The sequence below is a fragment of the Vipera ursinii genome (genome assembly GCF_947247035.1).
Source record: "Vipera ursinii genome assembly, chromosome: 3".
Classification (NCBI taxonomy): domain Eukaryota; kingdom Metazoa; phylum Chordata; class Lepidosauria; order Squamata; family Viperidae; genus Vipera; species Vipera ursinii.
The window spans coordinates 55434702-56011417 of record NC_139516.1 but is presented as its reverse complement, the minus strand read 5'-3'; the positions used below and the strand labels follow the sequence as shown (position 1 = coordinate 56011417).

Here is a 576716-nt window from a genome sequence, read left to right as displayed (position 1 = left end):
TTGATGAGCACTATGTTACATTTACGTCAATTACAAAGAATTTGAGTATTTTTCGTGCAATATTTCAGGGATCATAATAAATTAAAAAAGAGTAAATATTTTTCTGGTGTCCTTTATAGCATTTCTTTCTTTTCTTGGTTCTTTAATTAACCATTTCCTAATATAAGGCTTGAGGGAACTAATTCTGAAATGGAAAGTTAAATAAAGGATCAGTAACTAACTAAACAGCTTTGAACATTAAAGGAGGACCTTTACTGACTAAAAGTTTCAATCAGGAAATGACTAATTAAGGGCCAGTAAATATTTTGCTGATCAAAGCCTGTAAACCTAAAAAAAAATTCTAGACGAATAGTTCCATCAAACTAATGGAACTATTATTCCTGAGTAAGCCCCTATGAACTATAGGATTATTTGAGGGAACATAACAATGATGTTACACAGTACAGTAAATGTAATTCAGTTTAAACTAATTGAGAAACAGCTTGGTAAGAACTTCAAAGCCAACTCACTATACCAGGGCTTTTCAACCAGTGGTACAGGTACCACCTGTGGTACATTGGCACCTGGCAGGTGGTACGCAACCATCCTAGAAAATTGGTAGTGGGGGAGGGGAATGAGCTGAACCAGTGGCAGCACCGCACAAGCCTGAGCGAGAGACAGCTGGAGCTGCAGGGCTGTCAGGGCTCAGCGGAAGTGCCAGGATCAGCACCAAGCTCCAGATGGAGCTCGGCGCTGATCCTGGCACTTCTGCTGAGCCCAAAAGAAGCGCCGATCAGCTGGAATTTTGCAGCATCCCAGGGTCTTGTGATTTACATTCAGATGCTTGGCAACTGATTCATATTTATGACAGTCACAGTGTCCCAGGGTCATGTAAAGTGACTAAAACCTGCAGCCACCCAGCAGAGGGGGGGGGAAATAAAAACCAAACACTCCCCCCACCTCACCCCCACTGCCAATCCTCAACAGAAATGCTCACAATAATGAAAACCTCGGGCAGGAGGAAGAGCGCCGCCGGGCGGACAGGCAGGTGTCTTGCTCAGCTGTGGCTTGGGGGGCACTTTTTCAGTGCCATTGTAACTTCAAACAATCACCAAGCGAACTGTTGTAAGTCGAGGACTACCTGTACTTCATCACTTTTTTCCTTTTTTTTTTTTTTTGGTCATGAAGTTTTTGACACCTTGCTAGGTGACTGGTAGTACTTGGATGTTGCCATATCCTAAAAATGGTACAATGGGTGAAAAGGTTGAAAAGCCCTGCACTATATCATACCGGGGGGGGGGGAGGTTGTGTGTGCTTCAACTTGAATTTTAGCACATTGAATTGGTAGTGGTTGGACAGTTTTAGACAGTGGTCCTAAATCCTCTTTTTCAAATGCTTCATCTATTTTTTTTCCTCCCCCATTAGGATAAGGTGGAAAATCCATCCCAGAGGAATTGGAAACCCTTGACAAGGTAGACAATATTGATAAAGGAATATAAACATTTATATTATGACAGCAGCAACAGCTTCACAGGTCCTAAACCTGAATAGCCCAGAGAGATTGTTGGGTTCGATCTATCATGCTCAGAATACTGGTAAGTTGAAGCAGCTTCATAGACTGTATTTTACAGGCGCTCTCCGCAAACCTTCATAAAAATGTATTAGATTAGTAATTTGAGTCCCAAATGACCAATTTGAAACAATTGCTTTCTTATCATTTTTCTGAAAGTGCTTGTTTCATGAGAAATTGCCGAGAGAAAAAAAAAAGCTTTCTTTTTTCTAAGAAAGAATTGTAGTCAGTTATTAAGGGCAGGTGAGACTAGGGAGTACCCATACTTTAAATAGATTCATGCTTTGACTTCCTGTTCACAGGAACACCACAGTACAACATAGGAATTATTTTATATATGAACAATCCAGAAGAATTATATACTTGGAGCACAAGGCTACAACTTATTGTCTGTGGGCTTTATTGCTCCCCAGAAGATACACATGGGCCCATTATAGGTATCTTGCTCCTCTTCCTACAGTTTACCAACTAGCAGACCAGGAGGCTACAAGGCATCGTCTTTACTAGAGGAATGGGACAAATCATCATCTTCTTGTGCAATGGGCTCAAAATTGTTTTATTCTCATTACTCATTAGGAACATGGTAATACTGTATTGCAGTGGGGAGATGTTAGTACAGTTGCCGTCAGCAAAAGAGAAATTTTTTTAACAGCATAAAAGGCTTAACATTGGTACAGGAAACCATAATACCCCTATTATTAAAAGCAGATTTATAAAGCATTAAATTGAGGGATGTTGACTTGTTTCAGAATATTAAAATAGTAAAAAAAATAAAAAAGGCAGACACCCAGCCTCTAATATTTACTCTTAGTTTTCAGAAATTTCAACAATAATAATTGATGAGGACGGGTCTCAGTTACCCGCAAATTTATTTTAAATACTATAAGAGCAGTTGAATAGCAGGGCAAATCTGTTAATTTTACATTAATGAAAATAGTGGTACTTGAACTACAGTAGTAAAAATAATACTGAAAATCTTAATACAAACATGTTTTAAAATAAATTATTTGGGGAAAGGGGAATTGGCACCCTGGCTGTTTAGAAAATAGCCACTTCTCAAAATGAAAGAGATAATATTCTTAATATGAATCCTGAGAAGAATTAATGCTTTGTTTCTTTAATAAGCAGTTCTCTGCAAGACACAGAATCTACTACACAAAGGGACAGGTTCTTTTCAGTTTCCATAAAGTGCAGTTAGATTTGTATGTAAATAAATTAATAGTACTATTAATAATTTAACAGGGACAGGGCATGCTGTGTTTACATAATAAATATGATTAAGAGTTTTCATCACAAGAAGGTAGTGAACGGTCATGCTACCTCAGGTTTATTATCAATATGGCTTTAAATGTTAATCAGACAATCAAACAATTGTTTCTAGAGCCTAACTATATGCAATACAAATTTCCTTTGTAGGTACCACACTGTCTGAAGCAATCTCCTGCTAGCAAGCTGACATTACTACCTAGGGCAAGATTAGGTCACTAGATGTCCTTCACTGGTATTAGATCACTATGATCATAAGTCTGAGTCAATCCAGCTAATGATCAGAAATCAAAGGAGGTAAAGTCTGAAACAAATGAAAGGTGCCCTGTTACTTACTCCCCAAAGTATGGAATCATGCACACAATGCAGAAAAATGTGCAACTGCTCACAACACCTGCACCAAGAATTACAAGGTCATCGTGAGGTAGCACATGGGTTATAGGGCAAGGACAATACATTTTACTATTACTGAAGAGATTAAAATTAATTTCATACAAGGATTAAAATGCAAGTTTTACAGAGTGGGACATAGGAACCAGACTTCAGTGCAACTAAGTGTTGATGCAATTTGGAAACTCTCAGAAATCTTTCCTGCTCTAAAGCATGGGCATCTACATAGGCAAGATTGTATTTTATTTTAGAGATTAAAATGCCACGATTAGGTTTTTTAAGAGGCAGAAATCTCTTTAGATAGACATATAAATTATATTTTTAAACATGAGTGGGGCCTTATAGGCCATATTAAATTACTAGGTCAGAGGCTAGAGAGATAGACAGACATTCATTGACCTGGCTTCACGTCTTCCCTCCTAGGAGTCTTGGACCAGAACAGTGTTTCCCTGACTAGGGAATTCTGGAAGATGAAATCCACATATTTTAAAGTTGTCATAATTGAGAGACACTGAACTAGAGCCTCAGAAGACTTACCCAGGAGCCTACTTACAGGCTACTTATTTTTTTACAAGGAATTTTATGCAGGGTGGCTTGAAGGAGGATAAGGCCTACTTCATTCCTCCTCAACCCTTGGATTCACCTCAGTGCCACTGGTCTCCAACTTCTAATGGCAATGAGAGACAGGAAATCTTGGCCAGGGATGAAACAGAGTTAGTTATATTTCTTCTACCAATGACCCACAATTCACAATAATGATCAGCAAACAGTATAGCAAGTTAAACAAATGGCTACTGGAGAAACTGGGTAAGACTTCTCACAGTACCATGGCCATTTTTAAGACTAAAAGCACTACAGGTAATCCCCAAGTTGCGAGCATTCCCTTAGTGAATGTTCGAAGTTACGCGATAAGTACCCCCTAGTACTTATGAGCAAATCCTGAAATTACAAATGTTGCTGCACCATGGCAGTTTTTCACCCTTATGAGCGACTGCAGCGGCACTGCAACATTCGCCCTGGTCATTCCCTCCCTCCCCATCGCCGCCCCGGGTCTCCCTAGGCAACAGGCCTTCAATACTCACCCTGCGAAGATCGAGATCCTTCGCTTTCTTGGCTGCTCCAGGCCTTCGGTGCGTTCACAGGGAATGGAGGCTTAAAGTAACGCAAAATCATGCAAGATCTCATGCTACTGATCTCGCGTTATCTCATGCTAATTTAGGACTCTGTTCTCTGCAATACAGAATGGAACTGAAGCTGAGAGACACTCCTGCATGCCTCCGGGCACCGGAGGCCTTTTCCAGGCCACTGCCGCCCAGATCTGAGGCTGGGGGATGCTTCCGCGTGCCTCTGGAAGCCCGATCTGGGCACTGGAGAGCTTTTCTAGGCTGCCACCGCCCAGAAACAGGCCTCCGGAGGGCCGCGGAAGCGTCCCCTGGCTTCAGAAGCGTTCCCCAGCCTCAGATCCAGGTGGCAGCAGGAACCGCGGCAGAGAGGAGACGGTTCTTTTCAAGGTCAGTTCGGCGCAGCATGAAGGGAGGGGGAAGCATGAAGTATCTTAACAGGTCGGGGAGGCCTTGGGGGCCTGTTCCATCACTAAGCCCTCCATGGCCTTCTCCACCCTGAGATACCTCATGTTCACTTAATGAGCCACATGCATCTTAACGAGCAGGGAGTGGTTTTGTTTGAGGTATGAGATTTGCTTCCACGAATTTTCAAGTTATGAATGGAATGGGCAGGCTCCATTCCCTTCGTAACTCGAGGACTACCTGTATGTACCTGGTAACCATTAGCTACACAAGCCTGCATTAAGTAGGGAGGGGAATGAAATGACTAGTTTGAATGGGTTATAGGGTTTGTGGCTGCTTGGGAAGAATGAGATAGTTGTTTCTGTGCATAGCAGTCTTGCAATCAATCTATTCATAGCCCTCCGGGGAGGTTCTGAATCTCTCCTCTGGCAGAAATCAGGTTTTATTCTAGCCCAGAAGTTGGGGCGTTAATTTGAACTGGAGTCAGGGCCACTGGCACCAAATTGTCAAACTATAATTTTATATTAGCCACCATAATACTTACTAGAATTTTATTGCAATATCTACATGTCCAAGCAGAGTTTAATGAGAAAATCTATAGTTTTGCTAGGGTATTTTCTCTTAGTTTGCATAATTCCTTGACTACAACTCAGTAAAGCCTTTGACCCAAGATAATAAAAAGGTGATAAAAACAAGCTATAAAAATCAGTTTGCATGTATATTTGAAACAGCCACCACAAAATTATGGATCGTTTCCACAAAAATAAAAGAAAACAAAATGCTCCCAGGTGGGGATTACTCTAAGGAAAAAAAGGAGAGAGGAATAAATGAAACAACTGCAAAAACAATTTCTAAGACAAATGCAGGAATATAATAGAAAATGTGGCAGTGATGGTGAAATGGAGGAATATTGGCCCAGCAATATAGATATTTAATTCTTGAATATGATTTGCAATATTCATTTGCAAGAACACATAACTAGGCCTTTTTATGTTTAAGAAGGAATACCAGTTAACATGTGGAATCTGTGCCATGCTAGGTTAGCTGTACCTTCATTGAACGCCAACATCCTTCACAGAGGGAAATCTTGTTTCAACAATTTTTAAAATATTTTTAAAACTGCGTGTAAAAGAAGGAGACGGTGAGAGGTTCTGGCAGACTACTAAGAAAAGTTAGAAGATGAAAAGGCTAATCAGCAGAAGAATTATAACTTAGTAGCATATCACTTTTTTGTATCTTAGAGATTCAAATTTAATCCTCCCTTATTTTCCAGGGATAAAAGGTAAAATTTAAGCTCACTTTTCCTCAGATAAAGCTGAGGGGAAATTCTGTATAAAATCCTACCAAACAGATGATATTGAACTAAACGTATCAATGCTCTGACACTATAATGACAATTTCTTATGCTTATAATAAATTAAAATTCAATTCAACCTCACCCCAGCTCAGTGTTGATACATGAAAAGGGCAACTATCTATCTATCTATCTATCTATCTATCTATCTATCTATCTATCTATCTATCTATCTATCTAGGGGGGATGTGGTGACTCAATGGTTAAAACTGCTGACCTTGTCAGCTTGAAAGCTGATAGCCCGGGTTCAAGAACCGAGCCCGCATGACAGGATTACTGTTACTTGCCCCTGCCCCTGCCCACCTAGCAGATCAAAAAATATGCAAATGAGAGTAGATAAATAGGTACCACTTCAATAGGAAGGTAACAGCATTCCATGAGCCTCGACACATAGTCACACCAGCCACATGAGTGCCTTTTCAAAGCAGTATATTCTTTGGCCAGGGAGAAATTGATATCTGATTCATTACATTCAGAGTTATTCTATCCTCACAGAGAAGCTCAGTCTGTATCCATCAATTATTCCAGCTCTGGATGGTGCTAATTTCCTCTTCCTATTTACTGTCAATGCAAAGAGGTTTGGGGGGTGGGTTGTTTTTTTTTGGTAAATATTACAGGTCTGTCAGGCTAGTGATACAATATCCTTTCTCTTCCTCTTCTGTCTAATCCAAATTGGGGATGGGCTGGGAATGAGCCTGCAGACTGGTCTCATCATTGTTAGCAATCCAACTCAGAATTGTTTTTCCTATACTGTAATTTGTCACTTTATATCAGTCATCCTCCAAGAATTCAGATGCCATGTATGCACAGATAAGAATGGATGACTGACACAAGGTTTGCTATGAATTTCATGCCTGAGCAAGGAGCAGAACCTAAACCTAACTGGTCAAAACACAAATTCTCTCAATTACATCATATTTGTTCTCCAAATTAATGAAAGGATACATCAATGTATTTAAAAAGCTGATTAAAAAAAATAAATGAAGCATTAATTGAGTATTCTACATGTCTACAGGAAAGACCTTGAATCCTACTTACTACAAAAGCGTGCTATTAGAATAGTTCTTTCCTTTCATGAAATGTTTCAGGATGAGGCCGTAAAGTATCTATCCAGGTGGGTTGGGCAATATAGTGAGTGTATTATTCTTTAGATTCAAAATAGTGAGATGGGAGAGAGCCGGACATTTTGTTACTAAGACCATGTTAGCAGACATTCCCTTTCATATTTGTCTTTGGAATAGGCTTAATATCTGGTAATACTGTCAGGTTTTTTTTTTCTATAGACAGTCTTTCTTAACTAGATATACTGGATATTAAACTCATTCCAGTGCTCCCATTCTATTAAAGCTATATCTAAACCATAGGGCCCCCAATAGAGGATGTCACCATGTATGATGTGACAAAAAAAGGTGAATATGGAAATGATGCACATTAATGAACTGAAATTTCTAGAGTGCAATTATTTGCAATTAAGAATTTATCTCTATTTGATTTTTCAGCAGGCTTGCTTCTATTACCTTCTCGCACTCAGCTACATAGATTGTTCCCACCCACCCGCACCTCCTCCAACAAAATATTCATTGGTCGTTTTTCTTAGATCCACGTTTTACACCTGGCAAAAGGGAAAATCACTCCAGAAAATGTTAGGTCTGAACAGGATCCCAGAACTCCACAGAAGACACTGGTTCTACTATGTAAGAGGTATATCCCTTCCAGAGACTAAAGAGAAGGTGATATATACGTTTTGTACCAGATGCCATATTTACTATCATTATGTGCCATTTAAGCTAGACTCAGCTACCGTATAAAGATCGAAAAGCATTAACCGAGACATTGCCTTTGTACAAAAAAGTTCAAGATCAACAGATTCACAGACTTTACTTTACATGGACAGTGGCCTTTGCCAAGATGATCCTCAAAGTGGCATCCTCTTGTTTGTCGCTATTGCCAGCATTAGATTCTCCTTATCCCAGCACCCCCATCAATCAGCAGCCACAGGGATGATCTGTTAATGTTTTTCCTATAGACAGACACATTATGTTTCTACGCTGCCTCTGCACACGCCATGTTTACACCCCTTCTCTCTCCAGGGAGTAAATCAACCAAATTGATACCAGCCGTGATTAATTGTGTATCTCGGACCAATCTTTCCTTGAGTCCCTCATGCGGGTGGCTTCCTCCTCCTTCTGCAACAATCCAGGGAAGAAAGGAGGCTCTGCATGGTTTGACGGATAGAGCCTGCCCAGGACGCAGCGAGATAAATTTGAGAGGCCTATGCTGGGCTGTCAGTGTTAAAGATGATGGATGGAGGAGGTGAGGCGGGAGGGACCCGTTGAGCTTGGTGTAATGGAGAAGGTTCCTGGGGGATGGATGTTTGCCTGGTGATTCTGCGTTAATCTCTGGGCCCTGCTGAGGTGCTGACGACTGATAACAAGGAAATAGGAATGACAACAATTTTTAGCCAAGAGATTCTTCACAAAAATGCCAAGCTGCCGGAGGTCTGACAGGCTCTGATTGAATGGGCATAGGGAGGGGGCAGCCACTTTGGTGAACATGCAAAAGATGGATCATTTTATTCCCCCGCCTGACCATCTACATTTATTATCATTCCTCCTAATTCCACCTCGCTTAGCAGCTTGTCACCACTGTTTCACTTCTGTCTGGTAGCTGATGGAATCAGACCTTTTGCGCAGGTGAGTCTGCAAGTTAATGTAACCAATGGCCAGCTTCTCTGGTAAAAAGCAGGCTGCTTAAAACAATGAGCCAGAAATGCTATACAAAAAAAGGAGGCATTTGAGGAGAGGTGATAGAGAGAATTGTTGAGAGGTTTGACCAAAGGGAATACAAAGAATGCTGCCAGCCAACCATCCTTCTTGTCAACTAGCTTTCTATTCTCATAATGAAAATGAAGCAGAACTTGTGGCCACCGTGCAAATAATTTATAGCCACATGTCTACTACTTTCCTAGTTGGCTGTGCTCAGAGAATCAGTAGCCACTTATAACTCACTTTTCCCTTCCAAAAAATTAACATGGAGATGCACCTTATCCTATTCATCTCTAGATTCATGCCAAGAATAACCCCCTTTTCTCCCTATCAAAGTAGGAGTTGGGCCAAGTTTGATGTTTCTTCCAATGGACTCTAAGACCAGATAAAATAATGAAATGGTGTAAAGTTCCAAGAGTCAGGACTCAGTACAAAAGAAATCTAGGACTCAGTACAAAAGAAACAATCTAGCAATGAATTCATTTAATTGCTGAGAAAGGGTTGATTCAACCTGTGGTTGTATCTACAAAGTCTGGAAATTCCTAAATCAAACACATTTTGCATATAATTTTCACAGAGAAATTAAAAAGAAAAAATCTGGACAGAAGATATCCAAAATGGATAGACTTACTAATCTACTGCTTTATATGTGAGTCACTTAATGATTTGTATTAGGATTCAACCTCTGCTGCAGAAATGAATCCTGGAATATAATATTAAAAAAAGTTCCTCTGAGCCTATACATAATATTTTTTTTATCACTGAGCAAACACAAAAGAGTTAAGCTTCAGCATTTCTTGTTTTAGAAATCAAGTCTTTGGTAAGGTATATGTCATCTAGATAAAAACCTACATTAAAAATTGTAGTTCTAACTAATGTGATGTTTTCACTTACTGTATATCCATTTTGAAAAATTGATGCCTAGCATTCACTTCTCTCACAACAGCATTGTCCCAAATAAGTTTCTATTTTTAAATAGAATCCATATCTTAAGATTCTGAAGTTCCATTCTGTCTGCCAAATCCTTTTATATGTATTTATACACTTTCATAATACCTACTCTAAAATCAGCTTCCAAGGCATTCAACTACGTAGTAAAAATTCATTTGAAGAGGAAAAAATTAAGGACTGATTCACTGATTCATTGTGGAGAAAAAGGTGCCACTCTAGAAATATTTACCTGAAACACATACAGGCACAAAAATGTAGCAAGAATTTTGATCTTAGTAACCTAGATATGTATTAACAAAACTAAGTTAAGCAATATAACAGTTTTATGGAGGATATAAATTGGGTTGTACTGCTATGTTATAGAAAGTTTGCACGATACCTCATGAAAATAGATTGTATTGTGGTCTGAAACGTTAATTAGGGAGACTGTAATAACCTTAGTAGCAATAAGCTTTCAGCAGATGCAAGAAATATGGATTGCAAAACAACACAAGCTGTTTCCACAGATTAAACAAAGTAATTGAAGGATAAAATTAAGGCATTTTGAAACCACATCTTAATAATCTACATGACATGTAACTGATTTTAAGGTTATGTGTATTGAAGAAAGTGTCATCATTGATCTGGCTTTTCTATTTGTAAGAAATACATATCAAAAATTGTTATATTTTTTCATTTTCTGGAATACTGAAACGCTGTTAATATATCAGGTGTGAGCAAGCCATAGCCCACAGCACCTGACATAGGCAGATGGATTTTATGATGAAACTTGTTTCCTTTACCCATTCAATGGTGTGAAATGGAGCATCTCCCATCTTTAACTTCTCCATCCCAAAACCACTCAAGAATTGCTGTTTTTCAAACCAATTTGGGCAAGGGTTCATTTTTTATTTTTATTTTTTTAATTCAGGACTTTAAACAGAGGAATAAGGGTTGAAGGGCTCTCTGTCAGGCAAACTGTTTTCAATCTTGTTCTTAGGTCTCCCTAAACAATTATATAGCAAAGGTGGCTTTTCTACTAGAAAATTCTCACTCCATCCCTCTCTTATCCTCCAAAGGTGTCATAAATTTTCAGCCTCTCTCAGTGACTTCATCACACCAGAAAACCTTCTATAGCTCCTTTGAAGGTCAACAAAGTTGTTGCTTTTCATATATTGCCCAACTTTTACAGATTGTACATAGATTCAGTCCTAGTTGGTTATGAACTGAGTGGCTTTCCAAATTACTACTGTACTTGTAAGCAAAGATGTGGCTCAGGATGGCTCTCAGACTATGTCCAACATGGAAAGTATGTTGGATGTCAAAGTATAGAAGGCATCAGCATACTGTATTTGAGTCAAAAGAGAAGTCTGAAAGCTATAGAGGTCAAGCCTCAAAATGCCTCACAATTCTCTTCTTGGGGCTAGGTTCTGCTAAATGTGACTAGACCAGTGTTTTTCAACCACTGTTCCGCGGCACACTAGTGTGCCGCGAGATGTTGCCTGGTGTGCCGTGGAAAAAATTGAAAAGTAATTATAAAATACTTTCTTTGTGTTTATTTGATTCCTATTCAAGAGAATTACTTTATATATAGTCAATATAGGCACAGAGTTAAATTTTTTAACATTTTCTAATGGTGGAGTGCCTCGTGATTTTTTTCATGAAACAAGTGTGCCTTTGCCCAAAAAAGGTTGAAAAACACTGGACTAGACTACGTATTGCAGGGGTGTCAAACTCAATTTCATTGAGGGCTGCATCAGCATTGCATTGCCCTCGGGGGGGAGGGGGTGCGGGGTGTGTGTGGCCAGGGTGTGCGTGGCTGGAGTGGGTGTGCGTGGCTGGAGTGGGTGTGGCCTAGTGGGTGGGCATGGCCAGCTCTACATTGTTCGCGTCAAGGGTGCCTGTGGGGGCCTGGGCAGGAGTGGGACAGATCTGAGGGACTCTGGCAGAAGGGGGTGGGACTGGGGCAAGTGCCAAGGCATGGTCCACTGGAGGAGCCTCACTGTTCCTCTTCTTCTCAGGCCATGCAAGGGGGGGCTGGATGGTGCCGTGGGCTGCCCGGAACCCCAGGCAGCAGAGGTCAAACACCCATGGCACCAAGTCCAGCCCCACTTCCCCAAGGGGGCGCCCAGCTGCACTTACCTCCTCCTCAAGGCTGCTGCTGCTGTGCTTGCTCTCCTTAGCCAGGTTGTCATGATGAGTATGAGGGAAAAGTCAGAGGGAGGCCCACTCCCTCTCCATGGGAGGAGACCCGGCTTTGTATCCAATGCTTCCTTAGCAATAGGATGGGAGACCCCTAGGATAGGCCAGGAGGAGGGGGCAAGGCGATGGTGAAAGGGCAGCAGGGCAGGACTAAGGCAGGACTTCCCTCAGACCTTCCCTCTCCTTCCTTCCTTCCTTCCTTTCTTCCTTCCTTCCTTCCTTCCTTCCTTCCTTCCTTCCTTCCTTCCTTCCTTAGAACAGAGTGATGGGAAAATATTTGAAATGAGGGAGGGAGAAAAACAGGCAAGAAACGCAGCTGGGAAGGTGTCACCCTTCGTGAGGAACGAAGAAATGCACCATTGCCTGGAAGTGGCCAGCATATGGCCCTCGCCTACTTCACATATCTGGCTTGGTGAGCTCTGGGGGAGGGGACACCATGAGCAGCATGAGAGTTGACGTTACCTGCGCAGTGCCGCCCTGCCCCCAGCCTGCCCGGTTTGGGCAGGCAGCAAGGCACTCTCCTCACAGTGCTGAGAGGCTAAGCCAGGCAGAGCGAATCTGAAAAGAAGCGCGACGCCCCCCAGCCTGTCCAGTTTCAGCAGGCAGCGTGGTGCTTTCCTCACAGCGCCGAGAGGCTGAGCCAGGCGGTGCAAATCTGAATAGAATTGCGACGCCGCCCAACCCCCAGCCTGTCTGGTTTTGGCAGACAATGAGGCACTCAGCCGAGAGGCTGAGCCAGGCAGTGCGAAGCTCGCCAGCTTTGCACTTTGCTGCCTGCTGAAACCGGGCAGGCTGGGGGCTAGGCAGCATTGCACTTCTCATCAGATTCACGCCACCCGGCTCAGCTCTTGGCACTGTGAGGAGAGCGCCCCACTGCCTGCTGAAACCAGGCAGGCTATGACTGGGCTGCATCGTGCTTCTTTTTGGATTCGTGCTGCCCGGCTCAGCCTCTTGGCGCTGTGAGGAGAGCGCCCCACTGCCTGCCAAATCCCTCCCCTGGAGCCCATCAAGCCGGATATGTGAAGTAGGCGAGGGCCATTTGCTGGGCACTTCCAGGTGATGGGTGGGGCCAATGCAGCAGGGGCCGGTCCCTCACTGTTTCAGCATAGATGGCCACCACAAAATTGTACATTGGCTCCTGGCTAGCCTGGGTCAGGGCCTAGGCAGCGAGGGCTGTTCCCTCAATGTTTTCAGGATGGCTTCGCGGGCCACATGAAACCACTTTGTGGGCTGCATCCGGCCCGCGGGCCTATTGGAACTGCAACATGAAGAAAGTGTAACAAAACTGAGTAAAGTGGAAAACAGTTATGTTAAGAAAAAAACAGAAGCACTAAATGGGATTTCAGATCTACTAAAAAAGCTGGAGCAATAAACCACTGTTTACTGAAAAAAAGTAAATTCACATAGCCATTTGGCGCATGGCCAGAAGCAATGTGCTCCTGTGTAATGGGATATCTGAGTAATTAATGCTGAGTACAGCCTATGATTTTGTAGTGTGTTGCTATGTTTCTTAGAGTAGAATGAGTGTAGCATAAAAACCATTTGTTCTTATACTACACACTATTTATAAAAGCCATATGCCAGAAGCATGATGCAATTTAGTTAGAAAAAACAAAAAGGGAGATTGGAGCACCTCTTTTGGTGAATTGAGTGCAAACAAACTAGTATATTGGGAATATGGACTGATGGTGATGTGCAATTGTTTTGCCATGTACAGTCTTATAATTTATTAATGTGTTAGTATCACAACTCAACCCACTTTGGATAGAACTCTGCTGCTATAATAAGCAAATAATCAACTTCTAGTGGAGCATGTGTTGAAACAAACACAGAACGATATGACAATTTACCATCTTCAATATAACAGGAAATAAGCCTTAACAGAAATGTAGAAATGGGAGAAATTACATGTACTTAAGCATATTTAATTTCACAACACAACCTGCTGTGCTTAACCAACATGGAAATAAATAGGTACCGGTATATAGATAGCACAAACTCTTTGGATTGGAGAAACAAATTGGATTGTTCACTTTTTGAGCTAGTCTAGACCATTTAACAAGTAATATTTAGAAGGCAGGGAAATTTAGGGGCTACCCATCTGTCCTTGATATGGACCTGCAAATAAGTGTTTATAATTGGGCATAAAGAAATTACAGAGCTGAAATGGAGAAACTGTAGTCTTCTCAATGTTGTTGAACGACAATTCCCAGCAAATATGCAGTGGTGGGGAACACTGGGAGCACCGACACAGTAATATCACAAAGGCTATCGGTTGTACATCCTGGAATACAACATTTGTTGTGCTTTCTGTCTCATATTGGAGTTCGTTTTCTCCTGCCAAAAAAGCGACACATAATTACTGCAATACTTTCAGCAGCGTTTGCTTTGCTCTGAACAGCAACTAAAATTAGAAGTGAATTAAATTTTGCTTTCAGTTTAAAGGATATCTTTATCTACAGGAGATGAGGGAGATTCTGTTATTTGAATAGGAATCCTGCAATATTTGCATGGGGGATTGGGGGAGGGAAGATTTGGCAGTGGCAAAATATGGTCTAAAACTTCCTAATTTTGATACACTTCCTATTGGAGCGCAAAGTAATACAGACGCGGAATAAGTGAACTTTATTCCAGGATTCCCCAGCCTTATAAGAAGCATCATGGTGTAAAATATTAAATCAGTGACCATCCTAGAATACATCGGCACTGAAAACAGCTATAGTGACACAGCTGTGCAGGGGTAAGGTGGTAGATGGCTTATCCATACTATGGTATTTCTAAGCTGTAGATTAATGCTTTTTTCCACCATTCATCTTCCTGCTATGGTATTAAAAAACAACCCACTGCTGGGAACACATTAGTGACTTGCAGCAGATTTTTCTTTGTGATGATAATTACAAAAAATAGGGAGACAATAACTATTAATATTTTATTGCAGTCTTTAATGAGCTAAAGCAGATCATATCGCAGTCCACTGGAACTTGGTTATTCTTCTATTCTTACCACCCTTCTCCCAAAGGGAAGGGGGATTTCCTTCCTGACAAGCCTTAACTGCATTATATATTCATACTGTCTAGCATGTTTTTAGAATGCAAACAATCCTCTTTATCCTTATTCTTAGGGTTTATGCATGTTACCTGATTCCACAAAAGATCCAAACATCTTTAAGCCTACAGTCAAGAGGAGAATCTGTTTTGCAACAAGAGGCTCAAAGGTGGGCTAGTTAAGAATGTGTCCCAGAGGGACTTGGGGAATGAGCTGTAGGATAGGGAAGTATAATCTTTTTGTTGGCTGGGGGCTACAATGTGCTTCTCTGTCTAGTTGAAGGCCACAAGATGACCCTCCAATGATATTACCAGAAGGTATAAGGGCAATGAGGTTAAAGATGGGGATATCAGAGGTTCTGGGATGCAAACCTGTACCATTCCCGGGTTTGAAACTGCCAAAATTGGTCTGAAATTATTCCACTGAAATGTGATTGCAAAAGAACAGAAATTAGTAATCCAATTTGGGGCACTCAGCAGGGGGTTAAGGATGGAAAATGGCAACAGCTTGCTACTACTGTACCATTTCCATTTCTGAAAAAGAAATCACAGTGCCCCAAATTGGCATTTTGCCACTGAATTTTGTTGGCACTGTATTGGGATGTTGAGGGATCTTTGTGCTGTAAGCTGTAACATTCATTACATAACAACTGACTTGCATTTAAGCCCACTTTTAAGCATTACTCATTTATATTTAAGTCCACTTTTCTCAAGATTAAATTTATACTTAAAACTACTTTTTGTTTCTCTTTTGTATGGAGAAGGTGGAAGATAAATGTATTTAAATAGCAGAGCATAAGAATTCTCAATATAGGGTTAGACAAAAAAATAGCTTGGGAAAACTAAAAAAGCAGGCAAACAAAATTCATGACTAATATAAAATCAAAGGCAGTATAGCTATATTTTAAAAGATTACTTAAGATTTTAAAAAATAGTAAATGTCAGGTCTTCTTGTTTGAATTGTGAGATTTTAATTTCATGTTTTTCAATGTCAATTATTACTGAAACATTTTCCAATCAAATACTAAGTATATTAATCATAATCATAATAGTAAAGTTGGAAGGGACCTTGGAGATCATCTAGTCCAACCCCCTGCTCAGGTAGGAAACCCTATACCATTTCAGACAAATAGCTGTCCAGTCTCTTCTTAAAAACTTCCAGTGTTGGAGCATTCACAGCTTCTGGAGGCAGGTTGTTCCACTGATTAATTGTTCTAACTGTCAGGAAGTTTCTCCTTAGTTCTAGGTTGCTTCTCTCCTTGATTAGTTTCCATCCGTTGCTTCTTGTTCTGCCTTCGGGCGCTTTGGAGAATATTAAGGTTATGTGGTTCTGAGTATATTATAAGATGCTGCAGCAGCAAGGTTATTTATTCATGCCTGAGTAACTAGCTGAGTAATAAACCAGCACTAATTTATTAGTGACTAGGTTCATAGTGCATGACGAAACAGTGAATTTTGTTCAATTTTGACTCTGCAGGTTGCACAAACCCAAATACTGGTAGCTTGGAGGATATGGCTAAAAGTATTTTACTTGTGAATCCACTCCACATGGTTAATACAACAAACCATGGTTAAAATAACATACTGTGCTGTGAACCCAACCATATTTGAAAACTGCAGAAGCAGCTTCATAAAGTTGTATGGTAAAGATGGAATAATGGTTCAAGACATCTTTCTATGAAATGACAACTGGCAAAATAGCCTTCTACAATCAAATACTCTGCAAATATGATAACTATCTGAGTCAACGTAGGAGCACCTACAACAGGTGCAAATAATATGGAAGGAACCAAAGGTACGGGGCTGGGGAAGAGTTTGGAAATGTAACTACCATCTTGACAGGTTTTCCACCATATCAGTGGATATACATAGTAGGAAAGACTCCTGATGAGTCTAGTTGCCATTATGCTTCATGCAGGTTTTTTAAAGCAAGGGATCAACAACTAATCAGTATCCTGCACAGCTGGATGGGGAGATAGGATGGAAATAGCTCTTATGATAATCAATACCTTATATAGCCACTTTTTCTTCAAAACAGGAAGACTCAGCACTCCTATATTTGGTTCATTTTAAAACTTCCTATGTCTGTTCCACAAAACCAGTTTGGTGTAGTGGTTAAGGCATAAGCCTAGAAATTGGGAGGTTTGCAGCCTTAGTCATAAGGACATTTGACTGACCTACGGGGAGTCACTTTCTCTCTGCCCTGGGAAGGAGGCAATGGCAAACCACATTTGAAAAAGTTCTGCTTCCTGAACTCTTTCTTTTGTAACCATCATCCAAAACTGCAAAAAAATCTGCAGTGCCCAAAAAACTGCAGACTTGTCCAGGGTCTTCTCCAAGAATTGAACATCTTTGAATGAAAGAAAAAAAACCCCCAGTCTGTTCTAAAAGAGAAGACTACAACAGACACTTCCCCAAAACTGTAAATCTGTCACATGTCTGATGGAGCAGAAAGCAAACAAGTACTGTTATAAGAAACAGATCAGACCTACAATGTTTTGTTTCCACAAGCTGCCATGCTTTTTACTTGGCAAAGAAAATCTTGGAGTTTATCCTCAGTGGGAGGTAAGAAACAAGGTCTAGGTTTCCCTGCACCTGTAGCCAGGGAGCCTGGCCAAAAGGAAGTAAGACAGGGCTAGCATATGGCTGGTGTTCAGAAATACACAATTACTTCAACAGCCTCCATGAGCAGCAGGGAGACTTAATGTGCTGACAGCACTGCATTTTTTACCTTTAGTCAATACGAGAAAGGCCCCAGACTATGATTCTAAACATCTGGATTCCATCAATCTGTGATCCATCATCGCCTATTGGCATTCGACCATTGCCTAGCCAGAGCAATGCTGCTTGTTTTTATTAATATGTCAAATACATTATCCATGTAATACACTTGTCTTCCTTTTCCCCTAAACTCCCCCCCCCCGAACTTCTCCACTGCTTCTGTGGAACATATTTGAATTTATAATAGATCAGTTTGCATTACATGTCTGTACATCATAATTTGTCAAGTTTAATAGAACTTAGTAAGAAGAGAAGGGGGGAAATGCATTCACGTCATGTATGTTTACTGTTGAAATGTCCGCATAACTTTATTTCTCTTCTTATTCCTATAAATTGGAGGAAACGCCTTGTTTGGGAATCACCAACTTTATTCTCAAATCATTGCTTATCATTTTCCCTATTTCTCACACCTCTCTTCTAAATACTGTATTGTATACCATACCACAAAACAGTTTGCACTGAGCGGTAAGTAAAATTCCCTCTCTCTGTGTGGCCTAGATTTCTAGTGCTGAGAATTAGTGCTGACTACATTTCTTACAGAACCCTCACTTGGAGTTTTAACACAACCGTGACAAGGAAGACATGTTCAATCTAAAGATTAGATTCTATTAGAGAAAAATAATGCATTTCTTTTTGGCTGTAAATTAAAACTAACATTTGTGAAAGAAAGATGGTTTCTCAGTTTGCAATAAAAAAGTCTTGTATCATCTGATTAGGAATTGTGGCATTATTCACTTGATACAACAGAATACGTTCAGTTTCCCCAGATTGGCAATAGTCTGGCAATGTGTTCGAACTCAGAATTCATGACTGAAAACTGTGTGAGTTTCAAGAAGCAGTTATAACAGAAAATGGATTAAAAAGGCACTACCTCTTGAAGATTTCCACATATTGCTTTTAATGTCTTCACAAGGAGGCATTACGAAGTATGGTAGAGTGAGAGAAGTGGCCCAGTTTACCATAAAATCCTTAGATTTTTTGCTCTTCCTTATAACCAGAAAGCCATGGATTCCCAAATCACAATTACAGAGGCAGAAGCAATGAAATACTCACTTAGATTTTGTGGTATGTTTATTTGCAATGGAACAGATGATTCACAAACTGTACCAGCAAGCTCTAATTCCAGTTGAAATCCATGCAATGATATAAACATTTCTTGTCAAACTTTAAACATGGCTTTTCCCATCTGAATTATCACAGGTGTCCAAAATAGTTAGCAAACATTTCCAAGGAAGCACAACATCCCTCTCACTGATTCAGATGCTTTGCATCCCACCAGGCTCGCCTCCCACCAGGCTCAAGGTTGACTCAGCCTTCCATCCTTCCGAGGTAGGTAAAATGAGGACCCAGATTGTTGGGGGCAATAAGCTGACTTTGTAATAATGCCGCTTGGGGGGTGTATGAAAGCCCTAATAAGCAGGCATATACATAGAATGAAGGCTACTGCTAAGCTTGTAAGCCGCCCTGAGTCTTCGGAGAAGGGCGGGATATAAATGGAATTTTTTAAAAAAAAATGCAATAGATTTGCATTTCCTTATGCAATAAGTAATAACAAAATAGTAAATTGTAAACTGTTCTCCAGGTCAAGCCTGACTCGTTTCACGGACACATCCAATCTTGCTTTCTTGGCAATACAACAGTACAAACCTGCCTTGTTCTAAGGTTTTTAATGGGGCTCCCACTCTAGTCCGCAACTTGAAATTTTCTCTGAGCTTTCTTGTTCAAATTTCAACCTAATACTGCTATATTTATTTCTTTGTGCAAGTTATATGGCCACCCATCTTATCATTACAACTCCAGGCAGCTAACATATAAAAACAATGAAAATACATATCAAAACAAATTAGAATATTGCTTAATATTTTGAAGATCCATCATGGTCAGTCAGGGCTAACACTACTGTAACTATTAACCGTAGCATCCAAAAATCCTAACAAGCATTGTCTGTGCACACCTATTTAGCTTGATGTCCTTGAAAAGAATAAATTGTTATTTCATTCACTGCACTATAGTTAAGGTAGTTTGAGAGGTATTGACATTTCTGAATCCAAATATGCTTTCTTTTTGGGACAACTGGTTTTTCGATATTGACTTTTGACAGCCTCCATTTTTCTAGTCAGGATTATTTCCTGAGGAAATGATGTCAGATTTCCTTAAACAGGCAACACTCAATGACTCTTCAGTAAGAATTGCACATTACTATCAAGCTCACAAAACCAAATTTCCCCTTACAAGATTTAATTTGATTTTTGATATAATGGGTTAAGATTAAAGAGATCTCATTAAAATGAAATACAAATACAAATTCACCTCAAGACATACACACTGCAGCTGTCCTCATGTTTTACTAAAAAGTGCTTGATCTCCATTTTTTTTTCAGGAGAGAAAATCTAAGAGGTGTTTACCCCCCCTGCTGACACTGTTGCTTTACTTATTAAATGCAAACTTATTCAGCTGTGGGATATAAATATTTTGTCTCTAATGCCACCAAGCCAGCATCTTACCTGCTTGGAGGAAAAAAAATGCACTCAGAGAATGTTAAGATCTCTGTCCAGGAAACACATCTACCTTTCCTGAGTGAGGATGCTCCTGTGTGAAATGGCTAGGAATCCATACTGATGGAATCTCAACAAATAGCACGTATGCAGAAAGGAGTAAATTGAGAAAAGGGAACAGCAGTAAGAGATCTCCCAGTTGAATTGTGCATTCCTGACTTTATTTAATTGCCATAAAAGACGAATACATAATTTTTATGTAGAATTAAGGGAATAATCTTTTCCTTGCCAGCAATCTGCATTTCTTAGCTATGCTTATCTTTGACTAGAAGACCTGTGGGGAAAGGCACAACTCTGGAATAGCTGGCTGGGTCAATTTGGGTCGATCATTCTCTCTCAGCCCAACTCACCTTCACAGGGTTGTTGTTATTCTTGTTGTGGGTAAAATGGGAGGAAGAAGGAGTATTAGGTATGTTTACCACCTTGAGTTATTTATAAAAATAATAAAGGCAACAAAATAAATAAACACAAAATAAATAAATACACAAACAAATATCAGGAAAGAAAGCTTCTAAGTAAATTTCAGAATTGGAGATTCTATTAGTGGTTTACCTTGCATTTTTCAGCAGGGGGCACTGTAAAGTGGCCATGAAAACCAAGTCTGGAGCACATTATGTGCTATTTCAGCATAAACCTCTCCTGAAAGAGGGCACTGGAGAATTGGCAGAAGAGAAGGCATCAATGTAGTGGCTATGCTGTTTTGTCTGTGCTTTGCATTTATTTTATTTTCTCAACTCAGGATCATTCATATTTTACAGATGGAAGAAAATAAAGGTGATAAACATAAAGTAAGATTTACGACTAGGTCTCCCAGATCCAAGTCCACTTTTCTCTATTTTGGAGACAAGTGGTACTTGTGAAGGGAGTTCAATTTATGCAAAAGACATGCTATCTTTACTGTATATAATGCTCTTTCCATACAGTGCACAGATACATTTGTCACCCTAATAATTAAAACTATGAAAATCAACATCTCCCCAAATCCTATGAAATGCAGCAGCTGAAACAAGATTTGACTGGGCATAAGACAAAGACTGAAAAGCAGCCACCTTGGGGCTAATCTGAAAGCCTTGTTCAATGTATAGCCAGGGCTTTATCCCTGAACTTATTTTCTTTTCATCTTTTTATCCCCAGCGTCCTACCTCACTTCTCAGGACAGAAATTAGTTTTACAGTCATGAAGTGTTTACATTTTTTCCCCCCAGCAAACAGGCAATAGTAAACAATAAATGCTCGGCAGCAAAATTGAATTTATAACTGCATTATGGTGCCAGATAACGCCCTAAAATAACAGCCCCGATAAGGAAATTCGATTTGATTGTCTCTGCACATCAGCTCGGGCTCATCTGTAGCCAGGGCCTCCCCATAATAATTTTCAATTGGGTTTGTAAACCTTATTTGTCCTTAAATATTTCTGTCATTTTTCATGGCTGGAGACAAATCTTTCCCAATACAGCAGTAGATGTATGGGCTCTTTAGTGAAGAATTGTATGGGTGAGGGTGGTATCATCTCTGTGCTTTGCCAGAGGCATGGGGAAAACATCTTCATATTTTCAGGCAGGAGCAGTGTGAGGTAAAGGTGGGGGTTGGGACTGGGAGCAGGCGCTGACAGCCGTAAGTCCAATCCATCACACTGCTGACAAGGAAAAATCACAGACCAGAAATTGAGTTTGATTCACATGGGACAACTGAACAAATTAATAGACCATTAGCCAAGCGGTGACCTGAGAAATAATGGGCGGATGCTGCTCCATAAGGCTAGAGTTAAGAGTTATTTTAAATATGCACATTCACTCAAACCCAGCTAAATTCTAATCCAGCATGGTTTGGGGAATCTGAAATCTGGTTTTAATGCCAGTTTTAGAACAAGTCTTGTAAAGATGGTAACTAATTCAAAGCCTCAAAGCTGACACATTTAGGGTACTGTGGGCATACACATCCCTTCCTATATCCCTTCAAAGAGCACACAAAGATAAAACAAGCTTATTGGATAAAAGTAACAACAGGAACAAGACAAGTTTTCTATATATTGGAAGCTGTCACTTATTTTCAAACTAATATTTAAAGATACCATTGATGAATATTTACACATTGTGAGTATTTTAGCTATTTTAGAAAGCAATTTTCTTATTTGTATCATTCTTATTTAAATCCAATTATTCTGCTGGCCTTGTGTCACAACATGGGGCAATGAGTTCCAAAGTTAAATTATGAGAAGGCATTTTCTATTTAAACTCCCTCTTCGTTCAACTGATTTATACTTAAAGATAGCAATTTCAAAATCCTACAACTACAATAAGATGTAGGTAAGGCTGTCTTTACATTTTTCTCTCTCTCTATGATTTACTCTTTGCAAGAAATGAATTTCATTTGTCTTTCTACTGCTATCCCCCTCCCCACATGATATATCTATTCCTAGCTAACACCTTATATCCTGGCTGAAAATTGACTGTCATAAATTTCTTAACTGGTTTCTACGCACTAAAGATTTTTTGCGAAGCAGGATTTCTCATACTGTATCATAGCTGGGGGAAACACAGGGATTTGTCCTTAACAATTACAGACACTTTCTATACACCTATTTAGGAAAAACAGAAAACTTGACACTTATTGGGAAATACCAACGTATCCAAATATCTGAGGGAGGGAGGGAGGGAGGGAAGGAGGGAGGGAGGGAGGGAGGGAGGGAGGGAAGGAAGGAAGGAAGGAAGGAAGGAAGGAAGGAAGGAAGGAAGGAAGGAAGGAAGGAAGGAAGGAAGATAAAATGGTAGAATATTTATCTTGCCCAGTAGTCAACCTCAGCCTTGCAAGAAATGTAGGCAGCTCTCATTTAGTGACTGACTCATTTAGCAACCATTCAAACTCTGATGAAAAAGTAACTGCAACCAGTCTTTGCATTTACAACTTTCACAGGTCTGTAAAGCAAAGGAAAACTGAAGTAAAATCATAAGCATGGTTATGATGGTTGTATTTAGCAACCACTTCACTTAAGAACTGAGTTGCTGGTAACAATTGTGGTCATTAAAGGAGGTTTAGTTACATAGCTACATAGAACTGTACTGGCAATGTGATACCTACAGTAATCAGTGGGTCCAAAAGAACTGCCGGTGTCTCCAAAAGAGGCTTGTGATTCCAATTTCTCCTTTCTAATGACACTATAGAGCGAGAGAGGTTAGAAAGATCAATGCTGTGCAGATCATGGGATTTCATTCTATGACCAACTGAAGAATGAGTCAGGTCAGCAACACTGCATTCTCCAGCTCTGAAGAATGCAATGGCACTGCTTCACCTTTTTCTTCTTGGGAGCCGGCTCCATGAGTTGCAGGCAGAGTGGAAGCTTTCTTCAACGACAATTCAGGGACTAAAGCAGCAGTTTGGACTCTTGGGGTAGACCAAAGTGGAAAGCTTTGCTTACCAGAAGCTCAGAAGCAAGCCCACTACTCCCAATATCGTAAACAGGACAAATGAGTGGTAGCAGCCTTCAGACATGCTCTTACCAAAATGTTATCAAACATTTAGATCCATGCCCCATAGGCACTAGTTTCTTACATAACATTCCTTTGCTCACTGTGGCTTCCATTGGAAGAACAAGAACACAGAACATCACTACCAAACATAGGCCGACTATTCAGTGATTTAAACCTCTATAAGGGGAAACACTATCTTAGCCAGGCAGAATAGATATTTAATCATGCAATCAACACATCACTGAAAAGACCACACAAACAAACATATAGTATTACTAGAAGGCCAAACTGCTGTTAGTATATTACACTTTTGTTTCCCTGAATGCAGCCAGCATTCTGTTTCACCTTTGTATGTAGAAATGAGAAGAACAAACAGTTGGTCTAGTGCACAGGTCGGTAACCCGCGGCTCTGGAGCTGCATGTGGCTCTTTCAGCCTTCTCCTGTAGCTCCCAGTCATCCTCTGCCATTTGCAGAGAGAGAGAGACACAGAGAGAGGCACTTGCGCTCCCCCGCCTCTCTCTCTGTATGTATAAAAAAGAGAGTGGACTCACGCTGTTCTCTGACAAGCTGACAAGCTTATTGGGTGGGGTTCCTGCCTTTGCTGCGTCTCCACAGGAAGCAGCAGAAGGCAGAAAGCAGCATCTCTCTCTCTCTCTCTCTCTCTCTCTCTCACACACACACACACACATACACACAGGGGGGGGGGAAAGAGGCCTGGCAGATCAAGGGCAGGAGAGCCAGCCCAATAAGAATGTGTGTCAGCTTGTCGGAGAACAGTGTGAAACCAGCTTGCCAGGTGAGCAGAAGATCGGAGAGAGGGAGAGAGAGGGGGGAGAGAGAGAGAGGGAGGGAGAGGGAGAGGGAGAGAGAGAGGGAGAGGGAGAGAGAGATAGAACTCATGCACAGCAGCCTCTATTTCTTTTTAATTAAACTCTTCAATAAAGCTCCCCCCGCGCATGTGCGCACGTGCAAGTTTTGCGGCTCCCAGTGTTTTCTTTTCTCTGGAAAACGGGTCCAAGTGGCTCTTTTGAGTGTTTAAGGTTGCCAACCCCTGGTCTAGTGGCTAAGGCACTAGGCTAGAAACCTGGAAATGGTGAATTCTAGTCCCGCCTTAGTCATGAAAGCCAACTGAGTGATTTTGGGCCAGTCACTCTCTCTCAGCCCAATTCACTTTAAAGGGTTGTTGTGGTGGGAAAAATGGGAGGAGGGAGGAGTATTAGATCTGTTCACTACCTTATTTATAAAAATACTAAATGTGGGATAAAAATCTAATAAATAAATCTAGATTGTAACTACACAGAAATGCAGATGTGGATTGGGCTTACAAAGACTGACTGGCCTAATGTCACCCAGTCTGCTTTTATGACTAAGGCAAGATTGGAATTCATGGTCTCCTGGTATAATAATAATAATAATAATAATAATAATAATAATAATAATAATAATAATAATAATAATAATAATAATAAGAAGAAGAAGAAGAAGAAGAAGAAGAAGAAGAAGAAGAAGAAGAAGAAGAAATAAGTTGGAAAGGACCTTGGAGGTCATCTAGTCCAACCCCCTGCTCAGGCAGGAAACCCTATACCATTTCAGACAAATGGCTGTCCAGTCTCCTCTTAAAAACTTCCAGTGTTGGAGCATTCACCACTTCTGGAGGCAGGTTCCACTAGTTAATTGTTCTAACTGTCAGGAAGTTTCTCCTTAGTTCTAGGTTGCTTCTCTCCTTGACTAGTTTCCATCCATTGCTTCTTGCCCTGCTTTCAGTTGCTTTGGAGAATAGCTTGTCTCCCTCTTCTTTGTGGCAGCCCCTGAGATATTGGAACGCTGCTATCATGTCACCCCTCACCCTTCTCTTCGTTAAACTACATATACCCAATTCCAGCAACTGTTCCCTATATGTTTTAGCCTCCAGTCCCCCAATCATCTTTGTTGTCCTTCTCTGTCAACATCTTTTTTACATCGTGGTGACCAAAACTGGATGCAATATTCCAGGTGTGGCCTTACCAAGGCATTGTAAAGTGGTATTAGTACTTCACGTGATCTTGATTCTATTCCTCTGCTAATGCAGCCTAGCACTGTGTTGGCTTTTTTGGCAGCTGCAGCACACTGCTGTTCATATTGAAGTGATTGTCTACTAGGACTCCGAGATACCTCTCACAGTTACTACTATTGAGCAAGGTACCACGCCCTATAATATACCTGTGCATTTGCTTCCTACATACCTTAGTTAGCTGACTAGCAAAAAGTTCACCTATTTCAGGGGTGTCAAACTCAATTTCATTGAGGGCCGCATCAGCATTGCGGTTGCCCTCAGGGGGCCAGGTGTGTATGGCCAGGATGGGCGTGGCCTACTGGGTGGGCATGGCTAGAGTGCGTATGGCCTACTGGGTGGGCGTGGCCAGCTCTACATCGTTCGCATCAAGGGTGCCTATGGGGGCCTGGGCAGGAGTGGGACAGATCTGAGGGTCTCTGGCGGAAGGAGGGTCTCTGGGCCAGGGCCAAGGCAGTGGGGGCCGTTTCCTCACTGTTTCCAGGATGGCTTCGCGGGCCACATGAAACCACTTCGCGGGCCAGATCCAGCCCCCGGGCCTTGTGTTTGACATGTCTGACCTATTTCCTCTGCTTGGTTGCGTGGCCTATAGTATACACCTATGGCAATGTCATTTTTTTCACCTTTTATATTGACCCAAATGCATTCAAGTTTACAGTTTTCATCACTGTTGTGCTCTATTTCTGTAAAGATAAAGTTATTTCTTACATAAAGAGCAACTCCACCTCCTCTTTTGTTTAGTCTGTTTCTTTTAAATAATTTAAATCCCTCTAGCTGTGTGTTCCATTTGTGGGTTTCGTTCCACCATGTTTCCGTAATGGCAGCAATATCATATCCGCCCTCATTTACTTGATGCCTTAACCACTAGACCAAACTAGCTCATCTAAATCTCTTCCTAACAAAATTCAGTGGTAGGTTCAACCTCATTCCCCCGTGCCACGTCAGAAGAGCTGACAGAAACATGATGTTCCAAAGCAGAACCACATATCAGGGTGGAGAAACAAAAACCTGCCCACCCAACCCCCCTCTATTCTTGTCAGCAATTATGTTAGGTGCAAGCACCCAGAATCATTCTGTGACTAGGTCCAAAGAAACATTATATCTACAGACTGTCTGCCTTCCCTTGAGAAACGGCAGATTTAGACCTAAGGGTTTGACCTCAGACATTACCTTCCCTGAACCAACTCCAAGCGGGAATGTCTTTTATTCCCCATAGAGAGGCCCCCTCACCTTCCCCTAGTGATTCCACCACATATAATCGATAATTATGATACAGGCATTCAATTCTATAAGAGGAGTTAAAGGTGGTCATAGCCAATTTTTATCATCCAGATGGTATTATTATTATTAAGGTTCGTCACCCGGTTCAGACTGGATTTGGCATTCTGTCTACCTATTGACTCCTTTCCAATGGCCTGGGATAGGCATTATTATTTGTTAAATTTATTTGCCACTCATCTCACTATGGAGCTACTCTGAGCTGCTTAAAACAATAAAACGGGGGGAAATGATAAATTTAATGTATTTGCAACTTCCTGGCAATGTTATATTCTGCATTACCTGTATAATTTTAGCAATTATCTATCAATATATGTCTTAGAAATTATATTTTATATACTCAATAAGATAATAAAATATTAATATAAAATATAACATTTCAGTCTTTAACAACAGCCTCCATATATGATATTACAGTACAAGCCTGGATGCTGAGTATCAGTTCTCCAAGCAGAGTTAGTAAAAAAAATATTTGTTAGATAACTCAGCTGTGACAGTTACTGAAACTCCAGATATAAGGATCCTTCCATCCCAGAAAATAGACACTGAAGTCTTTGGAATATAGTGCAAAGTGGAATAATTGCACTGTAACATGCAAAATAAGTAATAGAACTGCATTTATGTATTTGCTAAATGAAACTGTTATCCCAGAACTGTTATATACAGAATTCATTTATTCAGTTGCACGCATTATTTTTGAAGTGTGAAATACTGTGCATTAATTTGAAAGTCTTTCTTTCCTTTGTCTCCTTGGGAGATAATCAGGTAAACTATAATAAAAACACACATATCCCATTTACCTTTTCAGCCCTATGAGCTTGGAGGGTTTCAATTACCAGATTCTGGGATTTAGTGCTTACAGCTTTTTGGTGTGTGTAAGATTTATTAGAAGGTTTAGTATCAGTGAAGAATTCACGCATTTACTCCCTTGAGCTGGGCTTCCACCTAGAGCCTCTAAATCATGATCCTAAAGATGGGTCACTGTCACATAGGGAATTAGCACCATTAGTGTGTTCTGCTGATGATTAATGATCATGTATGTGTAGTCCTTTTGGTCTTGCTCTTCTGATATGAGCATGCTCCATTCTCCAAGTCTCAAACCCCAACCACTAGAGTTAGTTATGATACGTTCATTGCTACAGTAGAGATGTATTACTTTTCTTCTAAATAAAATTAAAAAAACACCATTACCTACATGCACAAAAAAGTGTATCAAGAAATGGAGAACACTGCTTTTGCTATAAGTATTTCATACCCCCAACCTCCATATTTTAGTGGAAACTACAGCTTTGCAATACTTGGTATGATTCTTTTCAAGATGATCTCCAGGTTTAATTCAATGATTTCTGAAATCCTTTATATGAAGCAGTGTGTCAGCCCAAGCAGTAAATCAACATGTGAAGAGTTCAAGTTGACTACTTTATTGTAATTCTACTTATATTATAGGAAATGTCGCAGATTGCTTGCCTACACCTGGGAATAGATAAGGTTCCATGGAGCTGGGGTGGGAGAGGTTTCAGTCCTGGATCTCTTGCAGCTATGTAATGATTCAAGGCTAATTCCTTGTTTGAGTCCTCCTCCCTGCCTAGCTGGGCCTTTCCCAACACAGGGGGAAGAAAAGCTATTGATAAAGAATTTTCTAGGAATGGCAGAGAATGTTGTAGTAAGTGGGGGGGGGGAAATCTTCATTTTTCTTGGAGTCTTGCCTTCTTAGCAATTATTTTCATATGCCCATTCTGTATACCACAAAGAGACATAATCTCATACCTTGTATATAATTTATGGTTATCAGATAGTTATTCTCTCTAATGTTCTCACCTCCTGTATTCCCTACAATAATTACCTGTAAGGGCGATTGGGATTGGGATTGATCTTCTTGTAAATTGACTGATGAAGGGCAGGGATTTCTATCGAGTTCACAGCTGCAACATAGCAAAATTTACAGAATTAGAAGAAGCTTTCTTCATTTCTAAATCACTTTTTGGATTTATTCCCCTCTGTAACTAAAGAGAGACTCACTTTGGAATAGATAAGAATTTCTCTATGAAGACTTTTATTTCTGGAGCTCATTCAAATTGAAACATTGAGAATTTTGGGGAATATTTATCTGACTCACAAAAAATTGGAAACAAAGGAGATTAAAAGCATTTAAACAGAAAGCTAATTTTAACTTTTGAGAATTTTTAAGTGAAAGTTTTGATTTTTTAATGAATCTGTGCTTGAAATTTCAAACTGGCTTTGCTCATTTTTTAAAATTTAGCCTTCTACCAATTGGCTGGATTTACAAAGGACTTTCTTATTTTAATTATGGGCTATTATTATATCTTTTACCAGTGATGTGTGATAAAACCTAAAGACAAGGGCCCGGAGATGACAAATTCCACTGTCCTTAATGAAAGCAATGTTTGATGACATGGGTAAAGTACTTACACAATTTTTAGAAGCTAAGTTTGAGACTTTGGAAAAAAGTTTGGATAAAACACTGAACAAGATTTCAGAGGAAATTAAACAAACTAATGACAGGATAGAATTTTTAGAGAAATGATCAAAAATTAGGACTTAGAGAGAGGGCTGGATAATTTGGCTAAGATGGAACTGAAAAAATTTTGTTTGAGGTTTAGAACTATTCCAGAGGACCTCCTGAAAATAAATGGAAAAAAGCTTGTTCAGGCATTAGTAGATTTATTGAACAGGAAAAAGGAAGGATGAAGAGCTGCACAAAGTGTAATGTATAGATTCATATTTTGCTGCAATGAGACAGACATAAAGAGATGTTTCAGTATATTTTCTGAGGAAAAGAACAAGAGATCAAGTTCTGCAGTATCATTTTTGAGGCAAAATTGAAGATTGATTATATTGATATATTTGTTTTAAAGGAGATTCCTATTAGGATCTTACAGAAGAAGAAAGTTTATTTCTTCCTAACAGATATTTTGAAGCAGAAAAAAATCCCATTTTGATATAATATATAAGGGATAAGAAAGTGGGATCAATTTTTACCTTTCAACAACATAAACTGAATACTGTCCAAAAAGCTAAGGATTTTGTGGAAAAATATAAGGAAGAGCTGTCTCAACTTTTATGGAGATTGCTGACAGATTTATATGGACTGCAATTGAATAAAGATACTAAGAAAGGGAACTTTACTTTGGAAGCTACTTTACTACAGGAACTACAGAAAAAAGAAAATGCTATTGAAAATTGAAGGAGCTAAGACATTAGTGGATAATGTGAATATACAGAAAACTTTATTTTTTATTACTCTAACTTGAATAAAACACGAAACATGTCCTCAGAAAAAAATGAGAAACGCCTTAAAAATAAAATTTAACAAAACTTTCACAATCACAGAGACAAATTATAAATAGTACTGTATCTATTATGAAGATACCAGAAGCTATAAAAACATTAAAATAGGGAAGGTACCAGGACCAAATAGACTACCTGGTGCCTATAAATGTTTTGAAGATCAACTTTTACAACTACTTCAAAAAATTCTGTTGTAATGGACATGGCTGAAATGGCAAAAGTTTCAGCATACTTGAAAGAACAATCGCAAGAAAAATATATTTTGGAATGGAGAAGATGGATTGATTATATTCAAAATACGTAAATATGGAACTAAAAAGTTTCAAATAGCTTATGAATAATCTCTAGCAATTAAAAAGATGTGTTATTATAGTTATTATAGTTTTGTTATAAGGGACTTAAAGAGTGGAAGGTTTGTTAATGTTTTAACAGATATTTAGCATATGTTTGTATAAGATTGTTATACATAATACCCTGTATTCTGCTTTGGGAAGTCTGGGGGGGGAGGGAAGGGGGGAGGGGTGATGGGGAGGGGGGTTCAATTTATATGTTTCTTAAACTTTATAAAACTTTTCAATAAAAAAAATCTGTTGTAAGGAGATCCAATGCTACAATCTTTGAAAGAGGCTAATATTGTGTTGCTACAAAAGGAAGAACAAGGTTTAATTTCTACTAAAAATTATAGACCAATTTCTTTATTGAACAATGATTATAAAGTGTTCTCAGCAATTTTGGCAGACAAGATAAAAAAAATTTCTACAAGGGTTTCTTCATGAAGATCAACATGGATTTTTGCCTAAAAGATAATGTTGTGTAGCCGGTTGTGCAGCTACTTATATGGTTGGCCACTAGGCGGCGGTCAATAGGTTTAAAGGAACCCATTCCCGCCCCAAATCTACCAATGATCTTCTTGGGAGACAAGAAGTCTGGCTTAGTCAGTAACCGATACAGACACACCAAACAGACACGTGAATCAGTACAAGTAAAAACCACAATACATTACAGAAAATGTAAGGACTGTATTGATTGTAATAGAATATTTACAATCACTTAAGGAAAAACAAGGTGTTGTACGTTAATTTTTTTGGATGCCATGAAAGCTTTTGAAAATTTGACCTGGTCCATCTTGTTCAAAATCCTGGAAGCTGTAGAGTTTGGCAAGAATGTTCTTTATGAAATCAAGTCAATATGTACATCCCAAAAGGTTTAAATTACAGTTGATGGTGATTTGACAAAACCATGTGATATTCAGAAGGGGAAAAATAAATAAATATGGTATGTTCACCTCTATCTCCTTTGTTATTTATTTTGGTTCTTGAAGTTTGAATTGAAACATTAGGCAAGATGAAGAAGGTAATGGCCTAAAAATAAAAAAAGACTTTTAAACTGAAACCTTTTGCTGATTTGTGTTTGATATTACATGACCCCCTGCATGTGATTGAATTTTTGATGAGAAATGGAAAGATTTTAGCACATTTTAAGATTAATAAACAGAAAACAAAAATATTGGTTAAAATGTGACTGCAAAGTTTAAATATTCAGGGGTTACTTTGACTATTATGAACTGTATGTTGTTTTGAAAGAACTACATTCAGTTATGGAACAAAGTTATAAAACGATATTGAGATGGGGAAAATTACAATTGTCATTGTTGGGAAGAATTTCAGTGATTAAAATGTTTAATCACCCTGCAGCAGACAGACAGAAACCTGTCCTGCTAATGATTGCAGGCAGCCCCAATGCTTTTGTCCTTTTTTCCCAATACAATGCTATTTGCATTTGTTCTTTTTTAATTAAAACATCCCCAACTGATTTTCCAAGCTACTGTTTCTCCTCCAGTCTCTCTCATATGCTTGAGTGCTAGTATTAATTATTAGAGCCAATTTACTGTTTATACTTGATGTTTTAACTAATTACCTCTAATGGCAGACACCAGTGGGCAATCAACTTCATTTAGTTCCTATTGCAAGCCACTCATTATCAGCAGTGAGGGGAGGAAAGGGAGAGAGAGAAAATGAACAAGCAAGGGAGCAGGCAGCTACTCACTCATACACACACCAAAGCAGTGAACAGATGTTGCTATACTCATGGATGAGTTAAGGATAAGGGAGGAGTAAAACTTCTTCAAAGCAGTATATTTAATGTAAACAAGTTGTATCAGGTTGATCATTAAAGCCTCTAAACTGAATGGCTGGCTTCTGGTGATATATATATATTTATATTTATTAATTTTTATACTGCCCTTCTCCCGAAGGACTCAGGGTGGTGTACAGGGCAATAAATATTAAAAACGAAGTACAAAAGTTAAAAAAACAAATATTATGCCCAATATAAACAGTAATTAAAACCATGTTAAAAACCCAACCCTTAACCCATCAAACCAGGCCGGATTGCTCAAATAAATAAGTTTTTAGATCCCGCCGGAAGGAGCGAAGGTCGGGGGCCATCCGGATATGGTAAAACCATAGCAGCATTTCACTGTTTCCAGCTTTTACATGTCACACACAATATTAAGTGTAGTTTGCTTAACCAAGATTATTGAATAAGGTACCATGGATTGGATTCACATAACCCACTTAGTTAAAAACTATAAAAAATAATCCCAATGGTTGTTTTTACAAAACAGGCTTAGCCAGAAAAAAAGCATGGTCACAAGCACACAGAAGAAAACCTGCTTCTGAGTTTAAAGGAACTGATATCTTATATGACACACCTGCCCATGGTTAACTGAACTGAGTTTACTTGAACTACTTTCTAAATTTGCACAACACATTGAATCCAAAGTAATTGTGGACTAGGGTTGTACAAACTACAAAAGTTAATTTCATTGTCTAAGGTATGGTTTAATACACTGTCAAAACATAGCTATAACAAGGTAATAATAAGGGATCTTATATCAGGAATTCCAAGAAGGAGACTCCAATTCTTTATTTCATGTGCCCAATAGAGGATGCTGGGCAGTAAACAATCAAAATCAAAATCAATAAGATAATTTAGTTCCTTTTATTTGATTTTATCCCCTGGAATCAAGGATGACTCATTATCACTACTGAATTTGCAGGCAATGGCTGTTTAAAGGTTTCCCCGTCAGTTGTGTCTGACTCTAGGGCACAGTGCCCTAGAAGACAATTTCCATAGGTAGCACTGAAGTGGTACCTATTAATCTACTTGCATTTGGATGCTTTTGAACTGCTAGGTGAAATATGCCTGCAATTACAGTTACCTGAAGACTTATGGTATGTGTATGTTCCAAATCTCCTAGCCCAGGGGTGTCAAACTGTTGCATCATGTGGAGGCCGTGCCCACCCCAGCTCTGGCAATGCGTGATATGTTGTGACATGTCATGTGATGTGGAGAGTTTGGCACCTGTGTCCTAGCCAATATATTTCTGTTTTCTACACTTTACTACCATACAATTTTATTACTCCATCTTTTCTGAAGGGAAGCATTTAGAATAAGCTTCACCTGCCCTACCATAAGTAGACTTTAGTTATCAGGTGTGATACAGGAGTATGGCTTTGTTCACACAATAAGATAAATCTGGGTTTGCTTAAGCATGATTTACTGAATATTTTAGATGGATTCACTCAGCTTATTAAATCCTAAGCCACAGGCAACAATTGGCTTTGCATGTTGAGTGAATCATGTCTATGTAAATATGTTACACTTGATCAAAGTGTTTTAAAATTTAACACGCATCCTTGCAAAAATCTAAAAAAAAACCTATAAGGCTATATATGAATGGTTGGATGAATAACAAGCTTTGGGGAATTGACTGAGGAGCAAAAAAACCCCTCTGAGGAGTTAACTGCATCATGGCAAGAACACATTACAACTGCTCACATACCTGCACACTAATTGATGTAAGCTCTTGGGAGTGCAAAATCTTAATTTGTCCCCCCAGACTCAACAACCCTGATGTTGCAAATCCAGCACAGCTGGCTTTATGGAATATCACCCTATGACCTTTACAAATTCCATCATTCCAATCAATATGTCTCAATAGCATTAGGTAAATGTACGTGGTAAGTTGGGAGGATAACTTCTAGGCAATGGTGTTCTGACTATGCTGTTGTTTGGTTGTATTGAATTATTTTTTGCTTTTGATATAGGATGCTTATTAAACCCAAACAGAAACTGAATTCCTTGCCATATCAGCAAAGCTGAGCTGTTAACATACCAAAATGCCATTTCTCTTTCTTCCTGAGAAAGATTTATTCGATTAACAGTTTTCCATTTCACCAGATTAACTGATTCCCTATCAAATTCCACCTAGAATTGAGAATAGAAGGCTAAGCATATTGTAGACCTCAGGATCATTATTAAAATACCAAGAGATTGCTTTACCAATACCTACCTGACCTAAGCAGGATTAGTGCAATAGGAATAAAAATAATGTGGTTAAATATTAAATAAACTAACCATTTATAATTATTAGGCAACAGTTCAATTAGGATATTTTTTTCAATTGATAGAGATCCAACTCATAGACTAAAAGCGCAAGGGCTATGTCCAATAATTGCTGAGACACTGAATATTGATTCTGGTAGTCTAAATATTCAATATGGGTGCAAACTGTTTAATTTGGCATGTTGTGTGATCCAATCACTATAGTTAAAAACCATACTGAATTTATGATTCAATAAGAGAAGTGAACTCAAGTCATATATGATTCATTTAATAAACCAGTTTTTATAAAAATTTCAAACAAGGTCACTGTCTTAAGATGTTTGCCAATATCACTCAGTTTATTTATATCCAGTTTGCTGGATATAAATGCATGTTTAGACATTTTTGTCCCAGATTCTCACACATAATACTACAGGAATGTCTTCATGTTGAAAATTAACACTTCAATACTGTAACAATTCTTAGATAATTGCTACAACTAGTCTGCATACTCCTTAAGAGTTATATTATGCTAAATATTACTATTATAAATGTTAATAATATATAAGGTCTTCCACATATGGCTTTGTGTTTAGGAGTTTAAGTATTATAGATGCATTAGATGAGATCATGTTTTAGAAATCAAAAACCAGAGAACTAGAGGGTTGTTGTTAGCTTTTGGAAGTCTTATGATCTCCCTATTAATATCAGGCAGTAGCAGCTGGCTAATAAACCTTTATCAATAGCAATAGCACTTATATGCTGCTCCATAATGATTTACAGCACTCTCTGAGCAGTTTATAAAGTCAGCATATTGCCTCCAACAATCCGGATCCTCATTTTACTGTCATCAGAAGGATGGAAGTCTGAGTCAATCAAGATCAAATTCCAGACCGTGGGCAGAGTTAGCCTGCAACACTGAATTCTAACCACTATGCCACAAGGGCTTTTTAAAAGCATTTGTTGCATAGAAAGAGAAATGCAAATGTTGTACTTAATTCTTTAGCACAAATTTTTAAAAGATACAGTATGCTTTTGTGGAAAGCTACTAAATCTAGAGCAGGGAAGAAAAAGCCAGGGGTTTGCTTTCCAGCTGGGAGGCTATACCCTTAAGAGAAAAAAAAATGAAGCGGTGCCATTTGAAATAGGCAAGATGAAGCTGGCTGGTCCGGCTGCTCCAGTGGAGATGTTTATTGGCAGAAGTGAAGTGCCGTTTGAGCAGTTTGGTTCTGGATCAGCTGAACAACAAAACAGGAGAGTGGAAGGATTATTGTAGATTTTGTGATTTTGAAGTTCTGGGATTTGTGCAATGTGAGCTTTGTGTTCTTAAGGAGTCCTTGGCAATTTCTATTGTGGCTTGATGGCTCGTGTTGGATTTTGGGGTGAGGGGTTACTGGTTCTAATTCTATTGCTCTGCTATTGTTAGCTGTAAGTTTTGCTGCAACGGCTTTTGAAGTATTTTTGTCCTGAATGGATTTGGCCTGTAGCTTTCGTTTACTTATGAATGGAGCCATTTGGGGAGGCTGCCTTAGCTGGCAGCCAATACGTGCTACATTTGTTTTTGGTTTTTTTCTTATGTGCAGGCTGCCAGCTCTTTAACTTTCCTTTCTAGCCAGTAGCTAATTCTTAAAGGGGAATGTGCCTTTTTAAGCTAGTTCCCTCAGCGGCTTGTCTTTTCTGTCTCTGGAGGCTTTTCCTTGTTTGATAAATATATGGAAGAGGGAAAATATGGGGTGTTTTTTTCCCCAAATTCTTCCTTCAGAAGGAAGGAGATGGGAATGAGAAAGAGGGAGGCACGGAAGGTGGGAGGGAGGGAAACAGGAAGGAAGAGAGGAGGGAGAGAGATTGGAATGAAAGGGAGGGAGGGTCTGAAGGAAGTCCCGCCTTAGCACTTGGTCTTGCCATTGACTTTGCTTGTCAAAAGGTTGCAAAAGGGGATCACATGACCCTGGGACACTGTGACTATCATAAATATGAACCAGTTGCCAAGCATCCAAATATAAATCACATGACCTTGGGAATGCTGCAACGGTCATAAGTGTGAAAAATGGTCATTTCAGTGCAATTGTAACTTTGAACAATCACTAAGCAAATTGTTGCAAGCCGAGGACTACCTGTGCTTTATCACTTTTTTCCTCTTTTTTTTTTTTGGTCAAGTTTTTGACATCTTGCTAGGTGGTACTCAAATATTGCCATATCCTAAAAGTGGTACCATCGGTGAAAAGGTTGAAAAGCCCTGATCTAGAGGATCACTGTTTTAAAACCAGCGTCCATCTCATGAAAGATTTCTAGGCTTCAGAGATAAATCAGATAAGCTCCATTTCAAATAAAAAGCAAAAGCCAAGTAGTTTATTCTCATTCCCATAATGGATATATTGTATATACCATTTAGCTCAACTATCGGTGGTGCCTGCTTTCTGCCATCTTCCTGTATGGACCCTTCTCCAGGGCTCTCAAGCATGGATCACTGTAGTGGCAGCAAAACCATTTAAAGAGCTAAGCTGCCTTGAGCTTTAGCGGGATCGCTGTATAGCAAAAGCTCTTAGCGGCACACCATCCATGAGGCAGAGAAAAGGAGAAATGAATAAATCCAGTAGCCAGCCAATTTTACTCAGGCTGACATGCTTCTTCTCCTGGAATTAGATGAAAAGCTCCCTAGGCACCTTGTCCCACAAGATCACTAGCCACGCTACATCCTGCAGCCATACAGACTTAGCTAGCTAGACACAGACACAACCATCACAATTGGGATTTGTGCTTCCTAGAAGCAAGGTGAAACCAAAATTAGAAAGAAATGTTTGATCCAGAAGGGAGGGAAAAAAATGGAAATTTGTAGCTGAGAGCTAAATCTAAATCTAAATGCATTCCAGCCCAGAGGAAGATAATTAGTTTATCCTGGATCTGTGTTTTTCAATTTTTTTTGTTAATGGCTTGATTTTTTTTAAAAAAAGCACAACCCACTTATCAAACTTGCAGATGACACAAAGTTGGAAGGAATCCTGAATACTTTGGGGAAAATATTAAAATTCAACATTTCCTTGATAAATTGGAAGACTGGACATGTAAAATTAAATTCTATAAAAACATGCACATTCATCCTTCTCTGTATTGCTATAATTCACCTATTTATTCTCCATTTATAGCAATACAGAGAAGGTCCAATGTGCATGATAAAACAAACATGAATGATGTTGACAAAGAAAAAAGGTGGCGAGTGAGATAAGAGAAACAGTTTTGTGTTTAGTTATCTAAAGGATTTATACCTCCCATATGCTCCTTCCTGTGCTTTAATATCCCTTTTTAAAAGACCCTGCTATATAAGATTAGAGCAAGGATTGCAAATCTTTTTAGACCCTTAAGCAATAACACACACACACAATGCTCAAACAGCCTCTCATCCTATAAGATTGCTAACCATCATGAGTTTTCTCTGATCTTATTGCAGAATTTTATGATTTTACGTAAGAGCACAAAAATCTCTTTAAATTTCTGAATAATTTCAATAGAATGCCGAACAGTTGCATTCACATATGTTCTGCTGATGGTTGATGTGGTCTCCTCTGGAAAAACAAAAAAAATATGAACATTTAAGTGAGCCAAGGAATATTAAGAGCAAGAGGAAGGCTTCTGCAATCAACAGGTCTCATCCACCCATTGTTAATTCTTTTAATTGTGGTGGCCACGTTATTAGAATATGGCTGGAGAAGTCCACTCTTGACCATGGAGGATGAGTGTATACACACACACACACAAACAGGGATAACTCTGAGTTCATCAGATTCTCTTAGCATAAGTTTAATTTGGTTTTTAACTTTGTTTTTAACTAGTGTCATGGTTTTATATCATTTTACTGTTTTATCTGTAAACCACCCAGAGACACACAAGTGTGATGGGAGATACCGAAATTTAATAGATAGGTAGAAGACAGATAGACAAACAGACAGTCAGATTTTCTCATAAGGTTTAGGTAAAGCGGATAACATAAAGTGATCTCCACATCAAAGCTGCCAGAGTTTTTGATAAATTGGTGTTATATAAAGCCAATGAACAAACAAATACATAAATGTGTGTTATCTCCTCAAGTAAATCCCCACTGTTTCAGAAAGATTTAGTCCCTAGCAAAGAAGCTTAATATTGTACCCTAAAAAGGGAAAACTCTTTCTACAATTTTGCCTGCAGTGGTCTCTTACTGACATTAATTTGGTTCATTGCCCCACTATTTTCTTGAACATTACTCTTTAAAAAAAAGACAATGCTCAATTGCACTATTATACATACAAGTAGTGAATCTAAGAACACTGAATTTGGCAAAACAGACAGGTGCCAACATGTTCGACATTCTGACACAAATACATAATCAAGGTATTTCCATGATTAGGTCATTGCATGTGTGTTGCCACTTCAGCAAACAGTGTTATAGAGAAGCGTATGAGATTCATTCTTGCAGCTAAAGATATATGTCAACTGCTTCTATCATGGTGGAGAAAGCATGCAAAGCATTGCTTTTTCAATTCCTTCCAGCCATTTTACCAGCAGCAACTACAGGAGGCACCTCTATGATCTTCTTGTGTAATGAAATGACAAATGGTATCTGGATATAAGCATGTGTGCATCTGTACCTCTATTAACGATAGAAATATCAGACAATAACACATTTTCATAACATTTCTTATACTGAAAAAGATGTGAGATCAATGATGAAAGAGTGTTGGAGAATATAGTCTTCTAATCCTGAGGGTTTATTCTATTCAAGGCAAACTGTTTCTCCATTCCAAGTTCACAATATATATCATGCTAAATAATAAAAGTTAAATCTATACACCACTAAGCATATGTGATATATAAAAAGCTAGATGATCTTAGTTTACTGAGAAATCAGATTTATGCCACAAAGAGCTACATTTTGACTCAGTATGCTGTGTGTAAGCACAGTAATTGTTAACTATGGCTTATGATTTAGTGTTATGGGACAAACACAATCAATGTTTTCACTGCTCTGGGAACTGAAATTACACCCCTTCTCTCTTACGTACACTGAGGAAATTATCTTTCTGTTCAAGCTTGCCCTGTTCTGAAAGAATTATAGTGAGATAAAAATCTGTTTTAAGAAGTTTTAATCTATCTCCCCTATAGATCAGCAGCAAACAGTAGCCAGAACAGTTCAAGTGCTTGAATAGACCAGATCCTTGATAGGTTTAAGGAGCTTAAGACTCTTTTCCAGCAATTACAATGCTGGAAACAATGCTTCACAACAACTTAGCTCAATGAAAATGATATGGTTACAAGATTTCTTTTATTGCTTTCATTAACAGCAAAGTCATTTTCTTTCAGTTTGGCTTTTTTATATTATGCTAAAAAACATTTGTTGAACAAGCTATCATGATCTGATACACACATGCTTAATCATATGGTGTAGTTTATAAATCACAATGGCTGGATTGATACATTGCCCTAATCCAAAAACAATTAAACCCCTGAATGGTTTAGTAGCATGTGAGAATTTAGCCAATAAGGGCCTTTCTTGGAATTCTGCAAGAATTTCTTGGTATTTCTCTTCTAATTCTTATATAATAGCTTGATTTTGCAGAACTGTGTACACTGGACATGCTATGTAAATTCCTTAATCCCTACTCGCTTTCTATGGAAGGAATGGTGTCCCACTGCAACAGAAATGCACACTCTTAGGTTTTAGCCTCTGTTTTATGAACCCTTCTCTTCTCAAGTTAAGTATTCACAAGCCCTTGTGCAAGCCCATTATGAAAGATTATGCATTAACATTAACATCACTAGAACTAAGCTAACTGCTTAATATATTGGCACATTACACTAATCCATAATTGACTGAAGCATGGTTATTTAATTAATTATCTTACAGTATTCTTACAACATCCTGAACTATCAACAGACCATAGTTGCTAGTTCTCACAACATGCAGAGCCCCAGACAAACATTTTAGCCTAACCTTGTACAAACCCAGGCATCAAGTTAACCACAAACCTAAAAATTCAGTTAGTGGATAAGGCTGCTTCTCTCTGCTGCTATTACTCACCAGGCAGTTATATTCTCTTTCCCAAGCATGGATGGACAACACCCGGGTTTTTGAAGTGGATGCATGTAGTTTTTGCTGAGATTCTTCAAAAAAATTAATATCTGTGATCCCTCGATATGGCCATATCGAGTACTCTTTCCATCTCTCTGTCTCTCCACTTCACAATCACCTTCAAAAATGCAGTTTGCATTTGCCTCAGACACATCACAGGAGATGTGGTGACTTTACAAAGAAATTCACAAGATTTTGTGGGACCTCTGCCCTTTTGCAGGTTTCCCAATTTTGCCTTGCAGTTCCATTTCACCACCACCACCACCGAAAGAGACAGATAAGTATCTTGCAAGACATGGAGAAAGAATTGATCAAACCGTATACCTATTTCTGTTATGACTTACATAGCTATATGTTCCTGATTGTTGTAATAATGCCCTTATTTCACTGTTTTTGGTATATACTTTGCTCTTACACCCAAAACCTGAAAAAGAATGCCACTTGCTTTTTTTTGCTAGGGGAGGAAAACTAGGCAAAGAGGGAATACTGTTAAAAGAATTTAAGAAATCATAATTCAATGGCAATAGCTTTAAAAAAAAGATGTGAGCAAACATGCCAAAATTTTATTGACATATCAACAGGCTGATGCCAAGAACGTTTTCTTCCTCTTTAACATGATGACCTTAGTACAAGGAACACAAATCATCCAACAATCAAGAGCTATGTATGGTTAGACAAAGGGAGTTGTGTACTATCTAGGCAATGTGGGGTAAATCCAGAGATAGTACAATGGTGTCAGCTGCTGATGAGGTGACAGAAGCTTCTTGATGCAGGGCTAACGTCCCTGCCTTAGCCCTAGCACAGCATGTCACTGTTTTTATTTATTAAAGTCAATACAACCTTTTTTGTGTGTGTGTTTGCTAGTTTCAGCTCTGTTGACAGACATGCAATCCTGTCCATCAGCACCAGCTATCCAATCAATCCAGGACTCTGAGGCTTTGCTCCCAACAGTAGAAGACATAAAATGCAGTGTCCTACCAATGTCTTATTTTTAAAATCCAGTCTAGCACATCTCTAGTAGAATTACCGGTAATAGGAAAATCATTCTAAATATCGTAGGGTTTCCCCCCCCCCGGAAATAACCTCTAAGCCACTGGGGGCTCTTCTCTCTTTTATTTGATCATTTCCTAGAGCGCATTTCTTCCCCTCCTCACCTAAAGTCATTCTCCCACACTATTACATTTCTTTATATATTTATTTCCTTTTTCTTTATTACATTGTTATCTCTTTCCTTCCTTTTATATTTTTAAAATTTTGGTGATTTTCTTCTTCTTTTTTATCTTTTATTTGTAATTTTTAATAAAATCACTATTAAAATACAAACGTGTGTACACTGTAAGAACCCATATCTATGTATTTTATTTCATGCATTTAAATATATTTTCCTGAGAGGGGGTATGGACTATCCAAAGATATCCATGGCATAAAACAATTATGAACCCCTATTCTTTAGAAAGAATTTGAACATGACAGATATATACAGTTGACATATGTGTGAATGCTGTCCTGCAATTAAAAAAATGTGTTGCATTGAAACATACCAGTAATCCAGAATTATGTAAGCTGTAGCGCAAAAAACATTCCAGAGAGCATCATGTTCCCCTAGCTTGTTAATTTTATGATTAACTGGACTGATTAAACAAACTCTGCTGAGAGACAGGAGGGAGAAGGCTTTATATGATTGTTGATCTAAATTATGGCAACTGGAAGCTGGCTGAAAAGATTTTCTTCACCATTAAAGCTAATATCTCTTCTGGGAATACAGACAGACTAGGAGTAGTCTCAGAGAATCCTGTTCACAGCTTGGAATCATTAAGCAGAATACTGAGATCAGGAGAAAACCAGCTAAATTATTCATACTGGATTTAAGGAAAAGTGGAAACAGTAATCTATACTGGGGATAATAATATGCAATGCAATCATAGAACAGTATGTATTTTTTTAAAAGTAATTAAAATAACATGGATTCTTGTATGTCTTTCTGGTTTTGAAGTTTTGTTTCATTCATATTTTCAGAAGTTATCACATCAAAGACCATAGGTAGTCCTCGGCTTACAACAATTTATTTAGTAACTGTTCAGAGTTAACAATGGCACTGAAAAAAGTTGACTTATTATTATTAATTTATTATTAATTTAATTTGTATACCGCCCTTCTCCCGAAGGACTCAGGGCTGTGAACAGGGCAATACATAATAAAAAACAAGATACAAAAATTAAAAAGTAATTAAACAGCAATGCCCGTAAATAAATTAGTACACATTAAAAAGTTAAAACCGATTTATAAAACCCAGCCCCATCCCATCAGGCCAGGCTGACTGTTTTTCACACTTATGACTGTTGCAGCATCCCTGTGGTCATGTGATAAAAATTTGGACACTTGGCAACTGACTCTAATTTGACAGTTGCAGTGTCCTGGGGTCATGTGATCACCTTTTGCAACCTTTTTAACTAACAATTACAATGATTCATTTAACAACTGTGGCAAGAAAGGTCGTAAGATGGGGCAAAATTCACTTAACAAATGTTTCACTTAGCAACAGAAATGTTGGGCTCAATTAAGTATTTTAAAGGACAAGAAAATCAACAATCCTATGTTCTCAATTGATAGATGAACAAGATCTTGGGTGGATCATCCAGAAGTTTACATGCAGGCTGTGAAATCAGTATAGTTCTACTTACATCTGGCTTCCACACAAAGTGAATAATTTAATTTTTGCCTGTTTATTGTGCAATATTTAATAATTTGCTATTAATACATGAACTGCATCCTGAAAACCACTGTATTGTCAGTAAGATACAAGTCTTACATTGGAGCTTTATTTGTGACCATTTATCTATAAGTCATTACAGATAGCGCTCAACTTAAGACCAGTTATTTAATAATTGTTTGGCGTTTCATAGCCTCATAACTTTGTAGTTATGCCCCCTAAAATTGTAGCCATTGTTAAATGCTGTGCTAACCTCTGCTGCAGTGACATGACTGCATTTTGGATGCTAGGCAATTGCTTCACATTTACAATTGGTTGCAGCGTCCCATTGTTACATTATGAATTGCAATGTTTTTTTGCCAAAAAATTCATATTTGGGAAAACGGATATAAACTTATGACTGCAGTTTAACAACCACCATAAAAATGATCATAAAATTGGGTCCGGTCACATAAGTGTCTTGACTTATGACTGAAATTCCAGTCCAAATTATGGTCATAAGTCGAGGACTACTTATATTTGGTTTGGTAACCAAATATAAAACATGCATGCACGTATGAACTCATTCTGAGTTGGGAAGAAAGGGGAATGAATGCTTTCTTCTCTGCTATGGTGGTATGCTTGCTTGTTTATTTACTTATTCATTCATTCACTTTGCTTGTGCATTGCTTTCCCGAAGGCTAAGCAAAGCATCTCAACAAAACACTATTTTTGTCCTTTATTTCCATCTTCTTCCTAGAATATTATTCTCTAGAAAGAATAGAAATGTCACTAGATTAGTTTCTTGGCTCCCCTCCTGCCTCTGACGTCCTGATCCAATAACTGAAACATCTGTTTCACCTCTTCAATCAATACTTACTTCTTAATAGTCTTAACTATCCAGAAAAAAGCCAGTGACATTAAATGTTAATTATATCTATTTGGATTCGAAAAAATTTTATGGCTTGAGTTAATTATACCCAGAGTCATAAAAAGGTATGAGAGGAAAAAGACTGCTGCCTTTCTAGGCCAAAAGACAAGCAATACAAAAAAATAATAATCTTTTTCTTGGCAATAACTTACAGTAATGCTAGGGGATTTAAGACATACCCTTCTGTAGCACAATCTGATACATCAGACAATAATATCAGGAGATCTGCAAAAGACCTTCAAATATTCTAACCCACAAAATAATGCCTAAGAGATGTCATCAGAGATATTGATAAGAAGCTGCTTTGTCTTTCTTCTCTCTTTCTGATAAAGTCAAAAACAGGCTTCCTTAATCTTGACCCTCCAGCTAATGTTGAGATCATAATTTCTAGAATTCCTGAATACAGGATTTTTAAGAACAGATATCAAAATTGTTGTATATCAATTACTAAATAAGAAAATAAATAAATTGTAGTCAAACACATCTGGAGAGTATCCAACTGGGAAGTACCTGTCTAGTATAAAATATTGTATGTCATGTAATCAGTGCTTTTTTTGTAAAAGAAAAAGGTGCCGGAACTCACACATGTCATACAGCCCACCTTGCCTACCCTACAAGGTTCCATCCAAAAAAGGTGCTGGAACTCCGTTCTGAGCGTTCTGTGACAAAAAAAGCCCTGCATGTAATCATAGTGCACATATGATTGCTGCATTAAATATTAGGAACAGGAACTGAGAAAATGTGTCATGCTGTCTTTTTATCCCCAGTGTTTAGTAATATCTAATGTAGTATCACAACAGGGATAAAAAGATAGCAAATGACAAGAGCTTCTTTAACATTGGTTTCAACCTTGGTAATATAGTGGTTTTTTTAATGCTGTTTGGACTCAAAGAATTGTATGGATACACAGAGATTGCCTTGTGCTGGCTCTACCAATGGCAGAAGTTGTGATATCATAGAACAGTGACTGTTCTGATGTATTTCCTATTGCACTGGCTAATAGGAATTAACTATTAATAATATTTCACAGAATCACAAAATTCAAGAATCGTTGAATGATAAAAAGGCTTTATTTATATTTTGATCTGGGAAACAATTTTAAATAAAGTCTATTTTAAATAACATCTAAAATGCAATACACTCTAATGACACTTATTCATGAGTAATCTTTAGATTTTACATTTTAGATTGTTACTTCTTATTCTACAATGTCTCAGTCCTATATAGTGAACTATTTTTGTGATAAATTAATTCTGTTGTTCTATAATACAAACTCCACCCCCAATAGGCCATTTTTATCACAAGGCCATCAATCCTTCAAATCTTCATAGAACATAGATCATCATCTACAGCAGGGGTGTCAAACTCAATTTCATTGAGGGCCGCATCAGCATTGCGGTCACCCTCAGGGGGCCGGGTGGGTATGGCCAGGGTGGGCGTGACCTACTGGGTGGGCGTGGCTAGAGTGCGTATGGCCTACTGGGTGGGCGTGGCCAGCTCTACATCGTTTGCATCAAGGGTGCCTATGGGGGCCTGGGCAGGAGTGGGACAGATCTGAGGGTCTCTGGCAGGAGGAGGGTCTCTGGGCCAGGGCCAAGGCAGTGGGGGCCGTTCCCTCACTGTTTCCAGGATGGCTTTGCGGGCCACATGAAACCCCTTCGCGGGCCGGATCCGGCCCCCGGGCCTTGTGTTTGACATGTCTGATCTACAGTAATTTGTCAAGTGGGAATCAGCTTTAAAGGCTGGTCTCATTTAATAACGAAAGCAGATTGCAAATGGTAGAAATCCTCATTGTAAGTGAGATGAACTACTTTTCTAGTGAATTGTGTCCAGAATTCTTGACTCTTCAAACTTTTTCTATTTTCCATTATAACATCCCTATCAACACGGCCCATGTCTATACTATAATTTACAATAATTTGCCCTTTGTATATGGTGATATGATAGAACATTGTGGACAATTACTGAAATTTATATCATCTCTGAATTTATGTCAGTGAATTCCTGGTATTTTTTTCAGCATGGGCAAACTATGTAGGCTGTGTGAGTAGTTCCAATTTATCCCTTATGTTCAATTAATGTATAAATGGGACAACCTTCAAATTATATTTTTTTTTCTGCTAGAGAATAACCAAAATAGCACTATGTACTGACAAAACATATATATGAGGGGTAAATTTGTGTATTAAAAATACTAACTTAAAAAAAGCATTTGTCTTTTATTAGGAATAGATGGACACTGAATTGGTTGCCGAACATTTTTTATTTGTGCCCTTCTTGTCAAGTTTCCATTTCAAATTGTACAGTGAGCAGAAATGGACACATCATCATGTTACTGATAATTTGAAATTTGGAACAAGTTGTACAAAGACAACTTTTATTTGTATCTAGGGTGAACCAATTCTATTTTTTCCTTTGCAAAATTTTATAACATAGAAAGAAAAGAAAAAGACAGAACAGATGATTATATCTAGGGCTGATGGGGTAATTAGACAGGGAAGCTGCATTGCAGGAGAGGCAAAAAAAGTCTAGATGGCAGCCACAACCATGTAATCAAAGCTCCAGCTCTTTTAAATGTGTGTTATGAAAAAAAGAATGGGACTTAAGAGCATATAATTGTGGGCACACCATCCATATATCTTGAAAACATATGAAGGAGGATATAAATCTAACAAATACATAGAGGTAGTCCTCCATTTATGACCACAATTGAGCTCAAAATTTGTGTTGCTAAGTGAGACATTTGTTAAGTGAATTTTTCCTCATTTTATGACCTTTCTTGCCAAAGTTTTCAAGTGAATTACAGCAGTTGAAGTTAGTTACATGGTTGTTAAGTGAACCTGGCTTCCCTGTTGATTTTGCTTGTCAGAAGGTCGCAAAAGGTGATCAGATGACCCTAAATACGAGTCAGATGCCAAGCATCTGAATTTTGATCGTGTGATCATGGAGATGCTGTAATGGTCGTAAATGTGAAAAATGGTCATAAATCACTTTTTTTCAGTGCCGTTGTAACTTCAAATAGCCTGTATACATACACATGTACACCTGGATACCCCAGAGAGGGAACTGATTTTGTAAAAAATCACCTTTGTTCATGCTATCAAAGATTTTTTTCCATAATTGTATATGTTTAACATATCTATAAATTAGTACATTTTGTTTTGCATCTGAATTACATTAATGCATGTCTGAAGGTTGCAGGAGTCATGAAGAAGGAACAAAATGTTAACATTGTTGGAAACCAGGAGAGATATTTGTGAAGTTTGTCTCGTGTACCCAAATAACTTTAGGGTACTACATCTTAGGTTGGAGGAAGGGGGCAACATGTATGTTCGCCTCAGGAAATAAAATGTACTGGGCTGGCCCTGTAACGTTTCCTATAATGGGAAATTAATGGACAACATAAGTTGTCCTGAAAAAATAGTCCTTACCATTTAGTTCTAGGATACGGCAGGATGCAGAATTGTACCCAACTCTGCAGGCAAAATCTCTGCATGTACCAAAACATATTCAAGAAAAGTTGCTATAGATCATCACACTTGTATTGCTGATTTCCTGGCTTAGGCAACTAGAAGGCTTTCTATCCTGATGTACAGTGCTTTTTTTGTAAAAGAAAAAGGTGCCGGAACTCACACATGTCATACAACCCGCCTTGCCTATCCTATAAGGTTCCATCCAAAAAAGGTGCCGGAACTCCGTTCTGAGTATTCTATGACAAAAAAAGCCCTGCTGATGTAGAACTACACTAGAACTTACTAGCTATCAGAGCAACAGCAGGTAGTTATGTCAGGGCAAAGCCTGCCCTAAAGTCTCAGGGTCTCTAATTTACTGCTTTCCTCTTACCATAAAACCGAAAGGGGAAGGTGCTGCCTTTAATCGCTGTCTCGGGCAGCCCCTCCTGGAACCACATAGCAGCTGAGCAAAGGCTACGAGTTAATGCGCCTTCCGACACCTCTGCCTGATTCATGAGCCTGGCCTTGAGCAATAAACCGCTGAACCTCCTCAGCTGGGCAGGAGGATTTACAGCCTGCAGGGCTGGCACTCACATACAAAGACTAGAACACCAACTGACAAGCCCATTACAGCCACTTTATCAGAATAGGTGATGGTTCATGTGCCCATTGCACGTGCATAAGCATGAGTGGAAGTTAAGAACATTAAGACACAGATACAGAAGTATAATTCAGATACAAATTACAGGCACATAATATAGAAGTCTTACAACCTTATGTACTAGCAAACATACATGTACAAATATTAATGTCAAACTTTTTAAATAAAAAATTCCTAGCTAGACAATTACAAAGATATATGCAATATATATATATATATATATATACATATATATACATACATACATATATATATATATATATATATATATATATATATATATATATATATATATATATATGTAATTGGTTGTCCTGAATCTACACACAGGCCACTTAAATGTACACTGTAAAAAAAGTTATGACAGAACAATCAATGCATAAGAATTATGTGATACCAAATCTATAAATACTGTGTGGTCCATTTGGTTATCATTTTCTGAGTTAGATAAGGTCAAGGACCTTAATTCGGGTACAATTCATGATGCACCAGATTAATTCTCCATCCATTAGTACCTTCAGGATTACTTGCACAGAAAATGTACTGGTTCTTCTGTCTTCTTCATTATGAATGGAGCTGATACATATGCATGCATTTGTTATTCTAGAATTCTAGGAAACAGAAGGTAAATTCCTGAAGAACATAATTAACACTCATGCTTTATTTCTTAGAAGTTACAAGCAGTCCTTGCTTACCCAGCCTCATTTAGTGCCTGTATGAATTTATAATGGTGTAAAAAATCTAGTTTTGCAACCAGTCCTGGCATCTACAAGCATTATAGCGTCCTGTGGTCATGCTGTTGCTATTTTGCATGCTTCTCAACCAGCTTGCAAAAAAGCAGAATTAATGGAGAATGCAGAAGCAAAATCACAAGTCACAATCATATGAAGTTTCATTTAGCAACCATGGTGAACTGCTCAATGACCAAATGGCCAGTGACATTGTAATGCCAATGCAGTTGTGTTGTTTTCCGCTTTGTGACTGTAGCACTTAGCAATGGAGTGGCTGGTCAAAATTGTGGTCGCTAAGCAAGGATTACACACACTCCTCATTTAGCGATCTATCGATCTATCTGTCTGTCTATCTATCTATCTGCAAGCTGGATGACACAAATTCTGCTTTTCAAAGATGTACCATATCTAAATTTCATTTTAAACTGGTATTCAGCATGCCAGTATTCTGTCTTACATTTTGATAGCCGGGGATCATGCATACATGTCTCTCCAACAGTCTTTCATGATTTGCCTAATTAAGTCAGTATGTGTTTAGGCAATATATCTCTGACATGGGTTTTCCTCCCTTTATACCTGCACATAAGCATTCCATATAAGGCTATCTATTTATAAATTCTGTAAGAGACACGGTGATACATGGTGAGACTAGACAAAGTGAACATGCATATTTATTTGGGGCAACACTTCAATATGTCCATCTTTCAACTCACTGATGCATTTGCTACACTTGGAGAGAATTTCTGATCGTTGCCCAGAAATTATTGAACCAAGCAGTGTCACTTAATGACACAAGTAAAAGTATCTGGCTTCTTTTAAACAAAAATGATCTAAACATTGACTTAAAAGCTTTTCCAGTGTCAAAATATACTACCTAGCCCACTACAAATGTGTCAGTCATAGCTCTTGCTTATATTGAATCTTAGCAACAAGATAGATTTGAAATGCATCGTTAAACACATATTCTTTCAACTTATTTTAGTACTGTGATGTTTTCAAAGAGCACATGAGGACATGGGAATTTCAGTATGAAACTGATAAAAAGCTTTTCTGACAAGAGATTTATTTCTGAGTTATCCCAGTGTGCTATTTTATTATTTATTTATATACCACTTTCCTATTAGTGCTTCCAGAAAGAGAATTCCTAGCATTATCAACTAAACCTTTTTAGGCAATTCCCTCTTCTTTCCCTTCTTAAGAGAATTCTGTAGAAAGAGGGGGGAAAAGAAGGAAGACATTCTATAAAAATAGCACACTGCCTGGTAGAAATGCATGTGTTTGGAAAAACAGCTTTATTCAATCTGCATTTTCTTTGGCCAAATGTTTTTTTTTTTTTACAAAGAATGTTACCTATAACAGGGGCTCCAACCTTTTAAGCACCAGGGACCGGATCGGTGGAGAGAGGTTTTTCTGCGGTTCATGTACTCCCTGCATCCCACGGATGGTGCTTTGCTTGTTTGTGCAGCCCGGTTTCTGGCATGCCGGTGGCCTGGTGCCAGTCCACAGACCAGGGGTTGGGGACCCCTGACCTATACTACCAATAATCATGATACTCAAACACTGTAAAAGACCTAAGCATTTTCCTTTCTTTCTTATATCTTGCTTTGGTTCAAGACTTGTACAGTCTTGCTTATCTCCCACTCCTGAACAAACTTACAAGACAGAATTGTGAATCCCACTACTAACCCCTTTCTCCAAATAATTAACTTGATATATGCCTTTAATTTCTATTGATTTTTTTAAAATATCTCCCTAAATCTACCATACATTTTGTTCCTACCAAACAAAGCAGGGAAAAAAACAGCCTTATCTCAGAAGTAGTGTTCAGGAAAAAGCTACTGGTCTTTTGGACTGTGCAAGTCCCACTCAGTAGCCTTGCTTGTCATCTAGAATTTATCAGCCCAACACAGATCTGCCATAATGTGTTGTATAACCAGTGCATAAACAAACTTCAGCATGATAAATGCTTTGCTTTGAAAGCCATAAAGTTATTAGCTGGTGGCTGTTAGCTACCGCTGAGCACAAGGCACATTTCCTCCATTAACCCTTGACGGCCCACCCCTCTGCCTGTACATTCATCATACATGGGGACAGATTTTGGTGGCAAAAAACAAGAGAACCCAAAGCACTGAGATTTGAGACCCTGGGATCTCTGATTATTTAGCAGTGACACTAAATAATCAGAGATCACATGCTCTCTCTGGGCTTGAGGAAATTTTACAGATTCAAGATATATTGAAGTGGAATATAGTAGTACTTATCATTCTAATATCAGTAATATAGTAATATTTATTCTAAACGTAGTCAACACATATACATTTAATTAATTTTTTCTCTTTCGTCTCCTGAAAAAAAGCAATAGTAAGGGGCACGAAAGGGCCTGAGGCTGCAAGAGAGGATCATTGCTTAAATCCATCAGTCAGTTAACAGTAAAAATCAGATGCCTGAACAGACATTCATAATTCAGTCCTTTATTCACTATGTTACATCTGATTGTACTTACAACTAGATCCTGCCCACCTATGACTTAAATGAAAAGGCCATCTGATTTCACTGACAGTTCCAACATCTTGCCAGACAAATAAAAATACCTCTTTGTTTTAGTTGTAATGCTATACATGCTCTAATCTCTAATTAATGTTAGTAATATGATATCTCATAAACAGGTCAATAGAACATAATGGGGAAGGATAGCATATCAGGTGTGTAAGGAGTAGTCACTGTTTTTTCAAAAAAATGACAGAATTTAGTAAAAAGAAAAAAGATTTTTATTTCTTATAAGGGGAAAAATGTTTTGCCACTGTTTTCCAGTTTAGGAGTGTAACAACCTAAATAAATACTTCTATACTAAAGTGCTACATCAGAAGAATAAAAATAATGGTAAACATGTGCTAATTACAGTACAAGAAAAAGTCAAAGAAGGCCAGGAATTTTCACGTTCTCAAGATTGCATGATAAGCAGTAGTCTGGGGCTAGTAGAGCAGACTTGAGCCAGAGAATCATAGCCAAGGAACGCCAAGAAAAAGCCCATCAAAGCCAGGAAAAATTAGTTCTTCAAACAGGCTCTCAACCCAAACAGGAAACTTCCTATCCAGGAGGTCCAAATAGTCAATACTGATTGTCAGGGGCAAATATTTAATCACCATAACAATGTTCCAAACTAGTACTTTGAGGCATTTATGTTGAGCTTTTTCCCCCAAAGTCTTCTATAGTGTGGCAAGCTGACTAGATAAGCATATGGTATTTGCAATGTATCAGTTAAAACTTGATGCAATTTCAATTCCATAATTTGCTGATTCTGAGACAAATCAAACAGAGCAAGATAGACATTTTGAAAGATGACAATGGAGCTGCTTCAAGGTGGAATCAGTACTGAATTCTATACACCACAATGGTATATAAAGCAACTTACTGTATTTCCCAATGACTTAACTAGTGGGTCTTTGATTTGTGCTTGCCAGTAGTCATTAACATAGACTCCCAAGTTGGACAGTAAACTATAATTAACTACAGTTTCCTTGGATGTTTTGCCACTCATATGAATATGAAAGAAAGTGAAAAGTTGATAGCATAGATGCCCCAAACCTCAGATCCTGACTATTGATCACATTCAGTGTCCTGTCTCTACATACAGCTCATTCAAAAAGAAACTGTTCCATAGTTTTGGAAGGATACAATGTTTTTCCAGCATTGTCTTAATATGAGATTGATATTATAATGTCTGTAGTGATGGAGAAGATACAAAAGAAAGTATTTATTGTTTTGTGCTGGACCCATTTTTTTACAACCCCCCCAAAACTGGAAAACACTTCAGTGCCGAAAAACTTGGAAATATTTTTTTCCAACAATACTTTTTTTCCCCCTATGGGGAGACCAATACAATATGGTACAGAAACCATCAGCAATTCAGTTTGTATCATTTGTACAGTTAAAAGCATGCAGTAAGAAAATAATTTTATATATTGCAAGCCATAATAATAAAAGGCAGTAGCAACTAAATAGTAACCACCAACAACTTTTCAGACCTATCAAGAACTCTCAAGTCTACTTTTTCTCCTTTTTTGCTGCTGAAGCAATAAAAAGGGGAAAACCAACATCCAAATGATCTTGTTTATGGTGGTTAAATAAGCTGCATGTGCTTAATCCGTTAGAGTTTAATGAATTTATGACTTGCTTTGGAATTTGACAAGGGCCATAAAAGAGTAATTAACATTTATCAGCGTGTTTGCTCCACCTGCACACACCCTCCTCCTCTTGGCCCCTCTCATGGCAGTGTCGGGCACCATAGAGAGATATAAAAGCAATCAATTAATTTTTAATAATCTCAGGGAAAGATTGTAGAATTGCAGTATGAACTCTGGGAGTGTCAATAAACATGCCGAAGGTCATCTACTTTCTTCCTCTATATGCTCGTCAGTAAAGTGGAAGAATGGGACACACATATCAAAAGCTGCTATGGTAACAGGTGATGGCGCAATCCAAAAAGCTACTCATCCAACCACTTCACCTGATTGGCTGGTATGTAGCCCATTATTCCAAACTGAAGAGAAAGCCTACCCAATCTCTACTGTATTTGTATATTACTAGATTTCAATGTTGTAGTGTGACCACAATTGGCACTGCCACTGGTGACAGACTCATGGGTTTAACGACCCTGAATTCTTTCTGCCCTTTTCCCATCATTTCTGTATGATATGAGGGTGGCGAAAACTGAGACAGAGGTGGGAGTTCCTGGAGAGATCCCCTTTTCACAGGAAGAAGAATCAACTGACTGCCAAGGCGCTAGGCTCGTAACATAGGGGAATTAATTGACTAAATTAACAGGTGAGGCAAGCCCCAAATACAGCTTGTCTAGTTGAGGAAAAATCTAGCAGTCTTTCAGTTATTTAAGTAAGTTGTCGACATGTTAGATAGCTTGGATGAACGCCCCCCCCCCAGGGATGCTACATACATACCCAATTTTAATGTTAATGTTAATTTTTAATTACACTACTTAACAATATTATTATAGTGTACGGCTCCCTTTTGAGGAAGAAGGGTGGTTTAGAAACATGAAATATAAGTAAATACATTCATGATATAATTAATTATTATCATATGAACAGGACCAATATATAATCTGAACTGACTGTAGTCCACAAGGCATTTAGAATATCTGAACAATGGAAAGACAACAGTAACAACAAAGGTTAATTTGCAGTAGAAACAAGGAAATATGGAACAGGAAAAAAGAGAAGAGGCTTTTCTATGCCATGCCAGTAATCCCTATGGAAAGTATCCCCCCCACCCCTGAAGATTATAAATAGTTTTTAACAAGCCAGGTATTACAGTAAAATTCTAATTCTATACTGCACAATGCTCACAGAGGGATTCATAATGTAGAGATATGAGCTAAAAACCTTTGCAGAGCAGGTACATATTCTTACTGGCATTCACTAATGATTACTGTAAAATCCAGAATGAAACGTTTGCCTGACCCAACCCGAAAGTGACTGTTTCATTTTCATTTCTCATCTAGTATTCTAAGGACAATTTTTAAGTGATTTTTCACTCATAACTACCCACTTCTGCTTATAATGAATCTTTTTCCTAAAACAGAGCAGATACAATATTAAACGCCCTTGATAAAACAGTGACAGATTTGTTCCCAGCAATTTTCAATCGAATGCTATAGTACAGTTCAGTAGTGATACTTTTAATATATTTAGTATCCTTTTATCCTTTAACTATATTTTTATTATTGTCCTAATATCATCTACACAAATTGATGATGCTTCTACTGCTTTTCCAAAATATTCCACAACAGTAATAAAAAAAAATAAACACTTACAGAGGGGAAAAGTTAACGCCATGCGCTGGCTGGCCCCCGCAGACACTGGTGGCCCTCCTTGGCTGTCGCTTCTATCTGGCAATCAATTGACAAGAAATTGAGATTATGAGATATGACAATCACCATCAGAAGGAAGACCATTAATCAACTGACTCCTATAGCTGAGCAAGTGATATTTAACAGTAGAGATTTTCCAAATATAGTTACTACAGTACCATGGGATTAGATATCCAAAGCTGCAGCTTTAATCTTATAATGAACACACAAAAAAGAACTGCTCTAAACAGATTGTTTTTATAGATCCTGATACCTAATATTTTTTCACAAGGAACCACATAAGTATAATGAGATTAAGAAAGAGAAATGTAGAAATAACGTACAAGTCTTATATAAATTGAACTGTAGAATAATGCTGCACAGTATTTCAGAAACATGCAGAAGCATAAACACAGCACCTGTATACAACTACTGGCCCCACAATCCCACAGAAGACCTAATTATTTTAAGGAACTGTGGACAGATTTTACTTTCACACCTTTGCACACATCAATGTAACTTTTCTATGTTATTCCCAAAGCACTGTAATATTTTACTGTAGAATCTATTTAAAGAAAGATAAATGCTGTTAAACCATCTCGCTAAATGGGCATCACATATTCATATGTAGGCAGCTTGAGACTATATTTATTGATTTGCTTTATATACTTTCTTCTGCGAAAATTATCCACATCCGCCTCCCATTTTCTTCCTCAAGATAGGACAGGTCGATCTGCAAATGACTGGCTCAAAAGCATTCAGTGAACTTCCGTGGCTGAAAGTGGATCTGAACTTGTGTCTCCAAGTGTAAGTCCAGTAGTCCAGTAGTAAGTCCAGTAGTTCTCAACCTGTGCTGTACAGACCCTGGAGGTGTGTGTGCAATGTCACCACAGGGGAAATGTTATGATTTAAATCTTGTGTTCATGTCTCGGTGGTCCATGGCCACAGAAGGTATTTAAAGGGGGTATGTGTTTAAGAAAAGGTTTAGAACTACTGCTTTAACCGCTATATCAGCATGTCTCTATTCCTTTCCAGAGCAACAGCTATTAATCAGCTAGTCACCCTCTTAGAAGAGCAGACATGTTTAATGTCATACAAATCAATTTGAATCCAGTTCATATTTTGTTTCTCAGAGATTTTTAACTACTGAATCATCTCTTGCAAAGTGCCTTAGTGAATGTTGTTTGTTCACACACAACTCATGCTGGCAATTTGGTATAAAAATTGAACTAGAGAGAATCCTAGCTTGATCACTACAAAGAAACAGTCTACAAAATCAAATAGAACTTTGGGAAGACAGACAGAGACAAATAGTCTTTTTTGCCTATTTCTGTGCTTTTACCATCCCCTCTTTAATCTTCCTCACATGTCATTCAACAGAATTCTCCTGATCAATCAAATTAATACATTGTTTTAACTGAAATCTTCACATCCTTCAATATTACGTTAAATATCTATATTTTGTATGATTATTACTAGCATTCCCCATTGTTTCTTCAGTTGCAAAATGGTGCTGTTTCCTTAAACAATATAAGGGAGGAAAGAGACAATAATTTGGCATGTGTGATATACCAGCTATATGTCCTTAACTTTAAAAAGTAATCTAAATCTGAGTATTCTATTTAAACCACTTCATCCTATCCTAAATAAATAAAAACAAAAAGTACTGATTAATTTACAGCTAACCTCTTAAAATGTTTATCCAGTGTAGTAACTGGGACCTGGAAGTAAAATCTTTATTTGACTTGCAAAAATTACATTAATTGTCAATAACCTTAGTTAGAAATAAACGAGAATGGAATATTTTAAATATTCTCTTCTCTATAATTGTAAAAATAAATGTCAATACATTTGCAGCAATCTTCAAAGTAAATTATTCCAGCATTGAACTTCTATATGACTGTTAAGGCTGTTTTGTTTAAACATGAATATGAGTGTCATGATTTTTTAACATTGTTTTATGAGATTTTGGTGGGGGTTGATTCTGGGCTGCCATTTTAATGTGAATTTTGTTGTTGTTTTGGCTTTAGAAGAATTTGTTTTCTTAACCAATTGGTTTCTTTGTTTTTATAAATATAATAAATAAAAATTGTGGTTAATTTATCTTTTTGGCATTTATTACTATAAACTGCCTAGAGTCTTCAGAGGTGGGCAGTATATAAATATCCATAATTCATTAATTCATTAGTTAACATACAAAAAATCTGAGCTGGCCTAATTTACCAGCCTTGCCTTCAGAAATAATGCATTTAGTTGTAAGTGCTATTAGGATACTAATTGAGGAAATGAATGGTTTATAGTAGTTCAGACTAAACCAAGCAAAACAAAATCAAACCTGAAAGAGATCTGATTCAGGTGCTGAGCAGTGGCCAAAACCTGCCTATAGAAGATATAGTTTGCTAAGTTTATACAACTGAAAGAGAGAAAGTCTAGGTTAATGAGGTTATTATGTTCTCCTTCTATGGGTCTAGTACAATACAGACAAACATACAGATGAAGCTAACATGCCAACATTCCATGATGCTCCCATCAATGGCTGATATTCTTGTTGGGTCACATAACTGCTATCCATACAGGCCCACTGCTGTTAAGAGCAACTTAGGAATCATTTCCAGACACTATACTGTACATGTGCACAGCCTGTTGCATAACAAACCAAGGTCCCATTTCCTGTTCCCCCAGAACCGTTAAAACCTCACAAACCACTAGGAAGAACTGTTTCCTGCAGGTGTCTCAGGAACATGAATCACACCTTGTCAAAATGCTGGGTATGAACCAATGGAACAAAATCCTTCAAAAAGCAAATGCATCTTGCAGTCTTGTCCATGCATAACTTTCTAACTTGCTGATCTACATCCTGATCGGGAAGGGGTTAAATGAGTATTAATCAGACACTTTCAAGAAGCTTTGAAAACTCATCCAAATATTATAAAAAATGCCTTTAATCATCTAATAGCCCAAACGGGGAAGTGATGGATGGGCTGATCTTTGCCTGAACAGATGAGCCTGGGGATGTGGGCTTACAGGAGATGGGGAAAAAGACGATGACACTTTTCCTTCCTCCCTCCCTCCCTCCCTGCTTGGAGCAGTTAGAAATATGAGGTCACCCAGCAAGAGATGATAACACATTAAGGGCTCTTGAGAGATTGGCCTGTCAGCCTTGTTAGGAAGAGGCAATTGGGGCTGACTGTATAATTAAAGGCTGGAGAAAACCATAACTCACAGCAGTTTAGACAGCAATGAAGGAACTCTATCCGCCACGGTCTTTTCTGGTTGGAAAAACCACCTCAGTAGAAGTGAGCTTAGCTCAGTGTAGTTTGGGCTTCAGTGAGGTGCTCTCAATGAATTGCAAATTTGCAATTTCAATTGCAGTCCTTCTGCATCAAGCTTTGCAAATATGAATTTGTCACACTAAGCTACTACATTACTGTGTAAAGGAAAACAAGCCAAAGACAGGATTGAAGATTATTCAAATAGCATGACTTATAATAGGAAACTGTCTCCAGTCTCAAGACTAGAAGTAATCTAAAATCACCAATTATTTTGCGATATGCCTAAACCTTGTCCTAACATAATCCAACTGGTATATCTGAATTACTTCCAAAGGCAGTTGTTTCATTCAGACCACCTAGCCCTGAAAAAGATGTTTATAAGTCCCTTCTGCTTAATTCTGAATTAAAAGCATCCAACAGATTAATGCTGTTGGCAATCATATTGTAGACTTCCTGTTCCTCAGCATAGAGAATTCACTGTATAGGCATAAGTTACAATGTCATTAGTTTGGTACACTATTGCTATATTACTATAAATTAATATATGAATAGTTTTCTTAATGGAAGGAAAGAGAAGAAGAGGACAACCAGCAGGGAAGTGGATAGACTTAGTTACAGTGGCAATTAATGCACCATTGGAAGACTTGAAGGATCAAATTAGGAACAGATCATGATGGAGAAAATCTATGTGGTCACTAACAGTCAACAATGATGTAATAGAACATAATCAATCAATTAGTTCACTTAAAAGAACACCAAACTTCCTTGGGATATTAAGGATTTATTAAACTAAATCTCTCAATATAATAATTTGAACAGTAAACAGTCTACTTATCTCACTTGATTTTTATTGATGACATTCCAATGATGGCAGTATTTCATCTATGTTAATTTCTGGATTGCAGTTGGAGACGAAATATTATACACTACTTCATACCCCCACTCCCAGTTCTTTTGCAGTGAAATCAACATTTCAGTGAATTTGATTAGGAAATTCCCTTTGGCTCTCTATTATTTCATAAGCCATCATGATGATGATGATGATGATGATGATGATGATGATGATGATGATGAATCATTAAATTAGTGTTGACTCTTAGTGATCACGCAGATAGACTTGGTTGAGGATGCTCTATCCTCAACTTGGTCCTTCAGATTTTTCAGTAGTGTATCTATTGCCTTTGCTGCTCGTCATCTTCTTTTTTCCTTTCTTTCCCCTTTTTTCAGCATTCGAGACTTCTCAGGAGAGTTGGGTCTTTGCCTAATGTAGATAAATATGGTACTTTAAACCTGGTCATTTGTGCTTTAAGCGAGAACTCTGCATTGGTTTATTTTGTGATCAGTTAGTTTTCCAGGCTAACCATAATATTTTCAGAAGTTGTCTCCAACACTAAAGTTCAAAAACAGTAATATTCTTGCTTCTCCAAAGTCCAATTTTTCCTTCCATAAAGAATCACACCATTGTCTGCATGATTCTGACACATATTTTTTCCCAAGACCTTCACCGCTAGTTTACCAGGTGTTAATATAGTTTACCAAGTGTTAATATATACTAAGTACTTCTTGACAGCTGTTTTCTTTATTGTTGATAGTTGATTCTAAAAGGCAGAGGCTATACACAATTTCAGTGTCTTCACTGCCAATTCTAAGTATGGTTGCTATACTTGTGGTTGTGAGTTTGGTCTTCTTTATATTTAATTTTATTCCTTTTTTCACTGTGCTTTTTAATTTCCATTACTAGAGCTTGTAATCATTTGCATTTTCAGCTATCAGAATAGAGTCACTTGCATAGTACAGGCTACTAATGTTTCTTTCACTAATTTAAACCATGCCTCCAATCTAGCTTTTCTTGATACATATTCAACATATAAACTGAATAAATAACTGGAGCGTATGCAACTTGTGTCACTCCTTACCTACCTGGAACCAGTCTGTTTCACAACATCCTATCTGGACTATGGCTTCCTGACCTTTCTATAGATTTTGTAGGAGGACAGTAAGATATTCTGGGATTCTAATTTTTCTAACGACATTTCAAAGCTTGACATAGTTGACATTAACTGAAGGCCTTTCTATAATCAATGAAACACATATTGATTTATTTTTGGCAATTCTTTGGCTTTCTCAATTACCTAGCATGCATCAGCAATAAGAAATCTTATTGAAATTGCTAGTATGCTTAGATACTGAATTTTGCAATAGAATTTTCAAAACCTTGCCAGCATATTCTATTTCTTTTTTTTGTCTCATTCATTAAATGGCTGTATCTGGTCTGTACAGATTTGACTTGTTTTCAGCTACTTACTTCCTCTTATGTAGCCACTGCACTTGCTATCGTGTTAATGATAAACTCTCCTAAAAATGAGAAATTACCCCATAACCTCTTTCTTAAATCTTGTATCTTACGTGTAATCCCTATTCTGCTTTTCATACCTTTAGGATGGATCAATATCTTTATTGAAAAGACAATGACCTTGAAGATTATTTGGCTGGGGCACAGTTATAAATTCTTGGGGAAGAAATGACCTTTATCAAATGTCACATGTCATTGGATTTTATATCAAACATGTGTCACATGCTCTGGTTATGCAAATCTCTCTGCCAATATGTGAGTATATGTATACATGGCTTGAAAAGGTGAATGTGAACATCACTGTGATTATGAGGGATGAAGATCAGATGACCTTCCAGGACAAGCCAGTTTTGTCCTGCTAAAATTAATTGATATAACTGATTGGAAAGCATATTTCTTTTAAAGTTTCCTTTTACAATGGTTGCAAGTGATCCAGAGAATCAGAAATTAAGAATTCAAAAATGCTGTGTCATGAAGATTATGATTCAAAGTATCATTCCTACAAAGCAAGAATGTTACTTGAAGTAACTATTTGAAAAAACATTAATAATTACTTATTAGTTATGAGTTATCATTTCTAGATAATAATAGGAAAATAATGGTTGATATTTAAGATAATATCCCTATAAAGTGTAACCAAATGGTGCAGACACAGTTATCTCTCTCTTCTTCAAAGCTTCTGTGCATGAATATGAACGTTGGATTAAGTACTTGCATGGAAAGCACAGTTTTGGAACCCTATGCAAACAATATATAATGAGCCTTGGTGGAGCAGTGGGCTAATGCCTCCTTAAGTAACACCAGCTGCCTGCAATTAGTGCAGGTTCGCATCCCACCAGGCTCAAGGTTGACTCAGCCTTCCATCCTTCTGAGGTAGGTAAAATGAGGACCCAGATTGTTGGGGGCAATTAAGCTGACTTTGTAATAATGCCGCTTGGGGTGTGTGTGAAAGCCCTAATAAGCAGGCATATACATAGAATGAAGGCTACTGCTAAGCTTGTAAGCCGCCCTGAGTCTTCGGAGAAGGGCGGGATATAAATGGAATAAAAATAAAAATAAAATAAAATAAATACAAATATGGTATGCAGACTATTAATTCCTGAACATTCAAATTTTTCCTTCAATTGGATATTCGCTAAAGGACATGGAAAGTAACTGTAATTTAGAGATGACATAGATTCATGGCAAATCATCATTTCAAAAAGTATTGTAAAGGCGAAGAGCAAAATTACATTAAATTTATACTTGATCTCTAATGTGAGGAACAATTGTTTGGGTTACAATACAAATGTTGGGTTACAATCAAGAGAACAAGTGAAGGAACAAGCTTTGTTTGTTTATCCAGTTTCCTCTCCTTGCAAGAATGTCCTGACACGGTGTCCTGTAGTGCTGAGTCTGCAGCCCCAACTAGCTAAATTTATCCCAGCTGCAGTTGTGTTTACAAAGCCGTTCCTGTTTATACTCCTGTTCTATCCTGATCAAATTTCAACCAATGACATTTTACAAACTAAGTGCTTTATTCAGTTGCTTTGTCTTTCTTGCTTCTGATTGGCAAGAATAAAAGTGGTTACATGCAAACTTAATTGGTGCTGTATCTCCAAGGTCCCTTCCAATTCTGTTGTTCAGTATTCTGTAAGTGCTTGTATATAAGAATGGAAGAAGCAGAATGGCACTGGCTTGTCTATTTATATATTTTTGTAAGAATTCTATATCCACCACTTCTGTTGATGGACTAGGAATCTCCTATGATTACTACCTAACTGGTCATCATCTTGGTTAAGCTAATTAATTTCTAATGTCCATTTCAACACATTTAAATTCCAAATTCACTAAGTCATTACTTACTCTTGAGTAGAAAATATATATTGACAAGAAGTTTAAATGTGACATTTGAAAAAGTCTTATTTTGTCTCAAGAGCATCATGAATTGATAATAGGAGGCTGGTTAGATAAACCACTGGAGAATGGCTGAAACAGAGAAGGTAATGAGTATAGCTTTAGTTTGAGAAGAATAGGATCCCAGAGTTAGACAGAAACAAAGAAAATTAAATCATTTCATGCAACTCCAACAAAATTCTTCTTATTTTGGATTACTTTCAGGCAGCATAAAAGAAATAGAAAATACTGAAGAAAAAGTATTTGAATTGCTACTAGACAGAGTAATAAAAATGATGTCTTGTGCTCAGAGTTGTAATTGCAAAGACTCTTTTCCAGACATTACTCAACTTCAGTTTTCATAAACCCTTACCAGCCTGGCCAATGGTGAATGACAGAAGAGACGCATTTCAAAAGTCTCTGCAAAATCAATATGTTTGCATCCTTGCCCACAGAAGCGAATGATGCACACCCTAATTCTGAACTCATCTGGCAGTTCTAGATATTTATATTATCTCCAACATGTCAACTATTTTTATAGCTTCAGTTTTAGCTACAAATATATCAGCGTTCCATTTTCTGCTGTTACTACTACAGATCTAGAGCTTCATATATATTGAACTTAAATGATAAACTCATCTGAACAAGGGTTAAACCCAGACTAATATCTGGACAGAGCAGTACATGAACTAACTATATAAAGTATCAAGAGAAACAGAAGGCATATGTATATCTGATTCATGCAAGCAACTTCTCATCTCCGGAAGAGAATTCTTTAGTCAGGAAGTCATGGCCTTGATTACTTTGTCTTCCCCATTTAAGTACATTCCTAACTGCTCCTTGGATGGCTCAATTAGCAAAGTGAATATATTATATAAAGTCTAAAAGATTAAACTATCATAGGCAGCCCATAATTTCATGAAGAAGTCAGGGGAGCATATCCCTCTTATTAACTCTATAACAAATGTGATGAAAATGTTCAAATAGAATGTTAATGCAATGTTACGTGTAATTTTCCCAGGCGATCTCCTGCTGAAATATTTCTTTATTAATAGTAATTGAGGGTATAAATTATGAATGAGGCAACTTTCTCCTTTCACCAAGAAAGACGTCCTAATAGCAATAATTCTTTCTAATCATTTTTGGATAGCGAAGAGAGATGGAGCAAGAGGTTCTTTTTAAAAAAATAAAAAAGCTGATCAAGACAACACAAAATGCAGAAAAAAGAATACGTATCTATAATAGTATTAATGCATAGGAGGAATAGTCTATATACACATTACGTGTTGTAGATATAAGATAAATATCCTATAATTTGGAGTTTAGTTTGTTCAAGGAGACCCAGAATGAAGTTAAATGCATTTTAATAGTAATAATATTAAAGTTGGAAGGGCCCATAGAGGTCATCTAGTCCAACTCCCTGCTCAGGCAGGAAACCCTATACCATTTCAGAAAAATGGCTGTCCAGTCTCTTTTTAAAAACTTCCAGTGTTGGAGCATTCACCATTTCTAGAGGCAGGTTGATCCACTGGTTAATTGCTCTGTCAGAAAGTTTCTCTTTAGTTCTAGGTTGCTTCTCTCCTTGATTAGTTTCCATCCATTGCTTCTTGTCCTGCCTTCGGGTGCTTTTGAAACTTGATGGCCACATTTTGTATTTAACTGCCTCTCTAATATACTATGAAAGTATCAAAATCTGAACTTTTAAAGTACTCAATATTTGGGATGTGGAAAAGCAAATGCCTGGGCCACGTGTTACCACAAAACATATTACAATAAGTTCAAACAACCAGTTACTATTGTTCAATTCTTCTTAAACCCTACAGAATTGTGACAAAATCTAATCTGAGCAGCAAGTCTGTGATAGGTGACTATTGTCTTTTTTAACCTTACTTTTATCTTGTCACCATTATTCCACTTAGCTTTGACACATAAGCATGCAACTGAAATTGTCTATATCAGGGGCGAGTAACTCACATCCATTGCTGCATGTAGCTTCAAAGCCCTTTTAATATAGCCCTCCAAAGCACCTAGTTCAGCAGCAAACCTAGAACAGCCTTAATTATTTTAATTTCTTTAAAATATATAAAAACATCTGAGAACAACTATTATCACTTCCTGGAGACAGAAACGACTAAACAAAAATTAACATTTTTAAAGTATAATTCTCAAAAAGGTTGTCTGCTTCTTCTCTACATAAAGAAAAGCAATGCATTATCAATAATTGGAATCTTGTAGCCAAGGAAAGCTGTTTTATTTTCCTAGCCAATATTCCTGACTACAACCCTTCTTGCCAGTCAACACAATTTCAACCCAAGCCCTTAGGAAGGATTCCCCCAAACTTACCCTTTATTTCTTCTTTTCTTCTTTCCATCTCAACCCTCAAACACCTGCATCTACTTGTTGCTTCAGATTATTTGGATCACAGCTTGCAGCAGTCTAAGCATCCATTGAGCTGCTACAAATGTTCAAAATATTTCAACTGCAAATAAGAAAGACTAAGTCCTTCCATAAGAGCTGCTGTAGAACCAGAACAGAATGTGGTTTTTACTGACTAGTTGTGCATCCAATCTGTGCTTTAACTTAGCCTTGGAACATATCTTATCTGTATTTTTTAAAAAATATATTTGAGATTTACAGAATACAGTATATGCATCGGTTGAACTTGAGTTAGTGGGCAAACAGTATTTTTGTTTTGCAAAATAATAATTAGATTGTTCCTTTTTGAAGCTGAAGTTTCAAAGTTCCCATCCATCACTTCTTGTTCAATTTATTTCACTCATGGAATGCATTTGTGGCTAATATTTCTTTCCTACAATCAAGGTGTCACTTACCATTTTTCTTGAACAACTTAAGGCCCTACAGCATGTTATGTTATGTTATGTTATGTTATGTTATGTTATGTTATGTTATGTTATGTTATGTTATGTTATGTTATGTTATGTTATGTTATGTTAGTTTGCCCTTGAGTGCTTATTTCCCTTTATAAAAATCTTTTAAGGTGATCAGTATAGGTATCATGGCCTAGGAAGGATGAATGCAACTTTTGTTATTTTCATTGGATTCATTGCACTAAAGAAATAGACACGTTTTCTTTCTATCACCCATTTTTTAAAATCTTTTTGCTGTTTACCTTTTTCTTTCCCATTTCTTCCCTACCCCTAAGATTGCTGGAGAAGGGAAAATCATTCATGTCTTAAGACTAAACTGATTACGTGCTAAATGTGTTTAAAAATGACCCAAGAGCTTCACATGGCCCAATTGAAAGGTTATCCATCCCAGCGCTAAGTATAGATATGAAAGAAGCATGTGTATGCTTTTCGTACACAGCTTAAACACTGTTTTTATATAATACATATATAGTAATGTGTTAAAACCATCAATTGGTCACGTGACTTTTCAGTAAGGTGGCACATTCTACTGTATTTAAAATTCCTGATGCTATAATTTTGTACCTGCAAACTATAATAAGTAAATTGCTACTTGTAACTCCTTCACTGTATTGCCTTACAAATGAAATGCCAAATTATATTGTTTATGAAATAACTTTTTAAGAATTTTGGGTAAGCCTGTTGAAATACTAAAAAGAAATACACAAAAACTGCTGAAAATGGGGCAAAAACAGACATAAGTTGGTCTTTCTCATAGGATCAAATAAACTTCCTTTTTGCTTTTGTTTGAAAACTCCTGAACTTTTGCCCAGTTGGAAAGCAATGAAAAGATGTATGGAGAACTTCCACAGGTTTACTGTTCATCTACCTGTTATGTTCCCCTCTATTAAATCAAACCTGATAGCAACAGATTCATTTTAGATCTTTGCTTGAAGCCTGCAAGCAACATGGAGGTACTAATTATAACTAGTAGCCAGGTTACTCACTTTTTCATACCGTACTGGATTTAAATCAGAATGGTTTAGATTTTCTTTCCTGATAATCAGGATGAAATATTTATACTTGAGCCAAATCACCATTTTGGAAATAAAATAAACAAGGATTTCCTAATTAATTAGAGAAATAGAAAGTGAAGACCTTATGAATTTGGGGGGACATGAAGTTGTTGTCTTCTTCTTGAAATAGGAAATGGGATGTGTCTTTGCTATTGCAACCTACTAGACTCAAATGAAGTCTACTAGGTTGGGGAAGGGAGTTGGATTGAAGTCAGGGAAACACCTGCGTCCTTCCTCCTATTCACCTGATTGAATTTGCAGTCCACTGCTCATTCCTTTTGCAGCTGCAAGGCATGAATGCCCAGCTGCCAATCCCATACTTTTCCTTTCAAAAGAGGGGCTAATTCAATTATCCGAGTGGCATTAGCTTCTATGAAGGATAGCTCACCAGCATAGGCTATATGCCTGACATAATATTAAAGGCCCTACTACCTTGCTCAGGGCAGATTAAATTCTATTCATTGCCTTAATGCTGGGCTCCCCACAAGATTCTGTACCTTAACTCTATTACCCCCTGCTTGGAAGTGCCTGACCCACTGTTACCACTCCCTCTGATAATTCACCTCTCTAGAAACTTTGCCTTCTTGACCTCCTCATACAGCAGCAAAATGAGGCTTGAACCACATGTTCTATGGCACAAGCAGAGCCATACCTCCCTCTGTCTACTTTCTTGATAGCTGCCCCACATCTCAGTTAAGGTCCACTGTAAGTGATGAGTTTTCTCCTTTGTCTCAAGGGCTCTAAGGGATAAACTCCTGCCTAGAATGGAACATGTTAATATGCAGCCATACTAAAATGAAAAGAGGGTGCAATGAGTTTTGTGTCAAAGTGAAAGGAGATAAGACTAGTACAAATCTAGCAGGGCTGCCCTCAGAGCATATTTCCTGCCATTCATCAACAATTATTGCTCTTAATATTTTTAACCTACGGGGTTCCAACAAAACATGCCCTTTAAATTCCGATCAACTTTAGTTGAGGAATAGAACTGAGGCTAACATTAAGTTTCAGCTTTTCTCAGAGGTATATCTGTGAGATTTTATGAGCTGTCCTAGGTACTGCAGGTTTGCTGATGAAATAACTGTTCTAAACTGTGAGCTGTTTAATCAAGTTTTATTAAATATATTATAAACATTCACAAATATATTAAACTACACTAAGCAAGCTCCTCTGTGGCTTACAGCTACGCATGAAGCCCAAGTAATCTTATGTAATGGTCTCTTTGCTCCCACTGAATTCTTATACTTCATATGGCTTCTATTCAGACATCTAGCGGTCTGCCAAGCATCAGCTACTGCACATACAGCTTATCTCCCTGACAAGAAATGGGTTTCTTGGCATACAATCCCACTAACCTTAAGTAAAACAAGATCATGAACAATATGGATCAATTTCAAAAAAGAAAAAAAAGGATTCCCAACATCAAAATAAGCTGTGGACTTTCTCAGTGGTGCTTATCAAGCAATCTATAGAAAGACCCTTGAATGCTCCAATATTAGATTCTTTTTTTTACTAGAGTTATTGCTCATATATAAAAATTATGGATATACAGCATGTAAGATGTTTGTTCTTCTCCCAAGTTATATTCCGGTTTCTGTAACAATGTATTGTCATCTCTCTTTAGCCATTTACTTCTAGTTCAGCTGCATTGTAAAAGGAAGTCAGTTTTCATCTAGAAAATCCTGAGTTTTGTGGCACTTGGAAGAAAGCCACTTCCTCATTAGGGGAGTCTTACCTCACTCCTTCTCCTTTTTCCTGAATTTCAGTTGTACAATTGTTCTTCAACCTGTAAGAAGATGGCAGCCTGATACCTCTGCATTTCCTTCTTAACAAACTGAGATTGACAAGAATGCTAGATTCTCTCTTGTACGATATACCTAATGTGCAAAGCACCAGGTTACTGGAGTTTAGGTATCCTTCCCCTGTCCCCCAGCTGCCCAACTTTCTCTTAAAATTTTCTGGAGCCAGGGCGAAAAGACCTTAAGGTAGTGTAGTGATTTTTGCTCTGTATTCTCAATGCTGTAAGTTTGGTAGCAGAAAATAAGATTGTGGATTATTTTCAAGCAGTTTTTAATGAACTGGAGAGTTGAAATGGTGATAGGGTGGAAATGCTCTGAATAATTAAACATTGTTAACATGAAGAAGAACCACAAGGCATATTGAATACTAGGTAGGTGGCAGTTATGTCTCTTCACAGCCCATCCACTCTTCAATCAATAGAAACAAAGGCTGAATGAGAAGTAGCTAAAGTAACAGGAAATAAAGCCTTGCACAGTGGAGAACAGAAAGTGACTAGAAGTTAACACAAAGAGAAATTGCAGTAATAAGTCTAAGGGTGTAAATTAGACTCTTGGGCACATGAACCTCCTTTGCTTTTCACTGCAATGTAGCATTTATAGAAGGTTTACCATATGCCACTTCTATGCTTTGGAATCTCCAGCGAAGAGGAATTTGAAGGTACATCTCTACGCCCATAAATGATTTCATAAAAATAACAGAAAGACACTCATAAGATCCTTGTTAAAATTTTATTACTAATCGCATCCAAAGTGAACAGCTATATTTTAACTGGAGCAGAGAAGCAAACAGGTAACAGGGAAGCAGCAGGGAATTAACTATGAGAAGAATGAAAGTAGTCAGTTACTGTATCCTGAGAACACAAATACCTGTATCTTTTCCTGAAGCAATCAGCAATCACATGTTTATGAGAACCACTTCAATCAAGTCAATCTTAAGGATACTAGCTTTTCTGTTATCAGTATCAACTACCTATTACATATAATCATTTTGAAGATATAGAACTCTAAAACCATAACTTTTCTATAAGGTTGCAAGCTCCACCTCAAACTCTTCCTTCTCTCTCTCTCTCTCTCTCCCCCCCTCTCTCTCTCTCCCTCCCTCCCTCCCTCCCTCTCTCTCTCCCTCCCTCCCTCCCTCTCTCTCTCTCTCTCTCTCTCTCTCTCTCTCTCCCCTGCCCCTCAAGTATCTGGATACTAATTTTCCATTCATCCATCTTAAAAGCATTATGCCTGCGCACACACACACATCTCTGAAAAGCTTCCTAACTTGTCATATATCTGTCTAATTAATATTATTTCTAGCCCAGCACGGTCTTTTCCCCTTAATAAGCAAAGTGCTGACTTTATTATACGTTTCTTCCTCACGTATTACTTTAAATCATATTCAGAAAATAGCTTAGAGAGACAAATGCTATCTCCTATCCCAAATGCCATTCCAGTCAGCACCTTCATCCAAAAACTTATCTAGGCTCACTACGTTTGAAGGAGAGGGGAAAAAAAGTCTAGCAGGATGCATTCCAAGAGTTCCCAGCTGCGAGGGGCTTCTCAACTGAACAGAAAGGTCAATAGGTTACTGATGTGTTGTCTGGTCCAAGCAAAACAAGATGTTAAATGTACACTAATTAGATGGGATTCAATATGGCTGCCTCAGCAAAACTGGTTTAGGTCACAAAATGTGAGGAGGAAATTTGTAGCAAATGTACACAGGAATAGTATTATTACATTATTGAGATATGGAAGAGGAATCATTAATCTGTCAAATTTAACCTATACCTTACTTTCCAATAATGCCCATAAATACAGACCTTGGTAAGCATGGGAATAAAGGCATATAATTCATGTGACCTCCTTAAACCACATCCATTTTTCCATAGGCACTTGGTATTGTTACTAAGTATTTTGATATTATAGTCTGCTACTTATAAAGCAGCATGACAAATAGTGTAAGCAATCAGTCCTCATACTACCAGAAATCAATACTTTCTTAGTTTGAATGATGTATCTTGAGGGCACTACCATTCTAACCGTGGCACTACCCTTTCACAAGATAGATAGATAGCCCCACTTCATTTCCAATTTTTTTTAATTTTATTTATTAAATTTATTTGCCGCCTATCTCGCCACAAGGCAACCTTTTAAAATTTTGTTTAGATTTTAAAAATATTATTATTTAGTTGCTGTATTTGCTGACAAAAATCTTTATTCATATTTTGTCCTAGCACATCCAGGCCATATATTTAGTCCATTTTTAGTCCAAAAAAATGGTTTAACTGAGTAAACCATGGGTGCATTAATGATGATGTCCAAAAAGGGGCAAAACATTGAACTGACCTTGTTGTTTTCAGTTACCAGTGTATCTTTAGGCCCCACTAGGCCAGGAATACTGTTTAAGAAAGAGCAAAAGTCACCTGCCAAAAATTCATTAAAGTAGTGAAGGGACCCTATTACTTGATAAGATTGGAGACACCACACTACAGTCTCAAAGAAAGACAACTGATACTGTGGTGAAATTTCAGACAGAAAGTCTGCAACTGGGCTCAATAACCATTTGGTTACAATGTGGTGGCTAATGTGATTACTTGTGGTTTAATGCTGTGTAAACCCAGGTACCTGGACTTAATTTAGTAACAAGATGCTAGACAGATAATCCAGGATGGATTTGAGGAAAATGATTTAGCAACAGAAAGAAATAACTGTGTGGAGAAAAAGAATGATGAATTCAGAGGAGTGGGGTTGTTTGGGAGACCAAACACTATGTCTATGATCTATTCTAATGTTTGAGTAAGTTGCTTTTCTTTTAAAAATTACCTTTATATCTTTCTGCTATTTTATGACTAGCTATTGTTACCACACAATCACATGCAGAACACTCCACTTGACCTCTAGCCATGTTGTGATGAGCTGCCTATGTTACGGTATCTTCCCAAAATTCCAAATAGGTTTTGAAACCTTTCATCTAGACCCAATTTTTGCATAACAAAGTATAGTCACAGAAGGCATAATTAGAAATGATTAACGTCATAACATCTACCTTTAAATCTTGTACTGACCAAATAGGACAGAACACTTTTTAATCTTTGGTTTCTTCAGTAAGTAGCATGTCCCTGCTCCTGAATGACTTAAGGTTCCCAGTCTGGGTGTTAAGGTGAAAGGTTATATGTGTTGGGCTTGGATCTTCTGATTGTAATGCAATTTCTCAGCTCTCACATCTATATTTATTCAGTTTTGTAACACCACTCCACACCACCACCATCACACTTGGGCAGCAGTTATTGATCAGTCTAATGGAAGAGATCCAATTGCACACACTCTGGCGTGTCTCTGCATAGCCTCTCCCACTCCAGGCCAGCCAATCAATGTTGTGATGCTTCTGAAAATTTGAGATAATCCAATTTGAAGATGTGCTCTAGCTTAATAAATCTGTACTTTTTCCTTCCTCTTTAAAGCACATGCTTGGATCTTTCCAAGTCAGCTGCAAATCCTATCAGTGCTACTAGTGCAGTGTCTCAGAAACATGAACCAAACAGGCCCAAGAGAAAAGCGCCTAGACATAATGAGTGCAGTGGACATGGGTCTTGGTGAATGGAAAGCTATTCAGTCCCCCCGTCATATATAAAAGAACGTCCAAGTGTTTACTCTGGCTAAAATTCCACATCCAGATGGGTAAAATGAAACCTCAATAGAGAATCTCAGTGTATCAATTACAGACATCTCTCAATAGTTTCAACACTTCCTTTAGTAATGTGTTGTATGCCCAGACCAGGCCATCTTTGTTAGGATTTACTGATATCTCATTTTTGTTAATTTATAGTCAGTTATCTTTTTTTGGTCCTTATCAGATGACAGCAGAAAATTCTGAAGCTGTGTAAGGAGAATTTGTGGCTTTCTTTATATTGGTTGTAAATGCAACATAGCATAACATATACTATCCAAAAGCTGTATATATTTCCACAGTAATTCCTATATGATTGTTTAATAAAATGGGGCAATATTGCTATTGCAAAGGGAAAGCTGAGTCTAAGAGATATCTTCCCTCTGAACCTCATAAACTAATGACAGAGCACCAGGGATTTGTTGGCACACAGCTTATACTTAACCACTATTTTATAGTCAGTCAATTTTAATTGGGGAGGAAATTGCCATCACATGGTAACTACGTAATGAAAAATATATTTCTTCAAGGTAGTTATTTCTTGAAATACCTCATTTCATCTTACTTCAGACATCTACTAATTGTTAATCATCTGATTACTATAATTGCCTTCTCTTTCAAATATTAAGAAGAGTGAAACATTCCTAAGAAAAGTAAATGTACAAGCTCTAAAAAGACCTCTTATGACAAAACCATTTACCAATGCTGTAAATGGGAGTTAACACCCCACACCAAAAGATTGGGTGCTTCTGTAATTACACTTTGCCTAATTTTTTTTTTTTTTGCATTACTTGTTTAGATAATGATAAAGATAACCGAGTCCATGCAGATTGTGGAAATGTATATGGAATTTTCTGGGATAGATTCTGAATAGGATAGAATAATTTATCTTATTTTTGTATTAATTTTTTCTTAGAAAAACAAGTGTCAGAAACATATTGCTACAACAAGAAGAAAAAAATAAATTACCTGATTAGAAAGTGTGTTTTACATTAATTTTAAATATCTGACTAAATGATTAATAATCCTATAAAAAAGAGCAAAACAATTTAAAAATTCTGAAGAACCAAACTATACATTACAAAGCTACAAGAATGTGTAGCTACAAGTACTAACTGGACCGTGGCTTGCAATGTGTTCCCAGAAGAAAATGAATCATAGCAGGGCAACTATTGGAGGGGAAATGTTTACAGGTAGTCCTAACTTATAACCACAATTGGGAACAGAATTTCCACTGCTAAGCAAGGTGGTTGTTAAATGAATCCCGCCTGATTTTATGATCTTTTTCGCCCTAGGTAAGTGAATAACTGCAGTTGTTAAGTGAATCATGCAGTCATTAAGCAAATCTGACCTTCCCCATTGACTTCGTTGTTGGAAGGCAGGTAGGAAAGGTCACAAATGGTGTTCACGTGACCCTGGGACACTGCAACTGTCGTAAATGCATGCTGGTTGACAAATGCCTGAAATTTACCATATGACCATGAGGAGACTGTGATGGTCAGAAGTATAAGTACTGGCTGTAATTCACTTTTTTCTGTACTATTGTAACATCAAACGGTCACTAAACAAATGATTGTAAATTGAGGACTACCTTTAATATTCAGAAGTGACTGTATTGTACCATGGATGTAGAATGAGTCAGAAATGCAAATTTTTTGCAGGCGTTCCTTTGCGCCAGTGATGGATGGAAGAAAAGTACTACTAATAAAGGAAGTATAGTTTATCCAAGACGCTAATCCAGCCTCCTGCTCCAATTGTAATGGTGCAGAATACTCAGTCCAGATAGTTCCTATATACAGTATGGAGACATGACACAGCCAGGAAAATGTATTGGATCTAAACTAAGTTACGTCTGCATCTCCCTGTATAACATACCAACACACACTAACAGCAGGAGATACAGTTTCTTCCCAGAAAAAAACTGGATCCGAATATTGCTTGTTCTACTTGAATTCCAGATAGGAATGCTGTAACACCTGTCTCTCTATCCCTGATGCAATTAACAGTCCACAGTGATGCACGTATTCCCTTGAAACAACCAGAGCTCATGCCTGTTCCTCTGTACAATGAAGGAAAAACTACTGTAAGCTGAGACAGAAACAACTCACTCAGGAATAGGGTCACACAGGCTGCCAGTTGAACTTGAGCCCCCTGGATCAATGGTGTGCCCCATTCATGTCCGCCAGGGCTGAAACTCAATACCAATGCTCAATACTTTCAGGGGGAAGAGCAGGAGTGAGGCTACTGATGACTTCTCAGCTCTTCAAAGATAATAGCAAATTGAAAGGCTTGTCAGGAGTCAAAACAAAGCAGGGCAGGGATGTGCTGAATGTCAGAAAGGTTACAACCAGATGTAGAAAAGAGAGGCAGGGCAGATGGACCAAAGGATGTAACTATCGCCACCAATCTATTTCATCAGCAATTTTTATGTGCAACAATTGTAGCATTAAGCAAGAATTGTCAATATTCAATGACTCTGCACTATGCAATTTTTAGAAAAATGTCTATGATTTTTTTTCATTCTTTCCTATTTTACTACCTTGTGTTTGATTCGATTAATTTTTATTAAGAAACACTATTGTTTTTAAAAATGTATAACCACATATTATATTACCGTAATTAGAAAAATTAGTCATTTTTTCCCTAAATTATGATAGGTTGAAATATAAGCTTATTTTTCCTAGGAATCCCATTAGCCAGACTGGCATATGCATGCAAATAATATCCTAAATACAAGTAACATCCTACTGCAAAGCATGACCTGTGAAAACTCAGTCTTTTCATTACTTTCTATTGCAAAGTACACAAAGGACCCAGATTGTTGGGGGCAATAAGCTGACTTTGTAATAATGCTGCTTGGGGGGGGCGAAAGCCCTAATAAGCAGGCATATACATAGAATGAAGGCTACTGCTAAGCACATTGATTTGTGCTTTAGATTGTAAGCTGCCTTGAGTCTTCGGAGAAGGGCGGGATATAAATGGGATTTAAAAAAAAATTACATCCCTTGCCCTCTCGTGTACACTACTTCCTTCTATTATAGAAGTACCACAATAAATAATAGAAATATTTCAAAAGATGCAGGTATGATAATGAAGAGTTATCCTTTTTCCACAAAGCTCAATTGTGGAATTAAATATTTATAAATGATGTTTAGTACACCTTTTGTTCTGTAGATAATATATGTTGACACTGGAGAACCAACCCAATTCAGTGTGATTAAATAGAGAGATAAATGACATGATTCACAGTTCTTTCTTACAGAACTTGTAAGGCTTTCAGTATATTCTTGAAAATTGTAACTAAAAATTGTAACTTTCTATATACAGTAGATACAGGATATGGAAAGTAAACAAATCAGATTTTGGATGAACCAATACGTCAGGTGAGATCCACATGTGAAGATGCAATTAAACTGATTTATTGCTAAAAGGCCTATGCCCAGGAATCTTCTCAACTAATGGTTAGCACCTGCTTGGTCAACAGAATAGATAAGGGAGGGTCAACAGAATTGAAGGAGGGGAGGGGTAGGACTTAGTCCAACATAGGAAATCTAGGCTGATCCCTCTTTGAACTCTGCCCCCAGGTTCTGCCACCCCTTTTCCTACAATACACCCTCCATCGAACAGGTTTTTGAAGAGGGAATCTATTATTAAATCTTCACCCAGGGAACAAATTGCAGCTGCTCTAAATCTGATGAAATTTAGTTTACTTTCTGGATGGAAAATTTGCTGGGAATACTATATTTATTGTTTTGAGATTCATAAATGAAAGAGGGAATATAAAAATGTGAAACAATTATCACAGACACTAAAAAAATTAAACTGATGGCGTTTAAAAAAATATCAGTAGGTAAGATCTTCAACAAATATTGTTTCAGTTTTCCTATGGACTGAGAAGTATGCTTACATCTGTAAGTTAATGGAAATCTAGTTTCATAATTGATGTAACAAAGGAAACAGACACACCAGATCTCTGATTTCTAAAAGGTTATTTTACACAAAGTTTATTGACAATGTTCATGGGTTGAACATCATTGAAATCAAATGTTGAAGAAGCTTTTACTATGTATCATCTAGAACTGGTGCACAATTGTTTTAATATTTTTATGAATGTAATGTAAATTTGCTTCTTTTGAAAAGATCACAGTCAAATGGCTAATTGTGGCTCACGTTAGGGTCATCTAAACAGTTAATAAAGAGTGTTGGTTGGACAAGAAAACATCTTTTCTTCACACTAAACATTTTAATTTGCTGAACAGAGAAATGAGGAACTGGAGCAAAGGCATAAGATCAGTAGAACCTTCATATAACAGAATGAAACAAGAAAGTTTCAGTTTAGGACGGTGTAATTAGTGAGGCACTCATAGATTTACCAAACATGCCCATCACTACCCCCTATCAAAAGTGATGCCTTTCCAGGTATCTTGGGCTGATTTTGCTGGTGTAATCAAAGTTGAAAAGGCAGAAAAAGACTAAGCTCACAAAGAGAAACATAATGGTTCAAGACAATATGCAAAGTTTTATCTGCCATAATAGGCATCATTAATGAACTCACATGATGTGACCGGTATAAAATTTTACCATTTCTTTCCAAATGATTCTTTTGGAGAAAAGGACTAGGTAGTATTTTGCAGCTGTCTCCACCTTCTTTCCCACCTCCATTCTGGCACAAATGCATATCCAAGAGCAAAAGCACTGAATGACAGCATACGCCTTATAAAACTGCCTGGCTGAGCAGATCGGGCATCTTGTTGAAAAGAATCTTAGTGCTCTGATCTCCGTGTGTAGATAACAAGGATAAAGTGGCTGTGCAAATTAAAGGTTCAAAACTGATGATACAGTAGCGTTCAAGAGGGCTGAATTTGAGGGTCTGATGTTTTGCAGCAGCAAAGAAGTTGGTGCTAAGATTATTTAGAAATTGTCATTTGCAGCTGCCAGAAGGGCAAGGCAGGCCCTTAAAACAATGGATCAGATTTAAAAGGAATTACTTGGAAGTGGCGGGATTGGAAATCTAGCATCAGCTCAGGGTTGAACATTTTCTGGAACCTTTCCTTCTATTGTAGTCAGCCTCCTCTAGTTCCTGGGAACAATACTAATTTTCTTCTCCATCTGTTCCTAATCGCAGAAGGCACATGGCCTTGACAGTCCTGAATTACGTGAAGAAAACAATGCTTAGCAGAGCCTTGGGGAATTAGTTTTTCCACACACCTGAACTGTAGAACTCACAGACCTAAAGAGGAGAAGATAACAGAATAACAGAGCTGGAAGGGACCTTGGAGGTCTTCTAGTCCAACCCCCTGCTGTGTTGGACCATCCACACCTTTTGGAAGCAAGTCATTCCACTGATTAATTGTTCTAACTGTCAGGAAGTTTCTCCTTAGTTCTAGATTGGTTCTCTCCTTGATTAGTTTCCATCCGTTGCTTCTTGTCCTGCCTTCAGGTGCTAGGCTTTCTTTCCAGTTACCTTGAAAAGATGTACGTATCATCTTTCATATAGGAGTTTAATGATTGGTATATGGTCCTTCCTCCTCTTATTTTTTCCACATAACGTATACATGGAAGTTGGGGGAGGGGGGAAATGTGTCAATGCATAACATTTTACACACCTTTCCAATGAACTCCATTTGTGTGCTAGAGGTTCCAGCCCGCTTCAAAAGTACTATTTGGAGTTCTCCATAGTTACTTTCTACGTTTATTTACCTGAACAATTTGGTATCATCAGCAAATCAGGCCATTTCACTAATCAGCCATAAGTCCAGATCTTTTATAAATGAATTAAAAACTACTATGCACAGAGAATATACTCATTCTGCATATTGAAATGAACCTTTATTGTCAAAGTACAACTATGTGTACATTGACATTAGCTGAGCCTCCCTTTGTGCTCCCACCCCCCAACACACAATGACAACAAACCCTCCACTCTACTATACCATGTGAACCAACTACACCACACACCGGCCTCTCAAGTCAATTCTGCATAAAATTCACAAAAGTTCATAAAATGTATTTCTCATTCAAAAGCCTAACAGCCCATGGATAGAAGCTGTTTTTCAGCCTGTTGGTGCGGCTGGCTATACTCTTATATCTCCTACCCGATGGTAGGAGAGTAAAGAGATACCATGCTCACCACCCTCTATAATACTTTCCTATCCACGGCTGTCAGACCAGCATACCAAACCACAATACCATACGAGAGGACGCTCTCTATAGTAGACGGGTAAAAGAGGGTCATTAGCCATTGTTCTACCCTGTTCTTCCGCAAGACCCTGAGAAAGTGAAGTCTCTGTTGGGCCTTTCTAGCCACCTGGGTTGTACTAACTTTCCAGGTCAGATCTTCACAGAGGTAGACTCCCAGAAATTTAAAGGAGGAAACACTCTCCACACGGTCCTCCCCGATGTAAAGTGGGGCAGGTTCCTCCTTTTTTCTCCGGAAATCTAGCACCATCTCTTTCGTCTTGCCAATGTTCAGGTGCAAGTTGTTGTTACTACACCATATGGATAGTTTTTGTACCTCCGCCCGGTATGCTGTCTCATCCCCACCTGTAATGAGACCCACAACAGTTGTATTATCTGCAAACTTAATTATCGCAGTGGATGGGTCAGATGATACACAGTCATATGTGTATAAAGAGTACAGGTAGGGGCTAAGCACACAGCCCTGTGGCGAGCTGGTACAAAGCTTCAGGGGGGTGGACAAAGCAGACCCGACCCTCATTGTTTGTAACCGGTCCTCTTCTGATTCTTTTCCTTAACCAGTTATCAAGCGATGAGCCACCTCTGATCCCCTGGAGATTGTATTTGATTATTTTCTCTTTTATAACATTTTCTATCATTTTATTCTGAACGGATATTAAGCTAAGTGGCCTATAATTTCCCAAGTCCCTACTTGATCCCTTTTTAAAATTGCAGTCATATTGGTTATTTTCCAAACCTCAGACATAAAAGAGATACTACATATTTCTATAAGTCCTTGCACATTTTTAGTTCTCTTAAGAACTCTCAGATGGGTCCTGTCTGGACCAAGTGATTTATTTATTTTTAATCTATCAAGTGAGAAAATGTATACCCTTCACATTTTGTTGTTTCTGTTTGCCACAGTGATGAGTCCACTCCAGAAAAAAGCCAGCTCAAGCATAGGCATCTGTCAGCGATTAAAAAGACAAGCAAAATGTTCATTCAAATTCTTTGTCATTTCCCTATCTTCTTTCAGCATATTGTATGACCCTCCTTGCCCAATCGTCATATAGCCTCCCTACTCTTTTTCCTGTTTCAGATCTATTTTGAATATATTTCTCATCGTCTTTTTTATATCTTTTTGTACTATTCTCTTTGTGTATTTCTTTTACCAAACTTTACCTTCTTCTTTATTCTTCACATTTGGCCACAAATTATCTTTTTTTTAAAAAAAAAAAGATATCTTCTTGCTTCTCGTAGATTCCTTGTCCCTGCTGTGATTATCCAGTCAACCCTGAATTGCTGCCTGAACTGGTACTAGTAGAAGACCTAGTCAACAATTCAAAGATATATATCAGTTTGGAGGAGATGGATAGATTATATTTAGAACAAATATGGGACTAAAAAGTTCCATTTAGCTGATGAGTAGATTTTAGTGGGATATTCTTATTGGTGCTTTGTATGTAGTTATGTTAAAGGGGAGTTAAAGCACATTATGAATTTGGTTAATTGTATATTATGCATAATTTTTATTTAGAATATGATTATTATGCCGGCATCAACTTCCCTCCGCCCTGTGAGCTCCCACAGAGAGGGCCTCCTCAGGGTGCCACCAATCAGAGAATGTCGATTGGTGGCCCCCAGGGGGAGGGCCTTCTCTGTGGGCGCCCCGGAGCTATGGAATCAGTTGCCGGTTGAGCTCCGGATGGCGCCCGACCTTCGCTCCTTCCGTCGCAATCTGAAGACACTCTTATTTGAACAAGCCGGCCTGGCCTGATGGGGGATGGGTTGGGTTTTTATTGTCATTTTTAATATATGTATTTACTGTTTTTAGTTGGGCATATGTTTAATTCTCTTTTAACTTTTGTATTTTTGTATTTTTTATATATCTGCCCTGTTCACCGCCCTGAGTCTTTCGGGAGAAGGGCGGTATATAAATAAAATTATTATTATTATTATTATTATTATTATTATTATTATTATTATTATTATTATTATTATTATTATCCTGTATTTAGCTCTGGGAAGTGGGGGGGGGAAGTGGGCGGGTTTGGGGTGGGGGGATTTGGGGATATATTGTAAAATTTTGTTTTTGTAAAACTCTTTAATAAAAAAAAAACAATTCAAATGTTCTGTCATTGGTGAGTGGCTGGAAGAAGGGTAAGTGTAAAACAGATTTACTCAGCTGCTTTAAGCAGTGACCCAAAGAACAGGAACTGAGCATTTCCTCCTTCCAGCTGCTGTTTTTTCTCATGGTCTCCTGCTTACCTCCTGCCCTTTCACCCTGGATTCCACCTATCAGGACCTGGGCTTTGAATGAAGAAGGAAGAGAGAGAAAAAAGAGGAAGGTAATCTCCAGCTGCTGCTTCTCTACAGCATATGGTCAACTGCTTGTTCATTCAAGTGATCTATCACAATTAAGCTGCCAGCTTCTGCCTTCTCATTCTAAAGTATTGCCAGCAGATTTGATGCATGCTCTGATGGCCTACGCCATGGTAGTTTTGACTATACAAACTTATTATGGATTGGCAAAGGGGGCAAAAAACCAACAACTCCATCCTGGTTTATAAAAGATAACTGAGTTTTGTCTTTTGAAAGTGCACCTTTTTTAAAAAATTAAGTTCTTTCAGCAATGATCCACAGGGCCTAAAGATTTGGTTGCATTTCTAGTTAGAGATGTAAAATAGGACCGACAAGAATCACACACGATCTAACGGAGGTAAAACATTTCTTTCATTATTATTTTTTTTGAAAAAAAAGAGGGAAAAATGACTACTAAAATCTTAACTCATAAAGATTAGCAGATTTTGGTAATGAAAAAGCAAATGTATTAAATAATACTGGTAAAACACTTTTGGGATGTCACTTAATAATTATAGCAACAGTGTAAATTCCAGTATGAGGCAGTGATTAAAAGCGGGACTGAGTCTGGGGAAGCTAAAGCAGGCAATGTTTGTTCCTAGAGAAAAGGTGGGATATAACTGTAACTTAATACATGTGATGCACAAATCCCTAATCTTAACATAGTCTGGAAGTTGTCACCCTCAGCACATCTGTACAGCACCAACTGACAACATTACTTTTAAACCATCAAATCTAAGGAATGCTTCTTTAAATCTTTAAAATGCTTCTTTAAACCTCAGGTGAAATTGCTGCCTGCAGTGTCTGAAGCTGGAGGTAATTGAAAAGAGCTCCTTGAACTTGATATGGCTTCATTGGGAATAATAATAATAATAATAATAATAATAATAATAATAATAATAATAATAATAATAATAATAATAATAATTTAATTTGTATACCGCCCTTCTCCCGAAGGACTCAGGGCGGTGAACAGGGCAATACATAATAAAAACCAGGATACAAAAATTAAAAAGTAATTAAACTACAATGCCCGTAATAAATTAATACATATTAAAAGTTAAAACCGATTATAAAACCCAGCCCCAACCCATCAGACCAGGCCAGCTTGTTCAAAAAGAAAGGTTTTGAGATCACGCCGAAAGGAGCGAAGGTCGGGGGCCGTTCGGAGCTCAACCGGCAAGCGGTTCCAAAGGTCTGGCGCGCCCACAGAGAACGGTCTCCCCCTGGGGGCCACCAATCGACATTCCTTGATCGGAGGCACCCTGAGGAGGCCCTCTCTGTGGGAGCGCACTGGACGGAGGGAAGTTGACGCCGGCCGCAGGTGTTGCCATAGGTAATCCGGACCCATGCCATGTAGGGCTTTGTAAGTCATCACTAACACCTTGAACCTCACCCGGAGAGCAACCGGCAGCCAATGCAGTTGTTTTGGAACTGGAAAAAACTAGGCATATCATTGTCTTCAGCTAGCCTTTTGTCTACAGCTCTATCCCCAAAGCACTTAATGATTTCCTTGGAAATTAGCTTTCCCAGAACTGACAGTTATCAAGCAATTACATTGTTTCAAAAGATGAAACATTTAGCACCTCCCAAACACTGAGTTGAGTGGAGATCTACTTTTCAAAATTCTTCTGTGTCCAAGCACAAATGAGGATGTGAAGAATATCACGTCAAGCGCATGCATTTTGCCCGCCTTAAGAAAGCAGGAACATTAAAAACCCTGCTATGACCTGCTGTACATAGCTAGTCGTGGGAGTTCAACCATGCGGCTTCTCCTTCATACACAGCCACTTTTATTTCAAGGAATACTTCTATGCTTTTCCCAACTGCATGTTTGCAGGCTCTCTCCTGGTGGCTTTGCCGCAGCTCCCGTTTGATGTTGGACCAGATGGGAGCCTGGCCCAAAGATAAATAAACCTATCAAGTCTGAGAAAACAATCCCACAATTCTTTTGACCTCCTGCTCACATCAATGCCGGGGGAAGGCCCATTGAAATACTACGATATAGGAATCATCGCCCTCTCTCTATCCTTAAAAGCTCCTCCTCTGTTTGCCTTGGTATGCTCTATTTGTTCAGGATTTGTTTTTATAACATGGCGAACACATGGACTCTCCAAACTCCATTTATTTTACCTTAGGACTCCTGCCGCTTTCAGCCCAAAGTCTTGCAAGATACTTTTTGCACATATATTTTATCTTCCCAAGAAAGAGGAGAAATCCATGCAACGGTAACTATAACAAAGAACATCTTGGACTTGCCTTATTTTGGCCATAACATAACCTACTCACATTTGCTTCACTGCTAAAGAGGACCAAAAGTCGAAAGACGTAATTCCATTTTCTACAGGCTTTATGGTACTAACAGGAAGGAAGGAATATCTTGTTCGGTTTGCGTTTTGAAAAGAACTTACAAGTTTGCATTTCCCAAATTAATCAGTGAAGTGAAACAGAATTATCCCCCATCCTTACGTTTCTCAGAATTTTTGCAGTTTATTTATTAATCAATATGTATCTCACCAGAAGGAACTCTGAAGAATTTATCCTTCTTTTAAAACACCCACAATTTGTTTGTTGGTTTATCATAATTTCTATAATACCTCCACTGTAAGACTCTGGTTATTTATATCATCTACTTACTAAAGGGCCTCTTTCCCTTTTTTTCAAAGAGTATTTCTACTTGTCTGGCAGCTGGAAGCACTGCAAAAATGCAGACCAGGTCTTTCTGGTTTGAGTTGCCTTATTATCTCACATTTTCCCATATTACTTTTGGAGCTATGTGAAGTTTCATAAAAGTACAGGTAGTCCTCAACTTACCACAGTTCATTTAGTGACCGCTTGAAATTACAACAGCAGTGGGGAAAAATGACTGTTTTTCACAGTACGGTTGCAGCATCTGTTCAACTAGTTCATATTTACGGTATGACGGTTGCAGTGTCCTGGGATCATGTGATCACCTTTTGCAACCTTTTGAAAAGCAAAGTCAGTGGGAGAGCCAGATTCACTTAAGAACCACGTTACTAACTTAACAACTGCACTGGTTCACTCAACAACCATGGCAAGAAAGATTAATTCACTCAACAAATGCTTTGCTTAACAACAGAAATTTTGGGCTTAATTGTGGTTGCAAGTTCGAGGATTACCTGTATGTAGGTATTCTGAGAAATCAAAAAGAAACAAACACACAAAATCAAAGTAGTTGTTTGCAGTGACCCCAACTCTTCCAGAAGAAAGGTGGCTGAGCGGGGGAAAATAGATTTCACCCCTTACCAATAGCTGATAAGCCACTAGCACTTAGAGTGGAGAAGGAGCAATGGGTGGACGGGAAAGTTTCAGAGTATCTGAGGACAGGGACTACGAAGAGGAGAGCAGTGTGTGATAATGAAATGAAGCTGGAAACACCCAGTACTGTATGCGTAGAACAATCGTATCACTTGGAGAAAAGCTGAGAGCTGCAAGCGGGGAAGCTAGGAAAGTGGAAATGAGAAAGTGTAGGTAATCTTTGATTGACAACTCGACTTTGTTTAATGACTGTTCAAAAGTTATGACAACTTCAGAAAAAGTGACTTCCAACCCGTCCTTGAATATATGACCATTACACCCACTCCCATGTTCATTTGATCATAATTCGGGCATTTGACAACCGACTTCCATTTATGATAGTTGATAAGCATCTTGTACTTACGCAATTCCAATTTGTGACCTTCCCAGCCAGCTTCCAGCAAACTCAATTGGGGAAGCCAAGTTCACTGAACAACTATGTGATTCACTTAACAACCAGAGCAAAAATGGTTATAAAATCAGGTTTGGTCAAGTGATGATTCAAGATTCTTAGCAACTGAAATTCCAGTTCCAATTGTGATTGTAAGTGCAGAGAGAAATTAGGCATATTATCTACTATCATATGTGTGCATATATTTCACTAATGTAATAGAGACACATTTAAGAAAAAGAAGGAAATAGACCACGGTCTATAATTGTGAATAGCTGACAATTCATATATAAGAAAGTATACATATGGGTCAGTGATGACGAGAAAGAGAGGGGGAAAAATGAGGCGGCTGAACTGGATGACAAAAGATTATCTGTATGGATTTTATATATAAAATATATAAAAGGTTATATATGGATTTTTGGAAAAGAAAGCTTGGGACCGTATAGGTTGGAAACATGCAGAAGAGGCCTTCATCCTGCAGTGGATAGACAATGGCTAAAATGATGATGATGATGATATAGATTTACATATTACAATACTTAATTTATGGGCAAGGAACAATTTCTTACTGCAATAGCATCTCTTCATCTAACCCAACAATATATGTGCACTTACACTTATTTGAGCAAGAAGACACAGTTGAGACAGGAATGCAATACATCTTAGGGTAACCTGATCTCTTAACACAAGCTCCCTGTTGATGTGGACAGCCTGCTCTTTACAGCATTAAGGGAGCAACATTTCATGGAAAATTCAATAAATAGCCTCTTGTCCAGCCAGATGTCTGTAAACAAAGGCTTCCAAATTCAATCAGGCTGTGGCCTCACCATCATGTTCATGAGTAAAGAGTAGAGATATGAAAAACAAAATGGGTCCTGTACTTTACGGTAAGTGTAGTTACCCTAGTGAAAGTATAAGAGAAAAGAATAGCAAATTCCAGATCTTTTATGTATGCAGAGAATGGTCTGAATTCCTTTTTGGAAGATGGAACCAATTCTGGACCCAACATCAGGAGTGGTTCCATGGTACAAGTGGGAAAAGAGAATCCACTTAATCCTTCCAAGTGGATTTAGCATAGAAACTAAAACCTCTGGTATAATAAGTAATCATCAACACCAGAGAGCTACCAGCAAAACAAATTTCTATAAAATCTTATTCAGTTCATTCAGTAAGAAGAGACTTTGTTATGGACACTGAGAATCAGGAATTTGCAAATAGGATCTGTGTAAAGTATTTCTCTTCAGGATTATAATCAGGGCTTTTTTTGTCCTAGAACGCTCAGAACGGAGTTCCGGCACCTTTTTTGGATGGAACCTTGTAGGGTAGGCAAGGCGGGTTGTATGACATGTGTGAGTTCCGGCACCTTTTTCTTTTACAATAAAAGCACTGATTATAATCATCCATCATGTCCACTCTCATGACTGCCTTTTCCACTGACTGTCACACTTGGTTTTCCATCCTCTTCCTCCCACAAACGTCAATCAGCCACAGTTCCAAGACCACTAAGCTTTTTCACTCTTCCGAGCAGTTTCTTCCTTTTCCTTAAGAACACGTGTGACAGTCCTCTACTGCACAGTGTTTTCCAGCTTCAAAAATTCTTGGCCACTTTGCTCCAAAGTGGCTATGTTCCTTTACACTGGTTTGATTAAGAAGAAACAAAAGTCTTCCTGACTAGGAATTTAATAAATTAAATCTAGCACATCCATTTGTAGAAGGCTGATCTACAGTAATGGTTAGGTGGCAGCCTTACAACACCTTTTTATATGCTGCACTAATATGTTCTCAGCATATGAAATGCGTTTTTAGAATTATGCCCAACACAATGGAATGTTGAAGAGAAATTATTTAAAAGTGTGTGTGTCTGTCTGTCTCTTGATCAGCAGCAAGATAACTCTCTTTTTATTTCCACTCCAGATCAACTCAGTGATGCCCTCTCCGTGATGTCCTGTTGCCTGGAGGCGGTGAGGGTCTGGATGGGGAGGAACAGGCTTCGTCTAAATCCCGACAAGACCGAGTGGCTGTGCGTACCGGCATCTCGGGTTGTCCATTCTATTCCAGCTTTATCTATAGGAGGTGAGGTGTTACCCCCCGTAGATAGGGCTCGCAACTTGGGTGTCCTCCTTGATTCACAGCTCAATTTTGAAGATCATATAGGAGCTGTGACTAGGGGGGCTTTTGCCCAGGTTCACCTGGTGCGCCAGTTGCGGCCCTATTTGGACCGGGATGCCCTACGCACAGTCACTCGTGACCTCGTGACCTCTCGGATAGACTACTGCAACGCTCTGTTCATGGGGCTGCCCTTGAATACCACTCGGAGGCTCCAGCTGGTGCAGAATGCGGCTGCGCGAGTTGTGATGGGGGTCTCCCGATACTCCCATGTAACACCTCTGCTCCGCGAGCTGCATTGGCTTCCAGTTGTCTTCTGAGTGAGATTCAAGGTGCTGGTGATGACCTATAAAGCCCTAAATGGCATGGGTCCGGGTTAGTTACGGGAGCACCTCTTGCCGGCGTTAACTTCCCATCGCCCTGTGTGCTCCCACAGAGAGGGCCTCCTCAGGGTGCCGTCAGTCAGGGAATGTCGACTGGTGGCTCCCAGGGGGAGAGCATTCTCTGTGGGCGCGCCTGCCCTCTGGAATCAGCTTCCGGTTGAGCTCCGGATGGCTCCCGACCTTCGCTCGTTTCGCCGCGACCTGAAGACTTGGCTATTTGAACTTGCCGGCCTGGACTGAGGGATTGGGATTTTAGATCTTAAATTTTAAAAATTTAAAATTTTAGAATGTGTTTATTGTTTAGGGCTATTTGATTTAATCTCATTTTAATTTTTATACGTTGTGTGTTGTTTATAGCATTTTAATTGCCGTGTACACCGCCCCAAGTCCCTTTGGAGAGGGGCGGTATATAAATCCAAATAAATAAATAAATAAAATAAACTCTCACTGCCAAACAGAATAGGACCAAATTTGTTGTATGGGAACAAGCTGGCAAAATAGTGACTTTGAAAATGCAGGGGATCTGGTCAGAGGATATAGAGAATAACCACCACACACAAAAAAAACCAGTCTCCCTCCAGGTCATTTAACCTAAATGGGCACAGCTGCTTCTCTATTAAGGGACTGGAAAGAATTCCAGAAGCCAAGCTCTGCCTGATTTTCCTAGTTTGTCATTCTTTCCAACTCGTTATTGAGATGTTAGAAATAGATTATGATTCTGTCAGTTTGTCCTTCAGTAGGATTAATGTTCCAAAAATGGATCAAATTTGATGTGGCCAGAAAAAGCAAATTTAAAAAATGGATTGGATTAGGGGCTACAGATAAAAAAAGTTTTCCCTCAATGCATCGGTATGAGTAAGACAGTTTAGTCAATGTTCTGGAATACTGCTGTCTGCTCCATTCTAAGACCTCCTTTTTCCTGGTCACAGAGTAAAGCACACGCAGCACACATAACCATTCTGCCCAAGAAACACAGAGATTCAACATATACATACTCACCTTTATTAGACACACACACACACACACACACACACACACACACACACACACACAGATGGATCTGCTCTAACCGAGCCACTAATGTACATACAAAAACAGAGCCAACTTATTTAATTCTAATATTTGTATGGCCATCCATCTTAGAGCACAATAAAACCACAAAAACATAAAAACTATAAAAACAAAATATAAAGTCTGACGCCTGAATCATCCTCTTGGATATCCCTGCAACCATTCATAGGTTCCCATCATTCTGTCTGAGAACCTGGAGGCACAACTAGGTCTTTATGGCCTTCTAGAGGGCTTAGAAGGTGGAGGCTAGCCCACTCGCCACAGGATAAGGGCCACCACATAAAAGGGCACGTTTACTAAATCCATTATTAGATGGAAATATTTTAGAGACGAGACCTCGAGCCCAGGGCGGGCTAAGCTTGTAAGCTGCCCTGAGTCTTCGGAGAAGGGCGGGATATAAATGGAATTAAAATAAAAAAAAATAAATAAAATAAAATAAACAAATATCATCAGGGAGAAGCAGTCCCAGAAATAAACTGGCCCCATGTCACATAGAGCTTTAAAGATAATAATCAGCACTTTGAATTGTACCCTGAAGAAAACTGGGAGCCAATGCAGCTCAGGCAACAGTGATGGGACATGTGCAAACTGAAAGGCACCCAACACTGTGGGTGCTGCCTTTTTCTTCATCAGTTGTAATTTCTGGACGATCTCAATGGCAGCACCACATAGAGCCTTTTACACTAGCCCAACCTCTCCTGATTAGAAACCACCACCCCCTTCCACACACCAGTGAAGGGATTGGAAAAAAATTCTAGAAGCCATGCTGTGAACACTTCCTTAACACTTCATTCAAAGAATTATGACTCAAAGTTCCTTGTACTTCATGACAATTCTGTTTCATTTAATATGAGAATTTCTTTTCTGCTTGAGGGTGGGATGCTATTGGGGAAGATCTTACAAAAACTAATGCATGGATTTTAAAATAATGTATAGCCAGGCCCTCCTGAAGATTAATTACAGTACAACAAGGCAAAGGGCAGCACTAATTCTCAAGTTCAGAATGTTAGGATGCATCATCCCATGAAGCATATAGAGAGTGACAACTAGCTAGACAACTTCTAGCTCTGAAACCATTCTTCTGTAATCAAGAACCAAACCATTTCTGACCAAAATTATCAAAAACTAATGATCTGGTTTCTTGCCATTCTGAGGTAGAAAGCATACCCTAAGCTATAAAAGAGGTGTAAATGTAATTTATGTAACTAAAACCTCACTCAAACATCTATAATTGTCCCCTCCAAAAAAAATCACTCCACTCATTTTGTATCCTCTCCCTACCATCTGTAGCCTCTGAATATCATCGAACAGTGCAGTCTGGGATATCAAAAGATTGCCTTAGGCTTGGTGATCACAGGTTAAAAAAAATGAAAATGAGTGGAAGGAGTCAGAATAAAGGCGATCCTCGACTTGCAACCACAATTAGCCCAACATTTCTCTTGCTAAGTGAAACAGTTGTTAAGTGAGCTTTGCCCCATTTTACAACCACTCTTGCCACACTTGCTAAGTGAATCGCTGCAGTCGTTAAGTTAGCAACACAATTATAAAGTGAATCCGGTTTCCACGTTGACTTTACTGGCCAGAAGATGGCAAAAAGTGATCACATGACCCCGGGACACTGCAAACATCATAAATATGAACCAAGCATCCAAATTTTAATCATGTGACCATGGCAGAGTGGATTTGATTTAAGTCAAGTCAAATCAGTAGTAAAAAGGCTTTATTTAAATCAACTCGATTTAAATCATAATTTTTAAAGAGCCACTGTCATCTCTGTCCCACAGCAGCTCTTCCTCTGACCTGCTGTTGACTCACCGACAGTCCCACTCACTTTAATGGGATGGCTGGTGATGCGGCAGTGACACAACAAGGTGAGGGACGTGGCGGGCAACTGATGAGTGGATGCCCGCTAACAGGCGCTGCCATGATGGATCTGAAATGACAGGTGCTCTTTAAATATAAGGATTCATTCTTGCTGGTAGATAGAATCTTTAATATTATTATTTGCAAACAAAATGAAGGTTTCCTATTTAGAATAATAAGCTGTCAGGTTAGTAAAAAAGCAATATCAGAACCGATTTTAGGTTAATAGGTTAATCACACATAGTTGGAGAACTACTCAAATTCTTTTATTTAATTACTTAGAGCCTGGTACAGATGCATTTCTCTTCAAACAATCATACAGTTTGTAGTGTACATAGATTTGCAAAACAATGGGATGAAGGAATATTCCTCAACTTTGTTTTATGATTTAATCTCACGATCACTGTGAAATTGTGTGAATGCATCAATGCAGTATATGTTATCTCAGCTTGCAGAGATTCATTGAATGAGTTTACCAAAAATGTAAATATTGCAGAATGCTACATAACTAAGCTCCATTTCATGCTGAATAAACTAAATCATTAATGTATCTTAAAAAGAAAACTGTATTTAGATAAGATTTTTACTCCAAAAGCATTTTATTAAAATAAATTTGATTTAATTTTTTAAAAAATCCAATTTTTATTTATTTTTAAAAACCATCAATTATTATCCACCCTAGACCCTGGGGATACTGCAATGTTCATAAATGTGAAAAACAGTCATAAGTCACGTTTTCAGTGCCTCTGTAATTTTGAGCAGTCACTAAATTAATGGTTGTAAGTTGAGGACCAGTTGCAATATCTAGGTTAGGGCTAGGGTTAGGGTTAGATGCACACTCTTAACTAATTCCATCTTTCAAAACAGATATGCTTCAGAACATCCATTTGCTTTTCAGTTTGCAACACCTACTTAAAGCTAGTTAGATTATAAGCCTGAAGCTAGAATACAGTAAATAAAGCTGCCCTTACATTCAGATATGTATAAACACATATCTAGGGAAGGAGTCATTAAGCATCACACCTGGTCAAAAAGAGTGATCTTGTTTTGTACCTGTATCTCTTATCTCTTTCTGAGGATGTAATCGCCCTAAAGCTTTTCATTTGCTTTCAGCAACATACTTAGAGAAGAGGAAATGCTTGAAGCTTTGTAAAATTCATGCTTGTCCTCAGAATCAGTGCTAAAAGCCTTCTAATCCATGGTAACCTTAGCTCTCTTCCCCTGATCTGGCACTCAGCAATCTGCCATCCCTTTTCGCCTCTACTGTCCTTTTCTGGGAATTCAGGCCAAGCTTCCCAGACTTTAGGGTGATTAGATAGAAAAAAACAAAACAAAACAAGATTACAATCACTACTGAGGGAAAATGAGCGTGGAACAGAAGAACGATTTATTTTCTTTTATTTACACAATTCAGTATTTTGCCTTTTAGATCGATTACAACACTCTGGACCGCATTATATTACCAGATTAAAAAGAGGAACAGAATACAATTAAGGAATCGGGAGCAAACACCAGTGAACATAGACAAAAAAAGTTAACAGATAGATAAGTTAAAAAGATTTTAGTTTCGGGTCAGACAAGGATAGTGACATGATGCCAGTCATTCTCTTACTGAAAATGACTGAAAAGCGATACACCATCACGGTGTGGTTATTTTTCTACTCTAAGCTCACTTTCAAAGCATGCAGAGAAGGGTCTCTGAATATGACTTCAATAATTCTGAAATACTCTGAAAGGATCAAACTGAAGTACTGTAGTAGACGTTTAATATACTGAGGTTAACAACCAGACTTTAAATTGTTTGGAAAGGACCATCTCCTGCCATAACGTTTACACCATGGAAGTGGTGTAATATGTTTTGCATGAACATTCATTAATCAGCAATATTACAGATCAAAGTTTCCTACAAATCTTCAAAGTTTTAATCTGCCATTAGAGCACTCAACTTTTTCCTTCCAAACAGCAGTGCAATGCTAGCCTCACCTTCTACCCAAGGCTTCCTCCCATGTTGGAAATGACCACTTCACACATAAGGTCTCTAGTTTGGATCCTAGCTCCTTCATTCCCTCGAAAACAGGCAGGTCACAAGAAACCCACCATAATAATTTATAGTGCTTCTTGCTTACAGGGATCTACCTTTTCATTCCCAAAAGGGTCTGCGTAGTCCAGACTGATATTAGAAAAGCAACTTTAGGAGGTAAACTTTATAACAGAAGAATTATCCCAGGCTTTGCAATGAGAAAGGAAAATCCCTTTCAAAGTTAAACAAGCACTTAGTGAAGCCCCTTCTTCCTTATCCTTTACCGCTTGGAGCCGATAGGATCCATCTCTACCGAAAAGTGTTCAATTTGTCATGTCATGCCCAGCTGTTAACCTCCTGCAGTGGAACCACAGGGAAGACTTGCTTTCTCCTATTTATTTATTTGCTACTTAGACAATGGGAGTTCAGGGCCTGCTGAGTTCTTTATAATAAAGCCACCAACAACTCTTCCCTCCCTCCACCACTCTCCTCCCAGAAACACCCCCCCTCCTTGTCATGTCAACAGTACCCTCCAAACTGCAGGTGTCACTCGGCATTAACCCTTCCTTTACTGGAAGCTCCACTGAAAGACAATTGCACATCATGGGAGGGAAACAGAAAAGCCAAGAAAGGGTATAGAACAAGAGAGCACTTGGTTTTGGTACAAAGAGTAAAAGGCAACGGATAACCATTGCTCCGGAAAGCTTACTGCATCAATGCAGGGGTGCCTAGCAAAGGAAGAGCCAGGCCAAAACAAGAAGGAGAGGGGGGACAGCCTAGCCACCCAAAGAGATGGGGGGAAGGTTGGCATGTCACTACAGCTCTAGGAACCCTTAGCAACAGAGTCCTGGAACCTGGCATAAATAAATGATAGTGGAGCAAGACTGAGAGTACTGCTTATTCTAATCAACTACAGCTCAAGATTTATTATAAATTAAACTATGATTATTGATGTTATTTCACGGCTGCTATTGCCACTATGCAATGCACAGGGGAAAAACAATCTAAGAAGAATAAATGAACCCACAGCGAATGCGTGCACACACACACACACACACACACACACACACACATAAAGAGGTTACACATACCCATGAATAAGCACCAAGGGCAAGAGTAAGCTTTGTCTTAAAAACAAAGCCCAAGAAAATGATAATTAAAAAAACGATAAAATGCTTTTCCGCTACTCTATTTTGACAATGAACATTGTAACGGAAAACTCAGGGCATGAGAAATGCAACAGAATTCTCTTTTTCATCATCCGGGTTCAGAGCCTTTTAACAGGAAGATGCAAATTTCTAAATATAGCCACCTCTTTACAACTTTCACCACTCACTTTTGAAATTGTCCAAACTTTTTCAAAAGTTTAAAGTAGAAAATCAGTGTGAGCAGATAATTATATTTTTGGTTTGAATTTTGACAAAAATTGCTATTTCAGGTTTTGGAGTGTGCAAAAGAAAAAAAGCATAATCTTAAATTGCAGTACAAAATTTGCGGAGGAGAGGGAATCTATCAATTCTGCATGAAATGGTGAAAGGGGTAGATATGTTCTTGTCATGCACTACAAAAGAATCTGACTATAAAATATTTATAGAGATTTTCTTTGTTTAGCTTCTAAAAATGCAAGGTGGCAATCTGATAAAGTTTGAAGACCGTCAAATGGAAAAGTACATACTGTAGCCCTCAAACAACTATATTTATTGTTGTTATCAAGGCTTTTTTTCTCATAGAAGGCTCAGAACGGAGTTCCGGCACCTTTTTTGGATGGAACCTTGTAGGGTAGGAAAGGTGGGTTATATGATGTGTGTGAGTTCTGGCACCTTTTTCTTTTACAAAAAAAGCACTGGTTGTTATTATTGTTGTTGTTGTTGTTATTTTTAAACTGATGCCTACATTAGCCTCTGGACAAGAAAATTTCCTTCTAAATGCATCTTTTCATTCAAAAGACCCTGCTCCTGAAAAAAGCAAGCTAATGAGCTGTTAATTATTGTCATAAATATAGGAGATTGCTTGATAAATAGAGACAAAACTGAAGTGTCTTCGTAAATTATTCCAACCTTAAAATATGGGAGCAATCCACTGCACTTCTCACAACCACTATTTCTACACACACACTTACATGCACATATATACCTCAGATTAAAGCTACCTGACTTAGCTTTTATTTCTGTATGGGTCATAGCATTGTCTGCTAACTCCACAGTGGTTAGATAATTGTGAAATCCTGAGAGATTTGTTTGACTGCAATAATAATAATAATAATAATAATAATAATAATAATAATAATAAGAAGAAGAAGAAGAAGAAGAAGAAGAAGAAGAAGAAGAAGAAGAAGTTGGAAGGGACCTTGGAGGTCATCTAGTCCAACCCCCTGCTCAGGCAGGAAACCCTATACCATTTCAGACAAATGGCTGGCCAGCATTCTTCCCTATATTTTGCTATTACAGTTTAAATTTTTTAACTGTTTTAAAATAAACACTGCAAACTACACACAAAAAAAGTAATAAATTATAGAAGCAGCCAAGATCCAGCAGAGCAATGGAATAGTAAATTTCTTCAGGCTCCCATTCTTTTTACTTTATGTAAGGCAGGAACCCTCAACAGGATAAGTAGAAAAGTCTGCACAAAGGGTCCAGGTATGAGAGAACGTATTAGAGAAAAGAATGTGAAGAGTCCTTGGTGCTCTCTGAATTTGGTTGTTTTCTTGCAGACCTTTCATTACCCAAACTAGGTAACATCATCAGACTTCTTCAGACTAAACAGAAGAAACTTTTTGGATGAGAAGCAAATCATTTTCAAAGAAAAACTATGGAAGGCGCGGTGGTGCAGCATTTAAGGACGCTGGACCTGCTAACCAGAAATGGTTGACACTCTGATGGTTCGAGTCCTATGCTAGTAGCACCACGGGATGGGTCATTGGCCTCTAGCTCCTGCTGTGCCCACCCAGCAGTTCAAAAGTATTGATGCAAGTAAATAAATGGATATCACTGTGGTTGGAGTCTAGCTGCATGAGGTGAATGGAAGCCAGTGTTGGACCTGCCTGGACATGAGGCGAGATCAGTGGAAAAGGCCCCAGAAGATGTCATCAACCCAAATTCCACTAGCCAGATAGTGTAAGCTAGGTCAGTGAATAAGTGCGCTGTTGCAAAACCGAACAAACTAGCAATCAGGCTGTCAAGAGGACTACTCTGTAAAGCAGGGGTCTTCAAACTTGGCCCTTTTATGACTTGTGGACTTCAACTCCCAGAATTCCTCAGCTAGCGGGAGTTGAAGTCCACAAGTCATAAAAGGGCTGTATGCCAAGAGAGAGAGAGAGAGAGAGAGAGAGAGAGAGAGAGAGAGAGAGAGAGAGAGAGAGAGGGAGGGAGGGAGGGAGGGAGGGAGGGAAGGAAGGAAGGAAGGAAGGAAGGAAGGAAGGAAGGAAGGAAAGAAAGAAAGAAAGAAAGAAAGAAAGAAAGAAAGAAAGAAAGAAAGAAAGAAAGAAAGAAAGAAAGAAGGAAAGAAGGAAAGAAAGAAAGTCCCATGATCCAGTCTGAGTCGGTCATTGGGACCAGAGATTTAGTCTTTCAAGCTTTTGGACTCGTGCAGGAGTCCATCCTCAGGCAACTTCTCTCTCTATGTCACTGACTCAGATTGGATCCTGAAACATTATCCTGAGACACGTACTGTATATTTCCCTTCATTTGTCAAGAAAGTCTGATTGCCTTTTGGAAAAAGCACCGTTTGTACTGTCATGGAGGAAAAAACTTTCTGACTCTAGAATAGTTTAAACTAATCAGCCAAGCATTATAAATGCAATGCTTCTTAGGCGTTACAATTTAATTAATTAATAGACTGCAATTTATCTATGAGAGTGCTTCAGGATAAAAAATATATTGCGTTTCACTCTAAGATTTGGATTGACCAATTCAAATAAATCTTTGGATGAAAATATGACATAACTCAATAGTTTGGAAGCCACCTGCATATATCTAGTTCCGGATATCACATTTAAGAATGATACAGAGAAACTGAAACAGGGTCAGAGAAAGGCAATGAAGATGATTAGAATCTAAAAGCTATAAGAGTGATTGAAGGAACTAAGAAACTTAAGACTATTTCCTTAAGACTGAGGGGGATACAATACCATTCTTCAAAATGCTGAAAGAATATCACATAGAAGATTAAAATCTGTTATCTCTTGTTCCAGAGTACAAGCCACAAAACAATGAATATAAATTACAAAATGGAATATTCTAATTAAATGAGTTTTTTTAAAAAGTTCCTAGAAGTAATAGAAATTCAGTAGTGGAACCAGTCATCCAAAGAAGAGGTGACTTCCCCCTTCATTGGACATGTCCAAATAAAGGCCAGGCAGTGATCTGTCTAGGAGGCTGTGATTTGGATTTCTGTATTGAACATGGAGTTACACTTAATGGCTTAAATATCCCTCCCAATTCTAATATGCTATGGTTAGTGACCATTTATTCTAGAGCTATCAATCTCAGGCAGAATTCAGAAAAATAAAGGCAATTTTTTTTATAAAAATCTACTAAATGCCTCCATAACAGAAAGGTAGTTTTACCATTACTACTGACCGACTAAAGCCGACCGACTTAAAATTAATAAGTAGAAAAAAAAGATTACATGGATAATTTCCTGGCCCCTTGTTTGCCCCTGCCCATGCTTGCTCAAAACCTATTTGAGAAGACATAGAATATTTCATACACAATGCAGGATTGAGCATCTGAAACATCTGGAGGAGGGAGAATCACCTTAAAGCAGGCAGAGATCCTGTCCACAACTTCAGCCCAGTATCACATCTTATAGTCTTGAGCAATAGCTGCAACTCATATGTCCCAGACTGTATTTTTCAAGAAAAGTCACTCACCTTCTAGACAGGCTTCATGGAAGATGCAGACAACCCCAATAAACTTTATTCCTGTGAATCTGCTTCTATTAATTTATCACAGATTCAAGCCTATTGGCTTCAATCATAAAGATAAAGGTAAAGGTTCCCCACACATGCGTTTCCAACTCTAGGGGTCGGTGCTCATCTCCGTTTCAAAGCCGAAGAGCCAGCGCTTGTCTGAGGATGTCTCTGGGGTCATGTGGCCGGCATGACTAGACGCCAAAGGTGCACGAAATGCTGTTACCTTCCCACCGTAGTGGTCCCTATTTTTCTACTTGCATTTTTACATGCTTTCGAACTGCTAGGTTGGCAGAAGCTGCGACAAATAACAGGCGCTCACTCGGGATTCGACCCGCCAAACTGCCGACCTTCTGATCGACAAGCTCAGCTTCAATCATACAGAAAGCAAATACTCAATTTGATATAAAAAAGAGGCATGTAAGAAAACAGAAAAGTTTTCATATTCTTAGCGTTTAAAGGTAAAGGTAAAGGTAAAGGTTCCCCCGCACATGCGTGCTAGTCGTTTCCGACTCTAGGGGCCGGTGCTCATCTCCGTTTCAAAGCCGAAGAGCCAGTGCTTGTCCGAGGACGTCTCCGTGGTCATGTGGCCAGCATGACTAGACGCCAGAGGCGCACAGAACGCTGTTACCTTCCCACCGCAGTGGTCCCTATTTTTCTACTTGCATTTTTACGTGCTTTCAAACTGCTAGGTTGGCAGAAGCTGGGACGAGTAACAGGCGCTCACTCTGTTACGCGGCACTCGGGATTCGACCCGCCAAACTGCCGATCTTCTGATCGACAAGCTCGGCATCCTAGCCCACTGAGCCACCGCGTTTACCTCTGCTCAAATGTGCCTACAGAGTGTAAGCCACAAGCAGATAACTTAAATGTTCAATAAGCATCCTAATTCTGCTGAATGATTATAGTAAATATGATAGACATAATAAAAAGATTTTCATCATCAAGCATCGGGCCTATTTTTAGGATAAGAAATATGCCTAAAATGATTTGAGGACTACAGAGTAATTTTATGTTGTTCTATCAGTAGGGATCATTAATGTTACTATAGATCAAATCATACTGGCATTTTGAGATACTGAGCATAAAATTCCCATAAGTATTTTAAAAACCAGAAGGAAGTAATGATCATATATATCTGAAAGGATTTAAAATCACAGCTTCAGTTACAGGCTAATTTTTAGAAAGAATATAGAAATTAAGCTGCAGCAATGATCTTTTAAGGGAAGCACAGCTTGTCTAAGAAGTTATTTCAAGTGTTTGATACATCCCATCAGTTTTTAGGACTTGTAAAAAAGGTCTTACGGTATGTTTAATGGAAACTGGGAAAACAATAACAAGGGCAAGGGGTTGGGAACTGAACGTATTTTATTAAAGCCAGGCAGTTTGTGGTAGCAACAGCTTCCCTATTTCTCACTAAAGGCCTGGTGCCATAATAAATAATTTCCCTGCATGAAGACAGAGGAAAGTGAGGATGCAACAACATGAAATTTTTCATTTTTCCCCATAAATCACTGCAGTGTGTAATAATATTTGTTTTTTCTAATGAGTCTCCTGTGATCCATTCTGGGAGCTAACATCAGGGCCTGTCAGAGGGTGATGTGTGGTGTACTTCAGTGCTTTGCAAAAACTGCCGGCTATACAGATTCTTTCCCTTCCCTGCATGTATTTTATGCTGAATATTAATGCAGGCAGGATTTCTGAGGACTTGTGGCTCTCTAGCTTGCTCTTCAGTGGGTTTCTAAGACTTTCAAAACCCATTTATAGGAATGTAACAAAGCTATTCATTCTTTAGAAGGACAATCTGTCCTACAGCATGTTGTCTTGTTGGATAACACGTGGACGTGGAAACTCTAACAACAATAAGGGAAATCACAGTCCCCACACACAGAAAGGCCTGTTTAGGAGGTAAAAGGAACTATTTTGGGTGGTATAATATGCCAAAGCACTACAGTGAAATGCTGGTAAACCTCTAAAAATGATAGTGTAGAGCAGGGGTGTCAAACTGCCGGCCCATGGGCCGGATGCGTCATGGCAAAACTACGCTCACCCCATTGCCGGCAATAGAAAAAAACTCGCAATACATCGCAACACGTCATGTGATGTTGCAAGTTTGACACCCTTGGTATAGAGCATTAAAATACAGCTGACAAAAAGTTTGCATATCTCAAAAACAGTTCCATATAAGAATATTATTCAGTACGTCTGTGACAGAATGGTTTCTCTACATAAGGCAAAATCTTTACTAACAGCTCTTGGGATCTTGGATTTCACAATAAAAAAATGGTCATATCTTTCTAAAACATAAAATGAAGTGTTTTAATACTTTCAAGAACCTTTCAGTGTACTAATGGGAAACTATCAATTTTATTGATTTTGCCAACAACACTGCTACTTCTAAGATTTCCTCTTATTTCATCATCCTTTAGCCAACAGGTTTTTCCCTTTCACTTGTCTTTGTTCAGCGCCGGAGTTGCATACCATCTGAAATCAGAAGTCTTCAGAAACCTTCCTAAGATTGGCAAGATGGCTTCATCAATGACACAAACCAGATAGCTCTTCTGGCATACATGGCAAGTAAAAGTTTTTGAAATGCTTTTTTGTATAGCCAGCTGCTACAACAAACAGTTGTACAAAAAAAGGACGATGCTAACTGTGTGGATGTAGAATTTCTATGATCTTGGCATCCTTGATGCCATAAAATATACAAGAGAGTAGATTCCCAATGTACAATCACAACAAATTTGACCCACCAGAACTTGCAACCAGCAGTTTAACGTTTTCCCAAATTCATGTTGGGAAAAGCTAGTTTAAAGTAGAATCCCGTTTTAACAAGTGAGACTGGGAATAAATATTGTTCGTATCAGAAGATCTGTGTCTCAATTTTCCTAATAGTAATACTCTGAAGACATGAGCAAGGCAGCTCACATAACAACATTCACTACCTTGACACCATCATCATCTGAGCTACCACTGTCAACACTATCACCATTATCATCATTGATATGGCAGAGGATCCCACTACTGAGGCAAAGCCAAGCTGGTAAGATCTTCAGGGAGCCACAACGTGATGGGGACTGAACAATCTGTGTTTATTCTTGGCTATTGCATGTAAGAGAGAGAGAGGGAGAGAGAGAGGAGAGAGAGAGAGAGAGAGAGAGAGAGAGAGAGAGAGAGAGAGAGAGAGAGAGAGAGAGAGAGGGGTAGTGAGATAAACACTGCCATGGGCCATTTCCATCATCCACTCACAAGAGTATAATAAAGCCCTTGTAATATACTAGAACTTGTGTGGTCCTGGGCTGTAATTTGCATACTAATTACTCAGTGCAAATGGGAATGCAAGCAGGGGTGGAGGGAAGAGCATGCAGGCAGACGAGAGGCCCAGACTATTTGCTCTGCCATTTCATATCATGCTAACAAGCTAATCCGGCATGCAGTTAGCTCCTGATATATAACTGCTCATTAGTATTATAATAAAGTACATGAAACAACCATAAAACGTTATATACTGCACAAGTGTTGTTTTCTTGCCAATTATCTGCGGGCGGATTTATCACCACAGTTGTTGCAAATTCCCTTCGGTGAGGTTTGGGTCGAATAAAGAAAGGTGTTGGTGGGGGGGGAGCTGCTTTCAAGGGGGAGAACATGTGTTTTCTTAAGTAGCACTTACCAACGCGCCATTTCATAAGGGAGAGAGTGCGTGAGGGGAAAATATTGCATCCTGAGCAGCTGCTGGGAGAAGAGAGGAGCACAACCACTCCAGCCCAAACAAAACAAAAAATGAAGCAAAACTTCAGCTTGTACAGAGCAACAAAGTTTGAAGCCCTTCCTAGTATGGGTCATATTTCACTGCCTAACAGTCTGGAGCAAAAGTGTTTTCTTCTGTTTCAAACTGTTTCTTGTTTGAAAACTGTGCAGTAGTTTTAATGCTGAATCAAGAGGCTACAAAACAGCAGCACTCCAAAACATAATCATCGCCATAGCACTTAACAAGCTTTTTATAGACACGAATTAATTAATCCACTTGGATTCAATGCTGGTGGATGCTATATAAAACCCTTACATGGAAAGAATTCCCTTGTGGAGAATATGTGAATGGGGTGGGGAAATGGGGTTCATTATAAATAAGAAATAGAGGCACTGAATAAAAAGATACTTTAAGACAAAAAAGGAATGGAACTAGGAAAGATCAGATCTCAGCCCTATTGTCTGCTACACTTGTTTCACAAAATGGTTTTTACCCGACACTCTTATTTCAAATGGACTCCAGATGTCAAAGAAATAAGGGTCCTGTAGACCAGGGGTCTCCCATCCCCGAGTCACGGATGGTACCAGTCCGTGGCCTGTTAGGAACTCAGCTGTACAACTGGAGATGAGCAGTGAGTGAGCGAACCTTCGACTGTGTTTGCAACCACTCCCCAGTGCCAGCATCACCCCCTCAGCTTCACCTCAGATCCTCAGATATTAGACTTTCATATCTTCTATGTATGTGAGGGATCTAGGTTAAGGGCTCCTTCGCCCTCCCCCCTCGGTCCATGGAAAAACTGTCTTCCACGAAACCAGTCCCTGGTGCCAAAAAGGTTGGGGACCACTGCTGTAGACAATTCCTACCTTAATTCTCGTTTAGTGACAGCTGAGACCAACAGCTTTAAAGGCAATAAGATGACTCAATGGATCCTAAGTCTGTACAATTCTAACATCTACATTTTAGTAAAAGATAAAGGCTTCAAACAGAAATGGGTATTATGTGTTTTTCCAGATGTTCCTGGACTGCCACACCCCCATCTCTCCTCCTTGGTCATAAAAAGATTGATACAAACTGGATTGCAATATCTGCAGAACCACAGTTGTAACCTCTATGAGTAAGAAGTTTCCTTCTGAAACCCAGAGGGAGCAGCAAATTTATAGAGTATAATTGTTTCTTTTTAATATACATATATTTTGAAAGTGCTTCATGAGTTTAAGAATGCTAATAATAACACTGAGGTCAGGAAGTGCCATAAAAATCTAAGGGATATGCTTCTCTTGGTGTCAAAATTAAAGAAGTCACTGCATGCTTTTCAAGAGCATAGCAGCATTTCTTAACTGCAGTCCTCCAGATGTTAGTTATCTAGATGTAGATTTGTGCACAATTAGTTATCCCGCAAATTTTATTTCATTCATATTCTCTCTCGAACAGCACAGATCTAATGCAAACTAAAAAACAAAACTCTTTTACATGAAGTGTGAAATACAACTAGTATTCCCACTAACCTTGATTTATAGACAACTAAATCCTTGGATCATAAGTTCCCTTGATCACTTTCTTCCTTCTAACATGACTCAAATGAAACTTCCACAAATTGATGAAAGTCCACTAGTTTCATTAACAGTTTCATTAATAGCAATTTTGCACTGTTCTATTAGACTTGGGCTGCCAAGATCCAGACAACCGTTAGATGTCAACAAAAAAACCTAGCAATTTCTGTGCCTTTTTGCTGTCATCTACAGTAGCAATGTTCTGAATTTCTGCAACACAGATAGGACAGTATGTCAAAAATTCAATTCATAACTTGAAATGTTTTCCTTTTCCTGCAACCATCAAGAATATTGTGGAGCACAACAGCCAATACTGCCAATAATGTGAAATTTCTATCTCTATCAATCAAACCCTGCTCAACTTTGTTCTTTACAGTGGGCTGATCAACTAATTTCTGTTTAGATCACACTGAAATAAGAAGTTTTGACTGTAAAGATTCAAGAACCGCTTTGATTTATTTTGAGATAATAAATAAAGTTTTTTGCAATAAGGTTCCTTTCCAATATTTTCAAAGCATGGACTGTATGTTATAACAGGTACTTTGGAGAGAAGATAAGAAAATAGAAGCCTACCAATGAGTAGCAAAGTGATTATTTTAAGTCCAAATATCCAAATGGTTTCTAGTAACTTGTTTTGCCACTGCTTGTATCTACCTAGGCAATGGTATTATTTTATCTTCTTTCAAAGAATGGTATGTATCAGCTGACATATAACAACTATGAATAACATGTGAACAGTGCAAATCAGAACAGGGACTAACTCTTTGAAGGAAGGTTTTATTCTTAGCTGTATCATTGGAGGAAATTTCTGTGCCCTCAACTTATAAAAGTTGACCTGTAAGATTCCAATGGTTAACCCACCCAGCTCCCACTATTTTAATATTTGTCAGATGGCAAACCTCTGCAAACTTCTACAGTTGCTGCTAAATAGTATTTACTATATACAGGTAGTCTTCACTTAGCTGGAACTGGCAACTCTGTCCCCACAGAGTTAGCACCACAGGTGATAAGCAGAAAGTCACATGACCATGACAGACTTATGAGGTTGCTTTCCATTCAGTCATTAAACCATGTTCATTAAACGAAACATCATGTAAATGCAGGTTGCAATTTTACTTAACTCTACTTGTTGCAAGCTGGTTAGGAAGCCCACAAACAGTGCCAATTGCAAAGTGCTTTAATGTCAATCAAGTGACTGTGGGGATGCTGCTCTTGGTTATGAATGCAAAGATTGGTCACAAAGCTGCATTTTTACCCCACTGCAACCTCAAATGATTACTGAACAACGCAGTTAGTAAGCAAGGTTACCTGTAGTCTCTATTGTGCATATGTGGATATACTATAGCTGCACACAAGCAAATAAAGTTACATATATTTCTATTATAGTACCTCACACATACACATCTGATACATAAAATATTTATAAAAATATAGATTTCTTTCAATAGCATATTTACAGCTTTCCAACATCTTAGTACACGTTTAGTGGCACTAAACTGATTTGCACTGAAAGCAAAAATGTATAGTCAAACCTCCTCAAATATTCCAACGTGTATATAATTCTCAGAATTACAGAAACATTTCAAGTGGATACAATTGTGGAGTGTACTAAGATGTTGGACTTGTACAGGAGAGATGCAGGTTCAGGTCCCCACTACAGCTCAGATAACCTTGTGAGGTAGATCAGGTTGAGAGAGAGTGACTAACAATATAAATTTCCCCAAGATCTCAAAGGAAAGATAGGATATATTTAGGTGACATAGCATCAGGTTGACCTCAGCTCCTGGTGACTGCATAAGCAAATAATAAATGAACAAACACAACTATTTTCATGTTATATACACATAGATTCTTAGAAGAAAAAATATTATCAAACAAATAGATCCCAACTCCTTCTTCTCCCCCTACATGCACACATCCCCACCCCTTCCCTTCCTGTGAAGCATTTGCTTATTTATGGCTTGTTTTTGTCACTAAGAAGTGGGACTGACAGCTCTCTGCGGTTGGGCTCTGCCTGTCTAACTCCATAATAAGGGCCATGATATCCATTCTACTGCCAGCAGGGAGTGAATTGCCCCCTCCTCAGTAAAGCTACAAAGAGAGGGGGGAAATGTTTACGAACTCTACAGCTTGTTAGCATCACAATGGTGAGTGCAAAGGGTGATCCTGGCTCATCTACCTCATTCTCTACTCTTGAGTTAAATGGAGCAAGTGAAATACGTATGAAGGAGAGAATGTCCCAATCTTTAACATTCAAGTATTTCTAGAAACTATTTTCCTAAACTGTTGAAGGATACAATTTACATAGAAGTTGCTTCTTTTAGTTAAAAAAAAAAGAGTATCCATCACTTAGCAATGTCGGTTCTCCATACTTTGAAACCTTTACCCTATGGACTGGCCAGTAGCCAAGTTAGCTCTGTTCAATCCGGCTTCAAATCAAAGCTGTTTTATTCCTAGGGGCCCACTGGCAAGTTAAAGCCACAGCACCTTAGTAAATAGACATTATCATGTTAAAGCCACAGCATCTTAGTAAGCAGACCTTATCACATAAATTCATTAAATCAAGAAAGGGATCTTTCTAAAACAGATGCTTTAAACCAACAAAGATTATTCAGCCTCACATTCTATGTGTATCAGAATGCTTTCAACTACATGTCCCCAGGGTATCATGAAAAAGAAACGAAATTCACCCTCAAACAAGATTCTAGTTCGAGTTTTCTCAAACCATAGCAGAGGAGACCCAACTAAACTAATCTCATTCCTTCATAACTAAAAACACAATACAGGATGATGGCTACCTAGTTTCCCCACCCCCTGACAGGACAATAATAAATTGATTGTTATAGCCTTCAGTACAGATGTTGTTCCTTGTTCCTAGACAAGACATTTTTAAAGCTTCTTGTGTTTCCAGCAAAATCCACAGAAAATAATTTTCCTTATTATCAACCCTGTAAAACCCTGATAGATGGATGACATTTTCTTCCTTGTTTTCTTTCTTTCATGCTAAAGCTTTTTTATATGCTAAAAAGAGAAAGAATCACCCAGTGTGTTTTATAAGGGTCTCTGCATTTCAAAAGCTCAACAAGCACACTCTGCTTACCCTGATAAGCCTTGGGCTCTTAGTGTCTTAAATACCTTTGACAAGCTATACATTACAGGACTAATAATTTGCCAAATTTGGGCCCATAATATGATATCTGTAAAACGTCAAGGGCAGTAATGCGATTAGCAAGCCTCAAATGAAATATCGAACATTCAGCGTTTAGGCGCTGAATAGAGAAAAGAAAGGAAAGGAAATCAATTTCAAAAGCGGGAGGGAAAGAGGCGATAAGCATGCAATAAAATGGGCAAACGGCAGGGACAGTTCAAGCAAAACTACAACTCACTTTACGCTCACACCTTTAGAAACTTTCTCAACTCGATCAAATTGCATACTGTTCAAATAGCATTCAGTTGTCATAGTAATGCTGATTGAGGGGCATCTCTGCATTTTACTCCCTCAGCACAGCCTCCCCTAACATAACGCCATGCCCGCAACAATTTGGGTCCATAAAATTCAGGATGTGAAAATCAGTAGTATATGAGGGTGGGCTGTCCCCTCCACCATACTCAGGGTAAGAGAGTCATAATGGATTAATTACTGTAGCCCACTTTTCAAAACTAAAAGAAGTCATCACATTCCGTGGTGGCAGACTAAATAACAACATCCCCACACCTGCAGCTTTATGAGCCCCTCGCGAGGGGAACTTCCCTGTTTCCCACTGATGTGTTGGTCAACCTCCTACAGCGAAAGGGCAAAAAGTTCCACTTCCAAATTTTCCTTCCATCTGGATGCTTAACTCCCAGATCTTATTAAGACTGAACAAAATCTTTTCAGGCAATGATACAAGGGATACCTTTTATCTAAAGCTCACAAAGAAACAATAAGCAGTGAGTATAACAGTGAGTGTAAAATGGAAACAAGAAGCTAAACTCAAGGGACTCTGTGCTTGAAAGACACATTTACATACAGTATAGCTACACAGAGCGCTCCAAAAAGCAAGCTTATGATTAACTTGGTTACATGACTGAAGTCTCAATGGCAAAATAATAAAAATAATCCTGACTTGATTCAAGTGGTTGGTGCCATCTCCTGACCTTCTAGGTCAGCGTTTTCCAACCTTAGGAACTTGAAGATGCGTGGACTTCAACTCCCAGAATTCCCCAGCCAGCATAGCTGGCTGGGGAATTCTGGGAGTTGAAGTCCACGCATCTTCAAGTTCCTAAGGTTGGGAAACGCTGTTCTAGGTTATATTTACTAGATTTTGCCATGGCATTCTCTAGGAAACTGAGTAGCCTTTCCCCTCCAACTAGAATCTCATCAGCTTTGTCTTGACATATCTCCGATGGTGTTCCTTCCTCGTGGACTCTTCTATTACTTCTTTTCCTTTGTCTTTATCCACTGCCTTCCCAGTTTTCCTGAATCCAACCCTATGAGCGTAGTGTTTACCTTTACATTGGTTTTCCTATGCTAGATCTACATGAGGGCTCTCCTATTTGCTTTAAAAGTTCTGCTTCAGTCCCATCCTATCTGAGACCCGTTTTAGAGAAGACTTCTGAATTGAAAATTCAAAGAGCTATTTGATTCACAAAACTATACATGGCTTGGCACCAAGGTATCTCCAAGACAGTCTCCCTCAGATAGAACCCAACCATATAGTCCATACATCTTGAACAGGGTTGGCAAGAATCCTCCAGATGAGCTGGCGGGAGGAGGTGCACAGTTTTTCAGTTATGGTTCTGTCCTTTTCACTATGTCCCCAAAACATAGTGTCTTTCCTTATGATGTTCAGAAGAGAATCAATATTGAGCTGTTAGAGCTTTCAACTTCTATGGATGTTGCCAAAGGAGGAACAGCAGAAAGCTTGTGGCTTTATTACTATATTATCATTTGCTTGTTGATATTTCAATTATATTTATTTAATGCTTTTGGTTTGTAGCGTACCTAAGTGTTGTAGTCTGCCAGAAGGATAGTGATATGTAAGTAAGATGGGTGGTTAAGATCTTTTTTAGACCTTAAGTCCTTTTGTCAGAGATTTGGGTATCTCTTCTGTTCATCATCCACAGGGGGCAATTGTAATTGTTCCATTAGGAAAGATTGATCAAAGAGAACTACTTGGCTCCAAAAAATATCCTTTAATACAATGGCCAAGCTGATTTTCAGTTACTTGACACCAGTAATGTTACTTCGTATGACACAAGCAAATTAAGACTGTATCACTTGTGCAAATACCACTCAAAGTTCAGAAGAACTCTATTATTTATTTGGCTGTAATCTTTAATCTTCAGTATCTCATATGCTTCTGAATATTTAGGAATCAACTGCTGAATCCTCCATCTTTGTACAGAAAAGAATCTGATGCAGTAAGGTTTAGCTGGCACACGATGCCTATGGAAAGGAAATAAGTCCATTTCCTTGCCACAGTATGCATTTTCTATATACAGAGAAATACCCAGATGCTGCATGCATAGAACTTGAAACTTAGGAAGCACCATAAAAAATGAAGACAGATACTTCTTATTCATGTATTTTTCTGAATGCACAAAGACAAAAATTGGGCATCTATGCCCTTTTCAACCCCATGAACACTGCTTCCATTTCCTAATTTTGTGCAGCTGTAAGATCCTTTTTAAAGGTGGCCTTTTTAAAGGTGGTAACTTCAACGCGAGGGTCTCTCAGAAGTGGCTAGTGTCTTGATACCAGAAAGTTTATTTGATCACATTAATTAATCCTGCCTTTTTGTGGGTTCGGCTAGTTGATTTTTATATATAATTCATGACCAGGTTTTGCTGCTGATTTATATGATTGTTCATGTATTCATTCTGTCAAAAAGCCCATTTTTAGAAATTTCCGTTGTAGTTTTTCAAATGCAAAGATGAGAAATAGATGTTTTAATATGTATAAAATGAATTTGTTGATTGTGCCAAAGCCTATAATAGGAGGAAAAGCACTTTGTACCAAAAGGAATAAGTAGGCCTACTGAAAAGAGGTAATATAAATCAGTATTTACCAAATGAAGATAGGTGTAACTTCACTAGAAACAAAATAGGCATTGCTAAAAGAGAGTTCAACCATGGGTATATAGTAAACCATTTAGTAGAGGTATCTAATCATTACCATTCAACCTCATTAAATCAAGATAGCATTCAAACATTCAAGTAAGAAAAAGTTTAATAAACCTGTCTGATATGGTTTTCCTCAACCACTTTGGGACTTTGATTTTCAAAATTCTTCTTGGCGAGTGATTTATTTTAATGTTTGCTTTCCATGACATAAGTTCAGCTGAATTTAAATACCCTTTCTAGAAATTCAGAGTTATCTATTCCATGAAGCTTAGATACTTAAAATCTGTACTTGAAAGAACACTCCACTGAGATCTGAATTGCAGATTATCCTATCTCTTCCTGGGCTCTAATGTATATACACCATGAGCAAAACTGTTACATTTATACAAGTAATCCTCAGCTTATGATCAATCGCTTAGTGACTGTTGAAAAAAAAGTAATATGTTTCTGTTCAAAGACAGACTCCCACAAAGCTATTTATGAACCAGTTTTGAAGTTATGGTGCACCCTTATGACCAATTGCAGGGATGCTGCAGTGATCACTAACCCACTCCACCCCTTGGGTACCGGCAGCCACATCCACACAAGGGAGAGTAGGCCACCTGTAGTGGAACTTGCAAACTCCAACTAGCCTGATCATCCCTTGTTTGCTGATTGGGAAGGAAGCTGGAGGTTTGCAAACTCCAGCTGGCTTAATCACCCTTGCTTGCTGGTGGGAAGGAAGGTGAAGGACTGCGGGGATCCTGAAGGATAAGAAATAGAGTATGAGTGCCTAATTGGGGTAACCTTAGGAGACCCAGGGCAGGTAACCTTCAAGCCTGCCCCACCTGGAGCATCCTGTGCTCCATTTAACCACCTTCACGTTTGTTTAAGGGGTGTATCAAGGACAGCAGGGGGTGGGGTCGTTAAGTGAGGACATTTTGCTTAATAGCCATCCTGGTATGCAACCATAATAGACAGGTTCCATTATAGTCATATCTCAAGGATTACCTGTAGTTAAGGCAGATGAGCTAAGAACCCATTATATCAAACAGATTGGGGTAAACTGTAATGGTGACATGTTTATCTGAATGTTGATCCTTTGTATGTGCCACATATCTATTTTATTATTGTATTTTCTTTTATCTACTTTTCTTTGGAATTAGATCCTTTATTTGATTTTTATTTTATTTTGTTGATATGGTCATAAGACTAAGCAATTCATAAACTATCTATTCCATCAATTTTCAATCAGTAGTTCTGAGCTATGGACAAATCCAAAATGTATTACAACTACATATGAGTAAGGTTATAAAGAAAAATGTAATGGATCACCAAATCCACGCTTAGATAAAAATGGGGACATCAGTCTGAAAAAAATCTTTAATGCCACGATTGCAAAAATAGAAATGTTGTTGCAGTGAAACTATAGCTAATAAGCTCCGATGCTGCCAGAAGGCATTTTAACAGCCCCTAAAGCGATGCCCTATTGAAATGGCAGTGGAATATACTCAGGATGATACTTCATCATTCACCTGATGAAGACATCAGATAAATATGAACCATAATAATAACAGTAACAGACATCACATTCCTTATGCACAATACTTGACAAGATACAATGCAAAACAAAAAACAAAAAAAACCACCTGAAATGTAGCACTGATGCAAGCTATGGCTTTGGATCTCATACATTACACTATAAACATGTTTTTAATGAATTACAGTCTTCATATCTCTTTTAGAGGTAAGCTTATTCCAGATCCAAAGCTGAAGGCAATACGATCACTGAAGTGCCAGTTCCCCCAATGGGAGTAAGCCAATCTAAGCAATCCTGCCTTCACTTCCTTTCTTTTGCCACGCATGGAATGGCCATTATATCGCCACTTCTTGCGGCATCACGAGTCATTAAAGCCAAGCGAGCTGAGGGAACAATCAACTTAGACCAAACGACTTCCCCAGATGTGACCACTCTCAGGATATGGGGGAGACCCTTACCATGGGCATGCCTCCCCCATCCAGTTCCTCCAGACAAAACATTCTCGACACTGGTTCACTTTCCCACCTCGGACCCCACTAGGAAGAGCGTTCTAGGCCATTTAGCAGAAGACTGTGTTTGGTTTTGAACAGATGTTTCTTTTTGCTCAGTATCTCTTACTGTCTTGCAAACCTTTGAACTAGGATAGCAAAGTAGTTCCACACACTCGCATATATGATTATTCAGCACCTCTTGTGAGTGGAGATCCAAAGTGAACTATGCTTGAGCTGGCTCTAGAATGGAACTCTGAATATAAAGCAGAGTACCTGCCTTTCCCATTTCTGTTCTGTAAATGGGCTTTTGAACTCTGATCAAGCCCAGGTATGTCTTACTAGTACAGAAAACTCTATATAGCTTAGATAACATCTTATGAGATTTTTGATTCCTAAGTAAACTGTGAAGGCTCCCCACGCCTTCATCTACTAAGGATCTAAATTCTAACCCTTTCTGCCAGCCTATTTTATTTTACTTTATTCATTCATTTATTTATTAGATTTATTTGCCAACCATCTCGTTCCAAAGCAATTCATGGTGGCTTACCGCAGCTTAGATTAACTGGGGTTACTGCGATATATTATACTGATTTTAACACAAACACGCAAACATAATTTTACAATTACAAAAGAAAAGGATTTATACAGTATGTGTGTTCACAGTGAGCAAGAAAGGTCTTCTCGGGTATTGCAATCAAATGCAGAACATCTAAAACCTGCATGCACTACAATCCTCCTTTGCAAGAGTAAATAGGACTGAATGTTTGCCAAAACTAAATTCAAAAATCAAAAAGGGTTTTCTTTACAGAATCAATAGTACGACCAGCATGTAATTGGCCCGAGTCCACGGTGTTATAAATCTATTTGGAATACATACCAACATGCTTACTCGGGAAGACCCTGAAATGAATCTTTAAGAGGACACTTACCCTTTTCACCAGCAGAACTACTCAAAAGCTCCTCAAGTTAGTATTTCTCTATTTCAAAACTCTACTTCTGCTCTCTAGATTAGGCTCAGAAAAATCAGTTTGTGCCCCATGTAGCACCCTCTAAAGAAAGACTCCACAGGTGCTGCCTTTTCAGATCCATGAAGTGCCAGCAGCAACAATTCATGCAATTCAGAGGAGAATCAATAGCTGGTGTAGATTAAGTGATAGGTAGAAAACGGGGACAACAAATATGGTCCCAGAAAATATCCCCACAGAAAAAGAGAGGGTAAAAGAAATTTTCCCAACACATAGTGGTAAAAACAGCCATTTTCACCCCCCAAACCATGTAATTTTGTGTAAATTTTTACTTTAAACATCTCTTTTTGCCTTGAGCTGTGATATAGGTCCTGTCAAAACCAGGGGCAATTACTGCCATTAGGTTGCCATTATGTCACTGCCGCTCCCCCCATTATGAAGGTCTCCAGCACACAAAGCTATAATCTTTGTTCACTTTCGCTCCATCACTCCCAGAAGAAACAAAATTGTTTTTTTTAAGTGCCTTTATTTTGCCCCTGTCAACTCTGAAACGCAGGGGGAGAGTGAAGAGGGAGAAAGAGGGGAAAGCAATGTATAATTTTTTTAACTATGAAATTGCCAGATATACTAAACTTGCTTTACTTATAATCTTAAGACTAGAAATTTTGCTAATCTCTATTAAGCTAGACTTCAAATTTGTATCTTCATCCAGTCCTAGTAGAAAGCAGGAGAATCTGTATTTAGTAAACACTGTGCCACCTTTTTCTGCAGATCATGAAATGGAATTAAGATACGTCTATGGAACCTGCTTACTGTGACAATGTCATCTGACAGATCTGCCACTGTGTTAAGTAACTTGGCTTGCTTGTTAGAGCCATTGGTATAAACAAGCAAACAAACAAACAGTGCAAGTTCTTCTATCATAAATAATTTTGTTTTGGCCTGGTCTCCTCTTAAAGAATAGTACCCTATAGATCAGACATGTCAAACACAAGGCCCGGGGGCCGGATCCGGCCCGCGAAGTAGTTTCATGCGGCCCGTGAAGCCATCCTGGAAACAGTGAGGGAACGGCCCCCACTGCCTTGGCCCTGGCCCAGAGACCCTCCTTCTGCCAGAGACCCTCAGTTCTGTCCCACTCCTGCCCAGGCCCCCATAGGCACCCTTGATGCGAATGATGTAGAGCTGGCCATGCCCACCCAGTAGGCCATATGCCCTCTAGCCACGCCCACCCAGTAGGCCACGCCCACCCTGGCCATACCCACCCGGCCCCCTGAGGGCAACCGCAATCCTGATGCGGCCCTCAATGAAATTGAGTTTGACACCCCTGCTATAGAATATAATCTCCCAGTTTATCATTTATTTAGAACTAATCTCTTCACTTTCCAAGCTAAGGTATTTCTACCATAAACCCAACAACCAGATATAAAAGAACAGGGCAATATATTTTATACTGCTGTACTCCATTCCTACTATTGGGTGGGTACAAATCTTTACCTTCTTTTCTAGGTGCTCTTGAAAGCACAATGTAATATATTACAATAAAAGAATGGACATTTTTTATTATGATACCTCACCTATAAAAATCCATTTCCAACAAGGCTTGCTATAACTTCTTAACTGCCAGATTAAAGTTTGGTTTATTTATCCCTGCTTTTTGGAAACACTGGTTGATATGGAGGGAGGGGTACGCTATACTTTGCTACATTATTGTAGCTTGCTGTGAACTCCATGTAGGCATCAGGAAGGGCATCTGTCCATTCAGCTCAGCTCCATTCAGTCATGCCCGACTCTACCCCAAATTAAGGGACTACAGGGTCATTAAAAGGGAGGTATTGTAGCTTTAGCTAATATATTTCTGCTTTTATGAAATTATAAACAATATTTCTATTAAATAAGACACTATAAAATGCCTCAAAAACTAAAAGTTACTTACTATATACTAATACAAGGTATAGTATAATACTAAGCAATTTTCAATTCATAGTATACTCTAGACTCCTGGCTAATATTAAATTACTCAATATGACATCAAAGCACTGGGAGTACTGTAATATCTATCAAACAAGGAGACAAAGGATTTTCCATGGATTTCCATGGAATTACCAAAGTAATCCTGCTTGCTTTATTCCCATCTTTCACTGGTCTGTTACAAAAACACCTATGCTATGCCACTTTTCCAGTATGTCCCAGTTTGGACTCTGGACAAGATTAAGTTTATCCAAAAGACCGGTTGGCAAGATAACTAATAAGATTAAGAAGGCATTTTGTAATCTTTTCTGCCATAAAGCTGCCAACTTAGATTGTACTGGAAAAGCTTGTTACATAGCTTTGAGAAGTCAGAAACAACAATTATGTCTTTATTTATATTTTTGGCAAACAAAGCTTGACATGGACAGGACAGTGATTTAATGATACAAGTGAGCGAGCTGGATTTGGGGTCAGAGTTAGGTTAAGAGTCAGAATAGCTTTTGTTTTTAAAAGAACTTTAAGGCCCTCATATGATACTTGTTTTGTTTACCAATAAAAATCATGATAAAGTAATATTCATGTACTGTTGGTATGCCATCATATTTCAGTGACATATTTTAGTAGGTTCTGCACAAAAAGGATTGTTATATGAAAGATACTTGCATTCCCACTACCAAAAATCGGTTTCATGAAATGTGTGCACTGGTCACATTGGTGCTGACTGTTTATCAATGCAACAGAAATAGTCGACAATAAGATTTCCTGTTATGAAAGATTTATTTCTTGCTTAAAAACTGACTTGTATTACTTTCTATACCTGTTCACTTGTTGCTGTATCTTATTTCTTACCTTCTCTTTTTTGCTATACATATCATCTCTCAGCTTTATGTTGTAATTAAAACAATAAAAATATTAGCAATACATACATAAGTTGCTGTGAGGGATGATAAGAAGGTTTTGGGATTGCATGCAACTTTCAGGCTGTTCACTGTGCCCGAAGAAACAGTTCAGAGTACAATAAAACCAGATATGCCCTGTTACTTAACAGAGAGCCAATTCCAATCCCAGCATTCAGATGCACACTTCCTAAAAATGTGCTACATACACCTAAAATGAAGAAAGTATTCCCCTTAACAGTACATTGAATTGTAATCTTCTCACAAGAGAGGAAGAGGATTTTTGTGGTTGATAAAAGTTCACATAAAAATACTTGAGAATGTTGCTATAGAACTGAACTGACAGGAGGAAAATGAGTGTCAGAAACACAGGAGAACCCGTCAGGGACAAGGACCCAAAATGGATTCTTCTTCTGAAGCTATCTTTAATTCGATGCCTGAGGCAGTATGGAGGTAACAATCATTAAGTGTGGGGGATGGAGAATAATGTACTTCATGGCTGTGTTGGAAAAGCCAGTAGCTGATCTCTCACTGAAGAGAACCAGCTCCATCTCTGTGCATCAGTGCCACTGTTGTTTGTCTCTTCAGCCCGCCCCAACACCCAGAGAGGAATGGGACCTCCCAGAACCACCACTGCTTTGAATGGAAAAGTCTCGCCCACCCTTTCAGGGAGAGAAAAGAAGCCAGGGTCTGATGGACACGTTGGCTCCTGCTGACGAAGGGCTGACCCAGCAGAATGAAAGCTCCCCACCCGGGTGCAAGGGAGGGGGAAGGGAGGGGAGGTCCCTTCCCGCCAGCCACCCACCCTGCCAGCATTTTGTTTTTGTTTAAATCAAATCAAGAATGTCTTTAAGCAATTCAGGAAAGACTTTCCTTCCCCACATCCCTTCAACTCCCTGTCTTTGCTGTGCCAGTTCCATAGGAACTGTAGCCTGACCTATTGTGAGGTTGTGATTCAACCGGGCATTCTGGCCAAGGGTTAGCGCACCAACCTAGCTTCTCTGCAGTCTCCTACTTTGTTCTCCCTCTTGACACTTCCCTTTTCAAACCAATCTCTCTCCTCTGCCTTTCAGTTTGTAACTGAAGATCTACTAAAGGGTCCCAGATGCCAATAGCCTTCTGCTTTTCTTTGGAAAAAAAACTGAAAATGAACAGCAAACAACACCTTCCCCAATTTAGGGAACTCAGATGCTCAACATACAGGTTCACTAATGGAGAAGCATGGGACATTCTTCTGAGTTAAACAGGAGCCAATTCTATCATGAGGCAGATAAGACAAGATGTTATGTATTCCTGGAGAACATTGCAGGCTGAACATTACAGGCAGAAGAATGAAGAGTTCTAGGGACAAAGTCCCTTCTGAACTATCAGTTTAATCCAAGCCCCTCATCTATGTCAGGTCAAAGCTTCTGACTTGAGCTGGAGTAAGAATATCGTTTCCCTTACCTTAACCCAAAGGAGGTGACTTTAAAAAAAACAAAAAAACTTCCAACAGAAAACAAGGGAGGGACAGCACACTGGGTATGGCTTCTGGAATTGTTTCCAGCCTTTTTACTAGCAGGAGCCACATCTGGAGTTCCTTCTGTGTTATGAGATAACATGTTATGGTTATGTGAGTGTACTTCTGCTCTCTTCTCATGCTGCACCTTATTGCAGGTTGTGTGTACTGGGAGCAGAGGCTGCCTTTACACCAGTGCATATTTTCATTCAGAAAGGAGGATGGCTTTTGATGTAGGAGTCAGTAGCATTCTGTGCTACTGCCCATCTGCCTCTTCCATAAGGATGCACTGGAAATATTTTCATCTCTCATCCCTCAGCCAGATCCAGCTCATTTTTGAACAACTGTTTTCAATAAGTTATATTGCTCACCATAGGCATAGAACCTAAGTTCCTTTGTTTCCAACATTTCACTAACTTGGAACAAATAAAACGAAGGGGGAAAAAAGTGTATCTTCTGCCCTAGCTAATGAGATTAGAAATTCTGTAGCTTAGAAAATAGTTCTGTTTTGCTGCTTCTCATTTCCTGGAACATTTTGGGATTAATCTGGGGCTGCTTTATGTAGAGCTGAGTTCTGTCATTATTACAATAATGAGTTCTTTTTTAAAAAAAAACTTGACTCAGTGTGTATCACATGACCATTGCTATACAGTATAGTAGGACTTTCTAAATATAAATCACTTCATGGCATTTACTGTAAAAACTGGTAATACTGAAAGTATTTCAATCAGAATCAGGTTTGCTTTTTCTTACGTTTGGATGATGTTTTTAAAAACCAAGGTTTTATCACTGAAACTACAAGAGGGAGGTTGTAGGGGAAACAAAAGAATATGCCGAAGATCCTGTTGCTTAGGCTAGTAAGTAATTCTTGTATTAAACTTCTGGCCTCCCTGCCAGCATGGCCAATGAGAATGTACCTCAAAGGCATCAGGTTGGGGTGGCATGTCATATTATGTACTATAAGCAATAACAAAATTATCCAATGCAATACTAAGCATGTTTATTTCTGAATTAAATCACAGCAAGTTTTTGTCACACAGAAGAGACTATATAAAGAATATAGGTGAGATAATAATATAGATGCAATAATGTATATTATTGTTATTACTGATACAGCACCAGTGATTTCCACTGCAGTTTTGTGAAAGGTCTTAGCAACTTCATTGCAAATGATTTTCAATTAATATAGAGCCTCAGTTAAAAAGAATTACTCTTGTAAAGGTTAGAAACCTTGATCAACCAACATACATTACATGCTATTCCTTAAAATCTACTGTAAACCCCAAAATATGCAATTTTGAATTTATATTTGGAACTGCTGCACTTTTTTGAGAGGCAGATAACCTGGAGGAAAGAATTAAAGAACTGTAAATCCTAATGACAATCCCAATTAGGATATTAACAAAACCAGCACAACATCTGCAAAAGACAATCAGCTCAGTCTTTGTCTTGTGTCATTCTACTAGTCTGTCAGCCAAGCAGCAGATACAGGACCACTAACCACTAACATAATTTATATGGAGTTTTCAAAAGCCTTTGAGGAGAAGGCTACTAAGGAAACGAAGCTAATGTGGTGTGGGAGGCAAAGTATTGTCACGGGTCAAGAAGTGTCTAAGAAAAGGAGAATCTGGTAGTGGGAATGAACGGCCACTCCGGGGCCTGGCAGAAGATTAACTGTGGTGAATCCCTGAACGCCATACTCCTTAATACACTTATTAATGACCTGGGAAAGGGGGCAAGTGCTGAGAGGACAGACTTTCAGCTGACAAGGGTTCTAACAAAGCCCAGGAAATGAGAACCACAATGAGATGAAATGATGTGCTAAACTTAGATAGCTGTGCTTGCAAGGATGAAGGATCCATTTGCTATTCTCCAGCATAATGGATGAATTTGAAACTTACCGCAGCCACTCTGGAATCTTCTAAGAATTAACACAACTGTTTTGATAAAATACATGTTACACAATATCAGGAAATTCAAAAAGAATAACCCGGATACAGTGTGTGAAACTGTTTACATGAAGAGATTCTGATCCTGGTATTACCATTCTTATGGCTGTTACTGTGTTTTAGCAAGAAGGAGATGTTTGTTAATTTGCTATTTATTTTCCACACTTCTAAGGTTATCCAATTTGTTGACAACTCTGTGTGGCACATAGAATAAAACCCAGTATAAAATCATGAATACAAACACAAAAGGTGAACATCCAGGCTGAAACAACATCCACCACAACCTATAAAATCACTCACGCAAAGGCCACATTCCATCCTAATTCATATCCTGGGGAAAGGCATAATAACTTCCAATATATTGTATAAATGTGGAGTTAACCAGAACTGTACTGATTTTCTGCCATTGGAAATCTCCTTGAATCCATTAATACAAAGAAATCCTAAACTACTTTGTGCCCATACAAGCTTCTCTGGAGCACAGTAAAAGCCCTGAAATATGGCCTTCACCACACTAATGAGAAGCATGTAAACCTTTTGAATAGGACGTTATACTTCCTCTTCTGGAACAGGAGGAGGGAGACGAATCTAATAGTACCAATAGCTGTTATAGATTCAAATTAAGTAGTTAACAGTCCCAGAACTAGGTTCAAGACAATTAGCTGTGCCCTTATGCTGGCACTGCAACCTATCACTTCTTCATGTGAGATGGGCTGCACAGCAGCTCATTAGGTGAAGTGTGAACACAGCCACTCAGGGGCAATTGATACTTAATCCTTAGCTATTCACACCCCAATAATAGGAAGCAAATTAACCCTCACCATCCATCTCACCTAATTCTAATGGACTTCTCATTTGTGCTATATCACCGAGAAGGAACTAGCAGGGGTCATTTGGGCTGCCTTGAAGTATGTATGTTCACTTCCTAATACAATGTCCATAAATGGGAGACAAATATATGTGTTTACATCCACATGCAGGCTAGTGAGAGAATCGTATTAATTGCTCACAGTTACAGCAAATGCAGTGGGAACTTAGTAAAAATACTATTTCCAAGCAATGTCACCTTATAATTTGAACTAGAAATTTATACATAAGTGTAAGCATAAACCTAATGGATACCCATTACAACTTTCTAGAGAGTGAACAATACTTCAGTACAAAAGGACAGGTTAGAATTCAAAGATTAGAATCACCTGATGCAACCTAGCTATTCATGGATTGTCCTTGGTGGATCTATCTTAAAAAATAAACATCTTTTCATTCAATCAACGGCTTTCACAGGGTTAAAATTAAATATTCCAAACAAAACAGGAAAGAGGGGGGCTGTGAAGAGAAAAGGCACTAGAGAAAGCGGGACAGAAAGTTAATTGAAAATGCTGTTTAATTTTTCAGCTCCACTGGACTACACCCCAGCACAGATGGTTCATCAAGACAGCCTCTGTCTGTATCACTGTCCATCCCAGCCATTCTCCCCCCACTTTTTCTGCCTAGTCTCCTTTTTCAGGGGGGGAAGCACAGCAGGCAGTAGCTCAGAAAAGGGGGGGGGAAGGCAACTTAACACAAAAGCACATTCTGTGGCGCTCTTTTCAAGGCGCTGGGACAATGCTCCTAACTTGATCCTTTCATAAAGAGAATGTTTCAGGGTCAGAAAACAGGACACATTAAGCTGAAGAGGCTGCAGCGCTAGCCATTTTGTTGCTGACTTTGGTGGCCGTTTACAGGCCCATAATGGAGTTGGGAAGCTTCTTTCCTTTATTTATTTATTTTAAAGCCAGTGTTTTTTCAGGCCATCACAACCTTTGTGCTATGTGGAGTATAGACTCTCCCCTTTGCTTTCCAATCTCCTACTTCTTTCCCTTTCTCAGTACCCATATTTTCTAGCCAAGGGGAACATCATTCTATTAAGTCACCTATTGGGGGAAAAATTAAAGCCATTCTATATCCAACTGTACATCTTTCCTGGAAAATCTCATTTGAAACTTCCACTCCTGCCCTTTTATTTATAATTAGCAGATCCATGTTGTGGACGAAAACAGTTTATTTGGGGATCTGGTTTCAAATTCTTTTATGCATTTTGCCAAGATTACAACCTACAAACGTAGCAGTTAAGATGGGTAATATTATCTCACTAAAGTGGTTATGATTTTTAGAGACAAGTCTTCTTCCTTCTGCTTTGCTAACTGCTTTCATCAATGTTTTTGGAAATGTTGTACCCCAGTAAGGTGAACAATTGAATTTTCCACAAACCATAGCTTATTAAGTTTATGCCATAGTCATAACACAATACACTGTACATTAATTATTTGTTCATTTACTCAGCTTTCCGCTGCATCCTCTTCTAGCCAACCTAGAAGGCCCCCAACCATTGGAAGCAGTTTGGAGGACTGCATGGGGAATGTGGTGCAAGAGACAATCCAATCTACCAATTTTTGCCATTTGTGTATCATTAAAGATAGACAGTATTGGATGCGCTTCTTAGTCTACTTGTTCTTAAGTATCATTACAAATGTAGGACTAGCAAAAGCCCTATATGATCTCAGCCTCAAACATTTGTTTTGTTCCTCATACTCTGTTTAGTTTTTTAAAGAGGGCAAATGTATCAGATGCATAATTCTGGACCTGGTACTGAATTTGGAGCTTTGGAGGTCTTGTTAAGTTGCTAAACGTATATATGTTGCAAAAATAAACATTAATGTTTTCTCAAGTTTCCCATTTCTACAATAGAAGTTTCCACGGTGTTTCAGAAAAACAGTATACAGGTAATTTGGAAAATCAAAGCCAGAAGCGACCGAATGAATTTAGATGATTAAAAACTATTGGCCATTTCTATAGAGGTTATCAAAATTTAACAAGCGATGCAGGTTAGTGTTTACAGTACTCTTAACAGTTATTTTTTTAAAAAAATGAAGTATGTAATAAAGCAATAGCCTTAGGTCAGCAAAACTGCTCCTTGAGCCCATAACCAAGCTATATAAACTTCACTCTTTGACTAAACTGACATTTTAAGGATGCTTCCTTTCTTGTAATACTACTTTTCATACATGAAATAAATCCAAGACATGCAGAGCTTTCAGTTCAAACAGAAAAGAAACAAGATGGTTTACATGTTTGTAAATCCATAATTAAGTTTAAGAAAATGGGAAATCTCCATGGCATTATGCTTCCAAACAAATATATGGAACCTACATTCAGAGCCTTATTAGGTTCTAGTACAGAAGAATGGACAATTTGCAGCTCCATCCTACATGGGACACCCAGCCCCTTTTTGTACCCCTCAGAGTTCTTTCTAATGGTGGCTGGTAAAAATTGATGGAACAAATTCCTGCCATTCTGAAGTGAGAAACACATAAAAACCTGTAGCGTTAGCCTTAAAACAGGCACATAACAGCAGCAAAGAAAACCTCTCAACTCACTTGAGTTCAAGACAGGTATGACGAAGCCCTGCTCACTGGTCAGCATTTAACTATTCTAAAAATGTTAAATATGGTCACTAGGTCACTTGCCCCATTCTAAAGAAAATTAATAACTGATAACTTTGGGCCAACACTGGGAGCTGCAATTCAGCAGTATTTAAAAAGTCACATGTTCCCTGGAGCAAATATTTTTTATTAATTTGATTTCTTTTGAAACAAGCACTATCATTTAGCTTCATTATTTACATTTCTCATCTAGGGCATGGCTATATATCATTCCAACGGACCATCTAATTTTTTTTAAAGCACATAACCATGGATTCAGTAAAACAATATTGCAAAACATGTAGGTTTGCATTATACATACTGAATTTCTTTATTTTTCTGGTTGGGTATTATACCTGGGTTTTTCTTCATTTAAAAAAGCTGGTAAGCCTATTCTAGGGTTTATACTAGCCTCTCCTAACTTGATGTGGCCATGCTGTCTCAGGAATTTTAAGAGCTGAAATACTAACATCTGGATTATCGAGATTAGAGAAAGCTAGTTACACAATATTTTTATTGTATTTTCTATCCCAAACTGTGGGGACTCTGGCATGCTGTAGGCCCCCCCAAAAAAGCAGTTCAAAATGTTGCATGTGGTCCCACAGCTGCAAGTTGCGCAACTTGATCCAGAGCATATCTTCTCTTCTCTTCGCATTGAAAACAAGGCATCTACAGCCACGTGTCTATGTGGATGGAATGGGCTTCCAACAACTAGCTCTTAAGTTTACATAGCTACAAAGTTTAGACTAAATTACACTAGATGGATTATTTAACAACATTTTTTGGATGCACTTCAGGCATCCAGTATTGACTATCACTCCTGAGGATTGAACACTGGGCTGGATGAGACACCAGTAGCTCTTAAGTTCAGACAATATGGAAAGGTTGGGGAGGTGTGATAATTGCAAAGGAGCTGAAAGCTGAAAGGGGAGGGGGGACTCGGGTGGTCCAGGGGGAGGAATGAAGAAAGAGAAAAGAAAAACCCAGCAGTGTACCATGTTGCATTGTTCACGCTCAGACCTTCAATTTGCTCTCGGCATTCTCCTGCAGTGGGGAGAACGTTACGCTGGCTTAAGAGACAAATCGGACACAAAATAAAGACCAAGCACTCAGCAGTAAAGCAATTATCGCAACATTTTATGCCGGGGCTGTTCCTTTTGAAGGCTGCCTGGTGCTGCCTGCATGTACCTTAACCCGTTCCTAATAACCATAAAGTCACCATTATTTACGGTACAAGACATTAAATAAATAATGAAAAAAGCTGCCAGCAACAGAGCAAGGCGTGCAGGGTGTGCAAGAGAATCCCTTAGCATTGGATTAACCTGTGTTTCAGGAGGAAAGTTAACGGAGACTTTAGTAGAGGAGCAGTAATGTAACATGCAAGAATCATGTTAGATTGGAAGCACAGATAATTAAACTGGGCATCAATGGGGGGGGGGGAAACCCAAAGTAGAATACAGCTCTAATTTAACCCAACAACTCAGAAGTTTTATACTACTGAAAGAAATAAACTTAAGCCTGTTCTGATCTCTGCCAGGCATAGGAGACATACAGCACGCCCAAAAGCCTATGAATTACAAATTAAGCAAGTCTCCTAAGATTGGCAAGAAGGGCCCTTCTTTTCATTTTGCTCAAGTTGAAACTGTACTGTAGTTTCAAGATTTAAAAAAAAGCCTAGCATTAACAAAACCTAACCTTCATTCAGTTCTAATGAATCCATCTATGTGCTGACCCTGCTTTAATACAAGCCTTGACCAAAAAGGAAATATATCCATCAACTTTATTTAAAATCAAAAAGACATTGTGGAAAGAAAAAGGAAGCAGTCACTTAAATAGGAAAAAAAGGTTCCACTTTTAAAAACGGTATTAGTTATCCCACCATTCTAATGCTTGGAGATGAGTCAAAGAAAATATAATTGCATTGTTAGACCATCCTGTTATTCTGGGACCTTATACATTACTTTTATTGATATTACAGTGCTCCTAAAATCAACAAAAAATGATGCTTGAAATTCCCAGACTTCTTTTGAGCAGTTGAAGACTTACTGAAAGTTGACCCTTGGGCAGTAGTAATGGTTGCACTAATCATAAGGTGAGGTCCAACCTCTTTTCCACTATCTGTTGACCATGATTAGTTAACTCCAAAGCTGTTCCTTTACTTTGCTTCTTATCTATCTTCACTGTGGCAAAGTCACAGTGACAAAGAACTCCATTGCTATATATTTTCTGTTAGAATATTTTCATTGTCCTCAAATTTGTGAAGATAACTTCCCTGCTTTTTTAAAAAGGCCTTTCGATTGTTCTGAAGGATCTTTGTATTAAAATTACTTAAATGCTTTGTAACAGCATTTGAGTGCAAATCTGAATAGCGTTTTAAAAATGCCTCCGTACTGTGTATTTTTAGCATTATACTAAAAGTACAACATAGACAGCAGTTATAGTCACGAATAATGTACTTGGTTTGGTTTTGGTTTCACATATTGCAAGAATTTGTCCTTGGTGGCTTGTAAACTATAGTTGTTGGGTTTTTATGATTTCTGAATTCATGTCAACTGTCACTTATTCATTAAATTAACTATGGCTTAGACCAGGAATGTCAAACTGCTGGCTCGCAGGCTGGATGCGTCATGGCGAAACCACGCCCACCCGATTGCCGGCAATGGAAAAAAAGCTGCGATACGTCATAACACATCACGTGACGTTGCGAGTTTGACACCCCTGGCTTAGTCTGATGTGTGAATGATAGACACATGTAGACTTATTACACTGATTTAGACTAAACCTAGTCAGCAGTTCATTCCTCCAAATGGGAAGTGCTCCCTGGGGGCATGTGATGAAGACTATATTCATACAATACCAGAAACCTTGCTTATTTAATCAGGATTTAGTGAAATAATACAATTGCCTAGGATTTAAACAATACACTGAGCCAAATATCCACTAATCACATTTTAGCCTAGCATGTTGTGCAAACTCAGATAAATTATAGCCCCAAAGCAGGAACTATGTGAAAGGTCTTGTACAATATACAGATTTCCCTTAGTTTATGCAAATTATGTGAATGTTCTTTTTCCTCCAAAATTTGTTTTATACAAAGTATATCTATTATTATGCATTTTTTGCAAGTATAATCAATTTGTGCTGAAGGACTGGAAATATGCCAAAACTACTCACCAAGACCAATTTCTGCTCATACAATTTATCATTGCATTACAAAGTGGTTCCTTTTATGCCAACTGTCTCGCACTTACTGTATTTCCATACTTAAAAGTGGCTACTACTATTGTTATGGGCTCAAAATAGCCATTCACATCTTGTCCTGTTCCCTGACTGAAAAGGACCTTTCTAACACTAGAAACGGGGACATACTACAGATAGTCTTCAACCTACGACCACAATTGAGCTCAAAATTTCTGCTGCTAAGTGAGAAAGTTGTTAAGTGAATTTGGCCTCATTTTATGATCTTTCTTGCCACAGTTTTTCAGTGCACTGAGGCTGATGAAGAATCATCATCTCAGGAACAAGCTTTTAACCTGGGCAATACATACAATACTTAAAAGTATTGTATGCAATATAACAAAGTATGCTAATGAAATTCATAGGTGTGATGCATTCCATCTCCTTGCTTGCCATGATAACCATGCATATTAGAAATCCATCTGTAGCACACACAAAAAATGGAAAAAATGCTTTCACTGTGTATTAAAAATGAGACAAGGAAGAAAACGTGTAAGAATAAGGCTCTAAACATATATATGCACATTTTTCAATGCACTGAGGTTAAAAAGTTTGACACCATGCCCCACAATCCCTTTTTTCCATTGATTTAGTATTCACTCTATATGAGGCTTTGGGAGAAGATAACCCTAGCACAACTGAGGGGAGTCCGTGTACTCAAAGCAGGTACACTGGATACTTTAAACTCAAACAGGTTCACGCTTTGTGCTAATTCTTAAGCCTGTTTAGCTTTTGTTTACTGAACAAAACACAATGAAGTTTCTACCATATGCTAAGCTACATCCAAACAATTCAGATTAAGGCTAAATTTCTACAATGAGAATGACTAGTTTGTACTCAATGTATTATATGAACTCAGACCATGTGGTTAGGTTATTTATCCTAGTGATTTATTTGGCCACCCAGTTCACCAAATGGAACTTGGTTCAATGTTTCATGGGAATGCAGTCAACTGAGTTAATTTGGTCAACCATGGATTAACATGTGGTGTGAACACTTCCATTACCTCAGTATCTTTGCACCAAACCTTAAGAATCTTGATGCAGTCTCAGTCCCATATGGCAGTTGAGTATCCGAGTGCAAAAAAGGAGTTGAACTAAAGCAGAAATAGCACTAGTTTGAGCAGGAATTGAGTGTTCAAGGAACAAAGCTGATCCTATTGAAAGTGCAAACAATTGCAAGGAGGTACAGCAAAAGAATCTCTTGGAAACTCTTTCCACTTTAAATAACTGTATGCAAAACAAAGGAAACTAACTTCTCAGGCAGCTGAATAGTAAAAGTCAAGCATACACACAATGAAAGACCAGGCCATCTGCACAGAGCCTCTGAGATGAGACTAAGAAAAGTAGCATGGGCTTTGTATACCAAAGGGAGAAGCCCAGCCCTGCGCTGTGCAGCAATGCTGCGTGGCTGCAGCTGCTTAAAGGGCTCTGAAGCCAAGTGGACGAAACATAAATTTGAAAAATTAATATAAAATAATGTTCTGAAGGGCCCATTTAAAACACACACACACACATCCACAAAATGGTCAATATGAAAATGACTTAGGAAAGCCATATATGTAAGATGAGCAGATTGCAGATGGAAAAGGGAACAGATGAATCTATTATGCGGTGCAAGCTCAGAGATTTGTCACACAGCCACGGATTGCACCATTGAGAAATGAGGACAATCTGTATGTGCTGGTTCTAGAAGAACTGGATTGTGGCCCTGAAGACAAAAAAAACTTCGGAAAAGTCACATGGGAACAGACCAGTAGCAGGAAAAAGAACTTATACCGCTGGCAGCCCTCTTATCAGAATGCACTCAGGAATGCTATGTACATGCCTTATAATAATATTTTTTTTTCTTAGAAGGAAATAATCAGAGGTTTGAGAAACAATAAGGTTGATAGTATTTCTTAAACATTATAGTTTGACAGTCAAGAGAAATAAGCTTTGGTAGTTGCAATAGTCCTCCTATCTGAATTCTGCTTTTAGATGTTAAACACGTTTATTTATTTATCAAATTTATTAACTGCTCATCTCCCTCACAGAGGGGCCCTGAGCAGTTTACAATTTAATCCATACAATAAAACATTAAAACCGAATAATTTAAGATTAAAAATTTAAAGATGTAAAACAACATTATAAAATTGCAAGAGCTGGAGAAATCAAAGACAGGTAAACTAAGAGTCGTTAATACAGGTAGAGAGGGTTCTCACAGGGGCAACCAGTCTCGTGGTTGTGTGGGCCCTTAGGTCCCCCACGAAAGGCTACGCTGCCAGGTTTTGACTCTTTTGCAGAAGGCCAGAATATCGGGGAATTTCCTCATCTCTGGGGCAAGATGTTCTACAAAGCAGGAGCAGCGGAAGAAAAAGCCCTTTTCCTTGACCCCGCAGGCTTGCTTTCAGAAGTTGTGGGTGTTCCAAAACTGGAGGCTTTTAAGAAGAGATTGGATAACCCTTATCTGAAATGGTATACGGTTTCCTGCTGGAGCAGGGGATTGGACTAGAAGACCTCCAAGGTTGCTTTCCAACTCTGTTATTCTGAAACCTCTGACTGACAAAGTCTGTAGGATGCCTTTCCTGCCTGGGACGGGCAAAAGTGATGGAGCAAAACTGGTTCCTGTAAAGCAGACATGTCAAACACAAGGCCCGGGGGCCAGATCCGGCCCGCGAAGTGGTTTCATGTGGCCCGCGAAGCCATCCTGGAAACAGTGAGGGAATGGCCCCCACTGCCTTGGCCCTGGCCCAGAGACCCTCCTTCTACCAGAGACCCCCACATCTGTCCCACTCCTGCCCAGGCCCCCACAGGCCCCCTTGATGCAAATGATATAGAGCTGGCCACGCCCACCCAGTAGGCCATATGCACTCTAGCCACGCCCACCCAGTAGGCCACGCCCACCCTGGCAATACCCACCCGGCCCCTTGAGGGCAACCGCAATGCTGATGCGGCCCTCAATGAAATTGAGTTTGACACCCCTGCTGTAAAGTAACCTAGCCCATGTCATGTTGGGCTTTATAGGTAATGACCAACACCTTGAATTGGATATGGAAGCAAACCAGGACCCAGTGCAGTTTGTGGAGCAGAGGTATTACATTTGCCCTTCTTTGGGCACCCAGTATAGCTTGCATGGCTGCATTCTGTACCAGCTGAAGCTTCAGGATACTTTTCAAGGGTAGCCCCAGGTATTTGGTTTTGTATTCTATGTTAAACATAATTTTAACTATGAATACCAACATTGCAACGTATTCAGACCATAGCAAAGGATTTACACCTCTCTTTCAAGCTCAGTCCTCTATGCCTACCCAATCCCTTTATTTCTCCATTATTATTGCTTCATATAAGATGCTATTTGGCATGTGAGTAGACCAACAGGAAGCTCTCTTTTCTGACGAAAGAAGCTTATGAGGGCAGAATTTTAAGGCTAGATCATACTATCTCCTAACCTTGAATGGTTTGCTTCAGTTTAGCCAAATCATCATGGTTTATAGCTTGTTGTATTGTATTAAATAACCACGATTTAGTGCAATGAATAAATCAGGTCACTGTCACACCAAATGACTCAAATTCAACAAGTGCAAACAAAACATTATTTGGTATGTCTATTTGCATTGAAAGTGCTCTTTTGCATAAAAAAGTAAGAATGTACTTGATCATGCTTACATACACACCTAAATACACAATAGTAGAGCCAAGCACATTCATAATTAACACCAAGATGTCAACTGCAAGAAATAATAGGAAACTTGCTGTCATACCATAACACATCCTGAACTATGGTCTATGATTTCGTCTGTTTGAATTCTATGCAAAGGAAAGCAAGTAGGTTTTGGTGATTTTATTAATTTCACTAGTCAAATTTGTCATCAGTAAGAGAGGATGGTGAAGTACTCATTTTGAATGAGAAGGATATTCTGTTATTTGGGATAGAATAGTTTCATGTGATCATAAACGCCTATTAAAAATGACAATTAACTACAACTGCTCACTTCCATTCATAATTTTTCCCCAAGCCTTGGGAAAACAATATTTGCTCTGAACCTGACATTTCAATGGTCAAATATTGCTAAACAGCTACAAATGTTCATCAAAAATAACACTGGCTTTTAAGTTAACCTTTTCCCCTCTTCATAACTTCCTAAATTGTTAAAAATCTCAACCTGATCAACATTCAGAAGCTCCACAACAACCCCCTTCTGACTTCAAAACTAAAGTGCATAAAACCAGCCAAACAAAGCCTCCTTGACTTGCATAGCCCACCCCTTAGGACAGCAACTGCACTAATAGGAAAATCCATCCCTAGCAAGCCCTATTGTTCCCAGGGCCCTCCCTGTTTCCAATAGTGTTTGGGATCCAAGAGCTACAAAAGTCGGAGAACACACACACCATGCCAAAAACAAAAGAGTGGAAAGACTTTTGTATGCAATACAAAGAAGCTCTGCAGTAACAAAGCCAGCCACAAGATTTACTCACCTGCTTCTTGAGGCATTCAAAGCAAACACCATTTGGTGACTATGGCAGTTGACCTCCATCCCTTATTCTGAAGTCAGCCATTAGGGAGATTGTGTTCTCTCCCTTGCATGCACACATATACAAGACAATTACATTAGTGGCTAGTTAATATAGCTTGTCTCCCTAACTCTTATCAATTCAATAAGTTACATAAATTTCAGGATCAATAAAAATAATTTAACATTTAGCAGTCTATTTTGAGTTGCTATGATTATTTGGTTGTATGACTCACTGTGTTCACATACTTTGCTAGGCCCCAAATGAAGAAATCAAATTACAACTAGTGTGACTATATAAGTTCAACAGGATTTACAGACCGGGTATACATGCAAAGCAACTATGTGAGTTAATATATTGTTTGTTATTTGGTACATACTTAAAGCAATTGTGGGAGTTCAACCGAATTTATAGAGTGGTTCATTACCCTAACATATTTTGCGTTTTATTTTTGGTTTGATATTAACAAATCATGGCTAAAAATCCTAACTTAGAATTATTTATGAATTTAGACATTTGCAGGTAAGTATATATAGAATAGCCGTCATTGTATGACCTTCAGTTATAAAAGTGTATAAGCCATTTTTAATTTTGTGCATGCTACATTTTACCCATGCTTTCAGATACGTTCCCTATTAACATACTAATTTTGTGCATGCCAATTGTATAAAATTAAGCAAATGACATTTTTTTAATTAAACCAGATATTTTTTCAAACCAGTCCAATCTTATTTGGAGTTACACTATCTTCCCTTTAAGTCATTCAAATTATTCATTAGACATTTAATGGTTGAGTTTGGATTGGCTGGGTAATTTTTATTATTCAAATACATTGACCTTGTATCTTACATTTGCTATGTGCTGTTTGTTAAAAGGATCCAAGTTCCTTAATACCGTATTTCCCTAAAAATAAGACCCAAATGGAAAATAAGCCCTAGCATGATTTTTCAGGATGCTCATAATATAAGCCCCACCCAAAAATAAGCCCCACTTAAGATGGTCAGCCAGACATATGCATTTACTACCGTATTTCCTTGAAAATAAGACCTAACTGTAAAATAAGCCTTAATGTGTCTTTTGGAGCAAAAAATAATATAAAACCTGGTCTTATTTTCAGGGAAACACAGTATGGAAAAGTAAAACTTCGGGTAAATAAGGGTGTCCAGAAGAGTTGCAAATAGTGCCACACAATCTTCACCTAAGGTTTGTTTTCAATATATTGTATAAAGTCGATTAAAATCATTAGTGCATAATCACATGGAGCCTGCTATTTACAATTGTAAGTCACAAGTGGGTCATCATGTGACGAATCTAATTTTACATCTTTTTTGAGGTGTAAAGCAAACACTGCAGTCATTAACCCATTGTTTGTTATGGGGACTTTTTGCTGAAAACCAGAAGTAAATGCTAGTTTTCACCAAAAATGCTGTAAATCTCAACAAAAATGCTGTAAATCGCTGCAAACATAAGCCAGTTGCAAAGTGTCTGAAATGCAGTTGCATTGATTGTGGGGGACATCAGATGGGTTCTATGTACCTTTTGGGAAGGGTCCATTTTAACTTTGAACAATCACTAAGAGACTGGTTATAAGTGTACTTTCTTTTTGTTCAGTATCTAAGAAGCCTTTCCATTGGCTAGAACTGCCTAATTAAACCCTAAACATACAACCCCCCCCCCAAAAAAAAATCAAGGAAAATGCCACTTTGGCTCAATTTAGGTTAGAACCAGTGCATTCAACATTGGATAAATCTAATCCTCCAGCCCTTTTGTTTTCAAAATAATGTCCATGTATATTCTTGGTAAGAACCAAAGCAGGAGGAGCAGAAACACTTCCATAGTAGAATTTTCATTTTGCTCATGCTCTTATTCCGCATATTTTACCAGAACACTACTGGCTATTTAGTAAATTAAAATGTTAATCCAGATGAATATATGATGATAATCTGAGTCACAGTCCTGATTTGAATGATACATGTACAGTAATAATAGATTCATTACATATGAAGTAATTGGCTTCACACTCAGACTAGTTGCTGAGAATAATGTCCAGTTTAAAGAGACAGGTTGAGATTGATGATTATGGGTAACAAGATGCTGGATTACAAAACCATCCTCAGCTGCTCAGTTCTTACGTATGCTTTACTTTTGTACTGTTTTTAAATGTTCTAATCTGTCCAGAGTTGCTATTGTGAGATGGAGGCCTATATAAATTGACTTAATCAATCAATGCCTTTGGTAGGATCCAGTAGGGTTTTTCCTTTTAAACCATTCCACAAATAATGAAGTATCTACCTTAAGAGTTATTATTCAAGGGAAAGAACTTCATGTAACTGTGTTTCATACCCCACTTTTTTCAATCTCACAATGTGCTGGTCAATTAGGGATAAGCAAGGAGACAGAAGCAGAGAAAGTCTTTACTGAACATTATCAAGGAATGTCTGGGTTCATACATCGGTTAATCTGTTTAATAAATGGATTTAGCAAACTCAACCACTGTGATTAATTTATATTTCAGTATATTATGGGGACGCGGTGGCTCAGTGGGTTAGGACGCTGAGCTTGTCGATCAGAAGGTTGGCAGTTTGGCGGCTCGAATCCCGAGTACCGCGTAGCAGAGTGAGCGCCTGTTACTCATCCCAGCTTCTGCCAACCTAGCAGTTCGAAAGCATGTAAAAATGCAAGTAGAAAAATAGGGACCACTATGGTGGGAAGGTAACAGTGTTCCATGCGCCTCTGGTGTCTAGTCATGCCAGCCACATGACCACGGAGACGTCCTCGGACAAGCGCTGGCTTTTCAGCTTTGAAACGGAGATGAGCACCAGCCCCTAGAGTTGGAAACGACTAGCACGCATGTGCGGGGAACCTTTACCTTTTACCTATTATGTTATCTCAAAAACTTCCATTCATTTATCTAACTCCAATCATGTAAATATGTCATGCAAATCCAGCCATTTGGGTATTTTCCAGAAGATTTGCATAAACTTATCAGTTACAATGAACTATATTCCAAATATTCTGGCTAATTAAAACACTAACCACAGGCCTCAACTTCAGTTAACATACCTTGTATTCCTATGATATCCAAGTTTAAATACTCAAAAGCCTAGTCTGTGCAGACTTCAAATGGCAGCCATTTTGGGTTCAGGCAACAGAAGCCTCAAATCTTCATTAAAATGGAGTGTGCCAACTGGAGTGCAAAAAAAAATCCAGTGCATTATGCAAGCTCTCATTAAGCTTTTTTTTTTTTTAAGAATGATCTGTGAACTTAGCTGGAGAATATGAATTCCACCCCCATTTTTGTTGGAGATTTTTGAAGGATGTTAAAAAAGGAGGAGGAAGAAGATTTCCATCCCTGCCTATTCAATTTCACCCTCTGGCCAGAAAACTGACAAAGAAATTAATAATTAATTCAAAACCCTAGCAGAGCACAATACTTTAAAGTGAGCATTTGAAGAAAATGAATCACATACACGCCAAGGTTCTCCTTTGAAAACCAGCATCCAGACTCTCCTACAGATGCAGGATTTCTGCAGCTGTGCCAGCAAACCTGTTCAGAAAGACCTTTCTCCCAACTCACTTTTTTCACACTGCCTTTTTTAGTTTCAATTGTTTTGTTTTCTTTCAGAAGAAAGAACAAAAAAGAAAACCCATAACACTTTAAACTTAAGGCTATTAAAAATAAAATAAAGAAGCTGGAAAGGATGCTGGATAGGGCGAGACTTGACAGCATATTTTCTCTTGGCTGAAAGTGTCTTTTTTTCTCTTTAAACCTGCTTTTGAAAGATTTAGACCTCATAATGATCTTCACTTTCCTAGTTGCTTCTTGTTCTTGATAAATGTGAACAGTAGCAACTTGTATTCCATTGAAAAGAACAAATCTTTTATTTTGTTCTTGCCCAAAGTCTTCGCTAATTGCTTCTAGGTACTGTTTGTGTTATCCATTAACATAGGAAAAAGGCACAAGGTAGAACTTAGTGAAGATGTAAAATCAATCTACTGAGGGGCAAAAGATAACATTTATTTTCAGTTAGTTTAGATAGTAGAGATACAATGCAGAAGTTCTGAAGGAGAGGGAAAGTAAAAGAAGCCTCAGAAATAAATAAATGACCAATACTTCTTGGGTGAGCCCCATCTTTCCTATCAGTTTTTACAGGGGGCAATACATTTAATTCCTCGCCAGCCTTGACTTATCGCAGTCTTGTTTTTAATGAGGTATAATAAGGAGAACATTTTGTAACAACACGACTCCTCTATTTTATCCGACAAACAGCTGTGTCATGGCTGTCTCGATGAGAATGAATCATATCTCTCTGCCTGTATATGCGAACTCCCATGTAATTACCCTTGCATCTTAAATAAAGCAGGCCCTAAACCTGTCGCTCAGATTACAAGCAAGCGGAGCAAATCTCATAACTGAGGCCTCTATCATTACATTAATTTATCACAGAACCACAAAGATTAGAGATTGGAATTAAAATACAATAAGGAAGGTGCTGCTATGACAGCTACAAACAACATGGAGAGAGAGGGAGAAATTTATTGCAGAGGTTGAGCAGCCTAATTCCTTAACCAGTTCAATTTGGAGGAAGCTAGAGGAATATTGTACAGGCTACCCTTCCCATTAGAAAACAGAAATGATGGTGAGTTTGACTAAAGACCATTTCAACACAGACTATGCCCATTTGTTAGATACATTAAACCACAATTTAAATATGTACATTAAAAAGCAGAAACAAAACCTTGCCAACAAAGGTCTGTATAGTCAAAAGCTATGGGTTTTCCAGTAGTACATGTAGTCCTCAACTTACAAGAGTCCATTTAGTGACCGTTCAAAGTTTCAATGGCACTGAAAAAGTGATTTTTAGCACTTACAACCACTGCAGCATCCCCATGATCATATGATCAAAATTCAGTTGCTTGATAGCCAATTCATTTTTATGACAGTTGCAGTTCCTCCTAGAATCAAAGTAATACAATGTAACAATTCCCACCCCTCTACTAATGCTATCTAATACAACAATTTGGCAGGCTTTCAGACTAAACGATTCTCCCTTTCCACTCTGGTGTGGGAATGACCTTGGTTCCCACAAGATTTCCTCATGTTTAGACTACCAGAAATACCTTTTCCCCCTTCCTTTCTTGTGGCAACATAGAATGACAAAAATGGCTGCAGCCAGGTTCGTTGTAGAGTTGACAATTGGACCCCCCTAAGGAGAAAGCAATTCATGTGAAAGAAACAGAAGTAAAGATTAAGAACCCTCCTTGGGCTTCTGGGGATGTTTCTCATAAAATCTCTGTGTTAATCTTTTAGCCTTTACATCCCCACTTTTCACCCACATTGCTTCTGATAAGGGATACCACTTCCACTGCCCCAAGTATTGCAACTTCCCCTTTTATAATCTAGAATCAAGAATGCATTTTATTTCATAGTGAGGCTCTACCATAATGGGACCCAGTGCTTTTTTTTGGAATTGGCCTCAATGTTGACTCTGTGACTGGCTTCAATAAACTGCAATGGAAGATGGGGTGAACTTTTCATAACAATCGTGGGAGTTTTAACTCAACTCTGCCAGGATTGATAATTTTTACTCTAGGGAAAGGACTGAGGAATTTAGGTCCTAATTTTTTAATGGGTAACTTCAATTTCAGATACTTAGTAGATAGATGAACTTTCTACCCCACATAAGACAGTCTCTGAGGAGACCGCCACTTATCGGCTTGTTTTTTGTATACCTTTGCAGCTTAAGGCCCGATTAACGTTTACCCAAGCACTCTGCAGGGATGTCACCCATTAATTTAAAGCTCGTGAGGTGGGGGTTTTCTGAGGGTACTCGGGCATAGGAACAAATTTCCTGCCGGTTGCTACTTTAAATGGGGTGAGTCCAGTGCTACTATGAACGGTATTATTATATGCTACTTCAGCAAAAGGCAGGAGATCTGCTCAGTTAGTCTGCTGATAATTGACATAACATCTAAAGGTACTGCTTCACCATTGTGTTTGTACGTTCAGCTGATCCATTTGTGCTTGGATGAAAAGCAGAGGAGAGCCCCTGGGTTGACCCAATCAGTTTCACAAACTCTCTTCAGAACTTTGTGGTGAATTGAACTCCTCTATCCGATATAATCCTCTTTGGGGATCAAATATGTTTCAAAAATAGCTTGGCTAGTTTCTGGGTAGAAGGGAGTCCCGAACAAGCGATGAAGTGAGGCTGCTTTGAAAAGAGGTCAATGACAGTCCAAATTAAAGTACTCCTATTGCTTTTGGGCAGTTCCACAATAAAATCCATTGCTATTTCTTCCCATGGTTGGGAAGGGTCTACCACTTGTTGTAACAGTCCAAATGGCTTTCCAGGTTACTTTTTCATGGCAGCACAAATCGCACAGCTCTTCACATAACTCTCAGTATCATTTTTCATTCTGGGCCACCAGAATTGCCGTCTCACTAGATGTAGAGTTTTCAGAAACCTAAAGTGGCCAGTTTGCTTAGCATCAAACTGAATTCTTACAGTACTGGAAAGGTATAATTTAGAAAGTGCTGCCAAGTGAGTAATGCCCATCTTACCACAAAAGCTTCCTTCTCCCACACAGCCCATCACGTTTCTGTGTCTGTAAGTTTCTTTGTGGTGAAAGTGCATGGTTGTAAGCCCCCTTTGTCATTTCTCTGCAGAAATATGGCACCTACAGCACCATCAATAGCATCAGCCTGGATGATGAATTGCTTCTTCGGGTCAGGGTGTTTGAGGATTGGATCTTCCACAAATAAGTCTTTTTAATTGTTTGAATGCTACTTGGCATTTTATGGTCCATTTCAAAGGCTGACCTGGACACGGTCTTCCCACCCCCCTTTACCTGATTTTAATAACTCCACAATTGGTAAAGCTATTGCGGCAAAGGAAGGAATGAACTGCCGGTAAAAGTTTGCGAACCCCCCCCAAAACTCTGCAGCTCTTTGTGACTCCTCGGAGGCTGCCATTTCAATACAACCCTAACTGTAGCAGGGTCCATCTCCAACCTTTTGTTGGAAATTCGATACCCTAAATAGTCAAGGCAGGATTGGTGAAATTCACCAATTAGACAACTTAGTGTACAGGTTTGCCTTTAAAAGTATCTTGAGTACTTCACAGACCAACTTTACATGCCCCTCCACGATTTCTGTGTAAATGAGAGGTCACCAAGGTAGACTAACATCCCCTTGTAGAGGTGATCATGTAGCACCTAATTGATCAGCTGGAAAAATACGACAGGGGGCCCCCTGAAGGCCAAAAGGCATCACCTTGAATTGGAAACTTCACAGGGAGCAATTGAAAGCTGTTTTCCACTCATCCCCTTCCCTGCTTCTTACTTGATAATAAGCTTCCCTTAGGTCCAGCTTAGTAAAGATCTTCCCTCTAGCTAGGTGGGCTAACATGTCCTTCATTGGGGGAAGAGGATACATATTTTCCATGCTAACAGTGTTTAATCCTTTAAAATCCATGCACAATCTCAAAGACCCATCTTTCTTCTCCTTGAGTAGCACTGGGGCAGCTACTGGTGATTTGGCTGGCTTGATAAAACCATTGGTTAGGTTCTTATCTATGTACTCCCTTAACTTGCTCATCTCTCTGGGGTTCATGGAGTGCATCTTGGGCTTTGGGAGTTTAGCCCCTAGCAGTATTTCAATCGCACAGTCAGTGGCTTGGTGTGGGGGAAGTATGTCACAGTCCTCCTCGTTGAAAGCTCCCACTAGGTCTCAGTATTCCATGGGAATGAGCGGGACCCCACTCCTTGGTGGCTTTCAGTGGCTCAGTTTCCCCTCTCCCTTGGCTTCAGCTATACTCTTTATTTAACTGGTCTCTGAAGGCAGGAGGAGCTCCATCACTAGCCTCAATGTTCTCTCCCTGTTCTCCCACACAAATAGTGGGATGTCATTTGTCAAGCCATGCTAATTCTAGAATTACTACAAAGCAGATGTTCTCCCAATGCTGAACCCATCTCCAGAGAGGCTCAGTTAAATGAGTCACTGGGGAACCCCCTATCAAAGACCCATCTGCCTGCTCGAATTTCATGGCTATGGATAACAGCTTGGCACGGATTCCCATTTTTAGTACAGTTGGGAGGCACCTTGTGCACCTGATCAGGCACCTTGTGCAGCCCGAATCTATTAGGATGTCTAAGTCCACCTGTGCCTCAGTCTTTGGCACTACAGGTTTGGTGGCAATGGCAAAAAGTGGGATTGGCTGACTTACCATTGGGTCATCCTCACCGTGGTTGCTGTCATAAGAAGCTGGGAGTTGTAGGCACTCAGCCAGAGCTATCTTTCCTCCCTGGGTGGGAGGTGAGAGATTGGTGGCTTGATCTTGGCGTGCCCAGTTCGACCTCTCCCATCCTCTCAGCAGTGCTTTTTTTGGCTTGGCGATAGTGGTAGATACACTACCCTCAGGGGCTGGAGCCAGGCAATCAGCAGCCCGGTGACCCTGCTGGCTACATCTGTAGCGCTTGATGGGACTCCAGCGGGTGCCTGGAGAGCACTGGTTGCAGGAGCAGCCAACGGTTGTCGCCCAAACAGGCGTTTTTCCTGGCTTCGTCTTGGCTTCGGTTCGGTGGTGCTAGGTTTCTTGCAGCAGGTCAACTCGTTATCCAGGGTCATGGCCATGTGATGCCATTCACAGAGTTGATCTGGAATTCCCCGGTAGGTTCACATTTGGAATAAATCCCGGTGCAGTCCCTCTTTGAAATAGTGAATCAGCAATTGTTCTGGCCGTTGTCTGATTCTACCTGCAATTTTATGGAACTCCTGTATTCTTTAGCTGGGCGACCTCTCTGTCTCAGGCTGTGAATTTCTATCTCAGCTTGGAGGGCCTGGGATTCATCTTCAAATCTGGCTCTCAGCTGGCCCACAAACAGGTTTATGTCCCACAGTTCCAGCGCTTGCTCATCATGTAGGCTGGTCACCCACTCAGCCACTTCCCCATCTAAGTTCGCTGCTACTGCATTCACTCCCTCAATCTTTCAACAAAGTGGTTATGAATTGCCATCATGAATTGCCGTCACTTCCATTCTCCAGACTCATCCATCCTGCCAGCCTCTTCGCCTTCCTCAATGCAGGTGACAGAAGGCTGTGGGACGAAATCAGTGGGAATTCAGCTTCAGCGGTTTTAGGAGTACTCCTGTGCTGGGGGGCTGCCTCTGCCCGACCGAGATCCCCAAGGGTCAGAATCCCCTCTTTCTGCCCCAATTTCTCAGGCTGGGTTACATGGGTCTTCGGCCAAGCCCCAGCCACTGGTGCTCCACTCTCCACCTGGGCAGTAGCCTGCGCTCCGGCAATTACTGCAGTTAGCGGTCAGCTTACCTTTCTTCTTCATCCCAGATTCTTCCCTGAGTCTTTGCCATCCTCCCAAAGGCAATGGGCAGGTGACTGGGGCTCAGGACCCCAAAGTAAAAAGGGGTTTTAGGAGATTTGGTTTAATGTCATGGTTCTGACGAATGAGACCAAATAAATCAGAACTCTGAGGCAGGAAAATTCCTCAAAGAACATGTTTATTGGATACATAGCATCAGCACCGTCAAAAGTGAAACCAAATCTAAACTTTTCCTCCTAGAATTAAACTAATACAATGTAACAATTCCCATCCCTCTACTAATGCTATCCAATAGAATGACTTGGTGGGCTTTCTGACTAAACGATCCTCCCCTTCCATTCTGATATGGGAATGACCTTGGTTCTCATAGGATCTGCTCGTGTTTAGACTACCAGAAATACCTTTTCCCCCTCTCTTTCTTGTGGCAACCTAGAATGACAAAAATGGCTGCAGCCAGGTTCATTGTAGAGTTGACACTGGGTTTCTAATTGTGAAGTTTATTGCTGATGTAACCTCCTTTTCATTTTATTTTTGTGTCCCTGTGAAGAAAATGAAAACTTCATAAAATAAAGATAAATGAACAGCTCTATTCAAATAATTGGTTCATATATGTATTGTATGAAGTCACAAAACTGTTCCTAGATGAGATTGTTTTATACTGAATGCTGCATCATTTTTGAAAAATAAAATAGCCACACAGAATCATCCCAAATTTTTTAATTGAACCTGCTTTATAAACTGGTAATCTGTCAAAGATAAAGAGAGTTTCATTCCTGTTAAAGTACATTGATTAAATGTGGCAGATAGGGTCTTTTTTGGCAATGTATGAACCATGCAGGACTATAAGAATATTACTCAAGAATATAACTCAAACAAAACTGAATTTAAATATTCAAGCATAAGTTTACCACGTCATGGAACAAGGGAGATCTGCAATGTACTTCCTAGCTTCCATCTGTGCCACCTCCCATGTTTTATTCCAGCATAGTCTTATCATCTTGTCACATTTTAATTTTCCAACTGAAAATAACTCTTGAGTACTGGCTTCTGCACATTACGACTGTGTATACTTCAAAATATCTAGGTAATAGGGCTTCAGATTTCACACTAACACAGTACATCTCTGCTATTCATTAAAATAGTCCAACTTTTGTCAGCTTTTTGAAAAAAGCCCAGCTGCTTTAAGAGATGCATTAACTTTAACAAATTAACACATTTGAACAGCTTTTTTCCCCAGGGTACTGAAAAAGTCAGGCTTCTTTAATGAGTATCAGGGAGGTACTCTGGCACCTCATAGCAGGATTGTATTATTGAAATAAAATATAACCTTACAGAGAATAGTAGAAAAATATACCCAGTTGGGAATTCTAGGAGTTACAGTATATTCCAACCCATTTGGAGGAAATGAAACTGCAGAAGGCTGGCTCTAGCAAATCAGTACTGGAATTGGATAACCTTACTATACCTTTAATGGAACTTGGTGAATAGAAAGAGAAACAAAAACCTGACATCTCCCAATGCACCATCCAATGAACTCACTAAACAGTGCTGAAACCAAAAATGCACTCTCATATGTCATAAGAATTAAAGGCACATTTCCCACTTTGTAATGATGCTTTATAGAAACCATTCCAGTGTAAAACTTTATGATTTGAATTTTTATAGCTGCTAGCAGAGTCCAAGCTGATACATGTAAATCATAACTGGCAAAGTATGGTCCTTTCCAACCCCTTCCTTAGACAATATTCTTGCACTAGCAGTTTCTCCTGGTCTTTGCCTGCAGAGTGCACAACTATTTTAGCATCATTCTACCACATGATATCATCTAAAGATACTTTCCTTTATGAGAATTTGATTAACAGCTAAATGTAAATGGCAGCTATGCCCAGAGGGCACTGTTATTAATCTGTTTATCACCAGAACTATAAAAACTCTAAAATGCTAATAGAACTATGAATACATCAATAAACCTAGTTAAGACTGCAACATACCTGGTAGAATCAACTCCTATCAGCCCTTAGAAGTTCCTTTTAGATAGAAAAGGAATGTGTTTGCACTCCAAAATCAGGAAATAGTAAGGAATAATTCATTAAAAGGCCATATGTTCAAAACTATCAGATCAAGCCATTAAATAAAGGAAACAGCATCATCTGACATATACAATTAGCACAGAATAGCTTCTAGAAAGGCAAGTCCTAAAGTTCTTACAATACAAGTCTTAAAGGGCTGAAGGCTGTGAGCTCAGATACCTTGGTTTTAGATCCATGTCCTTCCAAGCTAACAAGGATTCCCAGGAGATGACATGCTATAGGGACTGTGGTACATGCCTTTATGCATGTGTGTGCGTGTATCTCAGTATGCCCATGTTTCACCTCTCCTCCACAACCTACAATGGCTTCCAATATTTCAGCTGCAATTCAACTTGTAATTTACCTTTAAAGTCCTCATGGTATAAGCCTGGGTTATATAAGGGACTACTTCTGCCCAATGGTCTCTATCTTTCACATCAGGTTCAAAAGAAGAAGCATACTCTGATTTCCATTGATTAGAGAATGTCATCTTGCGTTTATGAGATTTCTGTGACAATCCTGCCCTATGGAATACATTACCACCTGAGCGTGGATAAATTTATTTATTTATTTATTTATTTGTTTTTATAAACCGCCCTTCTCCCGAGGGACTCAGGGCGGTGTACAGAATAAGATAGGCATACAGAATGAACCGTAATGAAAACAAACACTAGTAAAATACAAACTGGGACCCCAATAAGAGCTATCAGGCCAGGCCGGCCTAATTCTGCTGGCATTTTGGGATGTGCTTAAGACTTAGGAGTTTTCCTGAGTATGGGAGAAGTGTGGTGAATGCATTATGTGTTGACTGATTTATTTCCATTGTTGTATTTTCCGTATGTTTGTTTTGATTTTCACTGTATTATCTATAACTATTTTACATTGATATTTTAAATTTTATTAGCCTTATAGAATCATACTTCAGTTTAAATATTTTTAATAAATATTAAGGGTCCAAAAATGAAAGATCAAATGTGTCCCACATTTGCAATTTACCCAAATATTTTGACATACAAGGTACATCCTATATTAGATATTTGTCCTAGTTTGGAATTAGTTCTTAACCTAATCGCATGATGATCTGATAGTTTTGAAAGTCAAGTTCATTTTCTTTCTGACTCTGGGGCAGTTTATTTGAAATTGGAACGAAACTGGTCTTTTCTTTGTAACACAGTGGTTCTGCAGAACTTACGGACTGCCAATGATGGGACTTCTTCATTCTACCTACACTTCTGGATTCTTCTTCCCTCCCTTATATTTCACCTTTCTAGGCTTTTGAATGCAGTTGCCTTAACAACTTAGATGTTTACAAATGATCTTTCTTAAAAACAACTTCTAATCAAGCAACAAGGATTGGGATGGGAGTCCATTATTTTGCCATTGAATGGTATGAGGAGATTTTTATTATACCATCTATATAAACTGTGAGGTAGGGCCTGAAACAGCTTCCCTTCCATTCTCCCACTGGTTAGATGAAGGAAGAAGGTTGGTTTATTATGTTTTCTGAATATCATTAGCATTACAAGGCTGTCAGAGGTGAAGGTAATTGGTAGTTGTCTTTGATCTGCTTTGGAGGGTTTGGGGAATACAAACATTGGTGACAGAGAAGTGCTCTTAAGCTTTCCATAATACTGCCTTAGAACTACTACCCAAACTGATCTTCTGAAGTATGCCTCTTCATTTTCTGCATAGTACTAAAGGAGCCTAGATTGTCAGTAAAGATTTTATTTGGTTTCTATTCCAACAGTTAGCTGGGGAATAAGACAATGTGAACATGGGACCATATATTTGCACTGGCAAGCAACTGGAAAAGGCTATGACAGTCTCCTCTTGAGGTGTTCTAGAGTTACTAAACATCCAAAGAAATTCATTCTGTTTTGAACAAGAAAGAAGTTGTTACTTCTTTGCCTTTATTAAAAAGCTGCCAACTACCTTAAGAACCCTGAAACATAGAATTGAGAGCCAGATGGATCTCCCATGCAAAACAATAACACAGCAACCAAGAATTTTTAATATTTTCATTTGAAACTAAGGTCAATTGATTATGTCTCTTAATCCCCTGATCAAGCTTTAAAAATGAGAAATTGATGCTGATTTATTTTTATAAGCACAATTAAGATGTCAAAGGAAGCAATCTAATTTAATACTGTGCTCCAAGAGAAGTTATTTTGAAATCTTGAACAAAAGGAAAATCCTAGCTTATGATGGTGCTGTGTGAAAAGAGATAATCAGAAAGACTTTTGTTTAAATTTTATTGCGGAATCCAAGAATGGTTCATATTTGGCAATGTGGTCAAAAATCAATTTTGGGGATCAATAGTGTGAAATATCCACCTGTCCAACCTAGACGAGTTCAAATCACCAGGACCAGATGGATAACACCCCAAGGTTCTGAAGGATCTGGCAGATGTGATCTCAGAACCACTGAACTATATCTTTCAAAGATCCTGGAGCACTGGGGAACTACCAAGAGACTGGAAAAGAGTTGATGTAGTTCCCATCTTCAAAAAAGGGGAAAAATGGATCCAGAAAACTATAGACCTATAAGCCTGATCTCAATACCTGGGAAGATTCAATAATAATAATAATAATAATAATAATAATAATAATAATAATAATAATAATAATAATAATAATAATAGATATTGCAATGGAGTTTGGCTTGGACAAATGTGCCACACTTACTCTCAAACAAGGAAAAATAGTGAAAACTGAAGGAATCAAGATGCCCCACAAAAATAACATTAAAAGTCTGGATAAGGAAGATTACTACAAATACTTGGGTATCCTTCAAGCTGACAACATCAAGCACACTGAAGTCAAGAAAAAGATTAGAGGTGAATACATCAAGAGACTGAAGGTCTTAAAGTCCAAACTCAATGGAGGAAATACCGTGAAGGCAATCAATACCTGGGCAATTCCAGTCATTAGATACACAGCTGGAATAGCGGACTGGACTCAAGCAGAACTAAAAGCAATGGATAGGAAGACCAGAAAAATAATGACCACGAATCATGCCCTTCATCCACGCAGTGGCATTAACAGACTCTTATCTACCAAGGCAAATAGGTGGACGTGGAATGCTGCAAGTACATCAGATGGTTGAAGAAGAAAAAATGGCTTTGCAAGAGTATCTGATGGACAATGATGAAGATGCACTGAAATTAGTATATCAGGAAGGCTTACTGACTACTGGAGAGACCAAACTGGCCTACAAGAAAGACCAAATGAAGAACAGAATAGAGGCATGGGAAGACAAAACACTACATGGCCAGTACATTATAAAAATAGCTGGGAAAGCAGGTAATAACAAGACCTGGCAATGGCTAAGAGCAGGAAAGTTGAAGAAAGAGACCAAGGGACTAATTCTGGCTGCACAAGACCAAACCTTAAGGACAAATGCATACAAAGTCAAAATTGAGAAGACAGCAACAGACAGTAAGTGCCGCCTATGCAAAGAAGCTGAAGAAACAGTGGACTGTAAGCTACTGCAAGAAGAACGCACAGACTGACTACAAGCAGCGGCATGACAAAGTAGCAACAATGTTGCATTGGAAGATGTGCAAGAAATATCATTTGCCTGTAAGCAAGAACTGCTGGGATCATAAAATACAGAAAGTCATAGAAAACGATAAAGTTATACTGTTCTGGGACTTCAGAATTCAAACAGACAAGCACCTGCAACATAACACCCTGGACTTAACAACTGTCGATAAGAAAGACAAAAAAGTCTGGATAGTGGACGTGGCAGGACCTGGAGACAGCAGAATAGACGAGAAAGAACTGGAAAAGATAACAAAATACAAAGACCTACAAATAGAAATAGAAAGACTGTGGCAAAGGCAAGCAAGGGTAGTACCAATAGTAATAGACACCTTGGGTGCAATCCCAAAATAACTGGAGCACCACTTGAACACCATTGGCATTGACAAATTCGCCATTAGTCAATTGCAAAAGGCGGCCTTACTAGGAACTGCTTCCATCCTGCGACGATATCTGTAATACCATCAAACATCCACATCTGCCTATCCCAGGTCTTTAGTAAGGACTCGCTAGGTAGACAAAAATGCCAAATCCAGTCTGAACATCTGGCTGACTGTGCGATGATTAATAATAATAAGAATAGTAGTAGTAGTAGTAGTAGTAGTAGTAGTAGTAGTAGTTGGAAGGGACCTTGGAGTTGCTCAGGCAGAAAACCCTATACCATTTCAGACAAATGGCTGCTCAGTCTCTTCTTAAAAACTTCCAGTGTTGGAGCATTCACCACTTCCGGAGGCAGGTTGTTCCACTGGTTAGTTGTTCTAACTGTCAGGAAGTTTCTCCTAGGTTGCTTCTCTCCTTGATTAGTTTCCATCCACTGCTTCTTGTCCTGCCTTCCGACACTTTGGAGAATAGCTTGACTCCCTCTTCTTTGTGGAAGCCACTGCTATCATGTCACCCCTTGCCCTTCTCTTCATTAAACTACAGAATCCCAATTCCTTATATGTTTTAGCCTCCAGTCCCCTAATCATCTTTGTTGCTCTTCTCTGTACTCTTTCTAGAGTAATCATCATCATCATCATCAAGCAATGAATCAGCAAACACCTATAGACAAACAAAGTCATAACCAAAAGCCAACATGGGTTTGTCAAAAACAGATCATGCCAAACAACTCTTATTGCATTCTTTGACCAGGTGACAAAATTAGTGGACCAGGGGAATGCTGTGGATATAATTTACTTGGACTTCAGTAAGGCATTTGATAAAGTAGACCACAACCTATTACTTGATAAGATAGAAAAATGTGGGCTAGACAGCATCACTACCAGATGAATTTGTAGCTGGCTGACCAGCCGTACTCAACATGTCGTCCTCAATGGAACTGCAACTACATGGAGGAAGTACATAGTGGGGTGCCCCAGGGCTCAGTTCTGGACCCAGTGCTCTTCAACATCTTCATCAATGATTTGGATAAGGGGATAGATGGGGAACTCATCAAATTTGCAGATGACACCAAGCTGGCAGAAATAGCCAACACTCCAGAAGATAGGCTTAAGATACAGAAGGATCTTGACAGACCTAAACACTGGGTGCTATCTAACAAAATGAAATTCGATGGTGAAAAAAGTAAGATTCTACATTTAGGCAAGAAAAACCAAATGCACAGGTATAGTATAGGGGGTACCTTGCTCAATAGTAGTAACTGTAAGAGGAATCTCGGAGTCCTAGTGGGCAATCACGTAAATATGAGCCAGCAGTGTGCTGCAGCTGCCAAAACAGCCAACACAGTTCTAGGCTGCATTAACAGAGGGATAGAATCAAGATCACGTGAAGTGTTAATACCACAATGATTTGGTAAGGCCACACTTGGAATACTGCATCCAGTTTTGGTCACCACGATATAAAAGAGATGTTGAGTCTCTAGAAAGAGCACAGAGAAGAGCAACAAAAATGATTAGGGGACTGGAGGCTAAAACATATACATAAGGAATGGTTGCTGGAATTGGGTACATCTAGTTTAATGAAGAGAAGGATGGGGGATGACATGATAGCAGTGTTCCAATATCTAAGGGGTTGCCACAAAGAAAAAGGAGTCAAGCTATTCTCCAAATCAACTGAAGGCAGGACAAGAAGCAACTGATGGAAACTAACCAAAGAGAGAAGCAACCTAGAACTAAGGAGAAATTTCCTGACAGTTAGAATAATTAATCAGTGGAACAACTTGACTCCAGAAGCTGTGAATGCTCCATACTGGAAGTTTTTAAGAACAGACTGGACAGCCATTTGTCTGAAATGGTATAGGGTTTCCTGCCTGAGCAGGATTATATGACCTCCAAGGTCCCTTCCAACATTATTATTGTTGCTGTTGTTACTACTAAATCAACAAAAAATCCTTCCAGCTGACCAACAGGGGAGCACGAAAATTGTCATCCAGCCATGTCATGTTTTCATATTAATTTTGCCAGCCATTTCAGCAAAATCTGGCTTTGAATGCTATTTCTTTTCTTGCTTTAGAGAAATGATGATGTGGCATTAAGGGGCCTGAACATCAGCTGGGAGTGAGTAGAACAAAAAACCAGGAAAAGGCAAGAGTTTCCACCAGCAAAGAATCATTCACCAGCAATCTTAGGCAAGACAACTGCTAAACTATTTCTACAAAATTCCTTTTATGTTACTGTGAAGGTGTTAATTCATTGCAAGGATGAGAGCTAACCTAAGACCAGAATGAATGCTACATGAAACAGGGCTTTCAGTTCCATAAATCCTATGACTATCCCAGGAAGGGACTTTCCTTCCAAATGGAGTCCTCTGAAAAGCCTTTTTTAAAGCAGGTAGTCAGACCTAAAAGGTACGGGTTAAAGTACAGAAGGTTGTGGTTGTAAAAGGAAATAATACAGATATGAGAAAAAACATATTTTGAGAACTCAGTGCAAATGCACTCACAACTAAAGTAGACAAGCTGTTGGCACAACAAGGTTACTTCAGAAGAGCTTCTGTCATCTGGGGAAATGCAACAATCTTGGCCGCTGGAAATGCTCTTTCTTTTTTAACCCTTTGAGACTTCCTGAGACAATTTGTCACCAAGGTTATTAGCATTTCTTCTGAGATATTGACAGCTTGTCGTTCTTCCTTTCCAATCCATGAGTGATTTCTTCACAGTCGCCAAATACTGCCAAATCACCATGGTAAATGTATCGACAGAATCATATTAACAGCTGCTGTGCATTTACAGCATCGTAAGTTATATAGAGAGGCCAAAACACAGAGAGAAATAAAGCAGCTCTTGTCAGCAGCAATGACAAGCGTTTATTTAGCAGTTGTTGCCTGGAACTATTTTTTATGTTTTAATTGCTAATTGTAACACCTCATAAAGGAGCTGCCTTGCACCAAATTGTCTGTCACTCCTCAGACCTGAGTTCCCATATGTTAGTTACCTAGCTCAATGAATAAAGAGAACTATTTTTTGACATCACACATACAGGGAACCCATAAAAGAAAATCTGACAAAGATATCTTGGATAAGAATATCATCCATTTTTTATTTTCTTTCTTTCTCTTTGTTTCTCTCCCCCCCCTCTCTTTCTTTCTCCATCCATCTCAACTCAGAAAGTCTGGGTGGCAAAAAAAAAGTCTAAAACAATGAAAGCACTTTAAAAACAATACAAAAATATATACAGAAGTCAAGAAAAGTATCATAATAATTGGCACTACAACCAAGAAACAAGGCTCTTAAAGTATATGGAAGCCTAGGTCTAGGTCAGGGGTAGGCAACCTTGGCTCTTTTATGACTCGTGGACTTCAACTCCCAGAATTCCTGAGCCAGCTGGCTCAGGAATTCTGGGAGTTGAAGTCCACGAGTCATAAAAGAGCCAAGGTTGCCTACCCCTGGTCTAGGTCATAGGAATATGTTTTTAAGGATTTACAATAGGACAACAGGGTTGAGGCCTTCCTAATCTCTGAAGGAAAGATATTCCAAAGGATAGGAATGACAGACATGTAGAGAAGACATGTCTCCTGATCCCTGCCAGTTGACATTCCTTGGCTGACAGGACCCGCAACATACCCAACCAGCTACAACAAATTGGATGGGTAAAAACTATTGGGATAAAACAATCTCTTAGTTAACTCAGTCTCAAAGCCAGGTAGGACTTTGAAGGTGGCAACCAGAATCTTGAATTGCATCTGGAAACACACTGGTAACCAATGCAGCTCACACAGTACCAATATTACATATGCTGCATATCTGATACCATTTGCTATGTATCAGATGAAATTCCAAATGGTCTTCAAAGGCAGGCCCATATACAGTGCATTGCAGTAGTCCAATTGAGAGGTTATGAGGGCACAGGTGACTGTGAGCAGAGCCTCCCAGGCCAGGAATGCTACAACTGGTATACTATCCAAAGCTCCACGTCCCCCCCCACACAACCCATCTGACCGACCCACACACTTTGTTTCCAGCAGTCCTCCATCTCTTCTTCTGCTGCCGCCACGTGCAGTCTGAAGAAGAAAAGATGTTTGTGGGCAGTCCCACAAACCAAAGAAGTTCAACCAATCAATTCGCGAGATATTTTTTTTTCGTGAGAAGTTTGAATTTATTGGTTGAATGTTTTTTGGGGGGAGATTGCACATGGCAGAGGACTGGGAGCTGCAGGAGATGGCTGAAAGAGCCGCATGCAGCTCCGGAGCCGCGGGTTGCCGACCCGTGCACTAGAGTCTTTTACAACCTGTAAAAACCTGTCTTTGAGTACAACTCTATCATCATTCCCCAACTTGCAGATTTCCAGATATCAGCAGGCTCATCTATATTTTTTTCAGAAATTCACTCAAAAGGCATTATTTTATATTGATTTGATCTTAATTCTCCTTCATTCAGTGTAATACTGGGTGAGTAGGGTGATCAACCTACATGCCTGCCTACCAACTACCTATCTGTTTATCTTTGGGATATTTTTAAAAAATATATATAGACATATATGTGGACAGGAGGTTAAATTTTCTGGACTTCTGAAGGGAGTTAAACAAACAACAGCAAAGCCTACAGAAATGGTAAAAACTCCCAAGGATGTTTTGAAGAAAACTGCACAATACCGTACATAGCTTTAACTTTCCAAAATGCAGGGAAAATACTGAGTATTAAAGCCTCTTTAGTACTTCATTTGATAGTCTTGCCAATAGGATTAAAAAACAAAATTCTTAAAATCAAGACTAAACAAGAGAAAGAAGCCCCCTCTGCCTTGCTTCCAAAATTTCCTTAGTTATACAGAGTCTTAGGAGTTTGAATGTTATTAAGGAGAGAGTCCCTGCCAAAAAGCTTAGGAAACACCTTAGTGCTGAGTGAGGGCAACAGGTTGGAAGAAAAATATCAAGAGAAAGAGGGCAATAAGTGCAAGAGAATACCATTTTGGTTTGATCAGAGGACGACCAAATTTTTTTTAAAAGCTGGGTTTTTTACTCTTTTCCTCTCAGTAAACAATTCTGGATTTAACTTAAATCAAATCAAATCTAGTTTTGAAAAACCAACCACACTGAACCTAATCAAACTGTGCTGGAAGGAAAATATATTACATCTTCAACTGTACAACAGATTTCAAAAAAGTATCTTCCTCAAGAGACTCCAGTAATCAGGAGTGTACCAAATTAAGTTGATAACTAATATATACATTCCCAAAGTTATTAATTTTATGTTATACATAATATTTTCCAAGTTTTTATCTGATCGGTTGACAGACGGAAATTCTTTAGTGACAACTGGCCTAGTGTGCACAAAAGGAAGTAAACCGTAAATAAAGGAAAACAGTGAAAAGTTAAAGTACAAATGATATGCTTATAATCCTATGTCGGGTCTTCAACCTTGGCCCTTTTATGACTTGTAGACTTCAACTCCCAGAATTCCTCAGCCAGCATGCTTTTAGGGACCTTGGAGGTCTTCTAGTCCAGCCCCCTACTCAAGCAGGAGAACCTATACCACCTCAGACAAGTGACTGTCTAGCCTCTTCTTAAAAATCTCCAGTGATGGAGCGCCCAGAATTTCTGGGGGTAAGCTAGTCCACTGGTTAATTGTCCTCACTGCCAGGAAGTTTCTCCTTAATTCCAGGTTGCTTCTCTCTTTGATCAGTTTCCAACCATTCTTTCTTGTCCTGCCCTCTGGTGCTTTGATGAATAACATGACCCCCTCTTCTTTGTGGCAGCCCCTCAAATACTGGAATACTGCTATCATGTCTCCCCTATTTCTCCTTTTCTTTAGACTAGCCAAACCCAAGTCCTGCAGCCGTTCTTGGTATCTTTTAGTCTCCTGGTTGATCATCTTAGTTGCTCTTCTCTGAATTTTTTTTCAAAACTCTCAACATCTTTTTTGTGATATGGTGACCAAAATTGGCTGCAGGATTCCAGGTGTGGTCTTACTAGGGTTTTATAAAGCGGTACTAATACCTCGTGTGATCTTGTTTCTATGCCTCTGTTTATACAACCCAGGATTGTGTTGTTTTTTTGGCGGCTGCTGCACATTGCTGGCTTATGGTTAAGTGATTGTCCACTAGGACTCCAAGGTCCCTCTCACAGTTACTGTTTTTAAGCCAGGTCTCACCCAATCTGTACTTGTACCTTTGATTTTTCCTGCCTAAATGTAAAACTTTGCTTTTCTCCACAATGAAACTCATTTTGTTGGATAGGGCCCATTGTTCAAGTTTGTCAAGATCTTTTTGGATCCTGAGCTTGTCTTCTGGGGTGTTGGCTACTCCTGCCAGTTTGGTGTCATCTACAAATTTGATGAGTTCCCCTTCAATTCCCTCATCTAAGTCATTGATGAAGATATTGATGAGTACTGGGCCTAAGATGAAACTTTGTGGTACCCCACTGCTTACTTCTCTCCATGTGGATGTAGTGCCATTGAGGACTAGTCGTTGAGTACAGTTTGCCAGCCAGCTACAGATCCATCTGGTGGTGATGCTGTCTTTTCCAGCTTTTTACTTTATCAAATGCCTTCCTGAAGTCTAAGTATACTACATCCACAGTATTTCACTGGTCTATTAGTTTATTCACTTTGTTGAAGAATGAAATAAGATTGGTTTGGCATGATCTGTTTTTAACAAACCCATGCTAGTTATAACTTTGTTTGCTTCTAGATGTTTTTTGATTATCTTTTCTAGGATCATCCCAGGTATTGATATTAAAGTGATTGGTCTGTGATTTTCTAGATCCGTTTTTTTCCTTTCTTGAAGATGGGGACCACATCAGCCCTTTTCCAATCCTCAGGTATTTCCCTGGTGCTCCAGGATTTTTGAAAGATGTTGCCTGTTATTTTCTTGCCATCTTTTCTCTTTCATGGTCCTACAGTTTCCTTGACTTTTTCTTGTTGTTAATATATTGGAAGAAACTTTTTTTTATTATCCATGATTTCTGTTGCAAGTCTTTGTTCATTCTGAGCCTTTGCTTTCCTGACTTCATCTTTGCATATTCTAACTGGCTGCTGATAATGGCCTTAGTTATGTGCTCCTCTTTCCATTTTTTGTATTTGTCCTTTTTGTCTTTCAGTTTGTCAGAGAGATCTTTGTGCAGCCATGCTGGTTTCTTCTTGAATTTGTTTTCATTTTTCACTGGTATTTTGCTGGTCTGGGCTTTTATGATCACATTTTTCAGAGTTTCTGACTTCTTGGGTCGTTTTCCCCTTTAGGATTTTCATCCATGGGATCTTTCCTAGGTTCTCTCTGAGTTTGTTAAAGTCAGCTCTTCTGAAGTTCAAGACACTGGTTGGATTGTTTTCTGTTGCTAGTGTTTGCATTATATTAAATTCCAGTATGATGTGGTCACTTTTACCCAAGGTTCCGGCAACTTCAACTCCCTCTATCACTTCTCTATTAGTTAGAAGTCCAGTATGGCTTTATATCTAGTTCCCTCCTCCACCTTTTGGATGACAAAGTTGTTGGCTAGGTTGGATAGGAATCTGTTTTATCTCCCGCTTGTTGCAGTTTGTCTCCCAGTTGATATCTGGATAGTTGAAGTCTCCTATTAGTACTGTGGTATACTTCCTACATACATTTGTTAACTGGTTGGCAAAGAGTTAGATCACCGATATTTAGGACCGTTCCCAGTCGAGGCTGTCATCAATCCGGTGGCCTATCGCTTAACTCTGCCACGTTCCCTGCGCGTGCACCCAGTCTTTCATCGGTCTCTGTTGGTCCCCGAGCAACCGGCCTGTCCACTCTGCCGAGCAGAACCTCCCCCATCAGGACCTCGTGATGGAGGCAGCACCCCCGAGTACGAGGTTGCCAGCATCAGGGACTCCCGTTGGCTGAAAGGTCGTTTCCAGTACCTGATTGAATGGAAAGGTTACGGACCAGAGGACTTCACCTGGGAAGACGCGACCGCCGTTCATGCCCCTGCGTTGGTGACCGCTTTTCATGAACAATTTCCATCCCGACCGCATCCGGATCGGCAGACCCGGGGGAAGGGCCCTGTGGTGCGGGATAGTGTTGTGATTCAGGGTCAGCCTGTGGGTTCGGCAGTTGGGTCGGACGACTCAGAGGAGGAGGAGGGGGGTGTTGAAGAGCTTGCTGATGATGGCCTTGAAGATCCGCAGAGCCCTCAGCCGGGCCCCTCCCACCTGGTCACGACAGAGACCCAGCTGTGTGAGCCTGACAGCGTGGATGAAGATGACCCACAGCTGGCCCTGTTCAAGGACGCCCGACGCAGGAGGCAGTCAATCAGGAGTAAACAGAGGAAGGCAATGGGGCACCTCCAAAGGAGGCAGAGAGAGGCCACGCCCTGAACTGTATTTAAGGGGAATGTGTGGGAGGGCTGGTTTGCTGAAGGCAACCGCTTGGATAGTTCCTGTTTCATAGCTCCTGTTTCATGGTTGGTGTCTTGTCTTGCTCTGTTTTATGTTAATAAATTTGGCAGGCTTTATTCCAGCCTCTTGCCGTTTGTAAAGGGGTTGTCCCTGCTTTTGCTGCAGGGCCGGTAGCAGGCTGGTACAGAACACAGTCACCTGTTCCTTGAGTTTGTTGTTTGAAAATCCCTCTTTTTAGTTGGTGGATGAGCTTTGCTGCTAGCCTTATTTCTAGCTTCTCTGTTCTAGGTAATTATGTCTACTTTTTCTATCCTTTTTCTGCCTATTTGTGCTTGTTTTTTGCCTTAGTTAGGTATAGATAAAAGTATGTGGCAGTATGCCTTTTGGTTTTAATGGAAAAAAAATTGCAGTTTATATTGAAGTTAAAGGCTAATGTTAGGATAGGGCTATTTAATGAAGAGAAGGGCTGCTTTCTCCTTAATAAGGGATTTGCTTTCTGCTCTCTGCCTAAAAATTCATCCCTAGCCTTCCATTTTCTTAATTTGCTCATTTATTGCTTTCCTCTCTGCCTTGCTTTTTTGACTGCCTTTCTGTGCTCAGCCGGTATTTCTAATTGTCCCCAGTTGCCTCCAGCCATTGCTCTTCTGAGGTCTCTTCTATATTCAGCTAGTTTTTCTGTGATGAGCTGGTCTAATAGCCAGTCTTTCTGAGTTGGATAGGTTTGCTAGTTGGTTTTTTTTCTGCTGAGCAGGTTTAATAGCTAGATTTTCTCTGCTGGGCCTTCCTACCAACTGCCTCCATCCGCCATTCTGTCTCTGGCCGTTGCTCCATCTCCAACGTTCATCCAGGTTCTCAAGCTGCTGGTCGGGTCCTCTGCTGCTCCGCCGCTTCTGTCATGCTGCCTCGTTGCCGCTTGCAGGCCTCCTGGTCAAGTCCCGGTAGCACCTGGTCTGGTGCCATCTTTAGGCCCTGGTCTACCAGCATCCATAGCACCTGGTCTGCTGCCGTCTGCAGGCCCTGGTCTACCGGCGTCCATCACACCGGGTCTATGACCAGCTGTACGCCCTGGTTTACTGGCGCCTATAGCAGCTGCTCTGCTGCCGGCTGTAGGCCCTGGTCTACCAGCATCTATAGCACCTGGTCTGCTGCTGGTGGTATGCCCTGGTTTACTGACGTCCATAGCACCTGGTCCGCTGCTGGCTGTAGGCCCTGGTCTACCGGTGTCCGTAATGGTACCAATTGTTTTTCAAATCCTTCTTAAAAGTCGTATTTTGTCCACTCCCAATAAATCATATCCAGCTGAAAGTAATATCCTTCCCCCCCACCCCGCAATTTTATTAAGAATTTTAATTACACTAATAAAATCCAATACACACTAAACAAAAGGGGGAAAAAGAAAGAAAAAATGAAAGGGCAGAGAGAGACTGACTGGCCCAAGGTCATCCAGCTGGCTTTTGTGCACAGAGACAAAACTCATGGCTCTCCTGGTTTCTAGCCTGGTGCCTTAACTACTACATCAATCTGGTCCTCTTTAATATAGGCTACATTGTCTTGACAATGATATCAATGTGTTCTTTGGAGGAAACACTTGTGAGAATTTTAACATACATTCAATAATACTGTCTATCAGAAATCAAAAGCTGGAGATTTCGAATAATTATAATGTATGAATTTCTATCTCATACTTATTCTAGAACATATGAAAGCCTTAATTTGGCATCTTGTTCTAATATATACTTAAAATTGCATGAGAGAATAGATGAAGGGAAAAGTAAGTATCAACAGAAAGAGTGCTGCAGGATCCAATCTGGGTCGGTCACCGGTAACCAATCCAGATTGGACCCTATAACAGTATTCTATATTAGCCTTCATTCATGAGAAAAGTGTGTGTTTTATTCAAATAGGACATGATGCAATTCAGATCTGGAGGGTTCATAGGAAGCCTCTACAAATAGAGCAAATTACTCCTCTACAAATTCACTCTCCAATGTGTAGGATGTTTCCACACAGCTAATCCTTCAAAAACAGAGTGAAATACTTATACCATACACATATGCAAAACCCAAGCAACCTTCCATAATAACATACACACAATCTCAGCAAAAAGCTCCTTAACAAAACAAGTACATTCATTTTGTTGTTTAAACAAAAACATTTCTCGAAAGGCAAAATATTACATACCACTTTCCTTCATTACCTCTATTATTCTTTCTAGTTCTGCAGCAGTACTTTTTCTCTTTTTTCCAAACTTCCTTCAAAACAAGAGGAACAGGAAGCCTCACAAGCCCTAAAAGAAATGCACACAAACATACACACACAGACACACACACACACACACATTAGGGGTCTCAGCTCTAATGTAAATCTTGGCTGAACTGGGAAAAAGAATATTGGAAGGAATGATTATTTATTTAAAATATTTTCATACTGATTTTTTACATTAAAAAATATTTATGTTGGCAAGCCATTTTTCTCTCTTATACACCTCTGTATTCTTTATTCTAACAAAAATTCAGAACTAGGACATAGGGCATTTGCTAGCTTGGTTGTCAGAGGATCTCCTTAGATTTTATGGAACATAAATGGCCTGAGGTCAACTTCAAGGGAAGAAATGGCAGAGTGAAGAAGGATCTGCGAAAAGCAGAGACAATGACTGTGGTAGAATGAAGAACTGGCAAACAGACCAGTTCTTGAGTAATTCCCCTGCTAACAAGGCGAGGACTTGAGGTCATCCACAAGTGCTCCAGATAACTGCTCCTTGTGAGGAGGCTGAAAGAGAGAGGTTTCTGATGGGTTTAGAGCAGGGGTATCAACTGCCGGCCTGCGGGCCAGATGCATCATAGTGAAACCGCGCCCACCCCATTGCTGGCAATGGCAAAAAAGTCACGATACGTCGCAACATATCATGTGACGTTGTGAGTTGGGCACCCCTGGTTTAGATCTTTGGGAGACAAGGGAATAACCATCTTGCTCAAATCACAGTCTGCACCTGTAAAAAAATTGGAGTTCCATGCCTTCTTTTCTAATCATTTTCTGAAATTGCTTGTTAAATGTTTTTCAACTATTAGGTATCTTTGGATTTCAAGTTTTACAGCATCAGGAAAGTTTCTTTCCATCCTTAGTAAAAATAAGTTTTAAATACAAGTTTAAGAACTTTTTTAAAAATGAAATGAGGGAATAAATAGAAAAAGAGTGATTAAAACTTTGTTTTCTGAAAGTTACAAAGAGACTAAGGGTTCAGATAAATCTGGAATAAGATTTTAGAATTAATAAGAATTCTTCCCATGGGAAAATGCTGTTTTAATTAATTAAAAAACATAATATGACAAGACTCTAAATACTGGGCACTAGAGGGAACTAAAGATTATACTGTAATTAAAGGAGAAGGGCACTCATTCAACTCACAATTACAAAATCAAGCAAAATATTTTAGCAACAGACATGGAAATTTTTTTAACAAATGGCATGGAAAAAACTGTTACACTGGACATACAAATGAAAGCAAGAGAGTGACTTGGTTATACAAATAAGAAACCAAGCGAGAAACTTGAATAACTTTCCAATACTTCATTTATAAAAGAGGCCTTTTAAAGTTTTGAAGAATTCTGTGGGAATGATAAAGAAAAATGAAAAGAAACCAAGATGTATGACATTATTTCAAGGGACTAAAGATCAAAATTGTTAGAAGGAAAAGGGAGGAATTTAAAGTTGACTTATCAGATCAAGATTAAAATGGATGTTGTTTATTTCTGGTAATCCTTAATAAATTTTTGCTGACATCAGCATTGAAATGATGAGATAAATGATGAAATAAAAAAATGACTTTCACTAGGACATCATTAAACAAAAACCTCTTCATATTCCAAGTTCTATGCATTGTAGCATGTAAATGATAAATTGGATTTAATTGCCAAACCAACTGTGTTAATGATGAAATGCCTTTTTTTACTCTAGTGTTCATAAATGGCTATCATTATTTATTCTTACAAGGAAGTGAAAAATGCTATACTTAGGGATGCCTTGTGTTTAGTACACCTGACAGTAGATCCATATAATTGACCAACAAGGAATAATCTTTCTGCCCTACCTGGAAGTATGTGATATGCAAGAGAAGCATGTTCACACATGCAAAAAACAAAACAGAATAACTGCCTTAACACTGTGGATTATGAGTTGGCATTTGAAAAGTAGCAAAACACTACAAATAATTTTAAAAATATTAAGATTGTGGAAAAATACAAAGAAAACGGAAGAGGAAACCCTCCCCCCCCCGTAAATGCAAAATACAGAATGTGGAAGAGTTGTCCAAAAAGCAGCATAAAAATTAAATATAACAAAATTGTACTGTAATCAGTTCCTTTATTGGTAGGAAAATCTGAGAAATTCCTTATGTAACACAGCTCCCTCTAGGTCAAAGATTCAGCTATTTCAGAAACCATCAGATTCAATTCCTACCTCCTATAAGAGCAGTAATAGCTTTCAAACTTATGATTTGCAGAAGTTCCCAGCAAAACAAGTGTTTCTATTTTCACGTGAATGTGTGTTTCCAACCAACACACAACTTAGTCCACTCTATCAGTAAATACATGTGGGGCTCCAAGGAACCATTTTAATTCTGATGCAATGTGGTATTTTTCTCCATATCCTATCTACATTCTTACAAGAGTCCTTTCAGACACAAATAATGAAATCTCAGCATTTAGCCCTACTGTATAATTCATAAGGTAGCTATTTGAATTCAAACTATCCACAGGCTCTATGGAATTGGAAGAAATTCATTATATATTGTCATTCTTAAACTATCCTAGTATGGGCATACAAAGAGTAATTATATGTTTCTGTTAACAACTTCTGAGCCAACATCCTAATATTTTTGGCTGTTTGGGGACAAATAATGCTTAGATATTTGGGCATATTTACAGAATCTGTGCCAAAATTAGTTTCTCATTGTTAGAAGAAAAGGTATAAAAACTGAGGTTGCAATTTACCACTGCATCTTGACAGAACCTCTTTGGGTAAATTTGTATGCATACACACTCGATTCCCAAACAAATATAGAATTCCCCTCTTCTTGTACAACTAGTCCTTTCCCGTGGTCAGTTCATATTGTCACGGAGATAGCTGTCTCTGTTTGCCAAAACAACATTCAAGTTCTAAACAATAACTGCTCTGTAATAAGGATCTCATATAAACAAGCCACATCATGATAATTACATTGACTAGATGTCATCATTCTAACTATGAACATTATCCTAAAAAGACAATACTCTTAATGAACCTCAGCCAAACCTGGCAGATAAATACTCCATTCATAACATACTTACATACATCTACATTTCTGTTGGAGGTTATTTGCCACTAAGACATATGTCCTAAACTAGTTTAATCACAAAGGCCCTGCCCTGCCCCTTTTGCAGGTTTCAAAAGGATGTTTAGCATAAAAACCCAGAAGTAGATAGTGAAGAAACAGGCTTGGCAGGCCCCACAGAGCAGCCTTAACATTAGTGACAAGGCAGCTGGCAGAAGCCCCTATGAGCAAGTCAGGACCAAGGGACCAGCCTTTTCACATCTGGTTAAGTACCATAAACTCTCCAACAAGCTGCCTAATTATGACAACACTTCTGCTAGAAAATTAGCATGCTTCACTGATCATGTTCAGAAGCACGAGGGAAGATAATAGGCAAAAATGGGAAATGCTCCAGAGAAATGCTCTAGTAGTAGATCCTGTGATATAATTGGAAGGTAGGCTGCACGCTGAATCATGATCCAATGTCCAGCTGTCTCAATACTCTCAGAGCATCTCGAGGACTTTCTCAGAAATATTAAACCCACACCTCTTATTATCATATTTTATCAGCCAAAGCAGAAATGAGATATAATATGCTTGGAGTAGACCAAATGAAACCAAACCAAAACAAGGAATTAAATCTGTATGAAAGCTGTATATATGATAATGTTCATCTTGAAGACTGTAAAATGACTATATGCCCAAAATTAAGGCACTTGCTTGAGGATCCATTACAAGTACCAAGCTCTCTTTGGCCAATTTCAAAACAAGGTAAGCAGGATCAGAGTTGATTTGTACTGGAGCGGGAGACAACCTGGAAATGTCATGTCTATAAAAGTACCTTAAGAAAGTGAAAAGCCATCCCTGAAGGTGGCATAAAAAGCACTCCCATTTTGTTATCAACTGCCAGTCTTCAGTCTCCTTTTTTTATGAAACAATGCTGCAAAGATAGTAGGGTGCCACCTACAAAGGATTCGGAAGAAGATGAATTACTGTAATGGCATCCTTTTCCATTTTGGTTCAGGCCTGGGCAGTGGAAAGAAATCACACTGTTCCCGCTCATGAATGTCCCAGGACAGGACACGGAGGGGAGACGCATGACTGTCTCTGTCCTGCTGGAACCACCAGAATTCCGGACCCAATTGTGGTTCTAGAATACCTATATTTTGTTTAACATCTACACAAAATCACCAGGTACAGAAACACCAAGAAGCATATCATACTCAGTTGGATATCTTCAACATGGGCCAGTTGGGAGACACAGAATAAATCTTGCCTGGAAGTCTACAAAATCTGGGATGGAGGAAACAGGTTAATGTCTAACTCAAGCAAAATGGGAGCAGCAGCGCACTGATTCCAGCTTTGACTATGATTGGAACTGTGCTCTAACTTGGGGCATACCTGAAATCTGTGGTTCCTACTAAGAAAGCTGACAGAACCTGGGGTCAGGAAGATCTTTGCCCTTCATCTGGTGTTCCACTTGCGGCCTTTCAGCTTGTAGGCACTAACTGTGATAATTTCTCAAGCAAAATATGGAAAAATTCATATTAAAATGGCTAACCATTTTTTATCAGATCAAATCTGCTACAGCCATATTACTTTTATTACAAGAGATTCACTGGTCATCATTCTAAGTACAGTTGAAGGTGCTGCTGATTACCCACATTACCCTGTATGCCTGGAACTTGATTATTGCCAAGGCTACTTGGAATCTGCCCGCCCAATATAAGCGCATAGAGAAATCATGTTGAGAGCTCCTATCTAACAGAAAATCTAGAGGGCAGGGCTCAGAACTGACCATCTTCTGTTTGGATCCCTCCCCTTCCTTTATGACTGTTTTTCTTAAGAAGCTAATTTGGCCCCAATCTTCATGGTATTTAAGAGGACATTCGTGTTCTTATTCCCACTTTTTCTGGGTGCAATTCAAGGTATTTTAAAGCCCTATCTGGGACTGGGCCAAGTTATCTGCAGGACCCTTTCCCTGAATACATCTACCTGTCCCACTAGGTTGGTCTATTGTTATCTGATGATTCCACGAAGCACGCCCCTTCCAAAACTCGGCTTACCCTGTGGAACAGCCTCCTCCAGGAGGCACAAAGGATTCTTACTTCTTGCCTTCCAGATGTCCCTTAAGGCCTGGTTCTTCTCTCAAGTATTGGGTCAGGAGGGGGAAGTGAGCCCAGCATTTGTGGATTTGCAATGGGATTGTTATAGCACTTGGTGTTATAACAGGATTTTAATGTTTTACACTTTGTTATCTGGCTACAGTATTTGCCGTTAGCCACTCAGTTATTTTATGTGACATGGGCATCTATATAAATCTTTCAAATACATAAAAATGTTCTAGAAATAAATTACATCTTTCAAACAGTTTCGTCAGAGCTCCACAGAAACAAAACACATAGATCTCATACGGAACAGAAAGTAAATCATGCTTTTATTAAATGTTAGGTTGTAAGCATGATAGGTTGCAATAGCCCAATCTCATCTGTAACCTCCTTTGAGCACACCATGAATCGCTTTGGTGAGAAGTCTAATAAATAATTATAAATAAATGACTGCTACTTGAAAATTGAACATTTTTAGATGATTTTTGTCATGGAAGTTTTAAATTTTGATTTGTTCTAACTGGAAACAGCAGTTGTTTCCAATTCTTATAATACAATTCTTATAATATAATACACCAACTGTGGTTAAGGATTTACATGACATATAGGTAATATGACATAGGCATGCTCCTGTAAGTCACTATAAATGGCCTAGTTGTGGAATAATTTCTCTGTGTTAATTAAGTTAGAATCTCTGCTTTTTCAGAGATGTTTTTAATAATTATGGACTTTATAAATAAATCTTTTAAAAATCACATACTATTTCCTCTTAGTTACTTACAACTTACCATATAAGCCATCACTACCGTAAAGTTAATTAGCCAAAGAAAAGTCAAAGATGTATTTAGGCACCTGCTGAGAATTCAGAATTGGGCTTTAGACACACTTCAAGTAAACTAAACTTCAAATGATTTTTAGCAGAAATATTCCCACTCACTTCTATTATGTGCCATGAAGCAAGACTTCTGCCTGAGAAAGCAAAAGAATTGCTGCCCCGATTGAAATATTTATTCTGAGCAACAAAAGTCAGTAACCTCTGACTAGAATGTTCCTGGCTTCTTCAATCTTGTATATTAAATTTATTAGATTTTTATCCCATGTTTATTACTTTATAAGTAACTCAAGATAGTGAATATACGTAATACACAACACTCCTCCCCCTTCCCATTTCCCCCACAACCACCATCTTATGAAGTGGGTTGGGCTGAGTGTGACTGACCCAAAGTCAGCCAGCTGGCTTGTGTGCCTAAAATGGGACCTAGGACTCAGTCTCCTAACAAGGCCAGCACCTTGACCACTACACCAACTGACGCAAATTGTTCTTTTGACTCTTATAATAGGGCAGAGAAGGGTGATATAATATTGCACATGCCGCAAATAATTTTTGATATTTCTATTGAAGTGGTTTATAGGTTAACTTTCAAATAATCACTACTGTGCAATTTGTATTTTGGCCAGAAACTCTATCCTTTGCTGTTTTTGTTCAGGCTCAAGGAAGGCAGAATGAAATGTTTTCTACATTTGTCTCCACTGTAGCCAAGAGTGATAAATCACCTGATTCAGAGTCAGCCCCTCCCACTTACCTAGGAATCCCAATATCACCTTACAGCCCATCCTTGCCTTACTGGCTTCTTTCCTTCTCCCCCTCCCCTCTCCACTGTTGATTCCAAACTGATTAGAATAACAGAGTTGGAAGGGACCTTGGAGGTCTTCTAGTCCAGAGGTCACCAACCTTTTGGGCACCAGGAACCGGTGCCATGGAGAAAGGTTTTTCTGCGGACCAGAGGGTGTGTGGTTTTGAATACTGCCTGCATCCCGAGGATGGAGCTTTGCTTGTTTGTGTGATCCACTTGCTGGCATGCTGCGGACAATGCCAGTCCTCAGACTGGGGTAGGGGATCCCTGTTCCTCAGGCAGGACATCATTTCAGACAAATGGCTGTCCAGTCTCTTCTTAAAAACTTCCAGTGTTGGAGCATTCACCACTTTTGGAGGCAAGTTGTTCCACTGATTGTTCTAACTCTCAGAAAATTTCTTAGTTCTAGGTTGCTTCTCTCCTTGATTAGTTTCCATCCTTTGCTTTTTGTCCTACCTTCAAGTACTTTGGAGAATAGCTTGACTCCCTCCTCTGTACCAACCTCTGAGATATTGGAACACTGCTATCATGTCACCCCTAGTCCTTCTTTTCATTAAACTAGACATACCCAATTCTAGCAACCATCCATGTTTTAGCCTCCAGTCCCCTGATCATCTTTGTTGCTCTTCTCTGTACTCTTTCTAGAGCCTCAGCATCTTTCTTACATCGTGGTGACCAAAACTGGATGCAGTATTCCAAGTGTGGTCTTACCAAGGCATTATAAAATGATATTAACACTTCACGTGATCCTGAGCCAATCCTTGTTAATGCAGCCTAGAGCCGTGTTGGCTTTTTCTGGCAGCTGCAGCACACTGCTGGCTCATATTTAAGTGATTGTCTAGTAGGACTCCATGCTCCCTCTCAGTCACTACTCTTGAGCCAGGGCTCCTACAGTATATGCTACCTATGCTTTTGATTTTTCTTGCCTAAATGTAGAACCTTACTTTTTTTCACCACTGAATTTCATTTTGTTAGATAGCACCCAATGTTCACGTCTGTCAAGATCCTGCTGTATCTTACGTCTATCTTCTGGATTACTTGACTTTTTTTTTTAATTCCATTTATATCCCGCCCTTCTCCGAAGACTCAGGGCGGCTTACAAGCTTAGCAGTAGCCTTCATTCTATGTATATGCCTGCTTATTAGGGCTTTCACACACCCCCAAGCGGCATTATTACAAAGTCAGCTTAATTGCCCCCAACAATCTGGGTCCTCATTTTACCTACCTCGGAAGGATGGAAGGCTGAGTCAACCTTATTCATCCTCTATCCCTATTTTTTCCTTACTTTGCATTTCCTGCTGCATCAATTATATTGCTTCTGCTGGTGGTCACTGAATAATGCTGATAAGCATGTAACAACTGACAGTAGTCACCCTTTGTAGAATACTTACTGCAATTTTCATTGTCACATTCCATAAATTAAGCTTCTGCCAGCTAGTTGTTTTCAATCCAGAAGAACTTGTTGTGTCCTCAGAAGTACAATGTTGACAAGAGGAGCCAAAGCCTCCAAAAGCTAGGCAGCTAGGAAGCATGCAAAGCCACAAAGGAAAATTGAGAAAATTAATGGCAAAGCACTGCATATAAAGGTGTTTGTTTACAATGGCTACCCTTTATTTGGAATGTAAGATAACCTACTATAATGCAGGGGAAAAAATGGTTCTGCTGATGTGGATCCTTGAGGAAGTGGGAGGAGGATATGGAAAACCGGAAAAGGACTGTGTAAAACCTCAGGAACAATTACAAAGACTGCAGAGCAATTCAGTAAGGGAGAAAGGAACATAAAAAGATATAAATACAGTGTGAATGTATATGTTTTGGGAAGTGAGAGGGAGAGAACTTGAGTTGGAAGCCAGACATAAGAAAAATATGTGCTGAGAATAAGAGCTAAGCCAAAATATGAAAGGCATTAATTAGAAGTAATTAAAATGGTACCCTTAAAGCCATTCTGTCACAGCGCCTATTATACTTCATGAAAATTCCATCCCATCAACCAAACAAGTTTACATCTTATGATGTAACATGTAAACATTTTAATATTAATATTCTATTAGATGCAGGAAAAATGTGATTCTTAATAATGTAGAGAAAATGGAAAGTAATCTCTCTATTTCTCACACATACCACACAGACGCCCATATATCTCTACCTGTAGGGGAGTGGGCAGTATTACAAAGCTGATATATCAAAACAAAAAACTGAATCCAAAGAACAAACTCCACCAAAATCTACAGAAGTCACTTGTAATCAGGAGATGAGTGTCATATCAGAAGCAAAAACAGACATTTCTACTGACTGAAGGCCAAGGCTGTGCTGTATGTTGAAACAGATGTGTAAAGGCAAATGAAAAAGAAACGACTCCACATCTAAGACAGATTCCTAGCAAAGGGCTAATTGCCCATGCCGCCTTCCATCAGGTTCAGTTTGGCCTACTAATCAGTCAGCAATGATTCCCAGCAAGAATCCGACCAGCCAACTGATATTTCAGTGTGTCAGAAGGAAATTAATGCAGCCCATTACAAGGACTGGTAGGAGAGAGGGATAGATATTTTTATGCTAGGGAGAAGAAATCCAATACTTCTGTTTCCAAAGTGCAGCAGATTCCTCATAATTCCAGCTTTACTGTATTCCGCACATGCTCCTTGTAGTTCAATTTTGCTAATGTTACCTCAGCTAATACTCCCTGTAGTAAATCATTTAATTTGCAAAACCACAACTAATCTCAATTCCAAATTTTGTAAAAACTATCCTACAGTTAAACTGATTTACTCTTTCAAAACTGAAAGCAAAACCATAAGTCTCTCAAAAATGTCAGTAAACTTCGAAGTTTAACAAACTATGGAATTTTAATTAGGTTGGCTTGTCTTCTATGATACAAATGGGGTTGAATCCATGGTTCACATAGTAGAGTGTTACGGTCAAAGATATCAAAGATGTCATGAATTTATCTTATCCTGTTCTTGTACAGGTATTCCTCAACTTACAACCATTCATTTAGTGACCATCTGAAGTTACAGCACTGAAAAAAAGTGATTTATGACGGTTTTTCACACTTACCACCATTGCAGGATCCCGATAGTCATGTGATCAAAATTCAGATGCTTGGCAACTGGTTCATGATAGTTGCAGTGTCCTGGGGTCATGTGATAACCTTGTGACATTCTGACAAGCAAAGTCAATGGGAAAGCCAGATTCACTTAACAAGTGTGTTAGTAACTTAATGGCAGTGATTCACTTAATAACTGTGGTAAAATGGGGCAAAACTCACTTTCCAACTATTTTACTTAGCAACAGAAATGTTGGACTCAATTGTGGACGTACGTGGAGGACCACCTGTATATTATACCAATGTAACAGTGCAAACTACAAAAAAAATAAAGTCTATTTATAATCATATCTTAAAGTTTTTAAAGTTTATTTATTCCATTTGTATTGCTGTTGTAAGTGGATTTGGAAAAATTTCTAGAATCTGTTTTCTGAGTGTTTAATTTTTTAATTCTACAGCCTAGATTCTGCAAAGTAAAAGAAAAAGAAAATTAGTTTTGTGTATGATGATCAACTTAAAAATTGATGCTGGCTTCTACTGTGTAAAATATTCTCTCAGTCCTGTTATAATAAATGCAAGTAAACATAATTATGACTCTGTCAGCATCTGCCTTGTAATGTATGTAGTAAACAAAAAAAGTGTCTCAATTTTTTCTCCTTTGTTTTGAATTTCAAAACAGAAGCTCGAAAGATAGTTTGCAGTAAAAGCTTGAACAAAAGTAAACAAAGCATAAGTAGATAAAATATATTAGATTTGGTTCTTTTTACAAAGCAAAAATGAACATTAGTAAGCAACCAGTCCACAAAATTTCAAGGACAACCATATGAAGAAAGACAAAACTGCTTTTTACCATATAACATTCTGTAAAGGGAAGGTATTTAAATGAGAGTATGCACAAGCACAGACTTACATTTATTGTTCAGAAATGTTTTTCCTGTCTAAAATGCCCTATTTTTTAATGAAATCAATGTATTTTTTAGCAATCATTACTTCTGATATTCCCCATGGATGAATTTTTATTCTATTTGGGGCCCCAGAGTTTCTGCCAGGTCATATTTATATGTCATAATAAGGTAGTCTAATGCCTATATACTGTACTGTACCCAGCTTCAAAGTATAAAATGGAAGAAAATACATTTATTTTCCAGGGACATTCAAACATATTTTACCTCTCCATTTGAACATATACTCAGTTATAATATAATTACTTGCTGAAAAATTCTATTACAACCCAATGTCTAGGTAACCCTCCTACTTTTTTTTGCCAAGTTCATTCCACAACCAGACTCTGTGAGAAAAGGATTCCATTTAAGCATATTACTATAAAAGAACAACTTTTACAGATGAACAAAAAAAATAGGTCATGGATGCAAATAACTGAAATGAACATGTCCTTTCTCAGTAACAAACCACAGGACACTTTATAACACAAAGAATAATAAGCCTTATATTTTTGACCAGTATGAAAGGGACTATATTTCAAAAACTGGGACAAAAATATTTTAAATTTACATACGAGTTAATATGATTATTCCCACATAAAGGTAGTCCTCAATGTATGACCACAAATGGACCAGAATTTCCATTGCTAAGCAAGGAGTTGTTGAGTTGCACCCAATTTTTCAACCTTTTTGCCATGGTTATTAAGTGAATCTTTGCAGTTGTTGTGAATCATGCAGTTGCTAAGCGACTCCAGCTTCCCCTGTTGACTTTGCTTGTCAGAAGCCAGGCCGGGAAGGTTGCAAATGGAGATCACATAATCCTGGGATGCTGCAACTATGTAAACATATGCTGGTTGCCAAGGACCCCAATTTTTATCCAGTGACTGTGGGGATTCTGTAATGGTTGCATGTGTGAGGACAGATTGTAAATCCTTTTTTTTAAAGTGCTGTTGTAACTTTGAAGTTATTAAATATGTCAAAGATTATCTGTATTAAATATTATTCTGACCCTTGACTTCTTACAATACAGTAAGTCAAAATAAACTACATTCTTAGTGTTTAGTTACAGGGGTGTCAAACTCAATTTCACTGAGGGCCGCATCAGCATTGCGGTTGCCCTCAAGGGGCCAGGTGGGTATGGCCAGGGTGGGTGTGGCCTACTGGGTGGGTGTGGCTAGAGTGCATATGGCCTACTGGGTGGGCACGGCCAGCTCTACATTGTTTGCATCAAGGGTGCCTATGGGGGCCTGGGCAGGAGTGGGACAGATCTGAGGGTCCCTGGTCCCTGCCTTGGTCTCTGGGCCAGGGCCAAGGCAGTGGGGGCCGTTCCCTCACTGTTTCCAGGATGGCTTCGCAGGCCACATGAAACCACTTCATGGGCTGGATCTGGCCCCCGGGCCTTGTGTTTGACATGTCTGGTTTAGTATGAACCAGTTGAGGGGCCTTTCTTAAATTTTAATTTATTTGATGCAATGACAAAAATCTCTCTTATTCCCAATGTGTCAATCGTTAGGGACACTGCCTCTGACCAACTTGAGGAACCAAACTCAGGTGAGGCCATATGAACTGTTCTAGCTGTTCTAGATTCAAAGTAGGCCATTAAAAAACCAGAAGAAGCTGCTAACGCACTGGTCAGTAAGAAACGGCAAACTACAAAGACATCCCATGTTCTTATAATATAAACCTCTGAATGGAAAGTTTTTGGCAACCTGCTAGGACTACTTAATGCGATAAGTCATACTATATGACTCACTGAGCATTCAACTCTTTGATTCTATTATCTGTAATTCAAAATCTGGTTGCTAGAAATACAACATTTCAATGAAAACTCTTTAAAAGAATGTACAATATGTATTTCAGATTATAAGAAAGTATAACATTGTCCTGTTGTCAAAAATAGTACAAAATGTACAGTATTTATAAAAGCTTTGATATTTTAATATGCTGTGTCAATGCTTTTAGTTTTTAACATGCATGAAAAAGTCAAAACAATCTGAAGTTGCACAAGTAGCCTAATTCCTTATTCTATCCTCTCTCAATACACTGTGACTCCCATAATCCTTCAGGTATAGCACAATATTCTAGAATAAATTCTAAAGAATCAATTATTATTCTATATTGCTTGTTATCTTTCATATAATTAAAGCAGGGCCAAATCTTGCTACAAAATCATTTAAGTAATTATACAGATGGAGGATCACAGTGTACAGTGTCCAATTTAATACATCTTGATGAATATGACAAATTAACAATCTTACAGTGCTATAAATTAAGATATTCCTATCCTAAGCAATAAACAATTTGCGACAGTAAATACTATGATACATATTTGATTATTGAAAAGGGAAGCAATATGAAGTAGCAATAAGAACAAGTCACAATTCTTACTGAATTTCTATTGCTCATAGATTGCAATCTCTGCAAGTTATATATATATTACCATGATTAGCAGACACCCCTGAAGCAGCATTTTCTTTCATAGAAAATATCCAGTTGTAATGATGTAACTTTAACAGAGAAGGAATAATGCAGGAATTCAACAGTGGTTTTAACATAATACGGGTATGAAAAATTTACATGACTATTCTCCTTTCTAAATAAGAGAGAAGGAAATTCATTAACTAGGATATGAACAAACATACAGGAGGACAGTAAAGAGTAGAAACATAGAATAAAAAATGTAATAACTTGCTACGTTCATTGGGAATGACGATAATTGGAAAATTATTTTCATTTTTTAAACCTCAAAAGCATTTATGATATGATTCTATGACATGTATAACACATTTTCAATGTAGCTTACTTCCCAAAGTAAACAACATTAGCACTGTACCCTAATATTACAATGTCATATCATCTCTCTAATGACTTACGCTTCATTACCCTGAATTCATTAAGCAGGTTTAGTCAAACCAACAACAGCCAATTGTTGAGATTATTCAAATCCTCCACATACATGTATTATGTATTAATTTCTAACGTTTATAATAAATCATACTTTCCAAAAAAGTATGGAAAAAAGCCATACAATTTTAATGACGGTTTTAACAGAAAAATGGTATAAAACATTCATATGTGTAAATATAAAAAAATGTCGTATCATTTGTTAAACATTGTGAGGGGAAAATGAATACTTTTTATGTTAGAATTTGTTTCAAGATAAACTGTTCATCCCATGAAACTTATCCTCCATTTCACTAAAGGTAGGCAGGACTATGGAGGGAAAGGCCTGATTACTAGAAATAATTTCACTAGTGGTACTAAAAATAGCTTTCTGTTTCAGCTCTGAACCTTAAGAGAGGGTCAGAGTCTCAAAAGGTATGATGAGAGAAACTTAAATCAAAGAAAGAAGATTGGAATAGAAAAAATTCATTAGTAAATCTTTGGAAAGGCTGCCATCATTTTTTAATGGAAAGGAGTAGTTTAGGGAAAGAAATGGGAAGAAGTAGCTGACGTCTAACGTTTATTATTTTTTCCTCTGTAAATTTCAGATACTTGTTTAGCTCCTGACAAACACAGGGAGGTCAAAGATCAAAACCATAATACTTGAGTCATCCAATCTTTTAGGTATTTGTTATGGCCACCATTTTGAGGTTCCTTAAAATTATAAATGGTTATGGTCATATCCAAGGCAGCCACTTTTTCCATACCTTTAGATATTTGGGGTAATGCACAAAACTATCCAATCAGCAAACGTACAAACAGCTTTATTATATAGAATATGATATATTTTATTATATAATAATATATATCACTGTGTGGCAATAAATCAACCCTCAAATATTAACACAGCAGGATTCTCAGGGCTGCTACATCATCAACTTCAGATCTACTAAAAAGAACACAGCATTAAGCCATCTTGTAGTAGATGGATGGAAAACAGAATGCAACTGTGAGGCAATCTGGATATTTTCAAATGGTATTGGAAATGATTAGTTGTCACTAGGAATGCAAATTGCATTGTCATGCAAACACTTTCTATAGAATTCAACATGGTAACTGATGCTCTATATTTCTGGCAAACCTGAGAAAATGTGATATCCTCACAACAGAAATCCTACCTCGAGGAAAATGATCTGGATTCCCTGAAATAGTAATAATTAGGGTAAAATTACTTGTTTACTGCTAGGTCAGCTATTTCTCAACAGCACTGTTTCATTTTATTCACCAGTTATTTTATTTTACAAAGATTTTCTAGTTTAGTACTTTAAATGGTGTTTAATAGTACTAGAATTTGAAGATAAACAAATATGAAAACCCCATGATTTCTATGAATTGTTGTTAGAGATTATTACATTATATTATGTAAAAATACTACAGAGTTCTAAATTGAGGCCTTGTATATCAACTTATTTGCTTATTATAAATTTGTAGCAGCCCATAACATTTTTCTAATATTAAGCCAACAGCAGGCAACATATCATTACACAGAATACCAAAGATATATCAATGCCCCAAAGGAAAAAAAATTAAAACAATGATTTCATCAAAATGAAATAGCTTACTTTTTTATTTTAAACATACTTTTAAAAGATATATTACCTGAGGCAGATCTCCTCACTCTTAATTGTAGGACTGGTCCTGCTAGCCAATATCAGGGCCCAGTATTCCTACTTTTAAATAAAAAGAAACTGAGACAAAAATACACAAAACAGCATAAACCACAAAAGCAATATAATATAATGCTCCGTAAGCATTAAATTTCTTTTACACAATACAAAAAAATTAGGTCTTCTAATAGGTGATGCCAGTCAAGCCAAGTTTGAACTTTCTGTGACAAACAAGTTTCTCTCCCTGGGTTTTAAGATACGATCTTAGGATTGAGGAAAGCGGCTGGAGTAAGAGTTCACCTTGCCCAAAGATAATAAATCCATAATTGTTCATGCAAATACAAACACGAACACACAGTGGAAGGCAGGACAATAAATATTTAGTGTCCGTATGTGCCCGCTTCCCAGTTGTGAGAAGATAAACACAATGTTTATATCTTCCTCAGTGCTCCTCAGAGTCACCGTAACAAGCCCTCAGAGTTCCCAATAAAACAGCAATAAGCGGAGCCTAAAAGGAAATCGGGAAGGCGGGGGGGGGGGGGGAGTAAAAGCTAAACCACCAGCGTTTCCCAAACAAATGAGAAATCTGGCCGTGCAGCAGAGACTGTGTTGGGAAACATTGAGAGGCTGAAACCACCCCTGCCCTCCCCCACAAATGATCAATTAAAAGCCGTCCTTATGCCAAGGGCCAGGCATGGCCAGGCAAGCAGGCTGCTGCAAAGACAACGGTCCTCTGGATCAGTTCTGCATGACAATTGATGGGAAGGGGCAGGAGGCAAGGCCCATCCTCTCACCATGGTGATTAGGCATTCCAAGTGTGCAAGGCAGCCTCGGCACACATAAAGAGAAAGGGAAGCTGGAGACCTGAGGAGGCAAGCCAGGCCAGATGGTCCTGCAGCCGGCAGCACTGGAGCAGCTCACACCCAGCTCTCCGCCACGTTAACGGCCCAAGCCTTTCTTTATGCCAACATCACAATTAAACAGAGCAAAATGGCAAGGAGGTTCAGCAACAGTTTGCTGAGGGGACGGGTGACCATAAGGCAGGAGGAAAGGGCTCCGACAACCTGAAAAAAATGTAATTTCCATTTGCTTACTAAAATATGGCCCATCAGAAAGGCTCTTTTCTTGAGACGCAGAACTAGCTTTCTACATCTAAAACTCACCACAGAAATGCATTTACCCATTCCATTAGAGATGCAGCCATTTCCATAGGATGCCTTTGTACTATGTTTTAAAAACAGACCTGATGTTAGATCATGTCTAATACCTTTTCACAAGATGGCTTTACTTTTCTTCTTTTAAGAACCCTAAAGTACCGCATCAATTATTTTAAAAGAGATCCAGCACATAACTGTAAAACAAGCAAACAATGTATATATTTTGAATGTTGGATAATTGGAATACACCCCCACCTTACTTTAGACCCTAGTGTGTAAACACCTGGTCAGCCTCTGCTCTACTGAGATAGCCAGAGCTAAGATGAAGCTTGAGTCAGTTGTCTAATATGCTAAGAGAAAAGAAAAACCAGGAATTAATACATGATTAATCATTGCTACTTGGAACTTAAACTCAACCACATTTTGACTTTTCTTAAATATTTCCATAGGTTAGTTTCAAAGTTCTTGAAGTGATTTCCAAAACCAGTCCAAATACTGAGGCCCAACAAAAAAGTTCACTCTCTTCTGTGATATAAAACTGTAAGAAAAACTGAAGTAAGAGTAAGAAAATAGACTCTCTCCACCACACATAGCTGTCTTAAACTGACCACGTTTAAAAACATTTCATTATGGTATGGGACATTAAAAAACAAAGTGCTGCTGCTAAATTGTAAGAAGCAAAATTGCAAAAATATCTAACGTTAGAATCTGTTTCATCAACAATAAACCAAGCTTGAATACGTGCAATAAAGGGAAGGAACCAGTTCAAATAAGCACAACATACAAACTCAAAATAAAGGCCAAGGCCTTATAGTGCCAGTGCATTGGGGAGGGGGAGCAAGAGTTTGGGGAAGATTCATGTGTAAGGTAACAAATTTTGAAGTTCCCACGAATAGAAATAACTGCAGTGCTTTTGCCAGTGGAACATTTTGGTGTACAAGACCCAGCTGCTGGTAAGGACTCTCCGTTTTTCTTTCCTGAAAGGACATATTCTGATTATTTAGTCTATGAGACCATAAGTAGGAATTATAGGATAAAAACACTATTTTTAAAAGTTACAGAGATCTGTTACACAGGGACACTCTGTTTAAATCTATTGTAGCTGGATGTTAAGGTCAAATCATTATTTGAAGAATCCAATAGAATATATCTGCAGATGCCTCTGCATTACACATGGAGTGTAAACCATCTTCCCCCATGTGATTAATGCTCTCAGTGAACATATAAACATAGATACCTGGATAAAATATTTATCTTCATAAATAAATTATTTATTCTTCAGGGCTTTTGTGCACAACTCCTGTGGGTTCTTTTCTGGACCACAGGGTTTCAAAGGATAGAACATTTACCATGAACTGATGCACTGAAATATTCCAAGAAGCAGACTGTAAAATTAAGCTTTACATATATTCACATTGCACTTCCAATTTTGTCACTAATTTTGGGTAAACTTTTGTATATATAAAATGTAAAATCTGTAAATATAAAATATACAACAGCTGTGGTTCAATTCAATATATTACGTCATTTTTTAAAGATCAAAACATACTCAGAAGGCAGGACTTAAGGCAATGTTGACCAATGTAAATCTTAAATAACTTCTCACATGGGTAGGGAATCAATCTAGATTTACACGACTAATTAACAGAGATAAGACTCTTGTCTCCAGAGAATGTAGACATACAGTATTGTTCTTAGTATCTTACTAATAAAATGAGATGCTTGCACCTATACTTGTACAGTGATACACTTTGCCCTTCATTAGATTCCATTAGCATTGCACTTTAGATGGCATTCCTTTTTCAAAAAAAAACAAACAAAAAAAAACAAACCTCCCACAGTTTCCACAAGCTAAGCTTGCTGTTTTGTATTATTTTTCATTAAAAATAAATGAAGCAGCAAGTGAAAATCCCAAGTCTGAAATTATAAGAAACAAACAAAGAAAGAAAGAATAGACTCTGCTGGTGCCAGACAAGGAATGTTATACTGTATGTTGTGACTGAAGTTATTTGCACATCGTGCAGTCTGATCCCATTTCAGTATATGGAAGACTGCAAATGAAGAGAGCCAAAATATTTTGTAGAGTGCCTCTTGGAGACATAAAGGTTTGCTAATGCAATGGTTTTACTAGGTCCATCAATACAATTTTGCAGATCAGTTTGTCTATATAATCATTTCTCTAAAATGCATTGTAGAATGTTGGTAAAAAGAAACCTTATTTCATAGAGAGATTTATATATGTATAAAAAAATTGAAACACATTTGAAAGGGCTAGGAATTTATAAAAGCCGATATACCACATTTTCATACATGTGAATATGTGTGCATTCCTCTGGTTCCATTCAGAACAGTGGAATCATCAGAAAACTATCTCCATCTTCAGCCTCATTCTAGAAACTACTAACAAATAAACTTTCATACATGAGGTATGTACAGTTTTCTTGTTCCAGATTCTGAAATACCCAAGAATATATGTTCTATGAAAAAAGACCTAAACATGCCAAGGATATTTGAAGGTCATAATTACATATAACCAGGTTTGTTTGCTCCTCAGATAGAGATACTTACATATTTATACAGATAAATAATAAAATGCTTTTAAAACTCATGACTGTTAAAATAAAATTTTAACTAGATAAAGTCAATATTCACCCTCTAAATTTAACCTAGTCAGTACTAAGTGTAAAACCTATTTTATATTTTACCTGGGCATGTTGGTATGAAGCCACTTTTGGTCTGCTTTCAATGAAATTGAAACCAATTTTGATTTACTTTTCAAAGCAAAGAAAGAAAATGTCAAGAATGAATAGACTGGAGGCTGTTAAGATACAAAAACCTATCTGTTTTTTTTCCGTTTGTAAAAGTCTCTATATCTCCTTCATCCTTTAAATATGTTTTATTTGGTTCCCCCAAACATTATCTGAGAATTCATGAAAATATTTGTATAGAAAAACTTATTTCTTCTGAACTGTGTCCACATTTAAACACATGTTTACTTCTGAGTCAATCGCTTTCTAAACACTGTTCTGTGAGTTCATAAAATATTTGTTCATTTATACCACTATCTAACAGGAGCAAGTTAGCAAGATGAAGCAATTAATGCACTCTAAATATATATAATTGAGCCAGCATTTTGAACATGCATTCCAATATGCATAATCTGCATTAATTTCATATTTGTAAATTGTTATATTTACATTAGTAATATATACTGTTTTAAATTATAAAACATCTTTACTCAGGGCAATTCTATCTTTTCTTACCTTTTCAAACTTTATTATTTTCCCCACCTTTTCGTACACACACACACACACACACACACACACACACACACACAGACACAAAATTGTTGCACTCAACCATCAAAGACCAGGATATTTAGGTGGTTCTCACTCAGCTAAGCCACACTATGAAAAAAGCACACAAGCCTTTAGGGCAACATGTAGTTTCATCTTTGAGGAAGCATTCCACACAAACACTGACATAAAAGACAAACTCATAGCATATTTCAGAACCAACGAGCGATGGATTTATAAGGCAGGTTGATTTTATGGTGACTTTTATTGACAAGGTGCGGCGGCTTTTGGCAGATGCCTCGTAGCACTGGGAAGTTAACACAGTGCCTAATTCAAGGAGACAGCCTGAGGAAGCAGTACCGACAGGGAGAGAGTGGAACTATGTCTCTATTACTCTCCTTGGTGTCATAAAGAAAAAGAAGAAAAATGGTAACCAACAGGGAATCAGGGAGTGCTCCAATTTTTTTTCAAAATAAAAAAATCCTGATTTTTCTCTCCATCTACCACCTCTTAAAAAATGGAAGAAGGGACAAAGCAGTATGAGAAACTACAAAAGGATCTAATGGGAAGCAAGGTAGGGCAAACTAGTTTAATATCTAAACTACAGAATTGGTAAGAAACCAGACTGACTTGAATGCTGCCTTATCATCAATATATTAGATAAATACTTCTTGATCTACTTTCCTCTAATGAGGTAACTCACGGCATTCAATAAGGAAGAGATTACTTGGAGAGAGGAACGCTCCAGTAGATTTTAGGTGGATTGGGTTCAGCTTAGCTCAGTCTGTGAAATATTTTCACTTCTGGGATTCTACTTTTGCACTTATAGAGGGTGTTACAGAAAATTCTTGTACATTAGTGCAAGATGTACAGCTTGAGTAACACATTACGAGATGTCTTCCTTTCTCTGTTTTAATGCCAGAAGTTAGGTTACCTTACTAGGAGTCAGGTCTAATTGAAAGAAACATGTTTTACATTGATATCAGGTAAAAGAACTGGATTTTGTTACAACTGGCATCAAATACATAAAGACAGAGGTGGAAGACAAGTTTACAAAGACACTATCCTCAAAAACTGAATCTCCTGAAATAAATATAGAGTCAGACGCTTTCAACAGAGACTTTCCTCTTTCTGGAAGGTTGGCAGTTTTTCTGCTAGATGGAACCCCAATCTAGCAGAAAAGAAAAAAAATATTTTTTCTAGATATTCTGCAATCTGTCTTCTTCTGCAATCCACCAATATTTAAAGAAAAATAGGGCCATATATAGTTTGGCCTCTTTAGAACCCTCAAGCATTCAGAAGTGTTACCTGTTGAGCATTTAACAGCCCAATTAAAAAAAGCTAAGGTACTTACATCTATCGTTTCGGTCCTCAGGACTGGATGAAGTCTCACGGTCTGAAATGAGGCCAGAGACAGCAAAAATCTTTTTTCCAGTGTCATCAATTTTGAGGGAACCAGGGGAGCCAGATGGGAGCTGGGCTCCAAATTCATACTCCTTGCCATCAGCATCTGAGAAGCGAAGGTGGGGAGAGTCGGTATCATGACAGTTCTTCAGGCGCTTAGCAGGTGTAAAAGCTGACTGATAACTTTCCCGGTCCTCAGTGGAGGCAAAGGGACGGAAGGCCCCAACACCACTGTGGTTGAGCATGCTGATTGGGGTACAGTCCAGATTAGGGGGTGCAAACTGAGGATGGAGATGCAGCAACGAAGGTGGAAAATCACGGTTGGTGAATGCTCCAGGCACCCCACCTTGTCGGTGATACATAGAGGCAAAAGTATAGGAGCCATTGGTGAACGGGATGTGCACATCCTTGTCCACTGACACAGGGACCCCAAAGGGCCTTGGCTGTTGGCAGGGGATGGAAGCATCACGGCTGGCTTCAGCAGTGGAAGCCAGGACCATCAGGGCTGGAGATGCCAAAGGATTGGGAAGGTAGGAGGAGTTTTCCATCTTGAAAGCTGCTCGGTGTAAGTCCATTGGAGTCTCTTTTCTTGACAGGGCCACGAGGGAAATGGTGTTCCCTGGATGGAAAACAAAGCAATGTCTGGATGTAGAGCTGAGAGATCTCACCAAATCCTTATCACCATCCCAAAACTGCAAAGACAAAGAAGGGGAAAAGAGGAAAAACACAGAAAGTTGAATAAACAGCTGGCTGTTCTTAATATAGCAAGAAAATTGTAAAAGCCTAAGCCAACTTTCCACGTATTGTTCTTTTAGAAAGCCAACAAGTAAGTTCACATGTTACTGGAAGAGTCTCTGACTCCCTCTAAGGGTCTGTACAAGTCTTCCTCCTGCTCTCTTTTACAGCTTTAGCATTAAACTTAAGATTCAAGAGTTGGTCCACCCTAGGTAGATAAAATGTGGCACAAGAGACCTGAAAGCCAAGAGAATCTGTGCCTTATGCAGAGAATGCCACCTGCTCTGCCCTACAGAAGGATAAGGAACCAGTGCAGATTCAGATCAAGCCACATGTTTTAAGTGCACATAGGTTGATGATTTGAACAAGTGTGCAGTAACTAACTCGTGAAAATTAAACTTATATTATTTCATGCCTGCCAAACAAAAATATTGGAACAGAAAAAATTTCTTGAAGTATGTAAGCCTATGACTACATCATCTTAAAATTAGTATGAATAAAATAAATGAATACATTATTCAAAAAATTATAAATGAAAATGTATTTACTTCATGAAAATACAAAAATTTGAAATAGATGTAGTAGAGGAATATATTCCAATTGTACAGATATATATCATGTTTTGGATTTTCCATTATCCTTAGTGATGAAGGGGGAATAAATAATATGTATGAATCATACATTTAAGCTATTCTTCCATTTTTTAAAAAAGAAAACAATAATGACATCAATAAGTCCTTGGCGTCCCTGATAATATTTGAAATTGTAATTAGTGGCTGTGCCATCTGATCTCTTCCAAGCATCTGCCTTTTAGTTTGCGGACAGTACAAAATGGATCAGTAGTTATACTTCCTAATGTGCTCATGTTTAACTAGATTTGTAAACTGTCCTCAATATTCCATTAAGATTTTGAGTATGTGTGTGTGTGTGTGTGTATATATACATACATACGCATACACACACAGACACACACACAGACACACACTTCCTCTATGTGCATATGTATTAACAAACTTTGCTTCTAATCCTATCTAGGCTTGAAAACACTATTATAATAACATTAGCATTCCTTTTGTTTCTTTTTAAATTTCTGCCCCAGCCATTAAGTATGCTAGAATTCACTTCACTTTAATATACAAAGACTTACTTTAAAACAATATACTAGCCTTACAGCACTCAAAAAACAACAAAAAAAATCATATAATAAAAAAGCAGTACAAAATGTGTCTGTTTGTTCCAGAAGGTCAGGCCTAGCAAATAAAACTTACTAAAAGGATCCCGTTTCTAATGGAGTGGCTTTTGTATTATCTGAATGGCAAGCCTAGGTTAACAAACTCTATGGAATGCTTGCTACATCCTTCATGCAGTTCAGAAATAACATTTCCTTTCCTTCTATCCTGTACCCAGAAGTTTGACAGTGTAGCAGTGGGAAGATGAACTGACATCCTCCTATCTCTACTGCATTGGCTTCCTTTCCTGTACAAATCAGTGCTAAAAGATTAGAAGTATCTAATTAACAATTTTTGATCCACTTTCACATCTTTAATAACTTTCATCTGAGTTTTAGCTGTGGATGTAGACATGACAAGGGTAATCTAATCATAACTATTTTGGGTGATCTTCTTTGCAAACAATGAAATGATTCAAGATAACAAATAATCAAATGTAAAATCAATCAGGTTATAGGAAATCTGGATATTTATTTGATTAATTTTAAAGCAAAAAATTATATATAATTTACCTAGGGAAAGAAACATTTAGACTGGCATCTGGAAACCACAATCTGCTAGAGAATGAAAGAGGGAGAAGAATATATCAGTAATGACACTATCCCTGTTTATATTAAATGTATTTAATGGAAGCCATGCTTAACACTCCTAACAGAATAGTATGACTCGTTACAGCTATCTTCTTCATTTGACAATAAATTAACATATTTTAATAATGGTTCAGACTGAATTTTAGTTTTAAAAACTCCTGCATACTTTTCATTTCCGTTTTCCCCTGGTCTATTACTTACCTTCTGTCATCACTTCATTCCATGCTATTATTCCCAATCACCGCCATCATCAGAAGCATGTATGGATGAAGCTGCGGCATTATGAAAATCATCTATAGTTAATGCTCTCCCAATGTCAAAATGTCATTGGTTTTTAAATATGGAATTCAAAATAAGAAAACTAACTGGCCTGCTTAATTAAAAAAATAGATTGCAGGATAATCAGCCTGAAAAAATATTTTGGTGACCAGAAGTGAGTGGGTACAGCCAAAGTAAGTAACTGTTACTTTTTGCCTCTATGCTGATTTTTTTTAATTTAGCACCCTGTGCAAATCCAGATTAAAATAACTCCAGCTATTGATCCGAGCAGTGGAATTGACATTAATTTTAGTTCACTTCTCACTTTGCAAAGGGATCAATAGGAAGTAATAACAGCTGACATCCTCGCTGAAAGGAAGAGAAAAGACAGTCTAGCGACAGAAATCGAAAAGCAACCAAATAAATCAGCAGATACTTTTCCATGGCATCAGACAAACTCCAAACAGATTGCAAAAAGTCTTTGTTAAATTAACTAAACAAGGAGTGGAGGTGGCCAAGGGGGTGGAGATAAATCTATGAAGCTACATATAACTGTCCATGGGTTATCTGCTTTAGACCAACTCTCCAAAGTCTATATTCTGATTTCCTACCTTTACAAGATTTCCATCTTAGTTTATGGATAAAAATATTTCAACATAAGGGCACTCACCATCTGCATCTTTTCAAAGTACAAACTGAATCAATGTGAAAACAGAAACACTATCATAAACATCTAAACCTAGAATGAAATCTAGTATGTCAGGTGCAACTTTCAATTTTTTAAAATTTACTAATCATTTAATTAGCTAAGAAATTTTAAAAAGGAAGCAAAACTATTCATAACGCATCCTTCTAATCACACTGTATCAGTTTACTGTATATTAATGGGTAAAAAGAAAGGTAGTTTTAAACTACAGGTGGTAGCCTAAAATATATTTAGAGAAGAGAAACAATCAGAGTTTTATGTATCAAATTGTTTTTAAAATTCTCAATTAAAAGAGATATTCTATGTTGATGATATTGGTTAGATTTTTATAATTTTCATCTATTTTTAAATGTTCAGAATTAAAATGACACAATACAGATCTATGATTTTTTTTCCTGATTAGTACCAACAGAAAAAAAAATGTAAAACTATCTTTATTTTTCATAAAAAGCACAAGCCTCAAAAAGATATTGGAGGGGACCTTTAAATACTACAAGTATCTAAGTGCTTCTTAATCAACTAATTTTAGAAACAGGAATTTGAACATGCATTTCTGCTTAAAAAATCCTAATCTTTACAAACCAACCATTCCAGCTGCTGGGGGAATTAAACAGCTCATCATATGTGTTATGCACTGAACTAAACTTGATTTCCTCCTAATAAATTCCCAACAAATACAGGATCTGACAGTACAAAGGGGAAAAAAATCCAGTCTTAAATTAAGGAATTCTACAGGTTGGCATATCTTGCAATTAAATATTTCGGAGACAAGAGTTCTAAAGGTATAAAAAGAATGTAAACAAATAGTTTTTAAAAAAGGCTGGAGAAGACAGGGTAGAGTAAGAATAATAATCTCTGTGGTTTGAAACTCAGGCCACCATTTTCAAAGTATGAATAACTATTTTAAAAAATGAAATAGAAAATCGGGTCCCCAGATGTAACAGAAAAGCAGCTGCTTTGATTCTCTCCAATTTTGCAGGGGGGGGGGCTCTTTTCCTGCAGAAAACTTGTTATTTCAGGAAAAAGAAAAAAGAAAACCTCGAGAGAACATTAAGGTACCAGGCTTTGCAGAGGAAAAAGCAATGTAAATATACATAGATTTTTAATCCCAAGGCTGTATAATACATCCATTGTTTGCTAACTTTACAAAAAAAACCCTTTCCAAAAAATCAAAGCTCACAAAAAAGATATGAATGAAAAAAGTAACGATTCGCTGCTCTGACCTGTCAACAATTGGGATCTTTCTCCAGCCCCGCTCCAGAGTAGATACAGAAAATTCTTAAGTTTTCTCAGAACTTAATTTGGGGGGAGGGGGGAAAACTACTCAAAACTGCTTTCCTGATCGAGGAAAAAAAACACCATAACCGATTTGGCTTTTACCTAACTATCTTCCCAAATCCCTAATTATCAACAGAAACAAACAAACGGAAAAAACCAATCCGTGATTCAAATTTCAGCAAGGAAAAAGATCCCCACTTTTATCTTACTTTTTCCAGTACAAATGAAAACAGGTGTCTTTTCCGGGTTCTTAGCCCGAGTACAAAAGAATGCATGCAACTGGTTTATATACTTTTAAACAAGAGAATTTAAAAAGGAAGCTCCCGATCTTCCCATTTCACTCACTACATACAACGAAAAAGGAAAAAAGAGAAGCGTCCCAGAAGTCTATCTATCTGGGAGATAGGGGAAATCAAAAGAAATTCCTCTCAATAAATTCACGCCGCCGTGCCCGGCCGTGGACTTTTGGTTTTTCTTTTTAACAACCACAAATCTCAACTGCTTTTGCGCCTGTAAACTTCAGCGCAAAACCAATCCAGCGCATTGCAAAAGAAAACGAAATTTCCGTCCCTTCCAGGAAACAAAGTGCGGGGGAGGCTGTCTCCCTCTGTCCCGATTTTTTCTATTCGGTTCAAGGTTTTATTTTCTTTTTTTTAAAAAAAAATACCCAGCTCATCAAACGTGCGGATGACTCGAGTTGTTTGAATTTATTGCAACAATCCCTTCTCTGCACATTTCCTGTCTGGAAGGCGAAAAGCATTCAACGCAACTCCTGGAATTGGTCCCTGCCTAATGATTTCATTGTGCTCAAGCAGATGGTTTTTATGCATCTCGATCTACAAGGTGAGGAATTATTTCCCCTTCCTTGCAACCTCTGTGCTGACTTTCCTGCCTCTTTTCTTGCGACGGCGGCTGCCTTACGCTAAAAAACCTCGAGGTTTTTTTTAAGCCTCCGAGGTTAAAAGGCGCGTAAAGTTTTTACTGCAGGAATCTAAAATGTTCCTTTTCCATTTTCCCCATTTCCTGCTTGCCAAGGTTTCCAAACAGGTTTGCCATTTGCTCGCTGTAGCCACCGTTCTCCTCCTACCCCACAACACCGCCTTTTTGCTGCTTCTTGCAAGGAAAACTGCAAAACAAGGCAAGCGACCAAGACTTTTTTTTGTCTCTTCAAGAAATACGGGCGTGTGAAAAAATTCTTTGAAAGAAAGGGAAGTTGTTTTCGAAACTTCAACCTTTCATCCAAATTCTAAGTATTTGACGCGCGCCACCGTTATCGCCACGAAAAAGAACTTGGACCAAAATAGGGACAAGTCCTTCATTGCTATGGGTTAATTGCCAATAATCAAAGTTCAAATGCGCGCCCGTCTTATTACGGTAAAAGTGAAAGCGTTTGGGGAGACGGGGCCGACGGTAACGCCAGGAGTTAACTAAACGCAGAAACCCCCCAAACGGCAAGGGTTTAAAAACATGACATTTTATTCGACACGATTTAGAATTGTTTTTAATTAATTCGTTCTTCCCCTAAGGTTGCCCCCTCTCCCCGCTTGGTTTTTGGTTTGGGGAAACTGCTTTGTGACATCAGGAGACCTTGAGATCTGCGAAAGTCGGGGAAATACCTCCATGTGGTGTGCACAAGGATTGCCGCGCCCCCCCCCCCCTTGGAAAAAAATAAATCTAAATGTTGATGGCGCTAATTGGGAACGCGCTGTTTTCTGTGGCATTTTGCAAGAATTCAACTCCGGCACCTGACCCCACCCCCTCCTGTACCCACCTCCTCCCCAGGAAAATAAAGAGCAGGACTTGGAAGGAGGAGAGTTGTGGGATCAGGGCTAGCCTTCCGAGGGGAGAGAACACCCCACTGAATTGATTTTTTAAATGCCTACTCATTAAGATTCCACTCCCTACATACATTCACATACACAAACAAACAAACACACACCCACACACACACCCCTTCCAACATTTCCCCCCACCCCCCACCCCAAGATCCGATAAGCAACGGCTTTGCCTTTTAAACTTTGTTCTGGAGAATGGGGTGCGGAGCGAAATCAAGAGACAAACTTGACTCGCAAAGTTTGACTCTGGGAAAACACGACTGCCTTTGAATGGGCAGGATTCTCTTCCGAGCATCAGGGTAGAGAGAAGGGAATCGAAACTCCGGCCATCGACCATTGAAAAGTTACAAGATACACGTATCTATTAGGGAAACCCACCCACCCCATCCCGACGAATGCACCACTCCGGGACTTTCTATCAGAACCCCCAAACCCAGCTCTCCCCCACCCCCACCCCCCGGGCCCGCAATTTCAAGAGACTTACCGTGCAAATTTCTCAGAAGGCGGCGTCCCCCCTTTTGATTTCGGGCCGGGGAAGGCGAGATTCTGAGAGGTTGCGTGGGGAGGAAAGCTTGGGCGGACTAAGCCCGACGCGCGTGTGTGTAAGCGCTTTCTGCCAGCATGGGAGTGAGCGAGAGAGCCTGACACGGCTGCTGAGAGCCAGGGAAGGCGCAGCGCTACCGCTCGAAGCAGCCTCTAATCAGTGAATGAGCCACCACTCTCTCAGGGATTCCTAGCTGCTCACACACACACACACACACACACACACGCGCGCGCGCGCGCGCTCGCTCGCTCGCAAACACGCACTCACACACACACACACATGCACGCACGCACACAAATACAGAGCCGGCCTGAGAACGGAATACATTAGGGCAGGGAGGAAGCTTGGGTAATGGAGTCCACAGCTGGAAAGCACAGCTGCTCAGGGGTGAGTCGCCCTCCCCGATACGGGCCCGATGGATAAAAGTTTGGCTAAACGCGGGGTGAAGGGGACGCGGGGGGGGGGGTCCTCTGCTTTAGGGTCCCCCACCTGTTTCCTACACTTTTTGAAGTTCCGTGTAATTTGTATTCTAGCTAGAACTCGGGCTCTTTTCGCAGGAAATAGCTTAAGTGGGTGCTGTCCTTCAAGTTAAAATTGATTCTCATCTGCTTGCCCCCTCTATTAACAGCTTTGGTAATAAGGAGATTTTCCCATGTGATGCTTAAATTGACCTGTAAGGATAAAGGATTGTTAATGTAGGCAAAATCTGCACAGTTGAAAGTTATCTGCTGAGCCCATCCCCTGTTAACAATACTCATAAGTAACAATGCTTTTGGGTATCTTTCGTAGAAGGATGTTTTTCCATTCAGAATTTAAATTGTTTAAATTTAAATTGTTGCTTAAATCTCCTGAAGTTCAAATACCTCAACGTTGGCTCTAACATGTGTGTTGTTTCTTAACTGTTTCTATTAACACAATACCCAAATATTCCAGTAAGTGTAATGTACTGCGTAATGTGGCCCAACGTTTAAGCTATAAAAAGAGATCATCACGTTGACATGTTAAGCACAAGGGCTTTGAAATAAGATCCACTGACTACAATTACATTTATTCCCTGGCAAATACACAACTGCAATTTAATTTGGGAAAACACTGATAATGTTAACAGAATTGTTTGTGCACTGATCTTATAGAATTAGCAACAATTTATATTTACTACATAATACTAAACCAGGTCATTTTTCATGTATTCCAAATGGCATTTCCAAACCAAAAGGGCTAAGTAGCTTTCTCCAACCTGATGCCTTCCAGATAAATAGGACTTTAACTGCTAGTATCTCCAATCGCTGTGGAAAATGAAGTTCATCCTATATAGAAAAATTGAACTAAATGACCTTTAGATTCCTTCCAACCCAACAATCAGGAATTTAAGAAGAACAGAGATATATGAATGATGATGTAGGAGAGAGACTGGCTGAGGTGGAAAGGAGTCAAGTGGGTGATTAGTCTAGAATCCCTATGTGGGCACAAGTGGCAAAGTCTGACACCCCACCCTTTCAATGCCATTGAACCTTATCTAGTCTTACCTAGGTGTAAGATGAGAACATACGTACATAGGCTTGAGCAATAAAACAGGTAATTGCACTCTTCATGTGTGGATCTGGTTGTTTGCGCCCAACAGATACTGATTTAAATGGAATCTATTTATGAATGTTCAAAGTTTCTTTCTTATAAAAAAATCAACATTATTTGCATAAGCACTCCAGTTTGAGATCAGACTGATGCTGACATTTAATTATACACACACACACACACATACACATGCATCTCTCCCCAGCACACACATGCACACAGAAACTATATACAGATATCAGAATAATATTCTCAAACTCTGAAAAGATGGTGTTCAAAAAGTAATTTAGGATCATAGACTAATTTTCGAGAGGCATTTGAATTCAAATATTTTCTAGAAATTACTTGTGGCACTGGTAGAAAGCAAGACATGTCTGTAGTCATAAGTTTGTTTTAACTTCACAGGGTTGCTTAATTGTAAAACAATTAATTAAATACTGAATTACAAACTAGCCCACCACAACGTAGATTACCATGACATGCAATGGTCTATGAGCAGGTATTCTGAGTGAACAGAAAATATTTGATTAATTAAGAAAATCATAAATATAGGTAAACCTGATGTTGAAACATAACCAACAACTTTTCAGTTTGAGAGAATAAATATATTAGGGCTGTGCAAATTACTATAAAGTTGCAAACTGCTGCAATTACTCAAACACCAAGGTCCAAGCGTACACATGGTGAATAGCTATCCTGGTAGAAATATCTTCTGAGCATGTAGATCAAATATTCATGAGTACACATGTCCAGAAGTTCCCAGGACCTTGAAATGAAGAGACTTCAAGTGACCTGCTTTGCACCTTTGTAGGACAAATCCAGAAGAGCACTTAAAGTGTCTCATTGGATGATCTGAGAGAAGGAGAGAGAAAATGAGGAAGAGAGATTAAACAAAGCATAGTAAAACCCTTACCAAAAGCAAGAATTAAAACATGCAAATAAATCCCATGTTTACTTTTTTCAGTGGGCCTCATTTTCAAAATATACTGAGACCTGCAGCCACATAAAGCTAAGTTTAAACTATCAGTTTTGAAGCAAAGCTTTAATAGAAAATTCTGTAAATATAATGTGAAGCAATTACTGCATGATTGTGTCACTTAAGTAATAAAGAGAAAGATTAAGAAGACCCAGTTACCTATTGTTGGGTAACCTAAAAAAACCCAGCACTTATCATTTAAAAATTATGAAGAACTCAATATATAGCAACCCTTCCATAAAATCTTGCCATCTGGAGATATTGTATCAGAACTTCAACTATTGCCAGAGAACATGGTTTTATTAGGGAATTCCACTTGTGGGAGCAGATCAACAACAACAAAAAGGCAGGTGTGACCAGATGATCAAAGCTCTGCTCCTTTTTACATGCATAGAAAGATGTGTAAAAAGCGTCCTGGGGATCTACCATTTCAATGTGACAATGGCCTGATGTAAGTGTTGTTTCTGAATTATGTACCCAATTCATATTCAAATCAGCCAATGGTTTTTAGCACATCTGTCAGTATCTGGATAACACATATTTTTAGCCAAATCTTTCTTAGTCTACAATTTCTGGAATGAGTGGATTCTTACATTTATGAAACTAGTTATATATTGATAAATATATGCATCTTTTTTATTTAATATTTGCACAATTTTATTATTTATGACGAGGGCTACTTTTTAATAGAACACACAGTTTTTCTAAATACAATTTTTATTACACATTCCTCTTTTCTAAAATTCATGTTTTTATAGACAAGCAAAATGGCTTAGAATTGTATATTGAATCAGCCACTGATGGAATTGAAAAAGAGACTTTTGTAACAAAAGATCTTTTTCTTTTTAGGCTACTCTTTCTTCCTGTTTCATCCCAAGATTTCTGTTAAGTATATACAGTGTTGAGCTTTGAGAGGTTTTACTTTCTCAATAATGTTAAATTTCTACTTTTTAAAAGAAAGATAGAAATATAGATTAAAGATGTCAACCCTTGTGGCAATTATGCTATTCTTTATTTTTTTCCATTAAAAGTTAGACATTCTGTTGTCTGGGCATGGCCATAGGCCTTTGATCAACAGAATAGAGTCCCACCTTACCTCTGCATTAGCAATAACTTTGGTTTTTATCCCCTCAGTCCAGTCAATATTTTTTATTTACTTTTTATTTTAATTCCATTTATATCCCGCCCTTCTCCGATGACTCAGGGCAGCTTACAAGCTTAGCAGTAGCCTTCATTCTATGTATATGCCTGCTTATTAGGGCTTTCACACATACCCCAAGCGGCATTATTACAAAGTCAGCTTATTGCCCCCAACAATCTGGGTCCTCATTTTACCTACCTTGGAAGGATGGAAGGCTGAGTCAACCTTGAGCCTGGTGGGACTCGAACCTGCACTAATTGCAGGCAGCTGGTGTTACTTAAGGAGGCATTAGCCCACTGCTCCACCAAGGCTCTTTTGCCACTTGGCCCGTGGAGTCCATGGAAGCATGGAGCCCATTAAATGGCTGATAAACCTTTGACTCCATTCTTCCCTGCCTGGTGTTACTTAAGGAGGCATTAGCCCACTGCTCCACCAAGGTTCCACCAAGATGTAGTTTCCATTACAAATAATAAAAAACCACAGAAGGCAAAGTGCAGAGAAATATATTATATGTATCTGAGTCAATATAGCCACTGGCAATGGTATAAACTTGCTTCAGCTCCACTATGTTCTATTTCAGCCTTACTCTTGATTTGTAAAGAGTCCAATATGACCCAGTGTTAAATAAAAGCTAACTGAAGTGTTTGCCACATTGACCTGACATTCCCAAGCTACTGTATTTTGATGCTACCTACCAAAACCTTCCTTACTTCCTGACTTAGTGCTACCAAGGCAACATAGGTTAAATTGGGATCTACCATCCTGGCTGATTTCCCAGGCACCTTTGCAGTTGTCACTATCCCTTTTCTTTTCCTCTAGGTCCTAGTTGTAGTGTCAACTTGACACTTTGGGGTATATCGACATAGTCACGCAAGCACCCTAACCCATTTGGCAATAGACATAGTTGACCCCTCAGTGTGTGAGAAAAAAAAGCAGTTACCAAAGTTGTTGATTTGGCTGATAGTTGTAATGTAAAAATGTCTACATTTTAAAATATTTTAGTTTAGAATGTCCTGATGGTAATGTGACTTGTAGAATCTTTTCCATCTAGCAAATATCTTAACACCCTCCCCTCAAGTTAACATTTTTGGAAAAATTCTATCCCTATGTATTTCTTGGTTTATTTTACCGGCAAACATATGAATATATCTATGTAAGAGTGGGGGATATAAAATGACTGGAAGTCCACTTTCCATAAGTTCATTTTTCCATTTTCCTTTGCTAGGACAATGTATTATTTCCAGTCACGATGTGATGCTGAGGTTTGAGCCTGTTTTGTAGCCTGCCATCTGATTTAGGAACTCTCTTAGAATACATCAACAACCCTGAATTTAAAAATTTATTCCAAGTTCTAGGACTCCATTCTAATTCTAGAAGTGAGTTCTGTGGCTGTCCCAAAAAGAGCTCTGTTGGTCCTGGGAATTTAACTTCAGCATCTGCACAATTTGCACAATTGATATCAATCTTTGAGATAGCCAGGTCAATAAACAAACATTGCAGGGGCTCCAGAAATGCTATTTTATTGTTGTAAGGCGGTGGTGTCAAACTGGCAGCCTGTGGGCCAGGTGCATCATGCGTAGGCCACACCCAACCCGGCTCTGCAAAGGCAAAAAACGTCATGATATGTCACAATATGTCACGTGATGCGATCGAGTTTGACACCCGTGTTATAGGGTATAGTAACAGAATCTTGCTGTTAATATTTGAATTGTTTTACTCTCTGGATTGTATAATCTTTTTTGCAAGTCACTCCTTAATGGTTCTTAATAGTTCAGTGAAGATCTAGTAAAGACCAACTCCTTTTCTTAACTAGGCTCCCATCTACCAAGTGATGACAGCATCAAAGATGAAGTGTGCGCGAGAGTGAACAAAGGATGATTATGGTGGAAGGAGGTCACTGGTGTGCTCTGTGATTGACACATGCCAATCCATCTAAAATCGAAGGTGTATAAATGGTGTGCCCAGCAGCATTTTATGGTGCTGAGTGTTGGCCAGTCACCACATGCATTGAATGCACTTTACACATCCTAGAGATGCGCATGATTCATTAGTCATTAGGCATTTCTCTCCTTGACCATGTCAGCAATGACAGAGTTTAGAAGCAAATAGCCATTGTACCAATAGCAGAGAAAATGTGGGAGAAACACCAACAGTAGTATGGCCATATTCTACGAACAACACGATGACAATGATGATAACGCCAACTCCTTCATATTTTTTCATACATTTATTTAGACTTGGGAACTTTTCAAGGGATCTGGTGAGCAGGTTAGTCGATATCCTGGTTGCCCAGTGGAATAAGGGAGCCACTTTGGTACTTGAATGGATTTAATTTAATTTATTGAATTTAATTTATTGAATTTATATACCGCCCTTTCCCGAAGGACTCAGGGCGGTTTACAGGGTATAATTTTAAAACATTAATACAAAAATTAAGACCAATTTAAAAAAGATTAAACTACGTCCCTGCAACATGTAAAACCCCAGTTAAAATCCAATTAAAACTCAGCCTGAGCCGGAAAGCTCGAAGAGCCAGGTCTTCAGGTCTCGGCGGAATGATCGAAGGTCGGGGGCAGTCCTAAGCTCCACAGGCAGCTGGTTCCAGAGGGCAGGCGCCCCGATTTCACTAGGAAAGTCTACTATTTTGCACCAATTGCAATTCCTTGGCTTACTGCAGGGGTCAGGAAGGCAAAGCAGCAAAGGAAACACTTAGAGCATCTTTGGAGAAAGATTTATTTTAAGGCAGAGAGAGGCTGTGAATTCTGAAGAAGGTAGGATTATCTGTTAGCTCCACGATCTCTGAGTTGGATCCATTGTTCTCATTAGGTCAAATAAGGTGAGCTCCCTTCAGTTCCTCTGTAGACAAATGCTATCTGATGGGATCACTTAAATGGACATTTTCAATCTTAAATTTCTTTTCCATGGGGATCCAGTTTGCTCCTTCTCTTCTGTGTTTCAGGAGAATCATCAAAACTCAGGAGGGCACACTACGATAAAAATTTTGAATTTCATCAATTTAGGTTTTTGAAATGTTTGAATAATTTTTATATTTTATTTGATTTAATATATGGGAGAGTTTATTTATTAGGGGAGATTGTTCTATGATATTTCTGATTGTTAAGGACCCAGAATTGGCAATATATAAACAAAACAAAAAAGAAGCCAGACCACTGGTGAAGTACGTACTGTATGACAGACCTCTTTGTATTCACTAATGTTGAAAAGGCTAATTAGGGTTGGACTTGGTTAATACTTGCATGGGAAATGGGCGTGAAATTACAGGGCTGTTGCTGAAAAGTAAAAACAAACTTCCCAGAAGAAGGGAGTGGCAAACATCTTCTATATTCTTGCCAAGGAAACAGTGTGTACATGTGTGTATGTAGTAAAAACAGAGAATCTCGAATTCTTCATATGGATAGGGTTACCAGATATGGATAGGGTTACCAGACAAAAGTCTGGACAACTGGTCAAGCACGAGGGGCGTGTGTGCGCATCCCCACCTACATGAGCAGCGGCCATGCGTAGGCATGCATTCTCCATTTGCATGAATGGTGGGTGCACAACCCCACTGTTTGTGTAAATGGGGCTGTGTGCGCACGTACTCTTGCCCACCACTTGCACAGAACCATCCCCTCTCCCCTCCCACTGGTCCACAAACTCTGCCTTAACATACCACAGTATTGCCATATTGACACATGCTAAAGCAGTCACAAGACTTCTCATGAGAGTACTTGTATGGTAAATTAAAATAACCTTCTTGCTAGGTCAAAACAGATATCTGGTATTATAGGTTTGGCAAAGATTTAAAAATACAGGCAAAAGCAGGCTGATCTAACACATACTATGAGTCATTCTAGGCTCTAGAATCCAGCTCTTAACAATAAGTTAGGTTTAATTTTTATATTGAAATTGTTTATTGTCTAGCCGCAAACAAAAGACCATACATAGATATCTATGTGATAGCTTATATCAAATATAGAAAAAAATAAGTTCTAAAAATTAAATCCTTTAGAACTATAAAGCATATCTACTTGGAAGTAAAATCTATATACATCAGTGAAACCTGAATATGGTAGTGTGGGAAATTATTTTTTTTTAAAAAGTCTATTAATAAAAGCAACAAGTTGTTGCTTCTATTTAGAAGAATGCAAATGTAACAGATAAATAAATAAATGCAATGATGACTACACTAGATATGTCCTCAGACTGAACTTCAGTAAGAAGAAGAAAAAACAGTTTTTAGAGCCAATCAGTTTTGGTCAGGTTTAACTCATTGGAAACTGAATTTTAAAGAAACTGGACAGTCTTTCAAAGATCAGTAGACATTAAAACAGTGTGTCTACTCCATGCCCTCTGCTGGAAGAAATCAGAATTTTGTAATGAGGATGGCCTGAAAAATTTGTGTTCCAACCACTCTCCCCCAAAAACAGCTAAGGTAGAGAGACTGTATGTAGTCTCCAAGGTAGAGACTGAATGTAGTTCTGTATTGGGCCATTAGTGCTCTTTGAGCTTGGTTGCTTTCTTGGAAATGTTTCAGTAACCAAATTACCAAATTATCAGTGCTAACCATAATTTCTGTACGAATGGACAAGAATCCCAGAAGTTCAGTTTTCATCTTTCAAATCAAGGTGAAGCCAAGTGGACTATTTTCTCCTTTATATTTGTTTCCCTCCCTGCTAGAACTGCTAACATAGGACAGAGTAGTAGAGTGAAGGAAGGACCATCAAAACAGAAATAAGAGGGGATTTATTGAGACTAAAAAACTTTTCATTATTTCTTTCTTGTTCAAGTAAAAAGCAAAGATAGTTTCCTGGATTTTTTGCAGCACAGATCTGGTAGCACTAATAAATGTGTTCTCATAAAACAAATTATTGGAAAATATCTTTAATTTATCCATTAGATACAATGACATACAGGAAATTATTTTATAATCAGGTCTGATTAACTGCTTAGTTCAATATTGTTTATCTGCTGGGAGCAATTCTCTAGATTTTTCTAATGAACTGCTATCTTATCCGTCTACTTATATGTGATAGGAGTGCTAGGGATTACATCTGCAGTGTACCCTGGGTGTGAACTTTGGACTCTTCATGTGATTGCTTTTATGTAGTTCATAATAATTATAGCAATAATTTTAATACTACTTAATATTGTTTGCCCAAATGCTTTTGTTTAAGAGATACCAAAGGTATATATGGTATGTTTTTAATTCCACTTACTTATTAATAAGGTTTTTTTTCCCTGTCAGGTGCTTTACAGGTTTTTTTTTGACTGTTAACTCCCAGAATTCTCACCTTTAGACATGTTAACTTGTACTTCTGAAAGCTGCAATCTCAATGTGCAGTTTTATAGTTATTCATGAGGTATAATATCATGCCGTCTGAAATATAAGTGATTATGACTTTTCTTGACTTCTGCTATAGAGTATGTCTGTCTGAGCAAAACATCGAGTGGGAAATTATCAAATTATCTTAGCTTAATTTGATACATGTGAGTTTTATCAATCTCTGCATTATTTATTTATTTATTTATTTATTTATAAATAAATCACCTATTAAACAAAGACATCAGAATAAGTTTAGAAGGACAAATCCAGAAGGTCTGAGATAAACTGTTTATTAGGAGCAAGACCTGGTTTACCCTCAGAGTAGTCATCACATTGTATGAAATTTAATTAATGTTTTTTTTAATCCCATTTATATCCCGCCTTTCTCCGAAGACTCAGGGCGGCTTACAATCTAAGCACAAATCAATGTGCTTAGCAATAGCCTTCATTCTATGTATATGCCTGCTTATTAGGGCTTTCGTCCCCCCCCCCCAGCGGCATTATTACAAAGTCAGCTTATTGCCCCCAACAATCTGGGTCCTCATTTTACCTACCTCGGAAGGATGGAAGGCTGAGTCAACCTTGAGCCTGGTGGGATGCGAACCTGCACTAATTGCAGGCAGCTGGTGTTACTTAAGGAGGCATTAGCCCACTGCTCCACCAAGGCTCTGTAATAATTAAATGTAATAAAGCAGAATTATTTGGGGAAATGGGGTATATAAATTTAATAAATAAATAAAAATACAATAAGTTTAGTAAGTATGAATAAGCATAAAGGAAATAAAACTTATTACTCAGATAAAACATATCCGTTAACCTCCAGCCACTGACCTTGGAAAAATTGCACAGCAAAAGTTAACACTTATCTCTTGTGACTAAAATCCAGTTTTTATCTATCTATTTCCACATCATGGAAATATTTGTAGATTGACAAAGCCATGTTTCAATAAATGAATTTTTAGTTTTTGATTTGCAGAGTGGATATGATTTTTTTTTATTTTTGAATTTTAGGAAAAAGTATTTCCGAAGTTTGCTTATCTATTTTAGATTCTGCAAAGAATCTGCAAAATATTAATGAGCTTATGCAACTCTCCCAAATACTGGTTCTCAGAATACTTGATGGTGTTTGGGATTTCATTACACAACACAAGGGGTTGGTCTTTACAGGATCTTCACTGAACCATTAAGAACCATTAAGTCAAGGCAGCAAACAAATAATAATAATAATAATAATAATAATAATAATAATAATAATAATAATAATAATAAGAAGAAGAAGAAGAAGAAGAAGAAGAAGAAGAAGAAGAGGAAGTTGGAAGGGACCTTTGAGGTCATCTAGTCCAACCCCCTGCTAAGGCAGGAAACCCTATACCATTTCAGAAAAATGGCTGTCCAGTCTCTTCTTAAAAACTTCGTGTTGGAGCATTCACCACTTCTGGAGGCAGGTTGTTCCACTGGTTAATTGTTCTAACTGTCAGGAAGTTTCTCCTTAGTTCTAGGTTGCTTCTCTCCTTGACTAGTTTCCATCCATTGCTTCTTGTCCTGCTTTCAGGTGCTTTGGAGAAGTATCTAATACTCCGTCTTCTTATTTTCCCCAGAATAACAACTCTGTGAGTGAGTTGGGCTGAGCGAGAGAATGACTGGCCCAAAGTCATCGAACTGGATTTCATGCTTAAGGCAGGACTAGAACTCACCAGTTCCTGGTTTCTAACCTGGTGACTTAACCAGTATGCAAAACTGGCTCTTTTTGGTAATTTAGTAATATATGGCTCTCCAATAGCTCTTAGATTATAGCCAGCATAGTCAACAATGAAAGATAATAAGAACTGTAGCTAAACAACATAAGAAATAATTTGATTGGTTTGGGATTAGATGAGTTGTCATGAAATGACGGGGTCATCAGAACTATACCTTACTCATCTCAGTCTAATTAGATGTGGAAGTGAAGTTCTGACGAGATGTTCGCTAAAAGTAGAAGACTGTGTGACAGTCAGGTATCTATATTTCAGATAAGACAGATTACACCAGATCAGCACTGTAGTTGAAGGTTCACAGGATTTCTTGGGCTCTAAGTGCCATTAAATAATTTAGTCTACTATGCAAGATACAAACTCTCATAGAGACAATGTAGTCACAAATAGCCATGTTCTGGTAGCTTTCAGATTAGACTGCTTCAATATTCTGTATTAGAAGTCTTGAAGAGTTTCCAAAGAGTTTCTTTCAGATTTAGCATAGTTAAATCAGCTAGATCTAGAAGTTAGCATTCCTTTTTCACAGTTGTTGGCTTCTGGCTTAATTTTCAATACAAGTGTGAAAATATAAATATAGTCAGTGTATTTGCTTCTAAAATATGTGAAGTCCCACTTGTCTGTCTCTAAATCATGATTGTTTTGCTGACTAGAAGTAGATCTCCAATAAAGTTTATCATCCTTTATTGAAGATCTTAAGGATTAAACCTGGGAACTTCTGAATGCCCATCAGCAAATGCACTGCACTGCATTAATTATAGATTCCATCTGTTCGGTATTAAGTGGATACAAGTGTGAAAATATAAATATAGTCAGTGTGTTTGCTTCTAAAATATGTGAAGTCCCACTTGTCTGTCTCTAAATCATGATTGTTTTGCTGACTAGAAGTAGATCTCCAATAAAGTTTATCATCCTTTATTGAAGATCTTAAGGATTAAACCTGGGAACTTCTGAATGCCCATCAGCAAATGCACTGCACTGCATTAATTATAGATTCCATCTGTTCGGTATTAAGTGGATACAAGTTCAACCAGACCAAGAGCACCAGGTTTTCCACTTCCATTATATTCTGCCATTTTTTTCTGTACAGGAAAAAAATAATTACTACAACTTTTCTAGTACATTCTACATTCTCTGATCCTTTTCCAATCTCATGTAGACATCTAACTTAGATACCTGAAAGAGTAGTGCATATGCAGAGGTTTATCAAGAAACACAGTGACATGATTTAGATAAGGTATGTCTGGATTCACAAATGACAATAGCCACAGAGTGAATTTTATTTGAAATCATCTACTGTGATTCATAAAGTAAAAGTTATGAACTAGTACAGTTATGAGGTCCAGATTTGGCTTATTAAAAAAGCCAGGCTTAACATAATGTGTAGTTTATATTAGGAATGACACAAATACAGTTAGTCCTCAAGCTACGACCATTTGTTCAGTAATAGTTCAAAGTTATGGAGATGCTGAATGAGGAGTCTTACTGTAAGACAGTCACAGGACTGGCTTGCAATTATATCACACATGATCATGATTTCTGTTGTTCCATCCAGCTTCCCATAAAATCACAGGGAAAGCCAACAGGAAACCAGAAATGGCAATCATGTGAAGTTCTTGCTTAATGACCTGCATTACCAATGGCAACAGGAATGGCTGGGATTGCTGTAGGTAAGTGACTTGGTCAGGTGATTTCATGTTTTATGACTGTGTTGCTTACCAACCATCCTGCTTCTGGTTTCAATACAATCACACATAGAATTGCTATGGAAATTAGCTGTTTATTCAAGGTTGAAGAGATACCAGCAGACAAGGAATGCAAACAAAAACTTATTCTTAACAGAAGCTTGCCCAAGTAGTTTTGCTTTTAACAGGAGCATGCAGAACAATAGTCAAAATCCAATCCAGAGTTCCAAGAGCCAGGTCAGGGTTGTCAGTCAGTCTAAAGGCCAGTATTTCATAAAAATCATACGTGAGCTGGAGATTAGACAATTGATTCCAGCAAAAAATCATGGATCAAGGGAGGTACTCCCTTGCATGGTAAGGAGCCTCATAGGATCCCTTTGCTTTGCTTTCTCATTTACTCTCCAGGTACAGGTACTGGGAGGCCTTACAACACCATCATCTGACTGCTTCTGCTCTTTAGGTGATGCCTGTGTTTGATCAGGCTCATGTGATTCTTGGCTTTGTGTCTCCTGAAGCTGACACTCCACAGATTCTGCTGCAGCATTTTTTTCATATTCAGCTTCTGAATACTGGGCCATGACAGTGATTAAATTTCTGATCCCAATTGCTGTCATAATGCAAGGACTACCTGTATCTGCAGGGAATCAGATAAGCAGATATCATGACACAAGAACATAATTGTGTAACTGGTGAGATGATGTGATGATGGATGTGTTGTTTTAATATTACTGTAACTTGTTATGGGTGGGTTAACTTGTATTCTACTCTTAACATTCAGAATAACAATAATGTAAGATCCCAAATTAAGTTAAATCTTAAACTAGTGAGAGCTCTGCTCTAGATTAAAAAGTCTGGTTGTATTTGCACAACATGCTAATCTTCAGTGGTGTATAACTGGGCTGTGAATGCCACCATCTTAACTCCTACATTTGCCATTGCCCTTTTAACCTACAACAAAGGCTTAGCATGTCATGCAAATACACACTATCTGGATTTTACTTTAGCCAAACAAATCAATAACATCTATACAAAAGGAAAATCAGGATATAGCAAACCATTAGACAATCCCATTGTCAAATGCAAGTAGCTTAAATGGAGATAAAGTAAACAGCATTAAATAAAAGTATACGAGAGTGGATGAAATATAATTTATTGTAGACTTTAATATGTCTGGTGCTCTAATGAGAAAATGTCTTTACCAAGAGCTGTTTTAAAAAGTTATGTGTGGAGACAAATCATCTGGCTTCTTGAAAACAGTATACTTCTCTAAACAAAGCATGGCTTATTAAAATGTGTGAATCCAACCACAGGATAATTTAATAAATTTCAGTGAAGTAAAATACATTGAAACTTTCATGATGCATCTTTACCAAATAACAGCGTCCAAGACGCAGTTTACAAGTTGACCTAGTCATCTACTTCCCTAGCACCGTCAACTACATAATCGGGGAGCTTCATTGTAAAACAACATCCTTTTAAAACTTTCTAGCTTCATCTATTTCCAAAAAGTGACAAAAGTCCCTTCCTTTCTATTGTAACTCAGGGGTTTTCAACCAGTTTAGGATGGTGGATCCTAACATTTTGTAAATTTGCCTCCTCCATGTGAAGCTGGTAGATTAGGAGTGACAGTTCATCCTTTTTTGGACGAGTCTACAAAAATAATGTGATGCTAATTGTAATCTACTTTCAGTATAATTCATTGCGGAAAAATGTATATATTAAAGCTATTGCTCTTAAATATAATAGTTAATTGTACATTGTTTATGAATAAAAGGAAATAAAATTTGATCAAAAAAGTTTCCTTTTCCCAATATTCAAACTCTTTCTCTTCCTCATTAAATATGTTGAATTAATACTTTGTTACCCATGGCCACACCACCAGCCATGGAATGCACTCTGTCCCCATCATTTTCAGATCAAAAACATATTCAGTATGCTGTGCCCATAACCATGCATCTCATTAAGGGCATCTTGAATCTTTCATTACTCAACCTGAATTGGCCAATGGCTAATTTCAGACAATTTCACCCAGTTAGTGCCTAATGTCTCTGCTTCAAACTTCTCAAGTTTAATACAGTATCAACCTCCTCCTGGAGAGTTTTCAACTGTCCATGCCTTAACAGCATTTCCTCCTTCCTTTTTAGAAGAAAAACATACAAAATCATGCATTTGTCCACATTTGTATAATGACTTGCAATACATTCCTCCCAATGTGCTGGCTTGGATTGGTTACAAAAATAGATCCATTTTTTTTGAAAATCTTAGTGAATGTGAACGCATTGAGGTGTGAAAAGTTGTCTTCTTTCTGTGGCACCATATTAGGATTCCAAGTGGGTTATTATCTATAGCAGTAACTCCAGTGAAAGGTTTTCCCTAAGCTGTGCTGATTGAAATGGAAGGGAAGGAAATCTCTGCTTAAACAAAATAAATGCCTACAAAGATAATGTGAAAAATTCCACTGAAATTTGGAATTTTGGTGGCCAATAATGTGTATGAGAGAGAAAAAAAGCCAGAGTGTGGAAAAGAACGTAAGTTTTTAGATGTTTGAAAAAGATCAGTGTTGGTTTGCTATTGATGCCATGCAATATTTGGGGAGATAGAATAATAGAAACACAGTAAAGCCTGGGACTCCCTCTCCGAATAGATCCTCCTCATGGACTATTATCTATGGACTGCCTGCGATCCGGACTGCTATTTATGCCTTCCTTTAAATATTCTTCCACGGACTTGTGCGCCCTCAGGGGTGCTCCCCCCTCCTGGGTGCGACCCGCCTTGCCAGCCGATTATAACTTCGAGGAAGGGCCCATTTATTGGGACCCTGAGAGTTGGCTGGGCACGGGTAGGGGCCTTCGACGTAGACCTAATAAGAGGCCCCTGATTATTTTTCTTTCAAAATTTTTTAGGGGGTTAGGGAGGCGGGAGGGTTCTTTTGGTTGTTTGGATAAGGGGGGCTATCCAACTACCGCTGTTCTGGCTAGGGCCGATGGAGATCGCAGGGGGGAGGAGCGGGGGTCGGTCACCTCCGGGGCTCCAGGGCTGGTCGTGGGGCTACCTATTCCCACGACATCAGGGAATGGCAGCAGATGTAGGAGCAGAGGGCCGTATCGATCTCAGGGAAGGCCTCTCCGCTGCTTACAAGCGGTGGGGCACTCCGACCCTCTGGCTCTACCCCAAGGGCCCGGGAGTGAGGGTGTGCAGCCCCCTGAGCTCCGGCTGGTGTATTTGAACGCCAGGTCCGTCTCTAATAAGGCTCCTCTCGTTCGTGATCTGGTCGAGGGTGAGCAGGAGGACCTGGCTTGCATCACGGAGACTTGGTTGGGCCCAGAGGGCGGGATTCCTCTGGTTGACCTTTGCCCACCAGGTTTCCGGGTGCTGCACCGGCCTCGGGCTCAGGGTAGGGGTGGGGGTGTGGCTGTTGTTATGAGGGAGACCTTGTGTCCGCGGGAGGCCACTGTTCCTCAGATAGTCGGGTGTGAGTCTCTCTTTCTGAGATGCGGCCCTGGTGCGCAGTTGGGCTTGCTGCTGGTGTACCTTTCGCCTAGTCACGCAGCAGCAGCCCTGCCTGAGCTGCTCGATGTCCTCTCTGGGCTGGTGGTTGAGTTCCCGAAACTTATAGTTTTGGGGGACTTCAATCTACCATCGCTGGGAGGTTCATCTGAGTTGGCTCGGGAGTTCATGGCTTCCATGACGGCCATGGACCTGACGCAAGTAATTTCGGGACCGACTCATGAGGGAGGCCACACCCTTGACCTAGTTTTCTTATCTGGACGGTGGTTAGATGATCTTGGTGGGGGCTCTCCAATTATTATGCCCCTGTCATGGACCGATCATCATCTCCTGCGGCTGGTCTTCCGTTTTGCCACCCCCCGCCGTGGGTGTTTGGAACCAATTAAATGGTACCGCCCCAGACGCTTAATGGATCCCCAGAGGTTCCAGGCAGCGCTGGGGTCCCCACCTGCCTCCCTTGCTCACAGCCCGGCAGATGCCTTAGTGGAAGCCTGGGAAAGGACGGCCACTGAGGCTCTTGACCGAGTTGTACCCCTGCGGCCCCTGACCCGGTGCAGATCCCGTCGAGCTCCATGGTTCTCTGCGGAGCTTCGGGAGATGAAGCGTCGGAGACGGGGCCTAGAGAGCGGTTGGAGGTCCAGCCGATCCGAATCCGACCGATTGCGACTAAGAGCCTACATTAGGTCTTATCTCGCTGCGATAAGGGAGGCGAGGTCTAACCACTTCGCCACCCTTATCGCGTCCGCAGATAATCGCCCAGCCGCCCTGTTTAGGGTGACTCGCTCCCTCCTAAATCAGGAGGTGAGAGAGGATCCCTTGCAGGGTCGTGCCGAGGAGTTTAACCAACATCTGTCGGACAAAATCGCTCGGATTCGGACCGGTCTGGACTCTGACTGGGCAGAGTCTGACGATCAGGACACTGGCGGTCTTGTCGATGTCACCTGGGAGGAGTTTGATTCTGTGACTCCGGAGGAAGTGGACAGGATCATGGGGAGGCTGAGCACCACCACGTGTTTATTGGACCCGTGCCCTTCCTGGCTGGTTTATGCAGCCCGGGAGAGGACACGCAGCTGGTTCCAGGCAGTTATATCGGCTTCTCTGAGTGAGGGTAGCTTCCCCGCCGTCTTGAAAGAGGCGGTGGTGAGGCCTCTCCTCAAGAAGCCTGCCTTGGACCCAGCTGTATTAAACAACTTTCGTCCTGTCTCCAACCTTCGCTTTCTTGCGAAGGTTGTTGAGAGTGTGGTGGCGCATCAGCTCCCTCTGGTCCTGGATGAAGCGGATTATCTAGACCCGTACCAATCGGGTTTCAGGCCCGGGCACAGCACGGAGACGGCATTGGTCGCGCTGGTGAATGATCTCTGGAGGGCTCGGGACAGGGGATATTCCTCTGTTCTAGTCCTATTAGACCTCTCGGCGGCTTTCGATACCATCGACCATGGTATCTTGCTGCGGCGTCTCAGGGGATTGGGAGTGGGAGGCACAGTTTTACAGTGGTTCTCCTCCTATCTCCGGGGACGTTCGCAGTCGGTGTTGGCAGGAGGACAGAGGTCGACCGCGAGGTCTCTCATTTGTGGAGTTCCTCAGGGGTCGGTCCTCTCGCCTCTCCTGTTCAACATCTACATGAAACCGCTGGGTGAGATCATTCGTGGCTTTGGAGTTGGGTATCATCAGTACGCTGATGATACCCAACTTTTCCTTTCGACCCCAAACCACCCCAGTGATGCCCTCAACGTGATGTCCCGGTGCCTGGAGGCGGTTCGGGTCTGGATGGGGAGGAACAGACTCCAACTCAACCCCGACAAGACTGAGTGGCTTTGCATACCTTCATCCCGGGTTTATTCGGATGTTCCACCTCTGGCTATGGGGGGTGAACTATTACCCCCCGTAGATAGGGCTCGCAACTTGGGAGTCCTCCTAGATTCATGGCTCACCTTGGAAGACCATATAGGAGCTGTGACTAGGGGGGCCTTCGCCCAGGTTCGCCTGGTGCGCCAGTTGCGGCCCTATCTTAGCCGGGATGATTTGTGCACGGTCACTCATGCGCTCGTGTCCTCTCGTCTGGACTACTGCAATGCTCTCTACATGGGGCTGCCCTTGAGGACCACCCGGAAGCTCCAGCTGGTACAGAATGCAGCCGCGAGAGTTGTGTTGGGAGTCTCCCGATACTCCCACGTTACACCGCTGCTCCGTGAGCTGCATTGGTTGCCAGTTGTCTTCCGGGTGAGATTCAAGGTACTGGTAACAGTGTTCAAAGCCCTTCATGGCATGGGGCCGGAGTACCTTAGGGAACATCTGCTGCCGGCATCAAGCTCCCTGCGCCCTGTGCGTTCCCACAGAGAGGGCCTCCTCAGGGTGCCACCGATCAGAGAATGTCGATTGGTGGCCCCCAGGGGGAGATCCTTCTCTGTGGGCGCTCCGGAGCTGTGGAACCAGCTACCGGTAGAGCTCCGGATGGCGCCCGATCTTCGCTCCTTTCGCCGCGACCTCAAGACGTTTCTGTTTGTACAAGCCGGCCTAGCCTGATGGGGATTGGTGGGGTTTTTTAATTTTGTGCTTTAATTTTAACTTGGTGTTTTAGAATTTTATTCCAACTGTTTTAATATGGGCAATTATTTAATCTTGTTTTAACGTTTGTATGTAGTATTTTATTCTGCCCTGTGAACCGCCCTGAGTCCTCAGGGAGAAGGGCGGTATACAAATATTATTAAATTAAATTAAATTAAAAATTAAAATAGTCATGGAGTTCACCAAGAAAGACTTTTGATCACCAAGTAATATATCTGTGGGCCTTTAAAACCCCCGAATGTTGTATAGTGGGTTCTGGAGAGCAGGGAGGACGCGGAGACGAGTACAGCATGGCCATGGCAGATCTTTATTCGGTGTAAGTGACTGTACTGGGGAATAGGGGTTACCTGCCCTCCTTTTATACCTGGCCAGGTGAGCAGCCGGCCAATCGGTTTGAACCTCTGTTTCCCGCCGAAACTGGGTTCCCGCCAAAACAGTTACAGTTCAACGCCCCCTGGTGGTGACTGCTATGTAAGTGTGTATGTGTTCTCTTCACCTGGATACATAACACCGAATATAATTGCTTCCATTTCTATGCATAAGATGAGAATGTGATTCCATCCATACTCTAGAGAAAAGTACTGTATCAGCAAACTTGGGAACTTTGGGATTTGCAACAGTACAGACATATTTTAAAAAATATTTATCTGAAGAGGAGAAATACTCCCAAAGTGAATTTTAAACCTAGCAAAACAATTACAGCAGAGATAACAGTAAGTTCTCAAGAAAATTTGCAAGAGTAGCTGCTATTATCAATGAAAACATTTCACATTACAGTATTTTGTTGCAACCCCAATTTGTTCATTATTAATCCTCTTAGGTCCTTCCCAGAGGATCTCAGAGATGTTAGAAGGCAGCAGAAAGTTTTTTTCTAATTTTGAGACCCTAATATAAGGGAGGGGGGAAGTTAATAATAAGAGATCATGAATGTGTCTGTTTCTGAGGTGGAAATTGGAAGGGAGTTGGTTTTTTTAAAAGCTGTTGCCTAGAACCAAGCAACAGATACATATAGGACAATCCTTCTGGGGATTTGTGGCTATGCATCATTCACCAGTTTATCTCAGATGACTTTCTGCCTATTGGGGTGGACAGCAGTATGTTACTTTGAATATAAAAAGAAAGACATAAATAGCAATGAAGAAAGAGGGTAATAAGAAAAATATTAAACTGCACAGTGGAAACCCCAGGAGAATGACTATTGCAATAACTGACCTCCAATATAGTGCCATTTATTTCATCCCATGGCAGGTTTATAGGTACTTGTAGGGCTGCAGAGGAACACCAATTTGCCATTGCAGTTTGTTTTGATAACTGAAACTTTCAATAAATCTATATTAAAATCAAAGAGAAAATTAAATAGGCTCAAGCTACTGGCATGAGGGATAAGGTAGCACATTACTACACTGGCTTAGTCAGGGTCTCGTAGTTCAGTTGCAGGTCACAATACAGTAATAACAATCCTTTGAACTCCAAAAGACAAACCTGAGCAGCAGGCACCAGAACCAACTACAAAATATATAGGAGCAAGGGACCAATCTGTTTGGTCTCTTGTGCTTCATCAGCAAATAATGCTACTTTTTACTTTCTGAGCCATCAGGAGATATGATAAATCCTTCTGAATGAATTCATTCTCAAAGCTCATGGCTTTCCTCTTGTGAAAGCCTGAAACAATATTCTCTTAAGTATTTTCTAATGGACCCTTTTATAAACCCAGCTGGCCTTGGAGTTCAATAAAAATCCTAGAATATTAAACACTTCCCTGCTTTTTGATAAGAGAAAGCTAGTTAGAATCTTAGGAATGTGAATATACCACTTCACAGTGCTTTATAGCCTTCTGTAGGCGATTTAGAGTCAGCATATCGCCCCCAACAATCTGGGTCCTCATTTTACCAACCTTGGAAAGATGGAATGCTCAGTCAACCTTGAGCAGCTCAGGATTGAACTGATGGCAGTCGGTAGTATTGACCCGCAATACTGCATTCTAACTGCTGCACCACCATGGCTTTTGCTCTCATCCTCTACAGCAGAGGTTCCCAACCTTCTGGGCTCCCAGGACTGGTTATGTGGAGAGAGGTTTTTCCACAGACCAGAGGGGGCGTGGTTTTGTGTGCTGCCTGCATCCTGTGGATGGGGATTTCCTTGTTTGTGCGGATCGGTTGCTGGAATGCCGCAGCCTGGTACTGGTCCACGGACCGGGGTTTGGGGACTCCTGCTCTACAGCGAAGGCCATCCTAACATTGGGAGGGAAGAGTCAGTTTTCCAGTTAGTACTTTAGAGATTGGATCTGTAAAGTCGCAGTCCCTTACTTAAACTTGAGATACCATATCAATCTAATCAGATAACCCAAGCGGAGACTTCTTGAGCAAGCAGCATTTTATTTGATCAAATTAAGCAGCTGAGTGGCCAACAATCTGGAACGCTGGCAGAGTTACGTCCAGAAGTGCCACACCTTAGAAAGTTGGTAGTATTGCTTTATAAACTTTGTTAGCCAATGAAAATCAGACAACAGCCATTATATCATAAAGAAGACATCCTCCTTTAAATTTCTGGGAATCTACCTCTGTGAAGATCTTACCTGGAAAGTTAATACAACCCAGGTAGCCAGAGAGGCCCAACAGAGAATTCACTTTCTCAGGGTCTTGCGGAAGAACAGGGTAGGACAACAGCTAATGACCCTCTTTTACCGGTCTACTATAGAGAGCGTCCTCTCGTACTGCATTGTGGTTTGGTATGCTGGTCTGACACCGCAGATATGAAAGCATTACAGAGGGTGGTGAGAATAGCACAAGACATTGTGGGCTGTCCCCTGACACCACTGGATGACATTGCCAGGGCTCGCTGCCTTGGAAGAGTGAGGAAAATTCTCAGGGATGACTCACACCCTGGACGGTATCTCTTTACTCTCCTACCATCGGGTAGGAGATATAGGAGTATAGCCAGCCTACCAACAGGCTGAAGAACAGCTTTTATCCATGGGCTGTTAGGCTTTTGAACGGGAAATAATTTTATAAACTTTATGCATGATTGACTTGCGAGGCCGGTGTGTTGTGCAATTAGCTCACATGGTGTAATAAGATGGACGGTTTGTTGTCACTGTGAGTTGGGGGTGGGGGCACGAAGGGAGGCTCAGCCAATCTCAATGTATACATGGTTGTACTTTGACAATAAAGGTTCATTCATAATTCATAATCAATCATTCCTGTACACTCCCTTATTCCCTCCTTCAGTATATGTACATGTTTCCCATGTTTGCATGAAATTTCTCTGGTGCAAAAGCCGATTACAAAAAGCAAGAAAGCAACAGTTAAACTAAACAATTTCCCTTTGTTCCAGAACCCTTCAGATCTTTATTTTGATATGCAACCTGATTTTTCTGTAGCATGATACAGCTCTGCTTTAAAATTAGCAGTGTGATCAAGACTTTATAGTTAGGGAATATGTAGTATAAAGAAATTCTCCAGAAGGTGTTATCACATAAAAATTGGGTTGGTCCATTTTCAATTGAACAACTGACCAAAGAAAAAAACTAAAAATACAAAGAAAATAAGACTTTCCTATTCCTAGTTTGACTATTTTAAGAAAAGAAAGAAGGGGATGGTGGGAATTGAAGGGGACAAAAACCTCTTTGCTCTTCATACTTATGTGAAAATCTTGCATTGCATAATCTGAGTTCACTGGAAAAAAAATCTTGAAGCTTTAATTACTTCTAGAAGTTAAAAAAGCATCATGCTAAAAATTCAGTAACTTTCCTAACCACATATCTCCCAAATGTTGTTTGTCTGTAACTTCCTGAACTTTTAATAACCATCCATGCCTTAATCACTATGCCAAACTGGCTGTCTTTTACTTTTGTGTTATTAAGGGGCTACAAATTTTTCCTGCTGAAAATAATATTATTCCCAATATCATTTGACAGAATAAATTGGGAAGTAATTAGTATACAATAACAGGAAAAGTGAGCTGTGAAACATAGTCAAAAATGTCTGTAATGTTTAAACCAAACATAACAGAGCCATAGTTATAAGAGGCAACATGAATATAAAATGTTCACTGTGAATATTAGTATTTTCCTAAATATACTGTATATCCAGGTTGGTTAATTAGTCCCTCTGGCAATGTTAGGAACTGAAGGATTTGGGCTGGCACTTTATTAACTTGTTAAATAAAACATAGTATAATACAAGATTATTCCTTATGGGTATTAAGAGACATTGTCACAATATTTGTACTTAGCAGTAATTACTATGCTGGCATCCAGTCTGTTTTCAAGATGGTTATATAACACGTCTGCCTAATGCTGTTTTACAGCTCTCTGTCTAACTGTACGTGGGATAGCTTTTCATTTGGATGGGAGACATATGAAAGAACACAATGAGCCAATGATTTTTTTTTCTGTTGTAGTCCTTTCCCAGGTTCTTAAGCTGAAACATGTCAGTTGGGAAATTCTGGGAGCTGAATTCCATGCATTTTAAAGTGCTGAAGTTGAGAAAACCTGGTATAGAGGTAAAGTTGCTAAGAGTTTAGTAAATACTTGTGCAACCTAAAATATAAATTACAGTAAGCTATTTAACGAGTCTCTTTAGTTCTTTAAGATAGTGTACAATGAGGTTCATAATTTAAGATTTAAGGATAGTTCAGAGGCTACTTGTGGTGCCTATGTATAACCTCGTGATACTGAATGTCCTGAATTCAGGGGTTCATTAACATCAGCCAAATTATTTTTTTCTATCCTAAACCAAAAAACAGCTCAGGTTTTAAATCAGAATCTGCTTGGTAAAGCTAACTCAAACCTTAATCTGTACGAGGCAGAAGTGCTTCTGTTCAATCAAACAGTAAATCAGGAAATGGGATATAAACTCTGTTCAGTAAAGTTACCCTATTTACCATTTGAGTGCATTTCTGGATTTAGTTTAAGCTTAGGAATACTGTATGTTTGCATAGTTATCATGTCAAATAGAATTGTGAAGCTGTCAGATCTGATTATGAGTATCTTCAAACAGATAAATGTCACAAAGTTATAATTGATGCAAATTATATCATTTTTGTGAAGATGATGCCATACAGTTCCTTAGTTATTTCCCGTCTAGTCTACCATAACATATCTTATATAGAATGGTTTTTAAAAATGTTTGGAAACAACTCGTGCAGACTGTTTTAGATTGAACTGTTCAGTGGGACTCAACCCTGACAAGACTGAATGGCTGTACGTACCGGCATCTCGAGATATTCAGAACATTCCATCTCTTTCTATAGGGGGTAAGTTATTACCCCCCGTAGATACAGCCCGTAACTTGGGAGTCCTCCTAGACCAGGGGTCGGCAACCTAAAAAAGAAAAAGAGCCACTGGGAACCGGTTCCATCACAAATTAAAAAAAGAGGGAGCCGTGTGCGTGTGTCCATGCACGCGCATGCGCAAAAAGTTTTTTTGCGCATGCGCAGACGCACGCAGCTGCCATTTTTTAAAAAATGAGATGGAACCGGTTCCCGGTTGCCCGACGGCGACGGCCCGTCTGCAAAGCTGCCGCTTTCAGCAGCTTTGCAGACGGGCCGTGGCAGCTTCCTCAAAGAGCGGCGCCCCTGCCCATTCCGAGAGGTGCGTGCGCACCTCTCCGAACGACCGGAGGTGCGCGCGTACGCTGCCGCTTTCGGCAGCTTCGCAGACGGGCCGTGGCAGCTTCCTCAAAAAGAGAGGCGCCCCTGCCCATTCCGAGAGGTGCACGCGCACCTCTCCGAACGACCGGAGTTGTGCGCGCACCTCCCCAAACCTTTGGGGAGGTGCGCGCGTACCTCCGTGCGAAGGGGCAGCGGCGCCGCTCTTTGAGGAAGCTGCCGAAAGCGGCAGTTTCCTCAAAGAGCGGCACCGCTGCCCGTTCGCGCGGAGGTACGCGCGCACATCCCCAAAGGTTTGGGGAGGTGCGCGCGCAACTCCGGTCGTTCGGAGAGGTGCGCGCGCACCTCTCGGAATGGGCAGGGGCGCCGCTCTTTGAGGAAGCTGCCGCGGCCCGTCTGCTAAGCTGCCGCTTTCGGCAGCTTCACAGACGGGCCGCGGCAGCTTCCTGAAAGAGCGGCACCGCTGCCCATTCGCGCGGAGGTACGCGCGCACCTCCGGTCGTTCGGAGAGGTGCGCGCGCACCTCTCGGAATGGGCAGGGGCGCCGCTCTTTGAGGAAGCTGCCACGGCCCGTCTGCGAAGCTGCCAAAAGCGGCAGCTTCGCAGATGGGCCGCAGCAGCTTCCTCAAAGAGCGGCACCGCTGCCCATTCGCGCGGAGGTACGCGCGCACCTCTCCAAAGGTTTGGGGAGGTGCGCGCGCACCTCCGCCCATTCGGGGAGGTGCGCGTGCACCTCTCCAAATGGGCGGTGCCACTCTCCATTTGGAGAGGTGCGCGCGCACCACTGCCCGTTGGAAGAGGTGCGCGCGCACCGGGCGGCTGGGAGCCGCAAGAGACAGCTCAAAGAGCCGCATGCGGCTCCGGAGCCGCAGGTTGCCGACCTGTGTCCTAGACTCACAGCTTTCTTTGGAAGACCACATAATAGCTGTGACTAGGGGAGCCTTTGCCCAGGTTCGCCTGGTGCGCCAATTACGGCCCTATCTGGACCGGGATGCCTTGCGTACAGTCACTCATGCGCTCGTGACCTCTCGTTTAGATTACTGCAATGCTCTATACATGGGCTGCCCTTGAGGACCACTCGGAGGCTCCAACTGGTACAGAATGCAGCTGCGAGAGTTTTATTGGGAGCCTCCCGATACTCCCATGTTACACCTCTACTCTGTGAGCTGCATTGGCTCCCAGTTATCCTCCGGGTGAGATTCAAGGTGCTTGTAATGGTTTTCAAAGCCCTACATGGCATGGGTCCGGAGTACCTTGGGAATCACCTGCTGCCGGCATCAACTTCCCTCCGCCCGGTACGCTCCCACAGAGAGGGCCTCCTAAGGGTACCACCGTTCGGAGAATGTCGCTTGGTGGCTCCCAGGGGGAGAGCGTTCTCTGTGGGCGCGCCTGACCTATGGAACCATTTACCGGTTGAGCTCCGGATGGCTCCCGACCTTCGCTCCTTCCGACGCGATCTAAAAACACATCTATTTAAGCAATCCGGTCTGGTCTGACGGGTTTAATTTTAATTGTGGTTTTAATTTATCTTCGACATTTGGGCAGTAGGGCTTAATTTATTTTCAATTTTCTGTATTTCTGCATTTTGACATTTAAGTCACTGTTCACCGCCCTGAGTCCTTAGGGAGAAGGGCGGTATAGAAATCAATTCAGTTTTCCCTCCTTACCAGACTTTCTGTGGAAAGATGGAAGAAAGAAGTAAGGGAAATTATGGAAAGTATGTTTGTGCATGACAAATTGTAAGTAATATCTGAACTCCTGATAAGATTTTATGAATGAGACTGAGTTATTGCATATTAAACCTTTGCCAGGAAATTCCCCTAGTCTGCTCTCATACATTGAAATCTGTAACTCCTTTTTAATTCCGCCTTAAATTCTGATCACACATGCTTTATAGATTCAATATAACAGCTTTTTCCCCTTCCTCCTATTCTTTCCTGCTTGATGTATCATTTTGTTTGATAAAAAGACCAGAAGATCACCAAAACGTGGTCACAGTTTTATATATATTAAAATGATGTCAGTAATACAATTGCCTAACAGAAGATTTCAAAATCTGTGGCATTATATATAGTCTAAACATTAAAAAACAGAAAAATGAAGTAGCTATGAAATAAATTTCACAGGGAGCATAATGTTAACTTAAAGCTTGCTGCACTGCCAAGAAAGGGAATTGAAAGAATCTCATAGAAATTCCATACTTTGTGTGCTACCATAAAGATATTAATTCCATTAGCTACAGTAAGCACATATAGATTAAAGCCATTGTTTCACCTCTTACCTGATTTGTCTAGCTAGCAAAAAAGAATGGGGACAGTGACAGCAATTCTACCGTCTGCATCTCATCATTTTTTCTTATTTTTCCTCATATAGTCCCAATAATTTATGAACAGACTCTTATATATGCAACAAGAGTAAGTCAACATTTTCCACCTATAATTTCAATATGTTGCTTGTGCACTTCCAGCATGAAGATGGGATACATTCGGAGCACATGATTGAGGAACAGGGACATTGTCAAGTTTGAGATGATTCTAGATAACGTGTCCTAGAATCAGCATAGTTCATTTTGACAAACAGGCAAGCCCAAATAAATGTCATGGGGTTAGCTTCTGCTATAGGCGTAATCTCAGATTCTTGGGCCTTAGTATTAATGTACAAGAGAGCTGCTATATCATAGATTTTTAGAACCAGTTTAGGATAGTAGCTAAGATGCTGGGCTAAAAACTAGGCAAGTATAAATTCTGATCTATCTATGCCAGCTGAGTGATTTTGGGTTAGTCACACTTTCTTAGACAAACATACCTTACAGGGCTCTTGTGAGAAAAATACTCAGGAGCATTAGGTACGTATGCTGCCTTAAACTGTTATCAGAACAAAGGTGGAGTGAAAATTTAATAAACGAAACAGACTTTACAATCCATGGCATCTTCACTATTCCTATGAGTTTATGTCGCTATATAAAGAAGGGAAGGAAGTTGAATTCCTATCCTGCTAAAAATACATTAGAATAACATTGTTATTACCAAATGTTGCTTTCTGTTTTGGGGAGCAAACAAAAGGGGAAAAAGACTGAACCTTAACAGGTATCACTCATATACAATAATATAGCCAAAGATAGCAGGTACCTGACTTCATTTCAAAGTAAATAAACTATCCATTATGATATAAACAAAAGGTCCTTTGTAATGTTGTAAGTGAAGTAATTATTACCATATAATGAAGGCCTCTATTTAAAGAAGATCACTATTATTTGTCAAAACAAATGCTATAATAAAAAATTTCAGAACCTAAGATCTTTTCAAAGGTTGTATTGTGCTGCATTTCCTCTAGTGATACTCTGTACAGCAGTATCTTCCATACTAAAGAAACAAGGGATTGTTCCCTGCTTTTGTTCTTTTTCCATACCTGTACTTCTACCTGATAAAGCAATACTGCACTTTATTTCTTTGAACTGATGTCTTCTTCCACAATTATGTATATCGCTTGGTTTCAAAATGCCTGTTTGTGAGCCATTCAGTTATGTATTGAATCAGTTACCAATAAAACACATTGAGTTGCCTAAAGATGGACTTCACAGGGAACATCTGTAATACATAGAACAAGAATATTAATCTTTGAGAGCAAATAGCACTAGCAAATAGACTAGATTTAACCTTAGGTTAGACATCATGCAGCTGAAGTAAGACTGGAAAATAGATTTGGCTGCAGTTTAAATCTAGTACTTTATCTCTCCTCTACCTCATCTTTGCCTAATGCTTATTATAAAGGTTAAATTACAAATATTTTACATTAAAATAATGACATGTAAATATTATATGCTACATTCACTGATATGTGACAGCCAGTTTGGTGCAGTGGTTAAAGATCTGGCCTAGAAACTAAGAGACGGTGAATTCTTGAACTGTATTAGGCTTGAAAGCTGGCTGAGGGACTCTGGATCAGTCATTCTCTCTCAGTGCAACTCACCTTACAGGGCTGTTAAGGGAAAACAGGGCACAGCAGTATTAGATATGTTCACTGTCTTGAAATATATATATATATATGAAAAAGGATAAATATAGAATAACAATATGTCACATCCAGTATTCAGTGCATGAACAGAGGGTTGTTTTTTTTTTGTCTCCTGCTCCTTCCTTCCTGTGTGCTCCAAATATAATTGTGAAGGTCTTCCGAACTTTTAAAGCAGGTTGGAAGGCGCACAGGAACAGGATAAGAGAAAGAGAAAGATGGAGTGAAAACACACCTTCTGCATAATCTGACATCTTCAAATGAATGAGGCATTGTACTACGAAACAGGTCATTTCTGAACACGTCTGTACGTGTGTGCACGTGTGTGTGTGTGTGTGTGTGTATTTCACACGTCCAGCAACTTTATTAATTAAACTACTCAAGAGTTAATAGCAAAATATTGTCAAGATTAAATTTGACAATGAATGACAATATTTGTGAAGTCCACGCAGTTTTTGTGCGATAACGCTTAAGCTTCCTTCCTGAACCAACTCGTCAGAGAGACGGAGAAGCCCGAGCAGTTACCTGCGGGGCCTCTCTCCCCCGCCTTCCTCCGACAGGATTCAAAAACTACGTCTCCCACAATGCCAAAGGAGTCAGAGGCGCGCGGCAATAGATATATATATATATTTTTTGCGTGCGCATGTTCCGCCGCTCAGAAGTCCGCCCCGTAAGGCGGGAACCTCAGTTGGGGTTGGTTGAGATTGCTGTCGTTTATATTGAGTTCGAGGGTCAGAGGGCGCGGAGGTGAGCGGCTGCTGTTGGGGACTCGTGGTGCTGAGGGATGGGGGGGGGTTGACCGGGGCTGTCCTGGGGGCGGGGGGCGCGGGGTCTTATTGACCGGGGAATGTCTGAGGGGCAAGGATGGGAAGGGCCTGCCGGTTGGGACTCGGACGGCCTAAGTGGGCCCTGAGGCCAAGATTGGGGGGCGCGGTGTAGGATGCGTTGGGGTGGGGGGATGGAGCTCGGCCCGCCGGGACGGATTTTACGCATCCCCGCCGATTCCTGGGCTGTGGAATTGCCAGCTTCCCTGCTGGTGCCGGTTGGGTCGGACGGTGGGAGGTTTCAGAAGCTCAGTTAACAGAACGAGGGAAGCGATGATTTGGGAGGTGGAGGTAGAAGGGAAGCCTCGATAAGGCCTGGCTGGCAAGTTGCGCTGGGGATGGAGGTGCTGGATTAGTAGTCGGTGTGATTTACGGCAGCGTTTCCCAACCTTAGGAACTTGAAGATGCGTGGACTTCAACTCCCAGAATTCCCCAGCCAGCTATGCTGGCTGGGGAATTCTGGGAGTTGAAGTCCACGCATCTTCAAGTTCCTAAGGTTGGGAAACACTGATTTACGGAGCAAAAAGGGAACCTAACTAACTAACTCACAGGATGTACTCTTTAAAGACCTGGAAACAGAAATCTGGTCAAAATAGATCTGTTGCTATGCTGATTGACAAATGTGAGCTTGCATTGTGTTAAATATGCCAAACTAAACAGCTAATAATCTAATACAAGATTTTTTAGATTATAAGGAATGTGCTTGTTCCGAGATATATGTTAATGCCACAGAAGTCTTTATGTGAATTTATCAGTTTTAGGGGCAAGACTGTTCTTCCACCCCTTGTGCTTTGCTCCTGAAGCTAGCAGAGTTCTCTAAAAATTCAGACGGGGAGGATAAAAAGGACAAATAATGGAAAGGCAGTTGCTCAGGTGGATTGGTAAGAGCTGAGTTAAGACTTCAACCAAGAAGTGATACAGATGGTTGTTGTTGTTTTTTTGTTATTGCTGGGGTAAACACATTAAAAATCAAAAGTCTGTCAGAGTGAAGTCTAGAACTCAAAAATGATAGGCACAGTAGAGATTGGTAGTTGGTTAGACTGGTTTGTCTGCCAGTTGGTGGAGAAATACCATGCTAATGGTTTTTCTTTTAAATAGTAGCTTATTTTCTGCTGCAATAAACTGAGTATTTGGGGCTGTACATTGGAAAATAACAAGGATAAATAGGTGGATAGATGTAGATACACGCTCTCTGAAAGAAAGTATGTTTCTGGACAAATGCATTGAAGGAGGTACTGTCACTGAGTAGGCTGCAGTCCTAAAGTCTTTATTAGGCAGTACATCTCATTACCAGTAGGATCTCCCTGACAATATTGTATTCACAGGATGTACTCTTTAAAGACCTGGAAACAGAAATCTGGTTAAAATATATCTGTTACTGTACTGATTGACAAATGTGAGCTTGCATTGTGTTAAATATGCCAAACTAAACATCTAATAATCTAATACAAGATTTTTAGATTATAAACCGATTCCTCTGCCTGTCCACCACTTAAAAGAAGAGTTAAGGGAAAAAAATGTCCATTTGGTAACTCTCTAGGCCAGGGGTAGGAAACCTCGGCTCTTTTATGACTCATGGACTTCAACTCCCAGAATCCTGAGCCAGCATGGCTGGCTCAGGAATTCTGGGAGTTGAAGTCCATGAGTCATAAAAGAGCCGAAGTTGCCTACCCCTGCTCTAGGCCTTCCAAAATTATCCCTTGAATATGGTATAAGTGCTCCTAGAATAGATGTTATGTTATTAGAAATCCATGTGGAGAAGGATAAGCTTTTACTTGTGACCAAATAATTATTTTGTGATTTAAGGACAAAGTATGTGTATCTTGTGGTTTACATAAGTCATCTGATTAGCCATCGTGCATTTTTCTTGTATCATGTCATGATCATTGCTTCCCACTGATAAGTTCTTGCTACACAAGTATATTCTTACGTCAAATCTTCCTTTTCTGATGAACATTGAATTTAGGTTATATATTAAATTTACGTAAGGGTTTATCTCATGATAAGCCATGTGTGCACTGGGTTATGTTAGTTGACAGCCATTGCACTAAGATATATTGTGGCTTGCTGTTTTTCCAATCACATATTTTGAGGATCCATTCATTGTAGCTTATTTATGAATAAGTCATTATGGCTTGTTCAAATGAAGTTAAAATCTTGACCAGTATAATTTGTAATCATTACCATTTTAAATGATTGTAGATATAGTATATTCTAGAGAAAATTGACTATTTCTTTCTACCAAAACCTGTTAAAAATACCTTAGGGGTCTTTTAGCTAATATATTTATATACCATTATCATTATAGTATGTGCTGTACTTGATGAAGAATCTAACTATAGCACCTGATCATTCAGGGCTTCAATATTTTACTCTTCTGTCATTTAAATCCAAACAGAAGAAAAGATATAACAGTTGATACTCTTTTGCTTGGACTATATACAATTCTCCCCTAAACAGTCAGTCATCATTCATGTATTTTTCAGTTTCTTCATCCATTATGATTGTTTGATTAGGATTATTCTTGAAACATTTTGCAGCTACTTTACAAACTTCAATATCTAATCAAGAAGCATGTCTTTGTATCTAGCAGGATGTGAGTTTTATATCATTGCAAGCCTTTTTTTCACTTAAAATATCAGCTATAACCTTCAACCATGTTTCTTGAGATTTAAGGATCAGTCTGAAATTTGCTTCCTCGTTTGCCAAGAAGAACTTCTTTACAGCACCTTCTATTAGCATTTGGTTAGACTTAGATGAGGTAATCGCATACTGTATTCACATACTGTATTCAACATTTGGCAGTTGCTTTGCCTGGAATTTTGCCTGGAAGCTTAACATTGCTTTGCCTGGAATTTGTCCTGGTCTGAAGTGGCTTCTTAATGACAACTGATAAATCTTCTGTATTTTAGTGAGATGTGTCATACAAAGTAGCTGTCATTTCTGGTTAATATTAACAGGAATTTCAAACTGTATTGTAATTGTATTTCTCTTCCAATGTTGTATAACTTAAAAAAAATGCTATCTACATTTGCGCATCAAGAAGAGCCATGTTTTAGGGAGCTACTTTATACGGATTACAATGTAGCTAGTCTGTCACTCCTAAAAAGGAATTGGAATAGTTTACAATTATACAAATGTGTCTTTAGTATTATTTAAAAATAAAAAATGGCATACACTATTCACTTTACATGCTATACAAAAAGCAGTTGAACAGAAATATGTAACAGCTAATTACTGAATATAAAATATTGCCATGAATGTTTGATATGAATATTAATGACAACTTGGGGAATAAAATCTTAGATATATTAGGAAACAATATTTTTAAAATCGTATTTGTGTAACTACTCATCTCAAATGAAAGTGACTCTGAGCAGCATACAAATATGCAGAGTTGTTTTCACCCCATATTTTGTAATGTACCTTCCTTTGGATTGTAGTGGTTGATATTCGTCATTGGATGAAAGTTGTCAATATTTGGGTGTTGCTATTGTAGGAGTCTAGTAACTATAAGCACAGAACTTTAATAATAATGACATTAATTTATTAAACTTGCATGCTGTCTGATTCACAGTGATTTGGGATGGCTCAAAACACATAAAGGAATTATAGTAATTAAGATAGATAAGATAACCTTTATTGTCATTTTTTTTACTGTGGGCACAATGGCACACATCAAAAATGAAATTTAGTTATAATGTAGAAAATGGGAAAAAACTTGGTGTGGATGCATATATTTTTTAACAAAGTACTATAATAGTCTTTCAAATCTATAATAATTTTTTTTAATTTAGTTATAGTAGTTAAATTAATAAGACCAACTTTCCAATTATCATGACTCTGGCTAGCTAACAATAGTTAAAAACCTAGAAACATAATAAATAGATAATCAGTAGCCAAGATAAACCATGAACAAAAATCTATGCAATATCTTCTAACATCTGTACCATATGTAATGGTTCTGTAGCCAGATGAGTAGGCCGGGCAATGCTGACTGTCCGGCTGAGGAGGGGGGAATCATGACTGGGGGGCCTCTGACAAGCCTCATGGCAGCGGCATTGGCAGCCCCCTCACCAGGCCCATTTTCCTGTCTGTTGCTTGGCAAAAATCCTGCACCCCCGCGCCCTCGATTGGACTCACGTGGCACCTTCTTTCCAGCTCCACCGTGGTCCTCCGTCACTTCCTCTGCCGCCGCGTGCAGTCCCACAAACAAAAGAAGTTTGTGGGCAGTCCCACAAACAAAAGAAGTCGTACTAAAAAAGTTCAATCAATTCCAACTTTGTAAGATTTTTCCCCCCCGCGAGAAGTTGGAATTGATTGTTGAACTTTTTTGGTCCCACTTTTGTTTGTTAGACTGCACACGGCGGCAGAGGACTGGGTGCCACAGTAGAGAGATGAAAGAGCCACATGCAGTTCCGGAGCCGCAGGTTGCCGGCCCCTGGTCTAGGCTGTACTGAAGTGTGCTTTTAAATTTAGCTGAACATGTGTAAATCCAGGGTTATATCCAAACCAGAATTAATTTTGTTCAATATACAGTAATACAGAACTTTGTATCATATGTGAATGATTTTTTTTATTCCTAAAATTAATCTGATTTTGAGAGGGTAGGAGAAAGGAATAAGGTTCTTGTACTACTTCAAAACAAGTGTACTTCCACACATTTTAAATAAAAGGCTACAATTTCAAATACACTTGTCCATATTGCTTCATTCTCAGGGCCAAGGGTTGAGTGGAAAATCTATTGTTACTTTTCAGGGCTGTATCAGTTTGATGAAATGCGTATACAAAGTGGGAGATGGTGTGATGGCCTACAGTGAAGTGGCCGTGTCCCAGGAAGGAGGAAGCACATTCCAAGGTGGGGGCAAAACAAGAGACAACAGAGCCTGGAGCTGGATTGGAGATAGAAGAAGAGATTTAGGATAGCCATTTCCTAAAATCTCTCAGTATATCCATTAGGGTGAGAGTGGTACAACTTTAGTCTAGCAAGATTCTATCTATGCCGTGTGAATAAATAACTGAATTTTGGCTAGATTGTTCTGTGTCATTCTTGAGCTGGGCTTGACAAGAACAAATTCAGATATGACCCACATGAGAGATCACAATCAAATATAAATTTTATTTCTCTTATCATTTTCTAAGCTATTAAAATAAATACAGTGCAGGGACATACAGCTGACTACTTCACTTTTTTTGTAGAAAATGCTTGGAGAGAGAGAGAGAGAGGAACTCTGTCTTTTGGCCCAAGCTCTGTATAATAGGAGAAAAGTTTGTGAACTTTTTAGAACTATCTATAGTCACGCAGTATTGTGACCTGCAGTAAGTTTCAGATTTTTCAAAATAATATGAATAGGTGAAGAGATTCTGGTTAAATGAATAATATCCAATATACAGTCAGACCTGAAGAAGCTTCTTGGGTAAGGTGAAACATTTTCAAGGGGAAAAACCAAGAAAATCCAGTTGCCTTTTGAAAAGCACCTTTGGTACAGACGTGACCTGAATGTTTGAGAATCATATAGACAGTCCCTTCTTAGAAAAAGTAATAATGGTGCAGTATTTTCACCATCTGTACCCTATCTGTCTATGGTTTGACTAGACTTCCAAAGTCTTGGAAGTTATTTTGTAGCCCTTTTTAGTCTTAGGAATATCAAGAATGATGGTGGATTGGATGCCACAAGTTCTCTATTAAATGGGGGAACACTTGGGTGTAAATACATCTTAATATCACTTAAATCTAAATTTATAATTTAACAATACAATGAAGTAAAAGGTTGCAAACTTTTATTCTAATTTGATAGCATAGATGGCTTGCTAATAGTATTTTCTACCTAAGGTGGCTGAAGAAAAGATAGATGCAATTTTGGATTGCATCAACTGAACTACATTTTCAAATAATTTGAGGTAATAGTTTCAAGAGACCTGGTGGAGCAGTGGTTAGAATGCAGTACTGCAGGCTACTTCTGACTCCCGACTGCCAGCAGTTTGGCAGTTTGAGTCTCACTGGCTCAAAGTTGGCTCAGACTTCCATCCTTTCAAGGTCGGTAAAATGAGGATCCAGATTGTTGGGGACAATATGCTGACTCTGTAAACTGCTTAGAGAGGGCTGTAAAGCACTGTGAAGTGGTATATAAGTTTAAGTGCTATTTCTACTTTGTTCTGCAATGATCAGACCCTAATCTTGAATACAGCATCCAGTTTTGCACTCCACAGTTGAAGATGACTCAGACAAACTAGAACAGCTTCAGAGAAAAGCAACAAGGATGATCAGGGGAATAGAAACTAAATTCCATGAAAGAATTGGATATATTTAGCCTTGAGAGAGGAAAATTGAGAACGTTTACAATAAGCACTCCTCAAATACCTTAAAGCAGGGGTCTTCAAACTTGGCCCTTTTATGACTTGTGGACTTCAACTCCCAGAATTCCTCAGCCAGCAAAGCTGGCTGAGGAATTCTGGGAGTTGAAGTCCACAAGTCATAAAAGGGCCAAGTTTGAAGACCCCTGCCTTAAAGGGTATCACAAAGAAGGAAGTCAGGCCTTGTTCTCTATAACCTCAGAATACAGGACATGATGTAATGGATTTAAATTATAGAAAGGCTGTATCAAGTTGAATGCTGGTAATAATTTCAATAAGAGCAATTTTACAGTAGAACCAATCCTTCACTGGATGTATTCAAGCAGAAGATGGACATCATCTGTCATAGAACCTTTAATTTGGTTTCTGGCACAGAATGGGGTTGGACTTGATGGTCTGAAAGATTTGAACTTAATGACTCTCTGTGAATGTTGTTATATGCAGAGCATGTACATAACATGATTCAAGCATGTCTTTTACAATTATTACTAGTTCAGTCATATAGTCATTAATGCAACTTTTTCAAACCCTGATTCGAGTGTTGTTGTATTATAATCTAGCCATCTGAAAAGGATGTGATTTGTCCTAAAAATTGTGGGTAGGGGTCCAATAATATCTAAAACTGAAAAATCATTGTCTTAAGCTTGCTCGTGCAATTTGTGTTGGATGGCTTGAGCAGTGCCAGGCACATAATGCCATAAGGTAAATGTTCTGGTCCTGAGTTCCTATTTTATAAATCATTGCTGTGGAGGCAGTACATGTGTGCTATTATTAACTAGACTGATTTGTATGATTTAAGGATTATATTAATCACATTTCTATTGGAACTACTATTTTGAAATGTGGTTCAAATTGACAGCAATGATCAGGGTGTCTTTTTATTTTCAATCCCACTGTCTCCCTAAAGAGTTCAGTGTAGCATTCTTGATCCATTCTATGTTGTATCCTTCTGGGAGGTTTAGACTGGAGTTCATAACTGAATGGAGTTTTAAACCTGCATTTCCCTGGTTTATGTACAATGCTCCTCCCATTATAACACATTGGTTGGTCCTAATAATTAATTCTGAACTTTACCAACCATTGTATTACCGTAGTATTTAGTAGTCTGGTTTACTGATGGTTACCAATCTCAGTGGATGTCCTCCTGATACCCAGTATATTCTGGTTGGGGTGGAGATTACCACTGTCCTTACATGCATTTGGGAGGGACATGTATAACATACAATCTGCCATCATTTTGTTTCCATTTTCTTTTTCTCTTTGTCTTCTTCTTTCTCCCCCCCTCCCCCTCCCCTCCCCTCCCCCTTCTTCCTCTCCTCCTCCCCCTCCTCCCCTCCTTGGGAGTGCCCTTTAGTTAGTGTTGATTCCTGGCAACAGGCCTGGAGTAGTTCTGCAGTTTTCTTGGCAACATTTTGGAACTGGTTCACCATTGTCTCCTTCCTAGGTTGAGGGAGCGGAGTGGTACAAGGTTACCCAGCTGGCCTCATGCCTAAAGAAGTACTAGAACCTTTCCAGCTTTTAGCCTGGCACTTTAACCACTACACTAAACTGGCTCTCATGTCTCTTTTAGTAATTTGATTATTACACAGATAGTGCTCAACGTATAGCTGTATTGGAGCCTCCCCATTATGCTTACAAATGGTGATGGCCATTAAGCTATATGGCCTTGCTTATTGACTCCTATCCCCTGATTTCCCTGATGCAGTCGTTAAACAACTTTGCAGGTTGTTAAGCAGAGCATGTGTGCTTTAGGTTGGGGGTGGGGTCCTGGGAGGCTTAGTGCAGACTCACTCCTATCAGACCCGTATTTCTCAAGGTCTCCCCATCCCCTGAGACACCCCATGCTTTGCTTGCCAACTGTCCCCATAGCTCTTGAGTCTGCTTCCCCTCCCCAGGTCCCTACAGGCCTCCCCCCCGGGTCATTGTCCCTGCAAGGCTTAGGCCTCCTCCCCACCAATCACGTAACACTTGTTTACCTTTTGAAGATCTCTGTAGCTCTAGACTAGGGGTGTCAAACTGCTGGGCCGCAGGCCGGTTTCATCATACTGAAGCCGCCCCACCCACCCATTGCTGGCAATGCAAAAAGAGTTGTGATACGTCGTGTCACGTGACGAGGTGAGTTCGACACCCGTGCTCTAGACTGCTGAACTGAGTACGTTAATTAAGTAGAATGGATTGCTTTGTCACACGGTTGTGTGGTGCAATTCTGGAAATGGCTGCCGTTTTTTAAGGGATCACAATTCAAGGTAGCTGCTTGGAAAATGGTGGTCACCTCCAGAATCATGGCACACAGCCACATGATGAAATGATCCATTCTGTTTCCTTAATCCAAACTCTGGAGATTTTCAAAAGATAAGTGAGGAGGAGGAAGTTATGGAGTCTGGTGGGCTGGGAAGCAGGCTCTAGGTCCGCAGGGATCTGGTGGGGAAGGATGGTGGGGGAGATATGCAGTGGGTGGGTTGGCACAGTGTCCCTGTGATTGGTTGTAAGTATGAAAAACTGCGGGGCCGTTACAGCAGCTATAACTTTGGGACCAGGTCCAAAGTTGGTTTTAGGAAATCTGCTTTAACTTTGAAGAGTTGCTAAGTGACTAATTAAGAGGACTACATGTAGCTGTATTTTTGTTACTTTGTTAGCTGTCTTGGATCCTATTGATGCAGAAATGGTAGAAGTGCTTTAAATAAGCGATGTGATTAATAGAAGCTAATTTCCAACTTTTGTTCAAATAAATGGAAGTAGTATTTCCTAAATAACATTAAAATGAAGAAGTCTGTATTTGTAGAGTGATTCCAGTTTTTTTTTTCTTTTGAAGTTCCAGATGCTACTAGGTGTTCAATGATCGTACTTCTCGGTTCAACAGCAGCAAGGCTTCACCTCAGATTGTTCCCAAGATTGAGGACTCCTCTGCTCTCCTTTCTGTTATTTAGTATTTTCCAGAGGTACAGCTCCACTAAAACCGGGAAACTGGCTTCTCACGGCTTTGCTTCCATGGCAGCAATGTCATCCTTTCCCCCACAGAGGTATCATTACTTCCTAGTGTTGGATTTTGAGGCCACGTGTGACAAGCCCCAGATCCACCCTCAGGTAATTATTTGGCTTCAACTAGCTTCTCCTTTCATAAAGGGAAGTGGTGGGATAGAAAGACTTTTGCATTCTGTTCTGTATTACCTCACATATCTTCTGAAGGATGGGGATCATTCTCACTGTATAAAATGGATACGGTATTTGAGAGACCAACATGATTCCAGAGAAAGTGATGTTGCCTTTTGTTTCTTACAGCTCCTCCTTATGTTTTCCCTTGCAAATTGATAATCCACTTTATAATTTCAAGTTGTATGAGGATTTCTGCTTTTGTGCCTTCCATGCTGTGATTTTCTGAAAAGGAATTTGGTGTTCTTTCCATTTTCTATCTAATTTTCCCTGGTAATAAACTTTGCAAATGACATAATATGTGGTGTGACCATGCATCCTTATTTACTGGATTCTGCAGAACAGCTAGAATAACGACATTCCCTTCTTTTCATTAGTTGCACTTAGATGCTAAATTACAAGCCTAAAGGTTTTTGTATTGCTTTAAAATTAAGTTCCGGATGTTTCCACTTGCAGGATAAACTAAGATTGTACTACTGTTTCTACCAAACCTCAAACGGGCAGTGCATGTCTTTTTGAAAATCTGTTAGAAACTACATAATTTGATCTATTTTTCTCTACTGCAAGGTTCCAATTTTCTACTACTAAAAATAATGATTCTTCATATACAAAGTAACATTGTTTAGGTTTAGCTGATTTCCCTAATCTGTTCTCATTAAACATGTTTTATTTACCAAGCTTGAGGTAAGAATTTTGGCAAGGATGTTGGGAGGTGGAATGGGAAGGAATATTTACTACTATATTTGGAGGCAATATAGGGCCTAAAAAAATATGATAACACTTTTCCTATTGATTACTATACATAAAAGTGAGAGACAAAAATCCACCCCGTACTATCATGCTCTTGTTTTTAACCTTTAATTGTTGTTAATCTTAATTTTAATACTTTTAATGTTTTTTATATGTACTGTATGCTTTTATACCATTGTAGGCCATCCAGAATCACTTGTAACGGTGACATGGGCAGCATATAAATTTAATATATAAAATAACTAGAAATAATAGTGAATAATGCATATGCATCTTCCAGTTTTTCTACAGCAAAGCAAATCAGTATTTTAAAAAATCGAAGAGAACGTTTTTTGGTATCTTGCATTAGACTTGCTTAATTTTACTATTATTTTGAATTGCTGCGAGGACTTCTAGTTTCACCTTTTAAGATTTTGAATTGGAAAACATTGTTAAATAAAATTAGACTTTCAGGTATTGTGGTGATGACTACTTGCAGTTCTGGGTTTAAGTGGAGCTGTGATTCGTGCACTGATTTTACCTTGCAATTTTACCACCTTGTGCTAATATTCTTAGTCAGTGTGTCACTTTTGACTGAAAAAATTCTTCTTTTAGTGTGCATAAAAAATTGAAGTATTTTTGAAGTATTTTTAAACTTCACGAAAGCCTTTACCTGAAACATTGCTATGTTCTAATGGGACAATAGTGTCTGCATTGCGAAGGAAAGAGCTCAGATGTCTTTCCATTTTGTGACAGTTTCATCCAGTTTTAGAAATCAGTCATGGGCCATAACCTTGTTACAATTGGAGGGAACAAGAGATAGGAGGCCTGTGGTTTTCATTAACTTATTTCCAATAACTGCAGAAAAACTGAAAGATATTTCTTATTATTTTTGCTGCCAATTTCAGCTCCTTTTTCCAGCTCCTCTTTCTAGTTTAGTTTGAAGAGTATCAATAATCTTGTGCTCTCCATTATTACGTTTGGATCAAAAACTAGATAACCTTCTGAATGCGTGGCTGTCTCTGTAGTAGGTTATTCTATTGAAAGCAGCTTACCTGAAAGAAAATGAAATTTTACTTTTGTTTTTCAAATTTTTCTGTAATCCTGAGGATTTTGAGGGAAGTGCTGTTGATTGTTTAAAACTAATTTTACAGAAATATTTTAATTTTCCTCGCAAAAACCTGTCAAAAGTTACGCATTGATATTACTACAGTGTTGTGGGATATGGGCTTGGTCTGCATCATTTTGATGCAAACCCTGAAACATGTAGAACTAGGTTTACAGCTGGTAGTAAAATGGAGCATGAGTAGAATATAATTACTGTAGTTTTAAGAGCTATATCCCCCAAGTCCTTCCTGTAGTATGTAACAAGATGTACTATATATTTTGAAGGTAAGATTGCTCATTAAAGCTGGAAATTGTTTGTTTAGATATCTTCAGGAACTGTCTCTATGTCATTGCCTGATCATGTAACTGTATCCAGGACAATCAGCTTATATTTGTATAAAAACATGTAGAAGCACTAAAAATAACTTTATTCACAATATATTGCTAAAAATGCGAACTTGTTAAATATTTTTTTCTTTACTGCTGTCTTCTTTAGTGTGAACCTTGAGAGCACATTTAGAGAAAGCAGCTGATAGGTGAATGACTCAGGGCTTAACTAGCTTGTGATTTAAATGAAATAAGAAATAGAGGGCAGGGTTTTAGAGCACTGCATCAAACTCAGTTCGAAGAGCAAACACCTGAACTAGCTAGGTTCTGATCTGTAAATGTCGAAAGGGGTTCAGAAGCACTTGTCTGTGGGAAAATCAGAATCCGAAATTGTCCTGATGTCTTTAAGAATGAAAACCAGGAGTTCTACTTAAGAATGGTGTATGAGATCAGGGCCAGAGTTTGAATATAAAAATGAAGATCGAACACAGTATTTATGGAATCTGAAACATTTATTTTAGCATCATGCAGACCAGCAATAGCTATGCTGGTGGGGAATTCTGGGAACTATCTAGAGGTTTATCTATGTTAGAGAAGGTTTAAGTAGATGGAGGTTGAATGTAAATACAATACAATGTCCTGCTGGACTATTTAACTGAAAAATAAAGTCACTAGCACCAACTCTTAAAATTTTACTGTAAAAATAAAGTATTTTATGAGGATTTCAAATAAATTTATTCCAAACAATCCCCCCTGCCAAATTAAATCTATTCCTTAACAGAGATGGTGTGATTAAACTTGCAATGGAGATAAGAGTACTGTCCATCCAATTTGCTCTGAGCGAACTTGTAAAATGTATTTACTGATTACAGGTAATCCTCAACTTACAATAGTTTAGTGACAACCGCATCAAACTTCAAAGTGACAATGACACCAAAAAAAGTGACACTTATGACCATTGCAGCATCCCCATGGGCACGTAATCCAAATTCAGAAGCTTGGCAACTGACTCATATTTATTATGGTTGCAGTGTCCCAGGGTCATTTGATCACCTTTTGCGACCTTTTGACAAGCAGAGTCAAGGGGGAAACTAAATTCAGTTAATGACCTTGTCATTAACTTAACAACTCCAGTTATTCACTTAACAACTGTGGCAGGAAAGATAGTAAAATGGGGCAAAACTCGCTTAATAAATGTCTCAATTAGCAACAGAAATGTTGAGCTCAATTGTGGTCAAAAGTCGAGGACTACCTGTACATTAAATCAATGATGAGACCGGCCAACGGGCTGGCAGTTTGACACCCCTGATCTAGCTTGTTCCAAAAATCAAATTTTCCTTTTCTCTCTCATGAAGAATGGTATATTTATATTTTATTTTTCTCTCTTCTTTTTGTCAGGCTTTTTTGGTTTGGTAAATTATTGTTGAAGTTTGCCCTTGCAAAAATTCTTACTGATGTATGTCTGAGAATGGTGCAGAATTAACTTACAGTGTTTTTGGGGAATGAAGGTAAAATATTTTCTGTGGCATTTGATGTACTCCATAATGTTTGTGTATTGCTGACATTCTCTGTTTTCCTTTGAGGCTGAAGATTGCATTGCACATTCCTTCCTTCCTTCCTTCCTTCCTTCCTTCCTTCCTTCCTTCCTTCCTTCCTTCCTTCCTTCCTTCCTTTCTTCCTGTGCTTGATTGTTTGCTTATTTGTATGTATAGCAGGTAGTCAGATTATTCCTGGCTGCCATATTAGTGCATATGCTAATACATAAGTTTCTAAACTTGTATTAATTTTTAGATTCTCACATAATATATTTAACGTGAGCTCAAAAATCATACATTCTTTGCTTCTTTCTCTTAGTTAATTGCTTCAGTGCTGGGGCAGTTTTGATTCTTTTATTTTTTTTATTGAAAAGTTTTACAATACAGTTTTCCTTTAAAAAACCCCCCCTTCCCCCACCCTCCTCCCCCCCCTACCTCCCCCCTACCTCCCCCCCTCCCCCCCTCCCTCCTGGCCCCCCTACCTCCCCCCCTCAGTTTTGATTCTTATATTATGGTAACTGTCTTTCAGAACATGATCTATTCTTGATAGATACATCAACAGCTGTACATCTACACCTTATGTTGCTGCATTTGATCCTTTTTTTTCTCCAGCATGATAGATGGAGAATCCACGAATGGGTCTTCCTGCCCAATTAGACTAAGTCAGTCAAACTAGCCATGCCTCTCCTGGGCCAGGACACCTCCCAGTCATGACTTAGTCTGTGCCCAGAATAGACATGGTAATTTTGGCTCCCAGAATCTTGCTGAGTCATCACTTCTGAGTAATTAAGCAGGTCGTATATATTTTTCCCCCCTTCATGGATTCTTCAATTAGCATTTGCTGTAGTGCTGTTCTTTCGTGGCAGGCTAGTTGCGGCCGCCATTTTGAATTCCAGCTTACCAGCAGCTGGCCAAGAGGAGGCTCTTCGTCAGAAAGCCTTTTTTAAGCTGCCTTTTTAAGCTTGCTGATAGCATCAGAGGCACGCGAAGACTCTCAGAACTGTCTGCCTTCTCTCCTGAATTAAGGGGGAAGGACAGGTTGCTTCTCTTTTTTCACTATCAGCAGTAGTGGCTGCCATTTTGGGTGCCACTATTGCATTGCTTTTCCTCTGCAAAGGCTTGTGCAGCCTTCTTTGCTAGCTTCTGAGAAGGGGGGGAGATTCCAGGCGCCCCCCCCAAAAAAAAAACAAAAAGCAAAAACAGACTTCAAAGGTGCTTACCTTGCCTTCCAGCTCAGGGAAGTTGGTCCCCGAGCCTCTGGTCAGTTCGCAGGGGTCCTTTTTCAGGCTTCTCCTCTCACAATCATTGCAGAGGGTTCTGAGTTCAGATCCCTCCTGACTGTAGCACAATCATTGTTTGCCTTGCCCCAAACCTTTCAAAGTGGATGGTCAAGTACAGGAGGCTTCAACTGTAGCTGTAGGTCTCATTGTCCATTCCAACAGAAGATGTGTGCTGGCTGTGCCATTCTTGGCCTCGCCGCCTCCAACTAGGACTAGTGAGCTGGCTGTTATCACCGAGGTGATCCGTCGCCACAGTAGACTTGGCCTGTGCTCCAAAGGTGCTTCAACTGGTCTTAAGTCCATCAGGAGCTTTGCAGGTGTGCCGGTTGTCCATTAAGTTGGTTCTGCAGCCACCATTGCCATAGAGTACTTATTGATCCCTGGGAGTGGCACACAGCCTCAGATCAGTACTCTGCTCCTCTGTGTGAGATCCCTTTCAGCATTCCACTGAGATATCTCCCAATTATGATGGCAGACAACACCGCACCTCAGGCTTCACATGGTGCCTCCAACACTCCTGCGTAATCAAAACATAAGTCCTTCAAACCGGAGGCTGCTGGAAAGCTCAAGGCCAATGCTAAGGCCATCTCTGGCAAAAGGTCCTCCAAGGTGGCAGAGAAAGAGGCCAGCAGGAGGCAACAGGCCTTAGAAAGGCAGTTTGCCAAGGCCCAGAAACAGGGCATGATGGGCGCTGAACAGGTCTCTTCTCTGGCAAAGGAATCTGTATTTGGGCCACAGCTTGCTCCTCCTCCCTCGTCTGCCCAGAGGGTCTGGTCTCTGGAGGGGGATGATGATGACCAACCTTATCTTCCCAGGGCTGAGCAGGAGCAGATGGTTTCCTTTACCCAGGGACCAGGTATCCGACTGACGCCTCCAGTCCCAAGAGCAACGCAGTCCAGGCCCGAGGCCATCTTTACGCCCACAGCAGCCGGGCTTCGGCCCTCAGAGACGCAGGGAGTATGGTCGCTGGAGCAGTTTCAGGCTCTGACCTCCCAGGCAGTCGCCCAGGGATTGACCTTACAACGTCAACAAAGGTATGCACCCGAATCGGTGGCCTCAATGACATCGCCTTATCTCCTCCAGTTGGGAGCACCAGAATATTCTGACCCTATTTCTCCTGCCCGGTCTCCTTGCAGCGGAGTACCTTTTTCTGAGGAGTACGACCCGATGGAAATGCCGCTCTCAGAGGATGAGGATCTTACTCCGGACTCTCTTCCCTTTGTTGGTCTATTCAATCCGGCACTCTTTAAATCTCTGCTTCATAAGGCCAGCGCTACTGCTAAGATTGGTCCTGACCAGGTTCCCCATCCTGGTCCATCCACCAGACAAGACGCAAAGCCAGTATTTTCAGAGCATGTAGTCACTGAGCGTCACAACCTCTGTCCCCCTCTCTTCCTCAGCAATGGGGAACACCTGGCACTTTTTCCTCTCCAAGGGGGACAGACAAGAAGCTCTTTAATGTTGATCCGGCCTTGTCGGAAGTGCTAGAGGTTCCTTCTGTGGATGAACCTATGACTCCACTCTTCTCCTCCACGGTGTCCGGTGATATGGCTGAGACCTTGAAGGCAGAGGACAGGAAAACTGAACTTTCCTTCCGCAGGACCCACCAGGCATCAGCATGGGCGGTGAGGGCAGCCACATCCACCTCTTTCTTTGCCAGAACCTCCCTTCTCTGGCTCTGCCAACTTCAGGCCAGAGTACCCCCGGAGGAAGTCCAAATGCACCAGGACTTAGCCAAGTTAGTGGCTGTTTCGGAGTACATGGCAGACACATCTCTACATGCCGCCAGGTTCTTTTCTAGAGCCATAGCCTCCAGTGTTACCGCTCGTAGACTCCTGTGGCTCAAACACTGGTGAGCTGATGTTAAATCCAAGTTGCGCTTGGCGGCTGCCCCTTACCGTGGTGGTCAGCTTTTTGGGGAGGCCTTGACACCTTATTTGGTGGAAAACAAGGACAAGCGTAAGGTGATGTCTCATTTTCTTAGACAGGCAGATAGACGGCCTACCCCATACACCCACAGACAATTTTTCCAGTCAGAGTCAGGATCGGAGTTTGCTCAGCCTCCCCGTTCCTTCCCTCCCAGGTCTGACCGTCAATTTGACCGACTGGGAACCAGAGACAGACCCAGGTTGCAATTCCAAGCAAAGCGGCCCTTTCGAGGCACGGGGGGGCATCCCTTCAGTAAGTCTAAATGACTTCAGGATGGTCTCCCCAATTGGTGGCAGAGTGACGTTGTTTGTTCAAAAATGGGAGACCACCATCACAGATGCTTGGGTCCTCAACACCATCAGGAGCGGTCTGTACCTAGAATTCATGTCCATCCCCCCAGAGCACTTCATGCCTTGTCCGCTGTCAAAAAATGCGGTCAGGAAGGCTCTCATGTCAGAGGCTATTCAGCACCTCTTAGAAATAAGGGCCATGGAACCAGTTCCGGATGGGCAGCTAGAAAGGGGGTTCTATTCCATCCTCTTCGTCGTTCCGAAGATGTATGGAGGATGGAGGATGGAGGGCAATACTTGATCTAAAGGGGCTGAACACTCACCTCGCATACAAGAAGTTCAAGATGCAAACACAGTCCATCTTGGCCAGCATCAGGATGGGAGACTTCCTGATGTCCATCGACCTCACAGAAGCATACCTTCATATTCCCATCCTTCCCGCCCACCGGATGTTCCTCAGGTTTTGCTACAAGACTCGCCATTACCAGTAAAGAGCTTTACCGTTCGGCCTTTAGTAGGCCCCAAGAGTGTTTACCAAGATCTTGGTGGTGCTGACCGCGCATTTGAGGTCTGTCCCCGTACGCATCCAGTGGTATCTGGACGACATTCTCATCCAGTTCCTATCGGTCCAGGCGGCTCAATCGGACCTGGCTTTGTCTATCAAGACACTCCAGGACCACGGGTTCTTGGTGAACTTTCAAAAGAGCCAGACAGTTCCCTCAACCCGCCTTCTTCGTTTTGGCGCGGTCATAGACACCAAACTGTGCAGGGTCTGTTTATCTCAGGACCATCAGGACAGCATCAGAGCCCTGGTCCTTCAGGTCCAGAGGGAGCGTGCAGTCACCCTGGCCGTTCTTTCCCAACTGTTAGGGAAGTTGGTTTCCTGCATGGGAATAGTCCCATGGACCAGACTACATTCCAGGAACCTGCAATGGTTTTTGCTCCCATTTCAGAGACTGGACACCAGCTCTGAACCAAAGGGTAAGGGTTCCTTCTTGGACCCTAAACTCCCTCCAGTGGTGGACCTTGCCAGCGGTAGCCAGGGGCTCTTTGTTCCAGGAACCCGTTCAGATCGTCCTGACTACGGACGCCAGCCTGTTTGGCTGGTGGGCGCATCTAGGGTCTCAGTTGGCTCAGGGCCGGTGGTCCCAGTCCAACCTGAAGCACAACATAAATTGGTTGGAGCTCAGAGCCATACATCTGGCCCTATGCCACTTCCGCAACAGGGTGGTGAGACAACATGTCCTGGTCCTCACAGACAACATAACAGCAAAAGCCCATGTGAACCGGCAAAGGGATACCCGTTCCAGGTCCCTTACGGCCGAGGCCCAACTGTTGGGCTCTTGGGCAGAGACCAACCTCTCATTACTCAGGGCTGAGCACATCTCGGAGGAGGTAAATTAGCAGGTGGACTTTCTCAGCAGGTCGACAGTGGCTCACTCTGGCGCCTGCATCCTGGTCTCTTCGAGAAGATATTGGAGAGGTTAGGTTGGCCAGTACTGGATCTGTTCGTTTCTCCGGCGAATTCCCAGCTCCCGATGTTTTCCTCCCGGTTCCCCTCTCTGGAGGCAGAGAGGACGAATGCCCTCCACAGCCCTTGGCCCAGGGGCTTTCTGTATGCCTTTCCGCCTCTCCCTCTGATCCCGGCAGTCATCTAAAAGTTACTGCAAGAGCGGGCAGAGGTGATATTTGTTGTACCACACTGGCCAAGACGGCCGTGGTTTGCCGACCTTGTGAGTCTGTCAATCTCTCCCCTGTGGAGGATTCCTCCAGATCGTGTTCCACTCAGCCAGGGAGCTCTGCATCATCCAGAATCCCAGTGGCTCCAGTTGACTGGCACTTGAATGTTGGCTCCTGACACATGAGTCTTATTCATTGGAGGTAATTACGATGATTCAGGCCTCCAGATGGCCTACAACAAACAGGATCTATGACTCCACTTGGAAGAGTTTCTGTAGTTGGTGTGATAAGAACCAGTTAGATCTTTCGGCTATTACTATCCCAAGGATCTTGGACTATTTATTGGAGGGGCTTAACAAGGGCTTTGCGCCCAATACCATCCGCCAACAAGTAGCAGCTCTCTCCACCGTATTTACCTGGGGCAATTCAGAGCCATTGGCTCAACATCCTATAGTACTCTCATTTCTCAAAGGAGTACACCACACCTCCAGTGGTTCACTGGTATCCCTCTTGGGTTTTGTCACGGGTCTTGCAGGCCCTTACCTCTCCTCCATTTGAACCCATCAGGACCTGTAGTCTGCGGTTCTTGACAATTAAGGTGGCCTTCTTGATAGCCGTCACGTCGGCTAGACGCATTTCTGAATTGGCAGCTCTCTCTGTCAGACAGGACTTATGCGTTTTTCATGCTGACAGAGTGGCCCTTCAATTGGATCCCTCCTTTATTCCTAAGGTCAATACCTTGTTTCATACAGCGCAGGAAGTCATTTTGCCAGATTTTTGTCCTCATCCATCTCTTGCCTTGGAACGGCAATGGCACAATCTGGGCGTCCACAGGGCTTTGCGCCACTATATTAAGCAGACAGCGTCTTTTCACAAGTCGGAAGCCCTCTTTGTTTCCTTTTAACCCTCTACTATGGGGTGGAAGGTTTCTGCCTCCACTATAGGCAGGTGGATCAGGGCTTGTATTGCAGGGGCGTGCCAATCTCATTCCCTGTCAGTTCCCAGGCGTATCACTGCTCACTCCACTCTTAGTGCTGCAACCTCTGCGGCTTGGGCGACACAGGCGTCGATTGAGGACATTTGTAGGGTGGCGACATGGTCCTCGCCTTCCCCTTTCGTGAGGCATTATAAACTGGATAGGTTTGCCTCTGCAGACACCTCATTTGGCCGGAGAGTGCTGCAACAGGTAGTGCCACAGGCCCAGACTGATTCCTTCCCATAGGGACAGGGCAGCTTTGGTATGTCCCATTCGTGGTTTCTCCATCTATCATGCTGGAGAAGGGCCGTTGTTTTACCTGAACACCTTTTCTCAGCATGATGATGGAGAATCCACACCCACCCCTTAGTGTCCGTCAGGTCCTGTGTCAGGGGTATGGGAGCCAACATGTTGGACTGTTGTCGTTTGCTTTGCCTTCGTCTTGACTGGTAGGTGTCCTGGCCCCGGTCAGGCGTGGCAAGTTTGACTGACTTAGTCTAATTGGGCAGGAAGACGGAGTTAACCCATTCGTGGATTCTCCATCATCATGCTGAGAAAAGGCATTCAGGTAAGACAACGCCCCTTCTGGAAAACTAGACTCCCCCTTTCCCTCGCAATATTAAGGTGTTCAAAAGTGCAGATGGAAATTATCTAGTTACAGTTTAATTTATTTTAAAAAATCTGCTTTATCAAAAGTGCTATGAGTTTGTAAAAAAAGCCTTTCACACCATGACTGATTTTCCTTACAGATTCACTTAATAGCTTGAAATCTGAAATAATAGAAAATGTTAAGTGCAACAGCACAAAAAATGCATTTTTCCATAGAGGGTTTTTTTCTTATGGCAGTGCTAGTTGAATCAATATTCAGTAGTATTAAGACTAATAGTTACATAAAGCAAGTTTGGAGCAATTTAATAATAAGAGACTAAAAAGAAAAAAGTCCTAGCTGATACCTAAGTGCTTCAAGAATTTTAGAGCCTTATGCTCAGAAGGTATCCAATTACCCTGACTCTACTCCAAATTAAGTGATTACAGGGTCATAAACAGAGAGGGTTCTTTCATATTCAGAAGGTACATAGATTTATCTATGTATTATTACTTGTAGCAGTTGTCTTGATTGAAAAGCACTTCTTTTCTGTTGGTAGCTTTGTGTAGTTTGCCTGGTCTTAACCTTTCATTTAGACATTGGAATTATTTTTATTATTATGGTTCATCGCATAGTCAGCCTGATGTGTAGACCGGATTTGGCATTTTTATCCACCTATTGAGTCCTTCCCAAGGATCTGGGATAGGCAGAAATTGATGTTTCATGATGTTAAAGGTATCATCTCAGGATGTAAGCTATTCCAGGTAAAGTTGCCTTTTGCAGTTGAGTGATGGTGTTTTTGTCATTAGCAGTGGTGTTCAAGTGGTGCTCCAGTTGTTTTGGCATTGTACCCAAGGCACTTATTACTATTGGTACTTCCTTTGTTTTCTTTTGTCACAATCATTGTATTTCTATTTGCAGATCTGTAGTTTGTTATCTTCTCCAGTTCTTTCTCTTCTCTTCTCCTGTCTTCAGGTATTGCCACTTCCTCTGTCCAGTCTTGTTTTGACTTTCTTACCTATAGTTGTTAGGTCTGGGGTGATATGTGGCAGGTGCCTTTCTGCTTGAATTCTAAAATTCCAAAGCACTTTAGCTTCTTCATTTTCTATTACTTTTTCTATTTTGGGCTCCCACCAGTTTTTGCTCGCAGGCAAATAGTATTTTCTTGCAGAACTTCCAATTACAAAGGCCATTTTGAAAGCACCATAAAATTATGTCTCAGCCCTCCTGGATAAACCAGATAAGAAACACAACATGATGTGCTAATTCTACTTTATTGTAAGGCTACATTAACAGAATCTTGCAAGTCTGAAGGTGCAGACTTGCCACCACCTTCTTTAACTGCCTGAACAATTGACAGGGTCCTTCCTAATTTTTTTCCTGTTATTCCCATTGGGTGCTCCTGACCTCTTGTCTGAATATTTCCTAGGCAATATCTTGTTTCCCAAGGTCATCTACACATTCCATTCCTTTGTAATTGTTCATATATATATCTTGAAATTCTTGTTGGCAGGCCTCTTGCCCGTGGCTACAGAATTACTTCCAGAAACTTCATTATGCCCTGCACATGCACACATGTAAGTTTGTTTGCATTTTAGTCTAATGCAAATTATCCATATAATGGCATTTCAGCCAGCCAATATACTGCCACCCTTTATATAATTTTGGACACGGTGGCTCAGTGGGTTAGGACACTGAGCTTGTCGATCAGAAGGTCGGCTGTTTGGCGGGTTGAATCCCGAGTGCCGCGTAACACAGTGAGCGCCTGTTACTCGTCCCAGCTTCTGCCAACCTAGCAGTTCGAAAGCACGTAAAAATACGAGTAGAAAAATAGGGACCACTACGGTGGGAAGGTAACAGCGTTCCGTGTGCCTTTGGTGCCTAGTCATGCCGGCCACATGACCACGGAGACGTCCTCGGACAAGCGCTGGCTCTTCAGCTTTGAAACGGAGATGAGCACCGGCCCCTGGAGTTGGAAACGACTAGCACACATGTGCGGGGTAACCTTTACCTTATATTACATGCTTATATACATACCTAACCATAAAGTTATTTCTTTTTGACATAAAAGAAAAAAAAAGAATGAGAAATAGTATGCCATGCAAACTAAAGACATGAGAAGAAAAAGTAACATAGCTAGAATAGTTTCTATTTTTTGTGTGTTTTTCCATACAGTATTATTTATCCTTGCAAACTTTGTTTGCTTTAATGATATCCAGACACAGTTTCATATATTGCCATTTTTCCTTTAAACATTTTTTTCAGGATCACTAACTGCAACCATGAACTTTCTTGGTCTTGGTCTTCTTGATGCATTTATTCTTCCTTCATGTAATTGTTTTGTGATTCAATTCTCATACATTTTCTCCTTCAGTGTAATATATTTCATACTTGTCACTCACTTAAATTCAGTCCACATTAGTTCAAGCTGCCACATTAAGTGGTAGCTTCTCTTTCATTAGGTGTCTTGAAGCAGAGGCTGGTTGATTATCTGTCAGCGATGGTCTAATGATTCTTGTACTAAGAGAGGGTTGGATTAGATGGTTTCTAAAGTCCCTGTGATTCTTTTCTGGTTTTATATCACATATACTTCTTAAGTATCCTATCCCCACCACATTCACATTGTTTTGATGATTCCCAGGACGTATTCAGTGCCATAGATATTTTGACTTCTGCTATTTATCCTGGCTTTAATTAATTGAGTTCTTCCTGAATTAAAATGGATGTATGTACTTTTTTTTTCTTTAGATGATTAGGACAAATATATGTTTGTACTGCAATAGTATTCTGAATATTTTTTCAGTTCACCCGAATAATGTGCTGGTTTGAGTATTTCAAGCGAGATATGTGATGGTATAATAACACATAGTTTGTTAGTATAGTTGACCATATTTCACCATGCTAATGCAGCAGTGCTTTTTTTTTCTTTTTTCTACAACCAGTCTGTATGGTCAATTTTGCAGAATGTTTGAAGTTGGATTTGAGAGTAGGTGGATGGCCGCTAAAGCATATTGTCCATTACCGATGGAGGCCAGTGAAGGACCACTGAATTCAGCCAATTCTCATTAAAATAATAATTAAAACTCACTATGCCAGTACTGTTTACAAGCTGTCCCTTCTTTTAATTGCCTTAGAAATAAGATTTGGTGGTGGCGGTGGGTGGGGGAAGTAGAACTGAAGCATTCCACAATTTCTGATTCTTCTATTTCCTCCTCCCAACCAACTTGGAGGCATCAACTCTCATCTGTCAAAGTGTAAATCAGCAATTAAAACACAAACAGCGAAATGCCAAAGATGACCTGGAGCACAAAGCGACTGACAAACAAGTCCGGACAAATCGGAGGATAATTTATAAGCATTGCCCTAAAATCTAATTATTTGGCAATTCGAATTTGCAGCCAGCCAGGGCTGTGCAATAAATTTAACTCGCCATAAATTATTTAGGAGCAGCCTGTGGTGTAAATCAAAAACACAAGTGTTTGTTTAAGAAACAAGGTCCTTGTGCATAAAATGACTCTTTTTTGTGTTTCACAAAGAAGAGACAAAAACTGTTAGATGTGATACCTTAAATTCTTGTTTTGAAGGTGTAAAAAGTTGTTTTTAAAGCAGATAACATTGTCCTTTTTCTTATTGTGAACATACTGGTACTATCAATAGAATTCTGCTTTATAGTGCATTGGGAACATTTCTCTTAAATTTTCTGATATTTTTTATTCTATAGCTATCTTTGTCTAGGTGTTTGTGGGTGTGGAAGGTGGATACACATGCACATACATACCTTTATTTTGCTGTGAAGGGGATGAATAAATATTCTCAGTCCCTCCTTTTTTTCCTTACTCAAGTCGGGTATTGCTATCCATCGCCCCTTATTTAAATAGATATTTGAAATTTTGAATTTTTTATTTTCTGTAATCTAATATTATAGACAATGCTGTAAACAAAGTGTTCCTCTGTGAATATCGGTATAGTTTTTTTTTCTGTTTCCAATTCAAGAGATTTCTCTCAAAGTGGCTCATATATTGAAGGTTGTAGTTTTTCCTTTCAGTAAGGAACTCAGACTTAATTTTGTTCCCTTCATTCATGTTTCCATTTTTCCTCATTACTGTGAAATCACTTCAGGAACTCTCCCTCCCTCCCTCAATGGACTGAAGTAAAATAGGTGGAGTTTTAAATGCTAATATATCGGGGGGGGGGCATGAATGTTCCCATTCCGTTGTAAAGCAAGGTGAATATATATGGGTTTCCCTCATAAAGTGGGAATGCAATACATAAATGCAAAAATCTATGAAAAATCTGTAGCATTTCAGGACCAATTGGTTTGTACAAATTTAACAATATAAATGGGAGGAAATACACGTTGCCAGCACAATCTACCCATTCACTTGTTAATTCGTTCCTTTATTCAGTTTCTGTAGCTACCCCTCTCAACCAAGTGACTCTGGGTGACTTACAGTTCTAAAACAATTAAAAATAATAAAACAAGAGAAACAAGAAATAAATTCATAGAACAACCAAAATAGTTAAATCCAAGAAATGCAAGCCTTAAACAAAGGCAACTGGACTTTCTTTTTTTCCCCTTGAAGATATTTCGCTTCTCACCCAAGAAGCATCCTCAGTTCTGACTGAATGCTGGGAAATGGAAGGATTTATATTCTTCCATTAACTATTACCTGGATGATTGAGAATCTCCATAGATTCTCCATTCTCCATCCCATGGCTTGGGTCCGGGATATCTGAGGGAACACCTGCTGCCGGCATCAAGTTCCCTTCATCCAGTGCGCTCCCACAGGGAGGGTCTTCTCAGGGTGCCACCGGTAAGAGATTGCCGGCGGGTAACACCCAGGGATAGGGCCTTCTCAGTGGGGGCGCCTGCCCTTTGGAACCAGCTGCCAGTGGAGCTGAGGACTGCCCCCAACCTCCGTTCATTCCGCCGGGGCCTGAAGACCTGGCTCTTCAAGCTCTCTGGCCCAGGCTGAGGATTAATTTATTTTAATTGGGGTTTTATTTATACAGGGATAAATTTAATCTTTTTTAAACTTGGTTTTTAACTTTTGTATTTTTGGTTTTTAATTACCCTGTAAACCGCCCTGAGTCCTCCGGGAAAGGGCGGTATATAAATGTAATAAAATAAATAAATAAATAAATAAATTTTTAAAGCCTTACAAAAAGACGACAGAATGGGGCCATGTTAATCTCTGAGGGGAGAATATTTCACAAAGCAGGGGCTACAGCAGAAATGGCCCATTGTCTAGTTTCTGCCAATTGATACTCTTTGACTGATGGGATCTGTAACATGCCCAATCTGTTGAATCAAATTGGACGGGGTAGAGACAGTCCTCAGATAATAGGGTCTCCAGCTAGCTATGAAGGGCTTTAAAGGTGACAACCAGCACCTTGAATTTTCCCTCAGAAAAACACTGATGTAGCTCATGTAGAAGCTCATGTAGTAATGGTGTTACAAATGCCATATTCAATACCATTTATTAACTGCAATCTGCACCAGTTCGTTTCCAAATGCTCTTCAAGGCCAGCAGAGATAATTTTAATTGTTTTCTTTTTTAAGTTAGGTATATACCACTAAATCTATTCCTTTATTTTCTATCAATTTTTTCTGTTAGTTTTGTAGTGAACTTACTTTATTATGTCTGAAGGAAACAAAAAGTACCCTAGCAATGTAACAGCACACTAGTTAGTATATAGGGTAATTCTGTGCAAAGTAAAATGTGCTGAATTTATTTTTTAGGATGTATATTTGAAGACTACATGGGGTTCCTTAAGTCAAGGATTGCAGAAGGGTGACTTGCTGAATTAATCCAAGAAAATATATTATTCACACTTGATAGTATGGGCAGAAAACATATAAATGTTTTTCTGATGGATTATCTGACAAAAACATGAAATGAACTGAAGGGCAAATTTTTAAAAAATTGTTAAAAAACAAATTGGAAAAAGGTATTTTGGATTGTAGGGAAGAAAATCTAATGGGCCCTTTTCACCTTTTCATGTCTAAAATTTTAATGCTTAAATTATCTCAAATTCTTTTTTGCTATATTGCTGTATTTGCATCAAATGTTTTTAACTAGAATTTTCACAACACCCTCCTCTTGCATATTTCCCCCTCATTAGAATGTCTGTATGTGGACATTCAAGCTGTCTCCCTTATTAGAAAGTCCTCTCTTTCATCTATTTCTTCAATTTGATTGACAGTATAAATCCATTGTAGTATTTTAAAATGGGTAGATTGTCAGTTTGCATCTATGTGCTCCAAAATTCAACTTGTTTGGCTGTGTATGTAAGTGCTTAGCATTTTATAATAGCTTCTAATGAAATTGTAGGTCTGTAATAACATTTGGAATATCTAAAACAAACCATATGCTTGTAAAAAAGTGGGAACGCATTGGCTTTAAGCCATAAATTCTGGGTAATGGAATGCTTTTTTCCTCTTTATGTTTGATAGATATTTTTGTTTCTGCAGGAATGTCAGCTCCTAATTTCATGATGTATCATGGGTTTTAGAAAATTGAATTTAATAAAGGCATAAGATGAATGGCAGCTTTAAAGGTCCCAACACTTGTCTTTATTAGCTGGATGGACGGCGGGCTGCCCAAATGCTCCTGTTCTCCAAATGGAAGCTTAAATGGAAAATACCACAGAGTGTTGTAGGTTACATTTCATTGCAAGGCTAGTTAACATTGTTAGTGAGCAACAATTCTGATTTCATAGGGCTTACATTTGTTGCAAACATGGCTGGAGATGGAAGAAAAAAGTTGTTGTCTTCCAGTCCGTCCCCCTGGGAGTCCTGAGACTTCAACCTTTTGGGAAGGCCTTTTCTTCTTGTTTTGAAAAACTGAACAAGAAAGCCAAGAAATAATGGAGGTGATAGAAAATAAAGCAGTTGATTTTCCCACCCAAGATATTGGATTTCTTAGAACAGAGGACGTTTTTAATCCTGTAGCTTTCATAATTTGAGCAGTCATAAAATGCTCAGAATTTCTCATTTCACTATAATTTGTTTTTATCTACTACAGGGGTGTCAAACTGCCGGCCCATGGGCCGGACGCATCATCCGGAAGCCGCGCCCACCCCATTGCTGGCATTGGCGAAACAGTCCCGATACGTTTTGCGATGTCACGTGACATTGCGAGTTTGACATATCTGATCTACTAGTTTACTCTAGCCCCCTTGAGGCTGTTTTGTATGCTTCATTCTTTGTTTTCTTATATGGATTCAATTGTTTTCCTAATGCAAAGCTGCTTGGCAACTAGGACACAGAGTTGATGTGGTAAGGAGGAGAAAGATTGGAAAGTATGCTGGTAATAGTTTAAAGAGAAACTTCAAAACTGGTAAATCTTTTGCATAATCTGATGTATATTATATGAGAATGATTGCAAACAATAGGTGTATAGCAAGATTGTTGAAGACTATGTCATACAGAATCCCCCCCCCCTTGTTCCTTGAGCTATATCACATGTCCCATTCAGATGTTACAATTACTACTAAATGTCATCATATGAGGGACAAAATATTTTTGATGTTAATATCATGAATAATATTTTGTAGCAAAGCTGTCAATAAAAAGAGACATTCAGTAGAATCCTAAATGAGGACTAAGCAATAAATCTCTGTTCCCTGATTTTCACAGTTTTACTAACCTGCTAGGCTCAACTAGCCTGGATTCTCTTTTATGCCTAACGTAATACAGCTAGATAAGAATAAGAATATATTTTTGTCAAATAGAATGAAGCCATATTCAACAGGTTTTTTTTGCCTTACCTCATTGGAGAATGCAGTTCTCTCTTATTAATTAATTAATTAATGGGACTTATATGCTGCCCTATCTCCCGAAGGACTTAAACCTCCCTATAGCAGTTTAAATATATTGCTTTGTATGGTTCAGTGGATTTCTCTGATCTATGCTTTGTGACCTTCAAGGTTAGCAGTTATTGCCTATTGACATAACTGATATCTTGGCCTTGAGAAATTTGGGTGTTGCCTTCTCATTCATATAATAAATGCTAAATGCTTGAATGGATACTTTTTCTGTAAATTAGTGGTAATGTTGATAATTATATGATGTGTTCAACTTAATGGCTACATTTTTAATTTTGATAAGAAATGTGTTAATTGTGTGTACTGAATTAAAAGTATTCAGAAGTGAACAATTCAAAAACTGCAGCTGATTTTTTAAAAGATAGTAAAATTTATCTGCTCTTTAGAAGACCAGATCCTGAAGTTGAAACTCATATACTCTGGCCACCTTATGTGAAAGAAGGACTCACTGGAGAAGAGCCTAATGCTGGGAAAGGTTGAGGGCAAGAGAAGAATGGGACGACAGAGAATGAGGTGGCTGGATGGAGTCACTGAAGCAGTAGGCGTGAGCCTAAATTGACTCCAGAAGATGGTAGAGGACAGGAAGGCCTGGAAGAACATTGTCTGTTGGGTTGCGATGGGTCGGACATGACTTTGCAACTAACAACAACAACAACAAAAATTTATAGGGACTACTTGATATGATCATATTCTGTCAGTGTCTTGTGATCTGGATCAGTTTGCTTTTGAATTCAGTTGGTCCGTCCGTCCGTCCATCCATCCATCCATCCATCCATCCATTTCTCCCCATTGTATTACAGGTAATCCTTGAGGTACAAATGTAATGGAGCCTGCCAATTATATTCGTAACCCTAGGATTTGTAGGAATGAATCACGTAACTTGAAAGTGATCACTCCCTGCTTTTGCTCATGCATTCACTAACCACATGTGCAGGTCGTTAAATGCACAAGGTATCTCAGGGTGGGGAAGGCCGTGGGGGGGCATAGTGCTTCCAACCACCCAAGACCTCCCCCGACCCACTGAGCTATCTCATGCTTCCCCCTGCCCCCCATCCTGCCCAACCGGATCAAGCTGTGTCTCCTTGCCAGCCTCAGCCATGTTTTCTCCTTGAGCAAAGGCTTGCTGTGGTCTCCAGGGACAAGAGATTGCGTCCCTATAGGCTCTAGTTGTTTTTGCAAAAAGTCTCTGCTGCTGAGAATGGACGCACGCGCCCCTCCTGTCCTCTGTTCTTGGCAGCAAAGGCTTTTTGCAAAGATGGCAAAAGGCTTTGCAAACAGACGGAAGCCTTCAGTGCTTCAAGGATTCACTCCATTTGCAAAATCATCTGCCGCAGATGTCGTCCAGGCCTCCATTTGCAGAGAACAGAAGCCTAAAGTACCATGAGATAACGCTAGATCAGTGGCACGAGATGTCACGCTACTGATCTTGTGTGATCTTGCAGTACTTTAGGCCTCCATTCTCAGCAAGCGCACCAAAGGCCTGAAGCACTGAAACAGGCCAATACATCTTTGCAAGGTGAATATCCACAGGCCCAGTGCCTGTGGAGACCTGGTGGGGAGGGGGATAGGCAGAGCAAATATTGCAGTGCCTCTGCGGTCGTTCGTAAGGGTGAATGACTGCAATGGTGCTGCAATATTGGTAACTTCAGGACTGTGTCGTAAGTACTTGGGGAGGGGTTATGTTTAACTTTGAATGGTTGCTAAGTGAACTGTCATAACTTGAGGATTACCTATATAGCCTTATAGGATACACAGTCATTAATTTATATTTTGTTCTTAAAACTTCTCAGTATTCCTGTTTGAGTATTTTATCATCTCTATTCATCCTTTTATCATCTCTATTCTGCCTTTTCCTTTCTCTTGATCAGTTCACTCTTCTTTATACAGGAAGTCCTTGACTTACAATAGTTTATTTAACGATCATTCAAAGTTACACAGCACTGATAAAAGTGCTTTACAGCCCTCTCTAAGAAGTTTATAGAGTCAGCGTATTGCTCCCCAAAATCTGGGTCCTGATTTGCTTTACAGCTTTGTTACTAACTTAACAGCTGCAGTGATTCACTTAACAATTGTGGCGAGAAATTGTGGGGAAAAACTCACTTAACAACTCTCTTGCTTAGCAACAGAATTTTTGGGCTCAACTGTAGTCATAAGTTGAGGACAACCTGTATATTTGTTATGTGATTCAGTCCTCATTCATTATATCAGGTGTGGGGAACAATGACCCATTTACGACCTGTGGACTTTGACTCCCAGAATTCCTGAGCCAGCAGGTTGTAAAGGGGTCGTTGTTCCCCACCCCTATCTATATGATAGCACAGAGTATAATCATTGAACAATAAAATCTTGATTTGTGGGGGAAGGGGATATTTGTTACCCTTGAATGTCTCAAACCTGAATTTATGTCATTTGTTTCAATTTAGATAATTTTATATTAAACTGATGCAGTTGATATACATTTATTCACTTATTTATCTCCTGCCTTATGCTATGGAAGCCACACTAGCATATATAGCACTTCATTCTCCCATGAAATAGATAGGATATATAAAGTGTGAGTGGTCCGCATAACTCAGTGAATATCTGTGGCGAAGAGTGAACTAGAACCTGAGCTTCCATAATGCCATCCCGCATCTTAGCTACTGTACATTTGAATGGTATGTAAAGACATACATTGATGGAATTTTTAAATGAATCATCTAGACCAGGGGTCTTCAAACTCGGCCCTTTTATGACTTGTGGACTTCAACTTCCAGAATTCCTCAGCCAGGCATGCTGGCTGAGGAATTCTGGGAGTTGAAGTCCATGAGTCATAAAAGGGCCGAGTTTGAAGACCTCTGATCTAGACTATTACAGAGGAGAAGCATATCTGAATGGAATTTTGCCCATTACAGTTGAGGATTGGTAAATGGAAATTCTTAAATCAAGGTAGTCTTCCCACGACCTGCATAATATTTAATATGTGACCTTCACTTTCATATTCCTACAATTTGTATCTCTTGAGTTTATTATACATTTGCTCTAATTGAAGCAGTATACAGTAAATTTTCTTTATTGTAATCGTACATTTCTAATGTTGTTCTGAAAAACAAAAATTTGGCCCAAACTGCACCTGCCTGGCATAAAGCAACTCTGCAGTTCCAAAGTTTTATTCATTGTCAGTTCTTGTACTCTTTCTGTTAGAATTCCACCAAATACCTCCCCAGGCAGATTTAATACATTTTGTAGTTTTAAAAGTTTCCCCACATATAATGAAATAATAGCATTTTTAAACATAATTAGTGCATTTATACCTTTCCTTTTGTCAGTGGTTTTCCTATTTACTGTTCAATGTTTATTTCAATTTCACTCTGACATATCACTAGTAAAGGTAAAGGTAAAGGTTCTCCCGCACATGCGTGCTAGTCGATTCCGACTCTAGGGGCCAGTGCTCATCTCCGTTTCAAAGCCGCTTGTACTTACTGATGAGCCAGGAAATGACTGCCTTGGACTTGTCCACCTATTTTTTTTTCTCCCTGAGTGCTGAACCCTATATTTCTCATCTTTTATTGGAGAAGACATAATGTTCAAGTGTATCAATATCCTTTTGGACTTTGAGCCAGTTTTCTGCTTTGTGTTGTCTGCAAATTTGCTGACCATCTCTTTATCCCCTTGTCTGAGTCATTTATAAAAGTGTTAAAGAGCTCCGGGTTCAGGACAAAACTCTGATGTATCCCACTTCATGCCTTACTGTATATAGACATAGATATTTTAAGCTTCATGAATTAGGTATGGTTGTTCAACCTACTGTGAATCTATCTGATAGTGAGACCATCCATCCCATAGAGTTCCAGTGGTCAACATATAGCTAAAGAACATAACACAATAAGTTGCGTGTGGTTTGTTTATAATTTAGTCCATCGTGTGAATTCAGCCATTATAGTTTAGTTTTATGTGAACCTGGCTGTAGACAACAAACTAAAAAAGGGTGGTGTCTGAACCTATTTGTTGTATAGTAGTGGTCTATATTGTAGACCAGTCTATGGTCAGAACCCAAAAAGGTGAATCCATTCCTTTCTTCTGTAGGATTTGGATTCTTAAGATGCAAATGTTGCTTGGCAGACTTTCTTTTTTAAAGCTTATTTTTTTCTCCTCTTCCAGATGTTTTCAGGCAGTTTTGTTGTTGTTTTTAAACTAATTCTATTCATGTTTAAAAATTTATGAAAGCACTAATAAAAATGTCAAAGTGGTAAAAATGTTAGCTTTTGCTCTGCTTTGATTAAATTTTGCAAACTGTTTTTGAATATTAAAAAGCAATTTTTTTTATTCTCTCTTCCCTCCACAAGTGATTTGAGAGGCCGGATGCTTGGCTATCACTCAGTAAGCTCATTTGCACTCTAGAGCCCCAGCATCATGTTTCTCTATTAAATAACACAGACAAATTATCCTTTAAAGACACCAAACAAATTGTCACTCCTCTTACATTAAACTCGGGAGGAGGTGGAGTGGGGAGAAAGAGACAAAGGATTTTGTTTTTATTCCCTGGTTGTTTTTTTCCACTCTAATTTCATGTGAATATTTTAATAGTAGCCAGACCCATCATAACTAGATTTGTTTAAACTTCTTCTAACAAGCCCGTATAATTTTTAAAAATATTTTTGATGATTCAACTACCGGTACTTCAATTTTTGATATTTCTTTTTTCTTGTATCAAGGTAAATTTGTCCCCAAAAAAGAATGTTAGGAAGAACATTACACTCAAATTTATTCTGAGTTTCTTTTCAAGAGTTGCAGAGTGAACATGATATTAGCATGTTTTAAATTTTAAATATGTGCATATGTTTCTCCTCTTCGTGTTTCTTAGTTTAGTGTTTCTTAAAGTGTGATCAGAGGACACCTGGGGTCCCCAAGACCCTTTCAGAAATCCACAAAATCACAAGTATTTTTCATCCTATGTTGAAAAATAAGAGCATTAAAATCCTATGGAAGAATTCTGAGAAACAAAGTGGCAGTGAATGTGTCAATTTTAGTTTTTAATAAGGTAATTGTTGCTTATCAATTGCCTCATTTAGTGATCTTTTGAAGTTTTGATGGTGTAAAAAAAGTCACCATTATTCTTGCTTTTGCGGTGGTTGCAGTGTCCTGTGGTGACATAATTGCAATTTGCATGTTTCATAATTATCTTGCAGCAAGAGAGTAATAGAGAAGTAAAATCATAAGTTGCAGTCACAAGATGTTTCACTTAGCGACCATGGCCTTTACTTAATGATCGAAGGAGAAGTAAGGTTGTAATCTCTTGTGATAGTGTAATTTTTCCGCTTAACAACCAAGTTATGGTGGTTTTTAAGTAAGGACTACTTGTATGGTACATATTGATAAATATTATCTATGCAAGCAAAAGTTATATTGAGATCTTTCATAATTTTTAAATGTGGGAAGGGTCCTAAGAGAGAAAAGTTTAAGAAATGGTGCATTAGATTGTAAGAGGTCGGGCCTCTCAAATGTCTACAGTTTTATATAATGGATGATGCTAGATAAATTAATAATTACAGTACGTTTATTTGCTACAATGAATACAACTTTCATTTACATGCTTATTTTTTTATATATCTGCATATACCGCAGCAATATTTTGGTACCTTTGCAAACCAGAGAACAGAGACTTAATAAGAAAAAGGCCCAGAGCTCTAATGAATGTTATGATAGAAATATATACTTTCGACTGGTGGATGATTTTGATACCTTCTTAAATTTGTTCATCTTAGAATTGACACTTGTCCATCTTAGTAGGATGAATATTGAGTGAGGTTGTATAAGAGTTTTATTTTTTTCCTCTCTAGGTCTCTCCAGTATCTTCTCTTTTACCTCATGTCTCTTCTGCTGGTCAATTAACATAGTTGAATACAGTATGAGATTCTTAAAATTACATATTAGGGCTCAGAATCGTTCAGTGAATCACTATAGAAAGGCAATTTAATTTATATGTGGTATTACTGTTGCTGTATGTCTTTCCAATTGTAGTCTTTAACTCCACTGAATGTATCAATATGAGGGTTTTTTTAAAGGAAGTACTAAAATGTCTCATGGCATAAAGAAGGGAAAACATTCTGTTTATTGAGTGAATTTTGAGAATCCAAGCTATTATTCTTATCTTCGATGGCATCACATATTATATAGGGTTTCATGAATTGTGGTTTAAGTTGTTAATGTTTTGCCTAGCTGTTTATTTAAATTAGGCTAATATGTTGTAATTTTTTTTGTAGGAGATAATTGAATTCCCCATCCTGAAGCTGAATGGCAGGACAATGGAAATTGAATCCACTTTCCACATGTATGTGCAGCCAGTGGTCCATCCTCAGCTCACACCTTTCTGCACTGAGGTAAAGCTGTTTCTCCTTCTGAGAATTTAATGTTTGTTGCCTTGCAATTTCTTTAGGAGGATCTGAAATGCAGGCAGTTCTTTTATCCGCTCATAAAAAAATGATTACGTCTCTAAACGTCTTCATTGTTTTGCTTATAGTAAAAATATGTAACTGGGTATCTAGACTCCAGGATATTTTCAGTGGTTTAAACAACAATGATTTTAACGAAGTTTAAACTAAGAAATTACAAGACTGAACTTGCAATCTCTGCAAGACTGAAATTATATGTTACACAGTCAAATTCAAGTTACCATGCCCCAATATCTGCATTCAACATATTATTCCCACTTTTTCAGTTACTTTCCTGATGCTACTTACTTCCTGTGAACAAGGCAATATTGAAGCAATAGATGTGTCTGTTTTTTACGATCATCTATGAATAATTTGAGAAGGGGGAACATATATATCTCATACGCCAAAATCATATTGTAAAGGAGGGACGGAAAAAATAGAAATTGAGACAACCTGCATTTGTTATGGAAGCTGTATATGTGAAAGATGAAACCATCAAATCTGGCTTCCCAATTGACTTTGTCCCGAGATCAAAAAAGGGGATCACATAACTTTAGGACAGTACAACCATCATAAATATGAACCATTTGCCAAGGATCTGTGACCGTGGGAATGCTGCAACGGTTGAAAGTGTGAAAAATGGTCATAAGTCAGTTTTTTTAGTGCCATTGTAACTTTGGGTGGTCACTAAACAAATGGTTGAAAGTCGAGGACTACCTGTATAATACATTTAGTTTAGTTCCAAAGCAAAAACACAATATTTTGCTTTCCTCCTTTTTGTACATATTTTCTTTCTGTTCTTGTAAGATTTTGGTTTCCTGGGTAAATAGCTGTTTACAGTAACCTCCCTTTCTCTCCTTGCTCTGCATATGTTTCTTCAGGATTGGTATCACTTTTGTCTCTGCACTTCTAGTTATAGGACTTAGCTTTATAGATCTCTTTGTTCGCACAAAAAGACCAGGTCTGATTATCTGATGGCATGCCAGAGACAAGCGCTTATTGTAATCAGGAAACTGTCTTGGATTAGAAATACGAGGGTATATTAGATAAACACCATAGGAAAATCCATTTTGTTGGCATTGTCTTGGAGATTGCTTGGTTCTCTGCTCTTCCCTGTTTTTTCTTTTTCCATTAGTATAACTGCTATGGCAAATTTAGCAATTGTACTCTATTGTCTAACTGTCTTCAGTTATTTGAAAAAAAATATAGCTTCATCCCTTGCAGGAGTAAGCAATGTATTTTGCTGGAGTGTACTTGAACTATAAGATTTTGTAGGGATGCTTCTAGAAAGAGTACAGAGAAGAGCAACAAAGATGATTGGGGGACTGGAGGCTAAAACATATAGGGAACGGTTGCTGGAATTGGGTATATGTAGTTTAATGAAGAGAAGGACGAGGGGGGACATGATAGCAGTGTTCCAATATCTCAGGGGCTGCCACAAAGAAGAGGGAGCCAAGCTATTTTCCAAAGCGCCCGAAAGCAGGACAAGAAGCGACGGATGGAAACTAGTCAAGGAGAGAAGCAACCTAGAACTAAGGAGAAACTTCCTGACAGTTAGAACAACTAACTTTAAGAAGAGATCGGCCAGCCATTTGTCTGAAATGGCATAGGGTTTCCTGCCTGAGCAGGGGGTTGGACTAGATGGCCTCCAAGGTCCCTTCCAACTACTACTACTACTACTACTACTACTACTACTACTACTACTACTACTTATTCTTATTCTTATTCTTATTCTTATTCTTATTCTTATTCTTATTCTTATTCTTATTCTTATTCTTATTCTTATTCTTATTCTTATTATTCTATCACTCATGAGGCTAGAAATACAGTGCCAACAGAGGGACCGGGAAGGCATAGTATCTTTTCCCCGTAGTATTTCCAAGTCTGGAAGAAAGTCAAACTTGCTTTCTTAACTGCTCTCAAAGCCAAGTGAGAAGAACTTCTGCCTTTGCATGGAACCAGAGAAACATAAATGTGAACATATGCTATTAATCTTCCATATTTTCAATGTAGCACAGGCTGAAAAGAATGAAATAATTATTGAAAAAAATACTGTTTATTTATTTCAGAACCATGTTACACTATTCATGTTACAGTGGATAAAATATAAAAATTGTGGGAATCACTTATCGAAATTTAAACACATACCAATGATCGATTTCTTAATTTTCCAATCTGGAAATATGGATGGGAAATCATTAAAAATTATCAGGGATGTTGCTAAAGTAGAAAGTTGAAAAAAATATTCTGGAAGGTAGCAAATCCTTCCATACTATTTCCAGGAATATAATATAGATAATATAAACATGTCCATTAGTGCTTCCACATTTGGACTGCAAAAGATGGCAGGAAAGATTAATTTTGTGTTTGCTACTGTTATTTAGCCATTGTTTGATTGATTGCAGACCAGATATGGCAGCTTTGTCTATAATGACACAAAGACAATTTGAAACCACTAAAAACAAGAAAAATACCAAAGTTTTTGAAAAATTGGAATGAAACACAATGAAATGGATGTCTGATATAGGAAAAGAAGCAAAAGTTAAACAAATGGAAAATATTGTAATAATAGCAATTGCAAAAGAACAAGCTTAAAGAATGAGTAATCAGGAACAGAAGGTTCATGGATCTTGGCTCAAACATCTATCCATTCTACATTTTCATCTTGCAAAGCATTTTAGTCAAACATTACAGCAAGGATCAATACACTCACTATATCTGAATATTTCTAATCAGAAAAGACAAAAATAAAATCAATCACTCAATAAAAGGAACAATACTACAAAAATTTTTCGTCAATTTATCTATTGCACTCAAGTTATTATCAGAAATCATTGCAAGTAACACAGATACCCGATTTCAAATTCATTGTACCCTTTTAGAGCAAAAAGAGAATTAAAAAAATTCTAAAGGTCCACAAAATAAATATTGGCTGATAAAACAATTATTTAAATACTCAAAATTGTATAAAGCCAAACTTTGTATGTTTGACTTATTTTCAGGAAGAATAATATGGCTCACTACCCCTTTGTTGTATGGACAACAAAGTACGGACAATTTTGTAATTAATAAGAACATTTTTTTACATAATGTAAGTAAAAATATGGAAAACAAAAATGATAATAAAGAAGAATTTGAAGAAAAAACTTAATATTTACATGGAATTGAAATAAGGAATCAAAACATCTGTATGTTTTTTTAAAATACATTTTATAGTCCCGTAGTACAACCATTCATTTAGTGACTGTTCACAGCTACAGTGGCACTGAAAATTATGACCCATTTTCACACTTACGACTGTTACAGCATCTCCGTGCCATTTAATCAGAGTTCCGGTTCTTGGCAGCTAGCATGTATTTATGACAGTTGCACTGTCCCGGGGTCATGTGATTACCATTTGTAACCATCCCAGCCAACTTCCGACAAGCAAAGTCAGTTGGGGAAAGCCAGATTTGCTTAATAACTGCATGATTCACTTAATAACTGCAATAATTTGCATAACAACCGGCAAAACTCATAAAATGGAGCAAAACTCCCTTAACAGCTGTCTCTCTTAGCAATAGAAATTTTGGGCTCAATTGTGACCATAAGTTGAGGACTATCTGTAGTGACAGAAAAAACAGAAAGCAAAAGGAAGAAAAAATAAAAATACATACATTATAAAAAAGTAGCAAGTGCTTCAAATAGGTGAAAAAAATACAACAAAAATAAGATACAAAGTAGAACACACCTGAGCATTTTACAGCCCTGGGCCCACATCTGCCTCTTTGGCTGTCTCTGTCTGGCTCATGTGAGGCTTATTGGAAATTAGAAATCAAATGTAAATAAGATGTAACATGTATTCTTACCAATAGCAGCTAATCAAAACTATATATTTTAATGCTTTTTATAATGCGATGAAATTAATATTGAGCAGTTCAGCCTATTGGTTCGGCCCTCTATAACGGTCAGCTTCTTACATGACCCTTGGGAAAATTAATTGCTCACCCCTATGTTAGAACAATAAACAGTTACAATTCTATATATAATTATCTATTACAAACATTATTCAAGTGCTTGTGTCTATATGTTTCTAATGCATATATGATTGAAAGAGAATATTTGCGGCTCAGGGCTGATCTGCGGGTTCCTTGTTACTCTCCGAGTTTAGTTGTTTTCTTGCAGATGTTTCATTACCAAACTAGGTAACATCATCAGTACTAGTAGGGAATGGGGTGTAGGAGAAGACCAGGTCAAGCCCAAAGGAGGGGGTCAAACACATCATCAGTCTCGAGTTCCTTTGTGGCCAGAAAAAAGTTCAGCCCACCTTGAATTCCTTTCACCCTTATCTACTGCCAATTTGCTTTGACTTTTAGTAGTTCATATTCTTGTAGAGAGCGTTAACACACAGTAAATCTATATTCATTTGAACTGTCTGGACTCCTGATTTCCTGCGCTTAACGTTAGGTTTGCTTTCATTTTAAATATACCAGTGGCTTGCCCTGTCAGTGTTGTTGGGCATGGTCTTGGTGCTTCCTTGACTTGGTTGTTATTTACTCTGAGCTTATTTGCCTGAGTTGATAGTTCCTTGATTGGGATATTGTTTGCTCTTTGATTATTGGTCTGATGTTAATCTTGGTGTTAATCTGTGCTTATCTGGGTGTTGATTGCTTGTGAGCAAGTGTTTTGGTCTTTTTGTTTTCTTTTCGCCTTTTTGATTGTCCCATTTGAATGGTATCAGATGTTACTTATCTCTACGAACCTGTTGATGGCTGACTTGTCTGAGTGCCAAAATCACGTACATATATGACCATCATGCTTTTTTTAATCTAGTGTACTTTGTATAAATCAGTCCCATACTTCCATATAAAGTCTACGTCTATAGGCAGTCTGTTCGTAGGTAGTAAGTGTAATATGATCCTCAATCCATAGAGTAAATGGGGCCATACATTTATCTTTCCAAGGCTGCAATATCAGTCTCTTAACTATAATAAGGGCATGGATAATCCATTTATGTTGTCCAATTGTCAATTTCCATATACTAGATATGTAATTCAGGAGAATATTATCCTCTGAAAATTTTAGCTTTTGTAACATAGTCACCTTTATATAGTCCACTATTTTCTCACAAAACTCAGTAAGTATAGGTTAGGACATTGTAAAAACACATATTTTAAAGGAGCATTATGTTCATATTACATCTTCACAAAATGCTGTCTCAGACAATCCTTTTTTATACAAATGTAATGGAATCCAATACATTTTAAATATTTTTTGGTTTATGTTATCGGTTAAGGTCCATTGACACTCCAAGTTTAGAAGTTAAGATACTCTCCCATTGTCTAGGCAATAAAGGCACCTCTAATTCTTTATTACAGTTATCTTTTACCATCTGCATATCAAATCGATTTATTGATATAGAAACTAATAGTTTGTTTAGTTTTAAAAGATTTAACCAGTTGTAGTATCTTGGATGTCTCAGAAGCTGAAAGTGCTGTTTCTCCAAACAATGTTGTTAACAGTTACTGTAACTGTAAATATTGCCACTGAGTTACATCTGATAGATGATAATTCATCTCTCAGCATAGCATATGTTAAAAATTCATCTTCATCCTCTGTCAATATTCCCACTTTCATTCAATTTTTCATATCAAACAAATATCAAAAATATCAAACAAATATCAAACAAATATCAAAAAGAAAAACTGAAAGAAAAAAAACCTTGTCTGGTTCCTCTAAATCAGACATGTCAAACACAAGGCCCGGGGGCCAGATCCGGCCCGCAAAGTGGTTTCATGTGGCCCATGAAACCATCCTGGAAACAGTGAGGGAATGGCCCCCGCTGCCTTGGCTCCGGCCCAGGCCAGCCAGGAGCCAATGTACAATTTTGTGGTGGCCATCTATGCTGAAATACATTCAGTCTTAGCTCCACAAGGCCATCTGGAAACAGTGAGGGACCGTCCCCTGCCGCATCGGCCCCGCCCCCTGGGTGCACGCTAGGGAGATATCACCCTTTGTGAGGAATGAAGAAATGAACCATCGCCTGGAAGTGGCCAGCACATGGCCCTGGCTACTTCAGGCAGGCTAGGGGCTGGGCAGGCTAGGGGTTGTGCTTCTCTTCAGATTTGTGCCACCCGGCTCAGCCTCTCAGCGCTGTGAGGAGAGGGCCATGTGCTGGCCACTTCCAGATGATGGTGCATTTCTTCATTCCTCATGAAGGATGACACTTCTCCAGCTGCATTTCTTGCCTGTTTTTCTCCCTCCCTCATCTCAAATATTTTCCCATCACTCTGTTCTTAGGAAGGAAGGAAGGAAGGAAGGAAGGAAGGAAGGAAGGAAGGAAGGAAGGAAGGAGAGAGGGAGGGTCTGAGGGAAGTCCTGCCTTAGTTCTTCCCTGCTTGCCACCGCCTTCTGGCCTAACCTGGGGGGTCTCCCATCCTATTGCTAAGGAAGTTTTGGATACAAAGCCAGGTCTCCTCACATGGAGAGGAAGTGGGCCTCCCTCTTGACGTTGCCCTCATACCCATCATGAGCAACCTGGCTAAGGAGAGCAAGCACAGCAGCAGGGCGCCCCCTTGGGGGGGGGCTGGGCTTAGTGCTGTGGGTACTTGAGGGCTGGGCTGGGCATTTGACCTCCGCACCACCGTCCAGCCTCCCCCCCCCGCATGGCCTGAGAGGAACAGTGAAGCTCTTCCAGTGGACCATGCCTTGGCACTTGCCCCAGTCCCATCTCCTTCTGCCAGAGACCCTCAGATTTGTCCCACTCCTGCCCAGGCCCCCATAGGCATCATTGACGCAAACAATGTAGAGCTGGCCATGCCCACCCAGTAGGTCACACACACTCCAGCCATGCCCACCCAGTAGGCCACGCCCACCCTGGCCACGCCCACCCGCCCCCTCAAGGGTAACTGCAATGCTGATGCGGCCCTCAATGTAATTGAGCTTGACACCCCTGCTCTAAATAATAGGAAAATAGCATAAAATTTATCCTTGACCTAGCTTTAGATGGAGGAAACTCGAATATTATCTTGATCCATTTTATGAATTTCATATGAAATCTGAACCTATTTAATAAGCAAACATATACTGACTATATATTTTGTTGAAAGCTTTTTCAGCATCTAACACTAAGTTTATAAATTGGTCTTCATTTTTATTCAAATCTATTAAGGCTATAACTAACCTAATATTGTTTGCTGCTTGATCATTTTTAATAATAACCAGTAACATTTGCTGTAATCTGTTTGCTAGCATTGCTGTTAATAACTATCAACATTAATAGGTGAGATTGGATGATAATTAGCACATTGGTATGATCTTTACCTGATTTTGATATAATTGTAATAAAGTCTAATTAAATATCTCTATTTCATGCCTAATATTCCCTTATCAGGTATCCCATCATACACTTTTGGCACCAAAAGATCTATAAATGTTTTATTCTATAGGCAATCCAATTGCTATTTTTACAATTATTTGTTTAACTTTTACCCAGATAGTGGGGCAAATAAAATGTCTTTGTGAATAGCTTAGTGTTTTAGGAACAAACACTATTTTGCAGGCTCAAGTGAAAAATAAAACTTGGAATATCTGATAAAATATTGAAGCTGAATTGGTGTAATTATCAAATCTATTAATACTTAGACTGTCCTCTCTAATATACTACACAAAAACTGTTGTTGACTGGACAAAAACTGAACTAGATACTTTAGATCACAAGACTAACTTCTGACAATGCATCCCTTCACCCAATAAGCAAACATAGATTGTGTTTACCAAGGAAAATTGGTAGTCTTTAATTGTATGTGAGCCAGATAGTGGAAGATGAAATCAGAGGTCTAAATAATTATATAAAAGCGGGCAAATATTAAGGTCTGCAAGCCAGGCAAACTCTTGAATCTGATGGAATCAGAGGGAACCTACACAACTGATTATTTATAACAGTGAATGAAAAATAGGAAAGATAAACCTGCATGGTCAATACCGAAAATAATGTAGTAATAAACTTGGTAATGACTTCAGATTAGATCCATCAAGAAGGAAGCATAAGAACGAACATTTATAGCATACAAACAAGCACTAGCAAGTGCCATAAAACAACATTTAAAAAAACCAGGAAACAGCAAATACAGATTACACAAGGAGAAAGACAAGTCTCTTGACTAACTTAAAAGTGGTTGCAGCAGTATTGTCCAGACATGGTTGTATGGCAAAATGATATGTTGGAATTGATGCCCAGAATATTAGTATGACCATAATTTTGAAAGAGTGCCCCAAAATTAGTATGTAAAAATTTTATGGATCTTCCAAATTCAGGCTGATATATAGAATGCAATATGTTTGACATGACAATAGTTGAAGAAAACTAGGCTTTACCTAAGGATGTAGGAATGCCAAATGATGGCAAAGTGGCTCAAAAGAAACTGGAAAATATAGTGAATTATTTAAACTTACCAAGTAAAATACATATACAGGTAGTCCTTGACTTACAACAATTTATTTAATGACCATTTAAAGTTACAACTTCATTGAAAAAAGTGATTTATGATCAATTCAGACACTTGGCAACTGAATCATATTTACTATAGTTGCAGTGTCCCAGGGTTACAATATCACCTTTTGTGATATTGTGACAAGCAAAGTCAGTGAGGAAGCCAGAGTCACTTAATACTAACAACTACTAACTTAACAATTTGGCATTACTACAATTATGGCAAGAAAGATTGTAAAATGGGGCAAAACTCACTTAACAAATCTCACTTTGCAACAGAAATTTTGAGCTCAGCTGTGGTCATAAGTCAAGGACTACCTGTGTTATGAAATAAGGCAAACTTGCAACGTCATGTGACATGTTGCGACGTATCACGACTTTTTTGCCATTGCCGGCAATGGGGTGGCGCAGTTTTGCTATGATGCATCTGTCCCGCGGGCCGGCAGTTTGACACCCCTGAAATAAGGCATCAGAAGTTTTCCTATAGCAACAAAATTGTCAAAATAGTTAAAAAAAATAGAATGATTTGGCCTCACAATATTTAGTTTACAAAAAAAAGCTTTTGTTTGAACCACATAGATATGATATTTTTAAAATTCTTAGGCTTTGGAATACAGCTTGAATTGTCTTTAAATTATCAGCAATTAGAAAACCTCAGTTCTATGACAAAAAAATACTGGGAGAGGACCTCAACATATATTATCACCAGATAATCTCTCTAGCTCTGGAAAGGAGCATAGAAGAAATTTAGCCTAACTCCCAGTTCAGCACTGCGAACAATTGGTTTTAAGATTTTTGTGTACAACAAGATAAAAAGAGATAACTTAGTGACAAAGAATAAAGTAATTAATAGAAATACAATAGTTCCAGCCAATAAGCTAAATGTAAGCTTTAAGTGAAAGACATTTGCTCATCCATCTGACTTGGAGAGAAGTTCTATTGCCATCAGCCGCAATGATCAATTATATTCTGTTTGTGTTTAAGAAGTCCAGTAAACAAAATAAAAGATGGCATTTAGTTTTTTTGTATTCTTCCTTGTCTTTGTTATTTGTCCTTTGATGTTTTGTGTATTGTGTTTTAGCATTAGTATTTAGTATTTTTTTAAAAAAAAATCAATGAAAGCAGCAACAGTAACAAAAAAGGGGGTGGGTGGGATGGAGGTGAGCTATTATTTTTCTATGGCTGTTTAGTTTTTCACTAATATGTGTTTTCTGCCTTTCTTTTGTTTTAGCTGACTGGAATTATTCAGGCTATGGTGGATGGACAACCCAGTCTCCAGCAAGTGCTTGAGGTAAGCAGAATAACCTTTCGTTCCTGACCCTTGATCTTATTTCTCCCTTCCCCCCTTCTTCTTCTTGTGTATTGAACCACATAATTTGACTATGATTACAGCTTCATTAGAATAACATTTGCTGTCACATCAGTGACATGCTGTAGTGAATATTGAACCATTGATCTGTCATTTCCAGCTGTTCATGTCAAAGGTGTTTGACTCTTGCCCAAAGCCTTGAGGAGGTATATGTAGAGGAAATTCTTTTATTGGAGGCGGTTTTCAGTGTTACATTAAGAATACTGTATGGAAGATAATTAGATAATATACATATCAATTTAAATATTTAGTAATAAACCATTTTGTATAGGGTATCTAAACATGGGACGTAATCTTAATAATGCCATTTGGTTTAAGTGGCATTCTTATAGCATTTAAAGCTTAACTAGCAGAAAGTATTTTCACAATCAATAGCTTTTGGTGTTTGGTCTCTGTGAATGGAATTCTTCAAGAGGTGTGAATACTTCCCCATTATGGTGTGATGTTTTGCTCCCTCCAGGATTGGGGCCTAATAGTTCTTGATCAAAATAATTGCAAACCCAGCTGCATGAGGAAATCTGATTAAAGGGTGAAGTTGCATTCCCTTGCTTCAGTAATAATATGGAATTGCTTGGTGAAAGGAAAAGAGACAGCTGGGTATCCTGAATGACATTCAGTAGCGAGCCTTCCATACACTCCATTGAGATCTGCTTCAACTAATCCTGGGAGAAGGCCTATCTTTTATCTTCTCATTAATAACCTTAATAGTTTATTCACCACCCACAGGATCTCATTCCTTTACCAGAGCCATGAAAACAGCCCGAGAAGACCCTGCCTCCTGTTAATTTAGTTAGTACTAATGCTGTAATTTGAAGGGACGCGGTGGCTCAGTGGGTTAGGACGCTGAGCTTGTCGATCAGAAGGTCGGCAGTTTGGCGGGTCGAATCCCAAGTGCCGCGTAACAGAGTGAGCGCCTGTTACTCATCCCAGCTTCTGCCAACCTAGCAGTTCGAAAGCACGTAAAAATGCAAGTAGAAAAATAGGGACCACTGCGGTGGGAAGGTAACAGCGTTCCGTACACCTTTGGCATCTAGTCATGCCGGCCACATAACCACGGAGACGTCCTCGGACAAGCGCTGGCTCTTCGGCTTTGAAACGGAGATGAGCACCGGCCCCCAGAGTCAGAAACGACTAGCACGCATGTGCGGGGGAACCTTTACTTTTACCTTTTAATGCTGTAATACAGTTCAGTGCAGCACAGAGACAGGACTTATGGAATGAATATATTTTTTATTGTTATACGGTGGGCCAAAACACCACTTTATTATGGTGGCAATTGAAAATTTAAAACTGAAGTGAAAGGTTGATGACTCCTCCAGAATACAGAATAAAAAAATTGTACAAGTAGTCCTTGACTTATGACCACAATTGAGACCAAAATTTCTGTTGCTAAGCGAGACATTTGTTAAGTGAGGTTTGCCCCATTTTACAACTTTTTAGCCAAGGCTTCAAAAGGTGATCACATGATCCCAGAACACTGTGACTATCAAAAATAACATGCAGGGATCCATAATGAATAGAAAATATAAGCTGGTATATTTATCAACCATTTGAAGTAGGTTAAGTCAGGAAATAGGCAAAACAAGAATTCTGTTTCACTGATACAGAGTATATTAGCAGTATCTTTGAAGACTGATAGTCCTCTCCTTACATAAAGAAATCAAGGGGAAGCAATCTAGAATTTCTTCCTTGCACTTTCTTGTTTTCCCAGGCTAGCCTCATATTTTACTAATGGTTGCTTTATATTCTTCAATGCCATCTCTATATTTCTCTAGAGTTTGTTTCCTACTAGAAAACAATGTGTGTAACAAAAATAGATTCTTGGTGCTTGAGAAAGCAGTAAAAAGACTGGGACAGTAAGTGGCCAGCTCATTAAAATTTCATGGAGAAAAATTAGGAAGAGCTAAAATATGGAAACTACTCACCACAAGAAATACAAAAGAAATGCAAGAACTTTAGACCAGAAATGGGCAACTGGTTTTGGTTTGGAACTCAGATTTTGCTTTTGGGTATCTTGCTAATGATATCATAGTGGGAAAGACTTAAATGTAAATCTCTGTGTGTATTTGTTAGGGTGGGGATGGGAGGGTTAAGGGACATACTAAATGTCAGAGGCTTAAGACATCTATTTTTCTTCTTAATCTCTTCCTTCAAAAAACTTGGTCTGACTTTTATTTTAATGGAAGTTGATGGAAATAAAACTTCCCCAAAAGAAAAAACCATTCTAAGTCTTCCTTTGTTACTTCTACTCACTTCTTGAGGCTGCTGACCCTACATTTCTGGAGTTTTGAAACAGGATTCAAGCTTTTATACAGGAAACAAGTCAACACTTCTTATAAGGATTTGTGTACTGTGGAAGGAAGGAAGAGAGTAATTGTAGTGGGACCTTTTAAACTACTCAGTGAAAAATCTGGAAGAACAACTAACTTGTAAAGAACTTTTCTTTCATACTGAGAGTACACGACAAGCAAGATGAATTTGAACTTTTAATAGATAGGTATAATTAAGTCCTAGTAGGATAATCCTCATGATTAAAATACATAATTCAAGCATACAACTTGTTCACAAGCAATACAAAGTGATAAATTGCACAATATATCCTAAAATATCCACACCTACGCAGAAATCCAAGTGCATGAACTTCCTGGAAATTGTTTTTATCAACAGAGAATGAAGTTATGCTATTGGAATTATAGCATATACTACTGATGCTTTTGAAAGTATCTGTTTTATAATAAGCAGAAACAGGAACATCCCCTCCCCCAATAAATCTTCCTATGAAAAGTGGAAGCTGATGAGAATAAAAGGTTGGATGACAAAAGTCCTGATAGAATTGCCTTCTATTCCAGTGATTGTGCAACACTGGACATGACTTAGAAGCATGGATATAGGCCCCAAACCTATGAGAGCACAACTTTCAAAGCTGAACACCACAGTAGAAAGGGAGAAGGATTGGATTGCTAAAAAGAAGGTTGTTTGAAGAAGTTGTTGTTCCTTAATAGGCCATCAACCTCAATCTAAATAGCACCAGTTCAGCTTTGCTTGCATGTAAGTAAGAGTTTCGTAGATAAAAATATTTCTTTGGGCTCAATCAGACACTGGAACTATGCCTATGACAATCTGGTCTGAATTCCAACAGTTCTGTGATAGCAGGTAAGCTGTCCTTTGCCAAAACTTTGATAGTATTTGCTGTTTAAAACAAACCTTGCTGTAAATACTAATTCCATTTACCTTGAATCTTGGATGGGATCTTAATCAAAACCATTCTCTAAATCCTTAAGTATTTTTTGGTTCATGATTTTCCGACTGCGCCTCTTACATTGTTGAAAGACTTAAGGCAAGGAGAAGTTTGGATGTATTTCCAAACGCAAATTTCAGATAGTTCAAAAAGGCATCAGATGCTAATGACTGGGGATTTGAATTACCTCAAAATCTGATGGGAAATTCTCCACCAAGCCTAGTCTCTAAGAAATTTCTGGTTTGTCTTAACAGTTATTTTTTTCAAAGAAGATAGATGGAGAAAGTGCTAAGGTAAATTAGCTACCCTAGACTTGATCCTAACCAATAGGGAAGATTTGATACATAAAGTGAGAATAGCAGGAACTTTGGAGGAAATGGCTATACAATTCTGAAGTTATTAACTGAAGAAAAAAACAAAGCTGAGAATAATCAATATAATTTGGACTACAGGAAAGCAGATTTTAATATACTCAGAGTATATAGAGTAGGATTCCATGGCAGCAGAAGCTGATGGGAAAAGGTTGTGCAAGGTAAAAGGGAGACACTAAAAGTGACTCTTAAAATACAACCACAAATATTTTCAAAGAGGAAAAAAATACAGGACACCACAAGATAACCACAATAGAACACTTAATGAAGATCTGAAAATATAAATGGATGTATATAAGAGGTGGAAAGATGCACAGGTCATGCGTAAAAAGGAAATACAGACAGCCCTGATAGATAGTGAGTAGAGGTTAGCAAAAGGATACTCTTACATTGTGTTTAAAATAAAAGGAACTGGAGAGGAACAGCATGCCGATTGCTTAATGGAGATGGAGAAAAGGTTAGCAGATAATTAAGCTAGAATACTTAACTCTTGTTTTTTCTTAGTCTTCTCTAAGATAAAAAGATTGTATTGTACTAGGTAATTCTGAAGAACTTGTTGAAAGAGCAGGATTGCAGCTTTGGCTTGATAGATACATAATGTACATGCTGTAGGGTACCAAAAGGAGAAACAGGATTCAGAGAGTTACAGACAGTCCAGTATTCATACATGAACAAAATTATTTATTTATTTATTTATTAATTTAATTTGTATACCGCCCTTCTCCCGAAGGACTCAGGGCGGTGAACAGGGCAATACATATTAAAAAACAAGATACAAAAATTAAAAGCAATTAAACAACAATGCCCATGAATAAATTAGTACACATTAAAATTATAGTATTTATAATAAAGTAAGTAATCTGTACCTCGACAAAATGTAGATTACTAAAAATCTGTATGGAATGTCAAGTACACATCTTTTCAAACTAACCTTACTTTATTAAAAATAATTTCTTTAGTTGTGAGAATGCTGTGAACACAATATATATCTTGATCAAAATACTCCATTGCACTGTGATTAGTGAACAAATACCACTGGATGGCAGTGGTTAGATGAGCTCAAATTGTCTTGAAAGCAATGGTCAAAGAAAGCTCATCAACAGTTAAGATTGGAGCCAAGCATCCAACTCTTTTTCCAAAGACCTCAGTTCCCATAGCAAACAAATTGGTAAAATGGCATATTAACAAAATAAGAGTTGGGAGGGACTTTGGAGGTCTTCTAGTCCAAACCCCTGCTCAAGCAGGAGACCCTATACCATTTCAGACAATAGCTGTCCAGTCTCTTCTTAAAAGCCTCCAGTGATGGAGCACCCACAACTTCTGAAGGCAAGCCATGCCATTGGTTAATTGTTCTCACTGTTAGGAAATTTCTCCTTAGTTCTAGGTTGCTTCCTTCTTTGATTAGTTTCTATCCATTGTTTCTTATCTTGCCTTCTGGTGTTTGGAAAATAGGTTGACCCCCTCTTCTTTGTGGCAGCCCCTCAGTTATTGGAACACTATTATCATGTCACCCTAACTCCTTCTTTTCACTAGACTAGACATACCCAATTCCTGTAACCATTCTTCATGTTTTAACCTCCAGCCCCTAATCATCTTTCTTGCTCTGTTCTGCATTCTTTCCAGAATCTCAACATATTTGGTGACCAAAACTGGATACAGTATTCTAAGTGTGGTTTTATTTGCCTTGAAATTGAACCAAGTGTGCTCAAAATGTTTTTTATTTTATTGCATTTTCTTGATTTTACTTTATTTCTTCTTCATCATCATTGCTCGATACTCAAGCTGAAGCAAGAATCCATTTCTTTTTCAGAAGTCCTTAATTCCTACAGTGAATGAATTGATAGGATGGAACAGGTCTCGAGGTTTAATAAGCCTGTCAAATTTATACTTGATATACCAGTTATTTCAAGATGCTACCCCTTCACCAGTCCTAAAAACAAAACTTCCAGTCTTGCTAAAGAAATAGGATACTTCTGGGGGACGCTAACTTATATCAATTAATTACTTGTGAATCAATAAGAATCTTTATAATGTAAAATAAAAGAGATACTTTTATCTTCTTTATAGTAGAGATATCATAGACTTCTACTATCAACAACATTTTACATCCTTGGACAAAGAAGGCAAGAAAATTGGATAGTCATAGATGCAAGTTATACTTTTCAGAAATTCTCTCCATATACAGTATTGTATTACTAACTCTCAGGCAAAATATTTTCTTTTAAGAGAGAAGATATTTCCATTCCTTCTAATCTGTCAGAGAACAAAAGACAAACAGTCCAGGTTTTTCAAATAGAAGCAGTAGATTTTGCCAAGTAGGAATTAAATATGGTTCATCATGCAACGGACTTGGCAGCCAAAGTTACAACATGTTCTGTTGCCTTACATTACCTTGCCTAGCTCTGCTGCGCTGGAATGACATTAGAGGCCAAATCCAGAATTGAAAATCTTCCATTTGATGGGAATGGATTATTCTGCAATAAAAACCATTGAAAACTAGGACATGGTTAAGAAGCTTAGTAAAACCATTTGCAAATGGGGACTACAGTAAAACTGCTTTGTCCCATCCAGCTATTGTCCGCAGTTCTGCTCATGTATTAACCAAAATCTACTCAATCTTTCAAATAGAGCAGACATGTCAAACACAAGGCCCGGGGGCCGGAAACAGTGAGGGAGCGGCCCCCACTGCCTTGGCCCTGGCCCAGAGACCCTCCTCTTGCCAGAGACCCTCAGATTTGTCCCACTCCTGCCGAGGCCCCCATAGGCACCCTTGATGCGAACGATGTAGAGCTGGCCACGCCCACCCAGTAGGCCACACGCACTCTAGCCACGCCCACCCAGTAGGCCACGCCCACCCTGGCCATACCCACCCGGCCCCCTGAGGGCAACCGCAATGCTGATGCGGCCCTCAATGAAATTGAGTTTGACACCCCTGAAATAGAGTATACCATTTCATGCTCAGGGATTCCTGCTGATTGTTGGGACTGCCTAAAACATAGCACAGTTTCTGACCTGGCGGAAATGGCAAAGATTTCGGCTTACCTGAAAGATCATTCGCAAGAACGTTATATTATGGAGTGGAAAAAGTGGATTGATTATATTCAGAACAAATATGGGACTAAGAAATTTCATTTAGCATTTGAGTAAGTTTCCTTTTCTGTTTTTTCCCCTTTTTATATGTAATTATTTTATATGAGCTAGAGGGGGATAGAATTAATAGTTTATTGTTGTTAGCATATGGATGCTTATGATTGTCCTTTGTTTTTATACCCTGTATTTAGCTCTGGGAAGTCGGGGGTGGAGGGGGGAATGGGTGGGAGCAGTGGCGTAGCGTGGGGGGTGCAGGGGGGGCGGGCGCACCGGGCGCAACATCTGGGGGGGGCGCACTCGCAGCTCTGTGCCCCTGCCTGGCTCGCTCACTCTCTCTCACTGCAGTGCTGGCTGTGCGAATCCGATCCGAGCCGCCAGGTCGCCGCCCACTGTGGAGGGGGGGTGCCAGGCGTGCGGTGCGGTTAGGGGGCACAAATTACTTGCCTTGCCCCGGGTGCTGACAACCCACGCTACGCCACTGGGTGGGAGGGATAGGGAGGGTTAGGTAGGGGTGGGGGGAGGGGGGATTGTTAAAGTTAAAATCTACTGTAAAACTTTTCAATAAAAAAACATAGCACAGTGCATACATATATGCCTAGAAACTCCAAATAATATCGATGATCTTGATTATTCTGTCTAATGAGGTTTGGGGGTTTTCCTTGTTTGCTTTTAAGATGTGTGGACTTCTGCTACAACTTTTGTGTTCCATTAATCATTTTTCAGTATTTTCATACGGAATTCATAGTAAATCAGCCCATTGTTTCTATGGCAGAGGTATGTCTAGAGCTGCACCATATTTTGCTAGCTGTCTGCATACTTTCTTCAAGTTTATTCCTGTATTTCTCTGTAGCAGGATGCATGTTTTCACTTCCCTCACTTACAGTCTTTTACTTATTGGCATCTCCATAAACAAAAGAGTTTTTAAAAAATATATAGCACCTATAGATTTCTCAATCTCCATAGTTATTCCCTTATTTAGACAGTTGTGTATTCCCATACTGAGCTATTATGCTTTGTAGCAAAAGACTTTCTGTTCTTATTGCATTTAGCTCTCTGGATCAGTTATGAGAAGTCTTTGCTTTTACCCCTGCAGGTTTTGCAATTCATAGGGCCAATGGTAGATACTGCCAGAGGAGTTGCTTCCTACTATTGCTGCAATTCCATGCACTTCTATACAAGATCTCCTCTGTAATATGAATTAGAACCTGGGTTGTTCTCTAGTTAGCAGATCATATGATGGCTGAAACTTTCTTTTGCTTCATTCATATTTGGATGCATTCCCTTCATACTGTTAACTTTATTCCCCTTCTGTATTCATGGTCATAAGATTACTTCTGCTGATTCTGCCCTGCATTATGAAATCTTTCATCTAGTGACTGTTTCCTGACAATATCATGTTCTTTTTGTGTCTCTCTCCTCAGTAGATACTTTCTAACCATTACCTCCAATATAGGTTTTGACTTTCTATTTAAATAAAAAAATCTTTCTCCCCCAGACTATCAGTGCTTCATTCAGTGTCCACTGTGCTATCACTTTTTACCTGGATTACATTACATAGTTTCATCGGGACCAATGTTTTAATGAATCTTTCAAGGTTCATCAAAGGGCATGGTAATTCCCTTCAAAAGTTCTCCAAATTGATGATAGCAGTGATTAATCTGTGCTACAATTTAAACAAACTGCCATGACCACTTCCAATCTATATGCTTAATGCCTTGATAGCATTAGCAGCTTTCCTCTGGCATGTTTTGGTTCAAATTATACTAGGTAGCTACATTGGTCCTCGTTCATCCAGTTTTCTAGATAGGATCTCTGTGCCGGTATTGGAATGTGGGGATGACCTTGGGAAATGGGAGGGGAGCAAAAAGAGATACTGCCTAGGGAACAATCAGATAAGAGATGGCATAGTCCACAGCTGCATAATGGACAGAGAAAGAAACTCAGAAAGTAATCTTAAATTCTCGGGCTGTAAAAAAAGATGGCAGGAGTTTTGTAATATCTGCCTTGCAAGATTTTGTTATTGTGGCCTTACAGTAAAGTAGAATTAGCGTATCTGGTTGTGTTTCCTGTCTGGTGTAGTTAGGAAAGGGCCATAAACCTTTCAGTCACACTGTGACCAGACCTGCTACCATCTAAGAAATTTGCTACTCATCCACTTATGTGATCGCAGAGACCATGATGGGAGTCCAGTTATATAATTGTGATTACAGTTCTTCAAGTGATTTTCTGTGAATTCATACATCCTTTCAGCCTACCCACTTGGGTCAGGTGATTTTGTTCATCCTTTGGCACAGGAATTGAAAACATTTATCAGGAACTGTGTCTAGACTAGACAGATGTTATCCATTCTCGAGAAGGCTCCAGAACATGCCAAACACATCCACGTACCTGACTTCAGAGATAACCCTGCATAGAATTGCAGTTTCAGATAAACTATTACATTCTTCTGCATTGGTGTTTCTTCATATTGTATCAGTTGTTAGGCACTACACCAAGAATGATTTTGATGAACTGGAACAGAGTTAGATAAGGTCAGAATAATAAAAAATATCCATGAAACTAAGTCCTGAATTGAGAGATATGAAATAGCAGTACATTAAGAAGAAAGACAACTTAGAGTAGGGACAGATTATGATTGGATTCATCATGTACATTCAGGAGAAAACTATAATGTAGCATTCCTGAATCTACAGCATAAGAACAGTGATAATATCAGAGGAAAATAGTTTCAGACTAAATGCTAGAGAAAAAGTTTCAATATCTCCTAAGGCCTCATACTAGCTGTAACCATTAGATAATCTTTCATTTGCTAGGTATCGTAGCAAAATCTAGATAAATAGTTGTAGGGGCTGCTTTCATTTCTATTTCTGCCCTGAGCAGAGGGTTGAACTTCATGATCTAAATAGTATCATCAACTCAGTGCAATTTTAAGAAGTTTAGCTTGTAAAACTGTAGTTATTGCTTGTATCTTATCATATTTTAGGATGTAAGGATGGAGCTATGCTTCTCCTGAACATATAGAATTAAAGTTTGCATTATTTCTGGATTTGATCTTGAGTATATCTATGTTTCATGATGCTATTCATTTTCACAGTTAAGGCTAGTAATAATTCCATTGTTTCTGGAGGTATTAAGCAAGGCGTAGGAGTGTGCTTGGAATTCTGAGAAAATATGAGTGTTATAACTAAATGATTGGTAGGGAAAAATTGACTATTTAGTTGCCATGATGGCTACACAACATAGATATTTGGCATAAAATAAACTGGTAAAATTCCTCCCTGTGTCTCTAGTACCTCAGGATGCTGCCACCAGCTTCCCTAGATTATATAAATAAATATAGTGGTAGAGATTGGAACATTTCTTTTCAGCATGCAGCTTCCTATTTTATTATTATTTTTTCAAATTGAGAACTCCAGAAAACTATTATAGTAATGAGGGGCAAAGGATCTGGTGAGTAATGAGGGATAGAGAATGAAGGGTGTGTCCATCGTTAGGTTGTTGGCCATAAATATAATTTTGCCTAACTCTGGACTATTAGGTTTTCTTCAATTTTATACCTTAGGTTGCCTTTCAAAATTCCGCCCCGAGGTCCCGGGAGTGAGGATGTGCAGCCTCCTGAGCTCCGGCTGGTGTATTTGAATGCCAGGTCGGTCGTTAATAAGGCTCCTCTCGTTCGAGACTTGGTCGAGGGTGAGCAGGCTGACCTGGCTTGCATCTCGGAGACCTGGTTGGGCCCAGAGGGCGGTGTTCCTCTGGTTGATCTTTGCCCACCAGGTTTCCGAGTGCTGCACCGGCCTCGGGCTCAGGGTAGGGGTGGGGGAGTGGCTGTTGTTGTGAGGGAGACCTTGTGTCCGCGGGAGGCCACCGTTCCCCAGACAGTCGGGTGTGAGTCTCTCTTTTTGAGATGCGGCCCTGGTGCGCAGTTGGGCTTGCTGCTGGTGTACCTTTCGCCTAGTCACGCAGCAGCAGCCCTGCCTGAGCTGCTTGATGTCCTCTCGGGGCTGGTGGTTGAGTTCCCGAAACTTATAGTTTTGGGGGACTTCAACCTACCATCGCTGGGAGGATCATCTGAGTTAGCTCGGGAGTTCATGGCCTCCATGACGGCCATGGACCTGACGCAAGTAATTACGGGACCGACTCATGAAGGAGGCCACACCCTTGACCTTGTTTTCTTGTCTGGACGGTGGTTAGATGATCTTGGTGGGCGCTCTCCAATTATTATGCCCCTGTCATGGACCGATCATCATCTCCTGCGGCTGGTCTTCCGTTTTGCCACCCCCCGCCGTGGGTGTTTGGAACCACTCAAATGGTACCGCCCCAGACGCTTAATGGATCCCCAAAGGTTCCAGGCGGCGCTGGGGTCCCCACCTGCCTCCCTCACTCACAGCTCGGCCGAGGCCCTAGTGGAGGCCTGGGAAAGGACGGCCACTGAGGCCCTTGACCGAGTTGTACCCTTGCGGCCCCTGACCCGGTGCAGATCCCGTCGGGCTCCATGGTTTTCTGCGGAGCTCCGGGAGATGAAGCGTCGGAGACGGGGCCTAGAGAGCGGTTGGAGGTCCAGCCGATCCGAACCCGACCGATTGCAACTAAGAGCCTATATTAGGTCTTATCTCGCTGCAATTAGGGAGGCGAGGTCTAACCACTTCGCCACCCTTATCGCGTCCGCAGATAATCGCCCGGCCGCCCTGTTTAGGGTGACTCGCTCCCTCCTAAATCAGGAGGTGAGGGAGGATCCCTTGCAGGGACGTGCCGAGGAGTTTAACCAACATCTGTCGGACAAAATCGCTCGGATTCGGACCGGTTTGGACTCTGACTGGGCAGAGTCTGACGATCAGGACGCGGGTGGTCTTGTCGATACCATCTGGGAGGAGTTTGATTCTGTAACTCCGGAGGAAGTGGACAGGATCATGGGGAGGCTGAGCACCACCACATGTTTACTGGACCCGTGCCCTTCCTGGCTGGTTTATGCAGCCCGGGAGAGGACACGCAGCTGGTTCCAGGCAGTTATATCGGCCTCTTTGAGTGAGGGTATCTTCCCCGCCGTCTTGAAGGAGGCGGTGGTGAGGCCTCTCCTCAAGAAGCCTGTCCTGGACCCGGCTGTATTGAACAACTTTCGTCCTGTCTCCAACCTTCGCTTTCTTGCGAAGGTTGTTGAGAGTGTGGTGGCGCATCAGCTCCCTTTGGTCCTGGATGAAGCGGATTATCTAGACCCGTACCAATCGGGTTTCAGGCCCGGGTACAGCACGGAGACGGCATTGGTCGCGCTGGTGAATGATCTCTGGAGGGCTCGGGACAGGGGGCATTCCTCTGTCCTAGTCCTATTAGACCTCTCGGCGGCTTTCGATACCATCGACCATGGTATCTTGCTGCGGCGTCTCAGGGGATTGGGAGTGGGAGGCACAGTTTTACAGTGGTTCTCCTCCTATCTCTTGGGACGTTCGCAGTCGGTGTTGGCAGGGGGGCAGAGGTCGACCGCGAGGTCTCTCATTTGTGGAGTTCCTCAGGGGTCGGTCCTCTCGCCTCTCCTGTTCAACATCTACATGAAGCCGCTGGGTGAGATCATTCGTGGCTTTGGAGTTGGGTATCATCAGTACGCTGATGATACCCAACTTTTCTTTTCGACCCCAAACCACCCCAGTGATGCCCTCAACGTGATGTCCCGTTGCCTGGAGGCGGTTCGGGTCTGGATGGGGAGGAACAGACTCCAGCTCAACCCCGACAAGACTGAGTGGCTTTGCATACCTTCGTCCCGGGTTTATTCGGACATTCCACCTCTAGTTATGGGGGGTGAACTATTACCCCCCGTAGATAGGGCTCGCAACTTGGGGGTCCTCCTAGATTCACGGCTCACTTTGGAAGACCATATAGGAGCCGTGACTAGGGGGGCCTTCGCACAGGTTCGCCTGGTGCGTCAGTTGCGGCCCTATCTTAGCCGGGACGATTTATGCACGGTCACTCATGCGCTCGTGTCCTCTCGTCTGGACTACTGCAACGCTCTCTACATGGGGCTGCCCTTGAGGACTACTCGGAAGCTCCAACTGGTACAGAATGCAGCCGCGAGAGTGGTGTTGGGAGTCTCCCGATACTCCCACGTTACGCCTCTGCTCCGTGAGCTGCATTGGTTGCCAGTTGTCTTCCGGGTGAGATTCAAGGTACTGGTAACGGTATTTAAAGCACTCCATGGCATGGGGCCGGAGTACCTCAGGGAACATCTGCTGCCGGCATCAAGCTCCCTGCGCCCTGTGCGTTCCCACAGAGAGGGCCTCCTCAGGGTGCCACCGATCAGAGAATGTCGATTGGTGGCCCCCAGGGGGAGATCCTTCTCTGTGGGCGCTCCGGAGCTGTGGAATCAGCTACCGGTTGAGCTCCGGATGGCGCCCGATCTTCGCTCCTTTCGTCGCGATCTTAAGACATTTCTGTTTGTACAAGCCGGCCTAGCCTGAGGGGGAGTGTTGGGGTTATTTTATTTTTTGTTTTTTAACTTTTCTGGGGGTTTTTAGTGTTGTATTTATATTGTTTTTAACTAGGGCAATTTGTTTAATCTTTTTTAATGTTTGTATTCACTATTTTATTCTGCCCTGTGAACCGCCCTGAGTCCTCAGGGAGAAGGGCGGTATATAAATGTTATTAAATTAAAATTAAAATTAAAAATGTTTAGAAATATAAATATATTGCATATATATGAATCTAACATGTTTGCAAATCAGGCTGTTGACTGAGCCTATGAAGCACATGACCATATTATTAATATAGACGCCTTGGTTACTGGTCTGTCTACAGACGAAGTTCAAAGTCCTGTGCATCTTTGGACTTGGCCATACAGGAAACCTTACTGTTCTTCCCAAACTTCAAGAAATCTACTTGGATTCTAAACTCATTGGAGGAACATTTTCTGAAAATGTGAGAATAAACCTTCCTGGGCTGCACTAATCTCAACCCACTGCAGGACTTGGGTTTGGCTAATCTAAAGAAAAGAAGAAATAGGGGAGACATGATAGCAGTATTCCAGTATTTGAGGGGCTGCCACAAAGAAGAGGGGTCACATTATTCACCAAAGCACCAGAGGGCAAGACAAGAAACATTGGTTGGAAACTGATCAAAGAGAGAAGCAACCTGGAACTAAGGAGAAACTTCCTGACAGTGAGGACAATTAACCAGTGGAACAGCTTGCCTTCAGAAATCGTGGGCGCTCCATCACTGGAGATTTCTAAGAAGAGGCTAGACCAGGGGTCGGCAACCTTGGCTCTTTTATGACTCGTGGACTTCAACTCCCAGAATTCCTGAGCCAGCAGAGCTCAGGAATTCAGCTGGCTCAGGAATTCTGGGAGTTGAAGTCCACGAGTCATAAAAGAGCCGAGGTTGCCGACCCCTGGGCTAGACAGTCACTTGTCTGATATGATATAGGTTCTCCTGCTTGAGCGGGGAGCTGGACTAGAAGACCTCCAGGGTCCCTTCCGGCTCTATTCTATTCCCATTACCCTTTTGTTATCAGTCAATCATGTTTTCAATTAGGTAGAGGTATGAAAAGGATGCTGTCTTCTTTTTTAGTATTTGATTAGTAACTTCCAACCCTATTGGTTGGAGAAATGGGGAAGAGACCTTCATCCTGCAGTGGATAGATAATGGCTAAAATGATGTGATAAGTAACCTACTTTTACTTATTGTTAGTCACTATGACCATAGTTCATTAGTGATAGAAAGACTTGAGTACAAAATGAATAATAAAGGAAGAATTGTTGTTAGGAAGTATTTATTTGGATTGCTTTGTTGTTGCTGCTTCGTGGCTGATTAAGCCAGCTGATTTAGAATCTGAGCATGATTTTATAAATAATTACTCATTAAGATGTTGAAATAGGGTCAGGACATTCAGGAAATGGCCAAGCAATATTAATTTTCAGAAGTTGTTCTGTACGCAGAAATGTGATGCCTGATAAAATCGCCACTTCACTGGTTGCTTGATGTGTCTCCTATTGGAAATCTTCAAAGATCCAAACTTTCCTTTATAGAAATGAAAACGGAAACAGGGTGAGATGGAAGTAAGGAGGCAGCTGTCCTGGATAAGATCACAATTTTCTTCTCTTGTGATTGTGAGGCTTATCAGTATTTAACTGATGCATCTCTTTTCCATGACTCTGAAAGTTCATCTCCTTTCTGTCTGTTTCTTTCAGAGAGTTGATGAGTGGATGGCAAAGGAAGGCCTTTTGGATCCCACGGTCAAGTCTATTTTTGTTACCTGTGGAGATTGGGACTTGAAAGTAATGTAAGTATGGGACAGAGGATTACGTATTCATATTCTGATTATTCTTCCCCCCTGCCAGCTTTTCTTCCGCACTGGAACATCTGTGCATCTCTTAATTTGGGGCTGTGTCTGATGCATGCAGCCTGTTGAATTGTCAGTTCTGACTTTGCTGCATTACTCCTCTGTGTACCAGCATGTAAATACGTTAGAAGCACAATAATGAAGGACCTTGGCACTTACTTTTTACTTATATGAATATATAAATGACATAAAAGTCCAGTTTCTTCCCCATCCTTCCGTTTGATACATTTCTACTGCAGGCTTTTTATACTTTTGAAAATATTCTCTCTTAACTATTCAGGCTGTGTGATATGAGCACATTTCATATTACGAGGATCTGATCTTTAATATCAATAAAAATTTTGTTTCACAATTTAAACCAAACATGTAGTTGTCCCCATGGTCAGGTTTTGGGGTTAGAGGACTAGAAAACAACTAACATTACCTTGTCTTAAAAAGGGTATTAAGTTCTGGGAAATTATAGGCTGGTTTGCTTAGTTTATTTTTTCTCAGTAATATGATGAAATTGACATGGAAAAAGAAAAAAACAGAAAACAAGAGAAGCTTATGTCTTGAAGCAGGATAAATAGCTTTATGGCCCATAAGAGATGGAATAGAGCAGTTTGGGGAATGTTAATCTCCATCTTTGTTTTCTACATGCATTTTCATTTAAATGGCACAAAAGTCTTGATTCCAGATTCAGAAAATGCTACAAAAATGGCTCATTTACTCCTTCCCATTTATCTTTTTTATACAACAGCTTCAGAGGCTGATGATTAGGCTGATTCCTGAGCATTGCTGGTGCCAAGTAGAAAATTCATGATCTTGTGATTCCAGCTTCTCAGAAGTAAGAAATTCAGCTACCTGTTAGTGATCAGCTTGTCACTTTATTTCAGATTGGCTGTAGCAGCCTTAGTGGTATCACATCCGATTAGCTATATGTCAGAGACTATGCCTTGGCTTGAATTAGAGAGAGTTTGTTGCCAATCTTGACTTGTCTCATTTCCTCATTTACTTTTATCCATCACTACAATGCTGAGGTTCCCCCTTAACTAATTAAGTTTGCATGTGTTTAGACACATTGCCAAATAAGATTTAGCAAAGCAGAACTGAGCTACATCTCTTTGCAAATGGGATTGATGGAGAGCTCGTAGGCTGCCTCTGAGATCAAAGAAACAGAGAGGGTTGGATCTACAAGATATATCGCTTACACTTCTCAGTGAACTTTAATTGTGTCTAAAGGTAACCCGCAGAGGAAGTAGCCACTGCGTATTTACTGCACAAATTATTAAATCCTGTTTAATTTATGATAGAGAACTAGTGAGTTAAAATCCACTTTTGAGAGTGGGATAGCATAGGGTGCTGTGGTAAAAAAAAAGACAAAGGCCAGGTATTAAATAAATTGCAAGAATACTGTTGTGTATATAACACTTATTAAACACATTTTTCAAATAATTGTAGAGGAATAAAATTGTGTGCTTTTGAAAATACATGTTTTATAGTATTTTGCTTACTTATCATTAGCATTTGAAACAAATCACAATATATACAAGAAGGGAGGAAAATGGTTGTCTGTATTTTCAGTTGTTGTTGTTAGCTGCGAAGTTGTGTCCAACCCATCGCGACCCTATGGACAACGTTCCTCCAGGCCTTCCTGTCCTCTACCATCTTCTGGAGTCCATTTAGGCTCATGCCTACTGCTTCAGTGACTCCATCCAGCCACCTCATTCTCTGTCGTCCCCTTCTTCTCTTGCCCTCAGTCTTTCCCAGCATTAGGCTCTTCTCCAGTGAGTCCTTCCTTCTCATTAGGTGGCCAAAGTATTTGAGTTTTAGCTTCAGGATCTGGCCTTCTAAAGAGCAGTCAGGGTTGATCTCCTCTAGGACTGACCGGTTTGATTGCCTTGCAGTCCAAGGGACTCACAGGAGTCTTCTCTAGCACCAGAGTTCAAAGGCCTCAATTCTTTGGCACTCAGCCTTTCTTATGGTCCAACTTTCACTGCCTTACATTGCAACTGGGAAGACCATAGCCTTGGCTATATGCACTTTTGTTGGCTATACACATTATTTTCAGTAATGCCTGTTAAGTCAGGAGTGTAGACAACCTGTGGCCATAGTTTCTCTGTAGCCACTAATGTATTTTTTTTCAGGTAGTCACTAGAGCCACCAAAAATTATACAGCTCTTTTTCAAAAGGAAAATAATTTATATACACCTTTAAGCTTAACAAACACATACAAATAAAACACATAGCCTCCTGCTATCATTAGTGGTAATACTGGTGGAAGGATTGTCTTGATGGAACAGCTAACAGTTGAACTCTGCTGTGATATATTATTATTTATTTATTGGAATTTTTTAGCCTCTCTTTATTTTTTGGTAAACTCAAGGCAGAGTACATACTTAAAGTTCCTGCCTCCTCTTTTCCCCCTTAATAACTCTATGAGTCGGGTTAGGGAGAGAGAGAGTGGCTGGTCCAAAGACACCCATCTGTTTCTCATGCTCAAGGAAAGATAGAACTCACAATCTCCTGGTTTCCAGCCCAGCACCTTATCCTCTACACTAAATTACCCAGGGAATAAAATAATTATTTCAAAGCAAAAGATGTGAAAGATTTTGGGCAATGTTGATATATCCTATACTAGACATGTCAAACTCGCGACATCACGTGACGTCGCGCAACGTATCGGAGACTTTTCACCATTGCCGGCAATGGGGTTGGTGCAGCTTCTGGATGACGCATCCAGCCTGCAGACCGGCAGTTTGACACCCCTGTCCTATACAGAAATAACAGGACGGGCAAAATGAATCTCACTGTACCCAATGAAGAGGAAATATATTCTTGTTCTGGTGAGGGAAGAATCTGGAAGAGCAAAATCAGGATTTTGTGCCGGTCTCCAAAACATATCAAGAAGTAGTGGTTCAGTAAAATCATATCACCAAGCCAGTTGTCCTGCAGACATATTGTGAACTAACAGAAGCTTGGAAACAGTTTTGAAGGCAGGCCTCGATACAGTGCAAGTCTGCGATCCCCATGGGTAGCTGATGGAAAGCATGTAACTAAACCATGGGTAACTGATGGAAAACAATTCTGTCCAGGAATAATATAGTTTGCTTACTGTTACATTATTTTGAAACGCTTTAGAGACATCACTCTTTGTTAGGGGTTGATGGCTGTTATAAGTATTGAGGCGTTAAAAAAAACGCAGGCTTTGCTTTTCCAGGTGGTGTCATGAGCTTATCTGAAATTGGCAGTGCATTGCTGGGTGTACAATTATGCCTCCCTTCTCACCGTGACTATAAAACTAGAATCAATAATGAGGTGGTGATTTTGTATTCATTCTTTTCATTGGTGGATCAACTATTTTGGCTTCCCCTGATCAACATCGATTGGACTGGCAAAAGGGAGACAGCTCTTCCTTTCCTATTCACTACCCTTCTTTCCTTATTGAGATGCCGTGTCTTTTAACGAGGAAAAAAGTTCCTGAGTGGAACATCACCTTTCTGAAGGCTTGTCCTGATAAAGGCATTTCACGTCAATATTTCTCATGTCAAATTTGGCAAATATGAGTCACTCATTCTAAAACCTTTCTCTACTAAAGAAAGAAAAGTCCTTGAACAGAAAAGAGAATGAACCATATCTCACAGCTTGAATACTTCATGACAGCAGTGGATCTAATGAGAGAGGTCCATTCATTCTGGATATAAAATGTCCTCCATTTCCATTGGCAAAGAAATACTCTTAATTAAAGAAAAACTACCTGAAGCTACAGATAAGAGACACTATAGCTGCCAGATTGAAATATATGATTTGGGATTCAGTCTTGTTAAGCTTATGGAACCTTAAGGCTAAGAACAAATGGAAAGGGACTTGTTTTGGTGGGAACTATTTGAGAATGGAAAGCTGGTAGGCCAAGCTTTAGAGTTTGTCTAAGAAGCACATCTGGGAAGTCAATTTAGTGAGGGATTTACAGCAAAGTTGGAAGTATACTCATTGCTATAAGCAATCAGTTATATATCCCTTGTAACAGCATTGAATCATGCTTCCTTGTAGGGCGAGATGAAAGAATTGCAGCACAAAAGCTCGGCTCAATGTTACCCCCCTATATTTTGTGGCAAATTCTGGCTTTTTCAAACAGTGTGATTGGGAAGAGATATATAGTATTGTGTTTTGAAAGACAGGCATCCTCTGAGAAAAGGATTTTGAGTTTTCTTTTCTAATTGTCGCATTTGTTGCATTGTGTTACTTCCCAGAGTTGTCCTAACAGAAGGCCGAGCTGTAGTCCAGAAGAATCAGACCTAAAGCGTAGCTTTCAGATTGAATTTTATGGAAACATACAGATAGCATTCCAATTATCATATCTTGTCTTAAATCAAAGTATGGTTTAATCTTTTGCTTGAGGCATTTTATTTGAATCAGCAGAGAAGCCAGCAGTCAACTATTTTGAGTAGGCTGAGGAAGCTGTGATTTTAGAAGTTCCAACAGCTTATTCTCCAGCTTGTTTGAACTTTATTATATGTCAATTTATTGAGGTGTGATGTTATAGTTTAGACTCTCCCACTGAAATTTAAATTTCACCTACTTAAATCATTGATTCATTCCATATTTTGTTCATTCTTCCTATGAGAACAACACACATTTTCATAAAAGGGTATGCATAACAAGAAGTTGGTTGTGATTCTGCAACTTGCGTATACCACATGGTATCATGTTTATGTGTCAGTTCAGAATAAGAACCCAAGATAATTCAATAGGACATTTATAAAGATCAACAAGACCACCAACTTTATATTTTATATATATCTAATGGCCAGAAGCATGCTGTTGGTGTGTTTTCAAGCAGAGTATGACGGCAGTGTTTTTTCTTTGTCTCCAGCATCTTGTTTCTGAAAATAATTATACCTGTATATCATATCAAAAAGATCTGTTACTATCTTATGTATATTTTTTTAAAAAACGAGTTATAGTTGTTATTTATTTATACAAGTATTTGTATTCTGCCTTTATTATTTTTTACAAATATCTCAAGGCAGCAAACATATCTAGCACACCTTCCTCCTTCTCTTTTCCCCACAACAACCCTGTGGAGTTGGTTGGGCTGAGAGAAAGTGACTGGGCTAAAGTCACCCAGCTGGCTTTCAAACTGGTTGTTGAAATCATGCAGTGTATTGAACTTCTTTTTTTAATTCTTATACAGTCTGTCAAACTAAGCACTTCTTTCTGAACCAGGTTCATTCCGTAGTTTCCTTTGTATATAATTGTTTAGTAAGGATTTTGATTACAGTAGTAAAAACTAATACAAATTAAACTTTAAGAGTAGTAATAAAGAACAAGAAAAAAAGAATATGATGAAGAAAAAGAAAAGAAATATATAAAGAAGAGAGTTCCAAATTTCATTAAAAGTATACACATATTTAGTAACTCTTCTCCTATAAGATTGCAAACAGATTTCTTTTCATCTTATATCCCATCCCTTATCTATAAGCAAAACATGAACTTTTTAATCCTGTCAGAAAAAAGTTTCTAAAGAATTGCTAGAACTTTGTAAATGAATGTCTTAACTTTAATTAAATAAACCAACCTTTTAAAATAAATTTTTATTGATTCTCTAATATTACGTCTACAGGGAGTGCAGAATTATTAGGCAAGTTGTATTTTTGAGGATTAATTTTATTATTGAACAACAACCATGTTCTCAATGAACCCAAAAAACTCATTAATATCAAAGCTGAATATTTTTGGAAGTAGTTTTTAGTTTGTTTTTAGTTATAGCTATTTTAGGGGGATATCTGTGTGTGCAGGTGACTATTACTGTGCATAATTATTAGGCAACTTAACAAAAAACAAATATATACCCATTTCAATTATTTATTTTTACCAGTGAAACCAATATAACATCTCAACATTCACAAATATACATTTCTGACATTCAAAAACATAACAAAAACAAATCAGTGACCAATATAGCCACCTTTCTTTGCAAGGACACTCAAAAGCCTGCCATCCATGGATTCTGTCAGTGTTTTGATCTGTTCACCATCAACAATGCGTGCAGCAGCAACCACAGCCTCCCAGACACTGTTCAGAGAGGTGTACTGTTTTCCCTCCTTGTAAATCTCACATTTGATGATGGACCACAGGTTCTCAATGGGGTTCAGATCAGGTGAACAAGGAGGCCATGTCATTAGATTTCCTTCTTTTATACCCTTTCTTGCCAGCCACGCTGTGGAGTACTTGGACGCGTGTGATGGAGCATTGTCCTGCATGAAAATCATGTTTTTCTTGAAGGATGCAGACTTCTTCCTGTACCACTGCTTGAAGAAGGTGTCTTCCAGAAACTGGCAGTAGGACTGGGAGTTGAGCTTGACTCCATCCTCAACCCGAAAAGGCCCCACAAGCTCATCTTTGATGATACCAGCCCAAACCAGTACTCCACCTCCACCTTGCTGGCGTCTGAGTCGGACTGGAGCTCTCTGCCCTTTACCAATCCAGCCACGGGCCCATCCATCTGGCCCATCAAGACTCACTCTCATTTCATCAGTCCATAAAACCTTAGAAAAATCAGTCTTGAGATATTTCTTGGCCCAGTCTTGACGTTTCAGCTTGTGTGTCTTGTTCAGTGGTGGTCGTCTTTCAGCCTTTCTTACCTTGGCCATGTCTCTGAGTATTGCACACCTTGTGCTTTTGGGCACTCCAGTGATGTTGCAGCTCTGAAATATGGCCAAACTGGTGGCAAGTGGCATCTTGGCAGCTGCACGCTTGACTTTTCTCAGTTCATGGGCAGTTATTTTGCGCCTTGGTTTCTCCACACGCTTCTTGCGACCCTGTTGACTATTTTGAATGAAACGCTTGATTGTTCAATGATCACGCTTCAGAAGCTTTGCAATTTTAAGAGTGCTGCATCCCTCTGCAAGATATCTCACTATTTTTGACTTTTCTGAGCCTGTCAAGTCCTTCTTTTGACCCATTTTGCCAAAGGAAAGGAAGTTGCCTAATAATTATGCACACCTGATACAGGGTGTTGATGTCATTAGACCACACCCCTTCTCATTACAGAGATGCACATCACCTAATATGCTTAATTGGTAGTAGGCTTTCGAGCCTATACAGCTTGGAGTAAGACAACATGCATAAAGAGGATGATGTGGTCAAAATACTCATTTGCCTAATAATTCTGCACTCCCTGTACATATTTGAAAAGCAACGTGGCGGGTGAGTTACAATAATTCAATTATGTACCAATATCATTAGTACAAATCTCTAACTATTACAGTAAGTATTGCCTCTCTTTCCCCCTTAATATATACTGTCTTGTATTTAGATTAATACAATTCTTATTCTATCAATCAAATAAAAAATAACTTTCTGACATTTATCAATAGTTTTTATTTTATATATATCTTAATTGTTTTAACATTCAATCTTTTAGACAATCAGTGACCTAATAAATTTTCCCAATTTTAATTTCTCATTAATATTTAAATTTAACATTTAATATTTACCATTTCCAAATTTTGCATGACCCCAATTCCTTTATCACAATTCCTCACAAGGTCTCATGTTCAGGATGCACATCTTATCTATATAAGTTCTCACCATCTATATCAACAAATTAATAATACAATACAATATTCTTATTTTATAATAATTTTTAAATATCTTAAATTTAAAAACAAAAATTTATTTTAACGTTTAATACTTCCTCTCTCTTCCTCTTTATATCTACTATCTGATATTTAAACTTTTTTTCTTTTTCTTACCGCTACAAGGAGACCTATTTATTACATTCATCAATAGGATTTTAGCTTTTATATATCTTAAATCATCTTTATGTGACCTTCACACACAAATCAATATTCAAATTTAACTGTTAGTAATTATACTTCTAAATTTTACATGACCAAAATTTTCTTTATCTCAATTCATAATAACTTATATTCAAAATACACATCTTATCTATTTAAGTATATTCTATTTTAATTCTTATAAGTAGATCAAAACCCCATTCTTCTTCAGTCTTATTCTAGCTTGCTTTCTTTGCCAAATCATCTTCCATGTCTGTGCTTTTGGGTCATCAAGCAAATCTCCTTGTATTGTTATGTCTATTATTTGACATTGCAAAAACCATCCAGTTGCCATTTTTTGAGAGGACTAGCAGGTCCAGCAAGTCTTCTCTTTATTTTTCCATCTCGACGTAATTGTCCTGAACTGTTTGTCTTCTCTTCCATCAGTTTTCCTTTTTGATCCTCAGGTTCCTTCTGATTTGTATAGGAAATCTTTCTCTTTTCCCATATTGTCAGTTTCTTTTCTGGATTTTCCATTATCTGTATTTGTTGAATAGTTAAATCTTCTGTCATAGTATTTAATTGTTCCACTTTTTCTGTATAGATGATTCTTTAGTTATAGTCATAGTTTGAGATTGCATATCTGGGCTACCTTCTTGTTTTTTTCTGTCGCTTCTTATTTCTTCACCAGTTGTAAGGAGATTTTGAAGAATTGCTTTCAACATAACAAAAATTTGTTCCTGATCTTCTTCCATAGGAAAAATCTGTTCCTGGTTTTCTTCCATAGATGGGGAAGAAATTGAGGTAGTGGTAGATTTTATTTTCCTGGGCTCCAAGATCACCACAGATGGGGACTGCAGCCAAGAAATTAAAAGATGCTTGCTCCTAGGCAGAAAAGCCGTGGCAAATCTAAACAGCACACTAAAAAGCAGAGATATCACCCTACCAACAAAAGTGCTTATAGTCAAGGCTATGGTCTTCCCAGTTGCAATGTATGGCTGTGAAAGTTGGACCATAAGAAAGGCTGAGTGCCAAAGAATTGAGGCCTTTGAACTATGGTGCTGAAGAAGACTCCTGTGAGTCCCTTGGATTGCAAGGTGATCAAATCAGTCAGTCCTAGAGGAGATCACCCCTGACTGCTATTTAGAAGGCCAGATCCTGAAGTTGAAACTCAAATACTTTGGCCACTTAATGAGAAGGAAGGACTCACTGGAGAAGAGTCTAATGCTGGGAAAGATTGAGGGCAAGAGAAGGGGATGACAGAGAATGAGATGGCTGGATGGAGTCACTGAAGCAGTAGGTGTGAGCTCCAGAAGATGGTAGAGGACAGGAAGGCCTGGAGGAATGTTGTCCATGGGGTCGCGATGGGTTGGACATGACTTTGCAGGTAACAACAAAAGTATATTATACTAGAAGCTTTACAGTCAGGAAATCCACTGGATAAAAAGCACAGCAGAGCTTTTCACAGCTGAAGTTTCAAGGTTGCATGTATCTTATTTATTTTCTGGGCTGTCAGCCAAGTCTCTTTTAGACAATAGCAGGTTGAAGTATCAAGTTTCACCACAAGATGTTGCCCCAAAGTTATTTTGATCTTTTCAGTTTTACTTCTATTTTAAAAGGGAGAAACCAGATCTTCAGTAAAAATAAAAGGTAAAAAATAAAGAATAGAGAGTTTTTTAGTCCCCCAATTATAGGACATAGAATTCCAATTACGATCCAGTTATTTTTTCAACGTTTTAAACTCCCCTGGGTAGTCAGTTGCCGCTGTTTCTAGAGAGAGAGAGAGGGCTAAGATCTCCCTTCCCTCTCCACAGGGGGAAAAATACTTTAGCAGCTTATGCAGGTATAGAAAGTAGTTAGGATTTAAGATCTCACCCAGTCTCTTCCACGCTGGTTTCAAGTTGCCTGTTGGTAGGTGTGACTTCGGCTGTCTGCAGCCTAGTGATGAGCCATATTTCTATGGCCGGTATTTCGTCTGCCAGTTTGGAGGATTTTGCCGGCAAGGGCCCCTCCTTGCTGGTCGCCTCTACAGGGAGACTTTCAACTCTTTTCAGGGTCCCCCAGCGGTCCGAAACTAGATGGGGAAGACAGAGCTCATCTTCCAGGCGTCCATGGCAGCTGCACGGCAAACCGGAAGTCATAAACCAACTTTATATTCCTTCATTTTATTTCTAACAGTCTTAAACTTTAGTTCATCCAAAAATTATCATAGGATTTGATTTCTCTTCAGTTCTTCTTTATCCAATCACATAGACTTCTTCAGGAGATTAACAAATGTCTTTTGTAAATCCAATAAAAAACATTTTCCAGATCATTCTCTTGGTTTATCCTTTGTATTTCTCTTTAATTTTTAAAACTTCAGTCGTTCTTTCGGCTTGTCGTGTAGTTCCAGTTTCAGTACCTTTTCTGTCTTGTCAGACAAAATTTGCTTCAGATCTGTCATTCCTTCACTGACATCTTTTGGACATAATTTGTCCATAGAATCAAAGTTCATTACTGACACTGCTAATATTGTACCTACTCACTTCTAGCTCCAGTCTTCAAAGATTTATTTTATTTTATTATTTTATTTTATTTTATTTTATTTTATTATTTTATTTATTTTATTTTATTTTATTTTATTTTATTTTATTATTTTATTTTATTTTATTATTTTATTTTATTTTATTATTTTATTTTATTATTTTATTTTATTTTATTTTATTTTATTTATTTTATTTTATTATTATTTTATTTTATTTTATTATTTTATTATTTTATTTTATTATTTTATTTTATTTATTTTATTATTTTATTTATTTTATTTTATTTTATTTTATTTTATTATTTTATTTATTATTTTATTTTTTATGTGGCTGCCCATCTCACAAATACTCTGGGCAGCATGCAACAATGATGTTTTGTGTCACTTTGTAGGTCCCAGTTAACAAACAACAAGCAGACTTGTATTTTTCTTCCTTTTACTTGGTATTCTCTAGTCCTCTTTAGTATCCAATTTCTAATATTATATAGTCTCTTATCATTCTTATGAGCCAAGATAACCAAAATGGCTTTGGTTCTTAGATAGCCAAAACAATTCTGGTTCTCACAAGAAGTTATTTGTTTTTTTATAGTTAATTTCAAAATCTTACAGTAAAAATTAGTATTCAAAATTTAACTGGACATTTTATCCACTTGTAACTTTATTAGACCACAATATTATTTAGCCTTTTGCTATCTATTTCAGTTTATTTAAGTTCTTAAGCTTGTAATTAATTTTTCACTTGCTCAGCGTTGAAAATAAAATTACTGGCAATTTTTCAAACTTGTTATTCTGAAGGTCTCTAGTAGGTTTAAGATGGTTAATAGGTAATTTTAAAAACTATTTAGAAAATGATGCTTGTGAATGTAGTGTACTTTAAAAGACTGCACCACAATTGCAAGCAAGAAGGTTAATCCCTTTGTCTCCCAGTACTCATACCTATGGAAGATGACTGTCCTGTGGTGTCTTTGTGAGGAGCAGCTGTCCAGAGCGTATATGGGCAATCTCCCATCCTCTCTTTATTTAGAGGGGTTCCAAAGAACCTGTCTATTTACTGGTTCATTGGTCTTTGCCATGGTCATCAGCTTGGTGTTTTCAGTTTATCATCCCTTCCCCAGCCATCCAGTTCATTCTATAGTTTCTGTGCTTGACTGAGGTAAGTTAATCTTGCATTTTTTAGAGAGTACTTGGAGGTAAAGCAGAGTCTACTTGCAGTTTAGCCTATCCCCATTGATTAAACATTATCCCTGAAGTATGGTGTCCAATAAAACTGTGCAATGAAGCAGACCTGAAAGGGAAAACATTCTGAGCATTTGTGGGCACATATGGTATATCCATTGTCATTCTCTTAAATCAAATGTATTTTTTCTAGTCTGTAGAAAAAAGCTCATCAGTGTGCATGCCCATGCAGTCTAAGTAACCTCCTCATTGAATCTAGGTCATTATACAATCGCTATGCAATTTTTATTGATGTGGTAACTTTTTTAAAAATATTTTAGGTGAATTTTTATTTTTTAAAAATGTATTTTATCAAAAAAAGATTGGCATTGGCTTAGGTGAAACTAATAAAAAGATAGAATTATGAGAGCTGGGGTTGTTAGCCCATGAGAAATAAATATAATCTACTCTGGGGACAATATATTTATGAATATATATTTGGGGTAATAATTGCAGTGAGCTATTTTCATTCACTCCTTGTTTCTTTTCCAAAACATCTAGCTTTCCACTAGCAATGTAAGATGCTGGCTTAGATGACATGATAAAAAACCCTCTTGTGTATAGTCTAAAACAGACATGTCAAACACAAGGCCCGGGGGCCGGATCCGGCCCACAAAGTGGTTTCATGTGGCCCGCAAAGCCATCCTGGAAACAGTGAGGGAACGGCCCCCACTGCCTTGGCCCTGGCTCAGAGACCCTCCTTCTGCCAGAGACCCTCAGATCTGTCCCACTCCTGCCCAGGCCCCCATAGGCACCCTTGATGCGAACGATGTAGAGCTGGCCATGCCCACCCAGTAGGCCATATGCACTCTAGCCACGCCCACCCAGGTCATACCCACCCGGCCCCCTGAGGGCAACTGCAATGCTGATGCGGCCCTCAATGAAATTGAGTTTGACACCCCTGGTCTAAAAAGAACATAGACAAGTGGATTGACTATCTGCAGGAAAAACAAACTGTTTACTTGATATTTTTCATGCAGACATGATCTAACCCATTTCTTTTTTAAAAAAACTAATTGTTCCAATGCTTTATTTTGATAAGTTCTAAAAAAGCAAGTCTAATACAGTGATAAAACATACTGCAATGGCGTGAATTGTTTATCGCTCTTATTGCTTGGGATTCACATTAGTGAATCTTTAGTAATAAATTATTCTGTTGCTTAATTTGATTTTACTGTTCTTAATGTTTCCTTACTCAAGTTTTATAAGAAGAGTTGATTGTGCCCTAATAAGAATAGCTCCAGAATAACTAGACAATCAAAAGCTATTGTTTATGGCCTAAAAGTAAAATCCACTCCAAGCCATATTTATGTTTCAACTCATCAACATCTAGCAGTAATCCATTCACAACATTAGTCTGGGTATGAATTTGTAACAATAATGTAATAATATTGGGTATGGTTTCCCACTGTGGTAATGGAGCCAAATTTTACTAAAAACAGACTTGCGGACTCATTATTTCATATAATGAAATTGATGGACTTTATTCATGAACAAGAATGATGTCCTGCACAACATAAAATTAGTTGCTGTTTTGTGTTCTTCAGTTACAGAATGGTTTGCCAGGATTATTTGTCAGTAACTGTAATCTTGACTTCTTACAAGCTCATGTTCATGATATCAGTGGCAGTACCTAGCTATCTTTTTTCCTGGCAGCCTCTTTTCTTTTGCCTTTTATTCTTCCCAGCATCAGGATCTTCTAGGAAAAAAAATGCTTCTATATCATAAATGGGACATATTAAGTTTTAGTTTAATGATTAGTCTAGATTTTTTTTAAGCTGCATTATTATTCTTTCTGTATGTATACAGTTTTTGCATCATTATAGTTGAGAGAAAGTTCAGCTTTCAAAGCCATATACTGTACTATGACTGGAAAGACCACAGCCCTTATATATGTACCATTGTTGTGGTGTACTGTTTCTGTATTTTAATATTTTTGTCTAGATTTTTTTGTAATCTGTCTCCCAGCAAGCACATATCGCTTTGTTTCGTGTCTGTCTGTCTGAATTTTTGACTCTAGGACAGAAGTCAAAATCTGTTATTATGTTCATTCTTCTTCACTCTTATTGCAATACAGAATATTAGTGATTGACATAATTCTAGCGTATCTAATATTGAATATCATATTATTTTTTGTCCTCTCACTTTTCGGCTTCAAGAAGAGATTTCTTAAATCTTCCACACTTTCAGCTATCAGAATAATATCACTATATATGAAGTTGTTAATATTTCTTCCAGCAATTGTAATTCTAACTTCTGTTTTCCCTAGTCCAGTATTTCTTATACCTTCTTATAAGTTACAAAGATATGATGGCAGTGTAAAACCTTGGTGCATTCCTGTCCCAATTAATTAATTGCTTCATATTTCATTCTAACTCGTTTCCTGGCCACAATAATAATTCTTCAGTACACTGATGAGATGGTCCAGGACACCCATATTTTCCAAAGGGCTGGCCAGTTCATTGTAGTCTACATGGTTAAAAGCCTTAGTATAATCTGTAAACTGGAAATTCATAGCTATTGGGTTGTCCTAGGTTGAGCTGAAGCCTGTTACTCTTCATCCAAATCCCCACAATCTCCAGTCACTGAAACAGGACATTACTAGGTTGGCTCAGGGCAGTTGAGTGTCATCTGCATTGTAGATGTTAAAGAGGATTGGGGAGAGTGTTGAGTTCTATGGTACCCCGTAAAAGCAGGATCTGCAAGATAGATCTTTAATCATAATAGTAAAGTTGGAAGGGACCTTGGAGGTCATCTAGTCCAACCCCCTATACCATTTCAGACAAATAGCTGTCCAGTCTGTTCTTAAAAACTTCCAGTGTTGGAGCATTCACAGCTTCTGGAGTCAGGTTGTTCCACTGGTTAATTGTTCTAACTGTCCGGAACTTTCTCCTTAATTCTAGGTTGCTTCTCTCCTTGATTAGTTTCCATCCGTTGCTTCTTCTCCTGCCTTCTCTCCTCACCATCAACATAAACCTGTAAAAAGGAAGAGAATCAAGTGCAAAACTGTGCTTCCCATATTTATCTCCCCAAAGCTGCCCCAGGAGGATATCTTTATCAGTGATATCAAAAACTTCTGAGAAATTAAGAAGCACAAAGATGGATTCATTATTCTTATCCTACTCCATCTTGGAGTCACCCACAAGTGCAGTCAATCCCATTTTGGTTCCATGCCTACACTTACACTTGAAATCTGACTAAAAGAGATCCAGAAAATCAGTTCCATCCATGATTCTCTGCAGCAGCAGTGTATCTATTATCTTAATAATTTTCCTAAGAAGGAAATGTTGAAGACAGGTTGAGATTGTCTAGACCAGTAGAATCTAGCAGTGCGTTCTTGAAGAAAAAAACTACTATCTCAAAGATGGATTAATCAGTTTCAAAACCTACCTATGTATCACATCCTGGGAAGCCTTAGCCAACCAGGAGGGACATAGATCATATACATAAGGGCTGAGCTTAAAGTTCTGAGAACCCTGTTAATTTTTTTCAAGAATTACAATATCAAACTCAGATCAGATAATAGTGTAAGACCAAATTTCATTTAAGGCCATAGGACACATTATCAATGCTAGAGTACAACTTGGAGTAAATCCAACCTGACAAATACCTAGCATATTCATCACATCAGCATTGCAAATGTTTCAGCCTATGTCTTGGGCTGCTTCCTCTCCAAAATGGACCCAAAACAGAACTGCTGATTACAGTTGCAGAAAGGGAAGACAAATACCCTTTGCGCCCCTCCTCCCCTTTACTACAACAATGGCAAGTCTTAATGATGCCTCTTATTCATGGTAAGTTGTGTTTACTCCTTGTGGTCCTCCAGCAATACTCTAGGCCAGGGGTCCCCAACCCCCGGTCTGTGGACCAGTACCGGTCCATGGCATGCCAGCAACCAGTCTCTGCACAAACAAAGAAAGCCCCATCTGCAAGATGCAGGCAGCACACAAAACCACATCTCCTCCGGTCCACAGAGGAACCTCTCTCCAGGTAACTGGTCCATGGTGGCCAAAAGGTTGGGGACTTCTGCTCTAGGCATCCCTTCTCCTGTTTCATCTTCCTTAGCTCTGTGTAAATCAAGGAAAGCCCTAAATCCCTGGAGGCACAGAGGCTGCCATAGGAGTGATCTGATCTAACTCCTTCTGATACCAAGCAGCAATTAAAGTTTCGTCCGGTCCATGTATTGTGCCATCAGGGATCATGCATCAGGAATTTGGCTGGGCCTGTGGTGGTAGACAATACCAGGGCACTCCAAAACAATCTTAACAATGGTTTGACCATGACTGAGAAGTGATAATATTTTTTTCCAGCCCCAACTTATACAGCCATTGCGGCAGTAGGGAAAATCAGGTCTGAAGTGTGACCAAATTTATGTGTCAGGTCCTCACCTCCCATTGTGGTCATCAACTCTTGAGCTACCTCTGATTATGCCCCAGAAAGATGGATTAAGGTCCCCCAAGCTCCAGCCATTGAATCGATGAGCTTGACTAAGGAGGTTGCTCGGAGCAGGGATTCTGGCATATCAGTAATAGTTCTATTCAATCCCTAAATCCAACTTAACAAATGCTGTAGATTCTCACGCTGGCCCGGGGGGGGGGGGGTTCAGGGAAAAGGGGGTTATCCAACATAACTATAGTATATATCTTGTCCCCCTGAAAATTTGGTGAAATTGTACATAGTGAATTTCCTGGCAGAGTTAACGATCTACTTCCTGCTTTATCTTGTATACCAAGGGCAGATTCTCCCATTATTCCAGAATTTCTCTTCCAGTGTTATCATTTCATGAACTATAATATTAATATCTATTTGGTATTACAAATAATTATTCAATATATTCTTCCTCTGTACCTGTAGTTGAAGCATAGACTTGGATCACTGTACTATTAAAAAACTTGCCTTGGAGTGAAATTGAGATCAACTTGTCATTTGGGGGGTTGTGCCAGAGCCCTGGGTTTAACACTTTCTTGTTAATAATGATGGCTTCCTTGATTTCTTCTATGGTTTTTCTATCCCCAGTACAGAATGGTGCTCCTTTGATGTGAAGTGACCCATTCCAGTCCATTACAGTTCACTGATTCCAGGAATGTCAGTATTCAGTCTTGACATTTCTTCTCTGAAAACATCAAATCTGCCTTGGTTCATGGTTCTGACATTCCATATACGAGTAGTAAATCTTTCTTTGAAGCATCATTTTTTCTCTTTTGCATCAGGGCATATTAACAGCTAGACATTCTTCAGCTTTAATCTAGCCATATCCTAAGTATTAGTGTTACTCATATTCACCTTCTGCCATTCCCTTGGTACCCTCTGTCTTGCAGGATAATCTCCTAGTATATTACTCACATTGGGCTGAATGTGAATATCCATGGAAGGGTTTTGGCAGAATGGTGTAGATTACATTTCTTTCTCCAATGTCTAATCACTTGTCTTTAATATCCTTATCATGGTGATCCTTTGGAGAGCATGGTCCCTGAACAATGTATCTCATGGTACCCCTTCACTGGAATATGTCATATGTTCATAAAGGCTACACAGCGGACTTGAATGCATTGATATTCCTTTGGTCCCCAAGCTGCTCAACTCATTATTGACCACAAGAAACACAATTCCTGTGAGGAGCAGCTATTTGGAATACAAGTGAGCAATACCTCAATGTCTCCTTTTCTAAAGCCCCACTTTGGGCACTTGGCAAATGGCATTTTATAATGTGCAGTGTCCCACAACCCTGGAATTGTCATTTGCAACCTTCCTAGGAAGATTCTGACAAGCAGAGTCAATGGGGGAAGCCAGATTTCTTAATGACTGCATGATTTACTGCAGTGATTTGCTAAACAACTATGACAAAAAGGTCTTAAAATGGAGCATGACTCACTTAACACTGCCTTGTTTAGCAATGAAAATTTATGTTCACTATAATTATTACATACATTAAATTATTAAATTGTACATTATTTAATTTCTGCTGATCTTAACTATAGATTTTGCATTTCTAAAACCTTGACTCTGTTAATTTACGTCACATTTTACATCCTAAATGTCACAAAAAAAATAAGCTTATTCATTTATAAACTAAACACTTCCCTTTTCAGGTCCTGCATTTTTCGGGGCGAATATTAAATTTCACGATTTTGCATTCCTCTGCTTTCTCTGTATTTGTGATCAGAGATTTATATATGCAATTTAGTAAGTGTCTTCCTCAGTGCCGCCCTCCCCATGTGGTTTCCTGGAATTGGTTTTGGGTGAGATGCTTGTAACTAAGCCATTCACGTAGGGATTACCTTGCTATGGACGGCAAACCTCAGCTTGTCTAATCTTTCACACACAAAAGGTAAGAGCTTCATGTCTATATTTGAAGGGGTTGGTGGTGAGTTAGCTGAAAACATAATGAGTTTTGACACAGTCTGAGTCACAAGAACGAAGTGGTATCTGCTGTTTGGAAATTCCAAACATGGGAATGGAGCCAGACAGGGGTATTACAAGTGTTACGAAGGCTCTTGTGTGGAAATAAGCAAGTCAGAGAAATAATACCTAGACTTGACTATGTGGGATAGCTTTCCAAAGTGATTGGTAGAGGGCATTTATCTCTCTTTTTTTTTTAATAACTGAATCTGAGAAGTCATGTGTAGAAAGTTGTGGTAGATTACACCATGAGTTTAACATAGCTTTACAAATAAGCCTATGATCCTATCAGTTTCTTTTAACAAATTACTTTCTTGCAATATATCTGTGTTCTTAAGACACGTGATTGCCAAAGTACTGATGCCCGTATTTTCAGTGCTACGTTTTTGCCACTGTAACATATTGCTGTGAAAGTGGGATTATTGGGAATGATATCTTTGAGTTGAGGTGCTGGAAAACATAAACACACTGGTCTGCAAGAACAACAAACGTATGTAATAAAACCAGATTTCTTATTAAAACACCAATAATTAAAGTAGAATTTTAAATGTTGAGGAGGCATAATGCAAAAGCAAGAGTCACTGGAGATTCATTGATGCTTGGATAAAAAAATCACAGGCTTGGAAAAGATAAGGTAGATACTATCACTGATGAGAAAGAAGCAATTGCTGACAGACAGTCCTTGTAAACAGATGTCCATTGGGTCAGGAAGAGCTGGAAGTGGTTGAATGACTGAACAGAATAAAAATTGATGTTTGAGGTGTGGATTTAGAGCCACACAGAAGTATGCAACCTGGGATCCAACGTCTTATCTTTCACCTATTTTGTGAATGGGATTGAGATTAAGGCATCCATTTAAACTATAGCTTCATGTCGCAGTTCCAACAGTGAATAAATAGTACTAGCCATGATTACTTCAAATAACTAATTATGTAAAGTCTGTTTTGTTATCATTGGGCTTAATGTTTTCCAAATTATTGGGTAAAATTATTGCAGTAGTTCTTCTATGGTGCAATATGGTTTTGAGCAAGCTCAGAGAGGCTTCTTTAATACTGTTCCATAGTCAGATGAAGACATCCTGATCAGGCAAATCGAATATGGCTGTTATATGTACTTTGTGACATAAAATCATAGAATCTTAGAGTTGGAAGGGACCTTGGAGGTCTTCTATTACAAACCCTGCCCAAGGCAGGTATTCTTATTGCATCCTGGACAAATGGAGGTCTGATCTTTTCTTAAGAATTTCCTTTCAGCATAAAGGAGAATTGCTATATTAGTCTGGGGGACAAGTTAAACAGATAAGGAGAGATCAGTGCTTTAATTAATAAATCTGAAGTATCTCAAGTCATATCTGGAAGATAGATGGATAGTGCCAGTTTATAGAACATTTCTGAGAGACTGGTAGCATAAGAGCATGATAACTGGCCCGTTAGGCATCGCTCTTGAAATGCATGTGTTTGTGTTGGGTTGCTGTTGTCCCTAGTCACCGGGAAATGCTAATTCAAAAAGACATTTGGGATGGTATAATTACAGGTAATGAGGCTGGAATGAGGCAATAAGAATGTTGTCAGTATGTATAGATAGTATATTTGCAGGCATTGAGATATGATAAATTTCACAGTTTTGCTGTGTTCCCATTTAGTAACAAATATAATAATTACATTAGAATTATAGCCTGAAAGTTATTGAATGTTTGTGTGGGTGTAAGTTTTACTTAATCATTTGTCGTATTAAAAATATCAAATCTTATTTGCAGCCTACAAGATTTATGGGTTTTGGTACAGATAGGAACTTGGAAGAAAATCAGCATTTCAGTCATAGTGGTCAAACTGCAAAGCGATACATATTTCCTGCTTCCTGCCCATTGATTTAGAGTAGTGTAAGGGCTCTGGTTGGAGATCTTTGTTTAGCAAAGAATCTTTGGATGCTTGGCAATCATTTTTTACTTCCTTGAGTGTCGTTTGCAAGTGGCCTCCAGCTGCCTGTCTCTTTGTTAATAGTGTGACAGCAATGTGACACTGTGAAAATAATTACTGTGGTGGTTACTCAGATTGCTCATTGTCTTGAGAGGAATGTCAGGAAGCATTAAAGCATGACCATAGGAAGGGCACAGAAACCAATGTTCTCTCTTTCTCACTTGTAGGATATTAGACCTCACCTTCTTGCCTTTTTGGTCTGCCCAATATGGGAAATATATTGTCCAAGAAGTTTGATATCAAGCTTGCAGACATGTAAGATATGTAGCAAATATGTTGATGGTCATGTTGTCATGTGGAAGCAAGATGGGTTGCTCAACTGAGATTATGTTTCCTCAGTTACTATTAATTTTATTTTAAGAAAGGTAATGGAGAAAAAAATCACGTACATTCATCAAAGAGTCATGAAATTGGGTGAAAACTACAGAGAAAGGTTCAGAGGACTGGATTAGCAGTCAACTATATAAAAAGTACTGTGAAGGAGGAAAACAAAATAAATTTCCAATACGACTGAAGAAAATTAATAAACCTGGGCTCAAAAGCTCTTTTGGGAAGGTGGTTGAGAAGGTGGTTGTGTGGCAGCTTCAGAGGACCTTGCATGAAGTGGATCATCTGGATCCATTTCAGATAGGATTCAGACCAGAATAAATGGGAATAAAATGGCATTAGTCATGATTTTGGATGATCTCTGGCAAGGCTTGGATGGGGTTTATGCATTTATCCTTGCCCTAATTGATCTCTTGGCAGCTTTCAATACCATTGATCATGCTATCATTCTGGACTGACTCAGAGGATTGGGGTGGATGACACAATGTTGTGCTGGTTCACCTTATTTCTCCAGGGTTGGTTCTCCTGCATTGGTTCTCCAGGGTCAGTTCCAAATGGTGATGATTGGGGAGGAAAATTCCCTCCCTTGGCCCTTACATTGTATGGTTCCATAAGGTTTGTTGCTGTCTCTACTCTTATTTAACATCTATAGGAGGCCACTGGGTGAGCTCATCTGTCACCATGGGGTGATGTCATACATATTTTCCCCAATGCTGTGAATGTCTTATCCCAGTGTCTGGAGGCTATGAAAGTCTGGATGGGGAATAGGACGCTTCATCTGAACCATGGCAAGGTGTGAGTGGCTTTGGGTTTTTAGGACTATTTATTTATTTATTTATTTATTTATTTATTTATTTATTTATTTATTTATTATTTTTATTACATTTATATCCCGCCCTTCTCCGAAGACTCAGGGCGGCTTACAAGCTTAGCAGTAGCCTTCATTCTATGTATATGCCTGCTTATTAGGGCTTTCGCCCCCCCCCCCCCAAGCGGCATTATTACAAAGTCAGCTTATTGCCCCCAACAATCTGGGTCCTCATTTTACCTACCTCAGAAGGATGGAAGGCTGAGTCAACCTTGAGCCTGGTGGGATGCGAACCTGCACTAATTGCAGGCAGCTGGTGTTACTTAAGGAGGCATTAGCCCACTGCTCCACCAAGACTATGCCATATTTGGTGCTGGATTAGATGGCACTGCCCCAAACAGACCTCATGAATAATCTGGAGATCCTCCTAGACCTAGATTAATGATTCCTGCTCAAAGTGCACTAGTGGCAGTGGTGGCTAGGAAGATCTTTGCATAGGTTCATATTATCTGCCAGTTGTGCCCAATGCTGGATTTGAGGAGCTTTAGTCACAGATACTCGTGCCCTGGTTACCTCCCAGTTGGACTTCTGTACTGTGTTCTACATAAGACTGCCCTTCAACAGTATTCAGGATTTTCAGCTGGTGCAAAATGTTTCTAGGAGAACACACAATACGCCTCTGCTCCACAAGCTGCATTGGTTGTCAGTTTGCTTCTGGGTCCAATTCAAGGTGCTGGCTTTAACCTTTAAAGCCCTACCTGGCATGGGACCAGGTTATTTAACAGACCAACTCTCCCTGATGACCTTTATCTGTCCCACCAGATCCAGCAGAGAGGCATACTATGGGTCATATCAGCTAGGGAGCTACATTTGGTACGTATTAGACAGTGGGTCTTTTTTGATACGATACCTGGTTTTTGGAAAATTCTTCCCCACAAGGTAAGGCTGGCTTCATCACATTTGATCTTCCGAAAGTCTCTCAATATCTGGTTGTGCCGTCCGACCTGGGGACCACAGGAGACAAGTGAATTATTGAGGTGGCTCCCTTATTATTAACATCTTTTTGCCTATATTTTTTCTTTTTAGTTTTGTTTTTATAGCTTTTTAATATTTTATTATGTTATTGTTCACTATTTATTAATTTAACTACTATTTTAGCCTTGTTGTATGTCACCCAAAGTCACTTGGTGACATAGGCGGCTATAGAAATTAAACAAATAAGTGTTTTCCAACTGTAAGAATGGTTCTGAAATGGAACAAGATGCAAGTTCAGACTAAACAGTTTTGGGAGATTTAAAGAAGGAACAGGAGGCTGTGGAATCTAGATAGGAATGGAGAATATTAATTTATACAGTAGGAAGTAGCCACTTGTGACCATTGGGTTCATGGTAATCAAATGTAATAATTATAGACATATTACTGATGGCTTTTTGTGTGTTTGTTCTGCTGAAAACATTGTATTCTCTTTTATTGTTATTGATTGATACCTTCTGCTTCGTGAAATAGTTGTTTGACAAGTGATAAACGTCATAACACACAACTGAGATTCAAGGTGCTGGTGATGACCTATAAAGCCCTAAATGGCGAGGGTCCGGGATATTTGAGGGAACACCTGCTGCCAGCATCAAGCTCCCTTCGTCCAGTGCGCTCCCACAGGGAGGGTCTCCTCAGGGTGCCGCCGGTTAAAGATTGCCGGCGGGTAACACCCAAGGGTAGGGCCTTCTCAGTGGGTGCGCCTGCCCTGTGGAACCAGCTGCCTGCGGAGCTTAGGACTGCCCCCAACCTCCGTTCATTCCGCCGGGACCTGAAGACCTGGCTCTTCGAGCTCTCTGGCCCAGGCTGAGAATTTTTTAATTTTAATTTTAACTGGGTTTTTAATTTTCTCAAGGTTTTATTTAATCTTTTTTTAATTTGTTTTAACGTTTGTATTGACTTTCTTTTTAATGCCCTGTAAACCGCCCTGAGTCCTTCGGGAAAGGGCGGTATATAAATCTAAAAATAAATAAATAAATAAATAAATAAATAAATAGATAGATAGATAGATAGATAGATAGATAGATAGATAGATAGATAGATAGGTAAATAAATAAATAAATAAATAAATAAACAAACAAACTATGCATCAAGATGACTGTTATTTTTGGGAGATCAGGTCCAATCTTACAGGCAGGATTCCCCCGCCCAATTTCCCTTTCACCTTTCACCAATTAAGCAAATAAATAAATAACTGCGCTTGCATGTGTAAATAAATAACTGCGCTTGCATGTTGAACCCAGCGCAGGCAAGTTCAGTAGAAGAAAAACATTCAGGGTAGTTTAAAGTACTTAATTTAATTTAATTTTAATTTTAATTCCATTTATATCCCGCCCTTCTCCGAAGACTCAGGGCGGCTTACAAGCTTAGCAGTAGCCTTCATTCAATGTATATGCCTGCTTATTAGGGCTTTCACACACACCCCAAGCGGCATTATTACAAAGTCAGCTTAATTGCCCCCAACAATCTGGGTCCTCATTTTACCTACCTCGGAAGGATGGAAGGCTGAGTCAACCTTGAGCCTGGTGGGATGCGAACCTGCACTAATTGCAGGCAGCTGGTGTTACTTAAGGAGGCATTAGCCCACTGCTCCACCAAGGCTCTTTCCCTTCTGCCCAACTCATGCAATATTTATCAAGGGGCCAGGAGTCAGATGCACTGACCTCTGTGGTTGCTGCAGTTAAACAGCTCCTGCAAGTGTCCCCCCCTCACCCCACTTGCATTCTAATTGCTGTACTTGTCCTTTGGCTCTGGAGGTTTCTTACTGGCAACATTCATGCTAATGGAAGATTATGCTAGGCGGGATGCTCTTTTCTTTTGCCACATCAATAGCAAAGCTGTCTCTGGTGGTATGGATCCAAGTGCCAAAAAAAATGTCTGCTGAGATTTCTAATGCCCGGGAGAGAATTTCAGCTTTGCTGACAGCAGCTGGTTGTGTGCTGTGTGAGAACATGGGACAAAAGGGTCAGCTGCTGTGTTACTGATATTGTGGAGGTTTCTTCCTTAGCTCTATTGCACTGTGTTACCAAGTTGTCTTTAAAGAACTGCTTGACCCTTCACTGGACGGATATTTGTTCCACTTGACTTTCTGTTTTCTCCTATCTTCTTTTGGAGATTGAAATCAATATTCGCTTTTGGGAGTCAGGCTGATCTTTTGTAGAAGTCTTGACTCCCTACATAGTTGTGTTAGCTGGAAAGGGAATTGATAGATTTGGACAGGTAATAGTGAAAGATACGTTAGGTCTTCAGCTTAGTTTCCCAGAAATGAGCACAGGAAAGATGAAGATTGCTTTTTAAATATCAATGATACTAAAGAAGTATAGTTGGCTGGTATATATAGAAGTTCCTGGTTCATTCTTTGTCATTTCCACTGAAATGCTCTACAGATAGGTGAGACATTAGCCTGTAATCTTGACAGTTTGCTATTACTTAGAATATATGGACACGTGGCTTATTTGTTATGGACCATATCTGCTTTATATGGATGGCACTGTTGCATTGTTGAAAATCTGGTATCCTTAAAATTTTGTGTTTCATTTGCTTAAAAAAGTAAATCTAGATTTACTGTTATGAAGGTAAGTAAACCATAAGTACCATCTCAAAGCTCTACATTTTGATAAATTGGAATTACTAATTGCTAGTGTAAGATACGAATATAGCGTTTCCCTACAGAGTTCTTGTCCGTTCTTCATGATTAGCAAAATAAGAATAAACATTTTAAAATATATAAGGCAGGGTTTGCTGTTTGGAAAAACATCACAGAATTCACTTTTTCATGGCATAGACTACGTGTTCCCAAAGCACAGAATGATTGATCATTTTAAGGAGAAATTATAGAAATAATTGATGTATTCTAAGAATTGGGGCGTGGTGGCTCAGTGGGTTAGGATGCTGAGCTTGTCGATCAGAAGGTCGGCAGTTTGGCAGGTCGAATCCGGAGTGCCGCATAACAGAGTGAGCGCCTGTTACTCGTCCCAGCTTCTGCCAACCTAGCAGTTCGAAAGCACGTAAAAATGCAAGTAGAAAAATAGGGACCACTACAGTGGGAAGGTAACAGCGTTCCGTGCGCCTTTGGCGTCTAGTCGTGCCAGCCACATGACCACGGAGATGTCCTCGGACAAGCGCTGGCTCTTCGGCTTTGAAACGGAGATGAGCACCGGCCCCTAGAGTCGGAAACGACTAGCACGCATGTGCGGGGGAACCTTTACCTTTTAAGAATTGGGAAATATTTTCATTTGATCTTGTTTCACGTCAGTTATATTGTGTTTTTCTATTTAAAATAAATTCAAGTATTATTAAATGAAATAACCTCCCCTGAGATAATGAGCTCCACCCCCCCAACCCCCCAGACCTTTCAGAAGGTCATTAAGATTTCATTTTTCACTCAGGTATTGGGGCAGGATGGAGGTTGGGCCCAGTGCATATATATTTGGAATATGAATAGTAACAGTGTTTTGTTTGTGTGAAATAGTTTTATTTTTCTGTGTTTAGTTGTAGTGAGCCATCCAGAGTTACATAAGATGGGCAGGCAAATACATCTTTTTAAAAGAATAAATACAGGTAGTCCTCAGCTTATAACCACAGTTGGGACACAGAATTTCCATTGCTAAGCAAGGTGGCTATTAAATGAGTCCTGCCCTATTTAAGACCTTTTTTTTTGCTATGGTTGTTTAGGGAATCACCACAGTTTTTATTGATTGATTGATTGATTGATTGGACTTATATTGATTGATTGATTGGACTCAGGGCGGCTTACAACAATAAAACAGCTATAAAAAACAGTAATACAAATATTAAAAAAGAATTAAATTACAAAGCCCCATAATTAATTACTAAAACCAATAAAATTAAAACAATATTAAAAAACCCCATCCTCAGACCAGGTCGGCCAGTTAAATGAATCATATGATTGTTAAGCAAATCCAGCTTCCCCATTGACTTTGATTTTCTGGGAAGGTCGCACTTGGTGATCATATGACCCCAGACATGCAACCATTGTAAATATATAAGAGTTGCCAAGTGCCCGAATTTTAATCACATGACCATGGGGATGCTGTGATGGTTTTAATGTTGGTTTATATATTTAAAATATTGACAATAGTGCAAATTAATTAATTTTGATGACTGCTCATTTCAAATAAGTGACACTGGGCAGCACACAATCATAAAATCAATTAAAAGCAATAACAATATGGTACAAAATAATTATATATGGCAATTGAGAAAAGTTGTCATCATAGTTGCTAATGCAGTGGTTGAGCTACTGTAGCAGCTGCAAAAGCCCCATCCACTTCCCCAGATTCAGTGGGATTGAACTCCCCCCAGATGACCCTGGAAGATTTAGCCCCCATAACCTCTATTGATTCTGCCCTAAGGGCAGAGCCCAACAAAGAATGAATATGAGTGACTTTATCAGCCAGATGCACAGTATATACCTCACAACAATCTGTAGGTGAATCTCAGTATTACTCTCTCCAAGGAGGGGCCAGCTCACTCAGTATAGGGCTGCTGAGCGACTGTCTGTGAATGCAGTAGGTCAGGAGCTGAGAAATAAGAGTAGGCTCTAATAACAGCTGTAGCTTGTGTTTGATTGCTCGTGTGCTCTCTTTAGGTTTACCAATTCTTCTACATACCATATAGGGAATTACAAGGAACTGTGGGCATGGAGATGCTACTGAGGTGTGATTTGGTCCAAAGCCATGGTTACTCTCCCATTCCAAGAAGCCACCAAGGTTTTGGCTAGACCTTGTAGCAGACCTTTCAGAATAATTCCCAGTTCCCTCTGGAACCCAATCGGGTCCATCTGTCACCTGGTGATCGTAATTTCTTAGCAAATGTGATGCTATATAAATATAAATATTTATAACATAAAAAAGCAAAATTTACCTTTATCCATCTTTGAAACGTTACCTCACAGAAGCAGCTGTGCACTGAAATTTAATCACTGCTTACTTTATTGTGATGCCTCCCTTCTCCCTTTTCTCTTCCTTATGTTATATATGCCACCCAACCAAATTGCTTTCTGTCCTATTTGCTAGTGGAGCATGAGTCTCTTTTTACATAATCTTCTGTCTAGAGCAGGGGTGTCAAACTCAGCACGTCACGTGATGTGTCGCAACATATCTCGACTTTTTTCCCCCTTGCTGGAGCTGGGGTAGGCACGACTTCCATATGACGCATCCGGCTCATAGCCTGACAGGTTTTTTTTAAAAAAATTTAATCCCATTTATATCCTGCCCTTTTCCGAAGACTCAGGGCGGCTTACAGTTTAAGCACAAACCAATGTGCTTAGCAAAAAGTTTTGACACACCTGGTCTAGAGACATCAGGGTAACATTTGTAGGGGAAATTGTGCAATAATCTTCATTTTGTCATTATTGGCCTGATGGTGCCAACTACTGAATTTGTGCCTCAGAAATACCTATAGGATGAAGAAAGTGGCTTGTCCTTTGCCTTTGTTACCATTGGAAAGGATTGGGAGAAGAATATGGGAGGAAAAAATTATATTCAGCTTCTCAGTAGTAAAACGTAGAACAGCAATGAAGGAGTAGGAGTGTGAAATAGAATGGCTTTCAGTGGCAGCTATTATTTGGGGGGGAATGTATATTGAGGTGCCCCCTGTGATTTGGCATTCTGCTTACGTAGGAAAAAAGTTTGTGTAGAAGATTTTCTGAAGTTGAGGCAAATGTACAGTATGTGTGCCACAATAATGTTGCAGTATACAATCTGGATCAGCAACCAGAGATTTAGTCTTTCGAACTTTTGGATTTGTGCTGGTCCTCTGGATGGGCTCCAGCATGAGTCCGAAAGCTCGGAAGACTAAACTTCTGGTCCCAGTGGCTGACTCAGGTTGGATATTGAGCTTAATTCCTGGTGAATTCATAGATATATTCCTGAATTTTATTTATTAATCAAATTTATATAGCTGCCCATCTCACTGAAGGAGACTTTGGTGGGCAAACAAGAATCGGATAAAAATATAAAAGAGAACACTTCTTTTTAATTTTTTTAACTTAATTTTTTCAATCTACATTACAGCTTTCCTGATGAATTTCCATCCAAATACTAATCAAGCCTAAACTTGCTTAACTATTTTTTTTGGATCGGTCAAGGTCACTTAGGGGCTCATCCACAGGAAGATTGGTAATTAGTTGTGAGAAGAGGATTCATTTGTGGGTCCTGCAGAGCAAATACTGCTCTTGCTTAATTTAGGGAATTCTGACTGTCGTTGGAAATTATGGACGACAATATTCCTGGATTACTTGTTGGGTATGTTTGCTTGAGACTAAATTGCAAAATCTACAAATGTTTGTGAGAAAGGTTTAGCTTCTAACACCCTTTCAGAAGCAGTACTTCATTAGCATCTCTTATCAATCAATAGAGTCCTTTGTGTCTGACACCAAAAAATGACATATATTTGCGTCATTGGGAAGCAGTTTGAGTCCTTATATCATTGAGATATTGCTAGTTTGCAGCAGACAAACAGAAATGGAATATTTATGTTTTGTGTCACATCCTTTTGTGCATGATGCTGACATATAACTTAGATCATGGCTAAACTGTAACATGTTGAGGGTAGAGATTTGGGAGATCTCTTCATGTTAGTGGGAAAGCTGACTACTCTGCTAATTTAAAAACTTCTCAGTAAGTATGTTGTTTTCTGTGGCAACCACTTGTAGATGGATACCAAAGCTTTCTATCTGATTGATTGGACGCTACTAAGATGATTTCTCAAAGTGATTAAGTCTGCTGTGGAGATATGGAAACTAGCTGCAAGTAGTCTTGACAGAGGGACTTTTGATGACCCAGCAGAGCTGAGAAACTCATTTATCTATTTCACACAGTCACAAAGATATCATACTATCAGTACATTATTAAAACTTGCGGTAAAATTTGTAAGCATTGCAGGTCTTTTACCTTATATCATGTAGGAAGAGAGATGTGTGGGACTTGTGAAAATTCTGGATTCTATATAGGAAACAGGCCAAACAGCACAAAATAATTAATGGATCCAAGTTTGACATCAGGGCTCAAAACAAAGAGAAAGCCGTATCAGATACACTCCAGCACAGATCTCAAAGTAGCCTTGATAAAAAGAAATTTAACCAGCACATTTAAGTGAGAGATTTCTAAACTCACATACATCAAAAGTTTTCAGGGTATTTCTGGAGGTCCCAACAAACACAATGAATATTTAACATATTACAATTGTTAATTGATAAGATACACTTTATCTTATCATAATTGATAAGCTAATTTATCTCATATGTAACCTATATCTGCATAAACCCCATCTTCTGTTTCCTCTGCTCCCACAGTTCAATTTTGACATCTGTTGCATTTGATGAAGAGCTGTAACTCACATAAACCTAATTTGTGTTAGTCTGAAAAGGTGCTACCAGACTCCTCCTTATTTTTATCTTATATCTATACATCTTAGGTTTTTGAGTGTTATGTAATGTAAATGTTTGCTTTTTAAGTACACCTTTAGGACCAAAATAAAAAGTAATGTGCTTACAAAAATTTATAATATACTTTGCAGTTTTAATTAAATTCAAGTTATCAAGATCCATAATTTAGCATTTAATTCATAAACTGATGGTTGTTAAATGCACCTAGCATTGAATATTAAGCCTGTATCTTTCCAAGTAAATAATTATCCTTTTCTATAGTAATTGTCGTTGTTGTTGTTGTTGTTATCTTGTATCTCCTTAATCAAAGCAACGCATAGCTTTCTCATTGGCTGTTTTCCACTTTGCACCAAAGATTCATTCTAGATTAGCAGCAATGCTATGTGTATCTTGAGATGGTAAATTACATTTGAGGAACAGTAGTGTTTTATAGATACAACATGTATTTGACATAGTCATGTCTTTTAAATTTTCCAGACAGATGAGTGCTATGTGGTAGCCTTGAAGGCATGCATGGCCACAATTTTGCTACCTTGTTTATAAAATGCAACATAAATGTTGTATGATGTTGAGATGCAGGAAGAGATTGTGTCATTTCACTTCCTCATTTTTCTGTAACATTATCTTCAGGTCGTTTGTATGCAATTTAGAAGCTTTTCTGCAAGGCTTCCTTAGCTATTAGATGATTGCAGGATGGTATATTAATATTTTAAACATAAAAATATTAAAACAGGATGTAATCTTTTAAAGAACATATCTTGAATCTGGAGGCAGGCAACTTTCTTCCTCCTACTATCTGTGTAGAAGGATCTTTGCGAAGGCAAATATAACAGTAATTTAAATATTTTTAGAACATGACCACACTGAGTTCTATTAAAGCTGAGACCTGATCTGTAAGATTGAATATTTTCTCCCAGTTTTAGAAAGGGGAAATTCTCTAAAGATACCAGCTTGGTACTAACTCTATTTAATTTTAGGTTTATGACATTCCAAACGTAACAGATGGACAATAACCATCTATGATTAGCTGGGAGACCTGCACATTAATTTTTCATACAGTAGGAGCACCTGAGTGACTGAATTCAATTACAAGCTGCCTCCCTTTCTTGTTGGGCCCCCCTTTCCCTCCCCCTGTTATTAATGTGGCACCTCCATAAAAGAAATGGAGGGACCTGTTGAAATGTGAAACTCTTATTTCTTAGCATGACCCCCTAGATAATTAGGGTTAAATTGATATGCTATCACACTGGTGACACATTTTATCTGCCTCTGTTTGTACAAGAGGATACAATGGTGGAGGAAGGACCAATTTGTGTCCTCCTTTAACTAACCAGACTGAGATAAAAGGTGTCACTAGGATGATAACGTCCTCGCCTTGCACTCTTTTATTGTTGCTCCATTTGCTCCCACCCCCCAAATCCTGCTCTTTCATTCTTTCAATACTCTCGGCCATATTTTAGCTCCATGCCATTGCATAATGATGCTCTGCTAAATGTGCGTGTGCTATCTGAAACTCTGGCTGACAGCCTTGCCCGATAACCAAATTCCTGGCCATCTATCACTTGCTTGCCTCTTCTCAACTTAAGGAAAGTGATAACCAAAGCATGGCTGTTTATCACTGCAAGCTGGGCTCTTCTTTTCCAAATGGAAGACAAGAGAGATAGAAAGCCTTACCTCCAATTATCATAACCATTCCTTCTCGTTTCAGAATGGCAAAACTGCCATGTACTGCCAAGAAGAAGACCTCCTTGACATGATTCTGGCTTGTAATTTTGGTGCAAAAATATTTTTTTTTAATTTAATAACACCAGAAAAATAATATTGTATTGTATTGTATTTATATCTAGATGTTTAGCTATCTAATTTATCCTCTTCAAAAACAGCTTAATGCCTTTGTAAGTTAGAGATGGAGTTTTATTAAATGGCTCCTCAGTTGTTATCAGAGAATGGTATGTATGCATGCGCACATGCATACTCACATTGCGGCTGGGGAGTGGTGAGGGGAATTGGGTTATGTAAGCGATGAGCTGGCGTGCATGCACACACGCACACATCTCAACTTGCGTGAGTTGGGCTGCACACACATGTGGACGTGCACCAGCCCGCTACTCATGCAAGTCAAGCTGTGTGCACACTCATATCCCAGCTCACTAGTCACACGATCCAGTTCCGAATAGGCCACGGCCCAGTAGGGGGCTGTGGCCTGGGGGTTGGGGACTGCTGGTATAGAACATAATTGGAAATTGCAAAATGTAAATAAGTGCAAATATATTCTGTTCTCTGAAAAATACAGACTTGATGTCATGCCTTGTATAGTAGGAGCCATGAAAAACCAGCCTATCTTTGTATTGAGTAAGACTATATAATTTTTATATAATGAATATATGCCAGTGATGGACATGATAATAATGCCTGATATCTTGTCTCCATGGTGAGATGCTAATGGGAATGTCCAACAGTATAATGTGGGCCTAATGTCACTATTAGTGTTTTCTGGTGAGACTGGTCTATCAGGGTAACCTGGTCTACTCCAAATGTGGGACGGAGCATACTTCTTCTGCTTTCCCCTTTCAGCCTCAGTCTAGGAGCCTTCACAGGCAGTCAGTCGCTTCTGTGACAGACTATTTGTGTGTTAAATTTGAATTTTACTGACAATTTCCCTTTAATTCCCTTTAATTTTTTGTTGGTAAAATTCAAATTTAATGTCACTATACTGTACAATACAGGAACTAGTACTATAATTCACTGATTATATAAGTAGTATCTAATAGCTTTCAATAGTACTATTCTCCATAGAGTTGCTCAACTGTCTTTTAAAATAATCTATGTTGATGGCCATATACACATTTTGTCTTAGGAAACAAGAAGCTTGACTCTGTGTGGAAAACAGTGTTTCCTTTTCTCTCCTGAAATTCTCAACCTTCAGCTTTATTCAGTAGCTGATTTCTATGATAAGACGAGGGAAAAAGAACTCTATCCACTTTCTCCACATTTGTAAAACTCTGTTCCTTTTTAATTAGTATTTTTAATTTAAAATATTTGTAGACTTTCTTTGTAGAGATATTGTTCCACCCCCACCCCCCCAAAGGGTTCATTTGTCTTTTCTATAAAGTACTTTTTAAAATTTCCTATATGGATTCTGAAATACATAGTGATTGCAGTTTGGTCTAGTGGTAAGGGCACCCGGCTAGAAAACTGGAGACTCAGTTCTAATCCTACTTTATTTATTTATTTATTTATTTATTTATTTATTTGATTTGATTTGATTTGATTTGATTTGATTTGATTTGATTTGATTTGATTTGATTTGATTTGATTTGATTTGTATACCGCCCTTCTCCCTAAGGACTCAGGGCGGTGAACAGTGACATAAATGTCAAAATGCACAAATACAGAAAATTGAGAATAAATTAAGTCCTACTGCCCAAATGTAGAAGATAAGTTAAAACCACAATTAAAATTAAACCCGTCAGACCAGACCGGATTGCTTAAATAGATATGTTTTTAGATCGCGTCGGAAGGAGCGAAGGTCGGGAGCCATCCGGAGCTCAACCGGTAAATGGTTCCATAGGTCAGGCGCGCCCACAGAGAACGCTCTCCCCCTGGGAGCCACCAAGCGGCATTCTCCAAATGGTGGCACCCTTAGGAGGCCCTCTCTGTGGGAGCGTACCGGGCGGAGGGAAGTTGATGCCGGCAGCAGGTGATTCCCAAGGTACTCCGGACCCATGCCATGTAGGGCTTTGAAAACCATTACAAGCACCTTGAATCTCACCCGGAGGATAACTGGGAGCCAATGCAGCTCACGGAGTAGAGGTGTAAGATGGGAGTATCGGGAGGCTCCCAATACAACTCTCGCAGCTGCATTCTGTACCAGTTGGAGCCTCTGAGTGGTCTTCAAGGGCAGCCCCATGTATAGAGCATTGCAGTAATCTAAACAAGAGGTCACGAGCGCATGAGTGACTGTACGCAGGGCATGAAAGCCAGCTGGGTGACCTTTGGCCAGTCACTCTCTCTCAGCCCAACCCACTTCAAAGGGTTGTTGTGGGGAAAATAGGAGGAGGAAGAAAATGTTTTGGATATATTCGCTGCCTTGAGTTATGTGTAAAAATAATAAAGATGGGATACATATAAATAAAAAAAATATTGCCTTTGAATCACTGTTTTGACGCCTGGTTACTCTCTGACAAGTTCATGCCGTTTTCTTGGCAAGATTTTTGAAAGTGGTTTGGATTGCCATAGATGTCTTCAAGTCAGGGATCCCCAACCTGTGGGCCATATGGCCCACTCACTACCAGGCCGTGGCCTATTCACAACTGGTTTGTGTGGGTGGTAGGCTGACATGCACACGAGCGGCGAGCACTAGCACTTGCAGCCCCACTTGCGTGAGCGGCTGTCACATGGGCCTGCCCCTCGCACAAAACCATGCCCTCTTTCCCCCCTCTCCCCACACCGGGCCGCCAACCTGGAAAGGTTGGGGAACCCTGCTTTAGGTAATCATATGTTGCTAAGCCTTTCTGATAGTTTGATCTGAAGATTACTGTGATAATAAAGAGTAAAAGGGTCCTCCAAGATAAGGACAAACTTGGATCCAGTTTATGCCAGAACTTTATTAATGTAAAAAGGATGCATAGAAGATAATGTATTCTAATCCATTGACTTGGAACGGGAGAATAGAGTGCCTGTTAGAGATACCCAGGACTGGATATTTTGTAAATGCAGAACATTTAAGGCAGGGTTGGGCTGCTTTGTATTGGCTAAGATCACATTTAACATTTGGGAGAAGCTTGAGGACTCCAGTAGGTGAGATGGTGATATAAATTGGCAGGGCCAGTTATTTTATTTTTATTTTTATTTTTTATTTTAATTCCATTTATATCCCGCCCTTCTCCGAAGACTCAGGGCGGCTTACAAGCTTAGCAGTAGCCTTCATTCTATGTATATGCCTGCTTATTAGGGCTTTCACACACACCCCAAGCGGCATTATTACAAAGTCAGCTTAATTGCCCCCAACAATCTGGGTCCTCATTTTACCTACCTCGGAAGGATGGAAGGCTGAGTCAACCTTGAGCCTGGTGGGACTCGAACCTGCACTAATTGCAGGCAGCTGGTGTTACTTAAGGAGGCATTAGCCCACTGCTCCACCAAGGCTCATGCTCATTTTGCTTTTGTTGTTCTGGGTGGAGGTTTTAGTTCTGTTAAGGTTGTACGTGGGCTTGTACCTAGAGATTTTAAGTGTTTCCTGCTTCAAATGACAGAAAGGTATTATCATTACCTTTTGACAGTTTTGATTAAGAAAAGCCTAAGGACTTTATAAAGAGACCTATGGTGTGCATGTTCCTCATCTCTGTATTAAGGGGAGAAATGTATCCAACTATATCAATCAACCTTGTTTTTGAAGAGAAGCACATAATTCTAAATTCAGTGAAACCAACTGTTAGTGCTTGCTTAGCTGTAGAGCTGAGGTAGCAGAAATTTCAACAGGAAAGTTACCTTCCAGTTATACTGAACAACGCTGCCTCATTGCAGCCATTTTGGAATGTTGTCTGTGGATGATTGGAATTCTACATCAACACAGTTTAAGGCTAAAAGATAGGGGATGTCACCAACTCCTCACCATCTCTGCCTTGCTCAATCTCTTCTCCCTCCTTTTTTCTGGAAAAAAATCAGTTTAAGGAGCACAGTTTACATCAAAGTGCTGGGTGCAAAGAGCATACTTGATTTGCATATCCAATTGCTTGGATTGAAGTAATTACCATGTGTAAATGGATCTATTAATCACTTATTTAATTAATTTTTGGTCTTTCCTATGGCCACCTAATTCATACCCAATCCAGCATTCAAAGCATATCTAAAAATCTTTAGCAAAGCATTAATAAGCAATACGACCTGTTAACTACCCCATATCAATCAAGTTGATTGAGTATAAATGAATTTACATTCTAAACTAATGGCTGCAATGTCCATTCTTTTCTCCACCAGCAGCAGAAAGCTGTATATGTGAATTGTGTGTTATGGGTTATGTAGCAGGTGTATTGACCTGAATTACAAAGTTCGGCACTTGTCCCCTTTTGTTTGCTTCTGAAGACAGAAATAGGAGAACTGTATTTCATATTGCAGGATGTTAAATGTTTGTGCCTTGCTTACATATGCTTGTTCTGGCAAACTCTTGTTCTGATGATTTTAAATCTATGAGGTATTTAAACTTTTATCGAAACAAGGGACAATTCAAGATGAATCTTTTCCTCAGCCCCCAGCATTGCTGTGTTGAATGGCTTTTCCTTCTCCCTCAAAAACGTGCTACTTAGCATCGTGGCTTTGTGTATTTACCTCCATTAACTTTAAATACCCTGTTCAGACTGATGCAAAATGTTTTGAGTGATAGCTCTGGGAAATGACATAGCCAAGTCATTTTACAACTCATTTCATTGAGTACATCTATTAGTCAATAAAGGGATTGTATGACAAAAGAAAATACCTATTGCAAGCCATAAAACAAATATAGAGAGTTGTCATAATATCTGTGGGATTGTGTATCATTGTAAATGATGAATCTGGCACATGAAATGAGAGGATATTTAAAGTATATTACTCTTTAAAAACAAACAACCAAATAAATATATGTTGTAAGCACTCCCGAAGTACTTGTAATAGTTTTCAATTTGTTTGTCTCTTACTTCCTAAAAATTCAGAGAAGTGTGAGGATTTGTCTTTCATTTGGAGTTGGCACTGATGGTAAATGATCCACTATTTTACAACATTGTTGTTAATATAACGGGCTAGCACAAAAAAGATTTTTGGGGGGAGGGGAAATGTATGATCTGTTGGTTCCATCTGATTTAACACATTTTTCCTTTCATGGTTTTTGTAAAATATAATTTAGATTTCTGTAATTTGTATTATAACTAAATTTTAATTATTTTGTATTTTCAAACTGCAGCTGTATTTGTTTTCCAATGAAGGAATGGAGGTGAGGGAGAAATAGTGCCAGTAAAGAAGATTGATCATCACAGAAATATTTCTGTGCACCTACGTTCTGTGCAACTCCTTACGAAATATTTTTCTTTTTTCTTTTTCACTGTCCCATTCTACCTTTTATAGGACAATTAATATTTAATTTTAAATACAATAGTAAGTTAATAATGAATATCTGAAAGACTAGAGAGACTGTCTACCCATAATGGTAGCCAATTTGTGAATAGGTAAAGAGCTTGAGGCAACCATTTTCTTTGTTTAATAATTTGCTTTCAAAATGTCAGATGTGCCTACCTTCCCAAAATGGTTGGGAATCTCTCAACTAGAGAGTCACGTACTCCTAAGAAGACTGGGGTTTGGGCTGAATTACAGATGGTGTATTCCATTATTTGTCCTTTCTTGGGCACTTAAGACTGTTCTACTTGAACCAACCTGCTCTTTTTCTTACAGGTTACCTGGACAATGCCAGTACTTAGGGCTTCCAGTTGCTGATTACTTCAAACAGTGGATTAATCTCAAAAAGGTACTTTCATTGCTGATATGTCTCTCTTGCCCTCCCCATCTCAGGCTTTGTTGTCTCTTCATTTCCATCATTTCCCCTTCCTTCTATAGTACTCTCCTTCTCTTCTTCCTTCAGGGTGGTATTTAATAAGCGCTGCTGTTTTGCATTGAAATGAGGAGTTATTTTCTCCGAACCTGGGTGAAGCAAAGTTCCTATTGTATTTCTCCTAATAGAGTCTTACTGTACTTGATGGAATATGGTCTGCAGCTGGAAAATCTCATTGTGGCCATCCTGATATAGCCCCTCTATGCATAATAACTTAGCATTTGCTAGGATAGGCTGGGTCAATTGGAGCATATCTAAATCTTCCTTCCCTAGAATTTCTAACTTTCCACTCCCTCCTCCCTGCCCCAAATATTAGCTAGCTATTTTTAGCCTTTAAAATACTGAAAGACTTTTTTGTTTTATTCAATTTAACAAAACTACCACTGAATTTCTTTTCTTTTGTAATTAAGTGACTATAGTTACAGCTGCTGAGGCTATGGATGCCTCCTTCATTTTTTGGTTCACACTTTATTGTTGGATTACTCAGATATCTTACCTTTTTCTAAAAAAAATTTTTTATGAGCCCATATAGATTAATTTGTGACTCCATCCCACTGAACTCAGCTCCTTCTATTATGCACTTAGGAAGTGGAAATTGGCAGAAGAATGAAGAAACTGTGCAGCATGTAGACGTGCGGCAAAATTATTTTGTTTGAATCATGGTATAAACAAATAGGATAGTTTTGCATTTTAAATTCTATTTTCATGTTGAAATTGCTGATAGTACTGTTTCTCATTTTATTTGTTACATAAAAAAAATCTAAGCAGTTATAGAAGGAAAATTAGCATAATCTGTTTTGTCAATTCGGAGTAGGGCACAAGTGTAATGAGGGAGAAGCTGGCAGCCTGTGCCTTCTTAGTTTGACAAGGATTTTCTTCATTCCCTGCTGTCAGAGTAAACTCCTAGTTTATCATGAAAGTATGCTGGGGATTTTGTGCCACTCAGTAACCATTAAGAATTGTCACTTGAGGTTCACTAAACTTCTGGTGAATGTATATAAATGAGATAACTAATCAATATTGATGGATGTATCAAGAAGAAAAATGAAATATCCCTGTATGATAACATTTGATATGAGCTACCTAAAACTCTTTGCTGTATTGTACTTCTTGCAATGTTTTGCTTTCATTTGGGCTATTGACTTTTTGTTTTAAAAGTCTGACTTTCATATAATCTATTCTTACATTCCAATGGAAGAAAATATTTTTTCCAAGAAAAATAGCTTCATGTATAAGAGCTTAGGTTATAATTCACATGGGTGGGGTGGTTGTATCTTAGAATGGGGACAGCACAAAATCTCAGGATAGAGAGGTAGTAGAGATCAGAGTAGAGATCACAGGAGAAATAACAGTTGGGGTTAACATCGGTTGTAAATCACTTGCTTTCTTATCAGATAAGATGACTCATGCTGACTTGGTTAGAGGGATGTGAAGCATATTTGCTGTGCTTAGTATAGGAAGAGTAGAATTTGACTTTGTGCCAAGTCCTCACATTTTCTAGTCTCTGAAGTGACTTCATTGACTCTTCAATTTGAAAAATCTCCTTCTCGTGGAAAAGTTCTCACTTTTCTTCTAGCTTCTTGTGCACCAGGCTTTCCCTTTGCTGATTAACTATGGTCCAAAGACAGCCACAAATAAAAACTTTAGTTGCTAATTAGAGTAAGTAGACTAGAGCCAAAATTCCAATGAAGAATGTGTTCAGATGGCTAAGTTTGAGAAGGACATCACATAGTCTTTTCGTCAAATTTCAGTGTGATTGTGTTATATTAAATCTTGTCTATTCTGTGAGATGAATATTGTTTTAAATCGAGTGGGTTGATTTATCACTTCTATATTATTGGGTATTCTTCAGGTCATTTTTTTAAAACAAATTTCCAAGAAGGGTGTGTAAGATATCTCTATATTGTTTTCACTTTCCCAAAGATATAGCGATTTTGAAAAATAATGGAGAATAGGGAGAGACTGGAGGGAAGAAAACCATGAGCATGGTGTGTGGGGAGAAAGAATGGAACACGCATGGTAGGTAGTGAATGGTAGTAAGGGAGAAGCCAAGAGAGTGTAATGGCTAGCAAAGGTTAGCATATCTTTCTGCTGCTGATGTGGTCATCTTTCAGAATTACTAATCATAACATCATAAGGGAGATTGGAAGAAAATATTTAAGAAATAACAGCAGCAACTCACCGTGGAATATGTCTAGGAGTGGAGAAAGAAGCTTTGCTACTGTGTCTTGAAAACAGTTCTTTTGGAGACCTTTAATCATTCATAGATTTTATGCCCTGGTTCTGTATCTAGTCATTGGTAAAATAACTGGTGACTCAGAAAGGCTTGCTATTTGATTGGGAAGTACTATTCTTAGAAAAGGTCAAGGCACCTGTATTTTCATTGTTTCCTATTCTTTACACTAGAACTTAGAGGAAACTGATTCATTCCTTGGGACCTTGCATGACTTGATATGCTATGGTTGCATGAGAAGCTGTCCATTTCCTCACACCTAGCTGTCAGATCCAATCGTCCATCTTGACTATGCAAGAAAGGAAAGAAATGCCAGCATGCAGAGGTTAATAGTAGGGCTGTGCAAAGTACTCAGAGCAACACCGTGTGAAGCACTTTGGTGAAAGTGAAACACTCCTCTTTGTAATAAGGAGACAGCTGCATCCATTGGTAAGCTGGGAATAGCTGCTCTGAAAGCTGTCCCAGTCATCTCCATATGTATGCACATGTACACCTACTTTGCTTTGCTAGCAGTTTCAACAGAATTTGGGCATATCCACCTGCAAACACTTTGGAAGAGCCTTGAGCCACACCAAGCCTTTCAGGAATTGCTGCTGGCTTAGTACTTTGAGTTTGCACTTGCATCAGTGCACTTCACAAAGCAACCTCTTGAATGCTCTGCCCAGTCGTATTAATGGCAACTTGATACTTAGTGCAGTGAATAAATAAAACCCAAGATTTTAGGATAAATACAATCCTTGTTCATGGCTGCACATGTTGTCAGAACTTTTATTTTTCTTTGTCCTCAAATGCTTCTTCTTGTCAAATCATATTGCAATCTTGCATTTTTAATGTCACTGAACTAACATGTATCTTTTGTAAGTCATCAGCTTAGTGAGGACTTGGACAGAGAGTTTATCAGATTTTATGCCTTGTTTAGCTCAAGCTTTAGCAATGCTGACCAAAATATGGATGTTTTAAGAATGTTTGTGTGTATCCGATTTTCCCTTAAACTCTGCCTACTGCCAGTGTTGAGTTATTTGCTGAAACCTTTTTACTGTGTCTTTACTTCTGCTATAGTCAAAGGCAGTGTTTGCCATTGCAATTAATAGTACTTTTATCATCAAAATACGCAGTACAGATTCCTCAGACAAGAGAAACTCTTTTTGTCTGCAAATACTATGAGCATCGATGATGTTGCATAAAAGATTGGTAGTAGCAGTTGCCATATAATAAAATGCAGTTCCTCAGGCTGTGTAATAAACAGCTTTGATTACAGGGAGCAAAAGGGATGTTGTCATACAAACAAAACAGCCTTATTCATCACCAGTACTATCTCCATCCATTCACTTAATATATTACTATATTATTCCTGTGTGTTCCCACCTCAAAGTGGTATATAAATAAAAAAAATAAAAAAAACAAATACAAGAATAAAGTATGTTAAATTAAAACAATATAAAAATATTTTCATTAAACGGAGAGGTAGAAAGTAAAAAAAAATTACACAGGCAAGACCTATGTATGTGAAGACAGAGATTTGTAAAAACATAATGATAGGTACCTCTTGGATTTGGGTAGGAGTTTAGTCCAAAGAGGAAGGGCTACCACTGAGAAGACTCCTCTGCAAATCTCTGCAGCTGTGGAACAAGCAGCAAGATCTCCATATGGCCAGATCTGTAATGGAGAGTGATAATTCTGTTTTTAACAAGCAAAATGGTTATTTCCACAGTTTTAACATCCCCATGGTCAGGTGCTTCACTCAACAAACTGGTCTCTGCATTTTCCACCAATTGCACCTTTGGATCAAGGATATTCTCACATATGTGCATTAAACTAATGTAAGCAACAGTAATTAGACTGTCCTTGAACTAAAAAGGATGGAAACTTTCTAAACAAAGCTCATATATTAACTGAATATATAGACAGGCCTGCTCATTTGGGCCTTCAGTAATAGTGAGCTTTCCTAATTTTGGAAAGTATAACTGTATTTTAGAACAGGCAGTTGTCACTTGCCATATCAAGAAACATACAACCTATAGTCTATATTGTCAGGATTTAGTTTCAGTTCTTGGGTTTATCATTATTTCTTTGCTTCAGAATATGTATAATCTCCCCTGATTCAGATATTAAACAGAAGGAGAGCTGAATGTCATCAGCACATTCATAACATCTTACCTATTTTTTTTTAATGACGGGTCCTAGTGACTTCATACAGAGCCTTCGAGATATCTTGGGCTCAGTATTATAGGAAAGAGAAGTGGATGGGGACAGTCTTTACTGAGAAAATCATGATACACAACTACAAAAACCCAGGCTGTTACAAAAACAGTTCTATTGTGCAGAGCAAATGGTTTCTTGATTTTTACCTAGCACTACTAGTGTAGTGCATGTTACAATTGAACAGTAATGCCAAATACAACAGTAATGCCAAATATACAATAGTATATTTTTTAGCACAGGTAGACATTTCTAAGGTTTGGGACACTTTTGTCATAATATGCCTCCTTGAATTGCATGCATGTGCTCTGCATAATTGTGTTCACTGGAATATCAGAATTCAAGCTATATATCAAATGACAGCATGGAGTTGACTGGAAAGATTAGTTATGCACTGGCACACACTTTATGCAAAAATTTTCCAGAAGATTGGTGCTTGCCTGGACCTCTTCATGTCTTTTTGCTGGTTCTGTTGGAATTCTTGCTTTAGGATATGAAATTGTGGCTTTGTTTGAGAACTTAAGAGTTTAAACCTGTTATGACTCCACTGAATATGTTAGCACTTTTTGAAATTAAATTTCAGAACATAAAAGAGATAGTAAAATTAGAAAATAAACAAAGAACCACAAGGAAAAGATATAGGAAGAAAGGCTAAAGATTAGGACTTTCTTGTAAAATTCTGTCTTATCTGTTAATATTCCAAACAGAAGTATATAAAATCATGGATAAATAAAACAAAAAGATCCAAGAATCAGATCTTGAGCTGACCAGTGAATTTCCAATGCAATTAAAAAGCAGCAGGTTTAACCAAAGCATATAAACTATTTTCACAAGGCTCATGCTTTATGTGGAGGAGTCTGTTCTCAGTTCTTGGCAACAACAACAATAAAACCCTCTGGACAAATGAACAGAAGATAACAGTATCAATTGGCCTTTTATTAGGATGTGATGGGCATCTATCCTAATGCTTAGGACATCTCTAAACTTGAAAATTAGTGAATAGAATGGGATGACTAAGAGTATGCTGTTATATTTAGTGGAGCATCTTTATCAGACTGGATACAATATAAGTTGGTTGAATTGCTGGTTTGATCAAAGCATTAAGTTTATATATTTTAAGGTAAAGGTTCCCCCGCACATGCGTGCTAGTCGTTTCTGACTCTAGGGGCCGGTGCTCATCTCTGTTTCAAAGCCAAAGAGCCAGCGCTTGTCCGAGGACGTCTCCGTGGTCATGTGGCCGGCATGACTATAAATAATAAACCTTTATTGTCAAAGTACAACATGTGTACATTGAGATTAGCTGAGCCTCCCCCCGTGCTCTCTCCCCCCAACACACAGTGACAACAAACCCTCCATCCCACCACACTATGTGAACCAACTACACCACACACCGGCCTCCCAAGTCAATTCTGCATAAGATTATGTCCCATTTAAAAGCCTAACAGCCCACGGGTAAAAGCTATTTTTCAGCCTGTTGGTACGGCTGGCTATATTCCTATATCTCCTACCGGATGGTAGGAGAGTAAAGAGATACCGTCCAGGGTGTGAGTCATCCCTGAGAATCTTCCTCACTCTTCCAAGGCAATGAGCCCTGGCGATGTCATCCAGTGGTGTCAGGGAACAGCCCACAATGTCTTGTGCTGTGCTCACTACCCTCTGTAATACTTTCCTATCCGCGGCTGTCAGACCAGCATACCAAACCACAATACCATATGAGAGGACGCTCTCTATAGTAGTTTAGTTTAGTTTAGTTTATTAATATTTCTATACCGCCCTTCTCCCAAAGGACTCAGGGCGGTGTACAGGGCAAGAATAAAACATAAAGTTACAAAAATTAAAAAGTTATTAAATACATGCCCATAAAAAACAATAAATACATTAATAAAACCCCCAATAAAATGATAATAAAAACCCCAGCAATCCCACCCTCAGGCCAGGCCGGCTTGTTCGAACAGGTATGTTTTCAGATCGCGGCGAAAGGAGCGAAGATCCGGCGCCGTCCGGAGCTCAACCGGTAACTGGTTCCATAGCTCCGGAGCGCCCACAGAGAAAGATCTCCCCCTGGGGGCCACCAGTCTACATTCTCTGACCGGTGGCACCCTGAGGAGTCCCTCTCTGTGGGAACGCACAGGGCGAAGGGAAGTTGACGCCGGCAGCAGGTGTTCCCTAAGGTACTCCGGCCCCCTGCCATTTAGGGCTTTAAATACCATAACTAGTACCTTGAATCTCACCCGGAAGACAACTGGCAGCCAATGCAGCTCACGGAGCAGAGGTGTGACATGGGAGTATCGGGAAACTCCCAACACAACTCTCGCGGCTGCATTCTGTGCCAGTTGGAGCTTCCGGGTGGTCCTCAAGGGCAGCCCCATGTAGAGAGCGTTGCAGTAGTCTAGTCGTGAGGTCACGAGCGCGTGAGTGACCGTGCATAGATCATCCCGGCTTAGATAGGGCCGCAACTGGCGCACCAGGCGAACCTGGGCGAAAGCCCCCCTAGTCACAGCTCCTATATGGTCTTCCAGGGTGAGCCGTGAATCAAGTTGCGAGCCCTATCTACGGGGGGTAATAATTCGTCCCCCATAACGAGAGGTGGAATGTCCGAATAAACCCGGGATGAAGGTATGCAAAGCCACTCGGTCTTGTCGGGGTTGAGTTGAAGTCTGTTCCTCCCCATCCAGACCCGAACCGCCTCCAGGCAACGGGACATCATGGTGAGGGCATCACTGGGGTGGTTTGGGGTCGAAAAGAAAAGCTGGGTATCATCAGCATACTGATGATACCCAACTCCAAAACCACGAATGATCTCACCCAGCGGTTTCATATAGATGTTGAACAGGAGAGGCGAGAGGACCGACCCCTGAGGAACTCCACAAATGAGAGACCTCGCGGTCGACCACTGTCCTCCTGCCAACACCGACTGCGAGCGTCCCCGGAGATAGGAGAAGAACCACTGCAAAACCGTGCCTCCCACTCCCAACCCCCGGAGACGCCGCAGCAAGATACCATGGTCGATGGTATCGAAAGCCGCTGAGAGATCTAATAGGACCAGAACAGAGGAATGCCCCCTGTCCCGAGCCCTCCAGAGATCATTCACCAGCGCGACCAATGCCGTCTCCGTGCTGTACCCGGGCCTGAAACCCGATTGGCACGGGTCTAGATAATCCGCTTCATCCAGGACCAGAGGGAGCTGATGTGCCACCACACTCTCAACAACCTGCGCAAGAAAGCGAAGGTTGGAGACAGGTCGAAAGTTGTTCAATATAGCTGGGTCCAAGGCAGGCTTCTTGAGGAGAGGCCTCACCACCGCCTCTTTCAAGACGGCGGGGAAGCTACCCTCACTCAAAGAGGCCGATATAACTGCCTGGAACCAGCTACGTGTCCTCTCCCGGGCTGCATAAACCAGCCAGGAAGGGCACGGGTCCAATAAACATGTGGTGGTGCTCAGCCTCCCCATGATCCTGTCCACTTCCTCCGGAGTCACAGAATCAAACTCCTCCCAGGTGATATCGACAAGACCACCCGTGTCCTGCTCGACAGACTCTGCCCAGTCAGAGTCCAGACCGGTCCGAATCCGAGCGATTTTGTCCGACAGATGCTGGTTAAACTCCTCGGCACGACCCTGCAAGGGATCCTCCCTCACCTCCTGATTCAGGAGGGAGTGAGTCACCCTAAACAGGGCGGCCGGGCGATTATCTGCGGACGCGATAAGGGCGGCGAAGTGGTTAGACCTCGCCTCCCTTATCGCAGCGAGATAAGACCTAGTATAGGTTCTTAGTCGCAATCGATCGGATTTGGATCGGCTGGATCTCCAACCGCTCTCTAGGCCCCGTCTCCGACGCTTCATCTCCCGGAGCTCCACGGAAAACCATGGGGCTCGACGGGATCTGCACCGGGTCAGGGGCCGCAGGGGTACAACTCGGTCAAGAGCCTCAGTGGCTGCCCTTTCCCAGGCTTCCACTAAGGTATCTGCCGAGCTGTGAGCAAGGGAGGCAGGTGGGGACCCCAGCGCCGCCTGGAACCTCTGGGGATCCATTAAGCATCTGGGGCGGTACCATTTGATAGGTTCCACACACCCACGGCGGGGGGTGGCAAAACGGAAGACCAGCCGCAGGAGATGATGATCGGTCCATGACAGGGGCATAACAATTGGGGAGCCCCCACCAAGATCATCTAACCACCGTCCAGATAAAAAAACTAAGTCAAGGGTGCGGCCTCCCTCATGAGTCGGTCCCAAAATTACTTGCGTCAGGTCCATGGCCGTCATGGAAGCCATGAACTCCCGAGCCAACTCGGATGATCCTCCCAGAGATGGTAGATTGAAGTCCCCCAAAACTATAAGTTTCGGGAACTCAATCACCAACCCAGAGAGGACATCGAGAAGCTCAGGCAGGGCTGCTGCTGCGTGACTAGGCGAAAGGTACACCAGCAGCAAGCCCAACTGCGCACCAGGGCCGCATCTCAAAAAGAGAGACTCACACCCGACTATCTGGGGAACGGTGGCCTCCCGTGGACACAAGGTCTCCCTCATAACAACAGCCACTCCCCCACCCCTACCCTGAGCGGTAAAAGAGGGTCATTAGCTGTTGTTCTACCCTGTTCTTCAGCAAGACCCTAAGAAAGTGAAGCCTCTGTTGGGCCTTTCTAGCCACCTGAGTTGTGTTAACTTTCCAGGTCAGATCTTCACAGAGGTAGACTCCCAGAAATTTAAAGGAGGAAACTCTCTCTACACACGCCAAAGGCGCACGGAATGCTGTTACCTTCTCACCGTAGTGGTCCCTATTTTTCTACCTGCATTTTTACGTGCTTTCGAACTGCTAGGTTGGCAGAAGCTGGGATGAGTAACAGGCGCTATATTTTACTACTAGGCAAAAATAGCTTAGCTGATGCAAAATAACCTGCTTAATTAGCATTCCTGCTGTCAAACATCTGCTCAACTTTCTAGGCTGGAGATGTTCTGATAGAAATGTGATAGAGATGCTGTTTGTCTGAAATTAAAATTTGCTACAAGTTGTTCTTCTTTTCTTCCTTGCTAGGATTAGCATATTGTAGAGTTTGCTTTTTTTAAAAAAATATTTCTGTACATCTTGTTGCCAAGTGCAGAAGGCCCTTTTTTATTTGCCTAGGCTTTTAAATTGTATTTTAATTCAGATTGTTTTAGTTTTTGGTGATTAGCTTGCTGCTGTGTAATTTGCATTGTATCTTTATTTTGATTTTACTGCATATGTTTTAATTTAGACTGTATTTTTGACCTGTTTTACTGTAAACCACTGTGATAACTTTGACTGCTACTCAGTTTAATTTTTTTTAATAAATAAGTAAAGAACTTTATTCTTTCATCTTGTTGCATGAGATCAACTTGTTGGTCATACGGTAACTGAAATGACACTGGTAACTGTCCAATTACGGATATGTATAGACAGATGCATTGATCTGATCCAGGAAGGAAGCTGTGTCTCTCTTGTCTCTCCCTCCTGGAAGGCTGAATGTGGCCAGCGTGCTACCCCTTTGCCTTTAAATCTGTCACACAGCTGTCTTGAACTCTGGAAATCCTTTCACTCTCTCCCTCATCTTGTTAACATGTGTTGCCTTTGGGGTAATCAGGGAAAAAATATTATGTCCTTTTACAATTACCGGGTTTTGGAATATTAAAATGTCTCGCTGCATCGGCAGTGTTATTTTGATTGGTATTCTAACCTTTGACTAGCCCATAAAGCGAGCCGCTCTTCGAGCCAATATTGCAGGACTGAAATTTAATTCCGAAATGATTCCAGATAATAGGGAGACAGATAATATATGCATGAAGGATATTATGTTTGGACTAAATGCAGCAGGGCCAGGGCTTGGGAGTTGAATAATAGCCCAGAGTGAGTTATAATCTGGGGGACAGAAATACCTTACTGTCAGGGCCAGGAGAGGAACTCTTAAATCAAAGAGAAAGAGCGAGCGGGTAGTCACTGGAGACAAAACGGGCGTCCAGAGAGGGCTTAAAGAAACTGAAGGATACTCACTGAAGTGTACACTGCAAACAGTTCTCCAACCTGGATGCATAAATGTCATTTACAAATAAAAAGTCAAATTTGTGGCAATAGAATGTGAGTTTTGAAATCAAATGTCAGTGTTTTTAAATTCACTTTTTTGCTTTTTCATACTTGTGTCCAGGATATATAGCAAAGGCATAGTACAACTACCGAAATTGGGGGAGGGGGGGGGGAAGGAAGAGCTATTTAGTACCTATTTCAAATATCACTAGAATGTAGTTCAGTGAGTCAGCAATCCTTGTATGTTTGTTGTTTAAAGAAAGAAATAGCAGCTGCTTCTTCTCAATAGGGCCCTTCTTATCATTTTCAAGGAGTCAGCGTGGTTGACATTATTCTCTCAGTGTAAAGCCATCTGTAGTGATTCATTTTACCTGCCCTGGATAATTTAAATATATTGAAACATTTAAATATGTTGTAAAGGATTTGTCTGAGGACCCATCTTTTTCCTGCGAAACTTGAATATTAGAATATGTTACTTAATAGTTCTGTTTGCCAAGTAGATTTAGTATGTTCTTAGAATTGGCTTGATGGCCACTGAACTATTTTTTAATATTCTGAACGGGGTTTTGGGTTAATTTTATTTTCAACCTTTGTCTTACTATTATTTTTAAATACTATCTGATATTAATTTTCTTGTTAGAATTTACCGGTATTGGGTATATTAAGAAAATAGGCTTGGAATTATCATGAGATAATTCAATAATATTTGTTTATTGAAGGCGAAAGCTAAGGCTGTACTGAGTAGCATTTAATCTAATTTCAGTTGACAAAATAAAACACAGTTGACGAAAGCTGTAGCTCTGGCTCACTCAGCATTGAATTGTATTTATCTGAAAGCCTATCTTTAATTTATAGTCATAAAAGTGTTTTAACTTTGGATATTGAAAACAAAAGGGGTTTTCTCAAATAATGCTTGCATGTCTTTTTATACATTTCTAACTAGCATTCATCATATGGATATAACGCAATGCAATGCAGCAAATGGTAGACTTCATCTACAGCTGGTCCAGACCAATCCAGCTTGTTATAGTTGTACATCACTGTCCTGGGGTGACCCATCCTGAAATGTTAGGCTATGATGCTTAAGCATTTGTGCTCGTTGTTTATAATCCTTCTAGTTGCCATCTGGTCTTGTCTGTGATGGTTGATGTGTGGCTGCATAGGCTAATTGCTAACATAGACCTCTGCCTGCTATTTTTGCCTGAATGCTGTTGCTGCACAGTGCCACAATTAAGGGGTTTATAATATTAGATGACATTTTTGACAGTTTCTTTTAAAAAGTTTTATTTAAGACAAAGATGTATATTCTGTTATATTACAGCTATATCATAAGAATGGCTGGACTGAAAGAGATGACAGCTGGAATCAAATTTGGAGATTTATTTATTGATTGGCCAAAGGCTGTAATAAAAATTCATTCATTCAACTTGGAGGTTAAAATTCTAAGAATGTGAGATATGTAGATGATGCCATTTTGTTAGCTCAAAATAAGACTTCAAAGAGCTCGTCATGAATGCAAAAATGGAAACTGAAAATCTGGGTTAATATTAAATACTAAGAAAACAAAGAAACTGTCAGTCAACATAATTAGGAAAGTTACAATTGATAGCGAAGGGTAAATGTGGTAGATATCTTTGTCTTCCTGAGATCAAAACCAGATTAAGATGGATAGTGTGGTGGAGAACTAAAGAAATTAATCCTAAGAAAAAGGGCAATGACAAGATCAGAAAGGTAAGGAATTTCTATGACAACAAAGATCAGAGTAGAACTTCATAGAATGTATAGAATCATAGGACTAGAAGATAATTAAGCAAGGTATTTCTTGTTCTAATGAATGAAAGAGAAGGAAGATGGGGACCTTTGAATTATGGATTTGGAGACTGTTACTAGGAGCATCATGTATTACAAGAACCAATTGGCTCTAAATGAAATAAAGGCTGACTTCCACTGAGACAATGATGAGCATTCACTTTGGGCATGTGATGTGATTGGTTGATGAATCTGGAAAAAGCACTCCATGTGGCATTGTTGAGGGATGTAGAAAGGAAAGTTACAGATACAGACGTGTGCGTGAATATAATTAAAATATAATTAAAATCATTGGAGTATCCTTGGAGGAAATATATATTATTGCTTGGAATCGGTTGAAGTGGTAGGCATTTGTCTACTAACTTTATGGTAGCAACTATTGCTTTAGAGTTAGACAGATTGGCTAAAATATTTTCAAAATGTTAACTTTTAAAAATGTATGTGATGTCTTGATATGCGTATGTATGTGTGTATGTGTGTTTGTACAGACACACACACACACACACACACACATCAAGACATGTATATTTTAAAAAGTTAACATTTTGAAATTTTAGCCAATTCTGTCTAAAGCAATAGTTGCTACTATAAAGTTAGAAATATAGGAAAAAATGTGACTCTTCTTTTTTTTAATTAGCAGAAATTATAGAAATGCTGGGATTAAAGTTTGTAATCTGAGACAAATAAATTTTGAAAATGTGTTCCGCTCCATATGCATCAAGAAGTGATTTTAATATCACAAGCTTTTTCTTTCTTTCCTTTTGTGTGTGTGTACATGTATCAGTTTGTGTAATCTCTAAATAAAGTAGTAGGTAGAGCAAGTTGGGTACCTAGTGGTAGAGAAAGGGATGCAGTTTCTAAAATGTGTACCTATATCAGTGTATCCTGAAGGTGTGGCAAAAATAAAACAAAAACCTCACCATCCTATATGATCAACTATATTAATTATGTTCCACTTTTGCAAGCCATATTAAATTATTAAATTCTGATGCTGCCAATTAGAAAAAAAGGCTATGGGCTTCTGAAAAGTAAAGCTTTGTTATGAAGCTGTTGGTTTGCAAAATGCGTAACCATTGTCTGACTATTGCAAGAATGGCTGTTTATTAAATAAATGTGCATATCTTGGCTGGTGTGCTACTTGCAGCCTGATTTGGAATGAGAAGCCCTTGTGACAAGGATTGATGCATTTATCACTTCAATCTTAAACTACTGCAATGTATCATTCTTGCTGTTGTTTTTGAGGACTACATGGAAATTACAGTTGGTTGGGAGTGCAGCTGCCTATTCTAATGTACTGCGGTATACTGGCTGTCAATGGGTTTTCAAATCCAGTTCAAATAACTGGTGTTAACACATAAAGTCTTACATAATTTGGCTCAGGGATAACATATAGACCTTCAAATATGGGTCCATATAATCTTCTCACAAAGAAGAGCTTTAGACTCCTGTCCTGTGTGAGTTCAGAAGCAATGTACAGCCTTAAAGAACTTTGTAAATTGCTGTTAGATAGCAGACTGTGGATGGTCCTTGGTTAACAACTACTTGTTCAGCAGCCGTTTGAACTTACAACTTACAACTGAATGAGTGATATTTATGAGTTCCGGCTGTTGCAATGCCCCTGTGGTGATGGGGTTGTAATAATCAATCAGTGCTGATAAGCTGAGAGTATAACCCAAAATACATATAAGACATAGAAATAGATTTTTTGCATGGATGCACTGTGGTGATGAGGTGATGAAATGTATTTTAGTATAGAGTTCTAAAACGACTTCCAGTATTGGCTTAAATCTAGAAGAATATCAGAATAGAGGATCATGGCATCTTTTAATTAAAAGTTTTGAACAGCAACATTTGAGGATATAATAATACAGGTAGGGTTTATTTATCAACCATAATTGGGACCTACAACTCCATTGCTAAGTAACATGGTTGTTAAGTGAAAAGATTGTGTGACTGCATTGGACTTATGACCTTACTTCTGCTTCTGTTAAGCAAATCACTGTGATCTTTAAGCGAGACATCATATGACTGTGATTTGCAATTTCATTTATACATTGTCCATTAACTCTGCTTGTTGGAAGCCAGCAGTAAGTTGGAAGTTGCTCCTGCTCTCATTTCAATGATCTGGGCGACAGTCATAAAGCTGTTTTTCTTCTAATTTCAAGAGGGTTGCTAAACAAGGCAGTTGGTAAGTGAGTACCAACTTTGTGTTTAAGAACAGTTACGAATCTGAAAGTTCAAACTGAATGTAAGGACTAGAATTAACTAATGGAACCAATATTGTTCTGGACTGTCACCTCCTGTGAAGGAATTTCCTTGTCTCGGAAATGGGGGGCGGGGGAAAGGAATGAGCAGATATTACGAGGGAATTTCAGAAAAGATTGCTCAGTCCTGAGAAAAAGGAAACCATAAGAAAGAATATATATATATATATATATATATATGTTTGTGTGTGTGTGTGTGTGTGTGTGTGTGTGTGTATGTATATGTATATAAATGTATGTATGTATGTGTGTGTTTGTGTGTGTGTATATATATATCAGTCAGCCATACCCTTCTGAGATTCGAACCTGGGCCGACTGCATCTTAAGCAGTTGTTTTAACCTCTAGGCCACAGGCTCTCTCTCTCTCTCTTTGTTAGCTAAGAAGCAAGGGAGATATGTGTTAAATGTTTGTTAAGCATTCAGAATACACTTGCTTAGTCCCAGACACGGGACAAATCTTATTTCCTGTTTCGGCCTAGCCCAAGGCCATCTTACAGGCAGTAACCACAGCAGTGGCAGCTCATATTTGTGTAATTTTTTTTTGGCTTGCTAATATATCTTGCCTGTCTCTTAAGAGTTAAGAATATCATTAATTTGATATTCAATCATTGCCTACTTACGACTTCTGTAACCAGGGTATACTTCAGATGCATAGACTTCCCTTCCCAGAATTTCCAGAAATGCCACATTGTTGGGAAATTCTGTGAGTTGAAAGCCATGCCTCTGGAGCGCCTCCAGCTAGGGAGCTGCTTTAGTAGATGCTGACAATCTTGACTTCTCCCTGGCACCATATTCACTGGAAGGATAACTTTTCCTTTCTGATACTTTTCTGGACTTCATAAATACCTGAAATCAGCTGAGAAGCTGGAATGCTTGCAACAGTAGTGTGAAAGAGACAAACCTGACCTTACAGTTGACCCATCCTGTCCCCCAGTCAATACTAGAGCAAGAGTGAAGAAGGGATTAAAAGCAGGGCATGTCTTACAATAATCATGCAACGTGGACTGCATTCCAGGACTGGTGAGAGCGGAGAGAAAATTATCGTATACATGGAAAAGGCTGGTTGAATGGACCCAGCAAGCTGAAGAAAAAAGAGGGATGTTTCTGGAATGAATATCTGTCTCCTCGTTCTAATCGCAATCTTTTAGGAGGACCTAACATTGAAGAGTTTGCAATCACTGAAGAGTAGCCAAGCCTTATAGGAGCTTGTTGGCAAAGATGGTATGCTGTAGAGTTAGTTATTCCTGTGCTATGAAGTGGAGAAAATCGTTTGGTAAGATATGAGAAGATAAATCTTGCACAAGCCTCTCTTTTGTTCTCTTTACCCACTCTGTATAGCGAACATGAAGAATTCTCACTATGCAAAATCCCTTCACATCCCTGATTCCTTTAAGGAGAGGGAAGAGGGATGAAGGTTAAATGCAGCTCATTGAGATTAAAGTATTAGCTGCCTCTTATGGCAGCACAGAGGTAAGCAGTGCATTCTTCCCCCTGCCTATCTAAGCAAACAGATGTATTTTTTATCATTGGAGTTGCAAGTTGAGAGGTCAATGTTTTGTTTAGTTTGCCTCTGACAGATAACCTCAGTTCAGCACGTATGGCAGAAAAAGCAGCTTTTTAAACTTAGAGACCACTCTGATGTCTACCCTGTTAGGAGTTGGCCTGCATCCTTCCAGTTTCCTTGATACTGTCGGAGAAAAATAACCACCAGAGCTCTGTTGAATTCACTTTTATCTTCCACTGTTTTGGACTTTTAATATTGACATAAACCTTAAGCTCTCCATCACCCTCTTCAAACTAAAGTTCCTGATTATGTTTGTATGAGGTAAATATCCAGTGTATCCATTGTAAGTCTTCTGACCCACTTCTTCTGCTGGTGCCCATGTTATTGGGTTACTATAATTAGAAAATTGTATCTAAGTACAGTGTAACGTGTGTGTATAATTTCCCCATCATTATTTATTTAACTTGGCTTTATAGTTCTCTTGTATCTAGTTTATAGACGCAAGCCATCATCAGAGAAATTCTGAACCAGCTAGCAGTGGGTTTTAAATGTTAGTTAAATAAATGAAAGAGTTGGATGCTTAGGTAAGCCTTGTATGTAGAATGCAATTTATAGTCTCAGGAAAATTAAAAATAAAACAATTTAAATACAAAATATGTAATGCATTCAAACCACCAGAATTCATAAAACCGCAATGAAATTGTTAGCCACTTAAAATTACACCTGGAATGATGGAAATATAAAGTACAATAAGGCAGCAGGAATATTTTTTCTGGAAATTGTGTTCTATTACTATGGCAACCACCACCAATAAGGCCTCCCCCCCTTTGTATCTGCTAGCTTCATGGGAAAAAGAGTTTCTATTGGAGGACTGCATTGAAAATTCTAATGTAGGAATTGGTTACCTGCATCTGCCTTTCTTGTAATTTCCTGTAGTTTCTGGGGTAGAAGGAATTAAAAGGAGAGAGGGGAGGGAATGGAAATGTATTTTAAAGATGTTTCTGACGTTTTATAAACCTTGGGGTTTAACAAACCCTGTTGCTAACTTTTTTATACAGGGATGGCATTATTTAATTATACATGGATCTTCTCAAAGGCAGAGAAATTATGTCCTGCCACGTTTTGGTTCTTAACCTACCTATTCCATATACTCTTTCACTGCCACTACCATCATATGGCCCCAACAAATTATCCCAGGAAAATATGGTCCTCTATGGAAGACTTGTCCTAATGTTATTAGGGTAGTACATTCGAGGTGAGCATTCGTACAAACGTAGTCTTAAATTATAAAATATTGAAAAATTGAAAACAGTACTTGAATCAGAAAATAGATTGGGAGCTCATGAAGGGAGTGGCCCATGGGTACATTCCTATGTAAGAATATGCACATTTTTTAAATTAGAAAAGCATTGTGCCTATGAATATTTTGTATGGATCCATGTACAATCAAATAATGCCATCCCAGTATAAAAAAATTATCAACAGATTTGCTAAACCCCAAGGTTTACAAAACTGCAGAAACATCTTTAAAATGCATTTCCTTTACGATATAGATATCATTTAGTACAAAAAATACTTCTTGGATTACTGCTTCACAAGCTGCACTTATTGCCAGTTGGCTTCCAGGTGCGCTGGTGGATGATCTCTGGTGGGCCCGGGACAGGGGTTATTCCTCTGTCCTGGTCCTATTAGATGTATCAGCGGCTTTTGATACCATCGACCATGGTATCTTGCTGTGACGTCTTGGGGGGTTGGGAGTGGGAGGCACCGTTTTACAGTGGTTCTCCTACCTCTCGGGCCGTTCGCAGACGGTGTTGGCAGGAGGGCAGAGGTCAACCCCGAGGCCCCTTAGTTGTGGGGTGCCCCAGGGGTTGGTCCTCTCTCCCCTCCTGTTCAACATCTATATGAAGCCACTGGGTGAGATCATCCATGGTTTCGGGGTGAGGTATCATCAATATGCTGATGATACCCAGCTTTTCATCTCCACCCTGAACCGACCCAGTGATGCCCTCGACGTGATGTCCTGCTGCCTGGAAGTGGTACGAATCTGGATGGGGAAGAACAGGCTCCAGCTCAACCCGGCCAAGACTGAGTGGCTCTATATACCGGCATCTCGTTTAGTCCAAGAGGTTCCGTCTTTGGTTATGGGAGGTGAGGTGTTACCTCTCGTTGATAGGGCCCGCAACTTAGGCGTCCTCCTGGATACACGACTCAGTTTTGAAGATCATATAGGAGTTGTGGCCAGCGGGGCATTTTCCCAGGTTCACCTGATGCGCCAGTTGCGCCCCTATCTGGACCGAGATGCTCTATGTACGGTCACTCATGCACTCGTTACCTCCCGTATAGATTACTGCAATGCTTTCTACATGGGGCTGCCCTTGAAGACCACCTGGAGGCTCCAGCTGGTGCAGAATGCGGCCGCACGGGTTGTGATGGAGCATCCCGATACTCCCATATTACACCCCTCCTGCGTGAGCTACATTGGTTACCGGTTGTCCTCTGGGTGAGGTTTAAGGTGGTGGTTCTTACCTATAAAGCCCTACATGGCTTAGGCCTGGGATATTTGCAGGACCGTCTGCTACCAGGAACGACCTCCCATCATCCGGTGCGCTCACACAGGGAGGGCCTCCTCAGGGTGCCGTCAGCTAGACAATGTCGGCTGGCGACCCCCAGGGGGAGGGCCTTCTCTGTGGGAGCGCCGGCCCTGTGGAATCAACTTCCCCTTGAGCTCTGGATGGCCCCGGATCTCCGGTCATTTCGTTGCGGCCTTAAAACATTTCTCTTCCATCAGGCTGACCTGGACTGACAATAGGGATTTTTAAATAGAATATTTTTAATATTTTATCATTTTATCATTGGGGCTTGTTAGTTTAATCTTTTTTAACATTTGTATTATTGTGTTTTATTGTTGTTAGCCGCCCTGAGTCCTTTGGGAGATAGGGCGGCATATAAGTCCCAAAAATAAATAAATGAATGAATGAATGAATGAATGAATGATGCTGTTTAGCAACTGTAAATCCCTTCTTGGCATAGGATCTGGTTATTTGAGGGATAAGAGGAGAGTGGGATTGCTCCAGGTCCCTTCAACTAAATAATATAATCTATTGGGACCAGAAAAGATGCCTTGTCTGTCTCAGTGATTTTTCTCTGGAAGAGATCCATATGGTTCCCATCCTATATCAGCTGTTCTGCAAGTTTTTGAAAACCTATGTTTGCTCCTAGGGCTGAGGTAGGGTGGCTGACAAGCCTCTGTTGATTTTCTTTTGATATGTTAGGTTTATCTATTCCAAACATACTTCTTTTTGTTATTTTAATCTTTCCTATTTTTGAGTTGTAAACTGCCCAGAATAATTAGAAGTTGGGTAATAATCTAATCTAATCTAATCTAATCTAATCTAATCTAATCTAATCTAATTTAATCTAATCCTTATTAGTGACTGAGGTTTTCAAAAATAGATGTACATAGAATTATGAACAGTAGTCTGACATGCAAATTGCAACAACCTGAATAACTGAGGCTAGACTATTTCTGTAAGGTTATAATTGGCATGTGCGCCTGCAAACATGTTATTTCAGAGGAAGTGCAACTCCTTATAGCATGAAGACCCTATTCTTTTGTTTAAATAAACGTTCACAATTCTTTAAACTCCTTTTTGTTAAGGTTCTGTTTTGTCTTTCACCCTCTTCATTACTCCAGTATTTCCACAATTCATTTATTTAGATACATTTATACATATATCCATCTCTTTATTTGTTTCATTGCAATAGTTTAATATTGAGGAGTTCAAATCAAGACAAGTTAGTAAAAGAAATTTAGCACTCTGTCTATAAAATTAAAAAATCATTAGAACATTGAAAAATAATAGTAAATCACATAACAAATACAATTTAAAATCGGCACAGCCAATAGCACATGTACTTCAAAAGCCTGATGGGACAAGATTGTTCTGTTTGCCTTCCAGTATGGGGGCCTCTTGAACCCCATGGGGGGAAGGTTTTCCCATGGGATTGAGAGGTGCTGCCAAGAAGTTTGTCTCTGGGGTCCCACCTTTCTTACCTGCCAGAGGAGAGAAATCTAAAGCATAGCAGGGCTAGCAGATTTAGTTAGATGGAGATGAACCTTGATCTTACTAGAACTGAGCAATTTCTGTCTGTTCACTTTTTCCCTGATTTCATATGAATATAGGATCTTATACTATAATTTTAAAAAAGCAACCTACAAAACTTTTCTGGGAGTATTTTCTGGAATTGGCTGTCCTGTTCTTGAATTCCTATACTATACAGCAATTTACCTTGTCAACTTTAAAATGTATGGGCTTCGACTCCCAGAATCCCCTTTGGTTTTATACCATGTTTGTTGAAAGAAATGGAAGTATGAAAAGTATTTTTAATATAAAAACATAAGTGCTTATAAAAATCTTGCACTTTAGAAATAGTTTTCAGTGTAAAATGATTTTAAAACACACATTACAAAGGCCAGCTTTTAAACTAATATTCCCAATGCAGAAGACAAAGTGAATATCATATAGTATAACCTTTTTTCATATGAAATATAGTTTTATAATGTGCTCATCGCTGAGAAATGTCCCAAGGCCAGTACTGGAGCTAACATCTCTCTGAAGTGGTAGAAATGTGTTAATGTAAGTAACTAAAAAACCGCACATCTTTACTCCGAAGAGGGATAATAAACGATGGTGTTAAGGTTTGTTATGTTTCTGCTCTGTAAGGAATTTTACAGTTTTAAGTACAACTCAAAACAATTAGAATCCATTTATGAATGTTCTTGCTAAAAAGGTATGTTTAGAAAACTGTTGCAATTATTTGTCAAATGCTGTCCAAGTGAGTGGTCTCTCAATTTGAGATCTGGATATAACCTCTGAAAACTTATTGTGATTTTCTTTATTAACATTTTAAGAATTCTTTTAAGGGCACTAGTTTGATTTTGTTTCCCACTTAGCTTTCAGTTCTCTTGTGCAAATGTTTGAGACGGTAAATCTTTCAGACAACGAGTATGCCAGTTCTTGACTTCAAGGTTTTGTTATAAGATTCTGACAGGTGAGGGATTGTTCCTTTGTAAGGTAATGGGTATTGGGACTTCTAGGCTATGGAGTCTCTTGGTGTTTTTCTTTGCTTCCGTTTTTTTGTTTCACTACTGATATTTGGTCCCAGATATCTCCAGGCCTTTGGGACCTGCCAAAGTTTTGAAAGCAAAAAGCTTTCAAAGGTCGTGTATTATTCTCATTGATCCATATATTCTGTTTATAAGTAGCAGGACTGTGGCTGACAGCATTGGGCTTGTTTTTTTGCTTTTATTATTCAGACTTAGACATTTGTAAGAGGCCTTACAAATATTATATGGCAGAGCTTCTCTCCTGCAAGGAAGAGTATTATTGCCTGTTTGGACAATTGAGTTAGCTTTTGATCTGTTGTGGTTATCCAATCAGGGAATGACTAATGCATTAGTGAACAAGAGTGAGGTTGGCCAGATGAATTTGTGCAAAATTACCTGCCACTGGTGCCATTGAGTAGAAGCTGCAAGGCCAGGAGGAGCCCCAAATTGCAGACCAACTCTATTTGGGAGAGATCTATCCTGTTAAAAATTAAGGATAACAATTCTCTGGGTCCCAGGGTCCAAAATCTGAAAGCCACTCCATCTTCGTAGGGTTTCATTGTAGCCAGGTCCTTCCCATCCAGTTCCTTACAGTCTCCAGGCAGCACCTGAACAGCATCATCTGCCTGGCCCGGGATAGAGATGTATAACTTAGTATCACCTGCATAGCAGTGATCCTCTGTCCCTTACCATCAAATGACCTCACCCAACAGATTCATATAGAGTGGGGCGACAGGAGATCTGAGCCCTAAATGTCCCCCTCACAATACCAATTAAAACTGTCAACGGAGGAAGGAGTACTATTGCAGAATCCTGATTTCTAATCCCCAAAGGCAGCTTAGTATGATACCATGCTTGTGATATTGATACCTTGCTTGATGGCATTGAAAACCATTAAGAAATCCAGAAAGGCCAGGATAGACCAAGATTAGATTATTTACTTCATCTAGTGACTTCCAAAGCTAAGCTCAGTGACGTTTCCTAAAAAAGGAGTTGGGAGAATAGATAAAAATTGTTCCTTGCTATTAGCACAAGGATGTCCTCTTGAGGAGGACTCTCATCATTGCCACCTTCAAGGTAAGAGGCATTATCAACCCATAGATTCATCCATAGGTGGCTCCCTGTGGGGCTTTAATCAGCCAGGAGGAGCAAGAGTCCAGGACCCATGTGGCAGAACTCACAGCAGCAAGGATCCTCTCTATTTCCTCAACTGGCTCAGGTTTTTCCCTAGGGCAGGGGTAGGCAACCTCGGCTCTTTTATGACTCATGGACTTCAACTCCCAGAATTCCTGAGTCAGCTGACTCAGGAATTCTGGGAGTTGAAGTCCATGAGTCATAAAAGAGCCGAGGTTGCCTACCCCTGCCCTAGGACATGCCTAAGTCGTTTCAGAGCTCAGACAAACAAGTTTATTTGACAGTTGCCTAGAATAACCCTAACTCTAAACTCCCTCTGAAACTCTACTGGATTCATCAGTTTCTTCAGCCTTGTGGAGGAGAAGGCTATAAAGAACTCTAGAGCCAAGAGGGAGTGATCTGTTATTGATAAGGTACTAATATTAACTTCTCCAACCCCAGTTCCCATTGTCACTGTTCTAAGGCCAAAATAATAAAATAAAATAAAATCTTGCTTGTGTCCCATTCTCCCCCCCCCCCCCAAAAAAAAAGAGAAAAAAAGAGGCCATTGGTAATCTGGATTAGGGCTATGGTGGCTATGAACTACTAACAGCTAATCACTCCGGCTAAGAAAATTTATGTCCCACACACTATCTTGAATGTCCTAAAACTGGCCAGAATCACCGAACCTAGCCACTGCACTCCCACCTTGATAGTACATGAAAAACAAACAAATATTTTTATCCACGTTGAATCTGCCTGTCTTGGAAGAACTGGGAGAGGGGGCTTGATATGGGAATAATAAAATAATAATAAAAAACCTTTATTGTCAAAGTACAACATGTGTACATTGAGATTAGCTGAGCCTCCCCCTGTGCTCTCTCCCCCCAACACACAGTGACAACAAACCCTCCATCCCAGTTTATTGCCAGATAATCAGACCATCCCTTCTGTACTACAGCCAAAAATATGGCCCTTCAAAAAGTCATTTTTGAAGAGTGAGATCATGCTATTTTGAAAGGGCACATTGTGACAGAGTCACCTTGTAGGGGAGATGGGTAACATAAAAAATAAATAAATAGTAATTTGAAACCTAGGTGGCATTGGTGACCTGTACTATAGCTGTGCCTGGTTCAACAGGTGCAGCTCTTCACCTAGTAATACATCCACTGTTTGGATTACTGCAACCACATTTTATAGGGGCTGAAGATGGCCCAGAAATTTAAGATTGTTAGGAATTGTTGTGCAGAGGTCTCCTTGTGCTACCAAGGAGTTGCACAGACGAGGAGTACTGAAAGCAGTAAGAGTCACACAGTAACCACAAGAGTACACTGAGTTGTGAAAACAAAGTATTTTACTTTTGAGGTGGTGTAAAAACAAAAATGCACGGTCAAAATAAACAGTCCAGGTCATACACAATAGTAACAGTCCAAGGAGTATTCCAAATACAAAAAAGTCTTCTTACCGGTCCAGAGGTCAAAAACACAGTTGTTCAGGTTTATCACAGTAGTAAACCAACAGTACAGCAAAAACAGTAATAGTAGAGAGAGCAGTGAATTCAGAGAGAAAGAAGCTACGTTCCTAGCTCCCTCTTATGGCCATGAGAACACTTACACACCCAATGTTAATTGGCCAATTAACATCTTAAAGTCACAACATCATAGTTCATATATTTTCAACCCAACATTGTAGGCTATCACCATATGCCTAACAAAGATAATTTAGAATGTGTCAGTGGTGTTTTTATGTAGACCAGAGGTCCCCAACCCCCAGTTCCATGGACTGATACCGGGCCACAGCATGCCAGCTCTGGTCCGTGGAAAAACCTTTCTCCATGGAACCGGTCCCTGGTGCCCAAAAGGTTGGAGACCTCTGATCTAGACCACATAACATTAGTCATAAAGTGACAGTCATAAAGGAATCGCACTGCTTGTCTATAAGTTGTTAGTTCAGCTCCATGGAATTTTTTATTGTAGTGCATTTGGTGTTCTTTTTGATGAGGGGTGGCCAAAAAATACTGGCAGGGGCAGTGCTACTCAGCATCCAATGATACACGGGACAGAAGAGGGCGTTCTGCTGTAGCTTTCTGGCTTTGGAATGCCTTTCTTAGAGATGCCAACATGATCTGTCTTTGAAGCCAGCTGTATATCTGTGTTTTGTCATTTAAAGACCTTTTAACATTTACATTTATTATTGTATGTTCTAAATTGTGTGTTTTAAACTTATTTTACGATATTTTAATAGATTATAATTCACCATGAGTTCTCTTGAATAGAGAGCAAGCTATAAATACTTAAATACATAAAAAGAGTCTAGACTAATAAACCAAGATACGTTATTGATAGATACGAGTGTAGTTGCCACTGATGTCTTGTAATTCAGTGTATTTGTAATAGTTACATTTTGATAAAACCTCTCATTTACTCTTTTGGGAGACCTGTTTCTTAGTTTGGAGATGCAAAAATGAAGAAAAATTGAGATATGTTTGTACCCAAGAAAAAGCTAAATTAGATATGATGTCAAAAGGGACAGGCTTAGCCTGTTTCGGGAATTGCGGCTCAGAAAGATCCAGGAGACTAAGTAAAACCCTGTGATTGAATCCCAGACTGTTTGCTCTGCCTAATTATCAGAAGCCTAACATTTGTTCTGCTAGGTGCACATTATTCCTTTATTGTAGTGTAATTATGCTAGCTGCCTATGTTTAGCGCCATAAAAAGGAATAAAGTGCCCATTGTCTGCCTAAGGAATTCTTCCTCTGGGTTTTTTAATGTTTATTGCACCATAGTACACGGTGGGAATAGCTTTGATTGGCCATGGTCCATGTGAAATTTCTAGTGAAGCGCATGGCCATCCATCAGGCTCTTTGCCAGTGTAAGTCTTACCAGGTAGACCAGACAAGAATACGGCCAGGTAAGATTGCTACATTAACAGAATTTTGCAAGTTTGAAAGTAAAATTCTTCTGCCAACACCTTTACAGTCCCTTCTGACCTTCTTGCTTCACTCATTATGCAGTTGTAGGTTGCGCTGTCTCTTATCTGATTATTCCATAGAGCAGGGGTGTCAAACTCAATTTCATTGAGGGCCACATCAGCATTGCGGTTGCCCTCAGGGGGCCGGGTGGGTATGGCCAGGGTGGGCGTGGCCTACTGGGTGGGCGTGGCTAGAGTGCGTATGGCCTACTGGGTGGGCGTGGCCAGCTCTACATCGTTCTCATCAAGGGTGCCTATGGGGGCCTGGGCAGGAGTGGGACAGATCTGAGGGTCTCTGGGCAGAAGGAGGGTCTCTGGGCCAGGGCCAAGGCAGTGGGGGCCGTTCCCTCACTGTTTCCAGGATGGCTTCGCGGGCCACATGAAACCACTTTGCGGGCCGGATCCGGCCCCCGGGCCTTGTGTTTGACATGTCTGCCATAGAGAGTATTTCTTTGCCCTGTTTCCCGAGGTCCTTTCCACATCACAAGTCTCAATTTACAACCACATTTGGGATTGAAACTTCCATTGCTAAGCAAGGCAGTTGTTAATGGAGTCGTGCTCGATTTTGTGACCTTTTTGCTGCAGTCACTAAGCAAATCATCACAGTTATTAAGTGACTCACATTATTGTTAAACAGATCGGGCTCCCCCCCACTGACTTTCTGATTGGACTGTTCTTCCGCTTGTTATTTTTGCCACATGAATACATTTTTCCCTACTCCCCTGTTGTGTCCTTGGATCAAATGTGTATTATGATGCAATCCGCACAGTTTTAATAGCAATAGTTTATTGTTGTTTGTGAGTGGTAGTTTTCTCACCTGAAATTCAAGTCCTCCCAGAATCAATGTTTCCTCTGCTTGGCATGCACAACACTGTGATCACTCCATGCACTTCATTTTTGTTTCTTTCCTGTTATACCGTTGACTGATTTTTTTTTAAAAAAAATTCCTTATTGTGATGGGCCAACTATTCACAAGGTGGCAGCGTTGAATCAACATTTTAAGTAACTCTTTATTGTCATGTAATGGTTGCCCTAATTTGTACAGCTGAGAAGCAGTCACTAAAGTAAGTGGCTACTGAAGAGTTGGGGTTTGAGAAAGAGGTTTTGCTGTAAGACCCTCTAAACTACCCTAAGAATATTATGCAAGGAAAGAGCCAAAGCTTTTGTCAGACCCAGCTCAAGAATGGTGAAGTCCAGCCAGTTTTATTCTTTATTTTCTTATATCCAAAAGGTAGAATCTTGCCAGGCTAAACGTTTACTACTCTCCTCTCAATGGATATACTCTGGGAGATTCTAGGGAGTGGCTATCCCAACTTTCTTCATCTGTCTCCTATTCAGTTCCCAGCTATTGTATGTTGCCTCTTGTGTTGTTTTCTCCCCACCCACCCCCACCCCGGGAATGTGCTTCCTCTTTCCTGAGAAACTGTTGCTTCACTGTAGTCCATCACCCCACCTTCCTCTTTGTAGATACCATCACTCATAACTTCCTTGAGACTGGTGCTGCTAGATAGGGAATTCTCCAGGCAGGTTACAGAGCCCCATCCTTTCAGTTATACTTTCAGTTACCCCTGCTAAGCCAGGAGTAGGCTAGTCAATTTTAAATGCAGTAGCTGCATCAAGCCCAGAGACTGGATGGAAGGGGGAACTCCACAGCAGACCTGACAGGCTAATTTAGGGCTGAGCAAATCGGCCTCCCCCAAAATAGAGAGAAAACTCTACCTCCAGAATAGACACCAAAATTCATCCTACTTACTCGAGTAGTTAGTTCTACCTGCGGATTCACAAAAATACAGGCACCAATATTATGCCAGTATCTGTATCTGCCACTCTGGGGGTGTCCTCTGGAAATGATTAGTAGAGAATTGGGGAAACAAGGATATTTTACCAGTGGCATTTTTTGTGCACGGCAAATCTGCTTCTGGACCAAGAATGAAGTAATTTTCATTATGATAAAATTAGCTAACAATACACATACCAGTATTGCAAACAGCGTATGTTATAATGCGGTTGTGCGTGCAGTAAGATGCGCTAACATGTTTCCCAGCATACAAAATAGGAAAGCCCAGTTTAGTAAGTGAAAAGTAGGTGTTTGTAGAACAAATGAATGAGAGGGTCCAGGCTTTGAAGATATCCGGATTCAATATAATTTGTTAGAACTATTAATTTAATTTAATTTATTGAGATTTTTATACCGCCCTTCTCCCAAAGGGACTCAGGGCGGTTCACAGGGCATAAATATAAATAACAATACAAACATTAAAATACAATTAAATCAATGCCCAAGTTAAAACAAGAATAATAAAACAAGCGTATAAAAAACCCATGTACCCCCATCAGGCCAGACCCGCTAGTTCAAATAAATGGGTCTTCAACCCGCGACGGAAGGATCGGAGGTCTGATGCCATCCGGAGCTCAACCGGCAGTTGGTTCCATAACGCCGGAGCACCCACAGAGAAGGCCCTCCCCCTGGGGGCCACCAGTCGACATTCCTTGACACAGTATTTTAATGATGCACAGTATTTTAATGATACTGGTATTAGATCAGTTTTTGGATTGTAATAGCAGCTGAAGTTAATGTTCCAAGAATTCACTTGCTCCTTTAGACTCTACAAAACAGAAGAGTCCTCTAGTCCTCCTGGGAACAGGAATGTATTCAGAAAAATCCTGCTTCTTTAAATTGAAAAGAGAAGTGCGAAAAACTACATTTCAAGAGGAACCTGTATTTGAAGGACTCCACTATATGCATTTGTGAGAAAAAGAAGTATTCTAAAAAAAATACAAATAGCTACCTATAAACCAGAAGTTTGGATTCGATAAATTCTATACTTGATTTTTTGCGAAACCGGAACGTGGTGGCTACTCATTTAATAAATAAGATATATCATGCGGTATTTTATCACGTAGACTGTATGGTGTGCAGTCAATCTAACAACATAACTTAATTTGTTCTCCAGCAAATGATTGTCTACCCTAGGGCCTTCGCTATATTGTGCATCCATTTCTTTCTTTAAATCCCCTTTCCCTATGCTGGCTTGGTTCGTTTTGTCAAGTGCTCCTTGAAGTGTCCTTCACGTGTTTCTACGCTGATCTAGGTAGGTATGTCCACACAAAATGAATAGGCTTGATCTGGTGATGCCCCTTAGCTTCTCTGTTGTGCCTCAGTGAGAAAGAATCTAAGCGGGCTGCTGATAGCAATAATTGATTAAGAGGGTAATTGCCTTGAAAATTCTGATTGATACCAGGGGAAAAATGTGTTGCTGTTTAAAGCAATATGCTATACAGAAATGAGGATAAGACAGGTCATACGGAGAATTGAGAGAAAATAATGTATGTAAAGTTTGGGAGATGAGGAACCATGCTTCTTGAGAGGTTATCATAGAACATTCTTTGCTATTAATTCTTGGCTGCCAAAGTATTCAATTTTATCTTCCTCTCCAAATGCCTCTATATATTATTAGAAAATTACAGGCTCTGTTCATATAATATTTATAAACGCTGATGAGAAATAACTCAAAAAAGTAAACAGTGAATGGTTTCATCAGATTTGGGTGTGGGTGTGAGAGTGAGACAGTATAATTTTGAATGGCCTTTTCCATAGGTGAGCCTTATGGAATACATATGGGCACTGAGATTTATTTTGGGCTTTTGCTCTTAAATGCTCAGAATAACCAGTAGTCCTCCCTTACCAACCAGAACTGGAACTGGCAACTTCATCGTTGAGCACTGCAGTTGCTAAGTGAACACCATGTAACCATGCCAGATTTATAAACTCATTTGCTCTTTGGTTGTTAAGCAAATCACCATGGTCATTAAGTGAGGCATCATGTAACCACTACTTGTGGTTAAACTACTGTGTTCTCCATTAATTCTGTGTGTTGGAAGCCAGTTGTGAAGCATGCAAATGGTGACCATGTGCTTGCGGGATGCTGCAGTGGTCACGAACGTGAGGATTAGTTGCAAAGTTGAGAGGTTTTCTCCCCCCCCCAATAGATTTCAAGCCCCTGATGTCTGTTCCTAGCTTAATAAACAATGTATTTCTCTTGAAACTTTGTAGAGAATAAATCCTGGTATCATTTCTTGGTATTGTCTTAGGTGTATATGGAAAAGGACAGACAAGTTTAACAACCTTGCATTCAAAATGTTGCCTGAGCAGGGGGGTTGGACTAGATGACCTCCAAGGTCCCTTCCAACTTTATATTATTATTATTATTATTATTATTATTATTATTATTATTATTATTATTATTATTATAAAATCTTGTTTTCCTTCTGCTGCTCAAGTTTTCAGTCCTTAATCACTGTATTTCTCTCTGACTGGATGTGGGATAGGGGTAACTCTTAAATGATGCTTTGATGTGGTAATTATTTGTGTATGTTTAGAATATGTGACTAACATAAAAAGGTATACATACTAAAGATATTCCTGATTCGAAAGAATCTCTTCAAACTGGGGAAGAAGGCATTAAATTGGTATATGTGTGTATACTGTATATAATAGGTGTAATATCTTCAATCTCTGAAAGTGTCCATATTTTTCTTCCCTTGGGTTGCCTTGTTAATTGTACTGACCCCAAACAGTATGATGGACAAAGGGATATGATACAGCGATTGTGACATTTTAAAACCAACATTTAACGGTCATCTTGTTCTGCAATTTTTTTTCTGCTTTTTACATTGCAGAACTGGCTGATAGCCCCTGCTTCTCATTGGACTACCTATCTATATGCCAGATATGTAAACCCAGATGTGTTCTAGCTTAAATAGCTATGTTTAGCTATGTTCTTATGTGACATTGAGAAGCATTTCTCTTTTTCTCGCAACTTCTCACAAAACAAAAAGTGGACTTCTTTCTTCCCCTTGTGCTTTGTATTAGTCTGTAATGGGAGTGCCGGGGATAACAACAGTTCCTAGTAATTCTGAGGGTGTCCCAACTTGATGAAAAGTAAGTGAAAGGCCAATCACATTTTCCCCACAAGATGTGACCGGGGACTCAGACAAATAATGGTGAAAGTGATAATAGGGTCAGCTAAAACTTGTAATTTATTATTTTGAAGTAAATATTATAACCTTGTATGTATTTTTCCGCGTACAATATTCCTTTGCGGAACATCTATCTGTAAAATAAGAAAGAACGTGAATGTGGTGGTTACCAAGTATTCACATCACAAAGATTGTAGGTATCAGTAACTAGCACAGTAACATTTCTTGACTCTAGTCTGAAAGAAATGTGGGTTTTCATCCAGGGCAAAGTAAAATGGTCTCCGTGGTATTTTGGATTTTATTCCAGCTTTTACCTGGACTTTTCTTGAGCTTATGCTGAACCACTTTGCTTTCCATTTGAGCTCTGTGGTTCTGCTATACTATACATGAGAGAGCAGCAGGGCTGGCAACTGGAAACATATTCCAGGAATCATGTCAGCTGTCATTACTTACATTACCTTGATTGGGAACAGGCAGTTATGTCACCGTCTATCATCACACCTCTCATGGGAGGCATTGGTAGAGGAAGAGAGGAAAAAGGAGTTATAAAACATTTGTCTGGGTGCTCAGCCAATCCTGATATGCTGGCAGTGGAACATCAGTCATCAAGTAGATTGAAGTGAGGATACCTTGTGTGACAGATAGCCCATGTGACTGTGTGTGAGTAAAAAACAGGTTTCTGACACAATGGCCTGGAGGTGCTTCTAAGGAAGGCAGTAGGATTTGTTCTTATATATTGTACACTAATCTAAATTAGTGTAATCCAGCATACCGTTGTATTTCATTAATGTGGGGGAAAAACAGACACTGATGATCTGATTTTCTTCAGTAGGGAAAAAGAATAGTGGCAATAGAAAAAACATACTTGTGCAAAATGGTCAAATGCAGAGTGTAAAAACTACCCTATTTATTTAAATCAGTATCATATAGAACCTCTACCCCGTAAGTGTCTAAAGTAGAACTGCAAACCTATGTTGTTGATTCCAAAATATTCAGTCCAAGATTATTTTCCGTGAATATAAAAGGTGTCTGTAAATATATAATAAGAGAAACCAGGAAAATAATACGTCTAAAAGTAGGACACTGGAAAGCGCCCATAACTGATTCATAGATGCTAGATGTGGGAAGATGGCTTTGAAAATCTGTCCTTACAGCTGCTACTCTTACATGGTAAGATATCATTTTAGAGATCTGAGGGGGGGAAAAGAAGCATTTCTGTTTTCAGCCGTGTTTCTAGTGAGTAAATGTCATCTATAAAATGTTATGAATGCTCTTCTCTGTGAAGTGAGGGAAGATGGTAAGGATATGTGGATTTAGCATGGCCTTTGTAGTAAACGGGAGGTTTGGGGAATGTGTCTCTGTTCTTTTCTTCTCTTCTCTTGGTCAACTGTGGCTGGAGATAAGAGTGTCCTATTTGAAGTTCAGAAGGAAAAAGAAATCCATTGTTAGAAGATACTTTTTTGACTTGATTACCTATCTCCACTGATATAGAGGAAGAAAAAATTATTCCAATAAAGACAGCATTAAAAACTCTAACCTGTACCTGTGTGCTACTGTCCTTTGTATTTTAGAGTTTGAAGTAATATAGGGGGTTTTTTAAAAAAAAGAAGCCACCCCCACCTTTCCTAGACCTTGGAAGGTTTTTGGAAGCAGCAGTATCAGAAAGGGGCAGCAATTTCTTTCAATCTTTAATATGACATTGAAATGACTTTGTTCATGATGTATCCTATAACATAAGGATGGAGTAATGTAAATCTCATCATGTCTTTGCTTACTAAGGGAAGCTAGGCATTGGATTGACGCATAGCTTTCTGAGGGATTTAAGGTAAGGCAGGATAGTTAATGGGATAAAATATGAAATACTATTAAAACATCTGGAACATTACATGATAGGGTTAATATTTTTAGCAATTTCCAGGTGCTTATTCTTTGGGTTAAATGTTAAAAATAAGTAAACTCCATGAGAAATACCATGTTTCTCCAAAAATAACACTTGCCCTGAAAATAAGCCCTAGCCTGATTTTTTTGGGGGTGGACCTAATATAAACCCTACCCCCAAAATAAGCCTAAGGGGGTGGGGGTGGCCAGCACAAGTGGCAGTGAGCACATGGGGGCCAATGGTGTCCGGCAGCAGCTGCAGCCCGTTGGCCCCTTGGCACAGTGCAGACAAGTCCAAGCGTAGAGGCAGGGGGTGGGGGGAAGGCAAGTGATCCAAACATGCTGCACACTTTTTGCCTTGAGCAAGGGTGTCAAACTCAATTTCATTGAGGGCCTCATCAGCATTACGGTTGCCCTCAAGGGGCTGGGTGGGTATGACCAGGGTGGGCGTGGCCTACTGGGTGGGCGTGGCTAGAGTGCATATGGCCTACTGGGTGGGCGTGGCCAGCTCTACATCGTTCGCATCAAGGGTGCCTATGGGGGCCTGGGCAGGAGTGGGACAGATCTGAGGGTCTCTGGCAGAAGGAGGGTCTCTGGGCCAGGGCCAAGGCAGTGGGGGCCGTTCCCTCACTGTTTCCAGGATGCTTCGCGGGCCACATGAAACCACTTTGCGGGCCGGATCTGGCCCCCGGGCCTTGTGTTTGACATGTCTGGCCTAGAGGGAGACTGAAAGTTTCATCTCCTTGTGAATGGGTTGCTTAGAAACCGAGCGATTTGCTCCATCTCCAGGCACCCCATTTGCAAGCAGACAAAGCTTCCAGTCTCCGTCATTTCTCTGTCTAGGCAAAAAGTGTTTGGGAGCCTCTAGGGTGCTTGGAAACAGAGCGCTCCATTTCCCAAGGTCCCATAGGTGCTCAAACATTTTTCTTCCAGAGGAACACTGGAAGTTTCATCTGCTTGCAAATGGGGCGTTTGGAAACGGGACTGATTGCTCCATTCCCAAGCACCCCATTTTCAAGCAGACGAAGCTTCCAGTCTCCCTATGGGTAAAAAGCGTTTGGGCACCTATGGGGTGCTTGGGACCGTTGCACCCATCCCTACCTGGCTCACCTCGTGGCGGCATGGTGCAGTAGGCCATGCGGCCTCCCCCGAGCGGCTGCAAAAGTGGGCCAGGTGCCACACGGGCTCCTGCTGGATGGGTTTGTTGGTGCCACTGCCGTAAGGCAAGGCAGGTGTCGGGGGAAAAACAAGATATCCGCCGAAAATAAGACCTACTGTCTCTTTTGGAGGAAAAAAATAAGACTGGGTCTTATTTTCGGGGAAACACGGTAGATGCTTGCTTACTGGTGCAATGTTTTTTTGATTTTTTTGGTTGAGTTATATGGACCTCAGAGCTATCAGTGGTAAATCTAAAAGTGTTTGATCAGATAATTTGCTTATGCATTCTTCTGTCCTAATTGAAGCTACTTGGACAAATAGCAAATACTTTTATTTGATAATGAAGTATATGGCATGGAGTCATAGAATATATAGGATGTACTTTTAGATGTCTTCAAATATGTTCAAATCGGTTACAATATCTAGTTATGAGGCACAATGGCTGGTTTGTGAACAAAACTAGTCTGACTATATATAGCTTAATAATAACTCGATCATTGGGATGATATCCTAGCTACATTTCTGTTACTTTTCCTACTACTACTTCAATTTGTATCCCAGCTTTCTACTCTGAGGGTACTAAACTTCACAAAAGTTGGTCTTCTTTCGGCATTTGTTTGATGCTCTCTTCCTTTATGATAGAATTTAGGGCAAGACTGATGAGAGCTATTTTTTATGAAGCTTTGCTGGGATTTTTCAATATGCCATCAGTTTTGGAGTATTCCCTTCTGATAGAAAAAGAGAGAGTGAAGTAACAACCTGTGCCTGTAAATTAGAGGAACGTTCTGCCTAGAACTGGTTGGGTATTCTTTCTTCTCTCGTTGCCCTTTTATTAGGATCCTAAGAATCGTAATCATAATCTGGTCCTTTGCTACCCAAGAGAGCAGTACAAACAAACCAGGCTTGAATTTTTGGCTCATCTGAATTCTGATTAGTAGCTTTTCATGTTAGGCTTCTGGATGGTCAGTTTTGCAAAAGGAAAAAAAAGTGAACATGTCCTGAGAATTTTGCATTAAAGGAAGCTGGTTGGAAGCTGCACAAGAAACCAATAAACTTGTTATGACTGATGACCTGAACTAATGCTGGGAGTGAAAAGTATTCCAAGCAAACAGCTGGCTGGCAGGAGCTACTAACAAGGCCTCTCTTTTGAGCAATGCTTTGCATCCTTTAAAGCTCTACTGAGCTGCTGGCTCTCTTCAAGCTTCTGTTAAGGTAAATAGCAGAGTCAGGTCAGCTCTCTTTCCTTTCCTTATCTTCCCTCTTTTTCCCCCCCTCCTTTCCCCTTTCTTGGTTCTCTTTATTATCTAAAGTTGCTCGGGCTCTCTCCCTCACTTCTGTTTCTCCTTTTGTTCTCTCTTTGTCTATTTATCACACTGTGAAGGTTGAAAGAGATGTTATTAATCTGGGGGAATGAAGGCAGGATTAGTGGTATGAATCGGATTTTGAGAGGTATAATGATAGAAAGACTCGCTCTGCTGGCGGGCTGCATGAGTTTGATAAATGGGGAGCACTCCAAACTGACTCTCGCATTCCTCCGCACTGCGCGCTTTGCCCGCTGGGGCGTGCCATGCTCTCAGATCTGCCAGCCATCCCGTGCAGCTCCTACCTGAACCAGAGCAAAAAGCCAAGGGTAAATCAGAGACAAATATCTCCCCATTGCACTTAAAGAGATCATTTCTTTCAATAGCTTTTTCTAACTGAGTCCTGTCAAGTTCTTGGACAGTTTTATGTATAGGTAGGATCCTTTCTAGGACTGTGGCTATGGCTATTTTTGCCCCAATCTGCCAGCATTTAGGATTGCTAGAACTTGCTGGATATATTAGTGACCATTGTGATGTAGTATTTAGGCTTTCAAACCAAAATATATCTGGAAAAGTTTGGATGTCCTTGAGCTAGTTGCAGATTTCAAGGAAGAGGGACACTAGCTTAAATCATGCAAATACTGGTTATACTAATAACATAGGTCAGGGGTAGGCAACCTCGGCTCTTTTATGACTCATGGACTTCAACTCCCAGAATTCCTCAATCAGCATGCTGATTGAGGAATTCTGGGAGTTGAAGTCCATGAGTCATAAAAGAGCCGAGGTTGCCTATCCCTGACATAGGTACATAAGTGTAACTTCTCCAGACACATGGGAACTAAAATGCTGAGGAGTGCAGCATTAATGGTATATAAACCATTACAGTACAGTATTAATGGTATATAAAATCTCCCATTTCAGCTATTGCTGTATTTCTCTGCTTGTCTTTTATGGAAATATTTTTCATTATTGCATTGCTTGCATTGTTTCTGAGAAACAGAATTAGAATGAGCAAGGGTGAGCAAAAAAAGCAGTGGGAACAGGAGTGATTTGCAACTTCCTGTTGGCTTTCCCCATTGAGTTTCCTTGTGAGAATCTGGCAGGAAGGATCAGAAATCTCCCTCCCTTCCCAGCAGGCAAGGGATTGCAAAACTGGCTGAGAAATTGTCACAGGACGTTGAAATAAAATAAAATCACGTCACAGCAGCCCAGCAACAGCCAGTAGCACTGAAACAGCCACAACTTTCAAAAATTACATTCCCTCAGGAGTTATCGATCCCAGATTTGCTAATTGGCTCCATTTACTTTATTAAAATAAGTCAGAACAGTGAGTCTTGTTAGCTCTTGTAGAGGTTAGAGTTAGACATGGACACTTATAACTGCCATGTTGGGGAGCCCAGTTTTATCCTTCCTCCAACTTTTATTGCTATCATAACTGCCCCCTCCCTTTTCATTACAGTAGTATAAACTGCTGCTTATGCATCTGTGAAGAAGACCTGGCTCTTCGAGCTCTCTGGCCCAGGCTGAGAATTTTTAATTTTAATTTTAACTGGGTTTTTTATTTTCTCTCAGGGTTTCATTTAATCTTTTTTAATTTGGTTTTAACTTTTGTGTTGATTTTCTTTTAAATATCCTGTACACTGCCCTGAGTCCTTCGGGAAAGGGTGGTATATAAATCTAAATAAATAAATAAATAGTGATGTTGTTTCTTTTTTAGTTAGCTAAATATCAGACTCCATCGGTGATAGAGAACGGAATCCCAGGCAAATACTTTTTATTCTGAAAGATGTGTTCTCTACTGCTCTTCAGAGTAGCATTATTTTGTACATGTTTGGATTTATTCCATCATATACTCATAGTACCTACAATGTAATGCAAAATCCAGTGTTCTAAATCTCTCCCATGTTTTCTTTCTTCTTCTCAACTTGCTGGTTCTTATAGTTGAGGAAATAAGCTTGAAATATGTGAATGATAGCTGCAGATGAAAGTAGAAACTGAACAGGATCTCCATGAATCTGGAACACTCCCACTTCTATCTGCACTAATAACCTGATAGCAATATATTTTTAAAATTTATTACAGACATTTCATCCTGAAAATAATAGAACACTCTACTTTCTTCCTTCTTTCTAATACTTCTGATGCTGAGCATAGCAGAGAGAAAAGAACATATAAAAATATTTATACCAGCTATTTTGAGATGAAGGATAAGCTTCACTGGATAGAATTTATTCTTTAATAGGATTCCCATTCCTGACCAATGTCATCATTATTTGCACACATGTGTTGTTGGGTTGTTGGGTTGATGTAAGTAATATATATAATTACAAGCTTGAGGAAAAGAATAGTCTATTTGGTGAGTATTGCTTTAATTGCAGTAGTATGTTCCTCCTTCCTGGTTACAATGCACCATCCTATATGGATTGTCAAGGCAGGGCTAATGAAACATGCATGTTATTAAAATAATCTGCCTCAATTAGAAAAAGATTTTCTGAAATAAATCAAACTTTCAGTAGCTTGACAAATACCACATCAAGTCATCACCGCAGATATGACTTCATCAAATTGTTGCAACCCTTTTCGTTTTAGAGGTATGTTGTTAAAGATTGTATAGGCCAAAGGAACTTCAGCTTTTGCCTGCCTGAACTGAAGATAAAAAGTAATTGAGCATTTACAGTCTTGAGTTTTTTCTATTTATAAATAGTTTCAGCATGTTCTTGATTGCACAGAAAAATGCAAATATGAATTGGTCTGTAGTTTAATATGAGAGAGAACAGAGTTTTGCAAAGCGTTACTGCTAAGGTTGATCAGTAGATAATATGGGTGCAAGCTGTTTTTGTAGAGAAGTTGGTTCCTAAGAACAGCCATATCTCTCTAGATACAGGAACAACACATCTGTGAACCAGCCCTCATTATGTCTTTTTACTGTGACCTCTTTTCAGAAAATGTCATGGCAACAACTTTGAAAACTTGTAGTTTAGAAATGCTTTCTGAAAATGGTGGATAAAGTTTATCCTTCACCATAGGACATTCACTGGGATATTTTGTGCTTGTTGACTTATTGTGAAAATTCATAATTAAACCTATCAGGGGTATAGGAACAAAAATTATTTATTCACAGCTTATTTTTTTTTAAAAAAATTACTACCAGATATTGCTGGTGCATTTATATGTTCTATTTTTGGCATGAGATTGTCACTTGCTTGTACCACTCAGTTAATTGCTTGTTTGAGAGAATCTCTCTCATATGGAAACCCTACTTATGTAAAATATTTTCCTGAGACATAGTTGTACCAGATAAGTGTTTCAAGGTACAGAGATGGTGTGTTCTTTTATAGTGGTGTATCCTATATGTGTGTGTGCCACCACACAAATGCTTCTGTACAACACATTTCTTATGTCAAAACTGAGGTGGTTTGGAACTGCAAGAAAGTGATAGCACCTGGATAGATAAATAGTTCTTTTCGATGTAATGGCAGAGATTAATTTGTGGCATCAGAATTATAAGTATCATACTATTGCTTAAAGACATAAATAATAAAATGTTCATATGCATATACAGTGGCGCTTAAAAGTTTGTAATCCATTTGAATTTTCCTCAGTAAATCAGTGAACAAACAATATTTTTGATTGATTTCTTTAATTGGGTTCTCTTTAACTAGTTTTAGAAAAATAGGTCACATTTTAGATGATACTTATGCAGAACATTTGACAACTCAAAAGGTTTCAGAAATTTTTAAGCTTCACTGAATCATTGTTTATAAGCCCAGGCTTATCCAGATATTATTGTGCTGATTTCATCAGGTTTTACCTTTTTATGTACTCTCTTAGTGTTGCACCTTCAGGGTAATTCCTGTCGTTTACCTTGCTTTTATGGCCTCTCTATGTCACAAAATTCCAAATCTGAGAGGGAGGATTTTTCAATTTGTCAGTTAATTTCAGATATTTCAGGTAGCCAGCACTCAATTTGCAGATTTATCAGCAAAAAAGAATGCACATTAGTCCATATTGATAAAGGTAAGAATCAGTTACAAAATATTTGGAATAGAGAGAGGATGGGAGGTTATTTTTTATTTTTATTTTTGTAGCTCAATGGATAGTTTCACTGATTTCTAAAACTCCTTGGAATTTTAAGTAGCTTCCTAATTTCCAGTGTTTTGTTGTGTAAAGTTCAAAAATGCAGCAGCATGCTCTTAAACATTTTTGGTGAATGAGAATTAGATGAATTGAAGGCTAGTTATTTTTGGACTACGTAGGTAGAAGAGGCTTACAAAGAACATCCTGAATTTCTCGATACTATTAGGACAATGGCTCCTCCAGGTTTGATTTGAAATGGAATGCAAGAAATCAAGAGCACAATGTGGCACATGCTCTGCAAATATGTTCCAACTTATTATCCTGCTCTTAACTTTATAAATTGGTTTAGGGCAGCTGAAATAAATGAGGAGGGAAATGGATCAGTCAGATATTCCTGAAATCCCATTTTTAAGAGCTAAGTGCATGGCTGAAACTTTAAGGCAGGTAATGAGGCTGTCTCAGATTAGCTCATGAGTGGAAACTGGTAGATTGATCAGGCCATGAATACAATAAGTTGATGCTCTGTTACAGCTAGAAGATATTCTTCACTCTTTCGGATATCATGAGTAATAAAATCTGGGCATCATCTCCTTCAGTGAATGCTGCATTTAGCTTTCCCAAACAATATAATTCATCCCATCTTTTCCCATGGATGAGAACCCAGGTTTGGATGTTGGAATCCTTCTTTCTTATCCTCTACGTTCAACCAAGTCAATGAAAACTTTGAAGCAGGGGCATCAAGCTTGGTCTCCAAGATTCTGCTTCCTGTTTGCAGAAAACAAAAAGATTGGTCAGTATTTCTGGTGCTTCCAATGTGAATAGAGTTCTAAGCAAGGAATCAAAGGCAAATCCCTGCTGTGCGTTGGTGAAAGAAAACTGTAGGTTGTCTTCTTTCTGCCATGAAACACAGTTACTTGAATTGAGTGCAGTACATTTGATTCCCTCTTTTTCTGAGGCAATCGAGAAAACAAGTCATGACTGAAAGAGTGAAGTAGGAAATGAGGTGTGGGCCCATGTATTATTCTCTTATTAAGGGATAATGTGTAAGCTACTCCTAATGCAACTTTGAAAATTTGATACAGCTGTGTTCATATGAAATTCATATTCAGTTTTAAAAAAACAAAACACACTTTTGACCTTTACCATTTCAGGGCACATCTGAAGAACAAAATTAGGCACAATGTACTGGTATCTAGAAAATTGCTCCTAATTCCAGTGCCGTTACTTTAGTAATTTAGAACATTGACTCTGCTTCTATCTCTCTCTCTTCTCTATCCAGAACAACTGTAACAAGAGAGTGGTTTATATGCCTGGCATTTTCTACAATTTGTGGCAATTCAGGGCAAATTTAGGTATGGCTTCTTGAGAACTGAAATTGGCATTCTTTTGGTCAAAGACATCCCTGGATCATCCCATTATAAAGTAGGAGAATTTTGTAATGGCAGACTACAAAAATGCAAACTCTTTCTTTTTATTCAGGCAGTAGTGGAACAGAAGAGCATTCTTTATTTTTGTTTTTGTTTCTTTGTGTTTTTTCCCCCTCTTAAGCTTCCCAGTTCAGCCTAGAGCCCTGGTGGTCACCCACCTAAATACTAACCATTGCTAACTTTGCTTAGCTTTCTTGTGTTTGTCCAAGGTTGGCTGGATGTTGCCTCTTGCTATAGATATTTTATTATCGAAGGTGATTGCCTTTAATGGAGAAGAATGTGGTTGCCAAGCAGGGCCAAACTGAATCAGTCCACTGAGTGGATCTCTATTTCCAGCTCTGTTTCTTTTACCAACAACAGTTAACAGTAGTAAAACGATTATCTATTACTTTTCTTCCTTTATTTCACAGTGGACTAGTCTGTCTTCATTCTAATGAATGAAAAATGACAAAAGCAATCACCATTTTCTTATCTCCCTGTGTTTCTTTTCTCTTGGCCACTCAGTGGCTGGTGGTTACCAGATGTAAATTGTCTAGTCCTGGCCTTCCTGATAAAAGACTACAGGCTTTTCATAGACACTGGAAGGCAATGAACTCACTATCTTCTGTTGTTAATTACTGAGGTGTAATAACGTGATTAGCACCCTATAAAAACCACCCATATGATTACTATGGATTTAATATCACATGATATATCATTACTTTGTTATCTGGTGACAGATGTAATTGAAATATTCTTATTTTAACTGAGGTTGTATTTCATTCAGTCACCGTCGGCCCCTTTGGGGGTGAAACATAAAATGGCTAAAAATGAGCAAGAGTACGATAGAAAAAATATTAACGACAACAAAGACGTTGCAGTCTTCTCCGTATCTTAAGCAGTTAGTTTTCTGTCTCTTCATTTTTTGATATAATTTGATTCTGTGAAGAAATTCTGAGCAGAAAAGGGATGGACTTGGTTCAAATGCTGGTAACTTATCGCTACATGGAAATGTGAAACAATAAACGTTCCTTCCACTGCAGAAAGTTAGTGCAATGTTGTGATAAATTACATCCTCTCCCCCCCCCCCAAATAATTTAGGAAATCTGTAAAATGTATCTTGTGGGCACTTATTATTTTTATTTTATTGCTAATTTTAATCTGTATTTTAAAACATTTATATTCTATTTTCTTTTAAAATTTGCTAGTTGCCATGGGTGTTTGCCAGAACAGAAATGCAGGGTGACCATTCAAAGAACAATAGGAATAACAACAATGCTGGTGGGGAATCCCTCTGGCTATCCCTTCAAGAGTTCAGGGTGTTTTATCTAACATTCTTAAAGTGCTTAGACTTTACTATGAAGAGAAGTTTTATACAAGAAAATGAAGAAGATTCTTATCAAATCATGTGCTTTTATCATAGATGTGCTATTTTTATTGTGAGAAACAACTATTGACACATGGTTTAAGATAATCTATCTGAGGAATATTAGGAAAGGAACTGTTCTGAGATTACATAGCGGGTTGTATTAAGAATGCCAAACCTGAACTGACTTTGCACTAATTGTACATGTGAACAGTGTTGTTTCACTGAGTACATTACTAAATGGTGCGACTCTTAGGCTTCAATTGTGGACTCAATTTCGATTTCAGAATTTCTTAATCATTAGCTTCATATTAAAATGTATTAATTTTGTTTTTACTTTCGTCATATGAGGGGATAAAATATTTTTTATGATTTGGAAGGATTTAAGGTATTTTCCATGCAGCGCAATTTACAACAGTCTGTCCTGGAACAAGGTCCTGTTCTTTGGATTTCTGTTCAACCTGAAAACAGTTCAAGACTGAGTCAAAATATAAAAGCTAAGAAGACATTTGGAGTACAGAAAAAAGAAGAATAATACAAAAGCACATTTCAACATTGAACTTCTACAAAGCGCACAAAAAATGTTTCAAATAAACTAACTTTCACATATCCATTCCTTCTGAAATTAGTATGCAAACTGCCTCTTTAATTACTTCTTCAAGTACAAGTAGTTTGGAGATGTTAGTCTTGATTTGTATATAAAATTCAGTAAGGGTACAAAAAGTGCAATCCAGGGCCATATGAGGCCTATCATATGGTCCTCCAGAGTCCTTACAATAGACGGGTCCAAAAGTTTGGATTACATAATTATTTTGTCTATGGGAAATTAGTAAAATAGATTTCTGAAATTTTAAAAATGTTTACGGCACATACTTCACTTCTTAAATTTTCTAAAGCTCCTTTCTAAAACAGGTCATGGTCCTACTGACTTTTGATGTGCTACACAAAGCATCCTGTGGCTTTTCAGCTGAAAGAACTTGCATACGTCTGAGCTACAAATCCAAACAAAGCAGCATGTGATTTGTTATGAAAATTCAGCAGGACCCTGTATTAACTAGAAGGCAAACCTTTTTCCAAATTAAGATTGGACTGGATAAATGAAAACAAATTAAATATAATTTGCCAGTCATTTTGTAGATACCCTGTTTATTACACCAGGAGCCTTACTAGGTGAGACATTGTGATTAAGTTGCAAAATATGGGATCGTGCAGGGAGGGATAAGACTGTCCCCTCCAGATGTTTTTGATATTAACTCAACAACCTCCAAGAAGTGGTCAGGGATAGAAGAAGTTCTTGACCAAAATAGATGGCTCCATACTTCTGCTATATTGAATAAAGGAAATGATTGCAAACTAGAATTTTGTTGGAAATAGAAAGTTACTGAAATATTAAAATTATGATTGTTGGGAAATATTTGAGAGCACTGAAAAAACTATTTTACCTTAATCTCCCTTCTTCTCAGAGATAAGAATTTTTAGAACAACATCTCATTCTTTTAATCCACTTTTATAACAGGCTTTTATTAAGGATCATTCCACTTTGGGTTCCATCTGGCTCATAACTGAACTTTTGTCTTAAATAAAGAGTGTGGCCCAATTCCCTGGAAAGCAAAATCAGGTGTGACAATTACTTTTGACCTTATCCATCCTGAGCAGGATAGGGTGGCTCAGTGCTTGGGATACTGAGCCTTAGGCTTGGCAGTTTGAGACCTGAATGCCAGTGAGCTCCCATCACTTGGCCCAGCTCCTGCCCACTTATAGCAGTTTGACGGCTTGCAAATGCAAGTAGATGAATATTATTATTATTATTATTTATTAAATTTTTATACCGCCCTTCTCCCGAAGGACTCAGGGCGGTGAACAGGGCATATCTTAAAACTACAAAAATACAAAAATTAAAAAAAGAATTAAATTATTGCCCACAATAAAAACAATAAATATATAAATATTAAAACCCTAAGTCATTCCCCATCAGGCCAGGCCAGCTTGTTCAAATAAATGGGTCTTTAACCCGCGAATAGGTACCACATTTAAGTATGTGGGAAGATAACAGTGTTCTATGTTTCACCGTATGCTTTGTGCTGCAGCGTGATGTCATGCTGACCACATGATCACAGAAATGTATCCAGACAATGCTGGCTCTTTAACTTAAGAAATGTAGTTGAGCGCTGCCCCCTAAAGTTGATCACAACTAGTGGGGTAAAACCCACAGGGACCCCTTTACCTTATATCTTTACTGATCCTGAGCTGAGGAATAGAAGTTTGGCTTTGTTCTTTTTTACATGTATTAATGCAGGCATTCCTCAGGAATAGTAACTGTTCTAGAACTAAGAATCATGTTTTCCCATAATGTTTTTCATCTTCATCTGAGATAGACTTGTGTAGTGCATGCCAGATTATGTGGTTTATTCTATTTCTGAAATAAACTTTTTCATTTCTTATTCATTTTGCACTGTTATTCAAGACCTCTTGTCTGCAAGTGAGATTTATTTCTGACTACAGTATAGATGATTGCAAATTGCCTTTTTGCATATTTGGTTTGCTCACAGTGGCTTCCTTTAATGTAAATACTAGATTATTCTCCATAAGAGAATTTCTAACCATATAATTGCATATTACACATTTCCACAAATTAATATCCTTTAAATATGTTATTAAAATTACAGCTTCCAGAATGCTCAATCAGCATTTAAAAATGCTGTTTGGTAATGGTTATACTGCCAGTTCCTTGTATGCTTATTAGAAACCTTTAAAACAATAGGAAACTCACCAGCTGATGATAATGGAACTGGTGGAGTGTTGGGAAAAAGGTTTAAACTGCAAATTCTTTTGATCAAGCCTTTGTTGCTTTTTTTCCCCGATCCTGATTTTGTTTTGCATAACTTTAAAAAAAATAGCTCAATTTTCTCTCACTCTCTCCCTGAAGCTGGAGAATGTGTCTGCTCCTCATCTAAGGATTGTTGTATTTTATTAATGCAGTTATTATTCCATTACTGTCATTGTGTTCTTTTATAGTAAATAGCTTAATTTAGTTGAAATGTGTAGATGTTGAGAGTTTAAGTGAAATCTTCATCATCCTGCATGGAGAGCATACAAAGCAATTGCTCTATAAACACTATTGGTGTTTGATATGAATCAGTGCTGTAGGCAGAACTATATGGTAACACAAGGTGGGGCAATTGAGATTAAAAAATGGCAGGTTTGTTAGTTTGAATACTGCTTATGTATTTTTCGTGCAATAAATATATTATTATTTGTTTGTTTCACAAGTTACCCAACCCTCAGACGAGAAAGAGAGGTAGAAATAAATGTTTATATATGAAAAAGAAGAGCTATTATTAAAATAAAGCAAATATCGCAGTTGCCATATGAAATCTTACTCTTGCTGGCTGTCTGATAGGATAGAGTGGATGCAGGAATTTTCTTGAGGTCCATTTCATCACTTATGAGCAGTGAGTTAACCTCTCTTTGATCTCAGTTCACAACAACCTTTAACAAAGTTCTGCATGTGTGAGGAAATCAATATTCAAGGCATTGAATTTAACACCAGACTTCAGCTCAAGCGGAACATGAACACACACACACACACACACACACACACACACACACAGACAATATCTTATTCTGGTTACAGGGACAGATTGGTTTCAGGCTCATTTGCTCACTTGCAGGGGCTGCAGGGAAGGCAGCCATGATTTGTGCTTGTAGTGCTACATTTCTCTTGGGAACATGGCCATACCAGGGTGTCCTCCGTCTCTCAGTTCCCTCCAACTCTTTTCATAGGTTCTTTGCCTTCCTACATTCCCTTTGAAAGCTCTCGGGAGCTCTGCATCTCTGCATATTGTTGCATCTCTAAACTAGTTATTCCCATTTACTTTCATGCCACATTATCGTTGCAAGCGTATAATGAGCATCTGCTTAACACTTCTTGTCACTGACTGTCAGTGCTGCTTGCTCATTATTTCTCTTCAAGTGGTTATTTTTGGGCCAAATACCTTTTCTCTGACTTTACTATTTTATATACTTGTGTGCCATTTGTTTGACAGTGGCTTCCCGTCTTAACAGTTTATTCTCTTTATACAAGTACCGACATCCAGAGTTGGGAAGAATGAAGGGTTTCATTCATTTCTTTCTTAATTGACTAGCTTTGGAATGCATCTGCTTTCTTTTGTTAAAAGATACAAGCTGCTGGTGAGCTGGTCAGCAGTTTCATCCAGAATTCCTTGGCTATTGTGGATCCTTTCGCTAGGTCAGGGTTGTTTTTTTTTGCATTCTCCTGCTCAGTTTCTGCATGGTAGATCTACTGGCTTTCCTTTATATAACAGTACCACCTAAATCCTGGCTTTTTCCTGACAAAAGCAGCTATGCTTCACATCAGTTCGATGAGAGGGTGCTTATTTAAAAGTGCTGCGTTTCTCAGCATAATACACAAAAACAGCAACTGGTCTTTTTTCTGCTTTGTGAGAAAGTTAGTGATACCAAATTGTCACTAATACAGGGAAACTGCCATTTGGACAAAGATTTAAAAAAAAGAAAAAGGTGTTCAATTTCATATCCAACATGCTTAATAATCCATAAATAATCCATTTATGTTATCTTCTCTACATTATAGAATCTTGTTTCTTATTTATCTATTTCTATGCTCATGATGTTATCATGCTTTAGACTTTTATCTATTTTCAATTGTGAAGATAGAACAGACTGGAAGAAATGAAATGATCCAAAGTTAAGTCACTTCCTTATTTTGTGTAACCTTCAGGTTATTAAATTTCCTTGATTTTTACATGTTGTCTCACACAGGGGATCTTGAAAACTGGATGGGAACTGATTTGTGATATTACTCAGTTAATTCATATTGATCTTCATGTGTACTACATCTCTCTCTCTCTCTCTCTCTCTCTCTCTCTCTCTCTCTCTCTCTCTCTCTCTCTCTCTCTCTCTCTCTCTCTTCCCCCCCCCACCCCCCTCACCTTCCCATGAATTTGATTTTCCCTACCACACAAGAGGATTTATAGAATTGGAAGTGGCCATTTAGTCCCACCCCCTTTTAGGGCATTCATGATCGTTGGCTGGCTAATTCTGCCTGAACACATCCAGTAAAGGGAATGTATATGGTAGAGAACAGTTCTTCACCATCTTCGATATGCCACCACTTCAAGTATTTGAAAAGTATTATTATATTTCCTGCTTCCTGTCATCTTTTTTCAAGGCTAAACACATCCAGTTTCCTCAATTCCTCTGGTAAAACGTGGTTTTATTCCTCTGATTATTCTTGTGGACTTTCTCTGGACCTCTTTTAGCTTTGCTGAAGCTTTCTTAAAATGCTGTGCCCAGAACTGGACATAATTTTCAAAGTGGCATATGGCTAAGATAAATAAAGGAACACAGAGAAACAATACTTCTGTTATTACAGTTTAAAACATTTTAGTAATTGCATCACTCAGGGCTTTTTTTTGTCATAGAACGCTCAGAACGGAGTTCCGGCACCTTTTTTGGGTGGAACTTTGTAGGGTAAGCAAGGCGGGTTGTGTGATGTGTGAGTTCCAGCACCTTTTTCTTTTACAAAAAAAGCACTGGCATCACTCATACTCAACTTTTGATCAAGTATAGTTCCAAGATATCTTTCACCTAGGTATCCTTCATTTGCTTTTGTTTTCCTGCATGGAGATCTTAACAACAACAACAACAACTTTATTGTCACTTTGAATGTACACCAATCGGCATACATCAAAATGAAATTTCATTGCATACAGCTCTCAGAGGGTCACCACCTCCGATATACACTCCTTGTTCATGGCCAGCCGTCCATTTTAGTCTCTAGGGAGCAAACTGTGGCAAACAGGACAGATGGAAATGGAGCTCCATGTGGATTAGCCCTCAAATTAGCTTGTATTCCTGCACTATGAGTTAGATTTAGATTTTATTAGATTTATATACCGCCCTTTCCCGAAGGACTCAGGGCGGTTTACAGGGCATTTTAAAATCACATCAATATAAAATACAAAGTTAAAAGAGAATTAAAAGATTAAATTATCCCTGAAAATAAAACCCCAGTTAAAATTCTCAGCCTGGGTCAGAGAGCTCAAAGAGCCAAGTCTTCAGGTCCCGGCGGAATGAGCGTAGGTCAGGGGCAGTCCTGAGCTCCACGGGCAGCTGGTTCCAGAGGGCAGGCGCACCCACAGAAAAGGCCCTCTCCCTGGGTGTTATCCGCCGGCAATCTTTTACCGGCGGCACCCTGAGAAGACCCTCCTTCTGCGAGCGCACTGGACGAAGGGAACTTGATGCCGGCAGCAAGTTTTCCCTCAAATATCCCGGACCCAAGCCATTTAGGGCTTTATAGGTCATCACCAGCACTTTGAATCTCACCCGGAGAGCAACCGGAAGCCAATGCAGCTCACGGAGTAGAGGTGTTACATGGGAGTATTGGGAGACCCCCATCACAACTCGCGTGGCCGCATTCTGCACCAGTTGCCTCCTTTCCTTTTTCTGATCCTGTCTCTTCCACTTTTTCCTTAAAGGGGCCTTGCTCATTTTTGCCCCTGCAGCACGCTGCCGCTACCTCCAACTCCTCCAAAAGCCTGCCTCCCTTCCTCTTGGCCATTTTAGTTTCAAGGGCCAGTCAAACTTCTCATATTCTGAGAAGAAAACAAAATCTTCTTTAGTATCTGTGCCGTCTCTAGGCTAAAGAGTCTCAATTGTTACGGTCTTTCCTCTGAGAACTGTTGGAGCGCCATAGTTTTGGCACTCTTTCCAGCTCTGTAGTATTTTTTTAATTCTACACAATATATGTAGTTACACCATGAATTTATACCGTGACACTATTATCTGTTAAATATGTTTTGCTTTTTGAACTTGCTCTCTAAACAGGAAGTTATTCTCCATCTTTGTCCTTTACTTATCATTTCTACAATTTGATAATTCCTAAGCTGTTGACTGCCTGCCTTAGAACTTCTTTCTAAAAAGTTTTCTATGGATTCCCAGAGTGTTCATTTGGTAAACTTACCTGTGCCCTGTACATCTGCACAAGTACAGAAAAGACATTAACAGGCATCAGCCAGTAGTACTTATGAATCAGGTTTTTCTTTTTAACCAAAACCAAAAAACAACAACAACCAAGTAGCAGCATTTTGTGGGTTAACATCTGAATAAGACACTTGTAAGATCACCATTCATACCTACCTTTTTGGAGTAATTAGTCTGGTTTTCACTTAGTTATTAGTTCCTGGCAGCACATATCTCTCTAACTGGTTGTTTAACTACCTTTATCTTTTTCTCTTCCACTGTGTATCTAATGTAATGATGGATAAACAGATAGCTGCAGAGAAAACAGTTTTTAAAGAGATCAGTAGAAATGATAATACACTAGTGCAGCTTTTGATTTGTCTTTCTTTTGTGTGTGTGTGTGTGTGCGCGCCCGCACTTGTGTTTGTACATGTACACAAAGAGAGATATTTGTGAGCCTTTTTTCCTTCTTAAGGAAATGCTTTTAAATAAGGGATACTTCATCTACTAAAAAATACACTTGTAGCAGCTACTAAGCCCATCCATAAGCCTGCTTTGCGTTGTATTTGTGATGGGACTGACAGCGCATGGAGCAGCCTGATTATACCCAATTCCATTTTAGCAAGCCTGGCAATGTAATTTCACAGGGCGATCTGTGTTTGAATGTAATAGCAGCCTGTGCTAAGGTGTCAGAATATTAAAGGCGCTAATGGAAAAGCTCCCTGATACACAGGGGGGAGAGCATTACAGGAGACGTCGCAGATGGCTGGGCACTAAGCTAATGGGGCAGGATCCAAGGAGGGTGGTGGAGGCAGGGGAGAAAATGAGAGATGGGAGCACTGTGGGAACATGGGCACCTGGTTCCTTTTTTGCATGGAAATTAAAATGTGTGCGTGCGTGTGCCCGTGCGTACTCATATGTGTTAGCCTCCACGAGTATGTTGCAAAGCATAGTTGGCTAGAGAGTCTCACACTGTAACAGTGATACTTGATAGGGCGAGGGGATAATATGCATATAGGCTGATGGAGAGGGGGAGGTATTTGACTAAAAAAAATGTGGAGTAGAAACAATTTCCTCAGCTGACACTTGGTCGGGAAGTGTTTTGGGCAGGCAATTGTAATTTGTTCGGCATCATTTTCAGGCTGCCTTAGTCTTTTCTTCAAAAGGGGGCTGTTCTGCTAGGCTAGAGCAGCGTTTCCCAACCTTAGGAACTTGAAGATGCGTGGACTTCCAACTCCCAGAATTCCCCAGCCAGCATAGCTGGCTGGGGAATTCTGGGAGTTGAAGTCCACGCATCTTCAAGTTCCTAAGGTTGGGAAACACTGGGCTAGAGAATGACTTTCTTGTTGACAGTGGATTGGGTTTAAATGTGCACTCAACTAAAGTTTTTGCAGTAAGGGGTTGAAAATTGAGGAGAGTCTTCTGGGGAGTGAGAGAACATCTGTAATAGTGTGGCAGGATGAAGCTTTGAGGGCAGAGGAGACCAGTCATTGCGGCCTGAACCCCTCCCTCCAGCACAAAGGTTCTGCTGAATCCCAGCTTTCTTTGTGAATGGATAAAGTACGGTACCTCTTTTTGCCAGCTTTGGATCACATTCACCAAGTGCAGTAGGAGCAACCCTAACATCCAAATCTGCATGCATATTTTTTGAATTGGAGTCTGTTGCCACTCAAGGCAGGAAGGCATTACACATACCGGTAGAAGCGTAGAGGCATGTAGACACGTAATACACGTCTGTTTCCTAAGCAATAATGGGAATATTTTTCCAGGTTTCTTTTTTTTTTAAATTATGCAGCTAAAGGTCACCAATCCAAATCGGATGAATTACCATAAATGTATTTGATAAGATTTGTAAAATTCCAGGATTTTTTTTTTCCTACCTACCCTTTTTCATAATTTGAAAATCTGTGAGGGTAGGAGATATGCGGTAAGGAATGGAATTGTGAAAAAAGAATTTGGACAAAGAAAACAGAATAATAAGGAATCAGGAGCTGGGGTTATAATTGGACTAACAAGTATCCAAATTTCTTTGAAATCGAATATAACAACATTAGTGATTTTTCTATCCCCTTATTTTAAAGGTTTGGGGTAGAAATCTTGGTCCTACAAAAAAAATTTTTTTTTTAGATAGCCAGTGTTGTAAATTGAAAATCCAAGCTACATATTTTATAATATGAAACAGTTCCCAGGCTCAGTGCATTAATACAGATTATTAGTAAATTCTTGTACTAAAGAATTATTTAAATCCAAAGAACTACAGAGAACCATAGAGCTACACAGAAAGCTCCATGGTATATATTTTAATATGTGTATGGTCTCATGGCTGTGTCTAAATTAAGCAGTATCTCTTTTGATAGTGCTTTTAACTATCCTTGCCTACATCAGGCTGGCTGCACTTTTAGAACGTTTTATAGAATCTGTTCATAGCTTTAGGCCAATAAGGTCCTTAATATTTTAATACAGAAATTTAATTGTAGGCTGTTAAAAATATATGCTCTTCTAAGGTTTTGTAATTATTTATTTTAATGGCACACATGCTAATTAATTCAGTGTCATATATATTAATGCTGGGTTTCTCGGGGAAGACAGTTAAAAGAAAAATGAAAGGCAGTGATTAGCTTTATTGTGGTTTAGTCTGAAATTCGATTTTTTTGTGTTTTATTTACTTAGCCCAAATGGATCTTCTCCCTGATAGTATGTGCACACTTGAGGAACTCTGCATTTGTTGTGGAAGAGAAATCTTAAGTCCGATAGTCAGTGTATTGTCTCTTTGCAGTAGTCTTTTTAAAGATTCTTTAATCAGTATATGGTTTTATTTCTGCCCGTTATCAAAGTCTTCTATTTTGGTTGTTTTTTTTATTATTAGGATTACAATCTAAATCTGGCAAATCTAATTCTTCTCCATTGCTGTTGCCTATTTAACATCTATCTACAACACAGGTATCACATGGAAGTGAACAAGTGTTCCCAGTCTGTTGCAGGAACACCTCATGCCTGCTTAAGCGTGGTGTGCATATGCGGAGGGAAATTAAATTACAATTGGAAGTGTTTCAATAGTATCTTGCTAAGGAGCCGCTTATGTGTCTAGGAGTTCAGGGGTGTTTCTAGAGACTTTCTCTCTGTGCATTTTATGAGTGTAAAGTGCCCCTTATTAGCAACGGAGCAGAGGGATGTGACACATGCTCATGCGCTCCGGACAGAAAGGGATGGATGGAGCTGGTGTCAGGGCAGCAATTGCTTATCATGCCTTATCTTGGAATATGAAACTGTATTGCATGACATCCACAGGCAGGCTGAATAGATATGCCAATTCATCTCCAGCCTGGGCTTTGACAAGCTAGACTGCCCTTGTTGAAAGGCATCCGTCAAATGAGAACTGCTGGCTGCTTTTTCCTTTTCTTAGACTTTCTCTCGCTCTCTCGCTCCGGCTCCCCGCCTCCCTTTCCCCTCCTTTCCTCGCTTCCCCCTAAGCTTTTTCCACACAAAAATTGAAAAGCTTTTGGAAATCAGAATAATACAGCCCCCCCACACACACACACCTAATACCGTTTTAAGTACCCCTCCCTTCCCCAAATAGAATTGATAAGAAGCCTACTATATGAAGGCATGTTTAGATAACATTGAGAATATTATAGTGAGTGAAGGAAAGGGTTGTTTTTTTCTTTTTCCCTCCCCTCTTTTCCCCTCCCCCTCCTGTGCCGTGTCTCTAAGCCGAGAAAGGCGACAGCACCCTGGCTAATACGAGTGTTTAATATTTGATGTGTTGGGATAAAGCAGGATCACCTTCGAATTGAATTGAGTGTCAGGATGAGAATCTATTACTGAAATTTTTGTGTGATTTGACAGCAAAGCAGACGATGTTATTCTTCACTAGTTACTGCAATCTTCTTCCCTACATCACTTAAATATTTTTTTTCTTTGCTTGAGTAAACACACATTATCCTTTTTTTATCCCTCTCTTCCTCTCCCCCCCCCTTTTTTTTTTAAATCAAGCCTGCCTACTTGGCTCTGATAGAGTATATTGTTATTTCTTTATTTGTCCTATTAAATGGAATTTCTGATAGTTTAATCCTGCTTTTGTAAGTGATTTAAAAATACTTGAAAAGCCATGAATGTAGCAGCCCCTCTATCTAAATTGCTTAAAAAGGGTACACACTATGGTTATCTGTGGGCATAGATAGCTATATCTGCTTTTGGACTGTACACCGAGATGGGTAGACTGTGTGAGAAATATTGTTTAATGTTCAAAGCTTGCTGGGCATCTATAAAGTGAAGTTGCCACAGAACTGTATGTTTAATATTGTTACTCTAATTGCTTTTGTTGCTACACAGTCTAAGAATACCTTGGGCATGGAATTGTACATTTATTGGAATTTTTTTCGGCCTGTATATTCCTCATTATCAATTTTGAATTTGCTTTGATCGTTTGAAAAATATTGTTATATTAGCAGAACCACCCCCAGGGAGCCCAGTTTGGGCTCAACCCTCTGTGTGGAAGAAGCAGGAAAAGAAAATCTGGATTAACAGGTGGTGTCCCTTGCTGATAATCACTTGTTTTATGTTCTAAATACTTAATTCTTCTTGTAAGAAATGGAAGACATTGACTGTTATGTTGGTGATGCAAATTGAATGGTTGTTACTTTTGTCTTGGGCACTGTGGCTGAGTTGTATAGGTTAGTCTCCGCAATCTGCTGCACTCTAGAAATGCTAGACAAAACTGCTGAAGTCATTAGGTAGCATGGACCTAGTTAGTTAGGGTGATAGAAGATGTGGTTCAGTATAGCGCAGGGGTGTCAAACTCAATTTCATTGAGGGCCACATCAGCATTGTGGTTGCCCTCGCGGGGCTGGGTGGGTGTGGCTAGGATGGGCGTGGCCTACTGGGTGGGCGTGGCCAGCTCGACATCACTTGCTTCAGGGGTTCCTGGGTAGGACTGGGGCAGATCTGAGGGTCTCCGGCAGAGGAGGATGGGACCGGGGCGAGTGCCGGGACATGGTCCCTCCCACCCTCCCTCCCTTCCATCCTCTGTTCTTTCCTCCCTCTGTTCCTTCCTTCTTCCCTCCCACTTTCCATTCCTTCCTCCCTGTCCCTTCCTTCCTCTCCCTTTTTCCCTCCCTCCCTCCCTCCCATCCACCCTCCCTCCCTCCCTTCCTTTCTTTGCCTTCTCAGCTCTTTCCTTCCCCCGCACGCAAGAAGGGGTGATGGGAGCGGAAGAGATTGCCAGCACTAATATGCTGCTGCTGGCCATTCCTATACTATGTGGGTGGGTGGGGGTGGTCCCGTTGAAAGGGATGCCTCGTGGCTGCAAGGCTGGAGGTGCTGGTGGGGGGTTGGGGTGCTGATCTACAACCTGGTTGCGTCCATCAAAGCCAGAGCACACTCAGCCTAAGATCCACTGGAACCAGCAAGGAGCTGCCCCGCCACCTCTGTCCTGGCCGCCGGGTGTGCACACAGGAGACAGCCAGTGCCAGCATCCTGGTTGAAGTCAGCCTGCAGGGCAAGACAGCCAGCAGGGATGCTGGACTCTACTTGTGTGCATACCCAGGGGGCGGGGTGGGGCTGCCCCAATGATTTAACGCTGAGCGCATTCTGGCATTGATGGATGCAGTCAGGTTGTAGATCAGCGCCTGGTCGGCCTGGGCCGAGCCGGGCTGGGCCGAGATGCAGCGGGCCAGTCCTTCACTCTTTTCAGAGCAGGTCCCCAGGCCGGATGGAACCACATGTTGGGCCGCATCCGGCCCGCGGGCCTTGTGTTTGACATGTCTGGTATAGCGGGAACCTGCACTAGATGTGAGAAAACTGTAAAAGATTAAAGCCTTTTCCATTCACTTATCTCCATAACCTAAATGCTTTTCAGATTAGTAATCATCAGATATGTTAAGGCATCAGGCTAGAAACCAAGAGACAGTGGGTTCTAGTCACACCATAGTTATGAAAGCAGCTGGGTCACTCTTTCTCAGCTGTAGGAAGGAGGCAATGGCAAGCCACTTCCAAAAAAAACCTTGCCAAGAAAATAGCATGGACTAATCCAGACAAAAGCCAAGAGGTAAAAAGCTGATTCCAAAGTATGTGTGGAAAAAACAAAATAAAGCATGAAAAAAAAGTTCTGATCCTCCCTGTATTGGTGAATTACAAGTTCTTGCAGGATTGCTGGAAATTGTAATTCAGCAGCATCGGAAGGACCAAAATTTGCCTGCCTTTTTTTTAAGCTGCCTCTTGTGATAATTGTAGTAATCATCCTTATAATAGAGTTTCTATTTTCTTGAACCCACAGCACTCCATCTTGTTATAGTTAAGTCTGGAAACAGATCTTCTAGTGCACACTGTTACAGTCCTTCAGATACTGGAAAAGATTTCTGGGTGGTCTGATAGAGATGTTCAGCCAGGTATCATCCATATGCTGATGATATCATATTCCAGAACATTGGATGCTTTCATATTTCAGCTTCCTGTACAAGTTAAATAATATAGGAAAGAGAATTTCGCTCTGGCACTCCATAGAGAAATATCTGAAGTCTTAACTTCTTCGTTCCACACACAATGATTCAATCATTCGACTCTCCCAATTCCCAAACCTTGCAGATAAGCCGCCCTGAGTCTTCGGAGAAGGGCGGGATATAAATGGAATTAAAATAAATAAATAAATAATCCAGGAGGTTGCATGCCATTTAGAGGTCTATACCATCAGTGTATACCATTAGTATTTTGTATACCATTAGGATTTTGGGGCTTGAGTAAATTAAATAAGATACTGGAAAAGAGTGAGAGAGAAAGATTGGATATCTTTTGCAAATGGTCTTATTAGAGCAAAAGACTATTAGGAAAATATATACCAGTGCTCTATTTTATTATTGTTTTCAAACACTTTCTGTTGATAAGTTAGATGCTTATTGCTAAGATAGCTAAAATGACTCCCTGATGTAAAAATAATTTTGTCTGTGGAATTCTGAGAGTTAAACCCAGACCCTCATTTTGTAACATTGCATCCTTCTGAAGTGCTTGTCTCTTCTTGTACCTGCCTCTCTGGTTGGGTTTTTCTCTAACAGAAAGCTTGGTTTGTATTTGGTGGGCTTATGCTGCCTCCCAGAGCTGCTAAGAAAATATTGGGCAGTGCTTAAAATTTCTGCAGAAGAACTTTCTTGACATCATGTAATGAGTGAATACTATAGTTAACTTTCTTATCTTTGTAGAGAAAGCATAATCTGAACTTTTGAAGTTACTGATGGAGAAAATGCAGCATGTGGCTGTGAAATAATAGTAAATTTGGCTATGCCCTCTATTCTGGCTTTTGACATTAATGGTATTTGGAAAGAAAGTTTTAACCAACAAAATATTCCCATCGGCTACACATCTGCTCAACACCCAGACTTCGTTGCATTGCGTGGTTATTACCAGATACATTGAGTTCATAAAATAAAAGTGCCCGGCTAAAGACTTTACAGCTTTAAATCTAATACTGACAGAAAGGTTTTTGTTATAAAACTAGAACTCTGAAAGACCTCTCTCTGAGACACAGATTCACACAGACCTGTTTTCCTTTCTCTGGTATTGGCAGTGGTATTAAATTAGTGCACTTTCCTTGTACATTTTTCCACCTGTTCTTTACACTAGTAATATCTAGATTGCAAGGAATAATAATTTCACAAAAGTTCAGGAATAAGCAGATAAATTGAATATGTCTTGAACGTTCACAATTAAATTGGGCGATCTTTTGCAATGAAATACAGGTAGTCCTCGACGTGCATATATGTTCATTTAGGGATGGTTCAAAGTTACAACAGCACTGAAAAAAAGTGACACATGATTGTTTTTCACCTTAGGACCATTGCAGGATCCCGATGGTCATATGATCAAAATTCAGATGCTTGGCAATTGATTCATATTTATGACAGTTGCAGTGTTCCTCCTTAAGTAACACCAGCTGCCTGCAATTAGTGCAGGTTCGCATCCCACCAGGCTCAAGGTTGACTCAGCCTTTCATCCTTCCGAGGTAGGTAAAATGAGGACCCAGATTGTTGGGGGCAATTAAGCTGACTTTGTAATAATGCCGCTTGGGGTGTGTGTGTGAAAGCCCTAATAAGCAGGCATATACATAGAATGAAGGCTACTGCTAAGCTTGTAAGCCGCCCTGAGTCTTCGGAGAAGGGCGGGATATAAATGGAATTAAAATAAAAAATAAATAAAAATTTGATCACCTTTTCTGACCTTCTGACCAACAAAGTCAATGGGGAAAGCCAGATTCACTTAACCAACTGGGTTACTAATTTAACAACTGCAGTGATTCACTTAACAGCTGTGGCAAGGAAAGTTGTAAAATGGGGCAAAAACTCACTTAACATCAATCTTGCTTAGCAACAAAAATTTTAGGCATAAGTTGAGGACTACCTGTAGGTCTGTACATCTGTTATTAGTAGCAGTAGATGAAATTATGTAAGGTAAGATACTAAGACTTCCGCTTAAATGTGTCCTGTTTTGATTCCAGAGTACAGATTCTTCCCCCCCTCCCCCCCTTTACTCACGTTATCTGAAATTTCGTTTTAGGGAATGTATAAACAACATTCTGTCTTTCATCTGTCTTACTCTTTGGATGGTCTGGGAAACCCCAGTGGCAACTACTGCGAAGCCATTTCTCTCCTGCTTTAATAGAGGCTTTAACAGTCAGAAGAAGAACTTTCCTCTTTAAAGATTAAACGTTGTGTTTAAATATTAAACAGCCATGCTCCTATCTCCTGATTGCTTGGCCACTGCCAGCAGGCGGCTCAGAATTGCCCATTTTAATTAAAAACTTTATTTTCAAATACAATTCACCGGTCACACATCTCCGAGCGCAACTCCTGCTTTCTCTCCCTGCTTTTCTTACCGGAGTCTGGGACGGCCTCCCCATTTCGAGTGGCATGTTTTACTTTCCCTCTCTCATTTTTTAGCTCCTTGATTTCTGTCTGCCTACACCAAAGTGACAGCCTGTGCAAGGCCCTGAGTGCAAGTGGCTTCGTCAAGGGCTGATCAATGCCCCTGGCACTTCCTCCCAAAACCCTAGGAAAAACAATTAAAACCCAATCGATCTTTGCAGGCAGCTGTGAATATGCATAAGGGTACACTTGACCTTCAGTGCTCAGGCCACCTTCCATGCTGCTTCTTTAACAAGTTTGGTCAGGTATGCCTGTCATTTACAATGACCTTGATAAGCATAAAAGAGGGGAAGGGAAGGGAAAGCCCGTTTCTGGGTTTCTGGTGCTGTGCTGGTTCTGATTTAAGGACCCATCTGTGCACTTTGGAAACCGGTCCCATAACTCTTTTAAATACGTGATGGTGATTTTAAGGAATGTGATTTTAAGGAACGGCATTCCCTCCCCAACTGTTTTTCCCCCTTTCTTTTCTTTCTTTTCTTTTTGTATCTCATTGTTCGTTCTTTTGCATTTCATGTGCTAGAGATATATGAGAGCCAATCCCGATCCCCAGCCTTTCCATTGAAGAGGCTGTAGGAAACAGGACTTAATCTACAGTATATGATGCTGATAATCTCTAAAATCATGCTGGGTCTTGTCTAATTTTGTTTATTAAAATTTCAGCAGCATTTAATGAGCTTGTTTGTCAGATCTAATAGGTAAGTGGGGATGCGCACACAGGCAAGGCCTCTGTCCACTCTGCTTCCTTAGGGTATGGTTCTGCACAGGCAGACTAGATTTCGGTTTCATGGGAACACCGTGTCATCAGATGAATAAATAGTTGCACACCACAAGAGGGCAGAATTTGAGGAAATGATACGATTTAGTCCTTGTCAGGCACTTTTGTCTAGCAAAGTATAGATGTATAGACTTGAGATCTGAGTGGAATGAAGCTCTTGTGGCACAACTTGTTCAGGGATATTGTTTCCGTTTAGGGAAGAATAATATAGCATAGCAACATGATGTGTGGGATGAACACAAATGAACATATACAACAACAACAATTTAGTGCTCTTTACACATTATAACTTATAGGTGATATATCTGTCAGTTGAATTTATTAAGACAAAACATAATGCCTGAAATAATACTGCATCTTTAATATGTCAGGGTTCACTCCTTACATAATGATCAGCTACTGCGATACCATCACCATCACCATCAAATGTACCTTATTTCTTATAAAACTCTGGGAACTAACTATGTTTTGACATGATATTCTTTCCTTCGTGCAAATGCGGCTTCTCTATTTTTAGCTACGGTAAGCTAATTTGCATATAGTTCTCTTCTTGGCATCTTGGAAATACAAGCTGAAGCGTTGGAGGGGACAACACTGTGTGTTGTGTATGAGTGTTTCAAAAAAAGTAGTGTGGGTTTTCCATGATGATGATGTGCCAGAATTGTCCCCCCCCCCCCACCAGCAGGTTTCTTTCTTGGCAGGAGGTGGCAAAATCAGGGCAGCTCAACACAAGAGGAAGAAAACCAGAAGTTCTGCCTCCCTTGTGAGCGATAGACCAGATTCTAGCCTACAGTGATTTAAATGAGTAATAAAGATATCAGTGTGTATTTGTCAAAGGCAGAGGAAACCTCTCTATTGTGTACACAAGGATGTAATTTCAGTGAATTATGCATAGACTTAATTAGGAGTTTTAATTGCTAATCATCTCCCAATAGGATTAGCAATGTTGTCTATTAATTACCTGTGGAGCCCCTGTGTTTTGCTAAGGCGGGAGTAACAAAGCGGCATAAATGGCTACATATGTGGCAATAAATTAACTATCCCAAATCCTAGATGGAACTCTGGGGACATCTCAACAGTGTGCTGATAGGTGGGGAGGGGCCTTAAGTACACTGGCTTTGCATGAGGCAAGGTTCCAAATCAGTAGAACTGCAGTTGATATTTGTCCAAGTCTCTTAGCTGTGTCACCATGCAGCAATTGGATTGTAAATTCTATTTCTTTGGTATATCCCAGGGGTAGGCAGCCTTGGCTCTTTTATGACTCGTGGACTTCAACTCCCAGAATTCCTGAGCCAGCATGGCTCAGCCTGGAAACCTCTCCATTTCTCCTCAACATGGCTGGCTCAGGAATTCTGGGAGTTGAAGTCCACGAGTCATAAAAGAGCCAAGGTTGCCTACCCCCTGGTATATCCCCTCCTTGTTTTCCCTGGTAAAGGGTGCTTTATTATTATTATTATTATTATTATTATTATTATTATTATTATTATTATTATTATTATTCCCATGAACTGTTTTGTGTTGTGTGTGTTCAGAATGGAAATTGGTGTCGTTCTTCCCACATATGCTACTGTTGTGGCAACACGAAGTGCTGGAGAAAAAGGGAGTTTCTTTTGTATACTCCAATATCTCAGAGCTGATGGCCCTCAAGTTGTGTTCTTTAAAATGGATCAAGCCACTCTGAATTTATTCTTGTTTTAAGTAGTGGTTCCTATTTTTCTACTTGCATTTTTTACGTGCTTTTGAACTGCTAGGTTGGCAGAAGCTGGGACGAGTAACAGGTGCTCACTCTGTTACGCGGCACTCGGGATTCGACCCGCCAAACTGCCGACCTTCTGATCGACAAGCTCAGCGTCCTAACCCACTGAGCCACCGCGTCCCTTTATTATTTTTATTGTAGATCAATTTAATAGGGGAGACCCTAATTTCTAATGTTAGGAAAACAAACATCTCCATCTTTTCCCCCATACTATTAGCATTCTGAGAAGTTGTTACTAACATCTTTTTTCTAAACTAAAACCCCAGATATTTTGTGCATGTTGAGATATTTTGAATTAATTGTGCTATATGTTATTATGGTTAGTTGTACAGTCGGCTAGATGTTTAAATCAGACTTGGCATTTTTATCCATCTATAGAGTCCTTTCCAAGGACCTGGGTTAGGCAGGTATCGTTTGATGATGTTAAAGATATCATAGGTTATACGCTGTTTCAAGTAAATCTGCCTTTTGCAATTGACCAATGGTGATTTTGTCAACGGTGTTCAAGTGGTGCTCCAGATTTTTTGGGATTGCACCCAAGGTGCCTATCACTACGGATACTATCTTGGCTTTCTTTTGACACAGTCGTTCTACGTCTTTTTGCAGGTCTTTGTATTTTGTGATTTTCTCTAGTTCTTTGTCTTCTACTCTGCTCTCTCCAAGTATTGCAACATCCACTATCCAGATTTTTTTGTATTTCTTATAGAGAGTTGTTAAGTCTGGGGTGTTATGTGGCAAGTGCTTGTCCCTTTCAATTCTAAAGTCCCAGAGCAATCTTCATTTTCTATTACTTTGTCTATTTTGGGACCCACCAGTTCTTGCTTGCAGGCAAATAGGTTTTCTTGCAGATATTGCAATACACACTTGTTAGTTTGAGGTACCGGTAAATTGTTGAGGTAAAATACTGTTAGCCTTTAAAGTACCAGAACACTGTCTCTATATTATTTGCCATTTTGTTTGCTGCCTAACCCATAGAAAATCATCTTGGTAGAAGTATTTGCAGTCATATTTAGATTTTGCCATCTAAATAATGCAGTTATTTGCACATTTGACTAATTTAACTGCTCAGTACATCCTTTCTGCTTTCAGTTTCCAATGACTGCTAGATGACATGTCCAATCCCTATATTTCTTAATATAGTGAAAGAATTCTGAAAAATTAGTGAGGCACAAAATTTGCTGATGTCTTCACCAAGGTTTTCTCTCCTGCTTGTTTAAAAACAATGTTATCCACCTGATGTCTTCCACAGGTGTTGCATTGCACTATCCATAAACCCTAGCCAGCATGACAGTTGGCTATGATAACTAGGTATAATGGAAACTCTATTTCAACAAAATTGCAAGGGAGTACTGATGGGGGAAATTTGAAATAGGATAATTCTATATGTTTCAGAAGCATAACTGCAGTTTTCACAGATTCACTGGACATGATGCTTATAGCAAATTCTTGCTTGGTACTCTTTCACCGATCAACTTCCACACAGAATTGTAGTTATTAACTTAACCAAGTTGTGGTTAAGTAGATATGGAAAGTGGGCGGAGCTGATAGTTTATTGCCACTTCTGTATTTACATGATTTAAAATAATACAATGGTGTGCGGCTTAGTTTTTAAGTACCATAAAAACTTATATCTTTAGTATCACACAGTGGCACATCTTCTGTCATACTTTATGACGGAGAAGAAATAATGCTGTCAAATGACAATTATTGCAGTGTTTGTGTCCCAAATGATTTCATCCCTCAAGAGCAATGTTAGATCTAGAAGCAGATGGCTTACCACCTGAGAATGGAGGACATTGCCGTCAGTTGTTTACTGTCATTGAATCGCTTTTGTTCATTCTGCGAATAGTTGGAAACTTGGACTCTACAAGAACAAACATTGGCCATGATGGATCAGAAGGTTTTCTGAGGGGTCTTTTAGACAGCCCCATATTATGTCTCATTTCTGGAATAGAAAGCTTACTTGGTGCTGGCCTCTCCTAGTTGCTGATCCCTATTGAAAAGTATTTCTTACGGAAGAACTGAAATAAAACAACTGAAAAGATGTTTGAAGCAACAGTAAGAACTATTCTCCAAATAGTTTCTGTCCATCTTTTGAAATCATTGAGGGAGGTCCATGCTTAGAATCTATGCATCATTAAAGGTGGGGTGGATATAAACTAAAGGAAAGTTCCTAATACATGGAACGCCCCATCCCTAGAAGTCTATCTGACCTCGTAAATTTTGGTCATCTTTAAAGCTATTAAAATTATTTTTTCAGACAACTTTCTGAATTTTAGTAGTGATGTTAATCTTCTGTTTTTGGTTGAGATTTTTTTGGGTGGCCTAAGTTTGGTAGTGTGTTTCTGTGTTTTATGTTTTGTGTCTTTTGTTATATTTTATATTTGCATATTATCTGGAAACTTAATTGATGAACAACATAATAAGTGCTCTGTGAATGTTAAAAATGGTAAATCACAGGTACAGACGATGTAAGTAAAGCAATGTCAAATATAGATATGGTTTCCTTATGGATTAACTGTGCAAAAAAGGAAAGATAGCAAGAATGAATGCAAGAACTACAATCGGATTTGTTTGTCAGATGGGTCTGGAAAAACGTGTAGGAGAACTGTGAGTGAAAGGATATAAAATATGGCAGTGAGCAAAATTTGGGAAAGGCAGTGCAAGTTTATGCAGAGCATATGTAGATCAGATTTTCAGATTCTTCATCAGGACATTAAGAAGTCAATGAATGTAATTTATTGATTTTGAAAACAGCACATGATAAACAGTAAGATTGAATTATTGTTTTGCATGAATCTGGAGTTGAAGGTTGTTTGCTGAATGGAGTATCAATGATTTAAGGTAGTAAAACATATGAGGGAACAAGTTTGGTCTCGTGATTAAGACACCATGCTAGAAACTGGGAGTCTGTGAGTTCTAGTCCTGCCTTTGGCATGAAAACTGGCTGTGACACTGTTGGCCATTCATTCTGTCTCAGCCCAATTCACCTCACAGGACTGTTGTTGTGGGGGAATAGGAGGAAGAGTTATTAGGTATGTTCACCGCTTCGATAAACAAACACTCATAAAAAGAGAGGAGGAGGAGGAAGAAGTATTAGGAATGTTCACAGCCTTGGTGGAGCAGTGGGCTAATGCCTCCTTAAGTAACACCAGCTGCCTGCAATTAGTGCAGGTTCGAGTCCCACCAGACTCAAGGTTGACTCAGCCTTCCATCCTTCCGAGGTATGTAAAATGAGGACCCAGATTGTTGGGGGCAATAAGCTGACTTTGTAATAATGCCGCTGGGGGGGGGAAAGCCCTAATAAGCAGGCATATACATAGAATGAAGGCTATTGCTAAGCACATTGGTTTGTGCTTCTTAGATTGTAAGCCGCCCTGAGTCTTCGGAGAAGGGCAGGATATAAATGGGATTTTTTAAAAAAAATAAAAATAAAATAAATAAACAGACAGGAAAAGTATAAATGTATGGCTGGTGGTCAAAACAAAAAAATGAATTGGGAGAAGTATAAATGATGTCTTCTTAATGGTCTCTTCTTGTGTGTGTTTGTATGTATGTGTGGCAGGAAGTCCTTTTGGCAAGATCAGGTATAGTGTAGTGTTGTTTTGTCCCTCCTAGACCCCCAACTGGCCATTCAAGTGATTGTTCTTATTAGTGGTAGCAGCAGCACAGCACTAGTGCCCATTTATTTAGAGAGGTTTCTGACCTTATTTTATGAATTACACACTCAGTGTGGAAGCTGAGAGCAGCTTTTTGGGATAGGTAATGAGGTAGGGCCCTGGCACAGACTACTCCCCCTTGTAGTTTTATGGCAATCAACTCACAGAGCTAACTACAAATATTTTTAAATTAAACTACAGGTATTTTTAAATTGATGAAATAAATCTAGAGCCTTAGCAAAAATGTTGTTATATAGTTGTCCTCTTATTTTAAATGAACAGTGTCAGCAGATACGGAGAGTGAACTTCCTTCCCAGGAGGTACTTTTTAAATTAAATAATTTTCTAAGAAAGAAATATCAGACTGGAGAAAGAGAGAGAGAAATGAATTTTATATGTGTGTATGTGTAAATGTATTTCTCTACAAATTCATTTTTCCTGAATTTGCATTTGGATCCATATGAATAGATGCTGCCATGTATACTCTTTCCCATTTATATTCAGGATCTTGAAATTGTTTGCCTTAGTTTACTGTTTGTACAATGGAGCTTGTGTTTCTAAATTGCTGAATTAGAAAAATATGAGTCTGAAAGATTAATTTTTAATGGATCACTCCTCCATGCATTCATGATCTTAAAGCTGATTACCTTGGTTCTGAGTACATAAACACTGAGGTGGAATTTGCAAGCAATCTGTGCTTACTTCTGAATAAAAAGGCATAATTTGAAGTTTGTGGGGGGAAAAAATCTCTGAGTAAGAGGGATGCAGAGGGATGAAATTTGGATATGATCCCTTTGCTTTTCTCTGAGTTTAAATATGTTCTGTTCCATTTTCTTTCCCATTACGTTTTTCAAATATTCTAAATAAGATATTGTAAAGTCTGAGATTAATCACAAGTAGTATGCTGAGAAGTACACATCTCTACTCCTTTTCTTAAATTACTAGGTGTTTTTTTTTTACTATGACTTGCTTTTCAAGCTGAGAAATTTGGATTCAATACTGCTTTATGTGCATACTTATCCTTAGAATTTTTGGGGGAAAAAAGAGAAGAATGGGTAGAAAATAGTTTTTGCTTTATTCCATCAGGCCTGGTAGTGTAGTAGATAATTTGTTTCTTCTCTTGTTTTTGCTATGTGAGAAAGAGAGGAAGCTTGGGAGAATCAGGAGGCAAGCTTCAACTTTATTCATTGGAATCCAAAGGATTATCTGGAAAATGTGGGGAAGTAGAGGGAAGAAAGGAAGAATGATCTTCACCTAAAACAGGGGTAGGCAACCTCGGCTCTTTTATGACTCATGGACTTCAACTCCCAGAATTCCTGAGTCAGCTGACTCAGGAATTCTGGGAGTTGAAGTCCATGAGTCATAAAAGACCCGAGGTTTCCTACCCCCCTGACCTAGAAGAACTAATTGTACAAACTAAATTGTGACCTACTATTTTAGTCTACAGACCCGCTGTAAACTAAGCCTATGTGCAACTGAAATATTGACAAACAGGAACAGTAGATGAGTTTGCTTAAAACCTGGTTGCCTTAATATACGGTACTTGTCTCAAGGCACAGTGAGTTTTTCTATATAATTGTTTAGATTTATATTATAATACTGTAGCTCAGATATATTTCCAAATTTTGGATTTTAGGCACAAATGAACTTAAAAAAGCACAGTCAGGCAAAATGATAAAAGCAGCAAAATGCTAACTGCATTTGAGAAAGTCAAGCAAATAGAAAAGGAAAAAAAATATGACTTGGTTAATGGATTCATGGCTTCTTAGACTTTATTGTTTTCAGCATGTTTTAGGGTTTTTTCCAATAATTCACAGAGCACACTGTAAGGGTCCTTAGTGGAACAGAGCCAATGTAACTAATGGAGCAGAATGTTAAAGCATTGGATTAGGTTTGACTTCTAGTTCTGTCTAGAACAGGGGTAGGAAACTCGGCTCTTTTATGACTCGTCTGGGAGTTGAAGTCCACGAGTCATAGTTGCCTACTCCTGGTCTAGAAAGCAATGGCGAACCACCTCCAAAAATATTGCTAGAAAACTACATGAACGTCTTCGTGTACTTGCCAGAAGACATTCATCAAGATTATCTCAAAGGGGAGATGGAGAGAGAGAGAGAAAGAAGGGTGGGGGGGGAGATCCTTTCACTTTCTACTCTGCTCTTGTTGTCTTCTAGTAATTTGGAAGGCTCTGTGGCCAGAGATTAAATAGAACTCCATATATTTACATAATGAGAAGCGGGGGATGAAAATTACGGTAACCAAAGCCCCAGTACACTTCAAGGCTCTTGACAATTTCCTATGTATTAGAAGCGTAACAATCAGATTGTTTGGTATGTGGGTTTGCCTTTGGGAGCTAGGATCAGACCTTAGTCTTAACATAATGGCTACAGGAGCCAAAAAGTAATCGCTACTTATAGAAAACAGCAAAAATGTTATTTTCTCCTGGCTAGGTGATGGCTGCTAAAAGTTACTTCACTTTTAAATTTTAAGATAGGGAGACGCTGTATGTAGGAAACACTATTTTAAAAGGGACAACATTGATGGTGGCGAACAACACATATAATGTGTTTTTACTTAATGGGGTTTTACTTATGCAGGGACGAATATAATTTTTTAATCTGTTTTTAACTTTTGTATCTTTGTTTTAACCGCCCTGAGTCCTTCGGGAAAGGGCGGTATATAAATGTAATAAAATAAATAATGTCAATTTTTACCGGTTAGTGCAAATAATAAATGTTTATGATTTTGTTGTAGCGGAGAGCAAAACCTGCCATTTTTCATGATGAAATCTAGAAAAAATAACTTAGCAACGCTATCCACCACAATTTTAAAGCCTTTGTACCAAGTCAGGTTTTGTCACTCAAAAGAATATTGAGAATGTGAATTTGTATTTAATAGAAGTATGATATCAGGATGAGAATTCCTAAAATAAAATACTGAAAAGAGAGGTGTAGACTTAAAAAAAAATGATTCAAATATTTGGACTTCCTAATGCTGAAGAATGGCTAAATCAAGTATTTTGAAGGATATTGAGTCAACGTCTTGCTATACTGACATGTTAAAGGATTTTCTTTCTTTTCCAGGCATATAGCTTTGCCATGGGGAGCTGGCCAAAGAATGGGCTGTTAGATATGAACAAAGGACTGAATCTACAGCACATAGGAAGGCCTCACAGTGGGATAGGTAAGAAACAAGTCCTATTTTCCCCCATCTATATTCCCGCTCTTTGTGTATTATAATTGGAAGATTGCTGTTTGTTTGCTCTGATGCAATTCGCGAGATAAGAGGCTCTCAGCCAGTGAAATTCAGTTTCCTGTGTGGTTCTACTATTTTGGATCCCATCGTTGATGTGGATAATCAAAAAGGAGGGAAGAAGCTAAATCCGGAGGGATAAAGTTGTTTTATGAATGGAAAGGAGTTTTTTTAGAATAGTAATTTTAAGCAGAGTTGGCAATCACACACATGGCCTACTTAGTGTCCTCCTTCTTTTGTACCAACCGTCACCTCTTCATAAGTCTTTAAAATATTTGAATCTGTTTGCATTTGAGATTTTAATAACATCTCAGGAGAGTATTTTGTTTCTTTTTCTCCCCTGTTAAGATATGGAGATCCTGATGTCATATCAGGTTACCCCTTATTTCAGACATGTTAAACACAAGGCCCGGGGGCCGGATCCGGCCCACAAAGTGGTTTCATGTGGCCCGCGAAGCCATCCTGGAAACAGTGAGGGAACGGCCCCCACTGCCTTGGCCCTGGCCCAGAGACTCTCCTCCTGCCAGAGACCCTCAGATCTGTCCCACTCCTGCCCAGGCCCCCATAGGCACCCTTGATGCGAACGATGTAGAGCTGGCTACGCCCATCCAGTAGGCCATATGCACTCTAGCCACGCCCACCCAGTAGGCCACGCCCACCCTGGCCATACCCACCCGGCCCCCTGAGGGCAACCGCAATGCTGATGCGGCCCTCAATGAAATTGAGTTTGACACCCCTGCCTTATATGGTCCTTATTTTCTAATCTATATTTCTGTTCAAGGGATAGGTTTAAGCACATACATGCTTGCTTTTGAACTCATTAGCATGCTCTTTATTCTTCTGCTGATGTTTCTGAGAGATGTTATTGACTTACGGGGATTTTAAGATACATGGGAAAAATTATAAAATGACTTCTGTAGCAGATGCAGCTCGGAATACGATGTGTTTCACCTACCTGCAGTATAGGAAATAGTGTTGTGGTATGTATTTAGCAGTAGATGCATACTATATCTCCTAGTGCTGTTTGGGAAATTTGAGATATGTTAATTGATAGTTTTTCCTCATTTGTGCCTGTCGACGTATGTTCTCTCTGTTGTGTTTCTTTCTCTTTTATCAGCTGCTTTCAGCTGTAAATTTATACATGGGCAACAGGAAAAAAAAAGTCATCTACCACCCAGGCCTGGAGGAAACAGTTTAATATTGTTTCAAGATCCTTACCACTAAACTATCAAATCAATATGAGTTAAGGAGATGAATTATTTAAAGCTCACCAGCTTTTAATTAGCAATCTCCTTCTAAACTATGGATCTAGTTGTATGCTGATAGAATATACCACTGGCTGCTTCTTTGCTTGGGTATAGGTTCATTTCAGCCATTCATGTACGCTGGGGTTGTATAGAGGTTTTTTTACATTATTATCCAGATCTCCTTCAAACCATTTATCTCCTCTCAGGTGTTTTATAGAAGTGTTTGTAATGGCTTTTCTTACCAAACTAAAGCCACAAACATTTCTACAATACAACCTGTCACTGTCTTTAATTACTTGTACATCTAGTGGACTGACATTAGCTTGTTTTCCCTGCTGGAAAGTTGAATACAATGATGGTTATTTTCTCCAATTTTCTTGACTGTCTTTTATTTGTAAAGGATTTTGTTTCTTTATTTTACTTAGCCTGAAGGTGCTGTTTGTGGTGTGACAACACCAGCATATTATCTGTGAGTGCAACACACTGAGGTTAAATGTTTCCCTTGTGTCTGATGAGAGCTAAGCAATTAGTCTTAAACCTGTAAACCAGATTTTCTTCTTTAAACACGGATTTTCTCTTTTAATACTGTATCGTTGTAAAAGATGTGCATGCCCTTGCAAATGCAACCCAATGTGCAAAAGCATTAAACAGGTTGGGATAGGTCCCAACAAAATCAGCATAGATTTAAAATGAGCAAATCTTCTCTGGAACTAGGAGATTCTTATCATTTTTTCCCTGTTTTCCTCTCTTGTAAACAACCCTATTTGATCACCATTGCATTCTTTGTACATAAAAAAATACTCCTCTTCAGCCTTCCAAAATTTTAAATGTTCCTTCAATGTTATTTGCTATTAATAGAGTTATGTAATTTTGGATTAGGGCAGGGCTCCTCAACCTCTGGGCCGTGGCCCATTACTGGACTATGGCCTCTTGGTCACCGGGCTGCGTGAAAGAATGGCCAGTGTGTGTGTGTGTGTGCACTCACCCCTCACACTCGCACCAATGTCACCCCAAGCATCTTGCTGGCACTAGCACCACTCTGCCCCGAGCACCCCACCAGACTAGCGCTGCCCCGACCATCCCGCCAGTGCTAGCACCACCCCGCCCCGAGCATCTCACCAGCACTAGCACTGCTCCGAGCAGCCCGCTGGCACTAGCACCACCTCCCGACCATCCCACCAGACTAGCACCACCCCGAGCATCCCACCAGCACTAGCGCTGCCCCGTCCCGAGCATCCTACTGGCACCAGCACTGCCCCGAACATCTCGCCGGCACTAGCGCTGCCCTGCCCAAGCGTCCCACCAGCGCTAGCACTGCTCCAAGCGTCCCACTGGCGCCAGTACCACCCAGTGCTAGTGCTGCCCTGCCCCAAGCGTCCCACCAGCATCCTAGTGGCGCTAGGCCTGCTCCATTTGCAGCCCTGTTATCCTGAAACATTATTTGATGAGAGAAGAACTTCAATAATCTTTGCTATAATTTGAGTTTGCAAGAGGATATCTGTATACTACTGGCTGCCTACGGACAATCACTCATTCCCCTTTGTGTTTTTACAGTGTTTATATGTGTTTATTGATACGTACCATTACCATTACCCACTATGATTAGTCAGCAGTTAAACCTAAAGCACTATGCACAGTGAAACTAATAGTGTACATTTGTGTGTGCGGGTGCGTGCGCGCATGCGCACCCTCACACACACGGAATATTTGAAGGAGGGATATCAAGACTGATCAAGCAATGAATCTGAATGCTTAACTGTTCTTTTCCATAGTGCTGGTTAAGATGAGAAATAAAACTGATCAGTTTTACTAAGACTGAAGAATGGAGAAATGAGAAACTGTTCTGAATACTTCCGTATATAGAAGCTTAGTTCGTGGGGAAATATCTAATCTCTACCCCCACTTGATTTTCATATTTTGATATAAGTCATTTTCAGGTATAGTTTTTGTCTAGAAAATTGTGGTGGGATGAACTTTCCAATTTTGAAGTTGTGTGGGTCTGTCTCTGTCTCTCTCTCCCTGCCCATATATAATTACATATGTAACCATGAAACTCCCCCAACAAAGCTAATTTGAATATGTTGTGTTGTAACATAAGGAAAGGAGAAGAAGCCCATTAAAAAGGCCAATAATTCCTATATTGATCACATGAAAAATACTGGACATCAGTGAAACATTCTAACAATCCATTTGTTTCATAGATCTTTTGCTAAGTATGAGAAAAGGGGACTCACTAGTGATTTATGGAACATCTTCCCAGTTTTGCTTAACTCTCATTCCAAAATGTACTCACATCTTGTTTTTTGCAGCATCTCTACACATCAGTCTGTAAGGCACTACTAAACAGTTTGTTTCCCAAATATTACTGGAGATCTGTGTGCTTCTGGTTTTTGATGAAATTCTTATTGCTGGCTTTCCTTAATTTTTCTTCAGCAATATTTTATGAGATATAAAATATTATGGCTGAATGTCTGATACTATACTGGCATATTTTGGATGCAGTTTCTTTATATCACTTGTGTGACTGAAGAATGGGCACAGATTACCCCCCCCCCCCGCCGGCTTGTCTGCTAATTAGCAGAGTAAATTGTCCCTTGGGTTTTGTTCATTCTCCTTGCACAGTGGTTCAAAGATGACATTTTTGACAAATTTCAGCAGCACCTTTTCTCTTGGAAATCATCTTAAATTTTCCAGGCTTTTGGCTTTATGTGATTCCCTGGAAAGGACTTGAAATGACACTGAGTTGTTCTCCTAGCTTTTCCAAAAAATAGTAAAATTTGTAAAATAGTACTGTGGTCATAGTTGCCAGTGGTGACAGCCAAGCCAATGCATTCCTGAATACCTCAACTATGTTCAAGTCAGAATGGTAGCAGATGTTCTTTTGACTATATACCTCTCTATAGAATGGGCAGTGTCTGAAGCAGCTTCCAGATATCAATGCTCAATGATGTGAATTCTGGTTATTCAGCCATGCTGAAATGTGGGTGGTGGAGTCAGTGTGCCTATTTTTTGCATTTTTCCTCTGTAAATCTTTCAAAAACCTTTCCTCCCTAGCCGTCTGTAAATTAGTACTCATAAGCTAGGCTAAGTTGCTTAAACTTTCAAGAAGGAAGCCATCACTGATTACAGAACTATTTATAGGTGGAGGAAAAAGAGTATCACGCAGGATGTTTTTTTTAAGCTTGCCAGGATAATACAGGTAATCCTTGACTTACAACAGTTCATTTGATGACCGTTCAAAGTTACAACGGTGATGAAAAAAGTGACCTATGACCATTTTTCACACTTACAACCATTGGAGCACCCCCATCCCCCGGTCACATGATCAAAATTTGAATGCTTGGCCAGTGGTCCGTATTTATGACAGTTGCAGTGTCCCGGGGGGGGGGGGGTCATGTGATCAGCTTTTGCAACCTTCTGACAAGCAAAGTCAATGGGAAAGCCAGATTCAATTAACAACCATGTTACTAACTTAAGAATGTTTGTTATTCTTATTGCATAGTTGTTAAGTGCAATGATTCACTTAACAACTGTGGCAAGAAAGGTTGTAAAATGGGGCAAAACTCACTTAACAATTGTCTCACTTAGCAACATAAATTTTGGGTTCAATTGTGATCGTAAGTCGAGGACTACCTGTACATACCCTAGCAATCATATCCAGTTTGGAGAGAAAAATTAGAATATACAAGAATATCAAATCAACCCATGGAAATATGTAGCCAAATGACAGTCTAATTACATTGCTGATTAAGCCCCGGCAATCTCCCTTAACTCACTGTATAAGTCTCATAAGACAGCCTACCTATTTGATAGGGTCAACCACCAATATGGTGTGAGATGTAGGTGATACATCTGTATCCTTCTGGCTCCCCCCCCCTTTCTTTTTTTCATTTACTTATTGGAAATCTAGGAAGGTTAGGGTGTTACATTGTTCCAGATCCTGGGCATTAATTAGGCCTGCAAGAAAAGAAGAGGGATTGTATGTTTTTAACAGGGAGGTTAATGGGATGCTCACAGAGTAGACAGTTTTAATGAGCTTCAACTTGCTGTGCAGTGAGTTTACTCTTGGTGTTAAAAGGGTCATCCTGTAGTAGCTTGATGTGGATTGTCTCCTGGCCCCCAGTGTCAGAGTAGAGCATTTGTCAGAGTCCAGGCAGGGTGCATTTACTTAGTGACAAGATTCTAATTAACTCCTACCAAGCTGTCCACTCACCAACCCCATAGGGAGCTGCCAAGGTGCAGCCTGTTATCCTTACAAACGCTGCATTGTTTTGGAGAAGCATTGCTGCACATTCTTGACTGATAATTGGTGGATGTATAATTGATGGTTTTAATATGTTATCAGTTTAAAAAATAAATAATCTTAAACTGTCCAGTTAATTTTATGAGGTGTGTAAATAAATACCTTAATAGTTTTTTAAGAGCCAAAAATGTTTGAACGGAAATGTTTGATTGAGGGAATAAAGTTTCAAAGTACATTAGGTGTTCTTATTCTCTGTCTGTCTGTCTGTCTCTGTCTCTCCCTCCCTCCCTCCCTCCCTCCCTCCCTCCCTCCCTCCCTCCCTCCCTCCCTCTCCCTCACCCTCTCCCTCTATCTTTCCCTGTGTGTGTGTGTGTGTGTGCACGCATACACACATACTGAGAAAGAGAGGGGAAAAGAATACATTTCTACTATGGTTGTTAAGTTAACTCATGGTTATTAAATGTGATATCACATGACTTCAATTTACAATTTTATTGTTAGTTTCTCCATTATCTTTGCTTGATGGAAGCCAGCCGAAAAGCATCACTCCATAACTCTGCCTCCTACCTTTGCATATGGCTTGATAGTTCATTTTCTAGGACAGGGGTCGGCAACCTCGGCTCTTTTATGACTCGTGGACTTCAACTCCCAGAATTCAGCCATCTGTCATTGAATATGAGATATATGGTTACCTGCCTATTCACTACACCATGATTATTTCTACGTATAATATAACCCAGCTTTCTTATTAGAATATGGAAAATAATCCCACTTCCTTTCAAATTTCTTACTATTTAAATAGAAAGCTCTGACTCTAGAGCTATTCACTCACTATTGCAGATGGCATTCTGGTGCTTTAGTGGCATGATTTCTCTTGAAAGTGGCAATGGTTTTGGTGCTGACATATATATGGCCTTCAGTATATGGGCCAATTTCTAATTCTGAGGCTTTTATATATGATCATTGCTGAGAAGCACAAAATCGATCCGTTCATGTAAGATCTTGCCAGTTATTTCTTATCATTCACCAAGAGGCATGAAATACACGCGTGACAAGTGCTTGTATTGAAGGAATTGTTGCGTGCTTTAGCCAAATAGCTAAAATGCCCGATTGCTTCACTCATCTGTTGTTTTCCATTGCCATATCATTATTACAGGATTATTAAAAATAGAAAACCTCGTTTCTCTTTACCTTCCGCTATCAAAACGTTTCCAAATTTCCAACCCAAGTTTATTAAACAAGATAAACTAAAAACTTTTGCAAATTACAAATGTTTATAATTGTTCTTCTTAGAGAATTGAATGCCCTCCTTATTGGGGAAAACAAACTAGTATAAAAATAGTATATTTTAAAGATCTATTTCTGTTGCTCAAGTTTTCTTAGAAGGGACTATTTAAAAATAGAGCTAATGCTCAGGGTCTAAGAGCTGGTATTCAGGTCATGAGCCTTTGCTTAGATCAGTGGTCCTTAAACTGTTTCACTCAATAACTCTTCTTCCCAGTCTCAGATAATGTCATTACCTCCACAAAAACCCCAGACTCTGTTGTTTTACACAAGAATCTCAGTAGCAGCAATCCCAAACTGGATCCTCAACTCTCAAATGCGCAATTATAAATTGTCCTATTACCCCCAGGATACTCACAAATTATCCCCTTGGAGGTAATTACCTCCACTTTAAGAATCACTGATAAGATCATGGCAACTAGTCTTCAGCTCCCTTCATGGCCCAAGTCACTGTGTCCTTGACAGCTCTTAAGTGTAAAGGAATTTGGGAGGCTAAGTCAAAATATTACTTGCCCAAACATTTCTCCGAGAGAGTGTCTCACAGAAACATCAAGATGTTGTTTATATAACAGTGGTCAGTTTAGGATAATCTGTTTAGGAAAGGATTCAATCTAAGCTCTACATTTTAGGTTGAAAAGTCCCACTGGTTTGGGCGGACTTCAAGCATTAACAAATGTACAGCAATTAAAGTTGTTGAGCTTCTTCCCGTTATCCTTGCTCTGCATCTTTGACAGGAACTCTCACAGCTGAATTACATTTAGTGGTTATAGGATTGCAGGCTGAATAGGGGGTGTTCTCTCATGTCTCTGGGCATTCATGTAATTTTTCCCAATATTTTTTTCTTCTTCCTGCGTTATATGGTTCCAGAAGGGTGGCCTTGGTTAACCATGGGATCTGCAGTGGTATGAAAATCCTATGTGAAGAATGGGATTATTCTACTCTCTAAGAATAGACCCCTTCAGAATTCTCCATAACCTAAAATATCATGGCCAAATTCATGTCTCCAGTTTCAAGGGGAAAAAATATGGTAAACTGCTTGTCAGGGAGCTGTAAAATAATGAAGAGCCGCAGTATGTGGCCAAAAGGCGTCTTGCTTGTGTGTAATGCTGGATTACAGAAGAAAGGAAGTTGCGATATCAAGACAGCTCCTTCCAAATCACTGCCACAGATGTCTGTAACTACCTTGCAATTTCTTTATTTGATCTTTTGAATATTAAGGAACATCTCTGATTAATGTCCTGTCTTCTTTTTTGAGTTGCTGTGAATGCCCTTTGTGCTCATGTGATACTGACAAGAATGGACAGAGCTGAGGTGCTGTCCTAAAACCAGCTTTGCGAAAAGGGGACAAAAATAATAATAATCTCTTACAGTTGAAAGAAAAAGGGCCAAAGGCTCCAGAGTTAAATAATTAAAAGAGACTAAAACAAAAATCAAGAGAAATGTCATTAAATGAGCAGTGTCATTTTGAATTAGTGCTGCTAAAGGTCAGGCAGCTCAAAACAGGTGGAGCGGATGTTCTGTGAGGGAGGCAATATGGCCTACATTTCTGGCAAGGAGGAGTTTCTGTCCAGGACACTATAAAAAGCTTTTGGAAGTAGAGAGGTATTTACAGAAGTAGTGTTAGCCTGGGAGGGGGAATGGGCTCTGGCAAGATACAGGCCGAATGTCTGTCAAGGTCCAATCAGTGACATGATTCTAATTAACTACCATGAGAAGTGTCACAGTGGGAAAGCTGGTAAGCACCGCCACGCTTTTAGAAAGAGAGAAAAGCAGTGTGACAGTCCTTTTCCTGTATGTGCTCTCTTCCCTCTGAGTGGGAGTGTGTGTAAAGCTAATTAGGATGTCTGGGCTGGCTGGCAACCTTGAGCTGGTGCTCTTGTGCTTTCAATCATTTAAGTTTTCAAAATCCCTCTGATGGGACTCAGTGGCACAGTGGATTACTGTGCGCAAAAGTGACAGAACACTCTTGCCAATGTTCAGCCCTTTTTAGCAGGGATGCAGTGCTTCCTTTCTCCTGGTAGCAGTGGGGGGGGGAGGTTGGTGGTATGTTCTTTTCTTATCACTGCTGTTCTGTTCCTGTGGATGTTACAATGCAGACGGTCCTTCAACTCTTTTCCTATAGTTAGCAAACAAATGGGGGGATGAAGAGGAAGGCAGTTTGTTTGTTTGTCTGGGTATTTGTGTTATCTGTTTGCCTTTGTGGTAGTTTGCCACCTACCCAGCAAGATCAATAGGCCCAGGGCTTTTTTTGTCATAGAACGCCCAGAACGGAGTTCCGGCACCTTTTTTGGATGGAACCTTGTAGGGTAGGCAAGGCGGGTTGTATGACATGTGTGAGTTCCGGCACCTTTTTCTTTTACAAAAAAAGCACTGAATAGGCCCAATAATATTTTGGCTGAGGTAGATCAGATGGAACCAAAAAAGTTGCGTTTAGGCACTGCATATTATTCCCTACTGTGGGGAGACTTTGCAAAATACTGGGAGTATCAGTACTGCCTTCGTGCTATCTTCGGTGTAGCTCATTTCTTTAATCCTGCAGGGATGGGATGGGATGAACACTTCAGGGGAGCCATCATTAGGTACAGGGTTTGAGATGCATCATATGATTTTCAAGTTCAAAGACATATGTATGGTAAATATACAGAGTCATAGTGGAATGATATTTTCACAGTGGTTGAAATTTTCCTCTTAAATTTCAGATGTTTTAATTAGGATGGTATTTGAGTAAGTCTTGGTGCTCTCTTCCTTGGCATTCTGTGTTTTATATTATATTTCTGTCTATTCTAAAATATTTATTTTGAGGAAAACTCTGATTTCATCTGCAGCCTTTCCCTGGGAAACGCAGTCAGTTAATCTGTTAGGCTAATTTTTTAAAAAGGCTAAAACTGATAAATGGTTTTGATGTGAATATGGAGCAGCCTCAGCGAAACATACGCAGATTGCTGTAGATCACAGCTTCTGACTGATATTAGGAGAATGGTACCCCTGGACTAATAATAGTTTTTTTTTTAAATTGAATCTGCACATGCCCAAACACATACTGCTGTACTTACCAAAGGTGAGAACTACAGCAGTACCAATGTATTCTAAAAGGACAGAGCCATAGAGGATTGTTCTTGGGAAATAGTATCACCACATTCAGAGAAACACACAAAGAAATAAAGTTTTGACAAGTATTTTCCTACAAGAAGTTGGCTATGCAAACTTTGTCTACTGAGACTCTTCAGTCATCTGAAGAAGAACTGAAGAGGCTTCCTGGATGAGAAGAGACACGTCTTCAAGGAAAAACAAGAAAATCAAGTTGCCTTTTGAAAAAGCACCTTTGGGATAGGCAAACTTTGTAATTCATGTTGCTCCTAAACAGACTTTGGGCACTTATGTTATGGAATGGCCTTGTTTTTGTCTCTGGAGAGAACAAGGGCAAAGATGGGCTTATAGAGAATACTAACCCTCTAGCAACCTTCAGTGAGAAACTATTGGGGGGGAAAAAGGGGGGGGGGAGGGAGGGAGGGAGATGGCAGCCAACAGAAAGCACACAATTTCAATTTAATAACTTTCCCTTTCTATGAGTTCCATGACAGGACCCCCCTCCAAGTCTGTACAAGAATCTCTAAGAACAAGGTAATTAGGATGCCTCTGAGCTATGACCCTCAGCAGAGTCCTTGGCTTAATCTTTTTTTTCCTCCCTTAAAGACATCTGTAACTACAATCTTTGTTTCTTTCCCTGCCTCCCCCGACCCCCCCCCCTTTCCAACCTTGTCTGTCTCCATATCTCCTGTCAAACCTCTGCAGAGGTAAATGACAAAGAAATCAGAAAGAGAGATCAATGCAGTCCAAATTAGCACTCGGAGATAGACTGTGCTGGAGATGTCAGAGCCTGACCCCTGTTGATCCCGCAGCCTCCGCTGGTGATATTATGCAAATTGCATCCATCTGGCAAAGCTGGTTCAGAGAAGTTAAGGGTGCTGGGTGAGCAGAGAGGGAACCAAACAGGAGGTGCTTTGAAGGTCTGACTATTGTTGCAGTGGGATAGTGTTGGGAGAGCTGGGGTGACAGAAAATGAGAATGCATGAGATTAATTTGTCTCCAGGGTGCCTAAGAACCAAAGTCTAAGATGGGACTTACATAAACTTCATTTTTTTATTTGGCTTTTATTTTATTCTTCATTACCTGCTTTTAGTAAGAACAAAAACAATCACCGTTCCACCGTCATCACTGTAGTCTTGTGTAATCAATATTTACAAGTCATCATTACTACTGGCAGCGGTTTTGAGTAGAGAACAAAAAAATAGAAGTGACTTCCCCCCCCCGCCAATCAGCCCCCAAAAACATTTTGCTTCCCGATGCCAACTGAAATAAGAAAGGAGATAATAAAAACCTCAAATTATGGTGGTTGCCTTATTAAGAAGTCTGAAAATACAGTCAGATTGTCTTTTAATGAGAAAAATATGGCTGTTAGTTAGTGAAGGAGGAGGGACTAGACCTTGTTTCAAGATCTGCAGTTTCTGCATCAAAAAGGAACTGGCTGCTTTATTTCAAAATCCTGCTCCTCAACCTATTAAAAATAGTTGTTAAAGGCTTTGAGTAGCCAGACAATTCTCTTTAACTTCATACTTTCTCGCTCCTTTTTTTCTCCAGAAAAAAGGGGCTGGGCTGGAGAAAAATGACTTTCCTGCCTTTGGGGCTAATAGTGGTGATGGTAGTAGTAAAATGTTTCTTGCTATCCGGAGTGTGCACGTGTAAAGTGTGATCTTTCCAGCCCTTTTCTCATGAATTGCCTAATGAGCACTATTGTCAAAATGGGCTGTTAAATAGTTCGCTGTGCTAAATGGGTGTAGGTTCTGTTCTGTTTGAAGTAGTATTAGAAATTACCAAACGATGGTCATCAAAGTATCCTCGATTTTAATGTAAAATGTAACCTGTTGAAAATGAATTACATTATCCTGTTTCTGTATTTTTAGGTATTTAGCAGTGTTCATGTCAATATGTATACTGTGAGATTTCTGTTATGTATCCAGGTGCAGGCGTCTGCATAGCCGCAGCCACTAGGGGGCGTTGGCCTGGACGGTTTTGGCGGGAAACCTAGTTTCGGCGGGAAACCTAGGGCCAACCCCATTGGCTGGCTGCCTACCTGGCCAGGTATATAAGGAGGCCAGGTAGCCCTTGTTCTCCAGTACGCACCCCCCACAATAAAGAGCTGAACACGTACTCCGGCTGGCGTCTCTTCCTTGCGTCGGACCCACTACATTACAATTTCCATCCAATTTTGTTCAAGGATTTGAGGCCCAGAGAAGCATTGGTTATTCCTATTTCCCTTTATTCTCCCTGCTGTGGAACGAATAAAGGAAAAGTTGAAAACCCAGGCTCTGAGACATAGCCTTCTTTCTTCAGGATTACACATACTTTCCAAATCCATCTTTGGAATTGTAATGTATCCTAAATGATGTACATTTGTTATGCTTTCCTTTGCCTTTCAGTTCCAGTTCTTATGAGAGGCAGTGTAGTACTGAGAATCAGAAAAAAATGTCATTAAACTGGAACATGCTTAGATGAATTAGCTTGATAACCTTGGGACAACCTACGGATGCTACCGCAGTTCCCCATTGACTGTATGGGAAGTTACAAGGCTTTTACAGGATTATGAAAAGATAATAAGAAAATGTGCTTATCGCTTGATGGTACTGCAATTTAGTTAAGAAAAATGGGAGAAGTTACTATAATATCCAAGAAGTTGCAAGTTATTATTTATACTTAATAATTCCTATAACTGTATTTTTATAGATTAAAAATCACATTTCTAAAGGTCATGTGTATGGAAAGTCATATGTCAAACATAAACAAGAATTAAGTTAGCAAAAATCTATTGAGCAACACCCCATTATTACTTATTATTTAAAAAAGAGTGTTCTGTTAGGCTCATGAACAAAATTACCAATTACAGATTGAGGGATTGAAATGTTGGAACAACATGCATAGTTTTTTTAAAAAATGGCTATTTATGAATTATTGAAATATGTGTAGCCTAGGTGAAATGGTAATGCTTGTGTGTATGTGTGTATACACACACAAACAGTAACTATATATATCATTTGTGAAATTTGTAAAAATAAAGTATTTGTAAATTCTTAAAAAAGCTTTTTATTGTTTTAACACTTGCTTTTAAGGGAAACCCTCTGATATTGAGCACTGTCTGTTTATGCTCAGAACAAAGTTATTATGCTAGATTAAAAACATGTTGTATACACACGTGGTCAAACTGAGCTTTTCTTTTAATCTTTTAAACTCACTTATGCTCTCTTCATCTGTTTGTTTGCTTCTGTTTTCTGCAAATGACCTTTGCTACCATAATCTCTGGGTGAAATTCCTCGTGTGTGCTGCCCATATACGTATTCAAGGAGTACAAGAACCTTATGTGACAGGAGCTGCTTCATCCTCTCGGACCTCTCTGTGGAATTCTTGTTTTCCTGGAGAATCAGAATAGTTCTGCCTTGTTTGTGAAGCTTTCAATCATTGGTAACATTCCGGCAACAGACCCCAAACTGAGCAACGAGAGTATTTGACCTGAGTCAATCAGTTTTTCCCAGTTATCATTAAGATCTAACAGAATCTCTGTTCAGGGTTGTGCTGACCGATATATTCCTTCCTGACTTCTCTCTCTTGAAGCCTCAACTCAGTTCCTTCTTGCTTAAAACCAAAGCGTTGTGCTAATTGGCTTTAAGACTCACTGCCCTGTGTCCTAGGTAGTCTGTGTAAAATAATGAACTTGGAGTGTTTTTAGTAGCTGATCACAACAGTATTAGTTCCCAAATGCTAACAAAAGACTGACAAGGTGGGTCAGGTAGAGTTTCTTATTGGAATAGCTTTTGTTGAAAGGTGACACACGCTTTAAAATACCACAGAACTCTTTTGCTGGTCTGAGAAAGTTTCCCAACTTTCCAACTTACAAACATGAAAGCAGGTAAATTTCAGTGACCTGAATAAATTCATGTAATCTGATAGCCTGAGCATAGTCATTGTGCATCTCGCTTTTCTTACTAAATCTAGATACAAGCATTAAGGCAAGCTATTATTTAAAACGACAGATTTTAAGCTCAGTTGTGTTATTTGTTTATCACAAGGAGCTAATTTTGTGGAGCAAAGGAGTGAAAAATGTATGTGATAGCCTTTGCACATAGTTACTGTTGATTCCTGAACAAAAGCAGGAGATAGGTAGAAAAACATTCCCAACCTCTAGTTATTCATGGTCATTTTAAAATATGGCAGCAGACTTTTATCTAGAAGCACATGACATCTTTCTTACTTTTTATCTTACTGTGTAGTTGAAAAGCAAGAGTAAATCCATTTAACTAACCTACTTTAGTTATCTGATGGAGAGCCTGGGCACATGGAGAAGCCAGATTTTATGCTACATATAATGTCTGTCTATATCTTGCTTTGGAAAATTGTTTGGGCTGACTTTCATGATTCTCTTAAATTATCCTGCTAGTATTAAAGATATTTAATGAAGTCAGGTTACTATTAGGAAAGAGGAAAAAGTGTTTGTTACTTGAGGCACGCCATAGGTAACTGGATCCTTTAAACCCTTGGCATTTGACTCTTATTGTTAAATGCTAGGTCTGCTGGTAATAATTGTTACCTTTTCCAGTTTGCAATACTGGATAGTTTCCCCACTCTACATGAAGCCACTCCTACAAGATCATCCTCCAATACTGGGTCAGATATTACCATCATGCTATTCCAATTTCCATCATGATAACATGGTTATAATTGCACTGAAGGAACAGGTTACAAGGAGTATCATTTCTGTGTCCTTCTTGCTCTAATGGTCATTACAATCACAACCAGTCAATTAAACAGTGAATAATGTTCAAGTTGAATAAATAGCAGTAAGTAACTTGGAAAATATATGATTTCATATATAGCTTGTTGTCATCTGGGCTGTCTACAGTTAACCAGGGAAACGGGTTATATTGGATAGCTAAATAAAGATGTTGGCCCTGTGTCTGGCAGCGGTGAAAAGGATGAATTCCATGTTAGAAATCAATTGGAAATAAAACTTCCAGTATTCTAGGCCCTTATGTAAAACTGTGGAATATCTGGGTGCCATGTTTGAAAAAAGATAAAATATAATAGAGCTAGAAAAAGTACAGAAAGTGGCAACCAATTGATGGGGGAGGGGGGCAGATACCTAGAAGAAAATATTGGAAAATTCATACTTTTCAGTTCAGAAAAAAAAGGTGACTAAGGGAGATATGATCTGGGTCTATAACATCATGCGTGACATGTAGAAATTGGGCAGAGAAAAATGTACCCCGTCTCTCAGAGCACGAAGGCCAAGAAGCATCCAATAAAGCTGAATGGGAGGAGATATAGAAGAGACAAAAAAGGGACATCTTTGCATAGCCCTTAATTAACATAGTAATGGCATTACCTTGGATGGCTTTAAAAGAGAATTTGATAAACTTATGGAAAATAAAAGTGTCAAGGTTTATTACACTTGAACATGCACACACACATGGGTATGTACAAACATTTGGAATTGGTTTATCTAGACCCGTACCAATCGGGTTTCAGGCCGGGCTACAGCACGGAGACGGCATTGGTCGCTCTGATGAATGATCTCTGGAGAGCCCGGGACAGGGGCCATTCCTCTGTCCTAGTCTTATTAGACCTCTCGGCGGCTTTCGATACCATCGACCATGGTATCTTGCTGCGACGCCTCAGGGGACTGGGAGTGGGAGGCACGGTTCTGCGTTGGTTCTCCTCCTTTCTCCAGGGTCGCTCGCAGTCGGTGCTGGCAGGGGGACAGAGGTCGACCCCGAGGCCTGTCGCTTGCGGAGTTCCTCAGGGGTCGGTCCTCTCGCCTCTCCTGTTCAACATCTACATGAAACCGCTGGGTGAGATCATTCGCAGCTTTGGAGTAGGGTACCATCAGTATGCTGATGACACTCAGCTTTTCATCTCAACTCCAAACAATATCAGTGATGCCCTCGACGTGATGTCCCGCTGCCTGAAAGCGGTCCGGGAATGGATGGGGAGGAACAGGCTTCAACTGAACCCGGACAAGACTGAATGGCTGTACGTACCGGCAAGCCAGGATATTCAGAACGTCCCATCCCTTAACATCGGGGACAAGTTACTACCCCCTGTTGACAGGGCCCGCAACCTGGGTGTCCTCCTAGACTCGCAGCTCTCCCTGGAAGATCACATAGGAGCTGTGACCAAGGGGGCCTTCTCCCGGGTTCGACTAGTTCGCCAACTACGGCCTTATCTGGATCTGGATGCCTTACGTACAGTCACCCATGCCCTTGTGACCTCTCGCCTAGACTACTGTAACGCTCTCTACATGGGGCTGCCCTTGAGATCCACTCGGAAGCTTCAACTGGTGCAAAGTGCAGCGGCACGGACACTCTTGGGAGCCTCCCGATACTCCCATATCACACCTCTCCTCCGTGCGCTGCACTGGCTTCCGGTTGCCTTCCGTGTGAAGTTCAAGGTGCTAACAATGACATACAAAGCCCTACATGGCATGGGTCCGGACTACCTACGGGAGCACCTTCTGCCAATGTCAGCACCCCACCGTCCTGTGCGCTCCCACAGAGAGGGCCTCCTCAGGGTGCCACCGCTCAAGGAATGTCGGCTGGTGGCCCCCAGGGGGAGGGCATTCTCAGTGAGTGCGCCAGCCCTCTGGAACAGCTTACCAACCAAAATCCGGATGGCCCCCGACCTCCGCACCTTCCGGCGCGACTTAAAAACCCTCCTGTTCCAGCAGTCCGGCCTGGCGTGATAGCTTTAATTGGGGTCCCAGTTTGTTTTTTACTATTGTTTTTTATTGTTCAATCTGTATACCAACCTTACTCTGTACACCGCCCCGAGTCCCTCGGGAGAAGGGCGGTTTATAAAAACAAACAAACAAACAAACAAACAAACAAACAAATAAACAAATTAAATAAATAAATAAATAAATAAATAACACAAAAACATATTGAGGGGGAAATGTCCGAGTTCAGTTTGCATTGCATTGATTTTTGTGTGTTTGTAATTATTTTTCTCTCTAACGTTCCTAGTTTGGGAAAGCTGACTTAAATCCAGAGTTGTTTTCCTTTTGAGAAAACAAAGTCATTTTGTGAGACTAGATTTAGTGAGATGGGGTCCTAGGCAACTTGTAGAGAAAATTATTATTTATTTATCTACTGAACACATTTTTGCATGCATATTTATTACTTGGTGTATGCAATATATGATTATTTTTTGCAGTGCAAAAGTATAATGGAAGAACAAATGTAAAATATATTTACTTCCATAACACTTAAAATATAGGAGATTATGGAGAAATTCTCACCTCAAGATTTATATTATTGAATAGTGAGCAATTTAATGCTCTTCATTGCTTGATGCTGCTTATATGCATAAAACAGTCTTCAGTAGTGTAACTGTTCCAAGAACTGATTTTCTGGCATACTGCATGCTTCATAAGACAGGCACTTGATTAAAATTTGCTTTTGGAGAGTTGCTTTTCTTAAGAATAGACAACACAGGATTCTCTTTTTTTATGTATCACCAATTACTGACTAAATCGGCTTTACTTTATTGTCTAGGATCTTCATTTCTATACACTACAATATGTACCAGTGCAGAACTTTATTTTTGAGCGGTATGGGGTTTTATTTTATTTTATTTTGGGAGGGGAGGAGAGATTGCTATTTGTTGTTCTTCAATTTTAAGACAAAGTGAGAACCATTACATGTAATGGGATAAAAGCACCCTGCTAGCATTTTTCTAGTTAAAGCAAGCAGTTTGCATATGGTGTGCTTTTAATACAGATGGGCAAAGTATTCTTGCTGTACTGTCTAACTAGCCTCCTTAATGCATTTCTGGCACATTTGAATGCCTACTCCTGCATTACAACCTGCTTTTGAAAGTTATGATAAAGCAGAATTGGAGACACATAGCATAAACACAATACCCATGTTTTATCAACAAAATTGACTGTGGATAGAGAATAGTACACTAATCATCTAGTACTAGATGAGATTCTGGCTTCAAACTGAGCCATAAGACGTTAAAGGATTATAAGTGATTAATTAGCTGCTTTAATGCACTTACTTTTTTCTCCCTACTTTTTCTAGAATTACAAGCTGGCACAGTTTGTTCATATGAAAAGGAGGAATTTGTCTTAGTAGAAATGTACTCATAAATAAATGTTGCCCAATATTTTGCTAGAAAGTTTAACTCACCTTTGGAAAAGATGTCCTAAATAAGAGCATTTATTTTGGTTATGTGTATATTGTTATATGAGGGACGCGGTGGCTCAGTGGGTTAGGACGCTGAGCTTGTCGATCAGAAGGTCGGCAGTTTGGCAGGTTGAATCCCGAGTGCCGCGTAACAGAGTGAGCGCCTGTTACTCGTCCCAGCTTCTGCCAACCTAGCAGTTCGAAAGCACGTAAAAATGCAAGTAGAAAAATAGGGACCACTACGGTGGGAAGGTAACAGCGTTCCGTGCGCCTTTGGCGTCTAGTCATGCCGGCCACATGACCACGGAGACATCTTCGGACAAGCGCAGGCTCTTCGGCTTTGAAATGGATATGAGCACCGGCCCCTAGAGTTGGAAACGACTAGCATGCATGTGCGGGGGAACCTTTACCTTTACCTTTATATTGTTATATGCCTACTTTTATGGGAACAAAGTAAATACACATAAGGTCATGCTGTAAGCACCAGGGACAAGTAACTGGGGGTATTTTTTGAAGGAGTACATGATTGCCCATTTCACCCCCATCCCAACACCTGTCAAACCCTTTCTATATATACCTGCACTGATAGAGATTTTAGGTTTGTAAATTTTAAGGGAGAAATGGCAAACTGAAGATGGCAGAATGAAAAGCCGGTCAGTAGAATGGCTCTTTGTAATTCCTCTCTGGACAAGGAGAGAACTTGACACTGCTCACACATGCTCCTCATGAGGAGACTGCAAGAAGCTGTCTCGGGCAGGTTTGTTGATCTGGGACATGAGGGAATAAGATTCTTGCTGAAACCACAGTTGGCACTTTCAGAAGTACACTCAGTTCCCATTCTTCCTTTTCTAATCTCTTGGAAATGGCTTGACTTAATAGCTTAATTTCTGCTATTAAGAACCTTTGGATCAATATGTTTTGCAGTTCCAGGTGAGTTTCCTTCAGTCTATAGTGGAAGAGATTTTAAAGAAAGATTTAAATTTTTCACCCCGCAAAATGGTGATTAGAAGTTTAATTCTGGAAAGTTGAATAGGTCCACATGGATTTGAAATAAAGTTTTGGAATTAATTATAAGAATCATCCTTATGGGGAAATGCTTTATTTTGATTTCTGTTTTGTTTTTTGTTTTTAAAAAATGATAGGATGAGACCTTGAAGGTTGGACATTAGAGGAAACCAGAAGGAACTAGAAGAGAAGAATGCTTAAATTTTACTTATTAATACAGAACGAATTAAACTATTATAACATTGGACATGTTGAGGGAAATTTTTGAATAATATACCCGGAAGTTAATTTTAAGAGATAGATAAGTTTCTCCTGACAAGTTTGAGACCGGGTTTAAAAATGACAGGCTACAAGAATACTATGGGAAAAGATGCTACACTGGACATAGAAAATAAACCAGGTGATGTTTTAATAATTAAAAGGGATATACAAATTACACTAAGAGAGTGATCTAGGTAATTTTCCTACATTGGATGTACAAAAGAAACTTTTGTAAAACGTTTGTTGAAGCTCTGAAGAATTTTTGAGAAGGGACAAAATAAAAATGAAAAAAGATCAAATTCTAGGGCATTATTTAAAGCAGGGGTCCCCAACCCCTTGTCTGTAGACCTGTACCGGTCCATGGCATGCCAGCAACCCATCCGCACAAACAAGCAAAGCCCCATCTGTGGGATGCAGGCAGCACACAAAAACCCGTATCCTTTGGTCTGCAGAAAAACCTCTCTCCATGTAACCGGTCCCTGGTGCCCAAACGGTTGGGGGACCTCAGATTTAAAGGGACTAAAATTATTAAAAATAAAAGTAAGGAATTTAAAATTGATTTATCTGATCAAGGTTAAAAAAGATATGTTGTTAGTCTGTTAATCCTGTAGTGATTAACACTACAGTGTCAATCACTACAATGTAGTGATTGACTTTTCCTGATCAGGATTGAATGACAAGGCTTCAAGGTTTTGTTGATAGATAGGACGGGGATATGGGAAGAGAAGATCATTTGTTATATTTTAAGAGATGATGATAAATTACTAAAATTGTTTATACTGGTTGTGGTAAAGGGGGAAGTCATTTCTTTACATATATATTCTCTTTACTATATCTTTTTTTCCCTATTGTCTTCTTTTCTACCTTTTCTATTTTTTTATTCTATTTTTTTAGTTTGTATTAGTTTTTATCTTTTATAATTCAATTTTTAATAAAATTACTATAAAAAGTGCGAGAGAGAAATTTTAGATTTGTCTCTACTTGTCTGTAAAGCAAGAACAGCCTGGTCCTAATGAGAAGAATATGGCTGCTAGTTAGCAGAGGGGTGGGTCCCGTACGCTAAACGAGATAGTTAAACGGCACTGATTGAAGGTGGGGGTGAAAGGGCAGCACAATTATATGCTGGAGAATCAAGGGCCCTTTTTGATTTGGAAGTTCTAAGCTCCCAGCCAATGTCAGTAGTTTTGTGGGGGCGGGGGGAGGCCAAAGACAGGAAGAATAAAAACTATGAGAATAAGGAGTTACTATTATTAAAACCTGGCGATCCCCATCCCTGTTCATGCTTTAACTGTTTCCAGGCCCATATATTTTAAACATTTTTTGCAGAACTCTAATGCAGATCAAATCTCTACTCTAGCCCAGTAATGTAGCTGTGGAGTCTTAAGCCTTAAAGAACAATCGGGGATCTTAATGATGCTCAGGCAGACTGAACAAAGTTGAATTCAGCGATACAACTCTTCTCTATAACTGGATGGAATTTATCTGGGGCAAGCTTTTTGATGAAACTGTTTCAGGTTTTTTTTTTGTCTTAACATGAATATATCTTGTTTTGGCATGGTTCTGATAGTTTAGTGAGAATTGCTCTAAATAGCTAGCAGGCTATTTCAGATTTTTTGACTTGCGCATATGAATTTTCCTCCAGATGTGCTGCTGTTTAAAAATATGGATCAATTATTTTTTTGGGGGGGGAAATAGGTTAAAAGTTGAAATTTATAACACTGCCCTCTCTAAATATATATTTAGGACAAGCTCTCTGTTGTTCCATCATTTTAGAATATATTTAGGTTTCCAGAGCTATGGAGAAACATGGGGAATGGTTACTTTCCTCTAAGAGATTAAACTCAATAATAACACATAGGAGTTTCCTTTCCTGATTTCCTTTTTGTTTTGCCATTTGATCTGTTGGGGCTTCTAGCTTTCTTTCTTGACAGCATTCCAAAATGAGAAACAGGTTCTATTAAATCCAATAATAGATTTTTAAAAAAAAACAACGATGTTAATATATGTGTAAAATGTATTGGCATCAGCTTTTGTCAGCTCATTTACTGACTTCATGCCTGATTATTTTGACATAATTCTCATAGACTTGCTTGGTCTATTCTAAATCAGCCTTGTTGAAGCTGTCTTCAACCGTTTGGCAGCTTTGTCTAGGCCAAATACACAATGCCTCTGTATCCAAGCCAAGAAAGAAAGTGCATGTACACACAAAAGTGCCAAAGGCTATCCCCCTCTCCAAAAAGCACATCTCCTTAATCAGATTTGTATCTCAGTCTGGGGTCTCCATTGCCTCCTGAGCCATTTAACAATCGCCTTTATTAATCTAATAGGTCTCATTTGTAAATGTTAATTTCCCCCTGAAGAAAATGTCTCTTCAAGATGAGTTGACCATCACTACATTGAGCATTTCAGAGTGTGCACAAGGTCCTTCATCAACCCTGTAGCTGAGAATCTAGACAGATGTTATTCCCGCTATGTCAGTCAGTTGCATTTCATTTTTTCCCCTAAATGAATCAACTATTGGTCTTTTAGCATCACATTGCTCTGCACACCTATTTGACTATATTCTTGAAAGGTATTATTAGCAGAGTCATAATCTATATGGCATATATCCGTATAGGGGTCCCCAACCCCCAGTCCATTGACCGGTACCGGGCCGTGGCATGCCAGCAATCGGGCCGCACAAACAAGCAAAGCCCTATCTGTGGGATGCAGGCAGCACACAAAACCACGCACTCTCCAGTCCACAGAAAATCCTTTCTCCACGGAACCAGTCCCTGGTGCCGAAACAGTTGGGGACCTCTGACCTAGAGAGATTTCTTGATGGGATGCAGTCTGCTTTGACTACTGATTTTATCCACAGCAGTTTTTTTATTATTACTTCTCTTGTTCATGTATGGGTAGTCCTTGACCTCTGACCATAATGGAGCCTGCCCATTAACTTTTAAATGAGACAACCTTAACAATCCCCACTTCATATTTTCCTTAATGCAGTCATTAAACAATCATGCAGTTTGTTAAGTGGAGCAAGGGAGTGTAAGTCCAGGTCCACTTGTCCTGGATCTCTCAAGGTGTCTCACACCCCTGAGACATACTCTTCTTCCCTCCTCTTGGGGTCCCCAAGTCCTTGGGCCTGCTTCTCTCCCACCAGGTCCCCAAAGGCCTTTCTCCCCACATTGGGTTTGGGCTTCCCCACACCCATCACCCATCATGCACTTACCTTTTGAAGAACTCTGGAACTTTCTGCAATGCTGCACAGACCATGTTAGGGAAGCAGAATGGAGTAGTCCATCTTTGGGAGTGTATGGTGGCTTCTTGGAAGTGGCTGCCATTTCAGCATAACCACAAGGAATTGTAGGTACACTGAAAATTGTTAAATTTATTTATTTATTTATTTAATTAATTTATATACCGCCCTTCTCTCAAGAGACTCAGGGCGGTTAACAGGGCAATACGTAAAAGACAGATACAAAAGTTAAAATTATTAAAACATGATTAAACAATGCCCATAGTACAAATTTAAAATTAAAGTCATAATAACAAACCCACCCCATCCCATCAGGCCAGGCCCGCTTCCTTAAAGAGATGGGTTTTAAGGTCGCGCCGGAAGGAGCGGAGGTCGGGCGCCATCCGGAGCTCTACCGGAAGATGGTTCCATAAGTCCGGTGCACCCACAGAGAACGCTCTCCCCCTGGGGGCTACCAGTCGGCATTCTTTGCACATGGCCAAGGGATAAATCGCCTGCCTTCCTTCCTCAGCATAAAGTCCAGAGATCTTCAAAAAGTAAGTGTGCAATGGGTAACAGGAGAGTGGGGAGCAGGCCCAAGGCCTGTGGGGATCCGGTGGGATGAGATGAGGGGGCTGTTACTACATGCCTATGATTGGGCGTAAGGGCAAATGACCGTGGGGGAGCTGCAGTGGCCTTAACTTTGTAACAAGATCATAAATAGCTTTTGGGAGGTCTATTATATTTTTGAACAGTCATTAAACAAGAACTATCTATATTTTATTGTATTATTAAATGTATATTCTGCTTTTGAGTGTGGCTTTTTTTCTTCTGTTCAGTCAGATTCATGGCATAAGAGGCAATTCTCTGATAACCAAGTCCTAAGCTGTTTGAGGCTTTAAAAATCAATAACAGCACCTTTAAATTGACCAGTGGGCAGTAGAGCAGCCAGGACAGATACAGTATATATTTTTATTCAAACATGTGGTTACTGTCCCTTGTAACAGTTACTTGTGTAACTGCTGCATTTTCCCTTCTTGTAATTTCTAGACATTTGTTCATTCATTTGTTCCTACATCAGTCAAATTCTCAGCAGTTCCCAACATATACAATAATAATATAATAATCCATAATAAAAATGTGTAAAATAAAGTCACAATATCAAAACCAAAAACGATAAGACTTTCATCAACATCAGTTTACTCACCGTAGGCCTGCTAGTAGCTTTCAGGATGCCGGCAATGTGGGAACAAATCTGAGGTCTGCTGGGAGGCAGTTCCATAGCATATCTGCCAGCCCTCAGCTCCTCTCTCTTCATGATAATGAAACCAACAGCAAAGTCTAGAAGGATGCTATAAATGTGTGGATCACCAGCTGGAGAACTCAGCCATGTAACTACTTTGGAGTCATATAAAGTTTTATAGGTGAAAACCAGCCCTTTGTATTACATCCAGGACCAAGTGGAAGCCAATGCGGGGCCCAAGCCCTCACTATAATGTGCTTGTGGGCACCACACAACCAAAAACTGGGCTGATAGAGTTTCTAAGTCCAACAATAGTTTACCTGTGTAGTGATGAAGGCACGAGTCACTGTTGCAATGTCCTCCTCCTTCTCCAGATAGGGCCATGACTGCTCAATGGAGGTGGAACAATAGGTATAAATCCAAGGGGATCTTTAAAGACCTGCTCTTTCAGGAATATAGAAAAACTAATGAAATCAGATGCTTCCTAACCAGATTCAAGTTACAGTCAATCCAGTACCACTTCCAAAATCTTCCAATACCAAAGGCATTACAGATTCAATGGAGGTCTTCATCTGAGGCTAAACACCCTCTTACTGAGCCCTCTTACTGTCCTTTTTGCTTCTCAGCTGGCTACCTTGGTGGTAGCAGGGGCAGCTGCCAAGCTTCCTAGAAGTCTGCTGCTGCTGTGATTCAGCTGGCCTGAAAAGATGATCTGTGATCTGCTTACACTGCCATTGTGTTGCAAGAAAGAGAGCAATGTGCTGAGCAAGGAATTCCAGGTTGCTCTGGTAGGCCTTATTCCTGTAAGACAACAAAACAAAGGAAAACCTAGTTTCTCCTGTGTTGTCCATAGTCTAACATAATCTGAGCTGGTTCCAATCTACACTCAGTTCCAGGAAATCAGCCTTAAATCTATTGTAACCATTATTATTTCTTCATCTTCTTGTCCTGACTTTTCCACTCATATTCTAAGTGTTATTTGAATCAAGCTCAACTTGATGACTTCAAGAACTTATCCATGTTTTGTCTTTCAGCAATAGAAAAATTGCTTTCTTCTGGGACTTTAAAAAAACGATATAATTTAACCTACAATCCTCGGATTTCTTTGTGGTTATCCGTCAAGGGCTAACCAAGTATGATTCTGTTCAGTTTTTAGTTTTCTTTTAATTAAGAATAATGGGTAGACTTAATGCATACGTCTCCAGCATCAGCTTTAGGAACTTCAGATGTGTTCTTAGAAAATAAAATGGTGAATAACAGCAGCCTGATGCTTTTTGACATGTGCTCAGTTTCTCAGAAAAAGTAAATTAGGTAGTAAGAAAGCTAGAGGTTGTGGTAAGAGCTCTCTTAAGAGAGATATATTTAATGTAAACTGGTTAGTTTATTTTGGTATCTTTACGGATTTCATTTTACAAAGAACTTTGTTGTATTTTGTGAGTAATGGAGTGTATTTCTGTGTTAAATTTCCTGACTTTGTTACATATCATTGAGCCTGACATGAGTGCTAGAACAAAAATTAAATTTATACCCCACCTTTATTTACATAATGCGCCCTTCTCCTCTTTGCCCTACAATGACAACAGCTCTGTGAGGTGGCTTGAGAGACTGTGAGAGACTGAGGCCCACAGCCACCTAACCAGCTTCCATGCAGAAGAAAGAACTGAGGTTCTTATCCAGAACCTTAAGCTCTAGATCAGGGGTAGGCAACCTCGGCTCTTTTATGACTCATGGACTTCAACTCCCAGAATTCCTGAGCCAGCCAAGCTGGCTTAGGAATTCTGGGAGTTGAAGTCCATGAGTCATAAAAGAGCCGAGGTTGCCTACCCCTGATCTAGATGAAACTGGCTATCAGTTGTGATTGTATGCTATTTAGAATTCAATTTATAGTTGTGTGGTACCCTTTTTAGGAGTTGGGTCTGCCCCATCATAACATCTATGAAATGTTCTTGAAATTCCATATACTATATGTCCCTTGGCGCCAAAAAAGAATCACACTTTTGTGGCTTTCTTGAAAATTGATATGGACAATGCACTTTCAACACAACATATAAACGTGCATCTGATGTGTAAATCTTTAAGATATGTATCAAGTTGTAACCTACTGTATTTATTCTTCAAGTTGTAACCTACTGTATTTATCCCTCAAAGATGGTGTTCAGTGAGCTAAGCTGGTATCCTGAAAGGCTGACATACTCCATTACAAAACTTCAACGTTCAAGCAAGTTGTATTGCCAAGATATTAATGGGATGTGGGGAAATACTCAGAACAAAGTTTGGCTTCACACATAGACACTGTAAGAGAAAAGTCTCAGGTGAGGCAGTGCAAGAGAAAGGTTCAGTTCTCTGTCAGGAATGACCAATACTGCTGCTAGCCCATACAGATGTGGTAGTTAACTCCCTGCCCTCTCTTCCCAGGGGATATCAGAAGAACCACTGATTTCCTTCATTGCTTATACTGCCTGATTCTTGATAATAACAGCAGGAATATAAATATATAGAGGAGCCAGGATTAGTGGTCTTTGAAAGAAGTTGTTAACAAATCCTACAGGCTTAAGTCGGAAAAAGCTGCAACTACTAACTTTGAGATTTTGGGGGAAGAAGTGGCACAACAATTATGTAACTGGGGGACTCAGAAACTCCTTTGAGATTTTGTGGGAAGAAGTGGCACAACAATTATGTAACTGGGGGACTCAGAAACTTTTCTAAAAAATAAAAAGAAGAGTTTGTCTTTTTCCCAGGTCAAAGATTTAAATCCTTGTATGTATGTTCTTTCTGAAAATCTGCTTATGAAGAATATTGCCCCATGCATAGCTTCTACCGCCATCTTCCATTCTCTCACCAAAACATACTTAAAGTCAGGGCTAACACTTGTTTAGCTTACGTGTCTCGTGGCATGGAGTAAATGTAGTGGTTCATTCCAATTCTGTCAGCAATTACTGACAACTCTATTTTCAGGCATAAGACCCACAAATGTTCTCAAAGGGGTATACTGCATATGCAGACTACCATAGGCTTCCAGCTCCTTCTCTGTTGAGCAACAATTTAATCTTGATTGAAGAAGGCGGGGAGCCAGATAAAGGGGAGAAGTATTGGAGATAAATGTTAGCTCATTTCTTAAGTAATTAGTTACCTCCTCATCCCCATGTTGTAATTGTGAACAAGCTGTAATGTTTAATTAGTGTGTAAATGAAACCCCAATTTCATAATGGCTGTGGTGACAGCGCTAAGTGAGACAGGCACAGAAGGGGCTGCATTGTTTCAGCAGGAGATGAAGCTGTCGCCCAGCAAGCCGTGCGTCACTGAGAGAAAATGGAAATGATAAACGAAGTGAGGCTAATTAGCAAAATCATACAGGGCCCACTGATGGTTCTCATCAAGGAAAGGTAATGAAGCAGGCAGGCCAAGCTGAGAGAGGATTAATTGGAACCATCCCTGCTCATAGAGCACAGAGTCAGAGTCTGCCTCTGCTGAGGCTGGGCCCTTGTCCTGGGGCCCTTAGAGGAAGCAGAGAGATCAGCTTGTATGTGGATGTAAAGTGGTGAGATTCTTGGCCTACCAAATGCATAAAGACAGCCTCTTAAAGCTTACAGACGTTTCTAAATCAGGGAAGATTTTTCGATAGATCTACATTTGCTCTTAAGTTGTTGATAACTATTCCAAACTGAAGCCCATCTAGGTAAAAAGCATCTAGCAAACCTTGGTTGATTTTGAAAAGCTATGTTGGATCAGATTAAAATTAGATGGCAGGTCATTAGCAAATACAAGGACTGTAGACTTAACAGGGACATGGGGGGAAAATCGTAGAAAAAAACATGACCTATTACTTTTATGCTGTTGCCGAGGTTATATGGACAAATTCATGAATTTATCAGAAGTCAAACTCATCTCAAAGGAATTGATATTTATGCCCTGGAAATACATAGAATTTATGTTGCAGTTAATGTACCAGTTGTAATTCAGAAAAATAAGTTACTAATCTGGGTATTTTTTTTTAGATTTTTATCCCACCTTTTTTTCATATACAACTCAAGGAAGTGAGCATCCCAACACCTCCTCCCTCTTCCTCTTTGCTTCACCACAACAACCCTTTGAGGTGAGTTGGGCTGAGAGAGTCACTGGCCCAAGGTCACCCAGCCAGTTTATAATTCATCAGGCCTAATTTTTCAGGATTAAGGCTATTATACCTATTTTACTGAAAACAATCCATTAACTATAATTATAAGTTACAGTGAGAAAAGCAGAAACAGAAAGATTTGGGCTATTAAATAAAGTATTATGGAATATTGTTGAGGAATTTAGTATAGTAGTATGATAGGAATGATAGGCTATGTCAGGGGTAGGCAGCCTTGGCTCTTTTATGACTGGTGGACTTCAACTCCCAGAATTCCTGAGCCAGCATGGCTGGCTCAGGAATTCTGGGAGTTGAAGTCCACCAGTCATAAAAGAGCCCAGATTGCCTACCCCTGGGCTAGGTGGTTAATAATGCAGACATGTTTATCCAATTTGACCTATTACAACCCTATCGAATGCAATCCATTCAGCCATCAAAAACAATGCATTTTTTTTGTATGGCAGTTGTCCAAATGGGAAACCAAAATTCACCACAAATCATTTCATGTTTCTCTTATACCTTTCCAAAGTGGTGCTCTTCAAATGCCTTGATCTACAACTTTCATCATTCTGTATCAACCTGAACTTAAAGGACATTTGGTCCAATGTATGTATAAGGCACCAGACCTATAAGCTTATAAGAATACAGCTTATAAGAATACTCTCCAAAAGGCAACAACTGAGATCCAGAGTAATGCTTGTTGCATGAGGAACCCTGGTGACAAGTGGTTAGAATGCAGTGTTGCAGGCTAACTCTGCACACAGTCTGCAGTTCAATCCTGAAGGGGCTTGAGGTTGACTGAGCCTTCCATCCTTCCGAGGTTGGTAAAATGAGGACCCAGATTGTTGGGGGCAACATGCTGACACTAGAGAGCAGGGGTAGGCAACCTCGTCTCTTTTATGACTCATGGACTACAACTCCCAGAATTCCTGAGTCAGCACAGCTGACTCAGGAATTCTGGGAGTTGAAGTCCATGAGTCATAAAAGAGCCGAGGTTGCCTACCCCTGCTAGAGAGTAATGTAAAGCACTATGAGGCAGTATGTAATATGCTATTTCTATTTCTATTTGATTTGTTTTTTTTATGCTAAGTTTCTTAATGAAGCAGAATTCCTTTGGATGGTGCTCTGCTCCTCTGGTGTATAAGAACACTTATTTTATTTTTGCTTCCCTTTTGTGCTTAATTTTCCATTGCTTTCATGCGACTTAGATCTATAAAGTAGCAGGAACATCAAGTGTTTTATTTGTCAGTATGAATAAAATGAACTTATCTTAGTTGATTAATGTGATTTTTTTATTTGCATTTATCTAAACTTTTGGATTTTTTTTTAAGAGAGACAGACAGAGACAGAGACAGAGAGACAGGCATATAACATAAAAAGCTGAAACATGCAAAAGACGGGGAGTGGAGAGGAAAATGTGGTAAGGGAAATGTGTTTCATGGTGGAATTAACAGGAAACAAATAAACTGATGCTCGAGCCGTTCAGTTTTCCTTTTGACTCTTTTTCCTTGAACAGTATTTGGTAGTGGCTCTTGATCCTCAGGTTGATGAATGACTCAGGTTGTGCTGTTTTCAGCTCTCTGGGCCCAGAACAGACTAACTGGGAGTTTTACCTGGTAGGCAAAGGCAGAGAGTTTCCCTACTGTTGCTTCTTTTCTAGCAAACCTGAGGACAGATTGGTTTCCTGCTTGCATAATTCTCTTTTGGGGAGGCAATGGATGCACCTTTCTAGTAAGTTCAGTGTTTGGCTGAGGCCAGATTGTGTGTCCATCCTGTTCTTTGGACTCCAGCCTGGTGGTTACCCTTACATATCTGCACACCATTGAGATCTTTTCATGAAGCAAAAATTGCCTGCTTTTCCTAAGATAAGTGGTTATTGGTTTTTGTCAGCCCTCAAATTGTTTGTGTGTGTGTGTGTGTGTGTGTATGTATGTATGTATGCATGTATGTGTATATATGTGTGTGTACACACACATATATGTATGTATAAGGTAAAGGTTCCCCCGCACATGCGTGCTAGTCGTTTCCGACTCTAGGGGCCGGTGCTCATCTCCGTTTCAAAGCCGAAGAGCCAGCGTTTGTCTGAGGACGTCTCCGTGGTCATGTGGCCGGCATGACTAGACGCCAAAGGCGCACGGAACACTGTTACCTTCCCACCGTAGTGGTCCCTATTTTTCTACTTGCATTTTTACGTGCTTTCGAACTGCTAGGTTGGTAGAAGCTGGGATGAGTAACAGGCGCTCACTCTGTTACGCGGCACTCGGGATTCGACCCGCCAAACTGCCGACCTTCTGATCGACAAGCTCAGCATCCTAACCCACTGAGCCACTGCGTCCCTTATATATATGTATGCATATATATACATACATATATATACATATATACACATATACATACACACACATACGGTATGTATGTATACACACATACACATATACATACACATACACACATGTATGTATGCACACACACACACATATATTGGAATAAGTTTTGCCTTTTACAGATTAATTTTTTAATTTATGCTTTCTTTGGATCTTATTTATTCACAAGCTGGGCTAAAGAGTGACTTTTCAGTCTTTCTTACTTCTTAACTGAAAAAATGCCATTAAACTAGTACATTAGTTCTTCATAGTGAAAATCCAAACTATAGAGTAAGTTAAAACGAGACAGAGACAGGTATGACCTAACAGTGGAAATTGAGGGTTGTTCCAATGTTGAACTTTATCCTTTATTATCCTCTAAGAGATGTCGTTTTTGCAGACGTTGGCACATAATCTTCATTGTGTTACATTACTTATTGACATTTATGCAGGCAGAAATCCTGGCTGTCCTGCATACCTTCTAACTGCTTATGGCCTGAGAGCCAGCCCTGATGTCTCTGAGGATGGCATTTCATTATAGTTACACCTGCTGTTGAACATGCCTCTAAGCAGCTTCTCTCCTCCACCTAACACCCCCCCCGGGTCAATGTCTACTGATCTTTTCATTTATTTAAACAATGATATTTGTATAAAAACATTCTTGGTCTATTCCTGGATTGCTTGCAATCAGTTTCACTGGACTGAATTCATTTTTATCTTTGCTCTTGGTCACACTGTTTTCTTTCTGTACTGGTTGTTTTCCCCATAAAAGGTGTTTTTGTGAGTTGTGACTGATAGTGAATAGTCTAAGCAGAGTTTTACCATATGCCTGGTACTACATTTAATTAATGTGTCCTTTCCCCCTCCCGAGCCCTCAGCACTTTCTTCTAGTGCACAGTGAACAATCTCCTCTGGCCTGCAACAGCTTCAATGAGGAGATGAGAAATATTATTTATTCAGTTGTTTACAGAAGCGTTTGATCAGGAATAGTTCTTCACTGCCAGCCTGTTCTGTATTATTCATTGCAATAATCTCTGCAGATTGTGATAAACTGTAACAGCGCTGGGGCAGCGAGCAGTGGGGCTTTGCTGATGCCGGCGTCTGCACCCTGCTCTAAAATATTGGCAGCTGCAATCATAAATCTCAATTTGGAAGTGTGACTATTGTACCGGGAGTTATGGTTATACTAATGATTGCTTCTCTGTCTTATTTTTCATGTTGCAACAGAGTAATAAATTTTTAAGAACAGCCTGGACAGACCGTTAGGGAACAAAGTATGGCTTCTAGCCCTATCTCTGCTTAATACAAGCCCTCATTCACTCTTTTTAGGAAATTAATGAAGATAGTGGGGTAGAGAATATCCAGATCTATTTTGGGAAAGGCCGTATTTCAAACCATCAAGAAGTATTTATAATTTTCCCTAATGAGTATGAAAAAAATCTTTTCTATTGGCATAATTCTATCTGGAGGCAGGTCCGTTGCTTCACTGAATATTTGTATCTTCATCCTTGTGATGAGAAAGTTGAAGAAAGCTTGAAAAAAGAGAAAGAGAAAGTTGAAATCTTAGAACAGGGGTGTCAAACTGCTGGCCCGCGGGCCGGATGCGTCATGCTGAAACCGCGCCCACGCCATTGCTGGCAATGGAAAAAAAGTCGTGATACATCACGTCATGTCACGTGACATTGCAAGTTTGACACCCCTGTCTTAGAAGCACATTGAAGAGACATACAGTGTGTCTTTATGTGTGTTTTAGAAAGGACAGATATTGTTGGTTTATATGGTTGGCCAAACAGATGGTGGTTCTTTTGGACCCCATTTCACCTGTTATAGTTTTTAATTCAATATCTCTGCAGATTTACATATCATAGGAAAGGTGAAAATATACACAAAACAATTCCATACTTTTATGTGAAAGGTGACCGAGCTAAAATTATTACTTGACTTCTTGGTTACCTATATAACTTTCTGGCTACATCCAAGGGTATCATGATTGAATGTTTGGTTCATATGTATGCTTCTCTGGTTTTCTGGCTGAGATGTCTTTGTAACTCGGTCTCTGTAGCGGTGTCTTGATTTGGACTAGAATGCTGTTTAAATCAGGATCTAGGACACAAGCATCAGTGAGCATTCCCCAAGTGTTCACCAAGATCTATGATGCATGGTAGCTGATGGATGTCTCTGCTCAGAGAGTTGACATGGTGATGTACGCAGAGCCTAGAGATATATAGATTTTTCAAAGTGGCCACTCAGAGCATAATTATAAATATCCAACCCTTTCACATGGTAAATTGCTACTTATAAGAAACAAAACTCCGTGGGCTGAAGGCCTTCCATCTCTGCCTCTTGTGATATTACTCTTGAAGAGCCACTGCTTTGCCCCATCTTTTGGGGAGTAGAGATGAAACTGTCCCCCATGGGCTGCCTTTCCCATTAGTGCATTATCCCCTGATGATAATTCTTTCTGAATGATTGCCTGATGTTCCAATGCATTGTAAAGAAAATGAAAGAATGGAGTTGGCAAGCACCAAAGATGGGCTAATGTATGATGCCAGAGCACTGAAAATTGATGTAGAAAATTGTCCTTCACAAACTTCTTCTAAGTGTGAGAATATGCCAGTAATGAAAATAATGCTAATAATGAAAATAATTTCTTACTCCCTGTTTTTATACATGGACCTTGTGCTTGCCTTTTTTCCTACCAGTTGGATCTTTCTTACGTTGTTGCTTAAATTCATGCTTTTGGTAATGCTAGAAAACAGGTAATTTAGGCAATACTGTGAAGTAACGATTTTTGGGATGTTTCTAGGACTGTCACTGTGGATGAGTGGCTCAATAGGCAAGCTCTTCTTTTATCAGTTTAAACTGGTGTTTCGGCATCAACCAAATATGGATAGGGATTGTCTAGCATAGGATACACTTTCTCTGGTAATATCCTCTTAGATTACTAAAATGTTTGTATGTGAAGTTAATTTGGATATTTATAAAGAAAGAGCTGATAGATTACTAATTGGAACTCATCACAATGTCAGTGCTTCATCAGCTGTACTTCCATTTTATTTCTGTGTCCAATTCATGCAGATTTTTTAAAGCTCTACTGTAAATAGCATGAGGACAAAGAAATGTCTTGTCCCAGGTGTACTTGTCCAGACGGTTTGACCCTGTTTGGAGAATTTTCTCCAGCTCTGATGAAATTTAGTTAGGTGGATGGCTTTTCTCTTCAGAGGGTTGTTTGGCCCTCAGTTTTCTGCATGAGGGAATTCTATTCCTCTTGTTTTGAGCGTATTAAAGAATACATTTTAGAAATGCTAAAAGCCTAGTTATATCAAAATGGAGATTTTCTGATTTATTTATTTTTAACTTCTAATAATTGTACTGTATTATGGACACTGAGAATTTTTATCATTGGGCAATAATAAAAAGTAATACTTTTTTTTAAAAAAAAGAAAAGCTAGGTTTTGTAGGAGATGACCAGGCTGAGACCAAGGGAGGGATCGAATGCATCATAGGTCACGAGTCCCTTCATGCCTGCAAGAGATCTAAGTCCAGCCTACCTTGAATGCCTCTCATATCCCGCTTGACCATTAGTTGGTCAGATTCTTGTAGAGAGCTTAAGCTAGCAATAAATCTTTATGCTCATTTGAACTGCCTGAATGTCCTGATTCTTCTCCCCCCCGCCCCAGCACTTGCCAGATTTGTTTTATCAATTCTGGTTGCTGCTCCTGACATACCTGTTTCAGGGGTCTGACTGGTGAAACTGAATGTAACATTTTATTTTCTTTGCCTTTAGGAAATTCTGTGAAATCTTCTTTCCTTCCCCTTAAGGATAACATTCAAATTTTCCTTCCATTTGTTATTATTTTTATTATTTATTATTCTGGTTCGAAATCTTAACAGGATGGTAATGGAAGTAAGCCTTTTCTTCTCCCCTTCCTGTGGTATCACCTACCTGGCTCACTGTACTTGACAGAATCCTTCTATCTGTCTGTCTGTCTGTCTGTCTGCCTGCCTGCCTGCCTGCCTGCCTGCCTGCCTGCCTACCTACCTACCTACCAATTTATAAAATTTATTGCTGGCTCATCGTACCATAGGGTAACCCTGGGTAGCTTACGGTTTACATCTTAGGTAAAACAAAACTGTTAAAATCAAATTTATATTGATTTCTAGTTTCTGCTACATATTGCAGTAGCAGTAAATACATGACAAATGGCATACTGGTCACTTAACCATTCCAAGTTATGACAGACACCCCCCCCCCGCCCCTCCAAAGGGATTTAAGACCTATTTTTGAAGTTAGAACTGCCACATCTCCACCTCCATAGTCACATGATCACATTTCAGGTACTTGACAACCAGCTCACATTTATGATCGTTTGCAGTATTCCCTGGTCACAAGACTGCAATTGTTTTGCTGGTTTCCGGCATTTTTCTGGTTTCAAACAACCACACACACACACACACACACACACACACACACACACACCCCGGCCACCGCCACCCATTTGTGAGAATGGATTTGCTTAACAAATCATAATTGGGTTGTCATAACTGTGACACTGGTACTGAAAACCCCCCATAAAATATGCAATGAAAATGGACCAGAAGAGTTGGAGCATGCTTTTAGAAAGTTCGTATGAGCAAATAGTCTTTAAGCTATTTGATTCATGTAAAGTCCAGATCTAGAGGCTCTATCCTGGTAGCTTCATGTAGATAATGGAATAACAGAATTGGAAGGGACATTGGAACTCTTCTAGTCCAACTCCCTGTTCAAGCAGGGAACTCTACCATTTCAGACAAGTGTATGTCCAGTCTCTTCTTAAAAGCCTCCAATGTTGGAGCACCCACAACTTCTGGATACAAGTTCTTCTACTGGTTAATTGTAACTGTCAGGAAATTTCTCCTTAATTCTAGGTTGGTTCTCTCCTTGATTACTTTCCATTCATTGCTTCTTGTTCTGCCTTCGTGTCCTTTGGAGAATAGACTGATCCCCTTTTCCTTGTGGCAGCCCCTCGAATATTGGAGCATTGCTATCGTATCTTCCCTAGTCCTTCTTTTCATTGAACTAGACCAGGGGTAGGCAACCTTGGCTCTTTTATGACTCGTGGACTTCAACTCCCAGAATTCCTGAGCCAGCCATGCTGAGGAGAAATGGAGAGGTTTCCATGCTGAGACATGCTGGCTCAGGAATTCTGGGAGTTGAAGTCCACGAGTCATAAAAGAGCCAAGGTTGCCTACCCCTGAACCAATTCCTACAACCATTCTTCATATGTTTTAACCTCCAGTCCCCTAATCATATTTGTTACACTTCTCTGCACTCTTTTTAGAGTCTCAACATCTTTTTTATATTGTGGCAACCAAAACTGAATGCAGTATTTCAAGTGTGGTTTTACTGAGGCATTACAAAGTGGTATTAACACTTCACATGATCTTGATTCTATCCCTCTGTTAATGCATCCTAGGACAGTGTTGCCTTTCTTGTCAGATGCAGCATACTGCTGGCTCATATTTAAGTGATTGTCCACCAGAACTCCAAGATCCCTCTCACAGTTATTAATATTGAGTCAGGTACCACCTATTCCATACCTATGCATTTGGTTTACATTTACAGATATCATTGTAATTTTAGAAGACATGCATACAGCTAATGTCAAAACTCGTCCTGCAACAGGCAGGGCAGGTGCCGAACACAGGAACGAGAGACTTCTGCTGCAGTCTAGAAGCACTTTATTCTTCAGAGCAACAGCCGCAACAAGAAACAAAGCCAGCGTTGGCTGCTACCTGCAACCAACGCTGCTATATACACACCCAAAAACCCCACCCAAACTCCACCCAAACATGCCTCCGCCCTCCCACTCTCTATAACTTCCCCACCCCTCCCCTACAAGGCCTTTCGCCCGTCGCTCTGTCAGGTAAGCCCCCTCCAACGTGTCGCCACCACCGTGCCCTTTCCCTTCACCCACCCCCTGCTGCACCCGCCCCCGAGGTCCCCTGTCATCGTCCATGCTCGTAGGCCCCAGCCACCCGGTCACCGTAGGGGGGAGGGACCCATCCCCTAACGGCGTTGCCACACAGTCCCGCGCAGGCATGGCGTCGGAGTCTGACGCAGTCCACCGTGAGGCCGCAGCTCCCGAATCCTCCCAGGCAGAGACACCGAGCCAGCTCAGGCCTCCACCGGGCAGGCCGCAGGCCGGGGTCTGTTGCCCAAACATGCCGCCGGCCGAGCACAGCAGCCGCGGCGCGTTCGGAGGCAGCAGAAGCCGCGGCGCGAGTCCCGGAGCCGTCCGAGCCGGGGAGCCGCGCGCAGACGCGCCGCCGGGCGAGGCCAGCAGACGCGGCGCGTCTGGAAGCATCAGGAAAGGCGGCGCGGGCCCCGGAGCCGTCCGAGCCGGGGAGCGGCGCGCAGACGCGCCGCCAGGCGAGGGCTGCAGCTGCGGTGCGTCGGGAAGCGCCGGAAGAGAAGGCGCGGGTCTCGGAGCCTTCCAAGCCGGGGAGCCGTTTGGCGACGTGCCGCCGGCCGAGCACAGCAGCCGCGGCGCGTCCGGATGCAGCGGGAGGAGCGTCGCGGGTCTCCGGTCTTTCGGGGCCGTACTGGAGTCGGGTGAGGTTGGTGGGAGGGAAGCAGGGTGTGCCGGGGGGGTGGAGGGGCCCCCCCTCGTGTGTCGGGCCTCCGAGGCCCGACAGCTAAAATGTTCCGTAGTATTTGGGCACTTTTGTGCAATGTGATGTCCTCCACATATGTGTATCTTCAGATTTCTTAATTTCCAGCCAGCATGGAGTAAAGTCTTGCTACCTCTTCCTATTAGCTTCTCATCAAAACCTGTTTAATCCAATGCTTTTTTATACTACACAGTAAATGTATTAATATATTCTTACGCTTTTTTATACTACACAGTAAATGTATTAATATATTCTTAGTTGTTTTTGATTATTTATTTGAGTTTATATACTGCTGAATACTCTTACGTCAATGTCTTACCTTAGCGTAACTAATTTGGGATTAATACCCATCTGTTAATATTATGAAGGAGAGAAAACAGGTATGAATGAGAAATCCGAGTTGCATCAAAGTAGAAATAGGCAGCCTGATGCCTCCTGTCTGATCTGATTCCTTACTGTTGTCACTGATCCCTTCATTCTGCTTATAGCTCAATATATAATCGAGATGAAAGAGAACATTAAGTTATCTATTCTGTGATCTATAATGCAACATTGAAGAGAAGACAAATAGAACTCTATGCCACTTGCTGAAAAGTATAGTTTAAATGACAGGTCATTGGGAATTGGGTTATTTCTTCTCTGATACAGGGGGATTCTGATGGCTTCAAACAAAAACCAACGTGGCTAGAGAAATTATGTCATTAAATTGGGAGCATTATATTTCTACTTGAAAGCAGCAGAGGGATAGATGCAAATAATGTAAAAGCTGCTGCTTTCTCCTTCCTCCCGCAGGTAGTCTTTGATCTATGACCACAGTTGGGACCAGCATTTTGATTGCTAAGTGATGTGGTTGTTAAACAAGTCAACATGTGACAAGATCCAATTTTGCAACCATTTTTCCTACAGTCATTAAGTGAATCCAGCTTCCCCAATTGACCTTGATTGTTGGAATTCAGCTGGGGGAAAAAATCACAAATCACGATCACATGACCACAAGACACTGTATCCCTTGTGAATGCGAGCTGGTTGCCAAGCACCTGAATTGTGATTGTGTGACTATGGGCGTGGTATGATGATAATAACTTCAAGAATGGGTCATAAGTCACTTTTTTTGAGAATGTTGTAACTTTGAAGCATCATTGAAGAAATGATTATTAAGTAGAGAACTACCTGTACTAGCCCCTTCATGGATTACTGCCTTGTCGTGGCAAAGGGGCTTGCGTAATTCAATGAAGCTATGAGCTATGCCATGCAGGGCCACCCAAGACAGACAGGTCATAGCAGAGAGTTCTGACAAAACGTGATCCACTGGAGAAGGAAATGGCAACCCACTCCAGTATCTTTGCCATGAAAACTGTATGGACAGTACCAAAAGGCAAAACGATATGACGCTGGAAGATGAGCTCCTCAGGTCAGAAGGCGTCCAGTATGCTACTGGGGAAGAGCAGAGGGCTAGTATTAGTAGCGCCAGAAAGAATGAAGCGACTGGGCCAAAGCCGAAAGGACGCTCAGCTGTGGATATATCGTGGTGAAAGGAAAGTCCAATGGTATAAAGATTTTTTCTCCATAGGAACCTGGAATGTAAGATCCATGAATCAAGGCAAGCTGGACGTGATCAAACAAGAGATGGCAAGACTGAACATCGACATCTTAGGAATCAGCGAACTAAAATGGACAGGAATGGGTAATTCAGATGACCATCAGGTATACTACTGCGGGCAAGAATCCCTCAGAAGAAATGGAGTAGCCTTCATAGTCAATAAAAGAGTAGGAAAAGCAATACTGGGATGCAATCCCCAAAATGACAGAATGATCTCAGTTCGAATCCAAGGCAAACCATTCAATATCACAGTAGTCCAGGTCTATGCTCCAACTACCAGTGCTGAAGAGGATGAAATTGACCGGTTCTATGAAGCCTTACAGAAGGTGGCAAAATTATTATTTTTTATTTTATTTTTTATTTTAATTCCATTTATATCCCGCCCTTCTCCGAAGACTCAGGGCGGCTTACAAACTTAGCAGTAGCCTTCATTCTATGTATATGCCTGCTTATTAGGGCTTTCACACACACCCCAAGTGGCATTATTACAAAGTCAGTTTAATTGCCCCCAACAATCTGGGTCCTCATTTTACCTACCTCGGAAGGATGGAAGGCTGAGTCAATCTTGAGCCTGGTGGGATGCGAACCTGCACTAATTGCAGGCAGCTGGTGTTACTTAAGGAGGCATTAGCCCACTGCTCCACCAAGGCTCTAATTACACAGAAGAACTATACAAGAACAAGCTTAACATCCCTGATAACCACAATGAGGTGGTCACTGACCTCGAGACAGACATCCTAGAATGTGAAGTGGGCCTTAGAAAAGCTGAACAACAACAAAGCTAGTGGAGGTGACAGTATTCCAGCTGAACTATTCAAAATCTTAAAAGACGATGCAGTAAAAGTGCTACACTCAATTTGCCACCAAATTTGGAAAACTCAACAGTGGCCACAGGATTGAAAAGATAAGTTTACATTCCAATTCCAAAGAAAGGCAGTGCCAAAGAATGTTCAAACTATTGTACCATTGCACTCATTTCACATGCTAGTAAAGTTATGCTTAAAATCCTACAAGCTAGACTCCAGGAGTATGTGGATCGAGAACTACCAGAAGTACAGGCAGGATTTCAAAGAGGCAGAGGAACTAGAGATCAAATTGCCAACATACGCTGGATCATGGAGAAAACTAGGGAGTTCCAGAAAAACATCTACTTCTGCTTCATTGACTATGCTAAAGCCTTTGATTGTGTGGATCACAACAAACTGTGGCAAGTTCTTAAAGAGATGAGAGTACCAGACCATCTTATTTGTCTCTTGAGAAACCTATATGCGGGTCAAGAAGCAACAGTGACAACTGGACACAGCACCACTGATTGGTTCAAAATTGGGAAAGGAGTCCGGCAAGGCTGTATATTGTCGCCCTGCCTATTTAAGTTATATGCAGAGCACATCATGAGAAAGTCAGGGCTAGATGAATCAAAAGTTGGAATTAAGATTGCCGGGAGAAATATCAACAACCTAAGATATGCAGATGATACCACTCTAATGGTAGAAAGTCGAGAAGAACTAAAGAGCCTCTTGTTGCGGGTGAAGAAGGAGAGTGCAAAAGTGGGCTTAAGAAAACCAAGATCACGGCATCCGGCCCTCTCAATTCCTGGCAAATAGATGGGGAAGAAATGGAGGTAGTGACAGATTTTATTTTCCTGGGCTCCAAGATCACTGCAGATGGGGACTGTAGCCAAGAAATTAAAAGACGCTTGCTCCTGGGGAGGAAAGCTATGGCAAATCTAGGCAGCACACTAAAAAGCAGAGACATCACTCTGTCAACAAAAGTGCGTATAGTCAAGGCTATGGTCTTCCCAGTTGCAATGTATGGCAGTGAAAGTTGGACCATAAGAAAGGCTGAGCGCCAAAGAATTGAGACCTTTGCACTATGGTGCTGGAGAAGACTCCTGCGAGTCCCTTGGATTGCCAGGCGATCAAACCAGTCAGTCCTAGAGGAGATCAACCCTGACTGCACTTTAGAAGGCTAGATCCTGAAGTTGAAACTCAAATACTTTGGCTACCTAATGAGAAGGAAGGACTCACTGGAGAAGAGCCTAATTCTGGGAAAGATTGAGGGCAATAGAAGAAGGGGACGACAGAGAATGAGGTGGCTGGTTGGAGTCACTGAAGCAGTAGGCATGAGCCAAAATGGACTCCAGAAGATGGTAGAGGACAGGAAGGCCTGAAGGAACGTTGTCTATGGTGTCGCAGTAGGTTGGACACGACTTCGCAGCTAACAACAACAACCTGTACTATTTTCAGGAAACTTTTAAAAAGTTGTATTTTCATCTTTAAGGACTGTAGATAGTTTAAATAATGATTATATTAGATAGACTAGATTAGATTAGACTGTATGAATACATAGAAACTTCTGTATGCAATGTTTAAATGTTTTAAAGACATTGGAAGCAAAAAACAAATCTACTTTAATATTCTGTTCTATTGCTTTATTTTTTTCCTTCTGTGTTCTGTATCTTAACAAAATGAAATTCAGCGGTGAAAAAGTAAGGTTCTACATTTAGGCAAGAAAAACAAAATGCACAGATATAGTATAGGACAATGGTACCTTGCTCAATAGTAGTAACTGTGAGAAGGATCTCGGAGTCCTAGTGGACAATCACTTAAATATGAGCCAGCCGTGTGCTGCAGCTGCCAAAAAAACAACACAGTGCTAGGCTGCATTAACAGAGGGATAGAATCAAGATCACATGAAGTATTAATACCACTTTACAATGCCTTGGTAAGGCCACAGTTGGAATACTGCATCCAGGTTTGGTCACCACAATGTAAGAAAGATGCTGAGACTCTAGAAAGAGTACAGAGAAGAGCAACAAAGATGATTCAGGTACTGGAGGCTAAAACAAATAAGGAACGTTTGCTGGAATTGGATATGTCTAGTTTAATGAAGAGACGGGTGAGGTGTGACATGATAGCAGTGTTCCAATATCTCGGGCTGCCACGAAGAACGGGGAGTCAAGGTATTCTCCAAAGCACCTGGAGGCAGGATGGATGGAAACTTAACCAAAGAGAGAAGCAACCTAGAACTAAAGAGAAATTTCCTGACACTTAGAACAATTAATTAGTGGAACCACCTGCCTCCAGAAGCTGTGAATGCTCCAACACTGGAAGTTTGTCTGAAATGGTATAGGGTTTCCTGCCTGAGCAGGGGGTTGGACTAGATGACCTCCAAGGTCCCTTCCAACTTTATTATTATTGTTGTTGTTTGTAGTATACTGTGACCAAAGGCAAAAACAATGTTGAAGATTGATATCAGCTCTTTCTTATTCTGGGATAATCGGCAGTTTTATGATATTTAGCGTGTGTGACATATCGCCCACTGAATCTGAAAATAAAATTAAAAACATTTAAAACAATGGCACTGTGCAAATCCTTCAAAAGAATTGGCATGGAAATGTAGAAATGTATATGAAGTACTTATTTTTGAATTAAATTAAAGCAGCCATATTTTTTTCTAGGTTTTCATGTCAGCTTCAGATGCTTCCCAATTTCTGTGTACACAAATGCGTGTAGAATAGCTAAAAAGTCTGCTTCAGTCTACCTCTCTCTGAGTCTCACAGTCTAATACAGTCTGCCCTTGCAAAAAAAAAAAATCTAGCTAATTGTTCCTAATTATGGTTATGCATCTTCTTTAATCCTAACGTTATTCATTGATTTATCCACCATGAAACAGAAGAGAAACTTATTTTTTTTCTTAAATGTAGACCCCATAATATCAGCTTAAGTGAGGGGCTTTTTAGAACAATTATATGTCAAAACACATTAATATAAACATATAAAATCCATTAAAGCAAAATGTAAATTTGCTTTAGTTGTTCTAAGAGTCCTTTATTTAAGCTGATATTTTTTATTTATTGCATCCTATGATGGTCAGATAGGGCTTGCAATACAGTGTTGAGAAAGTTTCAGAATTGGGAAGATGGGAACAGCCAGCTAGAATGCTTCACTAACTTCATGTGAAGGAAACAGTCTTTTCCTAAAACAAATAATTCTCAACATGTAAAAAACAAGAAAAAAGTTAAGGAAATGATCGGTCCATTAGTTGGAGAAAGTGGTAAGAAGGTGACAAGCAACAGGAAGAAAGCAGGACTACTCAACTCATTTTTTTGTATCCATATTTACAAAAAGGGAAAAAGCAGTCCAACCTATCAAAAACAGTACTGTAAAAAACAGATTAGAAACACAAGTTAAGATAGGCAAGAAAATGGTAAGTGAGCACCTATCCACCGTAGATGAGTTCAAATCACCAGGACCAGATGGATTACACCCCAAAGTTCTGAAGGAACTGGCAGACATGATCTCAGAGCCACTGAATTATATCTTTCTGACATTTTTAGTGGACCTGAGGAATGCTGTGGATATAATTTACTTGGATCTCAGTAAGGCGTTTGATAAAGTAGACCACAACCTACTACTTGATAAGATAGAAAAATGTGGGTTAGACAGCATCACCACCAGATGGATTCATAGCTGGCTGACTGGCCATACTCAACATGTGGTCCTCAATGGAACCACATCTACATGGAGGGAAGTGTGTAGTGGGGTGCCCCAGGGCTCTGTTCTGGGCCTAGTGCTCTTCAAAATCTTCATCAATGATTTGGATGAGGGGATAGATGGGGAACTCATCAAATTTGCAGACGACACCAAGCTGGCAGGAACAGCAAACACTCTAGGTCTAGAAGATAGGCTTAAGATACAGAAGGATCTTGACAGACTTGAACATTGGCTGCTATCTAACAAAATGAAATTCAGTGGTGAAAAATGTAAGGTTCTACATTTAGGCAACAAAAACCAAATGCACAGGTATAGTATAGGACGATGGTACCTTGCTCAATAGTAGTAACTGTGAGAGGGATCTCGGAGTCCTAGTGGACAATCACTTAAATATGAGCCAGCCGTGTGCTGCAGCTGCTAGGCTGCATGAACAGAGGGATAGAATCAAGATGTAATACCCAAGTGTTAATACCACTTTGCAATGCCTTGGTAAGGCCACCCTTAGAATACTGCATCCAGTTTTGGTCACCACAATGTAAAGAAGATGCTGAGACAGAGAAGAGCAACAAAGATGATTAAGGTACTGGAGGCTAAAACATATAAGGAACGTTTGCTGGAATTGGATATGTCTAGTTTAATGAAGAGAAGGATGAGGGGTGACATGATAGCAGTGTTCCAATATCTCAGGGGTTGCCACGAAGAAGATGGAGTCAAGCTATTCTCCAACGCGTCTGAAGGCAGGACAAGAAGCAACGGATGGAAACTTAACCAAAGAGAGAAGCAACCTAAAACTAAGGAGAAATTTTGGAACAACCTGCCTCCAGAAGCTGTGAATGCTCCAACACTGGAAGTTTTTAAGAAGAGACTAGATAGCCATTTGTCTGAAATGGTATAGGGTTTCCTGCCTGAGCAGGGAGTTAGATTAGATGACCTCCAAGGTCCCTTCCAACTGTATTATTATGTACCTTTAAATTAAATGGAAATAAATGATATAATATTCAAGAGTTAACAAATGTACCAAGTCTCTCTTTGTGGAAGCAGTTATAGTATTCTGGTACAGGTGATACTGGGAGATATATAAAATAAGATCAAAAGTGTACACATGAGCTGTGGATTTGTCTATTGGACCTCCGAACTGTGTTTGATATGTAGTAACAACTCCCTAGTGCTCCATGCAAACCCTTGTCCACTTCATCTCTATTAACCTGCAAATGTCATAACAGCCTTTTTTGTTGCTCAGTTGTCTTTCTGTAGCCATTTCATCTCCCCCAAAGCTCTGTTGTGCTGTGTTCTGTGAATGAGCATTAAATAACTGGCCTCTCATGGATCTGTAATTCTAATTGCAAAACTGGCAATGCTAGTAATGAGCTTGGGAGTTACTGTGCATTGGATGCAGCCACTGCTTAACCCTCAATATCTTGGCCATTTAATTTAATGGGGCTTTTTAAATACCCCAAATGATTAAGTTCACATTGTGAGCTAATCACCTTCAAAATGTTACTTCTGAGAGATGCAGCCTATTTAGGAGAAAATTGGTGACAAAACTGCCGATTCCGTTTCTTCCTTTTCATGATATTTCCATCCAGATAATTTGGGGGACTAAATTGGCTGTCCTGGCTATTCAACAGATTTCTGCATAGTCTAGAAAGATTCAGTTATTCCCTAAAATATGGGCCTCGGAAATATTATAGATTAAATTGAAAGTAGTATTTATAGTATGTTTTGCTATCTTAAGAACTCCAATGTTTTTTTCTGTTCTTTGCTTCAGTGCTTTTCCTTTCCTTGCTGGAACTTATGTTTTGCTACCTTCAGTTAACCAAAATATATTAAAAAGGGTGGGATAAAAATATAATACTGCAACAACAACAAAAATAAGGCCTCTATCTGTAACTGGAGAATGGAGAGTGATACTCACCATATATCAGCAAGGAGCAATCCTTGGAGGGAGCTGCCTGACAACTGGAAAAAAAGTTGCTCCAAATTTTTTTTCTATTGATGGTTTCCCGTAACTTTCTTCTTCTTTTTCTCTTATTTTGGTAGAATCACATAATAAAGGTATATGATTATGTAAAGCTTAGATGAGGGAGGGTTGGGACACGTCATTTCAAATCTGGAGGCATAGGGCTTAAGGACAACTGGCAATAAATTGCTTTTGGTCCCAAACAGCCACTTAAGCCATGAAAAAAAAAATCAGAATTAATTTAATTGGAATATGGGTGACTGCACTAAAGGGCTGCATCTTGAAAAATTGCTTCTGAATGGCAGAAGCTTACAAAGATCATTTGAGTGAGGTAGATGTTTACCTCAGAAACAGTTTGTGAGTTGGTTCATGCTCATTGCTGATTATTTGTCATCTAGAAACAGTGATGCAGATGATACCACTCTAATGACAGAAAGTGAAGAGGAACTAAAGAGCCTCTTGATGCGGGTGAAGAAGGAGAGTGCAAAAGTGGACTTAAGAAAACCAAGATCATGGCATCCGGCCCTCTCAATTCCTGGCAAATAGATGGGGAAGAAATGGAGGTAGTGACAGTTTTTATTTTCCTGGGCTCCACGATCACCGCAGATGGGGACTGCAGCCAAGAAATTAAAAGACGCTTGCTCCTGGGGAGGAAAGCTATGGCAAATCTAGACAGCATACTAAAAAGCAGAGACCTCACCCTGCCAACAAAAGTGTATATAGTCATGGTTTTCCCAGTTGCAATGTATGCCTGTGAAAGTTGGACCATAGGAAAGGCTGAGCGCCAAAGAATTGAGGCCTTTGCACTATAGTGCTGGAGAAGTCTCTTGCAAGTCCCTTGGACTGCAAGGCGTTCAAACTGGTCAGTCCTAGAGGAGATCAACCCTGACTGCTCTTTAGAAGGCCAGATCCTGAAGTTGAAACTCAAATACTTTGGCCACCTAATGAGAAGGAAGGACTCACTGGAGAAGAGCCTAATGCTGGGGAAGATTGAGGGCAATAGAAGAAAGAGATGACAGAGAATGAGGTGGCTGGATGGAGTCACTGAAGCAGTAGGTGTGAGTTTAAATAGACTCCAGAAGAAGGTAGAGGACAGGAAGACCTGGAGGAATGCTGTCTATGGGGTTGCGATGGGTTGGACACAACTTTGCAACTAACAACAACAGTAACAAGAAACAGTGAGTTGTTGTGCTTGGCTCCTTAGCTCATCATTTGTTGAGTAATGAGAAATGTACTTTGAGGTTTTAAAACAGGGGTCTTCAAATTTGGCCCTTTTCTGACTTGTGGACTTCAACTTCCAGAATTCCTCAGCCAGGCATGCTGGCTGAGGAATTCTGGGAGTTGATGTCCACAAGTCAGAAAAGGGCCAAGTTTAAAGACCCCTGCTTTAAAACTACCCTTAGTATCATTATTGAGAATATCAGTAACACCAGATTACATTACATACAGGAGCCTTGGTGGAGCAGTGGGCTAATGCCTCCTTAAGTAACACCAGCTGCCTGCAATTAGTGCAGGTTCGAGTCCCACCAGGCTCAAGGTTGACTCAGCCTTCCATCCTTCCGAGGTAGGTAAAATGAGGACCCAGATTGTTGGGGGCAATTAAGCTGACTTTGTAATAATGCCGCTTGGGGTGTGTGTGAAAGCCCTAATAAGCAGGCATATACATAGAATGAAGGCTACTGCTAAGCTTGTAAGCCGCCCTGAGTCTTCGGAGAAGGGCGGGATATAAATGGAATTAAAATAAAAAAAAATTGAGGTTCCCAGAAAAATGTGTTTCTAATACTGTATGTTGTTGATTGTAGCCTTTTTACGGCTGCTTCTGAGAACTGGCTGAAGCAACTTAGACTCCACTACCTCTTTTCATCAGATATTATTTTCTATTGTGTGGCTAGTATTTGTCCATAAGCATGACATAATGAAAATGTTTGCATCCTTGGCATTTTTCCTGCTGTATTTAGTTTTGTGAAATCCCGGCTACAGAGAAATCAGAGAGAATAGATTTAGTGTAAGCCTTGCTGCTTCTAAGCCAATTCAAGCAAAAGCTTGGCTGGGCTGCGCACTTCTGACCTCTTCTGTTCTATGCTATCTTAAGTTTTCTCCCAGATTTTTTATTTACTTGATCTTTTCAGAACAGTATCTGCCTCCATCTCAGAGCTTTCAGCACGCGTGAAAAGAATTAGAAAACTAATCCTAATTTTGCAAAATGATTGGATAACCTAAAGTTGATCAACTGACCTTCTCTGTGGGATTAGAAAATTTAACCCTAATTTGTATAAATACAAAATGCTATTTAAAAATAGAATAATAGGTTACATTTGTTGGTTTTTAATGTAAATTAGAAAACAGCTCTTTTCTAATTTTGGATGGAGCCTGGGCTACCAGATTAACAAATTTCTTCATATGCTGACTCATGGCATTACAGGATAGCATTTTTTTTTAAAAAAAAACCTTGATAGCACCCACCACTGAGGCTTTTAAATGGGAAAAGCTTTTTATTTTATGTACCATCAAACGAGATACTATGCAAACAATATCTGACAGCATCCTCAATTGTCAAGAGGCACATTGTGAGTATTTTGTGTGTGTGTGTGTGTGTGTGTGTGTGTGTGTGTGTGTGTGTGCCATAGCCCAGGGCAAAATGAGGTAAAATGAGGACCCAGATTGTTGGGGGCAATTAAGCTGACTTTGTAATAATGCCGCTAATAAGCAGGCATATACACAGAATGAAGGCTACTGCTAAGCTTGTAAGCCGCCCTGAGTCTTTGGAGAAGGGCGGGATATAAATGGAATTTAAAAAAAAATCCTTGAGGCATTTTAAAAAAAAATTATCCTTGGAATACTAAGTCCTGTGTTTGTGTAGAACTCCTTTTAACTTTGGGATAGACTGTTACTTTTCAGAATAGGATTCCCATGTTCAGTGTTTCAGAATTTCAGGTAAACCTGGCACACTCTTGTCTGAAATGCTGGGTACTTTTTTCTTGTGCTCAACACCACTTTGAATATTAACAACCACTTTCTAGTGTAGATGGTCAAAGCAATACTTACTTGATTATAGGTGCAATAATAATAATAGCTGCATGGTTTGCGGAGTGCTTCTGCAGATCTGTTAAACCAAGAGGCCTGAAGACTTGATAACTATTTCACTTATTAAATGCATTAAAATATTGCCCTGGGGCTCCTGTGATGGATCCTGAGTGCAGAGCATACAGAGGTGTATAATGAGATGTCCACTTGCAAAGTCATCATAAGCTCGGCATCTAGTCTAGTTTTTTATAGCATGAAGACTAACCGTAAATAGAACTGTTTTAACAGGCTGCAGTATAAAAACTTACCCAGTCAATAAATCACATAATTTGTATCCCACAGTGCTTTAGCCATTGGGTGAATTTACTCCCACACAGGATTCCCTATATCAGACAGGTTTAATTACTGTTTGACTCAACTTTGTCCCTTTACTAGCATTTGAAAAGTCACAGGAAAATCAAATAGATTTGGGTGTGCTGCAGATAATTTCATTCTATAATGAAGGACTAGACACTATATCATTATTCTTGTTCTTCACAAATGTTGGCAGTCATTAGAGCTGTAAAGGTTATTCTCCATATTTACTCTGGGTTGTTAGACTCTGATATTTTTGGCTTCCAGACTAAACATACTGTTAGTTCCAAATATTTTTGCCCTTAAGTGTGCAAAAATAAGATTGCTGTATGGAAAGTATAGCTCTTTACTAGCCTCTGAAAATTTGGGCTAGAAATCTAGGTCAGAATTTCAGAGCTAGAACTTCAAAGCCAGGTAGCCGAACTGCTGCTAAAATAAAAGCTGAATTATGGCTTTAAGAGTGACCCTTCCTGGCCGAACAAAGAGAAGTGGATGTGAGCCAAGATTGAAAAATATGATTAAATATATTTGTTCACTAGAATTAACCCCTATCCACCTATTTTCCCCAAAGGTTTATTTTCAAAGCATTCTGTATATTAATTAGTCCCCCCCCCCCCCCCCGGCAACCTGACGCTCTTCGGATTTCGGAGGTCTGTAACTCTGCAGCTGCGCTCGCTGGAAATTCTGGGAGTTACGTTCCCAATTTATCTGAACAATGTCAGATTAGGCATATATGAACAGAAAGCACCTTGGTCTGCCAGTCTTCCCTGCTCATCTCTGCCTAAGAATATATGATCGACATCTCTGTGGAGCATGGCCCAGTACTTGGTGAAATAATTCCCGCTTGTTTTTTTGCAGTAGGTCCTCTCAATTGGGTGATAAAATGAGGGCCTTGGGGGCTGCTTGTTTCTTCAGGAGTGACAGGAGCCTGAGGCTTAGTGGCTGCTTGAGAAAGAGGAACCCCATTTCCCTTATTTATTTCAAATCCTCGCCTGGCCCTGACTCTCTCCTTCCCCTGGAGGCGTGTTCCGCTCCAGTCGTTGCACGAGCCAGGGATATTAGTTCTCATTACTAATTAAAGGAAGCAGGAGTAATTGACGGATGGCGGATGGCAGGGGAGCCAGCATGATTAACAGCCCCTGTCCCTATCCTGGGGGCCCATGCTGAGCACTACCTGTTAGCTACAAATAAACAAACCTGATAAATAATAAAGAGTTTGGGGCAAGCAGCAGCACAGCATTGCTTAAATTAATAGGGATTAGAAGGAGTGTTCTGACATGCTAGCTGGGCAAGCAGTTGTTCACAGAAGCGGTTGGAGTAAACAAGAAGTAAAGCAAATTCATCACATAAGGTTCTACCCAGTTTCATTGGCCTTGCAAACCTAAGTGAATCCTTCTATCAAGAATGAGCAGCTCTGCTTTCTTCCGCGTTTTCGAGTGAAATTAAAAGCAGAAGATGAGAACCGTCTCCCAAGATGCTCTTATATCATTAACGGGTCCGTCCCATGCTGAATGAATTAATGATACAAAATAGTAACAGTCCCTAAGTTTAAAACAATTTATTATTTGGTATTTAGAAAGATTTCTTTTAGTCTGGGTCCCTCCCCCCCCAAGTCTGCAAGACATATACTATCTGTTTTTAGAGCAAATGTATCAAGTCATGTGTTCCTTTTCACATTATTTTCGAAATGCTTCTAAACAACAGCAGAGTGGGGGCCATCTGGGTCCGGGTGCAACCTTGTTCCAGATGGCAAGTGCTAATACAGAGAAGGTGCACTTCTGATGTCCTAATAGACAACATAGTTTAATCAAAGGAATCAGTGCACCAACTCAATTTGTTTGGCTAATTCCTGGATTGGTTAGAGTTGGATGCAAAACAAATCAAAACATTATGTATATATCTATTCATAAGTAAACCATAGAGCCATGGTGGTGCAGTGGTTAAAATGCAGTACTGCAGGCTAACTCTGCCCACAGTCAGGAGTTCGATCCTGACTGGCTCAAGATTGACTCGGCCTTCCATCCTTCCGAGATTGGGGGCATTATGCTAACATTGGTAAACCACTCAGAGAGTGCTATAAAACACTGTGAAGCAGTATGCAAGTCTTAAGTGCTATTGCTGGTTGTAATTAGTAAGCCAAGAACAAATATTATAAGAGCCATGGTGGCACAGTGGTTAGAATGCAGTATTTCAGGCTACATCTGAATTCCACTGCCAGAAGTTCGATCTTGACTGGTTCTAGATTGATTCAACCTTCCATCCTTCCGAGTTCGGTAAAATGAGGATCCAGTTTGTAAACAGCTTAGAGAGGGCTATAAAGCACTATGAAGCAGTATATAAGTCTGAGTGCTAGTGCTATTGCTATAAACTAGACCGCCACCACTGCCATAAAATAAATCATTGTTGACGTATTAAGAATTGTTCCTTTTGGTTTTGTATTTGATATATTTTTTTTATTAAAGAGTTTAAAAAAATTTTTTTACAATACATATCCCCAAAACCCACCCACCCCAAACCATCCCCCTTCCCCCCCCCCCACTTCCCAGAGCTGAATACAGGGTCATAGATATAATAATCATATTCTAATTAAAATTATCATTATAAAATTAACCAAATTCATAATGTGCTTTAACTCCCCTTTAACATAGATACATTCAAATTATTAAAAACATCATAATCATAACTTAAACAAAAATATAATCAATACTAATACTAAAATTAATAACAATATCCCTCTAAAATCTACTCATAAGATAAGTGGAACTTTTTAGTCCCATATTTGTTCTGAATATAATCTATCCAGGTTTTGTATTTGATATTTTGTTTTGTGAGGCAAAAGGCTCTGCTCAGGCTCAAATTAGATATAACACTGAATGACCAAAACCATTATGTTTAGTTCTTAAAACATTAGTGGTAACTAAGAAAAAAAAGATTGGGTGGGGGACCATGAGAAGGAGATTAACTACTTCTCTTTTCTATAGTCCCAGAGATAATCCTTGTTTATAGTCAAGTTAAAAGCTAAGAATGAGCAGCTAGTTCTATACTATTTCTTGTAGTAAAGGATCAAAACTATTGTTTTTGAATTTTTTCTTAAAATATACTTTGTAGAAGACAGAAACTGGCCACAGACATCCTGATTGGGCGTAGTCTGATGAGTAGCTGAAAATTAATCATAACTCTAAGCGTAAAGTGTTCACCAGTGCTGTCATCTGCATGTCGGTGGAGTCCTACGTCTCTTTTGCTGGCCAAATCTACACTTGTGTTAAGAGTCTGTGAGTGTGCAAAAGTTTGCTGCTATCCCACAAAGGCTTTGGCAGAACCCAGCTAAGTAGCTAACAGCCTCTTCCATTTCCCAGGCGCTTGCTGTCATTTGCTGTCATTTGCTGTTTGGTCTCAGCCGGTGAATAAGGCAGCCATCGGGCATCTCTTCACCCTCAATGACATTTGAATAAAGCACTCTGCCTATTTGCAGCACAGGCCTGGTGGCTGATGCTGAGCTGGGAGATGGCAGGGGGTCATAAGGGAGGGGGCCGTGTTCGCTATCACATTGAGTCTATCTTATCGCTGCGGTAATTTGATGATAAAAAATAATCCAAAACTGGAGAGGAAATATGTTAGTGGCGTAAAGATTGAATATAGGTGGAATGTAACCCGGGGCAGCTGCTGAGATAGAAGGAAAATGTCCTTCTGTTTGACATACTGCTGTAATGCTGCCCTGTGTGTGCCCTGCTATGTTGAGCAGTATTTTATATAGAGGAGAGAGGAAAAAGCCGCACTTGGGTTAACTGATTGCCAGAGGGCATGATATCACAGAAATAAAGATAGCTCTGCACAATCTTGCTCCCTTTCTCTTTCCCCCCCCCCTCACAACCATAAAATCTGGCATAAAGAGACAGTTGAAGGTGTACCTGAGCAGAGTTCAGATAAAAGGTAATTTCCTTCAAGTGCAACTCAACTCCTGGTGAGTTCCTGCCCTTGTCCACATTATTTTTGGGGACCAATACAGAAATGGTTTGACATTGTCTTCCAGAATGCTTTTTTCAGCTTTAAACAACAGCGTTGAGATTTTCTAGCGTTCCATCCAAAGGCAAACTAGGTCTGACCCTGTTTAAACTTTTGAGATTAGCAAAGGTCATCTAGGTTCAGTAACTTACTTAACTTGAGACCCCTCTAAATTGGAGGAGGTTTAGGAGAATAACAAAGTTATTTGCAACCTCGGCTCTTTTATGACTTGTGGACTTCAACTCCCAGAATTCCTGAGCCAGTCATGCTGGCTGAGGAATTCTGGGAGTTGAAGTCCACGAGTCATAAAAGAGCCGAGGTTGCCTGCCCTGAGTCTAGCTGATCCATTTTCTCTATCTCTAGAGACTGACTGACTTATTTATTTATTTATTTATTTATTTATTTATTTAATTTATATACCGCCCTTCTCCCTAGGGACTCAGGGCGGTGAACAGGGCAATACATTAAAAACTTGATACAAAAATTAAGATTATTAAAACATAATTAAACAATGCCCATAAAATTAATACAAATTTAAGATTAAAATTCATTAATTAAAAATCCCACCCCGTCCTATCAGGCCAGGCCAGCTTGTTTAAAGAGATGGGTTTTAAGATCGCGCCGGAAGGAGCGGAGATCGGGCGCCATCCGGAGCTCAACCGGAAGATGGTTCCATAAATCCGGTGCACCCACAGAGAACGCCCTCCCCCTGGGGGCCACCAGTCGGCATTCTTTGACCGGTGGCACCCTGAGGAGGCCCTCTCTGTGGGAGCGTACTGGGCGGAGGGAAGTTGACGCCGGCTGCAGGTGCTCCCCAAGGTATTCCGGACCCATGCCATGAAGGGCTTTGTAGGTCATTACCAACACCTTGAACCTTCAATGACTTCATCATTGATACGGACAATGTACAATCTAATCTAGTCAGGCCTTGGCCCTGCTGGGCTGTTATATTGGCAGGGGGGTGAGCAAGAGAGAAGTTGATCTCTATCACTCTCCTTAAGCAGATCTTTAAAAGAGATTGGAATGATATAAACCCATTTTTTCAGCACATTGTACACACATACCCACATAATATAATCTGTGTATATTAATAAAATATCAAATAAGAAATTAAGTAGTTATGCCTCATTCAAGGTATCAGGACTCCATCTGATTATCATTGTGTTTAATCTAATCTGCTTAGAATTTCTAAACCTTTATATTTACTTGCATCCAACAGATAAAGCTCCTTTTCCTTATTTTTTTTTCTTTTTCTTTTCCTTGACAGGATTTTAGGATTTGATACTCCCCAGAAAGATATCTTTAGTTAAATTCTTCACAATAGCATTAGCACTTGTACTGAGAGGTATATGGAACATGACGCAAGCTGTCTAAAATACAAAAGATGGGCATGAATAAGTTAAAATTACAGAAGCATGCAAGGGAATCGCATTCTGTCATAGAAAGATGTGACTCAATGCTAAAGCTTTGCTATTCTTCCACAAACAGGATTTTCCTCAGTCAGATCCCTCCCAGTGAAACCACCTGGAAGGAATTCAGTTATGCCAGTTCCAGGGCTGTCATAATTAACACATTGGTTTTGGGGAAAAGGTTATAGAGAAGATGCAGTACTTATAAAGTCATGGAAAAAGCAAAATGTCTTTCCTCCATGATTAGACTGCGGAAGAAAGGTCATAAATTTCAGTGTTAAGGCTGCTCTTTCATCTCTGTAATCCATTCCAGTTTGGATTAAATCAGGTTTTTCCCCCCATCTTATGACACTTAAACCCATTATTTAGTATGTTGTGCAAGAATCAGTTCATCTTCTGGTTAAGATACCAGGCTAGAAACCAGGAGACCGTGAGTTCTAGTCCCATATTAGGCATGAAAGCTGACTGTATGACTTTGGGACAGTCACTCTGAGCCCATTGCATCGGGCTTGGGCTACAAAGCAGTCAGTCAATTCCTGTAGCAACCAATGGATCAACACTAGATTGATCTGGGGGAAAGAAAAGTGGAACCTGCACTGGTGGGAAAATGTTAGGAAGAAAAAAAAAATCAGTACATGCTATCCTGTGAATTTTTCTCTCAAGAGGTAGAGTTGTGAAATTACTGTGCAACACTACACAGGATAAACCTGATGAACAGTCCATCCAGCAGCCAATGCTTAGGTTTATGGTCCACCATGGGTTTCTCTGCCTGCCCTGATCCTGCTCACATTCTTAGTAAAGAGGAAAACCTTGTTCCTTGTTTTAGTAATTGCATTTGTTCGGTCCCTGCAACAAATAGATTAGCCAGGGTTTTATCAGAGGAGGGAGCGTGCAATGTGATAATGGTTTTCAGCAAATCCTTGGGCTGTCACAGATTAGAGCAACGGTGGCAGGGAGTATTATCAGATTTCTCTTCCCCCCCCCCTTTGTCTTTCTCTTCCATCGGATTTCTCAAACCAATCTATTGTAGAGAGAGCTGGTAAGATACAAGCAGAAGTCAGTTTCAATCTGATCTGCGATTGGTTTCCTGGCAGCTGATCTGTGCTGCCTTATCGATTTGCGTGCCCTCCACCTTGTTTGTCTAGAGAAGAAGGTGGGAAGGGGGGATGTACAGTGGAATTGAAGTGCGTGAGCCTTTGGTGGAACCACTTTAAACTTGATACATCCAATTGATCCGGAGGCAGGAGCACAAAGAGGCCAGTAGGGCCAATGTGAGAAGAGCAAGAGCCGCCAGCCTTAATCAAAGGGGTTTAAATGGTTGTGACCTTCTGATTAAACACGAGAAATCAAGTCTGGAGGGGTAGCACACCAGGGAGTAGAAAGCACCGGGTGAACAAAACCCTCTAAACTCTCTCCCAATGTTGTGTTTGTAGCCTTGGTTGAGAGATGCCTGCAGTCCACAAATTTAGAGTTTTTCCGCTGTTGTTTTGTGTAGTACTTTAGGGTAGTGTAAACTTTGCCCAGAAACCTTTACCATACTTTCTGTTCCAGCGCTCTAGGATTTTGCTTGAGTAGGGGGAAATACAATTCTAGTTTGTAAGGACGGTAGGATATCAGAGGGCTTCGTTTGAGCTAGGAGTTATCACACTCAGTTGCGGGTCATATTTTTTGAAAGCTAGGGATCAGCCCCTAAGCATGCACCACATATAAAGGGCAGCTTCTGGGGTTTTGTAAAACCTTTTTATTGCCTCTTATAACATCTGCAGCATTCACCCCACCTCCTCCTGATTTAAGATCAGAAGTGCAGCTTTCCAGTTCAGCAGATAAGATTTTCAGGCAGGCTTCACTCCTGAATTGCTTTTTTTTTTTTTTTTTTTTTTTGGAATTATGCCACTGGGCCACCTGCACTCCCAGAGAATTCTCAGAATTGGAGGCTTGTTTTCCTGATCTCAGATCATCAGTCAGCAAGATGGACAGGCTGGGTAGGAAGGTGGGATATAACAAGTAATGGGCCTGAGTGTGGAAATAGTGTTAATAAAGAGTATTTCACTTTTAATTTTGACATCCAATGTAATGATCTTTTTAAGGCCCTATCATATTATCTGCATGACTAGATTATTGAGTCTTCATCGTCTCCAGTTAAATTTATGGCTGGGATGAGGCTTGGAATTTATTATCAGTCAATAGAGCTCGATCCTCTAACAAGGCGTGTAATAAGATATACATATTTAATGATCCGGAGTGGAGCAGCCTGCTAATGGGGGTCGACTCATCTATTCTTTCCCCTTCTTAAAGAATCTGACTCTGCCAGCTTCAACTGGCCCCATTTTAAAAAGCAGCTAGTGACAACGTCCCTGCTTTCACACCCTAGATCAGTAGCTTAAAAGCTATGCGTTAACCATTCTTGGAAGAGGAAGTTATGCCCACTTTAAAGTTATTAAACTCAAATAATATAACTTCCTGAGACATGTTCTCAGACTGGACAGTCTTACATTTGAGAAAAAGCTGCTGATGTACTGAGAATCCTTTGACAAATGGTTTGATTAATTTCTCCAAATATATCTCTGATTAAATTGATTCTGCATAGTCATCTTTGACTTGAGAAAAGAAAAAAGAATAAAACGTGTAGGAAAAAAGAGAAGAAAAGAAATACATACATACATACATACATACCGTATTTTTCGGACCATAAGACGCACCCAGTTTTTAGAGCAGGAAAACAAGAAAAAAATTTCTTTCTCCTTCTCTCTCTCTTTCTCTCTCTCTCTCTCTCTTTCTCTCCCTCCCTCTCCCATTGTCCCTTCCTTCCTTCCTTCCTTCCTTCCTTCCTTCCTTCCTTCCTTCCTTCCTTCCTTCCTTCCTTCCTTCCCTCCCTCCCTCCCTCCCTCCCTCCCTCCCTCCCTCTTTGTCCTTCCCTCTCTGCATTAGAGCAGTACCCGCAGAGGCGGCCCTGCAGCCCGGCTTTCTCTTTCAGAAAGCAAGCTGAAACGGAGTGAGGGAGATTGCCAGAAATGCGAATCGGCCGATCTTGCGCTCCTGCAAACTCCCTCGCTCGGTTTCAGCTTCCCTTGCTACAAGAGAAAGCAGGCTGAAACGAGGGAGATTGCAGCAGCGCGAGATCAGCCGATTCGCATTCCTGGCAATCTCCCTCACTCCGTTTCAGCCTGCTTTCTCTTGTAGCAAGGGAAGCTGAAACCGAGTGAGGGAGAGTGCAGGAGCGTGAGATCGGCGTTTCTCAGCACGTGCCGATTCGTGCTCCTGGCAATCTCCCTTGCTTTCCACTTGCGGAGGTTGGGGCTGGCCATACGGATCACCTTCGGACCATAAGACGCACCCTCGTTTTCCCCCCCACTTTTGGGGGAAAAAAAGCGTCTTATGGTCCGAAAAATACGGTAGATACATACATACATACATACCATGTTTTGTGGAAAATAAGACCTGGTCTTCTTATTTTTGGCCTCCAAAAGAGACACCAGGTCTTATTTTCGGGGGGTGTCTTTTCCACGGTCTCGCCTTGCCACGGCCACACCAACAGCCCCTCCTAGCTAGCCTTCTTCTTCTGCAGCTGAAGGAAATGCCTCTGCAGCTGAGAATGGAGCTCCGGCCTGCATTTTGCCGTCAATCCGTAGCTCAGTTCTCAGCTGCAGAGGCCTTTCCAGAAGGCCTCTGATGGCGAAATGCAGGCTGAGGGGTGCCGCAGAAATGGGTCGGCGAGGCAGGTGTTGATTCATGGGAGGCCTTGCCGTAACGGTAAGTGGGTGTGGGGTGCATGGGGTAGCTCCACCTCCTACCCCTGTCCTAGCTTGATTTTTAAGCATGCGCCTCATCCCAAAACTAGGGCTTATTTTTGGGCCCGCCAATTTAATTTATCACAAGGATAAATTAAATTACTTTTCACCCCCTTTTACAAACCTTATCTCTTTGGCTTTATTGAAGAAAAAGAATGATAGGTATTCATAGATTTTACATCTGGTTGAAAAAACTGATTAAACAACATACTGCTGTAATTTTGCAAGGAATCGGGTATCATATTTCAATTGGGTTTCCATATGTGAGAATTACCTTCCCACCTTAGTGGTCCCTATTTTTCTACTTGCATTTTGACGTGCTTTCGAACTGCTAGGTTGGCAGCGTTCCGTGCGCCTTTGGCGTCCAGTCATGCCGGCCACATGACCACGGAGACGTCCTCGGACAAGCGCTGGCTCTTCGGCTTTGAAACGGAGATGAGCACCGGCCCCTAGAGTCGGAAACGACTAGCACGCATGTGCGGGGGAACCTTTACCTTTACCTATGTGAGAATTTAAATACTGCAGTTTACACAACTATCACGTTCTATAGCTTTGATACAACAGTGAGAGATACGGAAGTTCGTAAGTGCAGAAGAGTGGAGAAGAGCTGGTTGGAACACCATGATTTCCTGACATTTGTTCTACACTTTCTTTTATGCATTCATGTGTGCAATCCAGAAACAAACACACACAAGTTTGCAATGAGATCCATATTTATCTCATAATTCCATGTAATATCCACTTTGGAATGGATATTTTTGGAATTATAGAAAAAAATACTTTATTTTCTGCTAGACTTTGATGGTAAGCTAACAGTACATTAGGCCAGCATCCATAGTGCCCATTCACCCTTTTCCCTTCTCCCCCTCAATTTCCTCCCTTGTTATTAGAAGTTTTACATAGTCAAAAAATGTTCTAAGGTAAATAATAGAAGTGTTTTTGAATTTCAGATAATTTGATGTGCAGGCATTTTTCAAGTTAGCTATAAGTTTAAGAAGATGGGAATACACGTCAAAATGGTTATGCCAAATTATGAGGATAATGGCAAAACAAAGATTGACCATACATGGTAACCATCTGAGGTTTACATACGTACTATGCTTCTTGTCTTGCTAAGCCATAATAAAAGTTGATGATCACTTTATACATATATTAGTTGCAGATCCTGCAGGTTTTACATATCTTCTATCATGCTGTCCATGCTTTCTAAGTTGCGTAAATAATTGATAGCATCAGGACAGTTGAGATATTAGTAGCCACATGTGGCATTTAAATTCCTATAAACATATGAAAAATTAAATTATATATCAGCTTAAGTTGTCATTATTCATCTTTAAAATATTAAATATCATTCAGCAGTGCTTGATTTATTTACTACCACTCATACCGCACCTATAAAAGTTGATGTTATCTCAGAATGAGTATCTCTGCGTTCCTTGTATTTGATGGAATTTCTCAGTCTGTATTGCCCACATACAGCATTTGTGCAGGAAAGAAGCAGCTCACTTTCAAAGCAGAACATTTAAAACCATCCTGAGTGCCTCAGCTACTGATGAGAGACAGGTAGAAGCATAGATGTTCATGGGAAATAGTGGGTTGCCTCCGGCCAGGCCAAGAAAGATGTATGAATTTGTCCAGTCTTATGGACAAAATATTATGGACGATTGGCCTGGCAGATCCAAATGATACCATGTTATGATGAATTTGGATGGCAACAATGTGAGAGGCCTTTTCGTGTAAGCCAGGGGTAGGCAACCTCGGCTCTTTTATGATTCATGGACTTCAACTCCCAGAATTCCTGAGTCAGCTATGTTGAAGTCCATGAGTCATAAAAGAGCCGAGGTTGCCTACCCCTGGTGTAAGCGAATGCCCTGCTCTGCAGGTGCCTGGACGCAAGTGTCTATACCTGAGATTGGATTGGATTGTGGAGCAAAGATACTGCCAGTGTACTCTCTACCCTGCTGCTCAGCAATTTCATTTCTGAATTTTATGAAACTCATTGTGGAGCTTGGATTTTCTTTGGTTGTTAATGCTTGATAGAATTCAGTCCCCATTCCTTGCAGTGGGATCTAAAGCAGCCCAGATATTCACGTTGTCCTCGATAAACACAAGGTGTCTCGGGTGACATCTGACCAAACACACATTTGATCTAGTTTCTACTTCAGTGCAGTTGGCTTTTTGAAGGTGGGGGACAAGGTTCTTAGTTTTTTCTCCCAGTCAGATCACTTACTGCTAGCTGTATGGTTCATCAGTATCCCTGGTTTTTTCAACTGTGGGGGATGAATTAAAATATTCTACCCCACCCATATAGGGACGCAGTGGCTCAGTGGGTTAGGATGCTGAGCTTGTCGATCAGAAGGTCGGCAGTTTGGTGGGTCGAATCCTGAGTGCCGCGTAACAGAGTGAGTGCCTGTTACTTGTCCCAGCTTCTGCCAACCTAGCAGTTCGAAAGCACGTAAAAATGCAAGTAGAAAAATAGGGACCACTACGGTGGGAAGGTAACAGCGTTCCGTGCGCCTTTGGCGTCTAGTCATGCCGGCAACAGGACCAACGGAGACATCCTCGGACAAGCGCTGGCTCTTCGGCTTTGAAACGGAGATGAGCACCTGCCCCTAGAGTCGGAAACGACTAGCACGCATGTGCGGGGGAACCTTCACCTTCACCTTTACCTTTTACCCCACCCATCTGACTGATCTGTTCAGTTTTTCAGCAATACAAGTAGTCCTCAACTTATGACCACAGGTGAGCCCAGAACTTCCATTTCTAAGCAAGACCGTTAAGTGAGCTTTGCCCCATTTTATGATCTTTTTTGCCACAGTTGTTAAGTGAGTGGCTGTAATTGTTAAAAGAATCTGGCTTCCCCATTTATTTTGTTTGTCAGAAGGTTACATGACCATGGGACATTGCAGCCATTATAAATATGTGCCAGTTGCCAAGCATCCGAATTCTGATCACCTGACCATGGGGATGCTGCAGTGGTTACAAAAGTTAAAAAAAAAACCTCTCGTAAGTCGCTTTTTCCATTGCTATAACTTCAAGCGGTCAATAAACGAATGGTTGTAAGTTGAGGACTATCTGAATTTTGAACAATTTTTTGGCATTAGATGCAGTTTTCTCCATGCAGCCTTTCTCAGACAAGTAGATATTCAGAGATCCCATGGCCTCAGATACAAAGCAACATAAGAGATGCTTGAGCAACAGTGGCAGAAAATAAAGGAGTACAATTAAATGTGCACAAGCCAGCATTCAGACCTATGTGCAGTAACGAGGATGTGAAGTTTCAGTTTTTCTCCAGTCTCACTGCATTGCTAGAATGCTGTCTAGCAGCACTGTTTAAAGCGGCTAGTACATTACCGTATTAGGGAAGGATGAAAGAGGCATGCTTTAGGTAAAGCTGAGTTTTCAGGCTGCTGTATTATCTTTGAAAGACTGAAGAAATCACTGGTGCCTGTTTTGACTTCAATTTCATGTTGCTGAAACAAGTGGTCAGTGTCAGGCTGGGTTATTTGGGATTACCTAGATACGGTGGTCTCAAAAGATGTGAATGAGGGTTTTGCAGCACAAGCGCTACCACTTGTAGATTTACCCTACTGGGCTCCTTCAGACAGCTCAGGGGGGGGCTGTATGTGGCTGGATTTAAGAGGTAGTAAATGGTACTTTGAGAGAAGAGAGTATATTCCCTCCTGAAGAAGCCATCACTTGGTCCAGCTTTGTTGAATAACCTTTGCCTAGTGTCCAACCTTCTCTTTTCGAGAAAGTTATTGGGGAACATGCTATGATATATGCTACAAAGAAGCATTTGAGGAAGTTGATTATCTGCATCCTTTTCGGAGTTTAGTCCTGGATATGGATCAGAAACTGTATTAGTAGTGGGTAATTTCTGTCAGAGCCAGATTGGGGAGTGGAGTTCTCCTGGTATCATTGGATCTCTCAGTGATGTTCAGTATCAATGACCATGTTATCCTTCTAGATTACGTCAGCTTTGGGACCTGGTTCCATTGAGCTCTTGGTGACTTCTGTACCGAGTACTACAGGGCCCATTTCCTTCCCCTATATTGTTTAACATTTACATGAAACTGCTGGGTGAAACCATTTGTTAGATTGGAGCGATGATGATGCTCCATTACATATCTATATACAGACAAGAGATGCAGTGGATATTCTTACCCGATGTCTGACATAGTAAAAGACTATATGGGATAGCGCAAGTTGAAATTGAATTTTTCTTTGTTCAGATGGTATTAGATTTGAAGATGGATCCTATGTGGATTCTGGATTTTGTTTGTTTGTTTATTTACATTTCACACTTCTTAATTGCCATTTCCCTCAGAGAAGGGCTCTGGGCAGTGTACAATTTAAACACCAAAATTAAGCATTAAAAACAGTAATTTAAGATTATTTTTTTGAAAAATATATATAACAACATTATAAAATTACAAAACATGGAGAATTCTAAGATGGGGAGGTTAGGTTAGCAGTTGTTAATACAGGTGTGGGAAGGTTCTCATGGGGTCAACCAGCCTCATGGTTGTGTGGATCCTTGTGTCCCTCCAGGTCTCAGGTTGCATTCCCCCTGCATCCCCCCTAAAAGAGCAGGTGTGTAATTTGATAACATTCCTGGACTCTCCGTTTCTGCTTGAGGGGCAAATAGAGGCCTAGGTGAAGAGAGTCTTTACTATCTTCAACTGGGACATCTTCTGTGGCCTTCATTGAAGGTGAAGGCACTGATACTTGAGATAATGAATGTCAAGAATGGAGAACTGCAACATGCTCTATTTGGGTCTGCCTTTGAAGATTACTCAGAAACAGTAGTTAGTACAGAATGTTGTAACCCACATGCTGGCCAATGAGAGCCAGCCACATCCATCTTACAAAGTGATACTGTAGACACACCCACCCACCCCTTTAGGAATTAGATACATGTGGTCTTGGAAGCAGGCTTTCTTTGATGGCTTCATCATTTTGGAACACTTTACCTTCAAGATCCCATCTCATAATTGTAGCACTAGGAGGTCAACAAAAGCAAGGCTGTACCACTGGATTTTGTAGGCTTCGTGGCATTGGGCCTGGATATGTGAGGGATTGCCTATCTCCAATCATTTTTTCTGCCCGATATATCCCAGCAGGGTAAGAGCGCTCCAGGTCCCAGTTATTAAACCTTGTCCTTTACAGGACCAAAGAAGTGTGCCATCACTGTGTCTGCCTTCTGTAACAGCATCCCCTCAGAGATACACAGATGGTGTCCTCTCTGCTGGATTCCAGAAGCCCTTAAGACAGGGGTTGCCAACCTTGGCAACTTTTAAGACCTGTGGACTGGCTGGGGAATTCTGGGAGTTGAAGTCCACAGGTCTTAAAGTTGCCAAGGTTGGGAACCCCTGCCTTAAGACACAACGCTGATCCCAGGCCTGGGGCTAATCTATTTGTGGGAATCTCTGTGGTGGTTTTTTTTTTATGGCTATGCTTGTTTTAGTTTGGCTTTTACTGTTTATCAATTTTGTAAGCTACCCTAGAGTGTCAGATTGGGCAGCTATAACATATTTAAATATGTTATTGTGTTGTTAAATAATAATAAGGTTTGCTATCATTGATTTTTTTTTTAAAAAAAGGTGTTGTTTTAACTTACTAATTTTATGATTTTTGATATTTTTATATGACCCAACCTGGGTCTCTGGATTTGGATGGGATAGAAATTGTGTAAATAAATAAAACAGTTACTCTTAAATTATAAAACTTTTGGAGGCATTCATTAGAGATCATGTAGACTGAAGGAACTCTGAGGTAGCTGTGAACTTTTAGAAGTAGTCCTAGCAGAGGGATCAATAGGCAAAATACCAGAGAAACCATTGAAAGATACAAAACAAATGTAGAATCTTCCTTGCAGAGATGGAAGAAACCTCCTCTTGACCACAGGAGGCTGTTGTGCCTCTGTGGCTAGATAAAATAGTCCCTCACCCCAGCTATATTTTGTGTGCCTCATGCTGATTTTTCCAGCCCTTTGGGATGTTATTAAATTAGTTTTACAGGAGTTTTAATAAGCACTTTTGATTCCTTTGAAGTGAGTGGCTTTGTGGGAAGATTACAGCTCCACATCCTTCTCGCTGGGAGAGAAACAATGACAAGGGTCTGATGTTTGATCTGTCCTTCCGAAGGCAAGAGAGACAAAGGGCTGGGCTGAGGATTGGGAGCTAATGTTTAAAAATAGGCAGGTCTCCCTCCAAGATAAAGAGTGCTGCCCTTCTGTGTGCAATCAGCGCCTCTGCCTTGCTGGACCTGCCAAAATAAAGCTGGGCTTTTTTGAAAGATTTGAGTATAACTCCACAGTTTCATTCTGAAGCCTTTCAACACAATAACTAGGCCATCTCGCCTAGCTTTAAAGCAGAGAACTTTATATTAGAGTCTTGGAAGCTCCGGAATTGCAACCCTTCCCTTTTATTCTTTTTCCTTGACATGATGTGTTATTCTCAGGCAGAAATGGCTTTATTTAACAGATTCTCTCATTTTGACTTTGAAATCTCTCCATAATTAAGGTCCCAATCCCAGTAGCTTTGTTGGACTAGGAAGAGAACAGGGGGTTACTCAAGGCTTTTTTTTTTTAGTGAGATGGGACAATGATTGATAAGGGACTAGGCACAGACATGTCAAACACAAGGCCCGGGGGCCAGATCCGGCCCGCAAAGTGGTTTCATGTGGCCCACGAAGCCATCCTGGAAACAGTGAGGGAACGGCCCCCACTGCCTTGGCCCTAGCCCAGAGACCCTTCTTCTGCCAGAGACCCTCAGATCTGTCCCACTCCTGCCCAGGCCCTCATAGGTACCCTTGATGCGAATGATGTAGAGCTGGCCATGCCCACCCAGTAGGCCATACGCACTCTAGCCACGCCCACCCAGTAGGCTACGCCCACCCTGGCCATACCCACCCGGCCCCCTGAGGGCAACCGCAATGCTGATGTGGCCCTCAATGAAATTGAGTTTGACACCCCTGGACTAGGGGACACAGTTACAGCAGAGATAGAAGAGCAGTTGCTATCATGCAAGTTGAGAAGTCCTTTTATCTAGCCAGTTAAATAATGCAAAACCTACCCATCAAGTACAGAGGCTTATTGCAACTGCACAATCTGTGCCACTCCAGCAGAGGATGTTGGTGCCGAAACAGATCCATTAAGATAATTCCTTCATAAGGCCAGGCAAAATGGAGTTGCCAAAGTAACCTCTACACTGCTCATAGTTGCACCTTCTATTTATCTTGAGTAGGATGCAGTCAGGAATTTCATAGGCTATAGGTTATTTTCATCCTCTCCTATTCTTTTTGTGTGGGAAACCAGCCTTCCAAATGAAGAGCCTTCAAGACTGAGTGAAGTATAGGATAACAAATATAATAAGCCATCTACTGGAGGTGAATCAGCGAATTCGTATGATTTTTTTTTCTTTAAAGAACCAGTTTTTCTAGAGATGTCAAGAATGATGATGATGATGATGATGATGATGATGATGATATCCATTCAGTCAGGTCCAATCCTTGGCAATTCTATGGGCCAGGTGTCTCCACACATTCTGATCTTGCACTACTTATTTCAACAATACCTGACTATAATCCAAGTGAACATGGGCTCGCAGTGAGCAAGATGCGTTCAGTATCAGCCTAGGACAGTTAAATCTACAGTTTCTATAGTCATTATAGATTATGAACTACTTAGCGCTTTCTATGGGTCATATTGGCTCTGCACTAAAAATGAAACCTGAACATTCATTTGAAAATCTTCGCTACGATAACCAAGAACCATCTGTTCAGCTAGGCCAAGGTATACAACTCCACAGACAAGAGTTCTGTCTTTCTCACAATAACCACTGCTGATTTTAACAGTGAAGCATGTACTTATCATAAATATTTTAAGGATACGTATCTCTGGACGCGATTCTATTCCTTTATAGCAAGCAAAGATTAAGCCTCCCAGAGTCGTTGGATACAAGATGGGTTGCATATAAATTTCCTACATAGACAGATAGACGATAGACAGGCAGACAGACAGATCTGACCTTTCCCTGACCCAGCAAATATATGATAGTATATCCCAAACATGGCCCCGGGGGCTTCTTACAATATATGTAATGTAGTGCTATGCATTACAGCCTATAGTTTATCTGGATAACTTTTAGTGTTTTGAAAAAAATGACTTGTGGTTTGTCTTCTTGCATTGCATGATGCTGCAAACTCTTATGTGTTCCCACTTCTTTACATTACAGTAATATTGCACATGGTACATTTTGAAAAATATCCTAGAATATATTTGTGTCTGTAGTTACATAGGAGGGTTGTGGCAGTTCACGAAACAGAAACTAGGGTTTTTCTTGCTAGCAAAAAGGGAATACACTAGATCTCCTGGTGCTAACAGTCTCTTGATTGTGAATTCCTTTGAAATTACTAAAAATTAGAGGCTTCCAAAAACTGTTTTTCTATTGTGCTAACATGAACTGCGTTCTCTTGTCTGCCTCTATCTCTGTGGTCTTTTGTACATTTCTAATTGTACCACTATGCCAGAAGCAGCGATGTGGGAATCTAGTACCCTAGCTGGTTTGGGAGCACTGAGGAAGGAGGCACCCTTAGTGACAGATTTTATTTTCCTGGGCTCCAAGATCACTGCAGATGGGGACTGTAGCCAAGAAATTAAAAGACGCTTGCTCCTCGGGAGGAAAGCAATGGCAAATCTAGACAGCACACTAAAAAGCAGAGACATCACCCTGTCAACAAAAGTGCATATAGTCAAGGCTATGGTCTTCCCAGTTGCAATGTATGGCTGTGAAATTTGGACCATAAGAAAGGCTGAGCGACAAAGAATTGAGGCCTTTGAACTATGGTGCTGGAGAAGACTCTTGCGAGTCCCTTGGACTGCCAGGCGATCAAACCAGTCAGTCCTAGAGGAGATCAACCCTGACCGCTCTTTAGAAGGCCAGATCCTGAAGCTAAAACTCAAATACTTTGGCCACCTAATGAGAAGGAAGGACTCACTGGAGAAGAGCCTAATGCTGGGAAAGATTGAGGGCAAGAGAAGAAGGGGACGACAGAGAGCGAGGTGGCTGGATGGAGTCACTGAAGCAGTAGGCGTGAGCTTAAATGGACTCCAGAAGATGGTATAGGACAGGAAAGCCTGGAGGAACGTTGTCCATGGGATCGCGATGGGTTGGACACGACTTCGCAGCTAACAACAACAACCAACACCCTTCTACCATGCCTTTTGTGTGTGCAAATCTGTATTCTGAGAATACCCAGCAGAGCAAAACTGGTAAATGATGGGCAAAATCAAACCAGCTCTTACAGCTCAGGAATCTAAATTGACTAAATCTTAGGAATGAGCAAATTGTGATATTTGCCAAGTTTAAAAAATATACAATTTGTACCAATCTTGTTTTTGTTTTACTTCATTAGATATATTTGAAAAAAAACCACCATGTTATTAACATTGAAACTTTTGAACAACAGCGAAAGAGTGATCTTCAAGCATTTCCTATAAAACAGGGGTGTCAAACTCAATTTCATTGAGGGCCGCATCAGCATTGCGGTTGCCCTCAGGGGGCCGGGTGGGTATGGCCAGGGTGGGCGTGGCCTACTGGGTGGGCGTGGCTAGAGTGCATATGGCCTACTGGGTGGGCATGGCCAGCTCTACATCATTTGCATCAAGGGTGCCTATGAGGGTCTGGGCAGGAGTGGGACAGATCTGAGGGTCTCTGGCAGAAGGAGGGTCTCTGGGCCAGGGCCAAGGCAGTGGGGGCCGTTCCCTCACTGTTTCCAGGATGCTTCGCGGGCCACATGAAACCACTTTGCGGGCCGGATCTGGCCCTCGGGCCTTGTGTTTGACATGTCTGCTATAAAACGAATGGGGCTTGCTTAATCATAACTGATACACTTTGGAAGAGCTGCAATGTATTTCAGTAGAGACTGCACAGAAAAAAACCTGTTGATATTGCTCAGAGGGAAGAGTGAACTGGGCTTTGTACATAAATACAAGGCTCCAAGTGAAATATAGGGAACATGGATTTTTTGTTGAACTTTGAGCATGGCAAATCCTTGAATATTTTTTTTAAATATTTACCTCTGGAACAGGCTTTCCCAGCCTTTGGGATTATATATTTCCCACAATTCCTTATCTTGCAGTGAAACTTTTCCCTACTTATATATGGATCAAAGTTGAGCACTCTGGATGAGTTCCTTGGTTGGAATAAATTGGACACACACTGCAGTTCTGCTCTGGATTGGGATGAAGTTAATGGGTATTTATTCTGCAAAGAAAATTCAAATTTGCAGTAATGGAAGCATCCTTTCTCACAATGCAATATCACAATATGTCCTTTATAATCTAGAATTATAGCCATTAAAGTCCTATTGTACTGGGGTCTCAAACTGGATCAAAACACCTATATCTGCAAATTGACAGTAGAATTTGTTTAGAATTAATTAAAGGTTATGATTGAGTACAACTGTGTGTGGTTCAAACCAGTATTAGCCTAGGATATGATTTGTTTGTTAACATCTTTAGCACGTGGCTATAGAACATGGTCTTAGAAGAAAAAATCCACCCTGCTTTTCTGTCTTTTTGTCATTCTCTTTTTAAGCAGTTTGATTCTGTTTCCCAAATAAAGGAAGCATTATGAAAGCAAGCCATGTAATTGAGCGTACATCGTTTCTCTGGCCCCCAGATAGAATTAACATTACTAAATGATATGTATGTCATGACAGTATGACAGTTGAAAAGGGGAAGTCTTCATTCTTTGGGACCTGAATTTCAGATTAGATATTTTTTGCCAATATGGGGACATTTTAAAATAACTCAAGGCAAGATTCCCAGTCAGACTTAGTTGGTATAACTGTGAAAAATACTTTCTTAAAGGAGGGATTGCATAGGAAATTGATATCTAATTCTGGTTTGACCGGGGTCCTTGTTAATTGGAGAGCTCTGGGGAAACAGGGCAAATGCTGTCGTCCTAAAAGGAGTTTTGTTCCTGTGCTCAGATACGTGCTACAGGTAGTACTTACAACAGTTTGTTTGGTGACCGTTCAAAGTTACAACGGCACTGAATAATGTGACTTATGACCATTTTTCATAATTTGTCACATTTACGACCATTGCAGCATCCCTATGATCTTGTAATCAAATTTCAGATGCATGGCAACTGGTTCATATTTATGATGGTTGCAGTGTCCCCGGGATCATGTGATCACCTTTTGCGACCTTCTCACAAGCAAAGTCAATGGGGAAGCCAGATTCACTTAACAGCAGGGTTACTGTTACTATCAATTGCAATGATTCACTTAATGCCAGTGGTGAGAAAAGTCATAAAATGGGGCTAAACTTACTTAACAAACATCTCACTTGACAACAGAAATTTGGGGCTCAGTTGTGGTTGTAAGTTGAGGACTACCTCTAATGGTCTGAACCCTCCTGTTGCCTGCACAAGCTGTGTAATTAGACTCCTGCCTTACAAGGGATGAAAGTTCTAGAAGACATAGATACATGCTGTACCATTTAGTAGTCTTAGAAAGCCTCTATGAAGCAGTCCATAAAAAAACTAATTAAATAAATATATCAATATCCAAAATTGCTGGTTGAATAAATTTTTAAGATCAACCAAAAAAATGGCAGAAACTGATATTCTCCAAAGAGATATCATGTTGAAACAAGCTATAGATCCAGGTTTTGTATTTTATATTTGAGATGTTGAAGTGAAACACCCTTCAAATATAAATTGTAATTCCAGAAAAATTAAGACTTCAAGGGTTTAAGGAGAGAAAGTACCCAGTGTTGTGTTGGTCTAAGCTCTCCTGTTCATACCAGGTTTTCATTGCTTTTATTCATCGAGGTTGCAAGCTTTTAAGCTGAGAGAAGACAATACAAACTCTTAAGATATGAGGCTTGTTTGTTTAGACTAACTCCTTGGAAAATAATGATAATGAAAATAATAGCTGGCCATCTTGAGAATTCAGTGTCAAAAACAAAAAGCTGGGGATCAGAGGTATTTGGGCAAGAGAGGGAGGAAATTTTAATAATGGAATACGTTTAGTAAAACAGACCTAATTAACTTGCTTGATCATGCTTTTAGAAAAAAATAATATCAACATAGAATAACCTAGAATTTGATAACAATGGTTAACATTGTTTTCTTTCTCTCGGAAATTGATTTGTCTCATAAAGCAAATATATTTGTTCAGTTTTGTCTCCTCAGAGCTATTTCAGCTCTGGCCCGGTGAAATGGTAATTCAGCAGTGTTTCCAAGTGTGCTGCAAAAACGAGCATCACCAATGCTGTGGTCCATCCCTTGCATCATCGATCGTTTTAAAGCCTGAAGGCTTAGCTTCCAAACAGGAACTTTGGGGCTCTATGTACCACTCTAAGTACAGCTATTTTGGAGGGAACATTTTCCCCAACTGCCCAAGGAAATTCTAATGGTGGAGAACGAGTCAGATTTTGCACAACATGCTGTCGGTGTCTGTCTATCACTTGGTGGGATTTTTATGAGCGGTGAGCATAATACAGGACTGTATGAATAGGATTGTCTAGCTGATGGTGATGTATTGTTTTTCATTACCACCTCTCAAGTCCTCTCTGCTCCACATGTGGAAATCCTATTTATTCTCTAATTTGTAAAAATTCCCTCCTTATCTGATACCAATCAGGGAGGGGTAATTGCCTCTCAGGGCCAGTGGCTAGGGGCCTGATGAAGAGATATTTGTGCTGGCACTGTCTGTCCAGGCGCTGTGGCCTGCTGCACCACGCGCTGGGCCACAATTAATAATGATTTGCAAATGGCAGACAAGCAATAACGCAGAAAGATGTCCAGCCAGCCTCCTACCCGCCCCTTAATTTCCTCTGGTAATATAAATGGCATGGGGACGAAAATCCAGCACTATAAATTCTGAAATTAGTTATTCACCATAATAAATGGATCCCTTATCAGCTCCCTCCCTCCCTCCTCTTCCCAACCTACTTTTTCTCTCATCAACCCCCTCCTTGTCCTGCCAAGCCACAGACTTCATTTAAGCCCTAATATGCAAATGCTGTAATTTAACGGGATGGTGAAGTTGATTTTCGTGTTAACTTAATTATTGTGATTTATGAAACTCTGATCCACAAGATGCCACAGCATCATTGTCCTTCTTCTCGTGGCCTGCTTGTCATCCTGGCAATCCAATCCTCACATCTTACCTTTCTTTTTGTTCCTTCCCCCCCCCCTTTATTCTGTTTCTTTTAAAGTATACTTTCCTAAGTTTGGTGTTTTATTAGCCAGCTTTAAGTGGGCATAAGTCCTCGGCACAAACAGGCATTGGGGCGGACAGCCTCTCGTCCTGCCGTGTTTAATCGTGCTTGGATAATGGATGTCTAATTGACTCATTTGAATGCTTTTGCCTACAGGAGTGCATAGCATTAAATGTTTGATTGCCTTAATTTCCAAACACATCATTATCCCCTTCTTACCCGCTCTTAATAAACACTTTATGAGGATTTTTTTTTTTTGCACAAAGTAGAGGGGGGAAAAAAATCTCCACTCCTTGTACTTCTGTGAAGTGATAAACTCTAATTAAGTCTAATATTTAAAAATATGGTAATGGTGACTTGTTTGAATAAGTGGACTGCATTTCCATAATTTCATTATTACGTAAAACACGCTAATTATTTGAAGTGTGCTTATTACTAAAAGAGAAATCTCCCACTAATAAAGATGAAATTGCCTTTTCTTCCTTATTGCCAAGCCGGCTGCTATCCTTCAATATCAGCCTGGTCCTTATCTCATGGATTGGGAGGGCCTTGCTTTGTGTGTCCGGGGCACTGTAATGGCATTTTGCCTGATTCCTGCTTTTACCAAAATATTGGTAATAATCAAAAAAAAAAAAAGAAAAGAAAAAGAAAAAGAAAGGGGGGGTAACCAAAAGTTTCAGCTTTTGTATTAAAAGAGCTTCTAACCTCTGATGGATGGAAGGCTATGCTTATAATCAGTTGTTGATAGGTTTGTGAACTGGTGCTTGGAGTTTTATCAGTATATCCATTGGCAGCAAACTGAAACTTTTTTTGGAAACGCTTGGCCATGAAACAGGGTGCAACATCTCAAAACACAAAAGAGGAGGATGGAAACATACCTGGTATGTTAATATCTGACTTATGGAGATGCCATGTTTGCAAGCCATGCCATCTCATTATCTCCTGCGGCTGGTCTTCCGCTATGTCACCCCCCGCTGCTGGGCTGCGGAAACGACCAGGTGGTTCCGCCCCAGGCGCCTAATGGACCCAGAACGGTTCCAGATGGCGCTTGGGTCTTTACCTATCTCCCTCACTCACAGCCCGGCCGATGCCTTGGTGGAGGCCTGGGAAAGGGCTGCCACTGAGGCACTTGACCGTGTTGTACCCTTGCGACCTCTGACCCGGCACAGATCCCATTGGGCCCCATGGCTTTCTGTGGAGCTCCGGGAGATGAAGCGTCGGAGACGGGGTCTAGAGAGCGGTTGGAGGTCCACCCGGTCTGAATCTGACCGATTGCGACTAAGAGCCTTCACAAGGTCTTACCTCGCGGTGATGAGGACGGCAAAGTCTAATTACTTCGCTGCCCTCATCGCGTCCGCAGATAATCACCCGGCCGCCCTGTTTAGGGTGACTCGCTCTCTCCTTGATCAGGAGATGAGGGAGGAACCCTTACAGGGGCGGGCTGAGGAGTTTAGTCATCATCTGGCGGACAAAATCGCTCAGATCCGGACCGGTTTGGACTCTGACTGGGCAGAGTCTGACATGGAGGAATCGAGTGGTCTTGAGCATGTTATCTGGACTGAGTTCGATCCTGTTTCCCCCGATGACATGGACAGGATCATGAGGAGACTGAGCTCCACCACTTGTTTACTGGACCCGTGCCCCTCCTGGCTGGTTTATGCGGCCCGGGAGGAGACACGAGGCTGGTTCCAGGCAGTAATAACTGCTTCCTTGAAGGAGGGCATCTTTCCCGCCGCCTTGAAGGAGGCGGTGGTAACACCCCTCCTCAAGAAGCCTGCCCTGGACCCAGCTGTTTTAAATAACTACCGTCCGGTCTCCAACCTTCGCTTTTTGGCAAACTTTGTTGAGAGTGTGGTGGCGCATCAGCTTCCTCTGTTCCTGGAGGAAACTAATTATCTTGACCCATACCAATCGGGTTTCAGGCCTGGGTACAGCACGGAGATGGCATTGGTCACACTAGTGAATGATCTCTGGCGGGCTCGGGACAGGAGATGTTCCTCTGTCCTAGTCCTATTAGACCTCTCAGCGGCTTTCGATACCATCGACCATGGTATCCTACTGCGGCGTCTCAGGGGGTTGGGAGTGGGAGGCACTGTTTTATAGTGGTTCTCCTCCTATCTCCTGGGCCGCTCGCAGTCGGTGTTGACGGGAGGGCAGAGGTCTGCCCCGAGGTCTCTCGTTTGTGGAGTCCCTCAAGGGTCGGTCCTCTCTCCCCTACTGTTCAACATCTACATGAAACCGCTGGGCGAGCTCATTCGTGGTTTTGGGGTGGGGTATCATCAGTACGCTGATGATACCCAACTTTTTCTTTCCAACCCGAACCAACCCAGTGATGCACTCAACGTGATGTCCCGTTGCCTGGAGGCGGTCCGAGTTTGGATGGGGAGAAACAGGCTTCGTCTCAATCCTGCCAAGACTGAGTGGCTGTGCATACCGGCATCTCGGGTTAGCCAGGCTGTTCCATCATTAATGATGGGGGGTGAGGTGTTACCCCCTGTCGATAGGGCTCGCAACTTGGGCATCATCTTGGATTCACGGCTCAGCTTTGAAGACCATATAGGAGCCGTGACCAGGGGGGCTTTTGCCCAGGTTTGCCTGGTGCACCAGCTGCAGCCCTATCTGGGCCGAGATGCCCTACGCATAGTCACCCATGCGCTCGTGACCTCCCGGCTAGACTACTGCAACGTTCTCTACATGGGGCTGCCCTTGAGGACCACTCGGAGGCTTCAACTGGTGCAGAATGCAGCCGCGCGAGTTGTGATGGGAGTTTCCCGATACTCCCGTGTAACACCTCTTCTCCGCGAGCTGCATTGGCTTCTGGTTGCCCTCCGGGTGAGATTCAAGGTGCTGGTAATGACCTATAAAGCTCTAAATGGCTTGGGTCTGGATTATCTAAGGGAACACCTGCTGCCGGCATCAACCTCCCATCGTCCTGTGCGCTCCCACAGGGAGGGCCTTCTCAGGGTACTGCCGGTTAAGGAATGCCGGCGGGTTATTCCCAGGGGAAGAGCGTTCTCTGTGGGCGTGCTGGCCCTATGGAACCAACTTCCCACAGAACTTAGACTGCCCCCGACCTTCGTTCATTTCGCCGGGACCTGAAAACTTGGCTCTTCGAGCTGTCTGGCCCAGACTGAGGGGTTTTAATTTTTAATTGGGTTTTAGTTTTAAATTTTGGGGACTTGAATTAATTAATTGTTTTAACTGATTTTAATTTTTGTATGTTATGCTTTTAATTTTCCCTGTATACCGCCCTGAGTCCTACGGGAATAGGGCGGTATATAAATAATAAATAATAATAATAATAATAATAATAATAATAATAATAATAATAATAATAATAATAATAATAATAATAATAATAATGTCTGGTGAGGGTTATAATTAGTACAGGAAATACCACCTGTCATTTCCTATACTAATTGTAATACTGGTCTCCCATCCAAACACTAACCTGATCTTTCCCTGTTTAGTTTTTCCAAAATCAGCAGGGACAGCTAGGTGCTCCCATCTTTGTGTCCATTAAGGTAAAAATAAGATTAAATGCCCAATTGAACATTTTCCCAGCATCACTTTTAATCTGTAATAATAGATCTTCAAAAATTTCTGTAAGCAATTTGTCTGATTTGTGTAGTGCTCTTTGAGAATACAAAACTGATTTTGTTGTTATTGTTAAAATCTGAAGAATTAAGAGAGAATCATAGCTGAGGACTACAACTGATAGTATTTCATTATACCTCCATTCCACCATGCAGCAGTATGCATGTTTTATGCCAGTTAGTGTTGTTGTATAGAATTTCCAATTGTCTTCCTAGACACAAGTATTCAAAGCAAGGCTCAGTAAAATTCATAATATACTTTTTTTTAACCAATTGTGTTATATCATGGCTACCTAATCTCCACTGAGAAAAATGTTTCATAGTGGTAGCGTAGCATAAAAACCTTGTTTCAAATAGTGGCTTAGAATAATGAAGGTTTCTTTCTCCACGAGAATACAACTTAATATGTCTAAACAAAGGACAGGTAAATTTCTTGGCCTGGAAGCAATAAATCCTCATTTGCTCATTCACTCCCCTCCTCACACAAATACACAACATACACACTCCCCTCAATCTTGAGCAGGAAGATGGAAGCAACACTTCTCTCCTTACTATCTAGCAACTAGTTTGCAGGTCACCGTTTCCCACGATGGGGAAGCAACAATTATAAATATACTTACTGGAGAGGTGGTTGAGAATCCTGCTCCTTTTCCCTACCAAGTATCTGATGGCGATATTATATAACTTGAAGACTACTCTTTAATTTAGTTAATTTAGGGTTTTAAATATTTGTATATTTTATTGTTTTATTTTGGGCATTAATTTAATTCTATTTTAACTTTTGTATTTTTGTATTTTTATTATATGCCCTGTTCACCGCCCTGAGTCCTTCGGGAGAAGGGCGGTATAAAAATTTAATAAAACGTAAACGTAAACGTAAAACGTAAAACGTTTACTTGGAAGAAGGCAGGGAGAAGGAATCCATTTGTTGTGCATGTGCTTGTGGGTTAACTTCTTACCAGAAATACTTACCTTACGGGAGTCCTACAGTGGTGGTCAAAAAAGAAGACAAATATTAGGGAAACTAGGCACCTTTTTGGCTAAACCACAATTGGCAGGTGTCTTCATTAACATAAGAAAAACGGTCAGTGATTGGTGGATGAGCAGGCTGGAATTTTTTCTTTAACATTATTCTTTTGGATGTGGTGGACCACAAAATATATAATTTGCTAAAAAAAATTCTCCCAAAGTTATTCCAGTAAGAGATTCTGCTCTCTTGAAAAGGGCCTCTTTCTCTTAGCTGGTGGCCAGAGGAAAAAGAATAGGCTAATGAGGATTGCTGCTCTCACTCCTAGAGGTAGGGAGGAAGATATTACCAGGGTGTCTAACAAAGAAGGAAATGCTGTAATGTAGAAAATAAATTCCTTTGCTGCTTGGGCTGTCATCTAATCAGAGCTGCATGCAAGGTATCTAGCATACTTACATTTCAGTTTTTCATATGTCTGATGTTGGACCACGGAGTTAAATCTCTGACCCCTGGCCGGCCTTGAAAACCAGCCCCTGAATTGAGTCTTCCAGCACCATGCTCTTCTTCCTGGAGATAGGGCCTTGCTTAAATTAGCCTTTTCTACTTCTCAGCCTGTGGGTTACCTTGAGCTTCAGTTGCACTGCAGATACAGAAACAAGCCTCTCCTTTACATTGTATTCAACTTAGATCCAAACTGGAAAAGTGGGGGTCCCTGTTTAGCTCTGCAAAATCAGAGCAAAATAAATCCCAGCCAATCATTCATCTTTGTACAGGGAAAGGGGGTTAAAAATCATCTCTCATACCACAGATTTGTGGTTGGGAATGGCCTCAGGCAGGTGTCATTCACCACAAGCTACCTGATTTGAATAAACCAGACTGTGTCTGCCATGTAACTTGAAGCAACCTGTAAGGAACCATTTGAATATATGGCAGAATGACCTTAACCTCAGTTTTAGGGGTAAGAAACATGCCTCTGTTACTGGGAAGGGCTGCCTGCTTCTGCGTTATTGGTGATCCTATGTCTGGAGTAGGCAGGTCTGGATTCGTCCGAGAGTTGGATTGGTGTGGCTTTCATCACACAAACACTTTTATCCATGATTAATTTAACTAAGGTTTACTCAGTTAACCCACTCTTCTAGGTCTGCACGACATTCTGAACCATAAGCTATGAAACACAGATGGATTTATGCTACATAGTAGGCCAAGATGTGGTTGGCCAGTTTGCAAATCAGCTCAGAGTTATGGGCTGTTTCTTTTATTTACACAAACTTGCATGCTCCTTTTAATTTTTTGGGTCTAGGTAGCTTACTCACTAGTAAGGTCTCATCTCTACTTAGCTGACCACGGATTCTATTTGCTGTGTAACTTCAAGGACCTAGCTTGTATTCTTTTTGAGTATAAAGATCCTAATATGTGTATATGATTCAGTTTGACATAGTGTTTTTAAAGGCACCAGGCTAAAAACTGGGAAACTCTGAATTCTAGTCCTTTCCCACACAAAGCCAACTTTGAGTGACTTGGGGCCAGTCACTTTCTCACCCCTAGAAAGAAGATGAAGGCAATGGCAGTGGCAAATGACTTCCAAAAAATGTTGCCAAGAAAATTGCATGAACTGTCCAGAGTCAAGACAATCCTGAAGGCACTCAAACAGTAACAAACTGAAAATGCTGAGATCTTGAGCAAAGCAAAATGGAGATTGTGGAGGCCTTTCAAATGGCTCTATCTTCCCTTCTCCCTGACCGATTGGAGGTCTGGCATTTTTACCCTGAGCAGAGAGCAAATTCCCCCTTCCCTCTACCCTTAAAGCAGTGCCTCTGCTTTTCAAAACATTGCCATTTCTCCTGCCAGCAATTACAGCTAATGGACAGAGAGGTTGCAGGAAGTCAACACTTAAGGAGATGACATTGAAGAAGCTGAGCTGTCTTAACTATAACCTGCTGCCCCTTCCCTGCACACTCCCTCCATTTCTCTGTTTGTGCATCTAGGCCCCTAGGGCAAGCGTCACTTAGGGTCTTTGTATGCATTTGAAAGGTGATGTCTCCTAGACAGGGATGGGAAATGAAGCATGTTGCACATAACAGGCAAAGATGCTTAGATGGTCTAGGAACTCCTAACCTCAGAGCTAAGGTAGCTTTGGAATGGTGCTTGAGAGAGTGATTTGTGAATTAAGGTTTCTCACTTCAGGGTCTGATGCAAGATCAAGCCCCATCTCATTCCCAAACCACTCACACATGCCTTTGCTTGAGGCTAGTCTCACCTCCAGGCAACAAGTTAGGAGAAATGGTTATTAATTACAGGATCGAAGGGCCCCCCCTTTCTCTCTCCCCCCCCCCCAAATCTCTCACTTTAGAACATTGAATGGTTTATCCAGTGGCCGGTTGGGAAAAGTGCTAGGATGAAGTCAATATAAAACTAATTTTCTTTTCTTTGCAAAGAAATGAGGTGTGTGGCAGTAATGTAATTGCAGATAATGAGGTAAGTTATTCTTAATGTTCTGTCCAGCTGCTGTCAGCATCATCTGAGATACCTGCCGGCAGTCTCAAGGACCTGAATGTGGTCAAACAAAGGAGAAAGAACATCCACATCTGTTTCTTTTTTTGTTCACATTGTTTTACAGGCATGGACAAAAGTTAGCATCCTGTTCATTTATCAATGTTTTTTTAAATGAAAAATACAGTGTTACTTTTACTAAATGTGTTCTGCTGTGGCACTTACAGCTATAAAAATCTGTGCCTGTCCGTGAATCTCAAAAGATCAGCATATGTCCATACCAGCCATGCTCATCTGATTGGCGTCTGGGCTTTCTGAGAGAGAACTATTGTACAGTTGCATCCAGTTGTTACTAACAGGAAGTAAAATAATACCTAACAGTTTATCCTGCATAGTAAGTTATCTATTCTCTGAAATGGATTTTTGATGAAAGTTGGCAGAACAACCTATAAAGTGAGTCTCTCTAATTGTTTCTATGGCAGTATAAAGCTATTAATATGTTGAGTTAGTTGCTTATTCCATTTAACTGAAGATGGCAGAAATTGAATTTGTATCATTAATTGATGAGGAAATCATGACAGTTACCAGTGGCTGGTGTAAAAAAAAAACCTGTAGCTATTTTTTTTAACAAAATAAGACTACTTGTTGTTTTATTTAACAAGCACAAGCTAAGGGAAATGCCTTGCATGCAGCTAAAGGTGGAAGCATCTTGCAACTAAACTAGAAAAGAAGCTGAGGGGAGTCCTTGTAATTAGTACAAGGAGTGGAGACCACTAAAAAAGACCAAAGTTATAGACTAGACTGAGAGATTGACAGAACATTCTGGAAGAAACAAATGGGAAACTGCTTCCATTAAGAACTTTATATGGAAATACTCATGTAACTGCCAGAAAATGCGTTACACTTTAAGGCAGCGTTTCCCAACCTTAGGAACTTGAAGATGCGTGGACTTCAACTCCCAGAATTCCCCAGCCAGCGTGCCTGGCAGAGGAATTCTGGGAGTTGAAGTCCACGCATCTTCAAGTTCCTAAGGTTGGAAAACGCTGCTTTAAGGAACCTTTACTTATTTACATGTACATATACAATTAAAAAAAAATTTTTTTTGAAAAGAAAGAAATGAGAAGCTATGAATGATCATAGACATCACTGCTGAGTGGATATTTTTGAATAAACATGGTTGGAACTGCTTGCCTAATTCTTTTAACCCTTTTGAAAAGCCCAAATATTTTTTTTTCTTCCTTTTTCCCCTTTCTTTTCTCTTTCTTTCTACCAGTGTAGCTTTCTTTTTACTTTCTTCTCTCTCCTTCTACTAGTGTAGATCTTTTCCCTGCAACCTTCTATTTCCTTTTTCTCTCTTGCCATTTCAGCTGAAAGCAGGGGAGAGAGAAAGAATTATGTGTCTATTTCTGTACATGAACGAGTAAATAGTTGATATAGGAAAAGAGAGGAATCAATTGATTGTATAAATAGGATACCTTAACATTACAAGCAATTAATTTTAACCATTGTTTATTATTGTTGGGATCCTTCTCTCCTATTCATGTTTAGTAGATGGCTCCTGGCACCTTGAATTACCACAAAGCAACAATGATGTGTCAAAGATAAACATATTTATCTTATTCTTTTGATTGGATAACTTTCTTAGTAGACTGTGGAAAAACTACAGACTCTATATTTTGAATTTAGGAACTCATTTTATAAACATCTTATGGTATTCTGATTAGCAAACTAATTAAATGAACTGGATGACATGCCAGTGTTGAAGGAAAAGTCTTCATCATGGTTCAGTCCAAGCTGGGAATAAACAACATGGCGACTGCTTTAGAAAGAAGGTTGCAGTTTATTGAAGAGGAGAGCCAGACAGGAAGATGGCTCTGGAAGAAAAGAGTGCGAGCACATGTAGGGAGTGGTTTTTTATACCTTCTTGAGCCTTTTGTTTGGAGTTGCTCCTGTGGCATGAACTTTGACCTAAGTCTGGTATTCTGATGGTGGTGGGTTAATCCTATTATATCCCAAAGGTCAATCCTGCTTCCCTGGGGCTGTGGCTGATGTCTGTTGGATTTTTGGTGTGAGGGATTGTTGATTCTAGGGATCTTTCTTCCTAATCCCAGTTTCCTGACTTCGGTCTTTCTGACAAGATTATCACATCTGCAATTCTACAGACTTGGTTTCTGTTTGGGACAGAGAGACTTGGGGGTGGGGTTGGTTTCTGCGTTTAAAATCCTTTAGGGAAATATATTCTGCCTTTTAAATATTTCCAAAAAAAATTCTTTTTCTAGGGGGAGGGGGGTTGACTTCCCACAACAGTTAAGTGGATGTATAACTGGCTTGAAAATCATATTTGAAGAGTACTCATTGATGGGTCCTCATCAAACTGGAATGCATTATTAAATGGGTTACCACAACAGTCAGCTCCAGACCCTGTGCTTTTCAGTCTTTATATTAATGACGTGGTGGTGGAAATGCTTATCAGATTTGTAGGTGACACAGGATTGAGTGGTATATTTAATACCCTGAAGGGCAGAAACAAAATTCAAAGCTATCTCAGCAGGTAAGAGAAACAGATAGAAAGTGACAAAAATGAAAGTTGACAAAAGCAGAATTCTTTATTTAGGTAATAAAAAATAAAATGTGCAAGAATAGGAAAAGCTTGGTAACCGTACTGGTGAAAAATATCATGGAATAGTAGTTGATTGCAAGTTACATGTGAGTCAATAGACTGATGTGGCTGCAAGAAAGATGAATTTTAGACTACGTGCACCAACAGAATTATAGTTTCCAAATTACAGGAATTGTTAGTTTCACTTTTTTCAGCGGGAAAAAAATGGATCTGTTCAGACAAGGGCAGCTAAGATGACCAGGATCTAGAATCTGATGGAATTTGGAAATATTTAGCCTGAGAAGTCTGTGGAGCAAAAAGAACATACACACAGCAGGCTTATGAAGCATTTTTTTCAACTAAGTTACGATTAGGAGATTTTTATACAGATAAAATAGAATTTTCATTGAGTACATGAAAATTAAAGTATTGGAAGTCCAGTGAAAAAGCTGGTAAATTACTGGCACATTGTTTGCAGCAAGAAAATCAGCAAGAGATTAATTTATAGCATTCTTCAAATAATTGAAGGGAGATTGCTCATACTGTAGCAGTGAGATCTGTTTTCTATTGCTCTAAAGTCAGGATTTAGAATAATGGATTTCCATCACAAGAGGGCAGATTTCAACTGAATGGTTGCAGAAACTTCACAGCAGTAAGAACAGTTTGATATTGGAATGAACCCATCTGCAGAGAAATGGTGGGCTCTTCTTCACTGATGTGTTCACAGGTGGAAACCAAACTTCTTTCTCCCTTGGAGGCTTTGATTTGATTTATGAGAATCTTGACTTGGGATTGGATTTATTGCTCCTTCCAGCCTAATTTCCTCCTTCCAATTTTACAGATGTATAATGTACACACAGTCACATATACACATGCATTGTTGGGAGGGAAACTCCAGGATGGGTTTTAGTGGAGTTGATTATGCTGGGTTAAGAAGCTAGGGAAGCTAGGCATAGCACAAAATTTTGTGTCTTGGGGGCATTAGTACTTTTGTTTCAAATCTTATACAACAGAGTGATCCTAAAACAGAACTTTAGTATGCAGAATACTTTGAAGTATGTTTTCACTAATTGTTCTCAAAGCCTCCCCAGGAGAATATAGCCAGTATATCCACCAGGTAGGGTACAGGTTATAGACCAAAATATTCGGCTCTCGCTAAATTGGAGAGTTATACTAAATTTACGCCAACATTGATTGTTGTTGTTGTTGTTGTTGTTAGCTGCGAAGTCGTGTCCGACCCATCGCGACCCTATGGACAACATTCATGCAGGCCTTCCTGTCCTCTACCATCTTCTGGAGTCCATTTAAAGCTCACGCCTACTGCTTCAGTGACTCCATCCAGCCACCTCATTCTCTGTCGTCCCCTTCTTCTCTTGCCCTCAATCTTTCCCAGCATTAGGCTCTTCTCCAGTGAGTCCTTCCTTCTCATTAGGTGGCCAAAGTATTTGAGTTTTAGCTTCAGGATCTGGCCTTCTAAAGAGCAGTCAGGGTTGATCTCCTCTAGGACTGACCGGTTTGATCGCCTTGCAGTCCAAGGGACTTGCAGGAGTCTTCTCCAGCACCACAGTTCAAAGGCCTCAATTCTTTGGCGCTCAGCCTTTCTTATGGTCCAACTTTCACTGCCATACATTGCAACTGGGAAGACCATAACCTTGACTATATGCACTTTTGTTGACAGGGTGATGTCTCTGCTTTTTAGTGTGCTGTCTAGATTTGCCATGGCTTTCCTCCCGAGGAGCAAGCGTCTTTTAATTTCTTGGATACAGTCCCCAACTGAAGTGATCTTGGAGCCCAGGAAAATAAAATCTGTCACTACCACAACATTGATATCACATCTTAGATCTTATATTCATGGAATCAGAGTTAGAAAGTTGGATTAGAAGTTACCTAATCCAAGCTCCTCCTATAGCGTATCTCTGACATATGGCCATCCAATCTATGTTTCAGAACCTCTAACTTCATGTGGCAATATGTTCCATTGGCTCATACAGTCAGGAAGTTCTTTCTGACATCTAGCCTGAACCTATTTGCTTGCAGTTTTAACCTATTGGTTTTAGACCTGCCCTCGGGGACAATAGAGAATAAATCTACTCCCTCTTCTATGTGACAAAACTTCAGATATTTGAAGATTGTTATTGCATCTTCCCTGCAGTTGTCTCCTGTGTAAGCTAAACATGCTCAGATCCTTTAATTAATCTTGGTTACTACGCCCTGAGCCATCATGGTAGCCCTCTTCTGATCTCACTCCAATTTGTCCTTGCCCTTTTTGGACTGTGGTACTCAGAATGGACACTATTCTCCAACTTTCATCTGACTGCAGCAATATAATGAAACAATTACTACTCTTAATTGGACTTTGTGCCCTAAGATAGCATTTTCTTTTCTGCAACTACATCAGACTGATGGTTCATGTGTAAGCTGGGATCTTGAATGGATTTGATTTGAAGCTTATCCTGCAAGGGCCAAAGGAGTAAAAGTTAATGTGAGATGCAAGATAGTGCTGCAAGACCACCTTGAAAAAGAGGTCCCTTGAAAAGAGAAAGATATGCTAATATTCTCTCAGATGCACAATAGTGCTTCAGTTATGGACCTGGGGTAGGATGGTAGTTTTAATTATGGGCTTAGCTGCACACGTTTAAATAAAAAAATAAGACAGAAAAACCTTTCCTTCTAATTGTGCAGGTAGAATTGTGAGATTCCGTTTTAATAATAAAAAACCTACACGAGCTGTTTGCACAGAACCTTTAGATGGTAATAAAGGCAAATAAAAGGAAGTTGGAAACAAGGTAGCTGTCCAATGAATGTTTCCCCTCCCCACTATGCCCGGCGCTAAGAGCTGTTTCAACAAAGAGAGCACTGATATTATTCATTAACAGGAATCTGCCATTCCAGCAGTGACAAATAGCCTCTGGCTCCCTCTGCATCAGCTCCTGTACAGACCATAAAGCATGGGGACAGCTTAAATATGGACCTGCTCAGCACAGGCCACTAGGTGATCTGTCTTAGTGGCTATAATGCAGGTGCAGCCAGCTTCCCTCCAAATGAGCACATTTCCCAAGGCCAGGCATGTTACACTTGTTAGTTCCAGCGTCCCATTCGCATTTCCAAAGGGACCATTTTAACCAGCACCACTAGTCTTAATGTCCCCCAAGTGCCTGGCTACGTCTTGCGCCAATCTGGTGTTTGCACATCGGCGGAGGTCAGAATTTCAACTTACCATCTATAAAAAAGACAGAGCTGACCTTCATCTTTTAACCATTCAAGGTGGAAAAGGTACACAGCTCATCGGGGGTACCCAGATGGCCTCCGTCTCTTCTTTTTCCTCTCCTTTCCCATTGGCCACTCTCACTTTCCAGGATCCAATTCCCATCTCGTCTCATGATCTGGGAAATACAGGTGATATGCAGAGAAACGTGTCTTCTGTACCTTGCCCCCACAGTAGGAACTGGCTGGGGAAGGAAGACCGGTAATTCAAATGTAGTCTTCCTAAATAGCATCTTAACTTTACTGCCCCTCTCAACATCTTTAAAAATGCATTTTTACGAAATCTGGGTTATTGCTGATCAACGCAAGGACTTGTCCTCGAACCTTGCAAGGTCCCAGTTGAGTAATCGCAATTGCTGAGTATCTTTGGGAATTTTCTGTATCGTATACACCAGAACTACCAACATTTTTGTTGCAAACTTTGAAAAAAAATGATAATTTTAGCTACTTTTTCACAACACGCAAGGTAAATCATCATCATTTTAACTATTGTCTATCCACTGTAGAATGAACGCCTCTTCTGCATGCAAAGATATTTAATATCCCACATCTCAGGAATGGAAACAAATAAATGAATGGGAGTCCCTTCTACTGTTTCGGATTCTCCTTTGTAGTATTCATTGTTAGCCAGTGTGGAAAATGGTCTTAGGATTCTGATGAAGCTTAGGAACAACTGTTTTTCAATATAAATTAAGGAAAGGGCGCCCCCCCTCCCAAACTTCTCAAAAATACCCCAGGAATGTACTCCTTACATTTGAGGTTGACTTCATCTGCTTGTTTCTTTCTGATGAGACTATGCCTGCCTTCTTGACTATTTATATCATGGGTGTCAAACTCGATCACGTCATGTGACAAATCATGATGTGTTACAACATTTTTTGCCTTTGCGAAGCCGGGGTGGGCAGGGCCTGTGTGTGATGCATCTGGCCCGAGGGCCGTCAGTTTGACACCCCTGATTGACGTGTTCATTGTTATAGTACTCTGGACATGCTTCTTTTGTTGAATGTGTGGTTGTTGGAGTATAAGGACGGAGATAGTCTATTCACTGGGTCTGAAAAGGAAGATGGGCCACCTAAAATAAATGGTCCATTTGGAGAAGTAGAGCCACTCTGCAGCCAAAGTAACCCTGGGTTGACCCCATGCATACACACCCCTAAATCAATTGTGCCTTATTATTACAATATCAATATACAATATTCCAACAATAACAGCATTGATTTTTCAGCCAGGGGCTGCACCCAAACCTGTTTTAAAGAGGAGCGTGTAAATAGCAGCCTTCATTAAAAATCTATAGATTGCCCCCTCCCACCAGTTTCCTTCCCCTCCCAAAAAAAGAAAAAGCAGTTTATATTCATTAGAGCTATTGAATATAAAGTAATATGTTTGTGTTGGACATTGGGTAATGTGATAATCTGTCCGCATATCACAGAGAAATCCACTTAGCAGTGCTGTCAGCTTGACAAGAAAAATGGGCCCATAAAGCTGGCAAATACATCGGAGGCCAAGAATGAAGCACGTGCATATTGTGTGTTTAGGAACTATTCTTTGCCCATGGGCAAGACTAAGAAAGGTAGGTTTATCGGTTGATCTGAACATGTGGTACGCTTTACTTTGAGTTGGTGGGAGGGGGAGGAAGGAGGGGAATGTACCAGCCTGCGTCTTTATGGGACTGAACAGATCTCAGGAGATTCCATTGTGTCGGTAAATGCTTGTACAGATCCAGCTGAATTGACTGCGGTAGAGTGAGGGACACTCTATGGCATTTTTTGTTTTGTTTTTTCCCTAGACTTTATGTTTTGGTAAATGTAATTCCCTTGGCTTTAATCTTTTGATATTATACCTTATGGTCACCCCACCCTACATTTACAACAGATAGGGATGGCCTACCAATTCCATAAATAAATCTAGTCCAACCTCCTTTTGCCTTGTGCAACAGCAATCAAGTTCAACAACCGTCTCTGGCCAGTGGAACTAATATTAACATCTCATTGCAGTGGAATTGGAGAAAGCTGTTGTGAGTAGATGCTGGCAATTCCACAATTGGCTGCCTCAGAATATTTCTTGAGAGAAGTTATAGCCTGAGTTGGATTAGTTTGAGTTTCATTCTATTTTGTATATTTCCTCATGTTTTTATTTTATTTCAAATATAGTACAATGCTAACTTGGTACTCCCCTTTAATTGGTTCTGAGAGGCACAATGAGTACCAAAAACAATGAGTACCAAACAAACTTTTCCCATAAGAAATAATGTAGTGAGTCACAAGATAGGCAATACTGATAAGTTCTAGCTTGTGCATTGAGTACCAAACAAACAGCAAATACTGGGACAAACATCAAAATACATTGAGTACCAAATTTGATGAGTTTCAAAGCTGTTGAGTACCAAGGTATCACTGTAGTCCTTGCTTACCAAGCATTCATTCAGCAACTGAAGTTACAATGGTGCTGAAAAAAGAGACTTATGGCCAGTCCTTGAAGTTGCAACTGATGTAGCATCCCCACAATTATATTATTCCAATTTGGGTGCTTGGCAGCTGGTGTGCATTTTCATCGGCCATAGCAGCCCATAGTATATGATGGTCATTTGCAGTTTTCACAGCTGGCTTCCAACAAGCAAAGTCAATGGGGTAGCTGGCAGGAATTAGCAACTTGGTGTCATGTGATGTCATGCTTAATGACCTGTAGTGACCACAGCTGGAACTGATGAACTGAAGTTGGATATGGTCATGTGACATTTCATTTAGCAATGGAGTTGCTGGTCCCAGCTGAGGTCAGAAAGTGAGGACTACCTGCATTGATGTGCTATATTTCCAGCATGCATACAGAATTAAATTTGTTTCTTACAACATACAACAAAAGGCCTATAACAAAGTGTCTGCATTTACCTGGGCACTCAAGTTCCAGGATGCGTAATGCTTCTGTAAGTGCCTAAACAGTAGCGATTTTATGCATGATTTCTTTCTTTTGAGAGGGACTATATTCCATAGATGCTACATTCATCGTTTGGCAGTCTGTGAGTCTTTGAGAACATTGAAATCAAGAAGGAACAGCAGTACAATCCAGTTCAACAAAGAGACTGGACCGCTTTTTGAGAATTAATTGTATCCATTTCAAAATGTTGCAGTGCAGTAATCAAGGGATGTATTTTAGGAACAACCAGAATAATTCAAGAGGAAAAAATAAGGGAAGGTCAGGAACCCCCAGTGTAGAAGTTGAGCATGAACAATAGAATGTAATGTCATTCAGATTGGGTTGAACATTACACCTGAAGAGCAAATTGGAAACAAATGGGTAATCTGGCAGTTGCCGAACTGAACAGAAATTGCATGGCTTAACAGTTGAAAAGTTTTGGCTAGGAAGTTTATGTGCTCTTTATCATACTATCATACTAATAAGTCTAAAGGTAGCATGCCTATTCTCTATATGCATATGCGCATATGTGAACATGAATGAGTTCCTTTCCCAGCGTTTGAAAAGCAGATCTCATTGTGCCATCTGGGCCCATTGTTGAAGCTTATCAAGGGTGGTAAAGCCTCCAATGGTCTATCATCAGTTGTTTCTTATTCTCAGTTGCCGTTTTTGTAACAGAAAATCCTTTTTCAAGGTAACAACGAGGAGATTTAGGAGATTTCATATGGCTAATAATTCCCCAAACAGCTATCTGACGGTGTTGTTTTAAAAGCCGCTTAGTTTTTTGCTTTGGAGTTTATGAAAATCTCCTGCACTAATATCCCGAGAGCCAGCCTATAATTGTGTTATTAAATCAATCGGAGCGGATTACATTGTAAAATCAATAAGCGGCTGTAATTGCATATTAGAAAGTTGTTCGACTGTTGTTGATTTTTTTGTACACGGATAATTGTAATAAGCGTGTTTACCTTCATGCTGATTTGAAATCAGTCTTGCTAAATGACTTGTGGCAAGCAAGCTTTGTAATGGCATGTTTCCAGAGCCATATGACCAGGTGGTTCAAGACAACTTGATACAGCCAGGCTTTAAAATGGAGGATCATAAAATATTGGGAGGCTTAGCTGTTTGAGTTTGATTGTTCTTGTTTCAGTTTTCCTTTCTTTACACTAGGATATTTCCCCTCCCTCTCCCCCTCCAAAAAAAAGAAGAAAAAAAAGACAGTACGCCTTTAGCTTCAACATTTAGCTTTCCTGACAATTGCTCCATCTCATGGGAAAATCAAAGATTTTAAAGAAAATGTTTATTCATTTCAGTGAATGAATAGCTGAAAAGGAGAAAGAAAAAAATGAGGGACAATGAGACGGGTGCAGCATGTCTAGTATTTGGAGAAGCTTTGTCCCCTCCACTGTCACCTTCCCACACTAGATCGATTAGATAATAGATTATTTATTTATTACAGAAATGTGTATGTGTCTTCCTGTCAAGAGTCCTGGTGGCTTACATTGAGAAAGCATTAAAATGATATATGACACACCTAAATTATTTCAGTTGCTGCTCCCCATTAAACTTCTTTCTCTCCAAAATCTCTGTAAGGGAGAAACGTTTTTTACCATTTTAGAAAGGATAGGCAAGTGGGAGCTAATCTGACCTTGGAGAGGGAGGTAGCTGCACTGAGAAGGTGATATTTCTGGCCCCAACTCCTTGATCTCTCAAGGAATGGTCTGAGGGAACTGTCTTAGGCTGGGTATTGCTATACAGACCATGAGGAAAAACTGCCTTATGCAATCTGTTATCTTGTCTGACACAGAATAGTTTCATGAAATTATGCTACTGCTTGTTAATTTGTGCCCTCTCAAGCTCAGTTTATGTGAGGATTGCTTTTCTTAAGATATTTACGTCTGAAGAGATGGGGGATTAAAAATTATCACCATAGTTAGAGATATATGATGACCGATTCACACGTATAAGCTATCATTTAATATTAACAAAGAACAACAAACGTGATGAATGAATGTGCTTAGATTGGAAATTGTAATGGAAATATGCAGTAGTGTGAGATGATATACTTTAGGTTGATAACTTTTGGCTATGAAAACGTAGTGTTAAATTTATACATGGGATCTATTTATTATCTCAGTTGATTCTCATATAGACTTACTGCTACCAGGACTTGACACTTACAATAATTAAAAGCTATATAATGTGATTATATTATTGTCGTCTTCCTTCACTTACAGCCATCTGTAGGTGTTGAGGCTGCAAATATCGTATCAGGATTCTTATTCCCAATTCTCAGCCAAAGGGGGAGGGGAAGGTGATAGGAGGAAGAAAGTTGCTTTATCCGTATAATCTTCACAAGCTAACTATTTCATTTATGGACTGTTCTCAAAGTGAGACCACTGGAACCATATTATCTAAGTGGCACTTAAAATGTATTACATTTGCTTATGAGTCTCTGATTGAGAAACAATCATTTAACACATTTGCTAAACGATTGTGCTCTGCTTGGAAACTGTTTAGGCTCTGCTGTGCAGAAGTACAGCTAAGATGTAAGACCAGTTAGTCTTCCCAGTCAAATAAGTTTCTCCCTAGAGAAGAGGAATCCCTTCTATTTTCACTTTTTTTGGCAATATCTAATTGATTGAGATTTGTGGGTTTAGCTATCACCAAATCTCTGGCTAAGGTAGATAGGATATTTGTGACAAAAACATTATGCTAACATTAGCATTTCCAACTGCTCATTCCTGAAGATCACTTTGCCGTACTACCATTGTTATAATGCTTGGGTCTTCTACATAATATTCTGGGCTAAACTGACCAAGGTGTACTCATTATATAATATCTCTATTCCTATAATTATTATAATAATTCTCTTTTGCCCTTGTCCTCAGATTAAACACAGAATGCAGATTCTGCATAATTGTATATATTTTTTTACTTTCTAGTTTTTTGATACAAAATGATGGTGGAGGTGGTAGTCATAAGAACTGTTTAATTGCATGCATTTGCAAAATTCTGTCGGTCAAAGTTACAGTTTCCTTTGCTGATGCTTCTCTGCTGTGCTGCCAGCACTATATAGGTTAATCAGAAGGAAAGTGATGGAGATGTTCTGAATATCTGTTGATTTCCTCCCTGAATAGTGAAGTGCCATCACTTTGGGGGCAACATTGGTTGGACAGCAGTTTCCTGCTCCATTCGGCCCCTGGTGTTCATTCTTCAGACAGTGTGCCTGTCTCCTAGACAGTGAAATATGGCCACAATTAGCCTGGATACAGTTCAATTATGATAAACAGCGCTTGCACCCTTTAAGCCGTGATTAAAAGGCCTCCCCCCTTTGATAGAGAGACCTAATTTCACATTATTATCGCTGCCGCTTGATTATAAAGCACTCCCTGGATTTACAGTTAAGAGATGGATGTAGAGGCACTGCTTTATCATTTACACATCAGTAATGATGCAGCTGTCCCTCTGCCACAACATCCATTTACTAGGAGGTGTGTGTGTATGTGTGTGTGTTCTACTGCGTTCCCCCTTTAGAGTGGCAGCGCCACCCCATGTCATCCAGGCCCTGCCTGCCACATGCAAGTGGGCAAAGTCACCCTTACGGTAACAGCGTGATGAATGGGCGCACACTAATGAAATGGAGACATCAAGGCGTGGGGCGAGAAAGAAAGAGTGCTGATGGGAGGCAGCGGAGCTGTCCCAAGTCGGAGGGGAGCGGGAAGAAGGATCGCCTCGCCACTGTGTGCTGTCAAGGGAGAAATTACACATTTACTCTTGCTTTTTCTTAAGGAGACGGCCACCATAGATCAAAACATGGATTTACAAGCCAATTTTCAACATGAAATATAGACACCAAGAATCAATTTAAGCCTTGCTTCTATTTTAGCAAACTCTGCTTGCGTTTAGTCCAGGTAACACAAATCAGCTCAAGTCTTGTTTCCTTGTTAGTTCAGAAGGGAATGGTTTGCTGTATCTGTCCGTGTTTCTGCCCTAATTTTTTTGCTGTAACCGCTACTATTCTTCCACTGTTAAGGGTGAGGAAAGCAGTTAGTAGGGCCTGCAATAAAGTTCTGGACTTGTGTATGCTTAACGCAGATATTTGTGGTTATTGTCTCAAACTGGTTTAGCTCTCCGTTTGTGATGTAATTCATAATTTAAGATCTACAAAATCTTAAATCTCCATTTTAAATCACGTTTCTAGCTCTAATTGTTCACTTTTATAAGGAAAAGGATCTGAGGCAGATGAACCAGGCATTTTGTATTTGTAGCATTTCTGAGTTGAAAATGACATCTTTGTCCTTGATAGTTCTTTCACTCTGTCACCAGTTTGTATTTGTTCTAACTTATATAAATTATATAATCTGAACATTTTAAAAAGAGAAATTACTTAGAAGTTACCAAGAATTTTACTGAGCGTGGAATCTGAAGTGTTTAGATAGAACATGACCTGAATAAGACAGTTGTTTCTGGCATTGCTAGCTCCATTTGTGTCATTCTGATGCTAGTCTTACAAGACTTCCTTCAAGATACTGCTATTGCAGAGTATACCCACCTTATACCAGCTGCTCTGTGTTGTACCCTCACCTTGCATCTGTCTAGCAAGTCACATATACAACTAATCCAAGGTCTGGTGTGTCAATTTTTGTTTTAATTGGGAATTAGATCAGAATTAATTTTTGCTAAATTTGAAAAGGAATTTAGTTTCATTTGAACTGAACCCAGAACAAGAGGTACTACAAGAGGTGACCCTAGTTTAAAGCAGTGGCTCTTCCACTTGTCAAGAGCTGAAATATATTTAAAATTGAGATTCCAGCAACATAAGATCTATTCCCATGCTTCTAGCCTTAAGTAAATAATGTCCAATAGAAGAAGGCAACAAACCTTGGTGGAGCAGTGGGCTAATGCCTCCTTAAGGAACACCAGCTGCCTGCAATTAGTGCAGGTTCGCATCCCACCAGGCTCAAGGTTGACTCAGCCTTCCATCCTTCCCAGGTAGGTAAAATGAGGACCCAGATTGTTGGGGGCAATTAAACTGACTTTGTAATAATGCTGCTTGGGGTGTGTGTGAAAGCCCTAATAAGCAGGCATATACATAGAATGAAGGCTACTGCTAAGCTTGTAAGCCGCCCTGAGTCTTCGGAGAAGGGCGGGATATAAATGGAATTAAAATAAAAATAAAAATAAATAATAAACCAGCAGACGTTCCATTTTGGGATAAGAAGAGGAATGGGTCCTTTTGTTTACTGGTGCCTACAGTCTATGGTATAGCTGAAGAATTGCTGCAAGCACTTGTGAATACTGTTGGAGACAAGGGGGCAAAAATACTTATCTCCTCCTAAATTCTTACTCCCAAAAGAGATGGAGGAAAAATGGATGTTGTTGGAGTTTTCAGTCACAGCCGATGGTCAGATGGATGGACAATATTCCCTGCCACAAAAGGGTGTCTCACTATAAGGTCATTCTGAAGTATTTATGTATGAAACTGCAAAGTTACTAACTTGCCAGATTCATCTGATAGTTCTCAGCTGCTCGTTCAGAGCGAAAGAGAATTTTGACATTCAAAAGACTGGTAGGCCAGAAAAGACAATACTGTAGTGTTTTTGTTGGACCAGATTATGTTTTGTTAATCGCAAAAGACTGGCACTCGATGCAAAAACTGTTCTCCATCTCTGCCCTGAGTCAATATTTTTCTGCTAATATCAAAGTTTGATATAAGACATTTGTGAAGATTCTGTATAATTTCACTGAGGCAGTTTTATATCCTCACTAGACAACCTGCGAGCCACTGAGCCATCGTTTCAGAAATATTTCCTTAGCTAAACAGAGAAACAGAATGATTATGGGTGGGCAAATAGGCAGTGGGAGTAGGAGCAATTTCTGACTGCCAGCTTCCCCATTGACTTTCCTTGGGCGGAGTTGTGGGGAGCATTGGCAATGATGTTCATGAGACTTGTGGCGGGGCACAGTGGCGCAGCAGTGCTGAAGTGGTCTCACAACTTTGCCAAATTTGAATCCTGTGGGAGTAATGTTTCCCAGATATTGGAGGCATTCTTCTTAGGCTAGGCTATTCGAAGTATGTTGATTCAAAATTGTTGTCCTGTGTTGTCCTGTCTCACCCAGTTGAAATTACAAACAGTTTTAGTAGTATATAGATTTTAAAATGTATTATCCCAAAATGTTATACTGTAGCTGAATTCAGGGCTTCTGAAAGAAAAATGGATTACAAGTGTTTTTTAAATGTCAGATTCCCGCTCCCAATATTAGTAGCATAATTAAGCAAAAATCAAGGACAATACCTTTGCCAATACATTTATTTTCTCTATTTTTAAACTGCCAACTGCCTTTCTCTCATGTGCTTAAAATTTCTTCCCCTGTACTAAAATAAAATGTTGATTGGATGGAGGAAAGAGCAAGGAAATGAGAGGCCAAGATGGTTCGCGTACATTGTAGTGAAGATTTCATAGCTGCCATTTTTTTTTAACATTTTCATACTTCCTCTATTTTCCCTCGTGCTAGACAAAATGTGCCCTGTACAATTCGTTTAGAATTTGCCCTGCCTCATTGCATACTTTGTATAAGTGCTGAATCATAGTTAATTGCTAGTTATTCTTTTCAGTTGTTTCAATTATTGCTTTCTATTGTGATGTCTGGGCAAAAGGCAGGATATCAGTAATCGTAATACTCATGTTTAAATGGCAAGATGCTCATACAGGCTTGAGTAATTTTACAGGTAAGGTCGTGCGTTGTGGCATGTTAGGAACATACTTTTCTCAGTGAAGCATTTTGCATGCCTCTCCCACTACACTTAGATTGCTGCAGACATGCCTGGTTTGTTTTTTCTTAACCCACAAATGAAATTTGTTCTTTTGTGTTTTCTTCTCTGGATCTTAGATGACTGCAAGAACATTGCCAACATCATGAAGACACTGGCTCACAGAGGGTTCATCTTCAAGCAGACCTCCAAGCCCTTTTGATTTCTGGGGCCGGCCGGACAGGGCTGCATGCGGCCGGCTCCTGCTACATGGGTGCGATGGGCTGGAGCATTCGAATAACAGAAAGAGGACAGAGGAACGAGCAACCCCACGACTCCGTCAGTTTTGCTGTTCTGCCAGTAGAGGCTGTATATATGGAACTGGATTCTCTGTGTAGGCCTGAAGTGACTCCCTCTCTAGGGGCAGCTGCCTGCCCGGCCTGGTCCAGCCTGCAGCCCCCTAGGGCGCTTGCTCCACATGGTTAGAGACGTAGATTGTTTTCCCTTTTGTTGGCTTCTGATTCCCCTTGGCGTCTTTCTCTCTCTTTCTCTCTTTCTCTGCTCACAATTGCGCCTGTAGCAAGACCGTGGTGCTATGTTCTGGGCACTTGCCCTCTTTTATTTTGAGTACACTATCTCAAGAGCTGCGGTCAAGCCCCTCTTCTGTGTGAATCTGTTACTGTGTCTCCTGCGTGTCAGCTAAATATTGACTGAGCAGCATCCAGACAGTCCCCTTTCTTCAGCAGCCTTCTGCTCGTTCCCTTCCTGATTTAAATAAACACTAAGCCCCATCCCTGGTTCCTCCTGTATGTGATTAAGGAAGCTCGGCTCTTTCTGCTCAAGGTGAAGTGCCTGTATTCCATGCCCACTGAAAGCCACCTATATCCCTGGGATTTCATTCAGCAGGGGCTATTACATGCTAGAGCATCCTGGTTGATGCTCATCCGATGTGCAGCACTTCTTGCGTGCAGATCTCGCGTTGGTGCATCCTCAGTATGTCAGGGGCCCTATTTAAGTGGGGTTTTTTTTGTGCTTGCACATGATGTAGTATGCAGTCCATTGCGGGCAGTGGACATGCCCAGTACTTGCTTGTCCAGCCAAGGAGTTGTATTCCCAGCTCAGTACACTGTAGCAATCTGCATAAGGATTGAAATCTCTGTTCTTTTCCCTTTACAATCGGACTTCCCTTTTCACTATGGCTGAAACCAGTGTGTTGCCTGAGAGATATGGCCTACTCTTCCCTCCAGTTCCCAATGCATCAGTATAGGAGGAGGAAGAACAACCTACTTCTTCTCTAGCTCAGTATTTTCCTGACAGAATATCCTTCCCTGGCCCTTGCTGAATGGTCCCCCAGGGGCATAGGCTCCAGCTGCCATCAACTTGGGAGCCGCATCAAGAGGGCTCTGCTCCTACAGCAATCGGGCTGTGAGCTGATACAGGCACTGGGCCTTCCCAATAATAATGCATGGTGTGTGGATGTTCCAGCTGAACCCAACCTGACCTCTTCATTGGCTCGTTACTCCCATCCTTGCTGTAAATGTGCCACATGAATAAAGTTTGGGGGAAAGGAACCTGGCTCTTATGTGCTGCAGGGTTGTGGGCATGGCCTTGCCAGCTGCAGTAGCTCTTACTGGGTGTATTGCCTCCTCCTCCTAAAGCCTCTTTAAATACAAAACGGCAGTTTCTGCATAGATATTTGCTTCGTTCTCAAACATATTTACATTCAGAGTATTTTTTTTACAAATACTTAGCTTATCTATTTCCTTAGTTCTTCAGTAGGAGAGACTATGAGAAAAGGAACTACTACTCTTTTACTATTCATGTTCCTGTAAGCAGACTTCTTCTTTCAGCTCCTGCCTTGTGCTTTTGAAGAAGGGGAATGGCGATAGGTAGTGGGAAGACACTAGTATGAAGTCTAGGCATCAGGCAACAGTTAAAAAAAACCACCATGAAATTATTAAGGGGCTTTTGTGTGAAATGAGAATCTTGAGCTGGCAAATATTTACACCTCATTTCTAGCTCATTGCACAATCAGGGATAATTTGTACATGGGATATATTGGTTCTGGGACCACAGGAAATGAGAGAGCAAATTCCCTATCTTAAATATACAAGAAAAATAGCATAAGATTATATATACTGCTAACAGCTGGTCATTGATACTGCTTATACACAGTACAGGTAGTCCTTGACTTACGAACACAATTGAGCCCCACATTTCTGTTGATAAGTGAGTTTTGCACCATTTTATAACCTTTCTTGCCACAATTATTGACTCACTACAGTTGTTAAGTTAGTAACACGTTAAGTGAATCTGGCTTCCCCATTGACTTTACTTGTCAGAGGGTCACAAAAAGGTGATCACATGACCCCTGGCATTCGTAAATACACGCCAGTTGCCATGTGTCCAAATTTTGATCACGTGACCATGGGGATGCTAAAATGGTTAAGTGTGAAAAATGGTCCCAAGTCACTTTTTTCAGTGCTATTGTAAGTTCCAATGGTCACTGAATGAATAGTTCGTATGTCCAGGACTACCTGCACGTATTTTTTGCACCAGTTTCAGAAATACACAATATGCAGTACAGCTAGGGCAAGAACTATAGGTTTTTAAAAAGCAATAATTCAGTTTTAAAGTAGTCAAACACTGAAGGCCAATGATTGCCAAACATTTGTTGATTGCTACATGAGATCTGATTTGGGGAACAATGATAAATGGATGACTGGAAACTTCAAGTACATGAAGAACACACTGAATGGTTGTTTAGAATCAGTGTTCATAGAATCAAATGATTGATTAGACTCTGTGCTCTTTTTTACCTCCATGATCTATTATAGTTTTCCAGTAGCCTATGGCAGATGATTTCACCAATAGAGATAAAAGAGGGCAGTAGCATATGAGCCCATGACAGGCCATGTTTCCTCCCTTCAGACCAGTCCATCTTTACTTTGCAGATTTTGCCCTCCAAGGCACTAGGGAATGTAACCAAGCCTCTTCCTTCTCAGGTTAGGGACTCAGGATCAAAGGTCACAGGGATTTTAATGGCTCCCTCTGTGTAATCACCTGATCAGTTTTATTGATTCAGTGTCGATGGAGTCATCTAATTAGTTTTCTATGAAAACGAAGAACTTGGCCTTTGACCTTTCTTTCTGCCAGCAAGAATGTAAATCAAAGGGCGTTGTCATGCACTATTGATTCCCAGTTGCACTTGAGGGGAAAAGGAGGCAAGCACATGAGTTAGGCCTGACAGCTGCAGGCCAGGGGTGTCATAGTCCTCTTTTGACACGTATCTGAAAGAAGATGAATATTCAAAAGGGGAGGGGAGGAAGCAGCTTTCTATGTAGCAACAGGGACATCCAGCCATTAAAAAGTCAGGAAGCTGGACCTAGCTTTTCAGGCATAGCATACCAGGGTCTATAGTATTGATTTATTACTAAATATTTGAGTTTCCTATAGCCCAGGCAGGGCTAAATCACACGGCCATGAGTTCCTCCATTTCCAAAGAATATTCTGAGTATATTCTGTGTTAGTAACAAAACTAGGAATTCTTTAATCCATGTGAATTATGCATAAGTACAGGTGGTTTCTATTTTGCATAATTTATTCTACTAAGAAAATACTATTAGTAGTTTTACTAAGAACCTCTCTGATAACTGGACCTCTTATTTCTGGCTTTGGAGTTCTCACTTTACTTAATTCTCCTAACCAAAGCTACTCCCAACTATGGGATAATAATGGTTTGGGTTTTTTTTAACTAACCAGCATTTATTTAGCTCACTGCTTTAGAGGAACTGACACAACTGTCACACCAGACAGCATTTTTAGATGGTACAAATGAAAACTGGACCATCAACAGCATTACAATAAAAATGAGATCTTCACATTTCTCAATATCTATGCAGAACAAAGAGGGATTTGCTTCTCAGTAAATAGAAAGGATTGCGCTGTGAGGAGCCTTACTAACAATTATTTCATAGTAACCAGAAATCCCAACCCACTTGGAGGGCATCAAGTTAGAAATGGCTGAGCCAATGTTTTATGTAAAGGTACTTACACACTAATCTGACAGTGGACGCTATAATTGCAAAAGGAGTCTCTTTCAGTCCAGCAGAGAATGACCCTAAAAATAATGGTTATTGCAGTGTATATTTGCCTCACCAACTGCCAAGGGGGTAAAAATTCTGTTTTAATGCCGAATTTAGACGCAGGGACTCTGAATTAATAAGCAAGTTTTCTTTAACAAGATGAAACCTTGGGAGGACAATTTAGGTTGTGTGTATTCTATAAGCTGGCCTGCTAAGCCACAAAGAGACATATGCCAAGTTTATGAGAATGGGAGGAAGCAGTTAGAATTACTGCTCAACCAGGGGTCAGTTTTCTCCATTGATAATGTGATACATGTCTACCATAACTTCAATTACACAGCCCATGCCCATTCCAGTACAAAACTCCTGTTGACAAAGGGTCTATCCTCCTACATTTCCCTCTCAATGACTACTGATTCTGGAACAAGAGATTATGGATTCTATATTTACATCAACATTTACAAAACTCAGGAATAGGAAAAATATACAGCAAAATCACAGCAACAATCAATTCAGGATTATGAGCTCAGCCTCTTCTTTACCAGGGCAGTAAACACCCTCTTTGTGATGTAAGCAAAGGCAAACATAACGGTCCCTGCTACAGTATGGGGAGACATATCCTTCTTGCAGTCAGTAATTTGGTCCTCCAAGATGCTGAACTTGGATCATCATGGTGTTCATGGCTTCTTCACTTTCTTGACAGATGAGGAACTGGAAGCAGATTCCCTGCGCTTTCTCTGTTCCAACAAGAAACAAATGAGAAGTGGAAGAGGAGTCAGTTTCTCAGGCAAAAATCCCTGATTCAATTAAAAACCTTGCAAAACAAAAAAAAAAAAACCCCTGACATATATTCAGGCAGAAAATGCAGGAGAAAGCCTTACATATAGATCCTATGTAGTTAACATAACTTACTTGAGGCTGTCCACATAAAGAGGGAGCCAGTTGGTCATTACAGTGGCATGAGAAAAAGAACATTTATAATTCTGATAGACAAAGCCATAGCATGAAAACTATGGTTACTTGTGCCTTGTATATACTGGATAATGGGGGGAACATATGACATCAGCTTGCTTAAAGACAGGGGACACCACATATCTGCCAGGCGCATAATTTCCTTGGATGATCCATGTTCTCCCCCTTAAGCAAACTGCATTTCCAAAGGATATAGGAATTCTACTTCCGCTGTCCTAGCAGAGGTTGTAGATATTTCATTTGGATTACCAAGTGCCTAAAATAATAATTCAGTTGTTCAACAACTTGAAATCAAGAGGCCAGTGGAAAGAAACTGAATGATTCATTGATACAACCAAGGATTATAGAGCATCTTAATGAATGAATGAAAAATCCTTTTCTAAAGAAAATCAGGGACTGTAATCAAGAAGAGAAGAAAATTGTAATTAGGTCTCTTGGAACATTCATTCATTCCCACCTAGGCTTGTTTTAAAAGTCTGCAACATAAATGATTAAGAACTTCAGTAAATAAAAGTCCATCCTCCCAATTTTTTCCCCCAATCACGTCTGGTTCTCGGAGACTGCCTGGTCAAATCCTTGCAGTTTTTCTGACAAGATTTTTCTGAAGTGCCTGGCCTCTGTCTCCTTTCTAGGGCTGAAACTGAGTAGCCCAAGGTCACACAGCTAACATGCCTAAAGTGGAACTAGAACTCACAGTCTCCTGGGTTCTACCCTGATACCTAACCACTACACCAAACTGGCTCTCATCTTCTGGATGAGAGAACCTATTTCTTAGGAATGCATCATCCTATTCTCTGAAACAGCAGAGTCCTGGTGGACTCAACAAAGCGGCCTTTTATTATTTTGTTGTTTAAGTGGTACCTGCTAGCATTTGAGGAAATGAGATCAAAAGATATGCTTTAAATAGCCAGCACAATCTGAAAACAAAGGCATGGAAACTTCAGAGCTACTCAGTGAGGCTGCTGAATTAATGGGGATGAGTGCATGTGTTTGATAATCTTGATATGGCAAAAGAGCGATCTTTCAAATATGTCACAAATTCATATCAATCACCTTCCCTAGCTTGGCTTTTCTGTCGCTATGGGCGAAAACGAAAAGTGCTTAGGAAAAAAAAATGTTCTACATTATAATTTACAAGAATCTGGGAGCCTGCCTCGCCGTTAATGGAAAGGAATTATTTTAAAATGAGAATACATACATCCCCCTCTCCCGCCATGAGAGAGGCACACATTTCATAGAGACACACGAGTGAGTTTTTCTAACTCCATCCTTAAAGGAAAGATTTTTGATGTTAACAATGTAACTTTGCACTTTCAAGTAGGCTCAGAAAACAAGGAGCCAGCAGGAGTTCAGATAAAGGCAGCTTAAAAGTCAAATGATTCTAACTCTGAACCCAAGACTTCTTAGAGGCAAGGTCCTTTCGTTTCCCCATTAATAGGCTGACTTGTGAGCCTAGGAACAAAGAGTGCTGATGTGAGGAATTCTGAGGAGAGTCAACTCATTATGGATGGGCAAGTAGAGTCTGAGTTGTGCAAATCAAAGGCCCTAATCTGGAGTAACTGGCTGTACTTGTGCTTGGAACTAATTTGTTCCAAGTTATAACTCACCTTTTGCCCCTTCAAGGCCTAGAGCAACATCCTTTCTAGGTCATCCAGAATGAGGGAGAAAAAGACCTTCATTGGGAACCTTGTGGAAGTGAACCCTGTTCCCGACTAAAAGGAAAAGACACCCTCAAAATGTTGACCTCCAGCCAGCTGAAATCCCCGACAGCAAGCATGTATGGCTTAATCTGACAATGCAGGTCACCAATTGGTCAGGAACTATTCCATTTTAAAAGTTTTAGGTTGGAGAGGAAGTGTCGTCAAGTGACGAGAACAAGAAAAAATAAAAACCAGAACTTTTAGACTATATAATCCAGATAAATTTGAATGCCTGCTTCAGATGTTGTCTGGACCAGGGTGTTTCCACTCCATGCCTCTGATGAAACAGACTGTAATCCATGGTTATATGTAGCAATAAATATCTTTGGTAAAAGAAGGGTCTTTGTTTTACTCGGAAGACAAACAGCTAAATATTTAGAATCCCAATCACGCCATAGATAGATGTAAAAGACAAATAGTTCACAGTCACCATCTGTCACCGAACATTTGGCAATGTGAACTATACTTTACTTCTACTGCTTAAATTCACTCAAGACTCAAAACGTAACCAGGATAAGAACCCACTGCCATGGCCATCATACTCTAACCATAACTAGCTCCCACGTTTAAAAATGGCAAAACATTTGGGGGGTTTTGACAGTGGGACAATCATCAGTAACTGAGTTAAGGAATAAACACATGTCCATCATCCAACAAAAAATAAAATAATAAAAATAACAAAAAATAAATTAAAAAGAAGAAAACTCAAAGGGCAGACTTAATGGACCACTAGGTCCTTTTCTACCATCAGTTGTTTATGTTTCTATTTGCTCATTGAGATCTATTTCATTCAATAGTCTGTTCACTCAAATCTTATGAAATATACTGTCAGTATTATAGGTAGTCTTCGTTTAGCAACACTAACTGGGACTGGAATCTGTCATTAAGTGATATGATTGCTAAGTCGAAAAACCACATGACCCCACTACTTAGCAGTTCCGGCCGTTCAAGTTGCCATTGTTAAAAAAGAACTTTATGGGTTATTAAATGAAGATCTTGCATAACCATAATTTCCAACTTCTTGCCAGCTTCACATTGCCTTTACTTCTGGGAAGCCCACGGGGAAAGACATAAATTGCAATCGTGTGACTGCAGGACATCACAACTTCTATATGAGGTTGTAACTATCGCCTGTAGTAACTTTCTCCCACACCAATGAATACATATTTTTTTACAAATAAAAAAATAAAAATCAAGCTGGTTTCAATATTAGGAACCGGCCATCTCCTCAGCGTTATCTCCAGACTAGGTGCCAATCTTACAGAAATAAGTCCAAACAATTGGACTCATGGTGCTTACCTAAAGTAAAGCCCAAAATGCAGGTGAAATATGTTAAGTCTCTGCAACATGCTAAGTAACCGAATGGACATCCAGGGACTATTCTTTTCCCAAAATTCATAAAGGAAAACTCTTTTCCAACCAATGCACACCCCTCTCCATCCTGAAAATAACAGCAAACCTTCTTGAGCTGCCCCCTCTTGTTGGGTGGAATTTCTTTCCTTTCCAAAGATGGTGTAAAGTGGTCACAGTGTGAATGCGCTTGACCTTTTGTCTTGAACTAATCTAATTGTGTCGTCTTTGTGTAACCAGCTGGTAAAGGTCAGAGCTGTATTTAACAGGGGGGCCCTTTAGGTACCAAACTTGCCTTGCAGTGAATTAACTAGATTATATTTCTTTCAAATACATCACAGTCCAGATCATGTTAACCCTCTTGGTGCTGTTCTCTCTGTTCCTGTTCCAAGTCCGGAATGAGAAAATAAAGTGCCATACAAGAGTCCAATATTTTGTAATAGAAGATTGCTATACAGAAAAAAATGGCTTGGTATTGGATAGATAAGAACTGATTGTGAGAATGGCTAAAACCCAGACATGGATAGGATTTTGAGTTTCCCCAAAACGGTAGGGCAGTGGTGCTCAGCAACATGGTTTAGACCATGGTGGAGAACCTTGACTCTTATGATTTGTGAGCTTCAACTTCAATTCTTGGAGTTGAAGTCTACAAGTCATAAAAGAGCCAAGGTTCCCCACCCCTGGTTTAGACCATTCCCAGGAGTGCCTTCTATCCTCCCCCTACAAATGAGCTGCTACATAAAATTTCAATTTAATCCCTTAACATTTTGTAAAGAGTATGGCATGCCATTATGCCAACGCACTGGATAGCTGCACTACAATAAGCAAGAAGGGAGTAATGGCTAGCTGACTAATCGCCTGATCACAAATGTAACTAATAACTCATTGACCCCATTATATTAAAGTTTGTATCTTGGAATTTAAACTTAGCAGTTGGAGATTTAACACCATGTCAGTTTAAAGAGCAGGGTGATAAGGCCCTAGATTGAAGGGGGGGAGTACATTGCATATACTGAATGAAGCATCCTGGAAGTCTGTCCTTGAGAAAAACATCCATGTATTTATGATGTCATCAGATGAACCAGGTTCCAGGGGCTCATGACTGCATGGCAAATGGCTCCCTTCTTGCTTAAGGTTCAGCAAGCAGTTCTTGGGCAGACAAGAAACAATGGATGGAAACTAATCAAGGAGAGAAGCAACCTGGAATTAAGGAGTGAGAAGAATTAACCAGTGGAACAACTTGGCCTTCAGAAGTTGTGGGTGCTTCATCACCACAGGTTTTTAAAAAGAGACCGGGCAGTCTCTTGTCTGAAATGGCATAGGGTCTCCTGCTTCAATGGGGTTGGACTAGAAGACCTCCAAGGTCCCTTCCAGCTCTATTCTGATTGAATATCGCCAGAGTGAGAATAAGCCTCTTTCCCAAAGGCCCAACATTCTGTTATTTCAAGTAGCTCCCCAAAGGCTGTATCGTCAGATGATAAAAACCAGGCAATGGCAAAAAAAAAAGAATATCGAATAATACTCACTGAATTAGGTGTGAGGGGAGCTCCCACCACGTCAATGATCTGCTCCTTGCCGTCACCCTTGCCTTCTTCTGTGCACAAGCCTGACTGTCCATCGGGATGTGAGCCACCGTCGGTGCTGGGTCCGGTGCTACCTGCTTTGGCTAGTGCCTCATAGCGGTGGCGCAGCATCTGCAGCTCATATTCACAGTTTGCAAAGGCTTGCTTGAGCTCATATAGTAGCACCAGATCACTGCGCAACTCGTTGAACATCTGAACAATTTCTTCTGTTGGCATCGGGTTCAAATCTAGGCAAAGCAGGAGAAGAAAGCTAAATGAGGGAGACCCAGAACCTGTTTTCAGCTGTGTGGTTGCTGTAATCTTACTTTATTTTTAGTCGGCTAGAGAAATAAACCCAAACTCTATTGCCCAGGTCATTGGCCATACAAGGAATTTGCCTTCAGGCCAAGCTTCAACAGTATGAGAAGAGGATTTAGATACTGGTTCATCTTGCAAGGAAGGCACTAACTGAACACTCAGTTCATTATTCAAGGTAACTGCTAGAGCCAAGGGTTCCTAGACTCAATGACTCAAGGAGGCTCCTATTCTCTGGATGTAAAGGTAGTTGATACGAGGCAACTATTTGTGCTTTGGAGGAATTCACAATATTCCAGATAGACCCTTGTTCTGACCCTGTACGATCTATCCAAAATGATAGCTGCAAGGTACTAAAAGGGGGTCAGAGATTTGGGGGCAATGGTCACTGACTCCTTCCTTTCCCTACATGAGAGAAGACGACAAAGACTATTCTAATAATTTTCTACTGGAAAAGTTTTTTTTTAAAAATCCAATGCATCATCTTTGGGTTTTTACCCCTCCTTTTTTCCCTTAAACAAAATACATATTATTTTTCAAATCCATTCACATATAGTGTTAGCGAAGGAACTGGCTACATTACTAGGGGGGAAAAATAGCCCATCTTGACTACAAAGGCGCTGCTCCGTGGCTCTCTCCCTCTCCCTCTCCCTGCCCTCTTTACTCACCTACTCCGAGTTCCATCAGCATCTGCTCCAAGGCTTTAATCTTCTTCTGTCCCACGGAGCTTGGCAGTTTCATCTGGAATACAAAGGTAACAGCCACACAGCTCTGAGCTAGCCCTCGCTCACAGCCGCCTAGTTCAAACGGCACGGGAGCTTTGCTTTTTTTACGGTGCATAGGGAAGAAAGCGAAGCAAAGAAAGAAAGAAAGAGAAAAGGGAAATCAAGTGCTGAGAACCAGAGGCAGAGAGAAGGCCTGAAAGTTTGCAGACTAGGGCCAAGGGCAGGGACTGCAAAGGCTGCTTGCAAGGGCTTGTCAGTTCTCTAGGCACCAAGAAGCAGAGATGTGCAGCTTTACAGCTTCCATGGGTGACTGAATTAACAACAAAAGTTCTGCTCCGCTTGGCACCCTCTCCTGCAGTGCCCTGACCATCAAAGAGCTCAATTACACAGTAGCTAATGTGTGATGCTGCCCTACTTTACTTGCTCTTGCCAGCCTGATTAGGCTCACGCACTAACAGACTACCTTCTTCCTTTACCTGCTGAGCCCAGAGCCGTGGGATTCATTTACAGAGCCAGTTTTCTAACAAAAGATGCAAAGAGTCACAAAGCATGTACACTCTTACTCAATTCATAGAAGTATGAACATACGTTCGCGTTAGAGCCAAAGAGGGCACAAAGTAGGGGCTGGAAACCTAGGCTTGGCATGAGATCATACTTAGCAGGGACCCTCGTGCTGCAATTCGATGGAGAGGAGCTCAGAAAAAGGTGCTGAAGATAAGAACGTAAGGATAAAAGCAACTACAGATGACTGAATGGCTCACTTCAGGATGGTTTATTTTTAGATGTTAATCACTACTACCTCTTTTTTTACCCAAATCTCTCAAAGTGGCATAGTTATTCCTTTGGAAGTTAATAATTGTGTAGCTCAAAATTTGGGAAGGCTCTGGAAACAAGTTTTCTACCACCTGATTCAATAAAACCTAAAAGATCAGTGGGCTTCAATATGGTTTACCTTTCTATCAAGCATAAAAGCTCACATCCCTTAGGTGATAGCAATCCTCTGTCAAGTATTAACCCATCAACCTGTTGAGTATTATCAGCGAATTATATGTTCCGTATGCTTTATGGAAATTCCTGGACTGGTTAAGATGCCATAAAGTCTTGGGGGGGGGGGGAAAGATGACTGGATTCTAAGCATGTCAAGTCTACCTGGAATCAGTACTGTAATTATCATAAAAAATATACAAGCTGGCCCAAGTTGCCTCTACAAGTAGGATTTTAAATCAGTCTTTTATTAGATCTCTACAGAGATGTTCTAGATGAAGCTTGGTATCTTCTCCATTAAGCCATAATTACTTCTGCTTTTTAACCAGCTTTATAGTAACATTTCTATGGTCAGATGCAGGAACTTTCAGGAACTACTTATCTGATATAATACAGACACCAGAATAGTCTAATCTCCATGTCTTCTAATTCCAACATTATTTAAAGTTTGCATTTATTCATCAGTTGCAGACTTTTGACACTTTGTAATTTGATTACGCCAAACTAGCCAGGAGATATATTTCAACTTCAAATTTCAAACTCCATTTCAGAATCGGGTAGCATATCAGGATTTTTTTGTTAGCATTGCTCCAAAGTTTTATAACAATAAGTAGAATAATCTCAGTCTTAGTTACATACAGCAGGCAGGAATTTCTCCTGGTTAATTATAATAAGGCCAAAATGAAGATTTTTGATAAAATGTCTTCAAATCATACATGGCATATAGACCTGAATATTATAGATCCAGTTACAAATATTTGCAAGGAATTATATTCTTTGCAACAGGTTTATGGAGGGTGCAAGAATACCCATTGTAATGCAACAGATACACATTATTCCTAACTAAAGGTGGACATTATATCTCAGCAGCTATCAAAACCATAAAACTTCAGCTTCATTGCTGTCTCAAGTCTGTTCTTACCAAAGTGGAAGAGGTCTAATCAAAATTTCTTCAGCCGCTGTTTCCAGTAGCTTCCTGCATGACAAATTCAGCATCACAACTGGAAACAGAACTGGGGATGAACCTAGAGCTTGGACTTTTTTTTTTTTGATCAACTACTGATTTAAGCTAAGCTTGTTATTCATAAGGTTCATAATTTCTCCTTTTGCTAGATTATTATCAGCCCATGTGGCATAGAAAGGTAACCTCTAAATTGGCTTCATATAGCTTCATCCAATGTTTTATTACCTCTGAGGTTGGAAAAGGTTAAACAAAGCATCAGACAAAACATTTCAGTAAGATCATCAACCAAATTTAGCTAAGTTAAAAGGTATCACCTATCCCAGTGGAGTTTTGAATCTTTTCAAACCAAGCACACACCCCTAAGATATTTAATTACTCTAAGGCAGCATAGGGCCTGTATTAGCTTGTCTTAGGTAAAGGTAAAGGTTCCCCCGCATATGCGTGCTAGTCGTTTCCGACTCTAGGGGCCGGTGCTCATCTCCGTTTCAAAGCCGAAGAGCCAGCGCTTGTCCGAGGACGTTTCCGTGGTCATGTGGCCGGCATGACTAGATGCCAAAGGCGCACGGAACACTGTTACCTTCCCACCGTAGTGGTCCCTATTTTTCTACTTGCATTTTTACGTGCTTTCGAACTGCTAGGTTGGCAGAAGCTGGGACGAGTAACAGGCGCTCACTCTGTTACGCAGCACTTGGGATTCTTGTCTTGTCTTAATACTGTGCAATTGGCAATCTAAGAAGGCAGATATAGTAATATATGGAGGAACTCACTTGTCCTATATTATAGTGCAAGAGAAATTGAGACTTTAATACATATGTTACTGTAGTATTTATTTTAGCAAGGCCACTGTGCTGGCTATATTGTAGCAGGCAGCCTGGGTTGTATTCTACATTCTAGGAGCCTTTAACCTTTTGCTTTATTCTTCTATTACTGCAGTGGTTTGAATTTTGCATATACTCAGACGGTATCCAGCATCAGGATAGAGATAGGCCTGCCATATTCCCAGCCCATTACACTTCAAATTTTGGGGAGAAAGAATCTCAAAAACTTTGCAACTTCTCTCAACTTCTATTCAGAGATATATTTTAGAAGTGATTCACAATAGCATCTTTCATAGTTATTCTTGGAGCATAACACAAAGACTCTACAGTCCCATTACACAGGTTTCATATGAATGTACCAGTACATAATAGTGACATCATACTGAGAAGAGAGTGTAAAAAAAACCTATGTGGGTCCACACAAGCACACAATTACTATCACATAAGACCAAAAATGAGGTCAAGTCCATCAGCTTCGCTCTGAACCTCACAATGAGAAAGGCTAACAGCTGCCGCAAGCATCCACTTTTACTTAAGAAGCTCCATCCAGCTACAACAGAATTCTGATTTTCTAGGATTCCAAACCTACCTGCTGAGAAGGGCCTTTAATGCAGATCATTTCCCCCAACTTAACACAGAAACAATGCAAGCAGAAATGAGAAATTGGGAAGGGATGGCAGAAGCCAGTGGGTTTCTTCTCGTTCTGCCTTCAGATGAGATGGGGTGTAGAAGCAGAATGCTGACATAGGGGGGATTCCTTAATCTAAATTTGGGGGGAAAAGATGCAGTACAGGTATGTGTAGCTCAGTCCTATGATCAGCTACAACAAGAAGAGTAAAAGTTTTACTTCTGTTGGCTGCCAACGAAAAATTTATATAGATTTTGTATCTACAGTCTTAAAACTCAGGCTTGCTACTTTCTGCCAAACGTTTGGCGGTAGAAATAATATCCTCCTAGTCCAGGGGTGTCAAACTCAATTTCATTGAGGGCCACATCAGCATCGTGGTTGCCCTTGGGGGGCCGGGTGGGCGTGACCTACTGGGTGGGCGCGGCCTACTGGGTGGGCGCAGCTGGAGTGTGTATGGCCTACTGGGTGGGCATGGCCAGCTCTACATCATTGGCATCAAGGGTGCCTATGGGGGCCTGAGCAGCAGTGGGACAGATCTGGGGGTCTCTGGCAGAAGGAGGGTCTCTGGACCAGGGCCAAGGCAGCGGGGACCGTTTCCTCACTGTTTCCAGGATGGCTTCGCGGGCCACATGAAACCACTTCGCGGGCCGGATCCGGCCCCCGGGCCTTGTGTTTGACATGTCTGTCCTAGTATGTGTGCTTCTCTCCCACGCTGGGTCCGCCAATCTCTATTTTTTCCCCACATCTCTACATTTTCTGCCAGACACAAGCTTTCTTGTAGCAGTACCTTGAACTTTCTGAGCTTCTCCAATCTTCTCTAAACTAAGTGACAGCATAGGGAGGAGGCCAGCAAAAGTTAACAATGGAATGTGAAAGCTTCACTTTCCTATTACTTTGTTTGATTTTATTATTCCTAACCACTTAAATATGGAAACGCCAGCATTCTTTCCAGTAAATGCCATAGGCTCATAAAAACATTACAGGTAGTCCTTGACTTACGACAGTTCATTTAGTGACCGTCTGAAGTTACAGCTGCACTGAAATAAGTAACTTATGAGCGTTTTTTCATACTTACAACCTTTGCAGCATTCCCCATGGTGATGTGATCAAAATTCAGACTCGTTTTACGACAGATCATGTGATCATGGGATCACCTTTTGCGACCTTCTGACGGGCAAGGTCAAGAGGGAAGCCAGATTCACTTCACAATTGTGTTACTAATTTAACACCTGTGGTGATTCACCTAACAACAGCGACAGGAAAGTTGTACAATGGGGCCAAAGTCACTTAACAAATGTCTCGCTTAACAAGAGAAATGTTGGGCTCAATTGTGGTCGTAAGTCAAGGACTACCTGTATTTTATCTTCCTATCCCATTTGAAAGTCTTGTCGTGTACTGACCAAGGTATCCCCATTTATCTTCTTTTGTTTCCAGCTCTCAGGACTAGTTTCATTACGTAGCTCTCTGGATCCAGCAGGAGTTTAGAGCACTGGTGGATCAAAGTCAATACAAGAGTGAGCTACAAATCAGGAAGTTTCAAATTCAAAAGTTATTGATACCATAGAACAGTGGTGGCGAACCTATGGCACGTGTGCCAAGGGCGGCACTCAGAGCCCTCTCTGTGGGCACACGTGCCATGCCCCAGAGATGGCAGCCGTCCCTCTTCAACCAGCCGTCTGAGGTCCCATGTGGCCAGATGCATCCCAGCACGGCTGGTTTCCCTCCCCGTCCCATCCCTCCTGGCCTCGCATGCTGTCCTTTTCCCAGAAACGACTCACTGCATCACCTCCTCAGCTGTCGGCCAGCTGTCCAGCTCAGAGGTGGCTTGTCTGAACTGCTGGCGGTGGGCTACGTAGTCCCAGAGTGTGCCAGTAGAGGAGCCGGCAGGCTGTGGCTGCTGACAAGACACTGTTGGCCCCCATATGCTCGCTGGCCTCTGAGTGCGGGGGCCAATGGTGTCAGGCAGCAGCTGCCCCTGCCTCACCTTGCCCTGCAACAATGGCACCCCCGCCTGCCTCGCCTTGCTCCGCAGGACGAGCCTCCTGCCCACCACCCCTCCTGCCAGAGACCTCCTGGATCTCCCCCAACCCTGCCCCCACAGGCGTCCCTCCCCATGAGCAACATCATCATCAGAAGAAGAAGAAGAAGAAGAAGAAGAAGAAGTTGGAAGGGACCTTGGAGGTCATCTAGTCCAACCCCCTGCTCAGGCAGGAAACCCTATACAATTTCAGACAAATGGCTGTCCAGTCTCTTCTTAAAAACTTCCAGTGCTGGTGCATTCACCACTTCTGGAGGCAGGTTGCTCCGCTGATTAATTGTTCTAACTGTCAGGAAGTTTCTCCTTAGTTCTAGGTTGCTTCTCTCCTTGACTAGTTTCCATCCATTGCTTCTTGTCCTGCTCTCAGGTGCTTTGGAGAATAGCTTGAGTCCCTCCTCTTTGTGGCAGCCCCTGAGATATTGGAACACTGCTATCATGTCACCCCTCACCCTTCTCTTCGTTAAACTACACATACCCAATTCCAGCAGCTGTTCCTTATATGTTTTAGTCTCCAGTCCCCTAATCATCTTTGTTGCTCTTCTCTGTACTCTTTCTAGAGTCTCAACATCTTTTTTACATCGTGGTGACCAAAACTGGATGCAGTATTCCAAGTGTGGCCTTACCAAGGCATTGTAAACATTTAGGTGACCACGTCCACCTTGGCCACACCCACCCATTCTGCCATGACCACAGCCATGCCCACCCAGTGCCACGCCCACACGGCACCCAGCAATAAATAAGTGGGTTTTGGGTTGCAGTTTGGGCACTCGGTCTCTAAAAGGTTCGCCATCACTGCCATATAATGTTAACTGGGCTTTTGTCTTACTTCTTCCACAAATTTGGATATGTTCTCTCTTGTAATTTTTTCAAACATACTAAAATAAAATGGAGAAAGACACAGAAAAAATGTCCCTCATAAGCCAACCGGAGTTTTACCAGTGGTAAACGATTCCCCTTATCTAGGCAATAAAATGGAAGAGTGACAGCCCAGGAAAGACACTTGCATAATGCCTTCACGTTAGCAAAGAGCTGAAGTGATATGGATGGATTTATACATGTTAATAGAACACAGAAGATATATAGGGACAACTGAGAAGAAATGTTACTGTTTGAATTGGCTTTGGAAAACATCAATTAAGCTTCCCTTTAATTTTGGGGGAGGATTTGGCCTGTGAATATTAAAGCTCCATTGGCTTCTTCAAGCAAGAGTATATTTTAATTTTACCATCATTAAGAAAACGTTATGATTTATGTGACTGCTGTTGGACTAATATCTTTAAAATTTAGCTGGCTAAGCCAATTTATCTTTAAGACTGATGAAGGTTGATTGCTCTCTATGCAAAATGTATTAAAACTAAATGAGGAGTCTATTACTCACAGGGCGCTGATAATCTGTTAGGTAGGGTCCGTTAGCCTGGCACTCTCAATGGCGGGGAAGGCCCAATGCTCCATTCGCCTCAAGACCAGAAAGCACAAAGCAACTTAGACAGCTGCTGTTTGGAAAAGCTAATTTGACAAAAACAATAAGGCTTCTTACCAACAAACCTACGGACTTGCACGTTATACAGTTAAGGTGTTTTTCTACTGCTTTGAGAGCTGATTGTGTTGCTTGCTTGCTTTAGTGTTGGGGGTGGGGGCAACATCCAATATCAATTTCTATATAAAACAACTCTGAATAACCTAATTTTGCAACAGCACTCCCATTCTGATATCTATGGAGTTCACTAAAACTCTGGAGTACTATATGTAGACCAAATTATAAAAAACTGTAATAACTCAAAAGAAAGGAATTACTTCATATTAAATTAAAATAACTACCAGACCCAGATCTACTGGACATACTGAAATACCCATCCAAAATAACAGTAGGAGCAAATGTTTTGCTCTGACTGAATTTCGACAGAGGGAAAGAGTATGGTGTTAAACCATTATCACCGACCTCATACTTTGATCCAGTCTCACATTGTGATATGTAGCTATTAAGGTCTTCCAGACAATTGAAGTGCCAAGTCACAAAAAATTACTTCTAATCCCTTTGGGAAACCAAAATTGTTTAATACTTTAAGTAACAACAACACTGGAGACAGAGGTAGAGAAATTCTTGGGTATATAATATCCAAGTAAAAAAAAATCCAAGTGGTAGCCTCAACTATGTAATTAAATCTCCACCTCATTTTAAGTTTTGATTATCCAGCCATGGCTGCAATTTTGCCCTTTTTGACCAGCTCCCTCTGGATGCACTGGGCAAAAGTGCGTCTGATGGGTTAGGGTTAGGGTTTTAATATGTTCTTAATTATTGTTTTAAATTTTAAATTTGGGCATTATATTTAATTGTTTTTTAACTTTTATATTCTGTTTTTTATATTTATTGCCCTGTACACCGCCCTGAGTCCTTCGGGAGAAGGGCGGTATAAAAATATAATAAATAAATAAATAAATAAATAAATAAATAAATAAATAAATAAATAAATAAATAAATAAATAAATAAAATCCTTGGCTCTTTTATGACTCGTGGACTTCAACTCCCAGAATTCCACGAGTCATAAAAGAGCCAAGGTTGCCTACCCCTGGCCTAGCACATCTATTGACGGTCATCTGATACAATTGCTTTGACAATTCAACCTGAAGACTCTCCCAAAAGAACAAGAATAATTAAAAATCCAGACGATAAGGAAAGTAGTCTAGTAGTTTTCTTAGAATAGTACCGCATTCTGAACATGCTAATTTACTAATAGCCAGAAGCAACCCCAGCAGAGTCAGAAGACAAGAAAAGGGTAGCTGCGGTTAAAGCCTCATTCCCCTTTAACGTGCCCATTAAAAGGATGGGGTTTCTCTTGTATGATCATAGTGCCATATTGACTTTTTTGACCGCTCCTGTAGAGACTCCTGCTATTAGCTATAATTTGGCTCTGTGGAGCATTCAAATTTGGTGATCTTTAGATTAGATAAGAGCAACCAGAGTAAATAAAATTTTTGAATGAACAGTCTGCTCCCGAGAGCCAAAAAACATGAGCTAGATTAGTGGAAAAGGAAAAACTTGTTATAAAGATAAGGCCAAAAAAAAATTCTTTAAATGCTTTTATGCCAAACTTATTTCGATCAAATGGTTTAATTCATTATGGTATTCTACATTAGTATTTCAGTAGATACAGGATCTCCCATCAATTACAAAAAAAGATCCAGCGCTATTCTGTTCTCGGTAACTGAGCTTTTCTGTTTCGGTAACTCTGAACGTTTGCTCATCCGTATGAAGAACTGCACTACATTATGACTGTAAAGGCTTGTCCACATCCTATAATCTCTAGTTTTAATTCTAAAATCATATGGGCTGTGGGCAAGCCTTCACGGTTACAACGTAGTACAGTTCTTCATTCCTTTTCAGGACAAGAAAGGGTCAGATTAATATAATCTTTCAACTGGCTCATAGTGGGGAAAAAATAATGAAATATGAAGCAGAATTGAAAATATACTGCTCAAAAAAAATAAAGGGAACACTTTAAACAACACAATGTACTGTATTTAATAGTAGGATGTCTTATCTTGTGTTCCCTTTATTTTATTTTTTTTGAGCAGTATATAAATCAATCTGGCAAAGATCTGTCAAAAATGTCAATGGAACCCAAGATGGAATCAACCAATGACATGTCTGTATCCTGATCCCTTATCATTCAGCTCAGAACAGCCATTAGACAATGTGGTCTAATTGCACTTAAACTTACTGTGTTTGATTAACAACTACTACTTTTTTCACAATGCAACAAAGCACTTCTTGACAGCAGTTCAGTACAAGGGGGGGGGAATACTTTCATTCTAAGTAAGTGCAATAGCCAACAGCTAACCTTCAGTCCTTCTTCTTTGTAACAATCTACCAGAATTATTTATTATTGCTCAGGTCCCCAAATAACCATGTGTCAAATTTTTAAAAAATGGATTGCTCAAGCTGAAGAAGTGATTAGCTAAGATCTTTTGGGTTAATATATTGTGGGTGCTTTCCTCCTCTGACAACCTCTCCCTGCAGCCCTCTTTGCAACGGCAGCTTGTGCTTATAATTATGCCAACATCGCTTTTGATTTAAGGACTCTGAGTCTTTGTCCTCACTATAAACAACCAGTAAATGTATGAACTGTGCGGCAAGAGAAAAATAAATAAAAGGACAACACATCAATATATGAATCAAAGCCACATGACTAGATGAGCAGAGAGATTTGCAGAATGGCAGCAGTCTGGAGGTTTCTCTTGCTTAGCTACCGGTGAAATACAAGCAGTCCAATAAGCAAAAACCTGAATGGTCCTAGGTTGACCCTAAGAATAATAAAGAGTTGTATTTGACTCACTTCCTTCTCCATCCCTCAAACTGGAATTGCTTGCAGTACTAGATCACGTTGTCATGGAAGGTAACATTACCCATCTCAACTAGAATAGGATAATAACTTTATTGTCACTCTGAGTGTACACTAATCGGCATGCATTAAAATGAAATTCCGTTGCACACAGCTCTCAAAGGGTCACCACCTCCAATATACATGGCATAAATGTGACAAAAATAAATAAATACAGAATTATGCATATACCCATACATATTATATGACAGAGAGAAACAACACAGTCTAGTTCAGATTATGCATAGATGTGCATGGCGAGAAAAACGAATCTTGCGAGTTTACCAGACGGATGGTGTAGGGAACAAAGCTATTACACAGAATCGGGTAGTCCTATTAAAAATACTTCGAAACCTCCTCACAGAGGGGAGCAAAAGATCATAAAGCGGGTTTGTGGGGTCTCTAACAATGCTTTCTAAGCACATAGCGCTTATAAGCAGCATCCTGAATACCAGGGAGTGAGCTTCCTACGATCTTCTCAGCTGTCCTTACCAATCTCTGTATGGACTTTCTAGCTGAGGCTCTGCTGCCACCAAACCAGATAGTGATGCAGTTTGTTCAAGATGCTCTCAATCGTACCTCTGTAAAAAGTGGCCAGGCCAGAAGGAGAAAGATGTGCTCTTCTCTTACAAAGTAATTGGTCCACATTTCTACATCATTCGGAGGTAGTAATAATCTCCCCAGGGTTGGTTTTTTATACTCTGTTAGCTCCCCAGTTAGTTGAATTGCTCTTCATTAAAAGAAATTCTCAACTATGGTTTAAATTCCACAAAACAATCTAGGTCTCACTTATCCTGGAGGACATGAACATAAAAAAGGTAGATGGAGATGATCTACAAAATTCAAACCTAACCTTTTTGGGATTCACTATTATCATCTAAGACTGACTCTCAAAGTATGGTTTTTAAAAATCCACCAGGTTCTTCTCTGCCTCAGATTCTACACATTTACCAGCCAGAAGTCACTTTCCATCTCTTCACATGAGCTGACGGTCAGCTGGCAAAAACCTTATTGCCACCTCAACCCCAGCCCTCCATATGCCCTGATACTTGACCAGTATCCCTCAGCTCTGCTTCCTCATACACAGTTGACTGTCAGCTGATCAGAAAACATCTGCTCTTTCAATCAACACAAAACAGACTCCAATGTAAGATCTAACATTTAGAAATCTGATAAATGGGAACAGGTCTTGATCACGATTAACCGTGATCAGTAGGTGCTGTGTTAAGTGGATCTGTAATCTTGCACAAATAATCTGCTCATCTCACCTCTTCAGGCCCAGAGATTTCTACAGAAGGATATTCTTAAATTGGCAAATCTGTTAAAATGCTGCAAGTTATATAAAATAATTCAAACAAACAAACACATAAATAACTAACTTCTAGATTAAATATTTTGGAACAACCAAATTTTGGCACCTCAGTTTCAACAGCCCTAAAATGCTTATGAAACTTCCAGCACATTTTAAATTGTCTGCATTTTCTCACACTCCAGCAGAGTAATTTCCTTTGAAACATAAAGTATGGAGTGACACGGCCTCTATTCAGATACGGGAATGAAATCAACAACATTAAGACATTTTCCCTTCCTTTATGTAATCCAACATCTGGCTGGCATTTCCTAATCACAGGTGCAAGTTCAGTACAGTTCTTTTCATGTTGGATTTTGGACAGCTATGCAAAGTATTTACCTTTATCGAGCTGCTCTTTCTCATGCCTGGAATCTGGAATGTTATTTTTATAATAACAATGCACTTGTAAGGAAATTCTTTCATTCACCCCTAATTTTATGATATGTAATTCTTGATACTGTTTTTTGTTGCAAAAATTATTTCAAGGCCTTGTTAAGCAGAAGTAATTCTGGCAAATATTCCTCTCCTATGATAGTTTTGTCATGAAATATGCCCCAAATGTTCAGCCAAATCCAAATTAAATGTTATTCAGAACTTCCCTTGCTTAAAAAAATCACACCTCACAACTGCACTATAAACAGAATTTATGAAACAAATGTAAACAATTCTTAATTTCACACCTCAATCCTACTCCGTCCTATTCCACTCCATTTCATTCCAAAATTCAAAAACAAAACAAAACAAAAAAGAAAATATAACATAATCAAGGGCAACCCAGTCATTCAACTCCCAATCATTGCAACAGTTCAGTGTACTTAATACTCTGACCCATGCAACATCCCTGACTCAATGCCTGGGGGAAAAGCCAGGTCTTCAAGGCCTTATAAAAGGCCAACAGGATTGGAATCATACAAATTTTGGGGATTATCCAGAGGGCAAGTGTTGTGAGAGAGCAGACAGGCCTGGCAGAACCTACAAGATGGCACTGTTTTATTAAGGAGACTCACAGCATTCCTTGTAGAATGTGTAAGGTCAATTGAAGATAGGCAGTCCTGCAAGTAACCTAGCCCTATGCCATAAAGGACTTCATAGTTAACAACCAGCACCTTGAATCGCAGCCAGAAGCTACTGGAAATCAATTCAGCTTGTGAAAGTTGGGGTTGATGAGTGTAGTACTGTGCATCCAAAACTATCCATACTGCTGTATTTTGAACCAGTTTCAGCTTCCAGATGCTCTTCAAGGGCAGCCCCATGTAGAATGTGTCATGATAGTAGGAGGCGGCCATGGTATAAGTATTGTGAGTAGTGCCTTAAAATTCAGGAAATAGTGTGATTAGTGAACAAGGTTGATTTATGTGGCCTCTTGGCCACAGCTGCCACCTGCTTTTAAATAGGAGCCAAAAGTTCAAGAGGACTTGCAAATCAGGCAAATCATTCATACAGAAGTATGAATGCAGGAGCCCTAACATACACAACTACTTAGTTTTCCTGAGTTAAGCTGGTTTTTCTCCAACCTGACCCATATAGCTTCCAGACATTGGGAAGGAACCTTGTCAGCATCATTTGGTCAGCCAGGAACAGAAATGTATTAGTTGAGTGTCATCAGCATACTGGTGGTATTTGACCTCATAGTGATGGATAATCTCACCCAGTGGTTTCATGTAAATGTTAGACAGAAGTAGACAGAGGATAGAGCACTAAGGGGCTCCACAAGGTAGAACTCTAGGACTTGATACATTTATTTATTAAACTTATACCCTACTGGATTTTAATACATCTCAGTAGTTTGTATAAGTTAAATCATCTACTATATGATTATAGTGATGACAAATAATATTGTAAAATCCTCCAAGTAAAAAAAATACAAGTGAAAAATAAAAAAGTAAAAGATGGTGCAGTGCTTAAACCTAAGGGAATGCCCTCTGAAATATCTCCATTTTTGATGTTAACTATGGAAGTGTAGTAAAAAGCTAGCCCCATTATGATCAAGATTTAAGTCCAAATAAGTACACACAGGACTGCAGCTAAAACATGCATCCTGACTGCATAATGATGCTAACAGAAAAAGAGAAAAAGCTATGATTTATGGGACACTACCAGGTAGAAGAAATAAGAACAAGAAAATTAACTACCACAGTTCCTTTCTTAAAAAAAAAAACAACCCTTAGAGACATTGCCTTCATTTTATAAAGCTTACCTATGTTATTGTAAGGTTAAAATGAATTCAATTTATTTTTTAAGATAAATAACAACTCTGTGCTCAAAGGCATATAGATGGATAAAATGTATAGTAATTAAAAATAATTATAATAATACTAAATGTATTCACAGGTTGTAATCTAATCTATCAGAAAGTAGCTTTTTAAAAATAACTATAATTATTTATAATTGGCTTTAATATTTAAAATATATGACTATATGGATGTATTAAATTGTACCCATAAAGAAATTAAAGCTTGCCAATACAACATTTGACATCATCTTTTCCATGCATGTCCCTCTACTACATAAAAATTCATAATTGGTCACCTTTACTAAAAGGCTGGAGGGGCCACTGCATTATTGCTGATGAACTTCAAACCAACCACTTTTATTGGATTGCATCAGTGCTTACTACTTGTGAGTAAAACTGAGATGACATTCCATTTATGCCTACCTCCCCATCTAGCCCCATGCTCTGTGTCCCTAGCTTCATTTATGGAGTGGACTCGGGCTCTCAGTACAGTTACTACACAAACATGGCAGTAAAAACAACTAAAACACTTCATCTTTCTATCCATCAGACATTTTCCCCCATATAACAACGCACAATTTCCAGTTAATAAAGAGGTGCTGATTACCATTAGCTTATCTCACCAAAATGCCTTGCAAGACCATCAATACTAAGAGATAAATTATTAATTGTTCCAAGTAATTAAATTTATCAAATCCCCAAAAATATTACTGGTATTTTATGTAACTGCTTTGAAGGTTCAGCTTCTGAAGGGACAGTATCGATCAAGCGAAGAAAGACAGATGTTTCCCCCGTTAGCAGCTGATGAGGTCTGGCTTTGCATTAATGTCAGAGAAGGCACCTGACAAAGAGCCTCTGCAGAAGAGCAAACAGGCATCACATCTAGCCATTTCATAGAGGGACCAGTCAAATATTGAGAATGTACGTTTAATACATACACATATTCAAGTGACCCCCTTCCCTTGTGCCCAACACAGACAAAAATACACTTTTATCTTGAATAGTCCTAGCCCGCACCCTCCTTCCCTGTGCTCAGAGCAAGCAAGCACCACAGTGGATTGTACCTCATTAATCAATGCTAAAAAAGTGCTCGGTTGGCTAGTAAATATTTAAAAGCCAGTAAGGCTGGATGTGTGAATCAATGGGAATGAAAGCTCCCTCTCCCCCCATTTCTTTTTAATTGGTCTGACCACCAATTTGTCTACAAGATCCTAGTTAGCAGGTAACAAGTAAAACTACCAGCTGGAAGCCTTTCTTGGTGGAGTGTCCAGCTGTGAACTAAACAATTGTACCACAGCATTCCCCAGTGAACTCGGTGGATCTGAAATTGCTAAGAACTTTCTTTCATCCTACTGTTTTCCCCTCATTATCAAAGACTTAGCAGGATAGAGTCCAGCCCTCTTGACGTGTGTCATGCAAGAGATACAACATTGAACCCGAATCCCCAAACATGCTTTTTTCTCTTATAGTCTCTTCAGACGGATGACTGAGAATTGCTTGACAATATATATTTACCCAGGGGAAATCATGTCTTAATGAAACTAAATTTATGAACTTTTAACATGAAGCAAGTTTTCATTCAAGTTTGAACGGATACTAATAAGAATCAAAGGATTCTCCATTTAAAGAGGGCCTATAGCTTTTGAAAGATTTTAAGTAAATTTTGCATTTTAAAAAAATGACCCAAGTTGGCGCACAAGCATCTGGATGTTATAGAAAACATTTTACAAGATGGCCGCTATATCTTACTATCGCAGAGAGAAATAAAAGACAAGGGCTTAAAGGGAAAATATAATTATTCTACACAGGAATAGCACCCAAACTTTGTCCTTTAACAATCAAAGGTAGCAAGTTAAATTTTAATTAGAAACTGGCTGCAGCTAAAAGTACTAATGTCTCTTCAAATTTCTCTAGGTAGCACATTTCCACCACAAACAAAATGTCTGCATACTAATATCACTGTCACCAGTGCTTTTTTTATAAAAGAAAAAGGTGCCGGAACTCACACATGTCATACAACCCGCCTTGCCTACTCTACAAGGTTCCATCCAAAAAAGGTGCCGGAACTCCGTTCTGAGCGTTCTATGAGAAAAAAAGCCCTGACTGTCACCCTGGAAGTGATCACAAGTAGATTATCATGCATTTCTCAAAAACAGACCGCCCTCAATAGGTGCAGTTTCACCAGACCTGAATTATGCTCTGCACCTAAGAAATATTTCAGTATCTGTACTGATCTTACTAGGGGAGTGTTCTGTTAGAGTGCACCGAGTTTTTTTTTACTCACAAAGAACATCCAAAATAAGCTGTGCTTTATAGTAAATACACCTATTCATTTCTATGATCATCACAAACCCAAGGAGTAAAAAGCGTGATGGAGGGGCAGGAAGCCTAGGCATTTTTAAAAAATGTCCCTTCTACTTAAAAAAATAGACCTATGTTGATTTCTCTACTGTGTTAAATGGAAAGACGGAATATGAACTTAAAGAAGATTTAACCCAGGCAATTAACAAATCCCCCCAATTGTTCCCCAAAGCTTCCATACCTTTGCATGTGTCCCACTCTATATTATTTCCAAATTTTGCCAATAAGGAACAGAAATAGAAAGAGGCTGCCATAGGTGACGTTAGCAGAAATGGGAATCCAACACACCTGGATGCTGAATTATCCAGGTATGGTGGATAAACTGGTTGGTCATGACAGAAACAGTCTAAAACATTGGTCATACTTGCAACATCACGTGACGTGTTGCAATGTATCGTGACTTTTTTTCCATTGCCGGCAATGGGGTGGGTGCAGTTTCGGCATGACACATCCAGTCCATGGGCCAGCAGTTTGACACCCCTGGTCTAAAACTGGTTCAGGAAACCAGTTTGAGAAAGCCTTGGAACAATGTTTGTCAACACTGGCAACTTTTAAGATATGTGGACTTCCTCACTTCATAGAAGCTCTTCTGTTAGAAAACTGACAGTAACGTTTCAAAATTCTAAGCAGGTCTGCTGGCCCAAAGTTGACTGTAAACAAATTTACCAGAAAGTTTTAGCCAAATGAGGATAACAAAATGTTAGTTTCAATTTCAGTTCAGAAGGAGAACCTTATTATTAAGTGTCCTAAGATTGCCCTATACTTAAGTTTAGAATGCCCATTTAGAGTAATCAAAATCATTATATACCGATCATGAGAGGCGCAGGCATCAGACAGAACCCATGACACCTAAATTAAGCTGCATATGTGAACCACGGTAGTCAGTTCATGATGTTGTGACACATGCAATGCCACTTGCTATCTCTTGTTGAATGCCCATATATCTAGCTAATCCTTCTTAGCTCACACATTTTAAATTAATTTTTAATGCACAATTTCTTTTTTTGTTGTTTTTTAAATGTTTTTTTTAATTGTGTTTTGTTTTTTGTAAAATTTGCCTTTTCTTATCTTTTGGAATTTGTATTTTAGCTATCTGATTGAAATAAAAAATTATAAAAAATAAATAAAAGATCACTGAGTCTAACATTCATATTCATAACAATCCATGATTTGTTTGATGTGAACTTTATGAGTCTGACTCCAAAACTGAACCAGGGCCTCTTACCTTCTGCAACAGCAAAAAAAAAAAATTGGCCATACCCAAAAATAGCATTCCAACATGATACAGAATTACTCTGATTAATTTCATTTTAAATATAACTTTCCATATATTTTCCCAACTTTGTATTTGAAAACAGACCATACAAAACCACCCTTAAAGCTTTTGAAAGACAGCCCACAACTTGTTGACTAGTCCACTGTGAAGTTGGGGGGGGGGGTGTTATGCCACTTCGAAAATGGTGCCTGCTTCTGGAACCAGACCACGTGGCCTAGGGATAGAGCAGTTTCTTCTTCCCTAATGTCAACTGCAGAACTTCCAGATCTACAGTAAAAGGTAAGCGAGTGATCGGTATGAGATGGGGAGCATTTTGAACCCACTTGGGTGGCAAAGTAAGCCCATGACCTATTGGGACCCCAAAGGGTGGGAAGAAGAACATGGAGTGCCTCAGGGAGTGGGGGAGGCATTGAAAGGCCCAGGCCAGGGCCTGTGTTAGGTCTCCCAGGGGCTTCCCTGGGGCCTCTGAGGCACTTAATACTGCATTGGGGAGAAAGGGGTGGGGGTTCATTAACTGAATCCAAGTTCACATGGGTGCTTCTGTGTTGACGGCTGTGCGACTTATGACTGTACAGGTAGTCCTCGATTTACGACAACAGAGCCGAAAATTTCTGTTGTTAAGTGAGACATTTGTTAAATGAGTTTTGCCCCTTGTTATGACCTTTCTTGCCACAGATGTTAAGCGAATCACTGCAGTTGGTAAGTTAGTAACCCGGTTGTTAAGTGAATCTGGCTTCCCCATTAACTTGGTCAGGAGGTCGCAAAAAGAGATTGCATGACCTTGGGCACTGCAATGGTCATAAATACAAACCAGTTGCCAAGCATTCGAATTTTGATCAGATGACCATAAGGATGCTGCAAAGCTCTGTGAAAAACGATCATAAGTCACATTTTTCAGTGCCGTTGTAACTTTGAACTAAATGAACTGTTGTAAATCAAGGACTACCTGTAATGGGCAGGCTTCATTACACTTGTTGAGGACTACTGTACTACTGATTTTCTACAGTGCGACAGCCTGAAAATGGGAGGCGGAGCACAAAAAAGTTTATTTAAAGCTCTATAAGATTTAATACATCCATTTCACCACTTAAGAGGTCCCTCAAAAGCATTAAATCTTTTGCCCCAGCTTATGTCATGAAGTGGCCAAGAAAAAAAATAATTAAAAACTGAAGTAAATCTCTTCACACACACCCAAGTTACCCACCCCTACTTAAGAGGAAAAAGACAGGTTCAAAGATTAAAAAAAGCTACACTCTATACTCCAGAAATTAGCTGAAGCTCTTTTACTACAGTATTGCAATTCATGCTTCATTAGATCATTAACAGGAAAGGAAGAAGAAATGAAAGAGAGGAAGCAGGTATCCCTTTAGATCCCAAAGACTAGCACATTCACCTACCCTTTGACTCCTCAGCGTAACACCTGCAGACTTGAAATCTGGAAACTTGATGCCAGCTGTTTCAGGAACAGCCTAAAACAGAAGGACAATTCAAGATAAAGTGTGAAGGTAAGGCAAAACCCTAAGCAGAGCTTCTTGCTAGAAAAACACTTGTCAGAGATAAATTTGAATTCAAATGAAAATCCTTTGGAGGGAGTTGATGGATAGGAAATGAGGAGAACTATTCATTTACCATACTGCTTCTAAGCCTATCTGCTATTTTAAATGTAATTGAAATTGTAACAATATGGCTTTAGTACATTAAGATAACAGCAATCTACAGGATCTAGTACAAATATAGTATCTATGCACAGTACTTGTTTAAAATTATTCACCGCAAGTGAGCAAGGTGATATGACGATGAAATCTGATTACTGTCAGTGTATTCACAGTGATACATGGCATCTATATAGTTCCAACTATATATCTATACTACATTAGCTTCTGAATTAGATAATGGTGTTAGACATTCATTCCTTAAATAGTTAATAAATTTTAGAACTAAAAGTGAGACTAGTGCATAAAAACAAATATGAGCCTCTCCACAGAAATAGGATAACAAAAGCTGAAAAGATGTGAACTCTTGGACTTGGATAAAGTATCATACTTAGGTACACTAGAGCTTATTTCCACATAAATGCATCTAGAATTGACTTTCCAACTAGATAAAGCAGGTGCATTTCATTGTAGAATTCTCTCACAAGGACTAAAATTAAGCCCTATGGAGCTGGCTAGCTTTCTTGTGACATTATGAATCTAACACTTTGTGGACTGTATCAGTAGCGAGAAAATAGAATTGGAAAGTGTGATATTCTTTCTTAGAATTAGAATCATGTAACAAAACAAACATGTAGAATGCTTAAAAATTAACAAAAGAAATTACTTTTTTTACTGAAGTGAAATCAGAAAACTGCCTTTAGAATGACTATTACAAATACTTTCATAGAACAGGATATATTTTTTAAAAAAATATTTTACTTGCCTGGGATGTTTATGGCCTTTAATTCCTCAAAACTAGCCAACATCTATCAGATAAGGCAAAGCATCTGAATCCACCCTTAAGGGTTGGTGTTTTGTTTTTTTTACATTAAAGGCAGCACTATTCCTATAAGCTAAAATCCACCAGATCTCTCATTAACCAGGTCTTTAAAAGTCATATCTGGGCCCAAAGATTTTCAAATATTATTTATTTACGGAATTTAATACATTATTTGGTTTAGCCCATTGTAAAATGTTTTGATTTGGACATCTTATCTTTTTACTTCAGTTCATAACTAGAAGGCTCATTGTCAAGTCCCATATCAACCTTCATGGAATGACACCTATTATAAAACTTTTTACCTCACTCCTATGATTCTGTCTTTTCATAGTTTCTCAAGCAAATAATAACCCAAAGGTGTGATGTGCATGACTGTGTAAAATAAGAAAAATATGCAGAACATCTGCTATACAGGAAAGCGTGAATTTTCCAGCCTCCAGAAAACCAGCATTCATCTTAATCTTTGTTCTCCTTATGCTTTATATTGCAGCAAATGTATCAAACTCATCATTCCTCACATTCCCCCTTCTAGCTACATATTCCCCATAATATAATTTATAATTATAATTTATCTGCTGTTTAAACACTTCAGACTCACGAATGTTTCAATGTCTTAAATTCTTACATATCTTCCTCCTCCTTCTCCTCGTCCTCCTCATTTTAGCCACTGTCTATCCACTGCAGGATGAAGGCCTCTTCTGCATGTTTCCAGCTATACGGTCCTGAGCTTTCTTTTGCCAATTGGGCCCACAATACTTGCTGATGTCATGATCCATCTTGTTTTAGGTCTCTTTCGTGGAGGCTAATGTGAATTCTTACATAAACTATAATTTTAAAAATATGTGGGTGGGGGTGAATCCCTAACACACACACACACACACACATACACACCTCTCAAAAGAAGAGGCGCTCTCACAAATTCTTTTTATTCTGTTCCTCTTTTGCAAGCAAATTCTACATCTACTAAAATAGGCAGGGAATTTTCATTATATAAATCCAGGCATTCTTGTATATCAAATATGGTTCATTTGCTAACCATCTGGATTATACAGGTGAAACTCAAAAAATTAGAATATTGTGCAAAAGTTCACCTATTTCAGTAGTGCAACTTAAAAGGGGAAACTAATATATGAGATAGACTCATTACATGCAAAGCAAGATAGTTCAAGCCATGATTTGTCATAATTGTGATGATTATGGCGTACAGCTCATGAAAACCCCAAATCCACAATCTCAGAAAATTAGAATATTATATGCAATCAATAAAACAAGGAGTGTACATAGAACAATATCGGACCTCTGAAAAGTATAAGCATGCATATGTACTCAGTACTTGGTTTGGGCCCCTTTTGCAGCAATTACTGCCTCAATGTGGCATGGCATGGAAGCTATCAGCCTGTGGCACTGCTGAGGTGTTATGGAAGACCAGGATGCTTCAATAGCGGCCTTCAGCTCTTCTGCATTGTTCGGTCTCATGTCTCTCGTCTTTCTCTTGGCAATGCCCCATAGATTCTCTATGGGGTTCAGGTCAGGCAAGTATGCTGGCCAATCAAGCACAGTAATCCCACGGTCATTGAACCAGGTTTTGGTCCTTTTGGCAGTGTGGGCATGTGCCAAGTCCTGCTGGAAAATGAAGTCAGCATCCCCATAAAGCTCATCTGCGGAAGGAAGCATGAAGTGCTCCAAAATCTCCTGGTAGACGGCTGCGCTGACTCTGCACTTAATGAAGCACAGTGGACCAACACCAGCAGATGACATGGCTCCCCAAATCAACACAGACTGTGGAAACTTCACACTGGACTTCAAGCATCTTGCAGTGTGTGCCTCTCCATTCTTCCTCCAGACTCTGGGTCCTTGGTTTCCAAATGAGAAGCAAAAGTTGCTCTCATCAGAAAAGAGGACTTTGGACCACTGAGCAACAGACCAGGTCTGTTTTTCTTTAGCCCAGGTAAGACGCTTCTGACGTTGTTTGTTGTTCAGGAGCAGCTTGAGAAGAGGAATACGACATTTGAAGCCCATGTCCAGGATCCGTCTGTGTGGTGGCGGCTTTTGATGCACTGACTCCAGCCTCAGTCCACTCCTTGTGAAAGTCCCCAACACTTTTGAATGGCCTTTTCCTGACAATCCTCTCCAGGCTGCGGTCATCCCTGCTGCTTGTGCACCTTTTTCTTCCTCACTTTTCCCTTCCACATAACTTTCTATTAATGTGCTTTGATACAGCACTTGGAACATCCAACTTCTTTTGCAATTACCTTTTGAGGCTTTCCCTCCTTATGGAGGGTGTCAATGATGGTTTTCTGCACAACTGTCAGGTCAGCAGTCTTCCCCATGATTGTGATTCCTACTGAACCAGACTGAGAGACCATTTAAAGGCTCAGGAACCCTTTGCAGGTGTTATGGCTTAATTAGCTGATTAGAGTGGGACACTGTGAGCCTAGAATATTGCACCTTTTCACAATATTCTAATTTTCTGAGATTGTGGATTTGGGGTTTTCATGAGCTGTACGCCATAATCATCACAATTATGACAAATCACAGCTTGAACTATCTTGCTTTGCATGTAATGAGTCTTATCTCATATATTAGTTTCCCCTTTTAAGTTGCATTACTGAAATAAATGAACTTTTGCACGATATTCTGATTTTTTGAGTTTCACCTGTATATTTACCATCTTTAATGTTACAGTGATTCTACTCTGACATAATGGGCATTCCAACAAACCACGGTCCAAATATTAATAATGACAGTAAATACATTTGTCTTTGCAATCCTTTTTCTTCAGCTTATGCCAGGTCCAGGATACTTAAGCCATAGTTTCCATTTCCCCATGTGGAAACTAGGCCATTTAACTATCTTCTATTGATCCGAACTAGACACTAGAACTGGAAACTATTGTAAATCTATAGCCAAAACATAAACCTTTGATTTGAATTTCAGAAGTGACAGAAAAGAAACTGTGGAACTTCTACTGCAAAAAGCGCACAAGATTGCACAATTGTTCATTCACATTTTAACAAACTATGATTTCTTGGGAAAACCCTATTACATCTGAATGGAATCAGAAAGAAAAATATGTTGATTCAATGGGCTGATGGATCTTATCCACTTTCTTCACAGCTGGGTGATCCAATTTTTTTTACTTAGAGACTGCTCAACGGTATTAAGGATAGAAAAGCTATCAAATATCACAGACTTGCTTATTGAAAAAAGAAATACAATCCCCGCCTCCACAAGCTCACTAGAAAATGGGGATGATGTAGAAACCTTATATATGTTTCTTCAAAAGAAAAACTACTATTAGCTCTTGTCTTAGAAGTTGTGTGAACTATGCAGGAATTGGTTCATATCTTCTCTAAAATCATGTATTCACTGAAGACAAATCCAATGGTCAAGGGAATGAAACACACAAGAGAATTTCCTGATATCATGCTCAGACATTCTTACTTGTATCTGGACAAAACCTATGGTACTAAAGACATCAAATTCAATTTACTTAAGCAGCAAGTAAAGTAAAACCTCATTTTCTATGCAAAAAACCTGCCTCAATAACAGCAAACCAGTTATTCTGTCCTTGCTGAATACTGAACAGTAGCTAAACTAATCCCTTTAAATACCTGAACCCATATCAGCATGCCAAAATATGTTGGTGTTAATTAATTAAATTTCACACCCAGGACAATTTGCAGTCAAAACCAAAATAATGTTTTATAAAAATAGCAGGAAATATCAAATCACCTGGTGTGTATGCTAGATCCTGTATACTAAGCACTGTGGAGGCATTTAAACTTCTTTTTTAAAAGCCCCGATTTATTGGGTTTGAGATAATCTCAGAATAGTTTTAGACTAATTCTTACTAACTCCCCTCAACAATTTCCCATTGAATCCATAATGAAAATATAGGGCAAGTTGACTCCCTCCCCATTGTATAACCTGCTTTGCCACATCAGAGCAATTAAATAAATTGCTATACCTCACATGCAAGCATGAGCTGTAAAAGCTTCAACCTCAATTGACTCTTTGGTTAATGACTTCCCTTTGTTGAGATGATGCTGATACAGCCCTCAATTCAAATTGTTAGTTAAAATGCAATTTTTTTAATAAAAAAAGGAGTTTCCTGCTACAGTTGATAATTGACTCCTAATGGACTCTGTCATGGTTGAAACAGCACTTTTGCAATAACATAAACTGCCTTTAGGAATCTTGAGGTGTTTACTTCCATGCAGGCAATACTGTGGGAAGTAGCCAGATATACCTAAAGCAAGTTGAATGGCTACTTAATTCTACATGTACTAGAATAGAAGAATCTGTCTGGTCAGGGATTGAGGACTAAGAAGCTAAGAGAACCTCAAGCCACAGATTTCAAATTTTCGAGGTCTTAAATCTTAAGTCTACCTGGTGGATTTACAGATACAAAGCCAGTCTTGCTCACACACACAAAAAATGCATTTTCATATGACATTTGTGCTGAGGTCCCATCTTAATCACTGAAAGGCAGAATCTTCTCCAAATGATATGGCACGTTGCCATTCCACACTATCAAACAAAACAAAACAAAAAATAACCACAATCTTAAGATTATAAGTAAGATATTCAAGAATGATAGGTAAAAAGTGTTAAGACAGGCACTCAAGGTCAAAGTTGCTCCCTAAATTATCCAGTCTCATCTACCATCTGCAACCTTCAGGAAAATATTGTTCTGCAACTGGGAAGGGGTGAGGAGAAAAAACAGGCTCAGTGGCCTACAGAGAGGATTGCTTCAATTATTCTTTAACCCTCTCACTTATCCCGAATCTTAGAAACTCACTGTCAGCACTAGAGGAGATAATGTTTTTATTATCGATCATCTAACAATAAGTTTTCTACCTGGTAACAAGTTAGATGCGTTAGCAGTTCAGACTTTATACATTCCAATATGAATTGTTCTGGTCCTCCTGAGTTGATCAGAACAATTATCTTCTGGACTTCCTACTTTTGTGGTGCACATTTTAAGGGAAATCATCTTTAAAAGTACATTATCTGTGGTCTAGATTTAATAATAAGCTTAAGGATGTAATTAATTTTACATTAATATTAAATTGTATTAAATGGAACTTCTTTTTTCTTTCCTTGTGTTAAATTAGCTTTTTTCCCACTTTTTGTTATGTTTATTTGAATTGCTATACTGTTCTTTTCTCTCCGCATAACCACTATTTATTTGTATGAGTTGGTGCCTTGCCTATATTTCAATATTAACTTTTTTTAAAAAAGAAATGTTTCTGTTTATACAAAATATTTTATGTGTGTTTACTTTAAAATAAAATACATTCCAATGTTAAACAAGCATCTGTATATTAATTTTTTGAAAACAGGAAAGGAAGTAACCTAAATCAATGATCAAGCGCCGTTGTAAATAGACTGCTTCATCCAAGGTGTCCCTCAATTTTAGCATTCACACTTAACAGCTTAAAATTGGCATTTTTCACTCTCCACGTTTGTTGTGCAGAACGACACAGTGGAGAGCTATTTCCTGACTGTGTGTTCACAATGCCCCTTGAGAGGGTTTGTCTTAAGCCCACTTTATCTCCTTTCCAGCCTAGCAATTTCAGTTCTTTTCCTGCCATCTTAACTGTGGCCATACTGCAGCTTCCTGTGTGACTGCTTCAAGGACTGAAAAGAAACAAAACAAATTGCCCAAGCAAAACCTATACAGAAAACCAACCATTCCTGGCACTGAAACAGTAAGATAGCACCGTAAGAAAACGAGCAAGGGAAGTATAAGACGTTTACAGGTTTCTCGGTCTCTTTTTTCTGCGGCAGCTTTTTCTTAGGGGCCTTGCGCTCTGCACGTCTTTGTTCAGTGGTTGTGTCAGCGGCGGTAATGAGTTTTTGCAAATCTTGTGTCCGCTTCTCCCTCTCTTTCTTCCTAGCTTCAATTTTCCGCAACTCCTGGATTAGATATTCTTCTTCTGCCACCTACAAATGAGAAAGAGGTAATGCAGCAGGTTACGATGAGTAAAGCAATATTGGAGAGCCACCTAATGGCGACAATTTTATATCTAAGATTAGGAGCCCCTGTCCTATGATTTTCTAGGGAATAATAATAATAATAATAATAATAATAATAATAATAATAATAATAATAATAATAATAATAATAATAATAATAATAATAATTTTATTTGTATACCGCCCTTCTCCCGAAGGACTCAGGGCGGTGAACAGGGCAATACATGTTAAAAGAAAAAGAATACAAAAATTAAAAGAGATTAAACAAGATGCCCAAGAACTATAACAATACGTTAAAATACATAAAAAGCAATAAAACCCAAACCCATCACCCATCAGGCCAGGCCGGCTTGTTCGAACAGGTAGGTCTTTAGGTCGCGCCGGAAGGAGCGAAGGTCGGGCGCCATCCGGAGCTCAACCGGAAGATGGTTCTATAAATCCGGCGCGCCCACAGAGAATGCCCTCCCCTTGGGGGCCACCAGTCGACACTCTTTGACCGGTGGCACCCTGAGGAGGCCCTCTCTGTGGGAGCGCACTGGGCGGAGGGAAGTTGATGCCGGCCGCAGGTGCTCCCTGAGGTATTCCGGACCCATGCCATGAAGGGCATGTGTCCGAATATGTGTCTGTCTGCTTGTCTGTCTTTCAGTCAGTCAGTCAGTCAGTCAATTAATCATCTAGATACATGCTGCCTCAATTAAAAAAAAAATGACTCTGTGGGCAAACTATTTGAAAAAGATGATTTGCAATACCCAGGAATAAAGTAGCAAGCAGAAGCAACATGCGTTTCTAATCATATACACACAGAGATAGCCAAGAACAGTTCTCAAAGCTGCCACAGAAACCTGGCAAAACTGCAAGTACATCAACAAGTCAAAAAGTGGTGTTTTCTATGTACTCCAGTGCACTGCGAAGTACTGCTTTCAAATGCTCTGCATGCCCCTTGAAAGTAATGCTGCAAAGATCACATAACATATTCTTTTCCATACATAGTTACAGGTTTATGTGTATTATTCCCCTTTGGGTGAGCAATGTTATGTAAAGCACGTAAATGAAACAACAACTAAGCCAAATAAATTAAAAGCCTCAAGTTAAGAAAATAAATATAGTCTAATTTAGTAGACACAGCAACGTTTATTATAAGCTTGAATACTCCTAAAAGCCATATTTGCTTTCACATCTACTATATCCATATACTGTTTCATGCATTGCCATTTATACTTTCCATGCCTTCTCAGTCTTGTTATTTCTTTCAATCCACTCACTCTTCTTATTTGCTTTATGAATTTATATTGTAAGCTGCCTAGAATATAGAAAATTACTGTACACATAAAGAATTTTGCTTTACATTGTTTCCCTCTATATGATGAAACAATTGCATTTAACTTATTTTTAAGTTTCTTGTGATATACCCAACTCAATACATCCACTTGGGCAGAAGCATGTTTATTATATACAACATTTTTGCTTTTTTCTAAAGATTCATTCATTCATTCTTCACCGTACATCCTATACTATCTACTACCTTTCTACTAGCATTTTGTACACGTTAAAATTTCTTAATCCATTTTTTAAATCTTCAGTAAACATTCTATCAGGATCCACAGCTCATGTCCTTGCTGTAGTATGTATTTTAATCTTTCCTGCATTTTCAGATCCATCCTCCTTGTTGCATCATAAGGTCTATTAAACATTTACCGCAAATCATTCAAGTTGCTAGCCAACAACATGGCATTCTGTACATAGAAAAGTATTTACACACAGAGAGAGAAAACTCCCAAGCAACATACCTCTATCATCATTAAAAGCATTCCTTATACTTTTTCCATAAATATACTGAACACCAAGGAGGAAACATACATTTTGCCTTACTCTGCCAAAGAATAATAATTTGATAAGCATTCTATTTATTCTAACGCATGATTTCTACCATATACTGCCCTTGTCGCATTGATGAATTAACTTTCTACTCCACAATAATACAAAGCTATCCAAAATTCAGTTCAGTTTACTTAGAATTCTCAGTGGCCTGCTAGGACAAAGACTTGCCAAATTTTGATCATGTTGTCTCATCTACCTTTTTGATCAGAATCCTGCCAAATATCTTCTCAAGCACACTAATCCTCAGGTAGCTTTTGTACTCTTGCTTTGTTTCTCTTTATATAAATAATAACAGCACTCTCCTGAGTGTCAGGCAGTCCTCACATACATATTAAACAAGACCCACACCAACTATAATAAGGAAACTGTACCCATATTTTAACATACATTTTCAGAGAATTTATGACTTCTTTATCCTCACTTTCTTTCTTGTATACTAACCTCTATAGGGTTTGTTTTAATTTCACTCCTTGATATATCTCGTTTATTTGCATACACATTCCTAGAGACTTTTTTCCAATCAGGATTGTTAGCAAAATTAAGTAACAATTTCCAGAGCAGGTAAGAGGTAAGGCAATCCAGTGAGAGATTAACCTGCTTGTGACTGTTCTTCCTGTCATGGGGCTCTCCAGAAAATGATGGGAATGATCCTACACCTTATATTTAGTCCTTGTCATTGCAGACCCTTTGGGTGAGACTATTTTGCTGCCACTGTGCCCTTCTAACATGGCCTACCACGGCCATACATTAAAGGTCACTCAATTTGTTTTTTGTCTAGGCATGGATAAAAAAATGATCTGAAACTGGAGTGTTGAAGTTTCATCCTTTATGGGCAGATGGCTTTCTGACTGCTGTGGAATTTGGTATAATAACCTCTCCCCTACAGAGGGGAAGAACCCATTAGATACTATCCCAGATACCTAATGGATTCCACGGGTTTTCAGAGAACTCTTAAAAGTGCAGTACACAGTTCAACATTGGTTGCCAATTGAAATAGTAAGATACCTGAGGCTTTAGACTGGACTGAACTGGTCCTTGTGCATAAGTTTGCTACTGTTTCTTGATTTTCTGTGACGTCCAGGGAGATGAAATGACAAAAGAGACACCCAAACCCCAAAGGCAGAAAGACCTGAGATGATTAAGCCCAGAGTGACAATTTAGGTGGCAAAAAATAATTTTCCTACCCTATTTTACTAGCTGAATGCCTCCCAGAAGTCTTTGTAGAACAACAAATTTCTTTTTAGGAAAGGATGTTAATGATTTCAAAGGATAATAAAACCAACAACCATTGGCCACTGCTACTATTTTGGTACAAATTCATTACCTGTTCTGGTGTTCGGTTGTATAGCCTTTCTAATTGTTCCTTCCGGCGCCTCTCATGGCCAGCATCAAAGACGGGGATTTTCAGGTCTGTACCTGGAGCTGTACGAATATTGGCTAACTTTGCACAGATATGATAATAACGCTCCTTTAGGTCTTCTACTGACCGTTTCTTAGTTAAGAACCAGGGTTAAAAATAGAAATGATTAAGAGATTAGGGATAAACATATGTATGGGAAATTACTACAACTAGCACCAATATATTATCTGAACAAGGTTTACTGGTTGGTAGTATAAAGTTACATATGATGTCACACTATTAATTTAATGGTGAAAAGAAGAGGCGGTACATATTCTTTCCAATATTTAATGTTATTAAAAATGTACCTTTACAAACATCTTTATCATTTAGCATTTGTTCTTAGATATATGTATCTTCCATTAAGAAAAACATTGAAAAACTACAACGTGGACAATTCAAGGAATTAGAAACAAGAATATGAATCTGCCAAGGCTTCTATATTTCATTAAAACAACCATTCTCCAAAATTATCTAATCTGTGCAACTCTTGTTGATGCATATTATCCGATATTCTTCATGACCATTCAATTAAGATGGGCCCAACTGTGAAATGCCCTAAGGTGTTTGCGTAAGTTAGTCAACATCTTTTCTGCAGTAAAAGGCTAGGTTTGCAGGACATGCTAACATCACACAGTTTCATATTTTACAACTGTTGCTTTTTATTTTTGTCTGCAAACAAAGAAACAAAAAGCATTCAAATCTCACGTGAGCCCTTATACAATGTTAATTCCAGAGTTAAAGTTAAAATTTGGATTATAGTTGTGCATAATTTGGGGAGCCAAAAATCATTAACAGGGGAATGTGAATAAGTTTTCATTTGATGTTCGGTATTTACTTTTCCATAGGATGACCATTGGGCAAGTAATGGATTCTTAAAAACTTTTAAGTTACTCGGCACGTTGCACTAAAACAGCATTTATATAAAAGATATTAGTCAACAGAACCCTTTTCATGGCATCCTTACCTATAAAATCTACTCATAAGGAACAGCTGTAGTGCTACATGCGTTAACTTCAAGGTTGACTCAGCCTTCCATCCTTCCGAGGTAGGTAAAATGAGGACCCAGATTGTTGGGGGCAATTAAGCTGACTTTGTAATAATGCCGCTTGGGGTGTGTGTGTGAAAGCCCTAATAAGCAGGCATATACATAGAATGAAGGCTACTGCTAATGCTTGTAAGCCGCCCTGAGTCTTCGGAGAAGGGCGGGATATAAATGGAATTAAAATAAAAATAAAAAAAATAAAAACTTCATATTTTTCTTGTCATTATATCTGGAGACTGATTTCACATCGACACCTTCTATAGTTTTTGTAAAACTAAACCTCTCCTGGGTATACAGTTATCCCAGATAAATGGAAATGAAAACAGTAAGATGAAAGAAGTGGAGCTAGCACTGTTTCATCTTTTTACAAGCAGAACGTACATGTTAGAATGACTGAATGAGATTAGAGGCTTACTTTGAACTGCTGGTGATCATAGCGGTCATGAATGACCACAAAACGGAGGTCAAAACGTCGTGATAAGTCAAATAGGTGGTCTGTTTCCGCTTTTGTCCAGGCATCATCATGAAGGTACATTTGATATTCTTGCTCTGAATAGACTGGAACTTGTACTGTCTATTCAAAAAGAGAAAAGACTATTCACATCATAGGTTATTCTTACTCTTGCATATAATAGTTCCATCAAGCAGGGGACATCTTGAGGCATGGAACAGAAATTCAGGATAGAAATCCAATTGTTCCAAAAAAAAAGTTCCTCAGAATACCCTTTTTACATCTTTCCACCATTTTTATACTTCCTAAATTCAGTCAACATTTTGGCTGAACTTGAACAAGCTGTCTAAAGCAATGATTCAAAGACAAAAAGATGATGTGGAACATATTTGGGAACAAACGTTACGTAGCAGCCACGTAAATTACAGTAGCAGATCACTAAAAACTGATCTGAGAGTTAGTACTAGACAGAGCAAGTTAAAGAGTATTGGGAACTAATTTTTAAAGATTTTTATGCAATTCTATTAAGCATACCAATCCCGCGCACACAATATAGCTCTTATTAAATCTCCATACTTTGTTGAATCTGGCAAAAGGGTAATCCTTGCCCTCTTCTGCCGCCCTTCTCCAGTGGTAGAACATAGCACCATCTTTTCTAGCAGGGTTTGTGAACGGCATCCACTTCCAAGGTCTCACTTTCTTGGAACCAAGTTTTGCCTTCACTGTACGATAACCCTGCGTCGTGTCACTTGGTAAAAGAGGGGGTGCATCCCTGGGGAAAAAAAAATACAAGGTCTAAACCAAACCAATTGTTAGCATAAGGTTCAACGTATTGCCCACTCCATATTTTCCGAAGAATTAAAGACAACTTGAAGACAAGACAGCAATGCAGACCTTCAAATTATTTTATATAACCGGCACAAAATTTTAGCTAGGTGAATTTGGAAGTAACTTATTATGAAGTCCTGCAGGTGTTATTTTATGCAATGGCCAATCAAAAGAGCTTAGGAAGAATAATGTTTATTTGAATAGTCTTGCTCATATTGTTGACATTTGTTTATCTGTGTTTTAAGAAAATAAAAATAAGAAAATAAAGAGATGACATAAGAGAGCAAAGATGAGAATAAAGATGTGGGGGGAAAAACAGCTATACTGACAATGCTATTTATAGGAATGAATTTAAAAGTTACCTGATTGTATTATTTGTTTTTATTATACCCTAACAATTCATTCCCCATTTTATTTTACATATTTATATTATGATGCTATGGCTTTTTCTTTCTTTTTTTTCTGCCTTTGAGTCAGTTTTGAGTCCTGGTGTGTGTCTGGACAGGCTCCTGCGGTTTTCTTGGTAGCATTTTCAGAAGGAGTTTGTCATTGCCTTCTTCCTATGGCTGAGAGAGAAAGAGAGTTTGCCTAAAGTAACACAACTAGCTAAAGGTGGCCTACAACTCTCCATCTTCTGTTTCTTGCCTGCTGCTTTTAACCACTATATCAAACTGACTCTCTGTAACAGCTTAGCAGAGTCCAAATTCGCAGTATGGGATAAGCAAGTCCAATGCAGTCCATCATTGGGAGTAGGGAGTGATACACTTCATGTTTTTCCTTCAGAGGTACCCTCTTTGTTAGGACAAAATTACGTTTGAAATATCTACAAATGTTTTTGAGAAATTAGTTCTTGCAAAATTATAATAGCTTAACGTTCTCAGAAATCATGTTCCTTTTTTTAAAAAGGTAATTTGCTATTGACTAAAATGAGTGCTAGTCGTTTCTGACTCTAGGGGCCGGTGCTCATCTCCGTTTCAAAGCCGAAGAGCCAGCGCTTGTCCGAGGACGTCTCCGTGGTCATGTGGCTGGCATGACTAGACACCAAAGGCGCACGGAACGCTGTTACCTTCCCACCGTAGTGGTCCCTATTTTTCTACTTGCATTTTTACGTGCTTTCGAACTGCTAGGTTGGCAGAAGCTGGGACGAGTAACAGGCGCTCACTCTGTTACGCAGCACTCGGGATTCGACCCGCCAAACTGCCGACCTTCTGATCGACAAGCTCAGCGTCCTAACCCACTGAGCCACCGCGTCCCTACCAGGTCAATATAATCAATATTAAAATATAATGTTGTTCAGCATTATTTTCATACGAGGTTGCAAAATTTAAATGCCCCTAAAATATAAACTGTGTGTATGTGTGTGTGTGTAGATAGATATACAGATATATAGAGATAAAGATATGTAGATATAGATAGATATATAGATGCTGTTGCTGTTAGTTGCGAAGTCGTGTCCGACCCATTGCGACCCTATGGACAATGTTCCTCCAGATATATAGATAGATATAGATATAGATAAAACTATCAATGAGAACAACTCCAGATTTCCTTAGACAAACCAAATGAGTCTAGAATTGTTGGTTATGGAGACATATATATCAAAGCCTTACTTTTATTATAATATGAAAGAAGTGTAATTTTCACTTTTTGGTTCAATTGCTGTTTTTCTAATTAATAAATATACGTATGTAGCTTAAGATGACTAGTTTGGGTGGGGGAGAAAAAACTGATTTTACATTTGATAAATACCTCCCAAATTACAATTTCATCAGGCAAACAAGCTACACACTTAGTTTAATAAAATAAATTCAGAAATTATTTTAAAGAAGATATTAAATATGCTTCAGCTTTCATGCATGCCTTTTAAGATTTCTGCCAATGCTACAAATGAACCTCTCTCTATTTGTAGTTCAGAAGGGCACACAGGCTGTTCCCCACCAAGCCACAGAATCTCTTCAAAAGTTGTTGCTGAACTGAAAAGGATAAAGTTTTCTCTGCAACTGTTTTTATTGGGTATTATTACAGATTTCACCATTATAGAGATTAAGTTGATGTTTTTTTGTATTCTAAAATGTATCTTAAAACTTTTCAATAAAAAAAGTTGTTGCTGAACTGTAATATTTAATGTAACAGAAAGAAAAAGAATGTTATATGTAAAAGGGAGATCCTAGCAGTCTAATAATCTCTTAGGGGCATGACATCTAGGATAGGAAGGTGGGAAGGTGACTGAATGTATACTTACGTGGGGCAAACTTACTTACTTTTTATCAGAATACAACAGCGCATAGACTTCTCGGTGCATTCCTTCTGGTCTCTTAAATGTCAGGGTCTCTGATGATTTCTTGGATTTTTTCTGAAATAAAAAATATTTATTTAAATCATTTGTGGGAGCATTAATGTCAATTACTACAGTCGTTTGGGTTATTCTCCTTTTTTGAGTTCTTAAAGACAATGTTATGTACGGTATGTTTTCTTCTTATGCCTGTAATATTCTAAGCCAGTGGCTCCCAACCTTTTCTATACCCTGCACCCCTGGAACACTTCTGATATATTCTCACACTTCTTACAAAAGTTCCAAATAATGGCAATGAATTATGCATACACACTATAATTTTGAAAAACCAAGTTTTTGCACTCCCAGAATATCATCGAGCACCCCAGTTGGGAACCGCTGTTCTAAGCTGTGTTCTTGTATTCCAAGTTCCCCTGCCTGTACTTCCCATTTCATTTTTATTTCTTAAGAAGTAAAGCATGAGGATGTGGGGAGTTAGTGCAGATTCTAGATGCAACTGATTGATGGAGAAACGAATCTCTTTTGCCCCAGACCAATCACATTCCTTCTCATTCTAATAGCCTTACTCATTCCTTTTATTGTGCTGGGTACCCTTGTTCCCCTGCTGCCCCATAAGATAAAGATATAAAGACAAAACTGGAGATAAATATACAAATTAGACATTAGGAAGTGTATATAACTACAGAACTGTTCTATGAATTCCAAAATTATGATATGAAAAAATGCAGACTTTACGGAAAAAAACAGAATAAAATCTTTAATCCAGACTGATAAATCAATCAGAGGTCATACAAATGATGTATTCTAGTTCTAAGTACCTGTAATATTGCACTGACGTAAACACAATGGAGTAAGTACAAAAACAGCATTTTCTTTAGATATACAAATACATGAGGGCATCAGAATTAAAAGGCTAAAACTGTTGTTAACTTTTATAAAAACACATAAAAAATGTATTTCATTTTTATATTTTCTTTTAAATGCCCTCAAGGATAGAAGTAGCAAATTCCTTCAAGAGAAAATCATTATGATCCTGAATAACAACAAAATGCTATATGTTTAAAGAAAAAAATCCACTTTCTCAGGCCATTTTCTACATAATTTCTGTACAACTAGTCCTCCATTTACAACAATAGAACCGAAAATTTATGTTGCTAAACAAGACAGTTATTAAGTGGCTTTGCCCCATTTTATGACCTTTCTTGCCATACTTGTTAAGTGAATCACCACAGTTAAATGGATCTGCCTTCCCCAATGACTTCGCTTGTCAGGTCACAAAATGTGATCACATGACTCCAGGATAGTGCAACCGTCATAAATATGAACCAGTGCCAAGCACCCAAATTCTGATCACATGACCATGGGGAATGCTGCAATTGTCATTACGTGTGAAAAATTGTGATGTCCCCTTTTTCAGACCTGCTGTAACTTCAAATGGTCACTAAATGAATGGTTGTAAGTCAAGGACTAGCTTAATTGATAGCTCACACTATGTAATAACACATGATGGAGAATATCATGCATGTGTAGCCTCCAGTGTGTTTAAGAAGGACTCAATGGAAATAGAACAAAACCAAAAATGAAATTTTCCCCTTGAATACTTATTTCAATTAACCGTCCTCATCTGTACCTTATCAGAATTTATGATGTCTTTCTTATTAATAGTTCCTATGTTTTCAGATTCTGGGCCACCCAGTTCAAGTATATCCCGGACATCTGCTCCTGTAGCCATTCTGATTGTCTAAAATTAGAGAAAGGAAAGATGGGTTTTAAAAAAGCAAATAATCTTTAGCTAGACATCCATACACATAGAGTCACCTTTGCAAAATTAACTGCTTTCTTCACTCTAGATTCTCTACTAAATAACAGCTTGTTAGGTACCCAAAACATCTATTTAAAGAATATCAATTGTATCTTAAGCATCAACACATTTGCCATTTAAAACAGTACATGAAAATTGGAATTTGGATCCTGAGAAAGTCTTTCATTTAAGAAATAGCTTCCAGGCATTATTTACTAATCAAATTTATATAGCCGCCCATCTCACAGAAAGTGATTCTGGGCAGCGTATAACAAACCAATAGAACAATAAATGGAAAACAATCACTACGCAAGATCATTACACTGAAACTGTAAAAACAGAACTAAAGACATCCATCACCTGACGTCACCAGGCCTGCTGACATAATCAGGTCTTGAAGGATCTTCAAAAGTTCAGGAATGAAGAGGCCAACCTCACCTCGGGGAAGGAATTCTACAATGGGGCCACCAGAGCAGAAAGGCTCACCCCCCATCCCCCCCATTAAATTTGGATCACAGGCAAAATATAGAATTTTCTTCCACAGGTAGTCTTAACTATTCCTCCGCATCCTAATTTTGAATAATCCTCCTCATCCTAATTGTTACCCAGTCCAGATATCCCTTTTCTTAACCTTATGAAAAGAAACATCAAATCCTGAAACTCTGAAACAGGAGTAAATATGCTCAAATGTGTGAAAAAAACAACATTTAGTCTTTTTGTTACAAATTCTGCATATGCATGTTGAGTCTAACGAGAATTTTAAAAAGAGCTATTGCAAATAATAGCTAGTGATGTCTATGCTTCACCAAATGTAATAACAAGTCTATATAATTGTGAAACAATAACTTTATTAGTAGCAGTAGTAGCAGCCAAAACACTCATATCTGCAAGAACAACTAAGAGAGTTCATGAGGAAAAAGACAAGAAGCAAAAGACAGGTGTTTTTGGCTAGTTGAAATATTCTTACATTAAGTCAATATAATATTGATTTAATATAAGGATATAAGAATTCTTAATATAAGAATAAATATTAAGCCAACTAAGAAGACCAAGTTGCATCCAAATTTTCAGTTCTCCTAAACTCTTCACCATGAACAATATTAAACAAAGAAAATATATGTCTGAAGCTGACAAAAAAGAAGAGGTTATTAATATTTAATTCTTGACTAGAACAAAAGATTTTTAAAAAAATTTCCCCACCATCATCAGTTTTCCTTTGCTGAACGTCTTCTACGAGAAATAAAATGTTATTTTCTATTTTTATTTATAAAATGAGTGAGGTTTGTCACCTTACCTTCTGAAGTTACAAACACAAATGAATCTTTTTATACTGTCAAGACTGACACCATGTGTACCTAAGAATGAATAAACTATTCAGTAAAGACATCATATAAACATACTGCAACTCTACAAATGATCACAGTAATATTTCAAAAGGTATTAATTCTGTTCAATGAGTGAACATTTCCATCATTTGTTTCTAGATGTATTCACTGTCTTATAACCATAATACACCAGTCCATATCTATTTCTTTGAGGAAAAAGGCTCAATGAACTTAGTGAAACTGAATTTTGAGCAAACTGAAACAAAATAGTATTGACAGTTTTACAGCTGGTGCATATAAAACACAATAGAATTCTTAAACGTTCTTTCTTATTTTTCTCATTGTGATATCTTTTCTTTAAATTCATGTATTACTTTGGACTTTTTTTGGATTTTTTTTTAAAAACATGAACTTGCTAATCTTCGCGGGGGATCTAAGTGGAATTATTAAAAACTTTTTAAAAAGCACGGCACGTGATTGACTATAATATTGTTTTTATTAGCAACAGTGCATTGCTTTAAAATCGTATAGCCCTGTGACAGCTGGTCAGTAAATACGGAGTAACAGTGTAGGAGACTACATTTTACCATACACTCTGATTTATCCTACAGACATTTAATGCTACTCCATTTTCAGATTTCAAGGAAAAGAAACTAATGAACTAAAATAAGTGTTGTACCTATTGCCTCTCGAATTGTCTAAATTCTGTTCTCCCCAACTTTCCAACCCGAGAAGTTTATTCCTATTTTCTCGCCCTCGTCCATGTGTTATGGACTGACTATTCTCCACTAAGGAGTTCGTAGGTCGGCTGAGCCATTTTACTAACTCCGTTAATTTTATCTGTCTTAAGCTGTTCCTGATAAAAATCCTCCATTCCCACGCTTTCCCATCCCTTCACATTTCCCCATTTATACCTTCAACTTTATCTCGAGCCAGTCCGAGATCCAGACGAGCAGCGCCATAAACCGGCTGTGTAACATCTATAATAACCCTTCCAAGGCTACTTCCGGTCTCCGGTTCTCTCGCTCTCTCCCAGCACATTTCTTGAATAGCTTTCCTTCGATCCCACGATGAAGTGCAGCTCAAATCAAGACTCGGATACTATTTGCAACCTGTTTTGCTAGTTCCGGAGCCTATTTGCACCATAGCCATCGGTATCAATGTTGGGCTCTTTAAAAAAAAATAAATCTAAACGAAGGTCGATGGCGTTCGAAGGCGGCTATTTAATTAGCATCAAATTCACATGCTATTTTATACGAGTTATATGACAAGAGACAAAGTTAGTAATCAGTATCAAGAGTTTTTAGATTTACACTTCTTAATAATAATAATGGTGTCCAAGAACAGAAAGTCTATATTTGTATCATCCTTACGTCAGTACACTTTCTCTCCCGTTTCTTTGCAGAATATGCCGCCTGTATTTATTTATCCTTAAATAATTTATTCTTTGAAGCAAGCAGATCAATATTGGTTTGTAAAATAAAATGTCATAAAATCACAGAACCATTTAGGCTACGTTGTCTAACTCCCTGCTCAGTGTAGAATCCAGATTAAAGCAACCTAAATATTTGCACGCATCCGATGAAGTTAAGCCCTAGGTACCTCTGGAGCAGTGGTCCTCATACATTTTGGTCTCAGAAACCCTCTACTTTCTTTAAAATGATTGATCACCCTAAGAGCTTTGGTATATGAGTTATATCTATCAATGTTCACAGTGTTAGAAATTAAAACTGAGAAATTTTAAAACAGAAATGTCAAACACAAGGCCCGGGGGCCAGATCCGGCCCGCAAAGTGGTTTCATGTGGCCCGCGAAGCCATCCTGGAAACAGTGAGGGAATGGCCCCCACTGCCTTGGCCCTGGCCCAGAGACCCTCCTTCTGCCAGAGACCCTCAGATCTGCCCCACTCCTGCCCAGGACCCCATAGGCACCCTTGATGCGAACGATGTAGAGCTGGCCATGCTCACCCAGTAGGCCATTTGCACTCTAGCCACGCCCACCCAGTAGGCCATGCCCACCCTGGCCATACCTACCCGGCCCCCTGAGAGCAAACGCAGTACTGATGTGGCCCTCAATGAAATTGAGTTTGACACCCCTGTTTTAAAACATTTATTTTGTGGATCTGCTAAAAGGATCTTGAGGACCCTCAGTGGTCCCCAGTCCATACTTGAGAACCACTGCTCTACATAATGTAATGATGTAATGTAATATAAACATCTAGCATAAATATGTATGTCTATTGTTGAAAACTGCTTGTACCAAACAGAATTTTTCCCAAATATTCACCCATAGGGCTCACCCTTTTGTGCCGCTAAAAGCAGCAAGATATCATCTCATTGCTTTTTTAATGATGTCTCCTTCATCGCAGAGGCAATATAAATTTTAATTCAGCTTTTCCATTTTAAAATAGCACAGACAGCAGCAACTGTTGAGCCCCTTCTGAGCTGTACAGTATTCTCTCTCATCCAATCAAGAAACCACGTTTTGCTTACGGAAAGAAAAGTTTTAAACATCAAGTTGTTTTTTCTATTTCCAAAAATACTTTAAATTAAATCCACATTTTTTGAGTTGAGCATTCATTCACTATTGACATTTCATTTTAAAATTGAAATGTCTTTCTTTCTTTATTTGCTTTTTTGTTGTTTTACTCAATTTACAGGCTACTTGACTCCAAAGATCTCTTGGCAGCTTACATTTTAACAAGTAAGAGTACAATGAAATAATAAAAAAGAAAAAGATCAGGCATGTACAGAGGAAAAAGAACAACAAAATGTACCAACAGAAAATTATCAGGATCAGCCACCAACACCAGGTTTTTTGGAACATCATCAGGGTGGGAACCATATGGATGTCTGGGGGATGCTGTTCTAGAGGGCAATTTCTGCAAAGGAGAAGGAATGCTTCCTAGGACCTATTAGATGGCATTGTTTAATTTAAAAGATTTGGAATATGCCAACTCTGCTCAGTCTTAATGAATGAGTACAAATAGGAAATAGGCAGACTCACATATAACCAGGCCCCAGGCCATAAAGGCCTGTATAGATAACAGCCAGCATCTTGAATTGCACCTGGAAACCAAGTTGTAGCATTTTCAAGTGGTATTCAAGGGCAGCCCTATGTGGAGTCAGTCAGTCAGCTTATTACACTCTTAGAACAATTCAAACCCTATGTAAAGAATATTGCATTAACTGTAGTCTGTTTGTGACATGACTGCAGTATAAATGACAGTCTGAACGGCCCCCAAATCTAAAATTGGGTGCAATCGGTACACTAGGTGAATCTGTGCAATGGCCTTTTCGCTACAGCTCCCATCTGTTCTTTGAGCAGTAGCTTGAGTCCAGTGTGATTCCCAGATTGTGCATCAATCTTGAATGGGGAAGTGCAAACCCAACCAAGGCAAAAGATGAAAAATCCCCAGATCCAGGTACCCCAAATAACTACAACTGCTTGGTCTTGTAAGGAATGAGACTCGGTTTACAGTCATATCTCCCACTGTCCACAGATAAGCGGTCATGTGAATAAAATTTGGGCTGACTTGGGCCTATCTGCATTTAAAAGTGCCTTTGGGTTGCTGGCCTACTTATATATATATTTATTGGATTTATATACCGCCGTTCTCCCGAAGGACTCGGGGCGGTGTACAGGGCAATTAAAACACTTACTGCTGCCAGGAGCTCTGCAGCTCAACCCTGCCTACTACTCTGCCCACTGCAATGCACCCGATTAAGGTACTGTCCGTGGCCTCTTTTTTTTTTTTGCATCACCCTCTTTTGCAGCAGGGCAGCCAGGAGGTGTCTTGCATCCTGCCTAGGGCCTCCATTCATGCCTATAGGGGGAATTTAAGAGGAGGAAGATAAGGCAGTCCCTTACCTTACTGAGGCTCAGAGCTCAGGGTGGATCCTCATCACACTACTGGTGGGATTTGGTTAACAACACCAATGGGAACCACCAGGACTGCTGTTACTAAGCAATCCAGTCATATGATATCATTTACAACTGCATTGCTTAATGACAGAAATTCTGGTCCCAACTGCCATTGTTAACCAAGGATGACCTGCAATCTGCTTCCTCCAAGATCCTGTTCAACCGTTGGTTGTACTACCTTTAGAATGATCTTCCCTAGAAATGCACCAAAGCAGAAGGAACATTCACTGCATATTTCAGCTTATCCCATTTTAATTTTGATATGTTTCCCATTTTATCTGATGAAAAGTATGGGAAAATTTGAACACCTATACACTGTTTTGTCATCTGGGGTTGCTTTAAGTAAGATCTTGTTAACCAAATCCCACCAGTAGTTAGATGAGGATCCACCCTGAGTTCTGAGCCTCAGTAAGGTAAGGGACTGCCTTATCTGCCTTCTCTTAAATTCCCCCTATAGGCATAAATGATTATATTGATACAACATTCTTAAAAATACTGTAGCCAGCATTATTTTAAGCACTAATGTTGTTGGTTGTGTGGGAAGTCAGCCCCGCACCCAGAGAAAGAAATATTTGGGGGAATATTAAAAAGGCAGAATATTATATTTCCTCAAAAAGATCTTAAAGGCAGAAAAGCAGGCCCAGTTTTTCTTAATAGCCCCAAGCAGAAACTAGGCAGAAACCAGGTCTTTAGTGTTGGGAGGAAAATGTAGATTTGATAATCCTTTCAGAAAGATTGGAGCCAGGAAGCTTAGAGTTTATGGGATTAGAAAGACAAAGATCCTAGAACCAACAACCCCTTACCCAAAAAATCCAATACAGGACATAGCCATTAGCCACAGCCCCAGGGAAGCAGGACATGACCTTTAGGACATAATAGGATTAACCCACCACCATCAGAATACTAAAAGGGCACACTGAACCTCAGGAACAACTTCAAACACAAAAGCCCAAAAAGATATAAAAACCCACCCCTCCCAGCAACATGTGGTCAGCTGCTCCAGAGCCACATGTCTTGTGGTTCTGCTCTTCAATAAACTACAACCTTCTTTCTAAAGCAGTCTCCATTTTGTTTATTCCCGGCTTGGACTGGACCCTGATGAAGATTTTTCTTTAAACAGTTGCATAGCTGTTCAAACAATATGTTGGGCAATATTTCTGATCGTCCACCCTTCTTTATCCAGAATCAAGCAAGTAAATACAGATCTATTATGTTTGTATAACAGATCAAAACATTTTGTAATAAATGGAAGGATCTTTAGTTTGCTATGTTGAAAAGTAACTCTGAAAGTAATATTAAGCAGCTTAAAGAGTTTTATAAAATCCAGCAGTCTCACTGATTCTCTAACACTAACCAGGAGAGGGCAGTATTGACCACTGAATGGAACCATTGCTACCACTTCTATCTGTTCTCCAGAAAACTGCCAGTTCACATACCATAAGTAACCGGTCTTAACAATGTAAAATTAAACGCATAAAAAATAAATATCCTACAAGAATTGTTGCTGTTAAACAGTCATAGTCATCTGCTGTCATATTATCTACTTCATTATGATCTCCCCAATTAACAATTACCAGCCTGATTCTATGGAGAACTATACATGCTGTACATGAGTATAATCAGGCTATAATTAATAATAATAAGATCTAAAATTGATGTCATCATTGGTAAATCATAATATGTATCCAGTTTTGGAACTTTCTTTTACTTAAATATATTATATAAAACTTCTCCACTTCCAGCAAGTGAATTATAAATTAAAATGAATGTTTAATGTTATATTCTGAGCAGATGGAACTCAGCCAGAATATATTGCTGATATTGTTGCTGTAGAAAGAAATGAGGAAAGGTTGTATGGCCATTTCTATCATTTTAACAATACTTTTAAAAGTGAAAGGTATACACTGATCTGCTGAAAACTGCAGCTATTAATAACTAAATTTGAAAAAAGAAAGTATAGAGATCTATAGATATATGATACCAAACAAAAAGTAAAATAAAAACTTGCTGCTGTTAGGTGCTATTCAATGAACTGCTATCTTGGTTTCACAAACTAGATTTTCAAACACATCTATATATTTTTGTACATAAGATGAATGCTTTGCCTCTAAAGTTATTAATGTAAAATACATTTTGAGTAAATTTACATAATTGCAAAGAGTGTAGGAGTTGCAATTGCGGATCTTAATGATGTCACAAATATTGACCAATATAGCTTTAAACCACAGCGAATGTATACGTGCAACTTTATTTACTTCATATTTTCCAGTGAAAAATATTGTGTCCTCAATATTTCATAAGTACTCAGTAAATATGAATGAAGAACTTTGGAATCCCTTGAATGAATTAGTTAGCATTGAACAAGGAACACTCAGTTCTGAAAATCTCATTCAAATATAAGGGTTTAGTATCCTATGATATTTACTGGATTTTTTAAAAAATTATTTTTCCAGAATATATGATATAAAACATGATGTTTTAATGAAATTTAGTCACATCTGAATTTCTAAATTCTCTTTTTCTTCAGCAAAGGCATATTTTATGCTCTTTTAGGTTATTTTTGTAAAGGTCTTCACACAATTTGGGAACATATCTTTAAAATATAACAATTAGTTTGTGAGAAGAATGAAACTGATGTCCTATGCCAATGTCATCATTCCAAGAATAACAGCAGCATTGATAAACCTAGATGGAAAATTCACATAGACTTAACAGTGAAAAAATGGCAGGCAGAACTGAACAATTTGAAACAAACTAAAATGAGGAGAATTGAAAATAAACAACTGAAGCTGGACTTTAAAAAGTGATATAATATTGGAATCATAATTATAGTTGAAGTCCCAGACTTAAAAGAGATATACTATCAAGAAGATCAAGAAAACCAATGCTTGTATAAGCAGTACAGGTAGCCCTTGACCTATGACCACAATTGAACCCAAAATTTCTAATTGAGTTTTTCACCATTTTATGACCTTTCGTGCCACAATTGTTAAGTGAATCACAATTGTTAACTTGTTAAGTTAGTAACATGGTTAAGTGAATCTGACTTCTCCATTGATTTTGCTTGTCAGAAGGTTGCAAAAGGTGATCACACGACCCCAGGACACTATCCATCTTAAATATGAATCAGTTCCCCATGTCTGAATTTTGATCATGTGACCATGGAGAGGCCGCAATAGTCATAAGTCACTTTTTCAGTACCATTGTAACTTCGAACAGTCGCAAATTGTTGTAAGTTGAGGACTACCTGTACAATCAGCCTTTACAGTTTAGAAGAAATCAGTATCGGTTCTACAGGATTATTGGCTGCAAGCCATTAAAGTGAAAAAAAATATATAAAACCTGACAATGAAGAAATTTTGCAGTTCTGTAGAGATAGTCAGGTAATCCTACAGAATAAAACAAGATGACTCAATGAATTTAAAATACACAAAATGAATTGAAAGGGAAAATGATGGAAAATGTTACTGTAACATTAGTAAAGATTCCGAAACAGTCAAAGAAAATCAAGAATTGGGGAACACCTAGGACTGAGAAGTTACATGGATTTTGGTTTAAATATCTAATGAGCCTACATATATGGTTCGCTGATTAGTCATGTTGCATTAAAGAATAAAACAAACAAAGTTTAGATGACAACTGGAAGAACTTTGTAATAATAAAAGATACAGGTACATGTCTTAAAACTACAGAACAATAATTTGAGTGTCTCTCATGCTTGAAAGTCTTAGTGAAATAATAGCAAATTCAATGTATGTTTCTCTCAAGGACAATTTTCTCTATCCAGTTGAGAAAACTGTAAAAATTTCACAAGATATGTAGCGATAAAGCAATCCTAAACAATTCATTTTTCTAAAAAAGTGAATTATATATAGCTTAGATTGATTACAGTAAAGTACTAGATTTCCTCTCACGTGGATTGATCATGAAAAAGTCAGAAATTACAAAATATCCAAGGTTTTATAAAAACAGTAAAGCATGAAAGACAAAGCTAATGATGAATTAGATGAAGTCAAAATAAAAGGGATCTTTTAAAATAATAAAAGGTAATTATTTATTGTCACTTTTATTATTTAGGTTTTGCTGCTCAAGAATAAGGACTATGCACAAATGCTAATAAAAATGGAAAGACCAGTTTGACTATAAATGGTACATGATAAGGATGAAACAATTGACTATATAATAATTGTATGCAGCAAAATCACACAAACTATAAAAATTGCATTATCAACTTGGAAAAATATTATACTGGCAATTATGTAAAATTCACAGTCAGTTAGAATGACTGGATACATAAAATCCCAAATTACTGAGTTATTGAAAATGACAGAAGAAAAAAATTATGATATTTTAAAAATCCGACTAATTGATATCTAGAGTTGGAATATTGATATAACCATCCAAGAGACAGTAACGTTGTAGACAAGAAATTGGAAAAGATTACAAAATATCAAGATGTGTAATTAGAGATTGCAAACAAGTGGGAGAGGACAGTGGCACCAAGAGGCATTGAGACAATTGGTGCAATACTTTGAGAATTTAGTAAAAAACAAACTTGCCTTAATTTGGAACACCTTACAATCTAACCACAAACGACAGTAATGTTGGGCACCTAACATGCAACATAAATGGCTACTTTTATGATTTCCAAGTCCTTCGTTTAAATCATGAAGAAGGAAGCTGGCCTATATACAATATAACACACGTAGTAGATTTGGAATAATACCGGTAACACCACAATATACCGTATATACTTGAGTATAAGCCGAATTTTTCAGCCCACTTTTTGGGCTGAAAAATTCCACTTCGGCTTATACTCCAGTCAACAAAAAAACTTACCGAGGACTTGTGCGCGGCCGAGGCTTTGGTGCTTCCGGGATCGCGCGCACCTCTCCCAAGCCGCCGCCGTCCGGAGACCTGCCGACATTTGGGGAGGTTTGGGGAGGTGCGCGCGCACTTCCCCAAACCTCCCCAAACTTCGGCAGGTCTCCGGACGGCAGCGGCTTGGGAGAGGTGCGCGCGATCCTGGAAGCACCGAAGCCTCGGCCGCGCACAAGTCCTCGGTAAGCTCCGGGCGGTCAGTTGCTTCGCGTCTCCTGAGGGAAGGGGGGGCGACTGGAGTGGGCGTGTTTCCTCACCTGCTGGGCGCCGCGATTTGCCCGGGGAACGCGCGGGCCCCGAATGTGTATTCAGGCTTGCAAAATGGCGGATCAAGCCTCTGCTGGCGGCAGAGGCTTGCAGAGCGCGGATCCAGCCTCCGCCGGCGGCGGAGGCTTGCAGAACGGCGGATCGGCTTATACTCGAGTCAATAACTTTTCCCAGTTTTTTGGGGTGAAATTGGGGGTCTCGGCTTATACTCAAGTCGACTTATACTCAAGTATATACGGGTATTTTCTTTTCCTGCATGCTGATTAATTCCTGCCCAACATATAAAACATCTTGAACCACAGAATACAATTATTTTTTCCTTTACAGCTTAAGATTCCTGCTTTCCTTATGCTCAAGATAATATTACTAAATTTCTTAGACTTACAAGAAATGCTTTTAAATGGAGTGTCACTGGGTTGGGATGTACTTCTTCTCTGGAAGAGTGCCATTCCAGCATTTTTTATTTATTAATTAATTTATTAATTTAATTTCTATACCGCCCTTCTCCCGAAGGACTCAGGGCGGTGTACAGGGCAATAAAATGCAATAAAAATACAATATACAAAAGTTAAGATAAGAATTAAATAGAATAGCCCAATTGCAGTAAAAGTTAATTAAAATTACAGTTAAAATACCCCAAACCCATCAGACTAGGCCGGCTTGTTCAAATAGGTGAGTTTTCAGGTCACGGCGGAAGGAGCGAAGGTCAGGAGCCATCCGGAGCTCAACCGGTAAATGATTCCAAAGGTCTGGCGCGCCCACAGAGAACGTCCTCCCCCTGGGGGCTGCCAGCCAACACTCTCTGACCGACGGCACCCTGAGGAGGCCCTCTCTGTGGGAGCGCACTGGACGAAGGGAAGTTGACGCCGGCAGCAGGTGCTCCCGTAAGTAATCCGGACCCATGCCATTTAGCGCTTTATAGGTCATCACCAGCACCTTGAATCTCACCCGGAGGGCAACTGGAAGCCAATGCAGCTCGCGGAGTAGAGGTGTATCCTAAAAGACTATTATTCCAGTAAACCTGAGGGCAAAAGGAGCCTGCCTAGATTCACTATGAACAGAGCTCTGCAAAACACTTGCATAAAAACAGACCAAGGTTTGAGAGACGGCTAAACCTGCAACTCTGGCTATCCGTCAAAGCCCACCACTTCCCCAGTGCTTCCTCATGTTAAGGACAGTTATTAGTGGTTATTTTCTGGCAGCTGGTTGGTGGGAAAGCAGATTACGTCAGGGGAAAACTACCAATCATCTTCCTTAACTTGTTCCATATTAAAACCACAAGAACTGCAACATTTCCTTGATACTTTACTATTAGACTTATCCATACCACTATATTTGCATTGTCCCATCTTCTATATGTAATAGTCCAAGGCAGAGAGGAATATTTAAAGCAAGGAGATGGAGAAAAAGACTAATTGATGTGTTCTTAGAAGATTTAAAAATTATCCTGGTGAAATCCTCTGTTTTCAAAACTTTGTTAGGGAAACTGCATATGTTACACTTTGTGTTATTGAAAGTTTCATTTTATTTTTGATCCAAATTCTCTCTGGCAGGATCTCTTTAACCAGGACTTCTCTCTGTATGGAGGGCCTTTTCTTTCATCCTTTTCAATTCCTCTGGCACAGCCTTTCCTACTTGGGAGTATTCTGGAGTCTGTCTGTGTACAAATAATATTCTGTATGCATCAATAAACAAAGATAGATACTTCCTGCCAGCCACTAAGCAAAGTGTCTTCTTTGGCTCTGCTCCTTGAATTTGCAAGCAGCCAACTCAAGTGAAAAAAAAATCTTCCAAAAAGTCCGAAAGGTGCTTTTCAAAAAGCAACTGGAGTTTCTTGGTTTCTTTTTCCTTGAAAATGTTTTTCTTCTCATCTTGAACCATGATCTGGATGGTTGAGATTCCCCATAGACATTTCCCAGAGTTCGTAGTTTTGAAGTGTACAGTAAGAGATTGACAGATATCTCCTTTTTAATTAATCTCGTTCCTTGAGATCCAGCAATTAGTTCAGCACCTCAGATTCCTTCTTATTTGACCCTGATGTCAACTGTATTGCTTTGCACAAGTGTGTGCCCTTTTCTTTGCATTACATTCTAATATTTCCTGGAAAATTAAAATTAGCATTCTTTGTCTGAAATAGAGTATAGAATATGCCAGACTTTGAGGGAAAGCTTAATCTATATTCTAAAGTTATTCTAAGTGTTTATGTGGATGTGTGGATGTGTGTGTTTGTGACTGAGAGACGGGGAGTGTGCTGCCACCATGTGGCTGTTTTGAGCTAAACTTCCTGCTGCTTCTTGGCTCCGTGCCTGATCTCCTCCATAACCGGCAGATACACATGCTCCTTCATTTCACATGCAGACACTGTGAGTCGTAACTGTCTTTTGACCTTGAATACCGTCTATACATCATCTGTCTACACCTTGTCTGCTGTAATCTCATCTGTGTGCAAATAAAGGTATTTCTGGATGATCAAGGTATTTCATGAGTTCTGCTATCTGGAGGAGAGCTGTTAACAGTGATAACATCTGCTTATACAGACCAGCACAGGGGGCTTAACAAAGGGATCAGTCACAATACAGCAGTTTGATACAGAATAGTATACATTCTCATTCACTTTGTACAGTCCACAAAAATGTACTTTGGACCAGTTACCTCTCTCATATTAATGCACCTCATAGGGTTGTTGATGTGGGGTAAAGAAGAGAAAGAAGGAATTTTAGCAAAGTTTTGCTTTGAATTATTCATAAAAATATTGATAAAAATAATAAAGGCAGGATAAAAATGACATTTCTAATAGTGAGAAAGGAAGATGTTCTCTGGACATCCACACTAATATTATCTATAGTCTACCAGGTAACCCAATGCAACCTCTCTGTGACTCAGGCAAATGGAAGCATATGCTTCTGTACAGATTATTCCAATAAAGAGTGGTTTATTGTATTATGTTCTTCCTTACTGCATAGAGTTAAGCAGCATGGGGTTCCTACTAATAAAGAATCAATTTGTTTGGCTCCATTGCCTGGATGGAGAGCTATCCAAAATCTATTTCCCACAAAAGCCTATATCTATATGTTTCCTATCTTTACAGGTTTTTCTGATATTACTACTTTTACAGCATAGGACAAAAATGCTAAATAAACTAACATGATTCATGCATCATGCTAAGAGAGTTGTACACAACACAACTGGCAAATAACATATGACATACTTGAGATTTCATCAGAGATTGCCATGGGCCATTAAGACACATCACAGTATTGACGATTATGAGTTTTTTCTTCTTTTTCTTGTAGGAATGTTGAGGAGCATGAACTTTTCTTTTAATGAATGCTATATCTATCAACTTTGTAACATTACTACAGAATTTCACTCTGTCCATGACTATGAGATTCTATGAATCCTTTGTCAGGTTTATTTATCACTAGAATATTGGCACTGGATTATTGGCATTACTCACTTTGCGCCAATATTGGTGGCAGTGGACACAAAGACATATTGATGAACTCCATGCAGTTAGCTTTGGGATCTTTTCAGTATTGAAGTAAAATAGGAATTGTAAACATAACCTATGGAAAAGGAAGGTAAAGTTTTTGGAAGATGGTATCAAACATTGGCAAAAGAATACTGTATTTCATTAAGAATAAAAATTCTCTGCTCACATGAAGCCCTATAATTGCACACTCAATTTTGCATAAGAGATGCTGGCAACTTGTAGTTGGCGCTACCAAACTGTTCCCATGGCACAGTGCCAGTTCCTTGCCATCTGTGGTTAGAGGTTAATGATCAGCCTACTGTACACAGCGAGAGAGATCATTAAACAGCAGGAAGACAAGCTAGGCAAAACAAAAGGACCTGGTTCACTTGTACTTGCCTAGAAATAATATTTATCTGACAGAGAAGAATTATTTGTAAAGAGTAACTGTGGGGAAGGAGAATTTGAGAAGGTGGTCATGGTGCTAAGTGCAGAAGTGGCTGTTATGTTTAGCAACTATAACCATCCACTTGGCTACATCATCAATTGCACAAGAAAATGGAATTTTGATAGACAGGAAGACATGACAGGAAAGTATTATGAGTGTTAGACAGAACAAGCATTCACCACCATGGGGTACTTAAAAATTCACAACTTGACCACCTCTGGAATGACCTTCGGTTGGAGGTCCTTCTGTCTCCAACACTGTCTGCATTCCAGAAAATGATGAAGATTGCTAAGCACATTTGATTTGTGCTTAGATTGTAAGCCGCCCTGAGTCTTCGGAGAAGGGCGGGATATAAATGGGATTAAAATAAAAATAAAATAAATAAAAAATGAAGCTTTTCTGGAAAGCTTTTGGAACCTGTTGCCATGTATTTTGTTTGGATGTTATCTATTTTAGTCTTACATTTTTATATTTAAAAATGTAAGACTATTTTTGTATCTTGTTAGCTACCAAGTATCCTGTGATGGTTACAGTAGTGAAATGTGATTAATAAAATAAACATACTTATTTTCTGGGAGTGCTGCTATGGCTGCAACAATTGCATAGGCAGAAGGTGGAGAGTTGAAATATTTCCTGTCCTGCAGGGTCAAGGATAATACAAGTCTTACTTATTGAATTTGGTTAACATAGTTTCTTTAGCATAACATTCCTAACAGGAAAAAAAATTCATAGCAGCATTTTTACATAGAATGATTATGAGGTATCACTGTTCCTTAGGGCTGACAAATAAAGCAAAAGAGTGAGAAGCAACTGAATTTCTATTTGTTTCATTTATTCAATTGGTTATGCATTTGGTTGCTAGAAATAAAATACTTTACATACCTTCTGCAAAAGAGCATCATTAAACATTAAACATTCTCTATTAGGGAACAGAGACAAGTTATAAATACGCTCATCGGAATCCAAGATCCAATTAATGAGGATGAAGGAAGGAACATCAGAGTGTGATTATTATTTTTTTGCATACCTGAGTAAAGGCCTTGTGTCTTGAATAATGAATTCAGGACAGAAATCTTAACTGTTGTGCTTCTTATTACTGGGCTTCTGTGAGTTCACTTCCCTGTAGATTTTTGCTACCTTTTGACTTTGGTAGGATACAGTGACCAAATTCACAGACGTATTGGGGAGTGTGAATCCCAGTGCTTCCCTATGAATTGAATGGTATCTGTCAATGCTATGTATAATTTTGAAAGGAAAAGGTTGGAAGATGAATATAACTTCTTACAGGATCTTTGTTAGCTGGGTACCAAGAACAACTGACCCAAGATCATACACTTAAGTTTTAGACTCCTTAGATCTTGTCTGTAAAAGAGAACATAATGTCTTTGGAACTTCCAAGTAACACTGTATTATTGGCCCAAATTTATCTACGGTAATTCTGAATTTTATGTAGTATTTAATTTAGGGTTTTAATAGAGGAGTTATTAACATTTTGGGAAATAACATAACTTACATAATTATTCATTCCCAACTGTGTGTGATTGCCTATTTAGCATTTTCAAAATTATAAGGTCAGGGAAGGGCTCAGATGTTTTCAAAACAACTATACATTGTGTTATTATTTCCATTTGCCTTCTCCTTTCTGAGCCTAGGAAATGCGCCAAAATTTATAGCTTTCCCGAGCAAACATGTGGGGACAAGGCTAGAAACATGAAGATAATATCTTTTTGACAGGTGGAAAAATATTTCTGTGATCCTTAAAAGGAACAAATAGCATATGAACTTTTGTTCACATGAGACAAGATTTTAAGTTCTGTCAATTCTGAAATCCATTTGTAACATTAACCAAATGCGTCTCTTTAAAAGATGGAACATAGTACTAAAGGCTAGTTCTAGATCAGTGTTTCTCAATCTTTGTTGTTGTTGTTGTTAGCTGCGAAGTCGTGTCCGACCCATCGCAACCCTATGGACAACGTTCCTCCAGGCCTTCCTGTCCTCTGCCATCTTCTGGAGTCCATTTAGGCTCACGCCTACTGCTTCAGTGACTCCATCCAGCCACCTCATTCTCTGTCGTCCCCTTCTTCTATTGCCCTCAATCTTTCCCAGCATTAGGCTCTTCTCCAGTGAGTTCTTCCTTCTCATTAGGTGGCCAAAGTATCTGAGTTTTAGCTTCAGGATCTGTCCTTCTAAAGAGCAGTCAGAGTTGATCTCCTCTAGGACTGACCGGTTTGATCGCCTTGCAGTCCAAGGGACTTGCAGGAATCTTCTCCAGCACCATAGTTCAAAGGCCTCAATTCTTTGGCGCTCAGCCTTTTTTATGGTCCAACTTTCACTGCCATACATTGTAACTGGGTTCTCAATCTTGGTGACTTTAAATTGGGTGGACTTCAACTCCGAGCATCTGGCTGGGGAATTATGGGAGTTGAAGTCTGCGCACTTTAAGGTGGCCAGGTTGAGAAACACTGGTCTATTTTACAATGGAAGTTGTTCCCCAAGTAAAGTTAATGGTTATGAGCTGTGGTATCATTCATTCATTCATTCATTCATTCATTCATTCATTCATTCATTCATTCATTTTTAAACCACCCATCTCCTTTGGAGATGGATAATTTTGCTATGATTGTCAGTTTCCCAAAACCTATTTGTGACTGGAATGAAATCAGAGGTTATCTTTGATATACTTTTAGGTCTATGCATTCTTGAAATATTTGTTCATATGGGACAACTGGTATGATGCAGCCTTCTTATTTTTTTAAACAAACCGTTATAAAAACATTTCATGCAAGTGGTATAAATCGAAACGGAATTCATGAAATGCTGCTATATTTGTTTCTTTAAAACATTCATAAAGTATTATGAAAGAATATAATAAAATCAGTAATCTTCAGGGTTGCAGCAGGCATGTCAAACGCGCAACGTCACATGACATCGCATGACGTATCATGACTTTTTCCCCATTGCCGGCAACGGGGTGGATGCAGTTTCAGGATGACGCGTCTGGCCCATGGGCCTGCATTTTGACATGCCTGTTCTAGACTCTCCCCTCTCCCCAATTTAAGACTAATTTAGGTAGACAACAATAAAAACAAACCTAAATAGTCTGAGGCTTCACTCTACACAATCTGTACAGTTCAAAACAATTGCCAGATGTGGATGATCCCACAAATTTGGCTGGTTCTAGAAACTATGTTAATATTATAACTCTGCGACAGTGTTTGTGTATAATTTCATCAAACCTGGTTACACCCACTGATAGAACACTTATCTCCTCCTGCCTCTTCCTGGCATATCCTCACACATAGACAGACCTCCTCTGCCACTGTTCTCTCTGAAAGAGAGAAATGAAAGAGGGGAGATGGTGGAGGTGATGAAAATGGTAGCCTCTATTTTGAGAAATACTTCATGCCCCAATGTTAAACGAAGCTATGTTTTCTTTCTTTTCTCGTAAATGAATAATGTGTGTTACCAGGTTTCAGCATTTTAGGTATGTGTTGCTCCACTTTAATTTTTAACTTTAGCTATTTCAAATTATATTCTAAGCGAAAAGTGTATAACTTTTCCAAAAACCTTGGGCATTGTTTAATTTATTCTCTGGATGTCATCTTCACAATAAATGAATAGTTCTAAACAACTTTAACTGAGGCTGTGAAATAAACCCCTCTGAGTGTGGTCCTGTCAGCTCAAGTATGCTGAATTTTTGTTTTCCTTTTCCACTCCTTTGGATGCCCGTGCCATCTTGTACTCTATTAATAGATTTACAATACAGGTAATCCTTGACTTATGACTATGATTGGGATCAGAATCTTGGTGGTTGAGCAATATGACAGGTGACCACTTTGCTCACCAATCAAGATTCTGGCAATCCAGGTTGTGGTCTTTAAGAGATCCTACTGGTTGTTAAGCAGCTAAGAAGTGCAGTGTGTCTCATGGGGGTGGGGCCTGGTGTAGGCTGAGTGTGAGTTGGAGTGTGCTGCAGTGCCATATGAAGCCACAGCTGCCCATGGAAATCTCATCGCCCAAATCACCCCACTTATCTTAGCAATTTTTTCCCAGCTGCTCACAGGCATGGCTAACCTATGCAAGGCATCGCCTTCTTACCAAGGCTGCCACAGCATTCTTCAAATTGCCTCTATTCTTGTGATCCTCTAGAATAGGCATGTCAAACTCGTGACATCACGTGACGTCGTGCGACATATCGTGACTTTCCCCCCATTGCCGGCAATGGGGAAGGCGTGGTTCATTGTGATGCATCCAGCCCGCAGGCTGGCAGTTTGACATGCCTGCTCTAGAAGTCTCCTTCTCCAAATTTCTCTGCTCTAAGGCTGAAAAGCCTTCATACCAAAATTTAAGCAGGATTTTCAGTCATAGAGTGGAGAGATTTGGAGAAGGAGACTTTCGAAGAATTGCAAGAATGAAGCCAGCTTGGAAATCCATACAATATTTTTTATCCCCAAAGCAGAGATGCAAGTCTTGCTGCTCTAAGGCTAAAAATCTTGCTTGGATTTTGGTGTGGACCTTTTTCAGATAGCCTCCAGAAACTAGATGAAGGTTCATCTTAGCAGACACAGTGGCTTATGGTTTTTCCTACCACCTTCCCCAATGACTTTCTGGTGAAGCCAACTGGGAAGATTGCAAATGGCAATCCAATGATTGTGGAGTGTTTGGCAATTGGTCATAAATGCAAACAGATTGCCAGGTGCCCAGATTACAATTACAGCATGTGACCATAGGGACACTATAACAGCTGTAACTTCAGGCATGGATCATAAATCCTTACACTTAGCACTGTCATATTTTCAAATAGTCACAAATGGGCATAAGTTGACGAGTACCTGTACACATTAATTCATTGTAGGTTTGATTTTATTCTCATATCAAACTTATTTAAATATATAGTTAACATTATAATCCTAATTAAAATATAAGCAATTTGTGAGATTATTATTTTTAACCAGAATATCTGACTATGAAACAAGCACATAATTAAGGTATAAAATAAGAATATTATATTTCCCAATCCTTTTCATTCTAGGCCTATCTATCCTTGGGCATGACCATTTGAGGCTTAAGTGCTACTGCTCCTCCAGTATAGCAGGCCCCCATTTCCCATCTTTGGGCAAATCATCTGATTTTCATTTATACTCGTGGTCTGAACTCTCCAATCATAAAAATTCAATTTTCCTTTTTGAGATGTTTGATCTCTGAAGAATTTATGGGATACGGCTTTCCCAATGGTAGGAACTCCCAGTAGTTCCTGCCTCCTAGGTCTTCCCCCTCTCCACCACTAATAATAATAATAATAATAATAATAATAATAATAATAATAATAATAATAATAATAATAAGAAGAAGAAGAAGAAGAAGAAGAAGAAGAAGAAGAAGAAAAAGAAGAAGAAGAAGAAGAAGAAGAAGAAAGAAGAAGAAGAAGAAAGAAGAAGAAGAAGAAGAAGAAGAAGAAGAAGAAGAAGAAGAAGAAGAAGAAGAAGAAGAAGAAGAAGAAGTTGGAAGGGACCTTTGAGATCATCTAGTCCAACCCCCTGCTCAGGCAGGAAACCTTATACCATTTCAGGCAAATGGCTGTCCAGTCTCTTCTTAAAAACCTCCAGTGTTGGAGCATTCACCACCTCTGGAGGCAGGTTGTTCCACTGGTTAATTGTTCTAACTGTCAGGAAGTTTCTCCTTAGTTCTAGGTTGCTTCTCTCCTTGACTAATAAAGTGGACCCTCATGCTAGAAAATAGCTAGACTTCAGAAGGACTTGGCAACCATAAGCATTTGCTGTTTGTGGTAGAAAAAAAAGCAAAAATATGCAAGGATGGGTACATAGTGTGTGTTGGTGGCAGGTAGCTAGTTCCTTGCAGTCTCTCATTGGTCCTGGAAGAGAACTTGGTCAGTTCAAAACATTTGCATGATAACAACCATATGCTGTTGGAAGACTACTCCAGAGGGAGTGTTGTGGGCAGTAAAAGCAGAAGTGGTGTAGATGTATCCCTTTTCTACTCTTTTGGTAAAATCTATTGTGTTTTAAAATCCATTGTGACATATGAAATAGAGATGACTAAATATAGCACAAAAAACAGAATAACATATTTTAAATTTCTTTTCAACATACATTGTACAACAAAATATTAAAAATATAAAACAGAATAATAAGGAAAAAAAGAAATCATAGATGAACAAATGTTGTACAAGTACATTGTCTTAAGGAAGCAGCAAATTAAACAATCAGTTTCAATACTTCTGTTCCAAAATACATGTATATAGATACTGTAATCTATGAAGAAAAGTGGAGCCTAACGTTGAGTAGAACAATTCTTAGCTATAGAATGTTTTTGGTATTTTGTTCATTTTTAGTCAATGCAATTTCCCACACATTTAAATATCATTGATTCAAACAAAAAAGTGCTTTCATTTTCCAGTATTTTGCTATAATACATTTCAGGGCCAAAATTAAGCATTAGGGAATGTAGACAATAGGAGGCCGTGACAGAATTAATTAAGAAAGGTTGCTGAGTAATTTTTCCAATTTCTTTAAAAGGAAAGTGGAACAGCATGTGTAACCAAGAGAACATTGCCACTACAGATAGTAATATGTACTAATTTGATTACAACCTCTCCAACACAGCCTAGAAAGATAACTCGTATCTGCACAAATGCAAAGTAAATAATTATTTCAGAAGTGCTTCAACTTTTGCTTCACAAATGTTGGTTGACTTTTTTTCCCGTACAACTGAAACTTGGTAGAAACTTTATTCTGAAATTGGGAAAAAAGGTAGCATGTTCTTCACAATGGCAATCTCCAAAGCAATTGGAGCACAAACTAAGACCCTGTTCTGTGGAGAATACAGATCTTAATTGTAGTTCTAGTTATAAAACTGAAGAGAAGATACCAATATCTTTTGGACTCATTCACAGAGATACATAAAAATATGTTTAGTTACACAACAAAAATCAAGTGGACTTTGCAATGGCTTCCTCAGCCTTATCCTTGGATCAGGCACTTTTTACTATACTCTGAAACAAAACATTTTCCTATTGTTGGAAGACACATTGTGTTGGAAATGACCTCAGTATAACTTGTCCTTCTTCCACCATGAAGTTTTGGCAGCAAATCTGTTCCTTGTAGAATCACTTTCAGAAAATAAACAGACACCACCCAGGGAGACTGGGAGAGTATACTAGATTTATTTCTGGCCAAAGGTTGGAGAAGCACAGGAAGGTTGCCCTTCAGTTCACCTTTTGGCTCGTGTGATTGTGTTCCTGATCAGCTTGTAATGTTCCTAATTGGTGCATTTAAAGCCTCTATACTGGATGGCAGGTCTTGGAGTTCAATGAGGTTTGGAAATGGTTAAGGGGAACTTATCCATTGTTGTATCAAATGACCTGCTGTTTTTTTAATTTTTTTTAGATCTATACAAAACAAAACCCACAAGAAAGCAACCTAGGACTAATGAAATAATAGTAGTAATTAAGTATTAATATTTAAATTTGTACACCCCCCCTTATGGTTATACAACACTCAAGGCAACATAATACTTAAGTATAAATTATGAAACATAAAATTAAAAACAGCACAAAATCCAAAATTAAAATCAAAGCAATGGTGGATGAGACTGATTTTTACCATTTTCTTGAGTAGAGAATAGGGATCAAATGAATCTCCTTGAGCAGTGCATTTCATTGCCTGAAAACCATAAAGGCAAAGGCCACTTCAGTATGCCACATACAGTAGATGGGCCTCTAGAAGCACAAGAATCTTCAAAATAGCTATTCCTGCAGATCTAAATAACTAAGAAATTTTGTAGTGGCAACAGTGGGAATCCATGAGACAGTTCAGTTCTAAGTCATTTAGGATTTGAAAAATTAATACCAGCTCCATTATTCCCTGTATGGAATTGGAAACCAATCCCATAGCTTTTCATATAGGCATCACATGATCCACATACTTTCCAACGATGAGCAGTTTAACCACTGCATTACACAATAACTGCAACCTTCAGACACTTTTCAAAGGGAGTCCTGTTTAAAATGTTACAGTACACAAGACAAGATGTAACCACAGTATATATAATTGTTGGTAAGACTCAGGAAGGGTTGCAGTTAGCACACCAGCCATAGTTGTACAAACATGATCCTCACCACAGCCTTCCTCTACAAGGTCCAGTGGCAACTGGGAATGAAGGAACATCCTGAAACCTTGAACCTGGAAGAGTCCAGCTTCATCCAAAACAGGCTTTATTTCAACACCAAAACCCTCACTTTCTTTTTACTAAGAGCACCTCCATCTTGTTTAGATGCAAATTCAGTTTGTTCTCTGTCATTGAACCCATTTTTTTTTAGCTTAAGCAATAGGATGCTCATATGATGAGAAAATATTAGATGGCAAGAACAATTCTAATTAGTAGAAGGAAGGAGAAATAATATCAACAGTAGAACATTTGGCCCTATGGGAAACCATAAGATCACTCATCACTGTCAGAGATGGGTGGATATATTTTGGCTTTTTTTTGTTCGATATTTATTATTTCAACATATTGCCTTCCTATTGAAACCAAACCAGTGGATATACAGTAGTCCTTAAAAGTTTGTAAACCCTCAAAATTAACCCCACTTACTTTTTTTAGTCACATTGTTCTGAAATACCAGAATAACAATGTAAAATAAAATTATCTGCCTAACCACCATGCAGATGGCATCATTGTCTATGAACTTAGAGTTCTTAGAAAGGTGAAATACAAATTTAGAATAACAACAACAATAATATTAAGTGAAAGAGAAAATTTGTTGCTCAGGGTTGAAATGAGGGGTCCTTGGTGCTCTCTGAGTTTGGTTGCTTTCTTGCAAACTTTCATTACCCAAACTAGCTAAACTCTAGATTATCACTAGCACTGATGATGTTACCTAGTTTGGGTAATGAAATGTCTGCAAGAAAACAGCCAAGCTCAGAGAACACCAAGGGCCCTCAATAATTAAGAGCCTTGGTGGAGCAGTGGGCTAATGCCTCCTTAAGTAACACCAGCTGCCTGCAATTAGTGCAGGTTCGAGTCCCACCAGGCTCAAGGTTGACTCAGCCTTCCATCCTTCCGAGGTAGGTAAAATGAGGACCCAGATTGTTGGGGGCAATTAAGCTGACTTTGTAATAATGCCGCTTGGGGGGGGGGAAAGCCCTAATAAGCAGGCATATACATAGAATGAAGGCTATTGCTAAGCACATTGATTTGTGCTTTAGATTGTAAGCCGCCCTGAGTCTTCGGAGAAGGGCGTGATATAAATGGGATTAAAATAAAATAAATAAATAAAAATAATATAAAAAATATCTCTGTACATATGATATATAGGTAGTCCCTGACTTATGACAATTGAACCCAAAATTTCTGTTGCCAAGTTAGACATTTGTTAAGTGGGTTTTTCCCCATTTTATGACCTTTCTTGCCTCAGTTGTTAAGTGAATCACTGCAGTTGATAAGTTAGTAGTCCGATTGTTAAGTGAATCTGCTTCCTCATTAAGTTTGCTTGTCAGAAGGTTGCAAAAGGTGATCACATGATCTTGGGGCACAGCAACGGTCATAAGTATGAACCAGTTGCCAAGCATCTGAATTCTGATCACATGATCATGGGGACACTGCAAAGGTCGTAACTGTGAAAAGGGGACATATGTCACTTTTTCCAGTGCTGTTGTAACTTTGAACAGTCATAAATGAATACTTGTAGGCCGAGGACTACCTGTATACCATTTCACCCAGCTCTTAACTGTGGCAGGCATTTGTGATTCACTCTTTCAACTTTCAACTTCTCCTCCTCCTCCTCTGCTTAACTGAATGCTCAGATTACAAACAATGGAATGTACTTAATGGCCATTTGGGGCATCCTGCTACTCATAGCCCCTGACTTTCTGCTCAAGAATCAGCATCACTGCCAGGTAAATGTCATTTTGCCTATCGAGCTCTGCGCCATGTCCCTTGATACTATTCTATGGAAGGAAAGAGAGGAAGATTGCAATCAAGGCAGAAATCAGTATTTAGGGGGGGATGTGAATTGTAATTAGCAGATTAAAAAAACAAACAATCCATCACACCACATGGACTTAACTATGCTGTTAGCTTGCTAAACAGACCTGGCAAAATGGAGTAGTTGCTGGCCTGTTTCAAATTAGCTTCCATGTTTTTAACTACCATGGGCCAATCATGTCTTTGCTTGATCCCTTCTGTACCCATTCTCTGTCATTTTGAGTAGGAGTCATGTCATTTCAGCAGGTTATGCTGCCAAATCTTGCTAAAAATGTGGTATCCCATGCTGGGACATGACTACTAAATGGGGTCCTAGCCAAAAGTTGATTGCTTGATCTGAGAGAAGAGATTCTTGCCCTGAGGCAGCCCCTCCCTTCCCTCCTCCAAGTAATCACCAAGGCACCAAAGAATACAGCAATGTGCAATTCAGGCACAATGGAACAACAAATGTGGGGAAGACAAAGTAATTTGGATTCTTTCCTTCCTCAGCTTCTGATTTTCACAATTTGTCATCTGGTTGGTTCCCCTTCAGCATTTGCTCACCTTCCATCTAACTGCTTTTGAGCTTCCTGAGATTTAATACAGCAGTCTGTGGCTAATTTTAAATTCATATTTGCTTTTCTAGCATTTAAGTGTCTTTTTTATGGTATTTTGCTGCTTTTAGGTATTTGAAATTCTAATTTGAATTAACTGGGTTAGCTTAAAATTGTTTAAATGTAAAGGAAATTACTAATCTAATACTGCTTTTTAACATTTTATATTGTCAGCTACCTTAGGAAGACCACTATCTTGAAAGACAGTTCAAAAATACATTCAGTAAAGAAAAATAAGAATCTGGAGAATCTGGAGGTTTCTAAATATTATTAAGATTTTACCAGATCTCTGATAAAAGTACACAGTACAATATTACTAGCTGGAAAAAGCAATCAATCAGATAAATAATCAGTTCCTACAGAAAAAATACAAATATATATTGGATCAATGGAACAGTGAAAATGTGCCATTCATTGAAATTCAAAATTGACTGTTTTTTAATTAAAAAAAAGAGAATGACTCTGATATTTTCAGTTTCACGATCCACTTGGATAAAAACTAAAGTAGTTCTTACTAATCTTTTTTTTTTGCAGACCACTACATTGTCATCTTAAGGTTTTGAAGGCACAAGTTAGCCAGACATTGACAGTATGGTATTTATGCACAGATGCATTCTCAAATGCTGTTCATGGATCTTCCAATTAATTTTTTTTAAATGATTCTCTTTTATAAAATAGTTGAACCTCATTAGATCACCAAATCTGAAAACATGTTTTGTGTTGCCACTTAAAATCTTATAAGAATTGGAGTAAAAAAATGACCAAATTTCATGCCGTATATTGCAAGAATGCCAAAATAAGGCAAGATTTGATGGCCTTGTTAAATGTTGGGAATACATAGCCACATCAGGAACCACATGTAAAATCCTCATGGACTCCACCCCACAGGTCTGGAACTATTAATGTAGATAAACGATGAATATTGCCAAGCAGCTTCTGAGAAGGACACTGAAATATGGGAAGTATAAATGTTTTGTTTTTAGTGTTCATTTGGCGTATAGGGTCAGATGGACATTCTGTCTTAATGTAGAACATAGCTCCTTACTAAGCTGACAAAAGATCCTAGTTGCTATAAGACCAAAATAGTTGGTAAACCTGTTTCCTGACTGTACTATTTTAGGGGTTTGGGCAGAGACTGACAAGATGAAAGGCTCATCTATACAGTATAAAAAACTTCCTGTATGTAAAATACCAACATATGAAAAAGAAGGTCAGGCTGGGCCACACCTATCTTTCTATGTACAACCATTCACTCTGATGAGCCTTACCTGTCATTTGTAGTGATCAAAAACACATCTGTGACTTGTGTGAAATAAGCCTTCAATTAATCCTCAGTGAAGATTTTATATCTAATATATAGGGATATACTGTACAGTATGTTGCCTACAGGAAGAAAAAGCTCCCTGAAATTCTTTTCAGAAGAAACATTCTGTACCAGGAAAAACCGTAGTTTGTCAATTCTATAGGCCTAGGTTTGCCCTGGATGAACAATCTGCTTGCCATAGAGAAGTCAAGGAATTATTGCTCTCTCAGAAGCTCCAGACACTGATCATGGGAACATTAAATTTCACCGCTCTTTTGACCAGTTGCAAGCCATTTGATGCCCAATGAAAAGTAATGGGTGCTATCTTTGTAAAGAAACTGAGCAAAGGTTGAAAAATATTTTCTGACGCCTTATTGTTTTTAAATACAAAACTCCAATTTGTTTTAAACTGAATATATTTGTTCTTCTGCAATCTTCTCATATTAATCTATTTTTCCTGAATACAAGACTTGTCGATGTTCAACTTAACCATACAATGAGATTAATTACTGGGCGCATAAAATCTACACCTATTCACTGGCTACCAGTTCTTAGCCATATACTCCCCCCGCACTTACGACGACAAGAAGCTCTCATTCGGGGGTATAGTGAGATCCTGCTAAACTCCTCCCTACCCATTCATGGTTATACCTCTGTTCTCTTAAGATGTCTATTAAAGTCAAGAAATCCACCAATCCTCACAGCGCTTAAGCTGCTGGCCGAACATCAGAGCACCACACAAAAGTGGATGGAAGCATGGAATAGCTATACCTCCCAAGATATTTTTGAGCATATTAATCCTAATATGCAACACCTGCGGCCGGCGTCAACTTCCCTCCGTCCAGTGCGCTCCCACAGAGAGGGCCTCCTCAGGGTGCCTCCGATCAAAGAATGCCGATTGATGGCCCCCAGGGGGAGGGCGTTCTCTGTGGGCGCGCCAGACCTGTGGAACCGCTTGCCGGTTGAGCTCCGGATGGCCCCCGACCTTCGCTCCTTCCGGCGCAATCTAAAAACGTATTTATTTGAGCAATCTGACCTGGTCTGATGGGTTAGTATTGGGGTTTTAATATGTTTTTAATTATTGTTTTAAATTTTAAATTTGGGCATTATATTTAATCGTTTTTTAATTTTTGTATTCTGTTTTTTTATTGCCCTGTACACCGCCCTGAGTCCTTCGGGAGAAGGGCGGTATAAAAATATAATAAATAAATAAATAATAAATAAATAATATACCTCCAGGGTTCAATTTACCCCGACACATATGGGTGACATAAAATAGAATTAGAACGACTCATGGGGTGTGTGCCGACTCTTTGTATTAATGGAGAAAGACATCTTCAGCGCAATGTGATTGCGGGGCTCCCCGACAGACTATCCAACATATAGTGAGGGAATGCACTAATAGAAAATACCCAGGAGATTTTAAGGACTTCCTCTGCGTAACAACGGTAGCTACTGACTGGATTTCCAAACTCGACATCAAACTCTGAAATGTTATTTCTGTTTTCCTCTTAGGTTTTATTACTGCTTCTTTTTAATTGTTTTAACTGTTTTAACTTGTAAATATGAAATGTTTTTAATATTGTGTGTGACCAGCCGTACGCTAAATAAATAAATCCTGAATTTCTCCCATCTGGAAAAATATGCAACCCAAAGCTGAAAGATGGAGGATTAAAGATGGGATAGATGACAGTTAAAAGTGAGAACTGGCCAAATTTCATTTGCGAAGAAGTAAAACGTGGATCTATGATTTGTAGACACATGAAGGTTTGGAAAAGGATCACCTCAGCAGAACTATTCTACAGTCCTATGGCGTGATCAAAATGGTGGTTTACAAGGCCATATGCAGCAGAACTTAACTGAAGGCACCATCCATAACCTAATAGGAACATGATTCTTACAAGGTCAAAATTGGGACAGGAGCTTGAAGGAGCAGGGAGTATGACTAAAAGTATTAATAAACCAGGAAAATTGCCAAAAGACATACTCTGAATTTTTGAAGGAAATGTATGACAAAGTAGAGTTTACTAATTAAAAATCTACCACTCCTTGTTTTAAAAGAAACTTGCTTTCAGTATTTGCTTTTTCACGTCCTGCTATAATAACACACCAGAAAAAAATAAAAATTCAACAAATAAGAGAACCAGGCCCTTCACTTTCAACGCATACTAGTTAACATTTCTTCTCACTAATTAGTCTAGCTACTACCAATGAATCAACTTGAATTTTAGTTGACTCATCTATCCATTAACAATCCTTTCATCACTATCGTATTCTTTCTTCAGCTTTTGGGAAGGAAATAAGAGAAAGACTGAGGAAAATCCATTTCCCTGATGGCTCAAGAATCTGGGATTCATTAGAAATCCATTCATCAATAGCTACTTTAAGAACTGGAAATGTCTGTTTCTTGATTCTGTCATCTGCTCTAAGTGAAACCCTGACGTGCTTTAGCCTGTATCCATTCTTTACTTACTGTATCAGTTCCTCCCCACCTACATATTACATCTCTCTCCCATATTTCATATGTGCCTGCTTGAAGAACAATAAACTAATGTACTGTATGGTGACAAAAATTAGAGCTGTAGTAATGGATGGCTGCTCACTTAAGGATTTTAATATGTAAGTGTTCATATAGAGCAAGAATATATGAACAATTGTATTTCTGTTGAATTACAGGTAATGCAACCTTTTAAAACATGTCATTGAATGTTGGTTTTAGAAAATTAAATGAATGACTAAGCAAATGAATCAATCTAATCAAATAAAAGCATTAAAACAATAATAATAGTAGAAAATAAAAACAAAAGACAGGTAATATAATGTATTGCAATTGGCAATGGATTAACAGTGGGCAGTTAAAGTTTGCCTAATTTTACATGCAGCATAGCAGAATTTGACCGCATTCAGACAAACTGCTTCATACCGATCTGATAACAGTAGTTGCCCATAAAAAAAATTCAGTATTTCCTGGATATTTTATTAGGTAAGGTATTATAAATTAAGTCCGTGAAATTAATTAAATAAATAAATAAATACTGGTCAGGAATCAGTTAAACAGATAAAACTGCCACAGTCCCCTGAGAGCTACAGAGACTTAAGGTGAAGGAAAATAGTTTTCAAATGAGAAGAACAGATGCAGAATTCAAACAATTAGGATTGCATTTTTTTTTTACTATCTTCCACCAAGCCATTTTAGAGAGAACAATTTCTTGCTTATATCTTTCACAAATACTCTTTAATGATGAAGAAGATTGAAGTTCATGAAAAGCTTATATCACTATAAATGCCTTGATTTTTAAGGTGCTACAAGTGCTTTGTGGCTCTTGGTATTCTTCACACAGCATCTTATCCCAAGAACCTCTTGGAGCCATCTGTGCCATTGAAATATTAAGGCCCCACAGGTAACCATTACTACCTGCTGCTGCTATTGTTCAGCAAAATAAAACCATCCCTGCAGGAGCTTTTGTGGTGCAATCTGGACCCTCCCCTATGCGATTCATCTATAGCCCAAAGTGGGCTGCTCTGCCAGAATAGCTACCCTAGCTTGCTGTGTTTGAGGAAAGTGTAACCATAGGCCTACAGTATGGCCCAGTAGGAGGCAGGCCTGTGATTGTCTTGCACCTGAGCACAAGACAGGTAACCTATTGCAAGAAGCCTGTAATTTGGCCTCTGAAGAAATTGGATCCCTGGCATTTCCTCCAATCCACCTGTGCAATTCCTTTTTAGGCCTTTGAAGTAAGAGACTGGCCAGAGGGGCTTCATTAGCAAAGGGTTATAGTTTGATTTGCAGAGACCCCATGTTGGGACCTGGCCCTACCCAACTGTCAGACCAGGAGAGTTAAACAGAAGTAGCTTAGAGCCTTAATGGGGAATATAGGTTAGCTATATGTGTAGATGTTTCAGATGTAGAAATCTTGTACAGGAGAGAAAAATGGTAAATAAACTGCTAAAGATTCAGTACTTCTTTGTATCTACGTTAGCATCTTGTGTCCTTCTTAAGCAATTCAGAAGAATTATGTTTTACTTTTTTGAAAAAAAAATATCACCATAGAGGCTATTTCTTGAGTAGTATACACTTTTCAGAATATAGTCAATTACATTAAATATTGTGCAATGAATATTAGACTGAGAAAGGAACATGTATTAAACTTGTACAAGGCTTCAGATGTGATAGAAAAAGGTGTTTCGGAGAGTATAGAAAGCACATATGGCTCCAGTCAGGGATTCCTTGAAAAAGCTGCATGTTTTTGTGGAATGCCCTCAACAAAAAAGATGGAAGTGAAACAATTAATACGTTTAGAATTGTTCCCTTTTCACCACAAACTCAATAATGGGCCTTTCTCTCAGTATTAACTTTAGGGTGGGGGGAAAGGCTTGGACCCTTTTTTTGTCTTTTAGAATCCTTTGCTTAGACCCAGGTGTTAAATAATGATATGAAAACAAGGAATCTGCTAGAGCTAGACCAGGGGTAGGCAACCTCGGCTCTTTTGTGACTCATGGACTTCAACTCCCGAATTCTGGGAGTTGAAGTCCATGAGTCATAAAAGAGCCGAGGTTGCCTATCCCTGAGCTAGACTCTCTCTGCTGAGACCTGACTGACGAAATTAGAAACTGAAAGACACTATTCTGAAAGCCAGCATATAAAATAAGTATTTCAGCAGGATTTCTGTCTCTTGTTGTTGTGGGGAAAAGTGGAGGAGGAAGAAGTATTAGGTATGCTTATACCTTGAGCTATTTATAAAAATAATAAAGGTGTGATAAAAAAAATTCTAATTAATAAGTACACATAAAAACTATAACAACAAATCAATATTGCTTCATGAATGTGGGTGTCTGCTTTTGTCCAAATGGGCTTTTTCTTGAGATAATTGAGACATGTCAAGAGGGGGTTTGCAGGGTCGATTGAGGTGAGCATGACCTCCCTTTAAACTTTTTATAACTTTGCTGAAGTTTGCTTTTGTTTATTCTCTGTACTACTTATCCCTTGTATCCTTAGATACAGTAACATTATGGCTACAAGTCTCTGTTTGAGTAATTATTTTTGTGACTCCAATCATATGCAAAATGTATATAAAAAATAGGCACATGTAGGATATGAATGTATGATCACATCTATTATACAATATATTCCACACCTTAATCAGTGAATTGATAACTCTTTTGACCAAAAGAAATCTGATTTAATACCACTCTTAGATTTTCCTACCAAAACTCTCTCTCGAAGCTGCTGTTTTGCCCCCAGATTTGGCATTTATTTCATGAATGACTTTTGGGATCAATCAAATTGTTCACGAGATGCTTTTCAGTGAAAATGCAGGATGGAAAATGGGAGGATTACATGTGCTCCATTTTCCTCTGTGCTAACGTGCTATGGCTGGTATTTTCTCTTAAAACAAAAAAAAATCATAGGCAATTCTAAGCATTACAAACATTATAGCACCGTTTTACGTTTTTAAGCACTTCAGCATGTTTATTTGGTAGTTTTCAAACATGGTGGCTATGTTATTGCTCTGTAAAGGGAATTAAATGAATATACATAGATTGTTTTTCTTCTTGTGTTGGAGCAACTTTACTCTGAAGATTGTATACTACAACAAGCAACTCATAATTTATAAGTACTTGCTTGATATAGAATGATTATAAAGAGTCACGGACTGCAGAACAGAATAGTATTTACCATTTGCCTGGAGTGAAGGTATATGTTTGGATTAGTAGGGTAATACCTGTCAGAAGAATATGCAGTATCAAGTATTAAATTGGATGTACAAAATTTAAAAAATACACCTGCCATATTACAAGCTCCTCATTTTCTTTCACTACATTTTAAAGACCCTCCTCTTATTAATTTCTACAGAAAAAACAGGGTTATCTGCATTTCAGCAGTGGGATTCTTACCCCTGTAGCTTCTATTACCTCAGAGAGAAAGATGCAGCCATGCCTGTCTTGTTACCTTTCTCCAGACATGCTACTTGCTGCCTCTGATTGTATATTTGTTGTGTATTTACAAGCAAGCTTCTATGGAATAATTCATTGTGGTCAGAGGGGGGAAAAATTAAAAAGAAAAACTACAGAGGAAAATTGGGTTAGTTAATATAGTAACCCTGTTCTTTCTGCTTTCCTTGCTAAAACAACAATCATATTATTATTACTGTTATTCTTTAAAAAGTCTACAGAATGTTGGTCATGATTTATTGTTTGCAGAGGCAGTTAAAAAAAAAACCTCTCTTCCACTGGAGTTTTTTTAAATTTCTGAGCACTGTACATTTATGTTTTAATTTTCATGTTTATATTTTGATATTTTATTTTACACCACCCAGAATCCCTCTTTGAAGGAGATCAGTGGTTCAAAAATGAGAATAAATAAATACATAAATAAGTAAATAAGTATTAGTTCCATTTAATTTTATTACGTTTTTTTCTGTCTAGTTCATGGAGACAATTTTATATTATTTTCCCATTATTTTGTTTAACTGTGGCCTGAAGCATGTGTCTTTATTTTGTTTTGATAATTAAATAAAACAGAAGCTAGCTGAAACACTACCGTAAATGAGAAACACTATTACAATGTTGTATTCCACTGAAAAACATTTAAACAGTGTGTCAAACCGCTGTACTTCTTCAACATATACATTGAGACAACAGATTCAAGTCTGTCCTCTTGTGCTCATGCAAACATGTACCCACATGCAGCTCCATGTGTCAGATGGAGTAGACACTGACACCATATGTAATATGTATCTTATTCAAGCCAACCCAAGGTCTTTTGATCAAATTCTAACCTAACTAACCAGTTAGAGCAGGAAAAATTGCCAAAAGGCGATGAGGTTCAACAGTGCAACATCAATGAGGTGTGGCCGTAAATCTATAAGACATGTCAGAAGAATATAATGTAATAAAAATAATTGAAAGGTATAATAACATATCTTTTTAACATAGGATTTGAAAACACAGTAGCTGATTTAATAGACTTATTAGGGCGATATGGTCAATGATGAATGGGCTTTTATGAGCCAAAAAACTCCCATACATGAAGGAAAAATGGAATTTAAGAGGAAGCATGAGATATGCTCTTTTGAGCATAAACTAAAATGATTGGCAGCCACAAACAGTATGGATTGGCCCGCTACAGAAAAGCCACAGCTGTGGTCACGTTGCAGCCTGGGAAACTTGGAGCCAGAACAATTGCCAACCATAGGAAACTTTCAGGTCCAAAAGATTTGGCCCATTAATAATAAATGCACTAAACTAAGATTAATTTAATTGAAGTTTTACCCCATCTGTGTTTAGCTATCTACAGAGTTTTAACACCGTGTATGCTTAAGAGCACAAAGCTGTATATCTTATACCATTCTTATTCTCCTGAGTAGACTGAAAAATCTCATTCTGTTATTGGACACATTTATGAAATGGTGATTTGTATGTGTTACTGAATATATGCAATAAGTTATTCTTACTTTTTCCCAGATTAATTACATATTTGTAATTAAAATTCTGGTTTGTAGCTTTTTTGTACATAATTCTTGTTGAACAGATCAGATCTTCTAGACCAGACATGTCAAATACAAGGCCTGGGGGCCGGATCCGGCCCGCGAAGTGGTTTCATGTGGCCCACGAAGCCATCCTGGAAACAGTGAGGGAATGGCCCCCACTGCCTTGGCCCGGGCCCAGAGACCCTCCTTCTGCCAGAGACCCTCAGATCTGTCCCACTCCTGCCCAGGCCCCCATAGGCACCCTTGATGCGAACGATGTAGAGCTGGCCATGCCCACCGAGTAGGCCATACGCACTCTAGCCACACCCACCCAGTAGGTCACGCCCACCCAAGCCACACCCACCTGGCCCCCTGAGGGCAACTGCAGTGCTGATGCGGCCCTCAATGAAATTGAGTTTGACACCCCTGTTCTAGACAGAGTGCTTAGTAAAATGTTATACTAATCAGTAGACTTTAAATATGCAAAATAGCCATGAAAAACAAGGACTGATTGGCTGAATCTTTTAGGTTAAGTCACCAGTTCAGTGTGGCCTATGGTAGTATACTATCTCTGTGCTAATTCACACAGAGCTTCCTGGGCTTTTTTCTCAGGCAAAATGATCTCTCAAGTTGTTGTTTTTTCAAATTCCATTTATATCCCGCCCTTCTCCGAAGACTCAGGGCGGCTTACAAGCTTAGCAAGTTGAACTCGTGACTTCTCGGATAGACTACTGCAACGCTCTCTACATGGGGCTGCCCTTGAATACCACTCGGAGGCTCCAGCTGGTGCAGAATGCGGCCGCGTGAGTTGTGATGGGGGTCTCCCGATACTCCCATGTAACACCTCTGCTCCGCGAGCTGTATTGGCTTCCGGTTGTCTTCCGGGTGAGATTCAAGGTGCCGGTGATGACCTGTATTAAGCTCTAAATGGCATGGGCCCGGATTATTTACGGGAGTACCTTTTGCCAGTGTTAACTTCCCATCGTCCTGTGCGCTCCCACAGAGAGGGCCTCCTCAGGGTGCCGTCGGTCAGGGAATGTCGACTGGCGGCCCCCAGGGGGAGAGCATTCTCTGTGGGCATGCCTGCCCTCTGGAACCAGCTCCCTGTTGAGCTCCAGATGGCTCCCGACCTTTGCTCTTTTTGCCGCGACCTGAAGACTTGGCTATTTGAACTTGCCGGCCTGGACTGAGGGACTGGGATTTTAGATTTTAGGTTTTAAATTTTAGAATGTGTTTTATTGTTTAGGGCTACTTGGTTTAATTTATTTTAATTTTTGTATATTATGTGTTGTATATAGTATTTTAATTGCCCTGTACACCGCCCCGAGTCCTTCGGGAGAGGGGCGGTATATAAATCCAAATAATAATAACTAGTTTCAATCTGCTCTCTGCAATTTATATAGAGAGAAACGGTTGATTTTTCTCATGGCAAGCCTATATAGAATCCAATCAATTGGAATCATTATGTACACATTAATGTTTTGTTTTCTGGTTTTAAATCTGCAGAGTCACACAGCTAGCATAAATTGCTCTGAACAGATAAGAAAAGTGCCAAAATGGAAAATTTTCAAATGAGAGCCAAAGAAAAAAGGAAGCAAATAAAAGGAGTAATTAAGAGCTAATTAACTAGCAGAGTTCAAATCATCTAATAAAATTATTGCCACTGTGATTTCAAGCAGCTTAATTTGCTGCCTGGTATTGGATATAAACGAAATGATTCCAAGTAAACTATGTGCACTAATGTACTGGGTACCAGTCAGCATCTTCTTGTCCATACCAAGCCCCTAATGCTTACTTTCGGCCTGTTGTTGTCGTTTAATTATCCTTCAGAGCTGCATGTCCTGTCAGACACAATCTCGGTTTCATAGTAAGCCTCAGTAATAGTATCTTAAGAACATTACAGGCACATTCTTCTATTAGGAGAAAATAAAACTTCAATTTGATTTGGAGTTATTTCTGTACTGTAGTTTATTCTGAAAAGAAGAAACCTGTTCCTCTAGTTCACACAACACAGAAGGACTAGAGTTTAGGGTGCCATTCGTGATTGCAAGTTGTGTCTGCTTGCCAGAAGATGAGGAGACATGTATGACTTTATCTCCTTGGTTAAGCCATAATATGGTTTAGTCTGTCATGTAAAGCAAGTGTAAAGTGGCATGACCAAGACATGAATAACCATTGCCAAGTCAGAGTAGCATAGTAAATATAATTATGCAAATACACCTAGGTGCTACTGATGTCTGAATACCCATGCTCTATGATTTCTCAATATTATTTGCAACTCAGATTGTAATGGTGAATAATTGAATATCTAAAGAACATAGCAGCAATATTCGCTCTTTCTCTAGACTAATCCCACCCATCATGAATTCAGAATGTTGTTCATATGTTACTATTAAAGAAAGGGAGTCAGAACAGAGGGGGGAAAAATCTCGTATTGGATCACCTTGAAGATGAGCCATAAAAGGATTTTTTAAGCAAATTAGGCCATTCCAGTTTCAGGGGAATAGGTAATCCAATTCCAGTATGTTTTTGTTTCAATCATATTGGTTATCTAATAAAAGGATTCTCAAGGTGTAAGTCCAGTAAATATTATGAGTCATTATAGATTTGAGCCCATAAAGGTCAATTTTATTGGTTATAAGGTAAAGGTAAAGGTTCCCCTGCACACGCGTGCTAGTCGTTTCCAACTCTAGGGGCCGGTGCTCATCTCCGTTTCAAAGCCGAAGAGCCAGCGCTTGTCTGAGGACGTCTCCGTGGTCATGTGGCCGGCATGACTAGATGCCAAAGGCGCACGGAACGCTGTTACCTTCCCACCAGAGTGGTCCCTATTTTTCTACTTGCATTTTTACGTGCTTTCGAACTGCTAGGTTGGCAGAAGCTGGGACGAGTAACAGGCGCTCACTCTGTTACACGGTACTCAGGATTTGACCCGCCAAACTGCCAACCTTTTGATCAACAGGCTCAGCGTCCTAACCCACTGAGCCACCGCGTCCCTCTTCATTGGTTATACTCTACACTTAATTACTTACCTAGACCAGTCAGGAGGACAATCTATGTTACAAACTCACTAATCTTCTAAGAACTGAGAAAATTCTAACCCCAAACTATACAGAGTTACTATGAATCAACTACTACTTTCCTAACCAACAATGGAGTACAAGCTTATAAAAGAGGGTAGGAAGGTAAGCCCAATTTAGTCAATGCAAGTAGAAAAATAGGGACCACTCCGATGGGAAGGTAACAGCGTTCCGTGCGCCTTTGGCGTCTAGTCATGCTGGCCACATGACCACGGAGACGTCCTTGGACAAACGCTGGCTCTTCGGCTTTGAAACGGAGATGAGCACCGGCCCCTAGAGTCGGAAATGACTATCATGCATGTGCGGGGGAACCTTTACCTTTACCTTTTTCAAAAAAAGGAGGGATTGCGGATTGGCTAAGAAAACAAGATATTTGTAATGGAATTTGCAACCGAGGTTAAGTAGCTCAAGCCATTTGCCTGATCAATGGTGAAGTAGTCATGGACGTAATGCACTACTAGTCATCTATTTATCTGTCTTGAAGACTGATGAGATACCAGACTAGACTTGAAAAAGTAAATGACCTGACACTCTATATTCCCCAACATAGTGGCCCTGCACCTAGTTAGGACCCTGGATAAGATTAGAGGCAGAATGGATTGATTGTGTTATATGAACTAGGCAATTGGCTCTGCTTAAACCATTTGTGTTTATTTCATATTAAGCCAAATAGAAGCTATAAGCTTCATAAATTGTATAATGTATTACATATACAGTAGCATTACACAACTTTAACAGTAATCTGTGGACTTTTGACTTTTCATTGTCCTGATGTTTTTCTTTGCCCATTTTTCTTGAATTCAGTTTTCATTTAGTCAATTTCTTTGGCATTTTTATACTTTTACTGGCTGATTTTGTTGCTGTTGTGAGATTGTATTTGCTTGAATCTTTTTTTCAGTATAGTTAGTTTGAGCCTTCTGGAACAGCAGCCTAGAATTGTTTTTAAAACAATTACTTTGCTTGATCAGAGTTTTGATGTCCAAAAAATACTACTTGTTATAAGGGTGTTCCAAAAAATCAAATTAATGGAAGATTGCTTTCTGAGCATGCAAACAGAACATTCTAGTACCACCAGCTCAAGCCAATACAATCACTAGTTGGAGATACCGAGAGTTATAATTTAGCAACATCTGAAAAACTAGTGATCTTCTACCCTTGGTCTAGACCAGGGGTAGGCAACCTCGGCTCTTTTATGACTCATGGACTTCAACTCCCAGAATTCCTGAGCCAGCTGGCTCAGGAATTCTGGGAGTTGAAGTCCATGAGTCATAAAAGAGCCGAGGTTGCCTACCCCTGGTCTAGACAATGAACATTAAAGTTTGGGATTCAATTTGCCTCCATACTTTTGAGTAGCTGCTTTCTTACCTGTTTGTCTGGAACTCTTGCCTAACTTATATAATAGTCACTTAAGTTGTGTCTTCACTTAGTGTGATGATGGGTTGGTGTTATTTATTTAAGTCAGTATATTGATTCTACCATTGGCATTGTGACACTGAAACACTTGTCTCCTGTTGGATCAACTTGTTTCTGGAGAAAAAAAATGCTTTGCATATCCTCGTAGAATTCCATAGTTTTGCTCATATTTCAGGACTGTACATAAGAAATTTGCCTATTTAAACAACCTTAACAGTTTGAAAGCTTACATATACTCACAGAAATTAAAAGAAATAGCCCAGGTAAAAATACTACCTTTGCCAATACCATGTCACTCTTGTGTATCACAGATATGTACGTGATTAACTTAGTGTTTCTCTCCCACCCACTTTATTATTCCAATCTTGTTTGAATAATTCTTAACAGAGGGAAAGCAATAATGCCTGCTTTTTTATGGTGCAGGGAGCATGGAACACAGCCAACAGTGCATGAGAATAAGAGACAAGTTCTCAATGAATAATATAATTGGATGCTAACACTGGCAGAACCAGTTTAGTTGGTCTAGTTGTGTCAGTAAATATGGAGGAAGGTTTCCTTTTGATGTGACTAGGACAACAGGTTGGTGATGCTCTTATAGACACTGGTCTGTTCATTTGCCAGTAATGATCTGTGCAAATGACAGGCCTGTTCTTCACCTTAGAATGACTTGACAGTGCGTCTCATGGACTGTTTATGCCCTGGCCCTTTTTAAGTGCAGGGACAGATGAAAAGGTTGCAACTCTACTGTATCTCCAGCTGTCGACATCCTCCTATTTGGGTGGAATATAGAGATTTCCTTGATACTCAAGATCAATCAAAGCTGATGTTAATATGGCATGTCACAAATCACCCTAAGGTCCTGCATCACATGTTCAATCAAGATGGCAGGTAAAGACTGTTGTCAAGTCATAAGAGTTGGAAGGGACCTTGGAGGTCTTCTAGTCCAACAGGTTAGTTGTTCTATTAGGAAATTTCTCCTTAGTTCTAGATTGCTTCTCTCCTTGATTAGTTTCCATCCATTGTTTGTTGTCTTGCTTTCTGGTGCTTTGGAAAATAGCTCAAACCCCTCTTCTTTGTGGCAGCCCCTCAAATATTGGAACACTGCTATCATGTTACCCCTAGTCATGATAGCAGTATTCTAATATTTGAAGGGCTGCCACAAAGAAGAAGGGGTCCACCTATTTTCCAAATCATGTTGTAGGAAATAAAAGTGAGGCCATTAACTTTTTTTTAAAAAAAGGAGAATTCTGCTAGTTTTCAAATTCTTCTACTTCTTTAATGTTTTCCCCCACTCCCAAGATACATTTAGTCTTTATTAATGAAAACTGCAGATGATCTTAAATGCAGGGCTAGTTTTGTATCCCTAGATAATGCCCACATTTGATATTCATTAGATGGAGCCCTGTAAGGACAGTATATTGTGCTGGCTAAATGTGATTGTGCTTTCAATGTATGAGGAATAAAAGAGAAGTTTATTCCTCTCTCTCTCTCTTTTGGCCTTAGTGGGAATAGTCATAATACTTTACAATGAGCAAAGTTCAGAACACTATTATTTTACAATGTATTTAACTCTATAGCCAAACATCCTTCTGTGTTCTACTTAGAGAAGCAAAACTAAAAAGTATAGTTTCATTTGTATTTTATGTTGCTTTAGCTTATTCAACATCTTCAGTCATTTTAAGAATGGGGTAAGGTGAAAGGCTGCAAGGCTATATACACAACAGAGGAATGAACTACAGGGAGTTATTGCTTAGGATCTGCAAGGCAGGAAAAGAGTCAACACAGGTGCTTAGAAACTGGATGGATGAATCCAGTAGAAATTATTGTTTTTAAAGAGCGTGTGGGCATGGTAGATCTGATAGGTTTAGGGCAGCAGAGTCTCATTAAGTCTGAGATATACTGATACTGATTTTCCCACAATCATTTTCAGTGTTCATAAACATCTTTATTCAACTTTAGTATCAGCCAATGATTTGTAGTACAGCTTCTTGCTAACTATCTAGTAACTATTACGCAAAACATGTAATTTCAGTGGTTCTTGGTAGAATACAATGTATAATTTGCTACAGAGGGGTGTGATGGCATATAAGCAATCTTACCTTGCAGGTTTGCATGTTATGTGAACCCAGCCACTGTGGCTTGTAAATAAGTGTATAGGTTTTTACATGTTGTGAGAATTAGCCAATCATGGCTTATTTACCCAGTCATGATAAAAATATTCCAGAGTATAAATCCAGCCAAAATTATAGAATCTGTTAAAATATTCCAGAGGAACAATATAAAGCTTCTATTTCAATTCATTCACCAACATATCAGTTATGAGCATGTGAGGAATACATGCTTGGAGAATTCTCCCAGAATTAGGATAATGTTTATCATGTCATAATGATTCTTCATTTTAAGTATATTTATTTTATCATAAAAGGTAAAATACAAAACAGAAAAACAAACAAAACAAAAACATATGTTCAGCACTAACAGCAACAAAACAAGAGAAAAAAGATTATCCAAATATGTCACAATGATTCTTTCTCCTTTCTTTCTTTTCTTATTCATTTGAGGTGAAATGCAGAAAAAATACAAGATTCCTGCAATAAGAGCTGCACACAAAAGATGCCATGTAAATCTACCACCCTTAAAACCAACATATATTTCATACATAAGATACGTGTGTGTTATTTCCTGAACACATTTCTTAATTTCTGAAAATGTAGTAATTGGGAATGTATTTAAAGTTTTAAAAATACTTCGTATATTTAGGATACATCCATATGTTTTTGGAGTCCTAATTTTGTTGTGTAACACAGAACATGGAAACTTTGGTTCCAGAATTCCTTTTAATAATGCTATATGCTAGCAGTCAAATTCCAAACTTTCCTTCATGCAAATTCAGCCTAATTATTTGGGCTTAATCTTCCTTCCTTCCTTCCTTCCTTCCTTCCTTCCTTCCTTCCTTCCTTCCTTCCTTCCTTCCTTCCTTCCTCCCTCCCTCACTGCCTCCCTCCATTTTCTTTCTCCTTTCTTTTAATAACTTACACAAAGTCAACCAGTCTCTCTCTCTCTATGTCAGATAAAGGCATATACGTTTATTTGACACAACTACACTTTACTTGCACACACAAGGCCCAGGTGTGACTCACCTATTGTGGATTTAGTACTTGGCACACCGCCAACATAAAACATTTTCAAGCCAAACCTAAGCATGTTTTGCTCAGCACAGGGGGATATTGATCCTGATGAGGAATTCAGCTCACAAAACAAACAAAACTATGCTAATCCTAGCCATAATGATGTGGTCTCTGTGTTTCCACTTGGGGAAAAAATCAGGAAGCCAGCAATGAGCCATATCATGGTCTTAAAGGAAAGCCAGAGCTCACACTGGTAATCTGTGGTCTCAAATCAGAAGAGCCTTGGCTCGAAAAGAGATATACCTAGATATACTAACAAATAGGAGAGTGAAAACCAATCTAAACCAACCAAAATGACACAAGAATGTGCAACATTTGATCACGTGGTACAAAAAGCAGGAGAGGAACAATGCATAAGACTTGATATTTGATATTTATGATTAGTGTCCATTATTTCCATTGAGTTTATTTAATAACATTTGATAGCCATCAAATCTAACTATCCGCTCTGTTCAGGAATCCAGCTTTAAAATCTACCAAACATTTTCTAGGTCAAGTGATTCCCAGAAGTTTTAACCACAATATGTTTTATATGAGAATTAATAATTAAGACATGATTCCCAGAAATGAATCATCAGGCTGCAAAATGAATAATAAAGGAAAAAGAAAATAAAAAGGAAGAACATTGAAGAAGGCATATTGACTTGTTAAGAAAAATATAACTCCAAAAATTATCATACAAAGATTGTTTGATTAGGATTTTTTAAATGTCAGAAGCTAGTGAGGTAGCATTTGAATTAATAAGAACTTCTCTTCAGAGTAAATGACCAGCAGCTAATGTTGGCATGGCTGACCATCTGTCATGGTTCACAAATGTTATAGAGGGCCCACTGCCAAGATTCCTCCTATTCCATATCATATACTACTGTTGGCTCACTTAGTCTCTTTGTCCAGGACAGACAAACTAGGATCCCAAGGAAAACAAGATGCAGCATTAGCTACTTTCTCTCTTGTCAATCTTTTCTTTGAGTGAGTGCCTAGAAAGTGATGCAGGAAACAGCAACAGCTGTGAAATGGCAAAAAGTGGGCTCACAGCGACAGAAGGAAAAAAAGCATCCGATTAGGCTCGTCACATCCACGCCCTTCCACCCGTCGTCTAACGGTCTAGCAGAACGAATGGTGAGAACGACTAAGGACGCATTGAGGTGCATCATCAGTGGAGACTGGCACCAAAGGTTGGCTCAATTCCTCCTGGCACAACACACCACATGCACAGTAACTGGCAAGAGTCCTGCAGAGCTATGTTGAGGTCGCCTCATTACTACGTTGGACAGACTACACCCCGACAGAGTGGCTGCCCAATCAGAACAACCCCAACCCGACACCGCCAGAGAACTTCACATTGCAGAAAAGGTTTGGGCCCGGAACTATGGGCCAGGCCATGCCTGGATTCAGGGGGTGGTGGTTGACAAAACAGGGCCTGTATCATACATTGTAGAGGTGGAGGAAGGCCGCCAGGTCAGAAGACACATAGACCAATTGAGGAAGCGGTCCCCCAAAAAACCACAAGCTTTGAAGTCAGATCAACCAGCCTCTTCGGAGTTTGGGGAAGGGGATAATCAATCTGACACCGGATAGTTACCCAGTAATGTTCGCTGGGCTGAGCAACATCAGGCCAGGGAGCCCAATGACCCTGGGGTGGATAGGGCTTGGAATCAGGACTCAGATGTGGACCCGATCGACAAGATCACGGAGCAAACCCTGAAACGGTCAGCCAGAACTCATAGGCCACCGGCATACCTAAAGGACTTTGTAAGGTTTTGAGGGAGGGGTCATGACGTGTTTCAAATAACCGGATTCACACATTGGATGTTTCTCATTTGTGTTTATTTGTTATCATTATTGTTTCAGTATGGGGAAGAGGTGTTATGTATATAGGGGATGTTTCCACAGTAATGAGCCACTGACACCACCAGGTGGCATGGTACCCTGTCCGGATTGGCAGGGTAGTCCTTGGTGGGAAATCCAGATAAGGGGATTGGTCCCAGGTATACCTGGCTAGGTATATAAGAGGGGCTAATAGCCCTTTGTCTCCAGTCTGTGCTAACATCAATAAAGAACTGATATGCTGAACCCTGTTGTCCGGAGTCATCCATGCAGTCCAGAACCCACTACACAATACTAGTACCACTCTATATAGCCTTAGTAGGGCCACATCTAAAATACTGCATCCAGTGTTGGTCATCACACTATGTTGAGACTCTAGAAAGAGTGCAGAGAAAAGCAACAAAGATGATTAGGGACCTGGAGCTAAAACATATGAAGAATGGTTACAAGAACTGGGCATGGCGAGTCTACTGAAGAGAAGGACCAGGGGTGACATGATAGCAGTGTTCCAATATTTGAGGGGCTGTCACAGAAAAGAGGGGTGGGATCAACCTATTCTCCAAAGCACCTGAAGGCCAGACAAGTAACAATAGATGGAAACTGATCAAGGAAATAGTTACCGGTAACCTAGAAATAAGGGGAAAAAATTCTGAAAGTGAGAACAATCAACCAATGGAACAGCTTGCCTTCAGAAGTTGTGGGTGCTTCATCACTGGAGGCTTTAAAGAAGAGACTGGACAGCCACTTGTCAGAAATGATATAGGATCTCCTGCTAGATGACCTACAGGTCCTTTCCAACTCTGTTATTCTAAGTCTAAGATGACTCAGGGTGCCTTGCACAATAGGCCTTCAACATCTATAGGATAGAAAAAAGAGTTTTCATGAGTGTTGTTTCACATTTGTTTCAGAATAAAGCTTTCTCTACTGAGCACTCTCTTTTACTGTCATGTACCTGTATACCTATTGGCCCACTGCCTAGGGTAGGGCTGCTTGTGCACCATATCATTGGAATGATTCATAGCTGGCATTGGCTAGCAACTCTGGGGGGAAAAGATCACCCATGGAAGATGAGGGGGATTAAGAAATACTCCTTATAGATTCTGTAGACCAGGGCTTTTCAACCAGTGGTACGGGTACCACCTATGGTACATTGGCACCTGGCAGGTGGTACATGACCATCCTAGAAAATGGTAGCGGAGGAGGGGAATGAGCTGAACCGGTGGTAGCACTGCACAAGCCTGAGCGAGAGATGGCTGGAGCTGCAGGGCTATCAGGGCTCAGTGGAAACGCCAGGATCAGCACCAGGCTCCAGCTGGAGCTTGACACTGATCCTGGTGCTTTTGCTGAGCCCAGAAGAAGCGCTGATCAGCTGGAATGTTGCAGCATCTCCAGGTGATTTTCATTCAGATGCTTGGCAACTGATTCATATTTATGATGGTCACAGTGTCCCAGGGTCATGTGAAGTGACCAAAACCTGCTGCAACCATCCAGCAGATGGGAGAATAAAAACCAAACACCCCCCACCCGACCCCCACTGCCAATCCTCAAGAGAAATGCTCACAACAATGAAAACCTCGGACAGATGGAAGAGTGCCACCGGGTGGGCAGGCAGGTCTCTTGCTCGGCTGTGGCTTGGGAGGCACTTTTTTCAGCCACTAAGTGAACTGTTGTAAGTTGAGGACTACCTGTACTTCATCACTTTTTTCCTTTTTTTGGTCATCAAGTTTGACAGCTTGCTAGGTGGTACTCGGATGCTGCCATATCCTAAAAGTGGTACAATGGATGAAAAAGTTGAAAAGCCCTGCTGTAGACTAATTAGAAAACATTTGAACAGCAGGAAATCTGCTAGCCTTTTGTATGATTTTCTCTTCAGTTCAGGTTTTTGAACAGTCTTGTCTCTGAGCCTAAAATTGCAGTCCAAAATGGTATAATTAAGTCAGGACTATCTTAGTTGCTCTTTGAGAGCAACTCAAAGAAAAAGAGATGAGGGGTTGGAAAATGCATTGGAGGGCTATAGCAAATATTTCCTCGCAGTTATAAGCATTTCTACATCATCCTTTAAACTTGCATCAGCTTTGCCTACCTATTTCAAGCAACCGTACCGATGAACAGGTACTCCAATATCCCTATTTTCAGAGGCAGAAAATTGATAATGGTGGATAAAATACTGTAAAAGGTAAAGGTAAAGGTTCCCCCGCACATGCGTGCTAGTCGTTTCCAACTCTAGGGGCTGGTGCTCATCTCCGTTTCAAAGCCGAAGAGCCAGCGCTTGTCCGAGGACGTCTCCGTGGTCATGTGGCCGGTATGACTAGAAGCCAAAGGTGCACGGAACGCTGTTACCTTCCCACCGTAGTGGTCCCTATTTTTCTACTTGCATTTTTACGTGCTTTCGAACTGCTAGGTTGGCAGAAGCTGGGACGAGTAACAGGCGCTCACTCTGTTACGCGGCACTCAGGATTCAACCCGCCAAACTGCTGACCATCTGATCGACAAGCTCAGCGTCCTAACCCACTGAGCCACCACTCTTACAAGTACTGTAAGAGTAAACAATTCCATCATAAGAAATACTGGAATTCTCCAAGAACAGCTGATCTTGGTAAACAAGCTACTCTGAGTCATATCAAGCAGGAATGTGGAAAATGTGGGGAGGCTAATATGCCACGTGAGGCCTAGACAGGACAATACATGCGGTAAGAACTGGGGCTCTTAGTCCTCATTCAAACAAGCTTGCTTGGTAAGAACTAGGCCTTGAAAGAACAAAAGGAGATTGCAGGGTGATTAGGTGCCCAAGGGCGTTCATTAAGAGTGTGGGCGGGCAAACAGAACAAGTTCATGTCATTCAGTACCTCCTTATAACCTCTGGAATGTTAGTAAGAGTTATGGAATACATGGAAGGTATTACTGTGCATTCTGGGAAGATTGCATTGGGACTAGTGCATTTTACTTTATTTCTTGTGTTTATATCCTATCTTTTCTCTAAGAGCTTGAGGTAGCATATATGGTACGTCTTCTCCAACTATTTTCCCCAGCAACTCTCTTGTAAGATAATTTGGACTGAAATATAATGACTTGGCTCCAAATCACCCAGTGAACCTTTATGGCTGAAGATGGAATTGAACCTGGGCATCTGCAGTCCATAAGCAGGCTACTACTGCTACATCTGAATCAGTTACTGAACAGTTGACATAAGCTTTGATATGTTTACTCCCAATATTCATCACAGGAGCCCCCCTTTTTTTCCACAGGAGAGGAAGAAAAACTTTAAATATATCTGTTTGACCAAAAATGAAGCTTTAGGCAGAAGACGGCACTTTTAGGCACATTCAACAGAATCAGACTGTCAGTTTTATCAATGACTCTAATGCAATAACTCAGAAATATAATCAGGTGTCTTGAAATGGGTAAAGATTACACCTGATGACATTAAATATTGACAAGAACTTTCTGATGTAGAGCAATCACATGGAGAGAAGTTTGACACTTGGTGCTAGATTACTGTAGCCAAAGAAGATAGTGTTGGGGAATGAGTATAAGAATGCTTCAGAAGTTTGAAATTGTGAATTTAAACTTAAAAGGTCTTATATGTCACACAAAACATACATGTATTATGTAGTGTTTAGATATCTGTTTCGCAAGATATGCAGGATGCTTGGGCTATCAATACCTTTGTGCACCATTGTCTGTGAACTAGCCACAGTTTACTGAGCCAACCTATAAAACTATCTTCTGGCTGTAGCTCCCAAGCTGACTTGCAAGAATCTAGTTATCTACCTAGATATCTGCAAAAAGTTAATGCTTTCTGTTTCTCTTTGCTATCTTTAGTGGTTGACTGGACTTTTGCAGCTCAGATCACATAGTCCTGCTTCTAACAGCTAATCTGTATGGAAAGCTAATCAAACCAAGAAGTCCTTTTGTTTGCATTGGCTTTTTTTCTTTTGGGAGGGGGGCTGGGTTTTTTGTTTTGTTTTGTTTTTGCTAATCACCTCACTCTACAAATGCCAGGATCTGCCTCAGATCTCCAAAAAGTGTTGTGACCAAAATAGTGACATTGGTGGGTTAACAGTGTCTCCTGAAATAGTGTGCTCAAGAATGCCAGGGTGTGCCAGGGGCAGGAAAGAATATTGTGGCAGAGGTGGCCTGTTGTTACATGGCATAGAGCAAATATAGCATTTATTTTAAGCACACAACACACAGAGTGCAGGCATATCACTACATTGATAAGTGTCTCGCAATTGGGTTTGATCCAGCACAAGATGAAGAGCACCCACCTAACACCTTTGTGACTTATATGAATTGCGTAGCAATTGAAACAGGAAAATACTGGAGGGAAAACAGCAATGTTTGCAAAGTGTACAGCCTTTGGTTGCAATAGTGGGAAAGAGTTTCAGAGATGCACAGCAAGGTTACCACTGTGATAATGTACTAGTTGTCTTTATTTTATGTCACTATAAAAGATGATTTACCATAATGTATCATAGTATATCTATTTGCTTAGGAAAACAATTTCTCTTTGATTCAGATGAGGTGAGATTGCAGGGTCCTAATAGTTCTCAGCAGTGAACAACAGCAGACATTTTTACTGGTGTCCTACCCATCTGCCTATCCCTCCTGGCATTCATTCATTCAGCTTCATTTTCCTTCTTTCTCTGTCTCTGTCTCTGTCTCTCTCTCTGTGTGTGTGTATGTGAAAAAGAGAGAAGGAGGGGGAGAGGAGAAGTATGGTTGTGTCCTTCCTGAAGCCACACACACACACACACACACACACACACACATAGTTTTAATTTGGCAAGAATCTCCACTAACACAAAAAGTGAAGACATGGTCCAAAGTAAGCATTGAACTTGCTGGCAGCATGACATAGACCAGGGGTAGGCAACCTCGGCTCTTTTATGACTCATGGACTTCAACTCCCAGAATTCCTGAGCCAGTTGGCTCAGAGTGCGTATGGCCTACTGGATGGGCATGGCCAGCTCTACATCGTTCGCATCAAGGGTGCCTATGGGGGCCTGGGCAGGAGTGGGACAGATCTGAGGGTCTCTGGCAGGAGGAGGGTCTCTGGGCCAGGGCCAAGGCAGTGGGGGCTGTTCCCTCACTGTTTCCAGGATGGCTTCGTGGGCCACATGAAACCACTTTGCGGGCCGGATCCGGCCCCTGGGCCTTGTGTTTGACATGTCTGGCCTAGACCATTTTCACCATGGACTCTGATTGTTGGACAGAACAGTTTTACCATTTGGAAGAAGTCATGTTAATTTTACCTGAAAACTGAAAGAGATGGGATATCTATTACACCGCAGACTGTTGGCAGTTGGAGCGTAGACGGTTGTCTGCCATGAACTCAAGTGCAGCAAGCAAAACTGACAGCAAGACTTGAACTGGCCCAAGTCAGAAAATACGACTTTTGATACAAGACATAAAAAGACAGGTGGAGGTTGATTTCCACTGGGCTGGGGTGGGGTGGCGGGAGAGCAGGCAGAGGATGCTATTGTGCATTTCTGATCTTTCTACAACTATGGTTCCATTTCTGACCTCAAGAAATGGGGAGTGATTCTGGTTCTTATTCTGGGGCAAGCTAGTCATATGGATCAGCCTTATTATCATTCCATCTTTAGAATAATGCACTGAGAAAATGCTTCTGACTTGCTAAACGTATGGTAGGGCGGCCTTTTGACAGATTACCCCTAAAGAGAAATATGTGACCAAAGAAGATTCTACAGAAGTCAATGAGACAGTTTTTCCTTCACATGCATAGATTCCCCGACTTCCCTTTTTCCTATAGTGCATGCAATAAGCACGATTATCTAAGGGGAACAGGAAGGGGAGACATTGTTGATGTGGCTGTTTCAGAGAAGACACACAGCTGCATCAAAACGTCATGCCCTTTCCAAAGATTTAGAGGGTGTGGAAGCATTTGCTGATGGTGATTGGAGATGAAAGACATTCTACCAGCAAAAGGCTGTGAAATGCATACACTGTGCCAGAGACTAGCAAGCTTACAAAGCCATGCCAATGAGAATCAAATCATTTAGGGCAACATCCATAAGCAAACAATTTCAACGGGCCTAAAGAAGGGATGAAGCAATTTCTACAAGGAAGAATGTTAAAACAAAACAAACTATCGGTATTCTTATATACTTACCCAAACTTGGATGTCTTCAACTCCTACCATCCTTAGCTAACATACCATCCTTTCCCTAATACAAAATTAGGGAAAGTTGATTTAAGAGCAATACATACATTAAAAGCGGGAAGCTACTCAGATTTTCTGAGAGTGAAAGAGGGTTTATGATCTTATTTCAGATTTCCTTTGCTTTACAGATCTATGAAAGTCATACATGTGAGCATTGGTTGTATTTCTTCACCAACATCACTGCAAATAGTCACTATTTCACACATGCTGTATGTATATATGAGACCTAAAATGAGATGGATCAATGACATCTCACACACACACTCTGTAGTTTTACCAGTCTCTCTCTCTCTCTCTCTTTCTGTGTGTGTGTGTGTGTGTGTGTGTGTGTGTGTGTGTGAGAGAGAGAGAGAGAGAGAGAGAGAGAGAGAGAGAGAGAGAGAGAGAGAAGATAGCTATTATAAAGCTTTGAAATTTCAGATCAGATTTAGCTAGCCATTTACTAATCTAAGTTGAGACTACCTTTCTGTCAGTGGCAAGTGGATAGATTAAGAAAGGACTGGTGGTGAATCATTCAAATTGATGTGAGGATAACACTGAGAACAAACATATAAGTTAAGTTAAAGTTAAGTACTTTGTGAAGTCCATTGATTGAACAGGATAATAAATACAGTTAATAAGTGTTAAGAAACAAGAAATAAATGTCAGTGGCTCTTGTGTGACCGACATTTCATATGTGTGATTTTTAAAGGACCAGAGAAAGTACTCTTAGTTTTCTACCTTGAGTCAAAACAGGTGCATGTTCCATACCTACAGACCAACCAGCAAAGTATGGCAAAGAATCACAAAGTTAATTTGAAATTAAAGCTGGTACAATTAGAACTTCATATAGTACATACAGTACAAAAAAAACACACCCTTCTATTATAAGCCATCAGGGTTAAGGCCTGAACAATAAAAAAGAATGTGAGCCAAGAAAAATTGTTTGAAAATGTAAGAGTTTTTACTAAATAAAGTAAAAATCACAGGGAAAAAAATCCTGACACAATGTCACCATGTGCTTGAAAAAGCACCTTGTCTTAAAAGGAGTCTGTGGTCCAAGGAAGGGCAATATGGAAAGGAATTTTTTAAGCCACCCACCATTTTTTTTAGCTTTCTTCAGCATGCTTCACAAGTTTCGAGAAGTAAAAGCAGAACATGACTTCAGAATCAGCATGACTCACACACTCCCTTGTTTGTGAAGTCCAAACAATACCACAGACTCACAAACTGTATAATGTAGCTCTGATTGTAGCAAAACACTATTGCAATGAAAAAGAGAGTTCTAGGTAAGAAGCTTCTTGGATGAGAAGTGAAACATTTTCAAAGAAAAACAAAGTCTAGTTGCCTTCTGAAAAAGCACCTTTCGGACAACCATGGCCTGGATGATTGAGAATCTCCATAGACTTCTGGAAAGAGAGTTCAAAACTTGAAAATTCCAGAGTTTTCAAAAAATGCATGAAATACGAGTCACACCATGAATTTGTACAGTAACACATACAAACATGCACACACAGAGAACAATCCAATGAAGCATTCTATATAAACTGAATACTAGCTTTGCTAGCTTTACATAAAAGAGTGTTTCTTGTATTGCACACACATGTCTAAAAACAGATACTTTCTATGTTTCTACTTGTCTGGCTAAATCAGTAGAAGACTGATTTTCATTCCTAAGAAAATTTCTCTCCCTCTTAATTAATGGATCTTGTTTCTAACTGGAAAACAACTACTTTCAAACACAATGTGGTAATTCTTGTTCCAGTTTGCTGGTGTGACTAAGCCACAAGGTCTGCTGTTCAAGATAAGAAAGCCTTCTGAATATGAAATCCAAAGAACAATACAGAAGATGGAATGTGAAAAAAGGAAAAATTTGAACAGCTAGGAGGGAAAAAGGAAAAAGCTTCCCCCATCATATCTTTTCCAAAAGGTTGAAGCTTACTGGACAGTGAACAATGTATGACAGTAATCTGTTTTATAATGGATTGCAGATAAGCAGTCACATTCTGTAGCTTGTATCCAAATTTGCTGCTGTGAGATGGGCAGCTCTATAAACCAGATGGATGGATGATAGATATGATAGACAGATAGATATAATAGTGTTTAATTCTATTCAATACTCAACACTCCTTTTCTGAAATTTGAAATAAACTTCCATTCGCTTTTACCCAACTGGAAAATAAGCCCTAGCATGATTTTTCAGGACGTTCGTAATATAAGCCCCACCCCAAAATTAAGTCCCAGTTAAGATCGTCAGCCAGATGGATGCATTTAGTACTGTATTTTCCCGAAACTAAGACCTAACTGGAAAATAAGCCCTAATTTTTTGGAGCAAAAATTAATATAAGACCCAGTCTTATTTTGGGGGAAACACAGTATTAACTTAAATGGAGAAATTGGTACAATCACAGAGATAAATCCAGCAACTGAACAGTCTAAATCAAGATTCTCCATAGTGGTCAGTATTGGCCACCAAGAGTCGATGGGACTATCAAGGGGTCAGTATTGCCATTGCTATTGTTGTTGTTATTTGTAGTACTATTAAAGTAGTATTTGTTAAATTATTGTCATATAATAAATGTTTGGGGCCAATGAAACTTCATGAAGGGGTCAATGAGTTCAGGAGTTTGAGGACTTCTGATCTAAATAATAATTTTAAATAAAGCTTTAAAAAGCTGTATTTCACCCAATTTCTCTAATTTTTCCCTTTTATCCCAAAATGACATTTGCTGTATTCAAACTATGTTGGCAGGCAACAAAACCAGTAACGCTATTAGCTTAATCTATTCTTTGATATTTAAAGCAAATACATTTTAGCATTTGAAATAAATTTGTTCTGAATTTAGCTACAGGTGACTACAGTCCCCATAAACAGTCCTTTTCTATTATAAAAGTATTTTGTAGTTAATGTTCATTGGAAGGCCTCAGATTCTTTCTGGCAGGGATCTGACCTTTTGGAGATTTTCAACTAGGTCAATATAATTAATTTTAATCTAGATTAATGCAGGTACCCAAGTTTAAGGCAAAGTTGTGAGACTATGGTGTTCTCTCACACATGCACAGACAAGTGATCAGTACCAGCCCTAGACCTGTTTTGTCAGCTTAGGTTTGAGTCACAAACAGAAAACCTGGCAACCTTTTTCTGTGTAGGTTTCCCTTTACCGTACTCTCAAGTTCACAACCTCAACTGGCAAGCTTTGGAATATGAGAGAAGGGGTAACCAACCTTTACAATCCTACATACTATATTGCCCTGGGAAGACCTTCATGGCAATTAAATGTCCAAAGATCTCATGTTTAGACAGAGCTTCACAGTTCATTGATCTCCGTGAATGGATGTAAACTTATAGACAAAAATCGGAGGACCTCAGAGGGCTCAGTTGGCATTTTGAGAGAAAATGGTTGCCATGAAGAAGGGATGACCAATTAACTTAAAGTTCCCATAGCTATTTTAACCAATCATTAAATACCAGATTCCCAGAAGAAAAACTGGCAAGCGCTCTGGCCCCAAAATACTTGCTCTCAACCCCCAGTTCAATTCCCCCCCCCTAGATTGGTGAAAAAACTTACAAGCCAAGAAGTAATCAACAACTTTTGACTGTGCTTCATTTTCCTTTTGCAAACCTTAAGGGAATTATGTGGCATCAAGGCATTCTTAGAAAGCAAGATGATTCTGGAGGCTATTCTTGTGCTCCCTACCAGAAGCAGATGTTGTTAAAATTAAAATGTTTACGACATCAACAAAGAAAGCAGAAAAGTGAGCTGGGAGCCCCAAATGATACATTAGTACCCACAACTAGAACCCACTTGGGGAACTTCACAACTCAATATACTTACATTCTGCGTTCAATGAGCACCATCCAGATTGCTGCTTGATTGGCTGTTACCCCTGTACAAAAGGGCAGGAAGATCGTAGAAACTACTAACCTCATTTTCTGATTTAGATATCTTTTGGACTCCTTAGCAGTATAGAATCTCTACACAGAAGCAAATCTCATTGAACTTTATTTATGTTAAAAGATTTATGTGCCCCCCATTGTGAAACATAACAGCAATAATAAAAAACACAACAATACAACAACACAACAGATTGATTTATCAATAGGCAAAAGGCATGGATAAAATATGAGAAGGGAGGTTTTCCATTAAAACACTAAGACACTTGGAACAGGACATGTAATCTATGGGGCATGGGTTCCGCAGCCTGCTTCAAGGGCCATTAAAACAGCCTTTGCCTAAAATAGCCCCTTATGGTAGACAGTGGATGGAGATTTTTGTAAATTGGGGATTGCTGCCCAATTGGGGAATGCTCCTCCATTCCCCAATTATATATGGCTGAAGCTCTTCTCTGCTAACTACAGGCTGTATTCATTTACTCTATAAATGGTTAAGCTAGCTTGCATTGTTTCCAAAACGGGGTGTGCTAGTAAACTGACCATAATAGTTTCCTTTTAAAAAAAAATTAAGTATGCTTATTAAAATACTTTATCTCTTTGTTTGCATGTGTACTAGAATTTATTTATACATACAGTCATTCCTCACAGATACTAAATTTCTGGAGAAGCAGGTAGCAGGCTGTAAACTAAAACAAAAGCCTTTTAATAGATAGATAGATAGATAGATAGATAGATAGATAGATAGATAGATGGATGGATGGATGGATGGATGGATGGATGGATGGATGGATGGATGGATGGATGGATGGATAGATAGATAGATAGATAGATAGATAGATAGATAGATAGATAGATAGATAGATAGATAGATAGATAGATAGATAGATAGATAGATAGATAGGCAGGCAGATAAATGACAAGAGCTTTTTATTCAGTTCCTCATATTTTCTTGGAAATAAGTCTGTGTTCAATAAAATATGCTGAAGCTTGATCCTGATGCCCTTTGTGTAGGAGGGTCCCTTTCAAGAGCACTTGTGAAATGGGTTAATGTTGACATGGCATGTGGAACATTCAAATGCAGCTTCAGTTACAGGGTGGTGATTGGGTGATGAAGACAGCAGGGGTGAAGTATAGTTTGGAACGTGGTCTGCATACTGATTAGGTTCATATATTCTGCTGAGCGACGACTTGTTCTCACTATGGTTTGTTGAATAAACCCGAATGGTTGAATTCACCACCTACTGGTATCACACCAAACCATGAATTCTTCTTGCAAACTGCAATGACTAAACTTCTGCAAGTCATATGATTACATAGCTTAGTGTCATTGTGAACCGTGTCATTGATTCTAAAACTCTTGATTTAAATAGTCTAGTTCATGTCATGATAGATTCTTTGTATATTTACCTAATATTAGCAGACTGTGAAAGGTTTGCTCTTTTCTTTCAGGGCTCCCATAATGTATAGTCTAACTCTTCTGAGCATGAGTGATCTGAAGGAAGGTAAGGCCCACCAAGGTGAATCATTTGAACATCTCCAGGTACATAATAAATATTAACAGGGCAGAGTTTGCACTAAGTACTTGCATTCTTGTTCTTTTTTTTTAATTGCCCAGCTCTCTCTTCAACAGAGACTTCACATTTTATGGATATATTTATTTATATCCCTTCCTCCTAAAACATGGAATAGCTTTCATAATTCCTTCCCTCCCATTGTATGCTTATTACAATCTTATGAAATAGATTGGGCTAAGTGTGTAGCAGTATTCAACCAACACATAAAACCACAAACCAGTAAATTATCTATTAGCTTAGCTTGTTGTAGGAATCTGGCCAATGTGATTTGTAAGTCAGGGATTCCAGTTTAATAAGCTGTATGGATCAATCATCAGTGATTTACTCACATGATGGTTAGGCAAACACGATTTAATGTATTGTATAAATATAAAATCAATAAGTGTTTTGTCCAAATGTATACAGTAAACTTTTTGATGGGAATGGAAATATTTCTCTTAGATGTCTTCATCTAAGATAGGATTGAACAATACTTGTACACTTAGAGTCCCCTATTTCCTGATGTAATGCTTTGAAATAAATTACTGACACTAGAATCTGCAACTCAGCAGGTAAATCTTTTCCATTATCCCCTCCCAAATACTATTCAATAACTACAAAACTTTTTTGAGGCTCTATTACCCTCACATATTGGTATGAAGGACTCACTGGAGAAGAGCCTAATGCTGGGAAAGATTGAGGGCAATAGAAGAAAAGGACGACAGAGAATGAGGTGGCTGGATGGAGTCACTGAAGCAGTAGGCGTGAGCTTAAATGGACTCCAGAAGATGGTAGAGGACAGGAAGGCCTGGAGGAACATTGTCCATAGGGTTGCGATGGGTCGGACACGACTTCGCAGCTAACAACAACATATGATGTTATTCTTCCAAAACCAACAATAGCAACCATTGGGAAGACTCACCAATTTAATATTTATTAATGGACACCAGAGAGCAGGTATAGGACACTGCCCTTATTGTGCTAGCAGGTTCAGGAAGAAGAAATATATCGCTGAAGGCCTTCAATGGCCTGCTAGGGTCCAGAAATAACTAAGCAGCTGCTCAAGTCATAAGTACAGGATTGATGTACTATAATCTGAAAATCTAGATCTTACAACTATTTCAGCTACTCTGTTTTTACCATTTTGAATTTCCAGTCTTTAAAAGCAGGTGCATCTGAACTGTAATCTAAGCTGAGTAGGAACAATTATTGACTAGATCATTTTCTTTAGATATAGTTTCAGCTATCAAACCAACTTAAGCGAGTAAGCCCTTATGAGTATAACACCACCTGCACCTCCATAAATAATGCTGACACCAAGAAAATTTCCCAGCTGCATATTTGCCTCTTCAGAAAATGCAACTCTGTTATCAGTTGCAAACTTCTATCTGTTATCAGCTGATTTCTCAACTCACAGTAATGTCATCTGAATTAATGGGAACATCTATGTATAAAGTATGTAGTGTTAAAACTATGATCCAGAAAAGTTCCCATGGGAAAAAAATATAAGAATTATTGCGTACTGAATTCCAAAAATGGATTGTGCATAAAACTCTCAGATATGTGCTCTAGCAAACATTCCCATTCTACGGGCCTCCATGATTTACAAAATGTAGTTTGGTCAATCCAGTTCTGTTGCAATCTGAAATTTGTTCCTAATAAAAATACCTCCTGATAACAAGTATGGTTCTTCTCTCACTGATTTGCAAAAGTATCAGTAAACAGTTCCAATGGTTCAGGAGAAAGGATAACTTTATTTGTATTTGTGAAAGATGCTACACAATAAAGAACAAACTGGTATATCACCTTGACATAATCTTGCCGGTAACAGGTTCTGAAAGAAAGCTGGAGGGAACAGGCTATAACTTTGTCCTCCTACCCAAATTAGCTGTAGATCCAAATATCAATAGAAACTCCCCATAGCAAATCAGCCATAGCTGTCCTGATGTCTTATTAGTGTGTCCTCATCTGATGTTATTCCATTTGCCCGAAGTTTCTACTTCCTCCTCTAACAAATGGCTATCATTTGGGGATTTTCTTAAAACAGGACCAACAAATTTCTACTTCCTCCTCTAACAGTGGCTACCTTAAGGCAATTTTCTTAAAGCAGGACCGGTAAATTGAATTATAAAATGCTGGATGATCATTAGATGGAAGCAAAGATCATTAGAATTTTCTTCTTTCTTTGCTGCCATCTGGTGGATCACCTAGATTTTTACAATCCAGTTCTCATACAGTAGCCTATGCCAGGGCTTTTCAACCAGTGGTACGGGTACCACCTGTGGTACATTGGCACCTGGCAGGTGGTACGTGACCATCCTAGAAAAGTGGTAGCGGGGGAGGGGAATCAGCTGAACCGGTGGCAGCACTGCACAAGCCTGAACGAGAGACGGCTGGAGCTGCAGGGCTGTCAAGGCTCAGCGGAAGCACCAGGATCAGCGTCAGGCTCCAGATGGAGCTTGATGCTGATCCTGGCGCTTCTGAGCCCAGAAGAAGCACCGATCAACTGGAATATTGCAGCATCTCCAGGGTCTTGTGATTTACATTCAGATGCTTGGCAACCGATTCAGATTTATGATGATCACAGTATCCCAGGGTCATGTGAAGTGACCAAAACCTGCTGCAACCACCCAGCAGACAGGGGGAATAAAAACCAAACACCCACCCCTACCCCATCCCCACTGCCAATCCTCAACAGAAATACTCACAACAATGAAAAGCTCGGACAGGAGGAAGAGAGCCGCCCGGCGGGCAAGCAGGTCTCTTGCTCAGCTGTGGCTTGGGGGTCACTTTTTTCAGTGCCATTGTAACTTTGAATAGTCACTAAGCGAACTGTTGTAAGTCGAGGACTACCTGTACTTCATCACTTTTTTCCTCTTTTTTTTTTTTGGTCATCAAGTTTTTGACACCTTGCTAGGCGACTGGTGGTACTCGGATGTTGCTATATCATAAAAGTGGTACGATGAGTGAAAAAGGTTGAAAAGCTCTGGCCTATGCCTATCAAAGATTTAGAAAGAGCTAATAAGCAGGATTTTTAAACTGGGTCATACTTGTACATGTCAACCACATACTAAGTTAACTTTTCTGACAAACTGATCTTAGAAATAAAATATTATGATGTTTCAAATGGATTTGATATCCATTTTCTATTTGTTCACCTTATTTTTCTGTGTTATTTTTTGGCAGCTGGAAGAACTATGCCCTTTCCACCACGGGCCCCAAATCCTGGCTCTCCTAAATATTCTTTAAGCCTCTCTGTGGCATTTTCTCCAAGGGTGCTTTGCCAGAAGGACAGGTGCACCTTACCTGCTGAGATTTGGGCCACACCCACTAAAGTAAGTTTTCTTTTGGATCTTGTTATTACCCAGGCATGTTACTCATTCAGTTGTGTGGGAGCAACCTTGCTCTGTCTTCCAGCTGCTATACTGTCTCCTTCTGTAATGGGCAGGTGTTCATGGAGGTGGTTTATAAGTCTGCAGCAGGATGACATATCTTTTCTTTCCTTAGCTCTTGCCTAGGAGTGTGCAAACCCAAGCCTGTTCTTTGATGTCATCTCACTACCACTCATGTACAACAAAGAGCACATGATTCTCAGAGGAGGAAGTAGGCATTCATAGAACAAATAGGTTACATTAACGAGTATTATTAAAAGTGGGATAAAACAGGGAAGATGTTGTCTTGAAACTGTAGCCACCAATGGTACAGCACTTCCTACAAGAACTGGAAATGATCTAGAAAAAAATGGTGCAGAAATCTAGGAAGGATTAATTAAAAACCAAGCATACCGATATTATCAGAATCCCGTGTTTAAGGTGCACAAGCCAAGATTTGTTGACTGCTCCATACCAGGAAACTCAGCTCCTAACTGCAGAAAAGAACCATCAATTAAATGCTATTCCTTGTACAAACTAAGTGCCTCACTCCAGCATGAAAACTACAAAACAAACAAATAAAACCTGTTTATAAGCACCACGTAGGGGGTTCGCACAGCCTGCAGATGACTACTTCTTCTTCTTCTTCTTCTTCTTCTTCTTCTTCTTCTTCTTCTTCTTCTTCTTCTTCTTCTTCTTCTTCTTCTTCCTCTTCCTCTTCCTCTTCCTCTTCCTCTTCCTCTTCCTCTTCCTCTTCCTCCTCCTCCCCCTCCTCCTCCTCCTCCTCCTCCTCCTTCTTTGACCTCAGATCCCAGCTGCACAAGATATCAATGAGGGGAAATCTCCAAGCAGTAAATAGGACTGAGCATTTTTCTGCTCTGATTCTTGTACTTTCTAGATGTGCAGTCCGATTCCTAAGTTGCAGCTAGCATAGAAATTCTGGAAGATGAAGTCCAATACCCCTAGAGTTCACCAAACTGGATAAAGCTGTTCAAATGGCATTTTACCCTCCAAGAAACCAAATTTTCTGGACAATCATTGGTTAATGTGATTCATTCTAGCCCAATTAAAATGGGACTGGGAAACAGTTCTAGACAAAATCTATAAAAGTAACCTTGATTAGGAATTGATCATACTAAGAAATTGCAGTCACAGAGCAGGTGAAAGTCCTCTTGTTTTGCAATTGCCATCTTTAAATGTTGTTCTGTTGGGAAGGGCCCCAATTGTCCAGAATATAGGTCTGGAGTCACAGCACAAGAATTCTTTAATTGTAGTACTGGAATTACTGTCCCTTGTGAGATTCAGTTGTCAGAAAAGGATAAGTGAATGATTCACATAGATAGTCACAACTTCCTAACAATCAGCCTACATGAAACCTTGATTATCTTGAATTCTTTTTTTGAAGTAAATTGAAGTTGTGAGCCAATCTTAGAACATTTCAATCCTAAATTCATCTGAACAATTGTTTTTTCCCCTCCTATGTATATTTTCTTCTTAGTTCTAGAATAACGGCATACTACATAATTTGCATACAGAAAATGCGTTGGTATAGACCAGGGGTAGGCAACCTTGGCTCTTTTATGACTCATGGACTTCAACTCCCAGAATTCCTGAGCCAGCTGGCTCAGGAATTCTGGGAGTTGAAGTCCATGAGTCATAAAAGAGCTGAGGTTGCCTACCCCTGGTATAGACTATAGAGGGAAAATAGCTTTGCTGTAAGGGATGAAATATATACGCTTCTGTTTATAACAAAACATTAATATCAAAACCACAAAACTACTCAGAAAAACCTAGAAAATACAGCATAAAAAAGTATATAGTAATTCTTAAAATCATAAGCTGTTATTTTAAAAACTCTTTTGAGCCTCAAAATGCAAATCAGGTATTTAAAATCTAGTAAAAAATTGATTTTGAAAAATACTAAGGTTTTACTCTTTTTAATGTTTAATTCTACTTTATTGGAATTGTTGAATATAGAATGACAATAAAGTTTATTTATTCCCCCATTGTTAATATTTGTATCTACTTTTATTGTCATAAAATGTTTCTATTTATCAAATTAATTCTTTGTATAAAATGTCTCTGTAAGAGCTGGATTGCCTAATCTGATTACAACAGTATTGAGATAAATTAATAAAAAATATTATTTATTTTACAAATTAATTGGAATATAGATGAAAATCAAATAATGAAAAAGTCAGTGTGGGTCTGTTGAAAAGAAAGTGGGGAACACAATTCCTATTGCACTGAGTTAATTTAAAATATTTCTGTTCCCTTAGTAGGTATACTCTGTGAATACCACACAGAGCAGATTTGAAAAACCTTGGATATAATCCATGCATGTTCCATATGTAAAAATGACAGTAGTGATATGATATCTTTCATGAGGTTATATATAAATTATACCTAACCATAGTGGAAATCCATAGAGGAAATCCAGCACAATCTACAAAAATAGGGCTTCCCTACAGAAGATACTCTGTGTGATGGTGGTTTAAGAAGAATCCATCTCTTATATGCTATAGCGCATATGATGTCCATCAACATGCATGCAGGAAGTCCTCATGCTGGCAAGAAAAAATGCTGTTCATGTGGCCCAATACTGGGCTAATGTCATTAGTTTTAATTCTGTTGATGCTACATACTTTTTATCAGTGCTATATTTCAATGACTTATTTTATACCTATTTTATTTGCTCAGTGTTGAATGTTATATGTCTATAATTTCTAGGTGCTTCTAACATGAATAAAGAAATCCATTATTCTTATATTAAACATTTTAAATAAGCTCTTTCTAGAAAAAAAAATGGATCTTTGTCCTTTTTCCCCTGGTTTCGTTGTTGTGAGTTCAGAAACCCTGTAAATGTTTTTACTTTCTATAAGGCTCAATTCCACCAGTAATTAAGCTTTACATTTCTAGCTGGAATGCAGCTGTGAAAGGTACAACAGCAATGGATTATCCTCTCCAATTTTTACTTAATTGTGTAACTCTGCAATTAAGTACAATTAAAATAATGTAATGGTACACAAAGACATCATTGGACAGAAATGTTATAATAAGATTAAATACTGATGAGCATCTTGACTTCATATTTCAGCATTCTCCACCTCAACAGCTTTGCTGCTTGAAAGTTCCGGGAAAGGTGGTTCCAATACATCTGGAGGGCATGGGGCTGGGTAGATTGCTACAGATGATGCTGAGATATCCGTTGATATAACTGTACTGGTATCAAAGTCATATTTGGTAAGCTGAGCTCTGCAACTTCTTGTTATTGGAAAACTATCCACCACTACCCCAAAAAACCCCAAACAACCTTAGTCTATAAAAAAAGTGCACTGCCAAGAAATTATTTGGTATACAATACACGCTTTAACATGAATAGGTCCTGTCTCCAAAAGCAAATACTGTCCATCAATAAGAAACTGCAAATATATCAATACGGTTTTCAAATAAGATTATCTGCACTGCTTACATTAAATAACATTTAAATCATTGGGTTATGTGCCAGATGGTTTGAGTATACATTTGTTTTAAGCCTGAAACCATCTCACATCAAAACTCTTTCTCCTCCAATTTTGGCGGCTAATAAAGACTTGGTTAGAGGAAATGTTGGGACAGAAGATAGATCTCAGACCAGAATTGTTTTTACTGGGAATGATAGATGGGAAGCTTAACAAAGGAGAGACATATCTAGTGTTGCATATCATAACAGCGGCAAGGCTGGTGTATGCCCAGAATTGGAAAAATGAAAATACCCCGATGGAGAGCGAATTAATTAAAGTTTTTTTGATATGTGCAGAGATGGATAGACTAACCTTAGAAATTAAAGACAAGGATGAAACAGAGTACTGCAAAGTTTGGGATAAGATGTATTATTGGTTAGACTCGAGGAGAAAAAGTCAGAGCAAAGAAAGCTCATCTAGAAGAGAGAAAGTGTAGACTTTCAACCCCAAAGTGAGCATAAGATAGAGATCAGAAAGAATATGAAATAAGAATGGAAATGGAAGTTATGTTGTAAATATATGTAAACATGTATGTAAATATGTAAATAGTATTAACTAAGCATAGAAATGGTATAAAAGATCAATGACTAGGGAGATATATGGTATATGGTATAGTATGTATGGCAAAATAACAGCCAGAAAAGTCACACTGTGTTCAACCTGTTTTTAAATGTTTATTCAATATTTTTTTAAAAAAAACAACAACACTTTCTCCTCCTTATTCCAGAAAGGAATAAATATTATGTCCTTACAGAGTTGATTTCAGAAACATATCCCGACAGAGTCTTCTCATTACTTAGCTCAAGTGCTATCCACCCATCCTTGACTTGCTAGAAAACTATACCAGCATGAAGTTGACCTTCTCTGTGAGGAAAAAGAATCAGCCCTCAATGAGCCCTTTTTCAAGCTGACGTCACAGTCTACATTCCAAAGGACTTCTTAGCACAAGAAGCCATTTTAATCGCTGCTACTGTCCTGATGTCTGGTGCAGCCATTAAAGGGGCACCAGAGCACAGAATTAAGCTGGAAATGTATGACATTTTTCCACTATTGGAAGGGACTGAATAGATGTTTGTCCCCATACAGTACTTACAGTC

General features: G+C 39.6%; 3 protein-coding genes across 5 annotated transcripts in view; 1 reads left to right on the top strand and 2 right to left on the bottom strand.

Moving 5' to 3' along the window:
* Positions 1-176342, bottom strand: part of RNF220 (ring finger protein 220) — a gene marked incomplete at its 5' end in the record, with an annotated part of 335258 nt that extends 158916 nt beyond the window's left edge. For 2 of the 3 annotated variants that reach the window (XM_083358453.1, XM_083358454.1), the window contains one exon: positions 175703-176327. In XM_083358453.1, the coding sequence (XP_083214579.1) occupies positions 175703-176327 (625 nt within the window). Of the gene's footprint in view, positions 1-55249; positions 55325-175702 lie in introns of all 3 variants that reach the window. The other variant, XM_083358456.1, reaches the window with a different exon arrangement.
* Positions 176343-211743: 35401 nt separating this feature from the next.
* ERI3 (ERI1 exoribonuclease family member 3) lies at positions 211744-468834 on the top strand. The gene is made up of 8 exons (XM_083358469.1): positions 211744-211815; positions 221059-221330; positions 245908-246024; positions 255780-255839; positions 270785-270876; positions 307811-307883; positions 374551-374650; positions 468184-468834. Exons 2-8 carry the CDS (start codon positions 221082-221084, stop codon positions 468264-468266), a joined length of 774 nt encoding a protein of 257 aa, XP_083214595.1. The 5' UTR covers positions 211744-211815; positions 221059-221081; the 3' UTR covers positions 468267-468834.
* A 3718-nt stretch (positions 468835-472552) lies between these two features.
* On the bottom strand, positions 472553-516237 carry DMAP1 (DNA methyltransferase 1 associated protein 1). The gene is made up of 12 exons (XM_083358458.1): positions 516180-516237; positions 515235-515295; positions 513770-513880; positions 512108-512199; positions 509595-509790; positions 508983-509141; positions 507448-507615; positions 504027-504212; positions 497183-497254; positions 478696-478768; positions 477677-477960; positions 472553-472865 (listed from the first exon to the last, which is right to left on the bottom strand). Exons 3-12 carry the CDS (start codon positions 513869-513871, stop codon positions 472806-472808), a joined length of 1392 nt encoding a protein of 463 aa, XP_083214584.1. The 5' UTR covers positions 513872-513880; positions 515235-515295; positions 516180-516237; the 3' UTR covers positions 472553-472805.
* Positions 516238-576716: the final 60479 nt, after the last annotated feature.

Excerpts from the sequence above, each read along its gene's own strand:
- ERI3 (XM_083358469.1), top strand. The coding sequence starts at position 221,082 with ATGATCGTACTTCTCGGTTCAACAGCAGCAAGGCTTCACCTCAGATTG. Across the intron at positions 270,877-307,810 it reads GATTGGGACTTGAAAGTAAT|GTTACCTGGACAATGCCAGT; the intron begins GTAAGTATGGGA and ends TTTTTCTTACAG. Across the intron at positions 374,651-468,183 it reads AAGGCCTCACAGTGGGATAG|ATGACTGCAAGAACATTGCC; the intron begins GTAAGAAACAAG and ends TCTGGATCTTAG.
- DMAP1 (XM_083358458.1), bottom strand. The coding sequence starts at position 513,871 with ATGGCTACAGGAGCAGATGTCCGGGATATACTTGAACTGGGTGGCCCA. Across the intron at positions 512,200-513,769 it reads ACATCATAAATTCTGATAAG|AAAAAATCCAAGAAATCATC; the intron begins GTACAGATGAGG and ends TTTTTATTTCAG. Across the intron at positions 509,142-509,594 it reads CTTTTGCCAGATTCAACAAA|ACAGTACAAGTTCCAGTCTA; the intron begins GTATGGAGATTT and ends CTTTTTGAATAG.